This window comes from Salmo salar, chromosome 25, assembly GCF_965601325.2.
Source record: "Salmo salar chromosome 25, fSalSal1, whole genome shotgun sequence".
Taxonomy (NCBI): domain Eukaryota; kingdom Metazoa; phylum Chordata; class Actinopteri; order Salmoniformes; family Salmonidae; genus Salmo; species Salmo salar.
This window is the reverse complement of record NC_138315.1, coordinates 22923886-23355000: the sequence shown is the minus strand read 5'-3', so window position 1 is coordinate 23355000 and position 431115 is coordinate 22923886. Positions and strand designations below refer to the sequence as shown.

At 42.8% G+C, this 431115-nt stretch overlaps 9 protein-coding genes and 1 non-coding gene across 35 annotated transcripts; 6 read left to right on the top strand and 4 right to left on the bottom strand.

Annotated features, from left to right (window-relative positions):
- The first annotated feature begins 24046 nt into the window (after window positions 1–24046).
- LOC106586397 (vesicle-trafficking protein SEC22a) lies at window positions 24047–36547 on the top strand. 5 transcript variants are annotated; one of them, XM_014173630.3, is made up of 7 exons: window positions 24047–24273; window positions 24905–25118; window positions 27814–27977; window positions 28287–28460; window positions 31875–31993; window positions 32294–32362; window positions 36275–36547. In XM_014173630.3, the coding sequence occupies exons 2-7, from the start codon at window positions 24937–24939 to the stop codon at window positions 36344–36346; spliced, it is 780 nt and encodes a 259-aa protein (XP_014029105.2). In that variant the 5' UTR covers window positions 24047–24273; window positions 24905–24936; the 3' UTR covers window positions 36347–36547. The 5 variants fall into 5 exon arrangements, with proteins under 5 accessions (XP_014029105.2, XP_014029100.1, XP_014029104.1 ...); XM_014173625.3 differs by lacking the exon at window positions 36275–36547 and adding an exon at window positions 34435–35223 and having other exon boundaries at window positions 24169–24273; XM_014173627.3 differs by lacking the exons at window positions 24047–24273; window positions 36275–36547 and adding exons at window positions 24299–24545; window positions 34435–35223.
- On the top strand, window positions 35498–35572 carry trnaa-ugc (transfer RNA alanine (anticodon UGC)). Its single transcript has one exon. It is a non-coding gene; the product is annotated as a tRNA-Ala (tRNA).
- Window positions 36548–45135: 8588 nt separating the features above from the next.
- On the bottom strand, window positions 45136–186016 carry LOC106586396 (adenylate cyclase type 5). 2 transcript variants are annotated; one of them, XM_014173622.3, is made up of 21 exons: window positions 183818–186016; window positions 121939–122088; window positions 113412–113533; window positions 82298–82409; window positions 79191–79318; window positions 74212–74370; window positions 72134–72275; window positions 68595–68729; window positions 63542–63564; window positions 61113–61272; window positions 59994–60091; window positions 58960–59047; window positions 57919–58035; window positions 57494–57652; window positions 57055–57230; window positions 55969–55989; window positions 55551–55683; window positions 55203–55466; window positions 54775–54979; window positions 54273–54397; window positions 45136–49216 (listed from the first exon to the last, which is right to left on the bottom strand). In XM_014173622.3, the coding sequence occupies exons 1-21, from the start codon at window positions 184763–184765 to the stop codon at window positions 49088–49090; spliced, it is 3594 nt and encodes a 1197-aa protein (XP_014029097.2). In that variant the 5' UTR covers window positions 184766–186016; the 3' UTR covers window positions 45136–49087. The 2 variants fall into 2 exon arrangements, with proteins under 2 accessions (XP_014029097.2, XP_014029098.2); XM_014173623.3 differs by having other exon boundaries at window positions 61113–61257.
- Window positions 186017–191449: 5433 nt separating this feature from the next.
- Window positions 191450–198564, bottom strand: phs1 (PHS1 protein). The gene is given in 7 exon segments (NM_001141529.1): window positions 191450–191674; window positions 192077–192255; window positions 194304–194425; window positions 195029–195117; window positions 195711–195729; window positions 196606–196723; window positions 198363–198564. Coding segments are annotated over 7 exon segments (732 nt in total). The 5' UTR covers window positions 198488–198564; the 3' UTR covers window positions 191450–191594.
- A 564-nt stretch (window positions 198565–199128) lies between these two features.
- Window positions 199129–213323, top strand: LOC106586394 (signal transducing adapter molecule 2). The gene is made up of 14 exons (XM_014173621.3): window positions 199129–199325; window positions 200266–200350; window positions 201703–201778; window positions 202653–202748; window positions 202921–203067; window positions 207215–207281; window positions 207451–207652; window positions 207864–207958; window positions 208099–208181; window positions 209063–209150; window positions 209316–209370; window positions 209723–209879; window positions 210611–210771; window positions 211011–213323. Exons 1-14 carry the CDS (start codon window positions 199286–199288, stop codon window positions 211177–211179), a joined length of 1521 nt encoding a protein of 506 aa, XP_014029096.1. The 5' UTR covers window positions 199129–199285; the 3' UTR covers window positions 211180–213323.
- Window positions 213324–216120: 2797 nt separating this feature from the next.
- Window positions 216121–271638, top strand: LOC106586393 (voltage-dependent L-type calcium channel subunit beta-4). Of its 2 annotated transcripts, XM_014173618.3 has the most exons (14): window positions 216121–216404; window positions 217767–217850; window positions 259808–259927; window positions 260189–260311; window positions 260936–261066; window positions 262051–262127; window positions 263099–263118; window positions 264873–264953; window positions 267175–267233; window positions 267549–267658; window positions 267875–268026; window positions 268269–268364; window positions 268539–268733; window positions 269044–271638. In XM_014173618.3, the coding sequence occupies exons 1-14, from the start codon at window positions 216354–216356 to the stop codon at window positions 269320–269322; spliced, it is 1578 nt and encodes a 525-aa protein (XP_014029093.1). In that variant the 5' UTR covers window positions 216121–216353; the 3' UTR covers window positions 269323–271638. The 2 variants fall into 2 exon arrangements, with proteins under 2 accessions (XP_014029093.1, XP_014029095.1); XM_014173620.3 differs by lacking the exons at window positions 216121–216404; window positions 217767–217850 and adding an exon at window positions 235216–235554.
- Window positions 271639–271974: 336 nt separating this feature from the next.
- Window positions 271975–291639, top strand: arl5a (ARF like GTPase 5A). 2 transcript variants are annotated; one of them, XM_082968802.1, is made up of 6 exons: window positions 271975–272081; window positions 288889–288949; window positions 289285–289432; window positions 289712–289795; window positions 290645–290796; window positions 291055–291639. In XM_082968802.1, exons 3-6 carry the CDS (start codon window positions 289289–289291, stop codon window positions 291101–291103), a joined length of 429 nt encoding a protein of 142 aa, XP_082824928.1. In that variant the 5' UTR covers window positions 271975–272081; window positions 288889–288949; window positions 289285–289288; the 3' UTR covers window positions 291104–291639.
- Window positions 291640–305337: 13698 nt separating this feature from the next.
- On the top strand, window positions 305338–384984 carry neb (nebulin). Of its 16 annotated transcripts, none has more exons than XM_045707823.2 (142): window positions 305338–305414; window positions 306092–306202; window positions 306606–306690; window positions 310599–310673; window positions 312360–312470; window positions 312681–312788; window positions 312932–313141; window positions 313365–313469; window positions 314306–314410; window positions 315009–315113; window positions 315227–315334; window positions 315895–316011; window positions 316680–316781; window positions 317167–317274; window positions 317463–317567; window positions 317698–317796; window positions 318408–318512; window positions 318741–318848; window positions 318982–319095; window positions 319858–320055; window positions 320290–320397; window positions 320617–320715; window positions 320972–321076; window positions 321320–321427; window positions 321547–321858; window positions 322404–322610; window positions 322801–322905; window positions 324851–324958; window positions 325079–325390; window positions 326579–326785; window positions 326993–327097; window positions 327212–327319; window positions 327439–327750; window positions 327860–328066; window positions 328183–328287; window positions 328524–328631; window positions 328775–329086; window positions 329217–329423; window positions 329545–329649; window positions 329810–329917; window positions 330126–330437; window positions 330652–330858; window positions 330970–331074; window positions 331169–331276; window positions 331363–331674; window positions 331762–331965; window positions 332164–332268; window positions 332382–332489; window positions 332622–332933; window positions 333021–333224; window positions 333423–333527; window positions 336484–336591; window positions 336724–337035; window positions 337123–337326; window positions 337525–337629; window positions 337743–337850; window positions 337969–338280; window positions 338419–338622; window positions 340022–340126; window positions 340297–340404; window positions 340740–341051; window positions 341174–341377; window positions 341574–341678; window positions 341858–341965; window positions 342222–342533; window positions 342669–342872; window positions 343027–343131; window positions 343255–343362; window positions 343453–343764; window positions 343906–344109; window positions 344303–344407; window positions 344642–344749; window positions 344850–345161; window positions 345349–345453; window positions 345654–345752; window positions 345964–346065; window positions 346343–346450; window positions 348023–348334; window positions 348519–348623; window positions 348777–348881; window positions 349101–349205; window positions 349423–349530; window positions 350311–350421; window positions 351214–351411; window positions 351571–351675; window positions 352023–352127; window positions 352246–352350; window positions 352464–352571; window positions 352761–352874; window positions 353013–353210; window positions 353628–353732; window positions 354007–354111; window positions 354452–354559; window positions 354769–354876; window positions 355212–355319; window positions 355555–355659; window positions 355882–355986; window positions 356225–356323; window positions 356479–356583; window positions 356817–356921; window positions 357109–357213; window positions 357346–357450; window positions 357590–357694; window positions 358061–358165; window positions 358360–358464; window positions 358594–358698; window positions 359820–359924; window positions 361269–361370; window positions 361563–361670; window positions 361800–361904; window positions 362144–362248; window positions 362464–362565; window positions 362719–362823; window positions 363116–363226; window positions 363391–363501; window positions 363749–363850; window positions 364055–364159; window positions 365761–365871; window positions 366132–366236; window positions 367027–367131; window positions 367898–368002; window positions 368731–368841; window positions 369743–369853; window positions 370474–370587; window positions 370986–371090; window positions 371291–371395; window positions 372017–372124; window positions 372673–372765; window positions 374986–375078; window positions 375608–375700; window positions 376272–376364; window positions 376894–376986; window positions 377568–377660; window positions 378201–378293; window positions 378896–378988; window positions 379621–379713; window positions 380168–380275; window positions 380495–380681; window positions 382041–382133; window positions 383152–383292; window positions 383542–383645; window positions 383945–384984. In XM_045707823.2, exons 3-142 carry the CDS (start codon window positions 306628–306630, stop codon window positions 384116–384118), a joined length of 19302 nt encoding a protein of 6433 aa, XP_045563779.2. In that variant the 5' UTR covers window positions 305338–305414; window positions 306092–306202; window positions 306606–306627; the 3' UTR covers window positions 384119–384984. The 16 variants fall into 16 exon arrangements, with proteins under 16 accessions (XP_045563779.2, XP_045563780.2, XP_045563783.2 ...); XM_045707824.2 differs by lacking the exon at window positions 359820–359924 and adding an exon at window positions 359127–359228; XM_045707827.2 differs by lacking the exon at window positions 310599–310673.
- A 1681-nt stretch (window positions 384985–386665) lies between these two features.
- Window positions 386666–412923, bottom strand: rif1 (replication timing regulatory factor 1). Of its 3 annotated transcripts, none has more exons than XM_014173617.3 (34): window positions 412741–412923; window positions 411722–411857; window positions 411438–411516; window positions 411217–411313; window positions 407786–408011; window positions 407326–407515; window positions 407037–407129; window positions 406741–406879; window positions 405448–405599; window positions 405029–405140; window positions 404570–404743; window positions 404158–404268; window positions 402645–402707; window positions 401568–401671; window positions 401182–401268; window positions 400705–400778; window positions 400441–400621; window positions 400121–400228; window positions 398523–398672; window positions 398279–398378; window positions 397830–398134; window positions 396727–396929; window positions 396437–396530; window positions 396216–396347; window positions 395829–395971; window positions 395585–395674; window positions 395434–395494; window positions 391794–395240; window positions 389833–389964; window positions 389466–389552; window positions 389072–389187; window positions 388083–388236; window positions 387763–387886; window positions 386666–387448 (listed from the first exon to the last, which is right to left on the bottom strand). In XM_014173617.3, exons 2-34 carry the CDS (start codon window positions 411832–411834, stop codon window positions 387183–387185), a joined length of 7707 nt encoding a protein of 2568 aa, XP_014029092.2. In that variant the 5' UTR covers window positions 411835–411857; window positions 412741–412923; the 3' UTR covers window positions 386666–387182. The 3 variants fall into 3 exon arrangements, with proteins under 3 accessions (XP_014029092.2, XP_014029091.2, XP_045563248.2); XM_014173616.3 differs by having other exon boundaries at window positions 411722–411854; XM_045707292.2 differs by having other exon boundaries at window positions 401568–401668; window positions 411722–411854.
- A 581-nt stretch (window positions 412924–413504) lies between these two features.
- tnfaip6 (tumor necrosis factor, alpha-induced protein 6) lies at window positions 413505–422323 on the bottom strand. Of its 2 annotated transcripts, NM_001141030.2 has the most exons (6): window positions 422133–422305; window positions 420032–420169; window positions 418702–418863; window positions 414773–415001; window positions 414458–414498; window positions 413514–413775 (listed from the first exon to the last, which is right to left on the bottom strand). In NM_001141030.2, the coding sequence occupies exons 1-6, from the start codon at window positions 422230–422232 to the stop codon at window positions 413648–413650; spliced, it is 798 nt and encodes a 265-aa protein (NP_001134502.1). In that variant the 5' UTR covers window positions 422233–422305; the 3' UTR covers window positions 413514–413647. The 2 variants fall into 2 exon arrangements, with proteins under 2 accessions (XP_014029020.1, NP_001134502.1); XM_014173545.3 differs by lacking the exon at window positions 420032–420169 and having other exon boundaries at window positions 413505–413775; window positions 422133–422323.
- Window positions 422324–431115: the final 8792 nt, after the last annotated feature.

Below are 431115 nucleotides of genomic sequence, written 5' to 3'. Positions count from 1 at the left end.
ATATCTCCCATACTAACCTGGTCAACTGTGTACTAGACCAATATTTGGATAGATCCCCTACCCGGCGAAGCCCTACCTCCTATTCATGCGAATTCTTGAATACCTACATAAAAAATGCGAACTTATTTGATATATGGAGGATCTCTAACCCTACGGGTAGGGAATACTCCTTTTACTCTCATGTTCACAATGTTTATACTCGAATTGACTACTTTTTGGTTGATGCTAAACTACTCCCCTATACCTGTAATGTGAGGTATCATGATATTATAATCTCTGACCACAGTCCACTCACCTTCTCCCTGAGATTGGGTGACATCGAACCAAACGAGAGGGTCTGGAGGTTGAATCCTCAGCTCCTCACAGAACCAACATTCTGTGAACATCTTAAAGATCAAATTACATTTTTCTTTGATACCAACGACAACACAGAGACTTCCCCAGCATTATTGTGGGAAACACTGAAGGCTTATTTGAGAGGCTGTATCATCTCCTTTCAGACTGCCAGGAGTAGGCAAAACAGAAGAGAATTGGTAGAACTGGAGGGACAAATTCACTTACTGGATAGGGAGAATGCTAGACACCCATCTAGGGAGAAACATAAAAAAATTATGTCTTTAAAATGTAAATACAATCAGATCCTCTCTGCTAAAATTGCTAAATCTTTTCTCTATGCCAAGCAAAAATATTTTGAGTTTGGTGACAAACCACACAAACTACTCGCCAGACAACTTCGTAAGAATGTGAGTGACCGTATGATCACAAAGTTAAATCTGCATCTGGGGAATTACTCTCTTCCCCCAAAGACATAAATGACAGATTCCGTCAGTTTTATGAGACTTTATATACATCTAAAGCGGATCCTAACCCCTTAATTATGCAAAACCTTTTGGAGAACTGTAATCTTCCTGCCCTGAACCAGGAAGACTCTAACTTCCTGAATAAGGAAATATCTCTTGAAGAAATTACAGAAACAATAAAATCTCTAAAGAGTGGCAAGACCCCGGCCCAGATGGATACCCGAGTGAATTCTACAAAACATTCAGCAACATGCTCTCTCCCTACCTACACAAAATGTTGGTTCAGGCCAACGAGGATGGAGGGCTCCCATCCACTTTGGATGAGGCGTTTATTACAGTTATACATAAGAAGGGTAAGGATCCGGAAGAGGTAGGGTCATACAGACCAATATCCCTCCTTAATACAGACCAAAAGATTTTAGCAAAAACTTTGGCTAACAGGCTGAGCACTTTAATTGGCAAATTGGTCCATTCAGACCAGACCGGCTTTATCCCTAACAGAAACTCATTCTTCAATCTCAGGTGCCTATTCAACATTATGTATTCTCAGAGGTTACCTAACGTGCACCTAGCCGTTATATCTCTTGACGCTGAAAAGGCCTTTGACCAAGTTGAGTGGCCCTATCTATTCAAGGTCCTACAGAAATTTAATATTGGAGATGGGTTCATAAAGTGGATCCAACTTTTATATAGGAACCCCTGTGCGAGAATACTCACTAACCAATCATTGTCGCCCCAATTTAACCTTCAGAGGGACAAGGCAGGGTTGTGCGCTGTCGCCTATGCTCTTCGCCCTAATTATTGAACCTCTCGCTCAAGCGATCAGATCTCATGCAGCAATACACGGCTATAATACTAAACATACTCTAAATAAGATTTCCCTATACACAGATGACATTCTCCTCTATGTAACAGGACCCCAAGATAGTATTCCAGCTATTCTAGAGGTGATTAATTTGTTTGGTACCTTCTCGGGATACAGAATAAATTGGAACAAGAGTGAATTAATGCCCATTCGGTTGCAAAACACCTCCTGGCTAGAACATCTTCCAGTTAAGCTATCTTCAGATAAATTTACCTACCTTGGAATTGTAGTTACCAAACAATACTCCTTACTATTTAAAGAGAATTTCCCCTCTCTGATGCAAAAATTTAAGGCAAACATACAATTTTGGAGAACTCTCCCAATTTCTCTGCTCGGAAGAATTAATGCCATTAAAATGGTCTTCCTCCCACAACTGCTCTACCTATACCAGAACATCCCAATATTCATACCTAAATCCTTTCATAAACAACTGGACTCTATTATCAATCCTTTCATCTGGGATTATAAAACACACAGGATAGGTAAAAAACACCTCTGTAAATCCAAGATGGAAGGAGGATTGTCTCTCCCAAACTTTATATTTTACTACTGGGCCGCCAACCTCCGCGCTGTTACGTTTCTGCTGGATGACGCACTCCCGCCATCCAGCTGGCTTAGTATGGAGCGAGAGGAGTGCCACCCCTTCTCTATTGGTGCTGTGATTTTGTCACCTGTCAATCTGGAGATGTCACTTTACCGTAACAATCCTATTATACATAGCACAGTCCGAATCTGGAAGCAAATTAAAGTCCACTTTGATCTTAGACCATGCTTCCTGTTGCCAGGAATCCCTCCTTTGCCCCCTCTAACCTTGATAACACCTTTGAGCGGTGGGGAGAGTTGGGGATAAGTACCATAGGGGATTTATATATAGGGGGAACCTTTGCTTCCTTTGAATCGCTGAGGGAAACTTATAATCTTCCCAGAAGTAACTTTTTCAGATACCTACAGATTAGAGACTATGTTAGAAAATACCTCCCAACATTTGGGAATGCTAAACCTTCCACGTTTGGCGGATGCATAAAAATATGCCCCACCTCAGACAAACTGATATCTCGTATATATGATGCTTTTCAATCTGTTAGCACACCCTCTACTGATGCCATTAAGGCAAAATGGGAGGAAGAACTAGAGACTGACATTTCGGTGGCAGACTGGGAAGATAGCTTGGTGTATATCCACACCTGCTCCATTAACTCCAGACATCGTCTCATACAATTCAAGGTATTACACAGATTACACTATTCCAAAACCGAACTGCATAGGATATTTCCTGGTACATCCCCTATGTGTGATAAATGTCAGGCTGAGCAGGGTACACTACTCCACTGCTTTGCCCTATGCTCTAACTTGTATGGGTATTGGTGTGGAATTTTTGGGGTCCTCTCTGAAGTTCTGGAGACTTCAATAGACCCAGACCCGCTTCTGATAATCCTGGGAGTGTCCGATTCCCTAAACGGATTAACCAACTCCCAAAAACAACTCATCTCTTAGTCTCATTTCGGCAAAAAAATTAATCTTGTTGTTTTGGAAAAAGAGGGAAGCGCCCTCTACCAAATTATGGCTCAGCGAATTGGCAAACACTGTACACTTAGAAAGAATTAGATATATTTTGAACAATAAATTATCAACATTTGATCAAATCTGGCAGCCTTTCCTCTCTTACTTGGACCAAGCGGCGCTGTGAATTTGCACTTAACGCACTCTTAATTGTCATACGGTAATCTACCTTTGGGCAGCGTGTGCTGGCCCCGCCACCCGAGCAGTTGGGAGGGGAATAGGGTGGAATAAGGGGGGATAAAGTGGGGTATAAGTGGGGGGGCTACATCAACCCCTTTTTTTTTTTTTTTTTTCCTACCTTTCCTTGTTTTGTATGTCTTGTTTTGTAATATTTGTTTTGTGCCCAGAACTCTGGGTCTTTTGGTTAATGTCTGTTCTCTTATGTTTAGATAAGAACTGTAAACTTGTCTTTTATACCTATACACCATTCTTGTGTATGTGTTCAATAAAAAATATTTGAACAAATCTGCAGTCCTCATGCCTCCTTGCAGCATGCCTAAGGCATGTTCACGTAGATGAGCAGGAACCCTTTTTTTGTGTTTTTCAGTCAGTAGAAAGGTCTCTTGTGTCCTAAGTTTTCATAACTGTGACCTTAATTGCCAACAGTCTGTAAGCTGTTAAGACACTAACGACTGTTCCAAAGGTGCATGTTCATTAATTGTTTATGGTTCTTTGAACAAGCATGGGAAACAGTGTTTAAACCCTTTACAATGAAGATCTGTGAAGTTACTTGGATTTTTACGAATTATCTTTGAAAGACAGGGTCCTAAAAAAGGGATGTTTCTTTTTTGCTGAGTTTACACAACAGTATAAGACTGTCACCGCCATGCAATAAGTAGAAATATAATAAATTGTTTGACCTCGAGGTCAGCGACTTGATTGACGTAACCTGTGAAAGCTTAGCCTGGGTCCCAGATCTGTGTTTACCAAACAACTTTTGGCATTACAATTCCACAAGAAGTTGGCAAGACTGCACAAATAGATCTTGGACCCAGACAAGTGAAAGCTGTTTTTAACCCACACATTTGGACCTCTGTCTGGGGTCTGGCCTGGTTCTCCATCATCCAGGATTAAAGACAAATAGACCTGTAGCAGTGCTCAGCAGAACTGACACCCAGGAGTTTATTGTGAGAGATGACTGGAGGAGAATGTCCATGTGTCGTTAGTAAAAGCCTCCTTCTCATCAGACCATAAGGTGTTAATTTTAGAGTTCTTATGTCAAACTTGACGACAGGACTTGGAAACTGGACTAATAACCGAGTCTAAAAAGCTAGACTCAAATAAGCTAAAGTTAAAACTAAGACTATGCATGACTACTTGGATAAAATACTGCTTGGCAGGTGCATACAATGTACGACTGCAGTAGCCAGTCCAGCTGAATAATGCCTGAGAGAGCAGGACTAGATACTCCACTCAATCATAATTTCACTTGGGAGGATTTTGGAGGGAGCGGGCCATTTTCTCCTGGCTGGTCACAATCCTTTGTGTTGAAAGGAGGGTTGCAAAAGGTACAAGGAAATGGAACTAGAGGATAAGCGATAAGACAGAGTGTTAATGCAACCCAAGGACTGTCTGGAATGATATTAGGTCTCCTTAACAAAAACAGATTTCCTTCCAGGTAATTGGGTTCTGTCTGAGAGCTGCACTGTGAACAAATGGGTCCCATCTTCTTGTCCTCCAACTGTTCTCTATGCATATTCTTGATCTTCCCAGACCTGTGCTTTTCATGCAAAGTGTTTACTGCTGTCTTGGATTTTTTTTTTTGTTTTCTTTCCAGCATTCTCTCACAACAGTTACACAAGCAGATACATTTTACTCAGAATAAAGACACAATACTCAAAATTAAACCATACGGTCTAAGGTCAATTGCTTCCAGTATTCAGTAGCTATGCTATACAGTGCCTTCAGAAAGTATTCACACCCATTAATTTATTCCAGCCTGAATTCAAAATAGATTAAATAGATGTATTTCTCAGCCATCTACACACAATACCCCATAATGACAAAGTGAAAACATGTTTTTAGAAATGTTGAAGTTTATTAAATGAAAAACAGATCTAATTTACATAAGTATTCACACCTCTGGGTCAATACATGTTAGAATCACCTTTGGCAGCGATTACAGCTGTCAGTCTTTAAGTCTGTAAGAGTTGTGCACACCTGGATTGTACAATATTTGAACATTCTTTTTAAAATTCTTCAAGCTTTGAAGTTGGTGGTTGATCATTGCTAGATAATGATTTTCGGGTCTTGCCATAGATTTTCATGCTGATTTAAGTCAACTTTAGCTAGGCCACTCGGCAATGTCATCTTAGTAAGCAACTCTAGTGTGTATTTGGCCTTGTGTTTTAGGTTATTGTCGTGCTGAAAGGTGAATCTGTCTGCAAATCAGACTGAACCAGGTTTTCCTCTAGGATTTTGACTGTTTAGTGCTATTCCATTTCTTTTAATTAACCAAAAAAAACTCCCTAGTCCTTGCCGATGACAAGCATACCCGTAACGTGATGCAACAACCAAAATGCTTGAAAATATGAAGAGTGGTACTCAATGTTTTGAGTTGGATTTGCCCCAAACGTAACGCTTTTTATTCAGGACATAAAGTTAATGTCTTTGCCAAATGTTTTTTTGTAGTTTTACTTTAGTGCTTAATTACAAACAGGATACATATTTTAGAATATTTTTATTCTGTACAGACTTCCTTCTTTTCACTCTGTCATTTAGCTTAGTATTGTGGAGTAACTACTATGTTGATCCATCCTCAGATTTCTCCTGTCACAGCCATTAAACTAACTGTTTTAAAGTCACCATAACAAAGGAGTTGAATACTTGTAGAAAAGGGAAGCGCTGCTAAGGTACACAATAGTAGATTTTGGTAGACAGTTGTTATTTGGTAAAACGGGTAAATTGGTCATCAAAAAGAAAGGAGGACCAAGATGCTCTTCATATAATTAATTAAAATCTCTTTATTTGTATGGCATGTTGAATGGAAACAAAGTTTAAAAACGAATTGACATTTCAGCTTTTCATCTAGAATTAATTTGTAAACATTTTGAAAAACATAAATACACTTTGAAATTGTGTGTGTGTGTGTGTGTGTGTGTGTGTGTGTGTGTGTGGGAGGACATTGACAAAAAAATCTAAATGTAATCTAGTTTCAATTCAGACTAACACAAGATGTAGACAAAGTCAAGGGGTGTGAATACTTTCTGAAGGCACTGAACATCATAACATTGAACTGTTATGTCCAGACTTTAAATTATTGATATAGCTGTTAGTATCAGGCAGGAAGACACAACTTCCCACTGGGCACACATTGGTTGAATCAACGTTGTTTCCACGTCATGTTGAATTGATGTCTGTGCTCAGTGGGTTAGTCCATTTGTGCTGGCAAAATACTCTATATACCATCCTGTTAACTGTTGCTTGGATCTTTTTCCCTTTCATTTTATATTTTTGCATCTCTGGAATTATTAGACATTGATCCTAAACAAAAAGGTCTCTGCCTTTGCGGCTATGCATGCATGAGGTTTGGAAAATTAATTGCCTGGAAGACTATTCAATACACCGAGACGTGTGGACAAATTGGTCTGAATAATAGAAGTCAAATAAATAAATAGAGCAGATCTTCCAGGGTCTATCTGGCAAAATAAAGATTTTATCCTGCTTCTTTCTCTCAACGCAGTAATCAAAATGATTTACACCCTCAGCTGAAAGATCCATACTCTCATTTTGTTTGGAGTGCTATAAAGCTGCCAGTCAACGGCCACTATAACTGCTTCCCCCTTTTGTTTTCTGACAGAAATTGGAAAATTATAGTTTTGCGTGCCCATCTCAGTTTCATTATGTCAGAACTGAGTGTTCATCCTTTATTGCTCCAGTCTACACTATCAATGGGAAAAGCTGAATGAAAAGGTGTATTACTATCAATGGGAGAAGCTGAGTGTGAGAAACCGAGGTGGATTGAAATGGCTTTCAAATCCAGTCACCATGTTGAATGGGTCGAAATGTATCCCAAATTGATCAGTGTTTCTAGTTGGATCGACTGTTGGCTGTCTTTACAGGAATAAGAGGTTTTCAAATATCGAGCCCAGGGGGTTGCAGCCTGCCTAGATCCAGTACATTGATTTACAGCCAAACTCCCATCATTGTTAAACTTACTTAGTCTTCAATAGACGTTCATTTCTCTCTACCCTCATCTGGTGAAAACTCGGCTCCAAAAATCAATTAAGAGACCATGCCTAACTGTGAAAGGACAACTGCTGTTGACTCCTGACGTGCTGAGCTGTTGCACCTTCTATAGCCACCATGGTTATTATTTCAACCTGCTTTTCAGCTATGAACATTTGAACGTCTTCAAAAATGATCTGACCTTAATGGCTGCATGTACTTCTAAATCTCTACCCAGTGCAGTCTTTACTCTTTGGGGTTTTAGGCTGAGTATCTGTAAAGTACTTTGTGCCAACCGCTGATGTAAAAAGTGCTTAATAAAATATGTTTGATGTTCTCAACAACAAGGTTAAGATAAATGCTTTTAAAAGTTTACTGCCAATCACAAGTGAATCAGCTTTACATAAACGAGCTATAGAGAGACCACATCTCTCCGTGCCACTGTCCCTCCCCGTTTACTTAGTCCGTGTGAATGACAGCATTGCCTTGCTCTCACCTGACAGTCTTTCACCACAAAACATTCCCCTGGACCACTGGCCATTCATCAAGTTGTCAGTGCAGCAGACATCCATCATCGTCACCATGTAGCTACAGGGCCCACAGCCTGGCCTGCTGGAACCGAGAGAGAGGGAAGAGAAGGATTCAGGGAGGTCCCTCCATGCTGAAATGACCACATGAGGATCAGTGCACTCTGGGGTTATTGGGTGGTTTTGTTTAAAGTGAGGGAGTGATGAGAAACTTGTTTCAAATGTGATTATTCTCTTTTTCTGATACTCAGTTGGTAGAGCATGGTGCTTGCAACTTGCTAAGCTACCGCTAGTCAAGTAAAACGCAGTACTAGCGACCTTAACCAAATACCTAGCGACCTCGTCAAGAGGTTTGCACTTTGTGACAGAACGGTTAAGGTGTTGGCTTGACAGTCGCTGGACCTGGACTTGAGTCCCGGTCGGTGCTACCGGGCTTCCCCCTCAAATTCGCCACATTGGTGCCGTGAGTCCGTCAGAGAGGCATGTACACATAAGGGGCTTGGTTTATAAAAGCATGTTGACACGCTCTCCCGAAGGAAGGGGTTAATGTAGCGATGTTAACCTAGCGACCTCTTTATCAGTTAACTTGACAGTCGTTGGACCCGGGTTTGAGACCAATGATGTATATCAACACTAGATTGCTGATGCTATGTATTGGCCAATGAGAGGCTTTGAAGCCCCCGGTAGGCTCTATTGGTACTCCTCAGAAGAAGCACCATAGTAGGGTTACCCAGACTCGGTCCTGGGGTCTCCCAGGGGTGCACGTTTTGGGTTTTTTCCATAGCACTACAGGCGCGTTGGTTATTTAGCAAAAAAAACGATGCATGAGTAACTATGGGGCAAAACAGACAGGGTTGGCTTAGACGGTTAACATGTAAACTATATTTTGTCTCCAAATGTTTATTGAAAACAGAATGAATGCATTAGTAATCTAGTTGACACCAGTCAAGCTGTGTGCTTCATTTGGGGACCGGGGAGAAACTGCAATAACTCCAAAACAGAGGAAAGATTGTACCTGTGCAAAATGTCCAAATGTCATCAGTTTGACCAGTTTTAAGGCAATGAAGAGTTGAGAAAACAGTGAAACACTTCTGATAAGACTTCAGTTCGTCTTAAGTGCATATTTTACGTGGTTGAAATACTGTCTGCTTGCATAACAGTGTCAAAGATAACGCATTACACGCACATTTGCATTTTCTCAAGAGATGCTGAAAGAAAAATCATATTTCTCCACTGTTTCTGAGACAAAATTAACATTTGTTGTATTACATTTTACTGCAAGAAATGCATAATTCTGCAGGACTTAATATTATATTATGTGAGAGGTTATAGGCCTACAGTCAGTGTCCATATTTCACTTACTATTCCATCTAACCCATATGAACTTAAATTAGGAATATTCTGTTTATTACAGGGATACTTGGGAGCAGGATATCAAAGGTGCATGTAAACAGTTTATCCCAAATAAGACCTTAAGCGGGATATGTGCTACTTTCCAGAAAACTGCGTCAGTGACACGTGGTCAGTGAAACGTGTTGTTTTGGCTCTGTGTTACAGCACTCTGGATTTGAAATTATATCATGACTATGAAGTAAAAGTGCAGACTGTCAGCTTTACTTTGAGGGTATTTTCATCCATATCGGGTGAATCGTTTAAAAATTACAGCACCTTTTCTATATAGGCCCCCATTTTAAGGGACCAAAAGTATTGGGACAAATTCACTTACAGTATATGTGTATTAAAGTAGGTCCCATATTCATAGCACGCAATGACTACATCAAGCATGTGACTAACATTTGTTGGATGCATTTGCTGTTTGTTTTGGTTGTGTTTCAGATTATTGTAAATATGAATATAATATGTTTCTAAACACTTTACATTAATGTGGATCCTACCATGATTATGGAAAATCTGAATGAATTGTGAATAATGATGAGTAAGAAAATTAGACACACAAATATCATACCCCCCCCCCCCCCCCCCCCCCCCAAAAAAAAATGCTCACCTCTCCTGTTATTGTAATGGAGAAAGGTTAGCATGTCTTGGGGATATGCGTCTTTAACTTTCTCTCTCATCATTATTCACGATTCACTCAGGATTATCCATAATCATGGTAGCATCCACATTAAGTGTTTAAAAACATATTATATTCTTATTTACAATAAAAGTGACTCTAAGATGACACAATACATTATTTATGATTCATTTCTATTTCTTTTATTTTTATTTGACCTTTATTTAACTAGGCAAGTCAATTAAGAACAGATTCTTATTTACAATGACTGCTTACCAAGAGGCAAAAGGCTTCCTGCAGGGACGGGGGTAGGGATTAAAAATGTAGGACAAAACAAGAGAGACACCACCACATAAAGAGACAACACAGCATGGTAGCAACACAACATGGCAGCAGCACAAACATTGTTGCGCACAGACAACAGCACAAAGGGCAACAAGATAGAGACAACAATACATCACACGAAGCAGCCACAAGTGTCAGTAAGAGTGTCCATGATTGAGTCTTTAAATGGAGAGATGGAGATAAAACTGTCCAGTTTGAGTGTTTTTTCCATCTTGTTCCAGTCGCTAGCTGCAGCGAACTGAAAAGAGGAGCGACCCAGGGTGTGTGTGCTTTGGAAACCTTTAACAGAATGTGACTGACACAATGGGGTGTTGGATGAGGAGTCCAGTAGGTATCTCAGATAGGGGGGAGTGGGGTCTATGAGGGTTTTATGACTGCCAGAACAGGTGTTGTATGTGGAGGATGAGGGTTGCAGTAGGTATCTCAGATAAGGGGGAGTGAGATTTGAGGGTTTTATAAATAAGCATCAACCAGTGGGTCTTGCGTCAGGTATACAGAGATGGACAGTTTACAGAGGAGTAAAGAGTGCAGTGATGTGTCCTAGAAGGAGCATTGGTAGCAAATCTGATGGCCAAATGGTAAGAACATCTAGCCACTAGAGTGCACCCTTACATGCCGATCTATATATTACATTCTTCTACCGACCCACATGACCTTTGTTTTAGAGGTGTTCAGAACGAGGTTAAGGGCAGAGAAAGCTTGTTGGACACTAAGAAAGCTTTGTTGTAGAGCGTTTAACACAAAATCCGGGAGGGGCCAGCTGAGTATAAACCTGTATCATCTGCATATAAGTGGATGAGAGAGCTTCCTACTGCCTGAGCTATGTTGTTGATGTAAATTGAGAAGAGTGTGGGGCCTAGGATGGAGCCTTGGGGTACTCCCATGGTGACAGCCAGTGTCTGAGACAGCAGATGTTCTGACTTTACACACTGCACTCTTTGAACAAGGTAGTTAGCAAACCAGGCCAAAGACCCCTCAGAAACACCAATACTCCTTAGCTGACCCACAAGAATGGAATGGTCTACCATATCAAAAGCTTTGGCTAAGTCAATAAAATAGCAGCACAACATTGCTTAGGATGAAGGGCACTGGTGACATAATTTAGAACGTTTAAGGTTGCAGTAATAGGCACAAAATCTGAAACACAGCCAAAACTAACAGCAAATGCATCCCAACAAATTTGTAAAGTCACAAGCTTGATGTAATCATTACGTGCTATGAATATGGGACCAAATACTTCACTTTTTACTACTTTAATACACATATAAGGGAATTTGTCCTAATACTTTTGGTCCCCCTAAAATGGGGGGGACAATGTCCAAAAAGTGCTGTAATTTCTAAACGGTTCACCCAGATGAAAATACCTTCAAATTAAGAAAATGTATTTCAAATTCTAAGTGCTGGAGTACAGAGCCAAAACAACAAAATGTGTCACTATCCCATTACTTTTGGAGCTCACAGTAAATCGTTGGTTAAGACCCTGTTGGGGCCACCCCTCCAATTCACTACAATACTCTGTTTCATAAATAAGAAATGCCTGCTAACCATATCATTTATATAGAAATGTTTAGCAATTGAATCTCTATTGTTCGATCCTAGGTGTCCTGGAAATTCACTCCTTTTGCACAGGTCTCTTGTCACGTGGTTTCTCCTGTCTAGGTTTTTACTAACCTTACCAGAAACAGGAATGCTTATGTCAATTGCATCTTTATATTGTTTCATGTGTTGAGTATTTTCCATTGCAATGTAAAGTGTGCAATAAGTTTGCCTTTCAAGGGGATTATCACTGTTTATTCAGAATTAGCTGTTGGTAGGCTAGGTCGGAATTATTTATGTCATTCATACATTCTCTCTCAGGACTGCCACCAATGATGAAAGGGCATTGAAGTTAATAATGCTTCCTTTTCTTTATGTAAATCACATTACTAGAATATCAGGTCATAATCAACTTCCAGTCTGAACAGTTCAAGTAAACCCAATCATAATGATAACAACAGAACACTGAGCTTTGTTTGACTGAGTCTAATATTTGCCAATGCAAATTACTCCACTCCACTGGGGAGCACATATTTAATAAAAGGTTAAAGGTAAAAGCCTGAACCTGCAGGAGCGGAGAAGCGTGTATCTGAAAATCATTAGCAGACCTGAACCACAGTAATTACAAATATTTACCGGCTCATCAATAATCCATGCATTCCTAAAGGGTGCATGGAGAATCACACAGGTTGCATCCCAGATTGCACCCTATTCCTAGATAGTGCACTACTTTTGACCAGAACCCTATGGGCCCTGATCAAAAACAATGCACTATATAAAGAATAGGATGCCATTTGGGACACATCCACAGCTGGGCACAGTTAGTTCATCTGTAATGCTGCGTGTGCTGAATCTTAAAGCGGTTCTGCTTCACCTAAGCACTAGCTGGATAATTAGAGCACAAAAACTGTAGCTAGCTAGTTCTCCATGGTGATACTCATATGACAATTCCATGAATGCAAATAGGAATAGCAGTGATGATGAGGTGGTGTTTTCCTCTTCTCCATGAACCTTACCTCTGATCAGTGTGTTAGCAGTTGATGTTATTATTGAATAACACAGACCGCAAAGCAAATCAGGGGGATAAAAATAGGTTTATTCGAAGAGGACAAATCATACGGGGAGGCAGATGGTAATTTTCCCCTGTCCTCAGTGATGCTCTCTAAGTGCTTCTCTCTGCCTGTGGTTGACCAATTAGAATTCCTTGCAATAAAACTGTATCCTATTTCAGGTTGGACCAATGAGAACATGCAACACCATAAGTTAAGAACTGACATTCCTAACAGAGGTTGAACTAAAAACCAACTATTTCCATTGATAATTCCCTATTGACCGTTACTACTCTATTGACTTTTAGTACTTTTTACCTCTCGTCCTTCGCGTTGTGTATTTATCTTCAAAATATTATTATAAGTGTCACAGTCATAACATAACCTACGGCTAATGGAGATCCTACCGTTCCAGGCACACACACACACACACACACACACTGAAAGGGAAAGGGCACTGTGGATTTCCATCAAGTGGGTTCATTCGTTTTACGAGTACCCTCAAGTGCTTTCTCTAAGGAGTGATATTCACCTGCCTATTTCTATTGTCAATTTGCTTGAGTCACTAGCACGATACCTTTTCATTTATGTCTGTTGCCCAAAATATATATGGCAAACAGAACCATTTAGCTCAAGCAGTTGCAGGCAGAATAGGTATACTTTATAACGATTCAAATTATGACAATGAATTGAGTCTTTGTAACAGGAGTAAATGATTGACATGAAGACACAGTGGCTCCCCATGGGCCAGAGTTGTACAACCCTGCTGCAATACATCACTTTCTGGGTTACAATATTGCCTGCACCTGTCCTCATTCCGATAGGAGGGCCTTCAAATTAGATATATTCTAGACAGAAATAAACATATACAGTACCAGTCAAAAGTTTGGACACACCTACAGTACTCATTCAAGTGTTTTTCTTTATTTTGACTATTTTCTGCATTGTAGAATAATAGTGAAGACATCAAAACAATGAAATAACACATGGAATCATGTATTAACCAAAAAAGTGTTTAGCAAATCAAAATATATTTTATGTTTTAGATTCTTCAAAGCAGTCACTCTTTGCCTTGATGACAGCTTTGCACACTCTTAGCATTCTCTCAACCAGCTTCATGAGGAATGCTTTTCCAACAGTCTTGAAGGAGTTCCCACATATGCTGAGCACTTGTTTTTTTCTTTTCCCTTCACTCTGCGGTCATACTCATCCCGAACCCTCTCAAATGGGTTGAGGTCAGTGATTGTGGAGGCCAGGTCATCTGATGCAGCACTCCATCACTCTCCTTCTTGGTCAAATAGCCCTTACACAGCCTGGAGGTGTGTTTTGGGTCATTGTCCTGTTGAAAAACAAGCGATAGTGCCACAATTTTTTAAAATATATATATTTATCTGTTTAACACTTCTTTGTTTAATACATGATTCCATATGTGTTAGTTCATAGTTTTGATCTCTTCACTATTATTCTACAATGTCGAAAATAGTCCAAATAAAGAAAAACCCTTGAATGAGTAGGTGTGTCCAAACTTTTGACTGGTACTATATATATATATATATATTATATATATATATATATTGTGGCAAAGAAGGGGGTCGAGTGATAAATGGCAGATATGTGAGGGCAGAACTAATAAACGGGCTCTGCCCGATCACTAAAATTGCCACCACGATCAGAACTACAGATCACAAAATGGCCGACTGCCAAAACTACAATTCCCAGAAGCATGGGGAACCCTCAGAAGGTGGAGCCGACCCACAGATAAAGGGTCGAGAGAGAGAGAGAGAGAGAGAGAGAGAGAGAGAGAGAGAGAGAGAGAGAGAGAGAGAGAGAGAGAGAGAGAGAGAGAGAGAGAGAGAGAGAGAGAGAGAGAGAGAGAGAGAGAGAGAGAGAGAGAGAGAGAGAGAGAGAGAGAGAGAGAGAGAGCAGAGAGAGAGAGAGAGAGAGAGAGAGAGAGAGAGAGAGAGAGAGAGAGAAGAGAGAGAGAGAGAGAGAGAGAGAGAGATCTATGAACCATAGAGAAAGAGACAATCTACATTGGCTGGATTTACCGTGTACGAGCTGGACTGTTTTGGACTTACCTGTTGGCGTTTAGACCTGGACCTACCGAGAACCAGATTTGTGTACCGAACCCTGCTATCCTTGACCTTACCTGCGGCCTGGGTGGACCAGGACAGAGAAACAAACATACAGGTACTGTCATGTTCGAAAGAACTTTAATTCTGGGCTGACTTTGGTGACAGTTTCCCACTTAATTTGTGACAAACGCTCCTAGCTTTGAAGAGGTTTGCCACAATATATATATTTTTATTTATTTACTTAATTATTATTATATATATTATTATAGTTTTTATCTGGCTAATGTTGTTATTGGCTGCATTGTTTGTTTAAATGGAATGTTGGCAGTTATTTTGAATTTTTTTATGGAATCATTCCTCTAAAACCATCTGACTTGGGGGCCCCACGAGTGGCGCAGCGGTCTAAGGCACTGCATCGCAGTGCTTGAGGCGTCACTACAGACCTGGGTTTGATCCCAAGCTGTGTCACAGCCACCCGTGACCGGGGGACCAATGAGGCGGCGCACAATTTTCTCAGCGTCGTCTGGGTTAAGGGAGGGTTTGGCCGGCCAGGATTTCCTTGTCCCAATGTGCTCTAGCTAACCCTAACCCTAACCCAAGCTGACTTCGGTCGCCAGCTGGACTGTGTTTCCTCCGACACATTAGTGTGGCTTCCTTCCGAGTTAAGTGAGCAGTGTGTCTAGAAGCAGTGTGGCTTGGCAGGGTTGTGTTTCGGAGGATGCATGGCTCGCTCCCGAGTCCGTAGGGGAGTTGCAGTGATAGGACAAGACTGTAACTTTCAATTGGGGAGAAAAAAACGTGTAAAATAAAAAACTGTCTGACCTAGCTAGCTAACAAACATACAGTGTAGATAACTTTCAAATTCATTATTTTACACATCACAGCACTGGTAAGCCATGGTTGACCAACTCCCATGCCAAAATGGCTGACCTTTTAAACCCTTCATAAGAAGGCCCCTGTCTATTTTAATTCCTAATTATATGGGTACAGCCCAATGATGTGTACAAACCAATAATTAATATAGACACTAGATGAATAACAGGGGGTGCTGAAGCCACCACGCCTCCATCTTGGCACTCCCCCACATTTTTTGAAATAATTTTGGAAGCAATAGAATTACATTTACTAATGTCTACATTCGTTTTAGCGATGTTTATTATATTACAGAAACCTTAATGCATACATTTAAATGATATGTGAGCTAAACATAAAAATACTGTCCCCACTACAACATCAACAAAATACTTAACTGCATATAATTTTGTTCTTAACATTTAAATGAAATACTATGGAGGACTGCTTTTCTGAGGAGTGCCAATATGGCAGACTGGTGGCTTCAAAGCCCCTCATTGGACAATAAAAAGCATAAGCAGTGCCTTTGGAAAGTATTCAGACCCCTTGACTTTTTCCACATTTTGTTACGTTACAGTCTTATTGTAAAATTGATTTAAAAAAATAATCATTCTCAGCAATCTACACCCAAAATCCCATGACAAAGCGAAAAGTTTTTTAGAAAGTTTTGCAAGTTTTGCAAAAAGCCATGAGGTCGAAGGAATTGTCCGTAGATCTCTGAGACAGGAATGTATCGTAGGCACAGATCTGAGGAAGGGTTCCAACAAATGTCTGCAGCGTTGAAGTTCCCCAAGAACACAGTGGTCTCCATCATTCTTAAATGGAAGAAGTTTGGAACCACCAAGACTCTTCCTAGAGATGGCCGCCCGACCAAACTGAGCAATCAGTGGAAAAAGGGCCTTGGTCAGAGAGGTGACCAAGAACCCAATGGCCACTTTGACAGAGCTCTAGAGTTCCTCTGTGGAGATGGGAGAACCTTCCAGAAGGACAACCATCTCTGCAGAACTCCACCAATCAAACCTTTATGTTAGAGTGGCAAGACTGAAGCCACTCCTCGGTAAAAGGTACATGGCAGCCTGCTTGGAGTTTGCCAAAAGGTACCTAAAGACTCAACCATGAGAAACAAGATTCTCTGGTCTGATGAAACCAGTATTGAACTCTTTGGCCTGAATGTCATGTGTCACATCTGGAGGAAACCTTGCACCACCCCTACAGTGAAGCATGGTGGAGGCAGCATCATGCGGTGGGGATGTTTTTCAGCGACAGGCACTAGGAGACTAGTCAGGATCGAAGCAAGGATGAACGGAGCAGGGTACAGAGATATCCTTGATGAACACCTGCTCCAGAACGTTCAGGACCTCAGACTGGGGCGAAGGTTCACCTTCCAACAGGAAAACGACCCTTAGCACACAGCCAAGACAATGCAGGAGTGGCTTCAGGACAAGTCTCTGAATGTCCTTGAGTGGCCCAGCCAGAGCCCGGACTTGAACCCGATTGAACATCTCTGGAAAGACCTGAAAATAACTGTGCAGCGACGCTCCCCATCCAACCTAACAGAACTTGAATGGGAGAAGCTCCTCAAATACAGATGTGCCAAGCTTGTAGCGTCATACCCAAGAAGACTTGAGGCTGTAATCGCTGACAAAGGTGCTTCAACAAAGTACTAAGTAAAGGGTCTGAATACTTATGTTAATGTGATTTCAGTTTTTTATTTTCAATGAATTAGCAAAAATGTCAATCTGTTTTTGCTTTGTCATTATTAGGTAACGTGTGTAAAAAAAAAAGACAAAAAAAAGGGTAAAAATAAACAATTTAATACATTTTAGAATAAGGCTGTAACGTAACAAAATGTGGAAAAAGTCAAGGGTTCTGAATACTTTCCGAAGGCACTATATGGGTGATACAACCATCCCAGTTCTGCAGATTTTGCTGCGAATAGACAGAATCATTAGATCATTTGTTTTGGTACTGTCCATATGTAGCTTGTTTTTGGTCACAGAATCAGGAATGGCTGAAGAATTACATTTACCTGGAGCTAACTCTGCAAATGGCACTGCTGGGTGATTTTATTTGTGGTGCAGGTAGTGGTTAGAGCATTGGTCCAGTAACTGAAAGGTTGCTAGATCGAATCCCAGAGCTGACAAGGTATAAATCTGTCGTTCTGCCCCTGAACAAGGCAGTTAACACACTGTTCCTAGGCCATTATTGTAAATAAGAATTTGTTCTTAACTGACTTGCCTATTTAAATAAAGGTTCAATAAAAAGTTAATTTAGAAAGTCAATCAATCAATTAATAATATGATAATACTCTTAGCAAAAAAATGTATTTACGATATGTAGAATCTATGAGAATGGAAAGGTTCAGAATGTTTGTGAAACGGCGTAGTTGAAAAATATATGGCAAATAGAAAAAACGGTATAGTATTCAGAGATAGATGGGAGGGGTTGAGTGGAGCTGAAGGATGGGACTAAAAACAAAGAAAATATAACTTGTAAACTATACTGTGTCTGTAAAATGTATAAGCTGGAAGTAGAAACCTAAGAGTTGTTGTCCATTAGTTTACTCCAATTAGGGGAGGGATGGTAGGGTTAGGGGAAAATACTTTTGGAATCATGTAGTAACCAAAAAAGTGTTCAACAAATCAGAATAGATTTTATATGTAAGATTCTTCAAAGTAGCCACCCTTAGCCTTGATGACAGCTTTGCACACTCTTGGAATTCTCTCAACCAGCTTCATGAGGTAGTCACCTGGAATGCATTTCAATTAACAGGTGTGCCTTGTTTTAAGTTAATTTGTGGAATTTCTTTCCTTCTTAATGCGTTTGAATCAATCAGTCGTGTTAAGGTTTATTTTTATTTAACCTTTATTTAACTAGGCAAGTCAGTTAAGAACAAATTTGTATTTACAATGACGGCCTACCAAAAGGCAAAAGGCCTCCTGCGGGGATGGAGGCTGGGATTAAAAATAAATTAAATAAAAATATAGGACAAAACACACATCACGACAGGAGAGACAACACTACATAAAGAGAGACCTAAGACGACAACATAGCATGGCAGAAACACATGACAACACAGCATGGTAGCAACATGACAACAACATGGTAGCAACACAACATGGCAGGAGCACAACGTGGTAGCAGCACAAAGCAGGGTACAAACATTGTTGGGCACAGACAACAGCACAAAGGGCAAGAAGGTAGAAACAACAATACATCACGCAAAGCAGCCACAACTGTCAGTAAGAGTGTCCATGATTGAGTCTTTGAATGAAGAGATTGAGATAAAACTGTCCAGTTTGAGGGTTTGTTGCAGCTCGTTCCAGTCGCTAGCAGCAGCGAATTTAAAAGACGAGCGACCTAGGGATGTGTGTGCTTTGGGGACATTTAAAATGGAATGTGACTGGCAGAACAGGTGCTGCATGTGGAGGATGAGGGCAGCAGTAGATATCTCAGATAGGGGGGAGTGAGGCCTAAGAAGGTTTTATAAATAAGCAACAACCAGTGGGTCTTGCGACGGGTATACAGAGATGACCAGTTTACAGAAGAGTATAGATTGCAATGTTGTGTCCTATTAGGAGCATTGGTGGCAAATCTGATGGCCGAATGGTAAAGAACATCTAGCCGCTCGAGTGCAGCCTTACCTGTCAATCTATAAATTACGTCTCCATAATCTAGCATGGGTAGGATGGTCATCTAAATCAGGGTTAGTTTGGCAGCTGGGGTGAAAGAGGAGCAATTACGATAGAGGAAACCAAGTCTAGATTTAACTTTAGCCTGGAGCTTTGATATATGCTGAGAGAAGGACAGTCTACCATCTAGCCATACTCCCAAGTACTTGTATGAGGTGACTACCTCAAGCTCTAAACCCTCAGAGGTAGTAATAACACCTGTGGGCATTCTTCTTACCAAACCACATGACCTTTGTTTTGGAGGTGTTCAGAACAAGGTTAAGGGCAGTGAAAACTTGTTGGACACTAAGAAAGCTTTGTAGAGCGTTTAACACAAAATCTGGGGAGGGGCCAGTTGAGTATAAGATTATATCATCTGCATATAAATGGATGAGAGAGCTTCCTACTGCCTGAGCTATGTTGTTAATATAAATTGAGAAGAGCGTGGGGCCTAGAATCGAGCATTGGGGTACACCCTTGGGGACAGGCAGTGGCTGAGACAGCAGATGATCGGACTTTATACACTGCACTCTTTGAGAGATGTAGTTAGCAAACCAGGCCAAAGACCAAGAAGGAGAGTGATGGAGTGCTGCATCAGATGACCTGTCTTCCACAATCACCCGACCTCACCTCAGTTCAGATGGTTTCGGATGAGTTGGACCGCAGAGTGAAGGAAAAGCAGCCCAACAAATGTTAATCATGGATTGGAATGCAGTCTTTAGGTTATCACCAAGCCATCGTAAATCTAGTCAGCATTAAATCTGAGGCATCTCTCTCTTCACAAAGACACATGAGAGTTCTAAGAACCCTATTCTGTTGCCTCTAATAAAAACAGACAGTGGGAATATTTTTAATATAGGAATACACTCTACTATAAAAGTAAAGTGATTAAGATTACTATAATCTACTATACCACATTACTATAAGACATGAAGGTCAGTCAATGCGGAAAATGTCAAGAACTTTGAAGGTTTCTTCAAGTGCAGTCGCAAAACCCATCAAGTGCTATGATGAAACTGGCTCTCATGAGGACCGCCACAGGCAAGGAAGACACAGAGTTACCTCTGCTGCAGAGGATATGTTCGTTAGAGTTACCAGCCTCAGAAATTGCAGCCCAAATAAATGCTTCACAGAGTTCAAGTAACAGACACATCTCAACATCAACTGTTTTCGGAGGAGACTGCGTGAATCAGGCCTTCATGGTCTATTGCTGCAAAGAAAACACTACTAAAGGACACCAATAAGAAGAAGAGACTTGGTTGGGCCAAGAAACATGAACAATGGATAGTAGACCGGTGGAAGTCTGTCCTTTGGTCTGATGATTCCAAATTTGCGATTTTTGGTTCCAACCGCCTTGTCTTTGTAAGACGCCGGGAAGGTGAACGGATGATTTCCGTATGTGTGGTTCCCACATGAAGAATGGAGGAGGAGGAGGAGGAGGTGTGGGGGTGCTTTGCTGGTGGCACTGTCTGTGTTTTATTTAGAATTCAAGGCACACTTAACCAGCATGGCTACCACAGCATTCTGCAGCGATACGCCATCCCATCTGGTTGTGCTCAGTGGGACTATCATTTGTTTTTCAACAGGACAATGACCCAACCAACACACCTCGAGACTGTGTAAGGGCTATTTGACCAAGAAGGAGAGTGATGGAGTGCTGCATCAGGTGACCTGGCCTCCACAATCACCCAACCTCAACCCATTTGAGATGGTTCGGGATGAGTTGGACCGCAGAGTGACGGAAAAGCAGCCAACAAGTGCTCAGCATATATGGGAACATTCCAGATGAAGATGGTTGAGAGAATGCCAAGAATGTGCAAAGCTGTCATCAAGGCAAAGGGTGGCTACTTTAAAGAATATAAAATATATTTTGATTTGTTTAACACTTTCGGTTACTACATGATTCCATATGTGTTATTTCATAGTGTTGATGTCTTGACTATTATTTTACAATGTAGAAAATAGTTTAAAAAATACAAATCCTTTAATGAGTAGGTGTGTCTAAACTTTTGACTGGTACTGTATATTATTTACAAAAAAATATATGGGGGATTGTAAATGATGCCGACAATTACATTGATGGAAGCCACAATCTATGTGCAATATTAAAGCTGATATACCCCCACCAAATTGTTTTATTTTTTATTATAATAATAATTTGAAATAAAAAAATATATGTTTCTATAACTTAATTGGAGCCCACCTGTGGTGAATTCAATTGATTGGACATGATTTGGAAAGGCACTCGCATGTCTGTATAAGGTCCCACAGTTGACAGTGCATGTCAGAGCAAAAACCAAGCATTGAGGTCGAAGGAATTGTCCAAAAAATGTCTGCAGCATTGAAAGCCTTCATCATTCTTAAATGGAAGAAGTTTGTAACCACCAAGACTCTTCCTAGAGCTGGCCGCCCTGCCAAACTGAGCAATCGGGGGAGAAGAGCCTTTCCGAATGCACTGTAAATACAGTCTACTACTCAATGGGGAGGGCATGAACGGAAACAACACAGCAATAACACCAGGACACAGTACCCTTCGCTCACGCTTGACAAGCACTACTGTCTGGCAACGGTGTGGAAGTAGCTACCTAGTAGCCAATACAGTCACAGTAAACACACGCATCATCAATACTTTTAATCAAAATTATTAGCTGGGTGGTTCGAGCACTGAATGCTGATTGGCTGACAGCTGTAGTATATCAGACCTTATACCATGGGTATGACAGAGCATTTATCTTTACTGCTTGAATTAAGTTATTAAACAAGTTTATAATAGCAATATGGCACCTTTGGGGTTTGTGGTATATGGCCAATATACCACAGCTAAGAGCTGTATCTAGGCACTCCTCGTTGCATCGTGCTTAAGAACAGCCCTTGGCCGTGGTATATTGTCCATATACCACACCCCCTAGGGCCGTATTGCGTAAGTAAACAATTGTCAGTTTCATAACTGAAAATTTACAATTATTTGTGTAAAACTGACTCAGACTCATCCTGAAAAACAGAATATTGGGATGCAGATACCCCCTCCTGTGCCATTGAGTACATTCACATTTTTGTATAAAATACATCAAATGCATGGTTTCCATATGTTTGATGCCATTCCATTAGCTAGGTTCCAGCCATTATTATGAGCCGTCCTCCCTTCAGCAGCCTCCACTGCTTCAGGGTTACTCCGGGCAGAGCATAATTCAGTTGGTGGTACAGCAACCGAAAAAGGTTGGGAACCACTGCTCTTTGTGACAGTGTGCACACTTTCAGTTTGTTTGCCAGCTCATATAAGAAGAAATGGACTACTTCAAAATCAAGATGGCGCTGCCATGCTCTCACAGATGCCAAAACGTGACAGATGCAATTTTGTGATGTCTATCTAAACTCTGTCTGGTAAACACAGACAGAGTTTATATCCTGTGTGTACAGTAGCTAGCTAGCTAGCTTTCCAATGGCTGTAACCACGCTTGGTGGGAAGATGGCGGAAGTGGATGCAGAGTTCGAATCAAACAGCGTGTCGAGCAAATTTGGTGAAGACAATTGTTCTGAATGGACAACAGTAGTATCAAAAACTGGAACATAAAGGAAATTGTCTAAAATTGGAGTGGAGGATACGTGTGTGAATGATAATGAATTGTTTGTTGAGTAAGGATGCATATGTGGGGAAACCCGTTTTGAGGTGTCAAATGGTGAAGTATACATTTGGAAAAATGGAGTCTGTCAGAGTGACCAGGAGTGGTCTTATTTTTATTCATTGTATTTCTGAAGAACAGAGGAAGATTGCAGTGGGTCTCAGAAGAATCTGGACAACTAAAGTTTTGTGTTTTGAACTTCGGGGGTAGAGCACCCGTCAAAGGAGTCATCTCAGGGGTGATGACGGATATTCAAGTTGAATACCTGAAGATAATTCCTGGTGTGGTTGGTGCCCGGCGTCTGACCCACTGGGTGAATGGCGAACAAGACAAAAGTCTGTTGGTCCTGTTGTTTTTTGATGAAGAGCAAATACCTACGCAAGTGTTGCTTGGTTTTATAAGATATGCTATAAGAGGCTTCATCCCCAAACCCCTGCATTGTAAGAATTGTAAAGGATTTGGTCATGTTTAAAGTGTGTGCAGACGAACAAAGTATACTGAAGAACGTTGTGTAGAAGGACGACGGTGTTGCAATTGTGGTGGGGATCATGATTCTGAGTTCCTGGAGTGCCCTGTAAGGGTGAAGGAGACTGAGGTTGCAAAAGTTAGGGCGGTCAATCGAATCTCCTATGTGGAGGCGATTTAAAAGAATTGAGAAAACAAGTGATGCTAGTGAACATATGGTAGTGGATACACCACAGCCTGTAGTAAATGTTTGCTTCCAGACAAAAGATACTATGTGTGTTTTTAAAAAGGTGGATTTTGTTGCGTTCATTGCCACAGCTATAAACTGTACAGCACAAGTCTCAAAGAAGTCGAAGAAACTGGACATTATTGTGGCTGTGGCAGAAAAGTTTTTGGGACTTTTTAAAATGTATTTTACATCTGAAGACTTGTAAGGGGTACTGGCGCCGGAAGACCCGCCCTCCCATGTTCCCCTTGAGCCTGTGTAAGCATCAGATCAGTAAAAAAAAGAACAGAAAAGTTGTTAGATTTTAGTTTTTTTTTGTTTGTTCGTTTTTTTGTTCTGTTTCCATCCCGCATAGTAGGTTGCGGGATGCACATTCAATTGTGTGATCGCCAATATACCATAGAAGAAGAATGGATGTAGCTATAAAAATGAAACGTGCCCGCCCTGTGATGGTACGTTAGCATCAACTTCGCAGCGGTGCATTGACACGTGTCTTTTCAGGTTAGCTTGCAAAAATAACAATTCCTGTCCATGTGTTTTGAAGGCCATGCTTGACAATGTTATTTTTGCTTTTCCTAGCTAGCGTCCTACAGCAGTATCCATGTGCAGTAACTAGCTGGTAACTTTAGCTAGCTAATTGACAACAGGTAGTAGAGCGTAAAGGGCTTGTTTGAGGAACTAATGTTAACTAACTAGCCAGATAACTAGCAACTATTACTATCTTTAATTGCGCCATCCTCAAAGGTTTACCCAGCATTATCCTGCTGCGAAAGGTAACTAGCTACTTGTCCAGTGTTGCTGAGCTAGCACTGCCCAGAAAATCGCTTATGCGTGGACCATATCATGGCAAACTGACAAATGTTTTCAGGCTCACTCAAGCCACATGTAGCTTGCTAGCGAGCGTCTGGACGGTGACGTGGGCACACAGTTGTCGTTAGTACTAGCGGTTCCTCAAGGTGCTATCCAAGGTAGTGAACCGTGGCAGTCTAGATTAGATGGTAATATTGATATGCTGCCAGGCTAATCTGGCAATTTTAGTTAAGATTTATCAGATTTAGTTCAATTTTATCAGAAAGCGCATGACTTCACAATCATCATGCCCTTGAATCTATGAACATGCTCTGTTTTGAAGGTGTCAGTCCTGAGTGCGTGTAGGGCAGTAAGATGTCGATGGTCCTGTTTGCCTTGGTGATGAGGAGTACGGATGGTCTACCCCTGTCTGCCACCACAGACTATGAGCAGGACGAAGGCCTACAGGAAACCAAGAAGCAGATCAAAACTCTGTCTGAGAAACTCTCCACTTTCCCAAGCCGCTGCTCTCTGAAGACAGGAAAGTTCAATATCCAGTAAGTTTGGCTTAACTGTGAATCATAAAGTGGTATTATCAAAGATTTTATATTAACTCTTGTAGTAGACTGATATTTTCACCACCCAAAGTTGCTAGCAGTTCTCTATACCCCCCCCCCCCCCCAGACTGCATCCGAAGCCGTGTCCTCCGAACATGTGCAGACCAGTTTTTACGGATGTATTCAACATCTATCCCAGTCTGTTTTCCCCACTTGCTTCAAGATGTCCACCATTGTTCCTGTGCCCAAGAAAGCAAAAGTAATATCGTTCAGTTACCATCACCCTGTAGTACTCACTTCTGTCATCATGAAGTGCTTTAAGAGTTAAGGAGCATGACTTCCAACTTACCCGACACCCTAGACCCACTACAATTTGCGTACTGCCCCAAAAGATACACAGATGACGCAATCGCCGTCACACTGCCCTATCCCATTTGGACATAAGGAATATCTATGTATAATTATAATAATGCTGTTCTTTGACTAAAGCTCAGCCTTCAACACCATAGTGCCCTCCAAGCTCATCACTAAGCTCAGGCCCTGGGTCTGAACCCATCCCTGTGCAACAGAGTCCTGGATTCCTAATGGGCCAACCCCAGGTGGTGAAGCTAGGCAACACCTCCACAACGCTGATCTTCAACACGGAAGTCCCACAAGGGTGCGTTCTCAGCCCCCTCCTGTACTCCCTGTTTACCCATGACTGTGTCCACGCATGTCTCTAACTCAATCAAGTTTGAAGACGACACAACATTGGTAGGCCTTATTACCAACAATGACGAGACAGGGTGGAGGTGAGGGCCCTGGCGGAGTGGTGCCAGAAAGAAAACAACCTCTCCCTCAGTCAACAAAATGAAGGAGCTGATCGTGGACTTCAGGAGACAGCCGAGAGAACACGTCCACATCGACGGGGCCACAGTGGAGAGGTTGAAACGCTTCAAGTTCCTCGACGTGCACATCACTGACAAACTGAAATGACCCATTCAGTGTGAAGGCACAACAGAGGCTGAAGAAATGTGGCTTGTCCCTTAAAACCTTCACACATTTCTACAGATGCACCATCGTGAGCATCCTGTTGGGCTGTATCACATCCTTATATGGCAATTGCACCATCCACAACTGCAGGGCTCTCCAGAGGGTGGTGCTGTAAGTCCAACGCATCACCGTGGGTACACTGCCTGCCCTCCAGAACATCTACAGCACCTGGTGTCACAGGAAGGTCAATAAAATCATCAAGGACCTCTGCCACCCGAGCCACGGCATGTTCACCCCGCTACCATCTAGAAGACGCAGAGAGTACAGCGGGGACCGAGAGACTGAAAAAAAACGTTTAGATCTCCAGGCCATCAGACTGTTAAATAGTCACCACTAGCTGGCCTCTGCCCAGTACCCTGCCCTGAACTTAGTCACTGTTACTTGCCAGCTACCACCCAGTACTCTACCCTGCACCTTAGACTGCTGCCCTATGTGTACAGAGTCATTCAACACTGGTCACTTTAATGTTTACATACTGTTTTACCCACTTTTACCCACCATATGTATATTCTGTATTGTGGTCTAGGCTTATCCTATATAACTACTGCTGTAAAGACCTTTTCTATTCATTTACTGTCTATAATGGCTATCCACACCGTCATATATTTATATTCTGGACTGATATTGCTAATTATGATATTTCTTAATTCCTTCATTGACATTTTTGAGATTTGTGTGTATTGTTGGGTATTATTGCACTGTTGGAGTTATAAAACATAAGCATTTCTCTGCACTTGCAAAAACCTCTACAAAATGTGTCCGTGACCAATAATATTTGATAGTTTAATTTGGCTTTGAATGGTGTTAACACTGTCATTTTATAAAATGCTTAGAGATGGTCTGTTTACATGGAAATGGGTTATTAGCTAATTGGTCCCATTTAAGAGAGCAGATATTGGCTTGAATAAAAAGGAGTGTATACACACACTCGCGCATCCCTCTCCAGCAGCAGGGTTGGTTGGCCATCCACTCTACAGTCTGAAGCCTCATTTGATATCTCAAGGTCCTTTAATCAAGGCTCAACATTGGCCTTGACACTGAAGGAAAGTAACTGAGGACGCGCCAGACAGCAATTAAATCACTGGTTAATTTAATGGAAAGATTTAAAGATCCCTTTGGGCCATGCTTAACTCGGATGTATTGCACCTTTTTTAAGGGGTTCTTCTCCGGGTGGGTGGAGCCTTTAGTCAGCCCCTGCCTGGCACTCTCCTAATGACTGTTATTCATCATAAGCAGAGAGGGGGGAGAAGCGGGAGCTCGCTGTTCCCACTTCCCCCTCTCTTTTTAATGCCTGTTGGGTGAGTCGTGTTTCTTTCTGTGAAGTTATTTACAGTGGTAAACATACTGGCATCGCTCTGCTCTACAATGCAGTCACACAACTAACAAGCCTTCAAGCCACCTGATGTTAAAATGTTGAATAGATTTTCTGTCATTTTATTGATGAATTTGTTGGAAACACCGGTGGTGAGGATTTTTTTGTGTTAGGCTATATCTTAGATATCATTCTCCAAACAGGTGGTATGATGCCAGTGTTTGTTACAGACAATTGAATTTGGTCTTGAAGGTCATCACATGCAAGGACATTTCTTAGTTTTTCTGATTTGGTTGGTGTACTTCCCACTGTTCAGCACTGCAATTGCAATAGATGCTGGTTGTGTGTTAGTTTCACCAGTTCTCTGGGACTGGGATATCTGGTGGTGTGTACGGAGAACTGCCCCAACGCCCTGGCCTTCTGTTTCCTGGAAGAGATGCAGAGCCAGTTTCTCCACAGGTGCGATGGCTTTCTCATCCGCAACGCTGTGAGGCCTTACTCCTCCAGCGAGTTTGGTGAGTCTGTTTTCCCTAGCCTGGTCCCATGTCTGTTGGTCCTGTAACCAACTCATATGGTCGGTATGGCATGACAACATGATCTGTGACCCGGCTAAGTTTTTCCTACAAATTATATTTTGCCTTACTGTCAAATCAAACAGGGTTTCCCTGTTTTTGAAGCAACACTTTTTCAAATTGAAACCCTGTTGTACCTATATAATTACTATTATCATACTAATCATGTAACGGCAGATGCTGCCATGACATTCCTTTCCAGCGTAGGTTGTATTTTTAATACCATTTTGTTTTTTTTACTGGCACTTCCAGACGACTTCCTCCAGGATACGAAGCAGCGCTACAATAGCCCCTGCTCCCTGACCTCTAAGATCAGCCTGGCTGACATGCAGTCAGAGCTCAAGATGATACCGACATACCAGCTGTCCCCTGAGGACCTACGGTCATGCTTCTCGCGCCGCAACGTCTTCCGTTACAAGAGCATAAGTAAGTTCCACACATGCACGCACCGGGGTTTCCGTTAGCTGGCTTTTGGCTGGATTTTTTTGTTGTTGATAAACTGATGAATAATATTGGTGATGGCCAATTGTCCGGGATAAAACAATTCCCATTGCGACATGCTTTTTAGCCTATTCAATGATTGACATGCCAGTCGACGTAAATACATTTGACTGGTCGTGCTTATCAATCTATAGGTTAATTTTCATAATTTAGTTGAATTAAATTGGCACGCGTACAGTATATTCGTTATGCATCTTATCACACGCGTACAGCATACAGATACAGAGCATTCGGCTGCAGCATCTTGTGGTGCTTTCAAGACAACTGGCAACTAAAAATACTAGGTCAAATCATGAAGTCAGTGATCTTCAGGTTGGAAAGTGAGCTCTAGAAAGAGGCCAGAGTTCCCAAGTTGGATGACAGTTGAAATAGATTTTTACAAGTCAGCTCTTTATTTTTCTTTATTCCCCAGTTGTCTTGAGTGCTCGGAAGTGAGATCTTTCCGAGTTCAATTATTTTGAACGCAGCAAACTGAAGTCAGGCTTATTAATCAGTGTCACACCACTTTGTAATGAGCTGGAGGCAGTATGTATTTAGAAGACATGCTTCATTGTTTGAAACCTGAATGTTTAAGTACATATTATGAGGCATGTCAAAGTGGCCTATTAGATCTCTCTTTCTACATTTTTATAATGGATATTTTTCTGTCACATGAAACTGCTCACATGTGCAGTGCCATTTTGACAACTGTTTTCCCTCTAATTGCATTATGGGACAAACATTACTGCATAGCCTTGTGTGCGTTGCTGCGCTTATGTGAATAAATAGTTTATCAACATCTTTTAAGCTAAACGTTCTGATCTGTTGCATCACTCATTGCTTTTTAAAATATATGTTTTATTTTAATGTGACCTAGGCCTACTTGTATGAATTTGGGATTTATCTTTCACAACTGTTCCAGAGTCTGTTTGGATAGGCTATTTCTTTCTTGACAAGCTGACCAATAGAATAGGTAGCCTGAGGCCTTTTTCAATCAAAGCACCTAGCTGCCTTTGATGCTTTTAGGCATTGTAAAATATGACTCTACACAAGCTTTAACATAATCACTTAACTGTGTACTGAATGACAAATGGATTTCATCTGCATTCCATCCCCCTCATTCTAATCTTCCCTTATCCCATTTACCTAAGCCTTTACTGTAGGTATCTCCCACTGTCACGTTAGCACATGTTTAAAATGGCTTCCATCCATTCCGTACCTCATGGGCAGCTTGGTTGGAAACAGAGCCAAAGTTAATCACATGAAAGCCCTATGGGGCAGCTCTCTGAATGACACCTTACCCTGCAGCTGTTTGTGTGTGTGTCTGGCCCGCCACTCCATTAGTGATCCCTGACTGAGACAGGCCTCCATAGAGCCCCCCCCCCACCCCCGCCTGCCTCTCCGGACACTCTGGATCAGTAACTTCTGATACCTTCACCTCTGTAACCCCAGCTAAGTGATTCTGCCCTGGGTCACCACAGCTCCTCTGTCTCCCTCAAGAACCACTGCTTTCCTATTCACATTTCTTCTCTCTCGCTGTGGATATGGGAAGAGTAGGAGGAATGATAATCACATTGTTTTAACGTTGTAGTTAAGATTCCACATTTTGGGACTGAATCAGTGGTTTCTTTTTAGATGTTGGGAGAATTCTAAGATTGCACATGATGGTGTAGTGCAGGGCTATTCAACTGGAGGCCCGAGGGCTAGATCTCACCCTTTTATCAATTTAGCCTTGCCCCTTGTGACAGGCTGGCTGATTGATACCTTGTCATCTTAAAGGCTTGAACTCTTTCAGTTCCTCCTTGAAAGAGGAACAGAAAAATAAATGGTTGTAAGTCCGCTGTCTTTAAAATAAATGAAGTACTTTTATAAAGTAAACGCTGATGGCTAAAACAAATGTTTTTTTCCACAGTCAGGAAACACCTTTTCAGGGAAACACAGGCCCCGATTACACATTGCAGGCACCTGTGCCGATTAGCCACTCCCACCAATTAGGAAATACAACTGGTAATGTTCGGAGATGGAAAAGTGCAGCTTATGGATTAAACGGATACTGAGTTGATACAGAAAAGAAATGGCATTGCATCACAATGAATACTTTCAATCAATTAATAAATATACATTTATTCCATAGTGAACATTAATTAAAAATAAATCTGACCTATTGTCAAAATGACAAGTGCTACTAGGCCTATTAATTTGGTTTCTGGCTGTTTCTAGCGCTAATTTGGCATGTAAAAAAAACAATTTGCTATGATTTTGGCTCTTTCAATGGTTTGGACTATAAGCTATTATGACCCCATGCATGAAAACGAAGACTCCAAATTTGAGCCTGAAGGAAATATGTTCCAGGAACACTTACTGTACGTGCCTTCTGTTTCTCTCTATGATGCAACATGTTCATGTAATGTTACAACCTAATGACTGGGGGAAATTAATTCAAAGCATTCTTCCTTCAGACTGAAATTTGGAATTGGGCTACTTGATTGCCATCTATTTGTTATTTATGACTTTTATTGAGATTATGGCAAGGTCAGATTCAAATATGTTTCTTAAAACAGAATCAAATAAATAGCTTGCTGGTCCATGTTTTCACTATCCCTGTGTTAGGGGAGTAAAGAGGAAACATTTTTTTTCAGAGGATTTTAAAACAACCTGACTACTGTAATCAACATTTTAAATGCGTTTTATGGTATGTGTTTTTGACCACATTCACCAACCCTGGCATCCAGTAGTCCCATTGGATAACATGTCCTAATAAGCTAAGAAAACCCTGTTCAGACTCCTGATTACCCCAAACACGTTCATATGAGATTATTAACTAATCATTTAGCTTTAGTGTCACCACTCATTCATTGTTTGTCCGCATCACTTTGAGGCCATTCTAGAGTGAGCTCAGCATCCCAAAATCCTGATCTGTGGTGGAGAAGCAACATGAGGAAGATGGCAGGGGCAGCGATGCCTCTTTTCCTTAGACGTTGTTTCTAGTTTTGCTGTTGGTTGTATCTTTCTTGGTTTTTGTTGGTGTCTGTCCCCTCCAGCAATTCACTTTTTGAATATGTGACCCCCATAAAAATCTAGTTGAATAGCCCTGATGTAGTGCTTTATCATTTATTTTTCACCTATTCTCAGAACCCCTAAACTTATCCTGCTCTATGTAGCTATTTTAATATTGATATGAATTTAGTCACGCCTACTTTACACCAAACCCTAAGTCAGTGAAGTCTCTGGCAGGGAGTGTGTATTGTGATGTCCTTCAGGATGTGGCTGTATCAATCAGAGCTTCTTAATGTGTGTATGGCTCATTGGCCAGCAGGTCATTACTGCTGATTCTTTACAGTTCCCTTCCTCTCCTCCCAGCTCCCAGCCAGCTGCTTGAGCCGGTGTCTCTACGTGGCATCATGTCCTGTGTGCTAAGCATCTTCTGTGGAGGCCTCAATCTACTCCAAGGGTTTCATGCCATAGAGGGCTTTATGCAGGTACAGTAAGACCAGAGAGATGCATTGCATTTTATTTCATTCTATGGGTATGACAGTGAACACCTGTAACTATAATATGTAAAACCAAGCCTTCATAGGAATCATTTAAATACCTCTTAGTTGGAGATGAGCTTAAGCATTTCAGGAGCTATTTTTGTTCAGTGCTTTTGTTAGCTGGTTGTTTCCGGTTTCACCAAGCCTTGTTGTGAAAGGCCTACCTGCTGCTGAACATTCAGTGGCTATACATTAATTTACCTCCATCTATACTTCTACCTCCTTACCCATCCTGTGCATCTGCAGAGTTACAACGACAAAGACTTTAATGACATGATTGCCTTTTTCCTGGGCACAGCAGGCTGTTTGTATCAGGTAAGTGATAGCTAGTAAGAGTAAGAGCTGCTTGCTTCTGCCTGGCTGACACTGTACTGAGTGACTAACAACCCTGCACTTTACACCACAGCATGATTTACGTCATAACTCGGTGTACAGAGGGGGGTGTTAGACCAAGATGCAGTGCATTTGGAAAATATTCAGACCCCTTCCCTCTTTCCACATTTTGTTACAGCCTTATTCTAAAATGCATTAAGCAAAAAAAATTCAGCATCAATCTATGCTACCCCATAATGACAAAGTGAAAACAGGTTTTCAGAAAATTTTGCAAGTGTATTAAAAGTAAAAAGACACCTTTACACAAGACTCGAAATTGAGCTCAGGTGCATCCTGTTTCCATTTCATTCTTGATGTTTCTACAACTTGATTGGAATCCACCCTTTGGTAAATTCAATTGATTGTACATGATTTGGAAAGGCACTAATAAAAATTAAAAAAATTATTTGTACAGGCATTCCTGGGTGTTAAACTAGACATCGGTCGATACCAATGTTGGCATTTTCAGCTATATGCACGTCAGCTTTGACATCGGGGTGTTAAACTAGACATATATAGATGCACGATATATCGGTGAACATATCGGAATCGGACGATGCCTAGTTTAACACCTCGATGTCAAAGCTGACGTGCATATCTATATAACGTAGGTACATGACTTAATGACGCCATGGAAAATTGTGCCCTATATGTGCAACACAGCATTCCTAAACTAGCCCACAATGTATGCTGTGTGGATCGAGCAGTCAGCAGAGTAACAAAATTTCAGCAAGACAACTCAAAGTGCGAAATCCATTGAAGCCAAGATAATGAAGTTCATTGCCCTTGACAATCAACCGTTCTGTCGTGGGTGATGTTTGATTTCGCTGACTGGTCGAGCATCGGCACACTACCAAGTGCGCTATTTTTCAGATGTTGCACAGTAATGGCGTCACTGCTATTAGCTTCACAACACATACTATGGACTGCCATTTGCGTCTTTGCGCGTGAAGATGCAGTAGCACTCTCAAAGCTGTACAAAAGTCTGCCTCTGGAAGCAATGTCCGCACAATAGCTGTTTGTGCGGAGCTTAATGAAATGGGTTTCCGTGGCTGAGCAGCCATACCATGCACAATGCCAAGCGTCGGCTGGACTGGTGTAAAGCTCGTCGCCATTGGACACTGGAGCAGTGGAAACACCTTCTCTGGAGTGATTAATCATGCGTCACCATCTTGCAGTCTGTTGGACTAATCTGGGTTTGGTGGATGCCAGGAGAATGCTACCTTGCATAGTGCCAACTGAAGTGTGGAGGACGAATAATGGTCTGGGGCTGTTTCTCATGGTTCGGGCTAGGCCACTTAGTTCCAGTGACAGGAAATCTTAACGCTACAGAATACAATGACATTCTGTGTTTCCAAATTTGTTTCAACGGTTTTGGGGAAGGCCCTTTCCAGTTTCAGCATGACCGTGACCCCGTGCACAAATCGAGGTCCATACAGAAATGGTTTGTCGACTGACCTGCACAAGCCCTGACCTCAACCACATTGATCACCTTTGGGATGAATTGGAATGCCGACTGCGAGCCAAGCCTAGTTGCCCAACATCAGTGCCCGAACTCACTAATGCTCTTGTGGCTGAATGGAAGCAAGTCCCCGCAGAAATGTACCAACCTCTAGTGGATGCCTTCCCAGAAGAGTGGAGGCTGTAATAGCAGCAATGGGGGACCAACTCCACATTAATGCCCATGATTTTGGAATGAGATGTTCGACTAGCAGGTGTCCACATACTTTTGGTTGTGTAGTCTAGCTCCAATTTTCACATTGTACTCGATGTGTCCTTGAATGTGCAAAAAAATATGTATTTGTTTTAATAGTCTATGGCTTTTATTGATTTCTCGTAGTGGATTGACGCGTGCACTAAATTGGGGCATCCCGGTTTTAAAGTCATTGATCCTAACTCTCTTGGTCAAAATTGGACATGGTTTGAAAGCAAAAAGATTGGTTTTCTGCAAGCGATATTCTTTTTCAATACAATGCAGTAGGTCTATTTTCACAGTTGACCTTTTCTCTCTGCAGTTTTACCTGTTTGGTTACTTCTCTGTGAGGAGGAACAGTAAGTCATTCCTGGCCTTCGCCCTGATCTGTCTGTCCAACATCTGCCTGTTTGAACTGAGGAACGTGTGGCAGATCCTCTTCCACGTGACTGTAGCGGCCTTCATGACACTACAGATCAGACTGAGGCAGCTGCAGTGCAAAGCTCCGGACTACAACGTCTGACAAACCACAACCACAAGACTTACAACAAGAAGGGAAAAAGACTAAAACAAACCAACTTTGTCTGACAAATACCCAGAAAGATACTTACCACCAACAGCAAAACCAGAAACCACAATGTCTAAGGAAAAGAGGCATCACTGCCTTTATCTTCCTCACGTTGCTTCTCCACCACAGCTCAGGATTGATGGATGCTGAGCTCACTCTAGTGTGACCTCAGTGATGCGGACCAATAGGATTAATGGGTGGTGCCACTACAGCTAAATGATTAGTTAATTGGCTAATACTCGTGAATGTCTTTGGAATGAACAGGAGTCTGAACAGGGGTTTCTGTCTTAACTATTATTACATGTTAGCAAATTGGACTACTAGAGACCAGGGTTTCTGAATGTGGTCCTCTTTTTGGCATGTGTACTGCATGTCCAGTGAGGTTAGGTCAGTACTCAACTGTCATTCTCTGAATCCCTGGCATCCCATATGTGTCTCACATGTTTAGACCATTTTTGTAATTAGGCAATTGTTTTTGTTGACATGGCTAGTAAATATTTGTGTTGATTATGAATTTACCTTTGAATAAATGATGTGCATGATTATGGTCTACTTTTATTTTGGACAGTGATTTTAAGCCATACAATTATGCACACTCACTAAGCCTGTAATGTCCATGTTTTATTTTTTGCTGCAGGCATCAGTCGTATGCTATTGCTTGATAGCTTAGTTGGTTATGGCATATGTTTAAACAAAGGATGTAATGTGGTGTTATCCCACTGTCAGCACTGAGAGGACAACCTAGTCAACTGACAGACCCTCCCTGGTGCAGAGGTGGTAACAGCAGCCACTGCTGGAATGGATTGGCCTCCCTGTGGCCTCCCTGTGGCTCAGTTGGTAGAGCATGGTGTTTGCAACGCCAGGGTTGTGGGTTCGATTCCCACGGGGGGCCAGTACGAGGAAAAAAATAAAAAGGGATGAAATGAATTGAAATGTATGCATTCACTACTGTAAGTCGCTCTGGATAAGAGCGTCTGCTAAATGACGTAAATGTAATGATTGAATTTATCTGTGAGCCCTCACCAACCCCATATTTCAGGGTATTAGTTAATTTAATGATGATTTGAGGAATTGTGCCAAGAGTGTTCTGGTTTTTATTTTGGGCGTATCCATGGCCAGTGTCAGTCAGACTAGATCTATTATCTCCACTCATGCAGTGACTAAACATCTATTAAAAACATTTGGAAACTATCTACATGTATTTCTGGGGACTGACTACTGCACTGATTCAATCCTTAAAGGTCCAATGTTTTTTTAATATAATTTCTGAGTAACAATTAAGAACCTTAGTGTTGTTTTCAATTAATATGGTTAAAAATAAACCCAGCTTAGCAAAGAGCAATTTCTCAAGCAAGAATTTTGCTAGGAATGTCAGTGGTCTGAGGGAAACTGAAAACTAGCTGTTATTGGCAGAGGTTTGGAACTCTTTTGGTCTTTTAACAAATGTATGGCTTGGTGATGTTACCAGGCAGGTCAAAACTACATAACACCAAAACAATCAAATTTCACGTGGTCATTTCAAACCACTCTTACACTTGTGACGACCCTCCCACTCTGTCTGCCGTATTCTTTGCTCTTGTTTTCCTTATTATAGGATGTCGGTGGGCAGAGCCGGGATGGTCGTCAGCGAAATGGGACACGCCTGGGTTTGTCCCGGAATAAATAGACCTTTGCCCCATTCATTGAGGAGACTCTCCCTGCAGACACACTGTTGGATTTTAGTTGTGGCATTTTTGTGACCGTTTTTGGTCGTTTTTGCTTTGGCACCTTTCAACACCCCTCATTATTACATCCATGCAAGCAACTACTCACTAACACTACTGACTACATACACCATTGTTAATTGTGTATTGTTTACTTTAGTTAAGGAATAACAAATATATTTATCACTACGTTGTCTCCCTTTTTTGTTATGGACTTTGAGCCGGTTCATGACACGCACACAAGGTATTTTCAGTATTAGTCACACCTCATAGATGTCTATCGCTGCACTAAATAAATGAAACATGTTTTGGACTGCACTGGGCCTTTAAGATTTGTCACTGACAATGGCCAAAACAGCCTGTACATCTTAACAGACTTACTCCTGTATGAAATGGGTCATAAAAACGTTTTGGTGTTGGCTATTTGGACTGACATAATTCTACAATCCATGTAACTACACAAAATCAAGAGGATAGTCATTTTACATATGACTTTTCTGATGTGCACAAAGAATTTGACTTAATCTTCTATTACGTGTTTCATTAGAATTTCCCCTTTATTCCTTTTTGAGAACAAGCGCTACTGATTTATAAAGATCAGACCCAGATATCTGTCTGCAACACCTATTCATTTACAGAAGCAGAGTTTCAGGCAAGAAGCAGTGAGAGGTAGGCATTCTGGGAGACTTCATGGTGATTACCTCTTTATTATTATTATTAGTGTGTTCAATATTAGAAGCAGCAGAAATTTCATCCAGAGGTACATGGAGCTCTTGGCTCAATATTCCTCTGTTCTTAATCAGGAAGTGTGCGGTTGAATGCAGATGAAGAACATTTGGCTGTTATAAGGGGGAAATTGTAGCTCATTTGTTATGCTATTTCTATTTGGACGCAAATGAGTGGCCGTCAGAGGCCTATTTGTGACTATTCTAATCTACTCCCACAGACATAATTAAGGCTATTTTCTCACTGCCCACAGCATCCATGGCCAGCTCACAGGTGTGGTGCTTTAAAGGGTAAGGACTATGTCATCATTTAACAAGATGACCATTGTATTATGAGTCCTGCTTAAATCACTTCCACCACATGTACTGTAGGCTACTTCCAAGTATATTTAAAAAATAATAATTCTTCATTCAGCTTTGTAGGGAATATAGTGATATCCTAAATCATTATATTGCTTTCATCTAGCCAATATCATAGCTATATCATTAGTGAAGACAAGACAAAGGGAGACACTATTTAGTACAGCCTATCTATTGCGATCCTTGTTATGGTATCAATGACAGTGCACTGCTGCCCCCATCTGGACATCTAGAGGAACAATCAACTCAAACACTCGGCAGGTTGGTTGGTAAGTTATCTCCTCTTCCTGCCAGTACCTGCTTACAGAAAAGGTTCCACTTTAGGGGCGGGTTGTTGAAACAGAAATAGCCTACCATTTGGATGGCAAAATACAGAAAAAATAAATATTTATATATATATATATATATATACACACACACACACACTGTGGACAGTTTATTAGGTACACCACCCCGTTTACGAAAATATTTTGCTCCTACAGACATTGAATCACGTGGCCGTGACTTGCTATATAAAGCAGGCCGACAGGCATCAATGCATTTAGTTACTGTTAGATTGAATGCTAGAATTGGCAAAACAAATGACCTAAGCGACTTTGAGTGACGCCGGTTTCAGTATCTCTGAAACGCAATGTTGCGGCTTGTCAATCAGGGCAGGTGGCCCCACATTTGTTTTCGTGTTGCCTGTTTTGCATGTTATTTTGGCATTAATAGGTGTCACATATCAGTTTGCAAAGAATGTAAAAAAAAAAAAAAAGGTGCATACAAACATGGTCTCTTTTTTGCTTTCCTGAGTAAGGCAGCTCCAAAATGCAGGTGTTTCAGCCTTACTCAGTGCTTTCTGTGGTGGTGGGGCAGCCAGCGGAAAATACGGAGCGTAGTGGTTGGCGATGTTCTCTAGTTGCGGACACTAGGTCACCTCCAAATCTAAGGGTAGAGCTCGAAAACTCAAGTTACGACTGTTATCTTGGAACTGGGAAATCTGACTTGAGTTCAAGACAACTGGGAACTCGGGGGGAAAAACCAAGCTCCGACTGGGAAAATATGTTTTGAATGGTCATCCAATTCGGAATTGTAAGTCAGGAACTTGGACCTCTGTCTTGAGCTATGACCTGAAGATCACTGACGTCATCATGAAATATTCCTTGTTTTTTTCAGTTCTCAGTTGTCTTGAAAGCACCATAAATACAGAGAATGGCAGACTATGATGACAAAACTTGCCCACGAAGGACCGCCGCACCACCTTCCTGTTCAAGTGAGCACAGCACATTAAGGTGAGTCCAAAAATGTCTTGTATGCTGTAGCATAAATAATGTAATATGCCAGGGAGATATGTATACTGTAGCTAAGAAAGTAATACTTAGTGTATGTTGTGTAGCAAGCTGTTAGTAGGCCATGTGCCTCACCCTAATAATTTGGTCTCTTTTCCCCTCTTAATTTCGGCTAATGTTCTGACTTGGTGGTGCACATGTAGCTTATAACCTGTTTTAGAGAAATGTAATCATTGAATATTGTAAGAGCTTTCATTGTCTGCTTATTTGCCCACTTTATTTGTCCTACGGTTCTGACTTGGTGTACAGGAAGAACAGTGTAATTATGTCGCTGTACATTTCAAAGTGCTGAACAAATAGTTATATTGAATACGTCCGTCCTAGCTCTCTCATTAATGTCTTAGTCTAAATTATGGATCTTATCCGCTTGCGGTCCCCTTATGCCATAGTTTGTACATCTCAATTATCAGTAGAAACAACATTTGTTTATGCAAGTACGCCATATAAGCTACAGTACCCGTCAAAAGTTTGGACACACCCACTCATTCAAGGGTTTTTCTTTATTTATTTTGACTATTTTCTACATTGTAGAGTAATAGTGAAGACATCAACACTATGAAATAACACATATGGAATCATGTAGTAACCAAAAAGGTGTTAAACAAATCTAAATATATTTTATATTTGACATTCTTCAAAGTAGCCACCCTTTGCCTTGATGACAGCTTTTCACACTCTTGGCATTCTCTTAACCAGCTTCACCTGGAATGCTTTTTCAACAGTCTTGAAGGAGTTCCCACATATGCTGAGCACTTGTTGGCTGCTTTTCCTTCACTCTGCGGTCCAACTCATCCCAAACCATCTCAATTGGGTGGAGATCGAGTGACTGTGGAGGCCAGGTCATCTGATGCAGCACTCCATCACTCTCCTTCTTGGTCAAATAGCTCTTATACAGCCTGGAGGTGTGTTGGGTCATTGGAGAGCAAGATGGCACCAAAAGAGAGCGCTGCCTCGCTTCTAGTCCTTAGGAAACTTTGTGGAAGCGGATCCTTTGTACCCAGGGCATTTGAACTGATTCCAGAGGTCGACCCAAAACATCGCCGCCGGAGAAGAAGGAGACGGAGTGGTCTTCTGGTCAGACTTCAGAGGCACGCACACAACCCACCGCTTCCGAGTATATTACTCGCTAATGTCCAGTCCCGAGATAACAAGGTTGACAAAATCAGAGCAAGGGTTGCTTTCCAGAGAGACATCAGGGATTGTAACCTACTCTGTTTCACAGAAACATGGCTCTCTCGGGATATGCTGTCGGAGTCGGTACAGCCACCTGGATTCTCAGTGCGTCGCGCTGACAGGAATAAACATCTCTCCGGGAAGAAAAAGGGCGGGTGTATGTTTCATGATTAACAACTCATGGTGTAATTGTAACAACATACAGGAATACAGTGCCACTGACGTGGCCCGCTACCAAGGACTGTGGGTTCTCCTTCTCCGTGGCAGACATGAGTAGGACATCTGGTGTGTTTACGGACATATTCAATCTCTCCCTATTCCAGTCTGCTGTCCCCACATGCTTCAAGATGGCCACCATTGTTCCTGTACCCAAGAATGCAAAGGTAACTGAACTAAATTATCGCCCCGTAACACTCACTTCTGTCATCCTGAAGTACTTTGAGAGACTAGTCAAGGATCATATCACCTCCACCTTACCTGTCAAACTAGACCCACTTCAATAGGTCCACAGATGATGCAATCGGCATCACACTGCACACTGACCTATCCCATCTGGACAAGAGGAATACCTATGTAAGAATGCTGTTTGTTGGCTATAGCTCAGCATTCAACACCATAGTACCCTCCAAGCTCATCATTAAGCTTGAGGCCCTGGGTCTCAACCCCGCCCTGTGAAATTGGGTCCTGGACTTCCTGACGGGCCGCCCCCAGGTGATGAAGGTAGGAAACATCTCCACTTTGCTGATCCCCAACACAAGTGTATGTGCTCAGCCCCCTCCCGTGCTCCCTGTTCACCCATGACTGCGTGGACATGCACGCCTCCAACTCAATCATCAAGTTTGCAGTCGACACAACAGTACTAGGCCTGATTTACCAACAACGACGAGACAGCTTAAAGAGAGGAGGTGAGGGCTCTCGGCGTGTGGTGTCAGGAAAATAACCTCTCACTCAACGTCAACAAAACAAAGGAGATGATCGTGGACTTCAGGAAACAGCAGGGGGAGCACCCACCCTATACACATCGACGGGACAGCAGTGGAGAAGGTGGAAAGTTTTCAATTCCTCTGTGTACACATCACTGACAAACTTAAATGGTCCACCCACACAGACAGTGGTGAAGAAGGCCGAAGAAATTTGGCTTGTCACCTAAAACCCTCACAAACTTTTACAGATGCACAATTGAGAGCATCCTGTCGGGCTGTATCACCGCCTGGTACAGCAACTGCACCGCCCACAACCGCAGGGCTCTCCAGAGGGTGGTGTGGTCTGCACAACACATCACCGGGGGCAAACTACCTGCCCTCCAGGACACCTACAGCACCCGATGTCACATGAAGGCCAAAAAGATCATCAAGGACAACAACCACCCGAGCCACTGCCTGTACACCCCGCTACCATCCAGAAGGCGAAGTCAGTACATGTGCATCAAAGCTGGATCCGAAAGACTGAAAAACAGCTTCTATCACAGAGAGGCTGCTGCCTACATACAGACTTGAAATCATTGGCTACTTTAATAAATGGAACACTAGTCACTTAATAATGGCAATAATATTTACATATCTTGCATTACTCATCATATGTATATACTGTATTCTATACTATCTATTGCATCTTAGCCTATGCGGCTCTGTCATTGCTCATCCATCTATTTATATATTCTAATTCCATTCCTTTACTTAGATTTGTGTGTATTAGGCATTTTGAATTATAAATAAATTACAGACAGTGTCACCAGCAAAGCACCCCCATACCATCACCCCTCCTTCTCCATGCTTCATGGTGGGAACCACACATGTGAAGATCATCCATTCACCTACGTTGCATCTTACAAAGACATGGCGGTTAGTACCAAAAATCAAAAATTTGGACTCATCAGACCAAAGGACAGATTTCCACCGGTCTAATGTCCATTGCTCGTGTTTCTTGGCCCAAGCAAGTCTCTTCTTATTATTGGTGTCCTTTTGTAGTGGTTTCGTTGCAGCAATTTCACCATGAAGGCCTGATTCACACAGTCTCCAGTTGATGTTGAGATGTGTCTATTACTTGAACTCTGTGAAGGATTTATTTGGGCTGAAATTTCTGAGGCAGGTAACTAATGAACTTATCCTCTGCAGCAGAGGTAACTCTGGGTCTTCCTTTCCTGTGGCGGTCCTCATGAGAGCCAGTTTCATCATAGCGCTTGATGGTTTTTGTGACTGCACTTGAAGAAACTTTCAAAGTTCTTCAAATGTTCCGCATTGACTGACGTTCATGTCTTAAACTTTCTCTTTGCTTATTTCAGCTATTTTTGTCATAATATGGACTTGGTCTTTTACCAAATACGGCTATCATCTGTATACCACCCCTACCTTGTCGCAATACAACTGATTGGCTCAAACGCATTAAGAAGGAAAGAAATTCCATAAATGAAATTAATTTATTTCAAATGCATTCCAGGTGACTACCTCATCAAATAAAATAAAATGTTATTTGTCACATACACATGGTTAGCAGATGTTAATGCGAGTGTAGCGAAATGCTTGTGCTTCTAGTTCCGACCATGCAGTAATATCTAACAAGTAGTCTAACAATTTCACAACAACTACCTTATACACACAAGTGTAAAGGAATGAATAAGAATATGTACATAAAGATTAATGAATGAGCGATGGCCGTGTGGCATAGGCAAGATGCAGTAGATGGTATAGAGTACAGTATATACACACGAGATGAGTAATGTATGCTATGTAAACATATAAAGTGGCGTTGTTTAAAGTGGCTAGTGATACATTTATTACATACATTTTTCATCATTAAAGTGGCTAGAGATGAGTCAGTATGTTGGCAGCAGCCACTCAAAGTTAGTGATGGCTGTTTAACAGTCTGATGGCCTTGAGATAGAAGCTGTTTTTCAGTCTCTCGGTCCCCGCTTTGATGCACCTGTACTGACCTCGCCTTCTGGATGATAGCAGGGTGAACAGGCAGTGGCTCGGGTGGTTGTTGTCCTTGATGATCTTTTTGGCCTTCCTGTGACATCGGGTGGTGTAGGTGTCCTGGAGGGCAGGTAGTTTGCCCCCGGTGATGAGTTGTGCAGACCTCACTACCCTCTGGAGAGCCTTACGGTTGTGGGCGGAGCAGTTGCCGTATCAGGCGGTGATACAGACCGACAGGATGCTCTCGATTATGCATCTGTAAAAGTTTGTGAGTGTTTTTGGTGACAAGACAAATTTCTTCAGCCTCCTGAGGTTGAAGAGGCGCTGCTGCGCCTTCTTCACCACGCTGTCTGTGTGGGTGGACCATTTCAGTTTGTCCGTGATATGTACGCCGAGGAACTTAAAACTTTCCACCTTCTCCACTACTGTCCTGTCGATGTGGATAGGGGGCTGCTCCCTCTGCTGTTTCCTGAAGTCCACGATCATCTCCTTTGTTTTGTTGACATTGAGTGTGAGGTTATTTTCCTGACACCACACTCTGAGGGCCCTCACCTCCTCCCTGTAGGCCGTCTCATCGTTGTTGGTAATCAAGCCTACCACTGTAGTGTCGTCTGCAAACTTGATGATTGAGTTGGAGGCGTGCATGGCCACGCAGTCATGGGTGAACAGGGAGTACAGGAGAGGGCTGAGAAGCACCTGTGCTCAGGTCTGTTCAACGCTGGTCCGACCAATCGGATTCCACGCTTCAAGATTGGTTCGATCACATCGACTGGGATATGTTCCACATAGCGTCGGACAATAACATTGATGAATACGCTGATTCGGTGAGCGAGTTTATTAGCAAGTGCATCGGTGATGTTGTACCCACAGCAACTATTAAAACCTTCCCCAACCAGAAACCGTGGATTGATGGCAGCATTCGCGCAAAACTGAAAGCGCGAACCACTGCTTTTAATCAGGGCAAGGTGACCAGAAACATGACTGAATACAAACAGTGTAGCTATTCCCTCCGCAAGGCAATCAAACAAGCTAAGCGTCAGTATAGAGACAAAGTAGAGTCGCAATTCAACGGCTCAGACACGAGAGGTATGTGGCGGGGTCTACAGTCAATCACGGACTACAAAAGCTGGTTGAGAGAATGCCAAGAGTGTGCAAAGTTGTCATCAAGGGTACTTTGAAGAATCTCAAATATAACATATTTTGATTTGTTTAACACTTTTTGGGTTACTACATGATTCCATGTGTTATTTCATAGTTTTGATGTCTTCACTATTATTCTACAATGTAGAAAATAGTAAAAATAAGGAAAACCCCTTGAATGAGTAGGTGTGTCCAAACTTTTGTCTGGTACTGTATGTTTTTTTTAAAAGGCAGTAAATGAGGCTGAATGAACTGTTTCGCTGCCAGACAAGGCTCCGCTGATAGCCAGGTGTATTGTTGTGTTGTGTAGTGGCTATGCTGGCATGCATCCCAATTATAATTCTTTTGGTTTGCCCCACCAAGATTTACATGCTAAAATCACCACTGTTGAAATGGCTGGCCTCCTGGGCTTTTCACGCAGGACAGTGTCTAGGGTTTACCGAGAATAGTGCAACAAACAAACAAACAATGACAGTCCTGTGGGCGAAAACAGCTCGTTGATGAGGGGGAATGGAAAGAATCATGCAAGCTAACAGGCGGGCCACAAACAGGCAAATAACGGTGCAGTACAACAGTGGTGTGAAACGGCATCTCAGAATGCACAACTCGTCGGCTCTTGTCACATATGGCTATTTCAGCAGATTACCACACCGGGTTCTACTTCTATCAGCTAAAAACAAGAAGAAGCGCTCCAGTGGGCACACCATCACCAACACTGGACAATTGAGGAGTGGTAAAACATTGCCTGGTCCAATGAACCCCGGTTCCTATTGCGTTATGCTGATGGCAGACTCAGGATTTGGCGTAAGCAGCATGACTCCATGACCCCATCCTGCCTGGTGCCACGGTACAGGCTGGTGGTGATGGTGTAATGGTGTGGGGAATGTTATCCTGGCACAAGTTAAGTCCCTTGATACCAACTGAGCAATGTTTCCATGCCCCGAAGAATTCAGGCAGTTCTGGAGCCAAAGGTGGGTCCGATCCAGTACTAGATGGCTGTACCTAATAAACTGACTGTATGGGTGTACATCTAAACAACCATCCAAATATAATAAGGTTATAGAAAGGCACATTGGATGCCACATAAAACAGGCATTTCCAACAATAAGTGTGACATTTTAGTGGTTTATTTGAATGTAAAAAAAACAGCATAGTGTTTGACATGATAGAAAGCCAAGACAACCGAAGGTTTGCCTCTGACTAAAAATGCACTGATGCCATTTCTCTTCTCCTCACCAGTCCTTTATCTAAGGAACACCTCATGAGGTTCATCCTACCTCCAAGTATTGGGAGAGGAAGGGAGCCATGCCCCACTGCCCCCCTAACAGAGACTGTCTGTCCCATCACCTGAAATGTACCCCTCTCAAAGTCGAGTTTGAGAACGAATGTTAAAGGTAAATGGAATTCAATGGCACTGTATTTTCCTTGCTTATTTTCAAAGGCCCAGCAACTAAAGTACAGTCTCACCTCCTATAAAACCTTATAACACAACCAATGACACACAACAGTAAAGAAAAAGTCACAAGAGCAAAAAATGGCACCATTTTGAGGAGTGGAGAGGGATGTAAGAAGGTAGGAGGGTTTCAGTTAGAACTGATTAAAGACCAGAGGATAAGACATCTAATGGGGCTGCTCTAGTAAAACGGGTATGCGACCCAAATAACATACTTCATAGTGCACTACTTTTGACCAGGGTGTGTAACCCAAAAAGCATACTATTGCCTACATAGTGCACTACTTGTGACTGGAGCCCTGGTCAAAATTTGTGCACTACATAGGGAATAGGGTGCAATTTGGGACACAACCAGGAATAAAACCATACAGCAGGTCAAGGGTCAAAATTAAAACATATCTACATGGACTCCCACAAAGCTGGTCTTTACTTTATTTAACATAAGGGTAATGTCATCAGTATATTATAGCCTATAGAATAAAGGCCTCATTGGAGAACATTGGACATTCATTGGGTCATACTATCTGATTGAACCAGGGTGGGGGACAGTAGCAGTGTAGTTCAAACAGGCTTCTTAGAGCACCAAAACTATATCTATGGACTGACTGCAGGGTGTTAATAAGGTAAAAGAAAATGGCCTTGCCACAAGTGCAGGCGACTGCTTGATATCTCCCACCCCTTGCGAATGTGCATGATTGTAATAGGTCTCTGTCAGCTATGTACATTCGAATACACTTGGTGTTTATTTATAGATGTCTCTCTAATATATTAATGTACAAAATATAGAATCTAAAATATCTGATAGAGTTTGGTGTTTTGGAGTCAAAATACAAAATGTTGAAAATACAAAAAAGCTTTCATTGACATCCTCGGTTGAAAGTGTTTTCAGCATGTGTCTGTGTGGGAGGGGGTCTGTGTGTTTTGTATGTGTGTGTGTGTATAGTGGCAAGAAAAAGTATGTGAACCCTTTAGAATTACATGGATTTCCGCATAAATGGGTCATAAAATGTTATCTCATCTTCATCTAAGTCGCAACAATAGACAAACAGTCTGCTTAAACTAGTAACACACAATTATAATTTTTCATGTCTTTATTGAACACACCGTGCAAACATTCACAGTGCAGGTTGGAAAAAATGTAATAACTGGTTGACCCTCCTTTGGCAGCAATAACCTCAACCAAACATTTTCTGTAGTTGCGGATTAGACCTGCTCAACGGTCAGGAGGAATTTTGGACCATTCCTCTTTACAAAACTGTTTCAGTTCCACAATATTCTTGGAATGTCTGGTGTGAACCGCTCTCTTGAGGTTATGTCACAGCATCTCAATCGGGTTGAAGTCAGGACTCTGACTGGGCCACTCCAGAAGGCATTTTTCTTCTGTTCAAGCCAATTGTTGTCGATTTACTTCTGTGTTTTGTGTCGTTGTCCTGTTGCATCACCTAGCTTCTGTTGAGCTTCAATTGTTGGACGGATAGCCTTACATTCTCCTGCAAAATGTCTTGATAAACTTGGGAATCCATTTTTAAGTTGATGATAGCAAGCTGTCCAGGCCCTGAGGCAGCAAAGCAGCCCCAAACCATGATGCTCCCTCCACCATAGTTTACATTTGGGATGAGGTTTTGATGTTGGTGTGCTGTGCATTTTTTTCTCCACACATAGCGTTGTGTGTTCCTTCCAAACAACTCAACTTTAGTTTCATCTGTCTACACAATATTTTGCAAGTAGCGCTGGAACATCCAGATGCTCTTTTACGAACATCAGACATGCAGCAATGTTTTTTTTGGACAGCAGTGGCTTCTTCCGTGGTGTCCTCCCATGAACACCATTCTTGTTTAGTGTTTTATGTATCGTAGACTCATTAACAGAGATGTTAGCATCTTCCAGAGATTTCTGTAAGTCTTTAGTTGACACTCTAGGATTCTTCTTAACCTCATTGAGAATTCTGCGCTGTGCTCTTGCAGTCATCTTTGCAGGACGGCCACTCCTAGGGAGAGTAGGAACAGTGCTGAACTTTCTCCATTTATAGACAATTTGTCTTACCGTGGACTGACTTTTAGAGATACTTTTGCAACCCTTTCAAGCTTTATGCAAGGCAACAATCGTTAATCTTAGGTCTTCTGAGATCTCTTTTGTTCGAGGCATGATTCACATCAGGCAATGCTTCTTTTGAATTGCAAACAACAATTTTGTGAGTGTTTTTTATGGGGCAGAGCAGCTCTAACCAACATCTCCAATCTCGTCTCATTGATTCGACTCCTGACTCCAATTAGCTTTTGAAGAAGTCATTAGCCTAGGGGTTCACATACTTTTTCCAACCTAAACTGTGAATATTTAAATTATATATTCAATATAGACAAGAAAAATACAATAATTTGTGTGTTATTAGTTTAAGCACGCTGTGTTTGTCTATTATTGTCACTTAGATGATCAGATCAAATTGAATGACCAATTTATGCAGAAATCCAGGTAATTCCAAAGGGTTCACATACTTTTTCTTGCCACTGTATGTGTTTTGTCTAGCGCATGTCTGTGTGTGTGTGTGTCTGTTGCACGTTTGTGTGTGTGTGTTTGCGCAAAGTAGACTGTGGAAGAGTTCTGTAAACTCACAAGGAGAGGAGTAGAGCAGTCTCACTCTGGTCGTTCAAGTACCCTGCCAGGTTAACGGCCCACCTAGGACCCCTACTGGTGATTAAACACACTGCTCCTTCCTCTCTGACCAACTCTAGTAAAGGGTTTGCCAGTGTTGCTGTACTGGCTGGCGATGGCCATGTTAGTGTGTAGTATACCCATTGTTTGGAGAATTGCAATATCTGTACCACTTAACAGTACAACAGTGTACAAAGACAACATACATGGACTGTATGGACAAAAACAGTTTGTTTTCACATATATATACTTATATATATATATATACACAGATAAAACAGTGTGTGTTTTACGTGTATATATGGTTTTCAGTGTCTTCATGCAGGGTTTGTTTGGATCAACTTGGATCCTTCAGCAGAATGTCTATGACAACACAGGTAGTGTAGCGATTTCCTCAGAACCTTACAGAGACCTACAGTACTGTGAGATGATTGGCTGTAAGTGGTTCCTTATCTCTCACTGACTGGTGGGAATAAGACTGTGAGAGACTGCTGTCATAATGTGTCTGTCTTCTGCAGTCTGATGGGACTTCTTTGGTCTCCTCAGCGAACCCATGCCCTCTTGGCCCCTCCCTCTGTCTCTTTCCCCCAATCCGAGAGGATGCTGAGTGGGGTCTCCTTCACTCTGGGCCAATCGGAGGCTAACCTGTGCAGGTAGGGAGGGGCTAAATGTAGGAAAAGGTGTATGGGTGGGGGGCAGTCAGTTCCCCAAGCTAACACAGGTCTATGAACCTGCTCGTCAAAGGCTTGGGGGTTAGCCCCTTTTAGTCCAACAGCCCCCCCTTCTACTTCTCCTGCGCCAGTGTCAGTCCGTTACTGGGGCTGCTTTTGAATAGGCTGCATCTGAAATGGCACCCTATTCCCTATGTAGTGCACTACTTTTGACCAGAGACCTATGGGGCCTTGGTCAAAGTAGTGCACTATACATGGAATAGTGTGCCATTTCAGACACACCCTGGGTGTTAACTGCTGGGAGGTCCTCCAGTGAGGAAGTAGGTCTGCATCTCTCCTTTACCCTTCACCTTGACCAGGCCTCGGCACTCTAGTGTGTAGTTATAGGAGTTCAGCACATTGTACAGGTCAGAGGTCACCTGGTTGGAGAAAGGAGAGAAAAGACAGAGGGAATGAAGGGTAGAAAGTAAGAAGTTGTAGTCATAAACTGACACTGAGAGGATAAGTCTCCATGTATCTTGATCTTAGGCACACTGCCTCCCCTTTCACACTACCACATGATAATATAAATAAAAGTACACTACCGTTCAAATGTTTGGGGTCACTTAGAAAAATCCTTGTTTTCCATGAAAACATACATGAAATTAGTTGCAAAATGAATAGGAAATATAGTCAAGACGTTGACAAGGTTATAATAGAAATAATAATTGTGACCTTCAAACTTTGATTTCGTCAAAGAATCCTCCATTTGCAGCAATTACAGCCTTGCAGACCTTTGGCATTCTAGTTGTCAATTTGTTGAGGTAATCTGAAGAGATTCCACCCCATGCTTCCTGAAGCACCTCCCACAAGTTGGATTGGCTGGATGGGCACTTACGTACCATACGGTCAAGCTGCTCCCACAACAGCTCAATAGGGTTGAGATTCAGTGACTGTGCAGGCCACTCCATTATAGACAGAATTCCAGCTGACTGTTTCTTCCCTAAATAGTTCTTGCATAGTTTGGAGCTGTGCTTTGGGTCATTGTCCTGTTGTAGGAGGAAATTGGCTCCAATAAAGCGTCCTCCACAGGGTATGGCATGGCGTTGCAAAATGGAGTGATAGCCTTCCTTCTTCAAGATCCCTTTTACCCTGTACAAATATCCCACTTTACCACCTCCAAAGCACCCCCAGACCATCACATTGCCTCCACTATGCTTGACAGATGGCATCAAGCACTCCTCCAGTATCTTTTCATTTTTTCTGCGTCTCAAGAATGCTCTTCTTTGTGATCCGAACACCTCAAACATAGATTAGTCTGTCCATAACACTTTTTTCCAATCTTCCTCTGTCCAGTGTCTGTGTTCTTTTGCCCATCTTTATATTTTATTTTCATTGGCCAGTCTGAGATTTGGCTTTTTCTTTGCAACTCTGCTTAGAAGGCCAGCTTCCCAGAGTCGCCTCTTCACTGTTGACGTTGAGATTGGTGTTTTGCGGGTGCTATTTAATGAAGTTGCCAGTTGAGGACTTGTGAGGCGTCTGTTTCTCAAACTAGACACACTAATGTACTTGTCCTCTTGCTCAGTTGTGCATCGGGGCCTCCCACTCCTCTTTCTATTCTGGTTAGAGTCAGTTTGCGCTGTTCTGTGAAGGGAGTAGTACACAGCGTTGTATGAGATCTTCAGTTTCTTGGCAATTTCTCGCATGGAATAGCCTTCATTTCTCAGAACAAGAATAGACTGACGCGTTTCAGAAGAAAGTTATTTGTTTCTGTCCATTTTGAGCCTGTAATCGAACATACAAATGCTGATGCACCAGATACTCAACTAGTCTAAAGAAGGCCAGTTTTATTGCTTCTTTAATCAGAACAACAGTTTTCAGCTGTGCTAACATTATTGCAAAAGGGTTTTCTAATGATCAATTAGCCTTGATAAACTTGGATTAGCTAACACAACGTGCCATTGGAACACAGGAGTGATGGTTGCTAATAATGGGCCTCTGTACGCCTATGTAGATATTCCATAAAAAATCTGCCGTTTCCAGCTACAATAGTCATTTACAATTTCTGATCAATTTTGTTATTTTAATTTACAAAAAATGTGCTTTTCCTTCAAAAACAAAGACATTTCTAAGTGACCCCAAACTTTTGAACGGTGGTATATACAGTTGAAGTCGGAAGTTTACATACACTCATTTTTCAACCACTCCACAAATTTCTTGTTAACAAACTATAGTTTTGGCAAGTCGGTTAGGATATCTACTTTGTGCATGGCACAAGTAATTTTTCCAACAATTGTTTACAGACAGATTATTTCACTTATAATTCACTGTATCAGAATTCCAGTGGGTCAGAAGTTAACATACACTAAGTTGACTGTGCCTGTAAACAGCTTGGAAAATTCCAGAAAATGATGTCATGGCTTTAGAAGCTTCTGATAGGCTAATTGACAACATCAAGTCAATTGGAGATGTAACTGTGGATGTATTTCAAGGCCTACCTTCAAACTCAGTGCCTCTTTGCTTGACATAATGGGAAAATCAAAAGAAATCAGCCAAGACCTCTGAATTCTTTTTTAGAACTCCACAAGTCTGGTTCATCATTGGGAGCAATTTCCAAATGCCTGAAGGTACCACGTATATCTGTACAAACAATAGTACGCAAGTATAAATACCATGGGACCCCACAGCCGTCATACCTCTCAGGAAGGAGACGCATTCTGTCTCCTAGAGAAGAATGTACTTTGGTGCGAAAAGTGCAAATCAATCCCAGAACAACAGCAAAGGACCTTGTGAAGATGCTGGAGGAAACGGGTACAAAAGTATCTATATCCACAGTAAAACAGGTCCTATATCGACATAACCTGAAAGGCCACTCAGCAAGGAAGAAGCCACTGCTCCAAAACCGCCATAAAAAAGCCAGACTTCGGTTTGCAACTGCACATGGGGACAAAGATTGTACTTTTTGAAGAAATGTCCTCTGGTCTGATGAAACAAAAATAGAACCATCGTTATGTTTGGAGGAAAAAGGGGGAGGCTTGCAAGCCAAAGAACACCATCCCAACCGTGAAGCATGGGGGTGGCAGCATCATGTTGTGGGGGTGCTTTGCTGCAGGAGGGACTGGTGCACTTCACAAAATGGATGGCATCATGAGGAAGCAAAATTATGTGGATATATTGAAGCAACATCTTAAGACATCAGTCAGGAAGTTAAAGCTTGGTCGCAAATGGGTCTTCCAAATGGACAGTGACCCCAAACATACTTCCAAAGTTGTGGCAAAATGGCTTAAGGACAACAAAGTCAAGGTATTGGAGTGGCCATCACAAAGCCCTGACCTCAATCCTATAGAAAATTTGTGGGCAGAACTGAAAAAGCGTGTGCGAGCAAGGAAGCCTACAAACCTGACTTAGTTACACCAGCTCTGTCAGGAGGAATGGGCCAAAATTCACCCAACTTACAGTGGGGGGAAAAAGTATTTAGTCAGCCACCAATTGTGCAAGTTCTCCCACTTAAAAAGATGAGAGAGGCCTGTAATTTTCATCATAGGTACACGTCAACAATGACAGACAAAATGAGAAAAAATATTTTTTTATGAATTTATTTGCAAATTATGGTGGAAAATAAGTATTTGGTCAATAACAAAAGTCTATCTCAATACTTTGTTATATACCCTTTGTTGGCAATGACACAGGTCAAACGATTTCTGTAAGTCTTCACAAGGTTTTCACACACTGTTGCTGGTATTTTGGCCCATTCCTCCATGCAGATCTCCTCTAGAGCAGTGATGTTTTGGGGCTGTCGCTGGGCAACACGGACTTTCAACTCCCTCCAAAGATTTTCTATGGGGTTGAGATCTGGAGACTGGATAGGCCACTCCAGGACCTTGAAATGCTTCTTACGAAGCCACTCCTTCGTTGCCCGGGCGGTGTGTTTGGGATCATTGTCATGCTGAAAGACCCAGCCACGTTTCATCTTCAATGCCCTTGCTGATGGAAGGAGGTTTTCACTCAAAATCTCATGATACATGGCCCCATTCATTCTTTCCTTTACACGGATCAGTCGTCCTGGTCCCTTTGCAGAAAAACAGCCCCAAAGCATGATGTTTCCACCCCCATGCTTCACAGTAGGTATGGTGTTCTTTGGATGCAACTCAGCATTCTTTGTCCTCCAAACACGACGAATTGAGTTTTTACCAAAAAGTTCTATTTTGGTTTCATCTGACCATATGACATTCTCCCAATCCTCTTCTGGATCATCCAAATGCTCTCTAGCAAACTTCAGATGGGCCTGGACATGTACTGGCTTAAGCAGGGGGACACGTCTGGCACTGCAGGATTTGAGTCCCTGGCGGCGTAGTGTGTTACTGATGGTAGGCTTTGTTACTTTGGTCCCAGCTCTCTGCAGGTCATTCACTAGGTCCCCCCGTGTGGTTCTGGGATTTTTGCTCACCGTTCTTGTGATCATTTTGACCCCACGGGGTGAGATCTTGCGTGGAGCCCCAGATCGAGGGAGATTATCAGTGGTCTTGTATGTCTTCCATTTCCTAATAATTGCTCCCACAGTTGATTTCTTCAAACCAAGCTGCTTACCTATTGCAGATTCAGTCTTCCCAGCCTGGTGCAGGTCTACAATTTTGTTTCTGGTGTCCTTTGACAGCTCTTTGGTCTTGACCATAGTGGAGTTTGGAGTGTGACTGTTTGAGGTTGTGGACAGGTGTCTTTTATACTGATAACAAGTTCAAACAGGTGCCATTAATACAGGTAACGAGTGGAGGACAGAGGAGCCTCTTAAAGAAGAAGTTACAGGTCTGTGAGAGCCAGAAATCTTGCTTGTTTGTAGGTGACCAAATACTTATTTTCCACCATAATTTGCAAATAAATTCATAAAAAATCGTACAATGTGATTTTCTGGATTTTTTTCCCTCATTTTGTCTGTCATTGTTGACGTGTACGATGAAAATTACAGGCCTCATCTTTTTAAGTGGGAGAACTTGCACAATTGGTGGCTGACTAAATACTTTTTTCCCCCACTGTATTGTGGGAAGCTTGTGGAAGGCTACCTGAAATGTTTGACCCAAGTAAAACAATTTAAAGACAATGCTACCAAATACTAATTGAGTGTATGTAAACTTCTGACCCACTGGGAATGTGATGAAAGAAATAAAAGCTGAAATAAATCATTCTCTCTACTATTATTCTGACATTTCACATTCTTAAAATAAAGTGGTGATCCTAACTGACCTAAGACAGGGAATTTTTACTAGGATTAAATGTCAGGAATTGTGAAAAACTGAGTTTAAATGTATTTGGCTAAGGTGTATGCAAACTTCCGACTTCAACTGTATATATTCAAGATAGACATACGGTTAGAAAAAGCTATGCTCCCATGTTCTTTATCAACAATTTTTGAGCCTTAGGTCTTCATCATAGTCAGAAAAAGGTCACAGAAGAAATCCTAGGTGTGTTATCAGTTTCTACTATGCTGTTTCTCTGAGTTACCTGGATCCTGTCAGGTACACCAGTGCTGTCCATGCGGCTGGCAACGTTGACGGTATTCCCCCAGATATCATACTGGGGCTTCCTGGCCCCGATCACTCCAGCCACCACTGGACCCATGTTCAGACCTGGAGCAGGTGGACAGGGATATGGTTCAGCATGTTTTAAACAATATACACAGTATGTTTAATATACCTTTTTGGGGTTTTCAGGGTTATAGGCCAACAGTTTTTAAACACAGTATGTTTAATATACATTTTTGGGGTTTTCAGGGTTATGGGCCAGCAGTTTTTAACAATATACGCAGTATGTTTAATATACATTTTTGGGGGTTTTAGGGTTATGGGCCAGCAGTTTTTTACAGGTTGGGTAACATTTTTACCATTACTCATTATACATTTTGTGAGGCATCGCTTAAGCATACCATTATTCTCATGAATAACCCATTGTCACATCAAAATGAATAACAAGGCAACAAAATGATCTTTCCTGTAGGCAGCCTTACCTATCTTCATCTTGAAGTTATTGAAGGAGTGTTCGTTGATGTACTTCATCTGATCCATGAGTCGCATGGCGTAGTCTGCCAGGGCTCTGATGTGTGAGCGGCCTTCCTTGTCGTAGGTAGAGTCGTTGAGGCCAGAGGCAGCCATGTAGGTACTGCCGATGGTCTTTATCTTCTCCAGCTGGCGGAACTGGTCCTCACTAATGATCTGGGGCAAGAGGAGGGGAATGGGGAAGTGAGTCGGTTTACTTGGGTTAATAGCATTGAAATTGTTAGTTCTCTTTCAACATAACAGGGTCCAAGAACAGTCACTAGTACCCATAACAGTAGTTATATAAGGAGTAATATGACAAAAGAGATGCATGCACGCACGCACACACACACACAAGTCGTAAGCTCATCCTCATTCCTATCTCCTCCTCCCCTGTCACCTCGTCAAAGTCTGCGATGATCTCGTTGAGCAGCCGGAGACACTCCACTCCCTCGTTGTTGGCTTCCAGCTCCACGTAGAACTCAGAGAAGTTGGAGATGGAGGCGAACATGACGGCCACACACTCACAGGACTGGTAGTAGAGCTCGTCGTTCCGACGCTCCCGCGCCAGGAAGTGGGCGGCCACGTCTTTGGGGAGGATGTTGTGCAGGAGGCGACGGTTGTAGGCCTGTAGCTCCTCCATCTCCTCTTTCTCCTCTGTGGCCTGGAGGGAGGGAGGAAGGGAAAAGAGGTATCAATGACCTTGGACATGGCCCAGACACACCCACACACAGACACACACACCTACCTGTAGTTTCCAGAGGAAGTCGAGTCTGGCTGTGGACTCCACCTGCTGGGCGTGTAGATACAAGGCCAGGACGAAAACAGTGATGACTACAGGAGTCATGATCTTCAGAGGGACCTTAGAGTCCATCACACAGCTGGACAGAGGACAGATACCACAGATCAACTACAGAGATCAATTATAGGCATGCCACAGCCCTCTTTAATCACTGTTATCTAATAACACTAGATACTACATACCATTACTAAACAATATACAAGGTCACAACACTGTTTATCAACGTTATCTAACTACCTGAGGCATATGAAAAACCAGGAAGATCTATAGGATGCATTAAAGCTACAGTATATTGGATACAATCGATCTCAATCAAGTTGTGTGTTTCAAATTGTTTAGTAGTGTTAAGCTACATAAATCTCACCTTGTTCCATTTATGTGCTCTCTGTGAAGAGAAAACAAAGAGAGCACATTTTAGGGAGAGGGAGAAGCAGGGCGGCCGAAACCTCCACTCCATCTGAAGATGGATAACGGTAGACAGCACCTGGAGCTGGACTAACCAAGTCATCCATTACATTAAGTAAATGCACCACTAAACTCATGTGAGGTTTTAATTTAAATCTGCTGCTTGCATGTTGTGAATAACTGGCATGGTTTAGCGCAATACCATTCTATCCCCAAGACATAAGACTGCTAAATAGCTAACACTCACAGGACTCTTCACACACATAACACGCCCACCAGTGGAGGCTGCTGAGGGGAGAACAGATCATAATAATGGCTGGAACGTAGCAAATGGAATAGCATCAAACACCTGGAAACCATGCGTTTCATGTATTTGATCCCATTCCACTGATTCTGTTCCAGTCATTACCACAAGCTCATTCTCCCCAATTAAGGTGCCACCAGCCTCCTGTGACGCCCACACATTCATACTGACTACACACGCACACACACTCACATACAATCATCATATACGCTGCTGCTACTCTGTTTATCATATATCCTGTTGCCTAGTCACCTTACCTCTATACATATCTACTCCTACCACTCCAGCATCCCTGCACATTGTAAATACGGTATTGGCACTGACCCTGTATATAGCTTAATTACTTTTGTGTTCTTTATTTTATAGCACTACTGGTATTGATGACTGCATTGTTGGTAAAGAGCTTGCAAGAAAAGCATTACACTGTACTTGTGCACGTGACAATAAAACCTTACATTTGAACTGTGAGAACCTGAGCCAGCACAAATCCCTACACAACATTGTACCCTTGTGGTAAAGTCGCCTCATGATCCCACAGAAACACACTAACTTATGTCACTAGTGTTGTGAAAGAAAGGTAGATACCAGCACACTGTTGAATGCTCCTGCAGTTTTATTGTGCAAGGTTTCTACCCAAAGGCTTCTGCGGGAGTATTCAACTATGTCAGGGTATCGACTTTCTTTCATGGCTTGACTTTTTTTTTTGTACCTGCAAGTTAATGGATTTTCTAAACTACTCACATAGTGTTGGCCATGACCAGCAGGTCTACGTTGTCGAACAGGCTGACCTCTGGCACTTCCATGATGAGGACGTAGAAGATCTCGATGAAGAGCATGAGTAGGAGTTTACCTATGCTGCTGACCTGCAGGAAGACTGAGCTGGCCAGCAGGCTCAACAACACACAGGAAGAGAAGTACTACAGAGGGAGGGTGCAGGGTGGAGAGGAGAGAGAGAGAAGGGGGGGGGGGGGGGGTGAGAGGGAGTGAGAGAGATGTCAAACATTTGCAAATCTTTTAGCATGCCATTGTGAAATTAATTGGCCGCTTCTGGTGCAGAGTCAGTTTAGTGAGGATGACTGCTCAAGCCCAGCTGGGGACACACACACACACACACACACACACACACACACACACACACACACACACACACACACACACACACACACACACACACACCTACCTCAGGGAAGTTGCAGTTGGGTGAGGGGCTGCCACAGAAGCCGTCTAGTGATTCGAGGGTGTAGTTGAGGCTGCGTGCATGGCAGGCGTTCACACTGCTGCGACTGATGTTCAGCTCCCAGCTCAGACAAGTCCTCAGGTCTCCAGTACTGCAGGTGAACTAGGGAGCAGAGGGCAAATGGGGTTAACATGATTATGAATGAGAACTGGGCAGTGTTCAGCAGACACGAAACATCTGAACTTGTCAAATAAGTAATACTTGTTTTTGTTTTCTGTTGCAAAAATGTTCTGCTGCGGTGGGCCCTAATGAACACAACCCACAGATGTCAAACACTCATTAATGCAGAAGCATGTAAGCTTTGCTGTCTGAGTTTTCCCCTTCAAAATATATGTGCAACCATTTGGAGTGGAGGCTCAGTGACTTACAATGTTGATGAAGGCAGAGAGAAAGACCAGGATGATGGTGAAGACTCCCACCAGGGTGCTGTTGAGTCTGGACTGGACGATCCTCTTGGACAAGGTCTGGAGAGGCACCGGGAAAAACTGTCCCAAGCACAGATGACGGATGGAGAGGGCATGGTCAGTCTATGTCATCCCTGAGTTACTAGAGAACGTTGTGTTTGTATTGTTTGTATTCTACAGGCCACAATACCAGCTATGACTTTTGGCTGCAATTCAACTCATGTTGGTTGAAGTGCTGCCCTACTCCTCTCCCACAAAATCAGACTCCTTACAATGTGGGGTTCATGCACGCAGCATTTTCTTTGGAATTGTAAAACCCTCACTTTTCCAGAGCTTATAGTGCCACAATGGTAATATTATCAAAGCCGCCCTACAATATATCAAAATCCCTCATATCATCTCATCAGTTTACAACTAAAGAAGATCATAAGCCTGTTGTTCTTGTTTCCAATTCCCATTTAAGGGCTTATTTCATAAGGCCATCAGCCAATGAGGAGAGAGCAGGAAATGAAATATCCAGAGGGCCCTCCAGGAACAACAACACAGCTATGACATCATAAGTCCGCTGTCGTCATTCTCAAACATCCTTAACTGACAAAACAGTAATATCCCTATTGTGAGTTTACGTCCACTTCAATCTTTCGCCCAATTACATGCCAGTTCCTTTCTAAAGGCCTCACTAAGCAGTCTGACTCTGTCTCTCCAGGGGACTGCTGCTCTCAGGGCAGTTAAAAATCAATACCATCCACCAAGCAGGTTTACCTGCTGTGTGATTGGCCCAGTCATGCTGTGGAAACAGACCTGTTATACTGTGAGATACAACATTCCCAGACAGCCACAGAGAGCTCCCACTGCGCCAGTGCGTCAGGCTAAGGGCTAGAGCTATATGGGTACTGGATAGATGGGCAGTGCTGTCGCCCATTGTCTTGTGGTATAGACATCGACGTCATAGTATGAGGAAGCTTCCGAACACAAACAAATTCCTGGGAAAACATAAGTACTCACCCCAAAGCAGGAGTAGACTGCTGAGACAAACATGACAGCCACCAGGATGATCAGACAGGTGGTGTAGAACCCAATCATCAGAGTGGAGCTGAGGAATAGAGAGAGAGAGAGAGGATTACAGAAGTGATAGGAGAAATATGAGTAAATACGTCTGAGAGAGAAAGAGAGAGAAAGGTGAGACAAAAGGATCAAGGAAGAGGGGATAATGAAAAAGGAATGGTGAAGAAAAGATCAATAGGAGGGAGAGAGAGAAAGCTAGAGGGGTACACACTTGAGGGGCATCCTTGAGAATGAACAAACAGCCAGCTGCTGGCAGCCCCAGCGGTACCCATCAGCCCCTCTGGCAGAGGAGAGGAAAGGTGGTGACAGCAGGTGACGGGACATTCATTAATGTCTGGGCCAAGTCCCTGTACTGGGCCTGTCTGGGACTGCCTTTCCTAAGTCCCCTCAAGTATCAGCTTCATCTAGGTCCTGTCTATCTCAGTCTCCTCCTCTACTCATCCCCAAAGCCCTGCCCTCAGCCCAGGAAGAGCTAGGGCTCCAAGTTGTGAATGATATGGGAGATATGCACTGTGGTTCACTAGTAGAGAATTATTCAGCACTTACTGTGGTACTATACTGTATGAATATCCACTAGGAGAGATTCAGCACTTACTGTGGTACTATACTGTATGAATAACCACTAGGAGAGATTCTGTACTTACTGTGGTACTATACTGTATGAATATCCACTAGGAGAGATTCAGTACTTACTGTGGTACTATAGTGTATGAATATCCACTAGGAGAGATTCAGTACTTACTGTGGTACTATAGTGTATGAATATCCACTAGGAGAGATTCAGTACTTACTGTGGTACTATACTGTATGAATATCCACTAGGAGAGATTCAGTACTTACTGTGGTACTATAGTGTATGAATATCCACTAGGAGAGATTCAGTACTTACTGTGGTACTATAGTGTATGAATATCCACTAGGAGAGATTCAGTACTTACTGTGGTACTATCCACTAGGAGAGATTCAGTACTTACTGTGGTACAATGACAATCTGGATGAAACATATGAAGAGGAAGACAAGAGAGGCGCAGGCCACGTATGCTCCAAATCTGGAGTCCACTTGTTTGGAGTACTGAAGGAGAAACGGAAATGGAAAAATATAAGAGCAGAAAGGTAAACAGAGGCTGGCTGTGCGCTTCACATCTCACTTCAAACCATTTTGTACAGTATACTGACACAACAGCATCACACTGTGAGAACAGCATGGTAAGGGTTACACAGCTGAACTGCAATCCATAGCCTAATGTATGGTACTCAGGAGGTCAATTATGAGATCTGTAGGTGGACAGGTAATGGAGGAGAACAAAGGCAGTGATTATCTCTCCCACAAAAGACTGGGCTGGGGCTGCGGGCAGACACACTGAGAGAGGGATTTTGATCCTCTCTATGTAGCCACTATACAGCCCACCATAACCCACCCTCAGCGGTGTTGTCTGAAACCGGGAAAAGCAGAGAAGAGGCCAAGCCTGAAAACCGGATGCTTCCATTCTTATCCAACCCCGCTCAAAGCGTTTATTTTACATCTACTACGTTAGGTTAACATGACCCTGACGAGAGAGACTGACAGAGGGATGAGAGAGACTGACAGAGGGATGAGAGAGACTGAGAGTGAGAGGTGAAAGACAGCAGGTTGAAAATGGGGCCTCTCCTCTTCTCTTTCGGTCGGCTTTCACCCTCTCTCTCCTTCCCGCTCACTTTTTATGTATCTTCTCTTTTAACCCAAAAATGTTTACCCACTCTCTGTCTCCCACTCTCCCTTCATTTAAGCTTTATTTGACATGCCAGTGAGTGGTGTAGCAATTTGTAGCAGAATTGCTTGTCTTGACAAGGGCCCTGCATTTTTCTATGTTTACTGACCATGCCACCTGACAAGGACAAATCCCTTAGTTATAGACTCACACTAAACCTTTTTCCTGATCGGTCCATGTAGTCAGGAAAAACCCAAGGGCCTGATTTTGACAATCAATTCTGACATAAATGAATACACTGCTCACTCGTTTGACATATCTACTGCTAAAGATCTATCCAGAAAATTCACTCAGGGCCCTAGTCCGAATATTCAGAGTCACTTCCCTGGAGGAGGACGTCAGTACCTTCTTCTCCAGGTCTGGTTCTCTGAAGGTCAGCAGGAACTTCTTGACGTGTTCGGAGCGTAGCCGGTCGATACTCCTGGCGTCGATGGCTCTTCCTAGGAACTCGTCCACCTCGTCCTCTGGGTTCAGGTTTTCCTGTGTGTTTCTGAAAATGAAATTTCTAGATAACACAAGACGAGGAGACACTTTTTTGTTTTCTGTTTCAGGCCATCACAAGAGGTCCTATGTCTCTATGGGCCAGCCCGCCCCCAGTCCTGCAACCACAAGCTACAACCACAACTTAACTCCACACTCCACACTTCACCACAGAACTGCATCACCCCAATCAAGTGTGGCCATAATAAGCAAAGTGATTGAGATCATCAGACCACTCTCATCATGTTAGTTTGATGGGAATAATCGGTCATTCAATCAGCAGTGTATTGTTTGATTGCATTAATTACAGAGGCAATCTGGCCTATTGTCAGTGGATCAGTGGACAAATTCAAACCAGGTGATTATAATGTTTTCTGAATAACAGATTGAGATCACTGTCCACTCATGGGTATGAATGTCATGGCCATGTCATACAAGAAATCTGGCAAGTTGGCGAGTTGGATGTTCTGGTTGTGTTTTCGATTGCTATGCTGTGTATTATAGCTACAGTAGTTTATTTCTGTGACTGTGACACACCTACAGTTGAAGTCGGGAAGTTTACAAACACCTTAGCCAAATACATTTTCACAATTCCTGACATTTAATCCTAGTAACAATTCCCTGTCTTAGGTCAGTTAGGATCACCACTTTATTTTAAGAATGTCAAATGTCAGAATAATAGTAGAGAGAATCATTTATTTCAGCTTTTATTTCTTTCATCACATTCCCAGTGGGTCAGAAGTTTACATACACTCAATTAGTATTTGGTAACTTGGGTCAAACATTTTGGGTAGCCTTCCACAAGCTTCCCACAATAAGTTGGGTGAATTTTGGCCCATTCCTCCTGACAGAGCTGGTGTAAGTGAGTCAGGTTTGTAGGCCTCCTTGCTCGCAAACACTTTTTCAGTTCTGCCCACAAATTTTCTATAGGTTTGAGGTCAGGGCTTTGTGATGGCCACTCCAATACCTTGACTTTGTTGTCCTTACGCCATTTTGCCACAACTTTGGAAGTATGCTTGGGGTCATTGTCCATTTGGAAGACACATTTGCGACCAAGCTTTAACTTTCTGACTGATGTCTTGAGATGTTGCTTCAATATATCCACATAATTTTGCTTCCTCATGATGCCATCAATTTTGTGAAGAGCACCAGTCCCTCCTGCAGCAAAGCACCCCCACAACATGATGCTGCCACCCCCGTGCTTCACGGTTGGGAAGGTGTTCTACGGCTTGCAAGCCTCCCCCTTTTTCCTCGAAACATAACGATGGTCATTATGGCCAAACTGTTCTATTTTTGTTTCATCAGACCAGAGGACATTTCTCCCAAAAATACGATCTTTGTCCCTATGTAAAGTTGCAAACTGTAGTCTGACTTTTTTATGGCGGTTTTGGAGCAGTGGCTTCTTCCTTGCTGAAAGGCCTTTCGGGTTATGTCGATATAGGACTCGTTTTACTGTGGATATAGATACTTTTGTACCTGTTTCCTCCAGCATCTTCACAAGGTCCTTTGCTGTTGTTCTGGGATTGATTTGCACTTTTCACACCAAAGTACGTTCATCTCTAGGAGACAGAACGCGTCTCCTTCCTGAGCGGTATGACGGCTGCGTGGTCCCATGGTGTTTATACTTGCGTACTATTGTTTGTACAGATGAACGTGTACCTTCAGGCGTTTGGAAATTGCTCCCAAGGATGAACCAGACTTGTGGAGCTCTACAATTTCTCTACAATTTTTTTCTGAGGTCTTGGCTGATTTCTTTTGATTTTCCCATTATGTCAAGCAAAGAGGCACTGAGTTTCAAGGTAGGCCTTGAAATACATCCACAGTTACACCTCCAATTGACTCAAATGATGTCAATTAGCCTATCAGAAGCTTCTAAAGCCATGACATCATTTTCTGAAATGTTCCAAGCTGTTTAAAGGCACAGTCAACTTAGTGTATGTAAACTTCTGACCCACTGGAATTGTGATACAATGAATTATAAGTGAAATAATCTGTCTATAAACAATTGTTGGAAAAATTACTTGTGTCATGCACAAAGTAGATGTCCTAACCGACTTGCCAAAACTATAGTTGGTTAACAAGAAATTTGTGGAGTGGTTGAAAAACAAGTTTTAATGACTCCAACCTAAGTGTATGTAAACTTCCAACTTCAACTGTATCTAGATCATTTAAAGATCTATGGCATTGATACTGCCGTTTGTCTTTAGAAACCCTGAAAACATGACCTGCAGCAGAAGGCAGCCCACCACTTTAACTCACAGGAGGCAAGATGGGGATAGGGGGTCTCTACTCACTTGTCCTTGGGGTCTTCAAATCCCTAGAAGAACGAAGAAAAGAGCAGAACAGTGTGTTAGCTGACAGAAAAACATCTGCAAACTGAGAACCTTAAGTGGTGCTAGAGTTTTTTTTAGAAGAGAAAGAGGTAGAATCCATCCACACAGTCAGGTGTTGACAAAGAATTGAGTGTCAACCACCAAGACAAGAGACTGACACCTCTGCCAGCTTTATCTCTGCCCAAACTCTTCGCTCAAGAGGCTAAAAACAACAACAAAAGCTCCGTCGCAAATGGCACCCTATTCCATACCTACATAGTGTACTGCTTTGACCAGGTCCCATAGAACTCTGGTCAAAAGTAGTGCACTATATAGGGAATAGGGTGCTATATCAGACACATTCAAAGTTGAGAACAATAGCTATCCAGGCATCTTCCTGGGGAGATGAGTCGATAGTGCTTCTGTAGAAGACTGTCTGCCTGTCATAAGACCATCGAGGGGGTCTCTCTGAGCCTTCATTAAAGCTTGACACGGATAATTATACCAGCAGGGTGGTTTGTGTTGTTTACCGCACACCTAATTCATAATAATGTACGTTTATTTATTTACAACACATGGGGCTCTATTTTAAAAACCTAACGAAATGGTCAATCAAAGCGCTGGCAGTAGAGCTATAGGTCCTGGGGTGTGTCAAATATATTTGGCTAATTTCACAGCCGGGATTATGAGCACAATAGCTGGTAGTGGCGCAAAAGGGCTAGGTTTTGATGAACAAACAAGTTGTAGGTGTGACGAGGGCTTGGCCACTCACTGGCCAATCAACTAGTTCCGTGGCTTAATGCTGCATGCGCTTGTCTCAAGTTCTGTAGGTTGTTGGCTGTCTTTGTGTTGTGAACAACTCCAATTCGGCTGGGGCCACAGAATATTCTCATCTTGGTCCATTGTGTGTTGATATTACAGTTTTTTGAAAAGCATAGGCTACAGTAACGAGTGATGTCAACAACAATCCAAAAAACATCCAGTGTTAGTTCAATAGCCTATGTCTGGAGTGCTGGCAGTCAACATTGTTGTAATTGGCTTCAATGAGCTATAGCCAAACTACATGTCTTTACACATCACACTTAAAATAGAAAATACTAGGCTCACGGAAATTGTATTGTATGTGTGAGGCACGTTCTCAATAAGCAAAATATAGAATAGTTCTCCCGTTGATACTGCATTATATAGGACTAAATCATTGAAATATATTTGTAGGAGAGCGTCTTTGACCACCGGATGAGAGATGGGGATGGATACTTGAACAAGCTAAACAAAGTATGCAGGTAGGCACATGTGTGTATGTTTCAGGATGTGCATTATATTATAAATTCAAGGCACTCTGACAAATAGACCATTTAAACACCTTTTATGGGCTACTTTGCAAGCCAGGATAAATACGACAAGACACATTGCTGTTGAACCAGGCTTAGTAGCCTAGGCTTAGGGTAAAGGTAACCTTGATATAAAACGGAAAACAAGCAATCTGTTTTTTAAAACAACAACAATATTCCTAAATAGGATGGGGTCAGAAGCATGATTGCATAAATCGATTCTCTCGTTCCATGGCACTGTGTGCACACGTTGGCCTAAATGTGTGTATGCATAACTATTACACGTCTATACAAAATACTATGCTCATGTCAATTGTATCGTTGCCTATGTGCAAGGCAGATTAAAAAAATAATCTGCCGCTGATATGGCATTATAGGAGGACTGAATAGTTTGGAGGGGTGCGTCTTTGGTAATAGGATGAGGGGCACTCTTTGAAAATGAGGATGGATAGCCTACTTGAACAAGTGAAATGAAGTATGCAGGTATGTGAATAATTAAAAAGCATGAAGGCAAAAAAATATATTTGAAAGCACTCTCAGTAGACCATTTAAAACCCCTTTATCTGTAGGCTACTTAGCTAATGGCCAGGATAAAAATACACACCTATGCGATACTGCTAAACCAGCCTTGATTAAAGGGAGGGTAGGCTATGCTTGGTTTTTAATCATCAAATTAAACGAGCTGGGGGGAAACGCTAATGAGAAGTTTTAAGACCCACAAAAAGCAGGTGTTAACGTTAATGCAGTTGATAATGTAATGGATTTTGAGAGCGGAAGCTCAACCTATCCAGCCATGACACACGGTGCCCATGGAAGAGAGATGTGCCTTTTGTGCTGGCAAATCTCATATTTAGAAACAAAGAACACTTTAAGTTGTATGAAATTGTCACTTTGCGCTTGTTTTTAAGGACACACCTCAGATATTGCGCAAGCGAGCTGATGTTAGACAGGTAAATTGCCGAACCTGGCTTTAGGACTGGAAAATGTCAGTGCGGCAGTTTTTACATAACAAAATTGCAAACTAACTTGAGTTTGACACAAAATAGGAGCCCATTAGGTGAAATTAAGAATTTCTACACCAATCACGGAACTGCATTGCCCTCTATTGGATGAAGATAGCAGCAACAACAACGGGAGAAAATATGCTGTGCTGTACAGTTCCTAGAAACATCAACACATCTCCAGGAGATAGTCATCTAGACTTAGAGCTACTTCCATATCAACAAATCCACTCCCATATGTACATAAATTACAATTCACTCTTCTGTCTGACCATTAAACCTATTACTTTGTGCCTTTGTCACATCTTGGTAAAATCTATACTCCTCAATTGCCCCAATTGTGGACTAAGCTGAAAATACCCTGAAACCCTCACCCCTCTTGGATGTGACTTTCCAGCAGAATTTCTAGGATGTCTTTTATAACATAAGCAATTCCACTGATAAAACTACACTCTACAAACAGAGAGGGGGAACATCCCCAAATACCAGCATTCTCTGTATTTTATACGGAATAGGAGAACAGTGATTAATGACATAGTAGGAATGTACGCAAGAAACACAGTTGACAGCAGGTCATTATAAGTAATCTCTACTCCGCTGCCTGCCCTGCACTGCCAGGAAGTTGGAGGACAGGGGCTAGTGGGAATTACTACGTGACTCCCTTTCCTTTCGCCTCACACACATTCTCTCCCCCTCTTTCATGCAATCTGTCTTGCTCCCTTTCTCCTTGCTCCCTCTATCTCTGCTCTTTCTTTATATCTGTGCAAGGGGATGAGGAGAGAGGGACAGAGACAGAGATATAGGGAGGGAGAAAGATAGAGAGATAGAGATGTGGAAAGAGATATAGGGAGAGAGACAGAGACAGAGCTAAGACAAATATTACTAAGTTCATGTTCAGACCACCAACTGACTGTCTGTGAACTTCGGTGTATGACTAAAAAGTAAGAGTACAGGAGTGGAGGGTTACAAGAGAGAGACAGACAGACAGACAGACAGACAGACAGACAGACAGACAGACAGACAGACAGACAGACAGACAGACAGACAGACAGACAGACAGACAGACAGACAGACAGACAGACAGACAGACAGACAGACAGACAGACAGACAGACAGACAGAGCAAGAGAGAGAGACAGACAGAGAGAGAGATAGAGGCAGACATCCAACTGCGTAGTATATATTAATCTGCCAAAGAGAGACTGTCTCTCACAATACAGCTGTCCTGTTGCAGCTAGCCAATAATTAAATCAGACAGGACTTACTTACGCCCACACGCACTGAGCTCATTCATTGATTTCAAACACTGATTTCAGATCCAGCAGGGAAGAGATAATAAGATAAAGAGATAACCAGAAATAATTATCTGACTATAATCTGCACACCAAAAACTCTGGGGTAAAGACAATAGTAGGCAGGTGCGCTGCGACTGGAAGCAGACTCAGACCATTATTGTATTGACATAGTGCCCTTGAGTTAATGTTAGGAGAGGAGAGAAAAGGAGAGGAGGTGAGAGGGGAAGGGATGGAATGAGAGAGGAGGAGAGGTAAACAACAGACAGTGAGTCACCATAGCAGCATTGTTTTAGCACAGTGGGAGGCCTTGGGGAACAGAAAGAGGACCCAATGGTCACACCACTATAGCTTTTTTCTGTGTGTGTGTGTTTGTGCTTCTGTGCATGTGTATGCGTTTGTGTACGTGTGTGTATGGGTGTGTGCTTTGGTGTATGTCTTTGTTGTGTAAGAGAGATGATTCCCCCTGGGATTCTGAGTAATGTTATTCTGCTGCAGATGGGACCTCACTGACTGAATGTTATGGTATTTCTTCATCCTTGTTGCCCACGTATTGTATTGTGACAGAGTGAGTAGTCCTCGAGAGACACTTGCTGGAGAGGTGAACTGTAGTGTGAAGGGCCACTGCTTGCTGCCAGCATGCCAGCCTGCCACCCCCTCTACCCTTGAGACTATACAGAAGCTTTCTGGGAATTCATTACTGAATGCAAATGATTTCCATCATCGTCTCAGAAGAGAGGAGAGACATGGATATATTGAATAGATGTGTAACTGTCAATACTGACAGTTTTGGGAAAAAAGTGTATTGGGATAAAAGCATCTGTTAAATGACTATTATAATATTATATAATGTGGTAGTTGTGCTCTGAGGTCTGATGGTACGTTCACCATTCTGTTCTATGTCAGACCTCAGCTCACTGACGTCTACACAGACAGGAAACACACAGATAAAAGGTGTATCCGCCTCAGGTGACTTTCCCTTATTGGTGACTGATTAAATCATTAAGGCCCTGACTGATTGTTGTCATCCTGCTACTGCTCCACTGACTCTGCTCTTCTCTCTCTCTCTCTCTCTCTCTCTCTCTCTCTCTCTCTCTCTCTCTCTCTCTCTCTCTCTCTCTCTCTCTCTCTCTCTGTGGGGTTTCTTGGGCACCGGGTCAGGGGCAGTGAAACAGGGGTGGGGGCACTGTGACCCTGGAGCTAAATGCTAGACTAAAGACAGAGAGAGCCTAGGGAGACAATGAAAGATATACCGTATGCAATGACATAACCGCCTCACGTCCTTGGCTTTCTATAGTCCCTGGTTAATACACAAACACACAACAACCACAACCTGGCCTTGCTGTGAAGGCCAGATCAGAGAAGAGTAAAGATAAAGTCTGAATGGCGGTGAGGACAGAATGGTATCTCACCATCCTCTTCATCTCCTTGGAGATCTGGTTTCCTCCGTGGTTGTAGAAAGGTCGGTCGGTCCAGTGGCCCGTGTTGTGGGAGACAGAGTTGGCGCGCTGACGGTTCATTTTGGCTATCATCGCCTTCTCTTCTTTCTGCAAGGTAAGGGAGACAGATATACTAGGGGTGGTAATGGTAAAAGTCACTCTGGGGACCAGGAAACCACCAATGTAAAATCCTTGAATTAAAGATCATGCTAAAATTATTTCACTCCCGGGTTGCCCCCCATTTCCACCCCTGACAGCTATACTTGTAGGGGAATACTGGGGGAATTCCATGCAACAATCACTTACTCTACTGTAGATCAGTTTTCAACGGTTCCTACTACAATTAAATATGCTTCTAGGTAGTGAGAGCTGACCTGGGATGAGTGTAGTGGTTCAAACTGAACGGAAAAGGTAGTGAACTCTAAGGCTCTGCCTCAAATGGCACTGTAGTGCACTCTCTATAGGGAATAGGGTGTCATTTGGGATGCACGATTAAAAGGTATCAATTCTTGTAAACAGTTTATTAGGGCAGGTCTGTAATGTAACTATTGTAACAGGGATCGTGAGAACCAACCCATTCCCAATGTGAAAGTACCCATGATATGATATGTTAGCTGGATTAGAGTCAAGGCTTCTGATATCGCCACAGGACTGATATGATATGATATGTTAGCTGGATTAGAGTCAAGGCTTCTGATATCACCACAGGACTGATATGATATGATATGTTAGCTGGATTAGAGTCAAGGCTTCTGATATCGCCACAGGACTGATATGATATGATATGTTAGCAGGATTAGAGTCAAGGCTTCTGATATCGCCACAGGACTGATATGATATGTTAGCTGGATTAGAGTCAAGGCTTCTGATATCACCACAGGACTGATATGATATGATATGTTAGCTGGATTAGAGTCAAGGCTTCTGATATCACCACAGGACTGATATGATATGATATGTTAGCAGGATTAGAGTCAAGGCTTCTGATATCACCACAGGACTGATATGATATGTTAGCAGGATTAGAGTCAAGGCTTCTGATATCACCACAGGACTGATATGATATGATATGTTAGCAGGATTAGAGTCAAGGCTTCTGATATCGCCACAGGACTGATATGATATGATATGTTAGCTGGATTAGAGTCAAGGCTTCTGATATCACCACAGGACTGATATGATATGTTAGCAGGATTAGAGTCAAGGCTTCTGATATCACCACAGGACTGATATGATATGATATGTTAGCAGGATTAGAGTCAAGGCTTCTGATATCGCCACAGGACTGATAAGATATGATATGTTAGCTGAATTAGAGTCAAGGCTTCTGATATCACCACAGGACTGATATGATATGATATGTTAGCAGGATTAGAGTCAAGGCTTCTGATATCGCCACAGGACTGATAAGATATGATATGTTAGCTGGATTAGAGTCAAGGCTTCTGATATCACCACAGGACTGATATGATATGTTAGCAGGATTAGAGTCAAGGCTTCTGATATCACCACAGGACTGATATGATATGATATGTTAGCAGGATTAGAGTCAAGGCTTCTGATATCGCCACAGGACTGATAAGATATGATATGTTAGCTGGATTAGAGTCAAGGCTTCTGATATCGCCACAGGACTGATATGATATGATATGTTAGCTGGATTAGAGTCAAGACTTCTGATATCGCCACAGGACTGATATGATATGATATGTTAGCAGGATTAGAGTCAAGGCTTCTGATATCGCCACAGGACTGATATGATATGTTAGCTGGATTAGAGTCAAGGCTTCTGATATCACCACAGGACTGATATGATATGTTAGCAGGATTAGAGTCAAGGCTTCTGATATCACCACAGGACTGATATGATATGATATGTTAGCAGGATTAGAGTCAAGGCTTCTGATATCGCCACAGGACTGATAAGATATGATATGTTAGCTGGATTAGAGTCAAGGCTTCTGATATCACCACAGGACTGATATGATATGATATGTTAGCAGGATTAGAGTCAAGGCTTCTGATATCGCCACAGGACTGATAAGATATGATATGTTAGCTGGATTAGAGTCAAGGCTTCTGATATCACCACAGGACTGATATGATATGTTAGCAGGATTAGAGTCAAGGCTTCTGATATCACCACAGGACTGATATGATATGATATGTTAGCAGGATTAGAGTCAAGGCTTCTGATATCGCCACAGGACTGATAAGATATGATATGTTAGCTGGATTAGAGTCAAGGCTTCTGATATCGCCACAGGACTGATATGATATGATATGTTAGCTGGATTAGAGTCAAGACTTCTGATATTGCCACAGGACTGATATGATATGATATGTTAGCAGGATTAGAGTCAAGGCTTCTGATATCGCCACAGGACTGATATGATATGTTAGCAGGATTAGAGTCAAGGCTTCTGATATCGCCACAGGACTGATATGATATGTTAGCTGGATTAGAGTCAAGGCTTCTGATATCACCACAGGACTGATATGATATGTTAGCTGGATTAGAGTCAAGGCTTCTGATATCGCCACAGGACTGATATGATATGATATGTTAGCAGGATTAGAGTCAAGGCTTCTGATATCACCACAGGACTGATATGATATGTTAGCTGGATTAGAGTCAAGGCTTCTGATATCGCCACAGGACTGATATGATATGATATGTTAGCAGGATTAGAGTCAAGGCTTCTGATATCGCCACAGGACTGATATGATATGATATGTTAGCAGAATTAGAGTCAAGGCTTCTGATATCGCCACAGGACTGATATGATATGATATGTTAGCAGGATTTTAGTCAAGGCTTCTGATATCACCACAGGACTCATATGATATGTTAGCAGGATTAGAGTCAAGGCTTCTGATATAGCCACAGGACTGATATGATATGACACACACACACACTACTGATATAATATCTCCTCAGCTGATTAAAAGGACATTGTACTGTACGTAAACAAACATTATCTCATGGTGAGAGAATGGGTGACATCACTCTTTAGAGACGCATGATTTCCAAAAGTAAGCCGACCAGCTGCTTCTAAAAAAAATACGACAGCCTGAAAGCATGATAATCAGCCAGTAAATAAAAAAGTGTTTATGAAAATGTATCAGAATTTTGACTGAGCAGGGCTGAGTTTGTTTTCCTATTACAGTCAACCCAGAGTTTTTCCTAGTCAAGTATCTACATTGGAAATCTTACTCATGTCTGTGTAATTTACATTGGAAATCTTACTCATGTCTGTGTAATTTACACTGGAAATCTTACACATGTCTGTGTAAAGCCGTATTTGCACGGGACTAATATTACTAGTATTATTTTATTCATTATCTCCAGCACCATACCAGTGTCTACATGGGAAAATAGCGATGAAAGATGTGGTTAAAAACTGTGAGGTGTCCTTTTAAAGGGTCAGATCACGTGATCAGGTAAAACTCTGGGTCATAGTCATAATAACCTAATCTAACAGTAAAGGGATGACAAGGCTGTACTGTACCCTTTTCTGGCTGCAGCCCACGATGAGGTAGGTTTCGATGTTGTGCCTCTTCAGATAGACGTTCCTCTCTCCTCCTGATCCTGGCTCCACGTCATAGTCTCCATTCAGGTAGTTCAGAGTGGCCTTGGTGATGTGGATACGCCTGGCACAAAAACACAGCAATGACTTACTGGACACAATGGTCATTATTATTCATTCATTCATTTCAGGATTATACAGTTGAAGTCGGAACTGTACATACACTTAGCTTGGAGTCATTAAAACTCGTTTTTCAACCACTCCACAAATGTCATGTAAACAAACTATAGTTTTGGCAAGTCAGTTAGGACATCTACTTTGTGCATGACACAAGTCATTTTTCCAACAATTGTTTACAGACAGATTACTTCACTTATAATTCACTGTATCACAATTCCAGTGGGTCAGAAGTTTACATATGCTAAGTTGACTGTGCCTTTGAACAGCTTAAAAAATTCCAGAAAATGATGTCAAGCTTCTGATAGGCTAATTGACATCATTTGAGTCAATTGGAGGTGTACCTGTGGATGTATTTCAAGGCCAACCTTCAAACTCAGTGCCTCTTTTGCTTGACATCATGGGAAAATCAAAAGAAATCAGCCAAGACCTCAGAACTTCTTTTGTAGGGCTCCACAAGTCTGGTTCATCCATGGGAGCAATTTCCAAACACTTGAAGGTACCATGTTCATCTATACAAACAATAGTGCGCAAGTAGGAAGGAAGGAGATACGTTCTGTCTTCTAGAGATTAACTTACTTTGGTGCGAAAAGTGCAAATCAATCCCAGAACATCAGCAAAGGACCTTGTGAAGATGCTGGAGGAAACAGGTACAAAAGTATCTATATCCACAGTAAAATGAGACCTATATCGACTTAACCTAAAAGGCCGCTCAGCAAGGAAGAAGCCACTGCTCCAAAACCAACCTCAATCCTATAGAAAATTTGTGGGCAGAACTGAAAAAGCGTGGGCGAGGAAGGAGGCCTACAAACCTGACTCAGTTACACCAGCTCTGTCAGGAGGAATGGGCCAAAATTCACCCAATTTATTGTGGGAAGCTTGTGGAAGGCTAACCGAAATGTTTGACCCAAGTTAATTAATTTAAAGGCAATGCTACCAAATACTAATTGAGTGTATGTAAACTTCTGACCCACTGGGAATGTGATGAAAGAAATAAAAGCTGAAATAAATCATTCTCTCTACTATTGTTCTGACATTTCACATTTTTAAAATAAAGTGGTGATCGTAACTGACCTAAAACAGGGAATTGTTACTCGGATTAAATGTCAGGAATTGTGAAAAACTGAGTTTAAATGTATTTGGCTAAGGTGTATGTAAACTCCGACTTCAACTGTACCATCAAAAAGGATTGTGCAAAATTAAAAATAATGTAGTGTAAATATTTGTTTGCCAGTGATATAGTGATTTTCTACCATGGCGTTGAATACTCATTTCTAATTGACATGAAGGGCATTCTAGAGCATGCATTACTTCCCTATAAGGCACAGTATATTTGCACGGTAGAATTCAATGGCTATAGTTCATTTTTACATGTTTTGTTTAAGCTGCTTTTGTAAGCAAAAGCTGAATTGAAAACAGTATCGGTATTGTTGAATTAGATTTTCAGAATTTGGTTAGCTAAACTAGCAAGTCTGTTTGTTTGGTTACCACGGCAACTACTGTAGCTATCTAGTAAACTTGCTAACTACTTCAGTGAATGTTGAACACATTTCTACTGACAAATGTGTTAAATTATAGCCATGGTTAAAAAAGGGATAATCAACTCGGGGCTCTACGCACTCTCTGGGACTGCTAGCATGTCGTGGAACACACCTTCCACGCCGTTCATTATTTTCCATAGAACGCATAGCCCCTCGTTGATTATCCCTTACATACCCATATACATAGTAGCATACCACTTAGAATGTATGCCCAATACAAAAGTTCATTCTAAGTGCTATTCTAGGTAGTATTATAGTGTATTTTGATACAGAGCATAGGAGAGATGTAGTGTCATTGGGTGAGTGACTCTGTACTGGTTTGTCATGATTGGCCAAACGTACCCTGCCGCGCCCCCAGCCTCCATGTGATTAGCTAACGTGACATCGTTGGACCACACGTCAAACTGCCACTTCCTGAGTCCCAGTACCCCACAGTGGACCCTGCCGCTATGGATGCCCACACGCATGTTCACATTGACCCCTGTGACCTCTCTCACGAGCCTAGAACACACACACACAGACACAGATAGAAACAGTTAGAGACCACTGAGCACTGATTTGGAGGGAGAAAAGAGGAAATCTGTTCCAAAGTATTCTATCCAGATGGAGTGGTCGGCGGTACTCGTGCATGTGAAAGCAGCTCAACCGAGGCTGAGAAAATAGGATTCTGTGCCGTTGTTGTTCACCAATCACATGAGAAAACATAGCCTGCGTTGTAATACATCAGCATGTATGTCCAGCTAACTTTTCCACTTTAGCTAGCTAGCTGGCTAACACTATCAGTTTACAGAGTCACTTTTAACAATAAAAGTAACTTCTTTCGAATTGATTTTTTAATTAATAATTTCTGTTGCATGTGAATACATTTTTACGTCGATAATGTTTGTTTATTTTGTTCCTATGGTCACCGGCAGCTGTCGCCTTCCTAGGCATTAGCTGCTTTAACTAGAGGGACAAGATGTGTACTCGGCAGTGAAATCGGCGATATTTCCGTATGTGAATCGCTTTAGGGCAACAAACACTACAGGTCAAAAGTTTTAGAACACCTACTCATTCAAGGGTTTTTCTTTATTTTTACTATTTTATAAATTGTAGAATAATAGTGAAGACATTGAAACTATGAAATAGCACATATGGAATCATGTAGTTAACAAAAAAGTGTTAAACAAATCAAAATATATTTTATATTTGACATTCTTCCAATAGCCACCCTTTGCCTTGATGACAGCTTTGCACACACACTTGACATTCTCTCAACCAGCTTCACCTGGAATGCTTTTCCAACAGTCTTAAAGGAATTCCCACATATGCTGAGCACTTGTTGGCTGCTTTTCCTTTTCCGACTCATCCCAAACCATCTCAATTTGGTTGTGTTTGGGTGATTGTGGAGGCCAAGTCATCTGATGCAACACTCCGTCACTCTACTTCTTGGTAAAATAGCCCCTACACCGCCTGGAGGTGTGTTGGGTCATTGTCCTGTTGAAAAACAAATGATAGTCCCACTAAGCACAAACCAGATGGGATGGGGCATCGGTGCAGAATCCTGTGGTAGCTATGCTGGTTAAGTGTGCCTTGAATTCTAAATAAATCACAGCCAGTGTCACAAGCAAAGCACCCCACACCATAACACCTCCTCCTCCATGCTTTACGGTGGGAAATACACATGCGGAGATCATCTGTTCACCCACACCGCATCTCACAAAGACACGGCAGTTGGAACCAAAAATCTCAAATTTGGACTCCAGAGCAAAGGACAAATTTCCACCGGTCTAATGTCCATTGTTCATGTTTCTTGGCCCAAGCAAGTATCTTCTTCTTATTGGTGTCCTTTAGTAGTGGTTTCTTTGCAGCAATTTGACCATGAAGACCTGATTCACACAGTCTCCTCTGAACAGTTGATGTTGAGATGTGTCTGTTACTTGAACTCTGTGAAGCATTTATTTAGGCTGCAATTTCTGAGGCTGGTAACTCTAATGAACTTATCCTCTGGAGTGAGGTAACACTGGGTCTTCCTTTCCTGTGGCGGTCCTCATGAGAGCCAGTTTCATCATAGCGCTTGATGGTTTTTGCGATTGCACTTGAAGAAACTTTCAAAGTTCTTGAAATGTTCCGTATTGACTGAAAGTAATGATGGAGTGCCGTTTCTCTTATTTGAGCTGTTCTTGCCATAATATGGACGTGTCCTTTTACCAAATAGGGCTATCTTCTGTATACCCCACTACATTGTCACAACACAACTGATTGGCTCAAATGCATTAAGAAGGAAAGAAATTCCACCAATTAACTTTTAAGAAGGCACACCTGTTAATTGAAATGCATTCAATGTGGCTATGCCATGAAGCTGCTTTAGAGAATGCCAAGAGTGTGCAAAGATATCATCAAGGCAAAGGGTGGCTATTTGAAGAAACTCAAATATAAAATATATTTTGATTTGTTTAACACTTTTTGGTTACTACATGATTCCATATGCGTTATTTCATAGTTTTGATGTCTTCAGTATTATTCTACAATGTAGAAAATGGTACAAAATAAAGAAAAACCCTTGAATGAGTAGGTGTTCACATTCAAGGGTTGTGTATAGTGTATATCAATTGTTTTTGTCAAAATTGCTCAAGCTCAGTATATTTGGTTACAATGCTGTAATCACCTCATTATAATGTCACAGCAGTCTCCTAATACGGTGCCTCGCTGACTCCGTGTGAATGTAGAGGGCAGGGACACTGAACCAGAACATTTTCTGACCTTCGCCTTTTAAACTCTTTATCAGTGGCAATATTCTAGATTTTATAACATTGTTCCATGTTATTGCGTCATGGAAGTTGGGGGACTGCTTAGAAAAAGGAGAAAGCTAAATGAAGCAAAAATGCAATAACCACAGCCGCTCTGGTCGAAGGGACGAAAACACAGTCAATTGCACGCACGTGCGTACATACACACACACACACTGACGCACACACATACAAACACACTACTGCTGACAGGAGTGCTGAGGGGCAGACAGTCAGGTCTGTGAGCGGAGACAGACATCTGTCTCATCATTCAGAAACAGCCAATCAATAAATCAGCCAGCCCTTATCTCTCTCAGCAAACACCAATCAGACGCCACAAAAAAATACAACTGAACAGTAACACAATCAGCATTAGACTGTTTCAAGCACACCAAGCACACCAAGCACCTGTCCTGGACTCATTGACTCAACTTCTGCAGACACAAATTAGGCTAAGTGCCTCTTCATGCGTATAGAGTGAACCTGATTTGAACCTTTCTGGTTTCTCTGGGCCTGGAAGTGTAGGAGTACTACGGCACTAATGCACACCTGCCTCCTACCACCTGTCTGAAACAAGGCTTGTCCATCCTGTGGCTCTCCGGGAACAGGATTGAAGAACAATTGAAGAGTTTATATCCAAAATGCTATATTGACCTATTTTTCACATTTGAAATTATTGCTTACGGGTACCTTCACGTGTGTGTAAAATATGACTGTTCTCAGATGTTTTATTCATAGATTTTAGATGTGTATGAATACGTGTTTTTTGCAAAACGCTATATATGGAATGTTTGTATCCTGCATATTTGACTGTGATATGTGGTTGTCTCATTTAGCTATTTTAAGATGAATTCACTTACTGTAAGTCGCTATCGATAACTGCATCCTCTAAATGACAGAAATGTTAAATGTGAACGTTTTATATACAGATCTCATATACTACTGTATTGAATTATATGATCATTCAATACAGTAATATGAGATCTGTATATAAAACATTCACATTTGACATTTCTGTCATTTAGAGGATGTAGTTATATATAAGTATTCAGACCCCCTGACTTTTTCCACATTTTGTTACATTACATCCTTATTCTAAAATTGATTAAATAAAAAAATGCATCCTGTTTTACATTGATCATCCTTGAGATGTTTCTACAATTTGATTGCAGTCCACCTGTGGTAAATTCAATTAATTGGACATGATTTGGAAAGGCACACACCTGTCTATTTAAGGTCCCACAGTTGACAGTGCATGTCAGAGCAAAAACCAAACCATGAGGTCGAAGGAATTGTCCGTAGAACTCTGAGACAGGATTGTGTTGCTGCAATGCTATTTTCAGGTCTCTCCAGAGATGTTCGATTGGGTTCAAGTCCGGGCTCTGGCTGGGCCATTCATCAACATTCAGAGACTTGCCCGAAGCCACTCCTGCACTGTCTTGGCTGTGTGCTTAAGTAGTTGTCCAGTTGGAAGGTGAACCTTCGCCCCAGTCTGAGGCCCTGAGCACTCTGAAGCAAGTTTTCATCAAGGATCTCTCTGTACTTTGCTCCGTTCATCTTTTCCTCGATCCTGACTAGACTCCCAGTCCCTGCCGCTGAAAAACATCCCTATAGCATGATTCTGCCACTACCATGCTTCACCGTATTGATGGTGCAAGGTTTCCTCCAGACATGACGGTTGGCAATCTTGGTTTCATCAGACCAGAGAATCTTGTTTCTCATGGTCTGAGAGTCTTTACAGGCCTTTTGGCAAACTCCAAGCAGGCTGTCATGTGCCTTTTACTCAGGAGTGGCTGCAGTCTGCTCACTCTACCACAAAGGCCTAATTGGTGGACTGCTGCAGAGATGGTTGTCCTTCTGGAAGGTTCTCCCATCTCCACAGAGGAACTCTAGAGCTCTGTCAGGGTGACTATCGGATTATTGGTTACCTCCCTGACCAAGGCCCTTCTCCCCCGATTGCTCAGTTTGACCGGTGGCCAGCTTTAGGAAGAGTCTTGGTGGTTCCAAACTTCTTCCATTTAAGAATGATGGAGGCCACTGTGTTCTTGGGGACCTTCAATGCTGCAAAAAATGTTTGGTACCTTTACCCTGATCTGTGCCTCGACACAATCCTGTCTCGGAGATCTACGGACAATTCCTTTGACCTCATCGCTTGGTTTTCGCTCTGACGTGCACTGTCAACTGTGGGACCTTATACAGACAGGTGTGTGTCTTTCCAAATCATGTCCAATCAATTGACTTTACCACAGGTGGACTCCAATCAAGTTGTAGAAACATCTCTAGGATGATCAATGGAAACAGGACGCAACTGAGCTCAATATCGAGTCTCATAGCAAAGGGTCTGAATACTTAGGTAAATAAGGTATTTCTGTTTTTCATTTGAATACATTTGTAAAAATGTCATTATGGGGTATTGTGTGTAGATTGCTGAGGATTTGTATTTATTTAATCCATTTTAGAATAAGGCTGTAACGTAACAAAATGTGGAAAAAGTCAAGGGGTCTGAGTACTTTCCGAAGGCGCTATATATGTATTTGGCCGTGCCATACTCACGAGATGGCCTCGATCATGTCCACACCCATCTCCACACAGCAGGATGCGTGGTCGGCCCGGGCCTCTGGCAGCCCAGACACACAGTAGTAGCAGTCGCCAAGAATCTTAATACGCAGGCAGTGGTTCTCCTGTTGACACATACACATACGTGCATGCACACAAACACACACACACAGACACACACACACACATAATGTGTTAGTGTGTTAGTAGCATTTCCTTTGAGGAGGGTTTTACATACGATGATCACAAAAAGTGTTTGTTTTTTGCCTGCTTGTTGAAATGCACTTGGTATTGTAAGTCTCTCTGGATAAAAGCCTCTGCTTCATGACTAAAAACTCTGTGGAAAATAATTACTTTCCAAATTAAAACCTGACCACTATATCTAGGCAACCGAATGCTGGCTTCACATTTTGCCAACACTTGGGATAAAACTACAGTGCCTTCAGAAAGTTTTCACACCCTTTGACTTTTTACACATTTTGTTACAGCCTGAATTTCAAATGGATTAAACTGAGATTTTTGTATTTTTATTTATCTTTATTTAACTAGGCAAGTCAGTTAAGAACAAATTCATATTTTCAATTCCGGCCTAGGAACACTGGCCTACACACGATACCCCATAATGTCAAAGTGGAATTATGTTTTTCAAAATTGTACAAATGAATTACAAATTAAAGCTGAAATGCCTTGAGTCAATAAGTATTCAACTCCTTTGTTATGGCAAGACTAAATAAGTTCAGGAGTAAAAATGTGTTTAACAGGTCACATAATAAGTTGCATGGACTCTGTATGCAATAATAGTGTTTAACATGATTCTTGAATGACTACTTCATCTCTGTACCCCACACATACAATTATCTGTAAGGTATCGCCATCAAGCAGTGAATTTCGAACATAGATTCAACCACAAACTAGGGAGGTTTTCCAATGCCTCACAAAGAAGGGCACCTATTGGTAGATGGGTAAAAAAAAAGCAGACATTGAATATCCCTTTGACAATGGTGAAGTTATTAATGACACTTTAGATGGTTTATCAATACACCCAGTCACTACAAAGATACAGGCGTCCTTCCTAACTCAGTTGCCGGAGAGGAAGGAAACCGCTCAGGGATTTCATGAGGCCAATGGTGACTTCAAAACAGTTAGAGTTTAATGGCTGTGATAGGAGAAAACTGAGAATGGATCAACTACATTGTAGTTGTAAATGTGCATTCAGCAAAGTATTGACTCAGGGGTGTGGATCCTTATGTAAATCAGATATTTCTGTATTTCATTTTCAATAAATGTGCAAAAATGCCTTTAAACATGTTCTCACTTTGTCATTATGGGATCTTGTGTGTAGATGGGTGAGAGAAAAAAAATTATAATAATTCAGGCTGTAACACAACAAAATGTGGAATAAGTCAAGGGGTATGAATACTTTCTGACGGCACTAGATCTGTGGTGTATGGGGTATGTTTTACATACAGTGTATAATTACCCCTATATAATGTACTGTCGCTTACAAATACCAAATCTAAATACCAAGTTTGGACTTTCACATAGTGATGAATGACACTGGAAATGTATTGTTACCAGTGGGAACGTAGAGGTCTGGAAGAATACTAAATGAATCACTTATCTTCCCTTTCTGGGAATTCTGCACTGCAAAACGTCCTCGTGACATGTATGTTAAAGAGAATTGCTCTTTTTCTTTTACCTATTTTAATACAATTTCACTGCAGTATAAAATACTGTTAATAGCTTATTATTTCCCTCATTCTTACTGTAAACAACACAGCTTTGTTAGGTAAAAAGACTGCTGCTCTCCATCCAGAAAATAGGCTATTGTGTGTGTGTGCTTGATGGTTTGTTATTTAGAACTCAGCAGTCAAGGCTATAAAGATATTGGGTTGGTGGGGTGGCAACACAGAGTGATCACATGGAAAGCTTGAGTAATCATTCTACATGTGTCTTCTAGAACACATAGTTAAGTAGCATGCCCTGGATATGACCTTAATGGTTGCTTGGCAGAGTGAGTCTGGCCTTGTGCTGTACTGTAAATATCTAGCCTAATGGTTTGTGTGAGAGAGTGTGTGTGTGTTTGTTGGTGTATGTGTCTCCCTTGGGCAGGGCACAGGACTGCAGCAGGCTCATGTCTCATGATAGCCACCTGAATGTCTTCTGTCTCCACAGCACATGGCTCTGTTTAGACCAGGATCCATACAATCACTCCTAGTGTTGTACAAATTAAAGAGTGTGTGTGTGTGTGTGTGTGTGTGTGTGTGTGTGTGTGTGTGTGTGTGTGTGTGTGTGTGTGTGTGTGTGTGTGTTCACGACTGCCTTGGAACGTCTGACAGGATCTGAATCTATTTAAGTGCATTTAAGAAAATCCTTCTGACTGCATCATTAATACGTCTATGTGATTAATCTGACATATGAAAGTGAATGTGTGTAGGTGTACTGGAGTCAGCTAAGACGTGGCTAGTGAGATGGGCAGTTCTCAGTGTCTTCGCATGCACATACGTGTGTGTGTGTGTCTGTTCATATGTGCGTGTGTGCGTGTGTGTGCACAGCTATGTGTGTATGCAGATTGTATTATGTGTACGTGCCTGTGCATGCAAGTATGTATGTGTTCATGCCTATGGGCCTGTGTGTGCTCTGCTCTCTGTGCCAGTACCAGGTAGGTCACAGTGGTCCATGCTGGGTCTGGATGAGACTGGGTCTATGTCTGGGAGGTGTGCTGTGACTCAGGCCCCTGCAGTGGGCTAATGAGGTGAGAGTTGAGGCCTGGCTGGCAGACCAGCGGGGTACACAACCACACAGTGAATTGTGTCAGGGAATTCAAATTCGTTATCAGTAAACTCACACATCAACTATATCTGCCTGGTATTTCAATTAGCAGAAGAAAGGACTCCAAAGTGGGAGGAAGGAGTACTGTACAATCCTAGGGTTGCAGGGTTCACCTGTGTGTGTGTGTGTGTGTGTGTGTGTGTGTGTGTGTGTGTGTGTGTGTGTGGTGTGTGTGTGTGTGTGTGTGTGTGTGTGTGTGTGTGTGTGTGTCTGTGCGTGCGTGCGTGCGTGCGTGCGTGCGTGCGTGCGTGCGTGGTTGCCTGTGTTCTCACCGCGGCCAGCTTGTCGAAGCGGGCGAAAAGTTCATTGAGTGTCATCACCAGCTCCTGGGCAGTACACTGGGATGCCAGACTGGTAAACCCCTCGATGTCCGCAAACAGGATGCTGCAAGACGCACGCACACACACACACACACACACACACACACAGAGAAAGAGAGAGATATAGAGAGAGAGAGAGGTAGAGAGAGAGAAAGGGTTAGCTCCAGTTACTTCAATAGAAAACATTCCAGGTCACTTTCTGATTCTTCCTTAATACTCGTCTTGGATCAGTACTAAGTACCTCTTAACATACTGTATCTTGGCTGAGACATTGAACACAGCACAGTGCTCAGTACCTTCCAGCCAACCAGACATTGAATAAGGGAGCAGATAGAGCTGTTGAATGAAAAGCTAAATTAATTCCTATCCTTTTTTTCCACCCTGAAGTAATACAACTGGGTATAAAGTGGAGAAATTATAGGATAGTCTGAAAGTCATGATTGCTTCCTCCTCTCCAATACCCACGCTGCACCACTCTTACTGAATGGCATCGGCCGTTACCACGGGTACAGAGGTGGCTCTGACTCAAGGCTGATTGCCACTGGTCTATTCAATTCAATGGTACCATTTCTGAGAAACATGAGAAAAGTGATGCTTTTAATCAGCATTTTACCTTGGAAGGCTTTTTATTTTAAAGAAATGATGGTTTTATTGACCCTGGTCAGTGAGTTGACTGCTCTTCACTCTCCCAGACTCTACTTGGCATGATGGAAGATCCATAAACTTCTAGTGAATCTTTGTTCCCATTTCAACAATGTTCTACCTGTGATGTGCTAGATGCCTTGCTTAAGATGGCTGTAAAAAAAACCTCACATTTACTTGATCCTTTCTTTTGCTCCCCTGATTGCGGAATCATTGACATATTTTTTACCTGACGGTTATCTCGCTGCAATTCACAGGGTTTGGAAGGCGGCCCATGTGCTCCCTCTCCACAAAGTTGGTGTTGACCCCTCCGACCTAAATAATTATCGCCCTGTCTCTAAACTGTCTTGCCTATCAAAACATTTTTGAATCTTTGATAAACTCCGGTTAAGTCTTTCCTAGCTACAAAATGTTCTAAGTGTTCATGAATATGGTTTCAGGCCAGGTCATTACACCTTTATAGGCTTTATTAAATAGCAGAAAACAAATAATTCAGTCAACATTCATACCGGTAATAGATTATGGTGATATCGTCTATAATACAGTATATGAATGCAGCTGCCACTGTATTGAAGCCCTTGGATGCAGTTTATCGTAGTGCACTAAGCTTTATTACAGGCGACAGGTTCAGTACACATCACTGAATTCTGTATCAGAAAGTAGGTTGGTCCTCTTTGAAGCCTCATAGATCGATGCATTGCACTCTTTTTGTTTATAAAACCCTCTTGAACAAACTTCCCCCGTACCTTACTTCATTGTTAACCTACAGACGTACGAACTACCAGACCCCATCTCAGGGATTTCTAACGCTGGAGATTCCTTCCATCTCCACTGAGTTAGGTCATCATCAAATCAAATCAAGCTTTATTTATACAGCACATTTCAGACAGGGAATGCAACACAATGTGCTTCACTCGAGAAAAAAAACAAAGAAAAACAATGAAAATAAAAACGGAAATATTTACTACACAACAAACATAAGAGGATAAAAAACAAAATAATAACAATAGAAACGGAATGACTAAAAAGCAACCGAAGGAAAAGCAAAGCTTTGGGATAGTTAAAGGGCCAGTGCCAGAGGACCTGAGGGACCTACTGGGTAAAAGCATGTCTGACGTATTGGGGTGCACAATCGTGGATTGATTTAAAAACCAATAGAAGAATCTTAATGTATTCTAAAACTCACAGGCAGTCAGTGCAGAGACCTTAACCTGTGTAATGTATGCTCTCCGTCTGGTCTTGGTCAGTACCCGTGCTGCAGCATTCTGTATGTTTTGCAGTTGACCAATGGCTTTCTTGGGTAGACCAGACAGGAGAGCATTACAGTAGTCAAGCCGGCTTGTAATACAAGCATGGATGAGTCTCTCTGTATCAGCCTGAGAGAGAAATGTATGGACCTTGGCAATGTTCCTTAGGTGGTAAAAAACTATTTTGGTGACATTCCTAACGTGTGAGTTGAAATTGAGTTCAGAATCTAAAATAACACCTAGGTTTTTTACCTGGTGTTTTATCTGTGCGGCCAGATTCTCCCTCTGTGCTTTGGCTCCAACAATAAGTACCTCCGTCTTTTCTTGATTTAGCTGGAGGAAGTTGTGTGCCATCCAAGTATTTAAATCACTAATACAGTCTAATAATCCTCTAGTGACACAGAAATGTAAACTTGCGTAACGTCTGCGTAGCAGTGAAAATCAATGCTGTGCTTTCTGATAACTCTGCCAAGGGGTAACATACATATACACAAGTATGTGGAAACCCCTTCAAATTAGCGAATTCAGCTATTTCAGCCACACCTGTTGCTGACAGCTGTATACAATTGAGCACACAGCCATGCAATCTCCATACACAAACATTGGCAGTAGAATGGCCTTACTGAAGAACTCAGTGAATTTCAACGTGCCACCGTCATAGGATGTCATCTTTCCAACAAGTCAGTTCATCAAATTTCTGCCCTGCTATCGCTGTCCTGGGCAACTGTAAGTGCTGTTATTGTGAAGTGGAAACATCTAGGAGCAACAACGGCTCAGCCGCAAAGTGGTAGGGCACACAAGCTCACAGAACGGGATGGCCAAGTGCTGAAGCGCGTAAAAATCATCTGACCTCGGTTGCAACACTCACTACCGAGTTCCAAACTGCCTCTGGAAGCAACGTCAGCACAAGAACTCTCCGGGAGCTTCATGAAATGGGTTTCCATTGCTGAGCAACCTCACACAAGCCTAAGATCACCATGCGCAATGCCAAGAGTCGGCTGGAGTGGTGTAACGCTCACCACCATTGGACTCTGGAGTGATGAATCACGCTTCACCATCTGGCAGTCTGACGGACAAATCTGGGTTTAGCAGTTGCCAGGAGAATGCTACCTGACCGAACGCATAGTGCCCACTCTAAAGTTTGGTGGAGGGAGAATAATGGCCTGGGGCTGTTTTTCATGATTCGGGCTAGGCCCCTTTGTTGCAGTGAAAGGAGATCTTAACGCTACAGCATACAATGACATTCTAGACAATTCTGTGCTTCCAACTTTGTGGCAAAAGTTTGGGGTACGCCCTTTCCTCCCCAGCCTGTCCAGAAGGACATCATGATCAAAAGTGTTGAATGCAGCCCTTAAATCCAAGAGTACAAGGACAGAGAGCTGTTTGGCATCTACGTTGGCTCTAAGATAATTTACTACTTTAACTAAGTAGTAAATGTGCTGTTGTGGGCCTGAAAACCAGATTAGATTTTTTTTTAAATACAGTTCAAAAAAATATTTAGCTGTTTGAAAACCAATTTCTCCAGAGGTTTGCTTAAGAATGGAAGGTTGGAGCTTGACCGAAAATTGCTTCAGAAGGGGTTTCACCATAGCAGATTTTAGTGCAGTGGTGGAAAGTGAAGTGCAGTGGGGAAAGTGCAGTGCAGTGGGGAAAGTGCCTGAGTGAAAGTGCCAAGTCACAGTCACCCAAGTCATAGACTGTTCGCTCTGCTACCACACAGCAAACGGTACCGGAGCGCCAAGTCTAGGACCAAAAGGCTCCTTAACAGCTTCTACACCCAAGCCATAAGACTGCTGAACAATTAACAATTAATCAAATGGCCACCCGGACTATTTACATTGACCCTCCCCCCACTTTGTTTTTACACTGCTGCTACTCGCTGTTTATTATCTATGCATAGTCACTTTACAAATTACCTGGACTAACCTGTACCCCCGCACATTGACTCGGTACCCCCTGTATATAGCCTAGTATTTGTTATGTAATTTTCTTGTGTTACTTTTGATTTGATTCGATTTTTTTACTTTAGTTATTTAGTAAATATTTTCTTAACTCTATTCTTGAACTGCATTGTTGGTTAAGGGCTTGTAAGTAAGCATTTCACCTGTTGTATTCGGCGCATGTGACAAATAACATTTGATTTGATTAACAGTAGCTTGCACTTCTTCAGATATGCAATTAAAAAATGTTTTGAAGAAGGTGGTGGGGATAGCATCGAGAAGGCAGGTAGAAGGCTTAAGTTGTGATATCTCTTTCCTGATCATGTCTGTGTCAACCAAAAATAAATCCATAGTGCCTTTGTGTGGTAGGCTAGGAAACGTATCATCAAACTTCTCATCAGGTCTTGCTAGACTGATACCCAGTGTCACGACTTCCACCGAAGGTGGCTCCTCTCCCTGTTCGGGCGGTGCTCGGCGGTCGTCGTCGCCGGCCTACTAGCTGCCACCGATCCATTTTTCCTTTTCGTTTGTGTCTGTCTGTTTTGTTCACACCTTTGTCCTATTAGTTGATTTTGATGGGTTTATTTACCTCCGCTGCCTGCTAGTCTTTGTGCGGGATTGTTTGCTGTGGTTACTCTGTTAGGGGTGCGTGTCTGCACCACGGGGTTTTCTTTTCTCACGGTAGTGTTACCGTTTTGGTATGTGTTTAAGAGTAGGGGTTTCTCCTCCGTGTGTTGTATTTTCTTCCCTGTGTGTGGCGACTTCGTTTGGGCGTGTTTCCCCCCATGTTGTTGTTGGGACTCCTTAATAAACGATTGTGCCACTTGGACTTCCTTGCTCTCCTGCTCCTGATTCCTGCACCTCCCTCCTCTTAGGAGGCACGTAACACCCAGCCTAATGTTTGTTATCTTATCTCTGAAATATGCCACAAACATTTATATATGGAGGAAATTTCAGATAGGTTTGCGTGGGTAGGATTTATCAGGCCATTAATGGTCGAGAAGAGCACTCTCAAATTATTAGTTAGAGAAATTAGCCCGTCTGGCATTTCTAATTTCCTTGTTGTATATGGCAAGTTGCTCTCTCAGAATATCATAATGGACCTACAACTTTGACTTTCTCCACTTCCACTCTTCCACTCTGCCTTTCTGCAATTTCTCTTTCATATATAAGTTTTCTCACTCATCCAAGGGTCTCTCCCTTTGGATGTGGCTTTTTTCAACTTTACTTGAGCTATAGCATCAATTGTTGCCCTTCATTTGCTATTAACCTGTTGGGGGTAGGGGGCAGTATTTACACGGCCGGATAAAAAACGTACCCGATTTAATCTGGTTATTACTACTGCCCAGAAACTAGAATATGCATATAATTATTGGCTTTGGATAGAACACACCCTAAAGTTTCTAAAACTGTTTGAATGGTGTCTGTGAGTATAACAGAACTCATATGGCAGGCAAAAACCTGAGAAGATTCTGTATAGGAAGTGCCCTCTCTGACCATTCCTTGAGCTTCTTGACTCTGTTTATTGAAGACTGAGGATCTTTGCTGTAACGTGACACCTCCTACGGCTCCCATAGGCTCTCAGAAGGCGGGAAAAAGCTGAATGATGTAATTCCAGCCACTGGCTGAAACACATTAGCGCTTTTGGCAAGTGCTCTATCAGAGGACAATGGGCTGAGGCGCGTGCACGAGTCGACCCCATGTTTTTATTTTTATTCGTCTTTGAACCTAAACACAGATTCCCGGTCAGAATATTATCGCTTTTTTACGAGAAAAATGGCATAAAAATTGATTTTAAACAGCGGTTGACATGCTTCGAAGTACGGTAATGGAATATTTAGATTTTTTTTGTCACGAAATGCGTCGTGCGCGTCACCCTTCTTTACCATTCGGATAGTGTCTTGAACGCACGAACAAAACAGAGGATATTTGAACATAACTATGGATTATTTTGAACCAAACCAACATTTGTTATTGAAGTAGAAGTCCTGGGAGTGCATTCTGACGAAGACAGCAAAGGTAATAACATTTTTCTTATAGTAAATCTGATTTTGATGAGTGCTAAACTTGGTGGGTGTCTAAATAGCTAGCCCTGTGATGCCGGGCTATCTACTGAGAATATTGCAAAATTTGCTTTCACCGAAAAGCTATTTTAAAATCGGACATAGCGAGTGCATAGAGGAGTTCTGTATCTATAATTCTTAAAATAATTGTTATGTTTTTTGTGAACGTTTATCGTGAGTAATTTAGTAAATTCACCGGAAGTTTGCGGGGGGGTATGCTAGTTCTGAACGTCACATGCTAATGTAAAAAGCTGGTTTTTGATATAAATATGAACTTGATTGAACAAAACATGCATGTATTGTATAACATAATGTCCTAGGGTTGTCATCTGATGAAGATCATCAAAGGTTAGTGCTGCATTTAGCTGTGGTTTGGGTTTATGTGACATTATATGCTAGCTTGAAAAATGGGTGTCTGATTATTTCTGGCTGGGTACTCTGCTGACATAATCTAATGTTTTGCTTTCGTTGTAAAGCCTTTTTGAAATCGGACAGTGTGGTTAGATTAACGAGAGTCTTGTCTTTAAAATGGTGTAAAATAGTCATATGTTTGAGAAATTGAAGTAATAGCATTTCTAAGGTATTTGAATAACGCGCCACGGGATTCAACTGGCTGTTGAGTAGGTGGGACGATTTTGTCCCACTGGCCCTAGAGAAGTTAAAGTTATCAAATAAATCAACACAAGAGGAAGGCAAAATAGGTGATGGAGTATTGATCATACACTCAATAAAACCTGTAGCAACTCCAGAGGTAAGATAGAGTTTCTTAATAATGCGTTCAGTATTACCCTGGGCTATGGGCAACAAGGTAGTACAAAATACACAGTGGTGATCAGATAAAGCAACATCAACAATTGAGGATAAGTCAATAGAAAGCCCCTTGGTAATAACCAAGTACAGAGTATGGCCGCGGTTATGTATTAGCCCAATAACATGTTGGATAAAGTCCATAGAGCTCAAAAGATTCATAAATTCAATGGCCTTGTAGTCAGTCTCTTTGTCAACATGAATATTAAAATCACCCAACACAATGATTTTATCATAGTTCTCAAGGACAATAGACAATAGTTCAGAGAAATCAGTAAAGAAAGCGGGGCAGTGCTTTGGTGACCTATACAGGGTTATGGCCAGCACTGGTGGCCGACATTTAAACAGTATAGCATGATGCTCAAAATACCCAAAGTTGCCAAATGAAATGTCCTTACAGCTGAGAGCATTAGTAAAAATAGAGTCTGTCGCCCCACCCTTTTCCCTTTTCTGATAGAGTATGAAAAGCTGTAATCCTCGGGGAGGCTTCAATAAGAGAAGCACTACAGTCTGAAGACAGACATGTTTCAGTGAGAAACATGCAATCAACTTTGAGCTCAGTCATGATGTCATTGAGAAGATAGGTTTTGCTATTGATTGCTCGAACATTTAAAAGCGCCATATTCAATGAGTGTGGGCTACTTTGCCCTGGGGCATCTGCCTACAGGTAACCAATGGAATAACAACCAGATTATTAACGTTACAACCACGTTTTCTGACAGTCTCCAATCTATCAGAATGGTAGCAGATGACAGCTTGTCACCGAAGGCGGAGTTAAAGGAACATAAATTAGGTTACTCATAATAGTTACTCATAGTGCCATGCCTACAGGAGTTGATATGCTTTCCAAGTCCTCTGTTGCTTATTCTGACAGGGAGAACTGGAGCACTACCAGACCCTGTCCGTCAGTCTCTTTAACAGTTTCAATGTTGCTGGAAATAATCCTGGAACCCCTGCGGTTAGGGTGAATCCCGTCTCTTTTAAAAAGTGCTGGTTGCTCCCTCGCAAATCAAAGTTGTCACAAAAAGAGACCTTCCTGTCATTGCAAATTTTCTTCAGGTACTCATTTATGGCAAAGAGTTAGCTGAAATATTCCGAACCCCTTCGGTAGCATGGGAGGGGGCCAGAGATGATTATTCTCAACCCTGTGTAAGCGAGGGTCTTTAAAAATGATTTGTAGTCCTCCCTCAGTTCCTCAGGCCTCTTAAAACGAAGGTTGTTAAAACCTACATGAGTGACGATAGTGTCAATATTGGAGTAGTTGGCCAGAACCGTGGGCAGGAGAGAGTTGATGTCATGGAAACGGGCTCCTGGGTGACAGCGGACCGTAGTCGGTCCACAGACCGTAGCCAGGCCAATATCTCTCACCATCGAGCTGCCCACAATGTTGGTGGTAGTGATGGAATCCGATGGAGGAAACGACCTGCTGAACTGCGGTGGGCATGGGGGAGGGTGCCACTGGGAGGACGCCGGCTGATCTGTGCTGACTCCTGGGGCTGGTAGGTCAGTCTCAAGCGGGGCAAAGCTGTTTCATAGCTGGATCGAATCTTCTCGGATAGAGGGGTGGCCAGACTGCCTCCCCGATCTCCTACACCTTGCGAGTATCCAGTCTCCCATGGGCCGCGGAGTTGAATTTAAGCTGTCTGTTGGATTGAGACAGATCAACACCACCCGACTCATCAACAGTTTTGCTATAGGAGGCATATAAAACTGCAGTCTAAGGCACTGTATCGCAGTGCTTGAGGTATAACTACAGACCCAGATTTCGATCCCAGGCTGTGTCGCAGCCTGCCGCGACCGGGAGACCCATGAGGTGGCGCACAATTGGCACAGCGTGGTCTGGGTTAGGGGAGGGTTTGGCCGGCCGGGATGCCCTTGTCCCATCGCGTTCTAACGACTCCTTGTGGCAGGCTGGGCACATGCACGCTGACTTCGGTCACCAGCTGTACAGTGTTTCCTCCGACACATTGGTGCGGCTTGCTTCCAGGTTAAGCAAGCATTGTGTCAAGAAGTAGTGCGGCTTGGCAGGGTCGTGTTTCAGAGGACGCATGGCTCTCGACCTTCACCTCTTCTGAGTCCATACAGGAGTTGTAGCGATGGGACAAGACTGTAACTACCAATTGGGGAGAAAAAGTGGTTAAAAGTTACAAAAAATACAAAAGAATGTATGTAAGCTTGCGAAACCAAGATGATTCGTATGAGGCTAGGTAAATCTGCACCTTACTTGTGGAATAATCTCCCAAACTCTCTAAAATTGGATGATTTGGTGCCTCTAGGGCAATTCAGACGGCTGATTGACCTTTTTACAGAACAATGTGTTTGTTTTCAATGATTGTGTTTTGTATCTCTGCATTGCTTTTTGTAGTGATGTGTATATTATTTTGTAATTCCAGGGCTCATCTGTAAAAGAGACCTTGGTCTCAGCATGACTCCCTGTCAAAACAAAATGTTCATGGGAAGACTTTATGACTTTCTACAGTAACAATAGCCGCCGCCACAGCACCTTATCATGTATGTTACCAATACGTCAGCCCCATTACCATTCCAGTGGGCTGACTACTTGACTGACTATGCTGTGATGAGTGCTAAAGACAAGTAGCTATCTACGCTATTGAAAAACACAATTACTTCTGGCTATGTGACTGTGCTGAGTGTTAGCAATCTATGCTATTGAAAAATGTATGTCCCAATGGTGTTGGAGAACAGAGGCTTTCTTCACTCAACACAGAGAGAGAGTGTGTGGAGTCAGGTAATCTTCCCTGAGAACAAGGTAACTGATAGGGCTGTCTATTATCTGTGTTTCCACTTGGTGGTCGGGACAGGACACATACACAACACTACGACAGTGTGGATGAAGATGAGCTCATCTAGTTTCACTTTTCTATATTCAATCTGGAGACAAAGAGAGAGAAGAGGCAGCGACAGCTCGATTTCAGCACTAGGCCATGGGGGGACTGCCTGGGAGTCAGGTTGGCTTGACATGACATGATCGACTAATCTCTTGAGCTTCTGTTGACACTGGGAGTTGTTCTCAGGGACGTTGTGGCCCTCCGTTCCTTATCCAAGTCTGAAGGTTGGCTGTGAATGCTTGAATGGTTTCCTGAGAACATGCTATGCCGTTTAAAGGAGTACTCAATAGTCCGTTAAGAGGCAGGCTGTCAATTAACTGATCCAAGTTTGACCTCACAACTACTATTAAACTCAGCAAAAAAAGAAACATCCTCTCACTGTCAACTGCATTTATTTTCAGCAAACTTGACATGTGTAAATATTTGTTTGAACATTACAAGATTCAACAACTGAGACATAAACTGAAGAAGTTCCACAGACATGTGACTAACAGTAATGGAATAATGTGTCCCTGAACAATCTGGTGTGGCCACCAGCTGCATTAAGTACTGCAGTGCATCTCCTCCTCATGGACTGCACCAGATTTGCCAGTTCTTGCTGTGAGATGTTACCCCACTCTTGCACCAAGGCACCTGCAAGTTCCCGGACATTTCTGGGGGGAATGGCCCTAGTTCTCACCCTCCGATCCAACAGATCCCAGACGTGCTCAATAGGATTGAGATCCGGGCTCTTCGCTGGCATTGAGAGAACACTGACATTCCTGTCTTGCAGGAAATCACGCACAGGACGAGCAGTATGGCTGGTGGCATTGTCATGCTGGACAGTCATGTCAGGATGAGCCTGCCTGAAGGGTACCACATGAGGGAAGATGATGTCTTCCCTGTAACGCACAGTGTTAAGATTGCCTGCAATGACAACAAGCTCAGTCCGATGATGCTGTGACACACCGCCCCAGACCATGACGGACCCTCCACCTCCAAATCGATCCCACTCCAGAGTACTGGCCTCGGTGTAACGCTTATTCCTTCGACGATAAACGCAAATCCGACCATCAGCCCTGTTGAGACAAAACCGCGAATCGTCAGTGAAGAGCACTTTTTGCCAGTCCTGTCTGGTCCAGCGATGGTGGGTTTGTGCTCATAGGCGACGTTGTTGCCAGTAATGTCTGGTGAGGACCTGTCTTACAACAGGCCTACAAGCCATCAGTCCAGCCTCTCTCAGCCTATTGCAGATAGTCTGAGCACTGATGGAGGGATTGTGCATTCCTGGTGTAACTCGGGCAGTTGTTGTTGCCATCCTGTACCTGTCCCGCAGGTGTGATGTTCGGATGTACCGATCCTGTGCAGGTCTTGTTACATGTGGTCTGCCACTGCGAGTATGATCAGCTGTCCATCCTGTCTCCCTGTGGCGCTGTCTTAGGCGTCTCACAGTACAAACAATGCAATTTATTGCCCTGGCCACATCTGCAGTCCTCATGCCTCCTTGCAGCATGCCTAAGGCTCGTTCATGCAGATTAGCAGGGACCCTGGGTATCTTTCTTTCGGTGTTTTTCAGAGTCAGTAGAAAGGCCTCTTTAGTGTCCTAGGATTTCATAACTGCGACCTTAATTGCCTATCGTCTGTAAACTGTTAGTGTCTTAACGACCGTTCCACAGGTGCATGTTCATGAATTGTTTATGGTTCATTGAACAAGCATGTGAAATGGTGTTTAAACCCTTTACAATGAACATCTGTGAAGTTATTTGGATTTTTATTAATCATCTTTGAAAGACAGGGTCCTGAAAAAGGGACGTTTCTTTTTTTGCTGAGTTTATATGTACAGTGGCAAGAAAAGGTATGTGAACCCTTTGGAATTACCTGGATTTCTGCATAAATTGGTCAATAAATTTAATCTGATCTTTGTCTAAGTCACAACCATAGATAAACACAGTGTGCTTAAACTAATAACACACAAATGATTGTATTTTTCTTGTCTATATTGAATACATCATTTACACTTTCACAGTATAGGTTGGAAAAAGTATGTGAAACCTAGGCTAATTACTTCTCCAAAAGCTAATTGGAGTCAGGAGTCAGCTAACCTGGAGTCCAATCAATGAGACGAGATTGGAGATGTTGGTTAGAGCTGCCCTGCCCTTCAAAAAAAACTAAAAAAATTTGAGTTTGCTATTCAGTAGAAGCATTGCCTGATGTGAACCATGCCTTGAACAAAAGAGATCTCAAAATACCTAAGATTAAGGATTGTTGTCTTGCATAAAGCTGAAAATGGTTACATAAGTATCTCTAAAAGCCTTGATGTTCATCAGTCCATGGTAAGACAAATTGTCTATAAATGGAGAAAGTTCAGCACTGTTGCTACTCTCCCTAGGAGTGGCCGTCCCGCAAAGATGACTGCAAAAGCACAGCGCAGAATGCTCAATGAGGTAAAGAAGAATCCTAGTGTCAGCTAAAGACTTACAGAAATCTCTGGAAGATGCTAACATCTCTGTTGATGAGTCTACGATACATAAAAAACTAAACAAGAATGGTGTTCATGGGAGGACACCACGGAAGAAGTCACTGCTGTTGAAAAAAAACTGGTTCGCAAAAGAGAGGTTCGCAAAAGAACATCTGGACAAAATATTCTGTGGACAGATGAAACTAAAGTTGAGTTGGTTGTAAGGAACACACAACACTATGTGTGGAGAAAAAAAGGCACAGCACACCAACATCAAAACCTCATCCCAACTGTCAACTATGGTGGAGCATCATGGTTTGGGGCTGCTTTGCTGGCCCAGCTGCATTAAGTACTGCAGTGCATCTCCTCCTCATGGACTGCACCAGATTTGCCAGTTCTTGCTGTGAGATGTTACCCCACTCTTGCAGTGGGGTAACAGCTTGCTATCGTCAGCTTGCTACCGTCGACGACAGCTTGCTATCGTCGACGGAAAAATTAATTCCCAAGTTTATCAAGACATGTTACAGGAGAATGTAAGGCTATCTGTTCGTCAATTGAAGCTCAACAGAAATTGGGTAATGCAACAGGACAACGACAAAAAACAGAGAAGTAAATCAACAACAGAATTGCTTCAACAGAAGAAAATATGACTTCTGGAGTGGCCCAGTCAGAGTCCTGACCTCAACCCAATTGAGATGCTGTGGCATGAGCTCAAGAGAGTGGTTCACACCAGACATCCCAAGAATATTGCTGAACTGATATAGTTTTGTATAGAGGAATGGTCCAAAATTCCTCCTGACCGTTGTGCAGGTCTGGTCCACAACTACAGAAAACGTTTGGTTGAGGTTATTGCTGCCAAAGGAGGGTCAACCTGTTATTAAATTAAAGGGTTCACATACTTTTCCCACCCTGCATTGTGAATGTTCACATGGTGTGTTCAGTAAAGACATGAAAACATATCATTGTTTGTGTGTTTTTAGTTTAAGCAGACTGTGTTTGTCTATTGTTGTGGCTTAGATGAAGACCAGATCAAATTTTTGGATAGATTTATGCAGAAATCGAGGTAATTCCAAAGGATTCACATACTTTTTCTTGCCACTGTATCTAAAAAGGGAGGGGGTGACTAAAATTGAGTAATTATATCTTTTGATATATTTGTCTGTGTTCTTTTCTTTCATCACGGGATGGAGATAAAGACGGCAGGGAAGAGAGAGCGAGAGAGAGAGAGGAAGAAAAGAGCAGCTTCAGAGACAAATACGCTCACATGAGTATCACAGGGTACACACAGCCCAGCTCCATGCCACTAGCAGCCCTGCCTGCAGGAAGATGAATGGGGACAAGAGAAGATATGTCTATACGCTGAAAATAGAGCTGAAGGAACAGGGGCGTAGAGAGAGACAGAGAAGGGTGTTACAAGGTTATAAAATAATAATTGGGGAGGAGGGGATGGTTCCATCTAGAGTCAACCTAGACAAAACCAGAGACAGTGGTTCTGTCCAGAAACAATCCTTAGTCTCTTCCCCCAATCTGTTCATCTGAAAGGATTGGATAGGTATAAGCCTATCACAGGGCAAGCTGGAGCTACTCCCAGTAGGCCCATACTCCCATTACAGGTGCTCCTCCCAGTAGGCTCATACTCCCATTACAGGTTCTCCTCCCAGTAGGCTCATACTCCCATTACAGGTGCTCCTCCCAGTAGGCTCATACTCCCATTACAGGTGCTCCTCCCAGTAGGCTCATACTCCCATTACAGGTGCTCCTCCCAGTAGGCTCATACTCCCATTACAGGTGCTCCTCCCAGTAGGCTCATACTCCCATTACAGGTGCTCCTCCCAGTAGGCCCATACTCCCATTGCTGGTGCTCCTCCCAGTAGGCTCATACTCCCATTGCTGGTGCTCCTCCCAGTACCCATACTCCCATTGCTGGTGCTCCTCCCAGTACCCATACTCCCATTGCTGGTGCTCCTCCCAGTAGGCCCATACTCCCATTGCTGGTGCTCCTCCCAGTAGGCCCATACTCCCATTGCTGGTGCTCCTCCCAGTACCCATACTCCCATTGCTGGTGCTCCTCCCAGTAGGCCCATACTCCCATTGCTGGTGCTCCTCCCAGTAGGCCCATACTCCCATTGCTGGTGCTCCTCCCAGTATCCTCCCAGTACCCATACTCCCATTGCTGGTGCTCCTCCCAGTAGGCCCATACTCCCATTGCTGGTGCTCCTCCCAGTACCCATACTCCCATTGCTGGTGGTCCTCCCAGTAGGCCCATACTCCCATTGCTGGTGGTCATCCCAGTAGGCCCATACTCCCATTGCTGGTGCTCCTCCCAGTAGGCCCATACGCCCATTGCTGGTGCTCCTCCCAGTACCCATACTCCCATTGCTGGTGCTCCTCCCAGTACCCATACTCCCATTGCTGGTGCTCCTCCCAGTACCCATACTCCCATTGCTGGTGCTCCTCCCAGTACCCATACTCCCATTGCTGGTGCTCCTCCCAGTAGGCCCATACGCCCATTGCTGGTGCTCCTCCCAGTAGGCCCATACTCCCATTACTTACACCTAAGAATCCTGTGACTGCGGTCTCTCTTAGCTGGAGTCTTAGCATCCTTGTATTTCTGTTCCAGAGAGCTGTTGTCATGACCACAGATTGTGATTAGGAGGAGAGCCATCAAGCATTAGAGGAGAGGAGATGAGAGGGGAAGGAATGGGAAGGGGAGGATGGGGGATACTGCCTTCCAATTGACCTTGGATAACTGTAAATATGGATCCCGTTCTGGGGTTTGAACCAAGACAAATAAGGACAATTTAAAGACTGCATTCTCCTTATTATAATGTTTTTCAGAATTCAAGAGTGCCTTGATCTGAAATTAAGATGACTTTATTGGTCAATTGCAAACTAAGTCAAACTGAAATTTGACTTCCACTTTTAACCCAACCCCTCTGAAAGACACACACAGGTTTTGGAGAGGTGTGGGGGGCTGCCACACTAGGAGCTGTTGTTGTTCCTTATCAACACACATTACCCCATAATGACAAAGAGCCTTGCACAAGTCACAACAGCAAGCAATGGCATCTAGGATTTGATACCAGCAACCCTCTGGTTGCCAGCTCACTTCCCAACAGATTTTTCCCGTCAGACCCGGGATATGAACTGGCAACCCTCCAGTTGCCTCTCTAACTGCTAGGCTACCTGCCGCCCCAAATGGAAGCTCCACCACCGTAGTATTTAAATACACTACCGTTCAAAAGTTTGGGGTCACTTAGAAATGTCCTTGTTTTTTAAATAAAAGCACATTTTCTGTCCATTAAAATAACATCAAATTGATCAGAAATACAGCGTAGACATTGTTAATGTTGGAATATGTATGGAATATCTACATAGGTGTACAGAGGCCCATTATCAGCAACCATCACTCCTGTGTTCCAATGGCACGTTGTGTTAGCTAATCCAAGTTTATCATTTTAAAACGCTAATTGATCATTAGAAAACCATTTTGCAATTATGTTAGCACAGCTGAAAACTGTTGTTCTGATTAAAGAAGCAATAAAACTGGCCTGCTTTAGACTAGTTGAGTATCTGGAGCATCAGCATTTATGGGTTCGATTACAGGCTCAAAATGGCCAGAAACAAAGAACATTCTTCTGAAACTCATCAGTCTATTGTTGTTCTGAGAAATGAAGGCTTTTCCATGTGAGAAATTGCCAAGAAACTGAAGATCTCGTACAACGCTGTGTACTACTCCCTTCACAGAACAGCGCAAACTGGCTCTAACCAGAATAGAAAGAGGAGTGGGAGGCCCCGGTGCACAACTGAGCAAGAGGACAAGTACATTAGTGTGTCTAGTTTGAGAATGCTGGCCTTCTAGGCAGAGTTCCTCTGTCCAGTGTCTGTGTTCTTTTGCCCATCTTAATATTTTATTTTTATTGGCCAGTCTGAAATATGGCCAGCATCCCGGAGTCGCCTCTTCACTGTTGACGTTGAGACTGGTGTTTTGCGGGTACTATTTAATGAAGCTGCCAGTTGAGGAATTGTGAGGCGTCTGTTCTCAAACTAATGATCAATTAGTCTTTTAAAATGATAAACTTGGATTAGCTAACACAACGTGCCATTGGAACACAGGAGTGATGGTTGCTGATAATTGGCCTCTGTACGCCTATGTAGATATTCCATAAAAAATCGTCAATTTCCAGCTACAATTATCATTTACAACATTACCAATGTCTACACTGTATTTCTGATCAATTGTATGTTATTTTAATGGACAAAAATGTTGCTTTTCTTACAAAAACAAGGACATTTCTAAGTGACCACAAACTTTTGAATGGTAGTGTACATTTGTTGTTTACCAAGTGATAGCAACAGAATACTCTCAATTGTATTCGTTAGTTGTAGACTAACAGCAAAATGCTTACTTATGGGCCCTTCCCAACAATGCAGAGAGAAATAAAATAGAGGTTATGTCATGTGAATTATACTGTAATGGCCAGTCCCCCTGGTCTGTTTTCTGTGTGATCCTGGATTGCTGGCTGACACAGACACAGGCACGGCGGAGCACTAGACCCAGCCAAGACCACCATCCTTTAAACATAGATTATCAGCTTGTACTGTAGCTGAGGACAGGGGCGCCATGGAGGCTAAATTTAGACACAAATATAATCCCTGTGCCTCCCACAACGAGCGGATTAAGAGCGCCACAAATATTATCTCCCAGGAAGCAGTATGTTCCGTCCTCCTAGGGCACAACCATATATGTATATTTGGGCTGGTTTGGAGGGGGTAGGCGGAAGCCTGGGCAGAAAATGAGAGCTGTGTCAGGTCTTAAAGCTCCATTTAATCGTTAGACGATGAATCATGAGATATTTAATGGAGGCATATCTAAGATAGTGTTGTTGTTTTTTTTACACATGACACACAGTAACTTCCTATAGTACTTCACAGAGATCAAGGCATTTAGAGAAACAAGGGTCACCGTGCATGGGTGTCCTTCATTCAACTCTGCCCCAAAGCATGTCTTTCATGTTAGAGGCACATGTACAGCAGGCCGATTTTCTATAGAGGAATATGTTCTATAAATGACTGTATTTATGTATGTATACAGGGCCTTCGGAAAGAATTCAGACCCTTTGACTTTTCCACATTTTGTTAGGTTACAGACTTATTCTAAAATAGTTTTTTTTCCATTATCAATCTACACACATTACCCTATAATGACAAAGCAAAAACAGGTTTTTAGAAATGTTTGCTAATTTATAAAAAATTAAAAAACAGAAATATAAAATGTACATAGGTTTTCAGACCTTTTACTGAGTACTTTGTTGAAGCATCTTTGGCAGCGATTACAGCCTCGAGTCTTCTTGGGTATGATGCTACAACCTTGGCACCTCTGTATTTGGGTTGTTTCTCCTATTCTTCTCGGCAGATCCTCTCAAGCTATGTCAGGTTGGCTCATACTCCATTGCTGCACAGCTTTTTTCAGGTCTCTCCAGAGAATTAAGATCGCGTTCAAGTCCGGGCTCTGGCTGGGCCACTGAAGGACATTCAGAGACTTGTCCCGAAGCCACTCCTGCATTGTCTTGGCTGTGTGCTTAGGTTCGTTGTCCTGTTGGAAGGTGAACCTTCAACCCAGACTGAGGTCCTGAGCACTCTGGAGCAGGTTTTCACCAAGGAGCTCTCTGTACTGACTAGTCTCCCAGTCTGTGCTGCTGAAAAACATCCCCACAGCGTGATGCTGCCATCACCATGCTTCACCGTAGGGATGGTGCCAGGTTTCTTCCAGACGTGACGCTTGGCATTCAGGCCAAAGAGTTCAATCTTGGTTTCATCAGACCAGAGAATCTTGTTTCTCATGGTCTGAGAGTTTTTAGGTTGCTTTTGGCAAACTCCAAGTGGGCTGTCATGTGCCTTTTACTGAGGAGTGGCTTCTGTCTGGCATAAAGGCCTGATTAATGGAGTACTGCAGAGATGTTTATCCTTCTGGAAGGTTCTCCCATCTCCACAGAGGAACTCTAGAGCCCTGACAGAGTGACCATCGGGTTCTTGGTCACCTCCCTGACCAAGCCCTTCTCCCCAATTGCTCAGTTTGGCCGGGCGGGCCAGCTCTAGGAAGAGTCTTGGTGGTTCCAAACTTCTTCTATTTAAGAATGATGGAGGCCACTGTATTCTTGGGGACCTTCAATACGGCAGACATTTTTTGGTACCCTTCCCCAGATCTGTGCCTCAACACAATCCTGTCTCTGAGCTCTACGGACAATTGCTTCGACCTCATGGCTTGGTTTTTGCTCTGATATGCACTGTCAATTGTGGGACTTTATATAGACAGGTGTGTGCCTTTCCAAATCATGTCCAATCAATTGAATTTACCACAGGTGGACTCCAATCAAGTTGTTGAAACATCTCAAGGATGATCAATGGAAACAGGATGCACCTGAGCTAAATTCATAAAAAAAATATATATACCTTTATTTAACTAGGCAAATCAGTTAAGAACAAATTCTTATTTACAATGACGGCCTACACCGATGATACTGGGCCAATTGTGCGCCGGCCTATGGGACTCCCAATCACGGCCAGTTGTGATAAAGTCTGGATTTGAACCAGGATGTCTGTAGTGACACCTCTAGCACTGAGATGCAGTGTCTTAGACTGCTGCGCCACTCGGGAGCCCACAATTTTGAGTCTCATAGCAAAGGGTCTAAATACTTGTGTAAATAAGGTATTTCTGTTTATTATTTTTAATAAAGTTGGAAACATTTCTACAAACCTGTTTTCACTTTGTCATTATGGGGTATTGTGTGTACATGACTGAGGAAAAAAAATATTTCATCAATTTTAGAACAAAGCTGTAACGTAACAAAATTTGGAAAAAGTCAAGGGGTCTGAATACTTTCCGAAGGAACTGTATAAAGTATTTATGAGTCACTGGGTGTATGTAACAGAAATTAAAAAGGAAAATACATTCACCGAAACAGGACGTCACCACTTGGAGAAAACATCAGATATTCATTGTGCAATAACTTTACCAAACAAGGTACACTGTGACCATGACCTGATGAAACCAGGCATGTTGAAGCCCTTACAACCACTCAGTCAGAGAGAGACAATATATTCGCATCAGCGTTATTGTGCTCATCCATTGCATTATTTTGCTAAACTGTCAGAGATGATAAACAAACAGTCATATCTCATTTGCTCAATGGAATCTAACAATGGAATGAACCTCCTGTACCAACCACACAACCTGGTTTACAGGCTACAACAAGGCCATGCGCTGGACTCGGGAAATGTCCCAACTAGAGTAAATCTATTGTAAATCGCTTCCAAAAGGTGGATAATCTGCACAACAACAAGGCCCAGGATGGAATAACAACCATTTTACAGCTCGGGGTGAAACTGCTGAAACCCAGAGTTTCAGTTAAAACGTGACACCCGAGCTGCGAGGGAGTGAATGGCATTATATTGTTAGGAATTTGTTTGTTACAGTACGCCTCCATGCTTTGCTTGCTTCTGAGCTAGGCCTCGGCTCGCATGAAAACGGCAGCCATGCCAGGGACCGCGTCCAACATCCAACATCCCCCCTGGGAAAGAATAAAGGGAGAGAGAGAGAGAAAAGATAGAGAGAAAGAGAAAGCACTTCCTGCTTACATAGCTAGCCCCGCAGAACCTGTTACGGGTCATCTCACTGCCATGTCAAAAGGGGCTTCTGTCTTGACCCCTAACCTTGTTTCCCCCGGACCTCCTGGCACTGCCACAGACAATCAGCCTTTCATCTCCCGCCGCATAGCTTGACCCCTCAGCACTGTTGATGGTTGGGCTCTCCCCTCCTGCCGCCCTCATGGCCCCCCTGCCTCTCTCCATTTCACTCAACTCACTCAGCATACATTCCCCTCTCTCTCCCTCCTTCCCCTTTCTCTCCCTCACTCCCACCTTCTATGCCTCCTTCCACTTCACTCATCTCACCCTGCATATCCACCTCTCACTATTTTCCTTCTCTACCTCCCCTCTTCGCAGTTCTCCTACCACACCTTCTGTCATTTTAGTTCTAATACTACTGTCATATCAGGATAGTGTCCAGTTCAGCTACCTGTCTGTGTGGTCATTTATACACCTCTCTCTCTCTCTCTCTCTCTCTCTCTCTCTCTCTCTCTCTCTCTCTCTGTTGTTGTGATGATCCTGTCATGCCCAACCAAACCCATGTGTAGCTGTTACACTTGGCTGCTTGTCAGTTTGTATTTCTTCCTCTCTGTCCCTGGCTGCACACCTTCCTGTTGCTGTCCGTGGTCTAAGCATAGCTCTACACCAGCATACCCCAAAGACAAGCTTAGTGCCAGTCTTTTAGATATTGTACATTACAAAGCCATTCCCATCCAATATCGTCCATATTCTCAGCAGCCATTTTCTCTACAGAAAGGGGGAAAGGGGGATACCTAGCCAGCTGTACAACTGAATGCCTTCAACTGAAATGTGTCTTCTGCGTTTAACCCAACTCCAAGAGCGACCAGGGCTATGTTCTAATGTCCACTAGTACACCACTTGCCACCAGAAAAACTGAGGATGGATCAATTAGGGCTGTGGCGGTCATGAAATTTCATCATCTGTTGATTGTCAAGCAAATAACTGTCAGTCTCATGGTAATTCACCGTTAATTAACATAAACACATTTAGCATCTCCTGGCTTCCACACTTGAAGACGTTTGGAACATCTACATTTTAAAAAGTATAATAAATCCATATAATATAGCCTACACCTTCACAATAAATCCCTTATTTATTTTAGACAGATCTAAAGAAGAATGATATGAAGAAAATGTATTCTATTTCAGATAAAAAGAATAGCATACTCTGAGTTGTCCTTATGTTAGGTCCTGATGTGGCTGTGCAAAATGGCTGTGGGCTACACTACTTCATTTAGCAGACAAGATTTGCTTAGAATTCTGTGATATTATTTTATATTACTTTATTGTATGAAGAATACAATCATAAAATATAAAATATAAATATTTTCTCCAAAAGATTTGAGGGAGTGCGCACATGCGGCTATTCTGTGTTGAGCGGTTAACAAAGAAATAGGTACTCCTATATACTAAATTTAGAGTTACTAATGTAACTTTAGTTGTTCCACAAACGTTGGGCTATATGTTTTGATTTATAATACATTCTAAGGCTGCATGACGAGACTCTAATGATGATTTGAAAAAAGTCGCTTGAAAGGCATGAGCACTGCTTTGGTTTTTTTGTGCAGGCGGTACACAATACATCAGTCTCTCATTCACAATTTGACAAGTACTTGATAATGCCTCGAATTTCACGGTGGCATCCCCTTTGTGGCCGTAATGCACCCTAAAAACATATATGCCTTTTGCGGCCCGGAGTGCTGCGCAATCATCACGTGATCGGGTCTTTCTCACAGGCTACAAGTGAAGACAGACACATCAGGGACGCAACTGCGCGCGTCCTTATCCAATTCCAAGGTGCATGTTGAAGATATTGGAAGAACTGTCCAGATTTACTTTTTGTCAGCCAACAAGATGAGTAGGCCTAATGAACAGCAAAAGCACTAGCCTATGTCAATCTACTATCCCCCATATTACAAAAGTCAACCTATTCTATTCTGTGCAAGAAATAGATATTCCAAACATAGTCTGGGACAGTTGTGGGGTGCGATAGACCCAAAATGAATACAACCACTAGCATAAAAAAAAAGTTATTACGCAATGTGGCTGACGCAACAGATCAGAACGTTTAGCCATAAGCGCGAATGTTCCATTATGGGGAAAACACCATCATCAAAAGTGACCGCAAATGCGATTATGCATGTAATGCTTTTATTATAAAGGTGCATTTTTATGGTGAAAATGATCTTCTCCAAAGTTGAAACTCACGCGCTGCCTGTGTATACCAGTTAGGCTCTAAACTCACGCGCTGCCTGTGTATACCAGTTAGGCTCTAAACTCACGCGCTGCCTGTGTATACCAGTTAGGCTCTAAACTCACGCGCTGCCTGTGTATACCAGTTAGGCTCTAAACTCACACGCTGCCTGTGTATACCAGTTAGGCTCTAAACTCACGCGCTGCCTGTGTATACCAGTTAGGCTCTAAACTCACGCGCTGCCTGTGTATACCAGTTAGGCTCTAAACTCACGCGCTGCCTGTGTATACCAGTTAGGCTCTAAACTCACGCGCTGCCTGTGTATACCAGTTAGGCTCTAAACCCCTCCTAAAGCAGATTAATGTGCTTCATTTTATGAAGTTATTTGGCCACTATTATTTGGATACAAACTTTAGAAAAACATATAAGGCTAGGCTACATGAGGTGTGTGACTATGATTCGAAAAAGTTGCAAGAAAAGGCAGTTTCTTATGCTGGGCATCATTCACAAGTGTTAGGCTAATATTGTCAGACTATTCTTGATTTAATTTTGTCTTTACATATACTAGATAATATATGTGTGAAATTTGTTTTGGTTTAGAATGGACCATTATCATGCACCTGTCTCGAAATGGGCAACGGGAAAAAATACATGTGATCTATACACTTAAATAACGAATGGAGGATGCTTTTCCTGTGGTTCATTTTCATGCCAGCCAGGTAGGCTACACTCCTGTTCTAAAGCGAAGCAATACGCTTAACATTAGGAAAGTTGATCAATAGTAGGCCTAGCCTATAGAAAGCTGATGGGATCCTCCTCTTTTTAATAGAGTCCACCAAAACTTGGATTTGTCACGCAATTGCATAGCCTATAGAAATGTTGCGCAACATGAGCTCATGGACTCTCATGAAGTGATTGATTAGATTTTTGATTACATTTACACTTATGTCAGAGTGATTAGAGGGACAATAGAGTGCTGAGTACCAGGCAGTTAGGAAGTTTGGTAGGCTACTAATGACCATCAGCAGCATCAGAGCTTGGAGAAGCCTATTTACCATGACTAAACGTTCACGTGGAATTTGACTGCCTTCATGACCCGTGACCGCTGGTATGGCGGTAATACGGTCACCACAACAGCTCTAGGATCAACAACATTGTAGTTACTCCACAATACTAACCTAATTGACAGAGTGAAAAGAAGGAAGCCTGTACAGAATAAAAATATTCCAAAACATGCATCCTGTTTGCAACAAGGCACTAAAGTAATACTGCAGAAAATGTGGAAAACCTGATTCAGTCTGCTTTCCACCAGACACTGGGAAATGAATTCACCTTTCAGCAGGACAAAACATGTTTTCACTTTGTCATTATGGGATACTGTGTGTAGATGGATGAGAGAAAAAAATATTGAATCCATTTTGAATTCAGGCTGTAACACATCAAAATGTGGAATAAGTGAAGGGGTATGAATACTTTCTGAAGGCACTGTAAATGTCTGTTGGTGGGAGAGGGGAGAGGGGGGAGGTAGAATGTCCTCAAAGGAATGTCCATAGGGGGAGGAGCAGAGGGTAAGTGAGAAGTGAAGGACAGAGCTCAGCAGTATATCCTGTGCTGTTTGCTTCAGTGCTGTGCTGTGCTGAACAAGGAGAGTGTGTCAGTACTAGTTAGAACAGCACGGATATAGACTAACAGCTCCTGTAGGGGATGTTATGTAATGTAAGGTACTAAAAGACTAGGCTGGATGCCACTGTGGACTGCAGCACAACTGCACTGCAGCCTGCAGCCAATCACCTGGCAGACACACAGACACATGCAGAGCTGCAGCAGCATGGACTTGTCTCTCCTTACTATACCACACAGGGATGGAGTGGAGAGTTTGCATGAGAGAGACAACAGAGTGAGAGCGACAGAACTCAGAGTTCAGTTCATGAATTGAGTTCAATATATGAATATCGGAATAAAAAATGTCAGCCAAAGGCCATGTCATAATGCAAAATGTATCTGTCCTCAGGTTGGGACAATGGCACAAACTGCAAAATGCCCAACTTCTGTCAATACGTCTCCTTCGCCACTCCTTCGCCACTAGGGGCGACCACTGTTACTCAACCCACAAGCAACCATACAAGGCCCTCCCTCTTCCTCCCTTTGGCAAATCAGATCATGTCTCTATACTCCTGCTTCCTCTTTATAAACAGAAGCTCAAACAGGAAGTAACTGTGATGTGCTCCTTAGAGAAATGGTTTTGAGAATCGTAGGCTAAGTTGCAGGACTGCTTTGCTAGCGCTGACTGGAATATGTTTCGGGACTCCGGCAATAGCATGAACAAGCTAACCACCTCCGTCTCGGGCACCATCAGAAAATGCATCGCAGGCCTCCCGGGTGGCGCAGTGGTCTAAGGCACTGCATCGCAGTGCTAGCTGTGCCACCAGAGATTCTGGGTTCGAGCCCAGGCTCTGTTGCAGCCAGCCGTGACTGGGAGGTTCATGGGGCGACGCACAATTGGCCCAGCATCGTCCGGTTTAGGGAGGGTTTGGCCGGCAGGGATATCCTTGTCTCATCGCGCACTAGAGACTCCTGTGGTGGGCCGGGCGCAGTGCATGCTGACCAGGTTGCCAGGTGTACGGTGTTTCCTCCAACACATTGGTGCGGCTGGCCTCCGGGTTGGTTGTGCGTTGTGTCAAGAAGCAGTGCGGCTTGGTTGGGTTGTGTTTCGAAGGACGCATGGCTCGCGACCTTCGCCTCTCCCGAGTCCGTGCGGGAGTTGCAGCGATGAGACTGTAACTACTACCAATTGGATACCATGACATTGGGGAGGAAAAAAGGGTAAAGAAAAAAAAAGAAAATGCAACGCAGATGTAGTCCCCACATTGAACTTTTGCTGCTTTCACAAATCAAAAGCTCTGGATTAACACAGAGGTACACACTAAGCTAAAGGGCAGAGCTATTGCACCCCGAATCTGAATACACAAATGTGTACAAGTAGTCCCGCTGTGACCTCCACAGAGCCACCAAACAGGCAAAAGGACAATATGTGACTTGTTTCAGGAAACTAGACATATGTCATGCTTCACTACTTCACAGGAAAGGCATCTGAACATAAAACATAATTTTTTATCAAAATGCGTTTTTGGGGCAGAAATGTCTTCTGGAACGTGAAATTTCATGGGCCTTAATAACAAACTTGTATGCCGTCTGTAAATACAAATCAAATTGTTAAATTACGAGCCTAGTTGGTTTAGCCACGGAAAAAGCCAGGAACCTTCCCACTAGCCATGATTGGCTAAGATAATTGATGGGCTGGAGAGATGAGTTCAGATTGGTCTGCCATGTAGCACGTTTCTGTCTATAGCATGAGCTGTCTAGTATGTGTAGGTAATCCTTTCTAAAGCAGATTTTTTGAAAGATATCACAAAGAACTGCACAAGTGTTGCTAAGGCTCTCCACTTTCTGGAGGACCGAGTTTTGAAATCAGTGGAATGCCCAGTCGAAACAGTGTATGATAGCTAAAGAGATGGAGAAAATTCAGGCGTTTGATTGCAAATGCGGAGGAAATCTTCAAACTAAGGGCAACCATGGCATCCGTGACAGAGATGGAGAAGCGTTTATCCATGTATATGGGTAAGAGAGTCTAGCTAGCTACATTTTCAGATATTATACATTTCTGATTTTGTCAGAAAATTGTTTTCATTGGAAGTTAAAGCGTACTGTTAGCTAGCTAGCTATCGTTAGCTAGCTGGCGTGCTAGCTAACATTACGTGTATGATCTGTGTAGTAATAATATTCATATCTCAGAGCCATTTGCATTGCTAGTTATAGCCTAATGTTAGCTAGCTAGTTAATATTGAACCTAGCTAGTTTGTTAGCTTTAGCTACCTGTAGATTAATGCAGTGTAGTAATGTTATGAGTTGGGATTATGGTTCATTGTTTAGCTAGCCAGCTACATGTCTAAACAAATGACTCCACTATGCAAGTAACCATTTCACTGTACCGTTTACAACATCTGTAGCCTATGCATGTGACAAATAAACTTTGATTTTATTTGATATATTGTGTTACCAGAAACGGTAATGTGAAGATCAACATGACCTGAACCAAAGTCAAATTAGGATATAACGTTAGGGCAACGAGACAGTGTCCAAGTTCTTAAAATTCTCCGGTAGAATGACCTGCTTTTATTTCGTTGTTTGTTACTTCGACAAGTTTGAGGTTGGACGACAATAGAATGTTAATGATGTCACTGCGATAACTGCATACAGACATGTCGATAGACGTAGTATAAACCAGCCTTTAGTCTTGAAATCTTTGGTTATACACTACCATACTCAACGTTTAGCACATGGCCTCATGCATCATGGCCTCATGTGAATCCTTAAAGAGACGAGTGGGGCTAAGGCTTAAGAGGGTGTGAACAATGCTGAATGGGTGTAGACAAAGAGCTCTCCAATATGTGTACTAAAACATTCAAGAGCCATTTTCTCAAAAGTGGGGTTACAAATGTATCAACTTTCAAAGCCGAATTACTTTCCCATTGTTCCTCAACTGTAGTGTATGAAATACTGTTTTCTAGCTCTGAGTCTACTTTTATCCAATGTAAAAAACACCATCTCAATGTGGCAGGGGCTACAGTCCATTATGGATTACAAAGGTAGACCTGGAAGTGATCTATCCAACAATGCCTCTCTACTAGACGAACTCAATGCATTTTATGCACTTTTCGACAAAAACAACACTGAGCCGTGCATGAGGGCCCCCGCTGTCCCAGAGGCCTGGGGGGTCTCGCTCTCCGAGGCCGAGGTAAGGTTTTTAATCTGGTCAACACTCACAAGGCCTCGGGGCCGCACGGTATTCCAGGGTGTGTTCTCAGAGCAGGCCCCTGTTCTCAATAACTCTAAGGCTACCTGCCACAACGACTATCGACCCTGAAGCATTAACAACTGTAGGCATGAAGTGCTTTGAAAGGCTGGTCATGGCACACATGACCTCCATCATCCCAGACACCCCACTCCAATTTGCATACCGCCCCAAGTGATCTACAGATGATGCTCCCCACCTATGTGAGAATGCTGTTCATTGACTATGGCTCGGACACACCTACTCATTCAAGGGTGTGTAAGGGCTATTTGACCAAGAAGGAGAGTGATGGAGTGCTGCATCAGATGACCTGGCCTCCACAATCACCTGACCTTAACCCAATTGAGATGGTTTGAAATGAGTTGGACCACAGAATGAAGGAAAAGCAGCCAACAAGTGCTCAGCAAACTCCTCCAAGACTGTTGGAAAAGCATTCTAGGTGAAACTGGTTGAGAGAATGTCAAGAGTTTGCAAAGCTGTCATCAAGGCAAAGGGTGGCTATTTTTAAGAATCTCAAATCTCAAATATATTTTGATTTGTTGAACACTTTTTTGGTTACTACATGATTTCCATATGTGTTATTTCCTAGTTTTGATGTCTTCACTATTATTCTACTATGTTGAAAATAGTAAAAATAAAGAAAAAACCTGGAATGAGTAGGTGTATCCAAACTTTTTACTGGTACTGTATATACTACCATTAGTATATTACCATAAGTATTTATATATCCTACTATTGCTCCCCAAGCTGGCTGGTCATTCGTTCTATCGGTTCGGTTGCCAGAGACGCGACCCAGTTGTTGTCTTTTTGTTCTGTATCTATGGATGCAACCCAGTCATTCGTTCTAAATGATCCGTTCTAAATGTTCCATGTTCCACTAAGTGTTCCACTGGCTGGCAAGGTTCTTATCCCTTGCCAACTACGGCTAACTTACAGTCACGTCAAACAGTACAAACAGAATAACAGCAGTAGCAGCACTTGCATTTGTTTAAGCCGTACCTTCAGGCTCTGATCAGGCCCTACACCCAAACAAGGGCACTGCGTTCATCCACCTCTGGCCTGCTCGCCTCCCTACCTCTGAGGAAGTACAGTTCCCGCTCAGCCCAGTCAAAACTGTTCGCTGCTCTGGCACCCCAATGGTGGAACAAACTCCCTCACGACGCCAGGACAGCGGAGTCAATCACCACCTTCCGGAGACACCTGAAACCCCACCTCTTCAAGGAATACCTGGGATAGGATAAAGTAATCCTTCTAACCCCCCCCCCCCCCCCTTAAAAGATTTAGATGCACTATTGTAAAGTGGTTGTTCCACTGGATATCATAAGGTGAATGCACCAATTTGTAAGTCGCTCTGGATAAGAGCGTCTGCTAAATGACTAAAATGTAAAAAACTTTTTTCAATTTACATTTCTTTGTATATATCCTGTCTGTCTCATCCCGACTCCCGACCCCTACACGTTCATTACTATGTTACAGCTGGAGACCAAATTACAATACAGAAACAATGTTGCAAATGTCGGAGAGACAGACAGCAATGTTTATATAAATCTCCGCTGTTGAAAGCTAAATGTTAGTCTAAAAGAAATGTGAGATGTCTAGATGCTTTTTATAGTGGAGATCAGGTTCATAACTTGCCAGGCTGGGCTGATGAGACAGTGGATTGCGGAGTCAGATGGAACAGAGTAAATAGGCATTTTAACATCATAGATTTTGCCGGAGGTAACTTGTGGAATAGACACCGGTTGGAATGCGTTTTTAACCAATCAGCATTCAGGATTAGACCCACACATTGTATAAATTATTATTATCACTGCGTTGTTGGGAAAGAGGTCTCAAGGTAAGAATGTCACTATGCTGTTTTATACCTGTTGTATCCTGTGCACATGGCGAATAAACTTTGAAACGTTAAACTGGCAAAAAAACACCTTTGTGTTGTTTTCTAGTAGACATATCAATACCCCACTTCACTGAGATGAGCTTCAAAACTTCTCGACAAACATCCCTACACCCCACTGCTGCTAACTTGCATAACATACTTGTAGTCGGGACATTTCGGCCTAATTGCTGAAAGCCATGGGGCTTTTGTTCGAGGAGGAGGAGGAAGGTGGAGGAGGAGGCAGAAAAGCAAAAGGGAGGCCTCCTGACTAACAGCAGAGTGGGCTGAGCTGAGCAGGGCCCGGGAGGAGCAGAGCAGGGCCCGGGAGGAGCAGAGCAGGGCCCGGGAGGAGCAGAGCAGGGCCCGGGAGGAGCTGAGCAGGGCCCGGGAGGAGCTGAGCAGGGCCCGGGAGGGGCAGAGCAGGGCCCGGGAGGAGCAGAGCAGGGCCCGGGAGGAGCAGAGCAGGGCCCGGGAGGAGCAGAGCAGGGCCCGGGAGGAGCAGAGCAGGGCCCGGGAGGAGCTGAGCAGGGCCCGGGAGGGGCAGAGCAGGGCCCGGGAGGAGCAGAGCAGGGCCCGGGAGGAGCTGAGCAGGGCCCGGGAGGAGCTGAGCAGTCAGAGCCGGGAGGAGCGGCCATGGACATGACATGCTGCAGGACAAGATGCTATCTGCTCTCTCAGCAACCCCATCTCACATGCTAGGCTATATACAGTACATCCTCCACTATATCTCCCCCATCTAACTGGAGCACACAAAGAAACACTGAAACCCGGGAAGTGTCTGAAAAGGTTACTAGCTGTCAAATAATTATTGCTTTCTCCATCCTTGTTTCCTCAATTCCTCTCAAAGCCCATTGAAGGAGAGGAGGTCCTTGATGCTTATGAGAGAGGAAGCAAGGATTTGACAGCTACATGCACTAGTAATGTAGTAATGTTAGACACAGCAGCCCCAGTCTTCTATCCTTTCTCTCTCTCTCCACAGCCAAGCGCCCTCTCTCTTTCTCTCTCTATCCCTGCCAGGAGCTGTCCACTCTCTTTTCCTGTTGTCTGTCTGCTGCCCAATTACAGAGGGTGGCCGGGCACTGTTAGCGGCTTGCTACTCCAGGCCTCCCTCTCTTTAGCAGGGTATTAGCCGCACAGTCAGCCAGGCTTAGCTTAGCCTAGCGGCCAGTAATCCTAGACCCCCGGTGAGTCAGTTAAAAACAGGGACAACGCTTTTTCAAGCAGCCTCGTGCAGGGCCAGTTGAGATCAGTCGCCGGACAGAATCACCACGATCAGAAAATATACATACTTCTTTGTCGCACAGCATCTTCATCATCAGCATTGCCATCGTTATCATAACCAGTTGTCATCGATAGGGTTTTCTACAGTGTGGCTAGCTTATCTAGAGTGACTAATTTTAAAATGTGTGAGAGACTTTTAGAGATAAATGTTAGCGCTATATGGAATTATGTGTGTGTGTGCGTGTGTGCGTGTGTGTGTGTGTGTGTGTGTGTGTGTGTGTGTGTGTGTTTTCTCGACCTTTCATTCTTCTCAAAAACAGCAGGCATCACATGCATTGTGCCTGAACCTTCCTTCCGTAGCGGTAGATATTCCAGGAACTGCCAGGCCTCTGAGCTAAACCCTCTCTGACTTCAAGGTTCAACTCTCTCTGCTCTAACATGGCAACAAACTGATAATGATCACATACACACAGACACAGGCAATGAAAAGACTGTTTTGTTTTAAAAAAGAGTGAAAGATACATGACCTCCGACTCTACCCGTGTGGTTCAAAGAGACTCTTCAAAGCTACAATAGCACCTCTTATGTGTGTTTGGGTCTAGTCTGCCCTAAGACAGAAGAGCTAGAAGCCTACCAGGCATGGTTCTGAGAACACAACACACAGCATGACGTTAGGAGTCTTCTTGGTGTCCACAAGGCAGACAGCCACAGAGAAAACATCTCTCTCTCTCTCTCTCTCTCTCTCTCTCTCTCTCTCTCTCTCTCTCTCTCTCTCTCTCTCTCTCTCTCTCTCTCTCAAATGCAAGCCTTGTGCAGTCGTTCCATAATCAACAAGATGGTGCCTACTCTGATTCTCTAGACTACATCACATATTTAATGCTTGATATTGGATGATGATTAACCTCCACTACCATTGGAGGTTAAACACATACTATCAACATGGTAATAATGGGATGATGATATAAATGGATCATCAAGCATTTATACTGCATGATTATACATCGATTCCAAGGGCTTTCATCATGCCTTTAAATGCCAAGACAAAGGCTTGACAAAAGTTTGACAAAGTCTCCAAGCCTGAAGTGTGTGGGAGTGACAGAGATATGCCAGACACACACTGGATAGCATGTATAGCTGTCCTCAGAGGCTAGGTAATGCTGAGTAAAGTAGCATGGTAATTGATTAAGAGAATGACCTGGACATAGCTTTGGAGCATGGCATTGACTGCATGTGTCCCCACTCTCCCTGATCATGTCATTGGTGACCGGTACCTGACGTTGTCGTGCTTCTGGATGTAGATCTTGTGAAACATCATGTCTTCCTGCTTAGCGTTAATATCAGCTTTCATCTCCATGGCAACATGACGGGGAAGCACGGAGAGCAGGAGACGCTCCTGCAGAGAGAGAGGAATGAGAGAGAGAGGGCAAGAGATGGGGAGGAAGGTAGAAAGTAGAGAGAGAGAGAAGGATGAAGAGAGAGAGGAGGGGGCGAGAGAGTGAGGGAAGACACCCAGGGAAAAAAGAGAGAAGGAGAGAAAATCCCAGAGAGAGAGAGCGAGAGAGAGAGAGAGAGAGGCAGGGGAGAGAGTAGAGAGAAAACGGACAAACCAGAGATTTAGTTTATAGGAGTCATTACACGAGACAGACAGTGAGACAGAGAAATGGAGAGGTCTTGATTCTGGCCAATCCAACAGGAGAAGACCTGGGTAGTTTAGGACTAGAACAGACAGCTGCTTGCCTCCTGCTTCTATCTTTCTATCCCTCTATTGCGATGACGCCCACGGCACAGTATCCCTGCCTGCTGAGAGATGTTATCACTGGTTGACAAGTGTGGGCCAGCCCTTGATGCCATCTCCTTGGCTGCATCCCAAATGGAACCCTATTTCCTATATAGTGCACACATTTTTACCATGGCTCTGGTCCACATTAGTTCACTATATAGGGAATAGGGTGTAATTTGGGACGAAGCCCTCCTATTCTGTTTACACCACAGCAGCAGGTGTAGGTGGACGGGTGTTACCGAGGGGCTAGGATAGGCCAACAACAACACACAAACCCACTTCTTTAACTTCTTGTCAATCCTAGCGAATTAGCTGTTAGCTAAGAGTTTCTCTATCTCTTTTTAACTATCTCTGTATATCTCTCTGTATCTCTCTCTCTTTACTTAGTAAATATATATATTTTTTTCTTCTCAAAACTGCATTGTTGGTTAATGGCTTGTAAGTAAGCATTTGATGGTAAAGTAATACCTGTTGTATTTGAATAAAATGTTATTTGATTTTATCTCTTGCTCTCTCTCACTTTCTTTCTTTCTGCTTTGTGGCTTGCAGAGCTTCAGTCATTATACCTTTGCCATTCATCTAGTTACTGTGTAGACAGCCCTTATGCTGGGTGACTAACAAAGCATATCCTGTTGGGGCTAGGGGGCAGTATTGAGAATTTTGAAAAAAATATGTGCCCATTTTTAACTGCCTCCTACACATACTCAGAAGCTAGGATATGCATATTATTAATAGATTTGGATAGAAAACACTCTGAATTTTCTAAAACTATTTGAATGGTGTCTGTAAGTATAACAGAACTCATATGGCAGTCAAAACCCTGAGACAAATTCTAACAGGAAGTGGATATCTGATGTGTTGAATAACTTTTAAGCCTATGCCATTGAAACACACAGGGACTTATTAATCATTTAGCACTTCCTACGCCATCCACTAGATGTCAACAGTCTTTACAAAGTGGTTTGAGTCTTCTACTGTGAAAACTGACCGAACGAGAGGCCTGGTAAGTTGGTCATAAGTGGATGGCCTATACTGCTATGGCGTGCGAGTGCATGTTTGGGCACTCTCGTTCCAATACGTTTTAAAAGAGAATGCAATCGTCCGCCTTGAATATTATTGAAGTTCTGATTGAAAAAGGCCCTAATGATTTATGCTATACAACGTTTGACATGTTTGAACGAAGGTAAATATATTTTTTTCCTTCTTTGGTGAAGACAAGTCCGGCGGGCGTCGTTCATTTTTTTGAGTAGCCTACAGGACGCGCTAACAACACGGAGCTTTTTGGACATAAATTATGAACTTTTTCGAACAAAACTACATTTGTTATGGACCTGGGATTCCTGGAAGTGCCTTCTGATGAAGATAATCAAAGGTAAGGGAATATTTACAATAGTATTTTGGATTTTAGATCTCTCCAACATGCCGCCTAGTCTGTATCGCCTAGCCTATTTTTCTGAACACAGCACCTCGTTTATTGCAAAGTGTGATTTCCCAGTAAAGTTATTTTTAAATCTGGCAATGCGGTTGCGTTCACGAGATGTTAATCTATAATTCTTTGAATGACAATATAATATTTTACCAATGGTTTCGAATAGTAATTATTTAATTTGTTGTGCTGATTGACTGGCGGTATTGGAGGGAAAATATTTTCTCAACATCAACGCCATTGTAAAATGCTGTTTTTGGATATAAATATGAACTTGATAGAACAAAAAACGCATGTATTGTCTAACATAATGTCCTAGGAGTGTCATCTGATGAAGATTGTCAAAGGTTAGTGCATAATTTTAGCTGGTTTTCTGCTTTTGGTGACGCCTGTCTTTGCATTGAAAATAGCTGTGTGTAATGTTTTGTCAATGTACTGTCCTAACATAATCTAACTTTATGCTTTCGCCATAAAGCCTTTTTGAAATCGGACAACGTGGTTAGATTAAGGAGATGTTTATCTTTCAACGGGTGTAAGATAGTTGTATGTTTGAGAAATTTGAATTATGACATTTAATAGTTTTCAAATTTGGCACCCTTGATATTTCACCTGCTGTTGATAGGGTGTACCGGGGGTGGAACGCTAGCCATAGAAGTTAAGCCACCTGCTAGTAGCTACTCATGTTAGGCATGAATCTGAATATGAACAAGGCATTTCAAAACCTACTGTGCTAGGATGTCCTGGACTATACTATGAACACAGACTGAGGCATCCCTGATCCTGGGGTCAATTCAACCTGCAGTTTTGGTCTGCGCCCAAAATGACAACCTCTGGCCTCCCGGGTGGCACAGTGGTCTAAGGCACTGCATCGCAGTGCTAGCTGTGCCCCATGCCCTGTTCTTTGTAAAATGTATTTACAAAGCAAGAATGAAACCTCTCTACTGTTTAGAATTCACTGCAGTATATGTTACAGGAATGAATCAGACATGATGCAATATGCTTCAATATGTTTTATGTCACTTTTTGCCATTGAGTGATTTCAAAATACAATAATTTCTAAATACACCATCTACCAATACAGATACAGTAGCAATGCTAATCAACCCTGTCTTCTGCATTTGACCACAGGTTCTCATCCACATCACATCTTATGTCATCTTGGGCAATACACCTAGGAAAGAATCTTTAAGCATGCCTGGTCCATCCCTGGCAATCTTCTGCAGATTTGTCCAGGCATCCAGCATTCATTGCGACATTTGATCATGTGGATGGTGGTCATAAACCTTCCACCTCCATGAGGAAAATAATTCCTCTATGGGTTGAGGAATGGAGAGTAAGGTGAGAGGAAAAGTGACAGCATCCTGGGATGGGTTGCAAACCACTCTGTGACTGCACGGGAGTGGTGAAATGCCACATTGTCCCATACAATTACAAACGTTGACCGATTTCGCCTCACTCCAACCCTTTCCTCACCTGGCACAACCCTTCCACAGAGGTCATCTTGTCACGACTTCTATCGAAGTCGGTTCCTCTCCTTGTTCGGGCGGTGTTCGGCAGTCGACGTCACCGGTCTTCTAGCCATCGCCGATCCATTTTTCATGTTCCATTTGTTTTGTCTTGTTTTCACACACACCTGGTTTCAGTTCCCTAATTACATATTGTATATTTTCCCTCATGTCCTTGTTGGGAATTGTTTATTTTCTAAGTACTCGTGCTATGTGTTACTGGTGCGCTACGGGTTTTGTACCCATGTGTTTGTTGTTTTGTATGCTGTTAGTTTTATATATTAAACTGCTCCGGCTATTCACCAAGTTCTGCTCTCCTGCGTTTGACTTCCCTGCCACCAGTTACGCACCCCTTACACATCTAGGAATAAAATGAGACGCTCTGTGTTGTATGGCCCAATTAGCGGTTTGTGTGACAGCAATCCATCAGAGGATATTGCTGCCCACATTGTGATGTTGGCACCCCTCTGGCCCGGGATATCCAATGTGGCTCTTTTCCCAATCAAATTCCTTCCTCGCTGCCGTGTTTTGGCCAAGTTGAAACCAGCCACATCCACAAAGATGAATATGTGGGGTGTTTGCCTGGCTTCAATCTTCATGACTCTCTAAAATAAATCCACAAGGCAACATAAGAGTTAGGCTATTACGGTAGTTTACATTATACCTTAAAACATGCCATTTTGTGCCTCTGCCCTGTTTGGTTTTGTTCAAAACCAGTTGTGTAATTTATAGTCCTCTTACCTGGACATACTGGTTCCTGAGTTGCTTGACTCGTTCAGACTTCCTCTCAAAGGGGACAGTGTACAACTACTTCATCCTGACTTGATGTTGTTTCAGGACTCTAGAAATAGTTGTTATGCTTACATTGTGAATATTTCCAAAAGTAATGTTATCTTCCAACACTCTGTCCCGAATCTCTGTGAGTTTTATGCCATTGTTTCTGATGACCATATCAACGATTGCAGTTTCCTGCACAGCAGTGAAAATCCTACCTCTCCCGCATGTGGGAGGTAACCGTTGTGTCCTAAGCAGAAATACAAAAACAATTACACACAAGTGGGCTTGGAGGCTTTTCTCAATTTACTTCTGTAATGTGCAGTTCAGTCAGATGCCCTTGCAGAATAATGCACATCTCACCTGTTGTTTTGCCGGAAATTTCTCACAATAGATGCCACTGTTGAGCATGGCAGATTTGGCTGCACTCTCAGACCAGCCTCTCTCATTGATAGACCATGATTTATTACATGATCAATTTTAGTAGCCCTAATTTCATCTGAGACTACAGCTCTTGATCTTCCTCTCAGTCTTCTTCCACCATCATACGTACTCCTCTCCCTCTCCCAGCCACTCTTCTTCCTCTGTCAGCCACTTCTCTATCTCTGTCTAGGTCCATGTTTACATTACAGTACAGCATTATTCCTAAGATGTCCCCTTTTGTATAGATGGTAATAAAATTGAAAGGCCTGGGTAGGTGTTCAGCTACAATGGGAATCAGCTGTGGTTGGTCTAATAGTTTTGACAGTATTTAATTTTTTATATTTGGAATATATTTATATATACGGTATTACTGTAGAAATATAGCAAACTGCTGTCTTTTTCAATTTTGTGTTATGTTTGGTTTTGAACTTAAGTATAACAGTTTTGAAAAGAGTATGTAAATGTGCAAATTGGCCTGTAGGTACATAGAGTTTTGGTGGTGGTTGTGTCTGAGTGAGAAAAGAATTCATGACATTTGAAAGATGTAGTCATTGAATGCATTTTGTGCCAAAGCAATGAAAAATGATCCACAGTTTAGCCCACATAGACTGCTGTTGTGCTCACTGTGTGAAGACTTGAAGTATTGAGTGACCTCAGTGACCTAAGTATTGACAAATGGGTCCTAGTGGATGTAAAAAAAAAAAATGCAATCCTAGACTTCTTAAACTTATCAAAAAAAGAAACGTCCTCTCCTTATCCAAGTCTGAAGGTTGGCTGTGAATGCTTGAATGGTTTCCTGAGAACATGCTATGCCGTTTAAAGAAGTACTCAATAGACAGTCCGTTAAGAGGCAGGCTGTCAATGAACTGATCCAAGTTTGACCTCGCAACTACTATTAAACTCAGCAAAAAAAGAAACGTCCTCTCACTGTCAACTGCATTTATTTTCAGCAAACTTGACATGTGTAAATATTTGTTTGAACATAACAAGATTACACAACTGAGACATAAACTGAACAAGTTCCACAGACATGTGACTAACAGAAATGGAATAATATGACCCTGAACAAAGGGGGGTCAAAATCAAAAGTAACAGTCAGTATCTGGTGTGGCCACCAGCTGCATTAAGTACTGCAGTGCATCTCCTCCTCATGGACTGCACCAGATTTGACAGTTCTTGCTGTGAGATGTTACCCCACTCTTCCACCAAGGCACCTGCAAGTTCCCGGAGATTTCTGGGGGGAATGGCCCTAGCCCTCACCCTCCGATCCAACAGATCCCAGACGTGCTCAATGGGATTGAGATCCGGGCTCTTCGCTGGCCATGGCAGAACACTGACATTCCTGTCTTGCAGGAAATCACGCACAGGACGAGCAGTATGGCTGGTGGCATTGTCATGCTGGAGGGTCATGTCAGGATTAGCCTGCAGGAAGGGTACCACATGAGGGAGGAGGATGTCTTCCCTGTAACGCACAGCGTTGAGATTGCCTGCAATGACAACAAGCTCAGTCCGATGATGCTGTGACAAACCGCCCCAGACCATGACGGACCCTCCACCTCCAAATCGATCCCGCTACAGAGTACAGGCCTCAGTGTAACGCTTATTCTTTCGACGATAAACACGAATCCGGCCATCACCCCTGTTGAGACAAAACCACGACTCGTCAGTTAAGAGCACTTTTTGCCAGTCCTGTCTGGTCCAGCGATGGTGGGATTTTGCCCATAGGTGACGTTGTTGCCAGTAATGTCTGGTGAGGACCTGCCTTACAACAGGCCTACAAGCCTCCGTCCAGCCTCTCTCAGTCTATTGCAGATAGTCTGAGCACTGATGGAGGGATTGTGCGTTCCTGGTGTAACTCGGGCAGTTGTACCTGTCCCGCAGGTGTGATGTTCGAATGTACCGATCCTGTGCAGGTGTTGTTAGACGTGGTCTGCCACTGTGAGGACGATCAGCTGTCCGTCCTGTCTCCCTGTAGCGCTGTCTTAGGCGTGTCACAGTACGAACATTGCAATTTATTGCCCTGGCCACATCTGCAGTCCTCATGACTACTTGCAGCATGCCTAAGGCACATTCACACAGATGTGCAGGGACCCTGGGCATCTTTCTTTTGGTGTTTTTCAGAGTCAGTAGAAAGGCCTCTTTAGTGTCCTAAGTTTTCATAACGGTGACCTTAATTGCCTACCGTCTGTAAGCTGTAAGTGTCTTAACGACCGTTCCACAGGTGCATGTTCATTAACCTGTTAGGGCTAGGGGGCAGTATTTACACGGCCGGATAAAAAACGTACCCGATTTAATCTGGTTATTACTACTGCCCAGAAACTAGAATATGCATATAATTATTGGCTTTGGATAGAAAACACCCTAAAGTTTCTAAAACTGTTTGAATGGTGTCTGTGAGTATAACAGAACTCATATGGCAGGCAAAAACCTTAGAAGATTCCTTACAGGAAGTGGCCTGTCTGACAAGTTCTTGTTCTTCTTGACTCTCTTTATTGAAAACTGAGGATCTTTGCTGTAACGTGACACTTCCTACGGCTCCCATAGGCTCTCAGAACCCGGGAAAAAGCTGAATGATGTAATTCCAGCCTCTGGCTGAAAAACATTAGCGCCTTTGATAAGTGGTCTATCAGTGGTCTATTTGAACATAACTATGGATTATTTTGAACCAAACCAACATTTGTTATTGAAGTAGAAGTCCTGGGAGTGCATTCTGATGAAGAACAGCAAAGGTAATAACATTTTTCTTATAGTAAATCTGACTTTGGTGAGGGCTAAACTTGGTGGGTGTCTAAATAGCTAGCCCTGTGATGCCGGGCTATCTACTTAGAATATTGCAAAATGTGCTTTCACCGAAAAGCTATTTTAAAATCGGACATAGCGAGTGCATAGAGGAGTTCTGTATCTATAATTCTTAAAATAATTGTTATGTTTTTTGTGAACGTTTATCGTGAGTAATTTAGTAAATTCACCGGAAGTTTGCGGGGGGTATGCTAGTTCTGAACGTCACATGCTAATGTAAAAAGCTGGTTTTTGATATAAATATGAACTTGATTGAACAAAACATGCATGTATTGTATAACATAATGTCCTAAGATTGTCATCTGATGAAGATCATCAAAGGTTAGTGCTGCATTTAGCTGTGGTTTGGGTTTATGTGACATTATATGCTAGCTTGAAAAATGGGTGTCTGATTATTTCTGGCTGGGTACTCTGCTGACATAATCTAATGTTTTGCTTTCTTTGTAAAGCCTTTTTGAAATCGGACAGTGTGGTTAGATTAACGAGAGTCTTGTCTTTAAAATGGTGTAAAATCGTCATATGTTTGAGAAATTGAAGTAATAGCATTTCTAAGGTATTTGAATAACGCGCCACGGGATTCCACTGGCTGTTACGTAGGTGGGACGAAATCGTCCCACTGGCCCTAGAGAAGTTAATTGTGTATGGTTCATTGAACAAGCATGGGAAACAGTGTTTAAACCCTTTACAAAGAAGATCTGTGAAGTTATTTGGATTTTTACGAATTATCTTTGAAAGACAGGGTCCTGAAAAAGGGATGTTTCTTTTTTGCTGAGTTTAGAACCAGACGTCATTACAGGTGATCTGAACCTATGAACCTCCTGCTCTCTATGACCTCCTGTCTCCTGTTAGGTCCTTCAGAGTCATGTGACAGTGTAAGTGTCATGCATGTGAGTGTAGTGTGCCAGAAAACACTATATCAAAGTATCTTCTGCAACTAAACCAACTATACCAATCCTTATCACTTACCATAATATCAACTAATTACTATAATTTCAAGTAATACTGTATAATTAAGTATGAATACATACATTAAATGTATTTCTAAAGCCCTAACTATGTCAAGTCCTCTACAGTCCCATGATAGGCCTTACCTGCTGCTGGTTCTCCCTCTGTGAGTGGAGGCGAGCTTGGATGCACTCCCTGGTCTCCTGGAAGGCTTGTCTCTGGGAGCCCTCGGCTGGGTAGTGGGTACACACGCCCACGATGTTAGAACAGGAGAAGATCAGGACGTTGGACACTATCTGGAGAGGGGGGGAGAAAGGGAGGGAGAGAGACAGAGGGAGGAAAGAAAAAAAAAAAGAAGAGAGAGAAGAGAGAGAGAAAAGAGAGGAAGAGAAAGAAGAGCGTTTTAAATAAATGTAATACAGAACGCTTACAGTAGCATATTTCAATCCCCTCCATGACTTATTCCTGTGTGAGATTTGATGTACAAGCTAATATTATTCCCCGTCACTACATTTTGAGTATTCCATTCCCATAAATGGTAGTTGTGTCTACTGTCCAAATGACTTTAATCGGACAGAGACCAAAATAAGCCAAGAAATGGACGGGGGTGGGGGACCAAAATAAGCCAAGACATAGATGGGGGGAGGGCGAGAGAGAGATAGAGAGCTTTTCAGCCCTGGCCTGTTTCAGCAGTATTCTTCCTACAGTCTTCCTACTTGCTGAGTAGAGTGAGGAGCCTTTAGTGTCCCTGATCCCCTCTGTTCTGGCGTCTCAACTCCCTCAACACTGTCTGACTGTTCTGCGTCCTAAATGGTACATAACTTCCTACATAGTGCACTATTTTTGACAAGACCTCTATTGAGCCATGTCAAAAGTAGTGCACTAAATAGGGAATAGGGTGCCATTTGGGACAAAGCTTGTCTGTCTGTATCAGGGGCACCAGGACACACACACCATGGTTCATAACATCCGTCTGTCTGTCTGAGCTGATCTGAACTGTACTCCTGCACACATATCTCCAGCCAAAATATCTCACACTGCACACTGAGGACAGGAAGGCAGGCGAGCCTGTGATTGTGTGTGTGTGTGTGTGTGTGTGTGTGTGTGTGTGTGTGTGTGTGTGTGTGTGTGTGTGTGTGTGTGTGTGTGTGTGTGTGTGTGTGTGTGTGTGTGTGTGTGTGTGTGTGTGTGTGTGTGTGTGTGTGTGAGAAATGGGTCTGTCAGACAGGGAGAGTATTGACACTAATTTGACAGTGCTGTTAGGGTAATGTCTGGTAATGTCTCACTGACAGGGCCAATCAGTAGTGATTACAGGCCATCTGTACAAACAGAACTAGTGTTTGATTGAGCATGCCTGGAGTGAGTGGAGTGGCACCTTTTTTATATTATTATATTGGTTTTATTGCACCAGGCAAGCACAAGTAAGACAACAAATAGTAGGCGGCTATTTCAAACCAACATAACACCAGGCACCTGAAGGCTGTGTCTGAACTACCTTCAGTCAGCAGAGATGAAAGAAGCACACTTGTCCTGAGACTGGCAGCCATAGGCTACAGCCATCCCTTTCACAGAAACCACACATGGACTGAATCAGAGAATCAGCAGCTGACTCCTACTCACACCGATGGCATGTCCAATGATGAAAAAACACAACGTCTTTATAGAGTCAATATTCTATTAGTGAGATCTCTCTTGAGGCTTAAGAGAAAAGGAAGGGAGGAGATAGAGGGATAGGACGTTGTGATGAAGCTTAAAGTAGAACAAAACGACTGAAAGGAAAAGAGAGAGCGAGAGAGAGAGAGTAAGCACTGATGGAGAAATAAAAATAAAATACACACAGAGAGAGAGAAATAGAGATGAGGAGATGGGAGACAAGAGAATATGAGAATCTCAATTGCTTACTCCTTGCCTCTTCTCTCCTCGCCTCCTTCTGAAAACCCATTGGATGAGAAAGCCAGAGGTCCCTCCCCTCTGACTTTCTCCTCCAATGGGTTTCGAGGAGGCGAGGAGAGAGGACGTGAGGAGTATGCAATGGAGATTGTCCCACAGAGACCCAGAAGAGGTTGATGTGTTTTTCTACTCTAAACAGGAAGGTGTTTTAAAAGCCTTGTGGAGCTGCATTGACCCCTGACCATTATATAACTACATAACTACATAATGACAGTCTACAGGTCAACTGGATGAACCCCAGCTACTGTTTGTCCCGCTTGAGACGTCGTAGCCAGTATACTGTACACTTCCTCAAAATAGAATATAAATCAAGAAATCTATAATACAATGTATTTATTTTGGGTATTTTTTATGTTTTTATCCCTTTTCGTGGTATACAATTGGTAGTTACAGTCTTGTCCCATCGCTGCAACTCCTGTACGGACTCGGGAGAGGCAAAGGTCGAGAGCCATTCGTCCTCCAAAACACAACCCAGCCAAGCCGCACTGCTTGTTGACACAATGCCCACTTAACCCGGAAGCCAGCCGCACCAATGTGTCGGAGGAAACACCGTACACCTGGCGACCATGTCAGCGTGCATTGCGCCCGGCCTGCCACAGGAGTCACTAGTGCGTGATGGGACAAGAACATCCCTGTCGGCCAAACCCTCCCCTAACCCGGACGACGCTGGACCAATTACGTGCCGCCCCATGGTTCTCCCGGTCACGGCCGGCTGCGACAGAGCCTGGACTCAAACCAGGATCACTAGTGCCACAGAAATAACTAACTAACATGTTAGGTGCATGTTAGTTTTTTTGTGTGTGCACGAACAGCTGGAAAAACCCTTTCCGACGACCAAAACAAACAAAAATGTCACAAAATGTCATCATAATATATTCACGAACTGTTTCGGATGGGAAGTATGCAGATACCTTTGGTGGAGGTTACCAGCTCTGAGCAGCATATACAGACGGTCATGTGGATGTTGCACAGGGAAAAAAAGGCCTTGTGATAGCCATTCCCTACTACTGAGCTATCTAAGCAAGCCTAATAGAGTAGTAGTTGTATTAGCAGTAGGCCAGTAGCGTCAGTAGGGCAGCTGCTGAAGCCAGGGCAGACTGAGGCCAGGCTGAGGGATTTGCATCCCCCCTCCAGCCCCACTGCACTACCATGGAAACAACAGAGCATCAGAGAAGGCTTCCAGCTGGTCAATGCAAATATTCCCAAACAACAATCCTGCTCTATTTATAGTCCCTTACCTGGCCTGGTCCGACCATATTAGGAAGGACTACAAAGGATGACAAAAGTCACTTCACTTACCGGACTCTGGACTTTATAACCTTTATAACCCCCCCCCCCCCCCCCCATTTTTCTGTGGTCGTGTTTCTGTTTACCAAGCCACGCTAATTGAGTCCTGTGCTGTGTTACGCATTTCTTGCGTCGGTAGTAACCAGGGAACGAGCGGAGCACTAGATCACCTGCGTACCTTTCTAGGTGCGACATTATAAAACCCTGTAGAGCAAGACGGCACTGGTGTCAATATTTACCTACCCATCATCCAGAGAGAGAGAGAGAGAGTCTCACAGATGCTTCTCTGCTGAGAAGACACAACTCAATATCAAGCGTCCCACCAGGATCCAGCCAGGGCCTCTGAGCCAGGGCCTCTGAGCCAGGGCTTCTGAGCCAGGGCCTCTGAGCCAGGGCCTCTGAGCCAGGGCCTCTGAGCCAGGGCTTCTGAGCCAGGGCCTCTGAGCCAGGGCCTCTGAGCCAGGGCCTCTGAGCCAGGGCCTCTGAGCTAGGTGAGCCAGGGCCTCTGAGCCAGGGCTTCTGAGCCAGGGCCTCTGAGCCAGGGCCTCTGAGCCAGGGCCTCTGAGCCAGGGCCTCTGAGCCAGGGCCTCTGAGCCAGGGCCTCTGAGCCAGGGCTTCTGAGCCAGGGCCTCTGAGCCAGGGCCTCTGAGCCAGGGCCTCTGAGCCAGGGCCTCTGAGCTAGGTGAGCCAGGGCCTCTGAGCCAGGGCCTCTGAGCCAGGGCCTCTGAGCTAGGTGAGCCAGGACCTCTGAGCCAGGGCCTCTGAGCTAGGTGAGCCAGGACCTCTGAGCCAGGGCCTCTGAGCTAGGTGAGCCAGGGCCTCTGAGCCAGGGCCTCTGAGCCAGGGCCTCTGAGCTAGGTGAGCCAGGGCCTCTGAGCAAGGGCCTCTGAGGAACTGTAATCACACTCATCAGCCATGTCTGATATGATGGCAAGATTCTGTAGTGCATATCGCTGCTGACAGCTTTATTTGGTGTGTTAAGTTTGAGAAAATTGCCTTTTTTAAATTTCCTTTGTCACTGGGGCATTGAAAACGTAGTGTGTTTCACCGACTGCTAGATCGTAGATGGTTTATAATAAGCAGATGACAAACTGCTGTAACTCTGCATTCTCAAGTAGATGAAAAGTGGCAAATTTAGGACTCCCAGGATTCATATTTAATTATGACCTCCACCCCCTTCAATTTATGCTAGGCAACATGTGACAACATCTAGCATCAATTTAAAATGGCCCTATTGGAACCAAGACTTAAAAATAACTGATATTGGTTCAAGATGGAGGGAATGTTGGAACATAACTTGTTTGCTAAAATGTACGATTAATCCAGTTTAACTTAGTGTATAGAATTTATTACAGCACAACGGCAGAGTCATGTCTTAAGTGTAAAACTAACAATGACTCAATAATCCATGCCTGCTGGGAATAGCATGAAGTCCAAAAGTTATTGGCGGAGTTAGAAAGTTGGCTGTCAGAAGTATTACAATGTAAATGTACTTTTAATCCAACAGTCTGCATATTTCAAGACATGGCATATGAGGATGCAGTGAGATACCCGATGGGTTGGAAGATACTTTTCTTGTCAATCAAAAAAGTATACTTGTAAACTGGAAATCAACCAATCCTCCATTGTTAGCACAATGGAAAGGTCAAATGCTTTATTATCTAAATGTTGAAAGTGCGTGGGCGACGGAGAGAAACAAAACGGTGCCGTTTGAGGTCATGTGGTGGAGAGTGATGAGGGTGCTGGAGATGGGGGGGGGGTGAACAGGTGGGTCTGGGAAGGTGCGATATTGAGGATGTTGGTGTGCGTCTGTATGTTGTCGTTTGTATTTGTATGTTTTGTATTGTTTAAAAAGAAATCACACAAACAAATGTATAATAATAATCATTTTGAATGGCCCCGTTTACAGGACAGCCATCAGGTTGAGAATGTATGGTGGAGAATGGTTTGATATGGTCTAAATGTGAATCCCTAAATAGTGTGGGTCAAGTCAACACAATGAAGTGCATTGTGTGCTAAATGAAATGCAAGTCATGTGCAGGCCAGGCTGCTTGCTGCTTAATGTGAGCAGCATCACACGGCACTGTGAGGTGCCACATGTTCCGGTCCCATAACGTCCTATAACGCTCTCATGTGCAAGGCAAATGTGCTGCCATTTGTTGGTCAAGATACATGTCATTTGAAAAGACATAGATAATGTGCAGGAATTTGACATTTTTCATTTACCAAAAGCCCCATCACATGTCCGATTGAAAGGTCTGATTCAGTCCATGTGATGATAAGCTGGAAGGCTCCAAGAATCCAAAAGTTTCACATTGTGTGACGGTGAGGAACATTATTCAACTGGCAATTACTTAGAATTACTGGGCCCTAATCTTGTTGGTCCAAACTGACTCTGAGAGTAAAGAATATCCCCAGAACATTTTACCCACCTGGGAATTGATGATGATACAGAACATAATGACATTGATCTTCTTCAGGCTGACAGCAGCTAAGTGCATCTCCAAAGTAGTGCCAGACATAATGGTGTGTCACAGTGAAAAGAGAAGGTGGGCATTCTCTATGATGTGATGTTTTAATGGGGGAAAAAAGGCTTTTTTCAAAATGCGACACAAGTTTGACCTGTACTACATTAGCCAGCGCAGTAAATTCAACGAGTGTAAATGAATTCCCTTGAATAGATTAGCACTGCAATACTTCAGACTGAGGCAAAATGAGTCAAATTCTTTATAAAACGCACACACACACACAGACACATACTACAAAGCACTTCTGTTCCTGGTTATATCAGTATCCTAACTCGTATCTTTCCTCCATGAACTTCTTCGTAATCACAGCTATATCTTGTGTTCCCATTTCAACAAAACGCTTCTTCATGTGATCCGTTATGAAATCAACGAGGAGACAACAGCAGTGTAGGCCTGAAGGTCAGGATCCAATCAATAACAGACTTCCTGAATAAGTGTGTTTGATTATCACAGCAGTGAAATCCAGACAGAGGAAGGAAGTTAACACTTGCAGGCCCATTGGGTTACCCATTCAGTTCTGAAAGGGAACCAGGTTTTGCAGTCTTGCAGTGCACGCAACCACACTGACAATTTCTATATCAAGCGTCAACTCCCTCCATCTGGAACATGCTCCATCTGGAACATGTAAATCAAAGGTATTTCTGAAAGAGCTATTTAAAAGTTCACTATCTGCAATTGATTTAATCCTGGCCAGAGGATTGGGGGCTAAGGGGATTACAATATCAATGTAATACTTTACTGTAGTACTAAACAGTCTTGTGTGCCAAACTATTGCTTAGCTTTTAAATGGAGCTGTTCTCCTATGGGTACTGAATGCTCATTTTAAATGCTCGTGCCATGCGACACAGGAGACGGCAGCTGAGCCCGTTGAGTCATAAATGTTGAATTCTGACTCACACCTTTGAAGTAGAAAGGTTGGTGTGCCCACCACCACCAACCACGGAACAGAAGAAAAAGCATTTAACATTTTTCATCTCCCTCCCCACTTCAAAAAAGAAGAGAAGAGAGACTCAAAGCCATTCCAAATATAGCCCCCTTTGCAAACACCAGCCACATGGAGCACAGTGGGCTCTGGAGTGCTTTGATGTCAACAGCTAGCACTCAAATCAAATTTCCTCCCATACATTGGGACCCTAACAATAAACACATGTATTTGTTAATAGAAGGCAGGTATGTTCCCTGTGAAATAATACCTTCACCAACAGAACAGAAAGGCAACACCTTGGTAGAATTCCCTTTGGTCATCATGATCAGTATCAAAAACCCAGGATGGGGAATGAGGATTCCATCATGCAACCCTTAAGTCTTCAGATACATCACACTGATAGGAGGACAGTTTTGCAAACATACGGTAGGTGTAGCCTACCAACACACACTGGATGTTCCATTGTCTACTGGTCTGGTATTACAAAATGATATGTGAGAAACATCTCCCTTGTCTCCCAGGATGAGCCAAATATGTTCCACCCTGTACCTCAGAAGAACACAACTCATAGTACTGCAGTAATAATGTACTGGTCACAGACACATTGTATCCACTTGACATGAATGATGTGTTTGGTTATGGTTACAGACCACCAGGGCCTATGAGCAGCTAGGAACCTGATCTCTCCAGAAAGCTCTGTCTGAGTAGAGGAGCAGAGTGACATGACAGGCCTGGGGATGGGGGGTGGGGGATGTGTCCCAGGGGCATCCAGTCAATAGGCAGGGGTGACATATGGCTCTGTTCCCTGCCTCTGACAGACCTCCAACAGGCTGCATGAAAATACAGTAGTTTAGTCTCAGCATGAAACACCAAGGTAAACACCTTGAGAAGAGGACAAGCAAAGTACTCAATGCCTCCTTCCTCACCGCAACCTGGAAGACAAGCCACAATGCATCTGACACTTTGGTTTTCAGGTAGGTCAATAATCAATTCAATTATTTACATGTTTAGAAGTCATATCATGTCGAATTTAATGATTCAAGCCATAACCTTTGTCTTCAGCCACTGGTTCAGTACATGGGCAGACCGTGTCTCTGCGGGAGAGCAGGAATGTCTACAGGTTTAAGATACAAAGATCAGAAGAATCAAGAAGTTTCAACTGGGCACTTCCAAGGTTGGATTAAACAAGCTGGAATTGTATATTTTCTGTCCCAACACAAATCGCTTTTATTACCTCCTACCTTCAGCATCTCTCCCTCTGCTCTGTTCTTCCCATCTCTCCATCGCTATCCCTTCCCCCTCTCAGTCTCGCTCCATTAGAAGTAAATCAGCCATGACCGATGTTGGATCTCATATGGAATCAGTCCTCACCCAGGGTCTATACCTCTCCTCTAGTCTGGCAGCTCTGAATATGAGGCTCAATCTTCATCATAATGAATCTCACCATCCGGGCCTGCATTCACAAAGAGTCTTAGAGAAGGAGTGCTGATCTAGGATCAGTTTAAAGAGCGACTGGCTTTAAAAAGCAATACATCTCTTTGAAAACGGCCTATCGATAGGAGTCAGAAACAGTTATTGTGGTGTCAAAATGTACTACAAAGTGTAAATAGGATGATTTTGGGCATAAAGTCAGTCTAGTCTAAAACGGAGTTCGGAACACAAGGGGGTTGGGTTATGACTTTATGATGTCTATTTGCCCACTAACATGGGGTGAACAGCTGTGGTGATTGCTCACCATCCAATAATCAAATCAAATCAAATGTATTTATATAGCCCTTCTTACATCAGCTGATATCTCAAAGGGCTGTACAGAAACCCAGCCTAAAACCCCAAACAGCAAGCAATGCAGGTGTAGAAGCACAGTGGCTAGGAAAAACTCCCTAGAAAGGCCAAAACCTAGGAAGAAACCTAGAGAGGAACCAGGCAATGAGGGGAGGCCAGTCCTCTTCTGGCTGTGCTGGGTGGAGATTATAACAGAACATGGCCAAGATGTTCAAATGTTCATAAATGACCAGCATGGTCAAATAATAATAATCATAGTAGTTGTCGAGGGTGCAACAAGTCAGAAACTCAAGAGTAAGTGTCAGTTGGCTTTTTCATAGCCGATCTTTGAGAGTATCTCTACCGCTCCTGCTGTCTCTAGAGAGTTGAAAACAGCAGGTCTGGGACAGGTAGTACGTCCGGTGAACAGTGTACCATAGACATACCATAGACAGTGTGAAAGACCTGCTCAGCAATAAACATCTTAGTTAGATGTAAAATTGCGCAACTAAAAGATCCTCGGCAAAAAAATGTCAAAATGAATTAAAGATTTCTTGAGTTATCTTACATTTATTCTGGGGATTTTGAGGAAGTGAAATACAGTAGGCTTCCATGTCTACAGTGTCTCTTGGGGGACAAACATCATTAACCAAATGGGAAACACACCTCCAAGACTGAAATTTCTAAAGAGCAACAGAAAAACACAAGTACCAATCAGAGTGTTCAGTGGTTCTTTAAACTTTTAGATCATAATGACTAAGATTATATGGAAAGAGGGGGACCTGATCCTAGATCAGCAATCAGACTCTGAGGCTCTTTGTGAATACGAGCCCAGTACCGATCTCACCAACAGGACTGATCTCAGGCCAGTCCAGGATCAACCTGCAGCCACACAAATAAACCCTTTACAGTCATCCATCTATGATGTCATACCTGGCTGGTACTCCCACCTAATGCCACAATGTGTCCAGACTGCCACTGGCTACCTCCAAACCATTATCTACAAATCAAAATGCCAAACAAACCAAAGGTCAAATATACAACTAGCGATGGTTATGCCGTCATTGTAAGTAAGGCCATCATTGTAAACAAGGCTGTCATAACTGACTTGCCTGGTTTAATAAAAAGTTCAATAAAATCTAAATAATAGATGACCAGGATGGGAGAGAAATCAAATCACTGTGTTGCTAGGAGACACCATCCCCAAATACTGACAGTGGACATCTAGGCGTTGGCTAATGAATGTCACTGGCCTTGTATTAATTAGTCTATTCAAATGAGCCATCATCTCTCTGCGTGTAGTGGGTGTTTGCCACTTTAGGCTTTTGGAAGGCTTTTTTTAAACCTATTTCAACATATGGAACAATTCAGTGCAATTTTGTCACTAGGGCTAAGACAGTGTTTTTTTGTGTGTGTAATTTCATAGTATACATCAATGCAGTGGCCTTCAAGGTGAGTTCTGCCTGCGTCAAGCATATTTTAAAAAAACAAGAGTGATGGATCGTTCCAACTCACACTGAGGTAACAGGTCACAGTAAACAAAATATTTTTCACAGGGAAAATTTGCAGTGACTGAAAATGTGAGATGAGGACACATCAGCCTCAACAACTGAGGTCATTGTAAGCCAGACCCCTGTTTAAATAAAATGTTTGTAAAAGCTCCCAAGCCGATCGCCTCCTCTCACTCACTTACAGACAAATAGTTAATGGGCGACGGCACTTCCTTATTTGGCCTTGTAGTAGATTTGGTTAATTAAGAAATGATAGAGGCCATCACTGAATTCAAACGTGAGTTGGTTTCGGAGTGTGGTTTGATGTGGGTGTCTCTTGTGTGTGTTCACAGGTGGGAAGAGTTAGCCAGACTTTTCGCAAATTAGCTTCAGCTGGATGTTGTCCAACCTTGTCAAAATTGGTTTGACTTTGGATAGCCTATCTCTGGGGCTATTTAGGGACCATCAATAAATTACACAATGTAAGTGAGACAATATTTTCATGCCAAATCAAATCAAATTTTATTTGTCACATACACATGGTTAGCAGATGTTAACTCGAGTGTAGCAAAATGCTTGTGGTGTAGCAAAATGTTGCACACCTTTTAGTTCTCATTAAATGCTTTCAATATTTGTATATGAATTTCTACAATTTATAGTTGTTTTGACGTTTTTAAGTCCGTGGAGTTTTTAAGTCTGTGAAATGTGGAGTTATTGGAATTTTAACATATTGTCCCATGTACAGAACATTGTGTAATTTACTGATGGTCCCTAACTAGCCCCATAGGTATATCCAAAGTTTACCACGAGCATTACGATTGGGTCGCGAGCAGCTGCACTCCAAATTGATGATTACTTGCGTGCTGCCAGCTGTGGGCATGTGGGCTGGATTGAAATAAACCCAACCTTCATTTACATTGTGATGCAGTCATGACCACAAGTCTCACAAAACTCTGTTTTGGAGGAAACTGACTTTATGACTAACGTTTTCCTACTTACACTTTGTAGTCAATTTTGACAGTAGAGTAAATGTTTCGGACTCATATCGATGCCTCATAGGCTGTTTTCTAAATGAGAAGTTGTTTTTTAGAGGCAGTTGCTCTTTAATAATAATGCATGAGGGGGTGTGGTATTTGGCCAATATACTGTACTACAGGCCACGATGCAAAGCAGAGTGCCTGGATACAGTCCTTAGCCGTGGTATATTGGCCATATACCACACCCCCTCATGCCTTATTGCTATTATAAACTGGTAACCAACATAATTAGAACAGTAAAAGGTACTTTTTTCGTAATACCCATGAAATGCTGTTTCAGCCAATCAGCATCCAGGACCCAAAATATGTGATTCATCTGTGTCCAAGAAACTGGCCCATAGAGTACTACTCTAAGCACAACCAGAGAAACTGGCCCATAGAGTACTACTCTAAGCACAACCAGAGAAACTGGCCCATAGAGTACTACTCTAAGCACAACCAGAGAAACTGGCCCATAGAGTACTACTCTAAGCACAACCAGAGAAACTGGCCCATAGAGTACAACTCTAAGCACAACCAGAGAAACTGATTCATCATCTGGCATGGAGTCGTCCATAGTCAGGTGCATTCTGGGGCTCACCTCGTGAGGACAGATGGTGTTAGAAAGGATGAGTCTGGGTTGGGGCTGGGGGGACAAAACGTCATGTGATTATGTCCCAGTTAAAATATATACTTTTTTTCTTCTAAACAACTCAACAGTCTTGTCAATAGGAGCCTCTGTGTTGTCAGTACATCCCAAATGGCACCCTATTCCCTATGTAGTACACTTTTTTGACCAGGGCTCAGGGACACAGCTTCCGTGTGGCTGACGTCATTAAGTTGAGTTGTGCTCTGCTGTGCTCTGTGGCGCAGGGAAGTATGGCAGGATAAAGGCTGCAGTCTGTCCTGTGAGGCTCAGCTGGGCTCAGGCTTATGTAACAGTGGGCCAAAGGGCTCCCAGCCAGCCAGCTTCCCTACAGATGCACAACTAACAGGGTGGAGGAGATGGGGTAGGCAGGGGAGGAGGGTTTAGATTTAAGGCAGCCGTCCACACGGAAACACCCAACCTTCGATCCTACCATACACAAACTGCCCTTTGCTGCAACTGATATGAACGCTAACACCTCTTGAACCTGCAGTTGAAGTCGGAGGTTTACATACACTTAGGTTGGAGTCATTAAAACTCATTTTTCAACCCCTCCACAAATTTCTTGTTAACAAACTATAGTTTTGGCATGTCGGTTAGGACATCTACTTTATGCATGACACAAGTAATTTTTCCAACAATTGTTTACAGACAGATTATTTCACTTATAATTCACTGTATCACAATTCCAGTTGGTCAGAAGTTGACAGTGCCTTTAAACAGCTTGGAAAATTCCAGAAAATGATGTCATAGCTGTAGAAGCTTCTGATAGGCTAACTGACATCATATGAGTCAATTGGAGGTGTACCTGTGGATGTATTTCAAGGCCTACCTTCAAACTCAGTGCCTCTTTGCTTGACATCATGGGAAAATCAAATGAAGTCAGCCAAGTCCTCAGAAAAATAATTGTAGACCTCCACAAGTCTGGTTCATCCTTGGGAGCAATTTCCAAATGCCTGAAGGTACCAGGTTCATCTGTACAAACAATAGTACGCAAGTATAAACACCATGGGACCACGCAGCCGTCATACCGCTCAGGAAGGAGACACGTTCTGTCTCCTAGAGATGAACGTACTTTGGTTCAAAAAGTGCAACTCAATCCCAGAACAACAGCAAAGGACCTTGTGTAGTGGCTGGAGGAAACAGGTACAAAAGTATCTATATCCACAGTAAAACAAGTCCTATATCGACATAACCTGAAAGGCCGCTCAGCAAGGAAGAAGCCACTGCTCCAAAACCGCCATAAAAAAGCAAGACTACAGTTTGCAACTGCACATGGAGACAAAGATTGTACTTTTTGGAGAAATGTCCTCTGGTCTGATGAAACAAAAATAGAACTGTTTGGCAATAATGACCATCGTTATGTTTGGATGAAAAAGGGGGAGGCTTGCAAGCCGAATAACACCATACCAACCGTGAAGCACGGGGGTGACAGCATCATGTTGTGGGGGTGCTTTGCTGCAAGAGGGACTGGTGCACTTCACAAAATAGATGGCATCATGAGGGAGAAAAATTATGTTTGACATATTGAAGCAACATCTAAAGACATCAGTCAGGAAGTTAAAGCTTGGTTGCAAATGGGTCTTCCAAATGGACAATGACCCCAAGCATACTTCCAAAGTTGTGGCAAAATGGCTTAAGGACAACAAAGTCAAGGTATTGGAGTGGCCATCACAAAGCCCTGACCTCAAACCTATAGAAAATGTGTGGGCAGAACTGAAAAAGATTCTGACCCACTGGGAATGTGATAAAATAAATAAAAGCTGAAATAAATCATTCTCTCTACTATTATGCTGAATTCTCACTAGGATTAAATGTCAGGAATTGTGAAAAACTGAGTTTAAATGTATTTGGCTAAGGTGTATGTAAACTTCCGACTTCAACTGTATGTGTGTTTGGTTGTCTTTCGGAGGGGTTAGGATAAAGCAGAATGATGTATACATTGAAGAACAAAGTCACCCTCTTCTCCTTCTAAAGATACAGAAAGTGACAGAGAGAACAAATATACCGTAGCCTAGTCTAAAAAGACGAACGTCTGCAGGCAGGATATAGTCATATGATTATGAAAATTGTTGTTTTGTTTTCCCACTTTCATGCATTTCAGTTCCTGTAGCTGTTTGGGCTGTATTGAGCATGGTTTATCTGTTATGGTAATCTGTTTAGGAGATTATATTAAGTTTTGGTATGTTCATCAGTGAACCTGTTTTTGCTATACAGCTGTACCGCTATACCGTTGTTTATGTGACCTAGTAAGTATGGTGTTATGAATAAGTGATGACTGACCACCAAGTTAGCATGATCAAAACTGGTTTATTTTGCTAGACATCTTCTCAACATGACATGAACTGCAAGGGGCCTCTGAGGATCAACACAGACCACATAACATCTGCTTACACCTGAGGTCATGACCTACAGCTGTGTCACTGGCATACAGCATGAGGCTATGAGCTAACTCTAGCCATAGTGAATTATAGGGATCTAATGCTAGCTAGCTACCCCATAATACACTCATGATATGCACTGACAGTGGACTGACAGTGGGTGTCAGTGGATGAGGTATTCTCTGTTCTAATGGCCATACTTGACCTAGAACACTCAGCGGAGCAGGGAAGAGGTGAATGAATGGGATGGGATGTGTGCACGCACGCACACACACACACACACACACACACACACACTCTCAGTTGCAGCAGTGGCAGACTGAGTGCTCTGGCCTTGCAGGTGCCTACCCAGCAATTTCTGTCCCCCGTTTACAAGCAATATAGCTGAAAAAATGTCCATTGACAAAGGTTGCACTGAATTTATTTTATTATCTTAACAAACCATGGCCCCTCCAAAAATAAATACATTGTAAAACGAAGCTTGGCTATGATAAGCAATCTGTGGATCACTCAGGGGGAAAATAATCACAATCATTTGTAAATTAGCTAAATGACCTATTTGGGCTGTTGACCCAATAGAAGCCTGTAATATACTTGTTGGATTGGCCACTTGGGATAGCTGTAAAGGTGGTTTTAGATGGTTAATTGAATCAGACCTTTTGCCCTATGGCTTTGGGGCGCCAGGCGGCTCGTTAGCGAATCTCCATCCCCCAGATAAAACAGTAGTTAAGATGTTCCATCCTCTCCACTGAAAATATACTAATGACTGTCATAGAGATAATGTTCTACTGTGTTTAATTATGTGTGTGTAACTTTATATCTTCATAGGGTCTGCCTGATCGGACCTTTCATTCTTGTACAGTAGGTTGTCAAATATATTTTGTCTTGCACTACTAGGCCTATGTAACACCCTCAAAACAAAATATAATATACTGAAGCCTTGAAAATAATAGAATAATATCAGACCAGAACGGTCTATGGACCCTCTGTTCTCCTATCAGGCAGTTGATACCCTTCAAACAATGGCCACATTTCAAAGGGTGATGATCTGAAATTCGATAATGGAGAGCGAAGGCTTAGGTCAGTGTGCTAAGAGAATAATGCTTTTTCAATTAAGATACATTTAGGCTAGCTCAATCAGTGGAGACCAAAGTTCCCAGTCAAACTGCCAGGAACGTTTCATTTAACTGTCGGTGGATATCAACATCGGAAAAAATCAATTGCCCTGCTTGTTTCTGCGGTTCCAAAATGATGTAAGCTACAATCGCAAAGTCTCTGGTCAGTACAACAGGTGCCTGCCAGGTTTAGTGGAAATACTGACTCTATCACTCTCTGAGGCAATACAGATAGAACACGGATAACTCAGAGATAAGTACCAGTCTGGCCAAACCACAGCCAAGGCACAGGCCCTCTTTCCACAACACAGTCCAAGGAGAAAAAAAGACAAACTTGGCCAAGTGTACAGAGCTGAGCTTAGCAGGGTGTCTGTCTGATCTTCATCATTACCGGTGCCTAGTCTTAGTACTCTCAAGTACACATTATCTTGTTCTCCAGGCCAATTGGCAGTCTATAATCAGAACCAAAATTATATTTTTTTGAATGGGATATAGCCTGTTGTAAAGATTTAGCCAAAACACTCTACTTTGGCCTAGTAGAGACGAGAAACCATCCCAAATCTTATAAGGCAAAACTGCCGTTGGTATGAACAGAATGGACATAAGGTTCGAATTGAATCTGTGAAATCAACAGGGCATTTTGTCTTCTGGTTCATGGGCAACTGGGCAGCTCAGGCACCTGTGTAGTCACCTTAGACACAGGTCATGACAAACCAACTGGATTGCCATGTAAGATAAACAGACTTACTGTGACCAGGGAAACATAATCTCCCAGGGCTTCATGGTGACTTACATGAAAGCTGTACTGTATTTCAATAAGGCATATTTGACTGCAGTACTTGAGTTAACAAGTATCTCATTCCCATAATATAACACAGAGGGAATAATGGGCCACTCAGGCACAGCAAATGGAATCTAAACTAACAATTCCTGCATGGAAAAGAGGTAGCTGGACTGGATCAGAGAGCACAGACCTCAGTCAGTGAACAAATCAACTAACTGGAATGGTTGGCATACCAGGCATACCATTCTCGGACAAACTGGGGATAAATATTAATGTTGTCCTAGGATATCTCTGTATCTGTGCTTCATTATGTTTGGAGTGTTGGCTACTTGGCTTCATTTGAGTGCCTTTAAAACAAAGCTGATAACCTTAGCGAGGGTTGAATTCCCTCTACAGGGGTGATGCAGGCAGGCAGGCACGCACACACACAAACACGCACACACACAAACACACACACATTCCCCTCTACAGGAGCGATTACAAGAGACATATACAGATGCTGTCCAATATATTGGCACCCCACCACAATTCACTATTTCTTATAAAATACGTTACATTTTCTTTAACAACTGCACAGGACCTGAACTGAAATGTGGATTTTTCCTTTAAAGACAAAAAATGGTCAGGATGAATTATTCAAAATTCATATTAATTTGGTTAGAAGCAAGTTCTCATTTACTGTGTAAATTACCTCACCTGTGGTAAGTTGAAGGTGCCTACTGGGTAAAAAGAACTATTCAACCAGTTCTAAAAAAGAACATTCTGCTCCATTGCACTCCATTGTAAAGTTAAAGGGTGCCGATATATTTGACCGCATCTGTAGCTACTTTCCTATAAATCAATGTGGCTTAGGGCTTCTATAAACAGACACCACATCTCACTTTTATGACCAAGTACTCCACATGACATGCTGGGTGTGCTACTGGGTTTGAATCCACAGAAGCTGTCCCTAAGCCAGGGACAATGAGCACTAAGCAGACACAAGTCTGCCTCTGTGTCTTCCAGATCAAAGCAACGCTGTGAGTGACTGCACTCCGTCCGCCGTGCACCAAGCAAAAATAGACCAGACTGGGATCCTCGTAAATTGGAGATAAGTTAGGATACACAGTTCCGAGCCAGAGTAGAGTTGGCCTGTATTATAGCACTGTCAATAGCTAAGAGCAACACAATGTATCCCAATCGCCAAGTCATCGCTGCTATGCACACCTTGTATGGGGTTAGGATTGTTTCTCTTTATAACACATGAACATTGACATTAGGGAAACCGCCTAAGCAAACACACACACATCATAATCTCTCACATGTACTGTGCAAGCTTAAACACACACACACACACGGCTGAATTGGAAAAAAGCATTCAAAAGCCATACCCTAGCAGAGTCCACTGGGCTCTGGTCAAAAGTAGTGCACTATATAGTAGGGAATAGGATGCCATTTGGGGCAGAACCTTTACCTTTTCAAATGTATCTCTCAGTGACTAAGCATTGTACACTGAACAAAAATATAAACGCAACATGTAAAGTGTTGGTCCCATGTTTCATGAGCTGAAATAAAAGATCACAGAAATGTTCCATACACACAAAAAATATTATTTCTCTAAAACATTGTGCACAAATTTGTTTACATCCCTGTTAGTGAGCATTTCGCATTTGCCATGATAATCCATCCACCAGAACAGGTGTGGCATATGAAGAAGCTGATTAAACAGTATGATCATTACACAGGTGCACCTTGTGCTGGGGATAATAAAAGGCCACTCTAAAATGTGCAGTTTTGTCACACAACACAATGCCACAGATGTCTCAAGTTTTGAAGGAGCGTGCAGTTGGCATGCTGACTGCAGGAATGTCCACCAGAGCTGTTACCAGATAATTGAATGTTCATTTCTCTACCATAAACCACCTCCAATATCCTTTTAGAGAATTTGGCAGTATGCCGACCAGCCTCACAACTGAAAACCATGTTTAACCAGGCCAGCCCAGGACCTCCACATCCAGCTTCTTCACCTGTGGGATTGTATGAGACCAGCCCCCCAGATGGCTGATGAAACTATGGGTTTGGACAAATAGGGCTGTGGCAGTCATGAAATTTTGCCAGACAGGTTATTATCATGCAAAATACTGCCGTTCTCATGGTAATTGACCATGAATTAACATAAACGTGTTTAGCATCTCCAGGCCTCCACACATACAAGCTGCTGATGCGCGCCTTTGGAACATCAACATTTTAACAAGTCTAATAAATCCATTTAATATACACCATAACAATACATCCATTCTTTATTTTAGGTAGGTCTAAAGAAACATTATATGAATAAAATGTATTTCAGATGAACAGAATATGAGTTGGCCTTTTACTGTATGTTATCTGGCTGTGTGGCAGGCCATGGGCTGTATGTAGGCTTGTTCATTTGGCAGACAAGATATGCTTATAAATACCGTGTCATTATTTTATATTATATGATTTTATAGTAAGAAGAATATAATTGATGTTAGCTGAATAAAATACAAATATATTTTTCCCATTCCGGAGCGAGTGCGCATACGAAGGCTATATTGAGTGTAAAAGTGATCATTTGAAACAGGTCCTATAAACTACGCTAGATTTAGAGATATTTGGCAACTTCAGTTGTTAATGATAAACATTAGAATGTCTTTGAAATCAAAACATATATGGGCTGCATGATGCGACTATAGGCTATTGATGATTTGAGAAAGTCACAAAAAACGTTGCCCTCTGTTTCTTGCATCAGGAGACACACACAATTCTCTCATCAAGCGATCATATTATTGGGCACCAGGCATGCTCAATTTAAAATGGTCTTTACTAATATGTTAAATTAGTTTCGATTCAGAATGGCCCATTATCAAATGAGCAGGAACGCTATGCACTCGAAAAGTGACTGGAAGCCCCTTTCCTGCCTGTTCGTTCGGTAGGCTACTCCGGTTATTTCATTCACGCGTCAACCACTCGCTGCGCGACAGGTGATATTCCGCCCAAACTCTGTATGCCATGGGCTCTCCAACCCTGTTCCTGCAGCTACCAAGTGCTTCATTTGGGAAACCAAGTGAATTCGGTCCGGGAACATCAAAAGTAACATGTTTTCACAACAAAACATATTCCATAAACTGTTGACTGCTCCTGGAAGCTTGAGAATGTAATGAAAGAGAAAGTGAAGGAGGTCGAAGCGCATGGTGGTGAGATATTCTGTAGCTATATATCTCACACCCGTGCCCATGCATGGTGGCGGTGGGGTTATGGTATAGGCAGGCATAAACTACGGGCAACGAACACAAATGCATTTTATCAATGGCAATTTGAATGCACAGAGATACCATGACGAGATCCTGAGGCCCGTTGTCTTGCCATTCATATGCTGCCATCACCTCATGGTTCAGCATGATCATGCACGGTCCCATGCCGAAAGGATCGGTACACAATTCCTGGAAGCTGAAAATAACCCAGTTGGCCTGCATACTCATCAGATGTGTCACCCAATGAATACAATAGCGTGTTCCAGTTCCCGCCAATATTTTGTTATATTTTTTTATTTAACTTGTCAAGTCAGTTAAGAACAAATTCTTATTTTCAATGACGGCCTAGGAAGAGTGGGTTAACTGCCTTGTTCAGTGGCAGAACGACAGATTTATATCCAGCAACTTCGCACAGCCATTGAAGAGGAGTGGGACAACATTCCAAGGGCCACAATCAACAGCCTGATCAACTCTATGTGAAGGAGATGTGTCACGCTGCATGAGGTAAATGGTGGTCACACCAGATACTGACTGGTTTTCTGATCCATGCCCCCCACTTTTTTTTAAGGTATCTGTGACCAACAGATGCATATCTGTATTCCCAGTCACAGTCGTGGGAAAACTACTCAAAAGTCATACATACTTGAGTAAAAGTAAATATACCTTAATATAAAATGACTCAAGTAAAAGTGAAAGTCACCCAGTAAAATACTACTTAAACAAATGCGTGCACACAATTTGAAAGAACAGTTTTTTGTGCATATGGAAAATTCCAGGTGTCTTGTATTTCAGCTCATGAAACGAACACTTTACATGTTGCGTTTATAGTTTTGTTCATTGTGTGTATATTGCTTTTAAATATACTAAAGTATCAAAAGTAAATGTAATTGCTAAAATGTACTTAAGTATCAAAAGTCAAAGTAAAAGTATTAATAATTTCAAATTCCTTATATTATGCAAACCAGACAGCACAATTTTATTTACATTTTTTAAATGTATGGATAGCCAGGGGCACACTACAACACTGACATTAATTTACAAACAAAACATCTGTGTTTAGTGAGTCCGCAAGATCAGAGGCAGAGGTTGAACAGGGATGTTCTCTTGATAAGTGCGTGAATTGGACGATTTTCCTGTCAAAATGTAACCAGTACTTTTGAATGTCAGGGAAAATGTATGGACTAAAAATTATATTATTTTCTTTAGGAATGTAGTGAAGTAAAAGTAGAAGTTGTCAAAAAAATATAAATAGTAAAGTACAGATACCCAAAAAACTACTTAAGTAGTACTTTAAAGTATTTTTACATAAGTACTTTACACCACTGCCCAGTCATGTGAAATCCATAGATTAAGGCCTAGTGAATTTGTTTCAATTGACTGATTTACTTATATGAACTGTAACTCAGTAAAATCGTATAAATTGTTGCATGTTGCATTTATATTTTTGTTCAATGTACAGTTGAAGTCGGAAGTTTACATACACCTTAGCCAAATACATTTAAATTCAGTGTATCACAATTCCTGACATTTAATCTCAGTAAAAAGTCCCTGTCTTAGGTCAGTTAGGATCACCACTTTATTTTAAGAATGTGAAATGTCAGAATAATGGTAGAGAGAATGATTTCTTTCAGCTTTTGTTTCTTTCATCACATTCCCAGTGGGTCAGAAGTTTACTCAATTAGTATTTGGTAGTACTGCCTTTAAATTGTTTAACTTGGGTCAAACGTTTCGGGTAGCCTTCCACAAGCTTCCCACAATAAGTTGGGTGAATTTTGGCCCAATCCTCCTGACAGAGCTGGTGTAACTGAGTCAGGTTTGTAGGCCTCCTCGCTCACGCACGCTTTTTCAGTTCTGCCCACAAATGTTCTATAGGATTGAGGTCAGGGCTTTGTGGTGGCCACTTCAATACCTTGACTTTGTTGTCCTTTAGCCATTTTGCCACAACTTTGGAAGTATGCTTGGGGTCATTGTCCATTTGAAAGACCCATTTGCAACCAAGCTTTAACTTCCTGACTGATGTCTTGAGATGTTGCTTCAATATGTCCACATAATTTTGCTTCCTCATGATGCCATCTATTTTGTGAAGTGCACCAATCCCTCCTGCAGCAAAGCACCCCCACAACATGACCCCCGTGCTTCACGGTTGGGATGGTGTTCTTCGGCTTGCAAGCGTCCCCCTTTTTCCTCCAAACAGAACGATGGTCATTATGGCCAAACAGTTCTGGCTTTTTTATGGCGGTTTTGGAGCAGTGGCTTCTTCCTTGCTGAGCGGCCTTTCAGGTTATGTCGATATAGGACTTGTTTTACTGTGGATATAGATACTTTTGTACCTGTTTCCGCCAGCATCTTCACAAGGTCCTTTGCTGTTGCTCTGGGATTGATTTTCACTTTTCGCACAAAAGTACGTTCAATTAGCGTATCAGAAGCTTCTAAAGCCATGACCTAATTTTCTGGAATTTTCCAAACTGTTTAAAGGCACAGTCAACTTAGTGTATGTAAACTTCTGACCCACTGGAATTGTGATACAGTGAATTATAAGTGAGATAATCTGTCTGTAAACAATTGTTGAAAAAATGACTTGTGTCATGTACAAAGTAGATGTCCTCACCATCTTGCCAAAACTATAGTTTGTTAACAAGAAATTTGTGGCGTAGATGAAAAACGATTTTTAATGACTCCAACCTAAGTGTATGTAACTTCTGACTTCAACTGTATTTTATACATACTGTATGACAAATCAATTGAACCTTGAACCTTTATCCATTTGAAAACATATGAAGTAAGCATGCTCTAGGTACAAAAAAAAAAAATCATTCTCATGATGCTATTTGATTTCTCCATCACTGACAGATTTTCTTCAAGGCTATAGTAATATCTTCTGTGGAGAGAATCAGACCTGAGGAAATATTTGCCTCAATATTCCCAGATTCCCTGCAGCTCTCAGTCAAGACTGTCATCAAAGAAAATGCATAAAAAAATGTCACCATGTGATACAATGTCTGTCAGTCACTGTTCCTCTCCCTCAGCCCTACATCAGGCCTGTCAGTACGTATAGGAATTAACAAGTGAGACTAGACAAAAGCCTGACTTTCCTTCATAAATATGTGAAAGAAATGAAAATGTTTCAGTTGTCACCTCTTTCACATTTGCTGGTACAGTAGTATCATATCTACAGATGACCCAATTATTCATCGAATTAGCTTCACACCAAAACTAAACATGAGAGACATTCTCTCTGTCTCCCTCTCCCTCGCTCTCTTCCTCTCCGTCCCCTCTCTCTTTCTCCAGTATCTTGTTTCCTGCACCGTCAAAACCCATGAGACTAAGTGCCTGTCTTCTCCTCTCTCCTCTGAAGTAAAATCATTCACAAGCATTTAAATGGTTAAGCAGAGAAATGTAACATCCTATTGAAACATCTAGATCAGGGATGGGCAACTGCCACCCCGCAAGCTCAACTGTGAATGGTCCTGGCGCACAAAAAAAAGTGTCAAGGGAAGCCAAACTTGGTTTTTGGCGTCAGTCCTATCAAATCGCTTTGAGAGAATATGTCATTGACAGAAACAACTTGAATTGTTGCATCTCGTTGTGTTGTTGTCCTCCAGTGTCTTGCTAGCTAGCTAATGTTGTCCCTTTCCTAAATTAGCCATGGATGGAGATAGGGATTTGGACTTGTGGTTTTACTTAATTCTCCGTACTGGCCAATGATTATAAAGGCAATTCTTATCCAACCATTAATTCATTCATTGTTGTGCCACTGGCCTGAGAGGATGGAAGTTCAATATGTAACTAGATGTAGAAGGCTAGTGTTAACTAGCTAACGTTGCCCATGAATGGAAGTTAGGCTAGCGAGCAAGCATTTTAACTAGGTAGCCTAGGACAACAAAAACTAAAGGCGTGTACCCTATGACAGACTGATAGACCGTTTCGTCAACATGAAAGAGAGGAGGCTGGCATTGGCGTTTCTCTACAAGTAGGGTGAGTCAACATGTTTCTCTACTCGCACGAACACGCATGCTCACAAACAGACAGAAATCAGAACCATGGACAGCCACATCATATTTAACTTATGTTGATTGGACTAAATTGTTTTTGGTATCTATTAGTTGTCACTGTATTAGACTAAGCAGAGGTGATTTGATGATGTTGAAATGTTGAAATGGTGCTGGAATAGTGGACGCAGCTCCTGATTTCTTTGTGACTTGCGGTAACTCTCTGTGGTTTTAAATCAATAATTGTTTAGTGGTCCGAAAAATCCATAAACATTAACTTGCTTGAGCATGCTATAGGTCATGTAACTGTCTGTTACATGCAATATGCTTTGTGGACTAAACCGGACAGAGGTTGCTATCCGGTTTTGTGATGAAACAAAGATGTAGTTGAATTTATTCTGCCACTGTGTCTTCTTATTGTCTCGGACTTAGACCTATATATCACTGTGTCAAGGCATATGAACTAACAGGTTATAGAGCAAAAAACACAATTATCACAACACATAGGTTGTAATATGCCTTTTTTCTGTCTTCCCCAGTGATTTTACCCACACACTGCTACTGGTTGAGAGTTAGAATAGTAGAATACACAAGGTGTAATTTCAAAATGTGGTTGTGCATCTGCAGTTTTTCTCTTATTATGTCAGACACTGACAGTAAATCAATTAGCCCATGTCAGCAATTTTTTTTTAGATTGGTAAGTTAGCTGGCTAGACTATCTAAAGTTGTTGTAATCATGGTTGAATTACTGACCGGGGGCCCCCATTGATTTTGTTAGTCACTCTCACTCAGATACTGCAAACATTTCTCTCCACCCTATGGCAAAATGTGTAGAATTCCAGGAAATTAGCTGTATGTCACACTGGTATAAATGGGTCGGGAGACAGGTGCAGGAATGTGTAATAGGGGTTTTTATTTCCCAAATTACAGCGTGCCATGTAAAGGCACAGGGTAGAAACCCAAACAAAAGAGCAAGGAGTACCTCGAATAAATACACAATCGCACAATGATTATCACACGGGACAAGACCCGTAATCATCTGCATAATATACGTGGCACGAAAGCCAAAACAACATAGCACAGGTACTCACATGAACCAACGGACATTGGAACAATAATCGACAGGACACTGGTAAACCAAGGGCACACTAATACAATTACTAATCACTGGGAATAGGGGCTGTGTGTAATGAATGTTCCGGAGGGATCTGTGACACTGTAAAACTGCACATTTTTCTCTCCGCCACATGTCAAAATAAGTAGAATTGCATGAACTTAGTTTTAAAATGGCAAAATCTTCTCTCCGCTCCTTGGCAAAATTTGTACAATTGCACCAAATTTGCTCTAAAATGGAAACATTTTCTCTTGAATTGCAGGAAATTTACTACAAAACTTTTCTCTCTCCACTGTCAAGAGGGGGGCTGCTAAAATGTTGGGGTGGGCACAACAACATTTTACTTAGGCTCCCAAAAGACTAGTGTTGACTCTGACTGTGAATATGTGGGCATGGATATGGGTACACAGAATCACGAGCCATTGCGGCCTCTCATGATGAGTTCAGAATTTTTGTGGCCCCCACCCCCATCAAAGTTACCCGTCCATGATCTAGATTATCAGGCCCTTTACCTTAGCACTATAATAGTCTATTTATGTCAATTCACACAACAATAAAAAATAAAATGCTCCTCTTACCCATCTGTAATTCTTATGTTGTGTTATTTTTGACACATTAACCATGAAACACAGAGAGAGCGGAGAGGTGAGGTGAGGGAAAACAACAGAACCCACTACCGATTGAGTAGTGTTAACATGGCAACAGCTTTGGCTGGCCAGGAGATGGATGAGGACTCAGGTCTATTTTTAGAATCAGTAATTGCTTAATGTGTTTCCATAATCCACGTGTTTCACCTTCTGATGGCTAATGGATTACTCTTGCAGTGGGACAAGTGCATGGACACTGGGCAGCATTGTTTGCAGGCCCTGCTGAGCCCCCATTACAGAGCACCAGCAGGCAAATCTGTTAATGTGGCCATCAGCTAACACGGTCTGCCTCCCAAATAGCAACCTATGCCCTATGTAGTGCACTATGGGCCCTGGTCAAAAGTATTGCACTATGAAGGAAATAGGGTACCATTTTGGATACAACGTGGTCCTAGTGCTAGCTCCTAAGCTCAAACGCTAGGGCTCAGAGTAAAGGGGGGTCTTAATTCATCTACTGTACTGTAGCATTCATTTGGTGCAATACTGCCACATCAATTAGTCCGCGTTTTATATTGTGTTAGAAAGCTCCTGTTTTGAGGATGCAATATCATGCTGACATATTGAAAATAATTTTGGAGAGGGATAATCACTCCCTAAAGTGACAATTGTTTTTGTATCCTTTTTAAATTGTTGATTTTTGTATTCTGTAAATGGATTTATACTTTCAACACTTGAGAAAGGGGAAAAGGCATAACAAGTCATTACAAGTAATGACATGTCTCAAAGGCAATAATGCAAAAACCAAGGGGCACATTCCCTCATCTGAAATAATATATTTTTACTGCTACCATCTCCAAGCATTGTACACATTTACAAGAACCCATATTGGTTCATGGTCTGTGTTTTTTTAACAGTGGAAATTTGGCAAAGGCAAACGATAAACATATACTCAACATATCAATAAAGCAAATTTACGATGCTCCGACCACCCAATATGGCCCAACTGAAAAGCCCTTTGCTCCTATTTTAACACTTCTCATGTGGTTCGTGTATTAATCGTGTACACACAATACTACCCAAATACTCTCACACACTGGTTGCTTTGTTTCATTATGAGATTTAGCTAAAATGAAAACTGCTGGCAGACAGACAATGGAAATAGGCAACTCCTGAGGGGCTGATACGTGGAGGAGAGGAGGAGGAGAGGAGAAGGGTAAGGGGACTGGCTGCCAAGACAAGTCCCACAGAGCCAATGTTCCTTGCCATTCCCCAAACCCCAAAATCATGGGTACCTACTTCTACACTGGTTCTCATACTAACATAGGGCCCGAGGAGGATGATGTTTACTGTAAGTGTGGGTGGGTAAGTGGAGTGGGGAGTTACGTGGGAATGACTTACTGTAGTCCATCCGTGACCTATCCTGTGGTATGTGTACAACTGCTCAACTGATCTACCCTACCACCCTCCAAGGTTCAAATACTGTTTAGTAGAACAAGTGGTCCATATAAGGGTGGGAGAGAGAGAGAAGCTCACTCTTATCAAGCAGCAGTGTGTTTTCTACATTAAGATCCTCACAGTTAAAACATGTGGGAACTGGAAAGTATCACTGGAGTGAGATCTGAGGGTGATGTTCTCGACAGCAACCACACCATAATGATCACTTGCATATAATCACACTTTTCAGAGCACTTCCCAAAGTCGAGGATCTATAATTTCATTTCCAATTTTAACTTTAAATCCCAACCGATGTCTATTCTAGGTTATATAGGCAATATATTGAGGATAGACCAATGCAGAAACATGCATTTCAACCCGCCTGTGAGAGAGAATACTGAGCCAGTCCAGGCCAGTTATCTTTGTTCCTCCAAGGCAAACGTATCACAGTGTTAACCTACTGCATAACTCCATGTTATGACTCACAATAAAACAGTGGGAGACCTACTCAAAGATTAATCAGAGAAGCATTAGCATCACATCAACATGTACTGCTTGAGTAACCTCACTTCAATGCAGGTATTTTAGTTTTTGACGTACATCAAACGAAGCTGCAACATTTATAACCATCGAGGATACATAGATTGCAGAGCATTATGATACTGGTAACTACCGGAATAAAGGAAACACCAACATAAAGTGCCTTAATAGGGCGTTGGGCCACCACAAGCCGGCAGAACAGCTTCAATGTGCCTTGGCATACATTCTGGAACTCTATTGGAGGGATGCGACACCATTCTTCTACAAGAAATTCCATAATTTGTTTTTTGTTGATGGTGGTAGAAAACGCTTTCTCAGGCGCCGCTCCAGAATCTCCCATACTGTAAGTGTTCAATTGGGTGGAGATCTGGTGACTAAAACACACACACACACACACACACACACACACACACACACACACACACACACACACACACACACACACACACACACACACACACACACACACAAATACCCTTTAAACCCCCTATGCCCTTTTGAGACCCCTCTTTCAAAGTCACGGAGATCTTTTCTTCTTGCCATGACACATGACCCTAAGCATGATGAGATGTTAATTGCTTAATTAACTCAGGAAACCCACCTGTGTGGAAACACCTGCTTTCAATATACATTGTGTCCCTTATTTATTCAAGTATTTCCTTTATTTTGGCAGTTACCTGTATGTGCTCATGAATGGAATATCCAATTTTCCTACACTACTCATATCTCTCTATATGCTGTAGCATATGAAGTTGTGGAACTACACTGAACAAAAATATAAATGCAACATGCAACAATTTCAAAGATTTTACAGAGTTACAGTTCATATAAGGACATCAATCAATTTAAATAAATTCATTAGGATAGACTGGGAATACAGATATGCATCTGTAGGTCACAGACACCTTAAAAGAAACGGTAGGGGCGTGGATCAGAAAACCAGTCAGTATCTGGTGTGACCACCATTTCACCATTTTCCTCAAGCAGTGCGACACATCTCCTTTGCATATAGTTGATCAGGCTGTTGATTGTGGCCTTTGAAAAATGTTGGCCCACTCCTCTTCAATGGCTGTGTGAAGTTGCTGGATATTGGAGGGAACTGGAACACGCTGTTGTACACGTCGACCCAGAGCATCCTAAACATGCTCAATGGGTCACATGTCTTCCCTGTGGCTCAGTTGGTAGAGCATGGTGTTTGCAATGCCAGCATGGTGTGTGCAACGCCAGGGTTGTGGGTTCGATTCCCACGGGGGGCCAGTACAACAACAAAAAAATATGAAATGTATGCATTCACTACTGTAAGTCGTTCTGGATAAGAGCGTCTGCTAAATGACTAAAATGTAAAATGATGTCTGGTAAGTATGCAGCCCATGAAAAAACATTTTCAGCTTCCAGGAATTGTGTAGCGATCCTTGCGACATGAGGATATGCATTATCATGCTGAAACATGAGGTGATGGAGGCGGATGAATGACATGACAATGGGCCTCAGGATCTCATCAAGGTATCTCTGTGCATTCAAATTACCATTGAATAAAACGCAATTGTGTTCGTTGTCCGTTGTGTATGGCTTCCCATACTATAACCCCACTGCTATCCTGGGGCACTCTGTTCACAACATTGACATCAGCAAATCGCTCGCCCATATGACACCATACACGCTGTCTGCCATCTGCCCGGTGCAGTTGAAACCGGGATTCATCCGTGAAAAGTACACTTCTCCAGCATGCCAGTGGCCATTGATGGTGAGCATTTTGCTCAATGAAGACGGTTACGACACTGAACTGCAGTCAGGTCAAGTCACTTGTGAGGACGACGCGCACGCAGATGAGCTTCCCTGAGATTGTTTCTGACAGTTTGTGCAGAAATTCTTTAGTTGTGCAAACCCACAGTTTCATCAGCTGTCTGGGTGGCTGGTCTCAGATGATCCCGCAGGTGAAGAAGTCGGATATGGAGGTCCTGGCCTGGCGTGGTTACATGGTCTGCGGTTGTGAGGCCTGTTGGACGTACTGCCAAATTCTCTAAAACGACTTTGGAGGCGGCTTATTGTAGAGAAATTAACATAAAATTATCTGGCAACAGCTATGATGGACATTCCTGGAGTCAGCATGCCAATTGCACCCTCCCTGAAAACTTGAGACATCTGTGCATTGTGTTGTGAGGCAAAACTTCACATTTTAGGCCTTTTATTGTCCCCAACACAAGGTTCACCTGTGTAATGATCATGCTGTTGATATGCCACACTTGTCAAGTGGATGGATTATCTTGGCAAAGGAGAAATGATCACTAACAGGGATGTAAACAAATGTGTGCGTATGGAACATTTCTGGGATCTTTTATTTTGACTCATGAAACATGGGACCAACACTTTACATGTTTTTTTTCTTCATTATAGATAGAGTCATAAATAACTGGTTCGGGCAGTGGTATTCAAACTTTTTCAATCTTTACTAATAATCTTTACTTTTTAAAAATGTTATTCCCAAAATAAATAATTAAATAACAAAACATTTAGTTAATAAAACTGTATTCTTCTAATGTATCTTTCTCCCCGACTTTGAATACCACTCTTTTGACATTTTCATGTTCCTCACATGTTGGCGTGAACTGGCAGCTCTTTATTTAAAGACATGCTCCGGTACTTTGGCGACTAGTAAGTATTTTTTACTCCCACTTTGGGCTGGATGTGTCAATGTGTAGTTCATATATGCATAATATATGAGCAGAACTGCTGTCTTAACTCAATTAGTCACAAAATCCCTAGCTTGAATCTGTGCTGGGCCATTTTCCCTACATTTCTCCTCACATCCTTTAATTTAACTCAGTATAAATTGTGTGAGTGCTCTTTGCCTATATACCCCCCCCCCCCCCCCCCCCCCCCCCACCCACCCTCTCACCCAAACCCTCTCTCTCAACCCTCCAACAAGATCCAGAATTCCTTCTGCTGAAGGGAACTGTAGTATTAGTTGCCGTGGCTCTACAGATTCCTTGGTCTGCTAGCATACTTGAGTGTGTACATATTAGAGTGCAACTCTCAGCCTCACCTTTGAGACAAATCTGAGTGGAACATCAGTGCAAACATTAATGTTTGGCTACCCTATGGCTCTTTCTATATGTAGGACTACCTGGGTGCTAATGTTTGGCTACCCTATGGCTCTTTCTATATGTAGGACTACCTGGGTGCTAATGTTTGGCTACCCTATGGCTCTTTCTATATGTAGGACTACCTGGGTGCTAATGTTTGGCTACCCTATGGCTCTTTCTATATGTAGGACTACCTGGGTGCTAATGTTTGGCTACCCTATGGCTCTTTCTATATGTAGGACTACCTGGGTGCTAATGTTTGGCTACCCTATGGCTCTTTCTATATGTAGGACTACCTGGGTGCTAATGTTTGGCTACCCTATGGCTCTTTCTATATGTAGGACTACCTGGGTGCTAATGTTTGGCTACCCTATGGCTCTTTCTATATGTAGGACTACCTGGGTGCTAATGTTTGGCTACCCTATGGCTCTTTCTATATGTAGGACTACCTGGGTGCTAATGTTTGGCTACCCTTTGGCTCTTTCTATATGTAGGACTACCTGGGTGCTAATGTTTGGCTACCCTTTGGCTCTTTCTATATGTAGGACTACCTGGGTGCTAATGTTTGGCTACCCTATGGCTCTTTCTATATGTAGGACTACCTGGGTGCTAATGTTTGGCTACCCTATGGCTCTTTCTATATGTAGGACTACCTGGGTGCTAATGTTTGGCTACCCTATGGCTCTTTCTATATGTAGGACTACCTGGGTGCTAATGTTTGGCTACCCTTTGGCTCTTTCTATATGTAGGACTACCTGGGTGCTAATGTTTGGCTACCCTATGGCTCTTTCTATATGTAGGACTACCTGGGTGCTAATGTTTGGCTACCCTATGGCTCTTTCTATATGTAGGACTACCTGGGTGCTAATGTTTGGCTACCCTATGGCTCTTTCTATATGTAGGACTACCTGGGTGCTAATGTTTGGCTACCCTATGGCTCTTTCTATATGTAGGACTACCTGGGTGCTAATGTTTGGCTACCCTATGGCTCTTTCTATATGTAGGACTACCTGGGTGCTAATGTTTGGCTACCCTTTGGCTCTTTCTATATGTAGGACTACCTGGGTGCTAATGTTTGGCTACCCTATGGCTCTTTCTATATGTAGGACTACCTGGGTGCTAATGTTTGGCTACCCTATGGCTCTTTCTATATGTAGGACTACCTGGGTGCTAATGTTTGGCTACCCTATGGCTCTTTCTATATGTAGGACTACCTGGGTGCTAATGTTTGGCTACCCTATGGCTCTTTCTATATGTAGGACTACCTGGGTGCTAATGTTTGGCTACCCTATGGCTCTTTCTATATGTAGGACTACCTGGGTGCTAATGTTTGGCTACCCTATCGCTCTTTCTATATGTAGGACTACCTGGGTGCTAATGTTTGGCTACCCTATGGCTCTTTCTATATGTAGGACTACCTGGGTGCTAATGTTTGGCTACCCTATGGCTCTTTCTATATGTAGGACTACCTGGGTGCTAATGTTTGGCTACCCTATGGCTCTTTCTATATGTAGGACTACCTGGGTGCTAATGTTTGGCTACCCTATGGCTCTTTCTATATGTAGGACTACCTGGGTGCTAATGTTTGGCTACCCTATGGCTCTTTCTATATGTAGGACTACCTGGGTGCTAATGTTTGGCTACCCTTTGGCTCTTTCTATATGTAGGACTACCTGGGTGCTAATGTTTGGCTACCCTTTGGCTCTTTCTATATGTAGGACTACCTGGGTGCTAATGTTTGGCTACCCTTTGGCTCTTTCTATATGTAGGACTACCTGGGTGCTAATGTTTGGCTACCCTTTGGCTCTTTCTATATGTAGGACTACCTGGGTGCTAATGTTTGGCTACCCTTTGGCTCTTTCTATATGTAGGACTACCTGGGTGCTAATGTTTGGCTACCCTATGGCTCTTTCTATATGTAGGACTACCTGGGTGCTAATGTTTGGCTACCCTATGGCTCTTTCTATATGTAGGACTACCTGGGTGCTAATGTTTGGCTACCCTATGGCTCTTTCTATATGTAGGACTACCTGGGTGCTAATGTTTGGCTACCCTTTGGCTCTTTCTATATGTAGGACTACCTGGGTGCTAATGTTTGGCTACCCTATGGCTCTTTCTATATGTAGGACTACCTGGGTGCTAATGTTTGGCTACCCTATGGCTCTTTCTATATGTAGGACTACCTGGGTGCTAATGTTTGGCTACCCTATGGCTCTTTCTATATGTAGGACTACCTGGGTGCTAATGTTTGGCTACCCTATGGCTCTTTCTATATGTAGGACTACCTGGGTGCTAATGTTTGGCTACCCTATGGCTCTTTCTATATGTAGGACTACCTGGGTGCTAATGTTTGGCTACCCTATGGCTCTTTCTATATGTAGGACTACCTGGGTGCTAATGTTTGGCTACCCTATGGCTCTTTCTATATGTAGGACTACCTGGGTGCTAATGTTTGGCTACCCTATGGCTCTTTCTATATGTAGGACTACCTGGGTGCTAATGTTTGGCTACCCTATGGCTCTTTCTATATGTAGGACTACCTGCGTGCTAATGTTTGGCTACCCTATGGCTCTTTCTATATGTAGGACTACCTGGGTGCTAATGTTTGGCTACCCTTTGGCTCTTTCTATATGTAGGACTACCTGGGTGCTAATGTTTGGCTACCCTTTGGCTCTTTCTATATGTAGGACTACCTGGGTGCTAATGTTTGGCTACCCTATGGCTCTTTCTATATGTAGGACTACCTGGGTGCTAATGTTTGGCTACCCTTTGGCTCTTTCTATATGTAGGACTACCTGGGTGCTAATGTTTGGCTACCCTATGGCTCTTTCTATATGTAGGACTACCTGGGTGCTAATGTTTGGCTACCCTATGGCTCTTTCTATATGTAGGACTACCTGGGTGCTAATGTTTGGCTACCCTATGGCTCTTTCTATATGTAGGACTACCTGGGTGCTAATGTTTGCTCTCCTGGTTCCCACTGACATCTTTATTGTCCTCTCCTTTGAACAGTGAATCGTTTTAAGACATGCACACAACCTTTAGTACTGGGCAAGTCTACGGTAATGGAATTACGCTGAGACCCAGATTTTTCACTTTAAAATGTATGCCACACAAAAACCATTGATTTCAAAGATTAACAAAAAATACAACTCTATGCACAAGGACTACCTTGAACAATTACACAAAACATTTCACACAAACATATTTACTGGAAAAAAAGTGCAGATGCAAAGTTTGGTAACAGAATTACAGCAATTACGGTTTATTATGAGACCACGTTTACCAAAGACTCTGTTAAATATCCGCTCCGAATTGATATTCATAGATGTCTGCAAAAAGACTGTGGTGTCAGCTATGACATGGCTCCTTGATTTTGAAAACATCTCTTTTGGTTATTGAACTACAGTTAAGTGGATTTACTCCCGGTAACAGAATTACAGTAACAGAATTACATCATGGGTCCCTGATCTGTACTATACAGAAATGCAAAATAATTGATATAAATGTCATTCTCGTCATTGTAATGTATCCTGAATAGGTATGCAAAGGTAGAAATATGCAATATCATGCTTTGCATATATGGGTATTATTCTACTATTCTTCTATTCTTCTATATGGGTATTATTCTAATGAGCTCGGACTCCATATAAGACAACATTTGGTTGGTCAATCATAGACGTCTATGTTTCACAAGTTCGGACATCACAGTTCAGCAAAGCACATCACAATAGAGTAGAGTTCAGTGCAGTACAGTTGAATATTCTACTATACTGCACTGATCTATACTCTACTTTTCTTTACTGTACTCTACTGTGCTTCATGGTACTGTACTGTACTGTACTGCCTTGATTTCACATCTGTGGATGTTGAAATCAAGGCCAGGGCAGACTGACCAAATTTCAACTACTTTTCGGAAGTCCGATGTCGGTCGTTGCTCAGTGGGTGCTGATGCTGATAGCATTAAATGGAAAGAGAGGGGGCTAATGGGTAGGCGTCAGTAGGAGCTGGGAGAGGTGATATTAATTGGAGAGTGAGAGAGAGAGAGAGAGAGAGAGAGAGAGAGATGTCCAGACTTTGAGAGGGGTTGTCTCGCTTTGACCACCAGATGACAGAAAGAGGGGGAAAAAACTGTTTTGAACTGAACATAACAGTATATCAGTGGAAGGGAGGACAGTAGCAGGTGACCCATCTGTGGTTCGTGACTACTATGATTTCCCATTGTATTTTATTTATTTGATCTTTATTTAACCTTTATTTAACTAGGCAAGAATTGTAGCCATTTCAATTGCAGTAATTCCGTTACTGATTTTCCGGTAATTCTGTTACCGATGTGGGTTGTTGGTAACGGAATTATAAGGCACAAGGTACTTACAGTAGGCAAATAATTTCTCCAAAACAAAATATACCTGTTGATATTAGTTGGTAGAGTTTTTACTTCAACATTTGTGTTTTTTCTGGTGGATGTTTTCTAAGACCCCTTTTCCATCTGTTTGACCAGAAATCAAAGCAAGATAAGTCATGCTCATAGTGGGCACAAGGGCATGTGCCCACTCAGCTAAGATAGGTTCCCGATCTCTCTACCTCTCCCAACTAGCTACAGTACCAAGCCATTTCAGGCTATCAATCAAGTTAGACTAGCTTGTCTAGACTGCTTTAACTCTTGGGTTATGATACTATAGACCAGTGTGGCAGTTGTACTAAAGTCCTAAGGCATAAGTTCTTAAAGAATCAATGTGCATCATTAATTAAAATGACAACTGAACAGGTTAAGAGGTATGCTTAGATAGCCTACAGTATGCAGAAAAATATACATATTTTTTTGTACATATAATTCAGTGGAGGCTCCTCAGAAGAGGAAGGGGAGGACCATCCTCCTCTATACTAAATAAGTTCACATGTCATAATTGATTAAAGCACACTGTTTTGCAATGAAGGTCTACAGTAGCCTCAGCAGCACTCTGTAGGGAAGCACCTCCTCTGGGTGCATTGACCTCAATACAAAACCTAGGAGGCTCATGGTTCTCTTCCCATTCCCTAGACTTACACAGTAATTATGACAACTTCCGGAGGACGTCCTCCAACCAATCAGTGCTCTTGCAGCTTGAACTGACATGTTTTCCACCCAATCAAAGAATCAGAGAATGAATCTAGTACTGAAAGCATAAACTACAGTTAGATAGCACTGCAGTGGATAAAATGTGGTGAGTAGTTGACTCAAAGAGAGAGAAAGACAATAGTTTAACAGTTTTGAACAAATTAATTTCTTCCAGAATTAAGGAAAAACAAGAGAGAGAGAGAGCTAGCTATATTTGGCTGCATTTTTTAAACTTTCACTTTCACTAAGCTAGCAAATCCAGCTAGCTAGTTTAGTCTACTCAAACATCCAGTTCAAACCGAGAGAGATGCTATGCTAGCTAGCTGGCTATGGCTTTCCAACGCTGGAACTCTTCCAAAAACGTATCCTGCAGCAAAACCATTTGACCATATTAGTTTAAATACAGTCATTGTGAATTCTCACCGGAGTAATTTTCCTTTCTTCTGCATGACAGAAAAAATAACAAAGTGAATCCGTTCCCTCACACCCTCACTCCAACCTGACAGATAGGGAGTATAATTTTACCTTATTAGTCATAATAATATAACGCAATTCCTTATCTGTACGTAATTAGCATAATGGCACATAATGGTCGTAATTGTGTATTCTCATAACCTTAACAGTAGCACCCTGTAAACTATGCCATAGCACTAGTGTACAGGTGTAGAATCTTAATTTGAGCCAGTTTGCTACAACAGTAAAATAATCCTAACCTGTAGCAAAACAGAATATTTTCTTGCGAGATCAGGATGGTTCGTACGAGGCTAAATAATCCTGCAGCAACAGGAAATGTAGATTATTCTGTGGATTATAATTAATGGACATTTTTTCTAGGGGTTGATCCATTTTTTGTAAGGGAAAAGTCAGAAATTTCTAAGTGGAAATGTTTGTGCTTCACAGCCATTAATCATATGAGGAGATGAACTCAGTGTTGCCCCAGCTTCTTCCTTTTACTGTGAACTGCCAGGTATTTTCTGACAAATTGTATTTCTAAGAAAATAATCAAATTTTCATCTACTAGAGATGAAGGCCTACTGAAACAAGCTCAACTATATGCAACTTCATCTACGTAGTACTGTTTCATGAATCAGTACTGTGGCTAAAGATATCTGTACCTGTGCTTCTACCTGAGCCCCTGCTATCATCACCTGGACCAATAACAATGCTAGGTCTGCATCCCAAATTGCACCATTTCCACTATGGGCCCTGGTCAAAAGCAGTACACTACATAGGGAATAGGGTGCCATTTGGGATGCAATCATGGTCCCTTGTCCAATCAAAGGATCTGCTTACATTACTAAGCATATGGGCTCACAGAGGGAGCAGAACAGAAAACAAACATGCAGGCAGACGGTACACCAGCCTATCGTTTCGCTAGATATCATAGACCTGGCTTGCTTTATCCAAGCAGGGCCAGGCACAAACAAGCGCTCCTGTATTCATGAGGATTTAAGCCATGAGATCAGATGCCAGTCCCAGCTGCTAGCCTTATAGAATACAGTAGAGACAGGCTGCGTCTGAAATGGTACCCGATTCACTATAAAGTGCACTACTTTTGACCAAACAGTATAAAAGTAGTGCAATATATAGTGAATAGGGTGCCATTTGAGACCAGCGAGCTTTGTTGTCCTCCTAGACCCTGAGTCCTGTGTGCTTTTTCCTTAGCTAGCTCATTATTATGGAGTCAGGGCCAGGGAGTGAGGTCCAAGCAGGAAAACATCGGCCGTGTGAGTATACAGGCAACAAAAAAACTAATCTGATCTTGTCCCCCCCATAAATAGCTGGCCTGGGTTCAAATAGCATACTACATTTTTCTTTTTTCAAATACTTTGAGGTGTTGATTGAGCCTGTCTCGAATGCCAGATGGGCGGAGTTTGCACTTTTAGTACTATTTCATTGGTTCGATTTTGCCGGGCAAACTCGGTCAAGCACAGCAAAAACCTTTTCTTTATTGTAAAGAAAACAAAATACTGTTTGAATCCAGGTCTGTAAATAGGAGACCCACAAAAACAATGTTCCATCCAGCAGCCTCTCAGCGACTGTCATGTTACTTTTATAGTAAAACATATTTTTAAATCACAACTGCATTATGTTGCCTCTTTAGAGGCCTGTGGGAAGTTTGGAACAGTAGCCTGGTCCCAGACCTGTTTGTGCTGTCTTACCAAATCCTAGTCTCATTCTAACACCTAACAACAAGACAGCACAAACAGATCTGGGACCAGGCTATGGGAACAGTTGATATCAAGGCCATGTAGTGTACTCCTCTCCTAGTCATGGCTGGCTGAGAGACTCGGCGTCTGGTATTGTGTGGACTGGAGCAGTGTACAGCGAGCCAAACCCCAGACCCCAGAGAACAGAACAGATGTGTTTACGACCGTCCAGGGCATACCCGTCTTTCTGTAATGGGCTTGTTACTTTTGGTACTCAGACCAGGCAAAGAAGAGAAAACCAGAGAGCCATCCAGACCCAACTTGATCAGTGAGGAACCAGACAGGCTTGCGTGAACACCAGTGGTGTAGTGCTATTAGGACGGCATAATTTACTCAATCATAGTTTGTACTGACAGATGTAGCCAATTGAATAGCCTATCATCATAGAATATGCATAAAATGCCTCCTCCAATTGCAACGTCTGTCTATGCCCACACACATTGTCTCAAGGAAATGTTCAATTTTTAATAAAATCAAACACCAAGTTAGACATAGACTACCTAACTTCAAAATAGGCCATCATCATAGTCAATCGTAAATGATAATTCTTTACGTTTTACCGGTGACATGTCCAAAAAGCATCTCCATGCCAATTATTTGATTGATCTCAATCAGTTTCATGGGAATATGCATTTAGATCTTCTGGAATTACTGTTTTGTGAGTGAATTATAGCAGATGGTGTTACCAAACTGTTAGCCTTTCAGGTATTTATTTTTCTCAATCAAGGCATACTGTATATCCTGCCTATTTGTGCTCTCTGTTGAGTTTTGGTGCAGCATAATACTTTTTTGACTATTCAGCTTCAGCTAACCATCCTCAAATCTCATTAGAAATGAGGTGTTTTTGGTGTAACAGTAACGTTATAGGCCTATTATGCTATGCTATTATATTTCATTGATTCAGCTTTGATCTAATCTTCTATTTGTATTAATAATAATAATAATAAGCGATGAGTATAAATATTAGATGTAAGCAACAGATCTTGATGAGATGTAATTTTAAGCGATTGGAGTGCCCTTCGTGGTGCTGAAAGGACAGAGGCAGAATCATCCAATGATGTTGAACCAACTTGTGGGGCTGAAGGATGGCTCTGCCATTCAGCAAGTTTGGGAACAAACAACAATCATTTGCAGCAGGCCTATAGCTACATGGCATAGCTATTTTTACGCTATAGCCTTTTGTAAATACAAATACATATAGCTTAATATCATTGTGCTGTTTACGAGGAGAGCTTAATTAATTAATTTATTTTATTTTTTGAATCTTTCTTTAACTAGGCAAGTCAGTTAAGAACAAATTCTTATTTAGCTTGAAAACATGGTTATAATATACCCTATTACAGAATAAAATAAAACAGAGAGGTGAACTATCAATTCATAGAATTTATTTGCATAGATTAAACATGCTATCAAAACAATTGACCAGTGGTGTGTATTCATGGATGCCAAGGGAAGCCAGGCTTCCCCAAAAAAATGACCAATAAAAAAATGTAAATACATAAAATAATTTACCTTTTGTCTCTCTGTGTTTCATAATTTTACTTCAATATCGCAAGAGGCTGAATGTATCTCACTGGAGAAAAAAACAGAGCCTCTCTGTCTCTGTATGTGTAGCCCATCTATTGATGCTGTCTGATATTGTTGCTGCCGTAGCATTGAATGCAATGGAAGCCAGCGAGCATTTGGCCTCCCTTGATAAAAAATACAATAGCCAATCAGCGTTGAGCTAAACTGAGCGAGCTCAACTGTGAATGGTCCTGGCGCACCAAAAAAAAGTGTCAAGGGAAGCCAACTTGGATCTGGCTTCACACCAATAGCATCACGTCAAAAGCCAAATGTCATTGACAGAAAAAAAGTTTAATCTCGTTGTCTTGTCATCCTCCGGTGTCTAGCTAACTAGCTAAAATTGGCCATTTCCTAAATTAGCCATGGATGGAGATAGCCAATCAGCCAATCAGTATTTATGCTGCAGTAGTTTATGTGTCGGGGGGCTAGGGTCAGTCTGTTATATCTGGAGTATTTCTCCAGTGTCCTGTGTGAATTTAAGTATGCTCTCTCTAATTCTCTCTTTGTCTCTCTCGGGGGACCTGAGCCCTAGGACCATGGCTCAGGACTACCTGGCATGATGACTCCTTGCTGTCCCCAGTCCACCTGGTCATGCTGCTGCTCCAGTTTCAACTGTTCTGCCTGCGGCTATGGAACCCAGACATGTTCACCGGACGTGCTACCTGTCCCAGACCTGCTGTTTTCAACTCTCTAGAGACAGCAGGAGCGGTAGAGATACTCTGAATGATCGGCTATAAAAAAACAACTGACATTTACTCCTGAGGTGCTGACCTGTTGCACCCTCGACAACTACTGTGATTATTATTATTTGACCCTGCTGGTCATTTATGAACATTTTAACATCTTGCCCATGTTCTGTTATAATCTCCACCCGGCACAGCCAGAAGAGGACTGGCCACCCCTCATAGCCTGGTTCCTCTCTAGGTTTCTGTGCTTCTACACCTGCATTGCTTGCTGTTTGGGGTTTTAGGCTGGGTTTCTGTACAGCACTTTGAGATATCAGCTGATGTAAGAAGGGTTATATAAATACATTTGATTTGATTTAAGATAGGGATTTGGACTTGTGGTTTTACTTAATTCTTCGTACGGGGCAATGATTTTAACCACGATTCTGATCTAACCATACATTCATACACTGTGCCTCTGGCCTGAGAGGATGGAAGTTCAATATGTAGCTAGATGTAGTAGGCTAATGTTAACTAGCTGGCTAATCGTTGCACTTGAAAATTATGCTAGCGAGCAAGCATTTTAGCCAGGTAGTGTAGGACAACAAAAAAGAAAAGTGTGTAATGTATGTACCGTTTCGGCGACATGAAATAGAGGATGGCAGCATTTGCATTTCTCTACAAGTAGGGGTATGTCAATATGTTTTTTTTCTACTTACACACACACACACACACACACACACACACACACACACACACACACACACACACACACACACACACACACACACACACACACACACACACACACACACACACACAAAACAGTAATATGGACAGCCACATGATATTTAGCTTATGTTGATTGGAATAAATAGTTTTTGGAATCTTTTAGTTGTCACTGTATTGAACTAAGCATAGGGGATTTGATGGTGTTGAAGTTGAAATGGTGCTGGAATAGTGCAGGCAACTCCTGTTTTCTGTGCGACTTGCGGTTGTTGTTTAGTAGTCCGAAAATGTTGGAAACATTACCTTGCTTGACCATGCTGTAGGTCATGTAACTGTTTGTTACATGCAATATGCTTTGTGGTCTCCACCGGACAGATTTCTGTGATGAAAATAAGTTGTGGTTGAATTTATTCTGGCACTGTGTCTTCTTATTGTCTCAGCCTTTAGGCCTATATATCACGGTGTCAAAACATATGAACTAACAGGTTATAGAGCAAACAATGCAATTATCACAACACATAGGTTGTAATGTGGCTTTTTTCCCCCCGGCTTAGCTTCCCCGATGATTTCCCCCACACACCGCTACTGAGTGAACATAAATCATTACTGCGTAGAATTGCAGGACATTATTTTCAAAACAGCCATGAAATCAAGCTTTTGGTGTTGTGTATGCATCTCAATAAACTATAACCTAAATACATTATTACCTCCAACTTGGCCCAATTTATATTTCCAATTGTCCACCGTGACATACCAAGCTACGTAGAACGGGCCCTGTGTCTCAAACAATAGCCAATGTAGGCTAAATATCCAACGCAGGGCTACAGCAACTTCCAGAGGCTCATGCTCCTTGGGCTTTGCGGTGGTTTGGGTGTCCTCGGCAGAACGGTGTCGCCGTAACCAAGTGGTTACATATCGTTCTGAGTTCCACTGCGCAAGAGGGGGTCCATGAAGTTTTATGAACATCAAGTCAGACACACACTGAATTTAGATTTTTTTTCAACGTTCTGATTGGCCAAAGTGGTCAAGCCTCCGAAATGCCTCCACAGTGCACACACATAGCCTAAAGTTCATCCTTCTCACCACCGCCAGAGAGAAGACAGGGAAGAAACCCCCATTCACCTACCGCTAGGCTACTATACATATTTATTTGGTTTGTCATTCTATTGTTTTTCATGGCATTTTAGTGGTAATTAAATATAATTTATTTAGAATTTATCAGAATTTATTTTCCATAAATAGTTTTACCAGCTCTGTGTATTCTCAAATTGAATAAAGTGAGGGAGTGCAGCTCATCCGCGCTCCGGCAGTACTACACCCTGGTCAACACCAAACAAGGAGAATTCCCTTTCACCAATGTGATCACACTGTCTTAGTTAGTTTCGGCTGACTTCTGCTGACCATCCGTCAATTTACAACAAGTCACCGAGGTGAGAAAAGAGAGCTTGTCAGAAATCAGCTCCGCACCATGGTGCATTTCTCACGTTGTTACGCCATCTGGGTGGAAAGAATAATGCTCAGATATAGACAGACTGGCAGAGTGACTGATGTAAGTCGCTCTCGATAACAGCGTCTGCTAAATGACTAAGATGTAATGTAAATGACCGATCACTCAGGCTTTACCCCAAACTGTCCCAAAGGGCCGGCGTAAAAGACAGAGGCTACGTCCCAAATGTCACCCCATTCCCTATACACTGCACTGCTTTTGACCAGGGCCCATAGAGCTCTGGTCAGAAGTAGTGCACTATGTAGGGAATATGGTGACATTTGGGACATACCAGACAAGACGCCTTGTTACTACCCCTCAGATCATCAAATGGTAAGAAGTGCTCCAGTCCCTCCCAGGAGAGGAACATGGAGAGAAGATAATAAGGAGTATGTGTGACCAAGCAGCATTCAACCTTAATAGGCCTAGCTTACATCACTTCAACAATAATCAAGATTTAACTTGAGATAAAATAACTCAACAGCATCTGATTTGGTAACCCACCATGACCACACACAAACTTTGTTACAAAAATACTTTACAGTGGGTTCAAGGGCACTGTCCTCTCTGCTCTCTTCTTGCCCTGAACAATGTCATTTCACTGAGGCAAGCCATCCAGGCTGTGGTTGGCCTTAAATACCCCAACCAGAGGTCACCTCCACAGCATGTCATCAAGAGGAAATATCTTCTCTGCTCTGCCTGGCTGTGAATTACAGTCAAATCAGATAAAGGACAAAGCTAGGAAGACAGAGGACGCAGCTCCCATTAAACCACTGATTCATTAATGGAGGCTTATTAACAAGAAAGCCTCCAGAGAAACCCTATGGAACAATCTATGTGCTTCTCCTATGGGCGGGAGACTATGTCTGTGCCCCAAATGCCACCCTATTGCCTATATAGTGCACTAACTTTTGACCAGGGCCCTGGTAAGTGTACCATATAAGGAATAGGGTGCCATTTGGGAGGCACACTATAGCCAATATGAGACACCAGAGCTGTCAACAGCTAGCAATAACATTGCAAAACAGAACAGGGTTAACTATGGAGGATAATTAGCAGCTTAGCTAGCAGTCGTTGAGTCATTCCTCGCCACTGAGAGATAATTGACAGCCATGTGCTTGGCTAGCCCGGAGACCCTCATGTGAATACTATTTTGGTGGTAGAAGTAGTCCCCAGCTAATCTTCCAACGGATATTAGTAATATTATTATTATTTTGCTTTATGAATTCCCCACGCTCCAGCCCTCCTTCTTAGCATCAATCAGCCCTCCCTCGCAGCATCAATCAGCTATGATGAATAATGCTTAAAAGATATGTTGATTTAGCAGCACAAACACTGAGGAAAGGAAATATGCATCAATACACAGAGGAAGAAAGTCACACAACACTGCGCCAACATTAGCATGTTCTCTAAATGATAAATACTATATGGCAACACATTTCACTCTATGGACATAAGAATGTAAACGTTAGCCATCACTGACCATTTTGTTTATGTAATCAGATGGCAGTTGGCTCAAGAATTCTGGACTGATTCTCCTGTTGTCAAACAGTTAAAATGTTTGACAACTAGCAAATAGATCTCACAATCAGACAGGTGGGATCTATATCTACTCATGGTTCAAAATATTTGCAATATTTGTGTTCATCACTATCGGAACAAAAAACGTTGTTTTACCACGGGTTTACCTTTTACTGCAATCTCCCAAAGAAGTCTAGATGAATACAACTCGCACAATAGGAGACCAACATTCCCCAAATAAGTAGGCTAGGTAGCATATGCTGCAGATGGACCTTTGTGCAAACACCTGAACACCACAGAGGACATGATCAGACACTAGCCTACACCACAACCACAAAATGATTTGACTTCCACACAATGACTTCCAATCATATTATTTGACTTCCAGGTCACACATATTGTCCCATGCAATACAACTCATTCCCTTGGCTTGAAACCTGCCTTATTAGGACAGGAAGGATTGACCCACAGTTCAATGTCTAGTTGTAATCTATATTTGGTTGAGCTGCCAACTAACGTGAAATCAACAAAATAATTCACTATGTAATTGGATTCAGGGTAAAAGAAAAAAAGAAATCCCGTAGGTTGATGAAATCCAATCAGTTTTCCACATTGATTCAGCGTCAACACATAGAGTTTTGGGGGTTGAAATGACGTGGAAACAACGTTGATTCAACCAGTTTTCGCCCAGTGGGGAGTTGACTGGGATACTGGTCTAAGCACATTCAAATCACTCTCTTTATGGTATCATTGGCCTGAGAGCACTAGCAAAGCCTTTATGGAAAGAGACACAGAAAGCACACAGCAGCACTGCATAATCTTTTATCCTCTCACTCTATTAATATGAATCATACCAGAGTATAAAGAGAGAGAGAAAACTATCCAAATTCAAAGCATTGAGTATCAGAAGCCCACATTACATTTTCATATTTGCAGGACTTTGAGATGAGAATGATGTGTGTCTCTCTCACACACACTCTGTCTCTCTCTCTCTCTCTCTCTATCTATCGCACTCTCTTTGCCTTTGCTGGGGGGTTACATTGTGCACTCTCAGTCTCAACGGCCGTGACGGAACAGAACACAAGACAGTCAGGCCACTGACTGGATGTTAACTCTGATGGCTCAGATAAAATCACCAAGAGGTGTCAGTTTCAACATCCTCACTCCCGAGGTCTGCTCAAAGAGGAAAACGGATGAGACGCCACAATCGCCCAACTCAAATGGTAATTTGGTAAATCTGACTTGGATTAGATTCAACATCTGTTAGGGAGCCACTTGTCCTGCACCAAAGTCAATTACTAACCAGCAAAGGTTTTTCTGTGAAGGTGGTTTCATAGCATCTTTTAAGATTAGTACAGATCAGCAGAAGGTGACTGAGCCAAACAACTCAATGAAGGATGCCTGGTTCTCCATAGTTTACTCTTGTGATAGCCGAGTCATACTAGGAAAACACTTGTAAATAATAAAAAAAATACGTGTCATTTAAAACACAATATTTTGTCCATGCTTCCACTCAGGGCTCAATTAAGGGCTACAGTATTCACATTGGTTAAAGTAACATTGGTTAAAGTAACTAAGTAATGTGTAAAACTTAGGGAGTGGCATACGGTCAGCTAAGCAGAAATGCACTTGCACTGAGCAGGGGGATTAACGCTTCAGCTTGTAGTGAACATAAACTCTGCCCATGGTCCTCCAAACACCTGACCTATTGAGAAATCCTGAGCTCGAGGTCAGTGGTTCAGAAAAAATGATTGATAAAGTTTGAGTTGTTTTGAACTATTTGACGATGAACCATTTCTTATGTGTTTGTGTCTAGCACCAGATATAGGCTTAAAGAGTAACTCTCAAACCAAATTTCAGACTTTTCCCAACCCCTAAAAATAAAAAAATAAATGCATTCAGGTGAGAAGTTGTGGGTGGGGGAATTGTGTAAATGAAGTATTTGAAGAAGATAAAAGATATCTACCCCATACGGGATTAGAACTGTCAAACATTGAACTATGAGCCAACTGTTTTAGCAGATTGCACCATCAATTAGTCAAAGTGGTCAGGAAAAAGTAAAACGAGTTGACATGACCACCATTGTCCTTTATTTCTTGTTACGATGGACGTAGCTACGAATATAAACGTAGAAACTTCATAGCCTATATGTTTTTTTTTCTTTGGTAAAACAGCACATAATTCATGAACCCAGATTCATGAAACAGTAATGTGCGGAAATGTGCCTTTTGAATTTTGTGTAATGTCTGTATTCTAGTCAAGGAAGCATCATGCTAAATATATGGGCACACTCCACTTACTGTACCAAGACCATTGCCAAATAAGGCGCACTGTCACCTGCTTTTATAGTAAGCCTTGAGGTGGAACCACCCAGCACATCTACAAGAGTTTATTTCATACCGAACCCCTCCCTTGAGATGACATAAACTACATGACCAAAAGTATGTGGACACCTGCTCGTCGAACATCTCACTTCAAAATCATGGGCATTAATATGGAGTTGTTCCCCCTTTGCTGCTGTAACAGCTTCCACTCTTCTGGGAAGGCTTTCCACTAGATGTTGGAACATTGCTGCGGGGACTTGCTTCCATTCAGCCACAAGAGCATTAGTGAGGTTGGGCACTGATGTTGGGCGATTAAGCCTAGCTCGCAGTCAGCTTTCTAATTCATCCCAAATATGTTCAATTGGGTTGAGGTCAGGGCTCTGTGCAGGCCAGTCAAGTTCTTCCACATCGATCTTCTGCATGGACCTTGCTTTGTGCACAGTGGAATTGTCATGCTGAAACAGGAAAGAGCCTTCCCCAAACTGTTGCCAGAAATTTGGAACCTCAGAATCGTCTAGAATGTAATTGTACGCTGTAGCGCTAAGATTTCCCTTCACTGGAACTAAGGGGCCCATTATTCCTCCTCTATCAAACTTTACAGTTCATACATGCATTGGGGCTGGTAGCATTCTCCTGGCATCCGCCTAACCCAGATCCAGAGAACGTGTTTCCACTGCTCCAGAGTCCAATGGTTGCAAGCTTTAAACCACTCCAACCGACGCTTGGCATTGCGCATGGTGAACTTAGGTTTGTGTGTGGCTGCTCGGCCATGGAAACCCATTGCGTGACGATCCTAACAAACAGTTCTTGTGCCGACATTGCTTCCAGAAGCAGTTTGAAACTCGTAAGTGAGTGTTGCAACCGAGGACAGACGATTTTTACACGCTACGCACTTCTGCACTTGTGTAGTCTACCACTTCGCGGCTAACACTTTTGCAACAAACTTTCAAAATGAAGACCAGAAATGATGTGTTTCACTATAACTACGCCTAAAACATCTGGTTTTCGATAAAAAAATATATATAATCATGAAAGTTACTCTTTAAGATTTGTATAGAGGCAATCAGACAGAGTTAGAAGACTGTACTCAACATTTTTTATTTTTTATTTGAATATCATCCAGGGAAGAGGGTTATTTTGCCTGGCAAGCACCATATATTATGGGATAATAAGTTTATTTTCCTGGAGAGTGGTGAGGAGAGTAGAGTGGATAGGAGGGGAGTTAACACTTGTTACTTTCGCACCATGAGGCAGCTTCAATGTCAACACTGTGTGGATGGACAATCATGTCAGGGGCAAACACAAGGGGCTACACAGAGGTCATGGCTGGGCTGGGACAAGTGTGTTTTCTATATGGTGGATGACTCTGTGGTACAATACAGTGTGGCGCCATGGAGAAATCCAGTTTTGTTTCCAGCCAACAATGCCTAGGGTGTTTGGCTTACATGACAATACAAAAGTTTCCTTTTTCTCTATGGTGACACAAAATCATGTGCTATCTCAATTACCTCGTACCCCTGCACACTGACTCAGTACTGGTACACCCTGTATATAGCCATTTTATTTTTTACTCGTTATTGTTATTCGTTATTCACTGTGTATTTATTCCTTGTGACACTATTTCAATTTTTTGGTTTGTTTTATCTTTAACTCTGAATTGTTGTTAAAGGTCCCGTGAGTAAGCATTTTACTGTTAGTCTACACCTGTTGTTTACAAAGCATGTGACAAACACATTTTTATTATATTTGATGAGAGCTCTGGAAATGAGAACAAACAAGGTTCTTTATGGGGATCCCATCTTAACAGACATTTTGACTAATCAATTAGAGTTTCAGGAGAAAAAAAACCCCATTGGAGAACAGTTAAATCTACAGTGAAACCGGAAGTTGATGAGATGTTTGTTATCTAACTGCCAGATCATCAGGGACAAAGAGAGTGGCTCTTGCCAGTTTCCAGCCCCAGGCTTCATCTGTCTGTGTTGCTCAGAGGCTAACCCCAGTTTAGCACACAGTGTTAATTCACACCCAAAACCCACAATGAATATCTTTTGTCACATGTGCTCCCTCTATGGCCTCTAGGTCACCAGGCTGCTCGTTATGGCGCACACCTGTCACCATCGTTACGCGCGTCTTCAGACTCACCTGGACTCCATCACCTCCCTGATTACCTTCCCTATATATGTCACTCCCTTTGGTTCCTTCCCCAGGTGTTATTGTTTCTGTTCCTGTGTCATGTCTGTGCGTTGTTCGTGTTTCTTATTTTTGTATTATGTTGTGTTTATTTATTAAAAAACTCACTCCCTGAACCTGCTTCCCAACTCTCAGTGCACATCGTTACGACTTTCAATATTCTTTGCAAAAAATGTTGCACAAACTCTCTGCGTATGATAACTATTACTGTTGATTTCTAACCACACATCCATGCATTGCCTAACTAGTATTGCATCCTAAAAGCGTATTGCAGTAATTCAAAACATTTGAATACAGATTGCTTCTAAGTGAGCACTAAGTGAGTAGTGTCTTTATCTACAGTAGTCAAACCAGCCAACTGGCCAGAAGAGTTGTATTAAGTGGTGCACCCGAGAGGTAATCTACAACTCCACACAAAAGGCTCATAGAGCTGCTATAAAAGTGGAAACTTTACATTAGTTTCAGAATTTAATGGCTGAGCAGCCGATAATGTCTGCTCTAAATTACAGCCAATTACAGATATGGAGAAAGTCTGGTGAGTGTTGCCTACTCATTTGAAGCATATTTGCCATTGCTAAAGCAACGTGAATTGTCCTGTTGTGCGATGGTGCATGGAAATTGAATGCAACTGTTCATTTGCTGATGATTAAATCCAAAACATCAGTTCATCGAAGGCTGTGAGATATCGAGGGCTGTGAGATATCAATATCGAAGGCTGTGAGATATCGAGGGCTGTGAGATATCAATATCGAAGGCTGTGAGATATCGAGGGCTGTGAGATATCAATATCGAAGGCTGTGAGATATCGAGGGCTGTGAGATATCGAGGACTGTGAGATATCGAAGGCTGTGAGATATCGAGGGCTGTGAGATATCGAGGGCTGTGAGATATCGAAGGCTGTGAGATATCGAGGGCTGTGAGATATCGAGGGCTGTGAGATATCGAGGGCTGTGAGATATCGAGGGCTGTGAGATATCGAAGGCTGTGAGATATCGAGGGCTGTGAGATATCGAGGGCTGTGAGATATCGAGGGCTGTGAGATATCGAGGGCTGCGAGATATCGAGGGCTGCGAGATATCGAAGGCTGCGAGATATCGAGGGGTGCGAGATATCGAGGGCTACGAGATATCGAGGGCTGCGAGATATCGAGGGCTGCGAGATATCGAAGGCTGCGAGATATCAAGGGCTGTGAGATATCAATATCGAGGGCTGTGAGATGCTGATCAGCAGGCGCCCGCTGAAAAGTCCCACCTGTCACTAAAAACGCTCTTTGCCAAATCTTCCAACAGAGCAAGATCAGCCATCCCTCATTCCATTTCCCATTATCTCTTTTATAGTATTATCTCTTTTATACTCTTTTATAGTAAATTTAACAAATTACTGTACTTTATATGGATTATTATCGGAACACTGATGTGGTCAAATTATATGATATAGACTGTCAAGATATAAAAAAATTAAATGATTTAATCATTACTCCCACAATTTCAACATATATTTTCCCCATTCACTAGGCTACACTTGACAAGTAGTTCCGTTATTCCACCACTTGGCACTGTGTGTACACATGGTCATGGCTGTGCGTTAATCTTGATAAATCTCACACTTTACGTGGAAATGACCCCACGCAACAGTCCTGCCGTAGAGGATATGACACGGATTGACATCAGCAGGTTTAAAAAAGGGGGTTTGGGCTGATACCGTTCACACTTTCAAATAGCCTAACCTAAGCCATTTCCACATAGACAAGGGCTGGGCCACAGGCCATGGACAGGGCACTGCTCATAGAAATATAATCCCTATAGAAGTTTCAAGTGTTAATGTCACGTGCACAAGTACAGTGAAATACCTTTCTTGCAAGCTCTAAACCCAACAATCCAGTCATCAATAACAATGTAATACTAAAAATAACAAGGTAAAACAAAAACACACAAGAAATCAAAATAATAAATAAGAATAACACGTGAAAGTAAGTAAGCATATCCATAGAATTCATCGAATAGGGAGGGATTCTACTTCTAAAGCACTAGCCCCTCTCCTGACTACCAACAGAGAGGCTGATGAGGAGGAGCATTATGTGGGAGAGGATAGAGAGACATGAAGTGACAGAATTGTTGACACAGAGGTGAGAAAGGAAAGCAGTGAGGTAGATGCAACAGGAAGGGACTGGCGGGGGAAGGATAAGAGATGGGCATGGTGGTAGGAGGAGAGGTGCTGCTCAGCTGTTCATCAGAAAAAGGTCTCCATGTCTACTGGTGTCTCAAAGCATTATACCTGTGCCTCTTTTAAGTCATTATTATTATCCTCTCTTACTTGTGTTTATTCATTGTTTTTCTCCAGCAGGTGTGGACTCAATTCCTTTGTGTATTGATGCAAATCAATGGTGCATCCATAGGTAATGACTAGGCTTAATTATTGTTGTTCACAATGAAAAGTCAATAAAGGAGGTAAATGAAGTGCTCAATAACGTGTAAAACAAAGGACGAGGTTTGGACAGAGACGCAGCCTCTGCTTTGTGTTTTTGGCCATGGAGAAATCTGAAGAGTAGTGGAATAGAATGTAATGGCAAAGGTAGCTAAGAGATCATAATAGATCCTGTTGCATGTGATTTTACGTGGATCAACATTCTACACCTAAAACCCCTGTAATAACAATTAACATGATGCTACAAGCTAAATGAACAAGTGATGATGAATGATCAATTACCAATCACCAATAATCATCGATGATCAATGATGACTGATCACCAGTGTACTGTGTTGGTAATGATGAAGATAACACAACATCTTTCACTGAGCAGCATCCATACGATTTAAGGGATCAAAAGATCTCCCATATTATCTGATTCTGCCCTCTGTTTATAAGTGTTTTCTCTCTGGTGGTGGTAGTGCACTACCTCCGCCAGTGATGATGAATGATCAATCACGAATCACCAATGATCACCGATGCCAAATCACAGCTGAGGAAACAGGAGGGAGGAGAGACTGATCAGCCCTGACACCTAATGATGGATTTGTCTCTCTGGCGTTTCACTCAATTTGATGTACCGCGTGCATGGGCGGTATTAGAGCCACACACCCAGAGGGGTGACACACACATAGACACGCACACATGAGTGGGAGAGAGCCAGGGAGGTGGGAATTAGAACAGTGCTCATGATGACTGACTGAGGCTTGTGATGGTGATAGGCAATCCTTGCATCCATAGCTCTGTCTCTGAATTTGAGAGTGGTTACATTTCTCCAGCCCCATCCTTCAACTTTTTAGCAAAACAGTGGCAGGGAATATGCTTTGTTATTGTTTTCACTGTCGATTGCTCCTTGAAGGGCCACTGCTATCACAACCTTAACCCTTTACACTGATGGAAATTGGCCTATATGGATAGGGCTACATGTAAATGTTTCTTACAGAATAAATATGAAAAGCATATGCATAACCATTTGAATGGGAACAGTTTGGAGGTTATGGGAAAATGTCCTAGACCAAAGGTGAGGACACAACAGTTCACCTGACACAAGACTGAATCCAAACATTACATTGTTGATGTTATGTGCATTTTACATTTAATATACTTTCACCTCATTTGTGATAACGAAATCTGAAAATACTCTGGACACATTCAGTAACATGATAAGAATATTCCTGGTAAATGTGGGGTAGGTGCAACATAAGACCAACAAATGACAATGGTTTGAGTGAGAGGACTCCAAAGTGTGCACAGTTCCTAAGTCATTTCAATGCACTTTATTGACTCAAAGAAGTGTTCCACTGTCGTTTGTTCGTTTTTTTGAGCTCTCCTAGCTGTGAGGAACTAGAACAAGCACACTTGTTGTTGTTTTGTTTGGAACACAATGCTGCATCCCCGCCGTCACACAATTACTGGTGTTGTTTACGCAATCCAAAAACGCTCCATTATAAATACTAACCTGGGTCATGTGGGCATCATTTGAAAGCTTGTTCTACTACCAACATGACCGTTGAGTTATAAGTTATAAAATAGGATATTACAGTGTTAGGCTTTCACAATGGATCATCATTTTGGTGCGCATAGAAAGGAGTCATGCGTGCATTCAGGTGCGTGTGCTGCTGCAAATTTTCTTCACAATAGACAAACATGGGCTCCTTCTGTTCAGAACAACCCAGGGTCATTTGTCATCTTGTAACTGTACATCAAACATAGTGATTATAAACGTTGACACTGGTTATGACATGAGTTTTATGATATGGAAATGTGAAGTGCACATTTGAACTCATAGGTGTTTGGCTCGCTTGTAGGACATCTAAGCGGTATTTATTATAATCCTCAACATCTCATCTTTCTAAATACATAGAGTCATTTTAACTTACAGCATTTCCCTCACTCAGACAACAAACTATTTGCTTAAGTGGTCCAATAAGCAGGAGGGATGGGGGCAACTTCTTGTCGCACTCAAGTTCAGAACGGCAACAGCCAAAACCAATACAGCACTGTGAAGCAGGTTACTGTATTGTTTTATTTAACTAGGCAAGTCAGTTAAGAACAAATTCTTATTTACCATGACGGCCTAGGAACAGTGGGTTAACTGCCTTGTTCAGGGGCAGAATAACAGATTTTCACCTTGTCAGGGATTCGATGTAGCAACCTTTCGGTTACTGGCCCAACGCTCTAACCACTAGGCTACCTGCTCGCCCCTGTTACTGTACAGTCACTGCGTTCCAATTTAGCAATCTTTTTTGTGCCCAAATATACAGGTATGAGTGTAAATGGTTAATGAAACATCTGCAATGGGGACCTGAACAGCATCAGCATTAATTTAAAATACTACAAAGCCCATCTCTCCCTGACTCCCACACACATTACTTCCTGATTGCCCACAGGTCCCCCTATGATAACAGAGACACAATACAGTTGGGGAGGTGGGATGGGAGGTTAAGGTGAGGTAAATCAGATAACACTGAGGTCAGTTGTGTCCCAATTATCTCAATTTGAGGTTCCATCTGAAAGGCTGTAGGCCTCGTCCCAAATGGCACCCTATTTCCTATAAAGTGCACTACTTTTACCAGGGTGCCGGTCATCCCTGCATGTATTGGGAGTGCAGTACACATGAGTCTTTCTATAAATAAGGTGGTCAAAATCTCAAAATGGTTTGATATACATATAAAAATGATTTTCTTGCAGCTTCACATGTGTATTTCCAGGAATAAAGTCTAGACAGGCACAATGAGACCATAACTCCAACTAGCAACTACAAAACATCTGCATGTCATTCAAAATGTCACAAGAAACATGGACACTGTGTCACACCCTGATCTGTTTCACCTGTCTTTGTGATTGTCTCCACCCCCCTCCAGGTGTCACCCATCTTTCCCATTATCCCCTGTGTATGTATACCTCTGTTCTCTGTTTGTCTGTTGCCAGTTCACTTGTTTCGGCAAGCCTACCAGCGGTTTTCCCTCTGTTCCTGCCTCTCGATTGTTCCCGGTGTTGACCATTTCTGCCTGCTCTGAGCCTGCCTGCCGTCCTGTACCTTTGACCCACCTATCTGGATTACTGACCTCTGCCTACCCTGACCCTGAGCCTGCCTGCCGTCCAGTACTTTGCCCCACCTATCTGGATTACTGACCACTACCTGTCCTTGACCTGTTGGATTAATAAACTGTTGTTACTTCGACAATGTCTACATCTGGGTCTTACCTGAAATGTAATAGTACGAACTGGCCATGACTGATCCAGCAGACTCAGGCCATCTGCGTAATGCCATCTCCTCCCAAGGAGCCACCATCGGTAGGCACGAGAAATTGCTTCATGGCCTTACGGAAGGGGTCCAAACGTTGGCTGAACACCATGACCGTACGTTGGACATTTTGCTGGAGCAATTCCGCGGGTTGTCTGGGAGGCAGACTACCATGGTGGTAATCCCACAGCCCCTCAGTAACTCAGCTGTTAGCAGCGCCGTCTCATCGGTCACTCCACCTTCTCGGAAGCCCCGCTTACCTCCTCCGGAACGCTTCAAAGGAGAGCCGAGCACCTGTCGGGCATTTCTAGCTCAGTATGCTCTCATCTTTGAGCTTCAAACCTCCTCCTTCTCCTCGGATCGTTAACGCTGTCCGGGAGGGCTCTCACCTGGGCTACTGCTGTATGGGAACAACAGCCGACCATATGCGTTAGTCTGGAGGGGTTGGTGGGAGAGGTGAAGAAGGTTTTTGATGCCCCGTCCTCTGGGAGAGAAGCTGCCTGGGAGATAATCCCGCTTCGGCAGGACTTCCGCAGTGGGGCAGACATTGCAGTGGTTTTCCACACATTGGCAGCGGAGAGTGCTTGGAACCAGGAAGCACTGTTCAATATGTTCCTGCATGGTGTCTCTGAGGAGGTCAAGGACGAGCTCGCAGCTTGGGAGTTACCTACGAATCTCGATTCCCTCATCGCGTTGACCATCCGTGACGATGGGCAATTACGGGAACAACGGAGGAAGAGGAAATTCAATTTCGCTCGCATGTCCAGGGATTCCACCTCGCCTCCGAGTCATCCCGGAAGTCCCGACGGTCCCGTTGCAGAGAGAACCCGAGGCTTCCCAACCTCCCCCAAGTGTCGCCGAAGACGACCGAGTCACCGCTTCCCGAGCGTATGCAACTAGACAGAGTTGGGCTGTCCCAGCGGAATGGCAATACAGGATCAACACAAAGAGTTGTCTTTTTCGCGGGACTCTTAGTCATTTTGTGTCCTTTAAAAGACCAGGCTCACCAGTAGGAGCGAGTACTCTGGTGGGCCATATGGAGAACTTTTCTGCTTCCCTTGCTGGCACCCCTTTTCGTACCATTCTGCTGTGGAGAAACCAGTCTAAATCTCCCCGGGTCCTCATTGACTCTGGGGCCGATGAGAGCTTTTTGGATTCTTCCCTGGCTTCTGAGCTGAACATCCCCACTCAGCCCCTCTCCATTCCCATGGATGTTAGAGTGCTGGACGGGCGCGCTATAGGCCGGATCATTCGTAATACCACTCCGATCAACCTACAGGTGTCAGGGAATCACAGCGAGACGATTCAGTTTCTGCTCATCAAGTCTCCTCAGATTCTAGTGGTTTTGGGATTCTCCTGGCTCCAGCGACACAATCCCCTCATCAACTGCTCTACTGGTGCCATCATGGGCTGAAGTCCGTTCTGCCATATCCATTGTCTTCCTGGGGGCTCAGAAGGTGCCCTGGACCTCTCCACCATCCCCGCGAAGTACCAGGACCCCCAGGGAGGTGTTCAGCAAGGCCCGGGCCACTTCGCTTCCGCCGCACCAACCCTATGACTGCGGGATTGACCTTCTCCCTAGCACCACGCCGCCCCGGAGACATCTGTACTCTCTGTCGGGACCGGAGACCAAGGCTATGGAGACCTACATTGGGGACTCCCTAACCTGCCGTCCTGTACCTTTGTCCCACCTATCTGGATTACTGACCTGAGCCTGACTGCCGTCCTGTACCTTTGTCCCACCTATCTGGATTACTGACCCTGAGCCTGCCTGCCGTCCAGTACCTTTGCCCCACCTATCTGGATTACTGACCTGAGCCTGCCTGCCGTCCAGTACCTTTGCCCCACCTATCTGGATTACTGACCCTGAGCCTGACTGCCGTCCTGTACCTTTGCCCCACCTATCTGGATTACTGACCTGAGCCTGACTGCTGTCCAGTACCTTTGTCCCACCTATCTGGATTACTGACCCTGAGCCTGCCTGCCGTCCAGTACCTTTGCCCCACCTATCTGGATTACTGTCCTGAGCCTGCCTGCCGTCCAGTACCTTTGCCCCACCTATCTGGATTACTGACCCTGAGCCTGACTGCCGTCCTGTACCTTTGCCCCACCTATATGAATTACTGACCACAACCTGCCCTTGACCTGTCTTTTGCCTGCCCCTGTTGGATTAATAAACTGTTGTTACTTTGACATTGTCTGCATCTGGGTCTTACCTGAAACGTGATACATGTTTCTTTGGCATGCCTAGTTGCCAGGTCTTTTTGTGCTTTAGTCAACTTCTCTATCATTTATAGCCATGCTAAACATTCCTGAAGAATGAAAAAGATAAACAACAGCAGTTCTATATGTTTTAATAGTTGATATAATAATATAATACATTGTATTCTGTCAACAAAATCATTGACAATAATAAAAACCAATAATTAAATCATTATAATCAGACCTTCAAGCATTGTGTGAGTCTGTCTGAAAACTAGCGATTAAATTCTTGCTTCCTCTGTCCTTGTTTCCTCCACTCCTTGAAAGTGCATTGTAGCCTGAGGGGAGGAAACTTCACTCTTCTCCCCAAATGTGCTTTGAGAGTGAGGCAAGGAATGGGAGAATCTAAACTGCATTTCCTTGATTCCTCGTGTCCTCTCTCCTCACCTCCTTTTCAAAACCCATTGGATAAGAAGGTCAGAGGGGAAGGACCTCTGACCTTCTCATCCAATGGGTTTTGAGATGGAGACGAGAGAGGACGCGACGAATCAAGGAAATTAAATTGACATTCTCCCAAGGACAGAGGAAGTAAGTATTTGACAGGTATTAAAGCCCCCATGCAGTCTTTCTAATTGTATGTGTTAAATCATCACTGTATCTAATAAATCACTGTGTGTGGTTATTTAATGAAAATAACACCAAATTATATTTGTTATCATTTACTTCCCTGAGCCTCCTTTGGCACTTGAAATGCTCAGTCTTGTGTGGGCATTAGGAAACAAATGTGAAGATCTTTACATACACTAGCTGATAGGATAGTCTAGAGCCCACCCCCTTACCCAGATGAACAGTCATTAGTCTATTATAATCAGGTCACATTGTGACATCCTGATTTGGGCTAAAGGTTCCATCCCACCTGAACAGGTTGAAATTCCAGGCATTTTTTTTCAAATAGCTCTTACACAAATAGGGCATTATTATTATTTTCACAAATTCAGAGTGTTATTTCGACCTCATAGAAGACCCGGGACGATACCTGTACCGCAATACTCGTTAGTTTCGTGTTGCAAACATCATGTTGTCATCCAGAGTCACATGTATTTATTTTCCAAGCTATAGCACACAATATGTTAAATACAGCAGGTTTTTAAAGGACCAAAGAATTATTCACATCCTTGCTTCATTCCAGCTAGTTAGATGTGAAACCACTGACTAACTATAGCTAGGGGAATATCTCTAGTCTAGCAATAGATACTGTTGCTTTGGCGGTATGGCATCATTGAATGAGTTTACCAATGGTTAGTTAGGTAGCTAGGATATATCAGTCAGCTAACCATTTACAGTTACAGCAGTTCATTAATACAGTGAGGGAAAAAAGTATTTGATCCCCTGCTGATTTTGTACGTTTGCCCACTGACAAAGAAAGGATCAGTCTATAATTTTAATGGTAGGTTTATTTGAACAGTGAGAGACAGAATAACAACAACAAAAATCCAGAAAAACGCATGTCAAAAATGTTATAAATTGATTTGCATTTTAATGCAAATCATGACTTAGTACTTGGTGGCAAAACCCTTGTTGGCAATCACAGAGGTCAGATATTTCTTGTAGTTGGCCACCAGGTTTGCACACATCTCAGGAGGGTTTTTGTCCCACTCCTCTTTGCAGATCTTCTCCAAGTCATTAAGGTTTCGAGCCTGACGTTTGGCAACTCGAACCTTCAGCTCCCTCCACAGATTTTCTATGGGATTAAGGTCTGGAGACTAGCTAGGCCACTCCAGGACCTTAATGTGCTTCTTCTTGAGCCACTCCTTTGTTGCCTTGGCCGTGTGTTTTGGGTCATTGTCATGCTGGAATACCCATCCACGACCCATTTTCAATGCCCTGGCTGAGGGAAGGAGGTTCTCACCCAAGATTTGACGGTACACGGCCCCGTCCATCGTCCCTTTGATGTGGTGAAATTGTCCTGTCCCCTTAGCAGAAAAACACCCCCAAAGCATAATGTTTCCACCTCCATGTTGGACGGTGGGGATGGTGTTCTTGGGGTCATAGGCAGGATTCCTCCTCCTCCAAACATGGCGAGTTGAGTTGATGCCAAAGAGCTCCATTTTGGTCTCATCTGACCACAACACTTTCACCCAGTTGTCCTCTCAATCATTCAGATGTTCATTGGCAAACTTCAGGCGGGCATGTATATGTGCTTTCTTGAGCAGGGGGACCTTGCGGGCGCTGCAGGATTTCAGTCCTTCATGGCATAGTGTGTTACCAATTGTTTTCTTGGTGACTATGGTCCCAGCTGCCTTGAGATCATTGACAAGATCCTCCCGTGTAGTTCTGGGCTGATTCCTCACCGTTCTCATGATCATTGCAACTCCACGAGGTGAGATCTTGCATGGAGCCCCAGGCCGAGGGAGATTGACAGTTCTTTTGTGTTTCTTCCATTTGCGAATAATCGCACCAACTGTTGTCACCTTCTCACCAAGCTGCTTGGCGATGGTCTTGTAGCCCATTCCAGCCTTGTGTAGGTCTACAATCTTGTCCCTGACATCCTTGGAGAGCTCTTTGGTCTTGGCCATGGTGGAGAGTTTGGAATCTGATTGATTGATTGCTTCTGTGGGCAGGTGTCTTTTATACAGGTAACAAGCTGAGATTAGGAGCACTCCCTTTAAGAGTGTGCTCCTAATCTCAGCTCGTTACCTGTAAAAAAGACACCTGGGAGCCAGAAATCTTTCTGATTGAGAGGGGGTGAAATACTTATTTCCCTCATTAAAATGCAAATCAATTTATAACATTTTTGACATGCGTTTTTCTGTATTTTTTTGTTGTTATTCTGTCTCTCACTGTTCAAATAAACCTACCATTAAAATTATAGACTGATCATTTCTTTGTCAGTGGGCAAACGTACAAACGATCAAATACTTTTTTCCCTCACTGTAAGTCAACAGCAATATTCAGGAATTTCACAGGATCAAGTTCAATGTGTAATTCAATTGTTAAATTATTAGTATATGATGTAAAGACAAACATCAGCATCATAAATGTAAGGAAAGAAGGGTAGTGTTTTACATCACACGATTTTTGCCAAATCTGTGAAGACTCCAAGCATGAGAAATGGTTTAAACATTTGATTAAACTCATGAATTATACTGAATGTATCTATGTTCCCCCTTCATATCCTAATGTTTTCATATGAAAAGGCAAATTATTATGAATGACTTTGTAACAGCTCCAAACAGTTGTCCACTACAAGAAATGCTCACTGGTACCCTAGTTTTTAGAAAGACCCACATACAACACAATGCCACCATCTCGAGCCGAGCCTCAGTCATTATGTTCAAGTTGTTTTATGCCTATTCATGGGAGCACTCCTGATACAAGCATCATCTTGGGATCTCACATAAACATACAGCTCAACAGTGGAGGCCTGCTGGGACCTACAGTATATAAACAGGGCGAGATCTGATATGCTAAAAACAACAGGATCGTGAGGAAGAGAAACAATTACAACAGCCTGTTCCCACACACTCATCTCAAAAAGAGCCTATTTTCACAGAAAATGCAATTAGATTTCGGGTCACATGTCTGTATCACAAACACTCTTTGACCAATATAATCAAAGTTTCAAAAAAGAAAAATAAAGGTGATTAGAATGATCCATTCTAGCCTATGGGAAAGAGGCGGTATTGTGTGGAGTTTTGCTTTTGAGTTATTTATTTTTTCCACGGTTCAATAATTCATTTACAAGCCCTTAAACTTCAATGGTGGACTGATGCACGGTTTCCATTACCCAGATTTGTAAAGCAGAAGTTCTTGGGAAGAGCCCATTGTTAGGGCAGATGTTTATAAGTAGTACAGGGACTGGTAAACACAGTGAGCGAGAGAACAAGCCAGAAAATGACAAAGTGAGAGAGAGAGAGAGACAGAGAGAGAGAGAGAGAGAGAGAGAGAGAGAGAGAGAGAGAGAGAGAGAGAGAGAGAGAGAGAACACAGCCAAGCGAAAGAGGGCACAACGGCACGCACAATGGGTCACCAGGCCATTGTGTTTGAGGTTTGGTAGGGCACCGTGAAGTCATCCTTTTTCTTTTTAAATACTTTTTCTATCTTTTTTTCTGTAACTGTGTGTACAATATTGTATTTAAGTATGTCTTTCCAGAAAAGGCTTTAGTTTAGTATCCTTTTACTTTAAAATGTTCCTTTTACTAAGATAAACTGAGATTAAGAACTGCCGGTCCAAAGGCATTTACCAGTGTGCATTCCAAATGGCCCTGCTCAAAAGTAGTGCATTATATAGGGAATTGTGCCATTTGGGATGTACCCCTAGTTTCCCTGAATAGTTTTTGGGATCCTACATACAGAGCACAATTTCATGTTTGGCCTTGGAAAGGGGCTCTCAAACACAAGCTCCTTCTGGCATTGTAATAGACATTATGAGTTTGATTCTACTCTTTGAATAAAATGACAAATGTAGGCCTATTGGGATGTGCTGCTTCTATATAACAGACCTCACTATTTAATGGAGCTATATGTGACAAGTTGTAGCGATGGGACAAGACTGTAACTACCAATTGGATACCATGAAATTGGGGAGAAAAAGTGGTAAAAAATAAAAATGTTGAACACATTATAATAATAATAATAATACAAAAGAATTAAGAAAATGTCCTTAAAATATCTACAGTAATAGTGGATAAATCGTTTTTCACAATATATATTTTTTTTTATGTATTGAGACCACACAAAAATGCATTCTAATGGTGCAGCCTCATTATTGGTCAACAAAAGACTGACCATCTCTTGTTGTCAAATTGACTGGGGCCAGCAAATCTGTTGTTGTCAAATTGACTGGGGCCAGCAAATGGCAAGTGTCAAATATCTACAAATCGCTCAGCCCCAGTCAATTTGACAACAAGAGATTTTCTGGTCCCAGTCAATTTCACAACAAGAGATCATCTGTCTTTTGTTGAGTTGGTCCCATGTGGCTCAGTTGGTAGAGCACGGCACTTGCAATGCCAGGGTTGTGGGTTTGATTCCCATGGGGGATCAGTATGAAAATGTATGCACTAAATAAAAATAAAGTTCAGCATATTCAGGTTTTACCAAATCATGTGCCAGAACAAGAAATCAGTTGACAAAGCATAAAACTCCTTCATGAGTCTCACAGGAACTCCACAAATGGTAAGACAGTAAGTCACTTTGGATAAGAGCGCATGCTAAATGACAAAAAATGTGGACCAATAAAAAGGCTGCACCATTAGAATGCAAAATAAAATGTTTTGGGGAAATTGAGTAACACTATATGTCCACTATTACTGTAAATAAAAATGTTACATATAGCTCCTTTAAATGTGTATTTTTTTTCTTACATCAAATGTTTGGGATTATGAACATCCTAAGTAATTTAAGTGGCCAATTTCCCTCCCTCTGACACAATACATATAAGCCTAGTTTATTGGAATGCAATTCACATTTAAAATAAGACACAAGTGATGATTGCGTCTATCATAAACTGATATGACCATAAAAACGCAGAATGATAACCAAGAGGGGAATGAGAGATGACATGCATTAACTTCTACAAATCAAGAGCCCAGCTCTGGTGGTGAAAGGTTATAAAACTAATCAAATAGAACCAGGGGCCTCAACATGTTATTAACATATAACACAATAAAACCAAACAGCCTAGAATTGTTGTTTTTCCTTTACAAAATATCTATAACAAAATAACCCCATGTTTCCAACCCAATTCTTCTCAAGTGTACAAACCAAACCCTAAACCGTCAACAACACTGTCACTTCAAGAGGTTGTCCATCTGTGGCACTTCCATTCTGACCCATAATTCTAGAACATCTTCTAGAACAGTTATTTTACCTAAATTCTTAAATTCTTAAAACTTCCGTTTTACCCAGTGAGCTCTGATTTCCTTCTTAGAAGTGTTTTTCCTCTCTCTAATATATTAAATGGATGCTTTTACTACTGGTCTTCTCCATGATAACAACTAGGGATCTGAGCAATGGTCAATCGAGACCGTTTCCATAGTAACAAGCATCAGCAGCATCTCAAGACAAACTCGGCACCTTTATCAGTCAGTCACTGTCCGATGAAAAGGCATTGGATGTGTGAAATGTACAATAGAGCACAGTAAAAATGAGTAATGCAATAATGAGAGAGAGACATTACGGTGTTAATTTCCTAATGAGTAGTATCCTAGGCTAGGTAAATTGTGAGAATTTGAATTATATACAATAAAATACGCTTTTGACTCAGCAAGTTTTATCCAAACAGGCCACTTCTCACTTGATGGAATGTCCCTCCAAAAATCCATCTTTATACTTTATTTGGTAGACTCATCCATGCGTGAAGTTACTATAAAAGTTATCGATTTATGAATGCGTAATACATGCGTAGGCTAATAAAAACGTTATAAAACAGGACCTACCTGCTTCCATATAAAGGCATCCCTTTCGTTTAACTTCCAAGACACGGCCACATGGATGGTAGACAGTATAACTCCAGTGATAACCGCAGCCCGCATCCGAACCGGGAGCAGCGTGTAGATGACATGGATAAAGAACACCGTCCACCAAATTCCTTCAGAAGCACTTTGCGGCTGCACAAGCAGCACCCCGATCACTTGTACAACCAGCACGACTAGAATGACCACATAACAGACTATCCACATGTGGTCCTGATGAAACCCGTTCCGATTGCACACCACCATCAATATGAGGATAAGTAAGATGGCCAAGGAAAAGACCACCACGTAAGTTATCCTGCATACTCCCCCCGCGCAATGGAATGTCAGCATGACCGCGCACACGAGCACCAAAACGGCCATGAGCATGGTCAAACTGCTCTGGTTGAGCCGGAAAAAGTAACGCTGGTACAGCCTCTCCAACTTCTCCGATTGGAATTTCTTGGATCTGAAAATCTGCATCGCGCTGCTGCAGCACGCAACCATGGAAAGGTGAACTTCAGGCATGAGTTCCTCCTCGGGTTTGGAACCCTTCACTCTCCGGTCGTCCAAGCCCAACTCCACCGATTTGGGTCTCACTTCCCCGGCTCCATCTGCGTGCCTTGGGGAAGATCGGTTGTTGTTTCGGCTCTCTTCCCCAGTCCCATGCTCTTGCCACGCAGATCTAGACCTAAAACTGACCCTGCTAACCGTTGTCGTGGCTCGTCCTGGTCCGGGCTGCTGGTCGGGATCATCATCTCCTTCCCTCCATCTGCTGTTCGACCGGGCGAGTTTTTTGCTCGGAGATCTAGCCGAGTATGGACATCCGTTTGCAATAGACTCAGACTCGCCCCAAGCAGATCTGAGCTCAGTCCCTCCCCTCAGCCCAGGCGCACCGACTCCGGGCGGGCTCACGCTGTTAGATCTGGACATTATATTTATCAGATAAAAGTCAACGAAAAAAGCAACACACAGGACCACACACGTGCCTGCTTATAGTCTCCTTTAAATCCAAATTCGCACAAATGTACTGTTCTTGTTACAATGTTGTTACATTGTCACAATGTTCTCTTAAATGACAGGTCTATGACATTCCTGAGAAATCCGTGATGACTGAATTCAGAGGATGATGAAGTCAATTAAATGTGTCCAGTTAAATGTCCATTATGATAGGGAAAATGTATGTCCATGATACTTTTGAAAATGTGACGCATAGGCCTATTGATGACTGGGGATAACTTTGGCCGCAGATGGCAAAATGCTCTTGAAAATCACTTAAAAACAATTAAATAGGACGTCATCTGGGACATATGCTGTAACAACAAACACATCTCTAGTGTCGAATACATTTCCAGGAGGACTTCGTTTTACATCATTCATTATAATCCAAATATAAACTCTGTATGCAGAAATGTTGTTAATTATAGGCCAAGGCCATGGAATGAAAAGACTATACAACTCCTATAGTTGGCCATACCAACATCTATCATGCTGTGAATCTGTAATACCTCCCCAAGCACTTTCTTTTGCCTTGATGTAAAATGAATTATAAGAAAAAAGGTGATGATGTGGGGGACAATCCCATGTCGACGTCAACGCTACATCAGTTGAGCGTCTCCTTCAGGGCTAGAACTGAACCTGTGTATCTCATTGCAGCCTTGTCGATGCTTGGTTGGTTACATCCTAATTGCGAAACCGTCACATCCCGACCCTCACGCGCTTTCATTGACCAGCGGAGGAGAGAAAGATTCGACGTTTAAACACACACAAAAGCCAGAGCATCCTCCAAAAACGTTTCTCCACGGTATTATTACTGCATCTGTATGTCAAACTCTGGCCAGAATTAACGAGCTGTCACGACCACATAACAGCTGACCACCAGCGACTGCACACAAAATCCCTGAAGACTCAATCTGGTGTTGATCCATACGATTCATGCAGCACACATCACCCAACGTTACCACCGCGTTTGGTCCTAGTTCAACCCCTTTTTGGATTCCTGCGACGTCGAATAACACAACAGACTGACCAGAAGAAGAAACAATTCTGAGCGTACTCCCAGTGGGCTATGATAGGGAGTCATGCATTGTACGCTATTGATCAGGCAGGCATAATCGGACGGTTTATTACCATTGCTGGTTGCTGTTGGGTTTTCATTCAACCAAGTCTGATTCCCAAAATCAGCCGTTTGCTCATTCCCATTGGATATGCGAGAGTATGACTTTCACTTTAAAGCTTTTCATTGGCTTTCGACCGTGTCACTTGGAGATGCGACTCCTGCGCGTTCTCCCCCGCATTTGGATGAATGGGCGGGTCTGTGATCACAGCTGGACCTCAAACGCAAACGATTAACCCCTAAAGTTCTGCTGAACCCACATGTATTCTATTTGGTGTGGTATATTGACATGTAAATCGAAAGACCTAATTGATTACATGGGTGTCACTTCTGCCACTCTGGTAACTGAGGGACAGTTTCCATTTTTAAGGTCTAAACATGGGCCTGGAGGAGACTGCTATGCATTTCAAATCAAATCAAATTGTATGGATCACATACACATATTAAGCAGATGTTATTGCAGGTGTAGCGAAATATTTGATCCTGTTGACAGCCCTGTTCCTTGCAAGTCAATGTAATTATTGAGTCAATGGTCAAGGTATTTTTTGAGTTGGTAAGATATTGGTAAGCTGAGCATTATGGTGGGCAAATCTTTATTGTAGGGTTTGTTGTGATACTGTAATGACTATCCGGGTCTGTTCTCTCTGTTACAAACAGCTATGTGTACTCGGGGGGTTCTACTGAGAGGAGCTCTCTGGCACATGTATAGCTCTATCTCTTCTATATGGCATTAGAAAACCAGGAAGCCAAGATCCCAACCCCACCAAGTCACAATTGTATATATCCTATGTTCTTTGTCTTTGATCACCTGATAAACCAATTGCATGAATTACAACCAGGAGAGACAATATGCTACTGTGTCAACTATCTATATCGTGTTGCAGGCAGCGCGTCCTAAGAACAGCTTGTTCTAGATGTGGCCATTTTATTTTATAAGCCTTGTAATGACACTGGCGGTGTGTCAATTTACGTATTATTTAACCTAACCTCTTGGAAGTCGGATAGTGTATCTGTTTCCCTGGCCAGGGACAGTACATTCTGGAAACAAGCGTAACAGGATCACTGAAACACACACAATAGGAGAAACATGATCACTGGGTTCAACATAAGAGAAAGGCATTATGGCATACAGTATCCCTGCCTTTGTTGGTGAGCAAAACAAAAGGCTTAGAACAAAACAAACACAAAAACACACTGTAGGTAAGTGCACCGTGCCTGGGATGTGTCTTTTCCACAACCTTACTCTCATGGCTGTCATTCAAGCATAAAAAACGATATACACCATTCATTCTAATGGTTCATGATAAACAGTTCTATCAGTTACAGTGAGGTCCAAAAGTATTTGGACAGTGACACATTTGTTGTTGTATTGGCTCTGTAGCTGTTTGTGCATCTGTATTTTTCTCACTCATCATTATTCACCATTCATTCAGGGCTATCCGTAATCATGGTAGCATCCACATTAATGTAGAAGTATTTCAAAACATATCTATTCTTATTTACAATAAAAGTGACTCCAAAATGACACAATACATTACTTACCATTCATTTCTATTGGGCACAAAATAATCTGAAACACAACCAAAAAAAACAGTAAATGTTTCCAACAAGTTTGTAGAGTCACAAGCTTGATGTAATCATTGCATGCTATGAATATGGGACAAAATACTACACTTTTTACTACTTTAATACACATATAAGTGAATTTGTCCCAATACTTTTGGTCCCCTAAAATGGGGGGGGACTATGTACAAAAGGTTCTGTAATTTCTTAACGGTTCACCCGATATGGATGAAAATACCCTCAAATTAAAGCTGTCAGTCTGCAATTTAACTTCATAGTCATGGTATCATTTCAAATCCAAAGTGCTGGAGTACAGAACCAAAACAACAAAAATGTCTCACTATCCCGATACTTTTGGAGCTCATTGTATATTACTGTAGGAATCACAGTGAGGATTAAACCTGTATTCAATGGGGATTCAGGAAATGTGAGACTCCCCCCACATCTTTCATTGGAAACCGATGCCTTTGCATGTACCTGGATATACCAAAAATACAGAGACCCTGGCCTGCATGCAGCATCAGCATGTGTTTCTGTCCTCTGTGTTGATGTATGGGGTCGTGGTTATCCATTGGGAATAAGGTCAATATTGAACAACAGGAATCTGATTATTTTGCAAATGTGTGTAGTTCAGTCCTTGAGCTGTTCTTGTCTATTGATGTTCTGTATTATGTCATGTTTCATGTTTTATGTGGACTCGAGGAAGAGTAGCTGCTGCTTCAGAAACCACTAATTGGGATCCTAATAAAATACTAAACACAGTCATCCAGACCTGCACTGGCACCTGCAAAAAATGTACTGAATAAAGGTATTTACCAAGGGTGAAAGGGTCCAACTTTAGCATACATAGCTTTGGTGTAGAACACTACTGCCATCTTGTGAGAGGTAAAATAACACACTTAAGAAAACAGACTGTAGGGACAGACAGACAGACAGACAGACAGACAGACAGACAGACAGACAGAGACAGACACATACAACACAAGTACACTAATTGGATCATAGAAGTCCATATAGATGTAGATCATCAAAACAATAATCAAAATACAGAGAAAAAAAACAGGAAATCTCTTTTGCTTCCATGTTAAGTTTATTGTAAATATATAGTTATATAACTAATCATACTTATACAAAGTCTGCTGGTCCCATGCAAAACATTTTTTTATCAAAAAGATCAACATACTGTAGTTTTGTTTAGTAGAACCAGTGTATGGAGTAGTATTGTGGCATGCTTTTTCCATACTGTAAGTTATACCAAAGTATCATCACTTTGAATGATAATGGACGTTTATTACCTCCTACATGCAATTTTGCAGAGTTGCACTCCTGCCTCTCACAGGAGTTCCCAACAATCCTGGCCATGCTTACAAAACATCCTCCGATACCGTAGGCCCACCGGGAATGTTAAATCAAGTTAGTTGGGATGTTGGGTGGTTGTTGATGCACTAAAGGCATCTTCAGTTCACCTTGCTAGCTCATCTCTTTCATAAGAGTGTAGACTACATGTGAGGCCAACAAAGAACAGAAACATAGGAACTCAACTATCAGGACAACAGGACATTTTAAGAATGGGAGGGAAACAAACATTATTTAAGGGAAGAATCCCTTGCAAAGTTTAGGCCTTCCACAGCGTAATTCAGGATATAATAAACATACCGTTACATATCCCAAAGAGCATCAGGGCAATACCAGTGTCAGGCAACTCCTGATCAATGTCTAAAACTGCATGCAGTGAGATGCAGTCCCACAGACATGGAAGCAAAAGGGTGATCACTACTCAAACACAACACAACCTCAACACTTTCTAGTAAGCTAAAGTCCACAAAATCTAGTTTGTCTTTCACATTGGTTCTACAACAATTTATTAGGCAAAACGAGAATCAAATTCTTTGAGTTTTCAGTGTTAATGCAGTGCAGCTACTGTTTACATCCACATTGATAACCGTTAAGGTTTTACATTGTACTCATATGCAAAATGCTTTCTCAGTTACCTTCTCCTGAGTCAGAGGTGGACGAAAACTCTGAACCACACACACGCAAACGCCTGACTCTCTACATTATTAGATTTAAAGAGCCAGTCCGCAGTTGAAACATTAACAAAGCAGGCACCCCACCACTGTTTTGGTAAAAAGATGAGGAATGGAGAAATGTAACAACTTTCAAATTCATAGACAGAGCTATGGATACAAGGACTGATCCATGATATCAAAATTATGTTTTGAGTTTATAAAGTGTGTTTATATTTCTTCTTTTTTTACAAATATTGGAGTAAAACAAGCTTATATTTTGGGTTCTGATGTGGTACAACAGTTGAACTAAGCTCATAAGGATAAGTTATATTCTTCAAGAAACAATAGGTATATATCTTTAACTTATAAGTCAAAAATAAATGTAGCAACTGCAGATTGCCTCTAAGTCATTGGAAATGCAGGAGTACAAGCTCTCTAATCTAATGGACTCCAGTGTCCATGCAAGCTTCCTGTTTTTATATATATATATATATATATTTAAATGTAACCTTTATTTAACTAGGCAAGTCAGTTAAGAAGAAATTCTTATTTACAATGACGGTCTACACCGGCCAAACCTGGACGACGCTGGGCCAATTGTGCGCCGCCCTATGTCCCATATGGACAATCACAGCCTGGATTCGAACCAGGGTGTCTGTAGTGACGCCTCTAGCACTGAGCTGCAGTGCCTTAGACCGCTGCACCACTCGGGAGCCCAGTGTCTGACAGTGCATGTCCTGGCACCCTACTGTAGTTCAGAACAAACAGTCAATAAATAAAGTGTGAGTATTGGCTCATTGGTGGTTAACTCTTCAACATGTTTTCCAGGCAATGTCCACCAGTGTCTTGGTCCAACATCACACCAAGACAATTTGAGAACCACCTTAAGTTTAAAGCTTGAGTAAATAAATGAATTCCCTCAGAAAATACACACAAGAAAGCAAAGTAACTGTACAACTGGTGCGCTTATCGACGTACTATCCACTCTAGGTCATGGAGGCCTACCCCTACTTCAAACAAAGAGTTACAAATCAATAACCAACCCACAATCAACATAATATGATTCTAAAGAAACCCAAAAGGTCCAAATTCTTAACTAATATTGTCAACACAAAAAATCCAAAACATTTCAGCAAAAAGCTATCTTATGACAATAAGCACTGAATTACTGCAGTTAGTTGAGTATTTGAAAATAAAACTATGTAAGCACAGAATAAAGAAAAGCTTTATTACACCAAATGGAATGTGATCAGAAGTTCTGCAGGTGAAAAAACTAGTTGCAGAAATAAATTACTTAAACAACAGGCATAGTCCTCCGTTGAGAGTCAGACAAATATGGAACCCTCCATCCATCCATCCTGACAAAGGACAACTATTCATTTGAGCACAAAGCATGGCAGCATCCCAAATGACACTATTCCCTAAATAGTGTACTATATAGGGAATAGGCTTCCATTTGGGATGCAGACCGTGATAGAATAGAAGGGGGGGGGGGGGGGGGGGGGGGGTTCTAGTGTTTGTCTTCTACTGAATAATGAGAGAAGAGGGCATTGATTGTATCAGTGCATTCAGCACATTATGACCAGAGTCACAGGCAACAGCACAGCATTCTGCTGCCTCTCAAAGGGGCCAGTGCAATGGACCTGGATCATCATCACATTTACAAAACAGTTTAAGTAGCATTTTGATAACATGGTAACTGCATTTACTTACAAAGAAAACGAAAAGCAGTTTGTATATTGTAAATGACAAGAGCATCTTAATAGCCAGGCAACAGCCCAAAACCGAACCAACTGATTAGCAAGAACCACGGTTAGATCGATCATCCCCATTCCCCATGTTATTTTCTGGATCTGAAAAAGAGTTGAGTTTCTTGGTATTTCAACAAGCAGACATATTTAATTGGTCAGGCATGTTTTTTCTTTTTTTAAACGTTATCTCGTCTTTTTCCTCTCCTCCCCGTGGCATGATGTGATCAGTCTGCCAAGACTCCTCCCCGTGGCATGATGTGATCAGTCTGCCAAGACTCCTCCCCGTGGCATGATGTGATCAGTCTGCCGTGTGTTTGCTGTGTTTACTCTGTTTTGTACTCTTCCACGTGGGCCAGGACTTTCTTTCTCTGACGCATCATGTGGAAGTAGAGCTGGGGAAACACTGGGGAAACACCGGGAGGACAACATACTCAGATAAAAAAAAAAAAACAAGCAACCATAGAATCATATGCAGAATTAAGTATAGACACCTTATAACATTTATGAGCCATTTCACAACATTTAAAAAGCCCACATCTAGACAAGCAAGCACTAAGTGCAAGGCAGAGCATTAGAATTCACAGCGCAAAGCATCTTACAGTGAATTGTAATGCTCTACTTTGCACTTAGTGCTTGCTTGTCTAGATGTGGGCTTTTTGTAATTCATGAAATGAATCTCCCCTACATACTCAGTCCAACACATCACTGACGTACTACTGAAATAGTAAATCAGTGATGTATTGTAGCGAGTAGGAAGGGGAGATGCAATGTGGCGAGAGACAGAGAAAGAGAGAGAGAGACTTACGTGGAATGTAGGAGACCATAGTGAGGATGAGGAAGGTGTAGTAGTCGAAGGAGAAGTTGTACTTGTTTGGTAGAGTGACAGAGTAGAGACCTGTCTTCTGCACATAGGGCAGGGCTGCATAGATGGTCAGCAGCTCACCTGTCACACCCATAGGATACAGGACTAGGAAGAATGTGTACCTGGAGATAGGATGGAAGGAGTACATTTCAATATGGACATGTACAATATCCAGATTGCAAGAGGCTGCAATATCACTACTGTAGCTAATTTGTTCTGCTGAATTTCAATTCATGATGCCAGTGGTGGTGGCCCAGATCTTGTGCTGCATGTTGTTTGTGCAACTGCATGTTCTAATAGGGACTGGGGAAGCATGTTCTGATAGAAAACTACTCCTCCCAGGCGTGTCCATTTGTTGTCATGCCCAAGTTCAGACTCTTGTTTTCTCATATTGCTATCACAATAATTCATAAACAATGTTTCTATATGATATTTTGTCCATATCGTGCAGCCCTTCTACCTGTTATGTACCACAAACTTTATAAAGTCAACTGAAGGTGAAGAGTGAAGCACCACAACATTGGCTGACATTAGAAGAATCATCATAATTTGCTACCAGGCAACAAACGGTCCTCCCCAATGAGTAGGCCTTTGTTGAAGACTTTGTTGCCATGGTTGAGACTGAGAAAACACATTATGGAGGGAGTGTCGTACACGCCCAGGTTACTTTACATACAGCCCTATGTAACTATGTTATGAACATATACAGTGCCTTCATAAAGTATTCATACGCCTTGACGTATTCCACATTTTGTTGTTTTCACACACAATACCCCATAATGCCAAAGTGAAAACATGTTCTTAGAAAATTCAGGCTGTAACACAACAAAATGTAGAATAAGTCGGTATGACTACTTCCTGAAGGCACTTTATAATGACAGCAGGAATGGCATAACGATTTTTTTAAAGAGGGTGCGGGAATAAAAACATTTTTTTTTACTAGATATCTTCTTATAATTTCTGACGTTTGGTAGGCTATTTGTTTGTCAACTTGTCTAGGCCTATAATAACTAGAAGGCAACTCTCCTGTCATTATATGTTGCCCTAGAACAGGGTTACCCAACCCTCTCCTCGGGGCCCCCCCAGACATTTCACATTTTTGTTTTAACCCTAAAAACTGGCACACCTGATTCGATGGGTCAAAGCCTTGATAATTTGTCAAGACTAATTGAATCAGGTGTGCCAGTTTATGGTTAAAAGTAAAATGTGAATAATCTGGGGGGGGGGGGGGGGCCTAAAAGACTAAATAAAGCCTAACTCACCACAACAATGCCATAAATCGATAGAATGAACACATCAATAATCTAATTGACATCAACAAAGTTCTCTCTCTTATGTCTGCTTATCTCGCGGAGGGAGGACGTTTAGGGACCGGGGAGAAAATGCAATAACTCTGAAACCGCTAAAAGATTTTCAGTGGAAGATTTCCAAATGACATCAGTTTGACCGGCTATAAGGAAATGAAAGATGTGAAAACAATCCAACATGTTTCTGATAAGATTTCAGTTCGTATTAGATACATATTTTGTGCTGTGAGCTTTCATGTCGCTGAAAAGATAGGACGTTTACACACGGTTCTTAACCGCACAGTCACATTTTCTCAAGATGCTCGCACCCCTACTTTCACCGCCTCAGAATGACAGAGACTCTAGTGTAAAGCATCAAAGAACTTCCCCATCGTTAATACCAATCGACATGGCGGTATGTCTCATACATTGACAGTGAATAAATAGAGGGCTGTGTACAGTATTTAAACCCACACATTAAATGAGCAGGTGAAAATTACATACAATTGTACAGGTAAAATGTCAGCCTTCCGCATCTGCTGCGGAAGGTGACAGAACTACAGCTGTGTTTGTCAGACCATGACACCATTAAAAAAAGGGGTTAAATAGGTTCCCCCCCAAAAATAAATAAATATATATATATATATACACACACATTACCAGTTAAAAGTATAGCCCATAGAAACACATTAAATAACATTTATTTTAAAAAAACAGTAAACAAATAAATCATAAGGAATAAGGTTTTGAAGTGTCTGTCCTATATCTATAACCCCCTTTTTGAATTTAACACACAAAGTAATTCTACAGCACTTCTTTCCAATGTGAAGTGAGTGCCTCTCTCATTCAGTTGGTCAACAGGAGGAGCGGGGAGCTTTTCTTACCGTGCCCATTTGATGAGGTAGGGCAGGTGGTTGAGCAGACTGAAGGTGTAGAAGGAGTAGCGGATGATCTCTGTGATGGTCCATGCCGATACGAAGAGCAGGACACTGTCTTCACTCTGGACCTGGAATCAGACAGGACAAACAGACAGGGGTGAGACTGGGCAGACAATTCAAAGCTAGCATGCAGTAGTTTGTAGTAGATTCATTCAACTGGAAGACCGAGGGGTTATAGCAGAACCGTGCAGTTTGTTGCACCATCTATACTACGCTGTAACTCTGCATGTCATGCCGCCTGACAGGTAAAGAGAGAGAGAATTGTAAACACAAGATTTTAAAGCAAAAGTCAGTCTCTGTAAATTAACATAGTTGCAAATACTCACAAACACACATATGCAGTAGAGCGTTTCAGACCTTACAAACATGTTAGTGTTATTCACCCTGTTGACTTCAAGCATGTTCACTATTTCAGGCTCACAGACCGTAGCGCATCAGCAAGTCTCTTTCTTTGGGATGAAGACAACATCTAGGGGCATTGATCCCCTGAAACCATTACCACATATTATAAAGTTTGAATATTTGTTACTGTCTCACTCCGTAATATTTTAGTGCTGGTTCATCCTGATATTCCAACAGATCAAAAAAACTAAACTTATCTGGAAAATCAATGGCTAGTTCCATAATTGGTGAATGGGGGGGCTGAATGATTCGATGAAGAAGAGATGTACCTCTCGTACGCTGTGTGTCACAGCCCAGGTGAGGAAGACCCGAGACAACACCTGGAACCCTGTTAGAACCACAGAGGATGGAACGATCCCTGGAGCAGGAGAACACAGCATGATCATCACATTAGAAGATATGTACTGTATCACCTCAAAACACAGCTTTACCACTTCACAACGCAGTGATACTGAGCAAAATACATGATGAGAAGAAAATACATCATATTTTCAATTTGTGCAAAAGTATGTCAAGTGTTGGACTATTCATTCATAGACAGCTTACAAAAGCTGATATAAGACAGCAAAAAATATAGCACACCAATTCCAGTAAAAAAAAAATTAACTGTATTACACTGACTAAGCTGTGGGCTACATATGTGTAGTGTCTAGGTTTGTCCAGCAGAGAGCAGCACATGTCAGACAGACAGAGACAGACAGCTGCCATAATGAAGGTCAGGGTTAGCCTCAAATCCCAGATAATTAGTGGACTGTGTACCGGGAGTGCTACGACCACAATGGAGCAGGGCCATGCTCGTTATCACATTAGCACCATCAGGCCAGGCTTATCTTAGCAGCCTGGAAAGGCTATCTCTATCTGAGGCAATGGCTCTCAGTAGGGCTTATGTCCACATGACTGGTAGAGACCGCGCAACTTTGACCATGAGAAGAGGGAGGAACTTCAACTTACCCACTGCACAGTGCAATATCTGAACAGAAATAAAAATAAAAACAGCATAAACAACACAGTCACACCATATGGTCAGTGTAAATACTTTATGCAATTAATTGTTTCTCCACACAGATTTTCAGTACATGAGTTTGAGACGAAGTGACTTTTTTTTAATGTATGCAATTATAAACTCTGATCTCACAGCTGATTCATATTGCTCTTTAGTGAATCAAGGTTAAATATGGCAATAAGATGTAGTCTGTCAATCCTATGATAGTGGATATGTACACCAAGACAGTTCATTCTACTGGTCAATGACTAGATAAAAGCCAGTGCACTAGTCAAAACATAATCACTGGAAATGCCCAGTGTTTAAAGGTGTTTTTATGAATGGAGGGAGTTGGAATAAGAGCAACATGTAGACTGAGCTTGGGTTACACTAGGCCTAATCCCTTCTCTCTGTGTTACAGTGTGGCTGGAGAGGATCACACTAACACCCTACTAGGCCTCTGTGCTGTCTGTAAGTAGCACAGAGGTGGGAGCGGGGGAAGGCCAAGGCCAGTCATGGTGGAGGAGTTTCTATTTAAAAATACAACAGTGCTGTGTGCTTGAACATTCCTGCCATTAAGTTGTATTCATACAGTAGGGGACTTACCAAATGCACCACACACAGAGAACGATAAGGGGCTGTCCTGTTAAGTGCTCTGAATAAAAGCCCAGATTTTGTTCAGTGGGGAGAAAACGTTTTTGTAAGGAAGTGACATAAAGGGGGCTCTACCTAAACTTGTCAAATAAGAAAAAGTATACAGATTTCCATTTTCTGTTGCATAATATTTGACTAGTGTACCTAATGAACATGACCCAGGTCTGACCCTGAGGCCCTACAACAGAGACTTGGCCTACATCCACTCACCTCTAATAGTGCACCGGTCTGGAAAAACTTCAGGGGTTTCTCTATAGAGAAGTACAGGCCGTGGTAGCTGCCTCTGACAAGGTAGGCCCGCACCAGGCCCACAGCAATGACCAGCCAGCTGGAAGAACACACACATTTCATGTTTATTTCAGTTATTTAGCCAGGATAGTCTACTCAGTAACATCTGACAATATTTTCCAGGGAGTTCTGGGTGGAAATACATTTCTGGTATCAAATAATAGCCTCAGTTTACTCTTAGAAGACAGGGTAAAGCAAAACAGTCCAACCACACAGAACGTAGCACTAATACATAAATGGAAACGGCATCTGCACAATCACATACTTGAATAGTCGTGATTGGTAGGAGTGACAGGTTTTGAACCTGATAGATATTAATCTACTAAAGTTAGTAATAGAAACTGAGCAGGCTGTATAGCCCCTGAAAAGGCACGGCGTACCGGTTGTAGCTGGTACTCAATAAACAGAGAGAGTATCACAGAGGGAAAGAATCACCTCACAGACAGGAATGGGAGGGGGAGGGAATACTGTAACGTCATCTAACTTGTTAGGAAGGGAGCGCATCCAGCATTTTGCACTTGTGCAATTTCTTTCACAACAACTTGTATCATAATGCTGAGTGAAATTAGAAATATTGTCCGAACTTTTGCCAAAACAAATGTATTTATAGTAAAAATAAAAACGAACAAATGGTGGTTGCAAAACGACATGCAATATGCATAAAGAACAATAGCTATTACTGTACATAATGACAGCTTTTTAAAATTATATATATTACATACAGTACCAGTCAAAAGTTTGGACACACCTACTCATTCAAGGGTTTTTCTTTATTTTCACTATTTTCTACATTGTAGAATAATAGTGAAGACATCAAAACCATGAATTAACACATATGGAATCATGTAGTAACCAATAAAGTGTTAAACAAATCAAAATATATTTTATATTTGAGATTCTTCAAAAGTAGCCCCCTTTTGCCTTGATGACAGCTTTGTACAGGCTTGGCATTCCAAGAGTGTGCAAAGCTGTCGTCACATGCTTGGCATTCTCTCAACCAGCTTCATGAAGCTGGTTAAGAGAATGCCAAGAGGGTGCAAAGCTGTCATCAAGGCAAAGGGTGGCTACTTTGAAGAATCTAAAAAAAATGTTGATTTGTTTAACACTTTTTGGGTTACTACATGATTCCATATATATATATATATATATATATATATACATACACACACACACACACACACATAATACATACAATACACACATATACATATATATAATACACACATATATATACATACATACACACAATTCACGCGATTACAGTTGCAACTCAAGGCAACATAGCTAATTGCGGTGTTTTGTAGGCGCACGCTAGAACTAAATGTAACCAAAGACAGACAATTGATACATTCCCGACGGAGGCTGTTACAAAGTAACAACATTAGTTCTGTGTTTGGCTGAAATGATTTGCTCTAATGTCGCTGAAGGCAGCACAATGAAACGAGTTATCGACAACGTGTCGCCAGCGAAGCAAAGTTGTTCACATGGGATTGATTTAATCATTAGCCTATCATTATTTCCAAAATACAAGCATTATTGGGCAAAATGGCAAGAAAAACAGTTCGGGGATCGAGTTTCGTAGCAGGCACGAGCCTTCCCATGACATTAATTATGACAGATCATGCACGCTTGCACCCCATTCTCGTCAAACAGGAAGTGTATCAGAATTGTGTACATACCCAGCTGTCATAACCACGTTATATATAACCAGATACGCCGTAGCCAGGGCACCCGGTCCCCTCTTTTTCTTCGGGGCCACATCAGTGTGAGCCGTCTTCGTGGTCCCCATAGCAGGTGCTGACATGACTGAACCCCACTTGACGCTGCCCGATTAGTGTGCCAGATGCTGAGAAAATAGCAATCAGTCAGAGCTACTCTTCCAATCAGTCCACCAAATCAGGAAATGCAAGGCATAAACTGGGCCTGCGCAATATTTTACGGGACCAGCAGCCCGCGCCCCCTACCGAAACATCACCATGAACAGTTTACTTTAGCTTAGTGCTTGCTTTTGAGTTGTAAATGCCGTAGATTTGTATGGGTTTTTGGCACAAAACAAACAAAATACTGTGCGTATCGGATAGCCTATATCATAACATACAACAAATCATAAATATCGTTATATGTTGTTCTTTATGTGTGGTAATATACGTCATGTTTTTCCGAACCATTCCATTTTTATTATAAGACTTATAATAAGAGGAAAGGAACAATGGAATATTCGCGTACCTCTTCCACCCACTGGTGGCAGTGTTACACCAGAAAAAAAAAACATTTTTAAAGGGTCATAAGAGGTGTATTTGTATTTGCCTGTACATGATACATTTAAATGTAGAAATACAGAAATATTTAATTTGCGTTCTTTACTTAGCTTTAAATATATATGCATCGATAAGTGTCGAAATGATTTGAGTTCTATAGTTTTTGCATTTAATTCTAAATAGAAATCAGGCATTTTTGCAGCCACCCAAGTTTACGGAAGAGCAACTGGTATAAGTGTACAGAGTTTGATGGATGAGGAAGGGATTTAAGAAAATATATATTCTTGAAAAAAATATTATACGTTTTCTTTCTCAACAACGTCGGTTGGTTTAAAGGGATAAACATGCCTTTATTTGCGCAGAATCCATTCGACCAAGATGTTGGTAAGTTGAGCACTTCATTTGGGCAATTTGATTCGGAGTGAGCTAACCGTTAGTTAGCTTCATCTTAGCTAGCGACAGAACCGCTAGCCAGCAAGCTAACAACAACTGCTCTGGCTACACCACATACAGAAGGGGATACCTTATTTATACATATCATTGGCTACACGTTGACGTTATAATCAAATGTTATATTATCCAAATAGCTAACCAGTTATGTGGTTTGGTAAAGTCTGTAAGTCTAACTTAGTAGTCACAGGGTTAGCAGACAGTCATCGGTCATACTACCTACCTAGCTATATAGCTAGCTACCACTGTGCTAGCTATACATATATTAGCTAGCGAGTATGTTAGCTAGTTGTTGTGTAATCAGTGTGTTGTGTAATCAGTGTATTGTAGCTAATCAACGATTTTCAATAACGAGACAGCCTAAACTGCAACAAACTCACATATTCAATAATAACGTAATGAGCTATCTATCTAGTTAACTAGCCAGATGTATGAGTTGGATTAGTTTTAGGTTTACTCCAAGGAAGCTGTATCATTGGATTGCTTGTTTTATGCAAATGTTACATGCAAATCACCTTCTTTCCATTAACAGTTTATCATCTTTGGAACAAGCTCTCATGGTTCCCTTGTAAACTATTATTTGAAATGTGTACAATTGGATTGCTTGTTTTATGCAAATGTTACATGCAAAACACCTAACTAGCTAGTCACCGATGTGTAATGGCTATTGCATAACAAAGAACTTATAAGGAATAACTTTTAACTGCTTTATTGCTAGTTTAATCATACAACCTCCATAATTGTAGTGACTGTCAAACCTATGAAAATACAGGCTCAAACTGTTTAAAGCAGCGATAATATGGACAGTACATGCCGAACCACAGATTCTCTTCTCTCACCTAACCACATGTATCCCGGTGTACCACATTGTCAGAGAAAACCACCAATGAAACCAATACAGTGGAGGACTGGGCCCTGATCATGGATATCTGTGACAGGGTTGGACATACACCCAATGGGTAAGCTGGAATGAGACTTCTGATTCTAAAATAACTTCATTGTTTACTTGGACCAGAGCACTAGCTGCCTGGCTAATTTTCAAGTACTTCCAAGCAATGTTCTCTCTAATATTTTTCGTCACTGAGCAAATCTCATGTCTGCTGAGCGCAAACTTGAACCTTGTGAAATATCTATGCGACTTCCGGTGCGTGTTTACTGTGAACACTGTACCCGCTTTCATTTTACTGTTTCAACAGTGGCCAAGTAGGCTACTGTGGCTATTTGATCATAATGTAGGCCTACCAATATAAAAAAAACTATGGAGAAAATGCATCACATAACATTTTAATATGGAAATGGCAGTAGCAGCCAATGTGTGGTGTTCAATGTAGGCCTACATTCCATGAGACTTTTGAGAAAAAAACATGCAGGGCTTGACATTAACCTGTTTATCCACTTCCGTGTTTAATGCAAGAAACCACTTTACAAAATAAAAATCATTATTATTCCTAAACCATTATTGCAGAGAATCAGACAAATTATGCTACCCTCTGCCTATTGGCTACTTAGCTTATTCAAGCCTGTCTCAAAATATACACTGCCCCTTTAAGATATATATAAAAAAAAAGCTCTTTACCTGACTCGCTTTACGAAGATGGCTAGAAATGTACATGTTTTGTGCTCTTGTGGGAAGCAATCATTCCCACATTGCTGACTACAAATTAGCTATAACTGGGCAAGTAATTCACTAACTAGCAAAAAATATGAACAAATGTGCACACATGGCTACATTCAGCTCTTGCTTTGATCTCAAAACAAGCACATAATAATCGCAACCGCTCATACTGTAAAAGTGAACTACACAAATCCATATAGGGCAATGGTCTATTTACTGCAGCACTGATTGGTTATGGTGCACCGGTCTGTGTAGAGTACGAGCCTGTGTCATGCCTGTCAATGCACAGAATCATACTCCGATGCGCTCTGCCTACAACAAAATCTCTTGCACAGTTCATGTTTGTTTCCGTATGTTGCATTGAAAGTGGCTAATATTGCATTGATTCGATCACAATTCCCACAGTAAAAGAAAACCTTACTTGTCTTTCTTTTTTTTTTACGGCGAAAACTCTGAACTTCATTGAACTTACTAATCTCGTGCTTCTCTTATATGGAACATTGCTTCCAAGTATTTGTAATATGTGCATCTACAGACTCATAATAGTGTAACAGCAGGTCTCCAGGAAGATTGGAGGGGAGTGGGGTATTTTAATATGCAATTAATACGCGTATATTGAAGATGACTCGTGTTGTAATAACCTACTACTTGTGTGCCCTATTAATCGTTTGTCTCTACCTGCCTGTCTTCTCCCAGAGCTAAGGACTGCCTGAGGTCTGTGATGAAGAGAGTCAACCACAAGGTCCCACATGTTGCCATGCAAGCCCTCACTGTGAGTCACTTTGTTACTGTGTTATTCAAGACAAAATATATCATTCACTAGACTGTTGGAAAATCCAGCGGGTTTCCTTACTGTATAACAGGTTTATTAATGTATGATAGAGTTCAGCTTAGCCTAGTGTCAATGTAGAAATATCTTGGAAAGGTGTGAACCTAGTGCAAGGTCAGGTTTTTCACTTCCTGGTGTCAGGCCCTAGAGCTTGTTGAGTGGCTGTGATCATATACACAGGTAATATGAGTCATGAATCCTGCTATATGATGGACAACAGAGTTTGAACAATGTGCTGGAAGACATTCTGAGTGTGAATTACTTTATACACTGTGGCTGGTGGATCAAAAACTGACTGTTGCCCTAAGCCTCAATGACACTCCAGTCTGATGTAATAAAGTATTTGGGAAGAGTGGTCCATCTCCTGCTGCTCTTGGCAGTTCTAGAGCACTGAGCTCGTAACTCAGTCTCATTGCTGTGGGCAGCCTTGCCACAGCACAGTCAGTGTAATGATCCATGGCCCTACAAAGGTTTTTACTGTTTTGTTCTTTCTGCTGCTCAGTGTTATTATAGAGTGATGATGCTCAACGTCAGACCATGTGATCTTTCTCTCTGACTCACCATCGGGGTAGATGGTCACACGGCTGTTCTATTTTTAATGTCTCTCTCTCTCTCTCCTCACTCAGTCAACTTTAGCCCCCCCAATCATAAAAACATGCATCATTTCACTTGTGTCATATCTGTTAATGTGTTAATCAATTATTCAACTTTGGTGTGGATGTGAATCAAAGCATTACTCTTGTTTTACTGTAAAGCCTCAAAATAGATCATCCTTGCTGACTACTGGACTAACCTGGCTTTTCTCCCTCTTTTTCAGTTGCTGGCTGCCTGTGTCAATAACAGTGGAAGAATCTTTCACTTAGAAATCTGCTCACGGGACTTTGCCACTGAAGTCCGAGCTATACTGAGCAGGGTACGTAAGCTGACAAAGGTTTTTCTGTTGAAATATGTGTGGTGAATTGATAATGTTCAGACCTATGCACGTGAGGATAACAATCGACTGGCTCTATCAAGCTCTTTGTGTCAATGTTTTGCCTCTATCGAATTAATAAGTAGCCTAAAAATAATTACTATTATCCCCGCAGGCCCACCCCAAGGTGTGTGACAAGCTGAAGGGGATGATGGTGGAGTGGTGTGACGAGTTCCAGAAAGATCCACAGCTCAGTCTGATCAGTGCCACCATTAAGTCTCTGAGAGAGGAGGGGGTCGTCTTCCCGTCTTCTGGCTCACAGGTAAAATAGTCAACAGCCTGGCGTCCATCCCCCTAACCTAGTGTTGCTGAAGATGGCGCCGATAGAGATGACAGCTTCGCTTCAAGTCTTTAGGAAACTGTGCAGAATTTAGTTTTTTTTAATGTATTATCTCTTACATTGTTAGCCCAGAAAACTTTAAGTGTTATTACATACAGCCGGGAAGAACTATTGGATATCAGAGAGACTTCAACTTACCAGCACAACCAGGAATACAACTTTCCCAAAGCGGATCCTTTGTTTGCACCTCCCAGGGCATTTTAACTGATTCTAGAGGCCTACCCAAAACAACGCCGTCGGAGGAGAGGGTGCCGGAGCGGTCTTCTAGTGAGGCTTCGGATGGGCGCACACCACCCACCGCTTCTGAGTATATTACTCGCTAATGTGAAATTAGGGCAAGAGTTGCTTTCTAAAGAGATATCCAGGATTGTAACGTACTCTGTTTCACGGAGACATGGCTAGCTGGGGACATGCTGTCGGAGTCCGTACAGCCAACAGGGTTTTCAGTGCATTACGCCAACAAGAACAATCATCTCTATGGTAAGAAGAAGGGCGGGGGTGTATGTTTCATGATTAACGACTCATGGTGTAATTGTAACAACATACAGGAACTCAAGTCCTTTTGTTCACCTAACCTAGAATTCCTCACAATCTAATGCCAACCGTATTATCTCCCAAGAGAACTCTCCTCGCTTATTGTCACAGCCGTGTTTATCCCCCCGGCAAGGGGATACCAAGACGGCCATCAAGGAACATCCCTGGACATTATGCAAACTGGAAACCATATATCCTGAGGCTGCATTTATTGTAGCTGGGGATTTTTAACATAGCTAATCTGAGAACAAGGCTACCTAAATGCTATCAGCATATCGATTGCAGTACACGAGCGAGTAACACACTTGACCACTGCTACTCTAACTTCCGCGATGCATACATGGCCCTCCCCCGCCCTCCTTTTGGCAAATCTGACCATGACCCCATCTTGTTGCTCCCCTCCTATAGGCAGAAACTAAAACAGGAAGTGCCTGTGCTTAGGTCTATCCAAATCTGGTCTGACCAATCGGACTCCACGCTTCAAGATTGCTTCGTTCACGTGGACTGGGATATGTTCCGGGTAGCCTCAGACCATAACATTGATGTATACGCTGACTCTGTGAGCCAGTATATAAGGAAGTGTATAGGAGAAGTTGTACCCACTGTGACTATTAAAACCTTCCCTAATCAGAAACTGGATTGATGGCAGCATTCGTGCAAAACTGAAAGCATGTACTACCGCATTTAATCATGGCAAGGTGACTGGAAACATGGCCGAATACAAACAGTGTAGTTATTCCCTCCGTAAGGCAATCAAACAAGCAAAGCGTCAGTATAGAGACAAAGTGGTGTCACAATTCAACTGCTCAAACACGAGACATATGTGGCAGGGTCTACAGACAATCATGGATTACAAAAAGAAAACCAGCCCCGTCGCGGACATCGTCTTGCTCCCAGAAAAATTAAACAACTTCTTTGCGCTCTTTGAGGACAATATAGTACCACCGTCACGGCCCGCTACCAAAGACTGTGGGCTCTCCTTCTCCGTGGCCGACGAGAGTAAAACATTTAAACGTGTTAACCCTAGCAAGGCTGTCGGCCCAGACGGCATCCCTAGCCGCGTCCTCAGAGCATGCGCAGACCGGTGTGTTTACGGACATATTCAATCAATCCCTATCCTAGTCTGCTGTCCCCACATGCTTCAAGATGGCCACTATTGTTCCTGTTCCCAAGAAAGCTAAGGTAATTGAACTAAATTACTATCGCCCTGTAGCACTCAATTCTGTCATCATGTAGTGCTTTGAGAGACTAGTCAAGGATCATATCACCTCCACCCTACCTGTTACCCTAGACCCACTCCAATTTGCTTACCGCCCCCAATAGGTCCACAGACAATGCAATTGCCATCACACTGCACAATGCCCAATCCCATCTGGACAAGAGGCATACCAATGTAAGAATGCTGTTCATTGACTACAGCACAGCATTCAACACCAGAGGTCTCGACCCAGCCCTGTGAAACTGGGTCCTGGACTTCCTGACGGGCCGCTCCCAGGTGGTGAAGGTAGGAAACATCTCCACTCTGCTGATCCTCAACACTGGGGCCCCACAAGGTTGTGTTCTCAGCCCTCTCCTGTACTCACTGTTCACCCGCGACTGCGTGGCCATGCACGCCTCCAACTCAATCATCAAGTTTGCAGACGACACTGCAGTGGTAGGCTTGATTACCAACAACGACGAGACAGCCTACAGGGAGGGCCCTCGGAGTGTGGTGTCAGGAAAATAACCTCTCACTCAATGTCAGCAAAACAAAAGAGATGATCGTGGACTTCAGGAAACAGCAAAAGGAGCACCCCCCTATACACATTGACGGTACAGCAGTGGAGAAGGTGGAAAGTTTTTAAGTTCCTCGGTGTACATGTCACCGACAAACTGAAATGGTCCACGCACACAGACAGTGTGGTGAAGGCGGCGCAACTTGGCTTGTCACCGAAAACCCTCACTAACTTTTACCGGTGCACAATTGAGAGCATCCTGTCGGGCTGTATCACCGCCTGGTACGGCAACTGCACCGCCCACAACCACAGGGCTCACCAGAGGGTGGCGCGGTCTGCACAATGCATCACCAAGGGGAAAACTACCTGCCCTCCAGGACACCTACAACACCTGATGTCACAGGAAGGCAAAAAAGATCACCAAGGACAACCACCCGAGCCACTACCTGTTCACCCCGCTATCATCCAGAAGGCGAGGTCAGTACAGGTGCGTCAAAGCTGGGACAGAGATTGAAAAACGGCTTCTTTCTCAAGGCCATCAGATTGTTAAACAGCCACCACTAACACAGAGAGGGGGCTGCCTACCTACAGACTTGATATCATTGGCCACTTTAATAAATGGAACACTAGTCACTTTAATAATGCCACTTTAAGGATGTTTACATATCTCATATGTGTATATACTGTATCCTTCACTATCTATTGCATCTTAGCTGCTCTGTCACTGCTCATCCATATATTTTATACTTATATATTCTCATCCTATTCCTTTACTAGATTGTGTGTATTAGGTTTTGTTGTGGAATTGTTAGATATTAGGTTTAGTTACTGCTGCACTGTCAGACCTAGAAGCATAAGCATTTCACTACCCTCACAATAACATCTGCCCACCATGTGTATGTGACCAATAACATTTGATTTGATACCATTGTATAAGCTGTGGCCAGTCTCCCCTCCCTACTAACTCTGTTTCTCCCTCCTAAAAGAGTTTGGCTATTGTTTTAATTGACCATTTTTGTGCCAGAGGGCCTTGATGTTACGTTGTTCTTTGAGGGCCTATGCGCCTTACCTGGAAAATAGAGCCATTTGACCCGACATTCTATTCATTTTTTTCACCATAATCTTTCAGTACTCTACCCTCTGATTGTAGCCAAACTCGCCAACAAAACTGAAACGACTGTTATCGTCTACCTATCTCAAACACAAAGTTCTCCTCGTGACTTCCACCTGTGGTCCCCTGTAACAAATAAGCTCTGTGTGTATACATTCGCTGGCTCCGTGTTGTGCACTCTGCCTGTGTTCTCAGTGCACCTGCTCGCCCATGTGTTGCAATAAAGAGAAGGAGTGTGTTTGTTTTTTAAGGCGTGAGCGCCGAATGGGATTTCCTCTGATGTAATAATTCCCCAGTTCTACCCATAAGGGGGATGAGAATTCCTGCTGTGATTGAGGGACAGTCTGGTGCTTATTTGTTTAGCCTACTTCCTAGCTGAAATGGTCGGCTGAGTGTCCTGTTAATAAGTGACACTGTGAGGTGTTTGCTACTGAAACTACTTTGCCCAACCCCTCTCACAGACAGCAGTTTGTTCTTCATAGAATGTCACTATTTTCCTGTTGTTGGGCTATATTTTTAAGCATATGAAGTGATGATTTATTTTAGGTTCTCTCTTATTCATACTCTCTTTACTACCACAATATTACATGGAAAGCCTGTAGTACCTATTAATCCCTACAGGTAGCGTCAGTCACAAATAATCCAAATCCCCATTTGTTCTGGAAGGCTTTCTCTCTCGCTCTCTATAACCAACCACCTCTGTCAACAGGGGTCCAGCCTAAAGGTCACCACACCTGCTGTTAGTAAACCATCTGATGATGACGACCTTGCCAAAGGTACAGATCCTATCCAACAGATTCTAGAACACCATGTCATATTACATTATGAACTGTCCATGTGGATGAATGAATAAATACATTATTAGAGAGATTAGAACTTATTTCCATTGTTGTCCTGGTGATAGTATGTGTTTTGACCCTCATGCCTTTGTCCTCCTATCTGCAGCTATCGAGCTGTCCCTGCAGGAACAGAAGCAGCATGCTGAGACGCGGCCCCTCACCGTGTCCGCCGACCCCCCCTTCAACACAAACGGGGGCGGGGGTAGCAAGGACTCTCGGAAGGTGCGGGCGCTCTACGACTTTGAGGCGGCCGAAGACAACGAGCTCACCTTCAAGACGGGGGAGCTCATCCTAGTCCTGGACGACAGGTAGCTAATGACATGTTGCTATGGAAACCTGAGTCTGACCTATATGATGACCTATTGTATAGGCCAATGTGGAAACCACGCTTCAACTTAATTGTCTTCAGTCATATATCTAGTGCCAACCTTCTCAGGTTCTGCAGTCCTTTTATGTAAACAAAATGAAGGGTTTACTTAGAAGAATGTTTGATCTGATAACACCATGTTGCTGCCACAGTGATTCAAACTGGTGGAAAGGAGAGAACCACAGAGGAGTAGGTCTCTTCCCATCCAACTTTGTCACGACCAACCTCAACGCTGAGCCTGAACTAGGTAGGTTCTTCCCCTGCACCCTCATACTGAGGCAGGGCGAGTCGTTCTAGTGTTTGGTTTCATGTTTGAAATCCTGACCGTAAAGTGGCTCTGGATAAGTGTGTCGGCTAAATGTCAAATGTAAATCGCTCTCCTTACAGTAACGTATGTGGAGAAGACACCAGCCCCGGAGGAGCCCAGCATAGAAGCCATAGTGGAGTCTGAGCCTGTCTTTATAGATGAGGTGGGTGCTTCTACGTACTGGACATATTATATTGGTGCTTCCAAAACCACTCGCACGTTGTCACGTGTTGCTGACGAAAGTCCGAGGGTGACTTCCAGAGAGTGGCGAGGGGATCAATAAACCCATCAACTTCGGGACACTCGTGACTTAAATGATGCAGTTCATGTTCTACTTTAAAATAATACAATTGGCTTGAAATTGTAATGAACAAATCCCCCTGTCACTTTAGAAGATGAACGTCAGTAACAGTTAACATTTATTTGGGAGGTATTTCATCTGTTCCGTGTGTCAGGTCTTGAAATCAGACACGTGGCATATATTTAAGAATGCCTCTCCATTCTTTTGTATTACATTGCGAACTCCAAACATATTGCGCTGCGTGTCGGGATAGCGCTTGACTCTGAAGCCTGCAGCCTTGCTGGCTTGGCTGAAGTGGCTATTGGAGAGTTAATTATCCCCTACACCCGGCTTTGGGACACTTGCAATGTGTCTGTTGGTGGAAATATGCTCCTGCTCACTCAGACAGCCCTGGCTGTATTGCACCCTGGTTGCCTGCCATTACAGGAGAGGCTGCTGATAGTAGGCCTGTTGCTGCTGTGAAGCCTGGTGCGATGTGCATATGGCGGAGGTGCGCGTGAATGCACAAATGGAGGACCAAGGGGAAGGGAGTGATTTGGGATTCAGCCTATGACTGTCCATACCTGCAGGCCTATATCATTTAGCTTATCCATAGTTGGTTAAATGGGTACAATCAATCTGTCCACCATTCATTTTGATAATTTGACCAATGAAAACCCTGTAGCATCATATGACTCTCTTTCTCCTCCCTTCAATTGTCCCTCATCCCCTCTTTCTTACTTTCTTGTCTCTCCCCCCACCAGGAGAAGATGGATGGAGCGCTGTATCTGCTCCAGAATGCTGACCCTGCTGATGCAGCACCCGACTGCACAGAGCTGGTCCAACTGGAGGGTATAAAACAATGACTTACTGCTCTTTTAAATCCCATGCTCATTGACATTGCAGTTGTCTTGACTATATGCTCACTCACACACACTGCAGTTGGCTTGACTACACCACTACACTCACACTGTTTGTCTGTTTTAGCCTCACTTTATCAATGCTTTACCCTCTCAGGTGCTTGTGAGCAGATGAATCCAATGATTGATGACAAGCTGGAAGACATTGACAGGTAAAGTCAATTTAACTGCAGTATACTGCAGTGTACTTACTCATAATGGACAATATTTCCAATAGTATATTAGAGGCTATACTGCAGTGTTTGCATGACACCCTTTATTTCTATTGGTTAGTCAAATATGTTGGCCAGAGTATAGTTATACATTTAGTTATACCTGCTTTATGTTGACTATCTGGATGAGTACCAGGGATCATCACCCTCACAGAACCTTAGTCTTTGTCCTACAAGTGTCGTGATGGCCTCTTTTCTCTCCTTCGCATTGCGGTTCTCCCTCTTTCTCTTTTTCCACCCCTTCACCTCTCTCGCTCTCCCCTCTCCCTCTCTCTCCCTCCATCCCTGGCAGGCAACACTCTGAGCTGTCTGAGCTGAATGTGAAGGTGCTGGAGGCCTTGGAGCTCTATAACAAACTGATGAACGAGGAACCATTCTACACAGCCTACTCCAAACTGCAGTCCCAGCAGCAGCCCCACTACGCACTTGCCTCTCAACTCCCCATGCAGGTCAATTAGGAGAAAGAAACAAACCACTGTGACGTACTTTCTGTTTAGGTCACTACCTTGTACATCCACAACCAGGTGACTTCAGTGAAGGCAGACACTATGCCAGGGTCCGTAAAGGCACCATATTCATATGGTGGGCTCTGGTAAAAAGTAGTGGAATGTGTAGGCAACGGGATGCCATTTCAGAAGCAGACCTTGTGTGACCTCGTGTGTTTTGTCTGCTGTGTAATTTGTCCCTGATGATGGATGTCGGTGTCCCTCCTTGGGGACGTAGACTAATGGGAGACTCCAGTGGTCATGCTTGGACTCTTTTTACCTCCTTGTCACTTTCTGCACAGCTCTGCAAAGCCATTTTAGAAACAAGCTGTCCCTTGTGTAACTGCCTGCACCTGAAGTAAAGTTGTTTTTTGCCCAACGCATGCTATATTTTTGTGGAGTAAATCCATATACAGTGTACTATGAAATAGACCGCTGCGCCACTCGGGAGCCCTAAGGCACTGCGTCACTGCAGGCGTCACTACAGACACCCTGGTTCGAATCCAGGCTGTATCGCAACCGGCCGTGATTGGGAGTCTCATAGGGCGGCGCACAATTGACCCAGCATCATCTGGGTTTGGCCGGTGTAGAGAGTCAATGTAAATAAGAATTTGTTCTTAACTGACTTGCCTAGATAAATAAAATATACATCTTTTATCAAATTTCATGTTGAATGTGGTATCTTTCTCTCTCAGGGATACCCAGGTCAGGCTGGTGGTTCCTACATGCCTCCAGGGATGCCGCAGGGCCCCCCAAGCCAGCAGGCCTACATGGGCTCTGACCAGCCCGGACCCCTCCAGTCACTCCCCCCTAACGTCACATCTCCCAATGGTCAGCCAGCACAGCTTCCTTACAGGTAGGCCTCTCCTCGATATACCAGCCCTGGACCATGAGGCACCTGACTAGGCAACTAGGTAGCTTAACAGGAGCCATTTTGTGAGGCCAGTCTTGTGTTTTATATGTTTGTTTTGAGACATCCCACTAGAGTTACGTTTTTTGGGGGGGCATTGCTCCTGTGTTAAGGTTAAATGTCGGCCTTTATGCTTGTGTTAGGCGGTAGGTGGCAACTATTGTACTGTTCTCTCTTCACTGCAGTTCTCCATATGCACCTGCCGGTTACCCACCACAGATGGGTGTAGCCCCACAGATGGACATGTCGGGATATCAGAACTCCAACCTGCCACCAGCCTCCTATCAAATGGCTTCTTCATTGCACCAGGCCCCACAGCAGCAACAGGCCTACTATCAGCAGCCTCTCCTGTAAAGTGCAATACAACCAAGGATGTCTGAGTGAGCAGCAGCATATCCCAACTAACAGACACAGTACAACAATACACAAGAGTGTGTGTGATTATCCTCCCCCTATTTTGACCTTTATGATAAAATGCCCTAGACGTAGTGCACTACTGCTCCGGTCAAAAGTAGTGCACTACGTAGGGAATAGGGTACCATTTGGGACACTACCTAGATGATTGTCACAAAGGTCAGTGGCTGTGTGAGAGGAGGGAGACTACATGCCAACCTACCAGCCACCACGGCCCATTTTGAAGGGATGAACGTTTTAAATAGAGAGTGTACAATAAGTAATTTTCCTTATCCTGGTTTGCCTCAAAAACATTTAAGTGGGCAGCTGTCCAGCTGATCATTTCCAAACTGCATCATAAATGGTATGTGTGTGTTTGTCCCTGTTCAGTTTTTTTTATTTGTATTTTTAAATGTTGATTTCTCTTCACCCTCTGGTCTATCTGGAAATCAGTTCGATTGAAGGAGTCCATGGCTGGCCAGGACAAGTCAACCCCGACCAGGACTTGTTTTTTTTCTATCCCCTTCTCTAACAGCATCATCCACTTTAGTTTACCCTTCTGGGGGCCGACGGTTATGAAGTGCTACAGCTATCGGTATTTCTTTCTGTGGTTTAATCACTACTATAATACCACAATATAGTTTGAATAATTTCCCATACACTGCCTGCCTTGCAACACCCTTTGGGTGTTTAATACATTCTAGGAATAAAGCAAAATGTTTAATCATTTTTATTTGTGTGCTACTTCAAGGTGAATTTATCAAATTAACTTAGCATTCAATGTTAAATAGATTTTGAATTGTGACCATGCAGCCTTTCCAAAATACTGCAGTTGCAGGTTCAATATAAATTTTTATACACATTACAAAAAAAAGTAATGCAAATGTGATCTAGCCTGGGTGCCTGTCTGTTTCTGCTCTCTTGCAAACTCATGGAATGTGTCATGTTTGGCTTGACAATAACAATACTGCAGTTGGAAAGATGGCACTAACAGATCTGGGACCAGGCTAAATAACAACATGGCTTTTGGTTAACACAACATTCATGTGCCAAGGCTCTAGGCAACTTCCTGGAGGCCCCATATACAGTGATTAACAAGATGTTATTGCAAGCTATAAGTGGTTGATTGGGAAATAAGGCTCTCTCTGCTATCTATTTTTCTATGGTCTTTCTTCATTCACTCTTCTGTTGAAAAGGCTTTTGACAATAGACGTTATTAATAGATGTCTGTAATTATTAAATTGATATCTGTCTGCTTTTCATGTTTCTGGGCTGTGTGAGGTCACGTTTTCATAGAAATCTATTTCTCAAACATATTTTCATTTATGCGTTACTTATCTTTGCATTGGTATGGCTGCCTGCTCTGCAGTTGGATCTTAAATTTTAATGTTGTAATTCGATTTGTATTTTATCTGTTATATTATATATTTTCTCCGGATTATATCCATATGATCAGATCATATTTTATGGTTTGTAGATGTAAGATATACTTTCTCCTTTTAATGCTTTTGTTTTTACTTTATTTGTGTCTTATCCAAAATGCAAGCAGAACAAATAGCTACCGTGACCAACAGCTAGAAATGGGTCTTTACTGGTAAAGGTGTGAATTGTACAAAGACTAGCTAGAGAACTGTTAGACCTAAAATGTTCATCTGAACTTAATCAATCTGTTGAGTGAAACCGAGGACCAGGATTCTCTTTTTGTTTTGTCTGGATCAAGTCAGCTCCGACTCATAACAACTGTCTACGGTATGCTTTATTTGTCTTAACCTGCCTCTTAAAAGGTGTTGCGTATATTACATGTAAAATATCTTCTGGCATTGTCGGTATTGCACTTTAACCTTGTTAACATTTTATTTACCACTGGATGCCTTGTTTTTCTTTAGGAATAAGGAATTGACATCTGTATATCTAGAACTCTTTCTATTTAAAACGTTTCAGGGGAATGTTCCGATTCAGTACTACCGACATAATAACTGACTATGTTTTGTAACATCAAGGTTTCTCTTTATCTTGTGTTATTGTAAAAATAATTTCGTAACACAGTCGACTAATATTCTTTCAAATAAAATGTACCTGTGTTCAAGGCTCTCTTGTACTGATAATGCCGTTTCTTTCCTTCTTGTTGTAACGTGTTCTCTGAATACTGTGAAATAATTGGACATCTTGTAAGTGTATGATGGGAGAACGGTTAGTCAATGACACAAGGCAGATGGTTGCGGAATATGTTCTCCCATGCAGAAATCATACGCATAATGTTCCTGTGTTTTACACATCTTTAAAGGACTTCTCTTCACTCATGTCTTCTGTTTCTTGCTGACCATGTATGGGGTCTTACAATCTATTCGGAAGGGGAAGACGCAACACTATTCATCTTGTACCTGTGGAACTGGAGGTTGTCCCGTATTGTTCAATGAGTCATGGTGTGTCCCTTCCTTTGGATTCCTTGGAGATAGCAAAAGCTCAGGTTGCCCAGGCTGGCGGAGATACAATCTTCGGCAAAATCATTCGCAAGGAGATTCCTGCAAAAATATTATTTGACCTTGGTGTAGGGGCTCGGTTCCTTCTGTTATAATGACCTTGGTGTAGGGGCTCGGTTCCTTCTGTTATAAGGACCTTGGTGTAGGGGCTCGGTTCCTTCTGTTATAAGGACCTTGGTGTAGGGGCTCGGTTCCTTCTGTTATAAGGACCTTGGTGTAGGGGCTCGGTTCCTTCTGTTATAAGGACCTTGGTGTAGGGGCTCGGTTCCTTCTGTTATAAGGACCTTGGTGTAGGGGCTCGGTTCCTTCTGTTATAAGGACCTTGGTGAAGGGGCTCGGTTCCTTCTGTTATAATGACCTTGGTGTAGGGGCTCGGTTCCTTCTGTTATAAGGACCTTGGTGTAGGGGCTCGGTTCCTTCTGTTATAAGGACCTTGGTGTAGGGGCTCGGTTCCTTCTGTTATAATGACCTTGGTGTAGGGGCTCGGTTCCTTCTGTTATAAGGACCTTGGTGTAGGGGCTCGGTTCCTTCTGTTATAAGGACCTTGGTGTAGGGGCTCGGTTCCTTCTGTTATAAGGACCTTGGTGTAGGGGCTCGGTTCCTTCTGTTATAAGGACCTTGGTGTAGGGGCTCGGTTCCTTCTGTTATAAGGACCTTGGTGTAGGGGCTCGGTTCCTTCTGTTATAATGACCTTGGTGAAGGGGCTCGGTTCCTTCTGTTATAAGGACCTTGGTGTAGGGGCTCGGTTCCTTCTGTTATAAGGACCTTGGTGTAGGGGCTCGGTTCCTTCTGTTATAAGGACCTTGGTGTAGGGGCTCGGTTCCTTCTGTTATAATGACCTTGGTGAAGGGGCTCGGTTCCTTCTGTTATAAGGACCTTGGTGTAGGGGCTCGGTTCCTTCTGTTATAAGGACCTTGGTGTAGGGGCTCGGTTCCTTCTGTTATAAGGACCTTGGTGTAGGGGCTCGGTTCCTTCTGTTATAAGGACCTTGGTGTAGGGGCTCGGTTCCTTCTGTTATAAGGACCTTGGTGTAGGGGCTCGGTTCCTTCTGTTATAAGGACCTTGGTGAAGGGGCTCGGTTCCTTCTGTTATAAGGACCTTGGTGAAGGGGCTCGGTTCCTTCTGTTATAAGGACCTTGGTGTAGGGGCTCGGTTCCTTCTGTTATAAGGACCTTGGTGTAGGGGCTCGGTTCCTTCTGTTATAAGGACCTTGGTGTAGGGGCTCGGTTCCTTCTGTTATAAGGACCTTGGTGTAGGGGCTCGGTTCCTTCTGTTATAAGGACCTTGGTGTAGGGGCTCGGTTCCTTCTGTTATAAGGACCTTGGTGTAGGGGCTCGGTTCCTTCTGTTATAAGGACCTTGGTGTAGGGGCTCGGTTCCTTCTGTTATAAGGACCTTGGTGTAGGGGCTCGGTTCCTTCTGTTATAAGGACCTTGGTGAGGTGCGTGAACAAATGTCTACGGAGGAAGAAGAATCACTATATGAAGAATCTCACTGTGACCAGTGATGCATGAGCAGTCACCTCTATAATCGTTACTAGGAGACACAATGTTTTATTCAGTGAGCGTTTTCTTTGAGTTCACTATTGGACCACTGAAGAGCTGAACTAGTAATATTCTAGCACAGAGGCTGAAGTTTTAACAAGCCTGGTGTCCTAAGTGTTCCAATTTATTATGTGAGCTGTCTTTGGGTCTTAGGGGCTTAACTTTCCAACATCCTCTATTGGCAGGATACATTTCTTTACTCTTTTTTTTGCCACTCAAAAAGAGACTGAAGCTAAAGGTCCAGTGCACTTTTTTGGTTACTACATGATTCCATGTGTTATTTCATAGTGTTGATGTGTTCATTATTATTATTCGACAATGTAGAAAATTGTAAAAATAAAGAAAAACCCTGGAATGAGTAGGTGTGTCCAAACTTTTGACTGGTACTGTATGTCTTTTGTTATATTTTCCCCCTCTAAGACAGAGCACCAAAAATGAATTTATATTTTGTGGAAACCTAAGGGACTATAGTTAATCTTATCAGCTGTCACATGACGCTCTGCAGAGGCTATTCCCCAAATATATTTCAACAGGATTTATTGTTTTCATATTTAATTATTGAGTACATTGTTACATTCTTTTAATTCCAAATCCATATATATATAAGTACAGACTCAATAGAGGTTATTCCATGGTCAGAAATACATAAATATACAGTATAATATAACATATACAAATCTGTAATAGAACAAAACTGTAATGGAATAAGCTTATTTCTCTAGAAACATAACGTAAACTATTGTGTATTTGCATCTTAGGCTATTTTACAAAGATAATAATGACAGACAAAACCAATGCCATAATGGCGATGGACCGCACGATGGATGATGCGGGAAGCAGAGACCAGCAGCCAAGATCGTGCCAGTTGCGCGTGCACATCTGTAGCTTATCATACAACAGCAGTGTGGAGTAGCACTGTACACGCGCAAAGACTGGTTCGTTCACACGGACTGTTTACCAAGAAAGTACTGTATCGTATCGTTACTCATCTCTGTTGACGGTGTGTAAGCAACAGTGCAGAGCTGGAGGAACCAACTCAACAACCGCAACAGCAGTTGCCATGGACCGGGACAGAGAGACAGCCTCCCCCCTGGACCGACGAACTAGCCGAGATGTCCCGGCACATCTACACCCGTCACGGGGCTAGCGACGGACTACAGAAGGTAAAGTACCGCGTTATAGGAGATACCCTATATGCTGTTCTTGGTCCCTGACTCGATTCTCCCACTGCTGTCAAAAAAACAACACTGGATTTAAAAAAAAAAATCCAACTGAGGTGATGTGTGTTACATTTATGTATTTAGGATTATCCTAGGAGGTCAGTGTGGGACAACAAAGTGTTCTCCACTGCACCAAAATGGGGGAAACATTCTCTATGGGGCTACCTTCAGAAAGTTGGTTACAGGAGATGAAAAATGTCAGCTTCTATTCTTGATTAATGTTGTCTAAATATTTCCTTATTGATTGGCTAATTGGCTACAGTAGTTTATTTATTTTCTCACATTTGTTTCCAGTGTTTCCTAAGTACCCCGGGGGTACTTGGCCTATCCACAGGGGGTACTTGAGAAGACTCATGAGACCATAGGCTTACATGTAAAATGCATGAAGGGGAATTCAAGAGTGTTCTGGGCAGAGCAAAATGTACTTGGTGGTACAGTAACCAAACAAGGTTAGGAACCACTGGTCTAGCCGACTAAACTCAACTCCACGATTTACAATGGAGTTGAGCAGCGACTAGTGTGAGTGGACTGGAGCGCCGACGTCACATAAAATTAAGGTTTTATAAAATAAATACTGATTTCAGCACCTTTTCTTCATTTTATGTGACGTCGGAGCTCCAGTCCGCTCAAGCTAGTTGCCAGCAACTCCATCCTAAATCGTGGAGTTGAGTTTAATCGGCTAGGTACAGTCATAGCCTTCCTACTGTATGTGATGGTTATTGATGTTCGGTGTGAAGTTTTGCAGGTAGGGTGTGTGAATTTGATTTATGTGGTTTGAAATAGGGTATTTAATAATTCATCCATATAGCTGGAATCCAATTATGAAGGGCAGACTGACTGAACACATGACCTAGTTTCACAGCCTTATATCAATATGTTACATACAACAGCTTACATGTTCAACATCTTACAGCATATAGTCAAGTCAACATGTGATAAACTGTAAATGTTCTAACAACGACACAATTGTTTTTAAGTTAGGTAGAAATCAAATGTGATGCAGATGTATTTTCCCTCTACAATTATGTGACATCCTTAGTTCTTATGAAAAGTCTCTAGCTGAGCTAAAGCCTAGAGGCATTAGTTTGGGGAGCCAGTGAAAGTCTTTAGGTCTCAGCCAGGAGTCTACTGGATGGAAATGCATACAGTATGTTTCGGCTTTGCCCAGCCACCTGACGACAGTCACCTGATCACCTGAGGCCCCAGATGCTGGAGTCAGATAGGGAGTTCCTGAAGGTGCCCTTGTTGTGGTGCTGCAAAGTGAGAGTGACAGAGTGACTTATGTGATTTGGCTGTGCCCACCAGGTGAACAGAGGGACTTACTCCAGACGCAGTCGGCTGAAGAGGAGTGACGGCAGCACCACCTCCACCAGCTTTATCCTCAGACAGGTGAGAGAAACTAGAAAAACAACATTACTACACAATTACAAAGCAATTACTATAGATCACTATGTAACAGCGTGCTATCACAATATTGTTACGAGAGAATAATTACAGATTTACTACACAGGAACAAAAATTGTATCGGGGGGGAAAACTGTTCCCACTACACTCTACATGCTTGTCCAAAACTAGGCTATACACTGTACTATAGCACAACTATCATGCCTCTATAAACCAAGCTAGTTATATTTGCTGCTAGGTTTTCAGCAATGAATGCTCTTGTAACCCACAGCCAGTTGTGTTATCCAATTAACAGTTGTCAGTTGCGTACTGTCTGTACTAGACCCCTAACAAATGTGGGTCATCCTGTGCAAAATGTATTGTCTGAATGAAACATTCTGAATAGTTATATTATTCTGGGTTAAGAGAACAGAGAACACACTTAACAAAACAGATGTTGCTTCAACATGGGGTTGTCACCTCTGTTGCATGGTGAGCCAGTGGCTTCGATTTGAGTGTGATTGAGAATTCACTGTCTTCTCATTATCTCTGTATTCACTCTCTGTATTCGCTACCATTCATGTATCATTTATTATGCATGAGTGAGACATATTGTTCTGGACATAGTCACAGTTGTTGCAGCACCTGTGTTCAACTGTATAACAAATGCAAAAATAGTCCTAAAGTGATTATTCAGTAATACAGAGAGGACCATTTGCTGCTGGACTGTGACATCCAAACTAATGGGTTGCCAAGGTAACTGCCCTCTGTCAAGGCTATTCAGCATTACAAGGACACCTTAATGTTATTGGCTTCTGCTTCTCTCTCTCTGTCAGGGGGCCTGCCTACCACATGCTAGCGTGTGTGTGTGTGCGTGTGTTTGCGCATGCGTGTAAGCTCTGTACATATTAAAGCTTAACAAATCAGCTCCAAATCAGCAGGTCAGATTTGCTTACGACACTTATGACTTGTGTTGTGATGGCTGTTATAACGTCTTATGTAGCTGTTATAAAGGCTTTATGAATGTGTACGTACATAAGGATGTGTTTAATGTACTTTATATGTAGGTCACTGCAGTCATGAGGGAATTTATTGTTTGAATGGTTACTTTGCATACTGTGGTATTTCAGGTCGCAGCTGCGGTCTGGATATGCAGAGTCTCAGTCTGCCTCATTCTATGTTCACTATACCCTTCTTTTAAACGATACACTACTAATCATTTAAGTCATTTAATTGGATGTAGGCACAGTTTGTTCAGTTTTCACAGTTTATTCCTCTCTCAAACGGTAAATGTTTATCCAATTAGGTGCTGAAGACATGCATCTCATGCTGTTTGACAATAATACATTTGTGCCTGATTGAAGCATATTGTTAGAGGGAAAATACAGTTTCTCACAAGTCATCAAGGTACACAAGGCGCATGCACACACACACACACACACACACACACACACACACACACACACACACACACACACACACTCACACAGAGAGAGCTCCTACACTACTGCCTGGCTGACCTTCCTCAGTTTGTCCTCATAAGAGTATATCGATGGATGTAGAAACATCTGCCCTGAGTGTTAAGTGCATCTATCCAGTGCATCTATCCAGTGCATCTATCCAATCTACTTAAAGGTAAAATCTGGGATCTAGGAATCTTTTCAATCGTCATTTCAATGCCGCCGTTTTGCTGGGGATTGAAGTTTTAAGGTATTAAGGTTAGAGAAGGATGAGCATATGAGCATGGGCATGGCATAGTGGCAAGAGATCCAGATGCGTATCTTGGGCGGTCTCACAAATTTTCCCTATTCTTGTTCTGTGCTTGTCCTTCGGCAGCCGGCCTGTTCAGACCAGGTGTTGTTCTGGGTCACTTCTGTCAGTGAGCTTTGTGTTTGTATTTAACCTCCTTACAGAAAAGAGTGGTGGCTGGAGAGTGTTAAAGGGATACTTCGGTATTTTGGCAAGTAAGCCCTTTATCTACTTCCCCAGAGTCAGATGAACTTGTGGATATCACTTTTATGTCTCTGTGTCCAGTACGAACGAAGTTAGAGGTAGTTTCACGAGCCAATGTTAACTAGTGTTAGCACAATGACTGGAAGTCTATGGGTATCTCCTAGCATGTACGCTACCGGTCACTACCGGGTTTTTCTTTATTTTTACTATTTTCTACATTGTAGAATAGTAGTGAAGACATCAAAACTATGAAGTAGCACATATGGAATCATACAGTAACCAAAAAAGTGTTAAACAAATAAAATATATTTGATATTTGAGATTCTTCAAATAGCCACCCTTTTGCCTTAATGACAGCTTTGCACACTCTTGTCATTCTCAAAACCAGCTTCATGAGGTAGTCACCTGGAACGGGGCGGCAGGGTAGCCTTGTGTTTAGAGCGTTGGACTAGTAACCGAAAGGTTGCAAGTTCGAATCCCTGAGCTGACAAGGCACAAATCTGTTGTTCTGCCCCTGAACAAGGCAGTTAACCCACTGTTCCTAGGCTGTCATTGAAAATTAGAAGTTGTTCTTAACTGACTTGCCTAGTTAAATAAAGGTAAAAAATAAATAAATTGCTTTTCAATTAACAGGTGTGCCTTGTTAATTTGTGGAATTTCTTTCCTTCTTATTGTGACAAGGTAGGGGTGGTATACAGAAGATAGCCCTATTTGGTAAAAGACCAAGTCCATATTATGGCAAGAACAGCTCAAATAAGTAAAGGGAAATGACAGTACGTCATTACTTTAAGACATGAAGGTCAGTCAATACGGAAAATTTCAAGAACTTTGAAAGTTTCTTCAAGTGTGGCTCTCATGAGGACTGCCACAGGAATGGAAGACCCAGAGTTACCTCTGCTGCAGAGGATAAGTTCATTAGAGTTACCAGCCTCAGAAATTGCAGCCCAAATAAATGCTTCACAGGGTTCAAGTAACAGACACATCTCAACATCAACTGTTCAGAGGAGACTGTGTGAATCAGGCCTTCATGGTCGAATTGCTGCAAAGAAACCACTACTAAAGGACACCAATAAGAAGAAGAGACTTGCTTGGGCCAATAAACACCAACAATGGACATTAGACAGGTGGAAATTTGTCCTTTGGTCTGGAGTCCAAATTTGACTTTGTGAGATGCACGGATTATCTCTGCATGTGTGGTTCCCCCCGTGAAGCATGGGGGAGGAGGTGTGATGGTGTGGGGGTGCTTTGCTGGTGACACTGATTATGCATCATTTAGAAATCATGGCGCACTTAACCAGCATGGCTACCACAGCATTCTGAAGCGATACGCCATCCCATCTGATTTGGGCTTAGTGGAACTATCATTTGTTTTTCAACAGGACAATGACCCAACACACCTCCAGGCGGTGTAAGGGCTATTTTACCAAGGAGGGTGATGGAGTGTTGCATCAGATGACCTGGCCTCCACAAACCCCAGCCTCAACCAAATTGAGATGGTTTTGGATGAGTCGGACTGCAGAGTGAAGGAAAAGCAGCCAACAAGTGCTTAGCATATGTGGGAACTCCTTCAAGACTGTTGGAAATGCGTTCCAGGTGAAGCTGGTTGAGAGAATGCCAAGAGTTTGCAAAGCTGTCATCAAGGCAAAGGATGGCTATTGGAAGAATCTCAAATATAAAATATATTTTGATTTGTTTAACACTTTTTTGGTTACTACATGATTCCATATGTTTTAATTCATAGTGTTGATGTCTTCACAATTATTATACAATGTAGAAAATAGTAAAAATAAAGAAAACCCTTGAATGAGTAGGTGTTCTAAAACTTTTGACCAGCAGTGAATCTGCTAGCGAACGAGAGAGGTTTGAGAGTAATAAGGGAAGGATGGAGTGTGACTGAGGTTTAAGAAAGGTTGAATGAGGAGAAAGACTCAAGCTAGAGAAAATAGAGTCAAAAGAGAGAGGAAATGTTGGTGGAAAGATAGAAAAGGTGAAATCTTACTGTGTCTCTGGGTTCCGTCCCATGGTCAATTCCCATTTTTTTGTCTCAAACCCCCCTCTTTACTGAAATACCGGAAAGGGGATGGACAGGCAGCTGTTTACAGACCAAAATAAACTGCAAAATAATCTTGCAACCTTCCAATATTTTATGAGATAATCCCATTCCATGTGGTTTTAGGGTAGTAGGCTGGCAGCACTCAGAGAGCAGCTTTAGTTGATCTGAGGTGGTATTATTGAGTCATAGACTGAATGAACAGTAAGTAGTTCCACCATCCACATCACTGTCTGAGTCTGTCTGACAACCAACCAGTTCTATGACTGTACTGTATAACTGTATTTAAAAAATGTATGTACAGTATCAGTTCTTCAGTTTCGTTCAGTAGTGACTCACAAGGTGCCCAAGCAGTGAGTCACTAAATAAAACACTTCACCAAGTTGGGATCAATAAAGTACGACTCGACTCTTCTCTATTCTCTGCAGCTCCTTCGCATAATTCAGTAGTGACTCAACATAGACCCCCACCATCTCTGACACTTTGAAAACTTCTGCACTAGGATGAGATAATTAATCTATATACACTGAACAAAAATATAAACACAACATGTAAAGTGTGTTTCATGAGCTGAAATAAAAAATCCCAGAAATCTTCGATACACACAAAAACAAATCTCCCACAAATTTGTTTTACATCCCTGTTAGTGAGCATTTCTCCTTTGCCAAGGTGCTGAGGAGTATTTTTGTCTGTCATAAAGCCCTTTTGTGGGGAAAAACGAATTCTGATTGGCTGGACCTGGCTCTCCAGTGGGTGGGCCTATGCCCTCCAAGGCCCATCCATGGCTGCACCCCTGCCCAATCATGTGAAATCCATAGATTAGCTCGTAATTAATTTATTTAAATTGACTTATTTCCTCATATGAACTGTAACTCAGTAAAATCTTTGAAATTGTTGCATGTACGTTTATATTTTTGTTCAGTATAGTTCTAGGAACTGGACAGAAACTTCCAGCCATGATTTATGCCCGGGGCTCCAAGGTTAAAGCCATGACTGTCTGAGTTGGGACAAGAGTCTTCATATTTAGACATTTTAATTGAATGGCTTTTACATTCATTCACCTCTGAAATAAATCTCATTTTGGGATGAAAGCTAAGCAGCGAAGCTTGTCTGAATCCACTGAATGCTTTCTGAGATTTAATCGCCTTTCTAAATCACAATGGATGTGTCCTAAATGGCACCCTTTTCTCTAAATAGTGCACTATACAGGAAATAGGGTACCATTTGGGGATGTAGACAATGCCTTTAACAAAGCCATCTGGTTAGCCTATTTTTTCAGTTATAGTAGCAGCAGCAGCTACAGCAAACTGATTACAAGATGCTGATTTCTGTGGTTAATCCCTTTTATGTAGGTCGCCTGGCTGAACTCTGGAGCAGTTCATTTATGAGTCACTTCTTCATGAGGCATTGGAAACAGCTCTCCCACTTCTCACCCTTCTCTCTCATCTCCTCTCCTCTTCTCACACTACCAGTACCAGTCCTTCAACAGCAAATCCTAATGGTTTATGACCTCATTACTCAAGAACCTTTTATAAAGACATATCTCAAAGTCAGAGGAAGAGGGTCTTATACTGGCTGACACCAGACATCAGCTGCTTAAGCCAGGCAAAGAGGGTCTGCCAATGTCAGGCACAGGAGGTTGTTGGCACCTTAATTGGGGAGAACAGGTTCATGGTAATAGCTGGGGCAGAATCAGTGGATTGGTATCAAATACATCAAATACATGGTTTTCAGGTGTTTGATGCCATTCCATTTGCTCCGTTCTGTGCATTATTATTTTTCATTTAGCCTTTATTTAACTAGGCAAGTCAGTTAAGAACACGTTCTTATTTACAATGACGGCCTACCCCGGCCAAACCCGGACGACGCTGGGCCAATTGTGCACCGCCCTATGGGACTCCCAATCACGGCCAGTTGTGATACAGCCTGGAATCAAACCAGGGTGTCTGTAGTGACACCTCTAGTACTGAGATGCAGTGCCTTAGACCGCTGCGCCACTTGGGAGCCCCAGCAGCCTCCACTGATGTCAGGGTGTGCTGTACGTGTCTAGGAGATGAGTCTCTGCTGTACTCTTAGAAAATGGTGCTATCTAGAACCTAAAAGGGTTCTTCAGCTTTCCCTATTGGAGAACCATGTTTGGTTCCAGGTAGAACCCTTATGGGTTCTATGTAGAATGCAAAAGTGTTCTACCTGGAACCCAAAAAGGTTCTACCTGGAACCAAAATGAGTTCATTAAAGGGTTCTCCTATGGGGACAGCCGAAGAACCCTTTTATGTTCTAGATAGCACCATCTTTTCTAAAAGTGTAGCTAGGTCAATTACTGTTATACAGAACAGCGGTCTGTTTGTATCGGTGGGATGAGTCTATGGGATAAGCTTCAGTAACTAGCACAGTAACTGTTTATATCACAGTGAGTCTGTCTCTTAAGATCTATGGGATGAGTCTTTTCTCTGCTAGCTAGCACAGTAACTGTTTATATCACAGTGAGTCTGTTTCTTAAGATCTATGGGATGAGTCTTTTCTCTGCTAGCTAGGACAGTAACTGTTTACATCACAGTGAGTCTGTTTCTTAAGATCTATGGGATGAGTCTTTTCTCTGCTAGCTAGGACAGTAACTGTTTACATCACAGTGAGTCTGTTTCTTAAGATCTATGGGATGAGTCTTTTCTCTGCTAGCTAGGACAGTAACTGTTTACATACAGTGGGTCTGTGTCTGTCTCTTAGGATCTGCAGTGATGCAGTTGCCAGCCGGGCTACACAGCTGTACTGTACATAGACATCTCATTGAGTACAAAATGTTTAATTTTGTACCCTAATTTTGTACCCTAATTCAGATGAGAAGTAGATAAATTATAGTGCAGTCAGCTATTCAGGCAGAGTGTCAGCTCTTGGTGCAGCTGGGTGTCTCTCCCTGGAGACCTGTAGTGCGCTAGTGCTCTCTGCTGCCTGCTTCTAGATACTACTGAATATAGGCCATATCATTTCTCCTGCCTTAAAATACTGTACCTTGATTCTCATTATAAGTTATAGGTGTTTTTAGCGATTCTTTATATTCAATCTATTCTTTTTTGTATACATACACACATTACATGAAGCTTCCCATACTGATGGTATTAGATGAGGCCAGTCCAGTGAAGAAGATGGGCTACCACTATGTGAGAAAGCTCATAGAAGGGATGACCACCCTTCCCCCTTCCCATTACTGAAGCCTCAGGGGTTTACTGTAGAGGTCAGGGGATGTGGAAAGGATGAACCCTCCTCTTCCTCTCCATTATCATAAAACAGGGTTGGTTAGGAGAGAATCAAACCTGTCCTAAAAGGGGGTTGGGTATTCTATTTATTTGACCTTTATTTTAGCAGGGAGTCACCATTGAGACCAGTGTCTCTTTTTCAAGGGAGCCCTGCATATACAATTTCATAGAACAAAATCTAATACAACATAAAACAAGTCAAATACAGCATGACACAAATTGCACAGATAAACATAAATATACAGTGCATTCGGAAAGTATTCAGACCCCTTGACTTTTTCCACATTTTGTTACGTTACAGCCTTATTCTAAAATGGATCAAATAAAACATGTTCCTCATCAATCTACACACAATACCCCATAATGACAAAGCAAAAACAGTTTTTTAGACATTTTTGCAAATCTATTAAAAAGAAAAAACAGAAATAGCTTATTTACATAAGTATTCAGACCCTTTGTTATGAGACTGGAACTAGAGCTCAGGTGCATCCTGTTTTCATTGATCATCCTTTATTACTATCATTTATTTTTTCTCCCCAATTGGTAGTTACAGTCTTGTCCCATCGCTGCAACTCCCGTACGGACTCGGGAGAGGCGAAGGTCGGGAGCCATGCGTCCTCCGAAACACGACCCTGCCAAGCCTCACTGCTCGCTTAACCCGGAAGCCAGCCGCACCAATGTGTTGGAGGAAACACCGTTCAACTGGCGACCATGTCAGTATGCATGCACCCGGCCCACCAGAGGAGTCGCCACAGCGCGATGGGACAAGGACATCCCGGCCGGCTAAACTCTCCCCTAACCCAGACTACACTGGACCAATTGTGCACCGCCTCAATTGTGCGACACAGCCCGGGATCTGTAGTGACACCTCTAGCACTGCCATGCAGTGCCTTAGACGGCTGCGCCACTCGGGAGGCCCCCTTGAGATGTTTCTACAACTTGATTGGAGTCCACCTGTGGTAAATTCAATTGATTGGACATGATTTGGAATGGCACACACCTGTCTATATAGGGTCCCACAGTTGACAGTGCATGTCAGAGCAAAAACCAAGCCATGAATTGTTCGTAGAGCTCTGAGACAGGATTGTGTCGAGGCGCAGATCTGGGGAATAGTACCAAAAAATGTATGCAGCATTGAAGGTCCCCAAGAACACAGTATCCTCCCTCATTCTTAAATGGAAGATGTTTGGAATCACCAAGACTCTTCCTAGAACTGGCCACCCGGCCAAACTGAGCAATCGGGGGAGAAGGGCCTTGGTCAGGGAGGTGACCAAGAACCTGATGGTCACTCTGACAGCGCTCCAGAGTTCCTCTGTGGAGATGGGAGAACCTTCCAGAAGGACAACCATCTCTGCAGCATTCCACCAATCAGGCCTTTATGGTAGAGTGGCCAGACGGAAGCCACTCTTCAGTAAAAGGCACATGACAGCCCACTTGGAGTTTGCCAAAAGACACCTAAAGGACTCTCAGACCATGAGAAACACGATTCTCTGGTCTGAGGAAACCAAGATTGAATTCTTTGCCTGAATGGCAAGCATCATATCTGAAGGAAACCTGGCACCATCCCTGGTGGTGGCAGCATTATGTTGTGGGGGGTTATGTTTTTCAGCGGCCGGGATTGGGAGACTAGTCAGGATCGAGGCAAAGATGAACGGAGCAAAGTACAGAGAGATCCTTGATGAAAACCTGCTCCACAGTGCTCAAGACCTCAGACTGGGGCGAAGGTTCACCTTCCAACAGGACAACGATCCTAAGCACACAGTCAAGACAACGCAGGGGTGGCTCGGGACACGTCTCTGAATGTCCTTGAGTGGCCCAGCCAGAGCCCGGACTTGAACCCAATCGAACATCTCTGGAGAGACCTGAAAACAGCTTTGCAGCGACGCTCCCTTTCAACCCTGACAGAGCTTGAGAGGATCTGCAGAAAAGAGTGAGAGAAACTCCCCAAATATAGGTGTGCCAAGCTTGTAGCGTCATACCCAAGACAACTCGAGGCTGTAATCGCTGCCAAAGGTGCTTCAACAAAGTACTGAGTAAAGGGTCTGAATACTTATGTTTTTTGTTTTTGCTTTGTCATTATGGGGTATTGTGTGTAGGTTGATGAGGGGGAGCAAATAGCTGTATACATTTTAGAATAAGGCTGTAACATAACAAAATGTGGAAAAGGTCAAGGGGTCTGAATACTTTCCGAATGCACTGTACACAAAACACAATAAACTAAATCAAACACATTCTTCATTATAATATTCCTCTGTCCACTCTCTAAACTTCCCCAGGGACACTAAGGGAACTCTCTAAACTTCCCCAGGGACACTAAGGGATCTCTCTAAACTTCCCCAGGGACACTAAGGGATCTCTCTAAACTTCCCCAGGGACACTAAGGGATCTCTCTAAACTTCCCCAGGGACACTAAGGGATCTCTCTAAACTTCCCCAGGGACACTAAGGGAACTCTCTAAACTTCCCCAGGGACACCAAGGGATCTCTCTAAACTTCCCCAGGGACACTAAGGGATCTCTCTAAACTTCACCAGGGACATTAAGGCATCCCTCTAAACTTCCCCCAGGGACACTAAGGGAACTCTCTAAACTTCCCCTTGGACACTAAGGGATCTCTCTAAACTTCCCCAGGGACACTAAGGGATCTCTCTAAACTTCCCCAGGGACACTAAGGGATCTCTCTAAACTTCCCCAGGGACACTAAGGCATCTCTCTAAACTTCCCCAGGGACACTAAGGGATCTCTCTAAACTTCCCCAGGGACACTAAGGGAACTCTCTAAACTTCCCCAGGGACACTAAGGGATCTCTCTAAACTTCCCCTTGGACATTAAGGGATCTCTCTAAACTTCCCCAGGGACACTAAGGGATCTCTCTAAACTTCCCCAGGGACACTAAGGGATCTCTCTAAACTTCCCCAGGGACACTAAGGGATCTCTCTAAACTTCCCCAGGGACACTAAGGCATCTCTCTAAACTTCCCCAGGGACACTAAGGGATCTCTCTAAACTTCCCCAGGGACACCAAGGGAACTCTCTAAACTTCCCCAGGGACACTAAGGGATCTCTCTAAACTTCCCCAGGGACACCAAGGGATCTCTCTAAACTTCCCCAGGGACACTAAGGGATCTCTCTAAACTTCTCCAGGGACACCAAGGGATCTCTCTAAACTTCCCCAGGGACACTAAGGGATCTCTCTAAACTTCCCCAGGGACACTAAGGGATCTCTCTAAACTTCCCCAGGGACACTAAGGGATCTCTCTAAACTTCCCCTTGGACATTAAGGGATCTCTCTAAACTTCCCCAGGGACACTAAGGGATCTCTCTAAACTTCCCCAGGGACACTAAGGGATCTCTCTAAACTTCCCCAGGGACACCAAGGGATCTCTCTAAACTTCCCCAGGGACAATAAGGGATCTCTCTAAACTTCCCCAGGGACACCAAGGGATCGCTCTAAACTTCCCCAGGGACACCAAGGGATCTCTCTAAACTTCCCCAGGGACACTAAGGGATCTCTCTAAACTTCCCCAGGGACACCAAGGGATCTCTCTAAACTTCCCCAGGGACACCAAGGGATCTCTCTAAACTTCCCCAGGGACACCAAGGGATCTCTCTAAACTTCCCCAGGGACACCAAGGGATCTCTCTAAACTTCCCCAGGGACACTAAGGGATCTCTCTAAACTTCCCCAGGGACACCAAGGGATCTCTCTAAACTTCCCCAGGGACACTAAGGCATCTCTCTAAACTTCCCCAGGGACACTAAGGGAACTCTCTAAACTTCCCCAGGGACACTAAGGGATCTCTCTAAACTTCCCCAGGGACACTAAGGCATCTCTCTAAACTTCCCCAGGGACACTAAGGGATCTCTCTAAACTTCCCCAGGGACACTAAGGGAACTCTCTAAACTTCCCCAGGGACACTAAGGGATCTCTCTAAACTTCCCCAGGGACACTAAGGCATCTCTCTAAACTTCCCCAGGGACACTAAGGGATCTCTCTAAACTTCCCCAGGGACACTAAGGGATCTATGTGTACTGTTTTTTAGAGATTATTCCAAACACCAAAGGAGTCTCCAGAGTTAACAACCCTGTGAACGGGTTTGATAAATTGTCATTTTAATTCTGAAATAGTGAGTTAAGTCGGAAGCTTGTGGAGCAGGGCTTTGTAAACAAAAAGAGCGTACTGATGTGATCTATGTGACTTCAAAGAGGTCCAGCCAACCTTTTGGTAAAGAATACAGTGATGAGTAATGAAACTGTCTTCTGTGATAATACAAAGGGTGCTATGATCCTGAGTGATCCTCAGTAGGGGATCCTGAGTGGCGCAGTGTTCTAAGGCACTGCATCGCAGTGGTAGAGGCGTCACTACAGACCCGAGTTCGATCCCGGGCTGTATCACAACCGACCGAGATCGGGAGTCCCATAGGGCGGTGCACATTTGGCCCAGCATTGTCTGAGTTAAAGCTTAAATTAAAAATGGCATCCAGGGGTTTAAAAGTAAAAGCAGCTGCACTTTGATAAATAGTATCACCAAAATCAATAACAGGTAGCAAGGTAGACTGCACAATCTGCTTCCTGCTGGCTAGAGAGAGAAACGATCTGTTTGTGTAAAAAAAACTCACTTTAGTTTCTTAACAAGCTCATTCATATGTTTTTTAAACAAATCATTGTCAATCCAAATACCAAGGTATTTGTAATGCAGAGACTCTTTCGATTATAGAACCATCGGATGAGTGAAGATGTAATTCATCTGAGACAATCTTATAAGAACTTGAAAACAACATGTATTTAGTATTGCCTGTATTAAGCACAAGTTTTAAATCAGTAAAGGTTTCCTGCATAGCTGCAAAATCGGACTGTAGCCTTGTCACAGCTAGGTCAGCAGCTGGGGCAATTGTGTACATAATAGTATCATATAGATGTAACCCTAACCCTAACCCAAATTGATCTCTATTCAAAATGCCATGCTCAGATAAAAAAGAGCTAAATTGTTTATTTACCAAGGATTCAAGAATCTTAGCTGGACATGGAAGCCTGGAAATGGGACAATAATTATCAAGATCACTACTATCCCTGCCCTTGTGGAGTGGCAGCACATAAGCTGTTTTCCATACTTTTGAAATATCTCCTGATAACAATGTTAGATTTAACATATGGGTTACTGAGCCAGCAATGAGGGGGGCAGCACACTTGAGCAGACCCGGCTCCAATTGGTCAGTCCCTGTGGATTTCTTGGTATTTATAGCAAGTAAGGCATCAATGACTTATATTTCTGTGAATTGCCGAAATGCAAAAACTTGACTACCATTTAACGAGTCAATCTACAAAATTTCAGAATTGGCATTTTGCCCACAGTCCCCGCCGTTCAATGAGATGTTGTTTAATCCATTTTGTAAAGATAATTTTGCTGTTTGCTTGAGTAATTGGAAATGGAAGGGAGTTGCATGCGATCATGGCTCTCTAAAAAATTGTGCGTAGCCGTGACTTGGGGACTGTGAAGAGACCTCTGGTGGCATGTCTTGTGGGGTATGTATGGATGTCTGAGCTGAATTTGATTATGCAGACAATATGGAATTTTCATCACAGTAATATTTCTCATAAAAACTAGAAGAGAAGTAGTTACTATCACGTCAACCCTCAAACAGGAAAGGCTGGCATACATGTTGTTGATGTAAGTTATGTATGTGCATTTAAGGCCAAGGCGTGCTGCTCTGTTTTGAGCCAGCTGCTGCTTTGCTGGGTCATTCTTTGCTGCACTATATTACCGGACAGTAATCAAGATGGGACAACACCAGAGCCTGAACGACTAGTACAGTGGATTTGTGTCAAAAACGCAGAACAGCTTCCTACTTGTTAGATATTACTGCACTGTCAGAGCTAGAAGCACAAGCATTTCGCTACACTTGCAATAACATCTGCTAAACACGTGTATGTGACCAATAAAATTAGATTTAATTTGATTTGATTCAACTTGCTCATTGATTACACCCTTTATGTACAACTCCAGTTGAGGTTCAGGTCTTAGAGAATGTTTTGAACCAAATACAATACTTTTAGATTTGGATTTATTTAAGAACAGTTGATTATTAATCACCCATTCTGATACTGACTGTAAATCCTTATTTAGCATTTCAGTGAGCTGTCTGGGTTTGGGTGCTGACATGTAGAGTGGAATCATCCGCATACATAGTCATTATAGCTTTGTGTAAGACCAGTGGCAAATCATTTAGAGAAACAAAGATCAATAACGGGTCCAAGGCAACTGCCCTGAGGGACACTGCACTGTACATATCTGATGTTTAGGGCTGAGCGATTAGTGATTTTTGAGGTCGGGTCGGTTTCGTTTCTATTATTAAAAAATAATCACGGTTTTCTATTTCATACATTAATGCACTATGCATCATGTGGGTTGAATGCTGTAACAACATATAAAAAAACAACTAATAAAAGTCCCATGATGGTTGTGACTGGCCATTACTGCTTATAACTTGATTTTATTTTATTTTATTTAACCTTTATTTAACTAGGCAAGTCAGTTAAGAACAAATTCTTATTTACAATGACGGCCTACCAAAAGGCATCCTGCGGGGACGGGGCCTGGGATAAAGAATCAAAAATATATCAAATATAAATATAGGACAAAAAACACATCACAACAAGAGAGACAACACAACACTACATAAAGAGAGACCTAAGACAACAACACACCAAGGCAGCAACACATGACAACACAACATGGTAGCAACACAACATGACAACAACATGGTAGGAGCACAAACATGGTACAAACATTATTCGGCACAGACAACAGCACAAAGGGCAACAAGATAGAGACAACAATACATCACACAAAGCAGCCACAGCTGTCAGTAAGAGTGTCCATGATTGTGTCTTTGAATGAAGAGATTGAGATAAAACTGTCCAGTTTGAGTGTTTGTTGCAGCTCGTTCCAGTCGCTAGCTGCAGCGAACTGAAAAGAGGAGCGACCCAGGGATGTGTGTGCTTTGGGGACCTTTAACAGAATGTGACATGCAGAACGGGTGTTGTATGTGGTGGAGGGCTGCAGTAGATTTCTCAGATAGGGGGGAGTGAGGCCTAACTTACAGTATGAACCATCATGTAATCACATTACTTTAATCAAATATTTCAGTTGTTGTGTATATTACATTTGTTTTATTTTCTGACTTTATTATTTAATTCCAAGTCTTCATCTCATCTCTATAGAGCTGCTGCCTATGCTGTCTGACAAAATCACTCTTTTAGTAGTTCTTCAAAGTAAATAAGGCTTTGTGGCTGCTGAATACCTACTGTCAATCACTTAGATAATGTATTTTCAGGATACCTCGTGAAGCATCTGTTTTCTGTCCCTCTCGATCGGGCGTTCTCTCTTCTCTCTGTCTCCTTGTCTTCTCCACACAGACCAGACAAGTAGGCGAGCAATTTTACATTTTTTATTTTATTTGACCATTCAGAATACATTAAGAAGCCACACCAGGCAACCAATACATTTACCAAAATTGACAAGGATTATATACACAAAAAGTCAAATACTTTTTTCCACTGTGGTCCTTTGTTGGTTGGCTTATACAAAAAAGCAAATATGGATTATGGTCATTGTAGTTAATTACCACATTTTCTGCGCTAACCTATGTAGAATATTGGCCTGTTGGAAACTACAACTCTCTACTACGTCGCACAGTTCGGGCTTGATTTGATTTATCTCCAGAGAAACAGCACATCGATCTCACAGAAGAAAAAAAATAACAAAATGGAATTTTACACATTTTGGTTAATTGCTTAGCACTCCTGATGTTAGAGAAGCTTCCATTGAAAAACACTCTCTGGGTTCAATTGTATAAATAACTCTCCAACCATGTGATGGCAATAACATCAAAGGCTGCACTGAAATCTAACAATACAGCTCCAACTAACAACGTGTTATCCATATATTTTAACCAATTATCTGTAGTGCAGTACAAGTTAAGTGCCCTTCTCTATATTTCATGCTGAAAGTCGGTAGTTAACTTGTTCTCTAAAAAATTGCATTTTAATTGGTCAAACACAATCCTCTCCATCAGTTTACTAAGAACAGACAGCAAACTGATTGGGCGGCTGTTAGAGCCAGCAAAGGGTGCTTTACTGTTTAAGGGCAGTGTGCTTTACTCTTATAAATGACTTTAGGCCCAACCTTTGGCACTTTGGCATTCCTTTTTATTGCCACAATGTTATGGTCACTACAGCCAATGGAAATGATATTGCTTTGGAGCAAAGCTCTGCAGCGTTAGTAAAAATATAATCAATACAAGTAGATGTCACAGATCCAACACTATTGGTATATACTCTAGCTGGTTAAGTGATAACCTGGGTCATATTACAGACATTAGTCACAGTTAGAAGCTTCCTCTTGATCGAACAGCTAGTTGCTAACCAATCAATGTTCAGATCCAGTGGCGACCCGTCATTCAGAGCCCCACCTGTTTTGAGCCTCACCTGAGCCAATCACGGCACAATTAGAGAATATTACCAACCCCTACGCTCTGTATTTTCCACTGGCTGCGCCACCACCACAGAAAGCACTGAGCTAGGCTGAAACACCTGCATTTTGGAGCTGCCTTAATCAAGAACGCAAAAAAGACACCATGTTTGGCTACGGCTTTATTAACTTAATTACTTTTGTTTTGCCTGTTTTGCATGTTATTTTGGCATTAATACGTGTCACATATCAGTTTGCAAACAATGTAAAAAAAAAAAGTGGGGTTGGGTAGGAGAGAGTCAAACCTGTCTGGTTGTGATGTTTCATATTTTCAGATTAGAAGATGGGCAGTTTGTAGCATGTGCACCTGCTGTAAGTCTCTTCATCACTAGAGGGCGATATTGCTCCAGTTTTCTACCAGGTCTTTAGAAAGGAGCTCTCTGAATCCCAACAAATGTTACCCTGCAATTTCACTTGATTAGTTCAAAAGGACACACTTGTTTGAAAATGTACTTGTTTATCGAAATTGGAATCAGAAACTAGAAAAATATATAATGAATATATCTCCTCATTATAAAATGAAATGATTTGTATGTCTAATTTTACACTGAGTATACACAACATTAAGAACACCTACTCTTTCTATGACATAAACTGACCAGATGAATCCAGGTGAAAGCTATGATCTCTTATTGATGTCACTTGTTAAATTCACTTCGATCAGCGTAGACATGGATTGAGACATGGATTGTGTGTGAGCCATTCAGAGGGTAAATGGGCAAGACAAAAGATAAAAATGCCTTTCAACGGGGTATGGTAGTAGGTGCCAGGCGCAATGGTTTGTGTCAAAAACTGCAACACTGCTGGGTTTTTCACACTTTTCCTGTGTGTATCAAGAATGGTTCCACCACCCAAAGGACAACTTTGGGAAGCAATGTAGTCAACACACACTCACACACACACCTGCATCCCACTGAACCTAAGCAGGGTCGATACTGGTCGGTCCCTGGATGGGAGAACAGATGCTGCTGGAAGTGGTGCTGAAGGGCCAGTAGGAGGCACAATTTCCTCTGCCCCCCCCCCCCCCCCCCCCCCAAAAAAAAAGATTCCAATGCCCCAGAACTTTGCCCTGTGTAGAGTGCCGTCTTTTGTATGGGATGTTAAACGGGTCTGGCCCTCAATCTGACCCTCATACCATCATGGCCACCTAATCATTCCCAGCTTCCAGTTGGCTCTTTCATCCCCCCTCCCCCAGTAACTATTCCCCAGGTCGTTGCTGTAAATGAGAATGGGTTCTCAGTCAACTTACCTGGTAAAATAAGGGTTATAAAAATATAAACACACACAAACATATCAGTCTCATCACCAATCCACCATACGACAGAGGAAAATAAAAAGAGATAGAGGAGGGCTATAGAGGTAAAGATAGAGAGAATACAACAGAGGGTATTAGACATCGGTAGAAAATTACAAGAGACCCCAGTCAGAGATGGAGGGGAAAGGCTGCTGCTCTCAATCTACAGACCCTCCTCTTCTCTTCCTTATTCACCATCAGTGAGAATGCTCGCTCAAGCTGACTGGAGCAGGAAGAAGCCAATCAGCAGCCTGCCTCCCTGCTTTGTCATCAGCCTATGATTGAGGAACAGTTGTCTCTTCATTTGGAAGGCAGATAAAATGCCAGGTCTGGATCTAGAAAGCAGCCTCTGGGGATAACTGAAGCTCTGCGTTGTCTTATTATGGGTTTAAGGAAAACTCTTTAAGCCTGGGGAAAAAATATTACATTCACCATCAAGGCTAAGAGAGGAAAACAATAAGAATGGTGTGGTTGTTTTCTATCTAGTGGGAATGTAACCCCCATTAATCCATCTCTAGTGCTGGTGCTTCAATCCATCGTTACTATTTTTGTCAATTCGTCAAGAGGTGCTTGTTGGAATATTAAACCTCCATGTATGATAATTTGTACCTACATGGATTTGAAGACTCGGAGGCGGTGAGTAAGGGGTTGTGGTGGAGGGCTAGATGGTGTAAGAAGTGTTAATTGCCTGTGCCGTGCTGTTATTTTCTCATTGTGTGTTTGTGTGTGTCTGAGAAAGAGAGAGAGAGAGAGAGGGGTGCCTGTGTATTGACAACACCATACAACTGACACTGGTTGAACATGCAAACACACACACAAAATGCACTCAAACACACAGGGGGTCGACTCAGCGTGTATAAGAGAAGGTGTGTGGATCATGGGGGGAAGGGAATGGAGGAGAGGGATGCATGTGTCTCTGTATGGTTCTCCGTGTGGTTCTCGTTCTCTGTATGGTTCTCTGTGTGATTCTCCAAGGCTAATGTTGTTTTCTGATGCCACTGAAGGAGAACAAGCTAGATGAACCCTTCATTCCTTCGTTCTATATTATTGAACATCCACTGATCTTGACATACAGGACTCTCTCTATACCATCTACCATGTCTTTGGATGACTGATTAGCCAATACACGCTGTAACTCTGTGTGTGTGTGTGTGTGTGTGTGTGTGTGTGTGTGTGTGTGTGTGTGTGTGTGTGTGTGTGTGTGTGTGTGTGTGTGTGTGTGTGTGTGTGTGTGTGTGTGTGTGTGTGTGTGTGTGTGTGTGTGTGTGTGTGTGTGTGTTTAGCCTGCGGAGCAGAGCCCTAGCCTTCCCTTTAAGGTTGTGATTGTTTAATGTATCATTATGTAGCTCCTTAGAACAGAGAGCTGCAAGTATTTTGTGTCTCATTTAAAGGGACAGTGTCCCACCATTTTCCTTCTCTCACTCTGTTGTTTTCTCCTTTCACTTTTTCTCTCAGATGAAAGCATGTATAGTACAGTCAACACACACATAAGGATGCAGATGATCAGAGAACCATGAGGCCCAAAACACAGAGCAGTATCACAATCCTATCAATGCAGACTACACAGGGCTAGAATAAGTCTTCATACACACAACCATTATACTCAATTGCTATGGAGCAACCCAACTTTATATTGACGTGTGATGGGAATCAAAAAGAGAAAAACGTTTTTGGGCTGGGTAGGGAGTGAAGTGAGGGAGAGATGGGTGAAGGGAGAGAGAGAATAGTTAAGGGAGGGAGAGAGTAGTGAAGGAATAGAGAGAGTAGTGAAGGGAGGGAGAGAGTAGTGAAGGGATAGAGAGAGTAGTGAAGGAATAGAGAGAGTAGTGAAGGGATAGAGAGAGTAGTGAAGGGAGGGAGAGAGTAGTGAAGGGAGGGAGAGAGTAGTTAAGGGATAGAGAGAGTAGTTAAGGGATAGAGAGAGTAGTGAAGGGAGGGAGAGAGTAGTTAAGGGATAGAGAGAGTAGTGAAGGGAGGGAGAGAGTAGTGAAGGGAAGGAGAGAGTAGTGAAGGGATAGAGAGAGTAGTGAAGGAATAGAGAGAGTAGTGAAGGGATAGAGAGAGTAGTGAAGGGATAGAGAGAGTAGTGAAGGGAGGGAGAGAGTAGTGAAGGGAGGGAGAGAGTAGTTAAGAGATAGAGAGAGTAGTGAAGGGAGGGAGAGAGTAGTGAAGGGAGGGAGAGAGTAGTGAAGGGATAGAGAGAGTAGTGAAGGGAGGGAGAGAGTAGTTAAGGAATAGAGAGAGTAGTGAAGGAATAGAGAGAGTAGTTAAGGGAGGGAGAGAGTAGTTAAGGGATAGAGAGAGTAGTTAAGGAATAGAGAGAGTAGTGAAGGAATAGAGAGAGTAGTTAAGGGAGGGAGAGAGTAGTTAAGGGATAGAGAGAGTAGTTAAGGAATAGAGAGAGTAGTGAAGGGATAGAGAGAGTAGTTAAGGGATAGAGAGAGTAGTTAAGGGATAGAGAGAGTAGTGAAGGGAGGGAGAGAGTAGTTAAGGGATAGAGAGAGTAGTGAAGGGAGGGAGAGAGTAGTTAAGGGAGGGAGAGAGTAGTGAAGGGAGGGAGAGAGTAGTGAAGGGAGGGAGAGAGTAGTTAAGGGATAGAGAGAGTAGTGAAGGGATAGAGAGAGTAGTGAAGGGATAGAGAGAGTAGTGAAGGGAGGGAGAGAGTAGTGAAGGGAGGGAGAGAGTAGTTAAGGGATAGAGAGAGTAGTTAAGGGATAGAGAGAGTAGTGAAGGGAGGGAGAGAGTAGTGAAGGGAGGGAGAGAGTAGTGAAGGGATATAAGGGAGGGAGAGAGTAGTTAAGGGATAGAGAGAGTAGTGAAGGGAGGGAGAGAGTAGTTAAGGGAGGGAGAGAGTAGTTAAGGGATAGAGAGAGTAGTGAAGGGATAGAGAGAGTAGTGAAGGGAGGGAGAGAGTAGTGAAGGGAGGGAGAGAGTAGTTAAGGGATAGAGAGAGTAGTGAAGGGAGGGAGAGAGTAGTGAAGGGAGGGAGAGAGTAGTGAAGGGTATAGGGAGGGAGAGAGTAGTTAAGGGATAGAGAGAGTAGTGAAGGGAGGGAGAGAGTAGTGAAGGGAGGGAGAGAGTAGTTAAGGGATAGAGAGAGTAGTGAAGGGATAGAGAGAGTAGTGAAGGGAGGGAGAGAGTAGTGAAGGGATAGAGAGAGTAGTTAAGGGATAGAGAGAGTAGTGAAGGGATAGAGAGAGTAGTGAAGGGAGGGAGAGAGTAGTGAAGGGAGGGAGAGAGTAGTGAAGGGATAGAGAGAGTAGTGAAGGGAGGGAGAGGGGAGGGGAGTGAAGAGAGGGAGAGAGGAGTGAAGGGAGGGTGAGAGTAGTGAAGGGATAGAGAGAGTAGTGAAGGGAGGGAGAGAGTAGTGAAGGGAGGGAGAGAGTAGTGAAGGGAGGGAGAGGGGAGGGGAGTGAAGAGAGGGAGAGAGGAGTGAAGGGAGGGAGCGGGGGAGAGAGGGAGAGGGGAGTGAAGGGAGGGAGAGAGGAGGGGAGTGAAGGGGGGAAGGGAGAGGGGAGGGGAGTGAAGGGACGGGAGGGGAGGGAGAGAGGAGAGGGGAATGAAGAGAGGGGAGTGAAGGGAGGGAGAGGGGAGGGAGAGAGGAGTGAAGAGGGGGAGAGCGGAGACAAGGGAGGGAGAGAGGAGTGAAGAGGGGGAGAGCAGAGAGAAGGGAGGGAGAGAGGAGTGAAGAGGGGGAGAGCAGAGAGAAGGGAGGGAGAGAGGAGTGACGGGAGGGAGAGGGGAGTGAAGGGAGGGAGATGGGAGAGAGGAGTGTAGGTAGGGAGAGAGGAGTGGGGAGTGAAGGGAGGGAGAGGGGAGTGAAGGGAGGGAGAGGGGAGAGAGGAGTGTAGGTAGGGAGAGAGGAGTGGGGAGTGAAGGGAGGGAGAGGGGAGAGAAGTGAGGGAGATAGGAGGGAAGGGAGGGAGAGAGGAGTGAAGGGAGGGAGATGGGAGGGAGAGGGGAGTGAAGGGAGGAAGAGAAGAGAGAAGGGAGGGAGAGGGGAGTGAAGGGAGGAAGAGAGGAGAGAAGGGAGGGAGAGGGGAGTGAAGGGTGGGAGAGAAGAGTGAAGGGAGGTTGAGGTGGGTGAAGGGAGGGAGGGAGAGAGGAGTGAAGGGAGGTTGAGGTGAGTGAAGGGAGGGAGGAAGAGAAGAGAGAAGGGAGGGAGAGGGGAGTGAAGGGAGGAAGAGATGAGAGAAGGGAGGGAGAGGGGAGTGAAGGGTGGGAGAGAAGAGTGAAGGGAGGTTGAGGTGGGTGAAGGGAGGGAGGGAGAGAGGAGTGAAGGGAGGTTGAGGTGAGTGAAGGGAGGGAGGGAGAGAGAAGTGAAGGGAGGTTGAGGTGAGTGAAGGGAGGGAGGGAGAGGGGAGTGAAGGGAGGGAGAGGGGAGTGTAGATTCACACTGAGCAGGGATCTATCGTGCTTTTTCACACTCTCTCCCTCCATCTGTCTTCCTGTAGATTGGTGAAACTAAACTGATATTCTTTTCATCACATTGTCAAGAAATTACACTGTAATTGCACTATTATTACACGGTCATAATCCTTTTCTATTTCCAATACATTTCTCTTTCTGTATGTTCTGGTTAATTTGTATGTCCTTACATGGGGACCAACTCCAATAGGTTCATCAAGACCTGGCCAAATCGGTAACACTTTATTTGGATAGAGAGATGGGCAACTTTGATTGGGGTGGGGCCCACAAAAAATCGGAACTCATGATGAGGGGCCGCAGTTGTACACATTTTGCCATGGGGTGTAGAGGAAATGTTGCTGCTTAAAGCAGGTTTGCTGCAATTCTAATCATTTTGCCATGGGGGCGGAGAGGAAAATGAGCTGTTTTACAGCACATTTTGTGCAATTCTTAACATTCTGCCATAGGGTGGAGAGAAGTATTTGCAGGTTTTAATAAAATAGCTGAGTGAGGAGACTGACTAACAAAATCAGTGCAGTAATTTGACCATGATTACTACAAGTTTAGATAGCTGGCCACTAGATGAATTTACCAATCAAAAGATTTTTAGTTGACATGGGCTTATTGAGTTACTATCAATGACTGACATAACAAGAGAAAAACTGCTCAGGCACAACCAAATGTCGAATTGCCCCTTGTGTATTTGTAACAACTGTCTTCAAAAATGGACCAAGGCGCAGCAGGTATGTGGAAACTCATAGTTTAATTCCAAAAAGGAGTAAAGCATCCACCGGACAAAACAATACACGACAGCAACAGTCTTGCAGGCACACAACATGCAGTGCAAAAACAACTACCCACAACCCCAAAGAAAAACACACACTCCTATATAGGACTCCCAATCAAAGGCAACTCAACACACCTGCCTTCAATTGGGAGTCCCAATCACCAACACAACCATTCACACACACAAAACCCCTGCCACATCCTGACCAAAACTAACACCATTACGCCCTCTGCTGGTCAGGACGTGACAGTACCCCCCCTCAAGGTACAGACCCCGGAATGCACCTAAAAAAAAAAACAACCCCCAAACAACAACAAATATCCCCCTAAACAATAAGGGAGGGAAGGGAGGGTGGCTGCCGTCAACGACGGCACTGTGCTACACCCTCCCTCCCCAACCCACCTCTCCTGGAGGTGGCTCAGGTGCAGGACGTGGACCTCGCTCCACCTTCGGCGTCGCCCACTTCGGTGGCGCTGATAGCTGCGCCGGGCAGACGGGCCACTCGGGCTGACCCTGGCAGACGGACCACTCTGGCTGGACCGGAGGACAGGCAGGCCACTCGGGCTGGCCCGGAGGACAGGCGGGCCACTCGGGCTGGCCCGGAGGACAGGCGGGCCACTAGGGCTGGCCCGGAGGACAGGCGGGCCACTCGGGCTGGCCCGGAGGACAGGCGGGCCACTCGGGCTGGGCCGGAGGACAGGCGGGCCACTCGGGCTGGGCCGGAGGACAGGCGGGCCACTCGGGCTGGGCCGGAGGACAGGCGGGCCACTCGGGCTGGGCCGGAGGACAGGCGGGCCACTCTGGCAGCTCCGGGCAGTCGGGCCACTCTGGCAGCTCCGGGCAGTCGGGCCACTCTGGCAGCTCCGGGCAGTCGGGCCGCTCTGGCGACTCTCGACTGGCGGGCGGCTCTGGCGACTCTCGACTGGCGGGCGGCTCTGGTGACTCTCGACTGGCGGGCAGCTCTGGTGACTCTCGACTGGCGGCAGCTCTGGTGACTCTTGACTGGCGGGCAGCTCTGGTGACTCTTGACTGGCAGGCAGCTCTGGTGACTCTTGACTGGCGGGCAGCTCTGGTGACTCTTGACTGGCGGGCAGCTCTGGTGACTCTTGACTGGCGGGCAGCTTTGGCGACTCTTGACTGGCGAGGCTGGGCTGACGCACTAGACGCCTGATGCGTGGGGCTGGTACTGGATGTGCCAGCCTGGAGACACGCACCTCCATGCTAGCGCGTATAGCGGGAAACACCGGACCGTCGAGGCGCACTGGCGGTCTTGAGCGCAGGGTTGGCATCACCCCTTCCGGCTCGATGCTCACTTCACCCTGGCACATGCGGGGCGCTGGTACAGGGCGGACTGGCCTGTGCGTACGTATAGGCGAGATGGTGCGTACCTCAGCGTAACATGGCGCCCTCCACCTCATACGCACCTCCCTGTAATCACAGGTAGCTGGCTTACAGCTCTTCCTTGGCCTGGCCAAACTACCTGTGTGCCCCCCCCAAAAAAAATATTGGGGGTGCCTCTCGGGTTTCCTACCCAGACGTGTTCCAGCATAACGTTCGCTCCCTTCTCCTGCTGCCTCTGCTCTTCTCAGTGCCTCCACCTGTTCCCATGGGAGGCAATCCCTTCCGGCCAGGATCTCCTCCCAGGTGTAGCATCCCTTGCCATCCAGGATGTCCTCCCATGTCCATTCCTCCACCCGATGCTCCTTCCTCTTCCGCTGCTTGGTCCTTTGGTGGTGGGTAGTTCTGTAACAACTGTCTTCAAAAATGGACCAAGGCGCAGCGGTATGTGGATACTCATAGTTTAATTCCAAAAAGGAGTAAAGCATCCACCGGACAAAACAATACACGACAGCAACAGTCTTGCAGGCACACAACATGCAGTGCAAAAACAACTACCCACAACCCCAAAGAAAAACACACACTCCTATATAGGACTCCCAATCAAAGGCAACTCAACACACCTGCCTTCAATTGGGAGTCCCAATCACCAACACAACCATTCACACACACAAAACCCCTGCCACATCCTGACCAAAACTAACACCATTACGCCCTCTGCTGGTCAGGACGTGACAGTATTCTACTTTTCTTCCCCCCCAAAATGTTGAGTTGCCCATCCCAGCTCTACTGACTATCTACAGACTATCAGTAACATTTCAACTAACTAGCTACTAACCCTAAACCTAACCTTAACTCTTATCCGAACCCTCAACCCTGGCCCTGTCCTAACCCTAACCTTAACCCTTACTCTAACCCTTATTCTAAACCTAACCCTAACCTTAACCCTTACCCTAACCCTTATTCTAAACCTAACCCTAACCTTAACCCTTACCCTAACCCTTATTCTAAATCTAACCCTAACCTTAACCCTTACCCTAACCCTTATTCTAAACCTAACCCTAACTGTAACCTTAGCAAGCAGTTGCTTATCAACAGATAGTTTGTTGATAGTATGACCGACCATCTGTAGAGTATCTACAGATGGTCTATCTGGACTATCCCAATAAAGTGTGACCGCTATGTCTTAGACATTTGTTTAATCCATCTCCCCTGTAAGAGGGTGTCTTGTTGTTACCCAGCAGTACTAAACTTCTTCTAGGCATCTCTGCTCCAGAATATTTCGTAATGGTCCTGTAGACTGTTATCGGTGCTTATCACTGGTCTGGAAGTGTTAGTGGCTGCCATTTTCAGACAGTATCTTCCTAGGCGTCTCAACAGATAAGCCATGAGTGTGGCCTGATCCTTGATTGTTTCAAGCCCAGCTTCCTTGACACTCATAGATAACTTTCTCACTAGTGGCCTAGTAGTGTGAGTGGCCTGGTGGTGGGAGAGGTGCCTTGTGCAGGAATCTTTTAAAGGTGATAAACTTTAGGATCTTGTTTGAATTTTTCCATTGTACTTTCAGAAAATGTCCATAATATATCTGTAGTAATAGTGTAATAATGGTGTTTCACAGTATTACTTACCCGCCAGTGTTGTGATTGGCTGTGATATTCACCTATTCATTTCTCCCGCAAAAGTGGCATCTGTTGTCAAAATGGGAAAGCTGTTTTGACTTTGTGGCTGTGTTATCTAGTGGAAATCGGGTCAAGCGGCTAATGTAGAAATTGTTCTGTCATTTTCCTGGTTATTGAAATTCTACACTGTTCGCTCAATTTAAGTTTATGTGAGAAAACAAGCACTGAATAGTGTAGGGAATCATTGTACCATCTAAATCGCTGTGAAATATATTTTCAATAACAACAAATATTGTTTTTACAGCTGTTTGAACTGGTGGACCAAAACCGAAAGTAAAAGGCTCAATTGGAGTCTCCGCCATGTTAAGGGGAAATGGGACACGGGGCAGATTTGTTTTGAATGCAGCCTAGTGCTGTTGCAATTCACCTAGCTTCCATATAGGGGAGAAATTTTGAGACATTCTAGATGTAGCACCTTTAAAGTGTGTCATGACAGCATGCCTCCGACAAGCATGTGAAGAGGCGCAAACAGATATCACATTTCTTCTAAGCTTCAATTCCTTTGTAGTCTCTCTTGACCCACGTTCGGCAGACTCAATAACCTTGGTTTCTCAAATGACTGCCTCGTCTGGTTCACCAACTACTTCTCAGATAGAGTTCAGTGTGTCAAATCGGGGGGGCCTGTTGCCCGAACCTCTGGTAGTCTCTATGGGGGTGCCACAGGGTTCAATTCTCGGGCCGACTCTTTTCTCTGTATACATCAATGATGTCGCTCTTGCTGCTGGTGATTCTCTGATCCACCTCTATGCAGATGACACCATTCTGTATACATTTGGCCCTTCTTTGGACACTGTGTTAACAAACCTCCAAACGAGCTTCAATGCCATACAACACTCCTTCCGTGGCCTCCAACTGCTTTTGAATGCTAGTAAAAGTAAATGCATGCTCTTCAACCGATTGTTGCCCGCGCCCTCCCGCCCATCTAGAATCACTACTCTGGACGGTTCTGACTTAGAATATGTGGACAACTACAAATACCTAGGTGTCTGGTTAGACTGTAAACTCTCCTTCCAGACTCACATTAAGCATCTCCAATCCAAAATTAAATCTAGAATCGGCTTCCTATTTTGCAACAAAGCCTCCTTCACTCATGCTGCCAAACATACCCTCGTAAAACTGACTATCCTACCGATCCTTGACTTCGGCGATGCCATTTACAAAATAGCCTCCAACACTCTACTCAGCAAATTGGATGTAGTCTATCACAGTGCCTTCCGTTTTGTCACCAAAGCCCCATATACTACCCACCACTGCGACCTGTATGCTTTTCTATTGTATTATTGACTGAACGTTTGTTTATGTGAAACTCTGTGTTGTTGTTTTTGTCCCACTGCTTTGCTTTATCTTGGCCAGGTCGCAGTTGTAAATGGGAACTTGTTCTCAACTGGCCAACCTGGTTAAATAAAGGTGAAATAAATCAAATAAAAAACATTAATACATCTAGTGTGAGATGGGCTTTAAGAATAATTACATTGATTCGGATGACCATCCTACCCATGCTAGATTACGGAGACATCATTTATAGATCGGCAGGAAAGGGTGCAGGTAAGGGTGCTCTCGAGCGGCTAGATGTTCTTTAACATTTGGCCATCAGATTTGCCACCAATGCTCTTTATAGGACACATCACTGCACTATACTCCTCTGTAAACTGGTCATCTCTGTATACAGCGTTAAACGGGTGTCCTTACTCTCTGAGGTCATTAAAGATCCCATTGCACTTATCGTAAGAGTAGGGGAGTTAACCCCGGTGTCCTGGCTAAATTCCCAATCTGGCCCTCATACCATCATGGTCACCTAATCATCCCCAGCTTACAATTGGCTCATTCATCCCCCTCCTCTCCCCTGTAACTATTCCCCAGGTCGTTGCTGTAAATGAGAATGTGTTCTCAGTCAACTTACCTGGTAAAATTAAAATTAAAATTAAAATACCCGTCGCAAGACCCACTGGTTGATGCTTATTTATAAACCCCTCTTAGGCCTCACTCCCCCCTATCTGAGAAATCTACTGCAGCCCTCATCCTCCATATACAACACCTGTACTGCCAGTCACATTCTGTTAAAGGTCCCGAAAGCACACACATCCCTGGGTCGATCGTCTTTTCAGTTCGCTGCAGCTAGCGACTGGAACGAGCTGCAACAAACACTCAAACTGGACAGTTTTATCTCAATCTCTTCATTCAAAGACTCAATCATGGACACTCTTACTGAAAGTTGTGGCTGCTTTGTGTGATGTATTGTTGTCTCTACCTTCTTGCCCTTTGTGCTGTTGTCTGTGCCCAATAATGTTTGTACCATGTTTTGTGCTGCTACCATGTTGTGTCCTACCATGTTGTTGTCATGTTGTGTTGCTACCATGTTGTGTTGTCATGTGTTGCTGCCTTGTTGTGTTGTTGTCTTAGGTCTCTCTTTATGTAGGGTTGTGGTGTCTCTCTTGTATTGACGTCATTGTAAATAAGAGTTTGTTCTTAACTGACTTGCCTAGTTAAATGAAGGTTAAATAAAACAATTTTAAAAAACATTGTCGCCACAAGGTCAAAGTCATTTCCTTCTACGTAACTGCTGGCTGGTTTGCTTTGTTGATCAGTCAAAGTCTGACATAGGGGTGACACATCGATTGTTTTGAACTGACATGAATGTCAAATGCTTTATTATCTTAATGTTGAAAGTGTGTGGGCGACGGAGAGAAACAAAATGGTGCAGTTTGAGGTCATGTGGTGGAGAGTGATGAGGGTGCTGGAGATGGGGGGTGTGAACAGGTGGGTCTGGGCAGGTGTGATGTAGTTGATGTTTGTGTGATATTGTCGTTTATATGTGTATGTTTTGTATTGTTAATATAAAATAATCTTACCAAAAAATGTATTGACATGAATTTTTGGCTTTCTTTACATTCCCATACATTTTGCCATAATGAGGTAGTAAATAACAGTTATTTGTATTGATGGAAAGATTCTAAATGGATCATTACTGCTGGTGCATGGAAATCTGGTCCTGGTAGCATTAATCCTAACTAAATTGATTGCCTCATTGGTTGTTTTCAATGGGTTTCAATTGGTCTTTTCAGTTTTTGTTGGCCAAAATACCCTTTTTGGTTTGTTGTTATCCTCTGCATATTTTTGTTGTTTTCAAAGTGACAGGTAGTGCTCAAGTTTTCCTCCTCTATTATCCCCCAGTCTCCCCCAATCTCCCCTATTATCCCCCAGTCTCTCCCCAATCTCCCCTATTATCCCCCAGTCTCTCCCCATCCTCCCCTATTATCCCCCAGCCTCCCCCATCCTCCCCTATTATCCACCAGTCTCTCCCCATCCTCCCCTATTATCCCCCAGCCTCCCCCATCCTCCCCTATTATCCCCCAGTCTCTCCCCATCCTCCCCTATTATCCCCCAGCCTCCCCCATCCTCCCCTATTATCCACCAGTCTCTCCCCATCCTCCCCTATTATCCCCCAGCCTCCCCCATCCTCCCCTATTATCCCCCAGTCTCTCCCATCCTCCCCTATTATCCCCCAGTCTCCCCCATCCTCCCCTATTATCCCCCAGTCTCTCCCCATCCTCCCCTATTATCCCCCAGTCTCACCCATCCTTCCCTATTATCCCCCAGTCTCTCCCCATCCTCCCCTATTATCCCCCAGTCTCTCCCTAGTCCTCCCCTATTATCCCCCAGTCTCTCCCCATCCTCCCCTATTATCCCCCAGTCTCCCCCATCCTTCCCTATTATCCCCAAGTCTCCCCCATCCTTCCCTATTATCCCCCAGTCTCTCCCCATCCTCCCCTATTATCCCCCAGTCTCTCCCCATCCTCCCCTATTATCCCCCAGTCTCTCCCCATCCTCCCCTATTATCCCCCAGTCTCCCCTATCCTCCCCTAGTGTCCCTCAGTCTCTCCCCCATCCTCCCCTAGTATCCCCAGTCTCTCCCCATCCTCCCCTAGTATCCCCCAGTCTCTCCCCATCCTCCCCTAGTATCCCCAGTCTCCCCCATCCTCCCCTAGTATCCCCCAGTATCTCCCCATCCTCCTCTAGTATCCCCCAGTCTCTCCCCATCCTCCCCTAGTATCCCCAGTCTCTCCCCATCCTCCCCTAGTATCCCCAGTCTCTCCCCATCCTCCTCTAGTATCCCCCAGTCTCTCCCCATCCTCCCCTAGTATCCCCAGTCTCTCCCTATCCTCCCCTAGTATCCCCCAGTCTCTCCCCATCCTCCCCTATTATCCCCCAGTCTCTCCCCATCCTCCCCTAGTATCCCTAGTCTCTCCCTATCCTCCCCTAGTATCCCCCAGTCTCTCCCCATCCTCCCCTATTATCCCCCAGTCTCTCCCCATCCTCCCCTAGTATCCCCCAGTCTCTCCCCATCCTCCCCTAGTATCCCCCAGTATCTCCCATCTTCCCCTAGTATCCCCCAGTCTCTCCCATCTTCCCCTATTATCCCCCAGTCTCTCCCCATCCTCCCCTAGTATCCCCCAGTCTCTCCCCATCCTCCCCTAGTATCCCCCAGTCTCTCCCCATCTTCCCCTAGTATCCCCCAGTCTCTCCCATCTTCCCCTAGTATCCCCCAGTCTCCCCCATCCTCCCCTAGTATCCCCCAGTATCTCCCATCTTCCCCTATTATCCCCCAGTCTCTCCCCATCCTCCCCTAGTATCCCCCAGTCTCTCCCCATCCTCCCCTAGTATCCCCAGTCTCTCCCTATCCTCCCCTAGTATCCCCCAGTCTCTCCCCATCCTCCCCTAGTATCCCCCAGTATCTCCCATCTTCCCCTATTATCCACCAGTCTCTCCCATCTTCCCCTATTATCCCCCAGTCTCTCCCCATCCTCCCCTAGTATCCCCCAGTCTCTCCCCATCCTCCCCTAGTATCCCCAGTCTCTCCCTATCCTCCCCTAGTATCCCCCAGTCTCTCCCCATCCTTCCCTAGTATCCCCCAGTCTCTCCCCATCCTCCCCTAGTATCCCCCAGTATCTCCCATCTTCCCCTAGTATCCCCCAGTCTCTCCCATCTTCCCCTAGTATCCCCCAGTCTCCCCCATCCTCCCCTAGTATCCCCCAGTCTCTCCCCATCCTCCCCTAGTATCCCCAGTCTCTCCCTATCCTCCCCTAGTATCCCCCAGTCTCTCCCCATCCTTCCCTAGTATCCCCCAGTCTCTCCCCATCCTCCCCTAGTATCCCCCAGTATCTCCCATCTTCCCCTATTATCCCCCAGTCTCTCCCATCTTCCCCTAGTATCCCCCAGTCTCCCCCATCCTCCCCTAGTATCCCCCAGTCTCTCCCCATCCTCCCCTAGTATCCCCCAGTCTCTCCCCATCTTCCCCTATTATCCCCCAGTCTCTCCCATCTTCCCCTAGTATCCGCCAGTCTCCCCCATCCTCCCCTAGTATCCCCCAGTCTCTCCCCATCCTCCCCTAGTATCCCCCAGTCTCTCCCCATCTTCCCCTATTATCCCCCAGTCTCTCCCATCTTCCCCTAGTATCCCCCAGTCTCTCCCATCTTCCCCTATTATCCCCCAGTCTCTCCCCATCCTCCCCTAGTATCCCCCAGTCTCTCCCCATCCTCCCCTAGTATCCCCAGTCTCTCCCTATCCTCCCCTAGTATCCCCCAGTCTCTCCCCATCCTTCCCTAGTATCCCCCAGTCTCTCCCCATCCTCCCCTAGTATCCCCCAGTATCTCCCATCTTCCCCTATTATCCCCCAGTCTCTCCCATCTTCCCCTAGTATCCCCCAGTCTCCCCCATCCTCCCCTAGTATCCCCCAGTCTCTCCCATCTTCCCCTACTATCCCCCAGTCTCTCCCCATCCTTCCCTAGTATCCCCCAGTCTCTCCCATCTTCCCCTATTATCCCCCAGTATCTCCCCATCCTTCCCTAGTATCCCCCAGTCTCTCCCCATCCTTCCCTAGTATCCCCCAGTCTCTCCCCATCCTTCCCTAGTATCCCCCAGTATCTCCCATCTTCCCCTAGTATCCCCCAGTCTCTCCCTAGTCCTCCCCTAGTATCCCCCAGTCTCCCCCATCCTCCCCTAGTATCCCCCAGTATCTCCCATCTTCCCCTAGTATCCCCCAGTCTCTCCCCATCCTCCATCCTCCATCTTTCCAAACACACCAAGACAGTCGTGAAGACGGCACGACAAAACTATTTTTCCTCTCAGGAGACTGAAAAGATTAGGCATGGGTCACCAGATTCTCAAAAGGTTCTACAGCTGCACCATCGAGAGCATCCTGACCGGTTGCATCACCGCCTGGTATGGCAATTGCTCGGCATCTGACCGTATGGCGCTACAGAGGGTAGTGTGTATGACCCATTACATCACTGGGGCCAAGCTTCCTGCCATCCAGGACCTATATAATAGGCGGTGTCAGAGGAAATCCCATAACATTTTCAGAGACTCCAGTCACCCAAGTCATAGACTGTTTTCTCTGCTACCACACGGCAAGCGGTACCGGAGCGCCAAGTCTAGTACCAAAAGGCTCCTTAACAGCTTCTACCCCCAAGCCATAAGACTGCTGAACAATTAATCAATTGGCCAATATTTACATTGACCCCCCCCCCATCCTCCCCTATTATCCCCCAGCCTCCCCCATCCTCCCCTATTATCCCCCAGTCTCTCCCATCCTCCCCTATTATCCCCCAGTCTCTCCCTAGTCCTCCCCTATTATCCCCCAGTCTCTCCCCATCCTCCCCTATTATCCCCCAGTCTCCCCCATCCTTCCCTATTATCCCCCAGTCTCTCCCCATCCTCCCCTATTATCCCCCAGTCTCCCCTATCCTCCCCTAGTGTCCCTCAGTCTCTCCCCCATCCTCCCCTAGTATCCCCCAGTCTCTCCCCATCCTCCCCTAGTATCCCCCAGTCTCTCCCCATCCTCCCCTAGTATCCCCAGTCTCCCCCATCCTCCCCTAGTATCCCCAGTCTCTCCCCATCCTCCTCTAGTATCCCCCAGTCTCTCCCCATCCTCCCCTAGTATCCCCAGTCTCTCCCCATCCTCCCCTAGTATCCCCCAGTCTCTCCCCATCCTTCCCTAGTATCCCCCAGTCTCTCCCCATCCTCCCCTAGTATCCCCCAGTATCTCCCATCTTCCCCTAGTATCCCCCAGTCTCTCCCCATCCTCCCCTACTATCCCCCAGTATCTCCCATCTTCCCCTAGTATCCCCCAGTATCTCCCATCTTCCCCTAGTATCCCCCAGTCTCTCCCCATCCTCCATCCTCCATCTTTCCAAACACACCAAGACAGTCGTGAAGACGGCACGACAAAACTATTTTTCCTCTCAGGAGACTGAAAAGATTAGGCATGGGTCACCAGATTCTCAAAAGGTTCTACAGCTGCACCATCGAGAGCATCCTGACCGGTTGCATCACCGCCTGGTATGGCAATTGCTCGGCATCTGACCGTATGGCGCTACAGAGGGTAGTGTGTACGACCCATTACATCACTGGGGCCAAGCTTCCTGCCATCCAGGACCTATATAATAGGCGGTGTCAGAGGAAATCCCATAACATTTTCAGAGACTCCAGTCACCCAAGTCATAGACTGTTTTCTCTGCTACCACACGGCAAGCGGTACCGGAGCGCCAAGTCTAGTACCAAAAGGCTCCTTAACAGCTTCTACCCCCAAGCCATAAGACTGCTGAACAATTAATCAATTGGCCAATATTTACATTGACCCCCCCCTGCTGCTACTTGCTGTTTATAATCTATGCATAGTCACTTCACCCCCACCTACATGAACAAATTACCTCAACTAACCTGTACCCCCACACATTGACTCGGTACCGGTACCCCTTGTATATAGCCTCGTTATTGTTACTTGTATTATTTTACATTTTTTACTTTGGTTTATTTGGTAAATATTTTCCTAACTCTTCTTGAACTGCACTGTTGGTTTAAGGGATTGTAAGTAAGCATTTCACGGTAAGGTCTACACTTTTTATTCGCCGCATGTGACAAATAAAGTTTGATTTGATTTGATCAGTATCGCTTAGTCTCCCCATCCTCTCCAGTATTGCTGAGTTTGCAGTAATGGGAAGACAGACCAGCTGGCTGCCTGGTATAATGTGTTCCGAAGTGGAGTGATCGGCTGACTGAATTCCGTGAATGCTTTGGTGTAGAAAACCTTCCCCCAGAGCATCTTTTCTGCCAGTATAGTAACGTATTACAACCTAAATGTATGTCTGAGGAAGATGATCTTAGATGGTAGTGTTGGAGGAAGTCCTTTGTGAATTATTTACTATATTTCAGATGGGGTTAGTGACCAAAGTTATCAGATATACAATGTATACATTTTTTCTTCCAAATGAGTCACATCTTTTTTCAAATTCTGATACTATCATCAGTTGGATGGCAGATGAGGAGAGGCAGGTAGGTTCCAGTGTGGCACACTTGGCTTGTACCAGAGGATGGGGAGGTTAGGTTGAGAGCGGAGAGGAGAGATGGAGGTTAGGTTGAGAGCTACATTGTTTAATCTTTGTAAGAAGAGAATGAGATACACAGAGAAACATGATACTCTGCCACACCAAGACATCAACTGCTTGCTTTATTCAATATTGTACAGAGAGCCCTGCAGCCACAGCCCCTATACAGTGCATTCGGAAAGTATTCACATTTTTTCCCAAATTTTTTTCGCTACAGCCTTATTCTAAAATGGATTTCATTGTTTTTTTTCCTCATCAGTGTCCACACACTACCCCATAATGACAAAGCAAAAAAAGGTTTTTAGAAAATTTTTACAAAATTCATTTTTTTTTACGGAAATATAACATTTACATAAGTATTCAGACCCTTTACTCAGTACTTTGTTGAAGCACCTTTGGCAGCGATTACAGCCTCAAGTCTTCTTGGGTATGACGCTACAAGCTTGGCACACCTGTATTTGGGGAGTTTCTCCCATTCTTCTCTGCAGATCCTCTCAACCTCTGTTAGGTTGGATGGGGAGCATCGCTGCACAGCTATTTTCAGGTCTCTCCAGAGATGTTTGATGCGGTTCAAGTCCGGGCTCTGGCTGGGCCATTCAAGGACATTCAGAGACTTGTCCCGAAGCCACTCCTGCGTTGTCTTGGCTTTGTGCTTAGTGTCGTTGTCCTGTAGAAAGGTGAACCTTCGCCCCAGTCTGAGGTCCTGAGCGCTCTGGAGCAGGTTTTCATCAAGGATCTCTCTGTACTTTGCTCTGTTCATCTTTCCCTCGGTCCTGACTAGTCTCCCAGTGTCTGTCGCTGAAAAACCTCCCCACAGCATGATGCTGCCCCCACTATACTTCACCGTAGGGATGGTTCCAGGTTTCCTCCAGACGTGACGCTTGGAATTCAGGCCAAAGAGTTCAATCTTGGTTTCGTCAGACAAGAGAATCTTGTTTCTCATGGTCTGAGAGTCCTTTAGGTGCCTTTTGGCCAGCTCCAAGCCAGCTATCATGCTTCCGTCTGGCCACTCTAACATAAAGGCCTGATTAGTGGAGTGCTGCAGAGATGGTTGTCCTTCTGGAAGGTTCTCCCATCTCCGCAGAGGAACTCTGGAACTCTGTCAGAGTGACCATCGGGATCTTGGTCACCTCCCTGACCAAGGCCCTTCTCCCCCGATTGCTCAGTTTGGCCGGCCAGCTCTAGGAAGAGTCTTGGAGGTTCCAAACTTCTTCCATTTAGGAATGAGGGAGGCCACTGTGTTCTTGGGGACCTTCAATGCTGCAGAACTATTTTGGTACCCTTCCCCAGATCTGTGCCTCGACACAATCCTGTCTCAAAGCTCTACGGACAATTCCTTCCACCTCATTCATGGCCTGTTTTTTTCTCTGACATGCACTGTCAACTGTGGGACCCTATATAGACAGGTGTGTGCCTTTCCAAATCATGTCCAATCAATTGAATTTACCACAGGTGGACTCTAATCAAGTTGTAGAAACATCTCAAGGATGATCAATGGAAACAGGATGCACCTGAGCTTAATTTCGAGTCTCATAGCAAAGGGTCTGAATACTTATGTAATTAAGGTATTTTCACTTTGTCATTATGGGGAATTTTGTGTTGATTGATGAGAAAAATATGTTTACCCCTGTTTAGAATAAGGCTGTAAGGTAACAAAATGTGGAAAAAGCCAAGGGGTCTGAATACTTTCCGAATGCACTGTATAGGCCAAAGGAAAGTTATGACTCACATGGTCATTACATCATGTGTATTACATCATGTCACAGTATGATACGTCATGTTTTCATGTCTCCAAATGTCCTTTGTTGTATTTACTTCTAGGTTTCTCTCATAGCCAATGGAACTCTGTAGTCCACACCATGCATACAGGAGCTAGCATAGGTTACTATTCTTCACAGGTTGTAGCATGGGAAAATGATAAAGACACTGAATAATTTTGTGAGCATATGGAAGAGGAGGAGGTGGTCGTGATTGATAGACTTAGCGCCTCCAATCTTTGGTCTGTTAGCAGAGGATGATGTAACATAGACGCAGGGAGTCAGGAAGCAGGTGCAGTTAGTGAGTTTAATAATAACGAACATGGAGCAATACAAGAGAAGCGTCTGACATAGAAACATAAACAATACTACCTGATGACTGATGACAAAAGAGTGCTATATAAAGGGTAAATAACCAAGGGAGTAATGAAGTCCAGGTGTGACTGATGATTAGATGCTGGTGTGTGTAAAGATAGTGGCCAGGTGTACGTAAAGATGGGTTGCCAGGACCGGTGGATAGTAGCCCAGTGACGTTGAGCGCTGGAGCGGGAGTAGACGTGACAGTACCCCCCCCAACGCCCGGCTCCAGCCGCAGGACGACACCGGCCAGGAGAACAGCCCCGACAGCGGGCCGGTCCGGACGATGAAGGTGGAAATCTCAAATAATGTTGGGACCAAGAATGTAGTCCACTGGAACCCAACCACTGCTCCTCTGGACCATACCCCTCCCAGTCCACCAGGTTTTGGAGCCGACCCCCACAACGTCGGGAGTCCAGGAGTGATCTGACGGCAAAGGTGGGGCTCCCCTCGATGTCTAAGGGAGGTGTAGGGGTGTGGTGGGGGATGGCATCATCCAGGGGACCAGGAACCACCGGCCTGAGGTGGGAAACATGAAAAGATGGTGAGATGTGGGGAGTTGTAATCTGTAAGTTACCTTGTTGAACCTCCGGAGGACCTTGAACGGCCCCACAAACCATGTATTCAGCTTCTTACAGGGCAGGCGGAGCAGGAGGTTCCCGGTAGAGAACCAGACGCGATCACCAGGATGGAACACGGGGGCCTCACTGCGGTGGCGATTTGCTCTTTCTGACGCGTACAGCGAGCTGGAGTTTCACATGGGCATCGTTCCATACCTCTTCTGCGCGCCTGAACCACTTGTCCACCGCAGGAGCTTTGGTCTGGTAAGGAGTCCACGGAGCCAGGTCTGGCTGATAACCCAGAACACACTGGAAGGGAGTCAGCCCATTGGAGGAGTGTCACAATGAATTCTGGGTGTATTCAGCCCAAGGAAGGCCCACTCCCCCTGCCGGTCCTGGCAGTGGCTCTTCAGGAACCTCCCAAGCTCCTGGTTCATCCTCTCCACCTGCCCGTTAGACTGAGGCCGGTACCCAGAAATTAGGCTGGCATGACCCCAAGCTTCTCCATGAAAGCCTTCCATACACCTGATGTGAATTGGGGGCCACGATTGGAGATGATATCCTCCGGAAGGCCAAAGTGCCGGAAGACCTGCTGAAACAGTGCCTCAGCGACCTGTAGAGCGGAAGGGAGATCAGAGAGAGGGATGATACGGCATGATTTAAAGATTCTGTCCACTTTCACCAAAATGGTGGTAAAACCATCAGAAGAGGGGAGATCAGTGACAAAATCAATGGACAGATGAGACCAGGGACACTGAGGCATAGGAAGGGGAAGGAGTTTCCCTGCTGGAGTGTTCCGTGGGATTTGGATTGGGCACAAACGGAACAGGAGTTGACATCACGAGTGACGTCCTGCACCAAGGTGGGCCATCAGTACTTTCCAGAGATGGACTGAATAGTGCTGTCATGCGTGCTCCCGCTCCCGCTCCCACTCTCGCGCCAGGCTGCCCATCATTATGCACACTTGTCACCATCGTTACGTGCATCAGCGCTTCATTGGACTCACCTGGACTCCCTCACTTTATTGATTGCCTCCTCTATATCTGTTTATTCCTCAGTTTCCCACGCCTCAGCCGGCTCGTCAAGCTCCCACTCCTCAGCCGGCTCGTCGGGCTTCTGTCATGCCTGCTCCCACTCCCACTCTCTGGCGCTCGAGGGCACCAGGCTGCCCATCATTATGCACACATCTCACCATCGTTATGCGCATCAGCGCTTCATTGGACTCACCTGGACTCCATCACTTTATTGATTGCCTCCTCTATATCTGTCTATTCCTCAGTTTCAACTTGGTGAAAAACTGGGCCCCGCGAAGTTGTTCAATTGCGGCCAGCCCCAACGAGAGAGGGTAGCGGTACTTCGTGGTGATGGAATTCAGATTTCTGTAATCGATGCAAGCAGAGACAGGTAGCGCGGGTCTTGGAAAAAATCTCCCAAAGATCTTGGTATACCTCCGGGATGTTGGGCTGAAGGGTAACCACAGGACTCTCAACCGATGTGGAACCACAGGTAAAGGGTAAGCAGGTGGATGATCTTGTGTACGGGTGCACTGAGGATGAGGAAGGGAAGGCTTACTTGATGTATGGATTCCACAGTGAGCGTGAGTAGTGCTGTGATATATGTGATTATCCCAGATCCCAGTGGTTGACTCTCCAGTGCTTGAACCAGACAAGGAGAGGAGAGCGAGTATGAGGTGATGTTAAGGGAGGAGGCGAGGGCCTGGTCAATAAAATTCCCCGCGGCACCGGAGTCCACTAGAGCTGTAGAAACAAAACATGAAGGACAGCTAGCCAGTGAAATCGTTACAAGGAAAGGTTTAGCGGAAAGTGATGATGATGGAATACTCACACCTAACCCAGGAGACGGATGATCACGTGGCTATCCCTCTGCTTCCGTGGACCCCCAGGTTAGAACATACCGGACACCCTAGAAGCTGGTGTCCCTCCTGTCCGCAATAAGGGCAGAGCCCCAGCTGTCTATGACGTTGTCGCCCAGCCACGGAGAGACATGTGGCCCTAACCTCTATGGGTTCAGGCTCTGACTCAGAATGATCAATGGAGGAGGGAGAGAGGCGATGGCGGTACCGACGCTCCCGAAAAAGGTTATCCAGACGGATGGCCATCACGTTGAGTGCGTCCAAGGATAGGTTGGCGCGCCCACTCCGTCTGGAACTCTTTGCGCAATACTCTTCTGAATAGGGTGCGGAGCACCAGCTCATTCCGTCCTCTGGATGCTGCCACTGTCTGAAAGGTGAGTGCTTACTCCACCATAGTCTGGCCATCCTGCCGTAGTTGGAATAAGCGCTCACCCCCCTCTCTGCCCTATGGTGGATGGTCAAAGAACCCCCTGAAGAGAGCCATGAACCCCTCATAGGAACCCATCTCTTCCTCTCCTAGATGGCCATGGCCCACTCCAACGCCGGTCCAGTCAGCAGAGAAATAACCGTGGCAACCTTGGACCTCTCGGTGGTGGGGGCTCCCATCTGATGAGTGGAATAGAGGGAGCACTGGAGTAGGAAGCCACGGAATTTCAATCGAGTCCCGTCATATTTCTCCAGGAGGGAAAATTGGGCATCGCTGACCAGGACGGACTGCTGGATGGGCTGGGGTACTGGCTCGCTGGGTCGACTTGTGGTAGAAAATCCTCCTCCGTTTGGAGATGACGCCGCTTGAGTAATGTCGACTCATTGAAGAACGCGGAGGACCTCATCCATAGCCGTCCCCAAATGAGCCAGCTGGTCATTGTATTGACGAAGTAGGTGTCTCTGTTCGCCGGCCATCTGGGAGATGTCTTGGTTAACTGCTGCTTCCATTTTTTGAGGTAGTATTCTATAACGTAGATGTAGGGAGTCAGGAAGCAGGTGCGGTTAGTGAGATTAATAATAACATGGAGCGATACAAAACAAGAGAAGTGTCTGACATAGAAACATAAACAATACCACCTGATGACTGATAACTAAAGAGTGCTATATAAAGGGTAAGTAATCGAGGGAGTAATGAAGTGCAGGTATGACTGATGATGAAATGGAGGTGTGCGTAAAGATGGGTTGCCAGGACCGGTGGTTAGTAGACCGGTGATGTCCAGCGCCGGAACGGGGGAGCAGGAGTGAACGTGACAGATGAGGTATGAGGGGTGGCAGGTAGCCTAGTGGTTAGAGCATTGGACTAGTAACCGGAAGGTCGCAAAATCAAATCCCCGAGCTGACAGGGTAAAAATCTGTTGTTCTCCCCCTGAACAAGGCAGTTAACCCACTGTTCCTAGGCAGTCATTGAAAATAAGTATTTGTTCTTAACTGACTTGCCTGGTTAAATAAAGGTTAAAATAAATATTACTTTTTTTATGAGAGAAAGAAGGCTGGAGGGAGAGAGAAGGCGAGAGAGAGATAAAGGGGACAGGGTGATTAATCAGACTGGACATTGATGTCAACAGTAGTAGCAGCAGCAGCAGCGGTGGTTATGTAACACGTGGTCACGTGACTGACTGGGGGGCCTGGTCAAGGGGCAGGGGATGACGAGTGGCTGATGGCGATGATGCTGCGGGGCCTGTGAGTCACAGGACAGTACAGTATCCTATAGACCAAACAGATGGACAGCAAATGTTACATCAATAGATGTCACAAAGAGGATGAGCCCAGTGTACGTGCCAATTCTAAACAGCCACAGATTTAACCTAGGACTTGAAAGTAACATATTACATGTAATTATTGTATTACTTATTAGACAGGAATGGGGGCAGGTCTAGAGGTAGGAGTGTCTGCCTTGTCATCATCTCTTTAGCAACATCACATGCCACAGTAGACACATCGAGACCCAGAACTGAGATATCAGTTGTCTTTGTAACACTCTGAGTGAATGTTATAGCCATTGTGACTGCACACTGCGCTGTAGATGTGATCACCGTCATCATGTCTAGCATTGCCTTCGTCAGGAAGCCTGAAATAGAGTCCCCTTGCCCCCCCTCAGAATCATCCACCCCCTTGCAGCAGGCAGGCGCTGCGTGCTGGCATTTGGGGCTCCGCTGTGCTGCTGTGCTGTCAGTGTGTTCTGAGTCGCTCACAAGGCTGATGGGAAATCTCTCTGTCTCTCTGTCTGTCTCTCTGTCTGTCTCTCTGTCTGTGTCTCTGTCACCCTCTCCCTGTCTATTTTTTTTCTCTCTCTCTGACCCTGTCTGTCTGTCTCTCTTTATCTATCCCTCTTCTTCCTCTTTCAATCTCCCCCTCTCTCTACTTTTCTCCCTCCCTCGCTCCCCCTCCTTTTGATGTCCTTCTCACACTTTCTTCTCATCCCCTACTCACTCTTTCTTCACGGTCTGTCCCTCTATCTTCTTCTATCTCCTCTTCACACTCTCTCGTTCCCTCTTTCCCGCTCTGACTGAGTGAGGGGGTGTTGTACCGGGCTCTCTCCCAGCAACTACTGACTCGTTGCTAATAGAGTGGTGTGTGTGTGTGTGTGTGTGTGTGTGTGTGTGTGTGTGTGTGTGTGTGTGTGTGTGTGTGTGTGTGTGTGTGTGTGTGTGTGTGTGTGTGTGTGTGTGTGTGTGTGTGTGTGTGTGTGTGTGTGTGTGTGTGTGTGTGTGTGTGTGGTATCGGGGGCAGCTCTTCTGATCGTAATGACATGAGACTGCCTGAGGTTGGGTGGTGGGCCGAGCCACAGTACCCACCTCCACCCAGGGAAGCAACACACAGGGACAGAGACAGGGACACACTATCTCTATGTCTCTCCCTCTCTCTCTCTTTCTCCCCTACTGTCTCATTCTAATCAGCTTCCTGTGAAGGGACTATTGAAAGCATTAGAAATAGACTACTTTGATCCAGGAATCAAAAGATCCCACACAAAAGGAACAAGGGCCTTGAAGATTGTTTAACCTTGTTGCACCGAGCAAAAAAAGACAGCAGATCTTGACCAAGATTTATTTGAACCTTTTAGATATATATTTTCACTGCTGCTTCCAATAAATGTAGTAGACGTTTCAATGACCAACCACACATCATGGTGGTCAAACTGGTCATCTACCCTGGCAATCACTGTCAGTTCCAACACTAGTCCACTCTGCTCCATTCAGCCTGAGGGGTATTGATGTAGAAAGGGAGCTGTCTTGCCACTCGTGTGCCAGCCTGCCGTCCTTGTCTCTCTGTTCTCGCTCTCTCTCCTTCCCATATTTGTGAACTGTGTCGCACGGCTCACCAGCTTTAATCAGGGTCCCTTTGATCACGCTTGGAGAGGCATATTCCCTGCCACATGACGTACGGACTCCCCCTCTGTAGCACCTGGCTGTAGGCCTATCTCTGCCACCTCTACTCTGTGCTTATTCATTGCATTCTGGTCATATTTAGGACATGTACAGTAGGCTAACCATTTAGCCTTACCTTAGATCTGTTCAACACAGCATTACAGCTTTCATAGTGATGCAAAAGTTCACAAACTTCGCTGAACTGTGTAAGCGCGGAAAAAATGTGCCATAATAGTAATGAGAACTACAGAGTGGTTCAGCTACAATATTGAACATTTTCCAGGGACAAATGTCATAATGTCTTGTTCCTGTCCAGGGTTAGCTGACTCCTACACTAGCCGACCATCTCACTCTTGTCTGACTGTTGTCTAACTGTTATCTTGTCCCACTACAGGGTTCAGCTGACTCCTACACTAGCCGACCATCGGACTCAGATGTCTCCCTGGAGGAGGAGCCGACAGGCGGCAAGCTGGAGAAGGAGCAGCAGGCCACTGTACAGCTGGAGAGGGCCAAGGTGAGACAGATTTCTGCTAGGTGTCCCACTGTGGAGCCTTATGCTATGCTACTGTACTATCACAGGCATACACCTTAAGAACAAGGCCCCTATCATTGGGAAGGTCCCAGTAGGCAAGGCTGGTTGAAATTACATTATTACAACCAAATTAAAACCAGAACTGGCATCTTTGCAACCAGTAATGCTCACTGGGTTATGGTTGAGCTTATCTAGCTAGGCTAGGCACTCTTCTTATACGTGACGTTTCCTGTATCGTCTCAGGCCAAAGCGGTGGCCTTTGCTGTGAAGACTAACGTCAGTTACTCTGGAGCCCTGGATGAGGATGTCCCTGTGGCAGGAACCGCCATCTCCTTTGATGCCAAAGACTTCCTGCACATTAAAGAGGTACAGCATATATAACACACTGTACTGGTAAAGCTATGGCTGCGTTTGAAATGGCATCCTATTCCCTATGTAGTGTACTACTTTTGTCCGAAGCCCATGAGGCCAAAAGTAGCTCTGGCCAACAGTAGTGCACTATATAGGGAATAGGGTGCCATTTCAGACAGCCTATGTTTGCTTCAAGCCACATCTGTTCACGGGCCATTATGGATGACGCAATATCAATAATGCATGTCCTGTTTTGGAATCAGTGGAGTCACATAGAGTGTGTATACAGCCTTGTATCTCTGTGGAGTTTACACACTCTCTTCTGTTCGATTCTGAGTCATTGTGTTGTTTTGTGTTGGCTTTCACAGTCGCATAGAGTGAGTACCGTATGTCTGTGGATTGTTACACACTTCTATTCTAAGACATTGGTTTTGTGTTGCTTTGCCCATAGTCACATACTGTATAGTGTGTGAATGTCTATTTAACACACACACACACACACACACACACACACACACACACACACACACACACACACACACACACACACACACACACACACACACACACACACACACACACACACACACACACACACTTCAGTCATTGAGCTGTTTTATGTTGTCTTGCCCATTATAGAAGTACAGTAATGACTGGTGGATTGGCCGGCTGGTGAAGGAGGGCTGTGAGATCGGATTCATCCCCAGCCCTCTGAAACTGGATAACATTCGTCTACAGCAGGAGCAGAAGAGGGGCACACGCTCTTACGGGTAAGGCCTAGTTGGAGGGGCTTGGGGTGGTGTATTGAGGGGCTGAGGTGGACTTGGTTGGGTGAAGGGGCTGTGTTAGAGGATGGGTAGGGGATTGGAGAGGGGCTAACAATTTCTAAGAACTTTCATGAATAAGCATTAATCAACTATTTATCAACTTTATTAAGCATTTATAAAAGTTATTATAAAAAGTTACTAAAGTACAATGAGAAGCTACCTACTCTCCATTCCAGGGCTGGCTCTGCTGTGACTATGTGTTTTACTCATAACTGGTCAGAGGTTACTCATAATAACAGATTGGTGACGTGTTTCTTAGGTGACATTAATATGATAAGAGATTATATGCATCATCATATATCATTTTCCTCATTCAGCTATGCTTTAACTATTTGTTGTCTATTTTAAAGGACATTTTGTATTCCCCGTTGGCCTCATGTTGCAGAGGGTTACATTATGCAACAGTTGTGGTAAAACAGTGGGTATGTCGTCTCACATAGTGCCGTGACAGATATTATCTCCAAGCCTATCACGGCTCATAAATTATATATTAGCCAATTCAATTCCAGCCCTGTGTTATCATCATTTCTGGAACAATGTATAGTCAATACTTATATAGTCTACCATGTACTTATAGTATTCATGCAATTACATTCTACTGTTGGATAATTATATTCTACTGCTAAATATTCAACATGGAAGTGCAGTTTAGAAGTGCATTTACCACTACAACACACTTTACAGTAAAATAATACAATTCAAGAGATAAAAACATGCAAGCGGCAATAACAGAGAAGAATAAAATAACAGTAAAACACCAAGGATGTCTAAAGTAACAATAACATGAGTGATTAAAGACAGAGAACTGTTGGTGACCCTGTTTCTCCCGGGGATAGGAGTTCTGTTTGACTCCGTGATGAGACTATCTGTGTTCCACATTAATGATTCTTCTCTCCATCTCTGCCTGTTATCCTTTGTGCCTTGCAGTAAGTCCAGTGGGAATTCCTCCTCCAGTCTAGGAGACATGGTTTCAGGCGGGTTCAAACCCAACCCTCCCTCTGCAGGTGAGCCTCCAGACAGAAGCCTATTAGGGAAGGGCGTCTCTCCGGGTGCGACGTCTAGTTAGTTGTTTGTCAGAATGAATCATTAAGCAAACAGAGCTATGATCTAATTGTCCCTGTCTCTAACATAACATATCATTGTTGCTCAGTGTGTTGTTTGTTAACATATCAAATCCAGTGTGAGAACTGTCGGTCCCTTCACTATGAACTGAATGGTTACCAGAGTATACATACCCAATGTTATTGTTCAACACCAGCAGAAAACAAAATGTAGTTACATTTTTGTAGAATTTCTTAAAAATGATGCACCTGCAAATGTCAAATGGGAAACAGTGGCTGGAGGTTGGGTGGATGGAATGTGGAGTTGTGAGATCTTTGTGTCTTCCAGAATGTGCCATGTTTTGGACTGGAGTGAGGTGGGCCATGCACTCTCAGTCCACTCCTCCTCCTCTTCCTCCAAGAGGATTATGGACAGGTGTTATGTCCATGCAATGAGTTTGCTTTAAGTGAAACATAACCATATAGCCCAAACTCTGCGTTATCCAATTCAAAGGATCTTCTCCGTCTTATAGCGAGGGCTACTAATACTCTATCTTTATTTCAATTTCTTTGTAAGACACCAAACACTTTTATATGATAATGCAATTTCAGAGTTAGTTATCAAGTGCAACCAATGGCTGCCACCTGCAAAGGAAGGTTTGGAATAGAAGCGACAAATAAATAAAGTGTTTTGACCACTAATATACTGTATACATACTGTATATTTAATACTTCATTTATTTGTGTGGTAATAAGTTATTTGCATCCATCATTGCACAATTAAAATGTTTCCATCAAATGTTTCAACCCAACCACTGGGTATTAAAGTACTGTGATACTGAAAAGGTTTCACTGTAATGTTTTGTACTGTATATTGTATTAGGTCTCTGCTTTGCATTCAAAGGCACTTATCAATTATTTTCAAATTTTTACAGGAAAACAGAAGCAGAAAGTGGTGAGTAGTATACACACTTTTCATTCATTAATTCACATACAGGTAACCTTCAAGATCTGTAACCAAATAAGAAACTGGTTGTACCCAGATTCATAAGTTCAGTCGGCATTTCATCCTCCATATCCAAATTTCGATCTCTATTTCAGGCATACAGAATAATACTAACTGAATTGACTTGCTCTTTATTCACGCCAATTAATCTTTTATAAATACTATACTATCTTTATTTTTTAAATATTTTTTTAGGGGGTAGCTTTAATATTGCAAATCGATTGTGGCTTCCATCAATGTAATTGTCTGCATCATTTCCAATCCCCCATATATTCTTTGTAAATATATACACTACCGTTCAAAAGTTTAGGGTCACTTAGAAATGTGTCACGTCCTGACCAGCAGAGGGAGTAGTGGTGTAGTATTTTGGTCAGGACGTGGCAGAAGAAGTCTGTATGTGTTGTCTAGTATGTCTGTTTCTGTGTTAGTCTTGTGACTCCTGATCAGGAACAGCTGGGGATCGTTGTTCCTGATTGGGAGTCATATATTTAGGAGTATGTTTGTCACTTGGGTTTGTGGGTGGTTGTGCTAACACTGCTAGTCCTTTTGTTTGGAGTAAGCATGTTTTGTGTTTATTGGTTTCCTGTGTATGCTTTGCTCTTCTATATTAAAAAGATGAGTATCCACATTCCGTCTGCAGTTTGGTCCATACAACACGGCTTCAACTATTGTGACAGAAATGTCCTTGTTTTTGAAAGAAAAGCAAATTTTTTTGTCCATTACAATAACATCAAATTGATCAGAAATACAGTGTAGACATTGTTAATTTTGTAAATGACTATTGTAGCTGGAAACGGCTGATTTTTAATGGAATATCTACATAGGCGTACAGAGGCCCATTATCAGCAACCATCACTCCTGTGTTAAAATGGCACGTTGTGTTAGCTAATCCAAGTTTACAATTTTAAAAGGCTAATTGATCATTAGAAAACCCTTTTGCAATTATGTTAGCACAGCTGAAAACTGTTGTTCTGATTAAAGAAGTATTAAAACTGGCCTTCTTTAGATTAGTTGAGTATCTGGAGCACCAGCATTTGTGGGTTCGATTACAGGCTCAAAATGGCCAGAAACAATGAACTTTCTTCTGAAACTCATCATTCTATTCTTGTTGGCTCTAACCAGAATAGAAAAGAGAAGTGGGAGGCCCCGGTGCACAGCTGAGCAGAAGGACAAGTACATTGGTGTCTAATTTGAGAAACCGATGCCTCAAGTCCTCAACTGGCAGCTTCATTAAATAGTACCCGCAAAACACCAGTCTCAACGACTGGGGAGCCCACATTGATATGTTAGTCACTCTCACTCAGATATCATATTAAAAACTGGAAACAGTTCTCTACACCCTATGGCAAAATGCGTAGAATTGGATATCTCGTCTTTAATCTGCTGGCAGTATTTTTTGTAACAACACTTTGTCAGCACATTATCAGGAAGTAAAACAGAACCGTCCAATTGTCTTAATAGCATCACTTAACAGCAGATAGCTGTAATACAATCCAGCTACTGTTATACAAATTCTCATTCAACATCCATTGGTAACACGTTGCATAAAGTTGCTATTGCACCTGAGTTGGAACACTGTAAATACACTGACAAACTTTCTTGGCATGTAATAATACCTAATAAAAGGACTTCATAATGGTGAATGGCATGTTACATGTTGCTGTGGTGTCTGTGCTCCCTCTAACCATCTACCTCCACTACAGACTGAACACATCCCTCCCTATGATGTGGTCCCCTCTATGAGACCAGTGGTCCTGGTAGGACCGTCCCTGAAGGGATATGAGGTAGGCATCATAGCAATATTGTTGTTGCATTGGTCAAGTGTTATTAAGCCTCCAAAATAGCTATTCAGAACGACTGCAATATTTGGTTGTGTGCCATACATTACACCAAAGTGACACCAATTCCCAGCTCTCCGTTTTGTAATCAATATTGAGGCCCGTCAGCGTGTAGACTAGAGGTTAAGATGCAGCTTCATTGAAGAGGTTTACCCACACATTCACGGACAGTGAATAGCTCCCCCATTTATTATCAGAGTAGATATTTGGAGGTCTCCAACAATAACAGCTATGTCAGGCCTATCCATTCATTGCTAACTAACCAGCAATGGGGGCTTGCAGAAAAAAAGAGGGAAGCATCTTTTCCCCGGCATGTATGGGGGGAAGTGGGGAGCTAGGATCATCTTCACACAGAATCACAGTCCTCGTCTCCGCTCCACCGTGTTGCCGTGGTAACAACCTTCTGGGTAAAACACGTCAGTCTGAAAAAGTGGCACATGGCTTGAAATTAGAAACACAGAGCTTAACAGCACCAGATGATCTGTGTGTGTACAAGAAAACTGTGTTAGTTATTATGATAATACAGCAAAAATATATATACATTTTGTCAGCGACGAGGTTATGCGAAGGTGGATGGAATGGGGGCACAATTTGGTCTTCTTAATGTGAATTTTTGCCCAACTTACAGAGACGTGTGTATTGTTCCAAAATATCTAATTACAGTACACTGCTTTCTTGTGTGAACAGCATGATGCTGTTGTCATTCATGCTCAATGTCAAGAGAGCTTACACAACATCTGTTTTTTCCTCTAAAACTGTCCCTAGTGAAATGTAAAAAATGTCAATGTTGCCGTTATGTAATGCCCTGGCCATAGAGAGGGTTTTTTGTTCTCTATTTTTGGTTAGGCCAGGGTGTGACATGGGTGGGCGTTCTAGGTTTCTTTTTCTATGTTGGTGGTTTTCTTTGTTTCCGCCGTGTATGGCTCTCAATCAGGAACAGGTGTAGATCGTTGTTGCTGATTGAGAGTCATACATAGGCAGCCTGTTTTTCCTTTGGGGTTTGGGGTGAATGTTTTCTGTTTAGTTTGTTCCTGACAGAACTGTTGCTGGTTGTTTTTTTTTTGGGTTCTTTTTGTATGGTGTTCATTCGGTTATTAAAATATCTTGTAAGATGAACACATCCTCCGCTGCACCTTGGTCTCATTTGAACGACGACCGTTACACGTTAACTATAAAGAATATGGTTATTTCTGTGTGAAAAGCACACAAAAAGTCTTTAACTTTTTTTGGATATACCATATAATAATTGTTCCACACTGCTCCTTGCTAGCCTTGTCCTCAAAACTACAGTTCTTCCCAGCTTCAGAGTGTAATTCAAATAGCTTGCAGAAATAGCATTAATGAAGACTGGTCTGGCCTGCTATAGCCCAATTCATCACATCGGCATTGGTCTTTATGACACTTCATTGTAGGCCTTAATCACCTTATTTAATGTAACCAGGATTAATTCTTTAGAAAATGAAGTGGAAAGAAACCAGAGATCATGCTTCTCCTTTGATGGATGGGCAGGACCAGAGGAGCCTGAATGGACCTCCTGGGTGGATGTCATAATTCATTTTTATTTCAACTGTATTTAACTAGACAAGTCAGTTAAGAACAAATTCTTATTTACAATGATGACCTACCAAAAGGCAAAAGGCCTCCTGTGGGGACGGGATTACATTTTTTAATAAATTATATAAAAATATAGAACAAAACACACATCACGACAAGAGAGACAACCCAACACTACATAAAGAGAGACCTTCTAGATATGAGGAATATGGAGAAATCTTTAATGGATGTATAATGGGGGTGGATGGGGAAAGATGGGATGGTCTTGATTTAGCACTAATACTGAAATCGAAAATGATTGCAAAGTTGACAACTGATCTTTTGACATCCTTGGGCACCTTTGTCCATAACATGTGTTATTTATAAACATTGCCCATCAGGGAATGTAGCTTCAGCATAAGAAATGGGTCTTGCAAGGGTTCTTCCAGGCTTGCTATACGTAGCTGTGAGGAATTGTCAATGAATTTCTACTGGCTTATTTCCTTGCTGTCTGTCTTAACCCTCTCTCACCTGTCCTGTTACTCACGCTCGCTCTCTTTCACTCCTTTTTCCTCACTATTGTATCCCTCTTTTCTGTCTGCCATCCTCTGCTGCTCCCGGGCTCCGTGTGCAGGTGACAGACATGATGCAAAAAGCACTCTTTGATTTCCTGAAGCACAGGTTTGATGGCAGGTGAGGAGTCATCAGCCCTTTTCCTGCCTATTGTCGCCAGCACTTTCCCTTTCCCCTGCATACTGTACTAACCCTCTGCAGGCTGCTCCACTTACCCTCATGCAAACTACTATAGCTAGTTGAAAAAAGATGTAAAGCACTTGTAAATGAATTTAATGAGTTATCAAAGTACCTTATTTGACCACCTGTTTTGACTAGGTCTTTCCTTAGATTTTATAAACATTCTGGTAACCATACAATACTAGTCTGGATTGTGAATAACATGTTGTGTTGTATGTTCTCCTATTCTGTCTGTCTTGATTCTATAACTGGTAGGATATCCATTACAAGGGTAACGGCAGACATCGCTCTGGCCAAGAGGTCAGTGCTCAACAACCCCAGCAAGAGGGCCATCATTGAAAGATCCAACACCAGGACCAACCTAGGTATCATCACAATGGCATTGAATGCTATCATTCTTTACTTTACTGTGTATATATTGTACATGTTAAAAAGGAAGGTACATGTATGCATATAATATATTTTTCATATCCGATAAAGGATCTGTTTTACACAGAATTTGTGGAATTTATGTCTTCTGATCTTGGCGATATAAATAGATTCATCCTCTGTCTGTGATCTGTCTTCTTTATCCTGTACAGCGGAGGTTCAGAGTGAGATTGAGAGGATATTTGAGCTGGCCCGATCCTTACAGCTGGTGGTTCTGGATGCTGACACGATCAACCATCCGGCCCAGCTCACAAAAACGTCCTTAGCACCTATCATCGTCCATGTTAAAGTGTCCTCTCCTAAGGTATTTTTAGGCTTCCCTTTATCCTCAAATGGTTCTAATTTTAAATTGAAAATGGGAGGAATTTCAGAGGAACCAGGCTCCGGGAGTGAAATCCTTTTGACACAAATATTTTTTTTTAAGGTAAATTCAAGGATTTGTCATTGATGGGTCCCCGCTGTGACCTTTTTCCATTTCCAACCATGACCAGGCTGATTTACATTGCTGCCCTCTCATGGCTTGATTAATATATCAACTATCCACAGGTTCTGCAGCGGCTGATCAAGTCGAGAGGGAAATCCCAGAGCAAACACTTGAATGTGCAGCTGGTGGCAGCGGACAAACTAGCACAGTGCCCCCCGGTAGGCATCCAATATCCCCCACAGTACACTCTGTCAACGTCTACATCCTGTTACTGTCTCTGGCCTTCACAAGGGCTATCAGCAAATCAGTCTGGCAAGTCTAATTCTGCATGTCTCTGCTCTCACCCTCTCTCTCTCTGTCTGTCTCTCTCATTCCCCTCCCCTCTCTCGCAGGAAATGTTTGACATCATTCTGGATGAGAATCAGCTGGAGGATGCATGTGAGCACCTGGCAGAGTACCTGGAAGCCTACTGGAGGGCCACACACACCTCCTTGAGCACCCCTCTCAACCCTCTGCTGGGCCGCAACCTGGGATCCACCGCTCTCTCTCCGTACCCCACAGCCATAACCGGGCTGGTGAACCAACAGGTGATTATAATAAATCTTATTTAGTTATATAGGGGGTTAAAGTACAATAGATGTCGTGGCAATAGCTATAGTGACTGTTTATTTTGCTGAATTATCGTTGAGCAAATCGGTATTAAATAATTAATTGGAAAAGGTATCAGTCAGTAGTGAAATTATACAGGATTGTTGCCTATTTATGGAGTCTTATAGTCACTGAGGTCTTTCTCACTATATAAAAAAAATATTGCCACAGTAATGAAAATGCTGATGCTATAGTCAACGGCTGAATGACCAGATTTATACAATATGTCCCCTCCTTCTCCCTGGACAGGGCCAAAGAAATACAAACAAGAACAGCAATCACACAGCAGGAGACCACTCACCCATCGAGAGACACAGTCTAATGCCCTCAGACGAGAACTACCACAATGAGCGGCAGAGGAAGAGCCGTAACCGCCTATCCTCCGGCTCGCAGCACAGCCGGGACCAGGTCCACTACCCCCTGGTGGAGGAGGACTATCATGACCCCTACCAGGACACGTACAAGCCCCACCGCAACCGCAACGGCTCCCCCGGAGGCTACAGCCATGACTCCAGGCACAGGCTTTGAGCTGAAGACCCTTATATCACATAGGCCTCTCTTCCCTTCACTTTGGGTACGACAGAGCCACAAGACAGCTCTTTAGTTTAATTGTACTGAAACAACCTTTTTATAAAGTGTTAGTAACTCGCTTTACCTCTGGCACTGGTTCACACTGGAAACGTGAACATTGACCAACTGAAAATCAAATCTCGACGCCTCCATTTTTTAAAAACAAAAAATAGGATGAGGAGCAGATTTTCACCATGTTTTTTTTTAAAGGGAAGGCCCAACACTGGGCTCGTCTTCTTCTTTTCTAACATGGCAGATACTGGGTGAAAGGGGTAACCATGTGGTCCTCGACTCCCTGTTGTCTCAGTGTTAGCAGGGGTAGCTGTCGTGGTGGTCATGGTGACCCATCATCACCTGCCTTGAACCAGTGCCAGACAGCACCATGCGTCCCTCGGTCAGCAGAGAACCTCTTTGCACGTTTCCAGGAGCAAATAGCAGCAGAGTCTTTAATTAATGTCACCTAAGTTGTTTGAAATTGTCTTGGATGTTAGTGTTTCCAGTCCTGTAGCCTATAACCTGCTTCTCAGAGCAGACAAAGTTTCTGTTTTGCAAAATGTTGAGTGATTATTTAGGGGGTTTCTGAATCGGAATCTTCTAGTTTCCTGGACTTCTATCCCCTTCTCTTCCTCAATGATACTTAGTGCCATTTGCGACATGCCGCATCAGGACAGAAAATCACACTTTTCTAAGTAGAATTTGCTGAGCAAGTTTCATATCTTGTGCTTTTTCAGGAAAGGGTGCATCCCTTCTTTATATACAGTACCTTAACACTCTAGTGTGAGGACTTTGCCTATCAGTTTAGTATGCGGAATCCAAGAGGAAATAGCCAAATTCAAGTTAGTAGATCTCAAGACTAGGCATCCAATGTTGAGAAGGGCAATATGCCCATGTGTGCTTAGTTTAAATTGTTCAAATGGGTTTCAGAGGATAGGCTCAGTGAAGATGGTTATACTTCCAGTCAGGGGAATATTGATCATCTGATTGGTTTACCACATCCCGTGTTCTGTACAAGCAGCCTCTGATAGTGATTTAATTTGCATCATATTTTCTTCTCTTTTTAACAGTCTTCTTAATTCAAGTGTAATATATTCAAAGAAAGTCCTGTTTGGCCAGTAAGAAATACCTGCTGTCCGTTCAGCAAAGTTTCATTGGTTTAGAATGATCAGTGCCATCATGTCTTTTTGTCAATATACAGTAAGTCATGGAATAATGATCCAGTGCTGTTATGTATGTGTTGTTGCTATTGAAAAACCAGTAGGACACTGTAGTTGAGTAAGTGACTGTTATTTATGGTACTCACATTTCAACAATGAAATTAGTCAACACATAAGAGGAAGAGAAGGCTTCAGTCTGCTGTGAAGTTAACGTTATATTGTCAGAAAGGTTTGTGATTCTGACATCAAACACTTGGTCAGTATTATTTGCTTTCCAACCATCGGCTATTCTATATTAATGCCTCATTTAAAAGTCTTCCATGAACTGGCCGTTAAAACAAAATGGTCGTTTTTTAAAGGACAATTTTAGTATCCCAAGAATTTGCGTATCATAACACAAATTACAGCCTTATTGCTTAACCCAGGCATTATGTTAAAACTTCTTCCTATTTTCATACTTCCTTTCTTTTTTAGCACTGTAGCAATGGAGTGGTTTCTCTCCTAATCATATACATATCCTCAAAATGTAGCATTTTAGTTAGGAGTTTTTAAGGTCTATATGGTTAGCCAATGATAAAAGTTAAGTCGTGTAGAGAGTGTGAAGGGTATAGACAGGGGAAGTGGTGGATAGAAGTTTACGTCAGGTAATGTCTCTCTATATACTATGAGTTGTGTGCTGTGCACCAATACTGGGTGTGCATCATTATTATTTCTTCTTCATCTTTGAATGCCTTCTTCTATTGCCAAGAAAGCTTGATTTCTGTTTATGCTGTATTCTATAAAGGCATGGTAAAGAGAAAAACAAAGAAGACAAACTAATCTAGAGAAAAAAGATAATTTACTATGCAAATGTGTACAGTGCTGCATGCTGATGCTTTTCCTTCCTCGGCTACTTAGCGGCTTCATTGCAGTTCAATGATTGTGTTATTGTGTTATTGTTATTTTTGTGAAAGATGATATTCAAAAGGGAAATGCATAACTGCATGACTAATACAACACTTTAATTCATCAAGAAGAAAGAGAAATATGTTTTATGGAAAATTGATGTATAATGAGAACCAACTCTAGCTGCATAAAAAATTTACTTATTTTTAAAAATAAATTCCAAGCTCTGTTATAATCAACTATTTTCTTCATTGCCTCCCTTCTTAGGACATATATGTTATCTGAAAATGTACACTATTGAGTTGGCCCTTCTTATAAAAAAAAGTATTTCCTCTTCACTAAAACAGAACACAAAGCCGTGTACACCCAGTGGATACTCACCGGATTACAGCGAATCATTATTTATTCATTATGATCTCTTTACTGTCCTTCCTTTGTTGTGCAATTTATGTTTGTTTGTCCCACGGGTTCCCTGCATGGACTAAACTGAAGATATTGTCTTATCAAATATGTGACATTTTGTGAATGCTTGCAATTGCCTCACTTCAAAATATGCCCTAAAGTGCCTATTGATGCAGTAAACCTGTGGGTAATCCATCTTCACTGGACCGACTGTGGAGAGAGTGCAGTTTAGAGTAGGCGTGCGTCAGTGTTGACGACCGCACTCCAGCGGACCAAGTAAGCCAGCTATCATTGAATTCTCTAGAAATACAATATAAACCGCGTCCTGTAATTCTATGTCGACCATAAAGGCCTTCGTTGCAAAGATGAAAACGTTATCAAGAAGCGTTGACATTACTGGTTTCTTTTTCACCGTCAAATATTGCCAAGTGTGACACTGACAGCAGCATTACCTGGCTAGCGCATTAGCAATATCTTCAGGAATTCGCTAGCCTAGCTAAATTAATTAATTGGCCGTAACTACTGGTAGTTGTCCAAAGGCTCTGCAACAGCCATGGGAATACTTTTCACCAAGCTATGGAGGCTTTTCAATCATCAAGGTAAGTATATAGTTAACGGCGAGTGTGAAGTTCAATGGATACGTTAGCTAGCTAGTCCAGCTGTTAGCCAACACAGCCAAGCCTGGTCCATTGGTTACAAAGCTGAACGTTAGCTAGCTACGTTAGTTTACTTGCTAATGTATCATAGCTTTAGTTTTTACCGGGCCTATATCAGTCTAACGTTATTGGCTGTAAAGCTGCCTTTTCTTTACCCAGTTACTGTAGCTAGCTAGGTAGCTGTTTTGCTGTAATTTACAGTAATACATGCATTAGTTAGGTAACGTTAGTTGAATGATATCATGTGTCATACTCATAGCTGGCTAGCTATCGTCAACACTGCAGTGTTCAGAGGGCCTGTGCTGTACTATTTAAAATATATATATTATATTTAACCTTTAACTAGGCAAGTCAATTAAGAACAAATTATTATTTACAATGACGGCCTAGGAACAGTGGGTTAACTGCCTTGTTCAAGGGCAGAACGACAGATGTAGTTAACGTTGTGGCCTTAGGCCTTGAAAAGCAGAATAGCTAACATTGCTAGCTAACGTTACATTGTCATTGTTTAGAGTAGACCGACTCCGGTTTGGCTTAGTACGCAGAGGAACAGACACTACAGTACAATGCATATAATGTTACAATTTTTCTTCCTCTTGGGAAGCCTAAACTCCTGAGTTTTTTTTCCCATGGGAAGTGTACTAGTAGGTCCCATAAAATACAGTACTCTTTTGGTGGGTGTTCATGTTATCTAGGTGTTGTGTCCATATTGAACTAATTTAATGAGAGGTGTATATTATCAGATAGGTAAATTCAGGATCACTGGAGAGTAAAATGGAACTTCAAGTTTCAAATTTGAGCATGAGCCCAGCTGCATTTGTCCCTGTCCCCTCAGATTGTAGCCTAAAACTGTGCTGATGTCGTCTTTAGTGCGCTGTGCATTTGTCTGAATTAGCTGAATATGTAACCAATGTCCCCGCTCAATCCCGAGCTCACTCAATATGTAATCAGATCTGTGCGAACCCCTGTAACATGAGCGCCGAGGGCAGCAGAGTATTTCTATTGGAAGTTCTCTCTGGACCGTTCGGTTTTATGTTGTAGGCCTATCTATTCTCAGGGGATCACTAACTGCGGTAAAGACTTGTTTGCCTAGTCAAATAAAAGGCCAAATACATAAACAATCACGGATATGGTAACTAAAATGGTTCAATCGCATGCAGTCAATAGCTTGGTTTCCATCCAATTTGCGACCGATTTTCATGCAAATATTATAAAACCGGCATTAAATTATGTGCCTTTCCGCACCAGAGGTGTTTCCATCAGACTGACTTTGCGGATACAAGTCTGTGCGTTATGACATAGTACACATAAACACTTTTTGCGCTTAAATGTTCATGTACCGAATAACAAAACAGTGTAAAGTGTCTCCATTCCATTTTCCAAAGTTTTGTCACACAAACTGTTGCGATAATTGGCACATTTGCCCAATCTGGTTTTCGTGCATGCTCTCTAGATAATGGTTCACGGATAAAGTAGACACTAATTTTTACATTTTAGTCATTTAGCAGACGCTCTTATCCAGAGCGATTTACAGTAGTGAATGCATACATTTCATACATTTTTTCCGTACTGCAGTCGACAGGTAAGATTATATGAGGAGATGGATAAAATCAAGATTATTTTGATTTGTTAATTGACAGCTAAGCACCGATCATCATGTAACTAGCTTACAAATTAAGACCCTCGATTTTATTGGAAAGTAGCATCAAGCTCATCACCATGCACTTTTACCACCCTGGACTATATAACTGCCTTGATTTAGCTGAACCTCAGGAAGAGTAGCTGCTGTCTTGCACCTAATGGGGATCCATAATAAATATAGCATCACGTGACTGCAAAAGTACCTCGACATGAAGGTTATTCTATCAACAATCGCACAATAAATCGTTTCCACCCCAATTTGTTGCATAATACATTTTCTGTCGAAAGAACAAATTGTCTGTCGACATTTTAAATTATACCGACTTCCCCAGTTTCCTTCACACTTGTAGTGATTTTTATATATTTTTCATATGCCATGACTTTACTCGCATACAAATTAGTGATGGAGGTGAAAACATATTGTGATATTATTTCGTATCGTTTTGACAATATAGCAATATTATTTTTGCACTAGTTGGCTGTACCTGCACCAAAACTCCATATATTTTTTTTTTTCCTTCATAGCTTGATTTCCATCTTTAAAAAAAAAATAGGAAGCCAATTTGTTTTTAGCACTTTTATTTCCATGACTGATCAAAACTTGTTTTCTCATAGCTCTCTTGTCGCTCTGCAGAAGACATTGTGAGCAATATGCTTCAACCATTGAATCACAATAAAATCACAGTATCAAATAGCAATACATAGAATATCGAGAATCGCAAGACATATCGTATCTGCACCTATGTATTGTGATAATATCGTATTGTGAGGTCCATGGCTGGTCCCTGGCTATTCCCAGCTCTAATAAAAACTGTGGATGGAAACGTGGTTACTGCCACATCAGAATATGTTTACCCAAGGATGAAAATGAAGCAATGACTCATTCTGAATGATGACGACTCCTGTCTGTTGTCCTAGCCTGGTTCAAGATATGCTTGATATGCTAGTGCTTTTGCTAACTCCATTTCTGTCATTGTCAAGCCAAACATGAATGGCATGGCAATTCCATAAGGAGTTTACAATAGAGCTACAGTTGTCCCAGGCTGGACAGCTTGCCTCTAACGAAATACAACACCATCTTTTTTGTCTCTTACTACCAGAGTTAGGCATACCTCCCACCCAAAGCATGTCCTGTCATGCAGAGCTTTTTATGCTTTTCAAGGCTGCTGAAAGGGGAAATTATCAGTTTTGTCAAACTATTGTTAGAGGCTTACAGCACCTTTCATATCTGCTCTACATTAAAGTATTTTTGCATATATAGCCTAGCATTGTACAGTGTGTTTTCTGGTCTCATTTAAAATATGTGACCCATTTCTGAGTGGCTCCGTATTGGTTTAGTCAGAGCGATACTCTAGCTGAATTGTCTTATAAAAACAGGCTAGTTTCATTGGACTCTCCTCTCACAATGTCTTTATTTTGTAATATAAAGACCTTGTCCTCTCACATAGGTCTATTGTAGTTGGCTTTGTCCTGTGTCTGAGGAGGGCTTTGCTTGGTAGTCGTCTACCAGCAACAGTGTCCCACATGTCATAAAGCCCATGGGGCGAGAGGTGTTCCGTTTGTGCTGCGGTGTCAGTAGTACCTCAAACAGGAATTTCAAAGACTCATCTCACTGTGGGGGTTTAAATGGAACAATGGCAGTTCATTCACAAGGTGAAGGACAAATACAATACACTAGCACAGCACCAGTTACAATGGCTATTTACAGTAAATAGGGACGGTAGTAGAGTGTGAATGGAACAGTATGCATATATTTTAACTGCTCACACAGCCTAAAGCACCTGAGCGACCTTCGCAACTGAGAAAAGATCTTGTGCAGTTGCTTACACAAGACTAACTGGTGGTGATCTCAAACTCCGGTGACGCAGCTGTGTGCTCTGTGCAATCTGCATTTTGCAGTGGCTGCAAAAAAAGCTCACATTGTAAGATTTGTATCAGGTTGAAAACAAGTTGGTATCTGCATTACCTAATGGCAAAAAATAACGCTCACCTGAACAAGTATCTACATAATGGCATCGATAAGACCCCCCCCCCCATTGGAAGTTGGCTATCTCTAACTAGGAATATACATTTGTTTCTGAGAGCAAAAATAGGAATTTCCCTTTCCTTAAAGTACCAAAGTAGTCTTCTACTATTTGTTCAGTTGTAATGAAAGTAGATTACTCCACTGACTGACAGACTTTGAAGACAGTCCAGAGTAGTTGAGTGCTTTGTGAAGGTACACCTTAGCCAAATACATTTAATACATTTAAACTCAGTTTTTCCTGACATTTAATCCTAGTAAAAATTCCCTGTCTTAGGTCAGTTAGGATCACCACTTTATGTGAAATGTCAGAATAATAGTAGAGAGAATGATTTATTTCAGCTTTTATTTCTTTCATCATATTCCCAGTGGGTCAGAAGTTTACATACACTCAATTAGTATTTGGTAGCATTGCCTTTAAATTGTTTAACTTGGGTCAAACATTTCAGGGAGCCTTCCACATGCTTCCCACAACAAGTTGGGTACATTTTGGCCCATTCCTCCTGACAGAGCTGGTGTAACTGAGTCAGGTTTGTAGTATCCTTGCTCGCACACGCTTTTTCAGTTCTGCCCACAAATTTTCTATAGGATTGAGGTCAGGGCTTTGTGATGGCCACTCCAATACCTTGACTTTGTTGTCCTTAAGCCATTTTGCCACAACTTTGGAAGTATGGTTGGGATCGTTGTCCATTTGGAAGACCAATTTGCGACCAAGCTTTAACTTCCTGACTGTTGTCTTGATGTTGCTTCAATAAATCCACATAATTTTGCTGCCTCATGATGCCATCTATTTTGTGAAGTGCACCAGTCCCTCCAGCAGCAAAGCACCCCCACAACATGATGCTGCCACCTCCGTGCTTCACGGTTGGGATGGTGTTCTTTCGCTTGCAAGCCTCCCCCTTTTTCCTCCAAACATAACGATGGTCATTATGGCCAAACAGTTCTATTTTTGTTTCATCAGACCAGAGGACATTTCTCCAAAAGTACGATCTTTGTCCCCATGTGCAGTTGCAAACCGTAGTTTGGCTTTTTTTATGACGGTTTGGAGCAGTGGCTTCTTCCTTGCTGAGCGGCCTTTCAGGTTATGTCGATATAGGACTCGTTTTACTGTGGATATAGATACTTTTGTACCTGTTTCCTCCAGCATCTTCACAAAGTCCTTTGCTGATGTTCTGGGATTTATTTGCACTTTTCGCACCAAAGTACGTTAATCTCTAGGAGACAGAGCGTGTCTCCTTCCTGAGCGGTATGACGGCTGCTTGGTCCCAAGGTGTTTATACTTGCGTACTATTGTTTGTACAGATGAACATGGGTACCTTCAGGCGTTTGGAAATTGCTCCCAAGGATGAACCAGACTTGTGGAGCTCTACAATTTCTCTACAATTTTTTTCTGAGGTCTTGGCTGATTTCTTTTGATTTTCCTATGATGTCAAGCAAAGAGGCACTGAGTTTGAAGGTAGGCCTTGAAATACATCCACAGGTACACCTCCAATTGACTCAAATTATGTCAATTAGCCTATCAGAAGCTTCTAAAGCCATGACATCATCACACGACTGTGTGATCACACTCTCCGCAGCCGACGTGAGTAAGACCTTTAACCTCTCTGGGCTAGGTGGGACGCTTGCGTCCCACCTACTCAACAGCCAGTGTAATCCCGTGGCGCGATATTCAAATACCTCAAAAATGCAAAAACTTCAATTTTTCAAACATATGACTATTTTACACCATTTTAAAGACAAGACTCTCGTTAATCTAACCACACTGTCCGATTTCAAAAAGGCTTTACAACGAAAGCAAAACATTAGATTATGTCAGCAGAGTACCCAGCCAGAAATAATCAGACACCCATTTTTCAAGCTAGCATATAATGTCACATAATCCCAAACCACAGCTAAATGCAGCACTAACCTTTGATGATCTTCATCAGATGACAACCCTAGGACATTATGTTATACAATACATGCATGTTTTGTTCAATCAAGTTCATATTTATATCAAAAAACAGCTTTTTACATTAGCATGTGACTAGCATTCCCACCGAACACTGCCGGTGAATTTACTAAATTACTCACGATAAACGTTCACAAAAAACATAACAATTATTTTAAGAATTATAGATACAGAACTCCTCTATGCACTCGATATGTCCGATTTTAAAATAGCTTTTCGGTGAAAGCACATTTTGCAATATTCTAAGTAGATAGCCCGGCATCACAGGGCTAGCTATTTAGACACCCAGCAAGTTTAGCACTCACCAAAGTCAGATTTACTATAAGAAAAATGTTATTACTTTTGCTGTTCTTCGTCAGAATGCACTCCCAGGACTTCTACTTCAATAACAAATGTTGGTTTGTTCCCAAATAATCCATTGTTATATCCAAATAGCGGCGTTTTGTTCGTGCGTTCAAGACACTATCCGAAAGGGTAAATAAGGGTGACGAGCATGGCGCATTTCGTGACAAAAAATGTCTAAATATTCCATTACCGTACTTCGAAGCATGTCAACCGCTGTTTAAAATCAATTTTTATGCCATTTTTCTCGTAAAAAAGCGATAATATTCCGACCGGGAAAGCGTGTATACGTACAAAGAGAGAGAAAATAAAAACATCTCGTGCACGAGCCTGTGTCTCAGAGTACTCTGACCGGCCACTATCCAAACGCGATAATGTGTTTCAGCCTGGGGCTGCCTCGATATCATTCAGCTTTTTCCCGGGCTCTGAGAGCCTATGGGAGCCGTAGGAAGTGTCACGTTACAGCAAAGATCCTCAGTCTTCAATAAACAGAGACAAGAAGAACAAGATCTTGTCAGAGAGGGCACTTCCTGTAAGGAATCTTCTCAGGTTTTTGCCTGCCATATGAGTTCTGTTATACTCAGACACCATTCAAACAGTTTTAGAAACTTTAGGGTGTTTTCTATCCAAAGCCAATAATTATATGCATATTCTAGTTACTGGGCAGGAGTAGTAACCAGATTAAATCGGGTACGTTTTTTATCCGGCCGTGTCAATACTGCCCCCTAGCCCTAACGGGTTAAACAGGTCAACATTCACAAGCCACAGGGCCAGACGGATTACCAGGACGTGTACTGCAAGCATGCGCTGACCAACTGGCAAGTGTCTTCACTGACATTTTCCACCTCTCCCTGTAATACCAACAGGGCGAGCTCTCTGTAATACCAACATGTTTCAAGCAGACCACCATAGTCCCTGTGCCCAAGAACACTAAGGTGACCTGCCTAAATGACTACCAACCCGTAGCACTCACGTCGGTAGCCATGAAGTGCTTTGAAAGGCTGGTCATGGCTCACATCAACACCATTATCCCAGAAACCCTAGACCCACTCCAATTTGCATACCACCCAAACAGATCCACAGATGATGCAATCTATTTCACTCCATACTGCCCATTTCCACTTGGATATAAGGAGCACCTATGTGAGAATGAAATTCATTGACTACAGCTCAGTGTTCAACACCATAGTGCCCTCAAAGCTCATCAATAAGCTAAGAATCCTGGGACTAAACATCTCCCTCTGCAACTGTATCCTGGACTTCCTGACGGGCCACCCCCAGGTGGTAAGGGTAGGTAACAACACATCCGCCACGCTGATCCTCAACACGGGCCACTCAGGGGTGGGAGCTCAGTCCCCTCCTGTACTCCCTGTTCACTCATGACTGCATGGCCAGGCACGACTCCAACACCATCATTAAGTTTGCAGATGACACAACAGTTGTAGGCCTGATCACCGTCAACAACGAGACAGCTTATAGGGAGGTCAGAGACTAGGCCGTGTGGTGCCATGACAACAACCTCTCCGTCAACGTGATCAAGACAAAGGAGATGATTGTGGACTACTGGAAAAGGAGGACCGAGCACGCCCCCTTTCTTATTGACGGGGCTGTAGTGGAGCAGGTTGAGAGCTTCAAGTTCCTCGGTGTCCACATCATCAACAAACTAACGTGGTCCAATCACACCAAGACAGTCGTGAAGAGGGCACGACAAAACCTATTCCCCCTCAGGAGACTGAAAAGATTTGGCATGGGTCCTCAGATTGTCAAAAGCTTTTACAGCTGCACCATCGAGAGCATCCTGACGGGTTGCATCACTGCCTGGTATGGCAACTGCTCGGCCTCCGACCGCAAGGCACTCCAGAGGGTAGTGCGTACGGCCCAGTACATCACCGGGGCCAAGCTTCCTGCCATCCAGGACCTCTATACCAGGCGGTGTCAGAGGAAGGCCCTAAAAATTGTCAAAGACCCCAGCCACACTAGTCATAGACTGTTCTCTCTGCTACTGCATGGCAAGTGGTATCAGAGCGACCAAAGTCTCGGTCCAAGAGGCTTCTCAACAGCTTCTTCCCCCAAGCCATAAGACTCCTGAACATCTAATCAAATAGCTACCCAGACTATTTGCATTGCCCCCCCCATCGGTCCCAATGCCCATCGGTCATCATCAAATATTAAAACATTCCCCAACCAGAAACCGTGGATTGATGGCAGCATTCGCGCAAAACTGAACGCGCGAACCACTGCTTTTAATCAGGGCAAAGTGACCGGAAACATGACCGAATATAAACAGTGTAGCTATTCCCTCCGCAAGGCAATCAAACAAGCTAAGCATCAGTACAGAGACAAAGTGGAGTCGCAATTCAACAGCTCAGACACAAGAGCTATGTGGCAGGGTCTACAGTCAATCACGGACTACAAAAGAAAAATCAGGCCCGTCACGGATCACGATGCCTTGCTCCCAAACAGACTAAACAAGTTTTTTGCTCGCTTTGAGGACAATACAGTGCCACTAACACGGCCCGCTACCAAAACCTGCGGGCTCTCCTTCACTGCAGCCAACATGAGTAAAACATTTAAATGTGTTACCCCATGCAAGGCTGCAGGACCAGACGGCATCCCCGGCCGCGTCCTCAGAGCATGCACAGACCAGCTGGCTGGTGTGTTTACAGACATATTCAATCAATCCTTATCCCAGTCTGCTGTCCCCACATGCTTCAAGAGGGCCACCATTGTTCCTGTTCCCAAGAAAGCTAAGGTAACTGAGCTAAATGACTACCGCCCTGTAGCACTCACTTTCGTCATCATGAAGTGCTTTGAGAGACTAGTCAAGGACCATATCACCTCCACCCTACCTGACACCCTAGACCCACTCCAATTTGCTTACCGCCCCAATCACACTGCACACTGCCCTAACCCATCTGGACAAGAGAAATACCTATGTAAGAATGCTGTTCATCGATTACAGCTCAGCATTTAACACCATAGTACCCTCCAAAGTCGTCATTAAGCTCGAGACCCTGGGTCTCGACCCCGCCCTGTGCAACTGGGTCCTGGACTTCCTGACGGGCCACCCCCAGGTGGTGAGGGTAGGTAACATCTCCACCCCGCTGATCCTCAACACTGGGTCCCCACAAGGGTGCGTTCTCAGCCCTCTTCTGTACTCCCTGTTCACCCACGACTGCGTGGCCATGCACGCCTCCAACTCAATCATCAAGTTTGCAGACGACACTACAGTGGTAGGCTTGATTACCAACAACGACGAGACGGCCTACAGGGAGGAGGTGAGGGCCCTCAGAGTGTGGTGTCAGGAAAATAACTTCGCACTCAATGTCAACAAAACAAAGGAGATGATCATGGACTTCAGGAAACAGCAGAGGGAGCAGCCCCCTATCTACATTGACGGGACAGAAGTGGAGAGGGTAGTACGTTTTAAGTTCCTCGGCGTACACATCACAGACAAACTGAAATGGTCCACCCACACAGACATTGTGGTGAAGAAGGTGCAGCAGCGCCTCTTCAACCTCAGGAGGCTGAAGAAATTCGGCTTGTCACCAAAAACACTCACAAACTTTTACAGATGCACAATCGAGAGCATCCTGTCGGGCTGTATCACCGCCTGGTACAGCAGCTGCTCCGCCCATAACCGGAAGGCTCTCCAGAGGGTAGTGAGGTCTGCACAACGCATCACCGGGTGCAAACTACCTGCCCTCCAGGACACCTACACCACCCAATGTCACAGGAAGGCCAAAAAGATCATCAAGTACAGCAACCACCCGATCCACTGCCTGTTCACCCCGCTAACATCTAGAAGGCGAGGTCAGTACAGGTGCATCAAAGCTTGAACCGAGAGACTGAAAAACACCTCAAGGCCATCAGACTGTTAAACAGCCATCACTAACATTGAGTGGCTGCTGCCAACATACTGACTCAACTCAAGCCACTTTAATAATGGGAAAACTGATGTAATCAATTTATCACTTGCCACTTTATATTATTTATATTAGATAATGTTTACATAACCTACATTATTCATCTCATATGTATATACTGTACGCCATACCATCTAGTGCATCTTGCCATCTTGATGTAATTAGATGTATCACTAGCCACTTTAAACAATGCCACTTTATATAATGTTTTCATAACCTACATTACTCATCTCATATGTATATACTGTACTCTATACCATCTACTGCATCTTGCCATCCTGATGTAATGTATCACTAGCCACCTTAAACAATGCTGCTTTATATGTTTTCATACCCTACAATACTCATCTCATATGTATATACTGTACTCCATACCATCTATTACATCTTGCCTATGCTGTTCGGCCATCACTCATTTATATATTTTTATGTACATATTCGTATTCATTCCTTTACACTTGTGTGTACAAGGTAGTTGTTGTGGAATTGGTAGATATTACTGCATTGTCGGAACTAGAAGCACAAGCATTTCGCTACACTTGCATTAACACCTGCTAACCATGTGTATGTGACAAATACATTTGATTAGATTTTTTTGATTTGATCACAGCCTACTTTGCCAAACGGGTGATGTTTTAACAAGCGCATTCGCGAAAAAAGCACTGTCGTTGCACCAATGTACCTAACCATAAACATCAATGCCTTTCTTAAAATCAATACACAAGTATATCTTTTTTTTTAAACCTGCATATTTAGTTAATATTGCCTGCTAACATTAATTTATTTTAAATAGGGAAATTGTGTCACTTCTCTTGCATTCTGTGCAAGCAGAGGCAGGGTATATGCAGCAGTTTGGGCCGCCTGGCTCCCTGCGAACTGTGTGAAGACCATTTCTTCCTAACAAAGACCGTAATTAATTTGCCAGAATTTTACATAATTATGACATAACATTGAAGGTTGTGCAATGTAACAGCAATATTTAGACTTAAGGATACATCCATTAGATAAATACGTTATAGTTCCGTATTTCACTGAAAGAATAAACGTTTTGTTTTCAAAATTTGATAGAGCAGTCTGACTTAGCGGTGGTAGGCAGCAGCAGGCTCGTAAGCATTCATTCAAACAGCACTTTCCTGCGTTTGCCAGCAGCTCTTCGCTGTGCTTCAAGCATAGCGCTGTTTATGACTTCAAGCCTATCAACTCCCGAGATTAGGCTGGCAATACTATAGTGCCTATAAGAACATCCAATAGTCAAAGGTATATGAAATCCAAACGGTATAGAGAGAAATAGTCCTATAATTCCTACAATAACTACAACCTAAAACTTCTTAACTGGGAATATCGAAGACTCATATTTAAAGGAACCACCGGCTTTCATATGTTCTCATGTTCTGAGCAAGAACTTAAACGTTAGCTTTCTTACATGGCACATATTGCACTTTTACTTTCTTCTCCAACACTGTGTTTTTGCATTATTTAAACCAAATTGAACATGTTTCATTATTTATTTGAGACTAAATGGATTTTATTTATGTATTATAATACGTTAAAGTAAGTGTTCATTCAGTATTGTTGTAATTGTCATTATTACAAATATATAAAAATGGGCCAATTAATCGGTATCTGCTTTTTTTGGTCCTCCAATAATCGGTATCGGCGTTGAAAAATCATTATCGGTCGACCTCTACTTATTACCTCGACTGGCCAGTGCCCCCGCAAATTGGCTCTGTACCGGTACCCCCTGTATATAGTCTCACTATTGTTATTTTACTGCTACTCTTTAACTACTTGTTGCTTTTATTTCTTCATCTTATTTGTATTTTTAAACGGCATTGTTGGTTAAGGCTTGTAAGTAAGCATTTCACTGTAAGGTCTACTACACCTGTTGTATTCAGCGCATGTGACGACTAAAATTTGATTTGAATATGTACACAAAGGTAGCAGGTGATCCAGCTGTGACTACTATCATTTCCCATTTTAGTCTATTCAATTGCAATCATTCTGTTATATTTTAAACACTTAATAAATCATAAACAAAATGATCAGTAAAAACACTAACTGCTACGTCTACCTTTTATCTGTTACTTCTGTAAACTTTCATTATCCTTCCTCATGAGGGAGAGAGATTAGAAAATATCTTAAAGATATCAGAATCACTTTTATTCGCCAAGTATATTTGCACATACTCAAGAGTTTTACTTGGTGATAATGTGCTGATTGTGATAGACAACATTCAGAAACAAAATACAGAGAGCAAAGTTTGCATACATTACATACAGATATGTGTTGTAACAGAATTGCAAAACACTCGGCAATATTTATTAACCCTTTACACTAGTAATGGGGAAAACATTTATGTAGTCACTTTGGGATATTGTTTTTGATGTATCGTTTTGACAATACTGCAATTTGTATTTTTGAGCTAGTTTGCTGTAACTGCACCAAAACTCCAGTATTTTTCCTTTATAGCTTGTAGAGCCATCTTCTTTTTAAATAGGCCAATTTGATTTCAGCACTTATTTCCATGACTGATCAAAACTCATTTTGTCATGGTTCTCTTTTGTCCCTCTGCAGCAAACATATTGTTAACAATATGTTAGGAACATTGAATCGCAATAAAATCACAGTATCGAAACGAAATACATGTAGAATCGCAATATCGTATCGGCACCTAAGTATCGCGATATCGTGAGGTCCCTGGCAATTCCCAGCCCTACTAAAACACTTGTACTCGTATATGGGTTGAAAATGTCCGATTTGGAGACACAAGTGCCTAAATTGGAATGCAGACAGTAGCTGTCATGTTATACATGACATCAGACCTCAGGGTCTCCACTTCACACCGCTGTATCGGTTATGATTGACAGCCGTTCTGAACTTGAGCAACACGGGCAACAAGAAGTTGCTCCCCATCCATGCTAATTAGGCCACTTTTGCAAGTTTATTTAACCTTTATTTAACCAGGAAGGGCTCATTGAGATTTAAAATCTCTTTTTCAAGAGCGTCCTGGCCAAGATAGGCAGTGCCAAGTCATTACAAAAATTACAGACAAACAACATGAAAAACTACAATTAATCTAGTAAAAACCATAGAATTAACAAAGAATATAACAAAATCAAAAACAGCAAATTAAAAACATTGACATGTCAGGGAATCAGTCTCAAGATCATTCATCAGTGATTTAAAAATACCAATCGGGACAAGTTCTTCCAGTTTAAAAGTATTTTGTAAGGCATTCCAAGACGATGGCGCAGAGTACATAAAAGCCCTTTTACCAAATTCAGTTCGGACATTTGGAACAGTTAGCAGGATAAAGTCCTGCGAACGAAGAGAGTACCCACCACATTTCTGAACAATAAAAATGCCCAAATAAAAAGGTAGTAAACCCAAAATGGCTTTGTAAATAAAGGTATACCAGTGACTGAGCCTACGAGTGACTAGAGAAGGCCAGCCAACCCTGGTATACAAAGTGCAGTGGTGCGTAAGGGTTTTGCAATTTAAAATAAATCTCAAAGTGCCATGGTAAAGGGTGTCAATTGATCTCAAACACTGAGCGGAAGCATTCATATATATAATATCCCCATACTCTAGTAAAGGCATAAATGTAGCTGATACTAGCCTCCTTCTGGCTTCAAAAGAAAAACAAGCCTTATTCCTAAAATAAAAACCTAATTTCAGCTTCAATTTTTTTTGTAAGTTGTTGAATATGCATTTTAAAAGAGAGGCCATCATCAATCAAAATTCCAAGATATTTATATGAGGTTACAACCTCAATCTCCTTTCCCTGACAGGTAGTAATAGGTGAAAGGTTCAGAGGTCTATTTCTTGCTTTAGAAAACACCAGTAGTTTAGTTTTGTCAGTATTGAGGATAAGCTTCAATTGAGACAAGGTATGTTGAACAGTATTAAAAGCAGTTTGCAAGTTCTGGAAAGCTTTTGTAAGAGATGAAGCACAACAGTAAATAACAGTATCATCAGTATAAAAATGAAATTGTGCATTTTGGACATTATTGTCTAAATTATTTATATAAATAGTGAATAAGAGAGGACCAAGTACAGAGCCTTGGGGCACACCATTTAAGACACACTTTAACAGACCTAAGCCCATCAAATTGAGTGCACTGAGTTCTATCAGACAGATAGTTAACAACCCATGCAACTGCATGCTCTGAAAGACCTACACTCAAGTGTTTTGTTGTCTGAGTGTCCAAGTGTGCACTTCACATTTCCATATCATAAAATGCATGTACTGTAATATACTGAGTGTACAAAACATTAACACCTTCCTAATATTGAGTTGCACCCCTGAGTTTGTACACTCAGTGTACAGTGTCAAACTTTCTGATCACTATGTTTGATGTACAGTTACAAAATGACATGGCGTTACCCTGGGTTTCCCTGAACAGAATGAGTTTGGTTGTGTTGTCAAGACTATTTGCCGTGGATCACACATCTGAATGCACTCATGACTCTATTCTGTGCGCACCATAATTACAGTCTGCTTCTCTGAATTGCCTTGTGAAAGCCTAACACTGTAAGATCGTATTAATTTACCTAGTCGTGTTTGCAATAGAACAAGCTTTCAAATAATGCCCACCTGACCCAGATTGCGATTTTTAATGGGCCGTTTTTGGATTGTCTAAACAACAACAGTAATTGTGTGATGGCAGGGTTGAGTTCCAAACAAAGTGTGCTTGCTCTAATTCCTTAACGACACAGCTAGGAGAACTAGTTGAAGACTCTTTCAGTCATAAGTGCATTGAAATGACTTAGGAACTGTGCACCTCTCACTCAAATCCTTGCCATTTATTTGTCTTATGCTTTACTTTCCACAAAATTCCCAAGAATATTCTTATCATGTTACTGAATGTATCCAGAGTATTTTCAGATCAACAAATGCGGAGAAAAGAACGGTAAATGTAAAATGGCCATAAAATCAAGTGTAATGTTTGGATTGTCTTGTCAGGTGAACTGTTGTCCTCACCTTTTAATCTGATCATTTTCCCATTATCTCGTAACTGTTCCCTTTTAATTACTACCATGGTTATGCATATGCCTTCCATATTTATTCTGTAGAAACATTTCAATCTAGCCCTATCTATATAGGTCAGTTCCCACTGAGTGTAAGGGTTCATCTTACAGAATGTAAATAATTTCTGCAAAATGAAATATAAATGTTGATATTAGTTGGTAAGGGTCATAATGTAATACTATTTGTGTTTTGATGTATTTCTAATACCTTAAGACTTTTTCTGGTACAGTAGATGTTTTCTAAGACCCCTTTTCCATCTGTTTGACCAGAAATCAAAGCCTTTTTACGATGGAAATTGTTGAGAAAAGTGTGTGTGTGTGTGTGTGTGTGTGTGTGTGTGTGTGTGTGTGTGTGTGAGTGTGTGTGTGTATATATAAAAGCACCAACGTGAAGTTCTATGAACTTCACATGTTGGTGCTCATGGTCCTTTTACATGGAAATGACCAGAGGACATAAGGAGAAGCTGGTGATAATGACTGAGGAGCAGTGTTGGCAGAGCGTAGGCTACTGTTTGTTATCTGCAGTACTGGATGAGTCAAACTATATGTGAGCCCCAGTGCCTTAGACTAAGCATGGTGGATTGTCCTGCAGGCATGCCAGAAAACATGTAGAGATGGAAACTGACTCTCTCCCCTCTTGAGACTTATGGCCCAGAAACTAACAAGGCTCTAGATGTTCTTGAGGCTCCCTCTCAGTTCTGGTTTTCTGGGGTTTTGAAGACAAAAGATTCACTTCAGTAATTTCCGTCCTGCTCAACCAACATTTCCTAGTCAGTCACATGGGAGTGATGTGAGAAGGAGAGAGTATTGAGTAGGCCCAGCCCTAGAGCCAATCCAAACACACTATACTCCTGTCTGCAGCTTTCAAAAGGGGAGTGGTTAGGCTATTTGTTCAGCTTTGTTAGTAATAATTTTGCTCAACCTGGCCTATGCCCATATCTCGCTGGTTCTTCTCTGCTAATACTGTGCATTTCTCAAATTCCAGTCAAGATGTGATTACGTATTTGCGACAGTGTTTTTACATGGAGCTGCATGTTTGAGTCCAGATGGCTTTGGCTTTGCTTGGATGACCAGGTGGTGGCTCAGTATCCGTCCAACCATTCCCAACAGCTGCTGCTTTCAGCTTGAGCAAGCACAGCGCTGAGACCGCTCACCCTAATGTAGGCCTAACTGTGCGTGTTCCCCCCTCTTCTCTGGCACTGCTATGTCTGAGTGAGAGAGCAGTGTGAAAATGTGTAAAACATGGCCGTTTTTCACTGTCAAGTCTCAGTCTGCTCCAAAACAGAATGGATTGTTTCATTCATGGCTGTGCTTTGGAGATCTGAGGTCCTTTGTTTGAACAATATCAACAGTGTTTTAGAAGAAAATGAAGAATGGTGCTGCTCCCTATTGGGTGTGTAGGTCAGCCACAGTGCGTTGAAGTCAGACTTATTTTAGAAGTTTATAGCCTAGTGTCTTGTGATTATTTGTATGTGTTTTTAAAACGTATTTCTTCTTCCTCTTTTTCTTTCAGAGCACAAGGTTATTATTGTGGGCCTGGACAATGCGGGGAAGACCACCATACTTTATCAGTTGTAAGTTTTTTGCCTACTGTTAGTAGATAAAGTTAGGGGGATGAGAGTGAGGTCTATAGAAGGGAAATCAGTGGTACAACAACAGTAGACTCATTCCTTCTCACAACTGGGGGGGATTAGGACTTCATAAGGTTTTTTTCTGCTAAATGAGAAACAGTGACCTTAGCTTAAATACGTTTTGGTTAACCCACTTATGGAAGAATGTGACCCAATAGGGAATAGATTTACAAAATGACCTGTTGACAACCACATTGTTCTCATGCCTACCAACATTCTTACTGACTTGATTGTTGTTTTGCATTGATATTGAGAAACTCCTGTGCTTGTGTTTGCAGTTCTATGAATGAGGTGGTCCACACGTCTCCTACAATAGGCAGCAACGTGGAGGAGATAGTGGTGAACAACACGCACTTCCTGATGTGGGACATCGGAGGACAGGAGTCACTGCGATCCTCCTGGAACACGTACTACACTAACACAGAGGTCAGACCACGTACTGTGGATGTATGGCAGTTGTTTGTTGAACTGTTAACTTGTGTGTATCTTGATTTAAACTAGGCTGTCTGGTAACATGTAACAAAAACTGCTCAACAATATTGCTATGTAATTACAATGTAAATTCGAAAATATTAAAGGGTTAATACAATGTTGCTAGTGTAATTACAGTGTTATTACTTAGATATAAGAGCAACTTAATGTACAGTGTTACCGACTGTCTTTTTAAATGTCCTTTCTTATGTCTCTCACTATCCTTCTCTCCAGTTTGTGATCGTAGTGGTGGACAGCACAGACAGAGAGAGAATCTCTGTCACCAAAGAGGAGCTCTACAGAATGCTTGCACATGAAGTGAGTTTTGGTGTTCTTGGCCATGTTTTATAGTGCACACAATATTTGTGTCAATGTAGAATGAGTTTTATAACTAAGATGGGAACAAATTTGTCATAGTGGGCAGAACAAGGAAGGAGGGGGGCAGAGCCAAGCACGAGCTAGCAAGATCCTATTGGCGCATTCTAGCAAACATCTGCCTATTTCCGTTAGGGAACACCTACTCTGTGAAGTATGCGTGTGCAATAACTCAATTCGCCTTTGCACTCCTTATCAATGCAATTTTTTAGAACTTTGGCAAAGGGTAAAGTCTACAAAACTTTGCCACTCTGTTTGAAACAGATTCTAGTTTTGGGAACAGAAAATGTGAAGAATGTCGGCCAAAATCTCTCGTTCTTCTATTGCTGGCCGCTGGGCTTCCTCTCACTACCATATTTGGTATTGAGTGGAAACGCCAAGTGGATGCTTCACATTTATACGTCCACTGAAATATCTGTCTCATTGTTCAATCTGTGATACTACCCTCAGCCTAGCAGACATGGCAGCAGCCTATGTTCTATGATGTTCTATGATGTTCTATGATGTTCTATGAGCATATGGGTACCTCTCAATTTCATTCTCCTCATCCTCCTCCTTGTATTTACTCCTTAATTGAAAATACATGGGTTCTTCTCACTTTCCTTCTCCTCTCTCCCAGTAATCATGCCTTAGAATTCAAACTCAAATCAAATTTTACTGGTTGCATACACATATTTAGCAGATGTTATTGCGGTTGTAGTGAAATGCTTGAAACAAAGTTGCTTAGGGGCTGGGAATAAAGTGGCCATGTCTATCGGCGTCATCTTGTCATCCACCCTCCTCTCTCGTCAGGACCTGAAGAAGGCGGGCCTGCTGATTTTTGCTAACAAACAGGATGTGAAAGGCTGTATGTCTGTGGCTGAGATCTCTCAGAGCCTGCAGCTCACCTCAGTCAAAGACCACCAGTGGCACATCCAAGCCTGCTGCGCCCTCACTGGGGAGGGGTAAGAGAAACATTTTCATTTAACCATTATTTATGCCGGTTATTCTCGTTGGGATTAAAGTTATTTTGCAAGAGACCTGGTCCAACATTCATACAGTAGGGCAGTGTTGCTCAGCTTTTTTTAGTGCCAGGGACCGGCAAGCTATGGTCTTTCCTCCTTGGAGGGTCGCTTACATTTAAATTAGCATTTGTCTTATTCCCACTTTTATATGCTGAAAATTACATTCTACCTCTCTATCCTGTCTCCCTACCTTTTTAGGTTGTGCCAGGGCCTGGAGTGGATGATGTCACGACTGCGGGTTAGATGACCTTTGACCCTGATCAACAACAACAGTGTGCTGTTCCTTTCTTCTCTCTACACCTTCAGTCCTGAGAGATTGGGTGGTTGACAGGCGGCTCTTTTCCTCTCCATGAGACTGACTTGACCCGGTTGGCCAGACTCCCTACCGGCCAGGATGTTGTTTTTCTGCTGCGTGTTTATTTATTTCTACAGAACACTGATCTGCTATGACTGAGAACTGTGAACAACCAGAACTGTACCACTCTACCATTTCAGGATCCATTCTGGAAAGAAAAACTAAACAAAAGACTCATGAAATCCGGTGTATTTAATTTCTGAATCTGCACGCTTGGTTTTCATACTATAAGAAAAAAAGGAATGCTTGGGACAGCTCAGACTTAACAGGAGTCGTCTTTAGTGGTGTGTGAGTGGCCCTGCCTGCCCAGAGTGGCCTTGTTGCAGTGTTGTCGGACGGCCTGAGGTGGTGGTATTGCCCTGTGTGTACAGTCCAGTATTTACATTACATCTGCATCCCAAATGGGATATGGATATATATATATCAGCAAAAAAAGAAACGTTTTCTCTCTGTCAACTGCATTTATTTTCAGCAAACTCAACATGTGTAAATATTTGTATGAACATAACAAGATTCAACAACTGAGACATAAACTGAACAAGTTCCACAGACATGTGACTAACAGAAATGGAATAATGTGTGTCTGAACAAAGGAGGGGGTCAAAATCAAAAGTAAGAGTCAGTATCTGGTGTGGCCACCAGCTGCATTAAGTACTGCAGTGCATCTCCTCATGGACTGCACCAGATTTGTCAGTTCTTGCTGTGAGATGTTACCCCACTCTTCCACCAAGGCACCTGCAAGTTCCCGGAGATTTCTGGGGGGAATGGCCCTAGCCCTCACCCTCCGATCCAACAGATCCCAGACGTGCTCAATGGGATTGAGATCCGGGCTCTTCGCTGGCCATGGCAGAACACTGACATTCCTGTCTTGCAGGAAATCACTCACAGAACGAGCAGTATGGCTGGTGCATTGTCATGCTGGAGGGTTATGTCAGGATGAGCCTGCATGAAGGGTACCACATGAGTGAGGAGGATGTCTTCCCTGTAACACAGTGTTGAGATTGCCTGCAATGACAACAAGCTCAGTCCAATGATGCTGTGACACACCACCCCAGACCATGACGGACCCTCCAAATCCATCCTGCTCCAGAGTACAGGCCTCGGTGTAACGCTCATTCCTTTGACGATAAATGCGAATCCGACCATCACCCCTGGTGAGACAAAACTGTGACTTGTCAGTAAAGAGCACTTTTTGCCAGTCCTATCTGGTCCAGCGACGGTGGGTTTGTGCCCATAGGTGACGTTGCCGGTGATGTCTGGTGAGGACCTGCCTTACAACAGGCCTACAAGCCCTCAGTCCAGCCACTCTCAGACTATTGCGGACAGTCTGAGCACTGATGGAGGGATTGTGCGTTCCTGGTGTAACTCGAGCAGTTGTTGTTGCCATCTTGTACCTGTCCCGTAGGTGTGATGTTCGGATGTACCGATCCTGTGCAGGTGTTGTTACACGTGGTCTGCCACTGCGAGAATGATCAGCTGTCTGTCCTGTCTCCCTGTAGCGCTGTCTTAGGTGTCTCACAGTACGGACATTGCAATTTATTGCCCTGGCCACATCTGCAGTCCTCATGCCTCCTTGCAGCATGCCTAAGGCACGTTCACGCAGATGAGCAGGGACCCTGGGCATCTTTCTTTTGGTGTTTTTCAGAGTCAGTAGAAAGGCCTCTTTAGTGTCCTAAGTTTTCATAACTGTGACCTTAATTGCCTACCGTCTGTAAGCTGTTAGTGTCTTAACGACTGTTCACAGGTGCATGTTCATTGTTTGTTTATGGTTCTTTGAACAAGCATGGGAAACAGTGTTTAAACCCTTTACAATGAAGATCTGTGAAGTTATTTGGATTATACGAATTATCTTTGAAAGACAGGGTCCTGAAAAAGGGACGTTTCTTTTTTTGCTGAGTTTATGTGTGTGTATATATATATGTATATGTGTATATATGTATATATATATGTATATGTGTATATATGTATATGTATATATATATGTATATGTATATGTGTGTATGTATATGTATATATATATATATATATATATATATATATATATATATATACATATATGTGTGTGTATATATATATATATATATATATATATATATATATATATATATATATATATATATATATATATATACATATATATATATATATATATATATATATATATATATATACATATATATATATACATATATGTGTGTGTGTATGTATATGTGTATATATATGTATATGTATATGTATATATATATATATATATATATATATATATATATATATATATACATATACATATATACATATATATATATACACACACACACACATATATGTATATATATATATATGTATATATATGTATATATGTATGTATATGTGTATATATATATGTATATATATATGTATATATATATGTATATGTATATGTATATATATATGTATGTATATGTATGTGTGTGTGTGTGTGTGTGTGTGTGTGTGTGTGTGTGTATATATATATGTATATCTCATTTGGAATGCACATTACATTACCTTGTGCCTGCTGTGTCTGAATCCTCACATGATGGCGGCTGAAGACACTGAATCAAAGAACACGAGGGAGAAACCCAACTCCCTCAGCTCATATGAAATACAGTGAATAAAAAGTGTTTTTAAGTTTTGGGTGCATTACGTATGTTATAAATGTGTTTTTATTTTGCAGGGAAGTAATATTTCTCTGTGTGTGGTTTCTAAACAGTGGTTTGTCTTCATAGGACCTTGTGATAGTGTTTTTTTTTAATGTATTCACATTTTTCAACCAACCTCTGGGGGCAGTATGTTCTGCTGTGATTCTTCAACCAACCTCTGGGGGCAGTATGTTCTGCTGTGATTCTTCAACCAACCTCTGGGGTCAGTATGTTCTGCTGTGATTCTTCAACCAACCTCTGGGGGCAGTATGTTCTGCTGTGATTCTTCAACCAACCTCTGGGGACAGTATGTTCTGCTGTGATTCTTCAAACAACCTCTGGGGGCAGTATGTTCTGCTGTGGACCATTGGACTTATGTTCAACATTCTTTCAGAGAATGGCCATCTACTGACGGACAGACAGGAACAGTGAGGGAGTGACACTGGACAGTCCATGTAGAAGTCTGTAGGACAGCCAGGGACGGGATGAGGAGAGAGTAGACCAAAGTCAAGTATCCTTTATTATCCCAAACTTGGGAAATCACTTGCCTTGCTTCACATAGAAAGGGTGAGCAGTCAGGCAGGGTTGAGGTGAGCAACTCCAGCGCTCCCATAGTGCTGTTGTACATAGTGAGACGGCCCTAAGTGCTGGTCCAGGTTGTCCTTTCGCAATGGTTCAGATTTCAATATTCCTATAGACAAAGTCAAATATATCCCAGAACAGCACTTCAGTCAGAGTTGATATTTGCATACTGTAGTATGTTTTTATAGGAGCCTAAGTACTTTATTACCCTTTATTTACGCACGTTCAGTTTTACAATGAGATTAGTTTTAGTTGGTATAGCCTGACAGATGTATTTATTTCAGACCTGACGTTTGTCAGTCATTACTCATCAAACGTGAGTAAAATGACCAATAGTAAGCAAATAATGACAGTAAGCAAATAACCTACAAGTATAGGTATTGTATGTTGTCTCCATGATTGCCTTGGATGAGTCAGTAGTAAAACACTTCCATTGGTCACCTGTCCAGAGTGAAGTAGATGGCCTGTCTTCAACAAGGATGTCTGTCATTGTGAGTGTGTCAAACACCATAAGAATAATGTGATCTGAAAGGTGAGTACCAAATCCTGGCAATGTTATTCTCATGTATGACGCTCAAGTGTCCCATGCTGCAAAAAAGTTTTTTATCTCAATGACAAAAACCGGAATAAATTAAGGATAAATGAAAAATGCAATCATGTTCACCCCACATACATTATAAAGATAGTAAAATAAAAACATGCCTTCATGACTTCCATTACTCAGCACGCAGTATAAAAAACAAGACCTCAGTCAGAAAGCATTCAAACCATAGTCATAGTTCAAACCTTATGGGCTATATGACTCCTACATGTCAGTTACCCTTACCCATGGTAAACAACCTAGGATCCTTTGCACAGTCATGCCATGATGACCTATGACACCATCATCGCCACATCTATCCTCTTACCTCAGTGTTGATGGGGACAATTGTTATCCAAGGAGTGAGTGGTGGGATTATTGAGAGCTCAGTACCATTGGCATAATGCTGTAGCTATCAATGTGCAGCTGCTACTGTCCACTATGTCCTCCACCATGCCATTTTTTCCAGTGACTAAGCAGAATCATTTGGCTTCTCCCCTGGTGTCGCTCCTAGGTAGTTTTTACCCCTCTACTGTCTACTAGAATCATAGCCCCTCCAGATCCCCAACCAAAACAGCAAAAGTATCCAATTCTGTTGAAAGAATGGGTAATAAAGCATTCTATTCTATCCCCAAACCTTATTATACATTCACAAACCATAAAGAGATGGGTTGTTTTTTTAATATACGTTTAACCTTGGCCCATAGTGAAGATACTGTAAACACTCCTACTTCACTGAAACACTGGCTGTGTGCACTGACTTAGTCTGATAAAGGATGCCATAGCTGTCTCCAATGCAGATAAATTACAACAATATAGACTAGGTACAACATGTTGAGGTAATGAGCTTTCTCAATGAAGACGTCTGTATTTTAGCCCTATTTCTCCATGAAGGCCAATTTATGTCGCTCTGTTTTTATAGACTTGAAAAACTGCAGCGACGTTGCTAACATGGGCTAGACATCATTGATTCAGTGTATCACAGACCAGAGTGCTGAGACTACTGCTTTCAGATGAGAGAGATGTGTTGTGAGGTGATGAAAAACTCAGCTGTGCCTGTTAATCAAAGCCCTGTGACTCTCTTCTCCTGTGGGGGATGTCACATACCTCAGCCAGAGTCGCAGGCAGAGCCATGGGATGAAAAGAGGGGTAAAAGAAAGGTAGATGTATGCTACTGAGGCAACAGTACATGTACAATACTTTTTCTATGAACTTATATACAGTTGCCCATACCAACTTAGGTGAAGGGATATTTTGTATTTTCTCAGGGAAAGCTGTATCACTGTAACATCACCCCCTCCCCCCACTGTACATGTACTTCCACTGTAGCTGAAAATAGTCGACTGTTGTCATTTTTATTTACAGTGGGGTCCATAATTATTGGCACCCTTGATAAAGATGAGCAAAAAAACACTATAAAATATATAATACAAATACTGAGCTATATTGAATGCTCAAAAATATTTGGAAATTATATTTGTTTATAGAGAAAGAGATTTTGTTTAACAAGTAATAAATAAAATATTGGCAGCCCTGTTTTCAGTACTCCAGCACTCTACCGAGGATAAAGACACTGAGCCTTTCTCTACCAGGTTTTTGGCTAAAATGTCCTGGAACTTTGTAAAGTTCATGATGCCATTGACCTTAACAAGAGTCACAGTGCTTTGTGTAAAGGATAGTTACTTTGGAGGTGACAACAGCTATTTGAATACAGATCCCAAAAAATGACAACTTTTTAAAACTATTTGAGTACAGATCACAGGAAATAATTACTTTTTAAAACTATTGGAACACAGATCTCAGAAAGCAACTACTTGAAGGAAAGGAGGGGAGCGACTAGGAGAGAGAGACTAGGAGAGGGAGACATGCAAGACTTCAGAGAGGCAACTTGAAGGGAGGGAAACTGCTGGAAGAATGGAGATGGTTTGACACCACAAACCATAACAGGGTAATGTCATACCAGCTTGACTGGTGACTGATCTAACCTTTAATTCACAGGCTGAGCTCAATCTAGAAGTATGGCATGAGTAACTTGTAATACGTCTTCTGCAGAATACAGTCACATCAGGAGCTCAGTATCATACTAAGTTGCTATTTTTCTTCTTTATGGTGCATATTTATTTAGGGTTGGTGGTGGGACAGCAGGTCAATGGTTTGATTCCCTTCCCTTCAAATCCAATGGCCCATAATGGCTTTGACCCTGCTCCAGACACTACACAGCCACCACAAACCACCAGGTTTGTGGCCAGGGAGACTTAACACAGGACCTTGGTCAGAGAGTCTCCTGCATAGAGTCAGTCAGTACAGTCAGTACCCCCACCTGAACTACAGTACCAGTCTCTACAAGGGCAGTATCAAGCGTCTCAGAGTGCTGATCTAGGATCAGGCCCCTCCTGTCCATGTTATAATCCTATTCATTCATTATGATCAAAAAGGCAAAACTGATCTTAAATCAGCACTCCTGCTCTGAGACACTTGATACATACAACCCCAGACTCAGAGCCCACTTCCACTCAAGTAACATCCTGCAACACACTGTCCCCACTGACATCACCCCCAAACCAGTCAACATTCGCGATCACTTCCCATCACCCCCTAGGTAAGCAGGTAGTTGGGGTTTTCTCTTGTTTTCTTTCCCCTCTCTGCCCCTTCCTTCCTCATAGTTGTATACAATGTGTATACAAAACATTAAGAACACCTGCTCTTTCTATGACATAAACTGACCAGGTTTGATTTGATTCGATTTTTTGTCCTCATTTGGATTCCAAGAGTCCTTAAACATTAAAATACAATTATAATACAATCACATTTTAACATATAACTCACTGTTACAAACAGCAGACATAATACAGTGTCATATTGGCCAGATAAATAATCTAACTGTATGAAAAGGTAGATTGGTTCCTTCATCTACCGTAGTCCTGCATAAACTTCCAATTTATTATATTGAAATGGTTCTAAAGTATTGTTTGAATTTATTTAATGAAAGGTATTTTGTTTGCTCAGATAAATTATTCATTTTCTTTATTGCTCTGAATCTAAATGTTATTTAGCCTATTTATCTTTTCTAAACACATTGATGGTGGACAATCTATTCCTAGTATTGACTGAATGTCTGTCTCTTACCAACTGAATACTGTTGTGAATGGAGTTTGGCCGTTTTCAAAGGTGTGCATTGTAAAATAAAATAAGCATGTTTTTTATAATTATCTTGTTGATTAATGACCACCCAAGATCATTGTGCATGACTACAACAGAAGAATCATATCTCCACCTTAAAACAATCCTTGCTGCTTTGTTGAACGCTATGATCCCTTATTGATGTCACTAGCTAAATCCACTTCAATCAGTGTAGATGTAGGGGAGGAGATACAGTTGAAGTTGGAAGTTCACATACCCCTTAGCCAAATACATTTAAACTCAGTTTTTCATAATTACTGAGATTTAATCCTAGTAGAAATTCCCTGTCTTAGGTCAGTTAGGATCACCACTTTATTTTAAGAATGTGAAATGTCAGAATAATAGTAGAGAGAATGATTTATTTCAGCTTTTATTTCTTTCATCACATTCCCAGTGGGTCAGAAGTTTACATACACTCAATTAGTATTTGGTAGCATTGCCTTTAAATTGTTTAACTTGGGTCAAACGTTTCGGGTAGCCTTCCACAAGCTTCCCACAATAAGTTGGGTGAATTTTGTCCCATTCCTCCTGACAGAGCTGGTGTAACTGAGTCCGGCCTCCTTGCTCGCAAAAACGTTTTCAATTCTGCCCACAAATTTTCTATAGGATTGAGGTCAGGGCTTTGTGATGGCCACTCCAATACCTTGACTTTGTTGTCCTTAAGCCATTTTGCCACAACTTTGGAAGTATGCTTGGGGTCATTGTCCATTTGGAAGACCATTTGCAACCAAGCTTTAACTTCCTGACTGATGTCTTGAGATGTTGCTTCAATATATCCACCTAATTTTCCTGCCTCATGATGCCATCTATTTTGTGAAGTGCACCAGTCCCTCCTGCAGCAAAGCACCCCCACAACATGATGCTGCCACCCCTGTGCTTCACGGTTGGGATGGTATTCTTCGGCTTGCAAGCCTCCCCCTTTTTCCTCCAAACATAACGATGGTCATTATGGCCAAATAGTTATATTTTTGTTTCATCAGACCAGAGGACATTTCTCCAAGAAGTACGATCTTTGTCCCCATGTGCAGTTGTAAACCGTAGTCTGGCTTTTTTATGGCGGTTTTAAAGCAGTGGCTTCTTTCTTGCTGAGCGGCCTTTCAGGTTATGTCGATATAGGACTCGTTTTACTGTGGATATAGATATTTTTGTACTTGTTTCCTCCAGCATCTTCACAAGGTCCTTTGCTGTTGTTCTGGGATTGATTTGCTGTAATTCTGGGATTAATTTGCACTTTTCGCACCAAAGTACATTCATCTCTAGGAGACAGAACGTGTCTCCTTCCTGAGCGGTATGATGGCTGCGTGGTCCCAAGGTGTTTATACTTGCGTGCTATTGTTTGTACAGATGAACGTGGTACCTTCAGGCGTTTTGAAATTGTTCCCAAGGATGAACCAGACTTGTGGAGGTCTACAATTTGTTTTCTGAGGTCTTGGCTGATTTCTTTTGATTTTCCCATGATGTCAAGCAAAGAGGCACTTAGTTTGAAGGTAGGCCTTGAAATACATCCACAGGTAAACCTCCAATTGACTCAAATGATGTCAATTAGCCTATCAGAAGCTTCTAAAGCCATGACATCATTTTCTGGAATGTTCCAAGCTGTTTAAAGGCACAGTCAATTTGGTGTATGTAAACTTCTGACCCAATGGAATTGTGATACAGTGAATTATAAGTGAAATAATCTGTTTGTAAACAATTGTTGGAAAAATTGCTTGTGTCATCAAATCAAATCAAATTTATTTATATAGCCCTTCATACATTAGCTGATATCTCAAAGTGCTGTACAGAAACCCAGCCTAAAACCCCAAACAGCAAGCAATGCATGTGAAAGAAGCACGGTGGCTAGGAAAAACTCCCTAGGAAACACTCCCTAGAAAGGCCAAAAACCTAGGAAGAAACCTAGAGAGGAACCAGGCTATGAGGGGTGGCCAGTCCTCTTCTGGCTGTGCAGGGTGGATATTATAACGGAACATGGTCAAGATGTTAAAATGTTCATAAATGACCAGCATGGTCAAATAATAATAATCATAGTAGTTGTCGAGGGTGCAACAAGCACGTCTGGTGAACAGGTCAGGGTTCCATAGCCACAGGCAGAACAGTTGAGACTGGAGCAGCAGCACGGCCAGGTGGACTGGGGACAGCAAGGAGTCATCATACCAGGTAGTCCTGAGGCATGGTCCTAGGGCTCAGGTCCTCCGAGAGAAAGACAGAAAGAGAGAGAGAGAATTAGAGAGAGCATATTTAAATTCACACAGGACACCAGATAAGACGAGAGAAATACTCCAGATGTAACAGACTGACCCTAGCCCCCCGACACATAAACTACTGCAGCATAAATACTGGAGGCTGAGACAGGAGGGATCAGAAGACACTGTGGCCCCATCCGATGATACCCCCGGACAGGGCCAAACAGGCAGGATATAACCTCACCCACTTTGCCAAAGCACAGCCCCCACACCACTACATTTACATTTACATTTAAGTCATTTAGCAGACGCTCTTATCCAGAGCGACTTACAAAATGGTGCATTCACCTTATGATATCCAGTGGAACAACCACTTTACAATAGTGCATCTAAATCTTTTAAGGGGGGGGGGGGGGGGTTAGAAGGATTACTTTATCCTATCCTAGGTATTCCTTAAAGAGGTGGGGTTTCAGGTGTCTCCGGAAGGTGGTGATTGAGGGATGTCTCCAACCACCAACTTACCGTCCTAAGACAAGGCCGAGTATAGCCCACAACGATCTCCGCCACGGCACAACCCAAGGGTGGGCGCCAACCCAGACAGGAAGACCACGTCAGTGACTCAACCCACTCAAGTGACGCACCCCTCCCATGGACAGCATGGAAGAACACCAGTAAGCCAGTGACTCAGCCCCTGTAAAAGGGTTAGAGGCAGAGAATCCCAGTGGAAAGAGGGGAACCAGCAAGGCAGAGACAGCAAGGGCGGTTCGTTGCTCCAGCCTTTCCGTTCACCTTCACACTCCTGGGCCAGACTATACTTAATCATAGGACCTACTGAAGAGATAAGTCTTCAGTAAAGACTTAAAGGTTGAGACTGAGTCTGCGTCTCTCACATTGGTAGGCAGACCATTCCATAAAAATTGAGCTCTATAGGAGAAAGCCCTACCTCCAGCCGTTTGCTTAGAAATTCTAGGGACAATTAGGAGGCCTGCGTCTTGTAACCGTAGCGTACGTGTAGGTATGTACGGCAGGACCAAATCGGAAAGATAGGTAGGAGCAAGCCCATGTAATGCTTTGTAGGTTAGCAGTAAAACCTTGAAATCAGCCCTTGCCTTAACAGGAAGCCAGTGTAGGGAGGCTAGCACTGGAGTAATATGATCAAACTTTTTGGTTCTAGTCAGGATTCTAGCAGCCGTATTTAGCACTAACTGAAGTTTGTTTAGTGCTTTATCCGGGTAGCCGGAAAGTAGAGCATTGCAGTAGTCCAGCCTAGAAGTAACAAAAGCATGGATTAATTTTTCTGCGTCATTTTTGGACAGAAAGTTTCTGATTTTTGCAATGTTACGTAGATGGAAAAAAGCTGTCCTTGAAACAGTCTTGATATGTTCATCAAAAGAGAGATCAGGGTCCAGAGTAACGCCGAGGTCCTTCACAGTTTTATTTGAGACGACTGTACAACCATCCAGATTAATTGTCAGATTCAACAGAAGATCTCTTTGTTTCTTGGGACCTAGAACAAGCATCTCTGTTTTGTCCGAGTTTAAAAGTAGAAAGTTTGCAGCCATCCACTTCTTTATGTCTGAAACACAGGCTTCTAGCGAGGGCAATTTTGGGGCTTCACCATTTCATTGAAATGTGCAGCTGTGTGTCGTCCGCATAGCAGTGAAATGTAACATTATGTTTTCGAATGACATCCCCAAGAGGTAAAATATATAGTGAAAACAATAGTGGTCCTAAAACGGAACCTTGAGGAACACCGAAATTTACAATTGATTTGTCAGAGGACAAACCATTCACAGAGACAAACTGATATCTTTCCGACAGATAAGATCTAAACCAGGCCAGAACTTGTCCATGTAGACCAATTTGGGTTTCCAATCTCTCCAAAAGAATGTGGTGATCGATGGTATCAAAAGCGGCACTAAGATCTAGGAGCACGAGGACAGATGCAGAGCCTCGGTCTGACGTCATTAAAAGGTAATTTACCACCTTCACAAGTGCAGTCTCAGTGCTATGATGGGGTCTGAAACCAGACTGAAGCGTTTCGTATACATTGTTTGTCTTCAGGAAGGCAGTGAGTTGCTGTGCAACAGCTTTTTCTAAAATCTTTGAGAGGAATGGAAGATTCGATATAGGCCGATAGTTTTTTATAATTTCTGGGTCAAGATTCGGCTTTTTCAAGAGAGGCTTTATTACTGCCACTTTTAGTGAGCTTGGTACACATCCGGTGGATAGAGAGCCGTTTATTATGTTCAACATAGGAGGGCCAAGCACAGGAAGCAGCTCTTTCAGTAGTTTAGTTGGAATAGGGTCCAGTATGCAGCTTGAGGGTTTGGAGGCCATGATTATTTTCATCATTGTGTCAAGAGATATAGTACTAAAACACTTTAGTATCTCCCTTGATCCTAGGTCCTGGCAGAGTTGTGTAGACTCAGGACAATGAAGCTTTGGAGGAATACCCAGATTTAAAGAGGAGTCCGTAATTTGCTTTCTAATGATCATGATCTTTTCCTCAAAGAAGTTCATAAATTTATTACTGCTGAAGTGAAGCCATCCTCCATTTGCGAAGGCTGCTTTTTAGTTAGCTTTGCGACAGTATCAAAAAGAAATTTCGGATTGTTCTTATTTTCCTCAATTAAGTTGGAAAAATAGGATGATCGAGCAGCAGTGAGGGCTCTTCGATACTGCACGGTACTGTCTTTCCAAGCTAGTCGGAAGACTTCCAGTTTGGTGTGGCGCCATTTCCGTTCCAATTTTCTGGAAGCTTGCTTCAGAGCTCGTGTATTTTCTGTATACCAGGGAGCTAGTTTCTTATGACAGATGTTTTTAATTTTTAGGGGTGCAACTGCATCTAGGGTATTGCGCAAGGTTAAATTGAGTTCCTCGGTTAGGTGGTTAACTGATTTTTGTCCTCTGACGTCCTTGGGTAGGCAGAGGGAGTCTGGAAGGGCATCAAGGAATCTTTGGGTTGTCTGAGAATTTATAGCACGACTTTTAATGCTCCTTGGTTGGGGTCTGAGCAGATTATTTGTTGCGATTGCAAACGCAATAAAATGGTGGTCCGATAATCCAGGATTATGAGGAAAAACATTAAGATCCACAACATTTATTCCATGGGACAAAACTAGGTCCAGAGTATGACTGTGGCAGTGAGTAGGTCCAGAGACATGTTGGACAAAACCCACTGAGTCGATGATGGCTCCGAAAGCCTTTTGGAGTGGGTCTGTGGACTTTTCCATGTGAATGTTAAAGTCACCAAAAATTAGAATATTATCTGCTATGACTACAAGATCCGATAGGAATTCAGGGAACTCAGTGAGGAACACTGCATATGGCCCAGGAGGCCTGTAAACAGTAGCTATAAAAAGTGAGTGAGTAGGCTGCATAGATTTCATGACTAGAAGCTCAAAAGACGAAAACGTCATTGTTTTTTTTTTTGTAAATTGAAATTTGCTATCGTAAATGTTAGCAACACCTCCGCCTTTGCCGGATGCACGGGGGGTATGGTCACTAGTGTAACCAGGGGGTGAGGCCTCATTTAACACAGTAAATTCATCAGGCTTAAGCCATGTTTCAGTCAGGCCAATCACATCAAGATTATGATCAGTGATTAGTTCATTGACTATAACTGCCTTGGAAGTGAGGGATCTAACATTAAGTAACCCAATTTTGAGATGTGAGGTATCACAATCTCTTTCAATAATGGCAGGAATGGAGGAGGTCTTTATACTAGTGAGATTGCTAAAGCGAACACCGCCATTTTTTATTTTGCCCAACCTAGATCGAGGCACAGACACGGTCTCAATGGGGAAAGCTGAGCAGACTACGCTGACTGTGCTAGTGGCAGACTCCACTAAGCTGGCAGGCTGGCTAACAGCCTGCTGCCTGGCCTGCACCCTATTTCATTGTGGAGCTAGAGGAGTTAGAGCCCTGTCTATGTTCGTAGATAAGATGAGAGCACCCCTCCAGCTAGGATGGAGTCCGTCACTCCTCAACAGGCCAGGCTTGGTCCTGTTTGTGGGTGAGTCCCAGAAAGAGGGCCAATTATCTACAAATTCTATCTTTTGGGAGGGGCAGAACACAGTTTTCAACCAGCGATTGAGTTGTGAGACTCTGCTGTAGAGCTCATCACTCCCCCTAACTGCACAAAGTATATGTCCTAACCGACTTGCCAAAACTATAGTTTGTTAACAAAAACATTTGTGGAGGGGTTGAAAAACCACCATTTTAAACTTCCGACTTCAACTGTAGGTTAAAGAAGGATTTTTAATCCTTGAGAAAATTGAAATATTTTACATTTTAGTCATTTCGCAGATGCAGAGAAATTTACAGTAGTGAGTGCATACAGTTTCGTAATGGTCCCCCGTGAGAATCAAAACCATAATCTGGTTTTGCAAGCTCTACGAACTGAGCCACACGGGACCACATGGATTGTGTGTGTGTACCATTCAGAGGGTGAATGGGCAAGACAAAAAATCAACTGCCTTTTAACAGGGTATGGTAGTAGGTGGCAGTTCTTTTTTGTCAAGAACTGCAACACTGCTGGGTTTTTCACGCTGAACAGTTTCCCATGTGTATCAAGAATGGTCCACCACCCGAAGGACATCCAGCCAACTTGATACAACTCTTGGGAAGCATTTGAGTCAACATGGGCCAACATATCCCTGTGGAATGCTTTCGACACCTTGTAGAGTCCATGCCCCGATGAATTAAGGCTGTTCTGAGGGCAAAGGAAGGGGGGGAAGGTGCAACTCAATATCAGGAAGGTATTTCTAATGTTAAGTATACTTAGTGTATATTGCACTCAGATAAATGTACTTAACAGGTGCTATTTTCTTGAGGGATCACTTAGGTATATTTAGATTTTGAAACCTGAGAGCGCCAGCCTCTGATTGGCTGTTTGGACCACATGATAACTACGGTGCCGCTGCAGCAGTGAGCTGTCGTCCATCGTTTCTGTGGAGGGAAGTTGGGGAGGCTCTTTGGCGGCTTGGGAAACAATTAAACTCTAAAGTAAACTGGTAAGCTAAAAGAAACAATAAACTGAACATATTCCTTCCTTTCATCTTACCGCTCCAGCATTGCCATCGTTTGGGACTATTTTGTCTTCTGTACAGTTTTGTCTCCTGCTGCCTTTGGATTGCTTAGAGATAGTTAATGAAGGAATACTCCCAGTTAACGGGCTGTGTCCTCATTAAATCAGTCTCAGAGCAGTGGATCTCCAGAGACCAACAGGCCAACAATGGGACACCTTTTTAAAACACACCACAAGTTTGTTGCATTTTACACAACCTCTCCTGCCTCTGTTTTCAAGTCATTTTTGGTGGAAAAGTACTTTTGTGAATGGAGTGCTAAAAAAGGGTAGTTAGTACAGCCATCCTAAATTTAACCTGCAGCCTCAGAAGGCATTGGAGCTCTGTTAGCTAAACAAAGCCAGCCAATCAGACTGTGGTATTAACTTACATGACAAACAGCTGTCCCAACCCTTCAGCCAGGAGGCGAAGGACTGCTCTAGGGGGGTTTAAAGGTGTCAAACTCTCATCAAAGTCTACCGGCCTTCAAAAGGCATTCCAGTACAACTTGGCCTGTGATCACACCTTTTAGCTGTACCTGAGCTTTATCTTATCTGGTGTGGAATTGGAGTTGATAACAGTAAGAGTGAATGTTAATTCTGACGCTTATTTGTTTACTTGTCTAGGCTTTAGGGCAAAACACAAATTGGAATATCAGTTTGGGACCCTAGTGGACGGCAAGTCAGCAGCTTCCTTTACTGTAAGGTTGCTGGAAATACTACAGGAGTCTTTCTCGGGTACGACATGTTGCATTGTTTGTCATTTCGCCATCATTGTGTGTGCGTGTTACATACATTATGTGTGAATGACTTTGTTACAAGGTTCTGTCCATATCCTGTCTTTGACTTTGGTGGTTGGGTTCACCAGAGACTGCAAGGCATGTTCTTAAAATATCTCTGTTAATGTTGTCCTTCAGCCTCTGGTAAAGACACATTGCTCTATGGAGGGCACTAGTACTTATTTTTGCTTCTAAAGATGAAATGTACTGTAACACAGAGTTTTACATTGATGTTGACTGTTACGTCCAAATTATGGATACTAGATGATTGTGAATTGTGCTTGTAAAGTTTCAACCATATTTTACTGGGAGGTGCATCATTGAGAATTTAAATGCCTGATGATGTTATGTGTTTGAGGTAGAAACCCCTAAAACTGTGTCATCATGGATGAGAATGAAGAAATTGAGGAGGAGTTTGAGGAGGATGAGGAGATTTATGAGGAAGAGGTAAGTAAATATTTTCTTGCGACATCAACACAACACACCATCATTGCCTTACGTACTCAGACTCAGTCAATTCAATTCAAATTCAGTCAAGGAAAGTTAGAATAGGAATCAGAATTTCAGTTTACCTCCTGAATTGAAATGGAATTGGAACCCCAACCCCATTCCAAACCCACTACATATGTTCTTAGGTCTGAGTTCTATGGCCACAGTAGTCAAATCAAATCAAATGTTATTGGTCATATACACATGGTTAGCAGATGTTATTGCGAGTGTAGCAAAATGCTTGTAAACAAAGTTTCCTAAGGACTAGAAGCGAGGCAGCCCTCTCTGTCGGCGCCATTTCTGTCTTCTCTGGTACTGGTGGGTCTCCAGGTTAACTAGCAAACTTTACTCAGTCCCTATGAAGAGGCAACTCAGTTTTGATACCACCCCAGTAAGTCGTTCAGGAGTCCAGGTGTCTTTGAGCTGTGAGCAGGGTTAGATCCTGTTTCCAAAGAACACGCATCTTCCTATATGCTAGCTATAGACATGGCCCTGGCTAGCCCTGTACAGTCCAGAGAACTGTAAATCAGACCAGGGACCAGTCATTCAAATCAAGACCTCTGCCACTTTCCTCTTTTCTTGGACATTTTAAAGCATAGTTATGAACATAAAAAGTAATCACACCTTTTTGTTTACAAGGACCATCGCACTTAAGCAGTGCGAAGTTCAAAATGGGAAAACTCCTTTAACTTGGTAGTCGATGTAGAAGAAGTATACGTACACTTTACCTGGCCAACGACCTTATCTTCAAGGCTCCCTGAGAGATCAACTACTGACAACTATAGGCGAGCACTTTGATCTAGTCTAGGTCTAGTTATTACACAACAGATAGTGTGAAGACAATGTTGTCATTCCTGCAGATACTGTCAATTTGTATTAAGTTACACTGCACTGCAATATGCATGAATGGAAGAGTCCATCATCATTCGTCATCTATAACATTTCTCACACCATTGGTGTAAAATGTATAGTAATGTTGGGATGATGTTCCATTCAGAAGAGTTATGGATTGTTTGGGGAGCTGCTATTTTGTTGGAAGTAACCAACGTTTTGTGTTAGATATAAACATGTAGTATCAGTAAGATTATACTGTGCCTTTCTTCAACAATGTGTAATATTGGTGCAAAACCTCTGTCACACAATAAAAGATGTTGAAGCATTTGGCTTCAGACTGGCAGTTCTGGAGATGGTGTAGTATCACCATAATCCACACAGTCTATTCCAGTGTTGACAGCTCCCCAAGCTCTAACATAGATTTTCATACTGTGTCATTGTATTTCTTTGTGATGGTCCACTCTGTGTCAGAGCGTCCAATGGAAGAGTGAAAGCAGAAGGCTAATAACTGAATCTCTTATTTCCTGGTGAAATTGGGTTAAAGTTAGCCTCGTATTTGTCTAAACTTTATGTTGTTGATAACTTATAGGGGAATCCAAATCATTTCTTCCTAATTGAGGATGTGGAAGATACTTCTGATTTGTCATTGTTACATATTCAAAACATTTAGAAAAATGTACAGTATTTGGAAAGTTATTGTTTGGTTCCCATATAACATATCCACTTTTTCAAAGAGATTTATTTATCTTTAATGCAAAAATGAAAATCCTTTGTAACGCAGAAAAAAAAGAATACGCTCAACTCAATACACTCTGATTTCACTACTACTTTCATCTACACTTTGGAGGACATTTTTAAAGAGATTACTTTGATCTTATTAGTAAGAAAGCTTCTTTCATCTGATCTACAGGCTGGGGAGAAACGTGCAGCTGTGCATTTTATAGGATATACAGTACTCTACATTGCAGATAATAACTGGGTGGATTGTACAATCATTCAGGACAACAGTTTTTTGTTGACATTTCAGGATGGTTATTAAGTGGTTATTAATATGGATTATATTGTACTAAGTATTTCATATGCAGCATTTAACGATTTGAACAAGAGCACTTTCTAAAGATAGTACATAGTTTTATGTTATGCTGCTTTTCCCTGTTAATGTTAATCAAGTTTGAGATCTTTTCAAGTTCCATTTTGACAGTCTATCTTTCTCCCAGTAAGATAAATATTTATTCTGAGCTCTGATATGTGGCTGTTAAACACTCTCGGGACGGGACAGCACAGGAGATACACATTTAGCAGTTGACATAGTGAGAAGTGCTGCCTGCTGTAAATCACACGGCAGTAGCTCCAGTAGCCGGGCTTGGGTCTGCTAACATCACTCATAGGATGTGCTTAGGAGGTTGATTCATGTAGAGAGAAACCAGCAGGCAACTAGCAGCTAGCTAGAGGAGGAAGGCAAATCTAAGCTCTGTAGGAGCAGAATCTTAGCCTGATTCCAGATCTGTTTGTGATGTCTTGCCAACTCCTGACTAGAAGATTCTACCTGTTCTCTGTCCTCCATTGTTTTTATTGTCATTTCTAAAACCTGTTGGGGAACAACAACAAAGCGGGTGTGGGGTAGTTCATGTACCTGTATGATTCTCCTCCTGTCTTGTAGAGTCAGAAAACAGCCTCTTACAACTGTTGTTTAAAGTGTTTGCGATTTTTTTTCCCCCCAGCTCTGGTCTGTCAGTGTTTCAGTAGGCTGTTTGGCATTCGAATCGCAGGCCTGTGTTGTGTCGGGACGATAATGATGATGATTCTGACCATTAGTTTGAGGGTTTTCTAGACAGTTCCACCAGTAGGGTTGTTAGACGTGTTCATAGGGCTGTCCCCTATTAATGGTATGGCAATGAGTACCTTCCTGAGTTAGAGAACAATGTCTCACTCTCAACTCACAGAGGCCACTGGTTATACGTTTGGCTTCGTTAAAGTTAGACACAGGCTATTCAGGGAACATGTGTGAGAATGTTTTTTGTTTAGTAGAGTATGTTGCTCTGATTTAAGCTAATAGTAAGGAGATTTATTAGTGTAATCACTAAGGATTAAAACCGTTTTAGCTGTCTTGTTGATATTTGGATTCACTGCAACTTTTTACAACAAGGACAATGGACTTGTTAATGGAATAACAAACAAGAATAGCCAGTGAGGTCATATGAGGGTGTATATACAGTATTCCCAGTTATGGTCGGACAGAGGGTTCTGTCTGTCAGACCTGGGATTAAATACTAGAATCTTTCGCATACTTTTACCGTTTACTTTAACTTGGAGTGACAGGTGGGCATGGTTTGTCATTTTGCAAATATTCTATTGTTTCCATTGTCCCAGACAAACTCACTCAGTCAAAACCAGCTAAAGTATTTGAAATGATTGTAAGTAGATTTGAACCCAGGTCTGATCAGAGGGCTCTGTCCGATGCAGGCAGGCAACCAGCACACAGTCAGTCAGGCAACCAGCACACAGTCAGTCAGGCAACCAGCACACAGTCAGTCAGGCAGACAGAGCCGTCAGTCAGGCAGCCATTCAGGGCTATTATAGGCTCCTACTCCTCTTCCCCCTGGAATAGAGGCTTCATTACACTCTTCAGTAATCACACTATATACCAGGATCCAAAAGGACACCTTCAAGGTCACTGGAGGGATCTGGGATATATGGAACCTTTTATTACATTATAGTGAATGTAGTTATTATATCATTATGCTAATTGTCAAAGACTGTCGCTGAACGTTAGTGCTGAAAGTAGAATATCTGACTTAACTACCACAACCAGATAATTGTGGTGACAGTGCAGATGAGTATTAAGTGAGTATAAGAATGAGTTACTGTTTATCAGTGTTGTTTACAGTATAAAAGGCTAACTGACTGTGTCAGAGATCAGAGAATTATTGCACCAGAGCTGGGGGAAAACTACATCCAATACATTTGTGATATGTCTTCCTTTTGCTTGTAATGGCGATTTTGAAACCAGCGAGTTGTTCCTATATTTATAGTATTTTGAGGAGACGGTGACTTCGACCACCTCTCACCAGACCACAACTCAGGTGGGAGCAGAGGTAAAGCAACAGGTAGAAGACAACAGTGAAATAAACAGAACATGCCGCTCATGATGCTTCGGTTGTGCTTGCATGTCATGGGGGTTATTCCACAGACGTAAGCCATACAAAGGAGAGAAATTCTAGAAAGGATACTGTTTAAAAAAGCAATGTGTGTGACCCTGTGGATTATTAAACAAACTACCTTGTTTAACAATTCACAATTTACTCAAGTCGAGGAAGACATTTTTTGGGCCATTCCAAAAGTGAGTTCCCAAACAAAAAGGCGATTGTTTGGGTAATTCACAAATCATGACTTCATGTACATTTTCTTAGGCTAGTGAGTGACTGATGAAATAGCCCTCATATAGGCAGATTTTGCTAAATGATGCATGCAGTCAATTGTGTCTTGTTCACCACTGCTTTTGTCCACTGGCTCCTTCATGGCCAGTCTCTCCTTCCCTTTCCTTCAGTCTCCTTTCCTTTTTATTTCCTTCATTCATTCCCTTTCCCTCAGTTCCTTTCCTTTCCGTCATTCATTCCCTTTCCCTCAGTCCCTTTCCTTTCCTTCGTTCAGTTCCTTTCCCTCAGTCCCTTTCCTTTCCTTCATTCAGTTCCTTTCCCTCAGTCCCTTTCCTTTCTTTCATTCAGTCCCTTTCCCTCAGTCCCTTTCCTTTCTTTCATTCAGTCCCTTTCCCTCAGTCCCTTTCCTTTCTTTCATTCATTCCCTTTCCCTCAGTCCCTTTCCTTTCTTTCATTCATTCCCTTTCCCTCAGTCCCTTTCCTTTCCGTCAGTCATTCCCTTTCCCTCAGTCCTTTTTCTTTCCTTCGTTCAGTCCCTTTCCCTCAGTCCTTTTCCTTTCTTTCATTCAGTCCCTTTCCCTCAGTCCCTTTCCTTTCTTTCATTCATTCCCTTTCCCTCAGTCCTTTTCCTTTCTTTCATTCAGTCCCTTTCCCTCAGTCCCTTTCCTTTCTTTCATTCAGTCCCTTTCCCTCAGTCCCTTTCCTTTCTTTCATTCAGTCCCTTTCCCTCAGTCCCTTTCCTTTCTTTCATTCAGTCCCTTTCCCTCAGTCCCTTTCCTTTCTTTCATTCAGTTCCTTTCCCTCAGTCCCTTTCCTTTCTTTCATTCAGTCCCTTTCCCTCAGTCCCTTTCCTTTCCTTCATTCAGTCCCTTTCCCTCAGTCCCTTTCCTTTCCTGTATCCCTGATAATAAGTCCTATCCTCTGTCCCTACTAGACCTTAACCTAGCCAATACCATATTATCTCCCATCCCATTACCTCCATGTAGAATTACATTGTTTTCTAATCATTCCATGTAATGCCTTGATGATACAGTCAAATACCACCACTAGTAGCTAAGGTGATTTTTCTATCAGCCATTGCAATGCATTCTTGCAGGTAAGTGAACTTGGTTGCAGAGTAGCATGACGTAGACTAAGTCATTGTTGCTTTCACACACGTGTCCCTTTTGTAAGAGACTTATGATAGTCCAAATGTAATTGACTTGTTTACCCATTTATTTATATTACATCTAGTATAATACTACTATTCTGTCATTGTTACAGTAGCAGTGATTCTGTCTTGTTTCTGGTTTCTCTGTATTGTCTCGCTAGCCTCTGTGTTGTAAATGGATGTGTACCTCTGGTCTGGTTTCCTCTCATAAAGGAACAACAGTCATAGTTTGACACATGACTAACAGCCTTACCTCTGTTCCCCAGTCTGGCGTTCCTGTGAGAAGAGTCGTCAGGAAGAAAGCTAAGGTGGACACCTCCAAGTTCATGACTCCTTACCTGGCCCACAGCCAGAAGATGCTGGACTTGTTCTCCTACGTAAGCGAGCCCATTACAACCAGGTCATGTTCATTAGGGTACATCGTAGCAAAACGTTTTGAAAAGTCCAGGTAGTCCCTTTTCTGTTTCCGTCAGTATTCTTCCGTATATTGCCTAATGAAGAGAACCCAAGTCAATGCTTTTTTCATGCCCCCCCCCCCTTTTGGAACATGATTATGATGTTATATTGTTCCGATGTGTCCCTAACAGAACAAGTACCGTCATGCCTATGACAAGGCTAAGGGGAAACCCTATGACATCTCGGCGGACACCCCTGAGATGGTCCGGATCAAGAAGGCTCAGGAGCAGCTGTCTGAGGTATGGAGGCCTTGGTTCTATTCTGTCCACTTCTCTGATAGATATCATATATCACAGTCTCAGTCAATGTTGCACTGTCACTAATAATAATATCAAAATAAAACGTTTGGTCAAATTGACACTTGACTCATTGCCCCTACCAGGTGAAGTACAGGATGGAGGGCAATAAGGTCAGGTGTACCAGTCTGTACGATGGGGAGGCCAGAGAGATCGCCCATGTCAAGCATGTCTCGGAGTTGATCAGCAAGGTTCTGTACAGGGCCAAGTGGGATGAGACTAAGGACAAGTACTTGCTGCCCCCTGATGCCCCTGAGCTTGTCCTGGCTGTGAAGAATGCTGCCAACTACAGCAAGGTAACTTCATACTCAGCCTTCACTGTAGTGGTGCTGTTACAACACTTGTCCCAGGCTAATTTATTGAGTCGGAGGAGATTATAATAATATTTTATACGTAGATTACTCAATTCAGATGAATCAAGAATGATCTAAGTAATTCATCTTTATTCCAAAAAAAGGTAGATTGCTTTTCTATATTTGAGTCGATGCAACTTGTCCTTTTGTTTTTCTGTGTGATCAGAAACTGTACACAGAGGCCTGGGATGAGGACAAGATCATGTGCTATCCCTACAGTGACTCTCCTGAGCTGCGCAGGGTGGCCAAGGCACAGGAGGTCCTCAGTGATGTGAGTACTGCAACTACCTGTTGGTATTCTAACCTACACTTAACTACACTCTTCCTTGTGATTACAGCAAGTTGATATCAGTGTTATTAGGTCGGTTTTATAGTACTGTTTTACAGTTACTGTAAGTTGTATTTGAACAGCATTCATTTCTTACACTGAGTGATTGTTATAACTGGTTGTTTTATGATTTAAATGTTGTAAGTCATAAATATCCTTCTCAACAACACTTCCTAGAATGCAGTGTCTGCGTCAGTCAGTCAGCTGAACCCCGTCCATGAGTGTGGTGGTTCACTTTGTAATTCACTTGGAACAATTCATTGCTCACATCACATTACTTGACAGTAAGGTGTCCTACATCAATCACACGTCAGGAAAACACAGTTTACCCCCTTCATTTAAAAACTATATTTTTGCTTCCTGAGCTTTTTGTTTTCTGCTGACTCAGATGTTCCATATGGAAACATTTCCTCTGAGCAGCTATTTCTACATGTAGGATGCAATTAAAATGGTCGCTGCTGTCACTCTTTTTTAAAAAGTGAACTTCAGATTTCCGCTGATCCAATTTATTGGCTTATCCAGTTAGATATCATCAAGCAGAGCATTACCACATGTAGCTAACAGGCATCACATGTTGTGTCAAAGGTCAACTATTGATTAGAGAAACATCTCGTGGTGGCCTAGTGGTCACTGCTGCTGCCTTCAGAGCGAATAAGCTGGTGTTAATATGGGTTTGAATCCAGCACACACCCTTCTAACACACTGTCCTCCTTACTTTCCTGTCTCTCTTCTGTGTGTCTTCTGTTCCTCTCACCATTCTGTTCTGCTCCATTCTGCAGATCCTGTACAAGAAGGGTCATGCTGAACGCATGACGAAGTACACCTCTCTGGCTGTCCCTAATGATATGGCGTTGGCCAAGAAAAATTTTGAACAGCACAGTGACGTAAGTGGTGTCACACACACACACACACACACACACACACACACACACACACACACACACACACACACACACACACACACACACACACACACACTGATTCATTGACAACGTTGTAATGTAGACATTTGAGAGAATCTTTATCATAGCCTTCAGCTACAGAGTCCTGACAGAGAGGACAGGGTGGACCAGTGGGTGCTGTCAGTCACTGCCTGACATGGGTGAGGTCCCCAGCCCTGCTGTCCTTGTCCCTGGGAGATAGAGGGGGATGACTGCCACCTGCTCCATGATATTATTGGAAGGCAGCAGCCCTGTTCTGGCAGACAGACGTGGCGCAACGACAATAGCCTGAGATTATTTTAAATCCCCACCGCTCCCAACATGTTTTATACACCCCCTGTAGTTGTAGAGGCCCCAACAATTTCAGCGTCCATCTATAATGTTCATATCATTCTGTTTTGAATGACTTTTAAGGCAATATTTTGACAGATAATATTTTAAGTGTTTCTTGATTGTGTCATGCCTCTATTTTTCCATTTTAGTTCAGTAGCTCATTTTAAATGACCCCAATGTCTGACTTTTCCTTGCTTTTCTCTTGCAGCTCAAGTACCATGAGGACTACAACAAGAACGTCAAGGGCCACTGGTGCGAGACGCCCTACATTGATGTGGCTGTTGCTAGGGTGGCTATGGACAACGTCAGCAATGTAAGAGCCCACTATTGTATAGCATATTAATAGTTATTGGCATAATTTACATTACAGTATGCCTTCATCAAGTCATAACCCGTCATATCTATATTTGACTTTTCTCATTTCAGAAAAAGTACACGGCTGCATATGAGGACATAAAAGACCAAATCAATTTTATGCAAACTGAGACGCCAGAATACAAACAGAACAAGAAGGCTGGTCACGCTGCCAGCTCAGTGAGTCTTAAGCCCTCAAAGAGAGGGACATAAAGGAGAACACACAACACACACATACACACACCAACCAACCAGCTAACCAACCAACCAGCTGTCTTCTGCTTCTCTCAGAGAAAAGAAGCAGGGAAGTGGGAGCTGGCTGTGTATATTTTTATAGATCCATCTCATGCGGCAGCAAGCAGAGAGACACACGACACTGGTTTGACCTCGAGCTCTAAACAGAGCATGAGTCAACACCATGACTCTTTTGTCACGCAGACGTCAAGATGTGCCCACACATGTTCTGTACCCAGAATCAGAACACTTGATAAAGAATAAATCACTGGCAAACAGAAGTTTAAATACATTTAGGCTATAGCGTAGGTGGTAACAAAACTGTAGATTTTTTTGTAGTTTTGAGAAGGAGTCATTGCCTGTAAGCATTTTTCAATCCAATTTAAACACTTCAATCCAAAATCTGGTATGATGATGAGTAACTGTATTAACCTTGCCATGAATCACTGTATCACAGCAAACCATATATATAATGTATTGACTTGTACCCATTCTTCTCTCCTCAGAACAAATACAAGAAGGACTATGAGAAGAGCAAAGCGGTGGCTGACTACAATGTTCTCCCAGCCTCTGACAACCCTGTGCTCAGGCAGCTGAGATACGCTGGCACCATCTTGAGTGACGTAAGTGTCTAAGTCTGGGAGACTGAACCATTGGTCCAAACAGGTGTCATACTCAAATAGACAGAAGTTACAGGAAGCTAAACAATCACGTCTCTTCTATGAGAGGCAGTCATTAGTTACAGAAAACCATTCAGTATCCCATCCCATGTTCTGGCAGACAGCAACAGTTATCTTTCATCTCCGTTCTCAAAAGTCACTACTCGTGTTTCAAATGAACTTGTATAGTTTTTACTAGTACATTTTTATCTAGACTGTTGGCAGTTGGACAGTTGGACAGTTTGATAGTTGGCTGCTAACAGGGTAGAAGTTATCACAGTAGATTCCTGCTAGTTAAATCATGACAGTAAGTAAGGGTGCACCCCCCTCTTACTGAATTATCAGGAGCCACTTATACTGTAGTTAACCCACTGAAGGTGTAACATGACCCAAGCACTACTTTGATGAGTCTAGTTAGTTACTAGTCATTCACTGTTAACTTGTTAATAATTAGTGTAGCCATTCACAGAGCCTTATATTTGGAAATAAGATGGATATAGTTTTACTCATTTTGCCGAATTTCGTCAATTGAAAGCCAAATTCTAACTTTGATGTGTATTTGAGACATATAACTACTTTTGTTTGCCATTATTTTCTGCTCATCATTTCTTCTCTGATCACTCCCTTTGCAGAAAGTGTACAAGGCCAGCTATGAGAAATCGAGGGGGTCCAGTATCAACTACTGTGACACACCCAAATTCAAGATGGACTCTGTTGTACAAAAGTTCAGTGACGTGAGTATTCCCTTCATGGTCTTCACTGATGATGTTAATGCTTTTTTAATTGTTCAACAAATCATTGAACAGCACATTTGACATTTTAGTCATTGAGCAGACATTCTTATCCAGAGCGACTTACAATTAGTGTATTCATCTTAAGATAGCTAGGTGAGACAACCACACAACACAGTCATAGTAAGTACATTTCCTCTCAATAAAGTAGCTATCAGCAAAGTCAGTGCTATTAAGAAAAGACAAGTGCGAGTGTTAGTTCAAGAAAGACATTACAAATGGCAGCAACGACCCGACTGATCATTTAAAGTGGATCTCCTTTCTTGTATGTACGAGGCAAATGGATCTTACATGGATTCATCTTTACTCCCTCTATATCCCCTCACAGGTACATTATAAAGACAAGTATAAGAATGAGGTGAAGGGACACTATATTGGCAGCTATGAGGACATCTACATGCTTCACTGCAAGAAAGTGGAAGAGATAAAGAGCGAAGTAAGTCATGTTGCATTGTTTTTATTTAGTTTTCTCCTCTGCTGCTTTGTTAAGAGTAAGACATTGGTTGTCTGTCAAATGGGTCCTTACTCCTTATATAGTGCATTAGTTTTATCCTGGGCCTAGTGTCCGACAGGCAAGTTCACTCAGTGATTAGAAAGTAATCATCTGTTCTTCTGTCTTTTCAGCAAAATTACAAGGCGGATTATGAGGACATCAAGACGAGATGTTTCTATCCACAAACCATGACGCCAGAATATGAAGCTTATAAGAAAGTTGCACAGTGTAAAGATGTAAGTATGCCTCTTGAAGAAATTGCAGTATGATTAGCATGGATAAAGCCTTTCCATTGAACATTAGATTGACATAATTCTTTCTTTTTTATTCTTGATATTGATATGTATAATTTACTTTTTTTTGCAGAAAGTTTACCGGCAACATCCGGACACAGTGAAATTTACGCAAGTGACAGACTCGCCTGTTCAAGTGCAATCTGCCATCAACGCCAAACAGCTGAGTGATGTATGTATTCAACTTTTACGACAGACCTTGTATGAGTGTTAAGTAAATTTTGAAATAGTTACAGTATGAAATTACAATTACGTATATCTGTCTCCCTTAAAAAATAGGTATTTTGACCTCGATGGAACAACCTGTTAAAAAAAATATGATTTAGAATTTTGTTAGAATTTTGGAACAAATACCAGAAAAGAGATTTCAAGGTTGAGCCGTTGCCATGACGCTAAAGGTTCTTGAAGGCTGTTGCCTGAAAATGTGCTCATTCGTCCACTTACCACATAGCTCAGCTGTCTTCCTGCGGACGCCATGGAAACCAGAGAGAGTTATCTCTCTCTCTCTGTAGTATTAATAGCAACATGCATTCAGTCTGCTGAAAATAACCCTAGTCTTAAATGAGAGGAGGGGGGCTGACAGTTATGAGAGACTACTCTGAAAAGGAGAGGCCTCTCACTCCTTTGAGACAGGCAGCACTGCCCTCTAGTGGTGTGGAATGACCGGTGTAGTAATAATCTTCTCCACAATATAGCTCTCCTCTGCTCTACATAGTGCCAACTGTACATTTTCCTGTACCTGACTGTATTGTATTTTCATGAGGTTCTTCCTGTCTTTTCCAGCTCAACTACCACGCAGCGTATGAGTTGGATAAGTTTAAGTGTGCCCTGCCCCCAGACTACCCGTTCTTCATCCAGTCCAAAGTTAACGCATTTAACCTTAGTGATGTAAGCCAAATTCTGTTGATGATACTGTAGATAATGTTTTAAAATTACAGTTGTAATTCGAATCCAGTTATAATTTCATTTGTTATAATATGACTTGAAAATAATATGCTTGTGTTGACATCATTTCACAATCATTGTAGTTGGTTATTGTTGACCTCATTGGATAAACCCTCCTGATTTTTACTTGCATGATACTGATATCTTCAATGTATTTGTAACTCTGTGCAGAATTGTTACAAGTATGATTGGGAGAAAGCAAAAGCCAAGCAGTTCGATTTTAAGGGTGATGCCATCTCGATCCTTGCAGCTCGTGCCCACACAAATATAGCCAGTGACGTGAGTATGCATGCACTGAAATAAACATCTACACATGCATGTAATATTAGTATTCATATTGATAATGCTGACAGTTTCCTTTGGTGTACTTTGTAGTATAGGCCTTGACCTAACTTTTGCTCTTTGCCCTCAGGTCAAATACAAGAAGGATTTTGAGAAGAACAAGGGAAAGATGGTGGGAGCCCTCAGCATCCGTGACGACCCCAAGATGCTACACTCCATGCACGTGGCCAAAATACAGAGTGATGTAAGTCATTTTCCTGCCCAGGGAATAAAGATTAGACCAAAAATTTGTCGGCTAGCTTAATCTGGCACATTTGAAATGTTGGTTGATGTGCAATGTCTTTGACAAATAAATCGAATAAAGTAAAGTAAATTCCACTTAGGTTTGGTATGAAACAGAAATATGAGGATAGTGGCTGTCAGTGTGACAGGGGTATAAGGGCTTACTGTGACTCGTCTCAACTTTATATTAAATAAACACTTTGCAGACTTACATTTCCCTCACTAACTTTAAACATCAGCTATCTGAGCAGCTAACCGATCGCTGCAGCTGTACACAGCCCATCTGTAAATAGCCCACCCAATCTACCTACCTCATCCACATATTGTGTTTATTTACTTTCCTGCTCTTTTGCACACCAGTATCACTACTTACACACCATCATCTGCTCATCTATCACTCCAGTGTTAATCTGCTAAATTGTAATTACTTTGCTACTATGGCCTATTTATTGCCATACCTCCTCATGCCATTTGCACACACTGTATATAGACTTTCTTTTTTTCCCTATTGTGTTATTGACTGTACGCTTGTTTATTCCATGTAATTCTGTGTTGTTGTTTGTGTTGCACTGCTTTGCTTTCTCTTGGCCAGGTTGCAGTTGTAAATGAGAACTTGTTCTCAACTAGCTTACCTGGTTAAATAAAGGTGAAATAAAAAGAAATAAAAAAATCATAGAGAGTATGTGGTGCCTCACCTTCTAATTCTCTCAAACTCTCTCCACAGCGTGAGTACAAGAAGGACTACGAGAAGACAAAGACCAAGTACATCACCACACTGGACATGATGTCTAACACCCTGGCCAAGAAGTCCCAGGGCATCGCCAGCATGTCCGGCTACAGAACCATCCACAACCGCTACTTCCTGCCCTACGACGCCATGTCCCTGGACCTGGCCAAGAATGCCAACATCATCCAGAGTGACGTAAGAACACCATCACCCAGATTGATAGATTGATTGATAGATTGATAGATAGATCGATTCATTAATTGATTCATTAATCTGGTTGATTGATCGAATTGATTGATCGATTGATTTGGTTTGCTTTCATTCTATTAAAGGTCTGGGGAAAAGGTTTTAATAATATTGGAGCATTTCAAAAACGGTAGAAGTATAATTAAAGTAATACTCCCACTTGGTTATTTTCCCTCACTACAGAATGAATACCATTCAGACTACAACAACTTCACCAAGGGATCTGGTTGGGTCACCTTCGGCTCTATGGAAGTGGAGAAGGCCAAGAAAGCCGGAGAGATACTCAATGAGGTAGCTACTACAACATGATCTAGTTCAAGGTTTAACTTTATTTGCCATAATGTAGTTAATACTCAGGAAACCATACCATAACTCTCACAATAAAAACACTATAAGTTGTAAAATATGTTTTGTTATGTACGGTCTTTTCTTGCCTTGACAATATAAAAACACAACAAGATTGGTTTCATCTGCTTTGACCTATTTCTTCCCTTTTTTCCTCCACTTCAGAGAAAGTACCGTCAGCACCCAGACACCATCCCGTTCACTTCCATCGCTGACCATCCAGTTATGATGCAGGCCCAGGTCAACCAGCTAATGAGGAGTGATGTGAGTATTATTATATTAACATTATTGGATGATAGAATCGTGTTATTCAGATCATTTAGACATCACGGTTTCCCTGTCGAGAAAACTGTTTACTTCATAGCGGTTACATATTCAACTTAGTACAAATACGATTTTTTTTAAATATAAATAAAGATGAAACAATCAGTAATTCATTTGTTTGGATGGAACACCTGTTTCATATCTATAAATATGTGTTTGTGCACTCAATGCAATTTATATTTTTCTTCCCCTGCAGCTTCACTACAAGAAGGGTCTTGAGGAGATCCACCAGAAGTACTCTCTGCCCCATAATGACCCCCAGTTCCTTCAGGCCAAATGCAACGCCTACAACATCAGCAAGGTACTGTTAACCAAGACTGATAAGTTATGCCTCATATTCATATTTAATTGAATGAATTATCAAATGTTTTATCATATTATCACTGCCTGCCCGTTATATAAAGAGCACACGACTCTGCACTGTGTAGACATCTTTCCTCCACACACAACTGTGCCTTCTTGGGTGTGCACTGTATGCCTATACTGTGTTGTATTACTGTCTCATGGAAATAGTGTATTTATTTACCGTATTGCTTTATTTCAGAATTACTACAAGCAAAGCTGGGAGGAAACCATTGCAAAAGGCTACGACATGAGGCCAGATGCTATCTCTGTCATCCATGCTAAGCACGGCAGACATATTGCCAGTGATGTAAGTATGCAATAAATCACCAGGACAACATAAAAAGCTGTACAGGATGTAGTCAACAACAATGTTCCTACGTTGAATAGTGTCAGATTATCTGATCATTTTTTACTTGTTCCTTTCAGATCCAGTACAAGAAAGACCATGTGAAGGGAAGAGGCAAACAAGTGGGCTGCCGTAATCTTCAGGATGACCCCTTGCTGGTGCACTACATGCAGGTGGCCAAGATGCAGAGTGAGAGGAACTACAAGAAGGACTACCACAAGTCCAAGCTGAAGTACTGCTCCCCAGTTGACATGATGAGTGTTGCACATGCTAAGCAAGCCTCTGCAGTGCAAACCTATACTGGCTACAGGAAGGTCCAACACCATTACAGTCTTCTCCCTGACTCCATGAACCTTGAGCTGGCTCGCACCATGAACACCAACGCCAGTGATGTGAGTACTCTGACTCCTACCCAGGGATAGAACAACATTATTTTCTGACTGGCCAGAAGGGCAATTTCTACCCAGGTGACATTTACTAGTGAAGTGTCCAAAATCTGTGCCATGCAGTATTTGAAAAGATAACGTTTTAAGGGCTCCCGAGTGGTGCAGCGGTCTAAGGCATTGCATCTCAGTGCTAGAGGCATCACTGGATCGATTCCAGGCTGTATCACAACTGGCTGTGATTGGGAGTCCCATAGGGCGGTGCACAATTGGCCCAGCGTCATCCAGGTTAGGGTTTGGCCGGGGTAGGCTGTCATTGTAAATACGAATTTGTTCTTAACTGACTTGCCTAGTTAAATAAAAAAATAAAACGTTTCACTGGCCTGGTGGGCTAGTTTGGCACATTTTCTACTAGCCTGGTTGGAAAAGTACTCGCCTCCGGCCTTAAGAAACTCTAGCTTTAACTTGTAAGTTGTAATGCTGAATCTTAGATTTTTATTGTAGTGGCTTTTTGCAGCATTTCTCACATTGTCTCCTCTCCTTGCCGGATGCAGGTGAACTACAAAGCGGATTGGGAAAACTATGTGAAGGGAACTGGCTGGATCCCTATCGGATCCATTCCAGTGGAGCTAGCCAAGCAGGCCGGCGCCGCTCTGGATGAGCACAAGTACAGGCAGCACCCTGAAAACTTTAAATTCACCAGCAAGATGGACGGCATGAATATGGAGCTGTGCAAGCAGAACCAAAAGATTATGAATGTTGTGAGTAGTATTTACTTACTAGGAAGGCCAAAAATCTAATCCATGGTTGTCCATTGAATTGAATGTTTCTATTGAATACATTTGGTTGAAATACACTTTGTATTAAATGCATTTTGTTGGATGGAATTTAATTAAACTGAACAGAAGTGTTGATTTAAATCTATTGTTGTTATGATGTGTCTTTTTGCAGCATGACTATAAAGCCAGTGGAGAGAAGTTCCTGCACACCTACAATCTCCCTGCAGATGCACCAGAGTTTATGCAAGCCAAATACAATGCTGTCAACATCAGCAAGGTTGGTTACATGTTGATCACAGTCCATACTATTATATACCTTGGCTATCATACACAATCAATACACATATATATCCATGCAGTCATTGAAATGTGCCTTTATTTATACTGTATAGTTGGTTATATGTTGACTGATTACAGTCCTATTTTACACACACACACACACACATATATACATACATATATATATATATATATATACACTGCTCAAAAAAATAAAGGGAACACTTAAACAACACAATGTAACTCCAAGTCAATCACACTTCTGTGAAATCAAACTGTCCACTTAGGAAGCAACACTGATTGACAATAAATTTCACATGCTGTTGTGCAAATGGAAGAGACTACAGGTGGAAATTATAGGCATTTAGCAAGACACCCCCAATAAAGGAGTGGTTCTGCAGGTGGGGACCACAGACCACTTCTCAGTTCCTATGCTTCCTGGCTGATGTTTTGGTCACTTTTGAATGCTGGCGGTGCTTTCACTCTAGTGGTAGCATGAAACGGAGTCTACAACCCACACAAGTGGCTCAGGTAGTGCAGCTCATCCAGGATGGCACATCAATGCGAGCTGTGGCAAGAAGGTTTGCTGTGTCTGTCAGTGTAGTGTCCAGAGCATGGAGGCGCTACCAGGAGACAGGCCAGTACATCAGGAGACGTGGAGGAGGCCGTAGGAGGGCAACAACCCAGCAGCAGGATCGCTACCACCGCCTTTGTGCAAGGAGGAGCAGGAGAAGCACTGCCAGAGCCCTGCAAAATGACCTCCAGCAGGCCACAAATGTGCATGTGTCTGCTCAAACGGTCAGAAACAGACTCCATGAGGGTGGTATGAGGGCCCGACATCCACAGGTGGGGGTTGTGCTTACAGCCCAACACTGTGCAGGACGTTTGGCATTTGCCAGAGAACACCAAGATTGGCAAATTCGCCACTGGCGCCCTGTGCTCTTCACAGATGAAAGCAGGTTCACACTGAGCACGTGACAGACGTGACAGAGTCTGGAGACGCCGTGGAGAACGTTCTGCTGCCTGCAACATCCTCCAGCATGACCGGTTTGGCGGTGGATCAGTCATGGTGTGGGGGGGCATTTCTTTGGGGGGCCGCACAGCCCTCCATGTGCTCGCCAGAAGTAGCCTGACTGCCATTAGGTACCGAGATGAGATCCTCAGACCCCTTGTGAGACCATATGCTGGTGCGGTTTGCCGTGGGTTCCTCCTAATGCAAGACAATGCTAGACCTCATGTGGCTGGAGTGTGTCAGCAGTTCCTGCAAGAGGAAGGCATTGATGCTATGGACTGGCCCGCCTGTTCCCCAGACCTGAATCCAATTGAGCACATCTGGGACATCATGTCTCGCTCCATTCACCAACGCCACGTTGCACCACAGACTGTCCAGGAGTTGGCGGATGCTTTAGTCCAGGTCTGGGAGGAGATCCCTCAGGAGACCATCCGCCACCTCATCAGGAGCATGCCCAGGCGTTGTAGGGAGGTCATACAGGCATGTGGAGGCCACACACACTACTGAGCCTCATTTGACTTGTTTTAAGGACATTACATCAAAGTCGGATCAGCCTGTAGTGTGGTTTTCCACTTTAATTTTGAGTGTGACTCCAAATCCAGACCTCCATGGGTTAATAAATTGGATTTCCATTGATTATTTTTGTGTGATTTTGTTGTCAGCACATTCAACTATGTAAAGAAAAAAGTATTTAATAAGATTATTTCTTTCATTCAGATCTAGGATGTGTTGTTTAAGTGTTCCCTTTATTTTTTTGAGCAGTATATATATATATATATATATATATATATATATATATATATATATATATATATATATATTAATTGAATGCTTTTAAACACAGTTAATATACACATATTCATTGACCATGATGCATTCATTGAAATGTGTCTGTAAGTAATGTGTTTATTTCTCGTTCTCCTCATCACAGAACTATTACACATATGCTCACCGTCAAGACATTCTCAAAGGACACCAGATGAAGGCAGATGCCATCCCCATCATGGCTGCCAGGGCCTGCACTAATATTGCCAGCAATGTACGTATGAATTGGAAGAAATTCAAAATCTGTATTTTGGTTTATTGATTAACCATAGTTGACCATAATCATGACATGCTATTCATGGTATTTACATTCATCATTGTATTTCCTGTACAGTACAAGTACAAGCTGGCGTACGAGAAGGGAAGAGGCAAACAAGTGGGCTGCCGTAATCTTCAGGATGACCCCTTGCTGGTGCACTACATGCAGGTGGCCAAGATGCAGAGTGAGAGGAACTACAAGAAGGACTACCACAAGTCCAAGCTGAAGTACTGCTCCCCAGTTGACATGATGAGTGTTGCACATGCTAAGCAAGCCTCCGCAGCACAAACCTATGCTGGCTACAGGAAGAGGCTCCACAACTACACTCTTCTCCCTGAGGCTATGCCTGTTCAGCTGGCTCGCACCATGATGGAGATCCAGAGCAACGTGAGTTCATTTCAATATCCTTGCCATTCAATACCATAATGATGGTACGAAACCAGGCTTGGCTGTGTAAGTGTACTATCGACCTGTGTGCATAAGCAGTAACAACTATCGATCCGGTGGGCATCAGCACTAACCACATCCATTGCTGACAATAGTAGTAATGATTTTTGTAAACAATAGTGTATTTTGAGTGAGAGGTACCTGTCCTATCCTGAAACCTGACCTGTTCTGATACCTGTCCTGATACCTTCCCTGATAACTGTCCTGATATCTGGCCTAATACCAGTCATGTCATGATACCTGTCCTGATACCGGTCCTGATACCTGTCCTGATACCTGTCCTGTCCCGATACCTGTCCTGATACCTGTCCTGTCCTGATACCTGTTTTGATACCTTTACTGACACCTGTCCTGTCTTTATACCTGTCCTGATACCTGTCCTGTTCTGATACATGTTGTGATACCTGTCCTGTTCTGATACATGTTGTGATACCTGTCCTGTCTGCATATTTGCCCTAATAATTGTCCTGATACCTTCCCTGATACCTGTCCTGTCCCGATACCTGACCTGTTCTGATACCTGACCTGTTCTGATACCTGTCCTGATACCTGCCCTGATATCTGTCCTGATACCAGTCCTGTCCTGATACCTGTCCTGTCCTGATTCCTGTCCTGATACCTGTCCAGATTCCTGTCCTGATACCTGCCCTGATAACTGTCCTGATACGTTCCCTGATACCTGTCCTGATACCTGCCCTGTCCTGATATGGGTCCTGATACCTGTCCTGATACCTGCCCTGTCCTGATATGGGTCCTGATACCTGTCATGTTCTGATACCTGTCCTGAAACCTGTCCTGTACCTGCCCTGATACCGTTCCTGTCCTGATACCTGCCCTGATACCTGTCCTGATACCTGCCCTTATACCTGTCCTGATACCTGTCCGTATACCTGTCCTGATACCTGTCTTCATACATGTCCTGATACCTGTCCTGATACCTGTCTTGATACCTGTCTTTGTACCTGTCCTGATACCTGTTCTAAAAACCTGTTTTAATACCTTTACTGATACCATCCTGATAGCTGTCCTGTCCTGATACCTGTCCTCATAACTGTCCTTATACCTTTCCTGATACCTGTCCTAATACCTGTTGTGATACCTTTCCTGTTTCGCTGTGTGTCTCTACAGAACACCTATAAGTTTGACTACAACAACGTGTACAGGGGTTCTGGCTGGATTCCTATTGGCTCTATGGAGGTGGAGTTGGCTAAGACAGCCAAGACAGCCCTAGATGAGCACGGCTACCGTGTGCACCCCAGCACCCTGAAGTTCACCAGTCTGACTGACCAGATGAACATGGCCCTTGCCATGACCAACACCAAGTTACTTGACGATGTAAGAACTTAAACTAACTTTGATTATCGTTTATTGTTTTTTAGGATCTATTTTAGCCCACCAAGGCTAGTCTTTCAGAAGTCATACATTTATTGAGTTTACATACAAGATATGAGGAAATGAATGGTTTTCATGTATTTATTGCATGTATTTCATTCCCTACTATGGATGTTGAATGTGATTACCTTGTTCTTTCTCTCTGTGCAGGCTTCATACAGAGCGTCTGGCGAGAAGTTCAAGCACACGTACAACCTGCCTGCAGACAGCCCTCAGTTCCTCCAGGCCAAGTACAACGCCCAGACCCTGAGCGAGGTCAGTACACACCCACAAACACACATAGACTCAATTTCTCTGACATTTTAAAGTTGTGCAAGTATTGCCTATAGATAGGCGATGTTTGTCTGTGGTTTCTTTGATTTCTCCTAGTCTCACTACAAGCACAAGTGGGTGGAAGATATCGCCAAAGGCTACGACATGAGGCCAGATGCTATCTCTGTCATCCATGCTAAGCACGGCAGACATATTGCCAGTGATGTAAGTATGCAATAAATCACCAGGACAACATAAAAAGCTGTACAGGATGTAGTCAACAACAATGTTCCTACGTTGAATAGTGTCAGATTATCTGATCATTTTTTACTTGTTCCTTTCAGATCCAGTACAAGAAAGACCATGTGAAGGGAAGAGGCAAACAAGTGGGCTGCCGTAATCTTCAGGATGACCCCTTGCTGGTGCACTACATGCAGGTGGCCAAGATGCAGAGTGAGAGGAACTACAAGAAGGACTACCACAAGTCCAAGCTGAAGTACTGCTCCCCAGTTGACATGATGAGTGTTGCACATGCTAAGCAAGCCTCTGCAGCACAAACCTATATTGGCTACAGGAAGGTCCGACACCATTACACTCTTCTCCCTGACTCCATGAACCTTGAGCTGGCTCGCACCGTGAATGCCAGTTGCAGTGATGTGAGTACTGTTTATGCGACTTCAGCCTAGTACTAGGGGTGTACGTTTTCTGTTAAAAAGCTTTCGGGTATCAAATACTTAATTTATTTGCCTTTGTTTCATTCTCCAGTACGAGTACAAGTCTGACTGGAACAACTATGTGAGAGGGACGGGATGGATTCCTGTTGGCTCACTGCCGGTGGAGCTTGCAAAGGTTGGCGCGGACATCCAGAGTGAACATAAGTACCGTACACACCCTTCCAAATTCCAGTTCAAGAAGCTGATGGACTCCATGGACATGGTCCTGGCCACTGACAACAACAAGATCATGAACAAGGTAAACTATAAACTGTAACACCATATTGGAAATTAAAAACAGATGCTTAAAATGTGATGTTTTCTCGTTTGTCCTAATGTTATTATTTATCTGTGTTTGTTTCAATTACATTGCAGCAAGAATACACCAAACAATGGCACCAGGACAAGCTCACCGTCCATGTGATGCCAGATGCCCCTGAGATTGTCCTGGCCAAGGCTAATGCTATCAACATGAGTCAGGTATGATCATCACGTCACATCTCCAATGTCACTACTAACTAATACTGTATACGACGGCATACTCGTTGCCCCTTTCTAACTAGTTACTGTAGTTTTAATGATAATCTATAGAATCAAAACTACTTTCCAATGTCTAAAAGTCAGAGACATTCAAACTGTAATTTAAAAGTAAGAACCATGCATTTAATAGTCCTTTTTTGCCTCTGTTTCTAAGCTGTGTCTATGTACCTTTTCAGAAACTCTACAAATCCGGTCTGGAGGACATGTATAAAAAGGGCTACGATCTCAAACCTGATGCCATTGCCGTTCTGGCTGCCAAGAAAGGCACAACCATTGCCAGTGACGTAAGTGTAAAATCATTTCATTTCTGTTTGCTTGCTGCATAGATCCTGTTTCCTTTCACTTTAATCAGCTATCAACTGTGTAGAGGATGAATGTGATCAGATGCTGCTTCTGTAATTGACTAAACACCTGTATATTTTTACAGTACAAGTACAAGCTGGCGTACGAGAAGGGAAGAGGCAAACAAGTGGGCTGCCGTAATCTTCAGGATGACCCCTTGCTGGTGCACTACATGCAGGTGGCCAAGATGCAGAGTGAGAGGAACTACAAGAAGGACTACCACAAGTCCAAGCTGAAGTACTGCTCCCCAGTTGACATGATGAGTGTTGCACATGCTAAGCAAGCCTCCGCAGTGCAAACCTATGCTGGCTACAGGAAGGTCCAACACCATTACACTCTTCTCCCTGACTCCATGAACCTTGCGTTGGCTCGCACCGTGAATGCCAGTTGCAGTGATGTGAGTTCAGCAGTTACATAGTAACATAGTGCCAACTAAACATAGTAAACATTGGTGATCAATTATACATTGTTGCCACTCATATTATTGTTTTGCTAATCACCCGTTTCTCAACTCTGTCTTTCTGTAGTACGAGTACAAGTCTGACTGGAACAACTATGTGAGAGGAACGGGATGGATTCCTATTGGCTCACTGCCGGTGGAGCTTGCAAAGGTTGGCGCGGACATCCAGAGTGAACATAAGTACCGTACACACCCTTCCAAATTCCAGTTCAAGAAGCTGATGGACTCCATGGACATGGTCCTGGCCACTGACAACAACAAGATCATGAACAAGGTATGCTCAGACCGGACGTGTACGTTTGTGAAAAATAAAGCTGTTATCACAGTTTGTTTCTAATGTTGTGTCTCATAATGAGAGTCTAGGTTAATTGATTGGTGAATCATTTTGATTGCAGCAAGAATACACCAAACAATGGCACAAGGACAAGCTCACAGTCCATGTGATGCCAGATGCCCCTGAGATTGTCCTGGCCAAGGCTAATGCTATCAACATGAGTCAGGTAAGGCTACCTTTTTCACACGTGTGTTACTATCTATCATCAAAATATTCCTCTTTGTTTCCATCGTGCTTTTGCAATGTAACTTCAAATATGTCTTGGAAGTATTTAACAAATGTTATTTTTGGTCGTATTTTCATAAATAGTTTCTCCTCCATTCCAGAAAACCTACAAAGCAGGTCTGGAGGCAATGTATAATAAGGGTTACGACCTGAAGGTTGATGCCATCACCATCCAGGCTGCCAAGCAGGGCACCAAAATCGCCAGCGACGTGAGTGACTCAGACCAACAATTAAAAGCCTTTAAAACCATTTTACAATGTGCTCCAACCTCTCCAACTTCTGTATGAGTATGTGAGTCTATCAGATTGGTTGGGATAAAGCAGAAGTAGAATTTCCATTGGACCTTGTGTCCAATATATTTTTCTTCTTCGAAATATTAACGTTCGTTCTGGGAATAATACTTGTTTATTTACACAGTACAAGTACAAGCTGAATCACCAGAAGAATAGGGGAAAACAAGTGGGCTGCCGTAATCTTCAGGATGACCCCTTGCTGGTGCACTACATGGAGGTGGCCAGGTTGCAGAGTGACAAGAACTACAAGAAGGACTACCACAAGTCCAAGCTGAAGTACCACTCCCCGGTAGACATGATGAGTGTTGCGCATGCCAAACACGCCTCCACAGTGCAGACGAATGCTGGCTACAGGAAGATCCAACACCATTACACTGTGCTTGCTGATGCCATGAACGTGGAGTTGGCTAAGCAGATGCAGACGATCGCCAGTGATGTGAGTATTATTTTACTCATAAATACATAACAACAAACAAAAAAACAACAACAACATGTTTTTGTATACAATGTATTTTTTCCCTGACAATAATTTATCCATTCCCCTATTCTGAGCTGTTAAACCACATCCAAATCTGTGAGAATGTTTTATGTTGTCCGTCAATTTTTTACTCTGTTATTTAGAACCTGACAGTATTTACTTATTTCTGCAGAATTTGTACAAAAGTGACTATGAGACTTACATCAAAGGCACAGGATGGATTCCCATTGGTTCTCTGGATGTAGAGAAAGCCAAAACAGCTGGCCTGATTGGCAGTGAGAAACTTTACCGCCAACACCCCAGCGGCTTCAAGTTTACCAAAGACATGCACTCCATGGACCTCGTCCTGGCCAGTGCTAACAATGCAATCATGAACAAGGTCATTCTTTGCATCTATGTCTATGCATACTGTATATGTATACAGTATATTATATACACCACATATACATGGTGATACATCAAAACACTAACAAATATAACTGTCTTATAGCAAACGTACATTGACACCTGGAATAAGGATAAGACCGCTGTCCACATGATGCCAGACTCAATGGAGGTGGTTTTGGCCAGAGCCAACAAGATCAACTGCAGTAATGTAGGTTATTCCTTCCACACCTCATTATATTGTTCATTTAGGCTGCATTGTCATAATTCAGTCATTCAAAACATGTTTTTATTCTCCTGTACAGACACTGTATAAGCTTGCCAATGAACAGGACAAGAAGAAGGGTTATGACCTGCGCAACGATGCTATTGCAATCCAGGCAGCTAAACAGGGCACATCCATTGCTAGCGATGTAAGTTAAACACTGTTTATTGAATAAATGGTGTGTGAACTTCAGTTTTTGAATGAAACCTAACTCTCTCATTATCATTTATTAAGTTCAAATACAGGGCTGGCTACCGTAAGCAGATTGGCCACCACATTGGAGCCCGCTGCATCGAGGATGACCCTCTGCTCGTGCTGGCTCTGAACTCAGCCAAGATTGCCAGTGATGCTCTGTACAAGAAAGACTTCCACAAGTCCAAGACAAGGTTCCATCTCCCATTGGACATGATGGCCTTTGAGTTGGCCAAAAAGAACCAGATTCAGGTCAACCATGCCAAATATGTAACTCGCCTGCACAACTGGACCTGTCTGCCAGACTCCAGTGATGTCGTCCATGCCAGACATGTCTATGACATAGCGAGTGATGTAAGTATGAATTAACTAGATCATGTTTTTCCAGTGTAATTGTTTTTATTCTGGCCATTTTGACCTTTGTGGTATTGTTGTGTCTAGGCTGTGTACAAGGCTGATCTCAAGAGCCTGCAAGGTATCGGATGGGTTCCCATCGGCTCACTTGATGTTGAGAAGGCAAAGAAAGCCGCTGAGGTCCTGAGTGAGAAGCTGTATCGTCAGCACCCAAGCAACTTCAAGTTCACCAGTTCAGTTCAAGACATGGGAATGGTTTTGGCTAAACAAAATAATGATAATGCCAACAAGGTATTTGACTAACTGGTATATCTTTACCAATCCTTTGCCTTCGTATGTCTTCCCTGGTAGATTATATTCAAATAATGATTCCATCATTTAAACCTGCTTTAATGTAATCTGATCTCCCCTACTTTGCATTATATTTGAGACAATGATATGAAGAGGCACTTAATGTTGTTAGTTTGATCTTGAAACTCGTTATTGCAGCAAGCGTACACTGAGGCCTGGGAGAAGGACAAGACCAAGAACCACATGATGCCAGATGCGATGGACGTGGTTTTGGCCAATGCAAACAAGTCCAACTACAGTTGGGTAAGTAAATGATGGCACGAAGGTAACCCTCCTGATGAATGTATACATTAAAAAATAATACTTAATGTGGAGATATCCATATATGTGGATGTTTTATTTTCTTCTTCATACAGAACCAATACAGAAAAGCAATGGAAGAGGATAAGAAGAAGGGCTATGATTTGCGCAATGATGCCATTGCTATCATCGCAGCCAAGCACGGCAGGGAAATTATCAGTGATGTAAGTTCATTGAACATCTAGCCATCGTAACCGATTATATTTCTTAACTATTTCATGACACAATATATAAAATGTACTTCTGGAAAATTAAGAGAATCCTCAACACTGCCATTTCATATTTGCTTTCTGTAGCACAAGTACAAGACTGGCTACCGTAAGCAGGTTGGCCACCACATTGGAGCCCGCTGCGTCGAGGATGACCCTCTGCTCATGCTGGCTATCAACTCAGCCAAGATTGCCAGTGATGCTCTGTACAAGAAGGACTTCCACCAGTCCAAGACCAAGTTCCACCTCCCATTGGACATGATGTCCTTTGAGTTGGCCAAAAAGAACCAGATTCAGGTCAACCATGCCAAATATGTAACTCGCCTGCACAACTGGACCTGTCTGCCAGACTCCAGTGATGTCGTCCATGCCAGACATGTCTATGACATAGCGAGTGATGTAAGTATGAATTAACTAGATCATGTTTTTCCAGTGTAATTGTTTTTATTCTGGCCATTTTGACCTTTGTGGTATTGTTGTGTCTAGGCTGTGTACAAGGCTGATCTCAAGAGCCTGCAAGGTATCGGATGGGTTCCCATCGGCTCACTTGATGTTGAGAAGGCAAAGAAAGCCGCTGAGGTCCTGAGTGAGAAGCTGTATCGTCAGCACCCAAGCAACTTCAAGTTCACCAGTTCAGTTCAAGACATGGGAATGGTTTTGGCTAAACAAAATAATGATAATGCCAACAAGGTATTTGACTAACTGGTATATCTTTACCAATCCTTTGCCTTCGTATGTTTTCCCTGGTAGATTATATTCAAATAATGATTCCATCATTTAAACCTGCTTTAATGTAATCTGATCTCCCCTACTTTGCATTATATTTGAGACAATGATATGAAGAGGGACTTAATATTGTTTGTTTGAACTTGAAACTCGTTATTGCAGCAAGCGTACACTGAGGCCTGGGAGAAGGACAAGACCAAGAACCACATTATGCCAGATGCGATGGACGTGGTTTTGGCCAATGCAAACAAGTCCAACTACAGTTGGGTAAGTAAATGATGGCACGAAGGTAACCCTCCTGATGAATGTATACGTTCAAAAATAATAATATTAATAATACTTGTTTTTTTCTTCAGTAAAGTATGTTGTAACTTTGCTAAATGCATTTTAAATAAATTGTGACTTGACTGCCATTGCTATCATTGCTTGATGCCCTCAATCTCACACAAATGATCAATGAACCTACCAGGTACAACCCCAAATCCGTAAACACGGGCACCCTCATAGATATCATCCTAACTAACTCACCCTCCAAATACACCTCTGCTGTTTTCGACTAAGATCTCAGCGATCACTGCCTTATTGCCTGCATCCGTAATGGGTCTGCGGTCAAACGACCACCCCTCATCACTGTCAAACACTCCCTAAAACACTTCAGCGAACAGGCCTTTCTAATCGACATGGCCGGTGTATCCTGGAATGACATTGACCTCATCCCGTCAGTAGAGGATGCCTGGTTATTCTTTAAAAGTGCCTTCCTCACCATCTTAAATAAGCATGCTCCATTCAAAAAATGTAGAACCAGGAATAGATATAGCCCTTGGTTCACTCCAGACCTGTCTTCCCTTGACCAGCACAAAAACATCCTGTGGCGTTCTGCATTAGCATCAAATAGCCCCCGTGATATGCAACTTTTCAGGCAAGTTAGGAACCAATATACACAGGCAGTTAGGAAAGCTAAGGCTAGCTTTTTCAAACAGAAATTAGCATCCTGTATTACAAACTCTAAACATTTCTGGGACAGTGTAAAGTCCATGGAGAATAAGAGCACCTCCTCCCAGCTGCCCACTGCACTGAGGCTTGGAAATACTGTCACTATCGATAAATCCACTATAATTGAGAATTTCAATAAGCATTTCTCTACGGCTGGCCATGCTTTCCACCTGGCTACCCCTATCCCGGTCTACTGCCCGGCACCCTCCACAGCAACCCACCAAAGCCCCCACCATTTCTCCTTCACCCAAATCCAGATAGCTGATGTTCTGAAAGAGCTGCAAAATCTGGACACCTACAAATCAGCCGGGCTAGACAATCTGGACCCTCTCTTTCTAAAATGATCTGCCGAAATTGTTGCAACCCCTATTACTAGCCTGTTCAACCTCCTCTTTTGTATCGTCTGAGATTCCCAAAGATTGGAAAGCTGCCGCGGTCATCCCCCTCTTCAAAGTGGGAGACACTAGACCTAAACTGCTACAGACCTATATCTATCCTACCCTGCATCTCTAAGGTCTTCGAAAGCCAAGTTAAGAAACAGATTACCGACCATTTCGAATCCCACCGTACCTTCTCTGCTATGCAATCTGGTTTCAGAGCTGGTCATGGGTGCACCTCAGCCACGCTCAAGGTACTAAACGATATCATAACTGCCATCAATAAGAGACATTACTGTGCAGCCGTATTCATCGACCTGGCCAAGGCTTTCGACTCTGTCGATCACCACATTCTTATCGGCAGACTAAACAACCTTGGTTTCTCAAATGACTGCCTCGCCTGGTTCACCAACTACTTCTCTGACGGAGTTCAGTGTGTCAAATCGGAGGACCTGTTGTCAGGACCTCTGGCAGTCTCTATGGGGGTGCCACAGGGTTCAGTTCTTGGGCCAACTCTCTTCTCTGTATACATCAACGATGTCGCTCTTGCTGCTGGTGATTCTCTGATCCACCTCTACGCAGACGACACCATTTTGTATACTTCTGGCCCTTCTTTGGACACTGTGTTAACTAACCTCCAGACGAGCTTCAATGCCATACAACTCTCCTTCCGTGGCCTCCAACTGCTCTTAAATGCAAGTAAAACTAAAGGCATGCTCTTCAACCGATTGCTGCCCACATCTGCTTGCCCGCCCAACATCACTACTCTGGACGGTTATGACTTAGAATATGTGGACAACTACAAATACCTAGGTGTCTGGTTAGACTGTAAACTCTCCTTCCAGACACACATTAAGCATCTCCAATCCAAAATTAAATCTAGAATCAGCTTCCTATTTCGCAACAAAGCATCCTTCACTCATGCTGCCAAACATACCCTCGTAAAACTGACCAACCTACCGATCCTCGACTTCGGCGATGTCATTTACAAAATAGCCCCCAACACTCTACTCAACAAATTGGATGCAGTCTATCACAGTGCCATCCGTTTTGTCACTAAAGCCCCATATACCATCCACCACTGCGACCTGTACGCTCTCGTTGGCTGACCCTCGCTTCATACTCATCGCCAAACACACTGGCTTCAGGTCATCTACAAGTCTCTGATAGGTAAGGCCCCGCCTTATCTCAGCTCACTGGTCACCATAGCAGCACCCACCCATAGCACGCGCTCCAGCAGATATATCTCTCTAGTCACCCCCAAAGCCAATTCCTACTTTGGACGTCTTTCCTTCCAGTTCTCTGCTGCCAATGACTGGAATGAATTGCAAAGATCACTGAAACTGGAGATTCTTACCTCCATCACTAGCTTTAAGCGCCAGCTGTCTGAGCAGCTCACAGATCACTGCACCTGTACATAGCCCATCTATAAATAGCCCATCCAACTACCTCATCCCCATACTGTATTTATTTATTTATCTTGCTCCTTTGCACCCCTGTATCTATACTTGCACATTCATCTTCTGCACATCAATCACTCTAGTGTCTAATTGGTATATTGTAATTACTTTGCCACCATGGCCTATTTATTGCCTTACCTCCCTTTTCTTACCTCATTTGCACACACTGTATATAGATTTTCTTCAACTGTATTACTGACTGTATGTTTTGTTTATTCCATGTGTAACTCTGTGTTGTTGTATGTGTCGAAATGCTTTGCTTTATTCTTGGCCAGGTCGCAGTTGTAAATGAGAACTTGTTCTCAACTTGCCTACCTGGCTAAATAAAGATGAAATAAAATAAAAATTTGAAATACCCATATCTATGGATGTTTTATTTTCTTCTTCATACAGAACCAATACAGAAAAGCAATGGAAGAGGATAAGAAGAAGGGCTATGATTTGCGCAATGATGCCATTGCTATCATCGCAGCCAAGCACGGCAGGGAAATTATCAGTGATGTAAGTTCATTGAACATCTAGCCATCGTAACCGATTATATTTCTTAACTATTTCATGACACAATATATAAAATGTACTTCTGGAAAATTAAGAGAATCCTCAACACTGCCATTTCATATTTGCTTTCTGTAGCACAAGTACAAGACTGGCTACCGTAAGCAGGTTGGCCACCACATTGGAGCCCGCTGCGTCGAGGATGACCCTCTGCTCATGCTGGCTATCAACTCAGCCAAGATTGCCAGTGATGCTCTGTACAAGAAGGACTTCCACCAGTCCAAGACCAAGTTCCACCTCCCATTGGACATGATTGCCTTTGAGTTGGCCAAAAAGAACCAGATTCAGGTCAACCATGCCAAATATGTAACTCGCCTGCACAACTGGACCTGTCTGCCAGACTCCAGTGATGTCGTCCATGCCAGACATGTCTATGACATAGCGAGTGATGTAAGTATGAATTAACTAGATCATGTTTTTCCAGTGTAATTGTTTTTATTCTGGCCATTTTGACCTTTGTGGTATTGTTGTGTCTAGGCTGTGTACAAGGCTGATCTCAAGAGCCTGCAAGGTATCGGATGGGTTCCCATCGGCTCACTTGATGTTGAGAAGGCAAAGAAAGCCACAGAGGTCCTGAGTGAGAAGCTGTATCGTCAGCACCCAAGCAACTTCAAGTTCACCAGTTCAGTTCAAGACATGGGAATGGTTTTGGCTAAACAAAATAATGATAATGCCAACAAGGTATTTGACTAACTGGTATATCTTTACCAATCCTTTGCCTTCGTATATCTTCCCTGGTAGATTATATTCAAATAATGATTCCATCATTTAAACCTGCTTTAATGTAATCTGATCTCCCCTACTTTGCATTATATTTGAGACAATGATATGAAGGGGCACTTAATGTTGTTAGTTTGAACTTGAAACTCGTTATTGCAGCAAGCGTACACTGAGGCCTGGGAGAAGGACAAGACCAAGAACCACATGATGCCAGATGCGATGGACGTGGTTTTGGCCAATGCAAACAAGTCCAACTACAGTTGGGTAAGTAAATGATGGCACGAAGGTAACCCTCCTGATGAATGTATACATTAAAAAATAATACTTAATGTGGAGATATCCATATATGTGGATGTTTTATTTTCTTCTTCATACAGAACCAATACAGAAAAGCAATGGAAGAGGATAAGAAGAAGGGTTATGATTTGCGCAATGATGCCATTGCTATCATCGCAGCCAAGCACGGCAGGGAAATTATCAGTGATGTAAGTACTTATTTTGTTATCACGTTATCACAAAGGAACTGACTATATCAATACTGTGTACACCTTTAATTTACTGAAATCCCCATTACATTTTTTCTACCTTTTTGGTTCGGTATAGTACAAGTACAAAACAGGCTACCGCAAGCAGGTTGGCCATCACATTGGAGCCCGCTGCGTCGAGGATGACCCTCTCCTCGTGCTGGCTCTTAACTCAGCCAAGATTGCCAGTGATGCTCTGTACAAGAAGGACTTCCACCAGTCCAAGACCAAGTTCCACCTCCCATTGGACATGATGGCCTTTGAGTTGTGCAAGAAGAACCAGATCCAGGTCAATGACTTCAACTACAGAACTCGCCTGCACAACTGGACCTGTCTGCCAGACTCCAGTGATGTCGTCCAGGCCAGACATGTCTATGACATTAATAGTGAGGTAAGTTTAAAAAGTTAATTCCGCTCTTTCCTGTAAAATGTTTACTCACATTGGTAATGAAGCACCCAGGACTGGTTAAACCCAGTAATAAAAGGTTTGAGATGGCAACATGAAATGGGAGTATGATATCCCTCTTAGGCGGTGTACAGGGCTGACATGAAGTGGCTCAGGGGAATGGGATGGGTCCCCATTGGCTCACTTGATGTGGAAAAAGCCAAGAAGGCCGCCGAGATCTTGAGTGAGAGGAAATACCGCCAGCACCCCAGCACTCTGGCCTTCAAAAGCCCCCTCGACAGCATGGATATCGTTCTGGCCAAAAGTAATGCCCAGATCATGAACAAGGTAAACTTCAACTAACTTCTTCCAGCTAACTACACAGTTTCCTGTTACACCAGAATTCAACACCAAAATTCATTTCGAGGTTTTATGGAGGTGCCATTCTCATATGATATTTTGCAGCATTTCTACACTAAGGCATGGGAGGACAAGGTCCACCCCAACACCAAGTCCAAGACCCTATCTAATACAGTTGAAGTCAGAAGTTTACATACACCTTAGCCAAATACATTTAAACTCAGTTTTTCACAATTCCTGACATTTAATCCTAGTAAAAATTCCCTGTCTTTGGTCATTTAGGATCACCACTTTATTTTAAGAATGTGAAATGTCAGAATAATAGTTGAGAGAATGATTTATGTCAGCTTTTATATCTTTCATCACATTCCCAGTGGGTCAGACGTTTACATACACTCAATTAGTATTTGGTAGCATTGCCTTTAAATTGTTTAACTTGGGTCAAATGTTTCGGGTAGCCTTCCACAAGTTTCCCAGAATAAGTTGGGTGAATTGTGTCCCATTCCTCCTGACAGAGCTGGTGTAACTGAGTCAGGTTTGTAGGTCTCCTTGCTCGCACTGTAGATGCAGTATCTAATACATACACGGAGTGTTCAGCTCTTTCATAACATAGACTGACCAGGTGAATCCAAGGGAAAGCTATGAACCCTGATTGATGTCACTTGATAAATCCACTTCAATCAGTGTAGATGAAGGGGAGTAGACAGGTTAAAGAAGGATTTTTAAGCTTCGAGACAATTGAGACAAGGATTGTGTATTTGTGCCATTCAGAATGTGAAATGACAAGACAAAAGATGAAGGTGCCTTTGAATGCGGTATGGTAGTAGGTGCCAGGCGCACCGGTTTGAGTGTGTCCCGCTGTCCCCCTGAGCGTGCGCGCACACACCACATCTATTTCTATGGGCACAAGCACTGTTCATGACATAAACTGTTCACACCCTTCTTGTTGGTCGAGAGAATATTGCAGGTTTAAAGCTTATTTCCTGCAATTCTACACATTTTGTCATTACATTTGGGGTGCAGAGAACATTAAGCAGTTTTAAAGCCCATGTCTAATGTGCATTCATGTGATATTTGTGTGACCAAAAAATGACAACAAAATCTATGGGCTTAAAAACCTAAATAAAAAATGGGCTAGTTGACCTGGACATTTCTGCCAAGTTATAAATAGCTCTCTAAGGTCTGCAATGACTGACATGACAAGAGGAACTGATGATGCACTACCCAATTTAGAAATTGCACCTTGTGCATTCTACTATTACAACTTTCAAGAGTAATTTTAAAGCCAGACTGAGTTGCTTAAAAAAACATATACATATATATATATAATTGTTTTATTTATTATTATTATTTTTCATAACATAGCAATTTTTATATCGTATTTCAGCGCCAGTATGTTGAGCAATGGGATGCTGATAAGATCAAAATCCACGTCGGCAATGAGCTTCCAGAGCTTGTGCTGGCCAAGGCCAACGCGATCACCCTGAGCAACGTAGGTCTTCCTTACTTTACCTCAATCTGTTTTCGTTCACTCAAATTGATCTAGTTTTAGCTATATCTATATATGTACTGTATATCTGTCTTATCTATCTATATATCTCTCAACCTCTTCAATGTTTTGTGACTCGTTTTTTAAACGCTTGTTCTTTCTCCTTTTTATAGAAACTGTACAGACAAGGATTTGATGATACCATCAAGAAGGGCTATTACCTTCCTGTCGATGCTATCTCTGTCAAGGCTGCCAAGCACGGTAGAGAGATTATCAGCGATGTGAGTACTCTATTTTTGTCCCCCTTTTTTCACATGAATTCTTTTCATAATTTGACCATTTCCAAAGCCTTAAGCTACATTATCATTGATGTAAGCAAACCTTTTAAGACATTTTCCTAATTATTAAAGTGCTAAGGAAGCATTATACTAATAACAATTTCTGAATTGAATTCCTGAATCAATTAATGAAAGTGAATTACTCAGGCATAAATACACTTGGAATGTCTTCTTTGAAACACTGACAAATTTATAAGGAAAGGACGTTCAATAAGTGCACCCTTGTCTGACTGAAGTTGGTACACAAACTCGAAAAATTATCTTCTGATCTCTTTCAGTACAAGTACAAGGCTGGATACAGCAAGCAGGTTGGCCACCACATTGGAGCCCGCTGCGTCGAGGATGACCCTCTGCTCATACTGGCTATTAACTCAGCCAAGATTGCCAGTGATGCCCTGTACAAGAAGGACTTCCACCAGTCCAAGACCAAGTTCCACCTCCCATTGGACATGATGGCCTTTGAGTTGTGCAAGAAGAACCAGATCCAGGTCAATGACTTCAACTACAGAACCAAACTGCACAACTGGACCTGTCTGCCAGACTCCAGTGATGTCGTCCATGCCAGGAGGGTCTACGATCTGCATAGTGACGTAAGCTTCTTCTCCATATACTGGATCAAATTCTTGTTTCTTTTCCATTAACCACTTACAATTTGTATGTCTTTAGTAAGTGTGATTGTTTGTTTGATTGATTGATGCTTTCCACCCTTCAGGCTGTCTACCGTGCCGACATGGAGTTCATTAGAGGTACTGGCTGGGTCCCCATTGGCTCTCTGGACGTGTTGAAAGCCAAGAAAGCTGCAGAGATCCTGAGCGACCGCCTCTACAAGCAGAAACCAGATACTCTTAAATATACCAACGACATGCACTCCATGCCTATGGTGCTGGCCAAGGCTAATGCTGAGATCATGAACAAGGTTGGTGAAATGTTCAATACATAAATACTTTTTGAACTATGTCTCTCACTCAGATCAGTGGTTTGGATGGTCAATCTTGCATTTCTGGTAGCTTTTTTCAAGCGTCTTTGGGTCTGACAAATGCGATATTAAAATGGCATGTAATATTACCTTATTATTTTCTTATAACATAATAATGTTTTCTCTTGTTTTTCAGGGCAACTATGTTGCACAATGGGATGCTGATAAGGTCAAAATCCATGTCGGTAATGAGCTTCCAGAACTTGTGCTGGCCAAGGCCAACGCGATCAACATAAGCAACGTAGGTCCTCTTTGCTTCCTTTGCTACATATATTACTATATTACACTTTCAACAGCTGATGTGTGGCCAAAGACTTTATCTGAAGCTCTAGTAATTAATAATATCTCTAGTACTGTTCTAGTAATTATTAGTAATGTGTTGGCTTTGTTTCTAAGCTGTGTCTCTATATACTTCTTCAGAAAACATACAAATCCGAACTGGAGGGGATGTACAAGAAGGGCTATGACCTGAAAAACGATTGTATCGCCATCAAAGCTGCCAAGCATAGTAGAGAAATCATCAGTGATGTGAGTACAGGATATGTTCCTCCTTTTTTCATATTATTAAAAAAAAAATCAAGCGGTTGATGCAAACAGATTATCATAATTTATGTGATGTTGACTTAAAGTACAAGTATATACTTTTTTGCCTCTATATAGTACAAGTACAAGATGTCAGTACTTATTTTGTTATCACAAAGGAACTGACTATATCAATACTGTGTACACTTTTTATTTACTGAAATCCCCATTACATACTTTCTACCTTTTTGGTTCGGTATAGTACAAGTACAAGACAGGCTACCGCAAGCAGGTTGGCCATCACATTGGAGCCCGCTGCGTCGAGGATGACCCTCTTCTCGTGCTGGCTCTTAACTCAGCCAGAATTGCCAGTGATGCCCTGTACAAGAAGGACTTCAACAAATCCAAGACCAAGTTCCACCTCCCAGTGGACATGCTGACCATTGAACTGGCCAAGAAATGCCAGATTCAGGTCAACGACTTCAACTACAGAACTCGCCTGCACAACTGGACCTGTCTGCCAGACTCTAGTGATGTCGTCCAGGCCAGGAAGGTCTATGCTCTGCATAGTGACGTAAGTAGATTATGATCACTCATTAAGATTATGAGGTGTCGTGTGGGCTACACCTATCATTTCAGACAAATATTATACCGCTGACGTTTATTTCCTGACCAATTGTTCTCTCTCTGTTGCTCTCATATAAAACAGGCTGTGTACAGGGCTGATTTGGAGTGGCTCAGAGGCACTGGCTGGGTCCCTATTGGCTCGATCGACGTTGAGAAAGCCAAGAAGGCCAGCGAGATCCTGAGCGAGAGGAAATATCGCCAGCACCCAAGCAACTTCAAGTTTACCGCCAAAACCGACGGCATGCCTTATGCCTTGGCTGCGGCCAATGCCCAGATAATGGACAAGGTAAAATTACTTATTTTTTTCTAGTGTGGAGGGAGATTGAACTCAGGTATACATACATTCAGATTCACAGGATGCAGAGACTAATATTGAAAACAGAGGAATAGTGAAACACATTATTTTCTTATAACATTGCCATCCTTTTCTCATATTTCAGCGCCAGTATGTTGAACAGTGGGAGGCTGATAAGGTCAACATCCACGTCGGCAATGAGCTTCCAGAGCTTGTGCTGGCCAAGGCCAACGCGATCATCCTGAGCAACGTAGGTCCTCCTTACTTTGCCTCAAGCTGTTTTCGTTCCCTCAAGTTGATCTAGTTTTATCTATTTCTATATCTATATGAGCTATAGGTCTCGCAACCTCTTAAATATTTGGTGTTATTTCAGAAACTCTACCGTGAAGGATTTGACGAGATGATCGGACAGGGATATCACCTGGATAAGGATGCCATTGCTGTCCAACATGCCAAGAAGGGCAGAGAGATCATCAGTGATGTAAGTTTGTATATCCATCTCCTCTGAATGACCATAGGCAGCAATCATAAAAAAACAACTCAATACTTAGCTAGTCCTCTCTTTTTTCAGTACAAGTACAAGGCCGGCTTCCGCAATCAGTGTGGCCACCATGTTGGAGCCCTATGCATTGAGGATGACCCTCTGCTTGTGATGGCTGCCAATGCCGCCAGGATTTCCAGTGATATTCTCTACAAGAAGGACTTCCACCTCACCAAGACCAAGTTCCATCTCCCACTTGACATGATGTCTTTCGACTTGGCCAAGAAAGGCCAGTCCCAGATCCAAGAATTCTCCTACAGAACTAAACTGCACAACTGGACCTGTATGCCAGACAGCACTGATGTTGTCCAAGCCAGGAAGGTCTACGATCTGCATAGTGACGTAAGTACACAGAGAATTATAGTCCAATCCGTATTGTCTATTGCTGGATCCTAACCTATTGACCATTGAAGTTCAACCAACTATTACACTACTATCCCATCAGGAGTAATGATTACCTGAACCATGGTTCCTTCCTTCCAGGCTGTGTACAGGGCTGATCTGGAGTGGCTCAGAGGGTGCGGCTGGTTGCCCCAGGGTTCTGTGGATGTCATTAAGGCTAAAAATGCCCAAACCATCCTCAACGAAAGGCTGTACCGCCAGCCCCCCAGCTCTATCAAGTTCACCAGTGTCATTGACTCTCCAGAGATTGTCCTGTCGAAGCAGAATGCTGAGACCCTCAGTGGTGTGAGTACTTTGTTTTTTCCTATTGAAGTGCCCTTCTTGAGTAGCCAGACCTAAACTGTTCTCTTGGTCTCTTTGTAAAAATGCATTTCTAGTAACAGCGGAGATCGTGATTTTGTGAAATATAGAGCTAGTCTGCGATAACAATGGTTGGATTTATCATTAACTCTTTGTATGTGTTTGTTGCTTTTCACAGAGGAAATATAGAGAAGTTTGGGATACTGAGAAGACCAATATCCACCTGAACAATGACCTACCTTCTATAGTGCTGTCCAAGGCTAATGCTATCGCCATCAGCAACGTATGTCTGGTTCACTGAACACTTTGCACACTGCCAAGGCACATACTGTGTCTTTTGTTTTATTTATAGTATTTTCAGAGTGCAATGAACATATTCAGTCAGCAATAATATAAAGACATTGATTCAGATACACATATAAAGAAACCTGTTGAGATTTTTGGTTCATACGCGTATAACAGTATTCCCAGATATTATTATTTGACTCACTGACTCAATGATCTTTCCATTTCACAGAAACTGTACACTAAGGATTGGGATGCCGACAAGGCTAAGGGATACCACATCAAGGAGGACGCCATCGCTGTGCTGAAGGCCAGAAAGTCTAGAGACATCATCAGCGACGTAAGAGAAAATAACTGAAGTCTGCGTCCATTTCATTTAGGTCACTTGATTCAATGGAGTCAATGGAATTAACTCTCTGATCCCCCCTTTTTTCACTCAGTACAAATACCACGAGGGCTACCGCAAGCAGGTTGGCCACCACATTGGAGCCCTCAGCGTCAATGATGACCCTCTGATCATGTTGGCTCTGAACTCAGCCAAAATTGCCAGTGATGCCCTGTACAAGAAGGACTTCAACATGTCCAAGACCAAGTTCCACCTCCCAGTGGACATGCTGACCATTGAATTGGCCAAGAAATGCCAGGTCCAGGTCAACGACTTCAACTACAGAACTCGCCTGCACAACTGGACCTGTCTGCCAGACTCCACTGATGTCGTCCAGGCCAGGAAAACCTATGATCTGCAGAGCGATGTGAGTTCCTCTTTTTGTCCCTCTATCATATTGTAATTATATGGTCATGATAATGTCAGAGACATCCTTATCTCATACATCTTTGTTGATTTTAACCCTCTGTTCAGTCGTATCTGGGAAAGGCAATCAGTATTTAGCGGCACGTTGACCCCTATGCCAATACAAACACCCTGTTGTCTTTACCCAGGCTGTGTACAAGTCTGATCTGGAGTGGCTGAGGGGATGTGGTTGGAACCCCCATGAGTCTGTGGGGGTCTTGAAAGTGAAACACGCCCAAGCGGTCCTGGCTGACGTAAGTAATATAATATATGTCATGTAATAATTACATACATGAACTTGATAATAATATAATAGTAATAGTAGTAATATATGCCACCAAGCGTCTGTCATCTACCTGATCATTTTAATTGTGGACCGAAAAAGGTTAATATGCAATGAAATTGATTGAAGCTTGATTTTGGTTTGACTGTTGTTGCCGATGTTGTCTTGCAGAGAGGTTACCGCGTCAAGTTGGATCAGCAGACGTTCACAGCCCCTGTGGACCGAATGGACCTGGTTTGCGCTAAGAACGCTGCAGATATCCTCAATGAGGTGGGTGGGGACATGGGCCAATTCTTACATGTTACAATACATGAAAGAATCACAATGTTTTTTTTTTCTGTGGGGAATGGCTATCAAAATGATGAAATAAAAACATTGGACTATTGAAGCAACTCTTAATAGAGCCAATAATAATCATCATAAGTACAATACAATATATCATAAGTACAATCAATTGCTTTTGTGTTTTGATTTTATGCAGGCTAATTACCGTGCACTCTGGCACATGGAGAAGACTAAGTACACGCTCACAGACACCCCAGTACTGGCAACAGCAAGAGAGGTGGCCAAGAATCTCCATCCAGTAAGATAACTCTTGTTTCTTTACATCAAGCCTTTCCCTACACCCGCAATAACATCTGCTAAATATGTCTATGTGACCAATAACATTTGATTTGATTTGATCAGGGTGCTCAGACATTTTAAAAGCTCAAAATGCCTTTTCCAGTCTGAATAAAGCTTCAACAATACTGAAGGTAGAGGGGAACTCGAGGAAGAAATGCTCATAAGACGTGGTGTAGTCACAAAATATTACCATTACTTCCTGTAATTTCCGGTCCTATGTCTCTTACCGTTCACAGAAACTGTACACCAAGGACTGGGATAAGGTCAAAGCCACTGGCTTCTTAATGCCCGGAGATGCTGTTCCCATCAAGCAGTGCATCCACAACAATAAAGTCCAGAGCGATGTGAGTATCACTGTTTTCACCTTTATTTAAACAGGTTATTGAGGTCAAAAATACTTATCTCATCTGAATGCAAATGTAATGGAACAGTAAGTGTCCATTCACTCCTGATAAAGATAACATGAACTACATCATTTACTTAAGTTCCTAACTTTGTAGTGTTTAAGTGACTCAAAATATCCATTCACTCAATACCGTTTTAATTCTAAATGCTTAGATCTCTATTGCAGTATGTATGAATAAACAGTCAATTAAATCCCACTGAGTATGGCACTTTGAATTTCATTTTATAATTTTATTAGGATCCCCATTAGCGGACACCATGACGTCAGCTAATCTTCCTGGGGTCCAACACAGACCTAAAAAGACATTACAAACAATTACAATTTACATTAAGACATAACCAACATTCAACAATTTTGTTATGACTTAGACATTGTAGACAATTTGTAACGGCCGTTGTTCAAATGAGACCAAGGTGCAGCGGAGGATGTGTTCATCATGAAAGGATTTAATGATCGAATGAACACTATACATAAGAAACCAAAAAAACGACTAGCAACAGTTCTGTCAGGAACACACTAAACAGAAAACAATCACCCACAAAAACCCAAAGGAAAACCAGGCTACTTATGTGTGACTCCCAATCAGCAACAATGAACTACAGCTGTGCCTGATTGGGAGCCACACACACGGCCCAAAACAAAGAAATACAAAAACATAGAAAAATGAACATAGAACGCCCACCCAATGTAACACCCTGGCCTAACCAAAATAAAGAACAAAAACCCCTCTCTATGGCCAGGGCGTTACAGAATTAAAATACCTGACAGATAATACATTTAACATTCGTAGATGCTCTCCAGAATAAGTCTCTGTCCAGTCATATGGTCCATCGCATTAGATGTTCTTTTATTGTTTTATTGAAGGTGGATTTACTTTTGCCTCCTGAGAAATGTGAGTTGGTTAAGAATTCCATTCAGTGATGGCTCTGTTAATTACTGTAGATATGAGGAGATTTGTCCTTTGTCTAGGGGGTATCAGATTACCTAAACTTGCCTGTGTGGTTTGGTGGTATTGTTTGTTGCTGGTATACAGTAATTTGTATAAAAAGTACTGTGGTTTCTTGAAAAATATTACATTCCTCAAGAAATTCAAAAGATTGGCTAGTCATTTGCTTTCAACAGGAAGCCATGAGAAATAATGGTGCATTCCTTAAAAAAATTTAATATGGATAGAACAATGAAGAGCTAATCTGGCAGCCCTGTTTTTTAGGAGCTGAACAGTACTCTAAGTGTGACAGGACCAAAAATGAAATCCCCTGATTCAAAATGCTGGATGTTAAATACTCAGAACTTTTTCTTGTTATAGCAATGCCCTTACCCGTTTTAATGACAATGTTATCTATATGCTCAGACCAGGATAGAGCTGTGTCCAACGTGACGCCAAGTAGTTTGGTCTATTTAACTTGCTCTACAGGCATCCATTCATCACCAAATTTAATTGAGGGTCACCAGCAAGTATATTTCTTGTACCAAATACAATACTTTGACACTTGCTTGTTCTCTTTCACAGCACAAATACAAGGCAGAATACCGTAAGCATGTTGGCCATCACATTGGAGCCCGCTGCGTCGAGGATGACCCTCTGCTCATGCTGGCTCTGAACTCAGCCAAGATCGCCTCTGATGCTCTGTACAAGAAAGACTTCAATAAGTCCAAGACCAAGTTCCATCTGCCAGTGGACATGCTGTCTTTCGAGCTGGCCAAGAAATGCCAGGTCCAGGTCAATGACAAACACTACAGGACCCATCTACACAACTGGACCTGTCTGCCAGACTCCACTGACGTCACACAGGCCCGCAAAGCGTACGACCTTCAGAGTGACGTGAGTAGAATATCTCCTCTCTCTCTCTCTCTCTCTCTCTATGTCTCTCTTGCCCCATCTCTCTCTCTCTTCTCTCCCCATCTCTCTCTCTTTCTCACCCCCCCCCCCTCTCTCCCTAATAAAATCAGGAAAATACCTCGAGATAAAATGATGGTTTGTCTAACTCTCCTCTGTCTGGCTGCAGTTTGTCTACAAGGCCGATCTGGAATGGCTCCGTGGCTGTGGATGGATGGCTGCAGACTGTGTCGATCACGTCAAAGTTAGGAATGCCCAGAAGATCATGAACGAGGTAAGCTCCTCTATCTGTATCCAAGCTGTTTTTGGTGTGGCTATTGGTTTCATTGGGCACGTTCTGCTCCTCACGTCAGTCATTAGTACTGCATGTGTTTGCTACCCTTCAGGGGATTCTTACCACGTCTCTTTCTCTACTGTCTTTTTGCAGAGGCTTTACAAGAAGGATGCCAAAGACAACTTTGCCAAATACACACACATCGTGGATCGTCCTGAGATTATCCTGGCCACCATCAATGCTTTTAACCTCAGTGATGTGAGTGAATCATTTTACTAGTTTAGCTTATACAGTATGTTAAGAAAAGACAAAAAACGACATACAGTCTTTGGATGTCTCTTTTGTTGGATGCACATTTTCTCTGTTTCAGATAGCCTTTGACCCATTCCTAAGCTTAGAGAAACGTGAGGATGTTCTGTTGTGTGGGTTGTTTTGATTTGATCATGACCTGTGCCTGTATGTCCTTCTGTTGTAAAGCTGAAGTACAAGGAGACCTTCAACGCAGAGAAGGGCAAGTACATCGGCTCAGAGGACACACCCCAGCTGGCCCATAGCAGAGAGGTCGCCAAGGTCATCAGTGAGGTAAAGTACTCTACATCCATATGATTTGGTCTTCATAGGAACACCTATCTGCACAAATGTCACATTTTATATGCAAATGTTCTTTTTTATAATGTTGATAATAATTGTAATAATATTGTTGAAACTAATACATTTTATAATGTTGATGTTACTTAAAAAATGTTTTATCTGTAACTTCTGATTTTGACATTGAGGATTGTTTTGATGTCATTTGTAGAAATACTACAAACTGGCCTGGGATGAAAGCAAAGCCACTGGTTACCAGCTCGACCCTCAGTACATTCCTGTAGTCGGAGCCAAGAAGAACAGGGAGATCGTCAGTGACGTGAGTCTAATTTACATCCTCTTGACAATCAACAATACAAATATTATGATTAACTATGAAGAATATGATGATTATTACTATAAGATATAAATAATATTTAAAGAGCAATGAACACAACGGACTATTAAATCTAATTCAAATAGTTAAATGCGTGTTTGTTAAATGATTAACTATAAAGAATATGATGATTATTACAAACAATCTTATAAACTGGGTGGTTTGAGCCCTGAATGCTGATTGGCTGACAGCCGTGGTATATAAGACCGTATACCACGGGTATGACAAAACAGTTATTTTTACTGCTCTAATTACATTGGTAACCAGTTTATAATAGCAATAAGGTTTCAGGGGTTGCGTCTTGCCCAAGAACAGCCCTTAACCGTGGTATATTGGCCATATACCACACCCCCTCGGGCCTTATTGCTTAAGTAACTGCTAGTGGTTGCATATGTTGCTGTGGTAACGGGGAGCTCTTTACTCCCAGCAATCATTGATCTTGGCCATGTTCTGTTATAACCTCCACCCGGCACAGCCAGAAGAGGACTGGCTACCCCTCATAGCCTAGGTTTCTTCCTAGGTTTTGGCCTTTCTAGGGAGTTTTTCCTAGCCACCGTGCTTCTACACCTGCATTGCTTGCTGTTTGGGGTTTTAGGCTGGGTTTCTGTACAGCACTTTGAGATATCAGCTGATGTAAGAAGGGCTATATAAATAAATTATATTTTGAAATTTGATTTAATTGATGACAATAGGTTTTCTTTCTTTGAAACTGAAACCTTTCAGGCTAAGTACCATGACGCCCATGAGAAGGCCAAGGGCCACTACCTGGCTGGCACCCTGGTGGACTTCCCTGAGGTGATGCGCTGTAGAGAACAGGAGAAACAGAAGGGCCTGGTAAGATATGATACTGCTATAATACTATAGTATATCTACACTATATCTAGTAAGATATAATACTGCTATAATACTGTAGTATATCTACAGTATATCTAGTAAGATATAATACTGCTATAATATGGTAGTATATCTACAGTATATCTAGTAAGATATAATACTGTAGTATATCTACAGTATATCTAGTAAGATATAATACTGCTATAATACGGTAGTATATCTACAGTATATCTAGTAAGATATAATACTGTAGTATATCTACAGTATATCTAGTAAGATATAATACTGCTATAATACGGTAGTATATCTACAGTATATCTAGTAAGATATAATACTGTAGTATATCTACAGTATATCTAGTAAGATATATTATACTGATAACCTACACAGCATAATCTAGTAAATCACACACATGATAATCCGGTCGCTACTTTCTCTAAAGATACAATAAGACAACAGCAGCTCATCATTAAGAATGTGTTCTTAAATTACTTACCTGTATAAATAAACGTTTTAAAAGATACTCTGTTGGAACCAGGAATATGCCATATTTACTCCTTAGATATATTTTCCTATGTATAGTTCTTATATTTATTTATTTTTCTTCCATTTAATATTTTTTTTATTTACTTATATTCTTATTTTGTTGTTGCAATGTAGAGAGGTGATCCTGCATGTAAGCAATTAATTGTACTCTGTACAACATGTGCGTAGGACAAATACACTTTCATTTGATTTGATTATATTTTTAATTTGAAAATAATCCACACAGTGCCCTGTTCTTTCTTCCAGAGGGATTACCAGAAGGAGTATAACATCAACAAGATCAAGAACCACATCCCCGCTGACATCATTCCCAACGTGGTGGCTAAGAGGTCTCAGGACATGCTCAGTGATGTGCTGTACCGCACCTACCTGCACAACTGGACCTGCCACCCCGAACAGGAGGACGCTATCAGAGCCCGCAAGAACAACGAGATCCTGAGCGATGTACGTTTCAAGTTTAATAGATTTTAAAGTGTATTTCGCAAAAGGACACAACACATCTTTAGTTAGCTACACTACCCCACACTATCACAGTATTTGTAAAATCATATCAAATCCAACTATCTGAACTCTGCATTGGGGTATTGTCTATCTGTTTGCTAGGTGTACTACAAAGATGACCTGAACTGGATGAAGGGTATTGGTTGCTATGTCTGGGACACACCTGAGATTGTCCGCGCCAAGAATGCCTACCTGCTGCAGAGCGATGTGAGTAGCAAGATACTGTAACTTACTGTCGTTTACACCAATGATTTACCTAGTCTTTTGTTTGTTATTGATTGAATACCAGTCTATCATAAATGGATAAATACATATATATTTTATCATAAAAATACTTAAAGACAATAAAAAAAAGTAGTGATAGAGACTACTTCAAAAGGAGTAGTTCAAAAAATAAAAATGCATGAAATGAAATGTATGCACTCACTACTGTAAGTCGCTCTGGATAAGAGCGTCTGCTAAATGACTAAAATGTAAATGTAAATGTAAAATGTAATGAGTATTCCTGCTTGGGGACTATGGTTTATTAATCTTCAGCATTTGTTTTCTTGCAGCTCAAATACAAAGAGGAGGGTAAGAAGGAATTCAACAACTACTCCATCGTGACAGACACCCCTGCCTATGTGACTGCTATCCTGGGTCACACCTGGGCCAGTGATGTGAGTGTCAGATGTACTGTACAGAATAAATACTATACTATACTACACATCACTTCTAATAGTATAGAAATGTATAAAACCCGCTTTGTATCAAAACATATGCTCTTTATCTCAACAGCTGAACTACAGGGAGGCTTACCATAAGGAAAAGCATATGTATACCACAATTCTGGATACCTTCGACTACGTACGCAACGCCAACCTCAAGGACATCTACAGCACCGTAAGTGTGGCTCTACTGTAGACGTACACTGTGTCTCCAAATACTGTAATGTTTACCTATTAGGATTGAAATGCTTCATTTATGATGTTTATGTTTTCTTTTGTGTCATCTAGAAAATGTATACATCTGCCTGGGACCAGATCAAGGCTAAGGGTTACACGCTGCCATCAGACTCCCACGCCATGAAACACGCCAAACAACAGAAGGTCATCCTCAGCAGTGTGAGTTCAACTTATCACCCAACTTATCACCCTTTATAGTCTCATAGTCTAAGACCCTTTTGACTTTTGATGTTCCTCATTTGCTTGAATTTGTTGTTTAGGATTATCAGTCGTCACATACAAAAAAGTTGCATGTACATTGTCAAAGCCCACTACCCAAACCTACCCATATGATCTCCTCCCCTATAGGTCAAATACAGGGAGGATTATGAGAAGTTCAAGTCCCTCTACAGTCTGCCCAAGTCCCTGGAGGACGACCCACAAACTCTCCGCTGCCTCAAAGTTGGACAGATGGGTCTTGACGTAAGTCTTGTTGACTTTTTTCATTATCGCCTCTTTACTTTACTGTCTTCCATATGGCAGTCAAACACATTGATCTTAAATCAATGGAAATGTACACACATAATAACATAATGGTTAATGTACCCTCCCTACATGTAGCGCTTGTACAAGGCAGACTATGAGAAGACCAAGGCCAAGAACCACATCCCTCCAGACATGCTACATGTCTTGTCAGCCCGTCAAACTCAGAACCATGTCAGTGAGATCGGTTACAGGAAGTACCTGCACCAGTGGATCTGTATGCCTGATATGCAGGTGTACGCCCAGGCACGCAAGGTCAACGAGCAGCTCAGCGACGTGAGTCATCCGAACTTTGAATATTTTAATCAACTTTCTTTATGTGGAAAACTGTATACATTGGGTTCTCACATTGCATTTAATCACAATTTCATGGGAAGTTAAATGATTCAATTGAATACACTTTTTTTCCCCTTACTTATTATAAACAATTTTGTTGTTTATAATAACATATATATAAAATGTTCTTCAGGAAGACCTAGAGGACTTTTATTTTCCTTAATTTTGGGTTATAGTAATTTATTTAGGATCTGGTAGAATGTGTCAGAAAAAGTAACTAATATTGGTGATTACTTCTAAACTATTGTGACATAGTTATATATAGTTATATTAGGTAGTTCAAAGTTCTAGTTCCCAAATGCTGCACTTCTTCTTGCTTGTCCTTATGACTTCTATAACTTTCCTGTGGCTCCCCAGGTCTTCTACAAGGATGACCTGAACTGGCTGAAGGGAATTGGCTGCTATGCTTGGGACACCCCTGAGATCTTGCGCGTCAAGGCTGCTGACAACCTGCAGAGCGAGGTAAACTCCCTCCCCAATGCCTCTCACCTATCTTTCTTCATCTGTCTTTCCTCCTCTCCCCTCCTCCTCTTCTCATCCTCTCCTCTCCTCTCCTCTCCTCTCCTCTCCTCTCCTCTCCTCTCCTCTCCTCTCCCCCTCTCCTCTCCTCTCCTCTCCTCTCCTCTCCTCTCCTCTCCTCTCCTCTCCTCTCCTCTCCTCTCCTCTCCTCTCCTCTCCTCTCCTCTCCTCTCCTCTCCCCAATGGATGTATTTGTGTGTTTGTTCTTGTCTTCCAGAACAAGTACAGAGCCAAGGGCATTGAGGCATTCAAGGATTACTCTATGGTCATCGACACTCCTACCTATGAAACAGCCAAACAGAGTGCTCAGAACCTGAGCGATGTGAGTACTGTCGCTAAAGTTTCTTTTTTTTAGCACCATCTTGTTGTTTTATTTAACCCTTATTTAATCAGAGTTCACTTCCTGGTCCAGGCTCTCATTTGTGTACTGTCTCTCTTCCCTACTCTGTCTCCCCTGTATATCCAACTGTCTCAATAAACAAAACAAAAAATCCTAATATTAAAAAAATATATATATATATATATATATATATATATATATATATATATATATATATATATATATATATATATATATATATATATATATATATATATATATATATCAATTCTAATTATTTTCATGATGGAGCATATGAAGTTCTCTCCTCTCATGTTCTCAGCTCCACTACCGTAATGACTACTTCACCAATGTCAAGGGAACTAACTCCTCCCCTGCTATCACCGTGGATACAGAGAGGGCACGCCTGGCCAACTACAACCAGAGTGATGTAAGATATCTTCCATCCTCACTTCTTTTTTGGGGATCATTTCTTTACTTTAAGTACACTCTTACAAAACATAGCTCACTCGTAACTTTCAAAAATGCATAAATAGTAACTAGTCCCTCAAACTGTTTATAGAAGTAAAATATGCTAATTGTATTATGATTCTCATATCTTATGACCTCCTGTTTTTCCTCTCTCATGATTCTCCTCAGAACTTCTACAAAGAGGCCAACAAGAAGTTCATGCCTACTGGCTACTCTCTACCCCACGACAATCCTCTCATGAAGCAGGCTAAGCACAACACCCTCGTTGTCAGCAGCGTAAGAAAGACACAACACTTTCTTTTATTCAATGTTCATCTATTCGTTTTTTTTTTTTTACTTGAACCGTTCCCCCCAAAATATAGAAAAAAAACCCACCTTGTGTACAAAATATGAACCATTAAGATTCTCATTGAGGTAATTATCACACAAAAAAAATCTATTCAGATGCAAACTTTCACTTATGAGAGGCACGTACTGTGTCACTCACACTTGTCTTCTGTACTGTAGCTAGGTGAAGTAGAAGGAAGCCTATAGATGTAGTTACCATAAAATGTTATATATCGTATCTCTATGGTAGGAACTCACACGTGGAATTATGTTGTGTTGTGTAGGTGAAGTACAAGAATGACTATGAAAAGTCAAAGGCTACGAACTACACCCTAGACCCAGAAGGTGTCAGCTTCGTCAACATCAGGAACGCCAACAAGGTCACCAACCCGGTAAGATTACAAACATCTTCTCCTCTACCCCCACTAATTGGAAAAATATCATAATTGATGAATTATTCAATTTGATTGATGATCCATCTATGTGGCTATTTGTTATGAGTCCCTTGAAAGATGTTGAGTAATTATAGCTGTGTACAGTCCAAGACCCTGGTATGTGGACATCATTAAAATGATTATTTGGGGCGTAGTGGTGATGTTCTTTCCCCTCTCCATCTGTCTGTCCCAGCGTCTGTACCGTGAGCTGTATGAGAAGGAGAAGGATAAGGTCCACAGCACCTACGACACACCTGAGATCCGACAGGTCAAGATGACCCAGAAGGCCGTCAGCGACGTACGTGACCTTTTGTCATCCTGTCATTATCACTCCTAGACTATTGTCATTGATGTTTGTTACTATCACTTACTGTTGATGCTTGCTACAAGACTAATTCGTCACGATTATCTCTGTTTTCATTCATACACTTCTTTTCAAAACGATGTATTTGTTTGTTCTCTTCGCTGTGAAGTTTGCCACGTGTTCTAAGTACTGTGTGTCTCCCTTTGTTCCGTGAAGTTGTGTTACAAGGAGAAGTACATCGCCAACAGAGGCACCATGATTCCCATGGGCATCACTCCCCAGATGATACACTGCAACCACGTCAATGAGATCACCAGTGATGTACGTCGCCCAATAACACTCACTCAAAACAATGCAGCCAAGCAACTTCTGAAACATGCAGTATTTAGGCTATACAACCAATGAAATATGTTTTTTTCAATGAAAACTTAAGTTAACTTCAGTGAGGATAAGGGAAGAATTTCATTGATAGGTTATTGTTACTTTACTAAATCCCTCCGTGCCTATTGAATAATTCTACAGTAATGTAACCATTGTCTGTCTCTGTTTCCATCACCAGTTGAGATACAAGGAGGACCTTCTGTGGCTGAGAGGCGTTGGCTGCTTCCTGTATGACACACCTGAGATGATCACTGTCCGCAACATTAGCAAGTTCAAGGTAGATAGACTTTCCTTTCTTTTTCATTTTATCATGGCTTCAATCAGCAATCAAAGGAGCTAAGTATACACAATCTGCAAATACTGTAAATAATATGTCTATACCATGCTTATAATACATCTGCTAATCCATATTCTTTTGTCTCCCCAAAACAGGCCAACTATGATGTTGAGGCAAAGAAGAACCGTGCCAACTTCACTGTAGTCCTGGGCACACCAGAGTACCAGCGCATCACTGAGCTAAAGTCCCACATGAGCAACGTGAGTCATCTTCACTATCATATCTCCCACCATTTCCCACATATATATATATATTATTATTATGATATAATATTATAATATACAGTACAATATACTAACACAATACAGTAAAACGTCCATTAACTTCCATTATTCGAGATCGATGCTTGTTGGAGACTCAGCTTGTAATGGAAGACTCAGGTCTGTCTTTCTGTCTGAATTGGCAGTGTTAACCTTTACTCTCTCGTTCTAAGCTGTTGTACAGAGCCAAAGGCAATGTGGAAAAGACCAAGTGCACCACCACCCTGGACTCCCTTGAGGTCCAGAGAGTCAAATGGGCCCAACAGCTCAGCAACAAGGCAAGTCAAAAGGAGATGCCCACAGTTTTTTTGTGTGTTTCATCTTAGCTCACTCAGATACAATAAACCTGCTCAACTCTTTGGAGGACTGATAGCTGTGTTAAGATTTCTATTGATGCCAACTTAAAGCACAACAATGACAAAAAGGTACAAAGAAAGAGATTTCTGACATTTCTGTTAATTACAGTTTATGTACACTGACCTGGCCTCCAAGGAGAGGGCCCACTTCACTGCGGAGATCAACACCCCCATAATGGACCACGCCAGGGCTATGAAGGTGGCCTTCAGCGAGGTAAGTCTTTCCAACGTCATTTCTCCTACATTCCTCCATCACCACTATATTACCCTTCTGTCCCAGTATGATACCATAGTCTTTGCCCTTCACCACTGCTCTAACACAGTTTCTCCTCTGTTTCATCCCCAGATCAAATACAAAGATCAGTATGAGAAGATGAAGCACAAGTACACCAGCATCCATGACACACCCATCCTGGTCCGGGCCAAGAAGGCCTACCTACAGTCCAGTGATGTGAGTATGCTCTCTGGTGATCCCTGCTCCGCCTCTACTGTCTTTGGTCTTTAAGTTGTCCTTCTTATAAATTACTGACCTATGTACTACTCTCTCTCTCTCGCTCTCTCACTCTCTCTCTCTCTCTCTCTCTCTCTAGCTGCGCTACAAGGAGAGCTTTGAGCAGGCCAAGGGTCACTACCACAGCGTCAAGGATGCCCTGGACATCGTGTGTCACCGTAGATTCACCGATGACATCAGCGAGGTCAGTCTGTCAGCCAATTAGAAGAGATCTCCTCAGCAACCAAAACTGGTTGAAATGACATCCCTACAACCAGTTTACGAACAGTAATCTGTGTTTTAAGGAAGTCATTTCAACCAGTTTACGAACAGTAATCTGTGTTTTAAGGAAGTCATTTCATCCAGCTTTGCCTGCTGCTCAGAGCCTTCCAATAGGATTATTTGGTCCATTAAATGGATTCCATTTGGTATGTGGATTTTGCCAAATACTGTATACACGTATGTTATCATACAGATAAAAGACACTTCTCTCTCCTTCACACAGGTCAAATACTGTATACACATATGTTATCATACAGATATAAGACAATTCTCTCTCTCCTTCACACAGGTCAAATACAGAGAGAAGTACAACAACACTCTGGGTACGTGGAGATCCATCCCCGACCGTCCCGAGTTCTTCCACAGCAAAACCATCTGTGATAACGTCAGCGACGTGAGTGGTGTCAATTTAACATCAGAAAATACCCTTGCAGCAGAATCACTGTATTGTCAATTCCAATACATTTGAGTACTTACAATGTGTAGTTTTCCATAGAAAGATTGCATTGTCCATTTCAGCGTATTAGAATACTTTAACGTGTATGTTTTTGCATGACCCAAAACATGAATATATCTGTCTAACATTAGATCAAGTACAAGGAGGACCTGGATTGGCTGAAGGGTATTGGCTGCTACGTGTGGGACAGACCTGAGATGGTCCAGGCTGAGAAGAACAAGAGCCTCTACAGTGAGGTAAGAATTTAGGAAAGAAAGAATGTACCACTACAAATTCAATAAGACCATTCTCAGATGTTATCTTTCTCTTCTCATATCCACAAGCTCTTTTCTCCTCTTCTCTTCCCTCTTCTCCTTTGAAAACAGAGACTCTATAAAGCAACTTTTGAGAAGAACAGACACCAGTTCAAGTACACAAGTGATACTCCATTCTTCCAGGCAGCTAAGAATGCCTCCGTTATCATCAACGAAGTAAGTCACAGCTGCACTTTTGTAACACATCTATACAAACTCATGTCGGTTTCAATTTGGATATACTGGATATATTTAATCTTATTTAAATGATCTTATGAAAACCAGATACAGTAATGAGTATAACGTGTTCTCTTTCTATCTCATTTGGATTCTCAGCTTTGAAGGTAACAGATGATCATGATTAGTTCATAACATTTAGTAGATGTACTGTAAATGGTGATGAATGGACTATCCTTCTTCCTGTGGTGGTCCTAGCCACAATACTGTGTCATTGTCACTCAAGTTGATCTTGTCTGCGGTTCATTCCTCTATTTATCACATGCTATTAACCTTGACTTTCTTTCCTGGTAGTCTTCTTATTTCCTGACTGTCGCAGCTCACTGTTTGTTTGTCAGTTGTCTTTAACTTTTTGACATTCTGAGCAGAGGCGCTATAGAGCAGCCTATGAGAAGACCAAGGATAAGTACAGCAGTGTGTTGGATGATCCTAGAAACCTCCTGGCTAAGGAGAACGCCAAGAATAGCCAGGTAAAGCTACGATTTGCCCGCTGCGGAGTCACGCCCCTGTCCGTCTCCGTCTACTCTGGGCCTATCAGAACGCTTGCTTCTGAGCCCGGCGCATGAGGTCATCTGACTGCAGGCCTTTCGGGAGGTCGTAGTCGCATGGCTAAGATGTTATCGTTCGTATTCACCTCTCTCTCTCTGTCTTTTTCCTTACGCCACAGGTGTCGTACTCTGCCACTCAAATAGCCCTCTGGGGTGGTTTGAGTGAGCGGCTACACTCTCATTGATCTGTGCACTCAGTGTTGAACCCGTAAACTTGGTTGAACCCTTTTCTCATTTCAGTTTTAATGACAATTGTCAAAAACAAATTCAGCATTGTCAAAACCATGAAAGCTAATAAAAAGGCATATTTGATTGATTGAACCCAATTCAAGCAGGTTTAATATATCTGGGCGATTCACTCTGAGGGCACAAATCAGGAGGACACAACTCAAGACTCCACACCTGGGATCTTCGGAGCTCCTCTCTTGTCCACTCTGTCCTGTCTGTCCCACTGTCCCTGTCCTCATCCTCTGCATGCTGTGTGTGTTTGTTGGTGTGTGTCCCCGTGGACAGAAAAGATATAGGTCCAGGGCTAGAGAACTGCTAAAGAACGGCTGCAATGAGCTGCTCCGTCCAGACATCCTCAGCGCCATTTGCCAGTCCAGCGCGCAGTGTAAGGTAATCATCCATTGGCCCAGTAGACCTCACCTCGTAAAGTCCTCAAAATGTCCACTCCATGCCAGTTTTCCCAATTCTCACTCCCTCCAGTTGTCTTCCCAGCTCAGCCCTCGCTAACTGTACCTGTGGAAACCCATGCTGAACTCCCAATGGCCAGTGACTAGAATACCTCACCTCTGTCTGCCCCACATTCCACTCACACCCCTGCTTCATAAACACTCCTGAATCCTCACTGATCTCTGAACCCAAGCTACCCAGCTTATCCCAAGTTATAATTCCTCTGCCTATAACCCACATCACAAGTACAAACTGAACTGTCTAGAAATACGTTTTACGTCAAATTATGAACACAGTCAATAGATTTATTTTCATTTATTTTAGTTGAAATTCTAAATCCAAATGATAATTAAAAAAATACTACCATTATTAATCTCTAGCTGTACTACTCATGTTCAATATGTATCCACACCAGATTTATCATCAGCAGGACATAGTGTAGAAACAGACAAGCTGATCAGGACATAGTGTAGAAACAGACAAGCTGATCAGGACATAGTGTAGAAACAGACAAGCTGATCAGGACATAGTGTAGAAACAGACAAGCTGATCAGGACATAGTGTAGAAACAGACAAGCTGATCAGGACATAGTGTAGAAACAGACAAGCTGATCAGGACATAGTGTAGAAGCAGACAATCTGATCAGGACATAGTGTAGAAACAGACAAGCTGATCAGGACATAGTGTAGAAACAGACAAGCTGATCAGGACATAGTGTAGAAACAGACAAGCTGATCAGGACATAGTGTAGAAACAGACAAGCTGATCAGGACATAGTGTAGAAACAGACAAGCTGATCAGGACATAGTGTAGAAACAGACAAGCTGATCAGCACATCAAACGTCAGCAGGAGAAAATCATCCATGAGAAAATGACAGACTGTACCCTAACAGACTATCGGTAACACGTATCCCTTGTCTCTGTTTTCGTTCTCAAACTGTGTGTTTGTGGAACTCTCTTTCCACATTTCAGTTTGTTACCTGTTTCCGTAAAGCATGTACCAACCTCTGCATGGTGTCTTCCTATTGCATTCATTCATTACATTGACATGTGCTGTAGTTGTTTCACAGAATCACCATTTCTTTGAAAATACATTTTATTTGATCAAGAATGGATAAAGGCATGTAAAATAAACTCATATAGCCTACTGAAAATCAATATGCAAAGCACATAGATAATCTATAGGTCATTTAAACACTGCTAATAATATATACATTTATTCTTATTTGCCAGTAATGTCTCCTGTGTGAGTGTCTAACTCTGGTGTCCTGCCCCCATCACCACAGTGGAAGTACAGGGCACAGTATGAGCGTGCTAAGAACAAGTTCACCTCCATCCTGGAGACTCCTGAGCATGAGAGCCACAAACGCAGCAAAGCCATATTAGACGTGAGTTCACTTGGCCACACAACATTGAATTAAAGATACTTTTTGTTGAAATTGTTGTCACTGTTTCTCTCTTATAATAAATAATAAAATAATATAAATAAATGTATGCTTTCCTTACTGTTGTGTATTTATCTACATAACACTATATGTGAATAATTTAGACTTGCACCATTTTCTCATCACTTTTTCCAGAATGTCTACAAGATGGAGTATAACAAGAACAAGGCTAAGGGCTACACCCTGGGCCATGATACTCCACACAGTGCACACATGAAGAAGGTCAAGGAGATCACCAGCGTGGTATGTACTCTACACTCTCAAAATTGCCGCTTTCCTTCCCTCTCACAACTGGACCTCTAAGATGGAGGCAGGTACAGTCATAGCCCTGGTACTGTATGTGAGTGTGTTTTTATCTCCTTTGTCACTCAGCTGAAGTACAAGGAGATGTATGAGAGGAGCAAGGCCCAGATCAACATGGACCCTGAATCCTTTGAAATCCGCGCTGCCAAGGAAGCCTACAAGAACATCAGCAATGTGAGTCTCTCTCTGCTAGTACTCCTCTTTTCCTTGTATCCATTTACTTCTGAAAGCCACTTCTGAATGTATCAATGAATGAATGAATAATCAATGAATGAATGAATACATTTTTAAAAAATGTGGCTTGTTAAGGACAGGCATTATACCTGATGTGTTCTACCCCACTTGAATGGTTGCTTGAGACAGGCCCTTCACTCACTCACTGTTCTGTTCCTGTCTGATTTGTCTCCTTCCAGCTGGACTACAGGAAGAAGTACCAGGCCACCAAAAACAAGTGGATCTGGACTGTCGACAGACCTGACTTTGTCCACGCTGCCAAAGCCAATTTCCAGCAGAGTGATGTGAGTGATGCACTACAGACATTTGTTTGTTTGTTTGGATGTATTTTAGCCCACAATGGGGCTAATCGTCAAAGAGTCCATGAAGTACAAATCTAGACAATAGCGACGTACATGACTTACACACATAACACCATCCCAGGTTTCTATACTGACACCTTGTATCTTTGACATGGCACCTCTGGTCAAACCCCTATTGTGTATCTGGATGTCCTCAGATTGAATACAAGTATGACAAGGAGATGATGAAGGGTTGTGTGATGTCCATCGTGGACGACAAGTTAGCCATCCTGGCAAAGAAGAATGCTGATTTCAGCAATGTGAGTAGTTGTTCCTTTACCTGCCACCCATCAATCAAAAGAAAGTTATTCTATTCGGTTCTATCCGATTCTTATTCTATTCTGACACATGACATTTTAATCTTAAGAAAAAAAGAACCTGTGTTAATTGTTGTGATTTGTTCTGTCCACCAGGTGAAATACAGAGAGAAGTTTGAGAAGGCAAAAGGCCAGTATAAGATTGTTCTGGACACTCCTGCTAACCTTCATGCCAAGTCAGTGCGCATTCTGGCGTCTGAGGTAAGAAGCAAAACACATCAAACACATGATAACTACAGATACTTACTATGTAATGTTTATTACTGCCAGTGATTGGCTGTCTTTACTAACCTACAGTATAGTTATCATAGCTAGATCGTAAACGTCCTAATGTAGCCCTTATCTTATAGGTGAACAAGGAATTTGTTACTAACTATTTCAAGAACACTTGTTTTGATGAACGAAGCTACTGTACACTATGTTAGTTTTGTTTGTACGACACCCAATCAGATTCCTGTCTGACACTCGTTGTTTGTTTTCTTTCTTTCCTCAGAGCAAATACAAACTGGCCAGCAAGATGGAGCATCAGACCAGCAAATTCAACACTCTGCCCACCACCCGCGATACCATCCACGCCAAGGACATGGGCAAACTGGTCAGCGAGGTCAGTCCCTACTCTCCATATCAGCTGTTTAGTTGGAGCTGGTATACAGGCTTGAACCTCCATTTCCAGATTTCTCACACAGAGTGAATGAGACTTCCCAAGACTATACAGTCCTGAGCCATTTGTTACCTTTGACGTTTTTGTCTCCGTCATTTTGTCCACAGAAACAGTACAAGCAGAAGTTTGAGAAGGAGAAGGGCAAGTCCAAGTACAACAACATGAGTGTGCCTCCCGATGTGCAGCACGCCATGGACGTAGCCAAGAATCAGAGCAATGTATGTGCACTAACCATCCTCTCCTAGAAAAATACATCGCTATATCTCCTATATTAAAGACATTCAACTGTTCATGCTTGCTTGATATAATTGATCGTTATTAATCAAGTATTCATTTTTACATCAGCAGTTGTCACAAAGTGTTTTCACAAGAAGCATGGCTTTTATGTTTTTCACTCTCTATGTCATGCCTTTAATATCAGTCTTTCAATGTGGTGGATTGACTCTTTCCTCTCTCTATCTGTAGTTTGCCTACAAGCAGGGCGCTAAGGCCAAGCTCAACTACACCTCTGTGGCTATGCGCCCAGACATCATGAAGGCTACCCAGGCCTCCAAGCTCACTAGCAATGTGAGTGTTCAATACACAGTGAATAGCCTACACAGTGGTGAAGACTGTTAGCCTGTTTGGCGAAATTGTGTATTTGTTTACCTTTCTGAGTTGAATATGCATGTTTGCACTTTCAGCATGACAACATCACAAGGCATCAAGTCAAATCACCACAGTCTGTGCTGAGCTGTTACTCACTGATGGTTTGTGTATTGTGTCTGGTAGATTGGCTACCGTGACAAAGCTCGTCAGGAGGCTGCCCATGGAGGCTCACTCACCCACCGTCCAGACATCGCTCTGGCTACTGCAGTGTCCAAGCTGACCAGCCAGGTACGGTCAACACCAAACCCTGGGACATGGTCCAATGGGCTGCAACTTCCTGTCTGGGTCTTGCGACTTCCTTTTTCCTATTGAATGACTCACTGATTGGTTGATTTCTGGTAGCATCTGTTGGGGCTCCTCTGCTTCCATAATTCATTTGTGTTATAATTCTATAATATCTGCCAATATTCTTGATTGTTATAGTTTTTCCTCCATTTTCTTGTTTAGATTTTTCCTCCAGTCTTTTTTGTTTTGTGTTTTGTTTCCTTATACCTGTAGCTATCTTCTTTTTCTCTCTCCCATCGCAAGCTTTTACAAACACAGACATGCATTCTGCCCTACCAAGCAAAAAGGCAGTAACTGCTCATAGCGTGGAGAAAAATTTGAAAAATGGCTTTAATATACCTTGGTTTCACAGTAACGTTATGCAGTTATGGCTAACATGACCCCCATTTTCTCCAAAACACAATACAATAGAGGCAGGATACTTGTCCACATGATTAAGCATGTATTTAATGTAGCAAAAATGGCATTAACTAATTTTCGACCAAATGAGCAGTTACTGTCTTTTTGCTTGGTAGGGCAGCATAGTGATGCAATAACTATTTTCCTAAAAGTCAACAGAAAATATTGTTTTCTATTGCTTTTTTCCTTTTTATTTTTCCTTTTCTCCCTCAGTTGAATCAACGTCTTAAATGATCAATGTCAGAAAAGCCGGGACATCTGGTTAGTCAATGTCTCTGTTTCCTCTGGAATGGCCCCTACAGTGATAGCATGTCATAGGGTTATTGTTGCTGCATCGTTCACAGAATTGTCTCTGTGCCATGAAGACTGTAAATCCTGTACCAAAGCTTCTATCTAAAGTATCTTATTCCCAACTCTTCTATAGTATAGACAACACTGAACACTAGGAGGCAGAGTTGACAATTTGATTGTGTTGCCAGAAGTTCTGTCATTGCTTTTTCATTTGGAACATGATTATAATTAGACAGATTTTTTTCTCATTTCTATTGGATTTACACACTCTTCATTCCTCTCTCTCCCTCTTTCTCGCTCTCCCGGACTTTTTGTCAGCTGGTTCCTCTACAGATTAGGAATCTATCTCAGACTCTCAGCAATGGGATCCCAGCATCGCTTTCTCCCTCATTTTCTATTTCTGACTACCATACATACTGTTCCAACAGTATATGAAGTCAACGTTCTGTTTGTACAGTTGCTTCTTCTTACTGTTGTCTTAATTGCCTTCTGAGGTTAGTTGGCTCATTGAAAGTAAGAAAGAATGCTTATTTATTCATTTGTTATACTCACCAGATACATTACATCAAATTAATCCTAGAAGGCAAACTATGATTTTTGACTTCAGTTGGTTATGCTGTTTAACAAGGGCTACTAAAACAGTACAGTAAGGAGTTACCTAGATTTAGAAATTCTGAATTTGGATCCCTCTAAAATCATTGAACAAGCCATGAGCCCTTTTTATATTATGTGACCGAATACTGTATTTCTCTCCTCATTAATCTTACTCTTGCTTTGTTTTTCTTGGCTTACCTGCCTCACAGATGCAATTAGATTGAGACTAACACACACACTGCCATATGATATCCCTCCAGGTGCAGTACAAGGCCAAGTTTGACAAGGAGAAGGGGCTCAGGCCAAAGTATGACATGAAGGAGAGTGTGATTTACAAGACTCAGAAGGATGCACACAAGCTGGCTAGTGAGGTACGTGTTCCACTCTCCCAAGTAGGTGTAGTACTCTTTTAATATGATACATTTGCGTACGGGCTAAGATCTCTTTACTCACAGGTCTTTATCAAATATATACAAAGCAACCGGGACCAAGCAGTTCATGAGAAATGCTATATAAAACTGTATAATAATATATCTATATATATATTATGACACTATATTATAATAATATATCCATATAATAGCTCTCTATAATACGATGATGTTCTTCTGTCCGTCTTCTCATCTCACAGGTGAAGTACAAGGGTGACCTGAAGAAGATGCACACGCCTGTAACCGACATGGCAGAGTCACTGTCCATGCAGCACAACCTGAGCACCAGCAAGCTGTCTAGTGACGTAAGACAATCTGCACATAACCCTATGTACTCCCAATACCACCGTCTTCCTACCCGGTAGTGTCATCACCATCATCCCTTCTGCATAACCACCGCCTTCTCAACAACCAACCACCTCACCACCACAACCCTCCAAAAAAGTCATTCTATATAATTAGGCTTTCCCTAGCTCTCTCTCAGCAGGCAAATCTGGTTGAAATAACTTCATTACGATCAGTTTACAACCAGAAGAAGTTGGAATGTGGTTGTAATGACGTCATTTCAACCACTTTGGTCCTGCTGTGTATATACTGTATAAGATATAGTAAAACACAGATCTGTAGTATCAGAATTTTTGCATCATACTCTTTTACCCATAATCCTCAAGGACATCATCTGGTAGTGACCCTGACCCTTCTCACCTTTGACCTCTAAACTTCCTGTACTAGCACCTGCTGTAACCTTCTCCATCTCTTTTTTCATCCATCTATAGTCTTAGTGTTTACTTTTTCACACGGTCTCTAGCATGTTATCATGTGCTGGATCATTCTTTTTATCGTTTTTATTAAAAACATGACTTAGTATATCATAACTTCGTCTTCTAGAACTCTCTGCCTTCTCTTTTCTAATTGTTCTTCATTGCATTCTTTTCATCCCTTTTTATTCACATTCCTTAACTTTTTTTATAAAACATTCTTCTTTAAAATAATATATATTTTTAAATGGGTGGCATTGAGGGAGCTAACGGCAGTGGCTATTTATCCCCACATTGTTGTACTGAGCTGCTTTACTGGGCATTGATTCCCTCTTAGTACCAGTACAAGAAGAAACATGAGGACAGTAAGGGTCACTACCTCATGATCGCTGACACACCAGAACAGCTCCATCACAAGGAGGCTTCAGAACTACAGAGTCACGTAAGTGGCCGATGACTGGGACGACCTATGAACCTGTCCACTGACATCACCGGGTTTTAACTTCCTATGTTTGAGATGGCAACTTTCAGTTTGAAAATCATCTTTCCAATATTCCATTTCAAAATCGAATCCAATTTTATTTGTCGTACGCGCCGAATACAACAGGTGTAGACCTTACAGTGAAATGCTTCATCCTGTGACTTGTGAATCTAAATTCTCCCAGGCTTCTTCTCCAACATGTAAAATCATTAAATAGTGGAACACAATGAAACAGAGTTAGTGTTTGTATTGTTTACTTGTCAGAGCTTTGTGGACTTGTAAAAACAGTTTTACTGGAAGCGTTGGTTGACCTGTGTGTTATTATGTAAGTCCTTTTTTAATTAATCCATAAAATCTCCCACTCGTCACTCCATCATTAAACCTGAGAGGTTTATATTGCAATCATTATAAATTGGTTCCCATGCTCCCATTTTAAGTGGAGTCATTTTTCTCTCTAGAACTCTTAAATGGACACGATATCTGGACCAGAGTTCACTACATTGAAACAGACCAGTCACAAACCCTGTCAGTTTGTGCTCTGAAAACACCTTGTTAAACTGTTATGATGTTATAACAACAGCAGTTGGTATCGTTTAGGCCTCAAGGATAACACTAAATGGCCTATTTATTTATATTTATTGAATAAAGTAAGTCAACTTTATTCAATAAATTAAGAGCCTATGACATTGTGAATATATTTGTCTGACCCCTGTGTGTCCATCCACAGGTGAAGTACAAGGAGAAATATGAGAAGGCTAAAGGAAAGGCCATGCTGGACTTCGAGACCCCCACCTATGTGACGGCTAAGGAGGCTCAGCACATGCAGAGCGCGGTAAATACACATGATATAGTTTCAACCCAATATCTAATTGTTTCATACAATAACACTTCTACTTTGCAGTCTGGCGTTTCGCTGATGCTCCAAAGAGAACATGCATAAAATAATCTGTTTTTGTCTGTCATTGTGTTGGATCTTCTGTTTTATTTGGAAATTCTGTAGACTTGTCTGTCCTTCAAAAGTGTAACTACAATGTCTATGAAATGTGATTTTTCCAATGTGTAATTTGATGTGAAAGTTAAGCGCTGGGACTAGGGCTTATGGTAGTCTTGCGTGACACTGACACATGATGTTGTGTAAGTACAGAAAGTAAAATATTCCTCTTATGATCCAGGGTTAAGGCATGGTACTGAATGTCTGTCTGGTGATCATGTCTCCCTGCTAGTGCACAGACAGACTGACACAAAAAAGGAATCTTACCGGACTGCGTAGATACTTTTTTTTTTATATGGATATTTTTTTACACCAGTGACTGCTGAAAACCTGGGTCCATACATAAAAGTTCAGTATTACACATGTATAAACATAAAGGTTTGAAACATTTTAATATCTGTACAAAAAACATTACACACACCAGAGGCATACTGTCGTCATACGTAGAGCAGTACACCACTGAGTTGTTCTCAGGAAGAGCAGTAAGACTGAGGTGAGGCTTGCATTGTGACGAGACTTGCATGTATCTCAGCTGTGTCTGTCACTTGTCTTATCTTTGCGGCGAATAGAAAGACTATCATAAGGAATATGAGGAGTCCATAAAGGGAAAGAACCTCTCAGGCTTGGAGGTCACCCCTGCCATGTTACATGTCAGACACGCCACCAAAATAGCCAGCGAGGTAACGAACAGACGTCGACTCCCTTTTGTACCCCTCCTCCTCCTCCTCCTCCTCCTCCTCCTCCACCCACCTCTAATAATCATACTAAGACCACCATAACCCTCCTTCTTTTAATCCCACATGTGTGACTTTTTCTCCTCAAGAAATTGTCACACCCAGGTTAGTTGTGGTTAGCTTGCATGGTTCACCACCCAACGATAATACACTACTATTACTATTACATGTATTACACCCTTCCTTTTTCATAGTACCATAGTTGTGCTGCGTGACTGTTTTAGTTATAGACTTTGTTTTATTGCCATGTCTGCACTATTAGTGTTATGTCTGAACTGTCATCTATGTTGACATTGTGACCTTTGTAGTTCCCACCCATTCCCTCAAAACAACTGTCTTCATTTGTCTGGTTTTTCTGTCTGGTTTGGCTTTTGAAATAACCCTGTTTCCTGTGTTTGTTCTACACGATGCCCTAATGAAATGTAGGCATGAGTACTTTTGGCAAAAAGCCTCATGAACAAACTGTCTTTTACCAAATGTCCTGTGGGTATTTTTTGTCTTATTGTTCCATCTGATAAAATTTGATTTTTGTTTTATCAGGCTGCTTACCAAACTCACCAATGTCTTTCCAATGTCCAATTTAATGTCTATTGGTCAAAATACGTATTGTATAAAAATAAATGATAATGTCCGACTTGGCAAGTCAATATTTGTCTATACATGTCATCCAAAACCACAACTGGTTTGTCATAATTTGAAGGGGAGACTTGGTGACTTTGAGATCTATGGGGGAGCGGTATTACCTGCCAGGTGAGCATGTACTGTACCGTATACTGTCTGTGTTGCCCTGCCTGTGTTGCCCTGCCTGTCTCTCTGCAGTCTCTCTGTTCTTCCTTCCACCCTGTAGAAAGAGTACAGGAGGGATCTAGAGGAGGGGGTGAAGGGTAAAGGGCTAACTGTTTTTGAGGAAACTCCGGAGCTTTTGAGAGCAAGGAATGCTACTGCTATCCTGAGTCAGGTAGGACTGCTACAGATGGAACAGTCTTCTTCTCCCATCTCTCTCCCACCCCCCCCTTCCCCTTCCTCTGCTTCCTTCTCCTCCTCCTCTTCCTGTTTCATCACCTGGCTAACCAGGCAGCTGATTGGTTTTTTTCTTGATGCAGGATGACATCACTAATGTGTTTACAACGCAGTTGTTGAGCTAGTAGTGTCATTCCCCCAACCTAGTCCCAGATCTGTTTGTGCTGTCGTGCCAACTCCAATGGTGACATTGACCATAGGAGTTTGCAAGACAGTACAAACAGATCTGGGACCAGGCTAGTAGTTCCCCAGGTTAACCAGATAATATGGTATCTGAAACAACCTACACTACCTCACTGAGATTCACACTAAACCTTGTTCTGTCTTTCAGCTCTGAGTGGACCCTTCCTGTCTCCCTTCCTCGTAGCTTGATTTACCCCATTTACTTGTTGGTTTGTTTGTGCTAACCTGTTTTAACTTTTGCCATTTTTGGTTTTGCAGCCCCTAAACAAATGAGTAGGCATCCCTTTCCTTCCTAGTATAATATCCAATCGTTATATTTGAATACTCTAATAAAGAATTGTTTGACTTAACTGTGTGTAATGTGGCTGTTTGCAGAAAGAGTACAAGAAGACATTGGAGACAGAGATAAAGGGCAAAGGAATGTTGGCTTTGGCCACAGACACGCCAGACTTCATGAGGGCTAAGAATGCTACAGACATCCTCAGCCAGGTCAGTGGGGCTGGGTACTTGGACCAAGCCATCCTTTTTTTGTGATATGTGCATTAAGTCCGTTCATTGTTTTTTGTAATATGTGCACTAAGCATTATTTTCAGCATTGTACATTATTGCAATCTTCTTTTAGATAACTACCAGAGAAGGACTTTTTTTTGGAACCTAGAAGATATTTCATATTGTGCAACTGTCTTAGTTATACTTGGGTTTCTGTATGGCTATTTTACATGTAACAAATGCATATTATAATCATAACCATATCCCAATGTTAATTGCTTTCAATACGGTAATTGTGTACTATACCAAGAATACTGAAAGACCCCTCTCCATCAGTTCATGTAGTTGTTATTTAACAAGGAGTGTGTTTCTGAGCTGCAGTTTGTGCCCCTCTTCAGCAAAAGTACAAGCAGACTGCTGAGGCGGACAGGGCTAGCTACACTAGTGTTATCGACACCCCTGACATCCTCCACGCACAGAATATCAGGAACATGGTCAGCCAGGTAAGAGGAATGCTCCAAATGACTATGGATGTCCACAAACCATGTTAATAAACTCTCCACAAACTATGTAGATTACCTTTGCATTGATATGAGGGATATAGATTGATATGCTTTGAATATATTGACATCAGAGTTGAATGACCATGGTGTTGTGTGACTTCTCTCTCTCTCTCTCTCTGTGTGTGTATTGTGTCCAACAGAAAAAGTACAGGGAGGAGGCTAAGAATACCATGTCTCACTATGTGCCCGTCCTGGACACCCCTGAGTTGATGAGAGTCCGTGAGAACCAGAAGAACTTCAGCACTGTAAGTAGAACCCTTTTAGAACCCTCTGTTTTAGAATCCTCTGTTTGGAACCAAGGCCCAGGTTCCAGATCTCAGGTTCATCATCACCCATGCCAGTCAGTGGCAGCAAGGTGGCTCTCTGTGTGTCTTCGGTGTCTTGTCTTCAAAGTATTACTTACAATACTTTATATACATTTACAATATATGTTCATTGTTTCTTTATGAACATCTGTTGTGTTGTGCTGTCTGAACTAATGAAAACCAGCAGCATACTGTACATTATGTTTATTATGTAATTACCGATTCAGAAAAGCAGGGCTCAAGGCTTTTTGTTGTTTTTGGAAAGAACAGCAGCTAATTACATAGTTGAATCTATATAATTAGAGAATGGCATATTACATAAACAAAAGTGAAGAGGTGATTTTTCTTCAGTGTAGAGTAGACCATGCGGTTTATGCATTTTACTATCGGCAGTAAAAAAGGTATTGCGTTTTTTAATGTTCCACATATTCATTAGAGCGCCATTGTTTTATCATGGTTGTTGCTTTTTTCTCTTTTTGTTTTCTTTTTCTATCTTTTCTTGATTTTCTTTTGTTATTATTGAGAGACATTTTAACTGCACTTGTGCTCTTTTCCCTGTAGCTTCAGTACCAGACAGACCACCTTAAAAACGTTAAGGGCAAAGTGTCATCAATAAAGGACACCCCTGAAATGCTACGTGTTAAAGAGAATACAAAGAATTTCAGCTCGGTATACCTACTGCTACATGAGTATCTTTCAAAAATATTTTTTACCTTTTCTAATAACATATTTTCTCTTATTTTTTTATACCTCCCCTATCTTGCTATTTTTATTTCTTTGCTTAATTTTTTACTCTCTTTTGAACTGAAAGTTAACATTCCCTGATATGCAGCCCTTTTTGATGTAGATAATATAGATATTAACTATGATAGATAGTGCGAGATTAATCCTAGACAAACTTCCCACTGGGCACACACTGGTTGAATCAATGTTGTTTTCACTTCATTTCAACGAAATTACGTTGAACCAACATGGAATAGATGTTGAATTGATGTCTGTGCCCAGGGTTGCTGGATTTTTCCTATAATTAGCAGCTTTAGGTTAATAACAATTTTAGATTTTAAACCTCTGGTTTGTGCAATGCTGAAGTGCCATTATATGGTAATTATTTTACTGTTAGCCAACCGGTGTAATGCTTCTGTCATATGCCATCTAGAAATGTTTTGTGTCAGGCTAATCGTCGCTCACTACTTTTTGCCTCCTCTTACTGTTTAAAGATTCAGTACAAAGAGGATTTAGGAGGAGGAACAGCTCTGTCAGACACCCCAGAGATGGACAGAGTTAAACGCAATCAGACAAACATTAGCACGGTACACTATAGTGTGACCCTGCTTTTCTTCTCCTCTCCTCTCCACCCATCTTCACTCAAGCTACACTTCCATGCCATAGGCTCCATGCTGACCCCCCCACCACCACCACCAACACAGTTCCCAGATTTAAAAAACTAGAAAATATAATGGTTTAATCTCTACGTAATAGCAACCATTTTTAATTTCCACCTTTTCAACACCGTTCTACATAGTTTATACTAATCTCCGAGTTCATTGTCCTACCAGACTGAACAGAAGTCATCAAACAAAACAATAATTCATTACATCTAAGATCTGTAATAAACTAAACCAAATATCAACCTTTCATTCGCTCAGAAGTTTCCTATTCAGCTACAGTTGAAGTCGGAAGTTTACATACACTTAGGTTGGAGTCATTAAAACTTGTTTTTCAACCACTCCACATATTTCTTGTTAACAAACTATAGTTTTGGAAAGTCGGTTAGGACATCTACTTTGTGCATGACACAAGTCATTTTTCCAACAATTGTTTACAGACAGATTATTTCACTGATAATTCCCTGTATCACAATTCCAGTGGGTCAGAAGATTACATACACTAAGTTGACTGTGCCTTTAAACAGCTTGGAAAATTCCAGAAAATTATGTCATGGCTTTAGACGGTTCTGATAGGCTAATTGACATCATTTGAGTCAATTGGAGGTGTACATGTGGATGTTTTTCAAGGCCTACCTTCAAACTCAGTGCCTCTTTGCTTGTCATCATGGGAAAATCAAAAGAAATCAGCCAAGACCTCAGAAAAAAATGTGTAGACCTCCACAGGTCTGGTTCATCCTTGGGAGCAATTTCCAAACACCTGAAGGTACCATGTTAATCTGTACAAACAATAGTACGCAAGTATAAAAACCATGGGACCACGCAGCCATCATACCGCTCAGGAAGGAGACGCGTTCTGTCTCCTAGAGATTAATGTACTTTGGTGCGAAAAGTGCAAATCAATCCCAGAACAACAGCAAAGGACCTTGTGAAGATGCTGGAGGAAACAGGTACAAAAGTATCTATATCCACAGTAAAACGAGTCCTATATTGGCATAACCTGAAAGGCTGCTCAGCAAGGAAGAGGCCACTGCTCCAAAACCGCCATAAAAAAGACAGACTACGGTTTGCAACTGCACATGGGGACAAAGATCGTACTTTTTGGAGAAATGTCCTCTGGTCTGATGAAACAAAAATAGAACTGTTTGGCCATAATGACCATCATTATGTTTGGAAGAAAAGGGGGGAGGCTTGCAAGCCGAAGAACGCCATCCCAACCGTGAAGCACGGGGGTGACAGCTTCATGTTGTGGGGGTGCTTTGCTGCAGGAGGGACTGATGCACTTCACAAAATAGATTGCATGATTAGGAAGGAACATTATGTGGATATATTGAAGCAACATCTCAAGACATCAGTCAGGAAGTTAAAGCTTGGTTGCAAATGGGTCTTCCAAATGGACAATGACCCCAAGCATACTTCCAAAGTTGTGGCAAAATGGCTTAAGGACAACAAAGTCAGGTATTGGAGTGGCCATCACAAAGCCCTGACCTCAATCCTATAGAAAATGTGTGGGCAGAACTGAAAAAGCATGTGCAAGCAAGGAAGCAACAAACCTGACTCAGTTACACCAGCTCTGTCAGGAGGAATGGGCCAAAATTCACCCAACTTATTGTGGGAAGCTTGTGGAAGGCTACCCGAAACGTTTGACCCAAGTTAAACAATTTAAAGGCAATGCTACCAAATACTAATTGAGTGTATGTAAACTTCTGACCCTCTGGGAATGTGATGAAAGAAATAAAAGCTGAAATAAATCATTCTCTCTACTATTATTCTGACATTTCACATTCTTAAAATAAAGTGGTGATCCTAACTGACCTAAGACAGGGAATTTTTACTAGGATTAAACATCAGGAATTGTGAAAAACTGAGTTTAAATGTTTTTGGCTGTGGTGTATGTAAACTTCCGACTTCAACTGTACATTGTTTATTCTGTTATAAACTGTATATGCTGTAAACTTAACTGCTGTTAACAATCATTGTAAATGTCATGACTGTTTTACCTACATGTGAGCATTCTTGTGCTTTACGCCAGCTGTATTGTCACTGTTTCAGTGAGGTCTTTGCTGCTGTATGTATGTACAGTATGTGTGGGCTTTATATCTGTCTTGCTTTGTCTCTGTGTTCCTCATGGAACCACTATGGTAGATAAAGTACAAGGACTCGTTGGGTCAGGGAACAGCCGTCTCAGACCTACCTGAGGTGAAGAGGGTTCGTGAGATGCAGAAGAACATCAGCTCGGTATTAGAGTTCATATTTAGCCCCGCTTAATTTCCCAACCAACAAACTCCCAAAAAACTCATACCTTCTCTGTTGTATGACCCCTAACTGACCTCAAATAATGCCCCCTAAACTATCAGTGGTTATTCTCCTGACCTTTGACTTCTGTGTGCTAAGATGAAGCCTAGCGCTTCATACCTGAATACAAAATAATGTAACTTCCTTCTTCCTCCAAACTAAAGGCCCAGATAGAACCATCCCCTTTTAGTTTTCTTGTTTTTCAATCTGTTTGTGTCCCACCAGACAAACAAACTGCATTTAGATTTTTCATCTCCATTTTTTATTTATAATAATTTCATCAAACATTTTTGTTTTCTTCTCAGTTTCTTTACTGAAGTGCTGTGAGATTTCAGAACAGTAGTTTAACTATAACCCAAACCTTTGCATGTATTTTATACCGGCCATCATAAGTTTACAATATCCTTTGTTTGTATTTAAGTGGGCGATCAACCCTATTTCTGACTGGTTGTCCCTGTGTTACTGTTTAAAGATTCAGTACAAAGAGGATTTGGGAGGAGGAACAGCTCTGTCAGACACCCCAGAGATGGACAGAGTTAAACGCAATCAGACAAACATTAGCACGGTACACTATAGTGTGACCCTGCTTTTCTTCTCCTCTCCTCTCCACCCATCTTCACTCAAGCTACACTTCCATGCCATAGGCTCCATGCTGACCCCCCCCCCCCCCCACCACCAACACAGTTCCCAGATTTAAAAAACTAGAAAATATAATGGTTTAATCTCTACATAATAGCAACCATTTTTAATTTCCACCTTTTCAACACCGTTCTACATAGTTTATACTAATCTCCGAGTTCATTGTCCCAGCAGACTCAACAGAAGTCATCAAACAAAACAATAATTCATTACATCTAAGATCTGTAATAAACTAAACCAAATATCGACCTTTCATTCGCTCAGAAGTTTCCTATTCAGCTACATTGTGTATAGTGTTATAAACTGTATATGCTGTAAACTTAACTGCTGTTAAAAATCATGACTGTTTTACCTACATGTGAGCATTCTTGTGCTTTACGCCAGCTGTATTGTCACTGTTTCAGTGAGGTCTTTGCTGCTGTATGTATGTACAGTATGTGTGGGCTTTATATCTGTCTTGCTTTGTCTCTGTGTTCCTCATGGAACCACTATGGTAGATAAAGTACAAGGACTCGTTGGGTCAGGGAACAGCCGTCTCAGACCTACCTGAGGTGAAGAGGGTTCGTGAGATGCAGAAGAACATCAGCTCGGTATTAGAGTTCATATTTAGCCCCGCTTAATTTCCCAACCAACAAACTCCCAAAAAACTCATACCTTCTCTGTCATATGACCCCTAACTGACCTCAAATAATGCCCCCTAAACTATCAGTGGTTATTCTCCTGACCTTTGACTTCTGTGTGCTAAGATGAAGCCTAGCGCTTCCTACCTGAATACAAAATAATGTAACTTCCTTCTTCCTCCAAACTAAAGGCCCAGATAGAACCATCCCCTTTTAGGTTTCTTGTTTTTCAATCTGTTTGTGTCCCACCAGACAAACAAACTGCATTTAGATTTTTCATCTCCATTTTTTATTTATAATAATTTCATCAAACATTTTTGTTTTCTTCTCAGTTTCTTTACTGAAGTGCTGTGAGATTTCAGAACAGTAGTTTAACTATAACCCAAACCTTTGCATGTATTTTATACCGGCCATCATAAGTTTACAATATCCTTTGTTTGTATTTAAGTGGGCGATCAACCCTATTTCTGACTGGTTGTCCCTGTGTTACTGTTTAAAGATTCAGTACAAAGAGGATTTGGGAGGAGGAACAGCTCTGTCAGACACCCCAGAGATGGACAGAGTTAAACGCAATCAGACAAACATTAGCACGGTACACTATAGTGTGACCCTGCTTTTCTTCTCCTCTCCTCTCCACCCATCTTCACTCAAGCTACACTTCCATGCCATAGGCTCCATGCTGACCCCCCCCCCCCCACCACCAACACAGTTCCCAGATTTAAAAAACTAGAAAATATAATGGTTTAATCTCTACATAATAGCAACCATTTTTAATTTCCACCTTTTCAACACCGTTCTACATAGTTTATACTAATCTCCGAGTTCATTGTCCCAGCAGACTCAACAGAAGTCATCAAACAAAACAATAATTCATTACATCTAAGATCTGTAATAAACTAAATCAAATATCAACCTTTCATTCGCTCAGAAGTTTCCTATTCAGCTACATTGTTTATAGTGTTATAAACTGTATATGCTGTAAACTTAACTGCTGTTAACAATCATTGTAAATGTCATGACTGTTTAACCTACATGTGAGCATTCTTGTGCTTTACGCCAGCTGTATTGTCACTGTTTCAGTGAGGTCTTTGCTGCTGTATGTATGTACAGTATGTGTGGGCTTTATATCTGTCTTGCTTTGTCTCTGTGTTCCTCATGGAACCACTATGGTAGATAAAGTACAAGGACTCGTTGGGTCAGGGAACAGCCGTCTCAGACCTACCTGAGGTGAAGAGGGTTCGTGAGATGCAGAAGAACATCAGCTCGGTATTCAAGTTTCTATCTAGCCCCGCTTAATTTCCCAACCAACAAACTCCCAAAAAACTCATACCTTCTCTGTTGTATGACCCCTAACTGACCTCAAATAATGCCCCCTAAACTATCAGTGGTTATTCTCCTGACCTTTGACTTCTGTGTGCTAAGATGAAGCCTAGTGCTTCCTACCTGAATACAAAATAACATAACTTCCTTTTTCCTCCAAACTAAAGACCCAAATAGAATCATCCCCTTATAATTTTATTGTTTTTCAATCTGTTTTTGTCCTACCTGACAAATTGCTCTTAAGAGTTTTCTTCTTCATTTTTGTTTCTATTAATTTCATCATATTTTTAAAAAATCTTTTGATTTTATTTCTTCTCAGTTTCTTTACTGACGTGCTGTGAAATTTCAGAACAGTAGTTTAACTATAACCCAAACCTTTGCATGCATTTGATGGCGGCCCTCATAAGTTTACAATATCCTTTGTTATTATTTGAATGGGCGATCAACCCTCTTCCTGACTGGTTGTCCTCGTGTTACTGTTTAAAGATTCAGTACAAAGAGGATTTGGGAAGAGGGACAGCTCTGTCAGACACCCCAGAGATGGAGAGAGTTAAACGCAATCAGCAACACATTAGCACGGTACATAGTATTATAATGTGATCCACCTCCCTACCTTCCATCTACCATCCATATACTCCTGTCTGTCCTGCTCCTGTTATTCAAGGCCCTGTAGAACTCCAACCCCTCTTTAATTCCCCTGTCCAACCCTTTCCAATCTCACCCCACCTCAAAACTGTTATCTGTGAAAGATACCCTATTAAACAATCCTTTGTCACCATCTCATCAAACCTATCATGTAGTCATAATACTAATGTAGCTCGTTCCAGTTAAACATATATTTTTCCCAAAAATGAAGCAAGTAGATGATTTTACAATGTCAAGTTCTCTGGTAACATGAATCTATGTCTGAACAATATATTGGTGGAGGAACCCCTCTCTGTGATTACATGTTTCTATCCAAGAGGTGAGGCCCAAAATACTGTTGCTTAAGTTGTTGCTGTGTCCTGTGTGTTCATTCTAGCTTTATTCCTCTGTAGCTGCTCTTGTCCTTGTGCTATTAATAGTTCAATGTCATTTGTAGCTGCTGTCTGTCTCTGGCTTACGGTTGCTCTCTGTGTGTATGTCCATTGTGACGTCTCCTCTATTCTGCATGGGACCCGTGCTGCTGATCTGATTTGTAGATAAAGTACAAGGACTCGTTGGGGCAGGGCACAGCCGTCTCAGACCTACCAGAGGTGAAGAGGGTCCGTGAGATGCAGAAGAACATCAGCTCGGTACTAGAGGAAACCATTGAACCCACCAACACGTGTTTCTCACTGGGTTTAGTTGACATTTGAGCATGACCCTCCCTCACCTGACCATCCCTCATCTCCTTAAACCGTGTTCTTTATCTGCTGACCCCTGACCCCTCATCATCAACCCTCATATACTCCTTTTATCTTCCTGCATCAGCGATGCCCATCGGTTCAGGCTGGAGCTCCCTGAGCTACAGCCCCTGTCTTCAACAATCAAAAATTCTAATATAACACATCCGTCCTTCTCCCTCCTATATGTCCATCCACCTTCCAACATCAGTAAATCACCTTTGACTCTCCCTTAATTCCAATCTCAGCCAAAAACACCCTCTACGATGTGGCTCCCTCACGTTCTGAGTGTTTTGCTTTTCCATTTTTCCCTTTCCATAACCTTTTTTCCACAAAGTTTTTATCTCCTCTCCACAGCAGTGTTCTAAACCTGTTAGTTTTGTGTTATTATATCTCCTGTTTTAGTGTGGCAACTAACATCCTTGCCATGCTGTGGAGGCTGCAGATGTTTAGTGTGTGTGTGTTGGGTTGTGTGATTGCTGTGTGTGTTGTTGCAGTGTGTCTTACTGTCCCCTGGGGGGCAATGTGTTTCTGTCCTGTAGGTGTTGTATAAGGACAGTTCTGCTAAAGGAACACCCCAAGTGTTCACTCCAGAGATGGAGAGAGCGAAGCGGAACCAAGAACAGATTAGCTCGGTACACCAGCCATCCTCCATGACCTGTGTGCCCCTTTAAAACCCACATTAACCCTCTCTAACTCCTTCTTATTCTGGCTTTAGTTAACCATATTAATCCCATCTACAGTAGTCAACATCTACTCTCCTCATCTATTTTAATACCACCCACCAGCTGTGATGTGTTGTCAATATTATCATCGCTAACCCTCTCCCTTGTTGAAACTAGTCAACTTTCTCCTGTTCCCCTGACTTTCTCCCACTCCCATCACCCCCATTAAGGATTGGAAAACACACTCCTAACCCCCTTATGAATTGGGACACACCTTCTTAATCCACACCCACTCTGAATGTTTGAATCTCCCTGCTAATATCATCTGTCAGAGGTCCCAATAATAAGCCCTTCTCAGCGTGGGCCGATCTGTTAACTCTGGTGCTCATGTTGTTCCTCTGCTGTCCTCTCTGCCATCCCACAGGTTTTGTACTCTGACAGCTTCCGTAAGCAGGTCCAGGGCAAGGCTGCCTTTGTGTTGGACACACCTGAGATGAGACGGGTCAAGGAGACTCAACGCAACATTTCTGGAGTTAGTCTGGTTTTTCTAGATGTTATTAAGCTTGTAAAGAGTCATTTATATGTAATAACTGATGCCAGACAAAAATGTATCACTTTCATAATTCGTTCCAATGTTAAACCACACCACTTAAGTTGAACTAGGCTTTCCACTTAGTCCTTTATTAAAATGAAATAACACATGCCATACTAAGTTGATTACTCATTCCCTACCGATGTAAAACCATTCCAGGTGAAATACCACCAGGAATTTGAAAGGACTAAGGGCAGCTTCACTCCCACTACCTCTGACCCTGTCATGGACCGCGTGAAGAAGAACACCCAGGAGTTCAGCGACATCAACTACCGTGGCATCCAGAGACGCGTGGTCGAGATGGAGAAGAGACGCGTCGTGGAGCACGAACAGGAGACTGTCACTGGTACCCAATAAAACACACCCACACCCACTGTAGTGCTGTGAATAAATCCCAAACCGTGCTACAGCCAGTGGTGGAAAGTACAAATACTTTCAAATACTACTTAAGTCGTTTTTTGGAGTGTCTATTTTTGACAACTTAATTTTACTCCACTACATACCTAAATAAAATAATGTACTTTTTACTCCATACATTTTCCTGACACCCAAAAGTACTCGTTACATGTTGAATGCTTAGCAGGACAGGAAAATGGTCCAATTCACGCACTTATCAAGAGAACATCCCTGGTCATCCCTACTGCCTCTGACCTGGAGGACTCACTAAACACAAACGTTTCATTTGTAAATTGGGTTGGAGTGTGCCCCTATCCAAAAACGAAACTAAAAAGGGGCTGTCTTGTTTACTTAATATAAGGAATTTTGAATAATTTATACTTTTACTTTTGTACATAAGTATATTTGAGCAATTACATTTACTTTTGATATTTAAGTATATTTAAAAATAAATACTTATTGACTTTTACTACATTTACATTTACATTTAAGTCATTTAGCAGACGCTCTTATCCAGAGCGACTTACAAATTGGTGCATTTACCTTATGATATCCAGTGGAACAACCACTTTACAATAGTGCATCTAAATCTTTTAAGGGGGGGGGTAGAAGGATTACTTTATCCTATCCCAGGTATTCCTTGAAGAGGTGGGGTTTCAGGTGTCTCCGGAAGGTGGTGATTGACTCCGCTGTCCTGGCGTCGTGAGGGAGCTTGTTCCACCATTGGGGTGCCAGAGCAGCGAACAGTTTTGACTGGGCTGAGCGGGAACTGTGCTTCCTCAGAGGTAGGGGGGCCAGCAGGCCAGAGGTGGATGAACGCAGTGCCCTTGTTTGGGTGTAGGGCCTGATCAGAGCCTGAAGGTATGGAGGTGCCGTTCCCTTCACAGCTCCGTAGGCAATCACCATGGTCTTGTAGCGGATGCGAGCTTCAACTGGAAGCCAGTGGAGAGAGCGGAGGAGCGGGGTGACGTGAGAGAACTTGGGAAGGTTGAACACCAGACGGGCTGCGGCGTGAATGTGTCATTACTTTTACTTAAGTATGACAATTGGGTACTTTTTCCAACGCTGGCTACAGCACGCTTGACATTTAAAGGTAAATCCCAACTGAATCTTACCTAAAATCAATGCGATAACGTTGCCTTTAAAAACCACATTATCTAGAAGCGCGGTCGGATTGAATCCAGGCCTAGATGTACGATGTACTTCTTAACGCAGAATGGGTCAGAATACGTACACGGACAATGAAGAAAATTGCAGGTATTGGAAACCCCAGCAGACCATTATAACCTCTCTGTCTGTTCACCCTCAGATCTACGTGTGTGGCGCACCAATCCCGGCTCTGTGTTTGACTATGACCCTGCTGAGGACAACATCCAGTCCCGGAGTCTGCACATGATGTCAGGTGAGAGACGCCTGAGCATGACATGATTTACATTACAGGAAATCATATAAATTGAAGAATTCTGAATTAGTTAGTAACAGCCAAAATAATGGAAACACCAGCTAAGTGTCTTAATAGGTCGTTGGGCCACCACGAGGAGCCAGAACGGCTTCAATGCGCCTTGGCATAGATTCTACAACTGTGTTGAACTCTGTCAGGAGGAATGAACAATTCCATAATTTGGTGTTTTGTTGATGGTGGTGGAAAACGCTATCTCAACTGCCACTCCAGAATCTCCCATAAGTGTTCAATTGGGTTGAGATCTTGTGACTGAGACGGCCATGGCATGTGGTTTACTCGTTTTCATGCTCATCAAACCATTCAGTGACCACGTGTGCCCTGTGGATGGGGGCATGTCATCCACACCCATCAGGATAGAAATGATTAATCATAGGTTGAAGGTGATCACTCAGAATGGCTGTGTATTTACTGCCGTTTACCTTGCCTGCCCGCTAATAGCGTTTCAATCGGGTGACGTCACTCGCTCTGAGACCTGAAGAACGATGCTTCGTGGGGTGTCAGTTGTTGATGTGTGCAGAGGTTGTTGTCCCGACACCACACTGCTAGGTCTCTGACCTCCTCTCTGTAGGCGGTATCGTCACCGATCAGGCCTACCACCGTCGTGTCGTCAGCAAACTTGATGATGGTGTTGGAGTTATGCTTAGCCACGCAGCCGTGAGTGAACAGGGAGTACAGGAGAGTACTAAGCACACACCCCTGAGGGGCCCCCGTGTTGTTGCCTACCCTCAACGCCTGGGGCCGGCCCGTCAGGAAGTCCAGGATACAGTTGCAGAGGGAGGTGTTCAGTCCCTGGGTCCCCAGGTTTGTGATGAGCTTGGAGGGGACTGGCACGCTGCCGGCCAATTACGTGCTGGGGACTATGGAACCCTCATTTACTCATGTGTTTCCATTATGTTGCCAGTTACCTGTAGCTTAAAATACAAAAATGATTCAACCCTTGACATTCCTTATCTGACAGTCCAAGCCCAGCGACGCAGCAAGGAGCACTCCCGCTCTACCAGTGCTATGAGTGGTGTTGGCGATGAGAAGTCTGAGGTGTCTGAGGACCCAGGACACCACATGTCGCTGTACAGCAACGGCTTCACTCTCCCCTCTATGGGTAGGTCTACTGTAGTAGGTCCTCCTCTGCTCACTCACAACCAAGTTCAGATATCACACCACCAAACCACTTTGGACCACTTGAAGTTTGAAGTGTCCACATGGATTTAAGACCTATATATTCAAACCTCATCAATACTTTGTATAGTCAGGACCCTGTGCCCACTCCTCTTTGGTAGAAGTATCCATAACTAACCCTCATCCTAACTTTGACGGCTGACTTGACTAATGTCTTTCTTATCTCCTGCAGGCTACACACACACCAAGACCGTGGAGCTGCAGCAGAGGTCTTCCTCTGTAGCCACCCAGCAGACCACCGTGTCCTCTGTCCCCTCCCACCCCTCCACCACCGGGGTGAGTACTGTACCCATGTACCACGCTCACAGGAAAAAGGTCATTACCATGGCAATCAGTCCTCAGTTTATTGGCTGCTGATGCTAACTGTGAAACAGAATGATACATTTTATTGCCTCCGCGTTGGGAAGGGAGAGGCCAGAAAAACAAGGAGGCCTGTGTTGGGAGTTTTTGGCTAAATCCGTTTGGTGGGATGTTGTGCACTACTTTGTTCAAAAAAAAAATAATGATTTCAGTAAACCATCCGCTGCTTTCTTTATCAGCTACCATGACTAAAATACATTTCTGGTCCCTTTCAGAAAACGGTGCGTGCCATGTATGACTACTCCTCTGCCGACAGTGACGAGGTGTCCTTTAAGGACGGTGATGTCATCGTAAACGTGCAGGCCATCGATGAAGGTTGGATGTACGGCACCGTGCAGCGCTCAGGCAAGACTGGCATGCTGCCGGCCAATTACGTTGAGGTTATCTAAAGACAAGGCCCGCCCATCCCCCAATCCTTCCTCCAGAGTGTGCGCGACATCCACTGGGCTCCCTGATTGGCCCCTACCTGCGGCTGAATCTGTCACTTCGTAAACCTTTTGTGTAGACTAGTGCTTATATTAGATTTTAGTAACTATTATTAGTCTACTATAGTATATTGTCTAAATGAAATTGTTGACGTCCATTTCATTATCCCCTGTGGATGACGTAGAAATAAACATACATATATATACACACTACTGTCGAATGTTCAACCTCTTCCAAGACCTTGTTTCGCAATAACAATGATATGACAAAATCCCATTGTGTAAATTGCAGGCAAATGTATTTATCAGTTAACTTTAAAGCTTTAAGAATATTTTACTTTCACACAAGAGATGGGCTACATGCAATTCAAACTTTCCTGTGATATAAAAGTGAACGTACGGAGAGAATAAAGTTGTATTGTCACCTACGTCTACAAGGGGTTGATGAAAGAAAAGAATACTAAGATGTGTAACCTTACCGAGACATCAGCCATTGCATCAATGATCTAACCTTAAACCAGGGGTCTGTTCAGGATGTAACATTACAGAAAGTTCAGATAGAAATGTATTGTGTAGAACAGTTTGTTTATCAGAGAATAGGGAACCGTGTCAGCTCTATTCACTGTATTTCCATCTACAAGGTTCAGAGCGTTTCACACCCCAGTTTGAGGAGTTGTGCGTTCTGAAGTTGTAAAAGCGGAGCCTCTTCCCTCCTGAAGGCTGGCCACTAGTTGCATGTGTGTTTTGTTTCTTCCAATTACCTAGGTCTAGGGGTCAAGGAAGTCATACCTTTAATCAGTAGCTAATAAAGCACACCACGCTCTGCACTAGTGCCGTCTTGTGTTCCTATTTCTGTACCTTGTTGCCTCTTCACTTTGATTTAGCTACATTACATACATTACCTGCAGTTCAAAATGCAGAACCGGAGAACACGTTAGCAGTGAAACCGACGTCAGTGTGCTAGCTTAGCAGTAAAGCGTCCTCGGAGTACAACTCAGGATAACCTGTCCATTACACAAAAGAAGGGCCCCAGGTTCAAGCTTCGTCAACACACTTTATCGCCCTCCTTGACAACGTACAGTGAGGGAAAAAAGTATTTGATCCCCTGCTGATTTTGTACGTTTGCCCACTGACAAAGAAATGATCAGTCTATAATTGTAATGGTGGGTTTATTTGAACAGTGAGAGACAGAATAACAACAACAACAAAAAACGCATGTCATAAATTGATTTGCATTTTAATGAGGGAAATAAGTATTTGACCCCCTCTCAATCAAAGATTTCTGTCTCCCAGGTGTCTTTTATACAGGTAACGAGCTGAGATTAGGAGCACACTCTTAAAGGGAGTGCTCCTAATCTCAGCTCAGTGCAAACCGGGTGGCCAACTACAAGAAACGTCTGACCTCTGTGATTGCCAACAAGGGTTTTGCCACCAAGTACTAAGTCATGTTTTGCAGAGGGGTCAAATACTTATTTCCCTCATTAAAATGCAAATCAATTTATAACATTTTTGACATGCGTCTTTCTGGATTTTTGTTGTTATTCTGTCTCTCACTGTTCAAATAAACCTACCATTAAAATTATAGACTGATCCTTTCTTTGTCAGTGGGCAAACATACAAAATCAGCAGGGGATCAAATACTTTTTTCCCTCACTGTACCAACTAGTTGCACTATAGAAGAGGTTCCAATTCGCTAGCACCATTGGCAACAGGCAGCTGTATCACATCAGGCCGTGATTGGGAGTCCCATAGGGTGGCGCACAATTGGCCCAGTGTCGTCCTGGTTTGGCCGTCATTGTAAATAAGAATTTGTTCTTAACTGACTTGCCTAGTTAAATAAAAAAATTAAAGTTAGCTGTGGCGTGAGCTTCTGAACATTCTTATTGTCATTACAGCAACTTGCTTATTGATTCAAGGTATATCAATAATAATTTTGATATTGACACAACCTGACAAGATAAAATCAAGTGAAGATGAGCCAGTAACGTTTTTATAGACCCCCCCCAAAAAACACAGAACAAAAATATAAACTCAATAACTTTTTTGTCCCATTTTTCATTACCTTAATTTAAAGATCCCAGCTGCTGAGGAGTATTTCTGTAATAAAGCCCTTTTGTGGGGAAAAACTCATTCTGAATGGCTGGGCCTGTGCCAAGTTAGCTTCCTGGTCCTGCTGTTGCACATATGTGCTAACATATCACCAAGTAGGCTGTGTTTTCTACTGTGAATGGTCAACAACGACAGCACCACTAGAAAAACAGCAGATTTCTATTTTCCCTGCCCTGGCTAAGCAGCTTCCATGTGTACCTCCGCCTGGATAGCCCCCCGCCTAGCTCCATTGAAAATTAATGGGCCACTCCACCCCCCGCTGCTCGTCTGGAAAGCCCTTAAGAGTCATCAATTCAAAATCAGAACAGAAATATGTTGCCCACCTACTGTAAGCGTAAAAATAGACCATTAGTGTTTCCATCCCCCTATACATCCAAAATAACACTTGGTGATACACCCTCATAAGTTTTTGCATCCTTTATTTAAGTACATAAAAAGTGCCACCCTCCTGGCCAGCATTGATTGCTAAAAAGTCAATTCATGGCAAAGTCTTGGAACAGCCAATCAGAGACGGGCTTCCCTTTCACTCTTACCATAGCGACAGTTAAATCATCATCATCACCACCCAACCTTTCAGACTAAAAAGAAAAGTAAAGTAGTGAGCATTTATAAAATACCTCCCTCACCCATCAGAGGACATGGAAAAAGGACAAAAACAACAGAAGTTAAAAACATAGATCCTAGTCAACTTGTAGCACAGTCCTGATTAACTCTGTTAAGAGTGTAATAGGAGAAACCGCGATTGGGGTGTTCAGGTTCGAAGTCCATGGGGGCTGAGGGGCCCATATAAAAAAAATCTCTATAAGATCTCTAAAAATTCAAACACCAATGTTCCGCCCCCCACAAATGTCAATAGGCACCCTCAAGAGACGTCACATCGGGCATTCTTAAGATATCCAAACCCCGTAGACCGTTTCGATCAGGGTCCGCTGTCCTTGTTCTGAGAAAGTAGTCTGCTCTGCAGCTGCACCACTACATTCTTCATCATCCCTCCCAGCTGATCATGGAGCTGAACAAGCTGGTCAGGGGAGCAGCGGCTCAGTTCCTCCCCAGCTAGACGAGCTCCCAGGGACTCCACCTCCAACAGAAGATCCCCCTCAGGTCTCTGGTGGTCAGGCCTGCTCTGGTCCAGTCTCTCCTCTGGACCCTGCTCCATGGACACTGGCTCATCCAACATCTCTGTGGCTACAGCAAGGATCAGAGAGACCATTTATGACATACTGAAGACGAGAGGTAATACCTCAGATGGCTTAAACTAGATTGAAGGTTTATAGAAAAATATGAAGATGTTTTGCGATCTAAAAACAAATAAAAAAGTAATTCAACTGCGGCCTAGGCTGGGTTACTGTACAGCACTGTGACAACTGTTGCTTTTAAAAGGGCTAGAAATGTGATTGATTGTTAAAGTAACTTATCAATTCAAATCACTTGGCACCAACAAAACCATTATCATCATTAGGACATTTTTCTAAAGTGTAGTGTATTTGGTAGGAACTCACTGAGGGCCTCTCCAGGAGTCTTGTCCTCCTCTTCCTGGTTCCGAGGAAGGGTTGGCTCCTCCTGCTCTGATGTCATGTTCTCCATCTCTTCAAAACTCTTCAACTCATCACTACGGCCCTTCCGCTGAAGCAAGGACAAGGAAAACAGTCAGATACAGCCCAAACAGATGGTATCAGTTCAGGTTGGTTTTAGCTGCAGTTATAATCTATGTAGGAAAAGTATTTATCTGGTAAGATAAGGTGAATAGAAGAGATTTCATTTTCAGTTGCATTTTTAGAAGGTGGTGGAAAGTTACTGTTTTGAAAGTTCTAGGCATTACCTGCTGTTCGTGGTATGTTTTAAGTGCTGTCTTCACATTAGAGATCTTTGGGGAGCGAATGGGAAGGTTCTTGATTTCGCTTGGTGTGAGAGCACTGAGGTCTCCAACCGTTTTGATATTACGGGCTCGCACAAGATGACCAAAACCACGAGGCCTATAGGAAGAGAGAAAAATGAAGGAAAAAAAATTCTCTCTCCATGTCTGGGGGGGAAAGATCTGAAACCTTTGGATGTCAGCAACACTTTTATTCGGTTTATTTGACAGGGACAATGCAAATACATCAACATTTCTGGCAACCTTATAATGCGTAAAGTAAATGTCGGATAAAAAAATGTCAAGACAGGCCTGATGGAAAAAGAAAATAGTTCGGTAAACTTTCCAAATGTCGACAAAACAATATGCTAAACAACATGGGATCTTTTTGTGTTGGTAAAATTAACTATGCGAGAAATGGAGGAAACGCATTTATGCGCAAATATTGATAAAACCATCATATTGAAGTAAACGCGATATGTTGTCTGGTCCTCCCACTACGACTCAGGAAAGCTTGCAGTTTATTAGGCTACAGATGAAATAAGTTATGATGAACTTCACAGGGTGGTGAAAGTGCACAGTGATGAGCTTGATACTTCTTTCCAATAAATATTGAGGGTCTTATTCTGGTGACATGATGATCGATTCTTGGCTGCCGTTTGACAAATAAAATGAATCTCGCTTGTTTGTCCATAATCATCTCATGTGGACCTTCTTTCTGGGTACATTAAAGCGCAAAAGTAATTTTTTTATGTACACTACGTCATCAACACACTGCATTTTATCCACAAGTCAATTTGATGGAAACATCTGGTGGGAAAATGCGCATATTGTTTTTGTGCAGATTTTAGAATATTCACATGAAAATCTGTTGTCAAGTGGATGGAAACCTAGCTGGTGTGTTAGAACATTTTTCTGGCTGGCTAAATCTATCATATAGGGATTTATGTCCTCACCACATGTTGGAGGTGATCTGAGGCAGCACCGCCTCCACAGGCGTAGAACAGCTGACCAGGGCCGGGTACACACAGTCCTTAGGGATGGGCCTTGGCTCCTGACTCATCTCTGAGATCTGAAACAACATTCATCAAGTCAGTCACTGATCAAAGGTATTGGACTCAAGCACTTGTTCTTCAAAAATGTGATGCACAACAATCATGCACTTTGAGATGTCATGAATTGCTGTATGCAGTAAAATGAATGTCCTTGTTTTTGATAATAAGGTTTCTATAAATCGGATACATTTGATTAAAAATGACTGAATTTGGATTTAAAAAGGTAAACCGTGTTGCATTTACGATCGTGTCTGAAAATAACTTGGGTACTTCCTGTGTATCTGGGGATACATACCAGGCATTTCTTGGAGCTCTTGTACCCCGGGCTGCAGAGATTGCGTGGACTAAGGATCAGTAGGCCCTTTGTTGGTGTTGTGATATACTGCAATGTAGAGCAGAGGTTAGGCTAAGAGTCAAAATGTAAGACATCAAAAAAAGTAAAGGCAAAGTTCTGTTATTCTGTGGCCACTTATAGAGTGGTATTCTCACTTGATATCTGCATGATTAACTAACATATTCTACACATCGTCTCCCATTGATGACGATGAATGATTTACGTGGAAGTCCAAGTGGCACGTACTTAACCCTAAATCAAGCCTATAAGGATTTTGTGCAAAGTATATCAAATGACATTTAATAAACATCACTAGTGGATCATATACCTTAGGCTGAGTGATGCTGCTGCTGGTAGTTTTGGCTCTTGGGGAGCTGGATCGGATGACAGGGCTGCGACGGTCAATGTCATCAGCCAGCTCCTGGTGTTGGATTGGGTCGGCAAATGATACTCGTCGAGACTGCAACATATAGATTCATTTAACACTGTTTTCAGAACTTGCTAATGCCATTCTAGATACATCAAGGTTTCTCTTCAACTGAATGTGATTTTCAATTCATACTGATTTAGTGAAATGCAGATAATTCTAATAAATGCATACAGTGCCTTCGGAAAGTATTCCGACCCCTTCACTTTTCCCGCTTTGTTACGTTAAAGCCTTATTTTAAAATTGCTTAAATATATGTATATTTTTTAAATCCTCAAATCTACACACAATACCCCCATAATGACAAAGCAAAAACAAGTTTATACATTTTTGCAAACGTATTAAAAATAAATACTTATTTACATATTTATAAGTATTCAGCCCCTTTGCTATGAGACTCAAAATTGAGCTCAGGTGCATCCTTTTTCCATTGATCATCCTTGAAATATTTCTACAACTTGGAGTCCACCTGTTTATTTATTTAACTAGGCAAGTCAGTTAAGAACAAATTCTTATTTTCAATGACGGCCTAGGAACAGTGGGTTAACTGCCTTGTTCAGTGGCAGAACGACAGATTATTTACCTTGTCAGCTCGGGGATTTGATCTTGCAACCTTTCGGTTACTAGTCCAACGCTTGAACCACTAGGCTACCTGCCGCCCCAGATCTGGGAAGGGTACCAACAATTTCTGCAGCATTGAAGGTCCCCAAGAACACAGTGGCCTCCGTCATTCTTCATTTAAATGAAAGAAGTTTGGAACCACCAAGACTCTTCTTAGAGCTGGTCGCCCGGCCAAACTGAGCAATTGGGGGAGAAGGGCCTTGGTCAGGGAGGTGACCAAGAACCCAATGGTCACTCTGGGAGAATCTTCCGGAAAGACAACCATCTCTGCAGCACTCCACCAATCAGGCCTTTATGGTAGAGTGGCCAGAAGGAAGCCATTCCTAAGTAAAAGGCACATGACAACCCAGTTTGCCAAAAGGCACCTAAAGACTCACAGACCAAGAGAAACAATATTCTCTGGTCTGATGAAACCAAGATTGAATTATTTGGCCAGAATGCCAAGCATCACGTCTGGAGGAAACCTGGCACCATCCCCACAGTGAAGCATGTTGGTGGCAGCATATTGCTGTGGGGATGTTTTTCCAGCAGTAGGGCTGGGGAGAAGTGTCAGGATCAAGGGAAAGATGAATGGAGCAAAGTACAGAAATATCCTTGATGAAAACTTGCTCCAGAGCGCTCAGGACCTCAGACTGGGGCAAAAATTCACCTTCCAACAGGACAACGACCCTAAGCACACAGCCAAGACAATGCAGGAGTGGCTTCGGGACAAGTCTCTGAATATCCTTGAGTGACCCAGCCAGAGCCCGGACCCAATCTAACATCTCTGTAGAGACCTGAAAATAACTGTGCAGCAACGCTCCCCATCCAACCTCACAGAGCTCAAGAGGATCTGAAGAGAAAAATGGGAGAAACTCCCCCAAATGCAGGTGTGCCAAGCTTGTAGCGTCAAACAAGACTTGAGGATGTAATCGCTGCCAAAGGTGCTTCAACAAAGTACTGAGTAGTGTCCGAATACTTACAGAAATGTGATATTTCCATTTTTGTTTAAGTAACACGTTTGCAAAAATGTCTAAAAACCTCTTTTTGCTTTGTAATTAAGGGGTATTGTGTGTAGATTGATGACGGGAAAAAACTATTTTATCCATTATAGAATATGGCTGTAACGTAACAAAATGTGGAAAAAGTCAAGAGGTCTGAATACTTTCCGAATGCACTGTAAATGTATCATAAAGAACGCATTGTAACCATAGTATGATTTGTGTAAATCTTCATAGATTAAGTACACCGGAACATGTTACCTTAGTGAAAGGTGAAGGACTCTCCTCTTCTATTGGTCTTTTCTGTCCCTTCTTCAGTATAGAGGTGGAGGGGGAGGCTGAGGGGGTCCACATACCCCTGATCCTGCCACTGCTGGGGCTCTGGCCCACCTCCAAACCCATCATAGCCTCCAAACTCTTCTGCTTGGGAGGCGAATCTTGGCACAACACGTCTTTAGAAGTACTGGGATGATGTAGAGCCACTGGTGCTTCGCTAGTGTCGAAGGTCAGAGGGTCAGCAGAGTCTAGAGGATGTAGAGCTAGGTCGTTATTGTCTATCTGAGTTTCTTCACCGTCCTCTTCTTCACACTCAAGACCTGGAACCGTATCCATTTTTGCCCTCTCTTGGAGAGGAGTGATATCTTGAGCGTCGTTCGCCTGAGGCTCGGTGTCATTTTCTTTGGTCCTAGTAGAGGGGTTATCAGATTCTGGCTGGCCTTCTTTAATACATGTGTACTGCTCCTCCTGTTGCTCCTCATCGAAGGCATTGAAACCCTCTGGTTGGGTATGCACAATAGACATGAAAACATCCTCTTCTGGTTGGTCCTCCTCTAGAACATTGTTAGTAGACTCTGGATGTCGGTTCTCCTTGTCTTCTCCCATCTGCTCCTCTGTCACCTCCTCACTGGACACAGTCACAGGCTTAGGCACATCTACAAGCTTCTCCCCTGAAGACTCAGCAACCTGTAGACTCAGGCTCAGTTTCTCCTCTGCAGCGTCGCTGGGTGAAGTATCTGTGGGGAGTCCATTGGAGATGGGAGGGGTACATAGTTTGTTTGGTTCAAGTAATACACTTTCATATCCCGAGACGGAATTTCCATCAGCGGAAGGCACTGGAGAGTTGGCCTGCTCAGAGTCAGTGAGGAGCTTATTTTGGAGCCGTGTTGGCCCTTCACACCCAAAGTCACTATGGACACCCTCCTGAGAAGAGACTGTTTTGAGGTTCTTCTGTGGGGATATGCACAAATACTGACTCTTCAGTTGTTCTAGATCAGGTTTTAATGAAGAGTCGATCAATTGAGAAGGCAGCTTAGTATTCTCACACTCACCCTCTATATCTACCATCTCAGTGTTAGCCTCCCTCTGCCCCATATCGTTCTTTGTTATCAGAGGAAGTTTCAGAACATCCATATCTGGTTTAAGGGAGTTGATACTTTTAATGGTTTCATCCACATCCTGAGAAATCTTAACTTCTAAGGCCTCACTCAATGGGTTATGCAAGTCTGACTTTTCAGATTCAGACTTTAGAGAAGATTCAGAACTATCCATTGGGATCTCTTGGTAAGCCCCGGGCTCTCCTGATCCAACAGCAGCAAGTGGGCTTGGAAGACCTTCAGTGGATTTGGGATTCCTGCCTCTCTTCTTGGGTTTCTGGGCATCCTCCCGGGTCTCTGAAGCGTCTGACTCCGAGTTCTCCACGTTGGAGGACAGTAAGCCCTGGGAAGCTCTCTGTCTCGTAGTCCTCCTGCTTCCTTGGGGGGATTCCTGTGTTCCAGCCTGGTCTGCCACCTGGGAGCTCTCAGTCGCTATGGTAGGGGTTTGCATAGGGCTGCTGCTGGCCTTCACCTGTTCCTCTAACTTGCTTCTCTTACTGAATCTGCCTCTGGGCCTCGGCTGGCTGTCTGTTTGTCTGGTGGCGGAAGGAGTGACCTGAGAATCAGTCTGGCTCATCTCGGGTGCTGCTGCTGAATCAGTAGCCACATTTGGACTTGTTTTGTCCTCCAACTCAGCCACTTCGAGGGGCACCTTGCTTTTCCTGCTTGCTCTACCCTGTGACTGGCTGTATTTTGGAGTGGCTGAAGATGTGGCTGAAGGTGTGGTGATCTTTGAGTCAATTTGACTGAGTGTGTTTTCCGTGCCAACTCTTCTCTTCTGTTTGTCTTTACCCTGTTCTTCAGACTCTGTGACCAATTTACTCCTCCTGCTTGATCGACCCTGTGATTGTGTATCTCCTGTTTGAGAAGCAGGAGACAGTGTGGCCATCTGAGAATCACTTTGGCTTTGCTCCTCCTCAGTAGGATCGTGCTTTTCAACCTTGTCTAGGAGATCAAACTCCTCCGAATCACTGATGGCCTTGCTCCTGCTTGTTCTACCCTGTGACCGACTCTCTAGTTGAGATGGTGTGGCTACATGTGAATCTGTTTGACTTGGCTTCTCCTTCTGAGCCCTACTACCCTTTCGTTTCTGATTGCCATCCTCCTCTACTTCCACAGCCAGCTTACTCCTCTGACTACGTCTACTCTGTGATTGGCTATCATTATCAGAGGCAGTGACCGTTAGGGAGTCACTTTGACTGAGCTCTTTCTTTGCAACACCTCTCTTCTTCTGTTCCCTGGCCAATTTGTTACTCCTCCAACCCTGTGTTTGGCTGTTGCTATCACCGGCAGGTGAAGGTGTGGCAACCTGTGAATTTGATTGACTCAACTCACTCACTTCCTTGTGACTTCTCCTTCTCAGCTTGTCTTTTCCACCATCCTCAACAGCCAGCTTACTTCTCCTGCTGGCTCTACCTTGTGACTGACTATCAGTTGGACTGGCAGGAGAGGGAGTAGTCTTTGGTGAATCAGTTTGACTCACCTCCTCTCCAGGTTGAGACGTCTTCCTCCGTTTGTCTTTATCATCTCGTTCCTCTGCGTCCTCTCCTGGTCTCAGCGGCCTACTCCTCCGCCGTCCGGACCGCCTTGGTTCACCTTGGCTCGGAGTGGACTGGGAGCTGGAAGAATCTTCCAAAAGACCATTAGATTCCTCTTCTTCCTGACTGTTGTTTCCCATTACTTCTTCAACTGCAGGAACTTCCTTCAGTACTTCCACCTGAGACTGGGTGTCTGGGATGACATCGTCCTCTGTGGTTTCACTTGACCGTTTCTCAGAGAGTATCTCAACTTCAGATTCCTGTTTGTTTTCTGAAGATTTGTGTTCCTCTCCCTCCTTTAGGAAAGACTCATTCCTAGAGCTTTTGTGTCTTACTTGTTCAGTCTCCTGGGAGTCCTGTCGGTCTGTGTCAGCCTCAGTCTCTGCCGATGGTTTCTGAGAGGCAGGCTCCTGCTCCTGGATGTTCGAGGTCCTGGTGAGGGGGCCTGTAAACTTCACCACGCTGGCAGGACTAGCAGGCTTCCCCTCAGCATACTTCTCCAGAGTGATGAAGGACTGGCGACGACTGTTGTGTTTCTTAGGCGTCCCTGAGATGATATCAGAGCCGCCAGAAACATTGGGGCTGGTGCCCTCTTCTCTAGACTCCATGGGAACATCGGAGTCCTCCAATGGAACGTCTTCGTTGGCATCCTCCATGGAAACATCTGCAGACTCAAGAATTACTTCCTCAGCAGGCTCCTCTTCCATTGCCGGTTCTGCCATCTCACTGGTTGGACTGATATATTCCTGGGTGTCTTTTGCCAAAACCTCAGAAGCTTCATCCATTTCCACGTTACCCTGTGGAGAAAAGAATGCAGAGACATTTGATTTGTATTTTCACTTGCATTTGAGGAAAAAGGCTGTTGGCTTTGATGGCTTCTATATGTTTTCATTTAAATGAAAACAGTTCATCAGGGCAAAAATAAATCATAATTCAGACCTCGGGGGTAAATGTAACAATTAATAACTTTTGTTGTTAGATTCTCTTTACCTCTGATTTACCCTCATCTTTAGCGGCATCTTCGGCTTGCTCATCTGCTGGTAATTTGTCCCTGAAAAAGAAATGCATGTTTTAACCATTGGGTCCCCCAATGTTGATAGATTAGTGTTATACAGTGTAACGGCAGCAGCCAACTACTTACAGTGATTCCTCCTGACTCTGTGTGTACTGGGTGAAGACTGTGGTATCAAGGGAAGCATCCAGGTTATTGTACATGGCAGGGATGTCAACCCTTTAGAATACAACCCATACAAAAGCATAATACAGTGAGAAAATGTAAGCATTTCTATAACTTTGTTGATTTGTCTAAATAAGGCAAAAATAAAAAAGAGACTTCCCGGTTAAATAAAGATTGAATTAACAAAGTTGATTTGCCCGAAACTGACCTTTTGGTTCTCTTGACCTCTTTCTGGTGCTCAGTGAGAACTCTCTCCTTGGTCTCAGGGGGGATGAACACAAAGTCTATCGAGGCCTGCTCCTCCAGTTCCTCTCTGCGAGGCAGCTTGTGAGAACCAAAGTCAAGTTTTGTCTGATAGGGAGAGAATAGAAGTCAGCTCTAATATGATGCTGGTGGCAAATGGTGGCAATAGAGAAAACTTACTGTGTTTTGACGGCCTTTGTAAGAATATGAAAGCTGCCAAGCACAAGATTTGGTCATGGGGTTCAGAGAATAAAGAATTCCATTTCAATTGATTCAATTCCATTTTTCCTCAATGTGGGGAATTGAAATGGAATTCATACACAGGAAATGACTGGGTAAAAGCAGCACTTACAGAGACGAGCTTGGTAGAGGTCTTGGAGTTCCTGTCCTTCATCTCCTCAGCCCTGGGCAGTAGAGAGTCTCTCTTCACCCCAGAAGTGACCTGTATTCCACTCAGTTTGGTCTCCAGCTGAGAGCTCTCACTCTGCACCCACAAAACATAATCCAGGCATTATTACACCATTCATATGAAACCTGCTCCGATTTGACTTATTCAACAGGGAAAACACTCACCGAGTACTGTCCACTGAGCTCATCTGGAACTTCAACAGACTGAAATCCAGGTAGAAGGATAGGAGTGTTCTGCTTCACCTGGCTCAACACCGGCCTGGAAAAAAACAAACATTAGCAAACATGAAAACCTTTTAGGGTCGGTTTAGGGCCCGTTTTCAGGACCCAGATTAAATACATTGCTGGACTTTAAAGCAGTTTTATTGGAGATTCTCCACTGAATATGCTATTGGTGCAGGAAATCACCCCATAAATATAATATGGCTCATCTTAATGTCCAAACAGATTCTTACTTGAGTTCCTCTGGATAGACGAGGACCAGAGTGTTGGCGAAGGTTGCATTCCAGAACTGTGTAGCTAAGGAGCGGACCTGCTTGCGCCGATGGAGGAACAGGACACAGAGCAAGGGGGATAGCAGGGCCAGCAGCTCATCATCATAGGCCAGGGCTGAACGGATCTGCAGGCACCCCAAGACATCACTCAGGAGCTTCTCCAGCTGCAGGGAAAGAATACACTTATAGTGAGACTAGCACCCAGACACAGATGATCGGTTAAAGAGATGAAGCATGCAAAGAAAGAATCAATTACTTAGAAACTGAACAAAAATATGAACGCAACATGTAAAGTGTTGATCCCATGATTCATGAGCTGAAATTTTAAAAAAAAAAATCACAGAAATGCTACATACGCAGAAAGATTATTTCTCTCAAATTTGTTTTACATCCCTGTTCGTGAGCATTTCTCCTTTGCCAAGATAATCCAGTCACCTGACAGGTGTGGCATATCAACAAGCTAATTAAACAGCATGATCATTACACAGGTGCACCTTGTATTGGGGACAATAAAAGGCCACCCTAAAAAATGTGAAGTTTGGTCAGCAATGTCCACCAGAAAGAAATGTTGCCAGAGAATTTAATGTTAATTTCTCTACCAATGCCGTTTTAGAATTTGGCAGTACGTCCAACCAGCCTCAAAAACAAAGACCTCGTGTAACCATGCCAGCCCAAAAACTCACTCCGGCTTCTTCATCTGCGGGATCGTCTGAGACCAGCCACCCGGACAAGTGATGAAACGGAGGAGTATTTCTGTCTGTAATAAAGCCCTTTTGTGGGGAAAATCTAATTCTGATTGGCCTGGCTCCCAAGTGGGTGGGCCTATACCCTCAAAGGCCCACACCCATGGCTGCACTGCTGCCCAGTCATGTAAAATCCATAGATTAGGGCCTAATGAATGCATTTCAATTGACCAATTTCCTTATATGAACTTTAATTCAGTAAAATAATTGAAATTGTTGCATTTATATTTTTGTCCATTATATAACATTAATGCAATAGTTTATATAGAGATCCATTTCAGTACAGATAAAGAAACGACATGGGAAAACATTTCAACACACCTTTGCTCCAAGATTTGAGGTACATTTGCGCTGCTCATTTGGAGTCCTCCCAGCCTGTTCATAGAGGGCTACGAGGGGATGTGAGAGAGAGGCCAGGGCCTCCTGGATGGCTGTACCCAGAGACAGATTAGAGAACAAGATCGAGAGGATGGAGACCAGGGCCAGGCCTGTACCATTAGGGACCGTCTCAGGGACCTCCAGTTCATTGAAGGTCTCAAGGGATTGAACCAGCAGGGTCTGGAAGGTAGACAGGTTCCCCAGCGCCTTGCTTTTCTTACGCACCCAGGTTAGAGGGGTGTGGGGAGCTGGAAGGGACGAGGGGAGGGTAAGTAAACATCAAGCCCATTGAGTTAAAAAACACCTTGCATTTGTGATTTAAAAAAAACTGCTTTAAAATATGGTTAAAACACCTTCAATTTCTGGTTAAAACGGTGCTAAAAGCATCTTACATTTCATCTTCTGCTGAAACTGTGGTGTGTAGGGAGAGAAGTCTGCACTCTCAGCGATGACCAGGAGGATGTTAGCAGCCGCATGCAACGTTGATGGAACCTGGAGAATAAACAAATGGGCACGGAACGCTCAATGAATCTGAACAAACTACTGGACCACAGTATTAATCCAAAGGCTACCAACTCTGGTAAATTAGATAACCATTGGGTGTTGGGTATAGTGCAGCGGTCCCCTCCCGCTTACCTTCAGGGCCTTTCTGTCCAATATGGCAGCCATCTTGACACACAGCTCCTCACAGCACACGTTCTCCTCGGCCGTGGCCACCAGGGCAGAGCAGCGGGCAAACACCTTATACAGCCTGCACCACGTACCCAGCATGGACTTCTGAGTCATCTACAGAGGCAGAAAGCATGTTTGAGACTGACCACATTGCAGTGGGACAACGCAGAATCACATATCTTCAAACTACCCTGCATTCCAGCCCTCATTATGAGATTAGCGAATCTGCGGCTCCTCGCCTTTCTCAAACTGATCCACTCAGATCACACTGACAGTAAGGTACTTCACTTGAAATAACTGAAATTAGAGCAAAGCACTCAATAGGTTCAACCGTGGTTTATTGGAGAATCCTATAGCATGATCTTTTAAAAGATAAATAGTCAACTTCCCCCCTCAGGAAGTTGGAGCATTTTGCATTTTTGAAAAACCTGTAACTGCCATTTCCTGAAAGTCTTACATATCAATCAATGTACCCAACATAGACGCTTTGTTTGATGCTAAATTAAATTGAAGTGGTCTCAAATGACACTTTCACATTTTTTCTAGGTTAAATGTATGGGTAATGATTATTCTAACAGGTAATCTGGATAGTCTGGTGAAAATGTTAACTGGCTTCTTCTGAATGTTGTCGTAGTCTAGCTTACTGTTGGCTATCTGGAATATGAAACAAATGAACTAGGCATGTATGAGCTTGTTTCAGTTCTCCATCCCCGACCTCATCCATCTAGTTAGGTCTGACAACTAGGATACCATTCTTTCAACATGCCTTGTCATTGGTGAACTGACTATCACATCCGCAGCCTACTGTTGACATAGGGCTACAGCTATATTAAGATGCCTGATCAAGAACTGATTCATTAACATAGGCCTACAGCTATATTAAGAGGACTGATCAAGAACTGATTCATTAACATAGGCCTACAGCTATATTAAGAGGACTGATCAAGAACTGATTCATTAACATAGGGCTACAGCTATATTAAGAGGACTGATCAAGAACTGATTCATTAACATAGGCCTACAGCTATATTAAGAGGACTGATCAAGAACTGATTCATTAACATAGGCCTACAGCTATATTAAGAGGACTGATCAAGAACTGATTCATTAACATAGGCCTACAGCTATATTAAGAGGACTGATCAAGAACTGATTCATTAACATAGGCCTACTAATCTTGAACAGTAACAATTTTCTGTGAAGGACATTAGCGTTTCTGCTCGTCCATGCGCTTGCTCACACTACCGTTGCAAATATCAAAGCATGTGCGGGCAAGAAAGTGTTCTCGCTGAGTTGACTAAACGCTGCAGCTAACTACCTTTGTCGTAATGACACCTTAGCTAAGGAACCAACTATGAAATAAGTGGTTATGCGCTTGACCAACACCAACCACTTCAGACGGTTGAGTCCAAAATCACAATGTGCCAACTAGAAGCCTATTGTTGTGTATTTAAGGGTCGTTTTTCCATACAAGCGTACATTGACCTCAAATTGCTTGCACGGTACGCAAAATGCGTGCAGGTTAGCAGGTCTGGATACAGTATGCCATCTCAGAGACTCACCTGTGGCAGAACCTTGCCAGGTAGCAGGTATGTGACGGGGAACATCAGGGCAGTGAGCACAGCACTGAAGTTGTGCTCCAGAGCGTCTCCTTGGTTCACCTCATTGCTCTGTGACGAGGGAGGAGAATCTTATTAAACCAATCTCCACTGCCATCTCCATCTATGCAACACGTAGGTGAAATATAAATCATTGTCGTTTGTTTAAGGTGACCCCTTGGCGAAATTGTTCTTGCATCTAAACAAACATCGCATGCAGTGCAGTTCTAGAGCATTTACATGACATGTACAGATGTCAGTTAAACGGTGGGTCCCGTTCTAACCTGTGTGATGGTGTCAGTCAGCGGGTTGACCACCAGGCTCCACATCCTCCAAAGCTGTTCTTTGTTCCCCAGAGTCCCCGCGCTGCGCCCAACCGCCCCCAGGACCGCCTCCCCAAACGCCAGGGGGGACGTGGGGCCGGACAGACCACAGCTCACCAGTGTCTCCAAACACAGGAAGAACCTGTGGGGGGGCAGAGACAGATACAACTCAAATAAGACATGTGGCTGCTACATTAGTTTATAGTAAGACAGGGGGAAACCCACCTCTCATCCTCTACGAAGCCTGCCACCAGACTGTGGTTGTAGAACAGGAGAACCAGGAACAGAGCTGGGGTTCCCTGGGGCAGAGACAGAGGAGACAATGTAACCACACACAGAATTCAGAACACATCTGGCTCCCATATCAAAGACACTGCAGGATGTTCATTTACACTGATCTAGAGAAGACATCTTTATAGAGCAGGTCACAGCGTTGTCACGGTGTCATAGGAGTCTATAGCCACGTCTCAGGGAACCTTCTATAGTTCCGCTTTTACGGGTGGGATTTAAGATTGTGTGCAACAAAGGAAGGAGTCAGAGCTAGCAGGAAGCCACTGGATGGACCTACTGCATTTCAGTTTATTACGTATGGAAACTGTTGCTTACATGGTCCCTTTCCCAATGATCCTAGATCTGTGTCAAGAGCATAATCAGATACACCCTGCATACAGCTGAACAGAAAGAGAAGAGGCAGAAACTCACATTCAGTACATCCATTTTGCCCACTTGGTAAGAGGCAGATCCCAGTACTCTCTGAGGGATTCCCTTCACTGTCAATTCCAGCAGACTCTGTTGAGAGAGTCAGTAAAAAAACATCTACTGAAAGCATTAAAGCAGCCCCTTTTACAAGCTAAGTGTGGCGCTTCAGGGCATTGAGAGATATCCAGGACATCTATATTCAAGCTGGTCTACTGACATTTGACAATTGTATGAAAAACTCCTGGACCAAAACACAGACTCATTAACAGAAGTTAGTAAGACTTTAGCTTTTAGTTTGCACTAACACGGGCTACCAGAAGACCAGTCCTGATTGGAGGTGTAGTAGAACAAGAGTAGGTGTAGTACAGCGGTGGAGAGGCAGGTCTTACCAGAGCCCTGTGTGCAGGGAGGGCTTCTGAGGAGATGATGCTCTGTAGAGCCTGTAGCAGCAAGGTCAGCACCTCAGAGCCCTGCCTTTCCTTCTTATTGCCTGCTGTCACGGTAACACAGGTACAAGGGACAGGATGAGAGACAAACAAAGACAACATAGTAGGGGTGGATCTCCATCGGTCTTTCCTCTCTCCTCACCACCTTCTCAAAACACAATGGAGAAGGTCCAAGGGGAGGGACCTTGAATTTACATTTTGAGAAAGAGGCAAGGAGAAAGGACGCAAGTTATCAAGGAAAGACTTGAGATTCATTTAGGTAATTTCTTTGGAAGGTCATCACTGGGGTCTTGCCCCTCAGATCTCATTCCTCGTCACAGCGGTTTCAGATCTGAAGGTCTGATGTCCGCTCAGACTTAAACTGATGACAGTGGGGTTGGGCCTGGGGTGGGGGGAGGCTGGGGTCTCTGTTCTCCCCCCTGACAAACAGGACTCAGGCCCAGCTGTGGTACTCTGTGTGGGGCCACAGGGCTGACCCCATGGCTGGAAGGGTCAGTCCAACAGAGCAGCAGCCACAGAACAGAACATTTCCCAATATTTTACATTTACATTTAAGTCATTTAGCAGACGCTCTTATCCAGAGCGACTTACAAATTGGTGCATTCACCTTATGATATCCAGTGGAATATTAGCCAACTACATGAAGATGGAGTGAGGTTAAACTACGGCATTGCTCATCCAAGCAGAGTGAGGCACGCAGCATGATGGTCTATCCTTCCAACGGAGCAATGTTTCCCAAACCTCTCCAGTCATTCCACTTACTTGATGTATTCCAGTAATAGCACACTGTCCTTCATTAGTTGACTCAGCTGTGCCAGTACTACAATACATAAAGTAAGTGGAACGATTGGGGGTAACGAGGAGACGTTTGGGAAACACTGCTATAGAGGAGATAGCCAAGGCCGAAACTAGCTCATCAGTGAGTGAGATTACAGCGCTTCCTGGATAAACTGCAGGCCTAAATCATGATAGGAGTTCTTCTCTAACGCCAATCTGATGTGGTTGGACCCTGGCACTCACCAGCATCAATCGTAGTGCTTACGAAACTGACGAGGTTCTGCCATATAAGGGCAAGCAAGGCATCTGCAGGGGATAGAGAGAAAAGGTGAGTCACCCCACATGAAGTGTCAGTCATTTAACCCACCCTACTCACGCACCTCTACACATACAATCATTCCTTCCAACTCTCCTCCACCCCCAAGCAGTGACTCTCAGACTCTCCAGTTACTAGTCGACGTGAGGGAGCCCTTCCACGGCAGCAAGTCAAGCCAGAGCTATCCTATCCCCTCTATGGAGAGAGTACTTCACTCTGGCTGCGTTTACACAGGCAGCCCAATTCTGATATTTATTCCACTAATTGGTCTTTTGACCAATGATATCAGATATTACTCAGAGCCGATCTGATTGGTCAAAAGACCAATTAGTGAAACAAATATGAGGCTGTCTGTGTAAACGCAGCCTCTCACACACGTGATACAGGCCTGGCTTGCCGCATGCTGCAGCTTGAACTAGGGAATATTTGGAGACTGCGGCATCTGCTCTTGGAGGAAGGGCAGCTGAAGTTAGGAAGTTAGGCTTATATTTTTCCTAGCTGGGCCATAGATGATTTACATCCTCTCCCTGGCTACCTGACTGGCAGAGGAAGAAACAGCTATACACTGAGGCTGGCTCTGAAACAGTCTCCGAGACGACATCAAATGGCACTACTGTAGGGCTGGAATTGCCAGGGAGCTCACCATACGATATTATCGCTATAATTAGGTACCGATATATGTATTGTGATTCTCAGGATCCTACATGTATTGAGATTCTCAGGATCATATATGTATTAATCGATTAATCAAAATGGCCGATTAATTAGTGCCGATTTCAAGTTTTCATAACAATCGGTATTTTTGGACACCGATTGAACATGTTTCATTATTTATTTGAGGCTAAATTGATTTTATTGATGCATTAAGTTAAAATACGTGTTCATTCAGTATTGTGAATGGTCATTATTACAAATAAATAAATAAAATGTAACAACAAAAAAAAAATTACAAAAAAAAAAAATCGTCCGATTAATCGGTATCGGCTTTGAAAAATCATAATCGGTCGACCTCTAATACGTATTGTGATTCTTAGGATCCTATATGCATTGTGATTCGATACTGCGATTTTATTGCAATTTGATGTTCCAAACATATTTCTCACCATACACTGAGTAAACAAAACATTAAGAACACCTGCTCTTTCCATAACAGACGGACCAGGTTAATCCAGGTGAAAGTTACAATCTGTTATTGTTGTCCTTTATTAAATCCACTTCAAAATTAGTTTTGATCAGTCATGGAAAAAAGTTCTGAAAACATGACGGCTCACTATTGTTTTTAACGCCTATGCCACCTAGCAAAAAATAAAATTACAAGTATCGCTATAAAATAACATCCCTACTCTAAAAGGAGCCAAAATGGCCGTCAGAGCCATTATGGCTGTCATTGAGCCTATGCTCATGTCAATTGCAGTGAGTTACTTGAGGGCAGGTAGGTACCTGGGGCGTCTTTGCCTATGCAGATGAAGCTGTCGCGCACAGCAGTGATCAGCAGAGGGGCGTGCTTGGTGAAGGAGAAGGGGCTGGACAGGAAGGGGTGAGAAATGGGTTCTGAGAAAACAAAGAGGGTCAGAAGTCAGAAACAGGCAAGCAGGTTCCAACATAAATAATATACAAAAATCTGACACAAAGTTTACTTTACAGGCATTGCACATGGGTAATGTGTGTTCATCCCATGGTAACACAAACGTTTATTAAACTAGTTCTACACCTCCATTATATTTCTAAAGGTAGCAACCATTCTATTTCTATATTGAATTATATTTCTAAAGGTAGCAACCATTCTATTTCTATGGTAGCAACCATTCTATTTCTATGGTAGCAACGCCCCCTCCCTCTCTTTTTCTCTCACCCAGGCTGAGCGTCAGCTTGTTCTTGGCTGCGGTGGTTGTGACTTCTGGCCCCAGGAAGTAGTGCAACAACATCTCTAGTCCCAGCAGCTGGATGGAGGGGTAGGCTTGAGCCACCACCACACTGGTGTTTAGGTTCAGACGGGGTACCGTAGAGCTAGAGAACGCTGGGGAACCTGGTGGGGCGGGGGGAGAGTGATTCATCAATGACGTATCAATCTCAGAGTAATACATTTAGTTACATCCAATGTTTCCACGAGACAATTCCTGGTGGCACATTTCAGGTATATTCAACATGAGAATATTAAGTAATGCTGTTCTATACGCTACTAGGTAAATACAAGTACATATTGGCAAGTCACGCATGCAAATTGAAAGCAAAACAGCTGAAGAGCAGCAGACGATATTTGCCAGTACTAGTCAATAGAAGGTAGGTGAGGGCAGTCAGAGAGAGACTGTACCAGATTTGGGAGTAGTGGTCCCCACAGCACTGCACTGGCTGGAGCTCCTGGAAGGAGTGGCTGGCAGGGCCGAGTCAGGGCCCAGGGTGCACTGGAGGAGAGGTACACCAACCTGACAACACAGACTATTAGTCAACAACAGTAACACATTACTTCACAAAACCACAAGTGTGGTTAAAAACGAAGGGAAATGATAACATTGCATGCAAATGTCAGATAAGAGAATACATGAGTAGATTCAGGTTCTCAACTGAATATCTTAATTCCGTAGTAACAAATCCTGCTCAGAGTCCTAACACATTATCAGGTTATGATATTCCAATATAAAGATGAAATGCTTGTTGCACCTGTTCAAAATGGGCAGTATAAACATGAATATAAACATGTACATAAAATAGTAGATGAAACACGAGCCGTACCTGTTCAAAATGTGCGGACAAGTTGGCTCCCAGTTTGACCACCAGATACCACCAGACTTCCAGCTTAGTGAGCAGGAGGGCCTCAGTCCTCACCTGGATGGAGCTGAGGGGCTGCATCAGCAACTTTAGACGCTTGGCACTGCACAGGATCTCTACAGTACAGAGGAGACAGGCAGACAGTTACAGTCCGTATAGAACAGGATCTCTACAGTACAGAGGAGACAGGCAGACAGTTACAGTCCGTATAGAACAGGATCTCTACAGTACAGAGGAGACAGGCAGACAGTTACAGTCCGTATAGAACAGGATCTCTACAGTACAGAGGAGACAGGCAGACAGTTACAGTCCGTATAGAACAGGGGTCTACACCCCTAGCTAGCCACAATTGGCAAAAAAAAAACTACAAATGTCACATTATCTGGCAATTCATTTCCAGCAATATTTCCCCTGTATGTTTGTGTGGTGTGCGCATTTGTCAATCATTCACTTTGTGTAACCAGTTAGCTATCATGATAACTTTCTTCTGGGTAGACAGACTTTCCCCCAAAACTTTCTCAGTTAAAAGTTAACTGCAGAGTAGGCTTACCTGGCAGAACGATATCATCATTATTTGTATAAATCGGGTGGGCTTTTGTTTCGCAATCTCTGTCATGACATATGCAGCATCAAAAAACATCGCTAAACCAGCACATTCCTAGCTCGCAAAATGCGCAGTTCAATGGGGTATTGACCAAAATATAGTAATAAACACTCAAATGGTCTTTGATGCAATTTTACCACTGACATGGAGTCACATCATCAAATATCACTGTTCCTCTATGTATAATTCTAATTTTGAGTTAACAGAAAAAATCCCAAAACAGAAAAATATAACAGAAAAGGGAATTCTGGAAAATACAGAGTGCCTATTTGAAAGCTGGGGGAAAAATGTACGAGTAATTGAAAAGTAGCTCTCACGCTAGGAAAGGTTGGAGACCCCTGGTATAGAACTTCCCTAAACTACGAATACATAAAGTAACATGTTCAACTGTTATTGTGTGGTCCTCATAGTATTCCGATTGAGGAGTAATATTTTAGTCAACTTTCCTAACTCAACAGTGAGAGTCAAGTCTCTTAGCACATGATCTCCATAGAGGACTCAGTGGATGTTTACTAGAGTATCTTATAAACCACGTCATAGAAACCTCAATTCAAATACATTTTAAAGTAAAACAGCTGATGAAAGTAAAGACTAAAAAGCAGCAACTCAATTAAACTGGACTAAGTCAAAGCATGCTGTTGTCTTGTACGCACCTGGGTTGAGCGCGAAATTGTCAATCAGGCTCTTCCAAGCGATGAAGGCGATCTTCTTGATGTTTGGGGAGGAGCTACGGAAGCCCAGTTCCTCCAGGCCAAGCAGGGAGTTGATGAAGGGGCCACCTCTATGGAGCAGCTGTGGGATGGAACACAATTCACAGTGTTTCAATACAACTTCTGAAGATCATTACATGCACTGCCCAACTCACTCCCTAACCATTACATAGTAGATAAGTAGTAGATAAGTAGGAAATGGTGCAGGTTTCAAACCATAAAGAATGACCAAGCCGTACCTTCCCCAGGAGCCTGACAAACAACGGCCAGAGTTTCAGCACGTTGGTCTCGTTCTTCGTGGAGAACAGTTTCTGGAGCTCCGGGATGAGTTTCTGGAGTGAAACAAGATAAATGATATCTGAATGTGAAGAAACCTGCATCAAACATGCTGCGTTTGATGTGCTGCATTTCCAAACCTTCCATTTCAATCAAACGCATTTCTAGCGCCGTTTTTACATCAGCAGTTGTCACTAAGTGATTTGACAGTAACCTGGCCTAGAAACAATGACAGAGTAAAAAAAGACTCACTGAGGACATGAGAGGTTCTACGATGGCAGCCACCTCCTTCTGTTTCTCCAGAAGTAGAGGCAGGCCCATCTCCAGGGCTGCTGCCGCCCGCAGGCGCACCTTAGAAGCTGAGTGGACCACCAGGGGGATGACCAGCTTGGCCCACTGTACTGCATCCTCACCCATCTGGGCTGAGGCCTGCTCCAACAAACTGACCACAGAGAGAGTGTGTCATGACAGAGAAAGTGCTGATGATCACTGAAATAAAGTCAGGACAGTCTCCTTCAGCCCAGAGAGCTATGAACACAAGCCAAAACAGAGACAGAATGTTGAGCAAGGTAAAGTACTGTAACATCCACCTGCTTAGTGTCAGCGTTGTCACGCTGAACCATTAAATGGTGCTTTCCTAAATGAGGGTCATATACCCAAACAAAGCTATTGATTACGAGGTAGGAGTACATGAGTGGGTGGGTTTGTATACCTTATGACAACATTCAGAGACTCGTGCTCCATAACTACAGACTGGATGTCTTCTCTCGTCTGCACACACTCCAGGGCCCTCAGGATCTCTGGAACCTTCTTGGCCACCACCTCTGATGGGAAGTTCTGTTTGGAAATTACCCATAATGCTCGTGTGCATGTGTTCTTGTCTGTGGACTTCACCACCAGAGAGGAAAGTGCTGACAATATCTCCTCTGCAAAATTAGCTGTGGGAAAAGGGAGCGAAAGGGAGGATTACAAATCACATTATCGTCATCCTTATCATACATTACAGGCTTGTTTCCAGAACATAGATTAAGAAAAATCGTCTGTGTCAATATCGGACAAATGTACTTGCTAACAACCCGTGGCTGTCGTCATCAACCAGAAACAGGGCATGCTGTCATTTGACTTTTAAAATAAATAAAATCACTTAATTACTCAAAATGACGGAGCGGTCACGACTTTTCACTGTGGAAGAGGCTGTATTCTATGTTGGTTGGCAATACGGGTTCAGTCACGACTTTTCACTGTGGAAGAGGCTGTATTCTATGTTGGTTGGCGATACGGATTCAGACACCACTTTTCACTGTGGAAGAGGCTGTATTCTATGTTGGTTGGCGATACGGGTTCAGACACGACTTTTCACTGTGAAAGTGATGATGTTGAGGTGAGTGAAATAAGTCAACAGCAGATATATGTTCGGTGTTGTTGATGTTTGATGCCGCTCTCAGATTAGCACATCCAGTCATGATCACACGTTTGGTACTTCCAGGTGAGCACATCAGCAGTGGAGCAGGAGCTCAAATGATTGCTCTCTCTCTCATGGGAATAGTTGCATTGTTTAGCTGTGTATACTCCGCTAACTAGTTGACTGTTTTGTCTTGTTTCTACCAATGTAATTCATATGGAAACAGCCCACGCTGCTTGTCAGGCAAGAAAAGTACTGTGGCGGTAAATTAATGCTGAGCTTTCGAAGCGCAGAGCTCAGCTGTCACTTTCACTAGTCAGCCATACAGACAACCATCTAACAAGCCCCCGAAATGGAGATTAGAGTAGTTTGTGTTTATCTGTTGGGCTTAAGTCATGGTTTGTCCTGTTCGCTAGGTAAAGATATTTATAGGCTATACATTGCCTTGTTTTCCTATTATTTGACAGCTTAGCTGTCGTGTTATGGCTTACGCCCGCGCAGTGGAGCTCATATGATAGAGTTGTGGTGATATTTGTTTAAATAGCCAAGTAACAAGTTGCTTGTTCTGTCCCGTTTCTACCGATACAATTCAGTTGGAAACTGTCCCAGCTTTATCACTAATCAACTAACACTGGCAAACTCTGTAGTTAGGCTGTCAGGCAAGAAAACAAGAATTGTAGGCAACATTATGCGTCACTCGCGATGCTGTCACTTGATCGTCTCACTCCCGCCATACAAAGACAAGCTACACTGCATGTCCAAATGTATATGGACACCTGCTCGTCGAACATCTCATTCCAAAATCATGGGCATTAATATGGAGTTGGTCCCCCCTTTGCTGCCATTAGTCTCCACTCTTCTGGGAAGGCTTTCCACTAAATGTTGGAACATTGCTGTTGGGACTTGCTTCCATTCAGCCACAAGAGCATTAGTGAGGTTGGGAGATTAAACCTAGTCGGCATTCCAATTCATCCCAAAGGTGGTTGATAGGGTTGAGTCAAGTTCTTACACACCGATCTGTGTGTGGGGGGAGGGGGGGTCTCAACAAACCATTTCTGTATGGACCTCGCTTTGTGCACAGGGGCATTGTCATGCTGAAGCAATGAAAGGCCTTCCCAAAACTGTTGCACAGACTCATCTAGAATGTCATTGTATGCTGTAGCATTAAGATTGCCCTCCACTGGAACTAAGGGGCCTTGCCCTCCACTGGAACTAAGGGGCCTAGCCTGAACCATGAATAACAGTCCCAAACCATTATTCCTCCTCCACCAAACTTTACAGTTGGCACTATGCATTGGGGCAGGGAGTGTTCTCCTTGCATCCACCAAACCCAGATTCTTCCGTCGGACTGCCAGATGGTGAAGCGTGATTTATCACTCCAGAGAACGCGTTTCCACTTCTCCAGAGTCCAATGGCGGCGAGCTTTACACCACACCAACTGACACTTGGCATTGCGTATGGTGATCTTAGGCTTGTGTGCGGCTGTGCGACCATGGAAACCCATTTCATAAAGCTCTTGACGAACAGGTCTTGTGCTGCCGTTGCTTCTAGAGGCAGTTTGGAACTCTGTAGTGAACGTGGCAACCGAGGAGAGATGATATTTTACGCACCACAGCAGTCCTATTCTGTGAGCGTGTGGCCTACCTCTTCGCGGCTGAGCAGTTGCTGCTCCTAGATGTTTCCACTTTACAAGAACACTTACAGTTGGGTGAGCTCTAGCAGGGCAGAAATTTTACAAACTGACTTGTTGGAAAGGTGGCAGCCTATGACGGTGCCACATTGAAAGTCACTGAGCTCTTCAGTAAGGCCATTCTACTTCCAATGTTTGTCTATGGAGATTGCATGGTTGTGTGCGCAACTTTATACACCTGTCACTTTGTAGGATGGGGCCGTGCTTCAATACGCTTTATGGCATGTTGTAGGCTAAATCCAAACACTCAAGTGACAGTGTGATATGAATTTAACCTACAAATCTTATTTGGGAAATTGTGTACTTTTTTTATATTGTCCCTGAACAGTTGTGTTTTGTATCTTCTCTCTTCATCGGTCTGTCTTTCTAATAATTGTTGCATTCACTGAATTGTCGTCAAAGTTACTATTTCTACCTTTCGTGTCAGGCCTGGTCTGTACTAAATCTTATTGAGAGAGGTTACCTACATTTTGAAATAGTCTGAATAATTGGTTTGTATTTTTACAGAAGTAAGAATCGTTGCCGATTAAATAGCCTACTTTGTGTGGGTTTTGAAATACTTTCTAAATATTGTACTCTGGTCACATTATGGATTATTTTTCATATATGTGTATGTAAATAATATTTACAATATATTATACTTAGTACATTTTGAGTGAGTAATTTAATTACTCTAGGGTTTTAGTTGTGTGTTATTATTTTTATAGTGAGTGTTATTACATAAAGGGAGACAATTTGTGTTATTCCTATTGACATGAATGTGGGGTCATATCAAAGAGGTTGTGCTCTTTAAAACTAAGTCAACAAATGACAATTACAAGTTCTTTGTTTTTGAGCCATGTCTGTTTGAAATTTGAGAAAAATAGAAAATTCTCAGTAATCTACAGCTGCATTCTAGAATTCTATTGGGGTCTAAATGAAGTCTACCTTTGGAGTACAAAGTAGTTTCAATGGAAATCTGGATTACTGTTTCTTAGTCTAGGACTAGGCTTATCTGTGCCAGTTACACTAGTCCCATGTAAACCTTTGAAGTGTTCTACTTGTTCAGTACCTGAGATAGCAGAGACAACGTGGACATGAAACACACAGAACCCCAGGGCCTGCAGGGCAGCTTGGCTCAGCTCTGCATTCTGACTGGAGATATGGGTCTAAAACAACATGACAATAGCTTTACAACTGGACATTTATGACAGTATCCCTATGTTAATTAAAGTTTAAAAAAATGTAAATGTACTGCTGTATAAATATTCTTCACATAAAGCAAGCACTCACCTGGAAAGTTTTACCCAAACGTGGAAAGTGCTTTACTACTGCAGGGAGGAATTGCTTTCCATCATCTCCACTGAGACGACTGAAAAGACAAATCAGACCCAAGAATTACAGTGTACATTTACGATATAGAATGAGGCATCTTATATAGAGTTACACAAGACACAGATCTACCCCCTACCATAGCTCATTAGAGAGAAGAAAATACACCTGACATGACCTTAGATCAGCATCTAGGGATAACAACGTCACCTTACAGGCTACGCATGTCCAACTAAAGCACCTACTTGGCAATAGTGAGGTAGGCGTCTGTCTGCTCCGGTTGTCCAGCTGTGCTATCCTCCAGAGATTCCAGCAGAGGAAGGAGACCCGAGCTGGTCGAAGGCACCATCGCCATCATCCTGGTTCCTCACTCAAACACTGCTGGGAGAGGATGTTTTTAACACTAGCTACTTTTACTCAAGAGTTAACCTACAGCCAACCTGAGGCTTTCCACTATCCATCCTCCTTCCTTAGACCCTACCAGTCAGAGAGGAGAAAATAATAACACTGTTATTCATCTCTATGTGTCTTTATGGGACAAACAATCAACCCAAAGCCACCCACATGTCCATCCACTTAAAACCACGAAATACAACATTCACCAATACCAGCAACAGACGCTGAGACAGACACTGTACCATCTCTGCCTCAACAAGTGTTTTTGTTTAGGTTGCTGGATAACTAGAGTAGAGCAAGACTGGTCATAATTGTCCGTTTATTGTATGAGTTTTGGATTCATATTTATGATTTGGATATATGCATGTTGTTTGACACAGTTGCTATGAGTTGAACGTGTAAGCCTGTATCCTTCCATGTGAGTACGAGGGGTCAGGCTGGGCATCACTGCCAGAATCAAAACATCCCTGAACTGTACTTACTCTTCAATCCTCTTAGCTTGCTACCCTTCTAAATAGAGGGCATTAGTAGCTGGTCAACATACAGGACTGGACACCTATAAGCTTAATACTAACTTCGTTTTTTTAAATTAGCTCAAAACTATCTGAAGTGAGCTGGTTAGCTAGGTAGCCACACAATTAGCTAACTGGTTTGCTACCTAGCCATCTACAAAAAATATATATATACAATACCAAATATACGCACATTCTCAACTTACTAAATAATGTTGAATGGCAATACTGTCAAAGCTAATACAGGTAGCTATCTAACTAACTTGCAATTGCCCACGAGTATTTTATTTCTAGCAAGTCACTCCCTCGGATCGCGCGGAAATAAAAACAAAACACAGCCAAATGCACTTCCTCACCTTGCAATTCCTGAAAGAACACAAACGATCAAAGAAAATGATACCATGAACGCCAATAATATACCACAAGTATACGCGATATTATCTTATTTCAGCAATAGTTTACGTATTTTCTTTCTCTCTGACTCCGAGTGTAGTTTCCTCTCCCCGCGAAAACGCTGGCGCGAAACTAGTACGCCGTCTGAAAATCACCTATGACCCGACGCACGGGCCGCCCACTCTGCTTTGATCGTAGTCTCACACTGTGTCCACATTTTACATATCAGGACAGGAGGCGTTATCAGTACTTTATACACATAGCAATATATCCGAATATACTTTTCACAAAATTAAAGGTTTCCCCTTCAAATGTGATATATCTTTCTCTTCTTGTAATATAGGATATTTAATATTTTTGAAGCATAAATGCAATACCTGCAAATGCCCTTTTTATTTTTACTATTTTAGTCCACATTTGCATAATAATAAAGCCTATATCCAAAGATACTGATAACTAACTCCCTATTACTCTGTGCTATATAAGCCTAATCAGGTAACTGTGGAATCGTGTATTGCCTTTCCATTGACAATGTCCCAAATTCTTGGTGAAAAGTAATTTCACTGAACATCCCAAAATTGTGCTACAACATTATTTACTGAATAACTCCATTCAAACCTTGATGATCATCCCAAACAATGATAAGTATCGGGAGGGACATGTGACACACTGAAGTACAGTAGTGACATACTCAACAACACCCAAATCAAATAAAACATTCAACAAGTGAGGTTATACATTTAATACAGCATTTATTTGCTTTCCCTTGATGACAACAGGGATACACACATGAATTACATGAGTAAAAACGACAACATTATAAATACAAAGGGAAACATTAACATAAAAAAGTATCTATTAAATAATTTGTCAAGTGAAGTAATAGCTGGTGTCATTCTGGAAGTGGTGGAGAGAAGAGTTCACAGCAATGTACTCCAGCTGGAAGCCTCCTGCCACTACAGAGGCATCGGACAGGAACTTTAGTGTCATCACATTCCCTGTGGGAGAGAGAAACGGGGAAAGGTGACATTTGGATATTTGCTATGTGGATTTATCAAATCAAATTTTATTTGTCACATACAAGTGTTTAGCAGATGTTATTGTGGGTGTAGCGAAATGCTTGTGTTTCTAGCTCCAACAGTGCCATAATATCTAACAAGTAATATCTAACAATACATACAATCTAAAGTAAAGGAATGGAATTAAGAATATATAAATACTTGGACGAGCAACGTCAGAGCGGAATAGACTAAGCTACAGTAGAATAATAGAATACAGTATAAACATAACAGATGAGTAATGCAAAATATGTAAACATTATTAAAGTGATTAGGGTTCCATTATTAAAGTGGCCAGTGATTTCAAGTCTAAATGGATAAATGGATATATTGCTATGTGTATAAAGTACTGATAATACCTCCTGTCCTGATATTTGATATGTGGACATAGTTTATCAAAGAAAACCATTATAACTAAAAATCGATAAACAATTGATGATTAAAAAAGGGCTTTGCCTCATACCTACAACCGCAGCACAGCCGTACCAAAAAAGTCACAACACACCCCGTCTTGTGTACATTTGCTTTAATCCTTGCCAGAAATATACAGTAACTTCTTGATCTATAATAATGAATATTCATCATAATATGGTAATAAAATAGGAATGCGTTTGTTTCATACCTGTGCTAATTAAGTCATCTGGTAAGTAATCTCCACAGTACCTGGAAATAATAAATATATTTATTTAATCGTAGAGTAACATGTGGACAAAATGGTCATACGAAACACCACTAGAGGACAGTAGCCTATGTTATGACAGTATGTTGTGTGAAAAGAGAGTCTTATGAGTCTATGTGAGTATCAATAAATTTAGTACAATGCAACTTTCTGACATCTTGGATAAGACTGTAACAACCCTGAATCAACCATACAATGTAAACTCAACAAACTAAAACTTAATGCAAAGGCACATTCAATCAAAAGCTGGAACCTCACCTCCCGGCGAAGCCAGAGACGTCGTCATAGCTGTCATAGATCTCCAGATAGTCTGCTAGACAGGACGTGTCCTCCTCCACGTCGAACTCCAGGAAGTGCAGGCGTATCCTCTGTCCATAGCGCACACGGATGTGCCAGTAGCAGATCTGCTCATCCTGGTACTCCTCTGGGTAACCAGGTGACTGGATGATCTTCTGCTGGTCTGTCAGAGTTCCTCCACACTCCTTTGCTGTGGACCATGAGAGAGGAGGAGACAGGATGAGGAAATGTTATATTAGAAATTATAGATATACTGTAACAGATCAAATAGAAAGAACAATATAATAAACATAACTAATAAACTAAACTAGATTACAGAGGACTTTCAATTAGTCACTTTCCTTAGCTGATTGTAAATAATAACGTGAAGAGAATATTCTTCACAATGGCTGTTACTAGACTGTTAATAGTAATGCTGTAGACATAACAAGTTTAATAAAACTAACAGTTTAGTGTGTTACATGTGCTATCATCATATGCATTATGATAAATGAAAATATAGGTATTTCTGCTTGTGTTGTTCTCTTTCACGTGTGATGTTACCACTGAATGATGTTAGAAATGGGAAAAGAGACTGTCATTTGAATGAAGAAAATTAAATGAGCATTTTGGATTAAATTAAATGAAAAGCTCTAGATCCCTTGGATTTGTAAAGGGAAAATTATTGTATTTAGGAGTTGTTTTATGCAATTCATCGATGAAATGCAAACCATACATCCTCTAAGTCACAGGCAATTATGGGGAAAATTAGCAGCTAAATGGCACCCTATTACCTATTTAGTGCATTACTTTTGACCAGAGTGCTATGTCAGAAAGTAGTGCACTAAAAAGGAAATATGGTACCATTTGGGACACAGATAGTATCTTAAGGCAGCTATCTCATCCAATGAGGCAACCTCTTCCATGGTGAGTAAGGTCGTCCCATGTGGTGCCAACTCCAAACATGTGGTCATGTATCATTCCCCACCATGAAAACATCATGACAGGTCCCAATACAGCTGTTTTGTCATGATAAATTAAAAATTAGGTATAAGTGTTATTTACAATAACTGGATAAAGTTCTTACCACATACTGTATGTCCCGAAGAGTTACAGTTTAAAGACTGGGTTCTTACCACATGACGTAAAGTATTAGATGTTCATATCATCTACAGACAAGTCAGACCATTAAGAGTTCAGTGTGTTCCTTGCTGGATTTACACCTCAACATGTTGCTTTGCTTCGTCATTCTACAATACAAAAATGTTCATCGTCTAGAGAGAAGTCCCAGTCATTGGGTATTTGGTGTTCCTTGTTGGCTTCACACCTAGCGGTGTTTCTTTGCCTCACCCATAGACTTGTATAACTATCTGCCTCACCATTCTATAAGACTGTATAACACCATTAAACAGTCCAGCCTCTGTTGGCTCTCTCCAGTAGCATATTGGCATGGATGCACCACTTTAGAGCCACTCCTGAAACCTTACCAAACCTCTTAAAAATGTCACAGGCAGTTATGCCGGGTGTTTATATTAATAATATTGCTTTTGCAACCCTTTCAAGATATACTGAGATGGATAGGAAGCTAAATATCTTTCAACAAGAAAACAATCTTCATCTCCATGTATGAGCCCAGTCAGAGACAATCTTAATGAAATGAATCAACATTTAGTTGGCTGTTTGTGTTATTTTCTCTCCTGTCGTCCATCATGACAGCTCAAAGGCATTCAGGTCTCGCTTCATCTGCAAGGCTTCGGTGAATCATCTGGAGTGTTTACAGCTGTACGTCACCCCATCACTCATAGTTCAGACTCTATCTCAGTTATCACTGTTAGTACTCCAGTGGACACTGGAGTGTGCCTTACTCATGTTGGGAGACCTTATGGAGTCTTTATCGAAACCACAACCCCCCTGCCCATGTACAGTCATCAATGTGTCCCACTAGTATGTTAGCCTACATGTCATGGACCACAATCAACTTTACAACTCTGACCCTGTGTGTCCTTAACCTCGCCCCTTAGAAACCAACGTCTGTCTGACTCAACCACACACTCATCTCATATGGTGGAAACTCTTGGTCGATTAAACTGTTAAACCAACACACCCAGGATTGCTTAAACCTCCATTTGTCATGCAAGCAGACGGGTTCAAATACTATTTGAAATATACTGCTCAAAAAAATAAAGGGAACACTTAAACAACACATCCTAGATCTGAATGAAAGAAATAATCTTATTAAATACTTTTTTCTTTACATAGTTGAATGTGCTGACAACAAAATCACACAAAAATAATCAATGGAAATCCAATTTATCAACCCATGGAGGTCTGGATTTGGAGTCACACTCAAAATTAAAGTGGAAAACCACACTACAGGCTGATCCAACTTTGATGTAATGTCCTTAAAACAAGTCAAAATGAGGCTCAGTAGTGTGTGTGGCCTCCACGTGCCTGTATGACCTCCCTACAACGCCTGGGCATGCTCCTGATGAGGTGGCGGATGGTCTCCTGAGGGATCTCCTCCCAGACCTGGACTAAAGCATCCGTCAACTCCTGGACAGTCTGTGGTGCAACGTGGCGTTGGTGGATGGAGCGAGACATGATGTCCCAGATGTGCTCAATTGGATTCAGGTCTGGGGAACGGGCGGGCCAGTCCATAGCATCAATGCCTTCCTCTTGCAGGAACTGCTGACACACTCCAGCCACATGAGGTCTAGCATTGTCTTGCATTAGGAGGAACCCAGGGCCAACCGCACCAGCATATGGTCTCACAAGGGGTCTGAGGATCTCATCTCGGTACCTAATGGCAGTCAGGCAACCTCTGGCGAGCACATGGAGGGCTGTGCGGCCCCCCAAAGAAATGCCACCCCACACCATGACTGACCCACCGCCAAACCGGTCATGCTGGAGGATGTTGCAGGCAGCAGAACGTTCTCCACGGCATCTCCAGACTCTGTCACGTCTGTCACGTGCTCAGTGTGAACTTGCTTTCATCTGTGAAGAGCACAGGGCGCCAGTGGCGAATTTGCCAATCTTGGTGTTCTCTGGCAAATGCCAAACGTCCTGCACGGTGTTGGGCTGTAAGCACAACCCCCACCTGTGGACGCCGGGCCCTCATAGAGTCTGTTTCTGACCATTTGAGCAGACACATGCACATTTGTGGCCTGCTGGAGGTCATTTTGCAGGGCTCTGGCAGTGCTTTTCCTGCTCCCCCTTGCACAAAGGCGGAGGTAGCGGTCCTGCTGCTGGGTTGTTGCCCTCCTACGGCCTCCTCCGCGTCTCCTGATGTACTGGCCTGTCTCCTGGTAGCGCCTCCATGCTCTGGACACTACGCTGACAGACACAACAAACCTTCTTGCCACACCTCGCATTGATGTGCCATCCTGGATGAGCTGCACTACCTGAGCCACTTGTGTGGGTTGTAGACTCCGTCTCATGCTACCACTAGAGTGAAAGCACCGCCAGCATTCAAAAGTGACCAAAACATCAGCCAGGAAGCATAGGAACTGAGAAGTGGTCTGTGGTCCCCAACTGCAGAACCACTCCTTTATTGGGGGTGTCTTGCTAATTGCCTATAATTTCCACCTGTTGTCTATTCCATTTGCACAACAGCATGTGCAATTTATTGTCAATCAGTGTTGCTTCCTAAGTGGACAGTTTGTTTTCACAGAAGTGTGATTGACTTGGAGTTACATTGTGTTGTTTAAGTGTTCCCTTTATTTTTTTGAGCAGTGTATTTCAAATACTCTGAGCGTTTTCTTTAGCCTGCCTGGAGAGTCAGGTGGGTGAAGTTTGCACTTTTAAAAATGAGCTATTGGTTCCATTTGCAACAGTCAAGTTCAATCAATCACAGGTCAAGAATTTGAAATGATTTGGAGTATAATTTGAAACCAGGTCTGTTCACTACTCACAGTTGGGGTTGTAGCAGTAGACGTCCCATCTTTCACTCTTGTTCAGCCTGTACCCGTAGTCGATGACACCAACCTTCCCAAAACCACAGTTGGCACCAGCTTTGACGATAGGGTAGCCTACACGACCTTTGTCATACCACCCAGCCGCACACACGTGAAAACCTAGGAATGAGGGACAAAGAGTTAGCCTGGTAAGAAACTGAATTTGCAAAGTTTCGGGCTAAGAGTGTCATATTGGTAAAATAATAAGAGAGCTTGGTTTCTAGAACTAGCATCCCCCTCTTAGTACCACAGATAAAACACTCTTACAGAAGATCCATGGCCATATTGGGTCACCACAAGCCATTCGTCTTGCTCGTATTCTCAAAACAAAACCCTGTCTTTGGAAATGCTACGGTCCCTGGCAAAAATGTGCCTTCCACTGACTTTGCATCTGAAATTACAAGCGGACCATTGATGTGGGGATGTGGATGGGTGGTGGGTGGTGGGGGTAACGCATAATGAACTCCAATGTATCTAAAAAAGCCTCCAGTCACAATCAGTGGACCACAGTCAGTCAGGAAATGCAGGGGGAAAAAACTCAGACCTCCTAGGATAATTGGCCATGGGGCAGCTCTGCTCTAACCACAGACATACAAGTGGTGGTTTCCCAAGACAGGGCCTGGTCTGGCTACAGTTTGTCTGCCATGTCAATGTTAACATAAGCCAGCCAGGCAGGTGTTACTGTTCTTACTATACTGGGGAGACGTCTCAAGCTGGTACCAATTCACTCCCTATAACCCTTCTCCTTGACCCTAAACCTTTGACGTTTGATCTGTAAAGTGTAGGAAAAATGGTGAAAACAACACTCCCCTGCAGTATACTGCTTATATACCTTTCAGGTCTACAGACATCGAAGGGTTAGGGCCAAGAGGAAAGGGTAGGAAGTCCCACAGAGCAACAGGCTGTAGTGCAGTGGCAAGACAACTTTGATTGATTTCATGGTAGAAACGCAAGATTAACACACTTTTTCCTGGCATTGCTTGTCCAGTGAACACATGGTCGGATAATTTAAACTGTTTAATTATAAGTGCTCTTAGGCAAACTGTAAGGCATCATTAATTAACAGTGATAATGGCATTTTGTAAACTCAGGGCTCACTCATTAGTTGCCACTGCTTATTTTGAAAGTCTGCATTGACATTGACAGAATCCAATTGGCAACATTATGCTGCTTCTGAGTTGTAGTCCTCCAGACTCTTTCCTTGTAAATTCAGAGAGGGGGGGGGGGGGGAGAGAGATGGAGGACATGGACAAGAGGGGACTGGGGGGATTGGGAAGTTATTGTAAACCTATTTGACGAGCAGCCTCCAGTTGATCGTAAGTGGCCAGATTTCCTCCTTCGTATTTGCACACCGACTTGGCCTCCTTATAAGTCAGCTGATATCTCCCTTTACGCGATTCCCTGTGGTAGACTCCAGCAGCTTGCTCTGTCCAGAAAAAAAGACGTCCCAGTCAGTCAACACTGCTATCACTATCAAAGCACTACAGATAGACAGATATGCTGCCAATGCCTGTGTAGTGTCCCACTGCCACAACCACAAAGACACGTATCCAGGCAACAGAAAAACAAGTGGAAAATATTATGTTAAAACAAGATTGGGGGAATCCTTCTCAGGGAGCTAGAACAAGCAAAGTGGCATACAGACTAAGAAGTTCATAGCGGAAGAAAAGAAACATGAAACACCCACAGTGGATAGGCCAACATCTTTCAACTCTGTAACGTGTTGTGGTTGGATAGAAAGCCTTAGGACAGACGCTAAGTGTTTGTAATCTACCTCTCGGGAGTGGTCATACTCCTGTGCTTCCCTATGGGGGGGTCCTCCTTTGAACCCGTTTTGACATCAGGCATGCATGACCTTCTAGGACTTGGAGTGCAGTCCAAGTTAGCTACGAGTCAATGTTTGCAACTACTAGTCAACCTCTTCCTCCAAGGTGCCTTGTGAGGTGGTACCTCATTTTCATTATAATCCTAGAGAGTGGTGTGTCTCACTATTAGTCTAACCAAATGATATAGGGGGTTTGGGTCACATGATATATTACAGAAAACATGCAGTTTAGTTTATGTGTTCCAGATGTGTGTAGGCCTGATGGGCAAGTCGAGCTCATTAACTCGATCAGAAGTAGCCTATACGACACATTCCATTGAAAGTAGTTTGGGTTGGGAAATAAGTTTTTGCCTGTGCTGCAGATGGGTTATATCGGTCTGCTCATACAGGACTATAAAAAGGCCCAGTGCACTACTTTTCTGAGAGAAAAATAAAAAAATAAAAAAATAATATATATATATATATATATATATATATATATATATATATATGTGTATTTTTTAGGGGGTGCTGCAGCAGCCTCAGCACCCTTAATTCCTGCAGCTATGGGTTGGGCCAAATTCAGTCTTCAATATAATATTATTAGACAATAAGCAGACTGGTCTATAAACTGAGTGTGTCAAGGGCAGATGTAATAAGAGTGGGTCTGTCTCTGTTTTACACAAGAAATGTGCAGTCTGATATAACATTCTGTCCTATTTTTTCATTGCTATGCCCTAACATAAACACTGAAAGAATGTTCTGCACATAAGTTTGCACAGCTTTCTTGTTCATGTGTGTTTCTCGTCCCTTAGACAAAATGAAGTCATGCTTTGCAAGACGCTCATGCGTGTGTACAGTCGTAAATATGTCCGTCTCTAACTGTGCCCTCTACCCAAACACACATCATAGTGATATGTGTAATTTAATAACGTTACAACATAACCGTACAAATGATGTAGACAAAGTGTTATCAGGGTTAATTCATGCTAAATGTTTTTAGGCAAAAAATATATATAAATAGCCTATGTTGTGCAGGATTGTGAGATTATGTTGAAGATAAAGACCTGTTAGAGAAGTGAACATATAAAGTTAAACTTTTTCTAACACATGGGAATGATAATTAGCCTAAGTTTGTAGACACATCAAAGAGGAGTCACTACAGACACGGGTTCGATCCCGGGCTGTATCACAACCGGCCGTGTTCGAGAGTCCCAGAGGCGGCGCACAATTGGCCCAGCGTCGTCCGGGTTAGGGTAGGGTTTGGCCGGGGTGGGCCATTTTAGAATAACAATTTTTTTTTAAAGAAACCGGCGCCTCTTATAGGCCTATGTCCAAGCAACCAAAACCCCAAAAAAAACATACCACACTTTTTGAAAGATTCAGTGTCATTGTTGTGCTAAACGTTACATCGGAACATTCCACAATCATATTATAAAACACAAGACATAAATCTTTCAGGAGAACGTCCTACAGAAAACCAATGTTTCCAACCGCAGTTGTTGGAATGCTTAAAAGTTCCAAAAGTAGCCTATCCTTGTTGGAAAGTAATGATTCCAAGATCACAAAAGAAAGCATGATTTACCCAACCATATGGAGTTATGAAAGATTCCATTTCTGAAGCCCCACGCTTGCACTTCCTTCAAGAAGAAGCAGATGGCCCAGATGACAGCGAAGATGCGCATCCTCCTCTTGAACAGAACAGAGCTGTGCGCTGCGGGTTGATATCCTCTCGCCAGCTGCTACCGCTCGCGCTGTGCTCGCTGCTCATCTGGCGACTGGCCTTTTAAATAGACTGCCCCAGCGGCGCGCTCTGCCAAGGCTAAGCGTCAAGGTAATGAGAATACGTTGCCCAACACTGAGAAGTGACCATACATAGACTTATGGGAATTTACCAGTGGAGGACCATGACCTGCGTTGGATTTAAATGAGTCTGTGTCAAGCATTAAGACATGATAGGTTTTACAGATGTTTAATGTGTCACTGACTTTATAAGTTAAGGCATAAAGACATCCATATTCATCACATAACAATGTGTTCATGCAAAAGAACACACTTCTTTAATCATTTTTTAGGCCTATAGGGGACACAATGGCTAAAATATCCCATAGATGTTTCAGCTACCTTATTGGTGAAGTGCCACTTAACTAAAAATATACCTGGTTGTCAATGGCAACTGATTAATAGAGGGTAAGGCCCTGTCCGGGGGTATCATCGGATGGGGCCACAGTGTCTTCTGATCCCTCCTGTCTCAGCCTCCAGTATTTATGCTGCAGTAGTTTATGTGTCGGGGGGCTAGGGTCAGTCTGTTACATCTGGAGTATTTCTCTTGTCTTATCCTGTGTCCTGTGTGAATTTAAATATGCTCTCTAATTCTCTCTTTCTGTCTTTCTCTCGGAGGACCTGAGCCCTAGGACCATGCCTCAGGACTACCTGGTATGATGACTCCTTGCTGTCCCCAGTCCACCTGGCCGTGCTGCTGCTCCAGTTTCAACTGTTCTGCCTGCGGCTATGGAACCCTGACCTGTTCACCGAACATGCTTGTTGCACCCTCGACAACTACTATGATTATTATTATTTGACCATGCTGGTCATTTATGAACATTTTAACATCTTGACCATGTTCTGTTATAATATCCACCCTGCACAGCCAGAAGAGGACTGGCCACCCCTCATAGCCTGGTTCCTCTCTAGGTTTCTTCCTAGGTTTTTGGCCTTTCTAGGGAGTTTTTCCTAGGGAGTTTTTCCTAGCCACCGTGCTTCTTTCACATGCATTGCTTGCTGTTTGGGGTTTTAGGCTGGGTTTCTGTACAGCACTTTGAGATATCAGCTGATGTACGAAGGGCTATATAAATAAATTTGATTTGATTTGTAAGGTTATCTGATCTTCTGCTTTATCTTACCAAGGCTTAGACCATAAATATTCACCGATTTATTGCTGGAAGTATGTTGTTGAAGGGTGCACTTTAAAAAAGGATGTGGTACTGTATGAAAATAATATTTCCATTTATCAGGTTGCTTAGATAGGTTTCCAAAAGAGTTGATATCTAGTGTCAGAGGTATAGGAGGCACAGAGGCCTATTTGGGGTGTGGGACTTTCTTTCATGCTAACCAGGATAGTTACTGCAGATCTGATGTCAATAGATACAATGGTAACGTCTATATCCTGGTAGTTAAAGGCTAAAATGGTGGGTATTAGATCATTATCTGGGAATGATCTGTCTACCAATGCTGCTTAGAAAGGCATTTATATACGGTCTAAGAGCCTTTCCCTTCAGACATCAAGATGAATCTTTCTATTGGTTGGTATGTTTACACTAACATATAAATAATATCAGGCCAGTATTTTCCAGACCAGAGAATTTTGAACACTGCTGGCTGAATGAGGCCGTTTGACAAGGTTGTTCAAGACTACTATGATATTCAAGTGTGCTTAATGTCTCTTTGGGTTATTTTGACATTCTGCAATTGACCAATGTTTCAGTATTCAGCAATCTCAGCGTAATTTGAGTATGAACTTGTTGGAGTCAGCGCTGAAGGCAATGATGACTCTTCTGAACTGGTTCCAGACAAGTTACAAGAAATGAGTTGAACCTTCTCAATTCCCCCAAGTGTCTCTTCCATTTACACCCACACATGGAAACTCTGGCTCAGACACAGTAATTGCCATAATGGTTACTGTCGAAATTTTAAAGGACTTTGATCATCGTTATATATGACATACAGAACCATTAACCACAATTACTCGCAGCTTAGGCAATAACGTTGAATGCTAAATGATCTGCCCTGTTTACATTTTTCATTGAATTGTGTGTTTTGTAACAGTTTGCCTTCAAAATTGAAAGGATCAGTACTGGTATGTGTTATTCTCAAACAGAATCTCAGAGCTAACATGTTATTAAAGTGTTGTAATTACATGGTTATTATAAGATAAAATTAATTTGACACAAAAAAAAACTTTAGGTCTTAGTTCCCAGCTGTTTTCAACAGGCTGAAATCCTACTAAGGTTGGTCTCTATGCGGTATGAAACTGAGGAGCTGGTTTCGCTTTGCCAGACATCACACTGTATACTCTTTAGAGACTGAGAGGCTTGAGAAGACACTTAAACATCGAGGTGGGGCTACTAGAGAGTCAACTCTGACCCCAGTTGAGGGATTTGGATCCTTTGGTACAAGTAGGGCGGTGGTTAGGGCATGGTAGGTTGTCTGACCACTGCTGTACTCAATGGTGTAAAGTACTTAAGTAAAAATACTTTAAAGTACTAATGAAGTCTGTTTTTGGGGTATCTCTACTTTACTATTTATATTTTTGACAACTTTTACTTTCACTCCACTACATTCCTAAAGAAAATAATGTACTTTTTACTCCATACATTTTTCCTGACACCCAAAAGTACTTGCTGCATTTTGAATGCTTAGGAAGACAGGAAACTGGTACAATTCACACACTTATCAAGAGAACATGGTCATCTCTACTGCCTCTGATCTGGTGGATTCACTAAACACAAATGCTTGATTTGTCAATTATGTCTGAGTGTTGGAGTGTGCCCTTGGCTATCCGTAAATTAAAAAAAAACAAGAAAATCATGTTGTCTGGTTTCCTTAATATAAAGAATATGAAATGATTTATACATTTACATATACTTTTGATACTTAAACCAAATACTTTTAGACTTTTACTCAAGTAGAATTTTGCTTGGGGATTTTGAATTTTACTTGAGTAATTTTCTATCACGGTATCTTTACTTTTACTCAAGTATGATAATTGGGTACTTTTTCCACCACTGACTGTACTACAATTTCCCCCTGTGCTTGCCCTCACTATACTTTCCCACAGTCCCTAATGTCCTTTCAATCTCAGTATTTTAACCGTGTTAAAACTGTATCCACCCTCCATTCCTATAAATACACACACAGGGACAGCTTTTTTAAATACTTGTTCATTCACCGATTCTCCCATTCTCTCACTATGTCATCTGGTGCTACTTTGGGTCATAAGACAAATGCAGTGTTCGCTTATGTATATCTGCAGTATGTACTGTATATATATGCAGTCTGTGGTAAACAGATTATGTAACTGTATATAATTAGAATTATAGCCTCCCACACACTCTGGTAATTGGGTGTGTGTGACAATTATACTGTACAATATTTACATCTCACTACATGTCAAACACATTCTAGGCTTGTGTTCTTTTCACCATCCAGACTCCCTCTGGCAGGGCCCGTGCGGCCATTGTGTACTATAGCCCAGTAAAGCCACGACAACATGAAACACAAGAGGTCGGGTGTAGAAGAGAGGGATAAGGGAGTCTTTGTTTGCAGACTGCTTTTACTGTGTTGCAGCTCCATGACTTAACATCCTGCCATCGTCGCGTGCCAAACTGGTGGTGGTGCGCGCTCTCTCGCTCTTTCTCTCTCTCTCACCTTTTCTCTGTTGGTTCACAACACACAGTCTGCAGCTGGACACATACCTGGGTTCAAATAGTATTTGTTTTCTTTCAAATACTTTGATTGTTTGATTCAGCCTGCTAGTATGCCTGGTGGGACTATCCAATTGGTTCCATTGTGCCAGTAAAGCTGAATCGAGCGCATCTTAAGTATTTGAAAGAAAACAAATATTATTTGAACCCAGGACCGAAGACCATATGGCATGCGGACAGTGAGTCAAACATACAGAATCCTTTCTCTATAGAATATTATTAATCCACCAGGTCAAGGCTGGTCCTTCAGGGTTTGCCATCCCTGATGAGAACATGGGGGATACTGTAGCTAAAGACTCATCTGCCATAGTGTGGTTTTTCCAAGAGAGGAGTTCAACAGAAAGTCAGCAGCAAATTGTCTTTTGACAGATTAGATTCCTTTTAACACAATGTAGATGTAACACGGGGCAATGGGTGCACATGTGCTTTCCCTCAAACTTGTCAGAGGTTTATTTTCTCCAGACCATCCGTAACACTGTCAGTGGCAGACGTTTAGAGTCGATGTCCGTGCACCCTCAAAAATCAAATTAGCACAATAAAAGAATCCCCATAAAAATCTATCAGTTTAAGATAGAGATATGTTGTTTGCATTGGCTGTATCGCAATCCACTATATCGTACCTCTGCATCTGCGGTGAAAGGTGACAGAGCTAAAGCCGTGTTTGTCAGACCATGAGATCCCGAAAATCATTTATTTGTAATAAAATAGTCTGTAGCGTCCGAATGGTTTGCCCTACAAATGATTATTCTATTGCTCTACGTTTTGCTCTACAACCCCCACAAGCATCTTGGGTCTGAAGTCGATAACCTGACCTGTGACAGATCAGGTTTTCTTCCTTGAGTGTACTACTTGAGGTTGCCACTGGAGAGCACCCTTTGGTTACGTCTAGTATCCAAGCAGCAATCAGACATTTGTTTGAATTGGCAAAGCTTCACCCAGGAGATGAGGGTTTTTGATCATCCCATCAGTGGCAGGACTGCTGCTCAAAGACTCATTGAGCTTCGGCAGGGCAGCCGGAGAGTAGATGATTACGCTGTTGACTTTCGGACGCTTATCACTGAGAGTGGTTGGAATATAGAGACACTTCAATCAGTCTTTCTGAACGGACTCTGCGAGGCCCTCAAGTACAAACTGGCTTCCCGGGACAACCCTGACACTGTGGAGGAGCTTATCGTTCTGGCCATCTGGATTGACAACCGGCTTCGAGGGGTTCTGAGTTGGTTCCAGTGTTTCGGGCCTCGCTGAGGGAGTCGATTCTTCATTTGTTCCACTGCCGTATGCTGGGCCTGCTTGTCCTGTATCCCGTCAGGGTTCTTAATTCGGCTATGGTTCTCCTTCATATCCTTCAGAGGAACCGATGCAATTGGGAGGCACCAGACTTTCTGCTCTGGAGAGTCAGATACAGTCTCCTGCAGCCCTGCTCATCTGGAGACTTCCGATCCTCCTGTTCCTCTGGCTGGGAATGACAAGCCTGACCTTTCCCGCATACCTCAGGATTACTGGGATTTGGGTCAGGTCTTCAGCAAACAAAGGGCCAGCAAACTACCTCCTCACAGGCCCTACGATTGTGCCATCGACCTCCTGTCCGGTACCACTCCTCCGAGAGGAGGGCTGTATTCTCTCTCAGGTCCAGAGACCGCAGCCAAGAACAGTTATATTGAGGAGGCGCTGGCGGCTGATTTTAAATCGGCCGTCCACATCACCTGCAGGAGCGGGGTTTTTCTTTGTTGGGAAGAAGGATGGGGGATTACGTCCCTTTATCGATTACTGGGGTTTAAATAACATTACCATCAAGAACCGTTACACCCTTCCTCTTATGTCATCAGATTTTGAGAGACTCCAGGGAGCTACGGTGCTCTATAAATTGGATTACGGAACGCGTACAATCTGGTGTACATCAGACAGGGAGACGAGTGGAAGACAGCGTTCAACACTCCTAATGGTCATTATGAGTACCGGGTCATGCCATTTGGACTTACCAATGCTTCAGCTGTTTTTCCAGGCCCTGATTAATGATGTGCTGTGCGACTTCCTTCACCAGTTCGTGTTTGTGTACCTGGATGACATCCTCATCTTCTCCAAGTCCATGGTTGCACACATCCAACATGTCCGCCAGGTTCTTCAAAGACTCCTCGCTCATCACTTGTTCGTGAAGACCGAAAAGTGTGTGTTTCACGTCCCTCAGATCTCCTTCCTGGGGTGCATTGTGTCTCAGGGCTGTGTACTGATGGACTCCCAAAAGGTAGGAGCGGTGGTCAACTGGCCGCGACCCAGCACAGTCAAGCAAGTTCAGCGTGTTTTGGGTTAGCTAATTTCTACCGGAGATTTGTGAGAAACTTTAGTGCTGTGGCAGCGCCATTGACACCACTCACCAAGGGCTCGGCTGGGCATGTATGCTGGACCCCTGCTGCTGAGAAGGCGTTCTAGGACCTGAAACATCGGTTTTCTTCTGCACCCATTCTCGTTCATGTGGATCCTTCTCTTCCCTTCGTGGTAGAGGTGGATGCCTCTGCCGTTGGCTTGGGGGCGGTTTTGTCTCAGCGCTCGGCAAAAGACCAAAAGCTTCATCCCTGTGCCTTCTTCTCCAGGCGTCTCACTTCAGCGGAGAGGAACTAGGATGTCGGCAATTGGGAGCTTCTTGTGGTCAAACTGGCTTTGGAGGAGTGGCGGCACTGGTTGGAGGGCTCGGAACATCTCTTTACGGTTTGGACTGACCTCAAGAACCTGGCCAACATCCAGGATGGTAAATGCTTCAACCCCCGACAGGCTCGCTGGGCTCTCATCTTCACTCGGTTCAGATTCACTTTATCTTACCGTCCGGGGTCTAAGAACGTGAAGCTGGATGCCCTTTCTCGCCAGTTCCCCAGCTCCAGTGAGGATCGCCCGCTTGAACCCATCATCCCCAGGTCGCTCATCCTCACGCCGGTGTCCTGGGGTATAGAGACTGTAGTGAGGGAGGTGCAAGGTAGGGAGGCAGTTCCAGACGGCTGTCCACCTAACATACTTTTTGTTCCTCTTGGGGCACGGTCCAAGGTAGTTCAGTGGGATCACTCATCGCGTCTCACCTCACATCCGGGAGGGCAGCGAACGCTAGAGTTTTTGAGGAGGTGGTTTTGGTTGCCGTCGGTGGAGGCGGACACTCGAACCTTTGTGGCTGCCTGTCCGACATGTGCCTGGAACAAGACTCCTCGTCAGCAGCCTCTGGGGCTTCTTCATCCACTGCCAACACCTTCTCAACCCTGGTCCCATCCCTATGGATTTCATCATGGGCCTTCCATCCTCAGAGGGACACATGGTCATTCTGGTCATTGTGGACCGCTTTTCCAAGGCGGCACATTTCATTCTGCTGCCTAAGCCTCCATCTGCCTGTGAGACTGCTCAGCTAGTCATTCAGCATGTTTTCTGCCTTCACGGACTTCCTCTGGACATAGTCTCCGACCGGGGTCCCCAGTTTGCCTCCAGATTTTGGAGGGCATTCTGTACTCTTCTGGGGTCATCAGCCAGTCTGTCCTCAGGTTATCACTCAAACTGAGTGGGTGAACCAGGATCTGGAGACCGCCTTACGATGCTGTGTGTCCACCAACCCCGCCACTTGGAGTGAGCACCTTCCCTGGGAGTAGTATGCACACAACTCTCCAGTGTTCCTCCACTGGCCTGTCACCATTCCAGGTGTTGTACGGTGACCAGCCCCCCCTGTTTCCAGATCAGGAGATTGAAGTGACGGTTCCGTCCGTTCAATGCCTCATTTCTCATTGCCGCTGGACCTGGAAGAGGGCTCGGTCAGCGCTCCTGAAGTCCTCAGCTTGGGTTCAACAACAGGCCAACCGTCATCGACGCCCGAGTCCCCTCCTGCGTCCAGGCCAGATGGTCTGGTTGTCTACTAGGGATCTGCCTCTATCTGCCTCTGGAATCTATGAAGTTGGCTCCCCTGTACGTTGGGCCATTCAAGGTTCTACGGCGCTTTAATCCAGTGGCCTATCGTCTTCGTCTTCCCCGGTCCATGAGGGTTCATCTCACCTTCCACATCTCCAGACTCAAGCCTGTGGTGTTCAGTCCTCTGGTTCCGGCCACTCGGCCTCCACCTCCATCTCGCATGATAGTGGGACAGCCAGCCTACATTGTGCGACGTATCCTCTCCAGTCGTCAGTTCCGGTGAGGAACTCAGTATCTCGTGGACTGGGAGGGTTACAGGGCTGAGGAACGGTCTTGGGTTCCGGCCCGGGACATTTTGGACCCTGGACTCATTCGGGACTTCCGTCGACGTTCAGCTACCCCTGGTGGACCATCGGGAGCCGTTCCTTGAGGGCGGGGGGGGGGGTCCTGTCACAGGTCATGTTTTTCTCCTTTGAGTGTACTACCTGAGGTTGCCACTGGAGAGCACCCTTGGGTTACTTCTAGTGTCAGAGTGACCCTGATTTGGCTTATTGGGATCACCTGCTGGATGACTATTTAGGTTCCTCTGTGGACTGGGCCAGTTGCTCAGGTCTCATGATTTGTTCAGTGTTCTCGTGTGCCCTTGCTTTGTTATGAAGACCTTAAGTAAATACTCTAAAACAACATCAAATTGCCTAGAAGGTCAGCGTCCCGTAATCGCCTCTTCAATATTGACGTTGAGACTGGTGTTTTGCGGGTACTATTTAATGAAGCTGCCAGTTGAGGACTTGTGAGGCGTCTATTTGTCAAACTAGACACTAATGTACTTGTCCTCTTGCTCAGTTGTGCACCGGGGCCTCCCATTCCTCTTTCTATTCTGGTTAGAGACAGTTTGCGCTGTTCTGTGAAGGGAGTAGTACACAGCGTTGTACGAGATCTTCAGTTCTTGGAAATTTCTCACATGGAATAGCCTTCATTTCTCAGAACAAGAATAGACTGACGAGTTTCAGAAGAAAGTCCTTTGTTTCTGGCCATTCTGAGCCTGTAATCGAACCCACAAATGCTCATGCTCCAGATACTCAACTAGTCTAATGAAGGCCAGTTTTATTGCTTCTTTAATCAGAACAATAGTTTTCAGCTGTGCTAACATAATTGCAAAAGGGTTTTCTGATTATCAGTTAGACTTTTTTTAAATGATAAACTTGGATTAGC

What these genes read in the sequence shown, in the direction of transcription:
- neb (XM_045707823.2), top strand. Translation starts at nt 306,628, where the DNA reads ATGGATGAGAATGAAGAAATTGAGGAGGAGTTTGAGGAGGATGAGGAG. An exon ending in CTGGCACCATCTTGAGTGAC is followed by an intron (nt 316,012 to 316,679) that starts GTAAGTGTCTAA and finishes CTCCCTTTGCAG; the next exon opens with AAAGTGTACAAGGCCAGCTA. An exon ending in TCTATGACATAGCGAGTGAT is followed by an intron (nt 331,675 to 331,761) that starts GTAAGTATGAAT and finishes TGTTGTGTCTAG; the next exon opens with GCTGTGTACAAGGCTGATCT.
- LOC106586393 (XM_014173618.3), top strand. Translation starts at nt 216,354, where the DNA reads ATGTCCCGGCACATCTACACCCGTCACGGGGCTAGCGACGGACTACAG. An exon ending in TACAGCTGGAGAGGGCCAAG is followed by an intron (nt 259,928 to 260,188) that starts GTGAGACAGATT and finishes GTATCGTCTCAG; the next exon opens with GCCAAAGCGGTGGCCTTTGC. An exon ending in ACCCAACCCTCCCTCTGCAG is followed by an intron (nt 262,128 to 263,098) that starts GTGAGCCTCCAG and finishes AAATTTTTACAG; the next exon opens with GAAAACAGAAGCAGAAAGTG.
- LOC106586394 (XM_014173621.3), top strand. Translation starts at nt 199,286, where the DNA reads ATGCCTTTATTTGCGCAGAATCCATTCGACCAAGATGTTG. An exon ending in TCCCGTCTTCTGGCTCACAG is followed by an intron (nt 203,068 to 207,214) that starts GTAAAATAGTCA and finishes CTCTGTCAACAG; the next exon opens with GGGTCCAGCCTAAAGGTCAC. An exon ending in ATCCTAGTCCTGGACGACAG is followed by an intron (nt 207,653 to 207,863) that starts GTAGCTAATGAC and finishes TTGCTGCCACAG; the next exon opens with TGATTCAAACTGGTGGAAAG.
- rif1 (XM_014173617.3), bottom strand. Translation starts at nt 411,834, where the DNA reads ATGATGGCGATGGTGCCTTCGACCAGCTCGGGTCTCCTTCCTCTGCTG. An exon ending in CATAGGCAAAGACGCCCCAG is followed by an intron (nt 402,708 to 404,157) that starts GTACCTACCTGC and finishes TATCCCCTGCAG; the next exon opens with ATGCCTTGCTTGCCCTTATA. An exon ending in GGCTTCGTAGAGGATGAGAG is followed by an intron (nt 400,622 to 400,704) that starts GTGGGTTTCCCC and finishes GCCCCCCCACAG; the next exon opens with GTTCTTCCTGTGTTTGGAGA.
- LOC106586397 (XM_014173625.3), top strand. Translation starts at nt 24,937, where the DNA reads ATGTCGATGGTCCTGTTTGCCTTGGTGATGAGGAGTACGGATGGTCTA. An exon ending in ACAGGAAAGTTCAATATCCA is followed by an intron (nt 25,119 to 27,813) that starts GTAAGTTTGGCT and finishes GTTGTGTGTTAG; the next exon opens with TTTCACCAGTTCTCTGGGAC. An exon ending in CTTCCGTTACAAGAGCATAA is followed by an intron (nt 28,461 to 31,874) that starts GTAAGTTCCACA and finishes CTCTCCTCCCAG; the next exon opens with CTCCCAGCCAGCTGCTTGAG.
- LOC106586396 (XM_014173622.3), bottom strand. Translation starts at nt 184,765, where the DNA reads ATGTCCAGATCTAACAGCGTGAGCCCGCCCGGAGTCGGTGCGCCTGGG. An exon ending in TGGGCTGCAGCCAGAAAAGG is followed by an intron (nt 68,730 to 72,133) that starts GTACAGTACAGC and finishes CTTACCTTGCAG; the next exon opens with AAAGAAGAGAAGGCGATGAT. An exon ending in CTGGTCATGGCCAACACTAT is followed by an intron (nt 55,990 to 57,054) that starts GTGAGTAGTTTA and finishes TTCTCTTCACAG; the next exon opens with AGAGCACATAAATGGAACAA.
- tnfaip6 (NM_001141030.2), bottom strand. Translation starts at nt 422,232, where the DNA reads ATGCGCATCTTCGCTGTCATCTGGGCCATCTGCTTCTTCTTGAAGGAA. An exon ending in CTACTGCTACAACCCCAACT is followed by an intron (nt 415,002 to 418,701) that starts GTGAGTAGTGAA and finishes CATGGTCCACAG; the next exon opens with CAAAGGAGTGTGGAGGAACT. An exon ending in GTCTCTGGCTTCGCCGGGAG is followed by an intron (nt 414,499 to 414,772) that starts GTGAGGTTCCAG and finishes TATTATTTCCAG; the next exon opens with GTACTGTGGAGATTACTTAC.
- arl5a (XM_082968802.1), top strand. Translation starts at nt 289,289, where the DNA reads ATGAATGAGGTGGTCCACACGTCTCCTACAATAGGCAGCAACGTGGAG. An exon ending in CGTACTACACTAACACAGAG is followed by an intron (nt 289,433 to 289,711) that starts GTCAGACCACGT and finishes CCTTCTCTCCAG; the next exon opens with TTTGTGATCGTAGTGGTGGA. An exon ending in ACAGAATGCTTGCACATGAA is followed by an intron (nt 289,796 to 290,644) that starts GTGAGTTTTGGT and finishes CTCTCTCGTCAG; the next exon opens with GACCTGAAGAAGGCGGGCCT.